This window comes from Schistocerca nitens, chromosome 2 (assembly GCF_023898315.1).
Source record: "Schistocerca nitens isolate TAMUIC-IGC-003100 chromosome 2, iqSchNite1.1, whole genome shotgun sequence".
Lineage (NCBI taxonomy): Eukaryota > Metazoa > Arthropoda > Insecta > Orthoptera > Acrididae > Schistocerca > Schistocerca nitens.
Window position 1 is genome coordinate 40,564,137 of NC_064615.1, and position 576,716 is coordinate 41,140,852.

The 576,716-nt window shown below is 41.4% G+C and overlaps 2 protein-coding genes and 1 non-coding gene across 3 annotated transcripts; 2 read left to right on the forward strand and 1 right to left on the reverse strand.

Moving 5' to 3' along the window:
• Positions 1–16,815: 16,815 nt before the first annotated feature.
• Trnat-ugu (transfer RNA threonine (anticodon UGU)) lies at positions 16,816–16,890 on the reverse strand. Its single transcript has one exon. It is a non-coding gene; the product is annotated as a tRNA-Thr (tRNA).
• Positions 16,891–51,126: 34,236 nt separating this feature from the next.
• On the forward strand, positions 51,127–182,280 carry LOC126234292 (uncharacterized). Its single transcript, XM_049942978.1, has 4 exons — positions 51,127–51,253; positions 77,139–77,701; positions 94,104–94,212; positions 182,084–182,280. Exons 1-4 carry the CDS (start codon positions 51,127–51,129, stop codon positions 182,278–182,280), a joined length of 996 nt encoding a protein of 331 aa, XP_049798935.1.
• A 648-nt stretch (positions 182,281–182,928) lies between these two features.
• Positions 182,929–302,252, forward strand: LOC126234294 (venom protease-like). Its single transcript, XM_049942979.1, has 7 exons — positions 182,929–182,972; positions 199,522–199,664; positions 226,664–226,776; positions 264,628–264,734; positions 266,721–266,980; positions 289,582–289,748; positions 302,076–302,252. The coding sequence occupies exons 1-7, from the start codon at positions 182,929–182,931 to the stop codon at positions 302,250–302,252; spliced, it is 1,011 nt and encodes a 336-aa protein (XP_049798936.1).
• The last annotated feature ends 274,464 nt before the right edge of the window (positions 302,253–576,716 follow it).

The window sequence follows — 576,716 nt, forward strand, 5'->3', positions numbered from 1 at the left end:
CGTCATATCGGTAATTTCTGTAATTAATTTCTTGTCGGTCACGTGGTGGAGCACTTCTCCCTGAGTCGTAACTGCGCGGAGGACCATTGTGTCTGAAGTTATTCTGTCTCCCTTGATAATAACTGTTTTGGTTCCCATATTGTCTGTTTCTATGGTTGTCTCTGTGACATTCATTACTATGGAAATGCGATCTTTCTCTGTAATTATTACTACTGTGCCAACGGTTGTCATACGTATGGTGTGTGTTTTGGTCACGATTTACGTTGTAAGAATAGCCTTGTCGTGTCCATTTATTATTTCTGTCATCGTGGAATTGTGACGGATGTGACCTGTAATTGTTGTGCTCCTGTTTTCGCATTCCGCGATTGTCAGTGTCAATTTCCAATTCTTGTAACAGTCCCTGAAAAGCTTCAATGTCATCTTTGCAATGTCCTGCCAAAATAATATGTCGTAAACGTTCAGGCAATTTGATTAAGCAAATGCGGATGAGTTCTGAGGGCTGAAAGGGTTTTACAGGTACTGATTCTTGTGCATCATGTCTTCAAAATATTTCACAAGACTGGAAAATTCAGATTGTTCGAAATGTTTCATCATTATGATGCTATGTTTTACTCGGTCTTGTGCAGCTTGAGACCAATATGCTGAGAGGAAGGCATGATAAAATTCTCCTTCACTGTGACAATCGTGAATGACTGATCGCATTCTTTCAGCTGGTTCATTCCCTAAGTAGCCACACATAAATTCTAATCTGTGCTCTAATGACCAGTTGGGAGGAAAACAATGCGAGAATTGATGAAGCCTCGCTTGTGGATGAATGTTGTTGCGGAATTCTTAAATGTTTTGAATTTATGTGTAGTAATAAACAGCTTATAGTCAAAATCATCACGTCGGCGTGTCGCATATCGGTCATTGTTACGTCGTGTCGGTGGTTCCATCTCAAAATTCGGTGCACCTTGCCAATTTCTTTCATAATTTCCGAAATGCCCTGTGTTATTATTTTGTGGCTTTTCCGTATTTCTAAGTCCCTCTTCCCGTGTTGGAGCGCGAGTGTCCTCTGAAATATGTAATTTTTGCATTACTTGTGCCAGCTGATCTTGTACTTCCCGGATTTCTCTTTTGTGTTGCGTATTAATTTGATTCTGATTTTGTTTGAATTTCTTAATTTGTTCATACTCTTCTGTGTTAGTGATGGCTACAGGTCTTGTGTCATTCAGATCATCATCTACCTTTGCAGATAAGTTAGTGAACTGATCCGAAAGTTCGGCTACTTTCTCCGATAGTGTACTTATTTCCTCAGTGTGTTTTTCTGAACCAAGTTTCAGAGTGTCCATTTGTGTTGAAATCGTATCTACTGTGTCCTTTAAGTTTTCCTGAGTTTTTGCAAGTTGTGTAACCGAATCGATAGATGCAACTGAGTCAGTTTTAGCTTGCAAGGTCTCATGATTTTCATGAACAATAGTTTGCAGTTCTTTTATGGCTGCTTCGTGATTCTGTAATGTATTTTCATGCCGCGAAAAAATAGGTTGGAAATGCTCATAAATTTGTGTTTTTACGTCATTACAGACTTTTTGACATTTCGATTCGATTTTATGTAACTCAGTAGTTAAATCTTCACGTGTTTGTTTAAGCGTATGTTCCACTGAGTCTAACTTTTGAAGTTTTTGTTCCATTCCGTCTAACTGTTGCTGTGTTTGTCTCTGGTGTTGTTCCATTGTGTCTAACTTTTGAAGATTTTGTTCCATTGTGTCTAACTTTTGAAGATTTTGTCCCATTTGTTTCTGATTTTGTTCAAGCGTTGTGTCTAACTTTTGTAGCCTTTGTCCCATTTGTTGCATTAACTGTAATAACAATGCACTGGTGTCTGAAACATGTTCCTCAGCGCTTTTCGGCAGTGAAATTGCACCGGCAACATTCACATTTTGACAAGCAGAAAATGTGTCTTGACTTATTTGAGAAAACGGTGAGGACCCAAAACCTGAATCTGCAGTATTTGCAAGATTGTGTCCTGTCAGTCCCGATTCCTCAGGCGGGCTGTTGCCGACCGATCGATCGATAATGCTTCCCTGTTCACTAATTGTTTCACTGTCTACACCATTGTTTGCCGCCCGCTCTATTTCCCTATGCACAATTACCAAATTACTATGTTGAACATTAGTTAATTCATTACACGGTGGCGCTAACACACTGCTTTTGTCTTCACTGTCATTTCTCAGTTTACTTTGCAGCCTAGTATTACGTTTTTCACACGCCATAATTGTCACAATATTTCACACGATAACACAGAAAAGCACAATTTGAAGAGCAAAATTAAGAAAACAGATTAACATAGCACTGAAAATAATATCTAGTTAATCGCAAGCGCAGCTGCAAAATACTTGGTGCAAATCTACATGCATGCCACAACTGTTTTACTGTACAACAATGAAAGACTGCAACTACAAAGGAGATTCTCTCTACAATTATGTGCTAGCAATAAACAAAAGCTACACTAATTACACAAACTACAAGAAAAAATCAGAAGATTCCAGTGAGGTATACTGGCAGGGTCGCCATACGAAACGTCCCCTTTGAACAATTATACATGTCTGTGCTTAAACTGACACACAATATTTTTATCGCAACGCAATCTGACTTTCAATAATCCCTACAAGAGAATGGCCCTGACTAACATCAACCTATACGTTTCACAAATCACTTACCTCACAAAAATCTTCATTGCTCGAACTACTGCAATACAGCGAGCGCCACTACTGCCAGCTAAACAAAAGATTCAAACTACTGAAGGCACTAACTACTGATAGGCACAGTTAGCAAATGAAAGATTTTGATAGAGAAAAAAACAATGTATTTACCTTAATATTGTTCAAAAGTCATATTATATATATCAGTTGATGACATCCAGTCTTACAAAGTTACTGTCTCTGTCCAGATCATCCGCTCTCAAAACTCCGCCATCTCACTCCCCACATCCACCACTGCTGGCGGCTCACCTCCAACTGCGCAACGCTACGCGCTGTTAACATCCAGCTGCCCAACACTACAATGGTAGACAACAATGCAAACTAGCCACAGACTGCACACAGCACAGCCAGTGATTTTCATACAGAACGCTACGTGGCGTTACCAATAAGAAAACCTAAACAGCCTACTTACACGGTTTGAGTTCCACCATGTAGTTCCACGTCCGCCTCCCAGTCATGCATTTCACTAGAAAACAGGGGTGAGTGGGCCCCCTCCGTGTCCATGCGAAGAGCGGCACTTGAAGGAGTCGCCGTGGTAGGTGCAGCGTCGGCGTGGTATTCTGATCCGGAATCCGGTGATTATCGGCGGGTGCGTCAGCGATGGGAGTCGTTACATGTACGTTTACCTGCTAACTGTACACTTGGCACTTCCGAAATAACTTCCACTGCCATATCGACTTCCGCGGCAGTGTTCTGTTTAGTGAGGATGACCTTAAACTGACGAACAGCCTCGTTCCGCATAGTCTACGCGGAACTCACCGAGGCCTCGGTCTGGCTACAAGGGCTTGACCACTGCCGACGGCGATCGGAAGTCGACACCTGTCGGGAATCTACATCCCCATGTTGTGTGGCCCATTGTGATTTCTTTTGCTTCGACGCAAACTTGTAGGTCGGGACCTACATCACTGCCGGAGACGGAGTGCCCTCTTTGCGAGTGAAAGATACTCCAAAATACTCGAACTACTGGTGCCGCGTTGTCACTCCTCTTAGCGGTTGTTCCCCGACGCGGTTTGGGGTCCTCGGAGGCGTCATTGCTTTCCTGACGGTGAAGAAGAACAGGGGCAGCAGTGGACGCACTCTTTGGCGCAACAGAGGGAGCAGCCTCTAGAATGGATTCTGATCCGGACTGTGCCGCGGCTACCGGTGCGGTTTCACATAATACCGCTGGCGCAACTCTTTCAACATCCTGCATGTCAGCCAATGTGTTTCCACAGTTTCAGGCAGAGAAATCACCGCAGTGCTGCTGAGGGATCAGTCACAGGAGCGGGGTACGTAGTGTCCACGGCAAAGGCTTCGGCCGCCATCTCACGGTCAGCCACGCGACTTTCTCGTGTGCGGGAGGCGACCAGCGCTTCCTCCCCCCCCCCCCCCCCACACCACACAAACTCTGAACTGGGGTCAATTTCGGACATATCTCGACAACAATAACTGCCCGACACCGGACGTTTCAACACCGGAAGCCATCGACATCGCGGTACAAACTTTGACGCAGGAGATAAAGGTAGCCAAACGGAGGGCAACTACTCACACGGTCTACCCTGTAGTAGCTTTCGACGAGTTCCCGCCTCTACTCCAAGAACTGAAGACAGAGAAACAGGAGCAGGCGACGTTGGCTCCGCTATAGAAACCCGATCGATCGACGAGAAACACACGTCTTTAACACGAGAACTGCACAGGAGAGTGGCGAGTGGCGACAGCAGGTCTGGGAAGATAAGATGGATGAATTCTTACTTCGAGCCAAGAACGAATGGCAGGTAGTCAAGAACATACAACAACAGTGGCCACCTAAATGAGCCATCAGAGGACCAGATGGCCTCCTCTATGACGAACTCGCCCAGGCGTAGCTGTATGCTACGACTTACCAAGAGCAGATGTCTGCACCAGCGACCCCCGTGAACGACGTCCGCCTGCGAGAACAGGAAGCCGTCGTTACAGCAGAATGGACTGCTTTTCGTACTGCGCCTGTGCAGAGCCGCCCACAACTCACCACACCAGCAGAGATCCGTAAAATTGTCCGGAAGACTCGTAATAACGCGCCAGGCAACGACTCCATAAGCGACACCGATTTGAAACAGTTGCCCAGGAAGCCAACTGTGCTCCTTACCCGAATTCTCAACAGCTGTCTTCTGCAGGGATATTTTCCTACGGCATGGAAGACGGCTCGAGTAGTTCCACTACCAAAGCCAGGTAAAGACCTAGCAGAACCCAACAGTTACCGGCCAATTAGCCTCTTGCCGACCCTTGGCAAGGTGCTCGAGAGAGTGCTGTTGAAGAGGCTCCATGACACGCATACAGCGCATGATGTTATACGACCCGAACAATTCGGTTTCAAGGACAAGTTATCTGCCGAACTTCAGCTTCTACGGATCACCGAACGCATACAAGAAGGATACAACAAGCAGCACTTGACGATTGGTGTATTCCTTGACATCGAAAAAGCTTACGATAAGGTGTGGCGGCCCAACCTTATCGTCAAATTGCATCGCACTACCCCTATTGCGGATTGTTACATTGGACTCATAGACAGCTTTCTGCAGGACATGAAACTGTATTCCGAGTCGATGATAAAACTCCGAAATGAAACTGATCTCCGCAGGAATTCCGCAGGGCTGCCATTTCGCCTCTGCTTTTCAACTTATATATAAATGACATCCCAACAGACCCCCTTGTTACGGCGAGTTTTTATGCGGACGATACGGCCTTTCTGACGACTGGACGAGACTTGGACCAGCTAATCGCTAGGATGCAACGGCCACTTGCTGTAATGGAACGCTGGGCACTGCAAAATAAGATAACGATCAACCCGACGAAGACGGCAGCCATTCTATTCACACGAAGGAAATCAGTTCTGAACGACAGGCTCCAAATAGCTGATCAGTTTATCCCATGGGCGCCGGGAGTGAAGTACCTCGGTGTCTACCTTGACAAAAAATTACTCTTTACGCAGCATATTGTTGACAAGAAGACGACAGCCCAGAAGATGGCCAGGTCATTGATTCCGTTCCTGAAGAGTAAGGATCTCAACCCTAAGACTAAACTCCAATTGTATAAGGCAACGGTGGAACCCACAATGTTATATGGCTCCACCTCATGGGGAACTACGTGCGTCTCCAACTACAACAAACTCCAAGCGCTGCAAATCATTTGTTATCGATGGATCACAGGAGCTCCATGGTGGACAAGAAACGTCGACATCCGCACCGCACTCCACGAGACCACTATACAAGAGAAGGTCCATGACAAAGCTGTACGAGTTTTTGACAAAATCGATGCCCTTAGGGACGGAGTTCGACAGTTAGAATCGGTAGGAACAGTAAACCCTCCAAGATGGCACAAGTATCGAGTACCGAAGTCAATAACGTTTCACCCCCCCCCCTCCCCCTCCATAGGCAATCTGTTATAACACGAGGAAGCAGTCACACATAACAGTCTAGACACATTTCGCCCTCCACAGCAGATAGACATCACCAAAGACAGCAGGCTAAAGGACCCATTGAGTGTCCAAGCCTACCTGAATGTGTAATAAATAAAGTGTTTTCCTTTTATCCTTACATCCCATCCTAGAAGAATAAGCCATCAAGGATGATCTCTTCAGCCCACACTACACAGTAAAAAAAGAGAAAAAAGAAAAAAACAGCGCTTCCGCCGCGCACGTCACCTCGCCCTGGCCGTCTTCTCACGGTAACTTGGTGCAAATGGCTCTGAGCACTATGGGACTTAACATCTATGGTCATCAGTCCCCTAGAACTTAGAACTACCTAAACCTATCCAACCTAAGGACATCACACAACACCCAGTCATCACGAGGCAGAGAAAATCCCTGATCCCGCCGGGAATCGAACCCGGGAACCCGGGCATGGGAAGCAAGAACGCTACCGTACGACCACGAGCTGCGGACTCTCACGGTAACTGCACGGGACGGCTACGCATGGGGCGGTTTTATCGAAAATGTCCGGCGCCATTGCAGAAAGAACATGTCGCCGGTTGGCCACTATAATTTATAAAGTCCCGATGTCCAGCCACAAATACAAAAGACGGTATATCTTGTCTGACAACCATTCGGTTACTTCGAATTCCGTTTTCAGTCTGATAATTATAGGCAGACGGCCATTTCTCTTTTGGTGACCGAAAGCTCAGTCCCGTATGGAATTAAACTGCCAGAAATGGTTTCGTTCCGCTCCTCAAAATGTAAGCTAAATACCCGAAGAATGTCCGCCCCTGGTAGCTGAGTGGTCAGTGCGATAGAATGTCAATCCTAAGGGCCCTGGTTCGATTCCCGGGTGGGTCGGAGATTTTCTACGCTCAGGCACTGGGTGTTGCGTTGTCCTAATTATCATCATTTCATCCATATCGACGCGCAAGTCGCCAAAGTGGCGTCAAATCGAAAGACTTGCACCCGGCGAACCGTCTACTCGACGGGAGGCCCTAGTCACACGACTACACACACACACACACACCCGAAGAAGGCCAGAAGCCGCGTCAAAAAGGTGCTTCAATTTTCGGACACCCTTACGTTAGCTCAGGAGTCACACATTTCGGAAGAGGACGATGTTAAGAATAACGAATTCAAGAACGTGTCTAGTTGTACACCAAGAAAGTAACTTTTCGTAAACTGGAAGTCATTTTTCAAGCATTCATGAATTTCGAAAGCAGTCAGCCAACGCACGCATCTTTCATAATCGCACTGAATATTGTTCGGACGTATTTCAGAATTGTTGCAATCGATACTACTCACAAATGTGTTGAAAAGCGCAGAAGAACCGGCACCGCGAACAACAAACCGGCGAACGTAAAGCACTTGTTAACACCAGCCTCCGCATTACGCCGGATAGCTCGATGTGAACAGGGTGGCGGCCAGCCCAGTCTAAACACGTCCAACGCTGCTTAAGTTCGGTGATCGAAAGAGAACCGGTGTACTCGGCGCGTTGTGGCGGTTGGGGAGAACGTAACAACACGTCCAGACGACTTAGTTCTTGTGCAGATCACTAGGAATTTATCTGGCAGTCTCTCGCTATTGGAAAAACTGCGTTTCAGAGGAGAGAAACTGGAATCGAACCGACAGCCTTCACGTTCATAGCACGACGCTCTAACCTACTGAGCTAGCGGGCTACGCAATGCGGCCGCGTCAGCAGACCAATGCCCGAGCCAGCATCTCACTACCTTTATTACGACCATGCCATTCATTTAAACACATATCTCTTTTTGTTGACTTTTTTTGCCTGATGCTTGGACCACAGAAGCTACAACACAACTAAGGTGACAGGAGCCAAAAATCATCACAGAAAAGCTATGTTCCGGAATCGGGAATCGACCTCGGGGCTCCTGGCTGACAGCAACATGTTGTAGCAACTTTCTTTTCTTTTTGACCTCCGAAATCGGACGTGCATGAAAAGCACCGTAACCACTGTCGCCCCTAGTAACACCTCCGCAGCCTGTTTTTCCGTGATATAATTGTTTTTTTATAATTAATTGAAACCCTCAGCTGCCGACTGGTGTTGTTGATATACTTCGATGGGGACAGCTGAAAATCTGTACCCCGACCGGGACTCGAACCCGGGATGTCCTGCTTACATGGCAGACACTCTATCCATCGGAGCCACAGAGGACACAGACGAATAGCGCGACTGCAGGTACGTATCCCTTGCACGCTTCCCGTGAGACCCACATTCCCAACCGTCCACAATATACATACGTAATGTTCCTAATAGATATTTGCCCATCCATTCATTACTCGCGCCAACTAAGGAATTGTCACCTTAGTCACCTTAGTGGGCGCGAGTAATGAGTGGATGGGCAAATATCTATTAGGAACATTACGTATGTAGATTGTGGACAGTTGGGAATGTGGGTCTCACGGGAAGCGTGCAAGGGATACGTACCTGCAGTCGTGCTATTCGTCTGTGTCCTCGATGGCTCCGATGGATAGTGCGTCTGCCATGTAAGCAGGAGATCCCGGGTTCGATTCCCGGTCGGGGCACAGATTTTCAGCTGTCCCCATCGAGGTATATCAACAACACCTGTAGGCAGCTGAGGGTTTCAGTTAATTATCATATATTCTAGAGAAGCTACACGGTTATCAATGGTATATGTTCTTTCGAGAACAGTTACTATCTTCATATAATTGTTTTTTGATACGAAGAAAGTATGTTACTTTTGGAAAATTTAAAATACATTGGCAGATGTGGGGTTGGAAACCTCCCTTCCTTTCCGGAACCAGAGCTTAAATACGGCACCTTAGACCACACTTTTCCGGCGCTTTCTGTCTTAACTGGAACGTGCAACATTATAGTTAATATCATATTGACGCAAAGAGAAAAACATGGTAACAAACAGCAGATAAGGCCGTTCCTTAGCAACGGCTCCGCTGGTTACTTCACCGTAATGGGAAGCTAATGACATTCCCCGGGTGAGGATAGCACTAATGAGCTGAACATTATGACACGTAAGCGTTTCCTTCAACGGTACCGACGCACACGTGACGATTGTCTGTGGAGTGTCAATAAGTACGTCATATTAGATATTCCTTTTATCACGCTGCCGTACATCAAAGGGCAGACTTTTCGGGTCTAGTGAAGCAGGGGCTACACCCCGTCGGCTTTGACCAATGACGTCATACATTACTCATAGATAGTAATGTCTTCACTTCGAGGCACAGATAATAAAACAGTTCTGTGTTCCGGATAAGCGCTATCATCGTACATTAAAATTATTCGCAATGATATTGAGGTAATTTGGAGTATTAGTTTATTACTGTAGAACAATTTATACTGCCTTATTTTCGTTTATAGGAATGGATTTGTCTGTTTGTGGGTATGTAATTTTCGTTACTGTCTGTCTAGGCGAGCTTCGGTTATTCCTCGATATTTCCGTGTGGTAAGTTCACTTTTCCATTTGCTTCTTTCACTGTCTTTCACTATTTTCACATATTTCCCTGTTTTATTCCATCAATATGTGTATTTTCGTGTTGTGAAGTACGTAATAGAAATTTCTCAGCTCTCGATCTTCTTTCGTTTCTCATCACTAGTATCAGTACGACATTTTCGAATGTGTACTTGCTATATGATAGGCGAAACCCCTGACAACTAAAATTTGTATCCCATCCTTCACTTCGCCTGTACACTGACGACACAACTAAAATTTGTATACCGTCCTTCACTTCGCCTTTACACTGACACTATATATGTCAATTAGCGAGCAAGATACAAATGTTGCGTATAGCTATATAGCTCAAGTAACGAATGGGATACTATTAGCGTCCAAGGCAACAAGAAAACTGTACCACATAGTGAAGTACGGGATACAAATTCTACGTGTGTCGTCTTCTTGTCTCCGTGTAGTTCAGTTGTGGTACAGGTTGCAAATGTAACTTACGTCTATTTCCATCTTTTCGTTACCAGTGTACATATATAGAGGTCAACGGAAGTCTGGTATACATATATTACATACGTAGGTCCTTCTGTCATCAGTAGTACTGATATGTACGTAAGAAAGGACTGTTAGTAATAGCGGAGACGAAATAAACAACACATCTACAATTTATATCCCGTGTTCCACTTACGGTTTACTGAAGCGCAAGATACGAGTACATCGTTCAAGTGAAGAACAGGACAGTAATGCTAGTGAAAACGAAGAAATCGACTTACGACAAACTCTTATTCCGTACTGTACTTAAGCAACACACTTCGAGTGAGCTTTTAATGTGTATCCGGTGTTTCATTTACGGTTTAGTGAAGCAAGGGATACAGAGTTCAGGTGAACAACAGGACAGCAATGCTAGTTGACACTCAGAAATCGACGTACGCTGAACTTGTATCCCGTACTGCACTTAAGCAATACAGTTCTAAAGAGTTTCGAGATACAACTGACACACATGTAACGTGATATATTCTTTGCTAGTAATATATTTCATTCATTTCTTTCCGTTGTATCTTGCGGAGAAATACTAAGATACAAATACGCGATATCGTTAACGTGACAATACTTCTGGCCCTCATATATGTGAAGTACAGTTTTTCTCTCTTGCATTCCTTTGTTTCTGAACATTCTTCTCAGCTCTTTCATCTTTGTAGTACATGCTCTCTGGCCAATTCTGACGTCATTGGTCAAAGCCGGCGGGTTGTATCCACTGCTAAACTAGACCCGACTTTTCAACGGAAGTCACTTCTGCGTCTAGTTACGGTACGTCGCCCTAGCAGTACCTGGACATTGCGTTCAGATGTGCTCGCCTCTGCCGTCGCGTTGAGCGCCTACAGCGCCATCGCCTTCGGCGTCTGACGACACCAGGGAAGCCGTGCTAGTGGGACGGATCAGGAGGTGGTAGTGGTTGCTTCCCAAGCAGTTGATCAGAGCTCGAATTTGACCACTGCAGAAAGATTGTTTCTTTTTATGTAGGAGTGCACGTTCCACGCCACGCGATCCTCGAATTTCCGAACTGTTGCAGTACTAATAGTTGTTCTTCCCCCCTCGTCTCACTCCATGTAGGCTAGTGTTCCTATATGTCGACTTGTCTGGATTTGGCTCGGCTGACGGTTGGGAATGGGCATATACAGGGTGAAAAGTATTTAAACCGATGAACTCTTGGATGTTGCAGGGGACATCAAAACAAATATTTTCCCCTAATGTCATTTTTTTCCTGTGAGGAGTATTTAAACCGGTTGAGGAAGATTTCTCTGGCAGCAAATTAATTAAACCAACAAACACTTTTACAATTTTTTATGACCAACAGACAACACATTAACACAACCCAATTTCACTTACAGTAGATTTTCAAAAATACCTCCATTGACACGTAAACAAAGGTTACACCGTCGGTTCATGTTCTGTCTGACACAAGCAAAAACCCCAGGAGTATCCTGAATTGTTCCTGCTGCTGCTACTATCCGGGTAACCAGATCCTTTTCTGATGCATGGGTTCCGTAAACAAGTTTGTGCATCTCTCCTCACACAAAAAGTCCAGAGGGGACATATCTGGGGATCGAGCAGGCCATGGTACAGGAGCACCTCTGCCAGGCCACGTTTCTGGGAACCGTCGGTCCAGGAATCGACGCACACGATGACTGAAATATGCCGGCGCCCCGTCATGTTGGAACCACATGCGTCGTCTTGTAGGGAGCGGGACGTCTTCCAGTAATTCTGGCAATGCTCTGGTGAGAAAATTGCAATAGTGCCTATCATTTAATGGCCTAGGTAGCAGCCGGCCGTTGTGGCCGAGCGGTTCTAGGCGCTTCAGTCTGGAACCGCGCGACCGTTACATTCGCAGGTTCGAATCCTGCCTCGGGCTTGGATGTGTGTGGTGTCCTTAGGTTAGCTAGATTTAAGTAGTTCTACGTTGTAGGGGACTGATGACCTCAGAAGTTAAGTCCCATAGTGCTCAGAGCCATTTGAAGCCATTTACATTCGTCTGATTCGTCCCCATGTAACGTGCAATTGCACGAATGTTGATTGAAGGATCTCGCTCCCGTCTCACGCAGACGTTGGTACACAGCAGCAAAGGTCGTATGATGCGGGATACGGCGATTAGGATATTGTTGTTGACAAACTCGCTGTACAATTCGTCCGTTGTGGTGTGCTACACAGTACGGATCAATCATATCAAGGTACTCACTACAGGTGTATCGCTCCATTAGTAAACAGAGACAATGCTCTACTACACTGGTGGACAGCAGTTGCCTACAACTGAAGAGCGTAATACGGCCTCCACCGGCTTAAATAATCCTCATAGGAAAAAATGACATTAGGGAAAAATATTTGTTTTGATGTCCCCTACAACCTCCCAGAGTTTGTCGGTTTAAATGCTTTTCACCCTGTATGTAGAGGACAGGCGCGAAGCATGACTGGAGGGGACCAAATCGATAAACTCACAACGGACCCTTTCATTTCGCCGTAACTGCAGATTCGAGCATTAGTGCACCGAGAGGCAAGAGTGGGGTCAGCGTACTGGACCACATCATTATTGCACACTAGCTCTGAAAACGAAGGGTAAAGGCAAAATGAAAAAAGCAAATTTTTTTTCTTTTTAATCACGGTAATTTAATGCTAATGACAGCATGTGACGGTAGCATGAAACGACGGCGAGAGGGGAAGAGGGGGAGAAAAAATTAAGGGAGCTAACAGCACCTTTTTTTTCCTTTTTTTTCTTATGCCTTCATCGGTGATGTTCTGTAGCTTTGATCGGTATTGTTGGCTCCATTCGGGACGACAATGTGGAAAGAAAACAGAAACATAGTCGATGAAAACAGAGGTGTGACTATGTTTCTTCCTTGACGTAGACATAGCTGAAATAAAGCAGAAGAGAATCGAAGGAGAAGAGAGGAATGACATCGGGACGATGCTGTTTTCTTGCAGGTTTAGGTAATACCAACATTGTAAAAAAAACTTCGAGCAAAATGTTTTAAAAGAAAAATTATCTTCTGTTGCGTTTAGTCCAGTTGTGATGAAAAACTTCTTGCCACGATTAAACGAAACATAAAAGTAAAAAATGTCGCAGAGATAAAAAAAAAGTTCTTGAAAGTGCCGTGGAATGGTAAACGAAGGCTGCATGACACAGTTACGTGAGGAGAAACATATAGTTGAAGAAAGCGTGCGTCGCATCACGTGTTGCGCCCTAACGGCGCGTTGACGACGCTGTACATTTAACACTTCTTCGTAAGAAAAAGGCAACAGCACAAACCTACTAGGCAAACCAAAGAAGAAAGGGCCTCTTCATTTGTGGCCTTAGACGTAAAACGTAAAAGTTGCGGCAAGAAACAAAGTGCGTTTAAAATAGAAATTCCTCTTCTGGAGTAACTAAACCATTTTGGGATAGCGAATTCTGCGAGGTGAAACAGTGAAAACAACAATTGCTAAGAGGTACCAGTAAACTTCTTCAAGTATATAGGAGGTGCTACACCTCACATGTGTAAGTTTTTGGAATGCGGCGTGAATTGCTACATTTAAAAAGTATTGAAACATTTCTCGATACTGCACATGGCTCTGTGTGTTCCCGTAATGCTGTCATACCTAGGTGAGGAACCGGACCGCATCTGTAAGTTCGAGACTAAAAACTGCGTGTCCTCCGTTAGCTACGGTCCAATTAGTAGGCGCTCGTTTGCTGTTCGGAAATGGGACGTAGCCGGTCTCATCAGTGTGGAGACGTCAAAGGTGTCGATCGAGGTGCGACTGATAATCCGCAACATTTCTTGAAGCAGGTTAGCGGAATATCTGTGAGCTTCCGATAACATCTAGAGCTGAGATGTAAGGAGATCGCCGTTTTCCCCTGGAGTTGGCGGTGGCTCTTGTCTGCCCTCGTAGTGTGGTAAACGGACGGGCGTTCCCTACAGATACTGCCTAAAGGTTAATGTCTAACAGGAGTGCTGCTTCCTTGAGCCCTTCGTAACATACGAAGTTCTGCTTTGATGTGTTTCAACAGAGGGAAGGACTGCACTGCCTCCAAGTGTCAATGAAACGAGAACAAAATAAGCGCCTTTAGTGCTTGACACTTGTTCAGGCGCGGGTGTTAATCTGCGTCGTCAATGGTACAATTGAAATGGCCCCCTAGTACTGTGACGCAGTCATGATTTCGGGGCATATATCAGTAGTAAAAAATAGATCGCATGTGCGTCTGTTGTCTGACCCTCACGGAGCGTACACGTTGATGAACAGCACATCCACTACTGTGCAGGCGGTGCCACGTCCATTCGGCAACCTCGAGACATTTTGAACATCTTACAGCTGATGTACTAAATCTGCGGTTCCTCACTGTGGGTCAAGATTTAAAATCGACCTAAGACCTGGTATGCAGTCACCTTGAGTAGTGTTCAATCGTTGTAAAAATGATATGTTTGTCTTATTGTTGTTGTTGTTGTGGTCGTCAGTCCTGAGACTGGTTTGATGCAGCTCCCCATGCTAACATATCTTGTGCAAGCTTCTTCATCTTCCAGTACCTACTGCAACCTACATCCTTCTGAATCTGCTAAGTGTATTCATCTCTTGGTCTCCCTCCAAGAATTTTACCGTCCACGCTGCCCTCCAATACTAAATTTGTGATCCCTTGATGCCTCAGCACAAGTCCTACCAACCGATCCCTTTTCTAGTCAAGTTGTGCCACAAACTCCTCCCCGATTCTATTCAATACCTCCTCATTAGTTATGTTATCGACCCAACTAATCTTCAGCATTCTTCTGCAGCACCACATTTCGCAAGCTTCTATTCTCTTCTTGTCCAAACTATTTATCGTCCATGTTTCACTTCCATACATAGAACCCCTTAAAAAATCACCCAAGGTTTCCAGTTCGAAAGAACACTCGATCTTGTTAATATTCACTGTCGTAACGACAAAGGCATTCCGTCGCTCAGCACGACATATGCGAAAGACAAGAAAACAGATGGACGCTAAGAGAGCTCGTCAGGGTCCAGTCCTTCCCCTTTCCCAAGTCCACCGCCCAGTCCATGACGGAAAGCTTGGCTACTGCGGGGCTGCTGACATCCAATGGCGTTGCTGTGTCCCGCCGTCGCCGCTGTTGCAGTGCCTGCGCATGCGCTGAGGAAGAGCTTCCAGTTTCACCCAACCGAACTTCCCACCCGCGAAGTTCGTCGCAAATTTTGTAGCTCCCTTGAGCTACGTTGACGAGATTCGTTTGACGCTACGGCGAACTTGTAACGCCGGAAATACATATCCTCCTATTTCCATCTATTGCACTATAAATTTTTTCCTTATTTTGTTACCTGAAGATATGACATTTCTGTATCTTTATATATAGTAATTGTTTCACAATTTGTATGTATATATTTATGCATTTATGTCGATGTATAATTGGTTTGTTTTGTAAATATTATTTGTATTTTTCCGCTGGGTCTGGCCTAGGGAAAACTATGCTATCGAACGATTACATAGATAGGTCGTGTGGAGAACCAATGTGTTTAGGATCTTGGATAGTGTGAACTCTGTCGCGACGAGCGCGGGCAGAGCAGAGTCTGGCTGGAGCAAGTGTGTTGTGTGACGCTCCCGCGAGTTGCTGCGCTTTCGGGGTTTTGCAGCATGTAATTGCGCTTGACTGGCTATGATAGTTTCTGGCACGGTGTCGCGGACGGGAAACATTAGTTGGCACACATCAAGAGGCCGTTTCGCCTGGTGACCGTGTCGAGAAGAAGGCGCGCCAACATCCAGCTTCTGCAACAGCTACGGCCGATAATGAGTGATTGTCGCCATCTCCTAGATCGACGACTTCAAACCTTCAATCAACCAACCAGGAAGACTGAAAACACGTAAAGCTTTAGAACTGTACGGCAGACCTCAGCTTTTCAAACTGTTCCATCTGCATCACTAAAGTACAGCAACTTAGCATGAACCTTTGTTGCTCATTGTCCCAATTGCATTATCAAGAAGGGTCCCTTCCTTTTCCGAGATGAACTCGAGTGTCGTTGAAATTCAAACGTCAGCATTAAAGTAATACTATTCGATTTCACTGCTTTAATTTCAAAGTTCAGTTAAGGTATTCATGGCTGGTACAATATTTAGATTACACAAGCACAAGTTAAGAGTGCAAGTTTTGTTACCATATTTTAGCTTACTTGTGACTGCAGCTCAGCTTGGTACGTACTAAATTTTACTATTGTTAATTGTTCAGAATCATTTAATTCAAGTTCAAAGTTAAATCTCTTATTTCTAAATTGCGTAGAGTCAAGTAGCTTTAGAACTGATTGTTGAGGTAGCCCAAGACTAATCTTATTTTATTGTATTTCGTAGTGCTTCAGAAACAAAGTTCACTATTAATTTCGGTCACTAAATTAACTTTCAATTTTCCGGTTTTATTAATTCTTTTGCTAAATTAAGTCAGAGTGTAGCGAAATTTATTACTTCTGACAAACATTCAGTTTTCACACAACACGTGTCAGCCTTCATTTGACACGCTTGTAGTGCTAATTGTACGTGCAATAACCTTTCTTTTTCACTATATATGACGGTAGTATCTGTTCCCGAAAGAACAGTTACCGTGGATGACCATGCAGCTTTGCTAGAAATGAAATGATAATTAAATGGACACGCTAGCTGCAAACAGGCGTTGATGTGCTTCATTGGGGACATGTTGAAAATGTGTGCCCCGACCGGGACTCGAACCCGGGATCTCCTGCTTACATGGCAGACGCTCTATCCATCTGAGCCACCGCGGGCACAGAGGATAGTGCGTCTGCAGGGACTTATCCCTTGCACGCTCCCCGTGAGATCCACATTCCCAACATGTCCACACCACTACATTCGTAGTGCGCCTAATAGATGTTTGCCCATCATACTCATTACTCGTGGCAGATTAAGTTAAAATATGGCTTCCCGGCCATTGACCTTCTTGTGCGAATGCACACGCTATGCCCGAACTCGTACGGGACTTGGTAGATTAATCTGCCACGAGTAATGAGTATGATGGGCAAACATCTATTAGGCGCACTACGAATGTAGTGGTGTGTACATGTTGGGAATGTGGATCTCACGGGGAGCGTGCAAGGGATAAGTCCCTGCAGACGCACGATCCTCTGTGCCCGCGGTGGCTCAGATGGATAGAGCGTCTGCCATGTAATCAGGAGATCTCGTGTTCGAGTCCCGGTCGGGGCACACATTTTCAACATGTCGCCAATGAAATACATCAACGCCTGTTTGCAGCTAGGGTGTCCATTTAATTATCATGCCTTTCTTTTTCAGTTATTATAGTAGTTGTCCATAGGACTGGCGACCGTAATTTTCCCCAAATCTCACATATCTAATTAACGCCAATTAATTGTTGCCGTAACGACCGTACATTTACTTTCTTTATTATTTTTACACTTTTTCAAAATTAATTTCCACCAGTTTCATTTGCATTTTTCCTTTCATTTAAATGGAACCCTTTCCTCCGTCTTTACCGAGAGATTAACTTCGGTGACGATTGCTTTTCCCAAATTTCCATCACGTACACGTGGTTTAATTTTTCACTGTCATTAAGGTCGATAAGTGAGGGAGAGGTTACAAACAGAAATGAAAAAGACAGCTGCAGATCGCCCTCAGTGCTACTTTCATCTCTCTCTGTGTGTGTGTGTGTGTTTGGGGTGGACTGGGGGGGGGGGTCCTTTGCAGTGACCTTCCTGTTACGCCGTTTCTTCGATTCTGAAACGTTCGGAGCTGCTGATGCATCACCTCAATCAGGTTATGGGGCAGCCTCGAGAGCCAAGCTTGACTCCTTGACCTCTTGTACGGTGTCAGAAACGGCAATTTCGACAGTTGCAGACTGGTTTTGTTTAATAGTTTGTTCCTCCGCTACAACTTGTGTAGGTAGCGGCTGTTCGGGAGGTGGTGCCGTGATACCTTTTACAATCCCACTCAACCAAGGTTGTACCCGAAGGGTAATTGAGCTTTGCCGTGGCAACGGAACAGGACGCCACTCTTTATTGGGACAATCATTTCGAATGTGGCCTTCCGAATCACAAATTCCGCTTGTCAGCGGTTGTCCACTGTAGGAAACAAACACCCGACAGCAGCCTATGAGCAAGTACGAAGGAATGTTCCTGCGTAAGTCGATACGATCCCAATAACATTGCTATACGGTGGAAAACATTGGCTGTTTCCTGGTATGGGTACTCAGGTGGTACGTTTAAAAACACCCATCAATACGGAGTTCGTGGCATGAATGTTGCAAAATAACAGTACTAATTCACAATGTCAGGTCATTATTCACAATGTTGAGAATGGCTGTGATGTGGGACCTGAGAGAGGTACGGTCAAGTGAGGGGCCACTCCTGTTCCTTATTTATATAAATGATATGTCCTCTATTATTATGGGTAACTCTAAAATATTTCTGTTTGCTGATGACACTAGCTTGGTAGTAAAGGACATTGTATGCAACACTGGCTCGGTTTCAAATAGTGCAGTTCATGACCTAAGTTCATGGCTTGTAGAAAATAAACTAACGCTAAATCACAGTAACGCTCATTTTTTTCAGTTTCTAACACACAATTCAACAAAACATGAAGTTTTAATTTCAGAGAATGGGCATATTATTAGTGAAACTGAACAGCTCAAATTTCTAGGTGTTCAGATAGATAGTCAGCTGTCGTGGGAAGCCTACGTTCAGGATCTTGTTCAAAGACTTGATGCTGCCATTTTTACTATTCGAACGGTATCTGAAGTGAGTGATCGTTCGACACAAAAATTAGTCTACTTTGCTTATTTTCATTCGCTTATGTCGTATGGCGTTATATTTTGGGGTAACTCTTCCAATTCTAAAATGATACTTTTGGCTCAGAAACAGGCGGTTCGAGCAATCAGTGGTGAAAGTTCACGAACCTCTTGTCGGCCCCTGTTCACGAGTCTGGGTATTTTGACATTGGCCTCTCAATATATATATATATTCCTTACTCTCATTTCTTGCTCACAATATTCGCTTACTCCCAAGAATAAGCATCTTTCACTGAGTTAATACTCGGCAGAAATCAAACCTGCATTTGGATCGGACTTCCTTAAGTCTTATGCAGAAAGGTGTGCAGTATACTGCTGCATCCATTTTCAATAAGCTACAACTCGAATTCAAGAATCTTAGCAGTGATCCGCGGGCTTTCGAGTCGAAAACGAAGAGTTTCCTCGTGGGTCACTTCTTCTATTCTGTCGAGGAGTTCCTTCAAAAATCAAACTGATTCTTGTATTGTTGACTGCGTTTACTTAAACTTATGGACTGACTTTTTTCGGGTTCATAAGCATTTATTTTTATCCGTTATTACTTTTATGTTCTAATTTCATGCGCCGTCACGTTCCATGACCTTGGAGATTTGCTTCTCAATTTGGTCCTACGGAGCTTGACTCGTAAATAAATAAAAATTAATGAACCGTCTACATTCTTGAACTTACGAATTCCATCATTTACCGAAACAAGGCGTTCATAGTGCTCGGGAGTAAGTAGCTTCAAAAAGAACGAACACGAATAAAAGCCTAACTACTTCGGCAGTAACTCTTCACAAGGTATGTGCAAAACTTAGCGTATCCAAGTATCTATTTCGAGAGCGGTTGGCCTCGAAGCGCTTCGATCGAAAGTACATTGCACCGTACACGTTGGTAATGCATTAGCAGCCATGCCACTCGCCGCGTTATCAAGATATCACAAATAATGCACGCACAAGGTGGATCAAAACAAAATTTCCAAACACTCTGTGACCAAAATGATACTGAAACAGAGGATGACAGGCTAAAAGCCGAAATACTAAATGTCTTTTTCCAAAGCTGTTTCACAGAGGAAGACTGCACTGTAGTTCCTTCTCTAGATTGTCGTACAGATGACAAAATGGTAGATATCGAAATAGACGACAGAGGGATAGAGAAACAATTAAAATCGCTCCGAAGAGGAAAGGCCGCTGGACCCGGTGGGATACCAGTTCTATTTTACACAGAGTACGCGAAGGAACTTGCCCCCCTTCTTGCAGCGGTGTGCCGTAGGTCTCTAGAAGAGCGTAGCATTCCAAAGGATTGGAAAAGGGCACGGGTCATCTCCGTTTTCAAGAAGGGACGTCGAACAGATGTGCAGAACTATAGACCTATATCTCTAACGTCGATCAGTTGTAGAATTTTGGAACACGTATTATGTTCGAGTATAATGACTTTTCTGGAGAGTAGAAATCTACTCTGTAGGAATCAGCATGGGTTTCGAAGACGGTCGTGTGAAACCCAGCTCGCGCTATTCGTCCACGAGACTCAGAGGGCCATAGACACGGGTTCCCAGGTAGATGCCGCGTTTCTTGACTTCCGCAAGGCGTTCTATACAGTTCCGCACAATCGTTTAATGAACAAAGTAAAAGCATATGGACTATCAGATCAATTGTGTGATTGGATTGAAGATTTCCTAGATAACAGAACGCAGCATGTCATTCTCAATGGAGAGAAGTCTTCCGAAGTAAGAGTGATTTCAGATGTGCCGCAGGGGAGTATCGTAGGGCCGTTGCTATTCACAAAATACAGAAATGACCTTGTGGATGACATCGGAAGTTCACTGAGGCTTTTTGCGGATGATGCTGTGGTATATCGAGACGTTGTAACTATGGAAAATTGTACTGAAATGCAGGAGGATCTGCAGCGAATTGACGCATGGTGCAGGGAATGGCAATTGAATCTCAATGTAGACAAGTGTAATGTGCTGCGAATACATAGAAAGATAGATCCCTTATCATTTAGCTACAATATAGCAGGTCAGCAACTGGAAGCAGTTACTTCCATAAATTATCTGGAAGTACGCATTAGGAGTGATTTAAAATGGAATGATCATATAAAGTTGATCGTCGGTAAAGCAGATGCCAGACTGAGATTCATTGGAAGAATCCTAAGTAAATGCAATCCGAAGACAAAGAAGTAGGTTACAGTATGCTTGTTCGCCCACTGCTTGAATACTCGCAGCAGTATGGGATCCGTACCAGATAGGGTTGATAGAACAGATAGAGAAGATCCAACGGAGAGCAGCGCGCTTCGTTACAGGATCGTTTAGTAATCGCGAAAGCGTTACGGAGATGATAGATAAACTCCAGTGGAAGACTCTGCAGGAGAGACGCTCAGTAGCTCGGTACGGGCTTTTGTTGAAGTTTCGAGAACATACCTTCACCGAAGATTCGAGCAGTATATTGCTCCCTCCTACGTATATCTCGCGAAGAGACCATGAGGATAAAATCAGAGAGATTAGAGCCCACACAGAAGCATACCGACAGTCCTTCTTTCCACGAACAATACGAGACTGGAATAGAAGGGAGAACCGGTAGAGGTACTCAAGGTACCCTCCGCCACACACCGTCAGGTGGCTTGCGGAGTATGGGTGTAGATGTGGATGTAGACACTGCTGAGCGCAGCGGAGTCTCCTCCTCGGTGCCACACAGCGGCAGGATCCGATGTAAACACGACGAGTGGCGGAGCGCGACCTGTAGGTCTCGCAGGCGGGCTGCCATCCAAGTACCGACCACGAGCAACGCAGCTTAACGTCTGTGACTGGACGATGGTTCAAATGGCTCTGAGCACTATGGGACTTAACATCTATGGTCATCAGTCCCCTAGAACTTAGAACTACTTAAACCTAACCAACCTAAGGACAGCACACAACACCCAGTCATCACGAGGCAGAGAAAATCCCTGACCTCGCCGGGAATCGAACCCGGGAACCCGGGCGTGGGAAGCGAGAACGCTACCGCACGACCACGAGCTGCGGACTGTGACTGGACGACGTGGTATGGAATTTATCTCATGGCAGTCTCTCGCTGGAGCAAGCACTGCATTTTAAGGGAGAAATGGCCCATCTTGAGATACATCAACAGCTTTCGCGTTCAAACACGACGCTCAAACCTAGTCTGCTAGTATGCTACGTAATACAGCTGCGTCAGCAGTCCAATACATGAGCCACCGTCTCATCTACCTTTATCATCGCCCTAACATTCATGTAAACACCATTCTTTTATTGTTGAATTTTTCTTGGCTGATGCTTGGACCTCAAAGGCCATATTACAATGAAAATGGAAAAGGCCTTCAGTGAATCCAAAACTCAAGACAGAAGAAATATGTTCCGGTACCGGGAATCGAACCCGGGCCTCGTGGCTGAAAGCCAGATATTTCCTGGCAAGATGGCCGCCGTGTCAGTAAGTGGATTATTATCGGCTTCGATTGTACTACGCATTTACAGTGGAAAACAGGGACCACTAACGTTCGCTTTCGGTTAGCACCACCGTGAGTGCGGATAAAACACTGGCCACAAAATGCGTGTAAATACTGTTCGTGAATTTCGTCTGCGTGTAACAGTCGTTCCCCTCACCCCGGGTCTTGGCGTGGCGCGTCGCTTCGGATTGTGAAACATCAGCATTGCTTACATCAGCAGCAGCGGCGTTGCACCTCACACGCCGTCGGTCGCCGATGCGGCGTGTGGAATGGTTCAAATGGCTCTAAGCACTATGGGACTTAACATCTGAGGTAATTAGTCCCCTAGACTTAGAACTACTTAAACCTAACTAACATAAGGACATCACACACATCCATGCCCGAGGCAGGATTCGAACCTGCGACCGTAGCAGCGCGGCGTGTGACGTCGGCGACGCGTCAGCAACAGCTGCCTCTGCACGTGCAAGTGACTAGGCCGCGAAATGTCAACCGGCGTGTGATTTATTTTTGTCGTGTGCGATCTGTTTACGCTACAGACACAGAAGCTTGAAATGGGGGCACCAATTTATATCTGTACGGTGAGCGTTTTAAGTATTAGAGCTGTTACCAAAGTGTAGTAACAAACCTTTAATAATGGAGACCTGGAGCGAACTCCTAAAATCTCATGTTGTGAAATATTTAGGACGTGTGCAATACTTTCCCAAATGACCAACAGCCCTTTGTTCATTTAAACAACGCGAACACTAGGAGCGATGAAAACCTTCTGCACCCGTGAACGTTGCCGATGCGAATAGGACCCCCACTGGAGCCGGCAGAAACAGTGTGCATGATACCCCGACGGACAGATTAACATAAGGTACACCACGTAGACATTCTTGGGGGGGGGGGGAGGGGGGGGGGGAACCACCTAACACCTGAACGAAGAATTATGGAGACGCGAATGACAGAGGTTGCAGACGAGATACCGACAGAGTTACAGACAACACTTAAAGACAAGAGAGTGTCATCGGTTGCGTCTGCGCCAATTAACAACAAAATATGGGTCTTGGCTCTAGGACAGGCGAAACTTAATGGACAGAATGAAGAAATGCGAGCAGAAAATGACAGGTTACAGAGAGAACTAGCCACGGCAAAAGACCCTGACGCACTAGATTTCATACAGCGTGTGCAGGCTGAAATATCAGGACTGAAAGCTGCAAACAATAAACGGCGTACAGGGACCAAACTTACTACTATGTAGTTTGTGGCAGTCGTTGCAACAGCCAGTGTAGGAAAACCAAAAAGCAAACACATTCCACTGACTAAAGCAAGCCGGCCGGTGGCCGAGCGGTTCTAGGCGCTACAGTCTGGAACCGCGCGACCGCTACGGTCGCAGGTTCGAATCCTGCCTCGGGCATGGATGTGTGCGATGTCCTTTGATTAGTTAGGTTTACGTAGTTGTAAGTTATAGGGGACTGATGACCTTAGAAGTTAAGTCCCATAGTGCTCAGAGCCATTTGAACCATTTTTTTGACTAAAGCAAACCCATTTCTTTAGACCAGTATTTCTCCAAAAACCTATCCTGAAATTCCTTTACAGTTTTACAAGAAACTGCTATACCATTTGTCCATATTACATCATCTTCCTTTAAATATCCTATGGTGGGCAAAACCTTGTCAAAACTTTGAATAAATACTTTTGGATGCACTTTACCGCTTGGAACAAACTAATAAAACTTCCTGCACTTAATTAAAGCCGCATCTGCAGATCCAGAGGTCTGATAATGCACAGCTTTACGTGATAATTTACGGATTTGCTCTGTAACATTAAATATTTGTTTCTCAACTACTTTGTTATGAGCAGTTTGGGTGGACTGGAAACGATTGCCTATTATCACGTTCCACACTAATTACGTGATTCATCTCAGAGACAGAACCTTTAACTATCTCTACATTTTTCTTTTGCTCCCTTCAGCACGCAAAGTTACTAATTTTTCTTCCACAGTTTGCTCATATTCTACCTGTTCAGCTGAAAGTCGTCGCATTCTTTTATATGCTTTTTAAACTTAGTCGCAATTGCAGATGTGGATTCTGTAATTAATTGTTTGCAATCGTTCTGAACAAACACTAATTTTTCCGTTACTTTAGTGTCCATTTCCGAAAATTCTGTTTCCCTTTCCTTTCTCATTTGCTTTAAGTGTTCAATAAAACGAATATACAATTCCTTTTTCAATTTAGTCATTTCCCCACTCTGTTTAATTTCTACCTTTTTCATCTCGCTTTTTACCTCAGACTTGGGAGATTCCAAGTTGTATTTTACAGATTCCACATTTGCATTTACTATACTTATCTGAGCGCTTAAGGCACTTGGTATTGACAGAAGTTGGTTATTTCCCTCTCCAGTAAGTATCGGTTCTGAATACTTCTGAGGATCTGAATTATCCAGAATTCAAGTACTCTCAGCCGTAAAGTTATCTTAATCATCCATAGTCCATTTCTTTACTTCCTCCTTAATTTTAATGCTAGACGCCACTTCCTCTACACCTGGCTTCCTATTAGTTGCCAAGTCATCGAACCTACCATATAGCGGCTCTTGTTTAATTTTTACACCTTTAAAATTGTTGGAGGGTTCACTTAGCTTACCAACAGGTGAGAACCTATCCTTTCTAAGGTGTCAGGCAAATCCAACACCTTCCATGAAAACCCTGACATGATAGCAAATCCGGCAGTATGTCACATAGCTCCAAATAAATCCTGACATTAAATTAACCGAAGTAATACGTTCAACGAGTGAGCAAATGGAAAACCACAGACTAACACAAGTACGCCTAAAATGCATGTCATACCTTCCCACCGTGAAACAGACGCAGTTCCGAGGGAAGAAACGAGAACAGAAGCCGAGAGCAGGATCGTGTAGGCTAGGAGGCCCTACGATAAGGGACGGACACCCACGTCGCCAGCTGACCGCCAAAACCACCCCCCAGCCCATGTTATAAGATAGAGCCCTCCAGAAGAACAGTATAGATCTTACGATAACACTAAAAAGGCCACACCAACTGCAAGTTTTAGCGTGAGACCTTTTCGCGTCTCTGTTACGTTGCAAACGTTAAAAACATTGCCCCACCACGAAAAGTATAACGTTTCTCATTGGATAGACAGAATTTTGTAGGCGGAGCTTAAGGTTAACATTGAGACCCTGATTGGTCAGTTGAAAACACAACCAGATAGCTTTTTTTAAACCAACTTCGGTAAATTGTAGTAAGGAGAAGTTAGGAGAGAGTTGCTTCCGAGACGGCGAGGTGCGTGGAGCTGTGCCGCCCGCCGCCCCCTGACCCTGCCTAAACACCGACAAGGTAATGAACGCACGCGATGCAGCATTTTTGAGCGCATAAGGCTTCACTCAGAACTGCAGAAGTCTCATCTGTTACATCCCCTTTTCACGTAATACTAGTGTCGATCGTCATTTAAATCTCATGGTGTACTACTTGAAGTAAAAATCTGAAACGCGATGATTTTTCTGTTATATAATTATTGAGAAGCCACATCAGCCACTGTAATTTACGACAAGATAGATAAGTAATTAAAGATAATTGAGGGTCACTGTAGAACATTTTGATAGTTTTCTCTTTTATGAAACTTAACTTAAATCTAGATTGTAGATATGATATGGCACAGGTCATCCTTCAATCCATTGTAGAACTTGGAAACCCATTCAGGTAATATTCGTTCACATTTTTGTTTAACGCAGTTGGTTTTTATCATCCTGTATTAAAATATTTCCTTTTATCAATAGTGCAATTTATAAACAATGTTTTGTGAGTAGAATAAAATTTCCAATGGTAAACTTAACTGCTTTTTCGACGTTATTTTACCAGCTAACTAAAAATAGGAAAGTCTTGAACCCCTTCCACTAAATTTAGTTAGTATTAAGATTCTTTTACAGGGAGTGCAGTGGAGCTGACGCTGAAATCATTAAGTATTTGATTATATCATCGCTAGTCTCACTGAACTCTTCTGAACTCTACGTGTCATGTGTGGTCTGGCGTCTCCTTACCAGCAACAGGTCCCAGGTTCAAACTAGTCAATTCCCTAAAAAACACGCTCAGAGCGTCGTTGCGCGAAAGTGGTAGGGAGACACGACTTAGAACAAACAGACACCACGCAGAATGTTAGACCTTGACTGCTTGCTCCGCCATTTTCTGACTCATGACGAAAACTGTTTTGAGTAAACAGAACAGTTTTCTATCGGTTAACTTTGTCTTGCGGCGGTCCGCTGTTCTTGAGTTCGTGGCGTGGTTGATGCGCGTTACCCACCGTGCTGCGTGAGACGTCTGCTCTGGAGCCCTAGCCTCCTCTTGCTGGTGACGATGAGTAGTAGACTAGCGGGAACCCCGATATCGCCTCGCCTTTCGTGACGTCGTATTCCGTCACCTGCTGTTGCCTACGTCAGCTCTCCCGATATGGCTTCCGATCAAGTCCTGTTATACGGAGAGAGCTGACTTCTACTCAGCTCCACTTGCTGCTCCGCAATTAACTTCCAATAGGAAATGATTTTATGCAATGGCTCGCATTGCAGAACTCCGATATTGTCTTCAAATTCTTAATCAATTTTAGAACTGCTTGATTCGTTTCACTAAACGATTTTCTTTAATTTCTTTCGTTGCTGGGTGCGTTCATCGTTATATCTAACATGTCACCACTGAAAATTTTTCTTGCGCTTCGGCGCCATACGGGAAATTTTTCAATTCACGGCCGATCGCACCACGTTGGAAGTAGGCCTATCAGTGTCAGTAGTTAGTCACGTGAGAGCCTTGATGCCACAGATTGTTGTTGTAGTCTTCAGTCCCGAGACTGATTTGATGCAGCTCTCCATGCTACTCTATCCTGTGCAAGCTTCTTCATCTCCCAGTACCTACTGCAACCTACATCCTTCTGAATCTGCTTAGTGTATTCATCTCTTGGTCTCCCTCTATGATTTTTACCCTCCACACTGCCCTCCAATGCTACATTTCTGATCCATTGATGCCTCAGAACATGTGCTACCAACCGGTCCCTTCTTCTTGTCAAGTTGTGCCACAAACTCCCCAATTCTATTCAATACCTCCTCATTAGTTATGTGATCTACCCATCTAATCTTCAGCATTCTTCTGTAGCGCCACATTTCGAAAGCTTATATTCTCTTCTTGTCCAAACTACTTATCGTCCATGTTTCACTTCCATACATGGCTACACTCTATACAAATATTTTCAGAAACGACTTCCTGACACTTAAATCTATACTCGATGTTAACAAATTTCTCTTCTTCAGAAACGCTTTCCTTGCCATTGCCAGTCTATATTTTATATCCTCTCTACTTCGACCATCATCAGTTATTTTGCTCCCCAAATAGCAAAATTCCTTTACTACTTTAAGTGTCTCATTTCCTAATCCAATTTCCTCAGCATCACCCGACTTAATTCGACTACATTCCATTATCCTTGTTTTGCTTTTGTTGATGTTCATCTTATATCCTCCTTTCAAGACACTATCCATCCCGTTCAACAGCTCTTCCAAGTCCTTTGCTGTCTCTGACAAAATTACAATGTCATAGGCAAACCTCAAAGTTTTTATTTCTTCTCCATGTATTTTAATATCTACTCAGAATTTTTATTTTGTTTCCTTTACTGCTTGCTCAATATACAGATTGAATAACATCGGGGAGAGGCTACAAACCTGTCTCACTCCCTTCCCAACCACTGCTTCCCTTTCATACCGCTCGACTCTTATAACTGCCATCTGGTTTCTGTACAAATTGTAAATAGCCTTTCGCTCCCTGTATTTTACCCCTGTCACCTTCAGAATTTGAAAGAGAGTATTCCACTCAACATAGTCAAAAGCTTTCTTTAAGCCTACAAATGCTAGAAACGTAGGTTTGCCTTTCCATAATTTTTCTTCTAAGATAAGTCGTAAGGTCAGTATTGCCTCAAGTGTTCCAATATTTGTACGGAATCCAAACTGATCTTCCCCGAGGTCGGCTTCTACTAGTTTTTCCATTCGTCTGTACATTGTATTAAATTGGGCGCACAGCGGGCCAATGCCCACCTAACATTTGTTAAGTGTCGTAAGCACCACAGCCCACGACCTTTATATTTATCGAAGATGCTTGGCTCTCAGTTAGTCCTGCCCTCCGGCTCTCGATGCTACTCACTGTAAATAATAAATCAACCAAGGAATATCGTAATGGAAAAGGGTGTGTCAGCAAATAACAACTTGTACCTAACGTGATAAATAAAATACAATTCAGAGGTTCAGTGTCCTCAAATAAAGCACATGTTACAACAGCGAGGGATTGCTATTACAGTATTTTTTGGCACCTGTAGTTGATCCGAGACCGCACAAATGACAGACTATCAGGCTAACGTCTTTCCTTACACGCCTTATGATGACACATCTCTCCTTTATGTTCATAATTTATCTTCACAATGAGTCAGGTTCTATCCTTCAGAACAAGGCAATAAGCGTTAGTCGCTTCTAGAACAATCTGTCTTCTCTTTACGCACATAGAATTTAGATACCGGTTCCACATATAGTTAAACAATTAATTTTGCATCTTAGGTCGTCATAATTAATTTTGCACTGCCACGCGGGACTTCTAGTGATGCACCTACCACTAACACTCGCTCGCCTGAACATTACCACATTACACAATGAATTTAAATACGTTTAACTGCAATCGACTCTACGGCCGTCTTGCTTACAGTAAAACCTTGAAGACTTATCGGAAATTCACACCAGCGCCGAGCCATGCAAGAAATCACTTACCCATGATGATGAGACTGCATCATGATTGCGATACGTGGTTCTACCGTTGTCCTAAAGTTCATCACAGTTCCAATGAGACTTCGTATCACACAGTCAAAATCAGTGCCTCGTGTATGCTTTTACTGGCGCATTAGATTCCGGTATAACCCGTTGCTACTTACCTGCTGTTCCAGACACTCGGAGCAATGCCAGGAAAGCCATTTGTACTATAAAAATACTTACTGACCGGAGTCTTGAAGGACCCAGCGCGACTTTCTAGAACGAAAACACCAACCCCAAAACTAGTGCGCCCCTCCACTTTTTAAGTACCTCCGCGCTGATCAGTAATCACATTGTTACAAGTTATAAACTAATGAACGAAAATAGCATGTAAGAGAGGAGATCGTTTTCTTAAGCCCTCCCCTCAAGTACGTGCTTTAGGTTACATTTCAAATATATTTTTCTTGATCTGAAGGGTTAAAAAGAAATGGGAGTATTTTCACTCGATGCCGATATCACGCAACGGAACGGTACTGCTATGCTGAAATTGTTCTAGAAGGTTCTAGAAACTATCATTTCTCCGCGCAACTGACACTCCCATCTGCATCCAGCCACATCAACCAGTGCGCCTTCTCGATTGAGATGAGTCAGAGCCTTCTATACCTATTGTTTGATTTATGCCTGCCCACTGCCTTCTGCATACTCTCTTTTACATTTACTTTGATTAATATCGAAAATATATTAATTCACGTCGCCTTACCAGTGACATGCATTACTTTTGTTTAAATTTGGGTGAAGCTCTTACATTATTATTATTATTAAAATTACTTTGAAGCATTTAAATAAAAATGCAAAATAGAGCTGGTATATTTATACAGTACTACATAATATAGTTCCTACGTTATAGACACTAGCTATTTACATATATATAAGTTCTCAAGAAATAACTGTCGAGAGAAAGAAAACATGTGCCTCTCCGTCTTCTCCTTGGGTATTTGGCGAAATTGCCTCATATGGTGCCCATCACTGCTGGGATCTTCTTCTCTCTCTCATTTCTTGGCCCTTGTAATTTCTCGCCTTTAAGGGGAGCCTGTCACTCTCCATTCTTTCTAGGTGTTCATTCCATTTTCTCCTACAATCTACAAATGTTTAGTCCTACTGTAAGATCTTCATTCCTTAGTCTATCTTCTATTGTGTCACCTTTAACTCGTATCAGAAATTTTATTTCTACTGCCCAAATATCGCTTTCTTTCTTTTTGATAATCACCTAGATCTCACTTTCATAGAGCAGTGTAGAATTTAATTTGAGTATCTTTCCTAGTTTTGTTTTCAAGGTTTCTCTTAACTGTTCCACGTACCCAGCTGAATTTACTAAGCTTAATTTCTATATCTTTGCTGTAGCCATATGTCACCTCACATCCTAAGTGACTGAAGTGATTTACTTGCTCAAACATCTTCTGATCTACCACTATTTTGGTTCTAATGTGTTTCTGTCCAATGAAGGCTATTGTCTTAGTTTTTCTTGTTGAGATCTCCATGTCAGATTTCGCTCTTAATTCTTTCTGTAAGGAAATTCCTTCCAGAGTGTCTTCTTCTTTGTCTCCTACGATCATTGCATTGTCAACATATAGTTAATTATTTAAAAGAGCCCTCCTGTCTAGATATATATACCTTTTAAAATCCTATTTGTTTTATTCATGTAAAAGTGAGACAGAGTCGGGGAGACGCAACAGCATTTTCGTACTCCTTTGGTGGTGGGTAACTCATTAGTCATTTACCCATTGAGCTCTAGAATGATAATCGTGTTGTGATAGAAACTTTTTATCATAGTTTAAAATTATTCGCTCTGACTTGATCTTATAAACTTTAAAACGTTTGACTGCTTTTTCCTCAAAACTGAATGTACTGTCCTCCGTTATAAAGAGGTTGAGCTGAAATTACTATTGCGAACAGCGTGTCTCAGTGCACACATTTACATAAAGACAAAACTACCTGGCGTTCATTGTGCAGGAAGTTAAATTGAAACTGTTACTCAAAAACCACTGCCAGAATCAAGCTGTAACCTGCCCAAAAAAAAAATTGAAACATTGAAACACGTAACAACCCTATGAAACACGCACTGTTCACTGAACCCTTGAAAATATGAATTATAAGGATAATGCATAGAAGCCATGCAATGGAAACGTGACATGAGCAACAAAAGAACAAAAAAATACGAAAATAATCTCACCTGAAAAATTACAGCATTAACACTTTAAAGGCAAATCAATACTTTTTTGGACAATGATTTATTATTAATGTGCTCTTGGAAAAGATGAGCTCTGAGTCCTATTTTGGAAGACTCTATAGAAAAGCAGAAATCTTTTGAGAGATCAGGGTGAGCTAAAATACACGCAGTGAGCAATGACTCTTTCAGACTAATAAATTCTTATTGTGCTTCATCATTCCAAAGCCAAATGGTGTTTTTGCCTGTCAAAGAACATAATGTAGATACAATCAAAATTTTCAATTTCAAAAATCTATGGTAAAAATTTAGTACTAAAAATCTTCAGAACTGTCATTTAGTAATAGATGGTGGGATTGCTGTGGATGCCTCCAGTTTTCCAGGATCAGGTGCAATAACTTCTGGCGAAATGATATGGCCTAAAAATATCACTCATCTTACCAAAATATGATTTTTCTAATTTCACTGTCAGACCTGAATCTTCAAAAATGATTAACAAATTTTCTAAGATTTTGTTATATGTTGACCAAGTTGGTTCTGCTATTAAAATATCATCAACGTAAGTGTCTCTTTAGATAGCCTGGAAGAACAGTGTTTAGTCCACGAATAAATGCTGTTGATGAAATGTTAAACCAAAAGGCAGTTTACAGAACTGGTAACATGTCCCAAAGTATAAAAAGTCTGTGTACTTCCTGCAGTCAGGATGTAACTCTACTTTCCAAAAACTGGAGGTAAATCTACAGATGACAATACTTGTATGCCATAGAAATCTTGTAACAAATTGTGAAGTGTCTGAGATCTGTCTGTTTCTGGAAGAATAATAGTACTGATCTGATGTGGGACCAAGACCCACGTAATTGAACTATCTCTTTTCTCACCTGTGTGCAGTGGACTGCTGTAGGAGCTGACAGGTGGCTCAGTAACACCGTTTCCTAACATCAGCTGTATCTCAGCATTCTCCTTTGCTCGGTAATGAAGCAGTGTTACATGTGGTCTTACACAGAATTTGTTGTGCTCTCTAACCTGGAAATGGTATTGAAATCCTTTGATGGTGCCGGTTCTATATGTAAACACTACCACATATTCTTGCAAAATATCGCTAAGTTCTTTCCTGTCGTGTTCACCACAGTTCTCTGTTCGGCCGGCCGCGGTGGTCTCGCGGTTCTAGGCGCGCAGTCCGGAACCGTGCGACTGCTACGGTCGCAGGTTCGAATCCTGCCTCGGGCATGGCTGTGTGTGATGTCCTTAGGTTAGTTAGGTTTAAGTAGTTCTAAGTTCTAGGGGACTGATGACCACAGCAGTTGAGTCCCATAAAAAAAAATTTAAAAAAAGTTCTCTGTTCCCTCTACCTTTGCTGTATTAGTGTACTTAGATGATTACCTTATCGTAACTGGCGTTATTTGTAGAATTATAAGCTGTGTTACTGTCAACAGAATCGATTTAACACTGAAAAAAATCGTTGCATGGGAAACACGAGCGGCTGATCTCTTCTTGTGAACTTAATTAATCTTCAAATTTTAAAATGACATGTTGATCTGATATTGTTGTATTAATTTCTGCATAATTAAAGTTCATTACTGCTTTGTATTGATTAAAGAAATTCAGACCTAAAATTATTTGAGTAGAGAAATGAGGAAGTTCATAGCAAAACTATGTCCCTGACAACTAAAATCCATAAAGGTGTCATGTTTAATATCAACAGTCTTTTTCCACAATGGCACCATGTATTTTAATTTTTGTAAGAGTTCGCGTTGAGCAAAGTATTTTTTTTTTTTGTACATTTATTATATGCTGACTCGTTGGTTACTGATATTGCGCTACCTGAGTTCAAAACTACCGAAAATTATTAGTAGCAATGCAAATGTTGATTACATGGTGTACAACTTGTTTTGGTCCAACTTCGTTTTACTGGAGCAAAATGCCACTAATATCTTCGAATTGCATAAAGTTAATAGTTATGGTATCAAAGTCTTCTGTTCACTGCCTTTTCCCTTCAGCTGCCAGGACCTGAAGTAATTGTTTATTTTTTTTCCTTGTCGCTGACTGTCATTAGGTGCCGATAATCTAACTACGATTGTCCCTATGTGCCATTGTGGTGATGATCTACCATAGTTCTGCCATATAGACTTGTTTTACCGTCAGTTATTACCTAAATTTCCATGGTTGTACCAGGTGACTTGACCTGACTGATTAAATTGCTGATTACATGAAGCTCCTTGATTATTATTTGCTTGTTATTATATTTATGACTGTTTTCGAAACGATATTTATTTCCAGAATAAGAATTCGAATTGTGGCTTCTGAAATTGCGGCTCTTTTGTAGTCGTTTCGGTGCCAGACTTGCGTGTCGTAAGAATCGTGTCTATGGTTCAAATGGCTCTGAGCACTATGGGACTTAACATCTGAGGTTATCAGTCCCCTAGAACTTAGAAATACTTAAACCTAACTAACCTAAGGACATCACACACATCCATGCTCGAGGCAGGATTCGAACCTGCGACCGTAGCGGTCACGCGGTTCCAGACTGAAGCGCCTAGAACCGCACGGCCACACCGGCTGGCGATCGTGTCTATGATTGCGTCTGTTTTTACCATAAAATTCATTATATAATCTACCGTTATTCCTATTGTCATGTCGTGAGCATGAGTAATCGTAATTATCAAACATATGGTCAGCTGATTTTTCTGTTACAGCATGATTACTGTATAGTTCCAACTCTTCCAAAAATCTCAAAAATTCTTCTAAATCGTCCTTACACCTGCTTGCCGAGATCATTTGACGTAAATGTTTTGACAGTTTTGTGGGGCAAATTCTAATTAACTCACTTGAGCTGAGCGGATGATACAGATATTGCTTCTACCACATCATGTCCCCAAAATACTGTATTGGACTTGAGAATTCCGATTGTTCAAAGTTGTTCGACATGATTATATCCTCCTTTGATGAACACCAGTAAGCAGAAAAAAAGTCTGTTAAAAGTCCTTTTCTGATTGACGATCTCTTATAACCGATCGCATTCTAACTGCTGGCTCATTTTCTAGGTATCCACACATGAATTCTAGCTTTTGTTCAAGGGGACCAGTTTGGTGGTAATGCATAGATAAACTGATGAAGCCACGCCCTAGGACGAATGTTGTTAGTGGCATTTCGAAAAAATTTTAACTTTCGTACAGTGAGGAAGTGTTTATATTCAAATGTGCCTTTGTGCCCTGGAGCAGCGCTTTCGGGGTTGTGCCAAGCGCTCTGTTTGTTGTCAAATCTCCACGTGTTGAATGGTTCACTTGGTAATCTCCTAAATGCCATAAGTTACTAAGGTCGTCTAGGAATTCACAGTGTGGACTTGTATTACTAGGTATAAACTCTTGTCTATGGTTATTAATGTTCAATTTTTCTCCAATAGACGAAAGTTGTACCTGTATGGTTGCAATGTCATTCTGTTGTTGTTTATTGATTTTTATCTGATTTTTTTAAATGTTTCAAACAATGGTATTCGGCTGTATCCATGAAGTGCACAGGCACTGTGTCATCGGAATCTCGATCATTGTTGGCAGACAAATTTGTCATTTTTGTGGATAGTTCGTCCATTTGTTTTGAGATGTTACTTATTTATTCCTTCTGTACTTCTGATCGTAACTGTAAGATTACGAATTTTTCGGTAATCTCTTTGACATTCCCTTGTAACAATACGGTCTGCTCTTTTACCTCAGTGACTGTTTCATTGGGGACGGCCTCGCTAATTTTCACCCCTGTTTCTGCGCGGTCGCTTTCTAAAACTTCTAATCGGTTAGTTAAGGTTTGTATCTTTTCTTGAGCTTGTTTGCCTTCTTCCCTCAGCCGTTGGAACTGAGCATTATTTTGTTCTTGCGTCTGTTTCATCTGTATGCTTGTTGGTTCCTTCGCAGTTGCGACTGTTTAAGCTTCTGAAGTAGCATCTGAAACATCAATGTTACGTTTTGATCTGAATTCGTATTGTTCGACATAGTGACAGAGTTCGATCTACTAGAAACAAACGATGCGAAACCTGAATCTGTATTAATCAACTGCATATCGTTAACTGTGGTATTCACTGTTTGAGGTCCGATTTGCATATTATACATTGGTGACTTATCGCCTAACGATTATTGTTTAGTTTGACAACTATCGCTCGTTTCGCAATTTCGTTCTATTTCAGGTGTAGGTGTGTTTTCCTGTAATTGCGTAATTAGATTACATTTAGCGCTGTATTGACGCAAAGTGGTAACTGTTCATTATTAAACGAGTTAAATGACACGCTTTCGCTGTGTTGCGTCAGGTTCTGCTGCTGTTCGTCACTGCGCTGAACGCATTTGGTATTCACTGTTGTAACAAAGTGAGATTCACAACAATTACCAAAATAGCTAAAACTGTGATATGATTTATCGCTCAGAAGAAATTTTTAAAAAAATGCAGTAACTGAAAATATGACGTAACCGTTGGCTAACAGCAAAATCCAATAGTCATATTTTTACACGTAATGAAACTTCGTCACAAGTACTGAATATTTGTTACACAGAATGAATATTTGTCACACGTCAAGTACCTGAAAAGTTTAAAAATTTCACTCGTAACAATTACATAAAAGAAAGAAAGAAAGGTGAAATTATTAGTACATAGAACATACGCTGTGCTGTGTGCTGTAGGAAAATAAAACAAAGAAATTGTGCCAGCGGACAAAATTCAAAGCAGTGGTAGACAAGTGAAAGCTATTTGCTCTGACGGGATCGTTCTTTCGTTCATGAGCATTAAATTATTTGCCCGCTTTTTACATAAAACTGAAAGTACTGTCCCCTGTTATAAAGAGGTTGAACTGAAATTACTATAGCGAACAGCGTATCTCAGTGCACACATTTACATAAAGACAAAAGAAATTGGCCTTCGCTATGGAAGAAACTAAATCGAAACCATTACTCAAAAACCAGTACCAAAATCAAACTGTTCACTGGCCTAAACAATTGAAACACTGAAATTGTGTAGCACTCCTGTGAGACACACTATTCACTGGCCAATTAAAAATCTGATTTACAAAGAAACTGTCTAGAATCTGCGCAATGGAAACATGAGATGAGAAACGAAAGAACCAAAAGAATATGAAAAGAATCTAACCTGAAAAATTACAGCATAATCAGCACAGCATGAAGCAATCGCGCCAACTAAAATATGTTAAAGTAAAATTAAACTACTGGGAGAAAGATTTGGCTGATTTTCTCATACAAAAAATACTTCTTACTTGAAATGAAAATACTAATCCGTTCATTAAAATGACAATGCTGTTTTTCAAACTCTTATTTCACATGAACATAAAACTCACACAAAACCTAAAACTTAATTTATTTACTAAAGTCTGAGAATGCAGTGTTTTTACGATTAGGCAAATCGAAATGAATTAAACTAAACCGAAGTCGGGAGGTGGACTGTTCTGTTGCAACAGTCAGTAACATTATCAGTACGTGCCAGCAAAAATTGTTACCTTAAAAACATACTCATAATGCAAATCGAGTCTCTCTGTTCCATAAATTGTGCGTCTGTGAGTCCTTCCATCAGATTAATAATTCCTAACAATTCTCTTCAGCAAAGTCGTCCTCCAATATCCGCTACACTAAAACGTAAAAATTCTACCAGCTTACTCCATGTCCAACACTCAACAATTCTTCGCTATACTACTGAGCCAAGGACACAAAACTTCAGAGATACTACTGTCACTGCCGTACGTTACTGCTTATATTTCCACTCATTCTGATACTACCACCAAATAAATGTCCAGTACACCTACATATGTCCACTTTTCGCAGTTATCAGACGTTTCGGGTGCCCACGATTCTCCATTATCTGCCAAGGTTCTGTGTATCGACAGAGTCAAAAACTTTTCTAAAATCGATAAAAGAAATGTGTGTTTCTTTGTTATAGCCCCTGCATTTTTGTATTATCTGTTGTAATATAAAAACAGCATCTATTGTTGAGGATTCTTTCCTACTTTCCTAAAGCCCATTTGTTCCTCATGCAGTACTACTTCCACTGTGTTTTTGAGTCTTGTGTTTTAAGTCTTACCATCCAGTAAACTTATTCCTCTATGGTTAATGCATAGGCTTTTGTTTCTTTTTTTTTTAATTGTTATCATCTAGCAATCTTACAGTCTTTGGAGATATTGTTGCTCGTCCAAAATTTGTGTTAGAGATGTAGCAGTCGTAGAGGTACCCTTATATATTTTAGCAATTCAGCATTATTACCATCTCATCCTGCGGCGTTTATGTTCTTAAGTGATGTTAAGGCAGATGTTATTTCGTCAGACTGTATTTCATCTAATCCCTTGTCACCTACTTCCTTATAGGATTGCATCTTTTCTGCTATGGAGTTGGTAAGTATTTTATCCAAATTTATAGTCCTGTTCTTTTTTTTTCTACAGCTTCTCCCGCTGCTCTGTATATCACATTCTTTAGATGTTGCTGTTTTTAATCTATATTATCTTTAGCTTACAACTTTGCTGGTTCTTTATTTAATTTGCTTTGATAAAGTTTGATGCCGTTCTCTTCAAGCAAGTATACTTTATAAACGCTTTGATCTTGTTAGTAACTTATTTGCTTTGTCATTTTCTTCCATTTCGGGGAAAGATATATTCTGGAGATTAGCTGTAAATTATCTGTTCTGTACCTTGTCCTTTTTAAAACTCTTCCATCGCTTGCTTGACCTGCTACCTTATCATGTACTAAAATGTAGTCAATAACTGATCTAAGACATCTACTGGTAAAGTATACTTACGTATATCTCTTTTCTTAAAAAGTGAGTTTGTTATTTTTTACAGTACTGTAGGTGGCAAAATCTCTTATCATTTTTCCATTTTCATTACATACCAGTTATTTGGGGATTCATGTAGTTATCACCGACGTACTCCCAAGAAGGGAGCCACTTAGGGTGACTACACTTTGTCTGGGATGTCACCAAATGACCAGTCTATCTTGGACGACACTAGCAACACCACTACTCCCACCAATATAACTTAGTGGATCGCTGAGACACAGATACCTCCCCACCGACATTACGGTCGTAGTCATTGCGGAGGTGAAAACATGTTCTATGAGGTTTGATGCAGGTAAATTAAGTATCTTAGCCTATGATTACTCTCACTTTTAAGCACTCAAAAAAATCCCAGTTAGTACATATTTACAGATAGTGAGAGAAGTTAGACTAGTTGATGCTTTTTTACTGATGATTTGCACGGGACATCGTGATAGGTTATCAGTGATTTGATTTTAATCTCAGATTGATTGGTTATGAATGAGGGAGTTGTCTACCAATGGTACAAATTTATTTTCACACGTAAGTTTTTCAGCAGTGTTTTTCTTTTTTCGGTATGAGATAGATTCAAGGTACTCTTTTGGTAGGTTGAGGACGAATTAAAAATTTTGAATCTTCATGTTGTGGATAATCGGCGTGGGGAGGTTGTGCGCTGTTCCCCGCATGTAGTCGGCCTCGGCCAAACTCCACAACGAGATTAGTCTAGCTGCTGCAAGCGGCATGGACAGTTGGTGATCACGTGGACGCCTGGTCAGAGCTGCCGTAGAGTTGCCAACTCTTCCCATCACCACGTGGCATTTATCGTGGAATAGGTAAAAGGCAGCATCCGCGGTACATAGACCCTCGAGAAACGCGAAGCTGCCAATGACATGAGCCATGAATAAATTTCCTATCTTTTTAATATAACTTTGAATTTGTTTATGCTCTGTGTTTACAAACTACTGATATTTAAAAGTAGCAGAGTTTATCGTTCATGGGTCCCTTATTTGTATTTTCGCCACAGACACTACAGCGGTGACTATTTATGGCACATAGCCATATCGCATGCACAGCAAAAAATTTTAAATATTGAACACACACAACACTAAGTGTCGAAAATTGGGTACATAGCATCGGCTAAATTGTCCGCTGCTATATAGACAGGCTACTCTTCGTGGCAACCGCTACATCTGTATCTGCATCTACATCTACACCGATGCTCCGCAGTCTACCTTTGTGTGCGTGGTGGACGGTGGTACGAACCACTACTAGTCATTTTCTTTCCTGTTCCACTCGCAAGTAGAAAGAAAGGAAAAAAAACGACTGTCTATATGCCTAAAAGTGAGCCCTAATTGTTCGTATCTAATCTTCGTGGTACTTACGAGCATCATACACTACTGGTCATTAAAGTTGCTGCACCAAGAAGAAATGTAGATGATAAACGGGTATTCATTGGACAAATATATTATACTAGAACTGACAAGTGATTACATTTTCAAGCAGTTTTGGTGCATAGATCCTGAGAAATCAGTACCCAGAACAACCACCTCTGGCCGTAATAACGGACTTGATACGCCTGGGCATTGAGTCAAACAGAGCTTGGATGGCGTGTACGGGTACAACTGCCCATGCAGCTCCAACACGATACCACAGTTCATCACGAGTAGTGACTGGCGTATTGCGACGAGCCAGTAGCTCGGCCACCATTCACCAGACGTTTTCAGTTGGTGAGAGATCTGGAGAATGTGCTGGCCAGGGCAGCAGTCGACCATTTCCTGTATCCGGAAAGGCCCGTACAGGACCTGCAACATGCGGTCGTGCATTATCCTGCTGAAATGTAGGGTTTCGCAGGGATCGAACGAAGGGTAGAACCACGGGTCGTAACACATCTGAAATGTAACGTCCACTGTTCAAAGTGCCGTCAATGCGAACAAGAGGTGAACGAGACGTGTAACCAATGGCACCCCATACCATCACGCCGGGTGATACGCCAGTATGGGGATGACGAATACACGCTTCCAATGTGCGTTCACCGCGATGTCGCCAAGCACGTATGCGACCTTCATGATGCTGTAAACAGAACCTGGATTCATCCGAAAAAATAACGTTTTGCCACTCGTGTATCCAGGTTCGCCGTTGAGTACACCATCGGAGGCGCTCCTGTCTGTGATGCAGCGTCAAGGGTAACCGCAGCCATGGTCTCCGAGCTGATAGTCCATGCTGCTACAAACGTCGTCGAACTGTTCTTGCAGATGGTTGTTGTGTTGAAAACGTCCCCATCTGTTGACTCAGGGATCGAGACATGGCTGCACGATCCGTTACAGCCATGCGGATAAGATGCCTGTCATCTCGACTGCTAGTGATACGAGGGCGTTGGGATGCAGCACGGCGTTCCGTGTTACCCTCCTGAACCCACAGATTCAATATTCTGCTAACGGTCATTGGATATCGACCAACGCGAGCAGCCATGTCGCGATACGATAAACCGCAATCGCGATAGGCTACAATCCGACCTTTCTCAAAGTCGGAAACGTGATGGTACGCATTTCTCCTCCTTACACGAGGCATCACAACAACGTTTACAACAACGTTTCACCAGGCAACGTCGGGCAACTGCTGTTTGTGTATGAGAAATCGGTTGGAAACTTTCCTTATGTCAGCACGTTGTAGGTGTCACCACCGGCGCCAACCTTGTGTGAATGCTCTGAAAAGCTAATCATTTGCGTATCACAGCATCCTCTTCCTGTCGGTTAAATTTCGCGTCTGTAGCACGTCATGTTCGTGGTGTAGCAATTTTAATGGCCAGTACTGTATGTTGGGGGCAACAGAATCGTTCTGAAGTAAGCGTCAAATGCCGTTTCTCTAAATTTTCTCAATAATGTTCCCCGAAAAGAATGTCGCCTTCCTCCAGGGATTCCCAATTGAGTTCTTGAAGCATTTCCGTAGCACTTGTGTGTTTCTTGAACCTACCAGTAACAAATGTAGGAGCCTACCCTCGATTTTTTTTCAGTATCTCCCTTTAATCCGACGTGGTACGGATACCCAACGCTGGAGCCGTTCTCAAGAGTAGGTCTGGCGTCCTATGTGCGTTCTCCTTTACAGATGAAGTACACATTCTCAAAATTCTACCAGTAACCGAAGTCGACCATTCATCTTTGGCACCACAATTCTCACATGCTCGTTCCATTTCATATCGTTTTGCAACGTTACGCCCAGATATTTAACTGACTTGATTGTGTCAAGCAGGCCACTACTAATGCTGTAACTGAACATTAAAGGTTTGTTTTTCTTATTCAACCACATTATCTTACGTTTTTCTGCATTTAGAGCTAACTGCCGTTCATCACACCAACTAGAAGTTTTCGATATTTCTGTGCCTGTGTTATTGTGATTACGATGCAAAGTTCCATGCATGCACGTCCAAAGGAACAGGCACTACCACGGCGACTACAGCCGTTTGTAATACATTAAATATAATAGCAATTGCGGATAACGAGGCCGGCCGCGGTGGCCGTGCGGTTCTAGGCGCTCAGTCGGGAACCGCGCGACTGTTACGGTCGCAGGTTCGAATCCAGCCTCGGGCATGGATGTGTGTGCTGTCCTTAGGTTGGTTAGGTTTAAGTAGTTCTAAGTTCTAGGGGACTGATGACCACAGATGTTAAGTCCCATAGTGCTCAGAGCCATTTTTGCGGATAACCTGTAGAACGGAATGACGACAATGAAAATTTGTGCTGGACCGGGACTGGAACCCGGATTTCGTGCTTAACCCGAGTACTCACCTTGCCATTTGGCTATCCGTGCACGACTGACGACCAAACGCAAACTCCCATATGTCGTGAACCACGCAACTGCGACCTGTACTTGTACATCCATTACGTATATTCCCACAACGGTCAGACATTGTACATGAAAGTCGCTTGCTCGGTATCGATATTGCAGTGCCTATGTTATTCTGATTACGATAGAAAGGTCCTTTGGACATGCTGAAGCAGCGGTCATCTATCCACTTAAAGATAGAATGGCCGAAGCCAGACGATCAGTCTCCACAATGGGCCTTCGCCTCGGACGACGCGAACGAGCTACCTCCCGCCACTCACTGTTTTGTGAGGGCGGATCCACCGGGTCTGGTACACTAGGAGGTGCCTCGGTAGCAGAGCCGTGACGAAACAAGCGACACCTGAGGTGTTCCGTGTGACGCGCCAGATTCTCCGCCACCGCTACACGCCGACGCAGCAGCCTGAAGGTGGCTGACTTTAGCCCAAAGCGCATTCAGCTCTTCGCGAACTGCGGCCGGCTCCTCCTGCGTCCACACACAGCATTCACACATCCTACCCTTCCTACCGAGACCAACTGAGGAAGTAAACTACAATCCTGGAAATTGAAATAAGAACACCGTGAATTCATTGTCCCAGGAAGGGGAAACTTTATTGACACATTCCTGGGGTCAGATACATCACATGATCACACTGACAGAACCACAGGCACATAGACACAGGCAACAGACCATGCACAATGTCGGCACTAGTACAGTGTATATCCACCTTTCGCAGCAATGCAGGCTGCTATTCTCCCATGGAGACGATCGTAGAGATGCTGGATGTAGTCCTGTGGAACGGCTTGGCCGGCCGCGGTGGTCTCGCGGTTCTAGCCGCGCAGTCCGCAACCGTGCGACTGCTACGGTCGCAGGTTCGAATCCTGCCTCGGGCATGGATGTTTGTGATGTCCTTAGGTTAGTTAGGTTTAAGTAGTTCTAAGTTCTAGGGGACTAATGACCACAGCAGTTGAGTCCCATAGTGCTCAGAGCGATTTGAACCATTTGGAACGGCTTGCCATGCCATTTCCACCTGGCGCCTCAGTTGGACCAGCGTTCGTGCTGGACGTGCAGACCGAGTGAGACGACGCTTCATCCAGTCCCAAACATGCTCAATGGGGGACAGATCCGGAGATCTTGCTGGCCAGGGTAGTTGACTTACACCTTCTAGAGCACGTTGGGTGGCACGGGATACATGCGGACGTGCATTGTCCTGTTGGAACAGCAAGTTCCCTTGCCGTCTAGGAATGGTAGAACGATGGGTTCGATGACGGTTTGGATGTACCGTGCACTATTCAGTGTCCCCTCGACGATCACCAGTGGTGTACGGCCAGTGTAGGAGATCGCTCCCCACACCATGATGCCGGGTGTTGGCCCTGTGTGCCTCGGTCGTATGCAGTCCTGATTGTGGCGCTCACCTGCACGGCGCCAAACACGCATACGACCATCATTGGCACCAAGGCAGAAGCGACTCTCATCGCTGAAGACGACACGTCTCCATTCGTCCCTCCATTCACGCCTGTCGCGACACCACTGGAGGCGGGCTGCACGATGTTGGGGCGTGAGCGGAAGACGGCCTAACGGTGTGCGGGACCGTAGCCCAGCTTCATGGAGACGGTTGCGAATGGTCCTCGCCGATACCCCAGGAGCAACAGTGTCCCTAATTTGCTGGGAAGTGGCGGTGCGGTCCCCTACGGCACTGCGTAGGATCCTACGGTCTTGGCGTGCATCCGTGCGTCGCTGCAGTCCGGTCCCAGGTCGACGGGCACGTGCACCTTCCGCCGACCACTGGCGACAACATCGATGTACTGTGGAGACCTCACGCCCCACGTGTTGAGCAATTCGGCGGTACGTCCACCCGGCCTCCCGCATGCCCACTATACGCCCTCGCTCAAAGTCCGTCAACTGCACATACGGTTCACGTCCACGCTGTCGCGGCATGCTACCAGTGTTAAAGTCTGCGATGGAGCTCCGTATGCCACGGCAAACTGGCTGACACTGACGGCGGCGGTGCACAAATGCTGCGCAGCTAGCGCCATTCGACGGCCAACACCGCGGTTCCTGGTGTGTCCGCTGTGCCGTGCGTGTGATCATTGCTTGTACAGCCCTCTCGCAGTGTCCGGAGCAAGTATGGTGGGTCTGACACACCGGTGTCAATGTGTTCTTTTTTCCATTTCCAGGAGTGTATATAAGCAGACAATTGCTAGATATGCAACACGCTATCCTCCTGAGGCGTCACCAATAAGCGCTGATGCCTCAGTGAACTTTGTAACTGGCTGTTCAGAAGAAGAGAAAACTGCACCATAGACTGCTAGAATTTTCACTTACAAATTGTGAGCTTACAGCTCTTAAGCAGAGAAACGCGCACGACATTTAATAAATATACTACGAGAAAACACAGGAAAATATAAACACTTAACTTGCCACTCTGTAGATGTCTATCAGCAGAGAGCTGAAGCCTCGATACACAGTTCTTTCTTGTGTGTGTCTTCAAAAGTGTTCGTGTTTACGTTCTAGGCTACAAACGTTGCTCAGTGTGGCGACCATATACAACAGCCCGGGACCGCACTAGAGCTACAGTTTCACAATTGTTCGCAGCACTGTTCGAACAGTGGACCACGGAATGTTTAGCTGTCGCGACACAGCTCGTTCCCTGCTTGAAGATCACACATTGCGTCCAGCATTCTCATCCATGGCAACAGGAACATCTTCAGTAATCTGTGGCGGAATAGGCCGTCGGCCTCTCCTAGGAGCAATTCCCAAATCGCCAGTTAATTCGAACTTCCGAATCATCAGCCGCTGTACAGAAAGAGAACCTCTCCATATGCCTACAATGCGTCGATACTCTCAAATAGCATCAGCTCCATTGCTGTTGTATTCATAAAACAACTTTCAGATTAAGGCCCCGCTAACGTTATCTAGACTCATACTGATGTCCGCACCTGTAATGCACACCGATGCATGTGTTTCAACCCTACGTCGCCGTACCAGTACCGACGCCTAACGGCTAGTGGTGACACTAACAGCGCACATCCTGCAGTGCCAGTCTGAACATCATTCTTGTAAAGTTGGGTATCCATTTGGCAAATAGTTTTCCGTCTTCACTGTCGCAAGTAGAGAAAGTGGAAATATAACCACACTCTCTATAGATATTTTCTCTCTTCACTTTACCGAACTTTCTCTGTTAGTTCTTGAATGGGTGCTCATTCAAATGTCTTTCGGGGTAAGACGAAAGTTTTGCATGGGATTTTTTTCTGGAATGAGCTATTTCTTTTCTAAGCATATTTTTGAGTAGTTCTGAACGTTCAGTGTCACGGACTTCTCTTGTTAGTTGTTCTACATGTCGCTTATCCTTAATGTTTGCACTGTTATCTGACCCATAAAAACGTTTCGGTCTTTCAGTTTTGCATCTGTTACTGCCTCAACGTAAATGTGGTATTCAGACTCTGCCTGCAATCCTGAATGTTTTCTTTAAACAATTTTCCTCATCCAACCATACCTTCAGATACATGAATTTCTCTTCTCACGGCTTTGTCGACACGGTGTGGATTGCCTTCCTAGAGAATATGCTGCTGCTAAAAAACATTTACATAATTCCGTTTCCTTTCATAATTTCTGTTTACAAGGTAGAATAAGTGCACATCAATGTAAGATATATTAACTGTGGCCTTGAATATCGAACAACCTGCTCCAGTATCCAGTCTATGTAAATGTATGTGACTTCATAGGCTTTCCCAGTGTAATAATTCTTGACAGTCTCCTCGAGTTTGTGCTGGATCCTGAAAGCAACATTATTCGATATTTCGACGATCTATTTGTCCTCCATCTTGAGGAGCACACTTCTGCTGCTGAGTCTCAGTGAAAACGGATGCCAAGGCTCTTTTTTATTGTTATTTCATTGCCCACGCCCCTTGCGGGGGAGGGGGGGGGGGCGGGTGGCAGCCAGTGGCGCAATACTCCGCTCTTCAGCCAGGAGCATTCATAAGATATAGAAAGAAGAGGGAAATTAATATGAAGACTGTTTATGTTTTTTAAACTAAAAAAATTAATGACGAACAGCTAAAATGATGAAAAATGTATACAATTTAAAGAACATAATTGCAATGAGTTGATACTCTTCTATGAGAAAAGCACTCTAGCTTTGCACTTTCGCTTAACATCTGAAGGACCTGCAATAGGTGAGAGGAATTGTGGGAGGAGAGAAAATGTTACATAGGGGTTAAAGGGTTTGGGTGCAGAGATATGGGTCTGTTAGTAGTGGTGTATGACGAGCGCAGTGGTACAAGAAGAAGGAATAGGGGTGGGTGGAGAGAGAAAAGGAGCCCTTATGTGGAGTGGGAAAGATGGGAAGGTTTTGGGGTGGCTTACCAACACAAGTACAAGGATAGCGTACCAATAGGGACAAGAAAGAAGGCATGAAGGGCGCCAAAAACAGAAATAATAATTGTAGTGTCGGCAGACTTGCCAACACTACGCACACTAATTGAAAGAGGCGGCCAAAATGCACGCGCTAACTCACGAAGGATGGAGTGAGGTCTGAAACAGGATACGTAATGAATGCTATAAAGAAAAGTACGTAGCTTCTGGAATACTTAACTTTAATCCATCCTTTGTATACATCGTTCTTGATGAGACATCTGGAGATTGTGGCGATACAAGTGAGACTCTTTAGATACAAGCTATCTAAGGCTAATGGCGCCTTGCTAGGTCGTAGCCATGGACTTAGCTGAAGGCTATTCTAACTATCTGCTCTGCAAATGAGCGAGGCTTCGTCAGTGTGCATCGCTAGCTACGTCGTCCGTACAACTGGGGCGAGTGCTAGTCCGGCTCTCGAGACCTGCCGTGTGGTGGCGCTCGGTCTGCGATCACTGACAGTGGCGACACGCGGGTCCGACATGTACTAATGGACCGCGGCCGGTTTAAAGCTACCACCTAGCAAGTGTGGTGTCTGGCGGTGACACCACAATAATCATCCATTTATTGCACCATTGCACGCGCACATCATGATATATGAGACATTATAATTTCCATACTCGAATCTATTATGACAAACAATATGTATCACGAAGGGCACACACAATGGAGTTTAAGAAATTACAATGGCACATCAACTCCACTATGACAAACAGTGTGCATAATGAAGGCCGCACAATTTTACCAATGATTGTTGTTGTTGTGGTCTTCAGTCCTGAGACTGGTTTGATGCAGCTCTCCATGCTACTCTATCCTGTGCAAGTTTCTTCATCTCCCAGTACCTACTGCAGCCTACATCCTTCTGAATCTGCTTAGTGTATTGATCTCTTGGTCTCCCTCTACGATTTTTACCCTCCACGGTGCCCTCCAATGCTAAATTTGTGATCCCTTGATGCCTCAAAACATGTCCTACCAACCGATCCCTTCTTCTAGTCAAGTTGTGCCACAAACTTCTCCCCAATCCCATTCAATACCTCCTCATTAGTTACGTGATCTACCCACCTTATCTTCAGCATTCTTCTGTAGCACCACATTTCAAAAGCATCTATTCTCTTCTTGTCCAAACTGGTTATCGTCCATGTGTCACTTCCATACATGGCTACACTCCATACAAATACTTTCAGAAAAGACTTCCTGACACTTAAATCTATACTCGATGTTAACAAATTTCTCTTCTTCAGAAACGCTTTCCTTGCCATTGCCAGTCTACATTTTATATCCTCTCTACTTTGACCATCATCAGTTATTTTGCTCCATAAGTAGCAAAACTCCTTTACTGCTTTAAGTGTCTCATTTCCTAATCAAATCCCCTGAGCATCACCCGATTTAATTTGACTACATTCCATTATCCTCGTTTTGCTTTTGTTGATGTTCATCTTATATCCTCCTTTCAAGACACTGTCCATTCCGTTCAACTGCTCTTCCAAGTCCTTTGCTGTCTCTGACAGAATTACAATGTCATCGGCGAACCTCAAAGTTTTTACTTCTTCTCCATGAATTTTAATACCTACTCCGAATTTTTCTTTTGTTTCCTTTACTGCTTGCTCAATATACAGATTGAATAACATCGGGGAGAGGCTACAACCCTGTCTCACTCCTTTCCCAACCACTGCTTCCCTTTCATGCCCCTCGACTCTTATAACTGCCATCTGGTTTCTGTACAAATTGTAAATAGCCTTTCGCTCCCTGTATTTTACCCCTGCCACCTTCAGAATTTGAAAGAGAGTATTCCAGTTAACGTTGTCAAAAGCTTTCTCTAAGTCTACAAATGCTAGAAACGTAGGTTTGCCTTTTCTTAATCTTTCTTCTAAGATAAGTCGTAAGGTTAGTATTGCCTCACGTGTTCCAACATTTCTACGGAATCCAAACTGATCTTCCCCGAGGTCCGCTTCTACCAGTTTTTCCATTCGTCTGTAAAGAATTCGCGTTAGTATTTTGCAGCTGTGACTTATTAAACTGATAGTTCGGTAATTTTCACATCTGTCAACGCCTGCTTTCTTTGGGATTGGAATTATTATATTCTTCTTGAAGTCTGTGGGTATTTCGCCTGTCTCATACATCTTGCTCACCAGATGGTAGAGTTTTGTCATGACTGGCTCTCCCAAGGCCATCAGTAGTTCTAATGGAATGTTGTCTACTCCCGGGGCCTTGTTTCGTCTTAGGTCTTTCAGTGCTCTGTCAAACTCTTCACGCAGTATCTTATCTCCCATTTCATCTTCATCTACATCCTCTTCCATTTCCATAATATTGTCCTCAAGTACATCGCCCTTGTATAAACCCTCTATATACTCCTTCCACCTTTCTGCCTTCCCTTCTTTGCTTAGAACTGGGTTGCCATCTGAGCTCTTGATATTCATACAAGTGGTTCTCTTCTCTCCAAAGGTCTTTAATTTTCCTGTAGGCGGTATCTATCTTACCCCTAGTGAGACAAGCCTCTACATCCTTACATTTGTCCTCTAGCCATCCCTGCTTAGCCATTTTGCACTTCCTGTCGATCTCATTTTTGAGACGTTTGTATTCCTTTTTGCCTGCTTCATTTACCACATTTTTATATTTTCTCCTTTCATCAATTAAATTCAATATTTCTTCTGTTACCCAAGGATTTCTATTAGCCCTCGTCTTTTTACCTACTTGATCCTCTGCTACCTTCACTACTTCATCCCTCAGAGCTACCCATTCTTCTTCTTACAAATGTAAGAAATTAAAATAATACTAGCTTAAAATTAACTAAAATGCCTTGAAGGAAATGTTTATGGGAAGAACAGGGCGAGGCTGCAAGGGAGGAGGCCACACAATACTTAACTCAGGTGCACCAAAACAAACAACGGACACCAGGCCGCGCCAACAACGAACACGTAAGGCACGCAACTACTCTCTCCGTTGCGGTTCCGCGCGTTCCACCCAAGTAATAGCTACCTGAAACATTTTAATACTTGGAACAGTACACCAGTGATCAGCAAATTAAAGAAAAACAATAACATGACATAAAAATACAAAAATTTAAGAAAATCACATCATATGACTACGAACTTAAGGTTGTAAGTAGGCTGTTTAGGTTTTTTTATTGGTAACGCCACCTCAGTATGAAAATCACTGGCTGTGCCGTGTGCAGTCTGTGGCTGCTTTGCATTGTTGTAATACTCGCCATTGTAGTGTTAGGCAGCTGGCTGCGAACAGTGCGTAGCGTTGCGCGTTTGGAGGTGAGCCGCCAGCAGTGGTGGATGTGGGGAGAGAGATGGCGGAGTTTTGTAATTTGTCATGAACTGCTATATATATGATGATATCAAGATCCAGTAAATAATAGTTTTGTGATATATTTCCAAAAAATGAGGGAGCATAAAAAGACATTTCCCTTCACAGGAATTGCATAAACAATTTCTTTACGATTTGGTAACTTATCTGCTAGTGTAAGTTCTCGTGATGCATCACTCTAGTGTTAAGATGTGACGACTACAGTGGGTCTACATCTTTGATGATCCATCAGTACCATTATTTCTACAAGGACTGCAGTGGGTCTGCGCCTCTGGTGGCCCACCAATACCGTAATCTCTACCAGGACTACAGTGGGTCTGCTCTGTGATGACCTACCCACCAATACTCTTCAAAACTTCGACTGACTCTGTGGTGGGTTTGCTCTGTTGTGGCCCATTACCTGTCAGCATGTCAAGAGTCAGCACTGTCTTTCCGTTGGAAGGACAACGCTACTTCTTCAAGACTGCATGGAAATCCACTACTTCCATGTGCATTTTCTTTTACTGCTCAGACTTTGAGAAAAACACTGCTCTTTTACCGTCATGAACGATCAGGACTGTCTTTATGGACTGTGAGAAAATTTGAGCTTTTGACCAACATTGTATCAATAAGTGTGTGCATTTGATTTCTTTGTTATTGTAATTGTGAAAAAAAATTTTAACAAATATGTATTGGCCAGTGCCCAAAAAAATTTTGTAAAATTTTTTGTGGGTAGCATGGGGGCTATGTAAGTAGGCTGTTTAGGTTTTTTTATTGGTAACGCCACCTCAGTATGAAAATCACTGGCTGTGCCGTGTGCAGTCTGTGGCTGCTTTGCATTGTTGTAATACTCGCCATTGTAGTGTTAGGCAGCTGGCTGCGAACAGCGCGTAGCGTTGCGCAGTTGGAGGTGAGCCGCCAGCAGTGGTGGATGTGGGGAGAGAGATGGCAGAGTTTTGTAATTTGTCATGAACTGCTACATATATGATGATATCAAGGTAAATACATTCTTTGTTCTCTATTAATATCTTTCATTTGCTAACTATCCCTATCAGTAGTTAGTGCCTTCCATAGTTTGAATCTTTTATTTAGCTGGCAGTAGTGGCGCTCGCTGTATTGCAGTAGCTTGAGCAGCGAAGATTTTTGTGAGGTAAGTGATTTGTGGAAGGTATAGTTTAATGTTAGTCAGGGCCATTCTTTTGTAGGGAATTTTGAAAGTCAGATTGCGTTGCGCTAACAAAATATTGTGTGTCAGTATAAGCACAGTCCTGTAAAATTATTAAAAGGGGATGTTTCAAGGTCTTTCGGTAATTAACGATTACGAAACAGGTAAAGGGGCATGTGCCACTATTAAATATTCTGTAATTGCACTACTAAATTTCTCAGTACCCAAGTTGCAATTAACGCAACAAGAATTAAATCATTTAAGTGATAATGTTACTTTAAAATAATAATAAAATCAATTCATACAGCAGAGGACCAAGAATGGCCCGATCAGTACTCCCCAGTGAAGCAGTTCACACAAATGGTACTCCGCGGCTCCGAGCACACAGCCCCATACAAAATGCAACACAACCACAGCGACCCGGCGTACTACCAGAACAACCAGGCAGTAAACCAAAATCGTACTAAACCAAAACAGGGGCCGACCTTTAAAATAACGAGACCTAGCCCGGGCCGGACAACAGACCAAATGCCGGGAAATCCATAAGAAACCTCAGCCAACTTAATACCAAAACAACAAATTATGAACAATATGCAAAACACAAGACCTCTCAGTCCAAAGGCTTCCGTTCAGTCGCGAAGGTGGCTCCGATCCGCCTGCTGAGGTGCCAAGCGTCGTACGGAGTGCCGAATCAAGCTTAACCTTCGTTATCGGAAAGCGGAAGCACCACAAGACAAAATAAACTCCAATCTAACTGCGCAAGGTAAACTCTAAGGAGTGCCACTCGAAGACTATGCACTTGAAGATCGAACATAAAGCACCCAGACTAGCGTGCCGCTGAACGACGCACTTTCATCACCAGCGTCTAGTAGAGTACGGAGAGCAGCGTACCCCATCGATATACACCCGTGGTACGGTAAACGAGGATAGCAATCCCAGCGACGGAGAGACAGGAGGACGAAATGACATCCCGCCACACATAGAAGGTATTTCAAACTCATGCTCGACAAACTACAACAGGCGAGATTTTGCTCCCCCTGCGAATCAAGTTAAACGGCACACCACGCCGCTGTCCACACTATTAACCGTAAAATCACGGTCCGGTCTTCCCATCGGGCCCCACTCGGCGTCCAGACGCAAACAACCCCAGCCGAGCCGAACTGTCTCCACGCCAAGGCAGCCACCTCTCTCCTCCTCACACGCCTCCAGCTAAGCTGCGGCCAGCGATCACACACGGAAACAACCGCCTAACGCCAAAGCGCCGTCTGAGTGAAAACTCAGCACTAAGATCGATACGGACTTGGAAATAAGCGAGCACCGTAACAGGTTTAAAGTCAGTAAGAGGGATAAATAGGGCACATCTCATTGCCTAGAGGAGGGAGTTGGTTGAAGCTGCGTTGAGATAGAATATGGAGTGCGTGTAGGTGTATGGATGGAGGTTTGTGTTTGAGAATGCGTGGCAGCATACCAGGGTTGGTGATAAGAGACTACACATTGGGGTTATTGGAATCTAAATTGCGGATAATATAGGAGATGAGGTGGTGTTCAGTGTGGGTGAGGAGGGATGAGGACTTGATGAGATAGTAAGGGATCCATTAGGGGAAGGTAAACAGATGCAGAAAGCAAGACAGAGTGCATGGCATTCAAGGATCTGGAGGGACTTATAGAAATATGGTAGGGCAGACTTTCATGCATCATTTGCATAGTAGAAGATGAGTCAGAGTAGTATTTTGTAGGTGCAGAGAGCCGGCCGAAGTGGCCGTGCGGTTAAAGGCGCTGCAGTCTGGAACCGCAAGACCGCTACGGTCGCAGGTTCGAATCCTGCCTCGGGCATGGATGTTTGTGATGTCCTTAGGTTAGTTAGGTTTAATTAGTTCTAAGTTCTAGGGGACTAATGACCTCAGAAGTTGAGTCCCATAGTGCTCAGAGCCATTTGAACCATTTTTGTAGGTGCAGAGAATAGCGGAGGGATGTAATCCCCACGTTTGGCCAGTTAATAGATTTAGTCTAGTGTGCGATTTCTGTTGGGCTGTTAGTAGGTGAGGCTTCCATGTTAGTTCCCAGTCAAGGGATAGTCCAAGATATTTTAATGTGCTAGTTGACTGGATAGATGGTCATAAATGGTGAGGTAGAAGTCATGGAGGCGAAGGTGTAGGTGGTTCATCCTATAGTTAGTGCTTGGGTTTTGGAGGGGTTGATCTTGAGAACCCATTGGTTACAACAGCATATAAACTCATAGAGGTGGATTTGGAGGGATTGTTGGGACTGCTGGAGTGTAGTGCAGAAGGTGAGGAAAGTGGTATCATCAGCACACTCAAGGAGATGGACTGTTGGGGAAAAGGGGGGGGGGGGTGTACATCAACAGTGTAGATGAGTTAAAGGTGAGGAGAGAGGTCGGAGTCTTGGGGCACTCCTGCAGTGGGACAGAAGGTACCAGAACTGGTATTGTTTATAGTGGCAAAGGGTGGGCGAATAGATAGGAAATACGCAATAAGGTGAACATAGTTAATTGCAACTGTGTATGTCTGGAGTTTTAAAAAGTGACCAGAATGCCATACACAGTTTTAGGTTTTCTCTTTGTCCGAGGCCACAAAAATAGTAGATTTACGGATACATCAGTTGGGGTTTTGTGGGGTTTGAAGAAAATTAGGATTTTTTAGGTTTTCTAGAGCTCAGGGTAGTAACGTGTGGAGGTGACAGTTATGAAGGTCGCAAGGGTGACAGAGTAGGAGAGGGATCATTCTTTAAGGTATCGATAGGTGATAGGTGATGCAGTCCTGACCAAGGGATGTGTTGCGTTTTCTGTGAAGTATATGCGCTGTGCTGTGTATTAACTTCTGTTTGTGGTATGCTGCCCAAGTACTGGAAGCTGGAAGTCAGGAGTAGGGCAGCAGTGTTAGTACATTCGTGGATGGCTTGCAACAGGAAGTAATGAAAATGACAGTAATCAGTAATGGAGAAGACGTCGGAGATATAGGATGCAAAAGGTCAACTTTCCTCAGGCTGTCAGGTAAGGGATGGTTGTTGTGGAGGAGCAGATAGTGAGGTATGGGTTTATTGCTTGTGAGTCGATAGAATGCTTTCCAATACTTGGAAGAGTTTATGAGGAGTATAACGTGCAGTCTGGTGCATGTCTGGCACCAGTCCCGACTTTTTTGCATTTAATAAATTCCTAATGTGTCTCTGTATTTGCCGTTGCCGTGTGAGCGTATCCCAGTCACGAATTCGCAGGAAGGAGAGGTACACGTGATGGGATTCTCCAAGGAGGATTAGGGCATATGGGAGAAGGTTGGGACGGATATTATGCAGGCTGTTGGTAGGAATGTGGATGGATATTGCCTCTGACACGGTCTGCCTCAGGGAGGATGTGGCGTGAGGAATATCGTCAAGTTGTTGGAAGGCCTTGGGGTGACTTCTAGTCTGGGTTCTATGAAGTCCCGGTAGCCATTTCTGTTGGTAACTGGAGTAGTCTTGGATAACTCTTGGATGGAGAGTTGGATGGGGTGCACAGGAATGAGGTTGTGTGTAGGAGATGGTGAGGAGTACTGGTAAGTTGTCGCTTCCAATCGGATCGAGGACTTCTGCAGTGAGGCGTCAAACGAGATTGGAGATGATAGGATGACATCTAGGTGGTGTTGCTTTTATGATGCCAAGGCTGTAAATCGTCCTATATAGCCCTTCGCACCTTACATGTGTAATATTTCTGGCTTAGTCAGCCATCATATTAGGCTCCAAGAAGCTGTTCCCAGAGCAGTGGAGATGCAAGAAGTATACAGATGACGAAATGTGGTGTGAGGTACCTGTGACAGATGTTAGATTCGGTACCATTCCCGTGAGAAAGACCGCCTGCATAATGCTACTGCTCTGTGATTGGCTGCTGTGTTCGGAGCAAGGGCGCGAAAACGTTAAAGCATAGTTCTTATTATTAGTTAAACTACTCATTGGAATGACTTCACTTTTTAATATAAATATCTCTCAACAGTTGACTATCAATCAGTCATTTTAGAATTATTAAGAACAATTTCCCCCCATGAACCATGGACCTTGCCGTTGGTGGGGAGGCTTGCGTGCCTCAGCGATACAGATGGCCGTACCGTAGGTGCAACCACAACGGAGGGGTATCTGTTGAGAGGCCAGACAAACATGTGGTTCCTGAAGAGGGGCAGCAGCCTTTTCAGTAGTTGCAGGGGCAACAGTCTGGATGATTGACTGATCTGGCCTTGTAACATTAACCAAAACGGCCTTGCTGTGCTGGTACTGCGAACGGCTGAAAGCAAGGGGAAACTACAGCCGTAATTTTTCCCGAGGACATGCAGCTCTACTTTATGATTAAATGATGATGGCGTCCTCTTGGGTAAAATATTCCGGAGGTAAAATAGTCCCCCATTCGGATCTCCGGGCGGGGACTACTCAAGAGGACGTCGTTGTCAGGAGAAAGAAAACTGGCATTCTACGGATCGGAGCGTGGAATGTCAGATCCCTTAACCGGGCAGGTAGGTTAGAAAATTTAAAAAGGGAAATGCATAGGTTAAAGTTAGATATAGTGGGAATTAGTGAAGTTCGGTGGCAGGAGGAACAAGACTTTTGGTCAGGTGATTACAGGGTTATAAATACAAAATCAAATAGGGGTAATGCAGGAGTAGGTTTAATAATGAATAAAAAAATAGGAGTGCGGGTTAGCTACTACAAACAGCATAGTGAACGCATTATTGTGGCCAAGATAGACACAAAGCCCATGCCTACTACAGTAGTACAAGTTTATATGCCAACTAGCTCTGCAGATGATGAAGAAATAGATGAAATGTATGACGAGATAAAAGAAATTATTCAGGTAGTGAAGGGTGACGAAAATTTAATAGTCATGGGTGACTGGAATTCGTCAGTAGGAAAAGGGAGAGAAGGAAACATAGTAGGTGAATATGGATTGGGGGGAAGGAATGAAAGAGGAAGCCGCCTTGTAGAATTTTGCACAGAGCATAACTTAATCATAGCTAACACTTGGTTCAAGAATCATGAAAGGAGGCTGTATACATGGAAGAAGCCAGGAGATACTGACAGGTTTCAGATAGATTATATAATGGTAAGACAGAGATTTAGGAACCAGGTTTTAAATTGTAAGACATTTCCTGGGGCAGATGTGGATTCTGACCACAATCTATTGGTTATGAACTGCAGATTGAAACTGAAGAAACTGCAAAAAGGTGGGAATTTAAGGAGATGGGACCTGGATAAACTGAAAGAACCAGAGGTTGTAGAGAGTTTCAGGGAGAGCATAAGGGAACAATTGACAGGAATGGGGGAAAGAAATACAGTAGAAGAAGAATGGGTAGCTCTGAGGGATGAAGTGGTGAAGGCAGCAGACGATCAAGTAGGTAAAAAGACGAGGGCTAATAGAAATCCTTGGGTAACAGAAGAAATATTGAATTTAATTGATGAAAGGAGAAAATATAAAAATGCAGTAAATGAAGCAGGCAAAAAGGAATACAAACGTCTCAAAAATGAGATCGACAGGAAGTGCAAAATGGCTAAGCAGGGATGGCTAGAGGACAAATGTAAGGATGTAGAGGCTTGTCTCACTAGGGGTAAGATAGATACTGCCTACAGGAAAATTAAAGAGACCTTTGGAGAGAAGAGAACCACTTGTATGAATATCAAGAGCTCAGATGGAAACCCGGTTCTAAGCAAAGAAGGGAAGGTAGAAAGGTGGAAGGAGTATATAGAGGGTTTATACAAGGGAGATGTACTTGAGGACAATATTATGGAAATGGAAGAGGATGTAGATGAAGACGAAATGGGAGATAAGATACTGCGTGAAGAGTTTGGCAGAGCACTGAAAGACCTGAGTCGAAACAAGGCCCCGGGAGTAGACAACATTCCACTAGAACTACTGATGGCCTCGGGAGAGCCAGTCATGACAAAACTCTACCATCTGGTGAGCACGATGTATGAGACAGGCGAAATACCCTCAGACTTCAAGAAGAATATAATAATTCCAATCCCAAAGAAAGCAGGTGTTGACAGGTGTGAAAATTACCGAACTATCAGTTTAATAAGTCACAGCTGCAAAATACTAACGCGAATTCTTTACAGACGAATGGAAAAACTGGTAGAAGCTGACCTCGGGGAAGATCAGTTTGGATTCCGTAGGAATGTTGGAACACGTGAGGCAATACTGACCTTACGACTTATCTTGGATGAAAGATTAAGAAAAGGCAAACCTACGTTTCTAGCATTTGTAGACTTAGAGAAAGCTTTTGACAATGTTGACTGGAATACTCTCTTTCAAATTCTGAAGGTGGCAGGGGTAAAATACAGGGAGCGAAAGGCTATTTACAATTTGTACAGAAACCAGATGGCAGTTATAAGAGTCGAGGGGCATGAAAGGGAAGCAGTGGTTGGGAAAGGAGTGAGACAGGGTTGTAGCCTCTCCCCGATGTTATTCAATCTGTATATTGAGCAAGCAGTAAAGGAAACAAAAGAAAAATTCGGAGTAGGTATTAAAATTCATGGAGAAGAAGTAAAAACTTTGAGGTTCGCCGATGACATTGTAATTCTGTCAGAGACAGCAAAGGACTTGGAAGAGCAGTTGAACGGAATGGACAGTGTCTTGAAAGGAGGATATAAGATGAACATCAACAAAAGCAAAACGAGGATAATGGAATGTAGTCAAATTAAGTCGGGTGATGCTGAGGGAATTAGATTAGGAAATGAAACAATTAAAGTAGTAAAGGAGTTTTGCTATTTAGGGAGTAAAATAACCGATGATGGTCGAAGTAGAGAGGATATAAAATGTAGACTGGCAATGGCAAGGAAAGCGTTTCTGGAGAAGAGAAATTTGTTAACATCGAGTATAGATTTAGGTGTCCGGAAGTCGTTTCTTAAAATATTTGTATGGAGTGTAGCCATGTATGGAAGTGACACATGGACGATAACTAGTTTGGACAAGAAGAGAATAGAAGCTTTCGAAATGTGGTGCTACAGAAGAATGCTGAAGATAACGTGGGTAGATCACGTAACTAATGAGGAGGTATTGAATAGGATTGGGGAGAAGAGAAGTTTGTGGCACAACTTGACTAGAAGAAGGGATCGGTTGGTAGGACATGTTTTGAGGCATCAACGGATCACAAATTTAGCATTGGAGGGCAGCGTGGAGGGTAAAAATCGTAGAGGGAGACCAAGAGATCAATACACTAAGCAGATTCAGAAGGATGTAGGTTGCAGTAGGTACTGGGAGATGAAGAAGCTTGCACAGGATAGAGTAGCATGGAGAGCTGCATCAAACCAGTCTCAGGACTGAAGACCACAACAACAACAACAAGAACAATTTAAATCAAAAACAAAAGACTGACGAAATTTCAGACGAAGCCATTCGGAAGCGTTCCGGTCACGCCTTTTCTGGTATGGCGTGCGAAGTGTTTCGGGCTGTTCGTCACTCTGGATTAGGCAGTCGAGAAGGACAGACATATTGTCTGTCGTAGGATGTGTTTCCAATTTTTATTTAAGTTCCTGTTCGTCACTCTGGATTAGGCAGTCGAGATGTACAGTCACGTTGTCTGTGGCAGGATGTGTTTGCCAGTATTCAGTATTAAAAGATTCACTCCGGTGGTCATGAGGTACAGACACGTGCCACAAATAGTGTAAAGATACATTTTCGTAAACATTGTGTTTGATCATGTACTTTGCTGTATCAGAAGGTGTTGTATTAAGATCATGTAGTCATCTCGCGTGGCTATATTAAAATACGCGAGTGGCATCCCAAAGAAGCGATACATTATTTCAGAACAGAACCTCGCTAAAAGCCAGTTTAAGGCCTCAAGATTCAGAACCTACGACCTGCGTGCTGTTTTCTGTGCTGGGGACATCAACTTGAAGACAGCAGGTTAGTGAACTATAACAGAACCTCGTATTCCACACAGTGCAGTGGAAGCAACTAGGCGCCTCAGGTGTACTGCATACGCAGAACAAATGTGCTCAGTGACACGTCATCTGCAGTAATGCAGAGGAGGTAAACGAGGATGATCGTTATTAACACCAAGAATCAATTCATTCTTCCTTTCTTGCAGTACATGGCACATGCGACGCTCACCACAGTTGCCGCACTCCAATATTGGACCGGTCGCGCCGCCATTAGAAGAACACCGCCGGCAACGCTATATCGTACTCAAAGATTATTTTCGGAGACTGGCTGGCCGCAGCGAAAAACGTTGTTTCTTGATGCGGGACAGTACAGCGTTTCACGTCCTACTAAGAGGAAAACCACTGTCTCTATTAATTAGATAAATATATACTTCCTCTCTTCAGTACTGATGTTTTTAATTCTCTGTATATTAAAGTTGATAACTTTCTTTTCTTTCCAGGAGCAACTGACACGGAAACTGCGCCCTCACTGCAGGAGGAATTTGCATGCTGACAAATGCTTTTGCAGTCTGTGAGTCATGCAAATGTGCGAAAGCAGTGAAGGGCGAAGCGAATACCTCTTGTCGTAGAAGAAGAGCTGTAGGCCTGATTTCGCCAATATTTTAGAATACAGTACAAAAGGAAGGCACTTGTTCACGGGGTCCTTCCTTCTCGATTTCGTTTAACTGTTCTCATTTTTGAATGGTAGCTGATGATAGTTAATGTCGTCTTTCTTTGGAAAGATAATTAGAGATGAATAACAACGTCATGGCAGATACAAAATGCTTTATAAACAGTAAAAGAAATTGGAAATTCGTGGGAAGTTCCTATGGGACTAAACTACTGAGGTCATCGGTCCCTACGCTTACACACGACTTAGTCCAACTTAAACTAACGATAAGGACAACACACACATCCGTGCCCGAAGGAGGATTCGAACCTCCAAAGGGAGGAACCTCGCGAAGCTAGGCAAGGCACCTAAACAGTGGAACAGTACGCGTTGCTTCCATTATAGTTCGTAGAGTTTTTGACAACGTGGAAGCTGCACTAACAAAAAAGAAAAAAAAATGACAAACTCGTATTGAACTATCAACTGTAATGTAAAAGTCAGACGGTGACATAAATTCATGTGCTGTTAACTAACATAAAGGGAGCCTTTATGAATAGCTGATCTTGCCTCCTGCAATCCGCATGATGCACGGCGACTTAACTCCTGAGGGCTGCTTCGAAATGCACCTTGCACCCTGTCAACACGTGCTTGAGATAGATGGGGGAGACCCGTTTCTAGACGGGTCTTTGACACTGCCTGTCTCTTTGCAGTTTTTGACTCATCTCACTGTATTTGTTTACTGCCTGTGATGGCCTTCCACACTGACGTCTAGAATCTGCGTACCAGATGAGACATTGCACTTTCTCCTGGTCTGTAGCCGTACTGATGCACAACAAACCAAACCCGCAGCAAAAAATAAAAGAAACTTCCAGGTCTTCTACCCAGTTAACAACAAACTACTGTCTCTATCACTAATAGTTCCCAAGTTAGGACTTTCTGAAGTGATAAAGAGACTTTTTGGAAACCCTGTACTGCGATCCCTACAAAATGCTACGGAATTTCAGGATTTATTTTTTTAATGCGAAACAAAAATAGTTTTACACGAAGAGATTTTTCTTCTGCAATGAACAAATGTAGCTGTTTTCAGCGATCGCGACATCACCCAGAATTATTGTCTTATCTATTTTATTACGCCTAACAAAGTAAATAATGGTTGCTGCCATTTTTATGTCTTTGGATGCTACCATTGTCAAAAAACCTTGGTTAAGTTTTGAATTCAGTTCTGAGTGTGTCGAAGTAGCTGAATTGTGTGTTGAGATAAGCGGGTTTTGTGTCAGAATCGTTTCTTGCTTTTTCATCCTAATATAGGTACGGTAAATTTATGTTTTTACGCGCTCTGTAAGATAAATTGGAATGAAAACAGCGGTAATTAAAGATAAGGCAGTTGATGAAAAACAGTTTAAAATGGAAATGTATAAAGAGTTGCACTTGTCTAACTTTATACTGTTAATGGTAATTTAAAATGGAGATCAAGTTGTGGCAGTATTCCAGCACCGTATGTACAACCCAAAGAGAAAACATATGAAAACGTCTACACACGAAGACGTGTAGAGGGAATGGAATAGTATTAAATAATGCTTGTGGTGAAGCTATTAACAAGCTTCGCCAGTGTGACCAACCAGTGACGGGTTGTAGTCTACGTTGCATTTAATGCTTGGCGACAGGGAAGTGAGGTGGTGGATCACAACACGGCACTGATACTAAGCATTAGGATCTGAAAAACTACCTCTGTTTGTCATGAGGAAAAATGTAACTATGCTGATTTAAAATTTAGGAACACTGGCAATCGAATATACAGCGAGAATACGAGGTGTGACAATTAAGTAATGAGACTGATTTTCTTTGCAAGATGTGGCAACCCTGCAGGCTTGCGTAGGCACAATATCTTTGACCTTGGTCTATAAGCTGCTTCTAGTCCAAGCGACACATCGATGCAACTGCTCAGTCGTGAGTTGTACTGTAATAAGTTAACACGTGCTTGTGTCTCTCGTCACGGAAATGGAACCGCATAATATTGCGCAACGGTATGCCAATTCTTTTTGCGTTAAATTGGCTGAAAACGCGACGACAACTTACGGTAAGCTTCAGAAGGCTTTTGGAGAGGAGGTTATGTCAAGAGCTCGTGAAGGCAGAACGAATGTTGAAAATGAAGACTGCAGCTCAAGAACGGATGTAAACTTGGCCCGGGTGCGTGAACTCGTACGATCTGATCGAAGATTATCCGTGAAAATGACTGCAGAAGAACTGAACATCAATCGAGAAACGGTTCATCTAATAATAACTGAAGATCTTGGTATGAGAAAGATTTGTACAAAAATGGTCCCCAAAAATTTCACACCACAACAGTGAGAAACATGGAAAAATGTGGCAGCCGATATGTTAGAGCAAACGGAAATCAATCCAGAATTGTTGAGCCGTGTTATCACTGGTGATGGAAGTTGGTTTTTTCAGTACGATCCAGAGACAAATCGCCAGAGTTCGCAATGGTGCTCAGAGGGATCACCCAGACCAAAGAAAGCTCGCATGTCAAAGTCAAAAGTGAAATGTATGCTTGTGTGCTTCTTTGATTCCAAGGGAATTGTTCATAAAGAGTGGGTGCCTTCTGGGCAAACAGTTAACCAATATTACTACAAAGAAATTTTAGAAAGACTTCATAAAAGAGTTCTTCGTGTCCGTACCAACACTGTTGATAATGGATTCTGCATCACGATAATGCGCCATCCCATACGCTCTGTCAGTACAGCAATTTTTAACCTCAAAACAAATTTCAGTATTACCACAGCCACCTTATTCACCAGATATCGCTCCGTCCGACTTTTTTTCTGTTTCCAAGAGTCAAAACGGCGGTCAAGGGACGCCATTTTCAAACAACACAAGATGTCCAAAAAGCTGTGACGAGGGTCTTGGGGGATATTACAGAAGATGAGTTCCAGAAATGCTACGATCAATGGCAGAAGCGCTGGAGAAAGTGTGTGCAATCAGAAGGGAACTACTCTGAAGCAGATAACACTAAACTTGACTAAAACGGTAAGTAACATTTTTTTCATATCAGTCTCATTACTTTATCGACGCATGAAGATTTTTGTGTGCGTAGTGGTGATGGTCCAAGTATTGCAGTTTAACGATAATCCTCTGCGGTACACATCTGGGTGTTCCATATTGGTCACCATGCAAGGTAGTCCTCTGCGATATGCATTTGCATGCTCCATGTTGGTCATCATGGATGCTGATGATGACTAAGTGCCTGTTTTCAGTTGAAGCAGGTTTTACACTTCTGAACATGTGAATCGGCAAAACAAAAGGGTCGCAGGCTCCGAAGACCTACATGATACCCTTAATCATATCCGTTGCGGTCTAATGCACGTTAGGGTGATGTATCCATATTTCTTCGCTGAAAAAGAAACCATAACGGGAAGTGTTTAGCTGGTCTACATCTACATTTCTACATCTACATTTCTACATCTACATTTATACTCCGCAAGCCACCCAATGGTGTGTGGCGGAGGGCACTTTACGTGCCACTGTCATTACACTTTCCTGTTCCAGTCGCGTATGGTTAATGGGAAGAGCGACTGCCGGAAAGCCTCCGTGCGCGTTCGCATCTCTCTAATTTCACATTCGTTATCTCCCCGGGAGGTAAAGGAGGGGGAAGCAATATATTCGATTCCTTATGCAGAAACGCACCGTCTCGAAACCTGGACAGCAAGCTACACCGCGATGCAGAGCGCCTCTCTTACAGAGTCTGCCACTTGAGTTTGCTACACATCTCCGTAACGCTATCACGCTTACCAAATAACCCTGTGACGAAACGCGCCGCTCTTCTTTGGATCTTCTCTATCTCCTCTGTCAACCCGGCCTGGTACGGATCCCACACTGATGAGCAATACTCAAGTATAGGTCGAACGAGTGTTTTGTAAGCCACCTCCTTTGTTGATGGACTACAGTTTCTAAGGACTCTCCCAATGAATCTCAGCCTGGCACCCGCCTTACCAACAATCAATTTTATATGATCATTCCACTTCAAATCGTTCCGCACGCATACTCCCAGATATTTTACAGAAGTAACTGCTACCAGTGTTTGTTCCGCTATCATATAATCATACAATAAAGGATCCTTCTTTCTATGTATTCGCAATACATTACATTTGTCTATGTTACGAGTCAGTTGCCACTCCCTGCACCAAGTGCCTATCCGCTACAGATCTTCCTGCATTTTGCTGCAATTTTCTAATGCTGCAATTTCTCTGTATACTACAGCATCATTCGCGAAAGCCGCATGGAACTTCCGACACTATCTACTAGGTCATTTATATATATATTGTGAAAAGCAATGGTCCCATAACACTCCCCTGTGGCACGCCAGAGGTTACTTTAACGTCTGTAGACGTCTCTCCATGGAAAACAACATGCTGTGTTCTGTTTGGTAAAAACTCTTCAATTCAGCCACACAGCTGGTCTGATATTCCGTAGGCTCTTACTTTGTTTATCAGGCGACCGACCTATTTCTGCTACTGCAGACCGAAGAGCTGCAGCCATTCATCGTCTTCCAGAGTGATGGTGCACCCCGACGTTGAAGTTTGAATGCGTGGAACGTGCTGTATGACACACTTCCTGAGAGACGGTTGGATCGTGATCTCGTCGTATGGACCCGCTCTCTCCCGACGTCAGTTTTTGTGAGGTTACGTCAAAGAGTGAGTGTACAATCAGAACCTTTGATTCACCACTGCGAAGAACTTGCCCCCCTTCTTGCAGCGGTGTACCGTAGGTCTCTAGAAGAGCGTAGCGTTCCAAAGGATTGGAAAAGGCCACAGGTCATCCCCGTTTTCAAGAAGGGACGTCGAACAGATGTGCAGAACTATAGACCTATATCTCTAACGCCGATCAGTTGTAGAATTTTGGAACACGTATTATGATCGAGTATAATGACTTTTCTGAAAACTATAAATCTACTCTGTAGGAATCAGCATGGGTTTCGAAAAAGACGATCGTGTGAAACCCAGCTCGCGCTATTCGTCCACGAGACTCAGAGGGCCATAGACACGGGTTCCCAGGTAGATGCCGCGTTTCTTGACTTCCGCAAGGCGTTCGATACAGTTCCCCACAGTCGTTTAATGAACAAAGTAAGAGCATATGGACTATCAGACCAATTGTGTGATTGGATTGAAGAGTTCCTAGATAACAGAACGCAGCACGTCATTCTCAATGGAGAGAAGTCTTCCGAAGTAAGAGTGATTTCAGGTGTGCCGCAGGGGAGAGTCGTAGGACCGTTGCTATTCACAATATTCATAAATGACCTTGTGGATGACATCGGAAGTTCACTGAGGCTTTTTGCGGTTGATGCTGTGGTATATCGAGAGGTTGTAACAATGGAAAATTGTACTGAAATGCAGGAGGATCTGCAGCGAATTGACGCATGGTGCAGGGAATGGCAATTCAATCTCAATGTAGACAAGTGTAATGTGCTGCGAATACATAGAAAGAAAGATCCCTTATCATTTAGCTACAATATAGCAGGTCAGCAACTGGAAGCAGTTAATTCCATGAATTATCTGGGAGTACGCATTAGGAGTGATTTAAAATGGAATGATCATATAAAGTTGATCGTCGGTAAAGCAGATGCCAGACTGAGATTCATTGGAAGAATCCTAAGGAAATGCAATCCGAAAACAAAGAAAGTAGGTTACAGTACACTTGTTCGCCCACTGCTTGAATACTGCTAAGCAGTGTGGGACCCGTACCAGATAGGGTTGGTAGAAGAGAGAGAGAAGATCCAACGGAGAGCAGCGCGCTTTGTTACAGGATCATTTAGTAATCGCGAAAGCGTTACGGAGATGATAGATAAACTCCAGTGGAAGACTCTGGAGGAGAGACGCTCAGTAGCTCGGTACGGGCTTTTGTTGAAGTTTCGAGAACATACCTTCACCGAGGAGTCAAGCAGTATATTGCTCCCTCCTACGTATATCTCGCGAAGAGACCATGAGGATAAAATCAGAGAGATTAGAGCGCACACAGAGGCATACCAACAATCCTTCATTCCACGAACAATACGAGACTGGAATAGAAGGGAGAACCGATAGAGGTACTCAAGGTACCCTCCGCCACACACCGTCAGGAGGCTTGCGGAGTATGGATGTAGATGTTGATGTAGATTTGTGTTTGGCGATTTCCTTTAGAACATTAACCGTGTAGACTTCATGTTGCGGTACGGGGTGTCTTCCGTGGTCAGTTTGTGATCCCCTCATTGTGCTAAGGGCAAAGCTAAATGTGGGAGGGGATGAACCATTTTACAGTGCTGTGCACTACATCTAGCAAAGAAATGGTTCAGTGCTTGTGCCACTATGACAGTGCACCCTGTCATTACCAGGGGCTTCAAAGTAGTGGGCGGACAGTAAATTTCCTGAAATAAAGTGGCTACTTAAGAGCAATGTGTTAGAACGTCGACTTCGCTTCAGACCCCAACATCCGATCCACTATCTTCTCTGGTTTCGGCTCTTGAGGAAGAATGGGCTGCCATTTCTCCACAGACAATCACTCATTGAACATTCCCCAGGAGAGTTCAAGCCACCATAAAGGCGAAAGGTGGACAAACTTCATATTATTATCCACTACAAGTTGTCCGAATGCTTTTCATGAGGTAGTGTATTGTAAATCCATGCTTTTCTTCGTGGTATTATAATTTCTTTGGGAAATGCTAGTCCGACTTCGCTGGACGAAGAGCCACGCTGAATAGCGTTCTCTGAACGTCAAAGGAGCCTCTGCCGGCAGCGATAGAGCGCACTGAAGGCACTAACGATTCTTGCCCCTTGGGTTCAGAGACCAGCCTCGGTTCCCACAAGCGGATGGCTGATTTGGTGAAGACAGCTAGATTCACCCGGGGGTGGAAGCAGAGCGATGGTTTTGCAACACTGCTCCCTGAGCGACCGTGGTCCTCTGGTTTGGAGCAAAGTCGAACGTAAAAATCAGAAGCTTGCATGATTCTGCGACGGTTTTGAATGCAAATTTCTTGACATACGCTATCGGGTGGAGAAGTTTAGGGTTCCTTATAACAGGTCAGACGTGCACTACACGTGGGAAGCTGTTACTGCGGTAGTGGAGTATGAGTGGCGTGCACATGTGAGTCTTTCAGGACAGAGAATTCTCTCCACAAGATCGATAAGACTTGTTCTGATTCGTCAAAGCAGTTCAGAGAAACAAAATGTTTACACAAATGCACCTATTCAAAGGTCCCAAAACTATTCTCGCTTATAAATGTTAATAATGGACCCATAGTACAAGGGATAAAAAGTTGCTCAGTCGAGAAGGCAATAAAATGGATAAGATCTATTGTAACACAACTTATACGCATAATAGTCTCGTTTATTTACTAAATTTGAATCAGATGAAGTAACTGCTGATTACCAGTAGGTGGTTCTATTGCTGTAGATTGTGACACAGTCTAATTTGATGATCTTGTACGGTGCCACTGGTAGAGCGAACGAGAGGGTGATTGTCTGGGGCCACAGTGCTGGACCCTCGGAGAGTGCGGGATGAGAGAGAGGTGTCGCACACGTCCGCATGCTGGAACAGTGTTCTTGTTTCAGTGCCAATACGAGTCCTCACTTCGCTAAAACTGCGATTCGATTTCGCTTTATTTGGTTGAATCATATACCTACACTATTGGCAATTAAAATAGCTACGCCAAGAATATATGCAGATGATAAACGGGTATTCATTGGACAAATATATTATACTAGAACTGACATTTGATTACATTTTCACGCAATTTGGGTGCATAAATCCTGAGAAATCAGTACCAAGAAAAACCACCTCTGGCCGTAATAATGGCCTTGATACGCCTGGGCATTGAGTCAAACAGAGCTTGGATGGCGTGTACAGGTACAGCTGCCCATGCAGCTTCAACACGATACTACAGTTCACCAAGACTAGTGACTGGCGTCTTGTGATGGGCCAGTTGCTCGGCCACCGTTAACCAAACGTTTTCAATTGGTGAGAGATCTGGAGAATGTGCTGGCCAGGGCAGCAGTCGAACATTTTCTGTATCCAGAAAGGACCGTACAGGACATGCAACATGCGGTCGTGCATTATCCTGCTGAAATGTACGGTTTCGCGGGGATCAAATGAAGGGAAGAGCCACGGGTCGTAACACATCTGAAATGTAACGTCCACTGTTCAAAGTGTCGTCAATGCGAACAAGAGGTGACCGAGACGTGTAACCAATGGCATCCCCTACCATAACGCCGTGTGAGACGCCAGTATTGGGATGACAAATATATGCTTCCAATGTGCTTTCACCACGATGTCGCCAACCACTGATGCGACCATCATGATGCCGTAAACAGAACCTAGATTCATCCGAAAAAATGACGTTTTGCCATTCGTGCACCGAGGTTCGTCGCTGAGTACACCATCGCAGGCGCTCCTGTCTGTGATGCAGCGTTAAGGGTAACCGCAGCCATGATCTCCGAGCTGATAGTCCATGCTACGGCAAACGTCGTCGAACTGTTCGTGCAGATGGTTGTTGTCTTGCAAACGTCCCCATCTGTTCACTCAGGGATCGAGACGTGGATGCACGATCCGTTACAGCCATGCGGATAAGATGCCTGTCATCTCGACTGCTAGTGATACGAGGCCGTTGGGATCCAGCACGGCGTTCCGTATTACCCTCCTGAACCCACCGGTTCCATATTCTGTTAACAGTCATTGGATCTCGACCAACGCGAGCAGCAATGTCGCGATACGATAAACCACAATCGCGATAGGCTACAATCCGACATTTATCAAAGTCGGAAACGTGATGGTACGCATTTCTCCTCCTTACACGAGGCGTCACAACAACGTTTCACTATGCAACGCCGGTCAACTACTGTTTGTGTATGAGAAATCGGTTGAAAACTTTCGCCGGCCGGTGTGACCGAGCGGTTCTGGTCGCTACAGTCTGGATCCGCGCGTCCGCTACGGTCGCAGGTTCGAATCCTGCCTCGGGCATGGATGTAAGTGAAGTCCTTAGGTTAGTTAGGTTTAAGTAGTTCTAAGTTCAAGGGGACTGATGACCTCAGCAGTTAAGTCCCATTGTGCTCAGAGCCATTTGAACCATTTTTTTGAAAACTTCCCTCATGTCAGCACGTTGAAGGTGTCGCCACCGGCGCCAACCTTGTGTGAATGCTCTGAAGAGCTAATCATTTGCATACCACAGCATCTTCTTCCGGTCCGTTAAATTTCGCGTCTGTAGCACGTCATCTTCGTGGTGTATCATATTTATTGGCCAGTAGTGTACAACTCTTGAGTACATTCCAAATGTAACTGCAGAGAGGTCTACGATTTTAGGAGAGCGTCAGGGTGTAGACGTCCACGTGGCTGCAACTGATGCTAGACGTTTTCCCAAGTAACGTCACTATTCGCCATCTGACTGACATAGCCTGGAGGTAGTTAAGTCGTGTACGTCATAGTAATGGATGTCGGGAAAACAAGAATCGCGTCGTAGCCGTTCTTGTTGTGGTACAGCTATATCCTCATATTAGTTCACGACAAATTCAAGCGGATCTAGTATTATCGAAGTCTAAGGTTCTCAGAATCCTAAAGGCGCAGAGATTTCGTGCTGTCCATATCATAATGACGCAAGAACTAACGCATCGGAAGCTCGAAGAATGCCTCGCATTTTGCCGCTGGGCTGTACATCATCAAGAGGTGTTCACGTCCTTTCCAGATGAAACCTCATTTACAAATTCCGGTGAATTAAACACACACAGCTGTCATTATTGGTCGGATATCCAGCTACAGTTGTACAAAACTATTAACAATCAGCATCGTTGGAGCATTAATTTTTGGTGTGGAATTGTCAGTGGCAATCTGAGAGGTCCCTTTTTTTTTAAATTTCTTAGAAATGTTGACAGACCATTTACCGCGCTTACTTGAAGATGTTGACTTTGAGGTCAGAGAAAGAATTTGGGGCAGTTCGATGGTGCAGTGCCACATTACTCACCGGATCTAAAGGACATTTTTAAATGAACGATATCCGCACCGATGGATTGGACGTGGTGGTACCACTGTGTGGCTCGTTTATTCACCTTTCCTAACTTCCCTGATTTTTACCTGTGCGGATATTCAAAAGATTGTTACGAGCAGCAGCCAGTGACAAGAAAAATCGTGACTAAAGTATCCTGAGACCTTGTGCAGCCATTCCACGAGATATTATGCTTTCAGCTGTCAGATATTTCTTACGGTTGATTTATTTATAATTTGAAGCAAATGCCGATCACTCTGAGCATATGATCAATGGTTAATTTCCAGGTGCAAAGTGAAAGGGATGGGAACTCTTTAAATTGAGCATCACGAGGAATGAGAGGCGACAGGACTCACTCGACGTCTTTTAAACAATTATCTACGTTTTATTTGTTTCTTCTGTCTCAAAAATGTCAGAATAACATTTAGGCATTGTGATGTGTTGATTTTTGCCAGTAAATTAGTTAATTAAAACCTAATGTTCAAATCTCTATTCACTCATTCTAAATCGGATGTCACAAATAGGGGTCTCCATGAAACAAAACTCAACCTTCGAATAACCTTCAGTAGTCACCTTTAACATCATAGTTATTGGTAATGAATATGTGACTCCTTATGCCTCTTTCAATTTGTATTTAACATTGTATTTTGCTGTATCCCTCTTGTATTTCGAGTTAATCCTTACTAGAACTGAAACCATATTTGCTCATTTGACCTTCATTGAAACTTGCTATGACTTTGAAAAATGTACGATTTTATACGTAAAATTTGACACTCTTTCAAATCTTAATCAGTACGAGGGTTCCCGTTTTAAAAATCACTTTAACCTCCGAATCACCTTGGCACGGCACTTATTATCCGTGCGTGCCCCTCTTTGCCACCTGCAACAAACACTTCGCTGTATCTCATCTCCGCCACGAGTTACTCATCACTATGTATTAAAATGGCCCGCCCCGTATGTAAATTAAGTAGTAACAACATCTGGAGTTCTATGAGGCTTTTCATAGGTTATACTGCTGCTTACAGAGAAGTCGCTACTCCAGAAAATTGTAGCGAAATCCAGGAAGACATGCAGAGGGGAGGGTCAACGTTTGGTGAAACGCGTGGCAGTTGCCCTCAGCATAAACAAATGTAACGTACAGGTACTGCGACTACTTAGGCAGAATGACCTTTTATCGTATGATTAAACGATTGCAAAACAATCACTGGAAGCAGTTGCGTCCACGAAATAATAAAGAGTACGCACATGGCGCAATTTAAAACGGAGCGACCACATAAAACTAATAGCAGGAAACGCTGATGCCAAGCTGAGGTTCATTGGAAGAATCCTCAAAAAATATTGTGCATCAACAAAGGAGGTATCTTACAACACTCGTTCGACCAGTACTTGAGTACTGCTCGTCATTCTAGGATCCGTAACAACAGTACTGATAGAGGAAATAGAGCAGGTCCAAAGAAAAGTAGCGCGTTTCGTTACAGCTTCATTTACTAACCACTAAAGTGTCTCGCAGTAGATCAACCAATTCCAGTGACAGGCCCTGTAAGAGAGGCGTTTTGCATCGCGGTATGGCTTACCGTCAAAGTTCCGAGATCATACGTTCCCAGAGGAGTCAGAAAATGTAATGCTTTCCCCTACGTATATCTCGCGTAAGGACCATGAAGATGAAATTTGAGAGATTCGAACCCACACTGAGGCTTACCGGCCATTGTTCTTCCCGGGAAGTACTCGCGACTGCAACGGGATAAAGAGAAAAGTGACGGTGAGACACAAAGTACACTCGGTCACACACCGCAAGGTGACTTGCTTAGCATAGATGTAGATGTAGATTTACGTATTGATGAAGAGGCAACCTGTGGAAATAACAACTAACCCTGTACCGGAATCGCAAAGATCGTGGTGATACGAAGGTAGTGTCGCCGGCAGTGAGACAGAACGGTTTCTGAGGAGCTGCACCCCAACAACAAGGCTGGTACATCCGGGTGGTAACGGGACAGCTTTCTACACGCGTGAGCGGGCTTCAAAACTGTGACGTCAGTCGAGAGCGCAGCCACCAACCTGGTAAGGTCTGTGGGGCGCTTCAGTCGGCTGATGACATCCGCGGAGTACGACGTGCCATGTACGCGTTCGGTTGTTAGCGATATGATAACGCGACGTTTTCTCTCCCGTGCGGGGCCCTCGATGTGGCCGTCTGCTACAATCGTGCTTTTGCTCCTCGTAGCGGCAACCAACGCCGGAACCAGTGGTGAGTCTACATCTGACCGGGTTCGATTCCCGGCGGGGTCAGGGATTTTCTCTGCCTCGTGATGGCTGGGTGTTGTGTGCTGTCCTTAGGTTAGTTAGGTTTAAGTAGTTCTAAGTTCTAGGGGACTGATGACCATAGATGTTAAGTCCCATAGTGCTCAGAGCGATTTGAACCATCTACATCTGAATTCACGAATAATTAATGTTCTTGTGTGTGCATATGGCTAAACAGGGAGAAAATGTGACGCCTGTCACTAACGCGATATGTGAATATTATCACTGCGCTATGGTAATGTATGTCAGTAGTCGCTCATATGACTTAATAGGATTGTTAATTAACGCACTGCAAACAACCATGGTACCGTACTCTTCTTCTCTTCTTCTGTAGTGGTCAGTCCAAGGATTGGTTTGCAACAGCTACAATGGCAGCTTGTCTCCATTCCGTGCGTCTTTCAGCTTTTCTCTTCATTTCTTTATAGGTGGTACATCCCACATCTTTCACGATTTGATCCATGTACCTCAGCCGTGGTCTTCCTCTTGGTCTTTTTCCCTCGCCATATCCCTCTGTGATTGTGTTCAGGAGTCCTTTATGTCTTAATAGATGGCCTGTAAATTGCAGTCTTCTTTTAGCAATGAAACTTCAGAAGCTTCTCTTCTCACCTGCTCTTTCCAGAACCACTTCGTTTGTGACCTTGTCGATACATTTTATTTTGAGCATGCGTCTCTAGCACCACATTTCAAAAGAATTTAGCTTCTGGTCTTCCTCCGTCCCGAGAGTCCATGTTTCACACCCACAGCATGCCACACTCCACACATATGATTTCAAAAATCTTTTCCTGATTTCAAGGCTGATGCTCTTAGATGTTAAGATGTTTTTCTTCTTGTTAAAAGCAGCCCTTGCTTGATCATTTCTACTTCTCACTTCTGCCTTGCTCCTTCCATCCCTGGTAATATTAATGCCCAGATAAGTAAATTTATCAGCTTATTCAAGCAGTTCATTGCCTACATGAACTTGGACTTTCACTTGATCTTTTTTGTCGCATGCCATTACTTTTGTTTTTGCTTTATTAATTCTCATGTTATATTCTTCCCCCATAACTTTATCCATTGTATTCAGTAGGACTACAAGATCTTCTTCACTTTCAGCCAGGACAGCTATATCATCGGCATATCTTATCATATCTGTTCGTTGGCCATGAGTTACTACACCTGTCTGTGAATTTTCCCATACTTTTTTCAGCACCTCTTCAATGTATGGGTTAAAGATAACGGGGGATAGTGCTGAACCTTGTCGGACACCTTTCCGTATCTGCACCTCTTCTTGTTTCGTCCGTCCACGGATAACTGCTGTCTCGTTTTTGTACAGGTTCCATATCATTTTTCTGTCTTTATAGTCTATTCCTACTTTTTGGAGTACCTCAAACATCTTATCCCATCCAACATTATCAAAGGCTTTTTCTACATCTACGAAAGCTATGTATGTTGTCAGGTTCTTATCTAGTCGTTTCTCTATTATTAGTTTTAGAGCAAATATTGCTTCCCTCGTTCCTCTATCTTTCCGGAATCCAAACTGGTCTTCGGAGAGCGTAGCTTCGACTTTTTGTTCTATGCGTTTTAGGATAATTGAGGTTACTATTTTAGAGGCGTGAGTACCTAGACTGAGCGTTCTATAATTTTCACATCTTGTAGCAGTTGCCTTCTTTGGAATGGGGATCATAATGTTTTTCTCAAAGTCTGTAGGAATTTTACCCTGCTCGTACATGTTGAAAAAAAGATTATACAGCTCCTGATTCAGTTTTGCTCCTCCAGATTTCAGAAGTTCAGCTGGGATATTTTCTATACCAGGCGATTTGTTGTTTTTCAATTTTTTCAGAGCTAGTTCAAACTTTTCCTTTAATATAGGTTCACCTATGTTGTGTGCATCTACTTATGTTTCTTCTTCCATGATGTTTTCAGACAGGCCTGGTCCGCTGTACAGTTTTCCTATATATTGTTTCCATCTTCTTGCAACTTCATCATCGTCATCCCACATATTGCCATTTTCATCCATCACAGCCCTACACTTGTTTCATCTGTCTGCAAAGAAATGTCTCACAAATTCATAGGCCTTGTCAATATTTCCCTTTCTCATGTTGTCCTCAACTGAAATACAGAGATCATCAAGGTATTTTTCTCTTGCTTGTTTTGCCTCTCTGTTGATTCTGTTTTTCAGACTCTTGTATTTCTCTTGGTCTTCCCTCTTCACAGAATTTTTTAATTTCCTTCTTTCTTCCATCATATTTAGTAGGTCATTAGTGATCCATTCCTTCCTTTTCTCTGTCCTTTCTTTTCCTATTACTTCTTCTGCTGCTTCGAAAATGCCAGTTTTTATTTTTTCCCAGCTGCTTTGGATGTCATTGCAGCCCTCTGTATTTGTTTTCTTGTCTGTTTCCAGTTGATAGTGCTTCAGTGTACCGTACTCTAATGCAGTAGAATCGACCTCGCCTTTTTGTGTGTGTGGGTGAGGGTCGGGGTGGGCTGCGGAATTGGGGGGGGGGGGAGGGGGGGGGAGAGTGTCAATGGGTGAATGATCGAAGTGTCGGGGGTACGTTCGGCAGATTTTCACGCTTTAAATTTCGCAGTATGTAGCCCTGGAGACAGCCCAAACAAATTAATTTCATCACGCCCTTCACGCGTCGCCCATTGTCGACGGAAAGTGCCGGTTTGTTTCCCATTACAAACAAAGTGATTTTTAAATAGGTACTTTAGGTGCCCATTCAGATTAGTCTAGTCCGGCATTTGTTTCATCTATGTATTAACAGGGCATTAAAACATGAACTGACGCGCGACTACTTCGACCGCCATGGAAGAGCGCTGTTGAGTCACTGCTGGATTACTGGTCATTTTTACGGTTTTGCTGCCCTGTTAACACATACTGATAAAAACAAATACAGCAGTAGACTACTGAATGGGCGGTAAAGCTTCGCTTTAAAAAACATCTGTAAAAACCAATTTGTTTGTAATCGAAAAAATACCCATGTTTTCTATCGTCATGGGCGTCGCATTAAAGACGTAGCGACGCCAGCATCATGTTACAAAAACGAAATTGCAAATTTTAAATGATTTATACAGCTAAATGGTTACAAATAACTGTCGAAACATCAGAGTAAGTGCGCATGACGATTCTTACGAGGGACGCCCTGTATATTTTTTTCGCATTAGAAGTGGATTAAAACTTTCTTAGACTGTCGTAAATATTTTAACTTCTACCGCGTTTTATCTATGCGCTTTTAGCATTTACCGATATTCACAGGGCCAAAATGGATTTCATTGTTTATGTTTTAAAAGTTTAAAATTGAAGGTACACAAACTCTTCCTGCTAGTCACTCAACGCTTCATGTTAAGCTTTATATGTTTCCTACATCTACATCTACATCTACATCTATACTTCGCAAGCCACCTGACGCTGTGTGGCGGAGGGTACCTTGAGTACCTCTATCGGTTCTCCCTTCTATTCCAGTCTCGTATTGTTCGTGGAAAGAAGGATTGTCGGTATGCCTCTGTGTGGGCTCTAAGCTCTCTGGTTTTATCCTCATGGTCTCTTCGCGAGATATACATAGGAGGGAGCAATATACTGCTTGACTCCTCGGTGAAGGTATGTTCTCGAACCTTCAACAAAAGCCCGCACCGAGCTACTGAGGCGCTACAGTCTGGAGCCGAGCGACCGCTACGGTCGCAGGTTCGAATCCTGCCTCCGGCATGGATGTGTGTGATGTCCTTAGGTTAGTTAGGTTTAATTAGTTCTAAGTTCTAGGCGACTGATGACCTCAGAAGATAAGTCGCATAGTGTTCAGAACCATTTGAACCCATTCTTGTATTACCCATCTTTCCACACAGCTTACCTCTATTTTTCTCAGAAATTCGAAAATCTTGCAGCATTTTTCATTGTAAAAAGCTTTTTCCAGGTCGACAAATCGTGTGAACGGGTCTCGGTTTTTCTTTGGTCTTGCTTCCATTAACAGTCGCAACACTAGAACTGCCTCTCTGGTGCCGTTATCCTTCCCAAAGCCAAATTTCAATACTGTATTTCAGCTTTCCACATCACGCAACGTTTGAAAATTGTGAAAATTTTTGCCTGACAAAGAGCTCTGACTCATGCATCCCCTACTTTGTACTATAGTCTATTCAAAATTACTTGAGTATTGACAGCTACGACGGAAGTGGTAGGGAGAAGGCCGGGTCGGAGGCACGGCTCGGAGTCAGCCAATCCCGTGATGGCTGAAGCCGTAGCCCAGCAGGCATTTGCACTCTGAGGTGGCAAATCTCAGTCCACAACACGTCCACTTGTGCCGCGATTTAGCTGCAGTGAGTGAGTCTGTGCGATAGCTGCACGCTGTGTTTGTGTTGTTGCAGGTTAGGAGTACCATATTGTTTCTGTGACAGTTATTCGCTGTCTTCTTTAACATGTCAGAAAAAAGTACATCGAAAGTTAGAAGTGGAAAAGTTCGATGTCGTTCTCGTGGACAGGGGACTGCTTTACGAGGATAGTGTAGAGAAATGGTTTGTTCGTTAAGAGCTTACTTTGAGAGTGATAAACTTAATGGTGGTTCACTACTCTCCGTTAGCAAGGTGGTAGATGGAACGGCAGCAGCCCTGAATATCAACAAAAACATTGTCGTAAAAATTAGGAAGGAAGTGTTTGAGACAAAAAGAAAGCTGGTGAACCATCCAAACTTGGTACTCCCGGCAAGAAACGTTCTATGGATAAGCGTGTTACAAGCGTGTTACGAATTTTAGATTCATTTGCAGAGGATGCAGTTCATCGACATGTTTACAATTATTATCGCAGAAAGGAACATCCCACACTCTCAAAGTTATTGGTGACACTTAAAGAATGAGGACTTTTCGCTATTGATGGAAAGGGAGGGTATTGCTGCATTGCGATGCTGATTTTCAAGACAAATATTTAGCGTAAATGTTAATGAAGTGGTTTGGTTCGATGAAACGCGAGTTAATTCTGGTCACGTAGTTAATTGGGGGTGGACAGACAATAGATTAAGGAACAATGCAAATGCTGTCTGGTAAGGGGGGCAGACTGATTCTACTGCATGCAGACACCTCGCAAGGTTTCGTAACAAACTGTCTCCTTATCTTTAAATCGAAGAAGACAGGAGATTATCATGAAGATATGAACCACATTTTATTCACAAAGTGGTTTGTAGAATCTCTAATTCCCAGTCTAGATAAAGTGTCAACAATTGTTTTAAACAATGCTCCATATCATTTAGCTGTTGTTGATAAAGCACCTACCATGGCAAAGCGAAAAGTGGAAACGATAAATTGGCTTGAGCGTCGTAACGTAAATGTATATGATGACCTTAAGAAGGACGAGCAACTTGTTACATTAAAGCTAATGTAAATTATTAAGAGACTGCAACACTTAAGAACGACATCATCAGGGGTACCAGTACCATCACAACAGAAAGTATCTCCAGGAATGACTAAGGCAGAATCAGATACAGTAACAGAAAATGCAGCAGGAGTACCTAAAGAAGCAATACTAACAGCAGTAGAATCAACAGCAGCGTCATAAGAATCACCAGCAGTAACAGCAGAAGTAACTCCTCCAGCACTAGAACCAGCTCCTACAGCAGCAACACCATCTCCCACATCAGCAGTAGCAGAACAAACTCCTTCACCAGCAGTAGCAGAAGAAACACCATCAGCAACAGCAGAAGCAACTCCTCCAGCAGAAGCAACTCCTCCAGCAGAAGCAACTCCTCCAGAAGAAGCAACTCCTCCAGCAGAAGAAACTCCTGCAGCAGAAGCAACTCCTCCACCAGAAGCAACTCCTCCAGCAGAGGCAACTCCTCCAGAAGAAGCAACTCCTCCAGCAGAAGAAACTCCTGCAGCAGAAGCAACTCCTCCACCAGAAGCAACTCCTCCAGCAGAGGCAACTCCTCCAGAAGAAGCAACTCCTCCACCAGAAGCTACTCCTCCACCAGAGGCAACTCCTCCAGCAGAAGCAACTCCTCCAGCAGAAGCAAGTCCTCCAGCAGAAGCAACTCCTCCACAAGCAACAACTAAACCAACTTCTCCACCAGCAGAAACAGAACCAGCTCCTCCTCCATCATCTTCAGGGGTATCAGAAAAGAATAGACCAGTCACAGTAAGTATGGTAAAGTATCATCTTTGCCTCAAGTTGAAGCATTACCAAATGATTTGGGAAAACAAGTTATTATAAAACTTGTTGACACTGAAGTGAAACAAACTTCCAACTGTGTTTCATGCAGGCCCAAAAAATCACCAAAGAGCAATGAAGATTTTTTATGGTTTATTCAAAGGAAGTCCAACTGTCACCTAACACAGATTCCAGGGCTGGAAAAACAATTTAATGTTCTCCGTTGCCCCCATAATAGTGTACTCCTTCCCTGCTGTGACAGAAACTCTATTTTATTTCTGCACTTATATGTCTCTGAAAAATAAAGCTGATGAGCTTGGTGTTGTTGTTGTGGTCTTCAGTCCTGAGACTGGTTTGATGCAGCTTTCCATGCTACTCTATCCTGTGCAAGCTTCTTCATCTCCCAGTACATACTGCAACTAACATCCTTCTGAATCTGCTTGGTGTACTAATCTCTTGGTCTCCCTCTACGATTTTACCATCCACGCTGCCCTCCAATACTAATTTGATGATCACTTAATGCCTCAGAACATGTCCTACCAACCGATCCCTTCTTCTAGTCAAGTTGCGCTACAAACTTCTCTTCTCCCCAATCCTATTCAGTACCTCCTCATTAGTTATATGATATACCCATCTAATCTTCAGCATTCTTCTGTAGCACCACATTTCTAAAGCTTCTATTCTATTCTTGTCCAAACCATTTATCGTCCATGTTTCACTTCCATACATGGCTACACTCCACACAAATACTTTCAGAAACGACTTCCTGACGCTTAAATCTATTCTCGATGTTAACAAATTTCTCTTCTCCAGAAACGCTTTCCTTGCCATTGCCACTCTACATTTTATATCCTCTCTACTTCGACCATCATCAGTTATTTTGCTCCCCAAATAGCAAAACTCCTTTACTACTTTAAGTGTCTCATTTCCTAATCTAATTCCCTCAGCATCACCCGACTTAATTCGACTACATTCCATTATCCTCGTTTTGCTTTTGTTGATGTTCATCTTATACCCTCCTTTCAAGACACTGTCCATTCCGTTCAAGTGCTCTTCCAAGTCCTTTGCTGTCTCTGACAGGATTACAATGTCATCGGCGAACCTCAAAGTTTTTATTTCTTCTCCATGGATTTTAATACCTACTCCGAATTTTTCTTTTGTTTCCTTTACTGCTTGCTCAATATACAGATTAAATAACATCGGGGAGAGGCTACAACCCTGTCTCACTCCCTTCCCAACCGCTGCTTCCCTTTCATGCCCCTCGACTCTTATAACTGCAATCTGGTTTCTGTACAAATTGTAAATAGCCTTTCGCTCCCTGTATTTTACCCCTGCCACCTTTAGAATTTGAAAGAGAGTGTTCCAGTCAACATTGTCAAAAGCCTTCTCTAAGTCTACAAATGCTAGAAACGTAGGTTTGCCTTTCCTTAATCTAGCTTCTAAGATAAGTCGTAAGGTCGGTATTGCCTCACGTGTTCCAATATTTCTACGGAACCCAAACTGATCTTCCCCGAGGTCGGCTCCTACTAGTTTATCTATTCGTCTGTAAAGAATTCGCGTTAGTATTTTGCAGCCATGACTTATTAAACTGATAGTTCGGTAATTTTCACATCTGTCAACACCTGCTTTCTTTGGGATTGGGATTATTATATTCTTCTTGAAGTCTGAGGGTATTTCGCCTGTCTCATACATCTTGCTCACCAGATGGTAGAGTTTTGTCAGGACTGGCTCTCTCAAGGCCATCTGTAGTTCTAATGGAATGTTGTCTACTCGCAGGGCCTTGTTTCGACTCAGGTCTTTCAGTGCTCTGTCAAACTCTTCACGCAGTATCATATCTCCCATTTCATCTTCATCTACATCCTCTTCCATTTCCATAATATTGTCCTCAAGTACATCATCCTTGTATAGACCCTCTATATACTCCTTCTACCTTTCTGCTTCCCCTTCTTTGCTTAGAACTGGGTTTCCATCTGAGCTCTTGATATTCATACAAGTGGCTCTCTTTTCTCCAAAGGTCTCTTTAATTTTCCTGTAGTTAGTATCTATCTTACCCCTAGTCCTCTAGCCATCCCTGCTTAGCCATTTTGCACTTCCAGTCGATCTCATTTTTGAGACGTTTGTATTCCTTTTTGTCTGCTTTATTTACTGTGTTTTTATATTTTGCCCTTTCATCAATTAAATTCAATATTTCTTCTGTTATCCAAGGATTTCTACTAGCCCTCGTCTTTTTACCTACTTTATCCTAAGCTGCCTTCACTACTTCATCCCTCAAAGCTACCCATTCTTCTTCTACTGTATTTCTTTGCCCCATTCCTGTCAATTGTTCCCTTATGCTCTCCCTGAAACTCTGTACAACCTCTGGTTTAGTCAGTTTATCCAGGTCCCATCTCCTTAAATTCCCACCTTTTTGTAGTTTCTTCAGTTTTAATCTACAGTTCATAACCAATAGATTGTGGTCAGAGTCAATATCTGCCCCTGGAAATGTCTTAAAATTTAAAACCTGGTTCCCAAATCTCTGTCTTACCATTATATAATCTCTCTGATACCTTCTAGTATCTCCAGGATTCTTCCATGTATACAACCTTATTTTGTGATTCTTGAACCAAGTGTTAGCTATGATTAAGTTGTGCTCTGTGCAAAATTCTACCAGGTGGCTTCCTCTTTCATTTCTTACCCCCAATCCATATTCACCTACTACGTTTCCTTCTCTCCCTTTTCCTACTCTCGAATTCCAGTCACCCATGACTATTAAATTTTCGTATCCGTTCACTATCTGAATAATTTCTTTTATTTCACCATACATTTCTTCAATTTCTTCGTCATCTGCAGAGCTAGTTGGCATATAAACTTGTACTACTATAGTAGGCGTGGGTTTTGTGTCTATCTTGGCCACAATAATGCGTTCACTATGCTGCTTGTAGTAGCTTACCTGTACTCCTATTTCTTTATTCATTATTAAACCTACTCCTGCATTTCCCCTGTTTGATTTTGTATTTATAACCCTGTATTCACCTGACCAAAAGTCTTGTTCCTCCTGCCACCGAACTTCACTAATTCCCACTATATCTAACTTTAACCTATCCATTTCCCTTTTTAAATTTTCTAACCTACCTGCCCGATTAAGGGATCTGACATTCCACGCTTCATCCGTAGAACGCCAGTTTTCTTTCTCCTGATAGTGACATCCTCTTGAGTATTCCCTGCCCGGAGATCCAAAGGTGGGACTATTTTACCTCCGGAATATTTTACCCAAGAGGATTCCATCACCATTTAACCATACGGTAAAGCTGCATGTCCCCAGGAAAAGTTACAGTTGTAGTTTCCCCTTGCTTTCAGCCATTCGCAGTACCAGCACAGCAAGGCCGTTTTGGTTAGTGTTCCAAGGCCAGATCAGTCAATCATCCAGACTGTTGCCCCTGCAACTACTGAAAAGGCTGTTGCCCCTCTTCAGGAACCACCTGTTTGTCTGACCTCTCAACAGATACCCCTCCGTTGTGGTCGCACCTACGGTACGGCTATCTGTATCGCTGAGGCACGCAGGCCTCCCCACCAACAGCAAGGTCCATGGTTCATGGGGAGGCGGGGAGGGGGGAGAATGAGCTTGATATACTATAAAGAAGTAACAAAAGAATGATTTTATGTGTAAACGAACATTGGTTAAAGGAAGAAGATATAAACTGTATGTACCATCAGGTTTCAAATTAGCTACCTACTACTGCAGACCCAGTGAATCTTATGGTGGTTCATCCATATATGTTAGCAATAATCTAGACTTAAGGTTTTCTGTTCTTAAAGTTAGTGACTTATGCACTAAAGGTGTTTTTGAAGCAGCTGCTTTGATTATACCTAGCATACAGCTCATAACGTTTTCTTTATATCACACTCCTGAAAGTAATGTAGAACAATTTATAGAATGTTTAGAAAAACTTGCGATCAGTATAGAAAAGAATGCTAAATACAAAATATTAATTTTTGGGGATCTAAACATAGACATTAGGAAAATAAAAGCCAGTAATGTTAATTTAGTAAATATATTAAGATCCTATAATCTCTTCCGTGCTAATGAAGTCCTACAAGGCATTTCTTCTGTCTTGACAATCTAATAACAAATGTATACAAATGTGATTTCGAGCTAGGCTTATTTAATGTCGATTACCTGTCGTACCATAGAGGTATATGGGTGAAACTAACTACTGTAAAACCAAAAGAAGACCAGAAACAAACTCAGTGTGTGAGACTATTTACAGATAGAAATATTAGCAAGTACAGAGAAGAACTTAAGTCTATAGCCTGGAATACTGTTATACATTCCTCCAGAAATGTGGATGAAGCCTTCAGCACATTCCTCAAAATCATTTCTGAAATCTTCCATACATGCTGTCCACTGTATAAAAAACAGTCAGGAAACCTAGCCACTCAACTTTACAGAAGTGGTTTTCACCTCAATTACAAAAACTAGGACTATTGGTAACTACTTATCATGATAAGGTCAAAAAGGGAGCAGTAGATACAGAAACTTACAAAAATTAGAAAAGAAAATACAGATCTGAAATTCAAATAGCCAAATGTAAAGCAAATGGTGATTTCATTAAAAAATCACACAATAAATGTGAGGCCCCATGGAAATTAATAATAGCAGAGCTATGAGGTGTGGCTAGAAAAAAAACGGACTAGTACTGGTGAAACAATAAAACGAATGCAATAAGGCTGAAAGTCGCGTGGCCTGTCACGTGACTCTCGCTCCGCCTACTGCTCGAGTTTCATCTGCCTCCTGCACTCAGTCTGCCCGTGGCGTCTGTTTTAAGTAGTTGACGTTTTGTCTGTGCGTCGGAAAATGTTGAGTGTACAGAAATAACAGCGTGTTAACATCAAATTTTGTTTCAAACTAGGAAAAGCTGCAAGTGAAACGTGTGTATTGTTACAACAAGTGTATGGCGATGATTGTTTATCGCGAACACAAGTGTTTGAGTGGTTTAAACGATTTAAAGATGGCCGCGAAGACACCAGTGATGACACTCGCACTGGCAGACCATTGTCAGCAAAAACTGATGTAAACATTGCAAAAATCGGTAAACTTGTTTGACAAGATCGCCGTTTAACAATCAGAGCAGTGTCTGAGTTAACAGGAGTTGACAAGGAAAGTGTCGAACAAGTTTACCGATTTTTTCAATGTTTGCATCAGTTTTTGCTGACAATGGTCTGCCAGTGCGAGTGTCATCACTGGTGTCTTCGCGGCCATCTTTAAATCGTTTAAACCACTCAAACACTTGTGTTCGCGATAAACAATCATCGCCGTACACTTGTTGTAACATTACAAATGTTTCACTTGCTGATTTTCCTAGTTTGAAACAAAATTTGATGTTAACACGCTGTTATTTCTGTACACTCAACATTTTCCGACGCACAGACAAAACGTCAACTACTTAAAACAGACGCCACGGGCAGACTGAGTGCAGGAGGCAGATGAAACTCGAACAGTAGGCGGAGCGAGAGTCACGTGACAGGCCACGCGACTTTCAGCCTTATTGCATTCGTTTTATTGTTTCACCAGTACTAGTCCGGTTTTTTTCTAGCCACACCTCGTAGGTATTGATATAAACTATAAAGACAACACAGATGCTGCTAACGTCACTGTTGATGATTTCAATCACTTTTTTGTCAACTCTGCCAAACTTAGTCTCTCAACTCAGGAGAACCAGAATTCCAATTCTACACATGCACCTATCTTTCAACCAACATCTGACAGAAGTTTTCAACAAAACGTTACAAACATACTTTCAGCTTGTAAATGGAGAGAAGTACAAGTAATTGATATAATTAAAGCAACCTCTAAATTAGCCATATCTGAAGATGTTTATGGCCTGTCAAACTTTGTAATTAAAAACTTGTAGTTCTTATATCATATCCTCTTTGCATACTGATAAACTGGATGCTCTCTAGTGGAAACTTTCCAGAATGTCTCAAAGTCAGTTGTCATACCATTTTACAAAAAGGATGACAAGTCCTGTATCAATAATTATTGCTCAATTTCGCTTGTGCATACTCTCTCAAAAATAATAGAATATTGCATACTGCAGCAAATATGCATACACCTATCTCACAGTAATATATTAAATGATTCTCAGTATGGATTTAGGTCTAACTCACCAATAGTCAAAGCAGTTGAAAATCTTATCTCTTTTGTACTAAGCTCATTCAAGTCAGAATTATCTGCTGAAGCCATTCTTATTGACTCAGTTAACCACAAATTATTATTAGATACTGTGTTGCTATGGAATCAGACACTTGGAACTCTCACTAATTGAATCATACATCAGCAACAGAAAACAAAATGTAAAACATAATGGCCAAAAGTCACAGACTCTAAGTATAAAATGAGGTGTTCCTCAGGGCTGAGTGCTTGGCCCTCTACTATTTATATTATTTTTAAATGACTTTATGAGTAACTTACCCTGTAAATCTGTCCTCTATGCTGATGACACAACATTAGCTAAGTGCAGAAAAGATATAAACAAATTGAAGGAAGAAAGTGAAGATGTCTCAAAATATCTGATATCCTATTCAAAGCTACTGAGTTAACTATGAACCATGAAAAGACTGTCAAGATAAACTTCAGTCTATCAAATAGTAACACTGCATTATCATCTGTTAAACTACTAGGGATATACGTTGACTTGCAGTCAACTTGGGACACACATACAGATTATGTATGTCGAAAGTTATCACAAGTTATCTACTTACTACCCAAACTACACACAAGATTTATTACTTCATTCATACTACACCTTCTTTCACTGTCATCTACATTGTGGCATTCTTTTATGGGGTAAGGCGTAACTCCCTAGGAGCCAAAAAAATTTTCACTTGACAGTAAAAAGCAATTAGACGTCTTTATGGAATCAATGACAACAAGACCTCATGTACACCTTACTTTAAAGACTTAAAAAATTCTCACAGTCCCATTTCTTTACATTTATTGTTGCCTATTAAACAGAACACTTAAACCACTACACTATAAGGGAATCTGTTCGTCAACACAATACTCGACAAACAAATATGATTGATATACCCACAACCAGGCTTAAGAAAACCTAATCTAGCTACAACTACACGGGCAAAAATTAATCAAACTTTACCTGCACAGACTCAATTGGTTTCACTGGATATTTTCAAAACTAAAACCAAAGTTTAGGTGAAGGAAAATACTTTCTATAGTACAGAAGAATTTCAGAATAGTTGTAAAGATGACCTAATTTATTGATAAACTAAGACTTACTGTTGTGTATAGATATGGGTGTAGAGGCAGCTGTAAGCTAATAGGGTACAACACTGCTATATTTTTTATCATGTAATATTTTGTTATATGAAACATAATGTACAAATAGCTATAATTCCTCTAACGACATCGATTGCATGTTAATGCTGACAAATTAAGACTTACTGTTATGTACAGATATGGATGCAGAGGCAGTTATAAGCTAATAGGATAAAACACTGCTATATTTTTACCATGTAATATTTTGTTATGTAAAACAATTACAAATAGCTGTCATTCTTCTGACAACATTGATTGCATGTTAATGCTGAAAGATGGATAAAATAAATAACAGAGTTGTTCACATGATATTCTTTGGACTATTGTCTGTAAACATGTGCCACATCAGTGCTCTTGGAAGAGAGCTGTGGTGGTGACATCACTTTGTCCTAGTTCCCGTGTAGTGATTTGCAAAGATGGAGAATAATTAAGGACTTCGTAAAGAAAGGTATGAAAGCAAAGGACATTCATGCTCATTTCCAGAATACACTTGGGGAGTCTGCTCCTTCATAGTCAACTGTTGCCAAGTGGACAAATGAATTTAAATTTTGTTGGGATAGCTTAGATGGTGATTCGCCAAGTGGTCAGCCATGACGTGTCACTGCTCCAGAAATAATTGCAAAAGTGCACGAAACAGTCATGTGTTATAGCCAATTGAAAGTGCATGAAATTGCTCACATTTGCCAGATGTCATCTGAAAGGCTACATCACATTTTAACTGAAGAATTAGAAATGAAAAGATCATCTGCAAGATGGGTGCCATGACTCTTGATGCTGGATCAAAAACGCATAAGAATGGACATACTGGAACAATGTTTGGCCCGTTTTAGCAGAAACGAACAAGATTTTTTGCGCCAGTTTGTGACCACAGATGAAACTTGGGTGCACTGCTATACCCCAGAGATAAAACACAGTCGAAGGCAGTGGAAACATGCTGATTCTCTGCCACCAAAGAAATCAAAGACAATTACTTCAGCGGGAAAGGTCATGGCATCAGTGTTCTGGGATGCAAGGGAATTCTGTTTGTACATTATCTCCCCGCTGGGCAAACAATTGCTGGAGAATACTATGCTAACCTCCTGGATAAACTGCAACAAAAGATACGCCAAATAAGGCCAGGTTTGTCAAGGAAGAAAGTCATCTTGATTAAGACAATGCGCGCCCACACACGTGCCATCGCCACGGCAAAATTACACGAACTAAGGTGTGAATTGTTGCCTCACCCTTATTATTCACCTGATTTGTCTCCGTCAGTTTCCATCTCTTCCCAAAACTAAAAATTTTTCTTGGTGCACGAAGATTGACTTAAGAAGAATTGATAACTGGAGCTGACAATTATTTTGCAGGCCTGGAGGTAACTCATTTTCGAGATAGGATCAAAGTACTGGAACATCGTTGGACCAAGCGCATTAATCAACAAGGAGACTACATTGAAAACTAAAAAATGTTTCAGTGATGTAAGTACTTTTTTCTATTCCATTCCGAAAACTTTTCAGACTACCCTCGTATATCGACAGTCTCATACATTCCAAACACCAACATAAATAGTCGGTTTATTGCCAGTTTCCTAGTGATTTTTGAAATGTCGATGCAATGTTAACTGTCTCTTCCGCCCTGTGTGGTCTTAAGTGTTCAAACCTCTGTTAAATTCTGATTCTAATAGTGGATCCCTTATCTCTTTCTTATCAACTCTCATTGCTTTTTCTTCTATGATGTCATCATATAAATCTTCCACCTCCTAGAGGCCTTCAGCGTACTCCTTCCACCTATTCACTCTCTCCTTTGCTTTTAACGGAGGAAACCCCAATGCACTTGTAATGTTATAGCCCTTGCTTTTAGTTTCACCAAAAGTTACGAGTTTTATTGTACGCTGAGTCTGTCCTGAAAATTATTTCTTTTCGATATCTTCACATTTTTTTCATGCAGTCATTTCGCCTTAGCTGCCCAGCACTTCCTATTTATTTCATTCCTTAGTGACTTCCCTTAAGTTACCTCAACGTTTTTGTACTTCCTTCTTTCGTTGATCTAGCAAGGGTGCCGACTTTCCAAAATTTCTGTGGGTGCATACCAAGAGCAGAATGTAGTATATGTTTTCTTGAGAGCCTCATTATTTTTTAAAATGATTACCTTGCATTTATAATCTTTTATAAACACTGCCTGTGTTATGAAGAATTGTGATTTGATAAAGTAAAATATACCAGTACTACAAGCATACACTGCCGGCCGCGGTGGTCTCGCGGTTCTAGGCGCGCAGTCCGGAACCGCTCAACTGCTACGGTCGCAGGTTCGAATCCTGCCTCGGGCATGGATGTGTGTGATGTCCTTAGGTTAGTTAGGTTTAAGTAGTTCTAAGTTCTAGGGGACTGATGACCACAGCTGTGAAGTCCCATAGGGCTCAGAGCCATTTGAACCATTTGAACAAGCATACACTGAGCTGCTCTTGCTCAGTCAGTAGCACAGCTGACTTGCAAGCAACAAAAATGAGATCAAACTCTGGTTCAAATGTATTTGGACGAATTAGACACAGGCCCACCTGCAAAAATAAACTTCCATACACCGCAATTTCCAAAATATGAAATCGACCAACTGGCAAAAAAAATATGGGCATACAATCGTCAGGCTGCCACCATACTTCTGTCACTTCAACCCTATAGAGTTGATATAGGCCCAAATTAGAGGTTGCGTTGCCAGGAACAACCAAAAATTTACGCTCTCCGCAGTAGAAGCACGTACTAAAGAAGCTATTACTCACGTTACCTCTGAAGACTGGAAGAAAGCCGTCAAACACACACGCAACATTATGGATAGAGCATGGCAGTATGAAGGTGCTTTGGAGACTTCAGTGGAAGAGATGATTATCTCTCTAAATGACAATAGTTACAGCGAAACTTCAAGTGTCTGTAATAGCGACGAGAATGATGTCAATGGGGTTTTACCATTATTCACATAGAGATGCAACACAAACGGATTCAGCTACACGTTTCGAGTGCGCAGTTTGCACTTGTAAGTACTGGCATAACAAAATTAATTCACATTAAGTTTTGAAATTTGAATATGACGGCGTTATCGAATATTAATTCCAAAGAAAGTACATTTCTAGAATTCAATCTGTGCATACATATTACAGTATACAAAATAATGTCTGCAATAAATTGATCGTTTTTGTATTGTTTTTCTTTCTCAGAACAGATGTTGTCCAATTTAAGATACCAAACAAACATTATTTTATTTTTTGTTGTGCTGGAAATAAGGATGCATATAAGAAGTATATCAGGTGTTTACAGATATAGAGATCTGTTGCCTATCGCTACTGTACGCGAGCAGACGATTGCTCTTCATATTATTTACAATCGTGTATCTCGCATTAGAGATCTTTGACACAGTTAAGGTTTGAAACAGCTGAAAATTTGATGTTTTCTTGACATTTCATTCGCATGTCGAAAATTTGATAAAGTCATCGAAAAGTTGTTTCTTGAAAACTATCGTTTTATTGTCTACATAAACATTTTAAAAAACTAAAAATGAAACCATCGCATAGTGAATCTATTTCGCAACGAGCTACCATCGGCTCCACATTTAAAGATCTAATACTTAGAGTGTGTGAGCGAGTTGAATGAAACATGAGATTACGCACAAGTTCCGTGCGGGTCTTAGTAACTCTGTCCCGGGCTCACCTGTGCTGCTTCCGAACTGTCAATCCTAAAGTAATTCTGAATGCACTATAGCTATTAATGTGTTAATAGCCCTTCAGTCTACAATATAAGCTACTGTGTCCTCCAAAGTCATTGTCTCAACAAACAAAACAACAACAGTCCAGATTATTTGAAAACGATTTCACTGAGATCAAAAATGTCGCTATTGTTACGTTACAAAAAATTACTATTTAGTTAGTCTGTAACAATCGGCTTCCATATATCTCAGAGCATTCTTTATTATTGCCCATTTATGACAAGCTGATATTTTAAAACAATTGTTGATGAATAGAGTCAGCTTTTGTAACATGCCACTTGCAAGGAAATATGAAAGCAAGCTGAAAAGATGGAACTTCAATCATGGTACAGTGCAACTGTTATTCTTGGGAGTGCGTCCATCTTGGCCGAGAAAGGCTTGGTTGCATTTGCGCAATGACATCTCAGACACAGACATGTTTTAGAGGGCAGGAATTTTCACTTCCATATCAGCATTTTAATAGTTCATTACGTTTTGAGAGAGGCAAATGAGAAATATTTATGTTATTTTGTTTTTATCAAACTAAAAGTTTTGTGGATGTGGCGCACCCACAAGATTATGTATGCAGATGCCCAAGCCCAGGTGCACCCATGTGGTCAGCATGCATGCAATCAACTAAAGTGTTTATTCTGTTACTCATGGTTTCTTTGCAGTTGCCTTTCTTGTACCTATGCTCTTCTTTCCAACTTCTGTGACCACATGTTTTGTAGATGTCCATTCCTCTTCAACTGAACTGTCTATTGGGCTCTCCATTATCTTGATGTCTATAACCACAGAGGTATAAAAGCATGTGTCTTCATTCCTTAATACTTTCATATCTCACTTCTTTGCACGTTGATTCTCTCTAACTAGTCTCTTGAACTTCAGCCTCTTATCATTATTAATAAATAGTGATCAGGATTTGTATCTGTCCTGGGTATGCCTCACAATCCAGTAGTATTTTGGTATCTTTGCCTGACCAAGACACATTCTATGTGAATCTTTTTGCCTCTCCTGGCCTTTTCCCGAGTATTCACTGTCACAAGCTAAAAATGTATATCAGAATTCAATTAGCTTTTATCCTCTCTTGTTTCTACTGCCAAGCCTATATTCTCCTATAATACTTCCTTCTACTCCTTCCCCTACTACTGCTTTCCAATCTCCCATGACTAATAGATTCTTATCTCCATTTACATGCTGAATTACCCATTCTTTACCTTCATACTCATTTTATATCCCTTCATCGTCTGCTTGCAACATCAGTATATATACATGAACTATTGTTGTTGGTGTAAGTTTATGTCGATTCTGATAACAACCACCCTGTCACTGAACAGTGAACGATAACCCACCTCCTGGCCAACCTTCCTATTCATAATGAATTCCATTCCCGTTATACAATTTTCTGATGCTGTTAATATTGTCCTGTACTCATCTGATGTAAGATCCTTGTCTTCTTCGATTTCACTTCACAAACCCCACTATATCTAGATTGAGCCAGACTTTTTTTTTTACCAAGCAAGATGGCGCAGTGTTTAGCACACTGGACTCACATTCGGGAGGAACACGGTTCAATCCTGTGTCCAGCCATCCTGATTTCCCTAAATCACTCCAGGTAAATGCCAGGATGTTTCCTTCGAAAGGGCACAGCCTACTTCCTTCCCCATCCTTCCGTAATCCGATTAGATCGATGACCTTGCTGTTTGGTCTCCTCCCCCAAACAACCTAACCCAGACTTCTTAGCTTCCTTACCATTTAAAACTTCTGACATGCTGACGTTCCAAGCTTGAGCTCTTAGATTGTTATCAAATTGTTGCTTATTCCCTGTTTTTCTCAAGGTCAACTCCTTCATGGCATTCCCACTCCCCCTCCCCCCCCCCCCCAAAGATCCAAATGGAGGACTCATCCAGAATCTTTTTCCAATGGAGAGAGAATAAATACATTTAATTATTTATTTGCTGGCCTCTTGTCCTATGGGTACACATTGTGTATCTTCAATGCAGCAGTTTCCATTGCCTTCTGCATCCTCATGCATTTGATCAAAGCTGTTTCTTCTGCCTTTTGGGTGCAGTTTCCTATCCCAAGGTTTAAAGAGTCACTGAACCTGTCTCCATATCCATCCTCTTTGACAAGGCTTTTCACAGATTGGGGGTGACTTCTTATTCTGGAAGCCTTTGGCTACCATTTCTGATGATTTTGTTCAAAATATAAGCAATTGTGGGGTTTGAAACTGGGACTAACGATGTTTTGATAGCTATTCAAAGACATTACCCCTAGACCACAGGTCTCTCTTCAAACCAACAGCTTATTTCCTGGAATCAGTAAAGCCATTTACTTTTGTCCAAAAAGGTGTCCAGTTTCAGTAACTTGCAGGTAGCCATAAGAGGCTTAACTACTAATAAATTGCAGTTTAAGAGGTGTCTAAAGGATTTGTTGGCGGCCAACTGCTTCTGATTCATTGATGAATTTCTTAGTAGATAAAACTGATGTGTATATGTTACTAATAATATCAAATAAAGCTTATATTACATCAGCTGGAGGCAACTTGCAGTTCAGACAACAGTCGCAATAGAACAAGCAAGAGTCCACTTCATTGTACAACATACACATTTAGTTTACTTTTATACAAGTACTAAACTATCTCCGTACGCCAGCAGATGTGATAGTCATATGGTTTGTGAGTGTTGTAACTGATGCAGTGAGTGTTAAAATATACACAGCATAAATTGACAGTGCACTGGGTACTCTAACCTGTTGCTGATTTCCAGAATATGACAGAGAACTGTGTGGTTGCTATCAAAGTTTCATATTAATGTAGTTGAAAATATGTCAAAGCGCTTCCAAAACTGTTAAGAAATTATGGCATGTTGTAGTTACCAGTGATAGCTTATATCAATTACATAAGTGGTTTCTACCCTATGTATCATGTAGTTATTGCAAGGGAACATTGTTTGATGATCTCCATTGAAATTGGGCCCACAGCTGTGTTGAATTATTTATGATTTACTATTGCATGAAGCTGTCACATTCTTCATTATTTTTGATGCAACTGCACAACTTTTATCTTAGCACTTAATCAAATGTATTACCAAAACATTTGTTGTTGGCACATAGTCATAATCAAATTCATATCCCTAGGTGAATTTTACAATGAACAGAGAAAAAGGACAACTGCTGGTTGCTTTAGATCATTTAAAGGAGCATTGTTACTTCAGATACACCTATTTTTATTGTTACAGAAGATGAAATGTGCCAGCCAAAGAATGGAGGCTCTGGGAAGTGCCTGCATATCAGTTTATGTCCATCAGCTATCCACAAGGTGTACCAAGGAATTGTGCCAGACATATGTGGCTTCCAAGGCAGGGTAGCCATAGTGTGTTGTGAAGATTCTGCTGCCTCTAAACAACTAATCACAGGAGATCAACCATCCAGGTAGAAAACCTTAACTTCTAACTGTTTTTACATGTTGTACCTCACTGTTGTTAAAACATTGGATTCTAGTAAATAGTAGTATAACTGAGTGACAGGTGACACATTTAAGTAAATCATGTGCGACACTCTTGGTGGATGTGCATATCTTGCATTAAAATTATATCATGGCTGCAGGAAGATACAATTGTACTATCTGTTCCTCAACAGTGGTGACAAGTTGTAATGAGTACTGTGAGCATGATTGACAAACAAGTGCCATACATCAAAAAGGCAGCTCTGACCAAATATTGCTGTTTACTTGATACAACATGATGGTTAGGTATCTCTTGTACCATAATGCTCACATTGCAGCATACTTACTGTCTATTGTGAATATAAATGCTTTCTCAGAGTACAAAATCACCAAGTCTACATTATTTCTCATTAAATCTTCATTGATTGAGAAGACCCTTAGTTAGGAGTAGGAGCTAGAAATGTGCAGCATATTTAAGCTGATATTAGAAAGTTTAGGAATGTTCAGAGTGTTGGGAAGAAGAAAGTGCTCCTGTTAGACAGTAGGCGTGACTGAGGTTCAGGTCGTCAGATGCAGGAAAGCTTAAGAGCAGTATACAAGGGCACCAGCATTTTCAAATGATATTCGGGAGTAAGTCAAGTGATAGAGGACTTAGGGTTTTTACATAAGGATTTTTTGAAGGAAGACCATATATTGATAGTGAGTGGGCTGGAAAATCAAATAATACACATACTGTGTCGTAAAGGAAAAGCAATCATTCGGAAAGTAACATGGAGCATTTTGCCGACTAAACAATCTATCATCAAAACAAACATTCAATAAAAAATAACATACAACAATTGGAAATTGAGCTCCAGTCTTTGAACTGCACAGTAGTTAGTGAGTTTGTGTCACTGAGCACTGGCATAAAGACACAGAAATACAACATATAGTGTTATCATTCTAAGAAAAGACAGACTTACTGTAGGACTATTTAAAAGGATGGAAGACCATGCATTTATGCCAGAAAAAGAAACCCAAATCAAGGCGTACTGTAAGTGGAGATTTAAAATATCAGCTGGGGAATTAAAACGACTTAATATCACCTAGAAATTAATGGCGGCAAATAGTAATGGTAAAGTTCTTAGCTTACGTAAAAACCCGTGTTTTGACGGAGAAAAGTGTAAAAAATGTGGAAAAGTACTGAAAACCGGAATCACGTGCAAGGATTGTAATAACTCGTATCAATTTCGATGTGCAAAAGTGGAATCATCTGTGAAAGAAAATAATGAATTTATAACATGCTGGAACTGTAGTCAGTGCTGCGTTAAGGACTCAGATAACAATCATAAAGCAAAAATTTGTGACTGCAGGTGTGAGTTATCTGGACTAGTCGGCGATATGGTAAGTGAAATCCAGAGCCTAAATGCTGAAGATACTCTCTTAAATAAGAAAGTGTGTGAATTTGAACAACAGCGCCTGATGAACGAATGTAGGCCTAAACTAAAAACCAAGGAAAGCTTTCCCGCCGTCATTACTCAAAACAGGTTTCAAATTCTCGATGAAATAGTGGAACAAGAACGAGTTCAGTCCGTGCAAACCAGGTGTAATCCTTCAAACTAAAAAAGAAAAAAAAAACTGTCACTGTTAAGTTCAGAAAACACAAAATCCCAAACTCGTGTGCAAAACGTGAAACTGAACGTAAATAAACCGTCCAAGGAAATGGAATCTGTGAAAGTATATGCAAGAAATCGTCCCTACTAGAGAAAAACAGAAGAACCGACGACAATCATAAACACAAGCAGGACCGGATTCTATTACATGGAGGCAGCCATGGACGTGAAATAGCACAAAACATCGAAAATATGCAAAACAGCTTTGCAGCTGTAGGCCACATCCAGCCTAAAGCCCCTCTTTCTGCTGTGGTGAAGCCGTGCATGCAGGATTGTGACTCCTTCTCATCCAATGACTGTGTCGTTATTATGGGAGGTTCATATGATGTAGCAAGAAATCAAGCAAATGATGCAAATAGACATATGAAAATGGTACTGGGTAAGTTAAATGGCACTAAAACAATTGTTGTCAACATTCCACAGAGGCATGATCTTATGAAACACTCAATTGTGAACTGGGAAGTTCATAAAACAAATGATAATATTAAAACTCTATGTAATAAATTTCAGAATGTGTCTCTAGTAAATGTCAGCTATCTAGAAAGGGAAGTGCATACATCTCACGGTCTGCACATGAACAAAAGAGGCAAAAAGATTGTTAGTAGCAAAATCATTGAGGAAGTCAGGCGACATTGTTCACAAAGTGATGAAAAGAAGTCCATTGCCATGGGGTGGTACAACCTACCTCAACAAAATCTGCCATAACACCAGCCACCGCCGGCAAGGCAGGGAAACTTGTAAAGCCTGCTGGCCTCATTGCTAGTCCAAAATTATCCTCTAAGGTCCAGCAGGTAAAACTCAGCCTTAAAATCATACACCAGAATCTTGGTAGCCTTAGAAATAAGCATAACGATCTAGATGTAATTTCACTGATTGACGAACCCGATATATTAGTTGTAACTGAACATTGGTACAATGAAGCTCTGATTAGCATTAGTCAACCACTGTGTATGAAATTCTGCACAGCCTTCAGTAGAAAAGACAAGACTCGGGGAGGTGTAGCAATATTCACTGTAAATGAAAGTAGTTTTAATGTTATTGATGTGAGTGCCTTCTGCTTGGAAGGAGTTTCAGAATTTGCTGCAATAAACCTAAAACGGGGTAGAGATAACATAACAGCTATCGGTGTTTACAGGCCACCTGCAGCAAATGCAGATACCTTTTTTGTAAATCTTTGTGACTTGTTGTATATATAGACACAACATTTTCTGGGCCAAATGATCATGTAAATATTATAGTTACAGGGGATATAAATATAGATTTATTAACAAATGATGTCAGCACTAAAAAGTTACTTTGCCTGTGAGATGAATTTAACCTGACCCCACTCATTCGGGAACCCACTAGAGAAATTGGCAATAGTAAAATATGTCTTGACAACATAATAACAAACATGACCCACCTATCCCACAGTGCATCTGTCTTAAACCTAGCCATCTCAGATCACCATGCAGTACAGCTTAAATTGGAGCTCCATGAGGCCCCCACTGTCACCACAAAGCAACAGTTTGTCACTAAAAGAATGATGTATAATGACAGCATAGATAGACTAAACTGCATGCTAGCACAAATAAAATGGTTTGAAAATAATAGCTTTTCATATGATAGCTTTGCTGCTGACTTCTATTACTGCTTTGATACCACATGCCCAGTTGTAATCACAAAAAAGAAACAAACAAAAAATATAAACAAAAATATTTGGGTAAATAGTAATGTCACTGAAGCGAGGGAACAATTAAAACTACTCCACAGTGCAATGCTGAATAATAGAGAGATTCCTGAGTAAAGGAAGCATTCAAAATATATCAAGCACACTATAAGGACTTACTCACACAGACCAGAAGCAACCATGTGTCAAATAAGCTTCAAAACTCACACAACGTAACTGCTGGCATCTGGGCAGTCATAAACAGTTTTAGAACCTACAATGACAAATCCTGTATGGACTTTACTATTAACCACAATGGCATACTCATAAAAGACCTACTGGAAATCGTAAATATTTTTAATGAAAATTTTTCTTCTGTAGGGGAAGCCATAAATGACAAACATAAAAACATGCACTACAGTTTTAAAGGTAATACATGTGACCATATTATATATCTAGCCCCCACAAACTGTGCAGAAATAATGGGCATCATTAGCTCTCTAAAACCCTCTAATTCAGCTGGGCATGATGGCCTAAATACTAATGTTTTAAAAGCCTGTAGCCAAAATTTCTCTCTACCTCTGTCTGTAGCAGTCAACAATATAATAGAATCATGCACCTTTCCAGACAGACTAAAAATAGCACAGGTAACACCCATTTTTAGAAATGCGACAACAACAAAACTGAAAATACAGACCACTCTCAATCCTTCCTGTCTTTTCCAAAATAGTTGAGAAAGTTATATACAACAGGATTATAAACTTTCTTAACAAACACAACCTCATGTTTGAAAATCAAAATGGATTCCTAAAAAGTAAATCAACTAGCACTGCAGCTGCTCAACTAATTGAAGAGGTGTTAGGGGGCATCAAAAGCAAGGAACATGTGGCAGGTGTATACCTAGACCTGGAAAAAGCCTTTGATTGTGTGAATATTGACATCCTATTAGACAAGCTATGGAACATTGGAATTAGAAACGCTGCTTATGACCTAATAAAGTGTTATATGAGCAATAGAAAACAGTTTGTTCTAGTTAAAACGGAAACTGGTGTCTACAGATCGAAGATCACTTCCATAAAATATGGCGTGCCCCAGGGCTCAGTGTTGGGCCCCCTTCTGTTCTAGATCTATGTATTAGATATTAAATACTGTATTATAAATTCCAAAATTGTTCTGTATACTGATAAGACGGCCATTGTGTTTAAAAAGGAATCATGTAATGAACTAGAGGCCAAGTGTAATAATGTGACAAAAGAAATTGTTCAGTTTTTTAATGAAAGCCACTTAAATGTAAGCACTAGTAAAACAAGCTTGATGGAGTTTAACAAAAGTAGTTCGAATATTGAAATTAAATTATACAATGGCAACGAATTGGTAAAGAAAGAGTCTAGAGTAAAATTCCTTGGCGTAACAATCCAAAGCAACCTGAAATGGGACACACGTATTGACTCCCTAGCAACTAAATTGTCAAAAAATATATTTGCAATCAGTACTATTAGCAAGTTCTGTAGAGACACTGCAGTCCTAAAGACTGCATACCAAGCTCTTTTCTCCTCTCACTTGAACTATGCTATTGAAATTTGGGGGGCAACAACGAAAGCTAATCTAGATAAGCTACTCATTCTTCAAAAAAGGGGTGGAGCAAAATATAGGGAATCCTGTCGCAACTTGTTTCCAAAAACAGAGGTGTTAACTGTTATAAACACATACATTCTAAAAGGCATATTGCTTGTGGAAAGACTGCACCCAAACACTTATTCAGATTTCCACCAGTACAATACTAGAATTAAGAAAGATGTTACACTGGCGGCCACAGAACAGCACTTTACGAAAAGGGGCCTCAGTACGCAGGTATAAAATTAGCTAATGCACTGCCTAGTACAGTCATGGCTCTTCCTACAATTAAACTGATACATCAGCTTAAGAAATTTTTAGTAAAATACCCTTTCTACACATTAGAAGAGTACCATATTTATATGAAGAAAAACAAATGTTTTGTGAAATTATGTGAATAGAAATCAGTAAACATCTTATTGTAATTCTGTTGTAAATTAATGACATATTCAGAAGAATGTGTATTGTGTATTGTACAAATAACTTTAATCATTACTGTTTCGTTGTACATGTGCAGTGTACCATTCGATGTTGAATAAAGCTATTATTATTATAATTATTATTATAATAATAATTATTGTTATAAGTGTTCACAACTTTGAGTGATGGTATGTAGCAAAATAAATACATAAGTAAACTGTTTATCAATTTGGTGACAACATACAACAAAATTATTTATTTATTAACACAGAAGGTTTGAATTAGCGCAACTTTTAATAATTTTGATGCACATGTGTATGTATCCATGATTTTAATGTGCGCGAATGTCTCCCGTATACCACAAGTGCCCTGTCTCGGTGAAACTGTTTGCCCTAGGGCTTTCACACCCTCTTCACGCTAGTTCATAGGCGAAGTACTGATGCTAAGCAGTGTTCGCATCGACCCTATGTCCATAATTGTGTTGTATAAATGGAGATCATATTTTAACTACTGATGATGCCTTTGGCACAATTGTTTTATGAATCTCCATTGCAGGATGTGATTTTAGTAAGTGACTAAAAGTTTTTGCGCCTGTAATACTCTGGTAATTCTACAGTTACTTAAGCTATAATGTTTTTTCTTTCTCAGTTCCGATGCTAAGTTTTTGCTAATGAAGGTGTCTTCCTGTTCAGGTGTATTTTACTCCTGATGAAGGTATATTTAGATATACTGAAACCGTGGTTCATTTACCATGAAGAATTTCAATAGTTGCTGTTTCAGCCATGTTTAAGATTTTGAAATGTACATCATTGTATTAAGTATAGGCAAAAAATATTACAAGTAGCAGCACGCACAGATAAACTCTCATAAGTCTGAGAATACATTGACAACGAGTGATTAAGAGAAATTATACCGCATGTAACAGTATATCATTGTATTAAGTCTAGATAGACCAGATTAAACGGATGATTATTTACAATAAACAGTAATTGTTAGCCTTTCAGACGTCTATTTTCATGGAAAAATTATTTCAGTTTTCAACTGTTGAAATGCACATAGACATAACGACTGTACCACTTGTAGGACCAAACGTCCTCATTTCTTTAAAAGTCAAACTGAGACTCCAGAACAACTGAACTGACATGAACATTTCAGATCGGGAAACCACAAGGACAGATAAAGGGATTTGCCCACAATAACTGTCAAAGGCACCTTGTTCTTGTAGCTTTAAAGTCATCATCCCAAATTTTTCAGCATCTTCTCGTAGATACTGAGAGCCACCATGGCCACATGCCACTGTAGAATCAGATTTACATTGGCAAATTAAGTACCAGCAGGTTACTTCCAGAATACATACTATTCAACAACTAGTTGACAGATTTCTTGTTGGTCATCACCACATTAGACTTGATGTAGCAACATGAGATCAGACAGTGAATAAAATTGGGCACTGATAAGGAAAAATCCAACATAGGTTAAGGCGTAGAGTAAAGTACTAGTGGTTAAATATGAATGGGTTAATACTAGGAGTAAAATGGTTGGTTCACCCACTCTAAAGGTAGGATAAATATATATTCCCTCATCAGATACATATTAATGAATCCACTAGTCTTCAACTGAAAGTAGATGTCGGCAAGAACCATAACTATACCATGAATACAAATCCTCAATGTTTAGGTCTTTTTTATGCTCCACGGACTGTCAGGATCAGTAAATAATGCCCTGAAATATCTGAAACTAGCCTTTACAAATAGCTTCAGGTACATGAATATGTAACTTACTTCACCAAAAGAAATAACTTCCACAATAAAATCTTTAAAAACAAAGCATTCTAGTGGTTACGATGAAATATCAACAAAGTTAATTAAGGCATGTTCTTGTGAGTTTAGTACAATTCTATGTTACTTGTGTAACCAGTCAATTATAACTGGGACATTCCTGACTGGCTAAAATATGCAGATGTTAAGCCTCTGTTCAAGAAAGGGGATAAAGAGATATCATCAAACTACAGACTGATTTCACTTTTGCCAGAATTCTCAAAAATTTTAGGAAAAGTAATGTACAAGCAGCTTCTCAACCATCTGACCACAAATAACGTATTATCAAGAACACGGTTTGGATTTCTGAAGGGTTCTGATATCGAAAAGGCTATTTACACCTACAGTGAAAATGTACTTAATTCATTAAATAACAAGTTACAAGCAGCAGGTATTTTCTGTGATTTGTCAAAGGCATTTGATTGTGTGAACCACAACATCCTTTTAAATAAATTAGAATTCTATGGTGTCACGGGCAGTGCTGCAAAATGGTTCAAGTCATACCCCACTAACAGGAAACAAAGGGTGTCAGTGCAAGGGACTAGTGAATTAAGTCATCAGTCATCATCAGAATGGGAAGAAATTACATGTGGTGTCCCACAAGGATCCATCTTAGGGCCATTGCTTTTTCTTGTGTGCATTCATGATCTCTCATCAGTTACGCTGCCAGAAGCAGAGTTCGTTTTGTTTGCAGATGACACAAGTATTGCAATAAATAGTATGTCGAGTGTAGTTCTAGAAAGGTCTGCTAATGATATTTTCACGAATATTAATAAATGGTTTAAAGCCAACTCACTGACATTAAACTTCGAAAAGACTCACTATATGCAATTCAGAACCTGTAAGAGGTTTCCACCCAGCATATGCATAAAGTATGAAGAGCAGATAGAAGAGGTTGACAGTCTTAAATTCCTGGGATTACAACTTGATAATAAATTCAGTTGGGAAAAGCACACCACAGAACTGCAGAAACGCCTTAACAAATCTGTATTTGCAATTTGAGTGTTAGCAGACATTGGCGACATAAAAATGATAAAGGTTGCATACTTTGCCTATTTTCATTCCATAATGTCATATGGTACAATATTTTGGGGTAACTCTTCAAGTCAAACAAAAGTTTTCAGAGTCCAATAGCGTGTAATACATTTATTTTATTTTTTATTTATTTATTTATTCATCCGTGGAACAATAAATATTGTATGGATGTCGTCAGATTACAACACATGAGCACACATTTACATTTACAATATTTTATGTAGTTTTTATAACTAGTCATACACATATTTATAATTACATAATATTTTGGTGATAATGTCATATGTTGCTAATAATCTACATCTATGTTAAATATTCTTTTACAGTATAACAACTTTTACTTCCTAAAAAGGTTTTAAGCTTTTGTCTGAAAGTGAGGGGCTCATTTATTTCTATAATTTCTTGTGGTAATTTGTTGTAAAGTTTTATCCCATTGTAAAATATACTTTTTTGCGTCTTTGCCTTGTTCTTTCTATCTAGGTGGAGGTGGTGACAAGCTCTTGTTTCATGGTCATGTATTAGGCTGTTTGTGTTGTACATGTTGAGATTTTTCTTAATGAACATTATGTTCTGAAAGATATACTCACAAGAAACAGTTAGAATTCCTAGCTTTCTAAATACTTCTAGACAGTGGGCCCTGTTGTTGCTATTTGTTATTATCCTTATGGCTCTTTTTTGTACTTTGAACACAGTTTGTATGTTACTGGCACTTGTTCCCCAAAACATGATCCCATAGCTGAGGACTGAGTGTAGATATCCGTAATATGTTATTTTAAGACAGGTATTATTGCATACCGGTGCAAGGATTCTAAGAGCATAGCATGCTGTGGATAATTTCTTTGCCAAAATGTTGACATGGTTTGTCCATTTCAGGTGGCTGTCTACATTCATCCCTAAGAATTTGGTACTTGTTACACATTCTAATTCATTATTATTAACTTTTATTCTAGTGGCATTGTGTTTTTTGTTCAAGTGGAAGTTAATATAGTTAGTTTTCTTTACATTTAGGGTTACTTTATTTTTTAATGACCAGTTGTGGACATCATTGAGAGCCTCGTTTGTTCTTTCTGACAGTTGTGTTGGATTTTCACCTGTTATTACTATGTTGCTGTCATCAGAAAAAAGTATTTTTTCGCCATGTCTGATCCTTTGTGGGAAGTCGTTAATGTATATAAGAAACAATATTGGGCCTAATACACTTCCCTGCGGGACGCCTATATTCTCATTTTCTGGGTCAGACAGGTGTTTTATAAGGGAATTGTTTGAAACTTGTGATATCTCAACTCGTTGAACTCTGTTTTCCAAGTATGATTTGAACCACTTCTTTGTCACACCTCTTATTCCTATTTGCCCTAATTTATGAAGTAAGATTTTGTGGTCAACTGTATCAAAGGCCTTGGACAAGTCTAAAAAGATACCACTTACATTTTCACCTTTGTCCAGTGCTTCTAAAACTACTTTAGTGAACTGTGCTATAGCATATTGTGTGCCTTTTCCAGCCCTAAAACCAAATTGGTCATTGGAAAGAAGATTATATTTATTCAGGTAATTTAGCAGTCTCTTTTTGACTAGTATTTCTATTATTTTAGAAATGATAGACAGTATAGACATCGGCCTGTAGTTCTCTACATTTTCCACATCTCCATTTGTAAGGATAGGTATAGCTTTTGCTTGTTTTAGGTACTCCGGAAAGTATTCAGATTCGAAATATTCATTAATTATGTCTGTTAATGGGCCCTTTATGGAGTCTATACAATCTTTAATTATGCAGAATGGGATTTCATCAAGTCCTACTGAAGTTTTATTTTTTAGTTGGTGTACTACTAGTGCCACTTCCCTTTCTGTAGTTGGCAAGAGCACCATCGAGTTTGTTGGCTGGTTCTGAGTAGGTAAATCATACGTATCTGGAAATTTCTGCTGTAATTTTTTTGCAATACTACTGAAACATGAGTTTACAAAATCAGCAAATTTTTTGGGGTTACCTACTGGTACATCTTTGTTTTTAATATGTGAATTGAGGTCCTTTTTAGCAGAGTTAGATGTTTCCTGTTTGACGATGTTCCAGGCTGTTTTGCTCTTGTTTTCAGCTTCAAGTAATATTTTGTTGTTTGAAAGTTTTTTTGCGGCTAGCAACACCTTTCTGTAAATTTTCCTGTACTTTTTGTAGGATTGCAGAACTTCTGGGTTAGATTGATTATTTTTTATGGAGTTGAGATATCTAAGAGTTTCTGAGGATTTTTTGATACCTGTAGTCACCCACTGATTTCTCTTTGTAGTTTTAATTTGATAAAGAGTTTTGGGAAACATCTCTTCAAATCTGAGTTTAAAAATTGACATGAACTTGATAAATTTCTGATTTGCGTTGGTTTCTGCATAGACTTCCCTCCAATCTTCATATTCTAGCTGGGATTTAAACTGATGCAGGACTGATTTGGAAAACATTCTTTTGTATGTACAAAGTTTAGGAGGAGTTTCTACATGAATGTTAGTTTTTAAGATCTGGCAGAGGTGGTCTGCTAGGCCCAGGTTTTGGACAACAATATGACATATTTTACTATCAATATCTGTAGCTACATGATCTATAGAGGAGGAGGATTCTTTCGTTATTCTAGTTGGACAATTAACAAGGGAGGATATTCCATAACAGCTTAGAATATTCACATATATGTTGCTAGCCTTATCAGGCTTCATCATATTAATGTTTAAGTCACCACAGATAATTACGTTTGCTTTTGGTCCAGAAACCTTGTCTAAGCTTTGATTCAGTTTTGAGAAGAATATATCAATGTCTCCACTGGGAGAGCGGTACACACAAAATATGACTAATTTTTTTGCTATGCCAGGTCCTATTATTTCAACAGCGGAAAGTTCGAAATGTTTGTCCTCACCTAGATCTAAAAGATCATATCTTACTTTAAATGACATACCTTTTTTTACATAGATACACGAACCTCCACCATTCATTGAGATTCTGCTGTAGTAACATGCAAGGTCAAATGAGGCTAATGCAATGTGTTAAATTTGCTTCCCTTTGCACCAGTGTTCAGTGATACACAAAATTTGGCTATCAAATTTTTCCAATTCTACTTCTAGCTGTTGTGCTTTGTTCTTTATGGCTTGAATGTTTTGGTGAAACACTGTTTGGCATTTGTTTTCACTTATCTTGGTGGCGCCTTTCCCTTTAGACCTGATGCTAAAAAATCCTTTAGATGAGCTGGTGGCATGGTTATTCTTCTGTTGAAGACAGTGGAGGTGAGTCTGTTGTCGGTTTGACTTGGAAGTTGGTGTATCTGAAGGTATCTGCCTTATGTTAGTCTTGTAACTGAGGCCGGGTACCAAAAATCCTGCAGAGTTGAAAGTTTCCTGGTTCTTGTGCTTCTTCTGTTTGCTTCTGTTACTGCTGATGATGGTGAAGCTGGTGAAAAGTCTTTCACTGTTGAAGACTGAGGAGCAGCCAATACTGATGAAAGGTCATTGTCTGTTGGCACATCAGGCGTTTTTTTTTCTTGTTAATGATGCAGTTGCGTAGTATGTAGCTGCTTCTGCTGAAGCTGCTTTGGAAACTTCTGTCCTAGTTGAATCATTTATCTCAGCTGTTTTTGAAGAAAGTGGAGATTCTAGTGCTGGACCTGTTGTTAGTGATTCAGTTTCATTTTCTTGTTGGAAATTTTCAGTTGCTGTGTTTGGTGGTGGAAGTGGTATGGTCGTGCTATTCTTGTCCTTAACTGCCTTCACTGCATTAAGGATTTCTCGACTAATGAATGATTTTCTGAGTTTATTTCTGTGAAGCCAATTCCTTGTAAAATGACTTCTCTCTGTGGATGGTACGTCCACATATGTGGCATTTGGGAGGCTTCGGCAGATTTTCTCAAATTTCCTATTAGTAACTGTGATTTCTTTGTTGACACAGGAGTCTTCTATAAGATCATGTCTTTGTGGTATACTGGCAATGAAGAAGTTGACATCTGTAATTTTCTGTAATGTACTTCTTAGAGCTCTTGTGGCGAGTTTGCCCTCGTTCCTATAAACATCATTAGCACCTCCTATTATTAGACAGTTGCTTCCCAGCTTCAAAGAATGTTCACAGTCTTTTAAAACTTCGCGCAAAGGGACACCCGGTTTCGTTATTCAACTAACCTTGAATATAGTTTGCATGTTACACAAAATGTCGGCTAAACCCTTTCCATGACTGTCTGAAAGTATGAAAATATCTTCTTTTTTCTTCTTACCTGTATTGGTAGATATCTTGTTTGCACGATAAGTATGTTCCATGTATTTTCTGGTATTTCCTTTCTTGTTATTACAGGACTTCGTAGGCCTACTGAAATGATTTGTGGTCGCTGCATTTGATGAAAGTACTTCCTTTCTTTGGTTCATTCCACATATTTCATATTCATCACACGTTAAAAATTCAAACTTATTTGCTTGTGGGAGACGAAAGTTGTTTTCGTTACGATTAACACGACAAAACTTTTTAGGCCTAATAAAGTTACCGTTTTGTTCGTTTACAACCGTTTCACTACCCTTTGAATGGTCATCACTTCTTCCAGCTTCTGTACACTATCTATCACTGATTCAAGCTTCTCTACATATAGTTTAGCTAACATAAGATCATATTTTAATGAAGAAGTCGTGCATTCTTCTTCGCATTCCGTTTGTAAACACACGATATGACGATAGTTACAGTGCACATTTCCACAGTCACAGGTCATGTTTTTTTCCTCTAAGACATTTAAACATTGACGATGGATCCATTTCTGTGACCACGAACATAATTTAACACCATATTTCACCTTCTTACTGCATTTTACACACACAGGATTTAAAAACTCGTAATTTTCCGCGGATCGGTTTATTAGTACGTCTACACGTGCCGCCATCTTACTAATCAAACACTCTTAGGAGTCCTTTAATGTAAAAGACATATTATTTGTGGAGTAACTTCACGGATGTCCTGGTAGAAACCTCTCCAAAGAACTGGGTATACTAACTACTGCCTCTCAGTATGTTTACTCCTTAATGAAATTTGTCCTAAATAGTATATCTCTTTATCCAACAAACAGCTCAGTTCATACATACAATACCAGGAACAAAAATGATCTGCACAAGGACTTAAAAGCACTTACTTTAGTTCAAAAAGGAGTCCACTACTCAGGAACACTCATCTTCAATAATTTGCCAGCAAACATAAAAAAATTAGTTACAAATAAAGATCAGTTTAAAAGGAGCCTGAAAGACTTACTAGTGGCCATCTCCTTCTACTCCATTGACGAATTTTTTTAATAGAAACAAATTATGTGTTGTATATATTCATCCTATTAGTATTGTTATTTCAGCATTTTTTTTTTTTTTTTTTTTTTTTAATTGACATGTTCCACATTCATGAGGATCTCCTGAACAAGGATCTATGAAACGAAAAACTAATCTAATCTAAACTGATTACTGAAGTAATACAAATATAATAAATTTCTTTCTGGTAAATATTCCTTTTCCAATTACATAGTAGATCTAATACATTTTTTTTTTTTTTAATTGACATGTTCCACATTCATGAGGATCTCCTGAACAAGGATCTATGAAACGAAAAACTAATCTAATCTAAACTGATTAGTGAAGTAATACAAACATAATAAATTTCTTTCTGGTAAATATTCCTTTTCCAATTACATAGTAGATCTAATACATGCCAAGGAGAAGGTCATGACAAAGTGTTTTCATACTTGATAGTAAATCAACGTTTATCCAGTGACTTTACGCAATAGGTATAGTAACAGAACCAACCAAATGAGAACATAAATATAAGGCTACAAACAGTCTGACCTAATTTTAATCACATCTCAGTTGTAAAGTAATAGTATATTGCTTTAACAACACAGATATCATAAGTAAACTTCACACCAACTCTAAACATTTTCTCAACTTTTCACAAAATCACCAGCACAATGAGAGTACAACATTATCAACACAATGAAAGTATCATATCCAAGATGTAAATTAGCACAACTACATTATAACTGTACAAACATGATAAGTAAGCATAATTGTTCAAACATGGTGCATTAAGTGCTTGTGTTTTCACATATTTTCGATAGAAGTTTACTAATCCAGAATAATATTTTAAATCCTTTTTTATTTCTAGGTTTTTGGGAATTTTGCAATGGCCTCAATCTTTTCTCCACCAGGCAAAATCCCCTTTTCATTTATGCAGTGCCCAAGAAATTTTAATTCTTTCATTGCAAACTTACATTTTTCTAATTTCATAATCATACCCCCTGTCTCATTTTCTCTCCAATTTCCTTTAAAATTTGAATATGTTCCTCCCAGGTCTTACTTGGTACCAAAATGTCATCCACATAAATAATTAGCTTTTCTAAGAATTCTTTACCCAAAACAAAGTCCAATCCCCTAATAAATTCTGCTACAGATACATTTAAACCAAATGGCACAACACAATATTGAAAACATTAGAATCTCTTTCTAATTCAATCTGATGAAATCCAGAAGTCAAATCAAGGCTAGTCATATATTTTACATTTTCAAACTTATTTAGGCCTAGTAGTTCATCTATACTTTCGGGGTGGTCAGTTTCTCTCTCCAAATATTTATTCAGGTGTCTAGAGTCAAGCACTAAACGAATACCCCCATCTTGTTTCAAAACTACCACTAATGGGTTATTGTAAGAACTATAACTTCTTTCTATTATTTTCCACCTTTCCATTTTCTGAAGTTCTCTTTCTACTTCCTTTTTCTTACAGACAGGGATAGCATACAGTTTTATCAAAAATGGGTCATGAGCTTTCAATTTTACTCTACATTGATACCCTTTTACTCTCCCTGGTTTTATATCAAATATGCCATTATAATCCCACAAAAAAATTTCAAGTTCTCTCCTGTTCTCTGCATTAAGGCTTTCAGTTTCAGATACCTTTTTAGCTACTAGTTTACTGTAATAATTAGCACTACCCTCATCAATACCAAATTCTTCCCCTTCCTCACAATAACCATCACCATCAGTCTCTTGCAGCTATCTAATCTGACTACTTAGACCATACTCGTTTCCCCATGAAATCCACTTTTTGGTTCAACAAATGTTAGTTTCAGCAAAAGTTCCAGTATCAATTGGAACATCACTTCCAGTATCAATTGGAACATCACTTACAAAACCAGACTCAGCATCAAAACTGGCGGCATCTCCAACATCCACTGAATCATCAGCTTCAGAAACACCTCCAGCATCCACTGAAACAGCAGCTACAACTACAGATACAAGAAGTATGGTGGCACGTCCAGGAGTAAGAAATACAAGGAGCAGGAAACGTGTAATTCTTAAGGATTTTTGGTACCCAGCCTCGGCAAGGAACAGCCGGTAACATTGGGAAACATGAGTACAAACTCCTCTCAATCTAATTTCAATAATATAAAAATAATGAGCCTTAACATACAATGCATTAAAAATAAAATATTAGAACTTGAGATTGCAGCCAGTGAAGCTAGTATAGATTGTATTTGCATTCAAGAACATTGGTGCATGTGTTATGAACTAGAAAATATTTGCATTTCCCCATACAAATTAGTAAGCCATTTTTGCAGGAAGGAAACAAGACATGGTGGTGTTTGCATTTATGTAAAACCTGGAGTAAAGGTTAAAAATATGACTGTAACTGAATCCTTGAATGAAGAAAAACATTTTGAGGCTGCAGCAATACAGTTGAATATGCAAAAGAGTAAATTAATAATAATGTCAGTGTACAGATCACCATGTGGTGATCCTGAAATTTTTAGAAATAAGTTAGAGGCATTGCTCAAAATATTACATCATAAAAAATCAACAATAATTATAAGCGGAGATTTTAATGTCAACTTATTGACTGAAGGTGCATCCAAAGATCAGTTCCTGAATGTTTTACATAGCTTCAATTTGTATCCACATACAACTAACCCTACAAGAATAACAAACTCTTCAAAAAGTCTCATAGATAATATCTTCACAAATATAGATGCCATAGATATAGATGTAATAAATGTTGACCTAGGAATATCTGATCACAGTGCACTTATCCTTAAATTTCCCATAGCCCCTGTGACCAAAAATAGTTCATACCAAATGTACAAAAGAACCTTCTCCACAAATAGTTGCAGTCACTTCATAAATACACTGACTAACCAATCATGGGCAGAAGTACTGTTACAAACTAGCACAAACACTGCATATAATGTTTTTTCTTCCCTGTTTATGTTGAATTTTGAAATGTGTTTTCCTAAGAAACTTGTCAAAACAAACACATATGGGCATACACATGCTAACTCCTGGATCACAACAGGTATTAGAAATTCCTCGAGGACCATGAAAATGCTTAACTATAGACTGAAAAGTTGGACTGACCCCAAGTTTAAAGAATATGTAACAAATTACAAAAAATATATAGAAAAGTAATTACAAAAGCAAAATTACTAAGTAATGATAAATTAATAAGAAAATCAGGCAATAAATCAAAAACTATTTGGGAAATTGTGAAAAGGGAAACAGGTAAGGGCCTCAAGGATCAGGAAATAGTACTCAAAAATAGTGAAAATATTGAATTAAAAGATGAAACTCTGGCAAATTACATTAATAATTACTTTTTAAGTGTACCAGTGTCATTAAGTAAAAACTTTACTAAACATGAGAAATTAACAGCCCCAAAAGTAGACAGTAGTATGTTGTTAATTCCCACAAATGATAATGAAATATTAAAGGTGATAAAGAGTCTAAAATCAAAAATGTCTGCAGGTGTGGATGAAGTGCCTGTGTCAATAATAAAAAAAGTTGCCCAACAAATTATAAAGCCCCTGGTACATATTGCCAATTTGTCTTTCAGCGAAGGTGTGTTTCCTGAGAGGTTGAAAATCTCTAAGGTTAGACCTCTGTTTAAAAAAGGAGATCCATACAAGGTAGAAAATTATAGACCAATATCCCTTCTCCAATCATTTTCAAAAATTCTAGAGAAATTAATGAAAAGCAGACTCATAAATTACTTAGATGCTCACAAACTTCTAAACTGCAATCAACATGGTTTTCGCTCAGGCCACAGCACAGAATCAGCTATCCATGCCTATACCAAAGAGATTGTCAGGAGCCTCAACACTAAAAAATGTGTAGTGAGAATTAACTTAGATTTATCTAAAGCTTTTGATACAGTAAATCACAAAATTCTGTTAAACAAGATGGAGGCAATAGGTGTAAGGGGAGTTGTGAAGCAGTGGTTTCAATCTTACCTTCAAGATAGAACTCAGGTGGTAGAAATCATCGCAGAGCAAAAAAATCAGAAAATCAAGTGGGTCTCAGATGCAAAGAAATTGGAAATAGGTGTCCCACAGGGCAGTGTTCTCGGTCCTTTATTATTCTTGCTTTATACACTCCTGCAAATTGAAATAAGAACACCGTGAATTCATTGTCCCAGGAAGGGGAAACTTTATTGACACATTCCTGGGGTCAGATACATCACATGATCACACTGACAGAACCACAGGCACATAGACACAGGCAACAGAGCATGCACAATGTCGGCACTAGTACAGTGTATATCCACCTTTCGCAGCAATGCAGGCTGCTATTCTCCCATGGAGACGATCGTAGAGATGCTGGATGTAGTCCTGTGGAACGGCTTGCCATGCCATTTCCACCTGGCGCCTCAGTTGGACCAGCGTTCGTGCTGGACGTGCAGACCGCGTGAGACGACGCTTCATCCAGTCCCAAACATACTCAATGGGGGACAGATCCGGAGATCTTGCTGGCCAGGGTAGATGACTTACACCTTCTAGAGCACGTTGGGTGGCACGGGATACATGCGGACGTGCATTGTCCTGTTGGAACAGCAAGTTCCCTTGCCGGTCTAGGAATGGTAGAACGATGGGTTCGATGACGGTTTGGATGTACCGTGCACTATTCAGTGTCCCCTCGACGATCACCAGTGGTGTACGGCCAGTGTAGGAGATCGCTCCCCACGCCATGATGCCGGGTGTTGGCCCTGTGTGCCTCGGTCGTATGCAGTCCTGATTGTGGCGCTCACCTGCACGGCGCCAAACACGCATACGACCATCATTGGCACCAAGGCAGAAGCGACTCTCATCGCTGAAGACGACACGTCTCCATTCGTCCCTCCATTCACGCCTGTCGCGACACCACTGGAGGTGGGCTGCACGATGTTGGGGCGTGAGCGGAAGACGGCCTAACGGTGTGCGGGACCGTAGCCCAGCTTCATGGGGACGGTTGCGAATGGTCCTCGCCGATACCCCAGGAGCAACAGTGTCCCTAATTTGCTGGGAAGTGGCGGTGCGGTCCCCTACGGCACTGCGTAGGATCATACGGTCTTGGCGTGCATCCGTGCGTCGCTGCGGTCCGGTCCCAGGTCGACGGGCACGTGCACCTTCCGCCGACCACTCGCGACAACATCGATGTACTGTGGAGACCTCACGCCCCACGTGTTGAGCAATTCGGCGGTACGTCCACCCGGCCTCCCGCATGCCCACTATACGCCCTCGCTCAAAGTCCGTCAACTGCACATACGGTTCACGTCCACGCTGTCGCGGCATGCTACCAGTGTTAAATACTGCAATGGAGCTCCGTATGCCACGGCAAACTGGCTGACACTGACGGCGGCGGTGCACAAATGCTGCACAGCTAGCACCATTCGACGGCCAACACCGCGGTTCCTGGTGTGTCCGCTGTGCCGTGCGTGTGATCATTGCTTGTACAGCCCTCTCGCAGTGTCCGGAGCAAGTATGGTGGGTCTGACACACCGATGTCAATGTGTTCTTTTTTCCATTTCCAGGAGTGTATAAATGACATAAAAAATCCTAATATTTCTACCAAAATAATGTTGTTCGCAGATGACACTAGCATAATTATAAGTGATGTTAAAAAGTCATTAACCACCACAACTGATATAGTCCTGAAATATATTCAACATTGGTTTAATGCTAATGAGTTAACACTTAATCTAAGTAAAACAAATTATATACAGTATGGCAAAGTAACTCAAGATATGGACCTCCAGTTAAAACTAAGGGATAAGAAGATAGAGAGTGTACAATCCACAAAGTTTTTGGGCATGCACATTGATCAAAACTTAAGCTGGAAAGACCATCTCAAGTACTTATCCCACAGGCTCAATTCGGCATGTTTTGCATTGAGGATATTATCTAGAGTATGCAGCACAGACTGTACTAGACTAGTGTATTTTGCTTACTTTCAGTCCATCGTGTCTTATGGCATAGTGTTCTGGGGTAAAACTAAATCAAGCTTAACAGATATCTTCAAATTTCAGAAAAGAGCTGTACGAATCGTAACACATAACTCTCCAAGATCTCATTGTAGGCCCCTTTTCAAAGAACTGCAAATACTCACAATACCATCACTGTATATTTTTAAAAGCATTCTGTGTACAAGAGCACATATGAAAAATCTACATACAAATGAGGACTGCCATAATTATAATACTAGAACTCGTAAGAATTTGTATGTAGAAAGGGTAAGGACAACACAAACCCAAAAGCATGTAAGTTATTTTGGAATAAAACTCTACAATGCTCTGCCAGTGTACATGAAGGCAATAATAGATGAAGTAAAATTTAAGACTGAACTTAAAAATTACCTTTTAAGCAAAACTTTCTATGACGTAGATAAGTACTTTGATTGTGTGTAAATTTATTGCCAAAAATTTTAATTTGTATGTCTAAACTTGTACTTTTAAAAAATGTCTTGAAAGTGATATTCCATTATTATGTCTGTAGTACTTGTACTAGTATGATAACTTTGTTTTGACAATTCCTACATCATGTAAATGATATACAGGAAGATGATAAAATGAAATGAAAATGAAATGAAATGAAATGAAATTTTCATATCACCCCAGATAAAATTTACATTGGCCTTAACAATCCAGTTCATATCTAGTATTAAGTTTTCATTCAAATCATCAAATACTAAGCATCCTTGTATAAATTGTACATCGTTAATCTTTAATTCAAGTAAGACTTGTCTGGTAATCAACTTACTGCTTTTTCCCGTTGCCTCTTTTATCCTTACCCCTGTTATTATAAATTCTGTGAAATTTTTATTATTTTTGATCCTGTCTCTTAGCTTTCTCAATATTCCTGTAATTGGGCTGCCTGTATCGAGAAGACAGTTTCCTTTTCAATCATTAATCTCTACTACAATATATGGACTTTCAAATTCTTTACCCATTTCATTGTCATCATTTTCAAATAACAAATCCTCTTCTATATCCCAAAAATTCACCCCTTTATCACAATCACTACCTTTTATTACAGATTCTACACATTCACTAATCATATTACCACCAGGAGACTGTTCCATATTTTTCATGGCAATTTTATCATCTGAGAACACACTTTGACAAATTTCACTTTAAACCTTACACTTTTGAACACCATACTGACATTTGCTACTATAGTCATTGACTTCACTTAGTACTCTATCACTAATTAGATCTTCTTTTCCATTTTCATAAACATCAACTGGTAACATTAATCTATCAGGCACTGCTCTACTTGTTTCTAACTCATTACTCGAACACATACCAGAAATTCCATAATCATTCAGCAGCAAATCATCAACTTTAACTTCTACATATACCATCCCATCTAGTTCTGTAAGTAACGTATCATCAACATCCTTATCATCATCATCTGATACATTCTCATTAGAAACATTACCATCACACTTAATATTATTTTCAATACCAAACTCATTTCTCTCTTCACACACTTCTTTAACAACCTCAACACTGTGACTACTCTGTTCTGCCACATCCTCATTTCCCTGTCTATTATCTACTGCAATTTCATCTGGAATTACTCTGTCATTCTCACTTTCATTGCCTAGCACATGAACATCAGCTTCCACACATACAGCAGCAGTATCAGCATTTTCACTCATTTCACAGTCACTCAACATTCTCACTAAACCATACTCATCAGATCTGCCAGGAAGTTTCATATCAGTGTACAATCCGCTGCAGAGTGAAAATCTCATTCTGGAAACATCCCCCAGGCTGTGGCTAACCCATGTCTCCACAGTAGGCTATCCTTTCTTTCAGGAGTGCTAGTTCTGCAAGGTTCGCAGGAGAGCTTCTGTTAAGTTTGGAAAGTAGGCGAAGTAAAGCTGTGAGGATGGGGCGTGAGTCATGCTTGGGTAGCTCAGTTGGTAGAGCACTTGCCTGCGAAAGGCAAAGGTCCCGATTTCGAGTCTCGGTCTGGCACATAGTTTTAATTTGGCAGGAAGTTTCATTTACAGTAATTCCATCTTAATACTTTCTTGACACTGTGTCACTTTCAGAGAATGTTTTCATTAACAGTTTTTCTAACCAGAGTTTGTAGTTAAAAGATGACTGCATCATAGTTTGTTGCCAGCCCACAACCCAAAAACAAAAAATAAGTCACTTGTATTGTTATACAAGATTACTGAAAATACTTTTCTCATGAAAGGTGAAATGAAGCGTCTTTTGGTGGTACTGTGGCAGAAACAATGACAGACTGAAACAATTGATCACTAAACTCAGTGGTGACTTCTTCACAGTGACAGCAAACTTTTCATCTACTTATAATCAGTCAAGTAAAGATGTATTAGATTTTGACAAATGGGCACAGATTAAGAACCGAGAACTATTTTTTCAAAAGAAATAGCCCCCCCCAAAAAAAATCCAAAAACTTACACTGATGAGTCGTAAGTCTCCTAGTTCTACTCATGTTACCTAGAAGAGAATGATAATCTTATGCTAACTATACAGCACTGTTCTTCAGACATATTTATTATAATTTGATTAAACAAGGCCTTTTTCCAGTACCGGTAGACATAATCATGAAGAATTTGATGTCAAATATGAAAATGGATATAACCAAATCACCTCTAATAACAGATCAATTTCATTATTATCAATCTTACAAAAATAACTTACTTGAACTAGGATACTTGTAAAACAGATTCCTTTATAAATCTATTGCCTGTGCCAGATAAAAGGTTTGCTTGCATACTTTTCTGCTTCACTGTTACAAATGGCTGAATGGTCACAATTAATATTTATTTAAGATGATGTGGCATGGTCCGCAGTAGTTTTTGTACATCACTCTGGCATTGTTTTCTAAAACAACCATACAATACATAGAGGTGATTAATGAGTCAGACACAACCCTCCTCCTCAATACAAGTTGTTATGTTAGAAAAGGGTGTTCTGTTACAAACTCTCACTTACAGGTTCTGAGTGAGCCACCTTACCCAGTGTATACCTCCCTCCTGCTCAATGAAGAATCTGTTAGCTCTCAAAGCTACGTAGTCTGTCCCTTTTGCTTTCACATATGTCTACTGGTGGAACTATATTTTTGATCTTTTAAACATTTTGGAAGATGGCTATTAAAACCTGTCAAGTAATGTATAAATGCCAGATATCAACCAGTTTCAGTCACAAATCATCTTCACAGATCAGGGTTAAAAGAGTTCATGCCACATCATCGCATCTGTCATGGCCACATCTCATATGTAAAGCATATCATGAATTCCAATATAACACACAGGACTTCTAAAGGCAGATTAGTGTGTTTGCCTTTAAAAGGCCACCCATTGCCTACAGCATTACATCATCATAGGAATATTCCATTAATACTAAATAGATTTTGAAGACAGTATTGTCCAATTTTATGACTAGGATCTTTGACAGTAATGTTCAATCCATGCAAGCTATCATGTAAGTGGTTTATTCTGACCACTGGAGGCCATATTGTGGCAGTCAGTCTCCATTACTATCATCAAGCAAAACTGCAGTGCAAAGATCAATTTCCAAGCCACCCCATCCATTACCATGGTATCTGCGGTGAGTCTTGCCACAGTGCAACTATCAATATTGGCAAGCCATTGCTATAGCAGCCAAATATAGCTGTCTCTGCTCTAGCGAGTTCATATAAATGCCCACAGGGGGCAGCCTGCGTGCAATAAAACTTACAGTATGCCTGTCATTCTGTTTCTTTTAATTAAATTAATTATGACACAATTAGAATTGTGAAATTAAATTATGTAATTTTTGTATTTATTTTTCCTACAAATTCAACTACACCAATCAATATAGCATACCTCATGCATGATGGGTTGTCAATAATGTAATACTACAGGCAATGGGCAGAGCTTACAGTATATAATTTCGACAAAAACAGTCTTATTCGGCAGTGACCTCCTTACTAGCATTGATCTTGTTCCATCTGCCACCAACAGTAGCCATAATGGGTGTAACATATTACTTCTTAATCATTGTAGCTTACATGTTAAACATTGTTTAGCTCTATTTTCAACGCTGTATACTGTATATGTATTATTACTGAATGGCAGTGGGGAAAAGTGTGAAGATTGTCTGAGGAAAGGGCTGAATATGGTTGTTAACAAATAAAAAATCTGAAGACGCCATCAAGATTGTTTTTATTTGGTTTTTAGCATTTTATACCAATCGCTGCTTTGCTTACAATCATGTGCGATGTAATGAATACTACTCCTTGCTGGATGGCTGCAGTGTTTCCACTGCAGAGTTGGTAGCCATCTCTCATGCTTTTGAGCCTATTAATTCCTGCACTGGTGAATCCTTCCCTGTCTGTAGCGACTCCTTGAGCAGTTTACAAGCTGTTTATCAGTGTTTTCCTTATCATCTCTTGGTCCTGATGATCCAGGATTCCCTTTTCACCATCAGACAGTGCAGACGCATGGTGGGCTTTGTCTGGACCCTCAAGTCATGTTGAGATCCCAGAGAATGAATTCATTGACAGGCCGCCTCTTGAGATTCGTATTCTGGCACCAAACCTTCAATCAGCATCATGCCACCAAATTCTAAGGATTTGGAATTCTTTGGACTATCCTAACTTATTCAGCCTGCAGTGGACTCTTAATCCTCCACAGTCACTACAGTGGTGTTGGCAGATGATGACTCAGTGGCTGACCTGATTTTACAGTTTCTTCGTGATAAAGGTTTTTATCATGTTCTCTAAGGGATGGTGTCAGCCTTGTCAGCCCATTGAAAGTTTGACAGGACACCCTGTTGCCTCCTCTGCCCTGACTGGGCAATGGCTGTCTGTGCTTTGTGGACTCCTCCAGACTTTGCCCTATCTGTTCTTCACTTTTCTCCTCTTTCTCTTTCTCACATGTTCTTGCAGTTTCTGCCTTTCAGGGCCTTTCGCTGCTCTCTGGATTGGGCATCACACCAGCCTTCCCTTCTTTCCCTCTTTTCTTCTTCTTTGTTCTTTCTCTAGCCTTTGTTAACCTCTGATAAACCTGGTGATTTTCTTTCCTTTTGTTTCATGCACTAGTCCTTTCTATGATTTGTAGTGTTGTCTTTTCTGTTCTTGGTAAGAGGGACTGATGACTTCATAGTTTTGCCCCTTTAAACATTGACCAACCAATTGAGTTGACTGTTAGATTTCAAGGACAGTTATTTTTGAACTTTACTTGATAACTGTGTTAATAATTTACTTGCTACATGTTAATAATTGTGTTTAATCACTTAAGTGCTAGGTTATTGCACTCAGTCACATTATAGGACATCAACTGAGTGTAGTACATGGCTAGCTGTTTATCGGTGCATAAATTATAATAGACTACACTTGATCTGGCCATAAACAGTAGTTCATTCAGCAACTGAAGTGCAAGCAAAGTGTTTTCAACTGCAAATCCTTTGTGGGTCACATTACTTGTAGTATACTGGCTCCTCCACCAAATTCTCGGCCAAATTTGGTGGAGGTGCTGCTACCAATGGCATATTTGCATAGGTAAATGTGGTTATGCTTCAGATTCATTGGAGAAACCAAAGGAGAGTGTTGACAAAATGCGTTACAGGAATAAAACCAATCTCACAATTGACTAACATAAAATGTGGTGACCCAGCACCACAAGATCTGATGACAAAGATACAGTTCTCCAAAACATGTAGTGTATAATAATAATAAGTGTACAAATAGAACTGTTGTTCTAAAATGAAGAAGAATGTGGTCTTCCTTGCAACAAGCTAGAAATGAATCATCAACTTTATATAGTGTAAGTAAGGAAGCTGCAACCCTTTTCAGAGTAAAACTTTCTTGTTAGTTTCACTGTGTTACATTTAGTTCACATAAACATAAATAGTTGATAGCAGTTAGTAATTCATTTCATAATGGCTGCTTCACTACATTTGTTTATACCTTGGTTAGTACCAAGAACCCTGTAGTTTCTTTGATTATGTGATTGTCAGAGCATAATGAAGGAATGAATGAGTGTCTGAACAGTACAGTTGCCATAACAATAATACATATAATGCATTGAAATATTTGAAATCAAGGAAATCAATATGATATTTGAAAAATCAGTGATGGAATACAAACAATGGAATGAGGAAAGACAATTACTTACCTGAATTAGGTTTTCTGTCTCTTTCCTAAATCATTTCAGGAAAGATAAATAATCTACTGTGGAGTGAGTGGATGTCTTCTCTCATACTGTCATTAAAAATGGAGAATACACTACATTACTGATGAGCAATCTAGTTATAGTTCAACACAGGGAACATTTGAACAGAATCTTTTAAAATAGGGCACACACAATACTGGCATGGTATGCACTCTGCAATACTTCAGGGAAGATAATTGGTGTGACAAACAATAGCCCTGTAGCGCAGAAGTTGATTTTCAAATGAAATACTTTGCTCTAAACAGGTCTCAAATAGTTTTATTTGTTATTCAAGTTTCCCTGGGCAACAATTCATACAAAATTATTTGTTTGTTTTCAAATGTGGTGTTAAAGGGAAACATTGTACTAATTTTTCTAAATTACTGTTGATATTAGGCTAGCATTTAACTATAAGGCACACTCAATTTATATTAAGTGTATTCTGTTGCAATTGTCAATGTTGAAAAGTCAAAAAATTACAAAATCTATGTATTTATCAATATTATCATAAGAAATATGCTTTTCAACAAATTTACATCTGTCCCATTTTCATATCTTAAGTTGGATTTTTTATTCCTACAGAAAGCCTGAAATACAACCAAATGGAATACCTGAATCAACAACCAAACTACCAAACAGCAGCCTTGGCTCACAGTTCCAGTCTCCCTCTACACAACTTGGTAACACTTCATGTCAGGAAATTAGGGGGCGTATTAGTGAAAAGAGTAAGTTCAATTTTTCTTACAGTTTTTTAATTATCAGTTGTTGAGTTAACTTATGGACAGACTGACTGATGGTTCTGTCTATCTATTTGTCTAAGAAAAAATTTACGTTGTAGGCATTTGAAATCAATATGGCTTAAAATTTACTTCTGATGCAGTAAATGGCAGTCAATTTTTTAAAATGTAATCATATTTACAGAACAGCTCGTGGTGGTGGGTACCTTGTATCACTACAAGTCATTTCCTTTCCTGCTCCACTCACAAATAGAGCAAGAGAAAAAACAACTATCTATACACTTTCATATGGGCACTAATTCCTCATATCCCACTTTCATGGTACATACATGCAATGTACATTGGTGGCAGTAAAATCATTCGGCAGTCAGTGTCAAATGCCAGTGCTCTAAATTTTCTCAAATTGTTTCTCAAAAAGAATGTTGACTTCCCCCCTGGTATTCCAATTTAAGTTCCCAAAGCATCTCCTTAACATTCTTTTTGATCAGACCTACCAGTAACAAATCTAGCAGCCTGCCTCTGAACTGCTTCAATGTCTTCCTTCAATCTGACTTGGTACAGATCCCAAACACTTGAGCAGTACTCAGCAGTAGGTAGCACCAACATCCTATATGCAGTCTCCTTGACAGGCGAACCACTATTTCCTAAAATTCCCCTAATAAACTGGTCAGCCATTCACCTTTCCCACCACAGTCCTTACATGCTTGTTCCCTTTCATATTTCTCTGCAAAGTTACACCAGATATTTCAATGATTTGACTGTGTCAAGCAGGACACTAGTAATACCGTATCCGAAATATTACAGGTTTATTCCTCCTATGCATCTGCATTAACTTACATTTTTCCACATTGAGCAAGCTGCCATTCATTGCACCAACTAGAAATATTGTCTAAATCATCTTGTATCTTCCTACAGCAACTCAATTTTGACACCTTACTGTAAACTACAACATCATCAACAAAGAACCAAGATAGCTGCCCATCCTGTCCAGCATCTCATTAATAATTTATGTGTATGGGGAAGAAAAATGCTCCTGTCACACTTTCCTGAGGCACTACTAACAATATTCTTGTGCCTGATAAACACTCGTCATCGAGGGCCATATACTGGGTTCTATCTTTGACCCACTTGCATATCTGTGAACTTAACCTATATGATGATACCTTCATTAGCCACCTGCAATGGGACACCATGTCAAATGCTTTCCATAAATCTAGAAACATGGAATCTGCCTGTTGCCCCTCATCCCTTGTTCAGTATGTATCATGTGAGAAAAGGGCAAGCTGAGATTTGTACGAGTGATGCTTTCTGAAACCATGTTGGTTCGTGGACATAAGGTTATGAGTCCCAAGAAAGTTTATTAATCTGAACTGAGAATATCTTGAAGGATTCTGCAGCAGACCAATGTTGGGGATATTGGTCTGTAATTTTGTGGGTCCGTTCTTTTACCTTTCTTACATACTGGAGTCATCTGTGCTTTTCTCCAGTCACTTTGGACTTTGTGCTGCATGAGAGATTCATGATAAACGCAGGCTTGATAGGGGCCAGTGCTATAGAGTACTATTTGTAAAATGGAACATGGATTCCATCCAGACCTAATGACCTATTTGCTTTCAAATATTTCAGTTGTTTCTCTGTGCCAGGGATGCTCATTACTGTGATATCCATATGGGAGTCTGTCTGATGGTTAGTGACAGTATGTTTGTATGATTCTGCTGTGTGAACAGTTTCTTGAATCTGAAATTTAAAACTTTGGCTTTTGTTTTGCTATCTGCGACTGCCATGGAAGACTTATCAACAAGGATCTGAATGGAAGCATTAGACCCGCTTAGCAATCTTATATAGGACCAGAATTTTCTCAGGTTCTCTGCCACATCTTCTGCTAAGGTGTGATGCTAGTAGTCATATGCTTTGCACATAGTTCTTTTGACAGACACATGAATCTGTACTAACCATTGCTTGTCAGTTGTGCATTCTCTTCTGCTTCCTCATCATCTTCCAAATTCCATTATTAAACCATGATCAGTCTTTCACATCATTTATCCACTTACTAGTCACATAACTTTCCAGACTATGAATTCCAGTCTACTTAAACTTTGCTCATAATTCCTTTACATCCATCTTACTGGAACTAAGTGATGTCAGTTCACTGTCTATATGAGATGCTAACAACTGTTTGTCTGCTCTATCTGGCAGAAAAACTCTCCTTATAATGACATTATGATTGCTAATCCTAATTTCTATAAGACACTGTTGATTACATCCAGCATGATTGTATCTACAAGGTCTAAGATAGTTTCTTTGTGTGTGACTCCTGAGCTAACTGCTCAATAGTAGTTTTCATAAAACTGCTTCAAAAGTATTTTGAATGACTGTCTGCTATACCCCCTGCAATGAATCCATAGACATCCCAGTATATACTCGGTAAGCTAAAACTGCCTCCAACTGGCATTCCATGATTTGGGTATTTATGCACTACTGACCATAGACTTCCTTTGAATGACTTTAGAACTGTCACAGGAGAATCAGGTGGCTGGTAAAAACATTCAACAATTAAGTTGCTTTCACCTATACAAATGATACCAGACAATACTTTTTTCATCTGCAATATCACAAAGATAGATTAGAGGCCATAGGAGGCTATGGCCTCTGGTCTGTCTTTGCTATATACTTTCCATGACTCTCTGAATATCTCAGCTCTTCACTTCAGGTTTTGAACCAGCTCTTGGTCCCAAGAATAATATGAGCCTCAGATCTTTCATGGAGACCAGTAAATTTAGGAACTTTATTACAAATACTACAACAGTTTATGGTATAATTTTGTCAGTCAAAGGGCTTTTATTGTGAATGCTGTCAGGCTTACCTTGCTGTTTAGTGATTGGGGAGTGTTCATCAGAACATTTCAAACTACCGTCTAGCCTAAAAAAAAAACCTCACGTGCACTCCACATGTACTTTGCTACCCGAGTAGCTGCTTCTTTTGTGTAGCACACTCCTGACCTATCAAGGGAAGTCGTACAAATAACCACATGATACTGCAGGTCCAGCAATCTGCAGCCAAGGTATCACAGAGTTAATGAAGCCTTTGGTTGAGACCCTTCTTGTGGTCCAAATCAAACATCCCCGATCAACTCTAGAAACAATGTGCAAATTGTAAGCTCTGCCTGCACCCCACACATTGGGCCAAAAGTCTACACCACCTCCACCAGCTGCCTGTATGAACTGAGGATGATCTCAGAACCCACACAACAGGCATCATTGGTTTTGATGTGAGGCACAACGTGCAGACGATTGTACTCTGCATGCTCAATAGCCGCAGTGAACCCCCCTCCACATCTCAGATGAGGCCCCCAGCAGACATGCGGAGTGTACTATCTGCCTAAAGTTCTCCATAATGCACCTAACATTGGAGTTCAATAACTAGTAAACCCTTCCCCCTCGAGTGCCTACTTGCACCCTTCTGCAGGACTAGTAAGTGCCTTGCAAGCAAAGCTTGTGGTCAAAATAAGTGACAACTAAGGTGTCCTATGTAATGAGCCAGATTCTTCATGCTACACCTTGAGGCAGCAGCCTGAAATTGACTGAACATGGCCAAAAGCACATTCAGCTGTCCACCAACTGCAGGTAGCTGCTCCTTCACCCACATACGTCATACACACATCCTAACCATCTGACAAGACTAAGAAGTAAACTATGAAAGCAGACTGAATTGTAGATATGCAACTTGCTAGCCTCCTGATGTGCCATCATTGATGCTGATGCATTAATGAGCTATGTAGCTTGCTGTTTGATGAGCAAATACACATTATAAACAGTACTTCTTATAAGAAGTAACCTGTTTTATGTTTTAATTCAGGCACTCCATTACCCAGTAAAAACTTTTATTTTGTGAATAATCTTTGTTTTGTTTTGAAGGAGTAGCCAGTATCTATGTCTTTTATATGTTGTGGTAGTTTATTATATAATATAATGGCATTGTACAGTTACCTCTGCAGAGTTTTAATTTTTGTTTTATATGTCCAGAAACAAATTGTAGCAGTTTCTGGTTTTATAATCATGTACAAAGCAATTTTTAACATAGTGGTCAATACGTATTGACATACATAACACTGTCAAAAATATGTTCATAAAGTACCCTCAATATTTCAAGCATTTAAAAAGTTTGAGGCAGTGAGCCATGTTTCTACTCTTTGTCATTAGAGCTCTTTTTTGCAGGCTGAATACAGCTTAAATATTTTTCTTATTTGCTCCCCAAAAATTATGCCACAGCTAATAACAGAATGAATAAAAGCAAAATACACTGATCTGATACATGAAATACTATATACTGATGTAAGAATTCAGATGGCATAGCATGCTGTAGACATTCTATTACTCAGTATTTTCCCATGTTCTGCCCACCTTAACTGACAGTCAACATACATTCTCAGAAGTTTTGTGCTTTCCACACATTGTGTAACTTCATTATTTAATTTTAGGTGATTGTAGTCTGGCTATTTGTTACAAGTTTGTAGTGCTTTTCTCCTGTATATTAAGGGTGACTTTATTGTTTATTACACATTCATATATGTTGCTAAGTGTGTCTTCAGTTTTCTCTCTTAGTGCTCCTAGTAATCTACTAGTGATCAGTACATTAGTCATCTACAAACAAAATTGTTTGACCATGCTTGATATTTTGTGGGAAATCATTTATGTAATAAGAAACAGAACTGGACCTAGCACGATACCGTGCAGTACCTGTGTTTTTATGTATTTAGGGTCATAATAAGTAGGTTTTTTCAATATATTTGGAGCTACTTGATACATATCTAAATTCACTTAACTGCACTCTGTTTTATAGGAATGACTGGAATCACTTTTTTCACCCCCCCCCCTCCCCCCACTTATTCACAGTTCATCTAGATTATTTAACAATTTTTTGTGCCCAACTGTTTCAATGCTTATGTTAGTTAGAAGTATATACCTTTTGTATATTTTCTGCTACATAAGTTGGTGTTGATTCAGTACCTTTTCCTGATTGGAAACCAAACTGCAGTGGAAAGGAGGTCATATTTATTTAAATACTGCAAAAAGGTGGGAATTTAAGGAGATGGGACCTGGATAAACTGAAAGAACCAGAGGTTGTACAGAGTTTCAAGGAGAGCATAAGGGAACAATTGACAGGAATGGTGGAAAGAAATACAGTAGAAGAAGAATGGGTAGCTTTGAGGGATGTAGTAGTGAAGGCAGCAGAGGATAAAGTAGGTAAAAAGACGAGGGCTAGTAGAAATCCTTCGGTAACAGAAGAAATATTGAACTTAATTCATCAAAGGAGAAAATATAAAAATGCAGTAAATGAAGCAGGCAAAAAGGAATACAAAAGTCTCAAAAATGAGATCGACAGGAAGTGCAAAATGGCTAAGCAGGGATGGCTAGAGGACAAATGTAAGGATGTAGAGGCTTATCTCACTAGGGGTAAGATAGGTACTACCTACAGGAAAGTTAAAGAGACCTTTGGAGAAAAGAGAACCACTTGTATGAATATCAAGAGCTCAGATGGAAACCCAGTTCTAAGCAAAGAAGGGAAAGCAGAAAGGTGGAAGGAGTACATAGAAGGTCTATACAAGGGCAATGTACTTGAGGACAATATTATGGAAATGGAAGAGGATGTAGATGAAGATGAAATGGGAGATATGATACTGCGTGAAGAGTTTGACAGAGCACTGAGAGACCTGAGTCGAAACAAGGCCCCAGGAGTAGACAACATTCCATTAGAACTACTGACAGCCCTGGGAGAGCCAGTCCTGACAAAACTCTACCATCTGGTGAGCAAAATATATGAGACAGGCGAAATACCCTCAGAATTCAAGAAGAATATAATAATTCCAATCCCAAAGAAAGCAGGTGTTGTGAAAATTACCGACCTATCAGTTTAATAAGTCACAGCTACAAAATACTGACACGAATTCTTTACAGACAAATGGAAAAACTAGTAGAAGCCGACCTCGGGGAAGATCAGTTTGGATTCGGTAGAAATATAGGAACATGTGAGGCAATATTGACCCTATGACTTATCTTAGAAAATAGATTAAGGAAAGGCAAACCTACGTTTCTAGCATTTGTAGACTTAGAGAAAGCTTTTGACAATGTTGACTGGAATACTCTCTTTCAAATTCTGAAGGTGGCAGGGGTAAAATACAGGGAGCGAAAGGCTATTTACAACTTGTACAGAAACCAGATTGCAGTTGTAAGAGTCGAGGGACATGAAAGGGAAGCAGTGATTGGGAAGGGAGTGAGACAGGGTTGTAGCCTCTCCCCGATGTTATTCAGTCTGTATATTGAGCAAGCAGTGAAGGAAACAAAAGAAAAATTCGGAGTTGGTATTAAAATCCATGTAGAAGAAATAAAAACTTTGAGGTTTGCCGATGACATTGTAATTCTGTCAGAGACAGCAAAGGTCTTGGAAGAGCAGTTGAACAGAATGGATAGTGTCTTGAAAGGAGGATATAAGATGAACATCAACAAAAGTAAAACGAGGATAATGGAATGTAGTCAAATTAAGTCGGGTGAGGCTGAGGGAATTACATTAGGAAATGAGACACTTAAAGTAGTAAAGGAGTTTTGCTATTTGGGGAGCAAAATAACTGATGATGGTCGAAGTAGAGAGGATATAAAATGTAGACTGGCAATGGGAAGGAAAGCATTTCTGAAGAAGATAAATTTGTTAACATCGAGTGTAGATTTAAGTGTCAGGAAGTCGTTTCTGAAAGTATTTGTATGGAGTGTAGCCATGTATGGAAGTGAAACATGGACAATAAATAGTTTGGACAAGAAGAGAATAGAAGCTTTTGAAATGTGGTGCTACAGAAGAATGCTGAAGATTAGATGGGTAGATCACATAACTAATGGGGAGGTATTGAATAGGATTGGGAAGAAGAGAAATTTGTGGCACAACTTGACTAGTAGAAGGGATCGGATGGTAGGACATGTTCTGAGGCATCAAGGGATCACCAATTTGGTATTGGAGGGCAGCATGGAGGGTAAAAATCGTAGAGGGAGACCAAGAGATGAATACACTAAGCAGATTCAGAAGGAATTAGGTTGCAGTTGTTACTGGGAGATGAAGCAGCTTGCACAGGATAGAGTAGCATGGAGAGCTGCATCAAACCAGTCTCAGGACTGAAGACCACAACAACAACAACAAAAGTTCATAAGTCTATCTTTTTATCTTAGTTTCTATTGTTTTTTCAAAGCCAGAAAGTAATGAGTGGCATATAATTTTCTGTATTTTCAGTGTCATCCTTTTTGAGGAGAAGTAGTAATTTAGCATATTATAAGTAGTAAGAAAAGCAACACTGTTTTTAAATGATCGATTTATAATGTCAAGTAATAGTGATGTTAGGTTCTCGATACAGTTCTTAATTAGACAAGTTGGTACTTCATCCTAACCCACAGAAATTTTGTTTCTCCATTTGTGAATTGCTTTGTAGACTTCCTCCTTCATTGTGGGCAGTAATACCATTGAATGCAGAACATATTTGTTTAGCTTTGTGGCGTAAGTGGCTGTTTGAATTTCTTCCTGCAATTTTCTTCCTATACTTCTGAAGTGGTTGTTTACCACAGTTGCATTGTATCGTCAAAAATACATTATTTTTGTTGTCATATAGTGTTTATTTACATAGTTTGCCAAATCATTTGAATCTTTTAATAGAGTGCATTTGTCCTTGATTTTTACATTTGATTTTTTCAAATTTCTGGTACCTGCTTCCTGCTTCACAGACTTCCATACTGCTTTGTTTTTGTTTTCAGCACAAGTATCCATTTGGAATTATGAGCTATCTTTGCTGCAAGCAGCATTTGCCTGTATATTTGCCTGTACCATTAATAAAAGTACAGAAGACTGGATTAGATGGGCTGTTTTTAATAGACTGAGGTACTTGAGTGTTTGAGACGATTTCTGTGATGCTTATTCTCATCCATTTGTTTCGTTCCACTGTAGACAATGGACATAATATTTTAAGAAAAATCTCTTCAAATTTTAGTTCGAACAGAGTCACGAATCTTTTAAATTTTGACTTGCATCGACTTCTGCGCATACTGCTTCCTGTGTTTGCTGTTCTATTTGTTTGATAAACTCATGACTTTTTGGTGTATAGAATTTCCATCTCCATATATGCATTTTCTTTGTTTTTACTGCAGCCACTTTAGTACTTACAATGTGACTGGAATGGTCAGATAATCCTAGATCTACTACATCCACACTACAGTTTACTTTACCTGAATTTGTTAACACATCATCAATAGCTGTTGCTGACTGGTCTAGTAATCTTGTTGCAATAAATTGAAACTTTGAGTGATGCTTAAGAAAATATTACAGGTTGCATCAGTTTTCAGTGTATTTATATTTAAGTCTCCACATATCAGGAAGTTGCCCTTTACAGTGGATATTATATCAAGAACCTGATTTAATTTATACAAAAATATATTATGGGATTCTGGATGTGGATCATAATATATGTAATAAACAGTTCCCAAGGTTTCTATATACAGATATATTTTACCATAAAGACTGATACAAATGAATACTGCATGCAGTTCAAAGGTGGACTGAATTAAACATGGCGGCTCGTCAGAGCAGTTAATATTCCAAAGATTGTAATTTGTGTGGTCGATGTGACCTATCGATGCCACACAGCCCCCCCCCCCCCCCCCCTATCGCAGTACTATGAGACCTGAGGGGTGGTCGTGTAGGTGTCAGCGTCGGCGTGAATGGTGTGAGGCGGCAGGCGCATGACCGGAAGCTCCATCTCCATCGAGTTGGCGTGCAGTGGGCGGCTGCTGGTCCAACTCATAATCCAAAAACCAGCGGAGGGGTGGGGCGGGGGGCATGATGTGTCGGCCAACTCGGGAGTAGCAGTATGGGAGAGGAGGCAGCTCGTGAGCGTGCCTTCTCCGAATGCAGACTGGGCCGTCGAAAGAAATGAAAGCTCGAACACATGACGGGTTGCACTCTTGTGTGAGGGACAAATTGTGCACTATCTTGACATTGAGTTCCTCAGTGAGGGTCGGGTCTGTGCTGTCGATGAGCAGTACAAGCACACAATTATGTAACGCCATAATCGACATGTCATTGACACGGTCAGTTGGTATGTTGCAGTGCAAAACGAAGGATGGGGCATTCGCATCTCTATTACCAGAAATGTCTTCAAAACCTGTGAATGGGGGTGATGATGACATGTCAGAGGAACCTGCGAACTGTAGTGGTGAATCATTCTATGGACGGAGCAAACCCAACTGTAGGTTGGATGGACTTGTTAGCAAGTTCGTCAAAAGAACATGTGCTCAGCAGTCTGACTGGGACGGCAGAGGGGTGTTGGAATCTACAAAGGCAGTCTTAAGCCAGTGTAAACAGTTTGCAGGCGATCTTCTGTCATAATGTCGAACGTCGTCTCACCCTTCCAGAGTACTTCAAAGGGGCTGAGGTAAGGGGATTGTAAGGGTTGTCTGACAGTCATCCCTGAACATGACATGTGAGCAAGAGCTGAGTGCGGTCGGCATGTAAGTGTCAGGTGGGGAATGACTGACAGGTGGGTGTAGCTGTCTGTTTCTAAAGTGTGCATGCAACATTCTGATAAAGTCTGGGAAGGAGGGGGAATCCCCGGGATCTTGGGGGAGAATTAGTTCCCCAGGTAAAACTGGGTTTTCGCCAAAAACGAATTCGGAAATTGTCCCATGTAAATCTGGTTTAAATGTAGAACATAGGCCCAGCAACACCCACGGAAGCGCTTCGGACCAGAGATGGTCGTGGCACCTGAGTCCAGTTTTAAGGGTGCGGTGCCATCATTCCACCAACCCACTGCTTTGCAGGTGGTAGGCTGTCATATGGATCTTTTTAATACCACAAAGATTACAGAGAATTGTAAAAAGTACATATTCAAACTGTTGACACTGGTCGGTTGTGATGGCGGATAGACAGCTGAACCTAGCGATCCAAGAAGAAACTAATCCTTTGTCCACAGTTTCTGCTGTGATGATGGGTCAGGGGACGGCTTCCACCCAATGAGACATTCAATCTATTGTGGAAGGATATATCTGTGGCCCTCTGACAAAGGCAGGGGACCTATAAGGTCGATACATACATGACAGAAGCGTCACTTAAGGATGTGAAACTTGCCAAGTGGTGGAGAGGTGTGACGTCCTATTTTGTTTCGTTGACAGGAAATGCAGCTGCGTGTCCATGTTTGACAGTCCCGTTTCACATCTTCCCACAGAAAATGCTTGGTGACGAGGTGAGTGGTGGCTCAGATGCTGGGGTGGGCGAGATTATGCAAGGCATCGAAAACCTCTCGGCGCAGCGTGACCGGGAGCAAAGGCCGCAGAATGCCCATAGAAGAGTTGCACCACACTTCATGTGAAATGCCAGGGAACTTAGCCTTGGTAAACAGGAGTGAAGACTGCGGGTCCGTGAGCAAAACCTGAGTGTCCTCGTCTGAAGCCTGTAAAGTGGCGAGGTTAGATAAATCGACGATACTTGAAATGTCATTGCCCCGCGAGAGGAAATCAGTGGGGATGTTCTCCATTACTTTGATGTAGCTTGTAGCGTACGTCCATAGTAAATTGAGAGACCAGGTCGAAGTGGCGGAAATGTCGGGGGGGGGGGGGGGGGGGGGGGGGGGAGGATCCTCTGGCAGGTTGCAGAAGGCATCCTCCAGTGGTTTGTGATTAGTAAGAATGAAGAAAGGAAGGCCCTCGATATCAGTGCGGAAATGTTTGACAGCCTTGTGCTCCGCCAGAAGCTCTCTATCAAAGGCAATATATTTCTTCTGTGCTGTAGACAGTTTTTTGGAGAAGAAATGAAGTGGTGAAACTGTGTCACCTTTGCTCTGTTGTAATACTGCCCCGACCACGATGCCGCTGGCGTCCGCAGTGATGAACAAATCGGCAGATGGATCAGGGTGGGCGAGTATGACTGCGTGAGCTAAAGCTGTTTTAAGAGCACTGAAAGCCTCTAGCATGGTTTTAACGCACAAAGTTTGCTTGTGAGAGAGCTAGCCCGTCAACGAGGCCTGCACATCAGCGGCAGAAGGTAGGTGACGTTGGTAGTAATTTACAGTACCTAGGAAACGTCTGAGTTTTTTGTACATGGCTGGGGGTGGCAATGACGTGATAGCTTGCACACAGGATTTGTGAGGCTGTATTCCATCTGCGGAGACAGTGTAACCCAGAACTGTAACAGAAGACTGACACAATTGGAATTTTCCTTTGTTGACCTTGACATTGTTGGATGCCAAAGTCTGGCGGACCTGGGATAAATGATCTTCGTGGTCTTCAGTCGATTAGCTGAAAATGAGTATGTCATCCAGGTATGTGAAGCAGAACTGGAATAGTTGTAAGATTGAGTCAATGAAATGTTGCCACATTTATGCCACATTCTTTGAACCGAATGGCATGAAGTTGACTGGAACAAACCGAGCGGTGTGATGATCGCAGTCTTTGGAATGCCTTCCAGTGCTATGGTAATCTGGTAATAGGCATGTTTGCAGTCAATCACACTGAATATTATAGCGCCCGATAACATATGAGTGAAATCGTTTATGTTTGGCACGGGGTAATTGTCCATGACAGTGCGAGCATTTAAACGTCTGTAATCACCACACATTCGAAAAGAACCGTAGTGTTTGGTGATGAGGTGAATTGGTGAAGACCAATTACTACCCAATGGCTGTAGAATGCCTGCCTCCAGAAGTTCATTAACTTGCTGCCAGGCCATGTGCAACTTAATGGGGTTGAGGCGTCTAACCTTGTGTCTAATAGGAGGACTGGCGTTGGTAATTATCTTGTGTGTCATTCCATCAGTGATGGGAGGGACTGAGAACTCCACATGAGGTTGAGTAACATTCTGACATGGAGTTTTGGTATGAATGGGGCGCGATGAGGCATAGCCGTTAGCATGAGTGGGAAAAGGCAGCATGAAAGTCACATGCCTATTATGCGAGCACGGCGTGCGCTTGTTTCTAGAGGTCAGCTGCACGCGCAGCATGGAGCAGAGTGGGGCGAGCAATGACTGTCTGTTGTTAACTTTCCCTTGGGTAACCAGTGCGGGTGAGAGAGGCACTGGCGTCATGCGAGGGACAGTGATGGCCATCAAGTTGCTCAGCTGGTGCGTGGGAGAGGGGAATGTTTATCAACAAGTGAGGCGGCTGCCTGCGTAGTGGGCATGATTGTGCTGTGCTAACAACTGTTATTAGAGACACTGTTTGAAACTCGAGGCACTGCACGCAGTGGGTGCTTGGGCAGCGGGGAAGTCACTGAACGCGAATCTTCACGTGCTTTGAATGTTTTTGAACTAACCTGATGAGTGTTCGAACTGATGCTTGGTGATGAAGTTCAATCTGGTGAAGGAACTGCAGATTGCAGTTTCAACAGCAAGGTGTGGGCTGCGGCGAACTCGTTTGAAGTGTGAGCAATGTGTTGTTTCCGCTCATCATTCTCCCGGTGGAGGTGCACCGCTGAGTCGTATTCTGAAAGTAGGTTAGTGATGCAGGTCACAATCTTGCCCGCGAGGGCAGAACACTTGTGAACTAAATCACATGTTGCGGCAGAAATGGAAAAAGGAGTATGGGTGCTGGAGCATGGTATCTGAGTGTTAGACAGGTGGTGTAACACTGAACACTGGACTACATTCGGGGAGAGCTTGTAATGGGACAAAAAATCCATACCTAGAATAGGTTCATAAATGTCGGTGATGTACGAGGTCCACAGGAAATGCAGAGAAGGAGATAGATGCACCATCACTTTCACAGAACCGACAGTTTGTAACGTTGATGTGTTGACAGCTTGTCAGTGACAAGTCGGTAGGGGCCAACGATCGAGGTATGATAGACACATTAGCACCAGTTTCAATTAGGTCAATTAGATAGACAAACTGCGATGAAAGGTCTGTCACGTGTAAACTACTGCTCGGCTGAGGGGATGAGTGGACAGAGTGCAATGTTAGGGGATGCCTGTGAAGTTCCCCGCAAGACTCGGTATCACTTAGTTCCTGCGGTTGTCATTTGGGTGTTGGCAAGGTAACCTGCACTTCTTGGCCTTAGCCCCAAAAATCTTGTGGTACCAACAGTATGGATGAGTCGGATGTGGTGGTGGTGGTGACTGTGATACCAGGGGAGGCTTGTCCTCAATGCTCTGTTCTGGGATGTAGACCAGGACGTATGGAGTGTGGGCAAGTCTTGCGTGCTTGGAATGAGGAGAGAGCAAATGAGTACTGCCTGATGGCGAAGAAGGTGTGGAAGCAGAACAGGCCCTGCCCCTGCCTGCAGACGGCCGGTAAACAGGAGGTGTAGTGTCACACAGAGATGGGGGATGAGCTGGGTGTTTCTGGCGCAGGAGCACATACAGCTGATCTGCGATGCATAGGCGAGAACCAATAGACTCAAAAGAGTACAGCAGTAGGTGTATCTGTAGTTTGGTAGGTAACTTGGCAGACCATACCGCCCACTGAGTGATGTCTGGCATCGTGTGTTCACTCACGAGTAACCTGAGGCAGTGCCAAAGTTGCTATGGAGTGCGGTCCCCTAGGTGCTCCTTGTACAGAATCTTGATTATCAATTCTTGTGGTGAGCGGGCAAGTCGGTCCAATATCATTTTCTTGGTGAATTCGTACTTCAGTGGCAGTGGAGGCACAAGTAGATCACAAATTAAATCCGAGTGGCCGTGAGGGTTGTGTGACCGAACATAGGAACTTGGAGTTGTCATCAGTCACTTGATGCAGCTCAAAGAGGTGCTCCACCAGTGCGAGCCATGAAACTGGATTGTTCTTGTATAGGGGAGGTAGCTTGGGTATGCGGCCTGGAGGTGGAGACAAAGGTGGCTTCGGCGTATCTTGGAAGTCTCTGAAGATGCCCAAAAACAAGACGCGGCAGGCACTGTCAGTACCGTGGGAGTGAATGGGTGAGTGGTGTGTAATGAGGCCCCGTAAACTGGACTGGAAATTGCACAAATAGCACTGACATTGTCCAACTCGGAAATGATGTGGAAGGTCAGTGTGGCAGATGCAGACGGTACTGTGGAAGAAGTGAGTGGTAGTATGATCGGAATGGAGCCCCCCCCCCCCCCCCCCCTGGGTGGAGGGAGATTGCCTGGAGCTTAAAATGGCAACAACGAGAGTTTTCCGCACACACTGGCCACGCACGCTTCATGGTAGGACAATAATACACTGGTGAAACCTGTTGGCAGTCACACAGTTGTAGTACAACGTTGCTGGGTGAAGAGGCTATGTTGGCTGCTATAGTACCCACATGGTTGCGAAACTGGGCCACCGATCTGGTGGTTTGTTGTGGCGAACTGGATACATAAAAATGTCTATTACTGATTTGTGAGGAAGGTGATGCTGGCATAACTTGGTAATAGTTGACTGCATGTGCATTTTGCACAAATGGTGGTGTTGCACACGTCACTACTGGTGTGTAGAGGATCAAAGCATGTGTGCAAATTTCAGTCCCTTTGAACTTCATACGAGTGATCAATCGTCACACTATTTAGCAGATCATCCACTTCACTTTTCACTTGTTGTTGTGCATAATCCAGCAAAATAAAACCTGAGTCCATTGTTTGAGGTAAATGCGTAACACTCGGTCATTATGGAGTTGCTAAAGTAGAGGTTATCTTCGTTGGAGATCATAGACCATTGTCCTTTAGCTGAGAAATAACGACGGCAGAAGGTTGTGTTGGCCTGGTTGCAAGAGCTGGGCCTCCAAATCTTCATAAAGAATGTTCGGTGGTGTACCCTTGGTGTCAGACGAGAAACCTGTTGAATCTATATGACCGGAGTGGAAGTCGCGGAAGACATAGAACTTTTTTGTCCGGGGCACCAATATGGGATTCTGAATACGAATCATAGTATACATAATAAACAGTTCTCAAGTTTTCTGTATACACACATATTTTACCATAAAGACTGATACACATGAAGTACAAAGGCAGACTGAATTAAACATGGCAGCTCATCAGAGCAGTTAATATTTCAAAGATTGTAATTTGTATGGTCGATGTGACCTATCAACGCCATTATATTAGTGTCTCCACTAGATTATCAGCATAAACATAAGTAATTACTTTATTTATGTTTGTATTGGTCCCTTAATTCCATTGCAGTTAACTCAAAATGCTTTTCTTCACTAACTGCACATAGATCTCTTCTAACATTACACGGATAGTTTTTTTCACATAGATACAGTCTCCACACTTTATACATGATCTAATACATGCACTATTTGTAAGACATTAAGATTACATGATTAATTTCTGATTCTTTGCACTAATGTTCAGTGATACAAGCAACATAGCCTTCTATGGCCTCCAGTTCGACCTCTAATTGTTTGTTTTTTAGACACTGAATACTTTATTGTAAGATTGTTAGTTTATTTTTACTACATTCAGCACTTTCTCTTCTTCTTGTTCAATTGTCCTTTTGAATGAGTTTGATGTCTCTATCATTTCAAACATATTCATGTATTTCATTTTCAGAGGACATTTTATATACGAGGGCGGTTCAGAAAGTAACCTCCGATTGGTCACAGTGCGGGTTGTGGGGGGAGTAGCGATGCCATCTGTGCGTTCACGCACTCAACAGGTCAGTCGGCATCAAGCCGTGGTCGAGTGAATGTCGTACCTGCGCTAGTTTAGTTTTTGTGGCAGTTTGAGATGTGTGCTGCAATAGAAAACCCCGCCAAATGTGAAGTGCGTGCTGTCATAAGGTTTTTTACAGCCAAAGGATATTCTGCAGCAGCTATTCATCGTGAGCTTTGTGCCGTGTACGGACCAAGAGTTATGAGTGAAGGAGTTGTCCGTGAATGGGTACGTTTATTTAAAAGTGGACGAGAAAACGTTCATGATGAAGAGAGGAGTGGTAGACCATCATTGGTGACTGACGAACTCGTTCAGACAGTTGATGCAAAAGTTCGTGAAAATCGACGTTTCTCAATGTCGGAGTTGTCTACTGGTTTTCCACAGATTTCTAAGACTCTCTTGTACGAGATAGTGACAGCAAGATTGGGTTACCGTAAGTTCTGTGCACGATGGGTGCCCAAAATTCTTACCGACCACCACAAAACTCAAAGAATGGCCTCTGCATTAGACTTTCTGTCACGTTATGAGGACGAAGGAGAACCATTGTTAAACAGACTCGTGACCGGTGACAAAACCTGGATTAAGTACGTGAACCCTGAGACAAAAGAACAATCAAAGATGTGGGCACATTCAAATTATCCTACCAAACCAAGAAAAGCCTCGCAAGATTTTTCTGCCAGAAAACTGATGGCAACGGTGTTTTGGGATGCCAAAGGGGTGTTGTTGGTTGAATTCATGGAACGTGGTACGACCATTAATCAAGACGTGTACTGTGAAACAATAAAAAAGTTACGATGGGCTATACAGAACAAACGCCGTGGTATGCTGACTTCCGGTATCGTTTTTTTGCACGATAACGCCCGTCCTCACTCTGCTCGCAGAACAACGGCCCTTCTTGAGTCCTTCAAGTGGGACGTTATCAACCATCCACCTTACAGCCCAGACCTGGCGCCAAGTGATTATCACCTCTTCATGCATTTGAAGAAATGGCTCGGGTCACAGCGGTTTGATGACGACGAAGAGCTCAAAGATGCGGTCACAGGCTGGCTCCAGGCACAAGCGGGTGATTTTTATGCAGAAGGAATTTCAAAGCTTGTGAAGAGATACGATAAGTGCCTCAATCGCTATGGAGACTATGTAGAAAAATAGTGCAAAGATGTAGTTGTAAGATGTATATATTAAAATATTTTTATTTAACTTGGTGTATTTTTTTAAATCAACCGGAGGTTACTTTCTGAACGGCCCTCGTATATCAGTCCCTTCAGACCCTATCAGTTTCCCTTATTTCAAAGTTTTCTTTTACAAATATCCACAAGCATTTTACTAAAAGCCATTGTACCTAGTCTATTTAGGTGCATGCCATCCCTCCCCAGACATTTTTTGCTCAGAAGTTTGTTTTATTAAAGTAACATTGCCCCAAGCTTGTCACTCTGTTGCTCCATGTTACTGTTTATTTAGTTTGTGTAAGCATTACTCTCGTATTTTCTGTATAAAAGTGTACTAATTACCAGTCTTGAGCCTGTGTACATACTTTAGCTGAGAAAATTTAATTTTGTGCTTTGTTTACAATTTCTTCCTGGCTGCTGCTATGAATAGAATTTGTCCCAAAATGAATTTTAAATCATGGTTTAAATAGAGTATGAAAGACTTTTTTGACAGGCAACTCCTACTCTATAGCTGAATAGTTTAACAGAGACTGTTAAGCCACTTAAGTAAAATCTGCTAGATTTCTGTTTTGACAGCACTTGGTCACAAAAGTCAAGATCAGGTATTTTGTGTATGATAAATTCATTAATAGTGCATACCAATGGTTCATTCTGATTCTGTAAATATTAGCTGTTCCAGTTTACCACATTGTAATCACCTGTTTCGACAATTTCCCGACAAATGATCAGGATAGTAAGTATTATATTCAAATGTTTTATGTTTAACTTTCAAACGTGGTCAACACCCACAAGAATCATCTCATTTTCTGGGTCTATGGAATGAAAAGTGAATCGAATCTAATCTTCGAACTTTATCTCAGGATCATTTATATTTTTGTAGTTGGCATGTTTTGTGTTGACAATATTTTGAAAATGTCTGCACATTTGCTGTAATCACATGCCAGGGTGAACAAAAATATCACAATTTGGAACCACCACATTTTCAATATTGAGTTACCAATATCAAGAAATTTATTTCTGTTATCTTGTCAGACAAATCAATTCCATGTTTTTCCTTTTGCTTTTTTGTCACTCTTCTCCAGCTACATTTATTTATGGATTTTCCAAGTGATAAGTTCTCTGCATCTTTTCTGCTGCAATTTGTGCATGCTAATATTCACAATTTTCTGTAGCACTTGGCAATGAATTTCCACGTACACAGTATGCTGAGTCACTTGCTAGCTGATAATTTGATTTTTTCAAGGATTTAATCTCCTTTCTGAGAGATCCAGTTTTATTGTTTCATCTCTAGACTTTACTGTAAACAATAGTTCAGGTGTTTCACACTGTAACCACTCAGAGCAAACCAAGGAAAATCACCACTTATGAATTTTAAACACATTTTTGTCAAAATGAAACAGTGGAAACACCAGGTAGAATTATCAACAATAATGGAAAAGACAGATGACTACTTGCCATAAAGATGACATGTTAGGTTTGCAGACACGCACAATTGAAAGGACACTTACATGAAGCTTCCGGGAACAGCCATCATCAATAAAAGAGAGGCACACACGATTCATACACACAGGCAAGCACACCTCAGGCACACATGTCCACAAGCTCCAGCTTTCCGGGTGAGAATGCAAGTATCATGTGGAATGCGAGCAGCAATCTGGAGGGAGAATGGACAGTACTCTATGGTTGGGGAGAGAGACAAATGCTGTCTGGTAGAGTGGCAGGGATTAGAATGCCCACAGATACAGCCTCAAGTGTTTGTGGGGCAGTGAGGCAGGGAAGAAAAGGAGAAAACAAGAAGAGGAGCAGGAAAAGACAGGCAGATATATTGGCAGTGGGTGGCAAATAAACAGGATGGGAGATGATAATGGAGAGGAAATGGTAGGACAGAGGGTACAAATTGTTGGGTTGAGGGTGTGGGGACAATCTGTTACTGTAGGTTGAAGCCGGGATAATCATGGGAGTGGAGAATGTGTAGTAAACATAACTCATATCTGCACATTCAGAATAGCTGGTGGTGGGGGGAAGGATACAGATGGTTTAGGTAGTGAAGCAGCCATTAAAATCAAGTATGTCAGGTACAGCTTCATGTCGTGCCACAAGATGGCCTACTTTGCTCTTGGCCACAGTTTGGATGTGGCCATTGATCCTGGTGGACAGCTGGTTGGTAGTCATACCAATATAACAATGTGTGCAATGATTGCAGCAGAAATGGTAAAAGACAAGGCTGCTTTCACAGGTGGCCCAACCCCTGATGGTGTAGGATAAATCTCTGACAGGACTGTAATATGAAATGCTGGGTGGGTGGTTTGGGCAGGTGTGGCACATGGGTCTTCCACAGTGAAGTAATCTTTGTGGTAAGGCATTGGGATTGGTAGTGGTGTAGGGATGGACTAGAGTGTTGTGGGGGTTGGGTGGCTGACAGAACGCTACTTAATTAGGGATTGAAACTATCTCAGGTAGGATGCCCCTCGTTTCATGGCATGATGATAGGTAACTAAGCCCTGGCAAAGGATGTGGTTAAGTTGTTCCAGTCCAGGGTAGTACTGGGTGATGAAGGGACATTCCTTTGTAGCTGGTGCTTGGGGTGGTGGGATGATTGCGGGATGTGAGGGGAAATGGCATGGGAGATCTGTTAGCAGACTAGGCTGGGTGATAGTTTCTGTCTGTGTAGGCTTTGGTGGTGTAACAATCTCTTCAGATCATTAGCACTTAACTTAAATTTGTATTTGCCTGGTTCATTGATGATTGATAAGAGCATTACTAAAGTTTCAAGCTTGACAAAATTACTTATTGACGTTAGTTTACAATCAAACTGCACAGACTCCTGAGGTAAACATTGACTGACTGAACTTCTCGCAACCTAACTACATTGCTTTATATACAAATTTAACAATTGTTACGATCATTAATTTATTAAAAAATGTAACTTACAATTAAAAACAGACTGATGACCTTAGCAGTTAAGTCCCATAAGATTTCACACACACAATTAAAAACAATTTCATCTAAACTAACTGTTGTTACATTTGTACACGTTATAACTTATAATGTAAAATAACATATTATATTTATCATCTTTGGTTTTACATGTGAAAATTAATTCACAATCTGATTTCAACAATTATTTTGATTTTACCTTAATTTCATAATTAGTGACTGTATAGATTTTTTTGCTAACATTTGTTTGAAGTATACACATTGTGCTTCACCAGATTACATAAATTAAATACACACATTTGGATTTTATTGCTAACATTTGTTCGAAATATACACACTGTACTTCACCAGATTACATAAATTAAATACACACGTTTTCTTAGATACCAGAATTTTGTAAACTAGGGTAGTGTAACAAGAGCATAATTTAAAAGCACCATTAATTACAATGAATTACATAAAAATAAATAATGTATCAAATTACATCACTGGATTATTTTCATCATGGCAGCAACACCAGCAACCGTTATGAAATTGTCTCAAATTGACTGTGGGCTATTTTTCATTCGGGACATAACTGGATGATAATTGTTATTTTCTTTTGAATTTGACTGAGGTTTTTTGTGTTAGCTAATTTACCAGTTGCAATTATGGTAATTAGAGGCATCAGTTATTTATGCCAACATTTCTACAGCCTCTTAATATTTGTTGCCAAATATTTGTTACTTCAGTTTCATGATTTGATATTCAATTTGGAATACGTATATATTTCTTGTTAATGACAACCATCTATTAACAATCACAAGAATTTACGTCATTTCAGAATATTCTATATGCATTTACAAAGAAAAATAGGTTTTTTGGGCAAACTGAACTGAACAATACTAATAAAAATACACACAAAAAGCCCTAGGAAGCACTGAATCGAATGATAAATACATGGATGCATGTAAAAAAAAGGTGGTATCAGACAGTTCCTAATGATTTTGGAGGAGGCCGTAACATTATAGTAGGACTCTCAGCATACTGAGCAAGGGAGTATTTGTCACCACTGATAGGATACCCTTGGTGTTCCAGGCAATACAGGAGAGATCTTTTAATGTGAAAGGAATGACAGCTGTCAAAATACAGGTACTGTTGGTTATGGGTTTAATGTTGGCAGAGGTGTGAATGGAGCCATCAGAGAGGAGGTGGTCAACATTTAGGGAAGTGATGTGGTGGGTTGATGAGGACCACTTGGAGCGGTTGGGAGAGAGGGTGTTGTGATTGTCAAGGAATGGAGATAGGGTGTCTTGGCCCTGAGTCTAGATCATGAAGATATCATGAATGAATCTGAACCACATGAGGGGTTTGGTGCTTTGGCAGGCTAGAAGGGTCTCCTGTAGATGGCCCTTAAAAAGGTTTCATAGAGGGTGGTATGCAGGTGCCCATGGTCGTGCTGCAGATATGTTTATATACCCTCCCTTCAAATGAGAAGTAGTTGTGGATTAGAGTAAAGTTAGTAAGGTGTATGAGAAAAGAGGTAGTGGGTTTGGAGTCTGAAGGACGTTGAGAATAGATTTTGGTGTACAGGGAGTTGGCATCAGCAGTGACAAGTAGGGATACAGGAGGTAAATGGGTGGGGAAGTTGGAGAGTCAGTGACAGAAGTGGTTGGTATGTTTGATGTGGGAGGCTAGAGTACAGGCAATAGGTAGGAGGTGTCCATCAATTAGGGCCAAAATTCGTTCAGTGGGGACACAATAACCAGCCACAATGGGGCATCCAGGATTGTTGATTTGTGGATTTTGGGGAGCATGTAGAAGGATGTCATAGTGGTCAAGAGGGAAATGGATTCAGGGAAGATGGGCTGGGAAGGGCCTAAGTCTTTAAGCAAGCATTGAAAGATGTATTGGACTTATGGGATGGGATCACTGTTGTGGAGTGTATATGTGGAGGAGTCAGATAATTGATGGAGCCTTACTGCCAAATTGTCACTGTGATTCACTAAAACCGTGGTTGAACCTTTTTTCAGCAGGTAGGACAATTAGGTCAGGATTTGTTTTGAGGTTGTGTGTCTTCAGTCTTTCTACTGCTGAAAGGTTTGTGTTGTGAAGAAGGGACCTGGGGAAGGAAGGTGTGGCTAATTTGGTGTTAAGGAATTCCTGGAGAGTGAGCAGCAGGTGATTAGGTAAGAGAGGGGGAGGATCACAGTAGTAGTAGTAGTAGTAGTAGTAGTAGTAGCTTTATTCATCCATAGATATCTTTTTACAATGATATAGGACAAGTCAGAGTATTTACAAATTTATCTGGAACAAAGATGATGTGACTTACCGAACGAAAGTGCTGGCAGGTCGATAGACACACAAACAAACGCAAACATACACACGAAATTCAAGCTTTCGCAACAAACTGTTGCTTCATCAGGAAAGAGGGAAGGAGAGGGAAAGACGAAAGGATGTGGGTTTTAAGGGAGAGGGTAAGGAGTCATTCCAATCCCGGGAGTGGAAAGACTTACCTTGGGGGAAAGGACAGGTATACACTCGCACACACACACACACATATCCATCCGCACATACACAGACACAAGCAGACATATGAAATGTCTGCTTGTGTCTGTGTATGTGCGGATGGATGTGTGTGTGTGTGCGAGTGTATACCTGTCCTTCTTTCCCCCAAGGTAAGTCTTTCCGCTCCCGGGATTGGAATGACTCCTTACCCTCTCCCTTAAAACCCACATCCTTTCGTCTTTCCCTCTCCTTCCCTCTTTCCTGACGAAGCAACAGTTTGTTGTGAAAGCTTGAATTTCGTTTGTATGTTTGTGTGTCTATTGACCTGCCAGCACTTTCGTTCGGTAAGTCACATCATCTTTGTTTCAGATATATTTTTCCCACGTGGAATGTTTCCCTCTATTATATTTACAAATTTAGATCAATTTAAAATAAGCTAATTCGTATACACATATATTTACAGACTTCTAGTTAGAGACAATCATTAGATTTATTCCTGGTATACAATACTTTTTTTTTTTTTTTACAAATGACTTATTAAATAATGTAACGCCATATTGTTCACTCATATCTCACTATCAGTCTCTGCGCACACTATCAACACATTGTTTTATAATACTTCACTCTCTACACACACACACACACACACACACACACACACACACACACACATACACATTGGTGTACTCTGGGCCATTTTCTGTACCGCAACTTACCATTTGCTATCCTGAAAAACTGAGTCATCATCCCTTCATAATGAGTGAAATGTTGAGCTCAGGAAAAGGAACAGGTGTTAGTATTGTGCTATTCATAGCTTGGGGGTAACTATTTCTAGAAAGGGAAAAAAGAAGGAAAAAGACATAAAGTGAAGGTGTTATGTGGAATGTTGGATATTTTATAATAATAATAATAATTATTATTATTATTATTTATTTGTATAACATTCTTTATCAAACCCCTACTCTGTTTTAACTAAGTAATCCTTCAATGTATAAAATGTATTGCATAACAGGTACTTTCTAGCTGTCTTTTTAAATAAGTGCATTTTGGCAATTTCTTTAATCTCTTTGCGTAATTTATTGTACAGTTTTATTTCTTGCTAGAAAATGCTGTTTTGAGTTTTATGTTTATTTTCTCTTGGTAAATGTAAGTTGAGTCTATCTCTTGTTGCATGGTCATGGACAGAGCTGTTTGTGCAGTAATTACCAATGTTATTTTTGATGTGTACAACTGACTGGTAAACGTATTCACATGGAACAGTTAAAATCCCCAGTGTTCTGAACAGATCTTTACAATGAGCTCTACTACTATTTTTGGTTATTATTCTTATAGCTCTTTTCTGGAGTTTGAAAATTGTGTCCATATTTTGTGCATTTGTTCCCCAAAAACGAATTCCATAGCTAAGAATTGAGTGCACATATGAATAATATGTAACTAAAAGACACTGCATGTTACACACTGATGATAGGATTCTAAGGTCATAACATGCTGATGACATTCTGTTTGCAAGTACCTTTGTGTTTTCACACCACTTTAACTGAGAATCAATATTCATTCATATAAATTTTGCATTTGTTATATAGTCTATAGAGGTGCCATCTACATTTAATTTAACATTGTCATTTTTCCTCTTCAAAGCGAAATTCATAGCATTAGTTTTCTTTATGTTCAATGTCACTTTATTACTTATTGACCAATCATAAACTTCCTTGAGAGTTTGATTTGCTTTCTCAGCAACAAGTTCTCTTGTTTTCTCAGTGACTATAATCAGCGAAGAGGATTTTTTCACCATGAGTAACACTACTTGATGTATATCAGGAACAGTATTGGTCCTAATATGCTGCCTTGCAGAACCCCTATATTAATGTATTTTGGTTCTGATAAGTGTTTTCCTAAATGTTTAGCTCTATTTGAAGTATGTATTATCTCTACTCTTTGTACCCTGTCTGTTAGGTATGATGGAAACCAGTCTTTAGCTACCCCTCTTATTCCTGATGCTTCTAATTTATTTAATAGAATCTTGTGGTTGACTGTATCAAATGCCTTTGAAAGATACAAAAATATGCCTTTGACACACTGATCTTTATCAAGAGCATCAAGTACAACTTTTGTGAATTCTTCTATGGCTGACTCCGTATTTTTGCCACTTCGGAAACCAAACTGTGATTTGCTTAAAATATTGTATTTATTCAGATAATTCATTAATCTGTCTTTCATAATTTCTTCTATAATTTTGAGAATGCTGGCAGCAGGGAAATGGGCGGGTTATTTTCTATGTCTTCTGCATTACCTTTCTTAAGCAAAGGTACAACTCTTGCCTGTTTTAACTGCTCTGGAAATGTCCCCGATGTGAAGGATTCATTTATTATATTTGTTAAGGGACCTTGTATAATCCCTATGCATTGTTTCAGTACACACATTGGTACTTCATCTAAGCCTACTGACTTTTTATTTTTTAGTTTTTGAATTGTTTAGCTGACTTCATTCTCTGTTGTTGGAAGTAACATCATTGTATTTAGTGCAACATTATTTACAGGTATTATATTTGTTTGTGGGGAATTTTTGCAGTAGCTTCTCTGCAATACTTGAAAAATGCTCGTTTACATAGTTTGCTAAGTGCTGTGGATCATTTATTACTTTATCCCCTCACTTAGCAGTATGTTATTCTCCATTTGTTTGCCTCTCCCTGTTTCCTTTTTTATAACATCCCAGACTGCTTTGCTTTTATTCTCTGCATTATATATTATTTTGTCATTAAATGACCTTTTCGCAGCAATCAGCACCTTCCTACAGATCTTTTTGTATCTATGATAGAAATTTAAGAATTCTGGATCATTGCAAATCTTTTTCATGGAACTGAGGTGTTGAAATGTTTGGGAGGACTTCTTAATACCTGCTGTTATCCATCTGTTTTTGTGAGATGTTGATGCAGACATGCATACTTTTGGAAATGACTTTTCAAAATATAATTTAAACAATGTGGAGAATTTAGAGAATTTCATATTTACATTGGTTTCCTTATACATTTCATCCCAGCTTTGTTTTTCTAGTTCTTTTGAAAAATCTTTTATTTTGATTTCTTATAGATGTCACTTGTAGGCTCGTAGTTTAGGGAATGATTACTGCCTGACTTTACTGTTGCTATTTGATAGAGATGGTCTGATAGTCAGAGATCTTTTACAGCTACATCACATTTTTCCCTGTCCATATTTGTGGCCACATGGTCAATTACTGATGAAGTTGTTGTGATAACTATTGTTGCACTATTGACCAATAGGGACATGCCAAAACTTTGAAGGATGTTTATGAAGGTGCTGCTGGATTCATTTATGATGTTAGTGTTGATGTTAATGTCCCCACACAGAATTATGTTGACCTTTGTACTTGAGACTTTATCTAGAACTTCTGTTAACTTATTGAAAAAAGTGTCCGCACTACCACTGGGAGATCTATACAAACACAAAATGATTAATTTCTAGGTGATATCAAGCCCTGTTAATTCAATAGCTGATATTTCAAAGTGTTTCTCTTCACTTGCGGTGCTAAGGTCATGTCTTGATTTGAACTGTGTTCCTTTTCTGGTATAAATACATGATCCTCCACCCCTTGAAGTAGTTCTGCAGTAAGAGTTTCCATTTTCATACAATGATAATACTACATGGTGGATTTCTGTGTCTCTACACCGGTGCTCAGTAATACAAACTACTGTGCAGTTCAAAGAGTGGAGCTCAACTTCTAATAGTTGTATTTTATTTTTTATTGACTGCATGTTTTGATGGAGGATTGTTAAGTCTGTGAAATGCCCCATGTTACTCTTTCCAATAGTTTGTTTTTCTTTGTGACATCTGGTATATGTGATGTTTGAGGTGTTAAAATCTGTCTTGTGAGTGATTGTTTCAGTATATTTTAAAGTGCTGGAGATACTCTTTAGGCAGGGAAACCTGTTGTCTGGATTTATCCAAAAAAAAGACCTACTTTTCCTACCCATGACAACAGGTATTTGACCATGTGTGGTGCGAGATCCATCCCCTATACTTTCATGAATCAGCCATACCAATCTTCCCTTCCCAGTCCTGTTTAGGTGTAGGCCATGCCTAGTGAAACCCCATCTGGTGATAGTTGGTTGGCAGTATGAGTTGTAAGAGGCAGGAGTCAATGTCAGAATTATGGCAGTTTTGGTTGGAGGGATTGGTGGCAAAGAAGGGCCTTCATTGCCGTAAATGGAAGGAGGAGAGCAGATCTTTGACAAATCCAGCATACTTAAATTTGGGCATAGGACTAAAGGTGAGGCCTTTAGATAGAACTGAAAGTTCTGTGGAGCTGAGGTATTTTGGTGGAAAGGTTAACAACAGTGTTACAGGTGTGTTTATGCCGTGGAGTTGGTAGGAAGTTTCGAAGGTGTGGCAAGTTGGAAAGATCAGCTATGCATGGTTTAGCAGCTATGAGTGCTGGACGAAGAGGAACACTGTGGGTACAATAGGGGTTGTCAAGTAATATCTGAAGGCAGCTGCAGTATGTTACCAGGTTGTATAAATAATGTAGGTGGTGTCTGGAATGCTCCTCCAGGTGACAGAGAGCAAATGATTCAATTTCAAAACTGTGATGTATGGAGTAGTGATTGCAGAGTATTAGTATCTTCTAGAGGCAACAGAAGTGGTTTTGGGATGCCTATACCATGGAGATGTGTTTTTGCAGTACCAGATTTCTGAGGGTCTGGAATTGGTAGAATTTGAAAAGGTTTAGGTCATTGTGAAAGGAGGTGCGGGATTGAGAGAAAGGAACCTATATGATTATGCCATTTGGAGGAACTCCATGGCTTAGGCAGCATTTGAGAAACAGGTTGTGGACTAGGTTTTAGCCAGGGAAATGGTTACTTTTCTCAGCTGTTGCAGAGAGATGGAGCAAGGTTCCATTGTGGCAGAAATAATGTAAAGGAAATGGAAATGATGTGTAAATTTGCAAAATAGTTGTTGGTGATTGTAAGAGGCGTTGGCTAAGTGAATAGGTGGTTGTTGTTGTTGTTGTTGTTGTTGTTGTTATCTTCAGTCCTGAGACTGGTTTGATGCAGCTCTGAATAGATGCATAAAATACGTAAAGACGAGCAGAAACATGCACAGATACGCAAAAATACACACAGATACACAACAGTATGCATAAATACACAGACATATGGACATATACTTATAAATATACACAGATACTTAAAAATATGCACAAATACATTAAAAACATCTAAGACACCAAACACTTCATTCCCCGGCTCTCCACAATTCCTGCCCTTTCACCTCATGGATCCCTACCTGTCACTGTTGAGGCCACCTCCCTGTACACCAACGCCCCTCATGCCCATGGCTACTGAGCACTACCTTTCCCAAAGTCTTTCAGACTCCAAATCCACTACCTCATTCCTCACACACCTTAATATTCTTATCCTAATCTACAACTACTGCTCCTTTGAAGGGAAGATTTATAGACATTTATAGACAAGATTTATAGATGAAGGGAAGATTTATAGACAATTTATATACATGGCACCCTCCTCGGCCATCCTTTTTATGGGCCCTCTAGAGGAGACCTTACAAGCCTCCCAAAACACCAAACCCCTAGTCTGATTGTGGTTCATTGATGATATCTTCATGATCTGATCTCATGGCCAAGACAACCTACAGCAATGTATAAATTACTGTGGCTGTGGTTAGATGTGTATCTGTTGCCTTAGCTGGACTTGAGAGTACTAATGAGAGGGATGTGCAGTGTATAAATCGTTTTGTTTGTCTGAAGTTGCTAATAAGGGCTTCAGTAAATCATTTTATACTAGTGATATGTCTTTAACATTGTCTACATGCAATAGGGGAACAGCGGGGCCAGCAGGAGGAGTGTTTATTTGGATGAATGGACGTGGTACAATAGAAGAGTTTAGATTAATTTCAGATGTAACATGTATTATCATTATTAATAAACTAATCCACCTACCTACTCCCATGATTCAATTGAAAAAAAAAACCCTTAATCAGTATACTCAGTTGCTGCACACAGGGTGGATTGTGTAGCAACACAAAGCTGCACAGGAGTGGCACGCCTTCCACTAAGTCCCCGTGGCATGCAGTTCAGTCTCCAAGAGACTGGATTGTATCTCAAATTACTATTATACATCTTTAAACACACAGAGACAATACTTCTCAAATTAGAAACATCTGCTACAAATTACTATGCAAATAATTACTTTTTTTCCAACGTTATTCGAACATCAATATTCTAACATTGGCAAATAGGTGTATTTCATATGTATGAAAAAACATCAATATTCTAACATTGGCAAATAGGTGTATTTCATATGTATGAAGCTGGAACTATTTATCAGGAAATATTTGTACCACAATACATATAAATTAATAAAGGAGGGATTGGAATGCTGTTATGCAACATAGCACTGAGAGTGATAAAAAATGTATCCAGTTTTAGCTGGTACCAGCTGAACAGTAACCTTCACCTCTGGTAACAATATATAGGAAGACCTATAGTTTAGCATGAACTCTAAAGCATGGTACAATTTCAAAAGTTTCATAATAACAAATCATTGTCAGAGGTGAAAGATTCAAATAGCAAAGAGCAGATAGGAAACAGCATGGCAGATACAGGAATTAGTTACCACAATATTGCTGGAGTGAGACTGGCAACTGCAACATTCAACTCCACCAAAATTAAAAGCAAAATATATCTATTTACACAAACAGATAAAAATTAGCTTGATGCCTTACTATGAAATAGTCTCCACTATTTCCCAACTACTGGATGTGCCTGGAACTGGAAGAAATAGTATCGGTGGCAAGTGAGGCATTTATGCAAAACAAATTAAAGGTGGTACTCAGCACCCACGGTACCCAAACAGTTCAGAACTGTTATGTAAAAAAAAAAAAAAAAAAAAAAAAACATGACAATCTGAAAAGAGCACTCTCTCCAAAACTGAAAATATTTTAACAAAGTTCAAATCTTAGTGTGGACTTGATGTGAGAAGCTTTTAATAGCTTCTGAAATGAAAAACTGTTACTAAATCTGCCAGACTATCCAAAGAGGTTCTGGTCTTATGTAAAGTACACCAATCAGTACCCTCACTGCATACCCTCACCCAATTGTAATATTAATGATGATAGTGTCACTAAAGCAGTTATTAGTTTTCCAAAATTCCTTCACCAAAGTTCTCTGGACAGCATTGGCAGTTGTTATTCTTCATGTGGTTCATAAAGCATTCCATTCAAGTGTGGTGCATACATCCATATCTGTTTCCTCTAATGCTGTCCCTGATATAAATCTTAAGGGTAATATGCATGCTGTGAGTATGTGGCTGATTCCCTTAGTCCCTGCTGTAATGTAATTGGATAGCACCTACCTACTTTTAGTAGTCACATTTTTTTTGCACAATTGTGTGGTATATTTCTCACAAAATGTACTATTATATCCCAGAAAAAAATTTTCCCTCACAGAATCATTGGCATTGTTTATCATCTGTATGCGAATATTGTATCTATGAAATCTAAAAATACAAAGCATGCCAGTGAAATAGTCAAGGCTTCTGTCTAACAATAATGTTAGCTTCTCTATAATCAGTGCAGTTATTAAAAAACTGCTTCAAGTTCAGGAAAATAATGCCTTCAGGTGAAACTGCCGTCTCACCAAAATTCAGCAAAAAAGGGGAAAAAAATCAGGAAAAACAAAATGTAGACCCTATCCTGTTGCTGTTACTGTTATTGTTGTTTTTCTTGGCTTTACTGTGAACTGGACAATATATCATTCGCAGTCACATGCTTAATGAGATGCTTGAACACAATCTTTTCAAATATTTTTGGGAAAGCCGGCAAAAGTAAAAATGGTTGATAGTTTGATGGTATCTCTTTTTTCCCCTTCTTGTAAAGAGGCTTAACCTCAGCATATTTTAGCCAGTCTGGAAATGTTCCGCTGATAAGAGATTGGTTACACAAATAACATTGGCGGAGCTGACATTTATACGCAGGTGATTCATGTGAAAAGGTTTCTGATGTGATTATGACCACATGACGGGACACAGAACGTGGAATAGTAGTTGGAGGTGGACGCGTGGGACATTCTGTTTCGGAAATGGTTAGAGAATGAAATATTTCTGGCCCTGTGACATCCTGCTCTCGTTAATGCAATGGCACTTCGCATTTGGAGACAACTTCTGATTGTCTAGCACAACAACTACTTACAGCTTTGTTCCTCCACAGCTATCCCATTTGTTTCAAGGCCCATCGAACCCTGAATTCTTCCCATGGTGCTATTTACACTAGGCTGCTCGATGGCCTGACCCAGGCAAAAATCCAAACATATCTCTCTGGTTAGGGTGTCATTGGAGTCCATCAGGTGACAAAAAAGATAGATACATCCTTAGTAACCACACACACTCTTTTCTTCACTTTTGATAGAGTGGTGCTTCTGTCAAAGATCAAAGCAGGCTACAAAGTTATCATAAAATGACCATACATTCTGAACCTGATGTGCTACTATCAGTGTCTCCATTACAACCGCACTTGAATGTCATGTCGACACCTGGCCAAATGTGTAACCTGTGGTAGCGATGCTCGTGAGGGTGATTGTCCGCCTCCTTCTCCCTGTTGTACCAATTGTAATGGCGACCATTCCGCCTCCTCTTGAGATTGTCCCATGTATATGGATGAGCGGGCCATCCAGGAAATGGGGATGGAGGAAAAAAGTGCCTTACCCAGTTGCTTGAAAGTTGCTAGTCTGAAAATCTGTGTTCTACCATTCTGCACTTACAGTACTGTTCTTAGTGAATGAAGCGGCAAAGAAAACTTTCAACCACAGGTTGCAGCAAATGGATTGGTCTTCAGTATGTAGCCTTGATAATATTGATGCCAATTTTAACTGTTTTATTAATGAATTCTGTACTCTTTTTCAAGAAATATTTCTAAAGAAATGGGTCAGAAACAGTGCTTCCAATTCTGTAAGTAAGCCTTGGATGACAAAAGGTATAAAACAGTAATGTAAAACAAAATTGGAAACTTATGCTGCAATAAGATTACTTAAAGATGTAGAACAATATGAACACTGCAGGTTATACTGTAAAATTTTAAAGAAACGAATACACAAATCAAAAGCCCTTTATTATTAGAAGAAAATAGATAATTCTAATAATTAAATAAAGAAAATTTGGAGCATTGTAATAAAAAGAAAGAAACAGGAAGAGATACAACAAATAAACAAGATCTACATAAAATCAGATATAAGGTACCCTAGTAGATATCCCCAAAAGTATGGCTGAAATTTTTAATAAACATTTCCTAACAGAAAATCAACAGATTGGTTGCAAGCCCAATGTCTCTAAAGCCGTAACTCTTTGTCAAGCTGTATATTCAAATACAATTCCAGAAATATGCCTTAATCCTGTCACTCTAGATGAGATTCGAAAAATCATCACATCTCTAAAAAGCAGGAACTCTGCAGGAGTTGATAATATTTCTAGTAATTTATTGAAATATTCTTTTGTGTGGATAAGGGACATTCTCTGTCATATTTCCAATGCTTGTCTTCAGAAAGGTGTTATTCCCAGTAGACTTAAGTATGCCATAGTGAAGCTCCTGTACAAAAATGGCGATAAAACTGAATCAACTATCAACCTATCTCTTTGTTGACAGCTTTCTCTGAAATTCTAGAAAGTCTAATACACATAAGAATTACTGATCATCTCATGAAGAATGCAGTTCTCAGCAAGAACCAATTTGGCTTTCAAAAGGACCATTGCAAATGAAGTTTTAGAAACTGTTAATGAGATTCTGTTATTTGTCTAAAGTGTTTGACTGTGTTGATCACCAGATTCTCTTGCAAAAAGCAGAATTAGTAGGAATAAGTGGTGTTGCAGGCAATTGGCTATAGTCATATCTCCAAGACAGAAAACAAAAAGTTGTCTTGAATAGCTCAGGTGGTGTATGTGATGTTTCCTCACATTATGAATGGAGTTCCATTACATTTGGAGTGCCTCAGTGCTCAATTCTTGGGTCACTATTATTCCTGGTTTTTATAAATGATCTACCATCATGTACTAGCCTGGCATGTAAATTCACATTATTCGCTGATGATATCACAATTTTAAGACGAAGGAATTTCCAAGCTCACCCATCGCTACGATAAGTGCCTTAATTTAAATGGCAACTATGTAGAAAAGTAGTATTTAAGTGTGGCTTTCATCTGTATATAATAAAAAAAATTCCAATACTTTATTTATTTTTAATTCCAAAACGTTAAGTACTTTGTGGATAGCCCTCGTATGTCGTTTTGTTGCTGGTTTCCCAATAATTTTAGAAATTCCAGTGGAATGTTAACTATCTCTTCTGCCCTATTTGGTCGTAAGTGTTCAAAGCTCTTCTAAATTCTGATTCTAATACTTGATCCCCTACCAGCTCTCACTGCTTTTTCTTCTATCATATCATCATATGAATCCTCCACCTCATAGAGACCTTCAGTGTACTCCTTCAAAATATTCACTATCTCCTTTGCATTTAACAGAGGAATCCCCAATGCACTTTTAATTTTATCACTGTTGCTTTTAGTTTCACCAAAGGTTATGAGTTACCCATATGCTGAGTCTGTACTGAAAATCATTTCTTTTCAATATCTTCATATTTTTCATTCAGTTGTGTCACCTTAGGTTCCCAGCACTTACTATTTATTTCATTCCTAACTGACTTCCTGAAGTTGCCTGAACATTTTTATACTTCCTTCTTTTGTCAGTCAAGCAAGGGCACCAACTTTCCAAAATTTCTGTGGGTACATACCATTGGTGGCATGTAGTATATGTTTTCTGGGGAATCTCGACATTTTTAAAAATAATTATCCTTCATTTATGATCTTTTATGAACACTACCTGTGTCATAAGGATCTGTGCTGTGATGAAGTAAAATATACTGGTACTACAAGCATATGTTGAGACTGCCCTAACTCAGTCAGTACTACATCTGACTTAAAAGCTATAGAAATGAGAGCAAACTTTGGTTAAAATGTATTTGGTTCTCATTTGTGGAGACTTAAATATAAATACACAAAACCCAGATAGATTCTGTAACTCATTCTTGAATATATTGCGCTGTTATAAGTTATCACCATTAGTTAACAGAGTCACGAGGATAGCCAAAAACTCATCATCAACAATTGATCACATCATCACAGACATAGATAAAGAAAGTTGTGAAATTATTGTAGATAACCTTGGCCTTTCTGATCACTCCTGTCAACTCCTAAAATTATACATAAATATAGACAATACAACTAAAACATACACATACAGAAGGGTTTTCTCCAAACCAAACAGATCAGAATTTGCCAAGCAAATAAACATTATAACTTGGGAAGAAGTGTATGCTGAAACTAGTGTAAATAAGAAATTTTCTAAATTCATGTCACTATTTAAACTCAGATTTGATGAAGCATTCCCAAAGGTGCAAACTGCAGTACACTCACACAAAAGAAATACCTGGGTGACCAAAGGAATAAGGAAATCCTCTGCAACACTCAAACAACTGAACAGGTTAAAAAACTACCATAGTGATCCTGGTTTCCTAAACTACTACCACACATACAAAAGAATATACAGAAGAGTATTATGAGATGCAAAAAAAAAAAAAAAGCCCACAATGACAGTATTATAGAAAAGGCAGAAAATAAATTAAAGCAGCCTGGACTCTTACCAAACAGGAAACAAACAGTAATAAATTAAAAACAGTAAACATTCAAATTAAACATAATGGTGCTATTATACATAACCCAAATACACTAGTAAATACTGTAAATGAGTACTTCAGCAGTGTTGCTACCAAGCTACAGCAAAAGTTTGGCAAAAAACAGCCTGAACAAAAATTGAACTACATGGATAACTCAATGTTACTGTTACTGACTTCTACAGAAGAAGTAAGGATGGTTGTGAAGAATCTAAAGAATAAAACATCAGCAGGTTTAGATGAAGTGCCAGTGTGCTTACTGAAGGACTGCATTGACAGCATACAACATCCTTTGGCACACATCATAAATGAATCATTCACTGCAGTCTGCTTCCCAAAATACTTAAAATGTGCAAAAGTCCTGCCTCTATTTAAGAAAGGCGATCCAGAAAATATAGAAAACTATAGGCCCATCTCATTACTCTCATCCTTTTCCAAAGTAATAGAAAATATAATGAAAAATAGACTAATGCATTTCCTAAACAAGTACAACCTACTGTGTAAAGAACAGTTTGGTTTCAGGCCAGGAAGAAGCACAGGTTCAGCAGTAGCTCACTTCACAAATTTTGTCTTAGAAGCACTTGATGAAGGTGAACATGTAACAGGCATATTCCTTGACCTTAGCAAAGCATTTGACACGGTAGACCACAAAATACTACTAAACTAAATGGAGGCACTAGGAATAAGGGGAACAGTAAATAATTGGTTTCAATCGTACTTGGAAAATAGGGTACAGTGTGTAGAGATATCACAAATGAAGTTCAGCAGATTGACAAAACACATTTCCAAACCAGAACATATTAACATAGGAGTCCCTCAGGGAAGTGTGTTAGGGCCAATACTCTTCCTAATATATATCAATGATTTTCCCCAGAGTGTCAAATACGGGGAAGCAATACTATTTGCAGATGATAGCAGCATCCTTATCAGTGATGAGTCAGCAGACAAATTGAGAGACAAAGCTGAAGAAACTCGATCATGTATGCAAGTGGGTAGTAAGCAACAAATTAACCCTCAATATTAAAAAAAAAATTTAAAAAAAAACAGTATTAATTTCCACATAAATAAAAAACATAGTAGCATAGGCCTAAAAGTTAAAGATGAACTTATAGATTGTGTCACAAACACAAAATTCCTAGGATTGCATGTTGACTCACAGCTTAACTGGACTGACCATATTGCAGCACTAGAAAAGAAAATTGCTACTGCTTGCTATGCACTCCAGATAATTATGTCAGTACCGTATTTACTCGAATCTAAGCCGCACTTTTTTTTCTGGTTTTTGCAATCCAAAAAGCCGCCTGCGGCATAGAATCGAGTACAAAGCAAGCGGAAGTTCTGAAAAATGTTGGTAGGTGCCGACAGGCGTCTAAAGCTAGTGAAATGAGGGATGCTCAACTACCGGACTTACTGATAGATGGCTCTAGCGCGTGCCGGCAAGAGATTATATCATTGAGTGTCCGCCATATCTGAATTTGGCAAAAAACGAAGTGTCAAAACACGGATGAAAATGTTTTTCGTTCTGCGCCCTCATAAGTATTTTATATTGGATGTTCTAGATATCTACACATCAACATAATGAAGTGTTTCTAATCTAGCGAGAAAAAACAGTGACAGTTCTGCTATAAAATTCCTAAATTCGAGTGTGTTTTGAAAGTTTGACAAGCTGACCTATAAATTGTTTACTATTTTATGAGTGGTTTACTTATTTGTCTGTTTTAAAACACTATTTAAGATTCAATGGAGGTCAACAAATTACCTTACTTGCCGAAGCTTTTAACTACTGGTATAATTCGGAAAATAAAGTGTGGACAACAGTGAAGACGTCTCTTGAAAAAAAGTTGACATCGTTTGCTTAGGGGTATCTTTACTGACAACAGAAATTACAACTGAACTATTAAAGTATTACTTACGTATAAACGGAAAAAATCGTTATTTTTTCTTTATCTGAAGTGATGCATTACCGATCTGCATATATGCTGACACTGTAATTGCAACATGCACTTACGAATTTGGCTCTCTCTTTGATCAGTAATTGAAATGCCATGATTTTATTAACGCCTGTACATGACACGGTGTATTTAAACTGAGTGATATGGTAGAAGCACAAGTTTTTAACAGTGCTTCAGTCTTTGATACGAGACAAGAAATACATTTAAATGAGACAAACACAAAGCCCAACGTTAAGGCTCCTCTTAAATGCATGACTTGTATCATTTGGAAGTTCTAATAATGATATTATATTGGACTGATCCATGATGATGTAGGAAGTGAAGGAACTTGTTGAAAATAACCTCGAACACAGCTGTTAATTTTAAGGTTGGGGTGTCTTAAAACTGTAATTTTCCAGTCTGACACCCAAACAATTTTAAAATTGAATTCAAAACATGTCAGTGAGGAAAATTAATTACACTTTGAATTACAACCATAGAATTCTATTTCTGTGAATCTTGGTTCCAGTCTTTGACATGGTGTCAATCACTGGAATGACTGGTTGTCAGTATACGGCCCAAGCCAAAACCAAACCTGAAAGCAAAAGCTGCAGAAGCTGGCCAGACAGGCACCCCAATGGCTGCTACAATCTGTGTGAGACAAGGGTGACATTATATTGCAAATTTAGTGTAAAAAGTTCCATATTGTCTGAATTTGCCCTATACTGACAGGACAATCTAGTCCAGTCGATTTTCTTATCTGCAAAAGTACACTAGCCAATACCAGTGGCACAAAGGTAGTGCCACATTACAAACTATCTGGTAATAACAGAAGTATTGGTGGACAATGTACAGTAAATAATATGTAATAACCTGAGAAATTCAAAATTGGTTTGAAGAAATGGGACAGTATTTGGAAAGAGAGTAACATTTTGAAAATAACAAATGACGCAAGTAGAGTTTTCAGTTATGAAAGCTCGCTTAAATTTTTTTTCCCCCTCTCTCTTTTCGATTGTCAAGGGAAAAATGTGATAACATAAAAGTGCAAGAAAGTTGTGTACAATGTTGGAAATGATGAAAATGAAAATCTCACTGTGCTTCCTCCTCCATGTGAAGAGTATTCCTGTAATAATAGCTAATAGCATACCAAGAACGTGAGGGTGTCACTGTGGAGATTTGTTTTCTGGTACAGATATCTGATACAACTATTCCACAGCAAAACGTACTTTCAATAGGTGTGGTACCAGTGCTCTCCCATAGGATAACAGAATATTATGTCCTCCAGGAATCACATTGGGTACACCACATACAGCATAAACTGTACAGCAACTACAATGCTTTGTGAGCAAGTAATAACAGTCAGTATCTTTAATTTTAACCTAACTCTTGACTCCTGTAATTATCTGCTTGTACGTGTGCTTGTACTACAGGTTATTGGTAAAGCAAATACTAATTGAAGAGGTCTTCACACTTTTAATACTTAGCAGAAATTCTGAAAAAAGTAAATTGTTTTATTACTGTATCACCTCTATGGCGAATTAAGAGGTACTGACTGGTTTCTTTGAACATTTAATAGAAGCCTTCTTTTTTACCTGCTATTGATAAAGAGCCATCCCAAGTTCTGTACAGAACAATCTCTCACATTTTTCATGAGGTTTGTTATTCTGTACACTAATATTTCTTCTTCTAAATGGTAAATAATGCATTCAGACAGTGCTGGTATTAAAGGTAATTCATGAAATAAATTATATTTAAACCGGAAAATTAAAGGTTCCACATGGCACATGAAAAGTACCTTGCTACACACATGTATGTACAGATTCCAAAATGTCTGTGAATTTGAGTTACAAACTTTTTTAAGTAGAAATCTGAAGATCACAATACTTTGGGTCTGCAATAACTCAAACGTAAACGCAACTGCTTTCACTCTTAATGGAAAACTAAATGGTTCATGTTAAAGTTAACTAGCAAAAAGTGTAACCATTGTTACATAATTTCTGTGAAGTAAGATTCCTTAATGTTATTTCCTTCCTTTGTCATCATAACTCGATAATTTCAGTTCCATATGGGACATATGAACTAACAAAATGAAATGCTTTTATTACTATGACCAAACAAAATCTTTTTAACATGTAGTACACAGTTCAAGAAGTCAGCAAAAAGTGTAACCGTATAATTAAGGTAAATGTTGTTGAAAATTAGGCATGTAACATGAATACTGAAATTTCCTAGATTTCCACGTGTACCTGTAATCACTGTATTCTGTACATTGTAGTGCTAGAAAGATAATTCTATATGATTATTTGCATTCTCCCCCCCCCCCCCCCCCAAAACACAGGAAAATATAATAGAAAGACATCCTAGCAAAATAAAGACAAAATTCAGAAAATTAGGTTTTGCCTGACTCAGGTCCCCTTATTCTAGAACGGTTATAAAGTAATAAGAATGCTTATGATCAACTGGAACATTGTGTTCATTATAGGAAGTATTAAAACAAGAATTAACAGAGTAACATTTTTATTGCTCTTATGTTGCAGAGTATCCACAAACATTACTGTTTGAAACATAGGGCCACTGCATACTTCATTAGATCACACCCATCCTGTGATTAAACTGTTTTCTTAAAGTGAAAAATTCAAGTTAACATAGTTGTTGAGGGAAATATTTTCTCACACTGAAAGCCATCTGTCAAATAAGTCTCAGAACATTTTTTTTTTTCATTAATTTCACACAAATCACCCGTTTTTAATGCAAGTGCATATTTTGTAACACCAAACATCGTAAAATAAGCTTATATAATAAACAATTATAATTTTGTTAACAATATCTACACAGGATGTAAAGACTTAATTTTCCTTCAATGTGATTCATCTTTTGAAGTTCATCATTACACAACAACAAATCTATGGACAAAATAGTTTTAAAAAATCTGTCAAAATGTCACACCCATCTGCATGGAATGTCCCATTACATAATTTTTCCAATTTGAGCACTATACATGATTAAACAATATGAGTTTATTTAACTTCTGCCTTACACTTGATTTGTTGTTTAAAATTTTCTCAGCAGGCTTTTTTTCCACATGTTTTTAAGCGTATGCAGGAGTATAGGGATGCAATCTTACAAACAAGTTGAGTCTGATGTAAGTCCTCAATCCTAATTTCATAATGGTAATCATGACCAAGAGCAGAAAATGGGTAATCTACAAATTTATTTTTAACACAATGCAAAATCTTGGCCTGTATATATTTCTGTCACATATCCCCAGCAATCACAAACATCTGAAACAATTTCTGAGTATTCTACAACAGAGTACACGCAGTCACTTGTTTTAACCAATTTTCCCCGGTTAACAAAATTTACAAATGCATTTTTACTGGCCATATTGGGAAAAGCATAGAGAGAATCACATTCTAATGCAGATTTAACAACTGGTGGCTTCAGTATGTGAAGACAGTCTTTGCATGTGATCTGCCTTGAAAGACGCAATGACACATACCCTGCAATATAATAGAGTATGTTTTGCTTGTGAAATGAGAACTTAATCTGATCATCAAGAAGTGCACACCACTCCTCTGCTTCATTTTCTGCAGCACTTTCATCACTTTCTACTACATGCTTTCTTGCTTGAAAATCATAAACAGGTGGCAAACAACACACTTTAAAATTTGAGCAATTCCTATTCATTGCAGTGACACTGTTACCCAAGAGAAACTTTCTCATGGCACATTTGAACTGTTATGCATTTGGATTGTTGTTCCAACCACATCTGGACCGAATGCAGGGGAAAAAAAGCTCTATGTGGTCTTGTGACAGTTTATATGTTAGCAAATACTTCAAAGGAGATTCAACACGAAGCATACTTGTCAGAGCTATGTGCCTTACTGATTGCATATTGAAAATTATCCCTAAAGCAAAAGTATTTCTTGCATGGAGCAGCAATGGAACACCAATGATTTTTAAGCTTTTGATATAATTTTCAGTGTGTCTGAAAATACCAACGTGTTGACTGGGTGTTGTGTGATGTCCTTAGGTTAGTTAGGTTTAAGTAGTTCTAAGTTCTAGGGGACTGATGACCATAGATGTTAAGTCCCATAGTGCTCAGAGCCATTTGAACAATTTTTTTTCTTTTTTTTTAAATACCAAGCCAATAAGATTTGTTGTCAAGTCTCAGGGGGCTCTTATACCCTTTACCTAATGGATTTCTGGAGTTCAGAATATCAAAAATCCTATCAATATTATACAAAAATTCTACTGTTGCTTCACTTCCTTTAATATTTGGATCACCAACCCTCCTCAAAAACTCTATACTATCTGCCACACTAGAACTCAAAGACTGTGGAGCGAATGAAACATTCATTTTTCTATTTACATAACTTATATGTTGTCCTGATAGTTTGTTGGCAAATGTCATACCTTCTTCTTGTTGTACCTTGTTCAATTGCTCAATGAAATGCCATCTAATAATGCCAGTTGGAGACTCAATAGCAGATACTTCTGCTAGAGCATTTCTGGCAAACTTAATCATATGACATGTCCAAGATACAATAAACATTGTAGCTCTTAAAATCACCCTTGGAAAAATTTAAAGTACAGCCAAGTGAACGTAAAGTGCTCATATTTACCTTGCAGCCATCACATGTAACACATCAAACCCTAATGCCAGAACTATGCAGCCTCTCTAAAGCGGATTTTATCAGTGTGGCCAGATTATTTGCCTGTACACCGTTGATAAAGAAATATCCAATCGGGCATATAAATTTGCCTTTAATAGAGACAAGCATGAAAACCAGAGCCTCGGATGCCTCTATTACTTCTTTTGACTGAGGCACTTCCCCACCAAACTCTAAAAAACCTGTGTATTGAAACTTCCTGGCAGATTAATACTGTGTGCCCGACCGGGACTCGAACTCAGGACCTTTGCCTTTCGCGGGCAAGTGCTCTACCATCTGAGCTACCGAAGCACGACTCACGCCCGGTACTCACAGCTTTACTTCTGCCAGTACCTCGTCTCCTACCTACCAAACTTTACAGAAGCTATCCTGTGAACCGGGCGTGAGTCGTGCTTCGGTAGCTCAGATGGTAGAGTACTTGCCCGTGAAAGGCAAAGGTCCCGAGTTCGAGTCTCGGTCGGGCACACAGTTTTAATCTGCCAGGAAGTTTCGTATCAGCGCACACTCCGCTGCAGAGTGAAAATCTCATTCTGGAAACCTGTGTATTGCTTAGTTCCTTGGTCCCAAACTACTTGCTTCCTAAGTGCCACACTGTCTACAATTAGACATGAATCGCTGAACTGGTCCCTTACAATTGGGTTCGAATCAATGTACTTAAAAACATCTTTTAAGAAGCCAGTTTCACAGTCAACACTTGCCACCCATTTGGAAATCAATGATTTATGGGTCAGAGGCATTAATTTTTGCAGGTATTCATATGCTGCTGGTGAATAAAAGTACACAGTCATCGCAAACATTTTCACATTTGTTGTGTATCTATTACCCTTTGACGAGAGAGAGTTGTCCACTAAATTGCACACTAATTCCACTTGTGTTCCTTTCTGACGATTGAGGAAGTTATGTAACTTCATAGGAAGATGCCCCTTCTCCTTCAATGAACTTATGATGTCATCCATGGAAAACACTTTCTTCTCTCTTCTTCGAAGTTTTTCACGGACACACTTCACTTTACGTTTTAATTCATGCACAATGTCTGAGAAAAAATTGCAAGTTCCGACGCCTCTACTTTCGACTGTATACCACAATCAATTACTTGAGAACCAACTGCACTCTGAAATAAAGAAATAATTTCGTTATATATGCTTGAAATAACTCAAGGCTTGATGAAAAAATATTACAAGAAAACTTTGGGGGTGTGAAAACATCCTTATACTAACGCTTTCGACACAATTCGTAGTTTCTGCATTGGATAAATGGGACATGCTTTCCACGGAAGAATTCTCATTGACAACATTCTCCGCGCAATCAGTAGCTTCTGCAGAGGGCAAATCAAGCACGGATTCCAGGACAGAACGCTAAAAACAAAAATATGGAACTGTATTACAACATTGCTTAGATCTATACAGCCCATTTGTGTCCGTACGAAATAAATTCACAAAAGTCAAAACCACACACATAGCAAGGGAATTAAGTAGCTACCTCAAATGGAGAAGCATCGTTGTCACTCAAAATCCTAACATGTCGTCGTGGCTGTTTATTTGGTGGCATCAAATGTGTCGGAAAGTCAAAAACTGATGGCACCGTTTCGGGTCTGAGACATTTCTTCTACGTTCCAGGGCTCACTACGTAATCATCTTGTCGGAAAAGGTTTCCGCAAAGAAAACTGCAAGATGTAGGTTTTTAAATCTTTCCGCTTCAGAGAAGTAATCCACTTCTTTAGCAGCTCTGGGTGCTTTAGAGGAAACCTGTTCAAAAACACCGAATTAGCAAATGCACTAAGTCTGTATTGTTGTCGTATTGTATCGGTAGTTCTATTACCTGTGAAATGGTAAGTCACTTTCCTTACTCCATCGCTTCGTACAATTGAAAGCGGAACAAGAAATCACCATTTCGATAATCCTTAATTCCTTATACAGACCGAGAGAAACTTCTTGGCAAATTCAAATATGGCGGGCAATACAGACGATAGTAATCAGCTGGTAGAGCCATCTATCGGTAGGTCCAGTAGGTGAGCATCCCTCATTTCGCTAGCTTTAGACGCCTGTGTAGGTGCCGCAACAACGAACTTCTGCCGTCGAATATATGTAGCGACGCAGGCATGCTTTGTAGGCACAAAGATAAATACTGGCGCCAAAACCTCTGCGTCAGTAAATAAATTTAAAAAAAAGGTGGAAGACGAGCTTTTTTTCTCCGCCCCGAGTTTCGACCACTGCATTTTTATACATTATCCAATGAAGTAAATACAAATTCCGTATTGTTCATCTTTGAATGTAGCAGAATTTCAATGTACTACTTCTCACAGGTAGGGAAAAATTCAGAAAGTAGAGTTGGCCATATTGACAAACATCCCAAACAGTCTTGCCAGTCAGATACTGGCAAGACTGTTTGGGATGTTTGTCAATATGGCCAACTCTACTTTCTGAATTTTTCCCTACCTGTGAGAAGAGATGGTTGCTAATAGGAACCTGATGAAATGTGAATCACATGCAGTATTCTCTTCACCATAAGAATAATATGAATATCAACATTTTGCCATGTATTCTTTCGTGTTTGCTGCTATCTCATTTAAATCGTGTTTGCCTAATAAACTACAAAACTAGAGTGAGACAACAGCAAACGCGGAAGAATATATGTATCGTGTCATGTTTATATTCGTATTATACTTATGCCTAATAGTGATACACTCAGAAATGAAGCACGGCAACTGACTAGATTTTTAATTCTAAGATGACTCTAATTTCTGTGCATAATTTGATGTACTAAAGAAGCGGCCGCAAAGATGTTCAAACAGAGAAACATTTTCGCCTAACTCTCATTCAGAACATGTTCTATCATACGCAGTCTATTATTTGGTTCTTGTTGATCATTATCAAAGAAAGCAGCAGTGTAAGTAACAACAAATAGCAGTCTCTTGCCATTGTTTCGCTAATGAGACGATTCCTCTCTCTCTCTTTTTTAATTGTAAGCGGCAGTAGTGCGCACAAAAGCAAACCATGCCGTGAGCGGCGACAGGCCGTAAACACGCACTATCAGAATGCGACAAACAATGCATGACACTGTACAGTAATGCATTTTCTGCTTAGTGACGTAAACACCTATAACAAAGAAAACGGCACTTATCAAAGCAAAATAAGCAATCGATTCAAACCAGACGAAGCACGTGAAAAAGGATGGGTACCCGTATAAATACGGACGGAGCGCCTGACGCATAGCAATGGCTACCTGGTAAAGCTTAACTGCTAAGCTTACGACTCGAACCAAACTATTGTAGCTGTATCGTCATTCATTCGACCTAAATTGTCTCATATTACAATGGACCAACTTTGTTTCGATTTGGAGGTGCAGCCTAAAACTTTTCTCCCCCCTTGAATTTTTCGAGTCTCAAATTTCAGGTGCGGCTTAGATTCGGGAAATTTTTTTTCCTTATTTCGAGTCTCATTTTTCAGGTGCGGCTTAGATTCGAGTGCGGCTTAGATTTGAGTAAATACGGTATGTAATAGTTCTTGTTCTAAGACTACATACTTTGCATATGTGCATTCAATAATTAGTTATGGCATAACTTTCTGGGGTACAAATGTGCAGAACATACAAGCAATTTTCAAGCTGCAAAAGAGGGCAGTACGAATAATAACAAAAAGCAGCAAGAGAGCTCACTGTACTGATTTATTCAAAACCATGCGAATCTTGACAGTACCATGTGAATACATCTTTCAGACTGTGATATATATAAAGAAACACATTGACCAGTACACACAAAACAGATCTATACACCAACACTGGACTAGATCCTGCCACCATTTGCATCTCATACGACAAAACAAAACAAAAACCCAAAATAGTTTATTATTTAATGGATTAAAAATGTATAATAGACTTCCAGAGGAGATCAAAGCTGAAACTGGAATACATGCCTTTAGGAAAGCTGCAAAAAATTATTTAGCAGATAAATGTTACTATACTGTCAAAGAATACTGTAAATGACATGTGTTCACCTCATGCAAGAGTACCTTTGTAAATTTATATTTATCTGTAATTAAGATTGGTGTGTATTTGTTTTGTGTAATTCATGCAAGAATACATTTGTAAATTTATATTTATTTGTAACTAAGATTGGTGTGTATTCGTTTTGTGTACAAATGATTAAGTTGCACCATAGAAATATGTACTACCAGAAGTACTATTATGTATATACTCATTCCATGTATACAGTTGACGACATCCATACAACACAAGTTGTCTACGGATGAATAAATAAATAAATAAATAAAAAATCAACAGATCCAGAGGCATATCATATTTGATGTGTGCCCGTCTTCAAAAATAAAAATCCTTACCTCCTAATATAAAATGTGTAATGTACCATAAACTAACGTAAATTTCATTACAGTAGATAGAAATAGAAATTTAAATGAGTGTGTTGTAATTCCCATGCAATATAAACAAAGAGATATGTACAGAAGCAATTCGCAATATTGTGTTTCAGCTTTCCACACACATCCAGTAATCACATAACGTTTGAAAACTGAGGTAATTTTTGACTGACGAAGAGCTTTTGACCACCGCATTCCATCAGTAGACCTCTACTTTGTACTAGCTATCAATGCACTAATACCCCTTAAGTCTACAATATAAGCTACCATGTGCTTGAAGCCATTGTCTCAACATAGCAGTCTGGTCCCTTTAATCCCACAAACCAACCAACCATTGTCTCAACAAACAAAATGATAACAATCCAGATTACATGAAAACAATTTCACTGAAACCGTAAATGACACTGCTGTCATGTTAAAAAGAAAATTACTATTTAGATAGTCTGTAACAATCAGCTTCCTTGTATCTCAAATCATTCTTTATTATTGCCCAGTAGTGACAAGCAGTTATTTTAAAACAATTGTTGATGAATAGAGTCAGCATATTGTAGCATGCCACTTGTAACAAAACTTGAAAGCAAGCCAAAAAGATAGGATCCCATTCATTGTACAGTGCAGTTGTTATTCTTGGGAGTGCCTTCAACTTGGACAGAGAAAGCCAAGGAAGGGGGGAGCGTGGAGTGTGTTGGTTGCATATGCACAGTGACATCTCAGACAAACAGATATGTTTTGGAGGGCAGAAGTTTTAACTTTCATCTCAGCATTTTAATAGCTCATTATGTTTTGATAAAGGCAAGTGAGAAGTATTTATTTTATTTTGTTTTATCAGACTAAATATTTCGTGGATGCGGTGCACCCACAAGATTATGTATGCTGGTCCACAAGCCCAGACATGCCAAGTAGTTGGCACGCATGCAATCAGCTGAAGTATTTATTCTGTTACTCATGCTTTCTTTGCAATTACCTTCCTTGTACCTATGTTCTTCTTTCTGACTTCTATGATCACCATTTTCATAGATGTTCATTCCTCTTCAAATGAACTGCATACTGAGCTATTCATTGTCACAGTATCTATAGCCACAGAGTTATTAAAGCATGTGTCATCATTCCTTAACACTTCCATATCCCACTTCTTTGCACATTGATTCTTACTGACTTCAGCCTACTCATTTTTATTACTAAATATTGATCAGTGTTTATATCTGTCCTGGGTACACCTCACAGTCCAGTATTATATTTTGGTATCTCTGCCTGACCATGACACATTCTATCTGGAATCTTCCTGTCTCTCCCAGCTGTTTCCCGAGTATTCAATGTGACAAGCTGAAATTTATGGCAGAACTCAATTAGTCTTTATCCTCTCTCATCTCTACCACCAAACTCATGTTCTCCTATAATCATTTCATCTACTTCTTCCCCTACAACTGCATTCAAATCTCCCATGACTGTTAGATTCTCATCGACCTCCATCTGGTAGCCTAGATAGTTTCTTTGATGTTCTTAATGACCTGCTTGTTGACATTGTCAGTAAACACTGCAATAAATATGGCCGGGTTAACATAATACAAACTGGAGATATAAACACTGACTTGCTGTTCAATGACTCTGTATCTAAAAAAATAATGCTAATACTAGCTCAATTTAACTTAACATTTCTGATAAACGAGCCCACTAGAGAGGTCAATAGTGTAAAATCATGCATTGACAACATTATAACTAACATGTCCTACTTTACATACAGAAATAACAAATAAAATTATATACTACAAAAGATATGTTGACGACACACCGCTATTATATAACGGCTCTAAGGAAGAAATTGATGGTTTCGCTAACAACTTAAATAATTTACATCCAAAACTTGTATTTACAGTAGAACACGAAAGTAACAATAGTATTAATTTCCTGGACCTCACAATTACAAATCAGAATTGAAAACATAATATTTCTATTTATAGAAAACCCACATCAACCGATGTAATAATAAATGCTACATCATGCCATCCATCAAGATACAAAATGGCATTTTTTAAACTATGATACATAGGATACTGAAATTAGCTCTCCAACATGATGCAATCCAAGAGGAAATTGATACATTAAAACAGATAGCAGTTGCTAACAATTATAATTCCCATCAGGTTGATCTGTTATATCAAAAATTACAAGAAACAAATGATGCCGTTATAAATTCCAAGAAGAGATTTACACAAATGACATAAATGGGACCTATCTCAGATAAAATAAATAAAGTATTTAAGAACACAAGCGTGACAATAGCATTTAAAACTAATAACCCCCTACAGATGAAACTGAAACACACAATTGGAGACTCAAATAGATACCAAAAGTCAGGCGTTTATAAAATAATATGTAATGACTGTGAGAAACAGTATATTGGCCAAACTGGCCGTAACTTTTTAACACGTTTCAAAGAACATACTACTGGTACTGCACGTACCAAATCAATATTTGGTCAACATCTTGATGGATACAATCATTCTGAGGGTTGCATTTCTAGCAATTTGAAAATATTACATACTGTGCCAAAAGGACCACTGCTAAATACCTTAGAAGAAATTGAAATTTTTTCACTTCACAAAAGTAATCCATTATCTGTTTTAAACGAACAACTTCAGTTCAAAGACAAACATTTCTTTGAGCTTTTTGATGATCTGCTTTAGAATGTTTACACTTCTGTCCTTTGTTTTAAAAAGGTTTTTTAAAAAATTTTTAAAATTTTTTAAAATTATTAAGACTTTTAGCAAATATTTTATCTTTACATTGTAATTGTATTTTACCAAACATTATTTTATGATTGACTATCTGTTTTAAAATTTTTGCTTATATGCTTTTAGACTGCATATTGCTAATTCACATCATTTTATTTCTGACACTGGCTCATAATTTTATAATTTTAAATTCTTTCATTTTTATTTGCTTATATGACTGGCATATAACTTGAGGAATAGCAATGCCTTTATAAAAAAAAAAGGCACATGTAATCTATATATCAACTTCATAGATAATATTTCATATATATGGACAACTACTTCGTATCGTAATTGTGCAGCATGTAGTATACATGTCAGCTACAGATTATTGTAGCTTACTCTTTAAAAATCGTTTCAATTAAAGAGATGTTGCTGCTCAATAATACATCATCTGACGTGACAGTCTTTGCCATTCCACTTCGCAACAACTTCGTTGGAAAGAAGCCTGCTGCCACATCTTTGCACTGGCGTTTGTCCTCACCATGGCAACCACTAGTTTGACTATCGATTTTACAACAACTTCAGTGAAAAAAGCCTGCTGCTTCATCTTTGCAACGGCGTCCAACTTCACCATAGCAACCAGTGGTTCTAAATGGTTCACTGACAGGCCTTGAGAGGGCAACCCATGTACTACCAAACCAAAGTTCATTTTCCTACATATTTAAATATTTTTAACGCTTCTTAATTGACAATAGCTGTTTAGTAAGCTAAGTTTAGTGTGTATTTATTTCTAATTCTTGACAATGTTGTTTTAACTAAGAAATTTTAAATTATAATTCCACTTATAACTCATTGGTTAGTAATGACATCATGCAGTCATGTGTGGGTGGAGCCTCCATTATATATAGTAAGACATGCACTGGTTTCTCCAGTAGTGATTCTCCAACAGAAAGAGGTTCCTACTCAATGGTAATTCAACGTTTTATAGCTTTATTACTTTATGTATTTTCTTTAATGTATGTAGCCCTCTAATTAGAGCTTTGTATACAACTTGTAGGTCTGAAGATGACCACAGTAGTGGTCGAAACCGGTCACCTTGTTAAATAAATCGTGATCAAGACTGTTTTTAATAGTAATTATTTATAAGACATTGATCACTGCTGTTCCCGTAATGCATTCAAAAGTAATAGATATAGGGGCATTCCAATCAAACAAAGTATATTCTTGGCCCCAACCAACAACAAGGAAGTCAAAAACATAGTATTGTCATTAAAAAATACAAATCAGCAGGCTATGATGGATTGTCAATCAGTACACTGAAAAGATGCATAGACAACATATCTGATGCCATGGCCACAGCAGTAAATGATGTAATTGCATCAGGTTGTTTCCCAGATAGTCTAAACATAGCACAAGTAACCCCAATTTACAAGAAAGGTGATAAATCTACACTCCTGGAAATTGAAATAAGAACACCGTGAATTCATTGTCCCAGGAAGGGGAAACTTTATTGACACATTCCTGGGGTCAGATACATCACATGATCACACTGACAGAACCACAGGCACATAGACACAGGCAACAGAGCATGCACAATGTCGGCACTAGTACAGTGTATATCCACCTTTCGCAGCAATGCAGGCTGCTATTCTCCCATGGAGATGATCGTAGAGATGCTGGATGTAGTCCTGTGGAACGGCTTGCCATGCCATTTCCACCTGGCGCCTCAGTTGGACCAGCATTCGTGCTGGACGTGCAGACCGCGTGAGACGACGCTTCATCCAGTCCCAAACATGCTCAATGAGGGACAGATCCAGAGATCTTGCTGGCCAGGGTAGTTGACTTACACCTTCTAGAGCACGTTGGGTGGCACGGGATACATGCGGACGTGCATTGTCCTGTTGGAACAGCAAGTTCCCTTGCCGGTCTAGGAATGGTAGAACGATGGGTTCGATGACGGTTTGGATGTACCGTGCACTATTCAGTGTCCCCTCGACGATCACCAGTGGTGTACGGCCAGTGTAGGAGATCGCTCCCCACACCATGATGCCGGGTGTTGGCCCTGTGTGCCTCGGTCGTATGCAGTCCTGATTGTGGCGCTCACCTGCACGGCGCCAAACACACATACGACCATCATTGGCACCAAGGCAGAAGCGGCTCTCATTGCGGAAGACGACACGTCTCCATTCGTCCCTCAATTCACACCTGTCGCGACACCACTGGAGGCGGGCTGCACGATGTTGGGGCGTGAGCGGAAGACGGCCTAACGGTGTGCGGGACCGTAGCCCAGCTTCATGGAGACGGTTGCGAATGGTCCTCGCCGATACCCCAGGAGCAACAGTGTCCCTAATTTGCTGGGAAGTGGCGGTGCGGTCCCCTACGGCACTGCGTAGGATCCTACGGTCTTGGCGTGCATCCGTGCGTCGCTGTGGTCCGGTCCCAGGTCGACGGGCACGTGCACCTTCCGCCGACCACTGGCGACAACATCGATGTACTGTGGAGACCTCACGCCCCACGTGTTGAGCAATTCGGCGGTACGTCCACCCGGCCTCCCGCATGCCCACTATACGCCCTCGCTCAAAGTCCGTCAACTGCACATACGGTTCACGTCCACGCTGTCGCGGCATGCTACCAGTGTTAAAGACTGCGATGGAGCTCCGTATGCCACGGCAAACTGGCTGACACTGACGGCGGCGGTGCACAAATGCTGCGCAGCTAGCGCCATTCGACGGCCAACACCGCGGTTCCTGGTGTGTCCGCTGTGCCGTGCATGTGATCATTGCTTGTACAGCCCTCTCGCAGTGTCCGGAGCAAGTATGGTGGGTCTGACACACCGGTGTCAATGTGTTCTTTTTTCCATTTCCAGGAGTGTAAAATTGAAAACTACCGACCCATCTCAATCTTACCTGCATTTTCTAAGGTAGTTGAGAAAGTTATTTATACTAGACTAATGACATTCCTGAGTCAACACAAATTGATATTTGAAAATCGGAATGGCTTTATGAAAAACAAGTCAATTTCAGTAGCAGCAGCACAATTAATAGACAAAATAATAATGGCCATAGAGAACAAGGAGTATGTAACTGGAGTGTTCCTTGATCTAGAAAAAGCTTTTGATTGTGTCAACATCACCGTATTACTTGACAAGCTGTGGAACCTGGGTATCAGAGGAACTGGCTATGAGATAATAAAATTGTATATGAGCAATAGAAAACAATTTGTCTTGCTTAAAACAAACAGTGGGTCTTACAAATCTAAAATTACTGATATCAAATATGGAGTGCCTCAAGGTTCTGTCTTGGGCCCTTTTCTTTTCTTGATTTATGTTAATGATATACAGTATTGTTCTCCCAACTGTAAAAAAATATTGTATGCAGATGACACATCAAGTGTGTAAACACAAAGACTATGAGAGTCTGGAGGTACTGTGCAACAGTGTAACTAATGAAATAATCAAGTATTTTAATGAAAGCCATGTAAATGTAAGTGCTTCAAAGACTGCAATAATGGAATTTAAGACAAGGAAACAAATAGAATTTGACATGAAATTATCCATAGGAAATGCCATTGTAAAAAAGGAAAAATGGACAAAGTTCTTGGGAATTACAATCCAGGACAGCCTCAAATGGTACATGCATATTGATTCCTTAGCATGTAAGCTGTCAAAGAATGTGTTTGCTATAAATATGATTAGCAAATATTGTAAGGACATGTGTGTACTAAAAACTGCTTATCATGCCCTATTCTCATCAAACTTAAACTATGCTGTAGAAATATGGGGTGCAACAACTCAAGCCAACCTAAATACATTATTAGTACTACAGAAAAAAGTTATCGGAATTATTTGTGGAGCCAAACCTCGAGAATCATGTCAGAATCTGTTCCCAAAATTAGGTGTGCTTACCATTATAGGTGTATACATATTGAAAGTTATATTGCTTGTGAAAACAATAAATCCAAATTTCAACTGTGACCTGCACCAGTACGATACAAGGCAAAAGTTCAGATACCATGTAAATAGCCACAGAACAGCTTTATATGAAAAAAGTGCACTTCATGCTGGGCTGAAGCTAGCCAATGCCCTACCAAAAAGTCTCACAACCCTTCCTACTAACAAATTAAAAGATCAGCTAAAAAGAATTCTAATTGAAAACCCTTCTTATTCCCTAGACGAGTACTATATCTGTATGAAAAATGCTTCATAAATATGTCAAGCTCATAGTTTTAAGTAACCTACAACTAATATAATGTTGATAAAAACAATATTTGTAATATTGTGATTGTATACTACCAAATGTAAACTCCATCAAAGTGTAAAATTTATTAATACAAACAAATCTTTAGTTTGTAATTCATAAACTGACGTATTCAGAAGAATAATCTGTATGATGTCCTGAAACTGAATTATTTCTAGGGATTGTATTTGATTATTCGATGTTGAATAAATATTATTATTATTATTATTATTGTTGTTGTTGTTGTTGTGGTCTTCAGTCCTGAGACTGGTTTGATGCAGCTCTCCATGCTACTCTATCCTGTGCAAGCTTCTTCATCTCCCAGTACCTACTGCAACCTACATCCTTCTGAATCTGCTTAGTGTATTGATCTCTTGGTCTCCCTCTACTATTTTTACCCTCCACGCTGCCCTCCAATGCTAAATTTGTGATCCCTTGATGCCTCAAAACATGTCCTACCAACCGATCCCTTCTTTTAGTCAAGTTGTGCCACAAACTTCTCTTCTCCCCAATCCTATTCAATACCTCCTCATTAGTTACGTGATCTACCCACCTTATCTTCAGCATTCTTCTGTAGCACCACATTTCGAAAGCTTCTATTCTCTTCTTGTCCAAACTGGTTATCGTCCATGTTTCACTTCCATACATGGCTACACTCCATACAAATACTTTCAGAAACGACTTCCTGACACTTAAATCTATACTCGATGTTAACAAATTTCTCTTCTTCAGAAACGATTTCCTTGCCATTGCCAGTCTACATTTTATATCCTCTCTACTTCGACCATCATCAGTTATTTTACTCCCTAAATAGCAAAACTCCTTTACTACTTTAAGTGTCTCATTTCCTAATTTAATCCCCTCAGCATCACCCGATTTAATTTGACTACATTCCATTATCCTCGTTTTGCTTTTGTTGATGTTCATCTTATATCCTCCTTTCAAGACACTGTCCATTCCGTTCAACTGCTCTTCCAAGTCCTTTGCTGTCTCTGACAGAATTACAATGTCATCGGTGAACCTCAAAGTTTTTACTTCTTCTCCATGAATTTTAATACCTACTCCGAATTTTTCTTTTGTTTCCTATACTGCTTGCTCAATATACAGATTGAATAACATTGGGGAGAGGCTACAACCCTGTCTCACTCCTTTCCCAACCACTGCTTCCCTTTCATGCCCCTCGACTCTTATAACTGCCATCTGGTTTCTGTACAAATTGTAAATAGCCTTTCGCTCCCTGTATTTTACCCCTGCCACCTTCAGAATTTGAAAGAGAGTATTCCAGTTAACGTTGTCAAAAGCTTTCTCTAAGTCTACAAATGCTAGAAACGTAGGTTTGCCTTTTCTTAATCTTTCTTCTAAGATAAGTCGTAAGGTTAGTATTGCCTCACGTGTTCCAACATTTCTACGGAATCCAAACTGATCTTCCCCGAGGTCCGCTTCTACCAGTTTTTCCATTCGTCTGTAAAGAATTCGCGTTAGTATTTTGCAGCTGTGACTTATTAAACTGATAGTTCAGTAATTTTCACATCTGTCAACACCTGCTTTCTTTGGGATTGGAATTATTATATTCTTCTTGAAGTCCGACGGTATTTTGCCTGTCTCATACATCTTGCTCACCAGATGGTAGAGTTTTGTCATGACTGGCTCTCCCAAGGCCATCAGTAGTTCTAATGGAATGTTGTCTACTCCCGGGGCCTTGTTTTGACTCAGGTCTTTCAGTGCTCTGTCAAACTCTTCACGCAGTATCTTATCTCCCATTTCATCTTCATCTACATCCTCTTCCATTTCCATAATATTGTCCTCAAGTACATCGCCCTTGTATAAAACCTCTATATACTCCTTCCACCTTTCTGCCTTCCCTTCTTTGCTTAGAACTGGGTTGCCATCTGAGCTCTTGATATTCATACAAGTGGTTCTCTTCTCTCCAAAGGTCTCTTTAATTTTCCTGTAGGCAGTATCTATCTTACCCCTAGTGAGACAAGCCTCTACATCCTTACATTTGTCCTCTAGCCATCCCTGCTTAGCCATTTTGCACTTTCTGTTGATCTCATTTTTGAGACGTTTGTATTCCCTTTTGCCTGCTTCAGGTACTGCATTTTTATATCTTCTCCTTTCATCAATTAAATTCAATATTTCCTCTGTTACCCAAGGATTTCTATTAGCCCTTGTCTTTTTACCTACTTGATCCTCTGCTGCCTTCACTACTTCATCCCTCAGAGCTACCCATTCTTCTTCTACTGTATTTCTTTCCCCCATTCCTGTCAATTATTCCCTTATGCTCTCCCTGAAACTCTCTACAACCTCTGGTTCTTTCAGTTTATCCAGGTCCCATCTCCTTAAGTTCCCACCTTTTTGCAGTTTCTTCAGTTTCAATCTGCAGTTCATAACCAATAGATTGTGGTCAGAATCCACATCTGCCCCTGGAAATGTCTTACAATTTAAAACCTGGTTCCTAAATCTCTGTCTTACCATTATATAATCTATCTGATACCTATTAGTATCTCCAGGATTCTTCCAGGTATACAACCTTCTTTTATGATTCTTGAACCAAGTGTTAGCTATGATTAAGTTATGCTCTGTGCAAAATTCTACAAGGCGGCTTCCTCTTTCATTTCTTCCCCCCAATCCATATTCACCTACTACGTTTCCTTCTCTCCCTTTTCCTACTGACGAATTCCAGTCACCCATGACTATTAAATTTTCGTCTCCCTTCACTACCTGAATAATTTCTTTTATCTCGTCATACATTTCATCAATTTCTTCATCATCTGCAGAGCTAGTTGGCATATAAACTTGTACTACTGTAGTAGGCATGGGCTTTGTGTCTATCTTGGCCACAATAATGCGTTCACTATGCTGTTTGTAGTAGCTAACCCGCACTCCTATTTTTTTATTCATTATTAAACCTACTCCTGCATTACCCCTATTTGATTTTGTATTTATAACCCTGTAATCACCTGACCAAAGGTCTTGTTCCTCCTGCCACCGAACTTCACTAATTCCCACTATATCTAACTTTAACCTATCCATTTCCCTTTTTAAATTTTCTAACCTACCTGCCCGATTAAGGGATCTGACATTCCACGCTCCGATCCGTAGAACGCCAGTTTTCTTTCTCCTGATAACGACGTCCTCTTGAGTAGTCCCCGCCCGGAGATACAAATGGGGGACTATTTTACCTCCGGAATATTTTACCCAAGAGGACGCCATCATCATTTAATCATACAGTAAAGCTGCATGTCCTCGGGAAAAATTACGGCTGTAGTTTCCCCTTGCTTTCAGCCGTTCGCAGTACCAGCACAGCAAGGCCGTTTTGGTTAATGTTACAAGGCCAGATCAGTCAATCATCCAGACTGTTGCCCCTGCAACTACTGAAAAGGCTGCTGCCCCTCTTCAGGAACCACATGTTTGTCTGGCCTCTCAACAGATACCCCTCCGTTGTGGTTGCACCTACGGTACGGCCATCTGTATCGCTGAGGCAGCACGCAAGCCTCCCCACCAACGGCAAGGTCCATGGTTCATTATTATTATTATTATTCATTATTATTCATTCATTATTATTATTATTCATTATTATTCATTATTATTCATTATTATTATTATTTTCTGCTGCTGTTAATATTGCCCTATACTCATCTGATGTAAAATCTTTGTCTTCTTTCTGTTTCATTTCACCGACCTCACTATATCTAGACTGAGCCATAGCATTTCCCCTTCCAGAGTTTTTAGCTTCCCTACCATGTGAAATTTTTTCCCGAGGGCATGCAGCTTTACTGTATGATTAAATGATGATGGCGTCCTCTTGGGTAAAATATTCCAGAGGTAAAATAGTCCCCCATTCAGATCTCCGGGCGGGGACTACTCAAGAGGATGTCGTTATCAGGAGAAAGAAAACTGGCATTCTACGGATCGGAGCGTGGAATGTCAGGTCCCTTAATCGGGCAGGTAGGTTAGAAAATTTGAAAAGGGAAATGGATAGCTTAAAGTTAGATATAGTGGGAATTAGTGAAGTTCGGTGGCAGGAGGAACAAGACTTCTGGTCAGGTGACTACAGGGTTATAAACACAAAGTCAAATAGGGGTAATGCAGGAGTACGTTTAATAATGAATAGGAATGAGGGTAAGCTACTACAAACAGCACAGTGAACGCATTATTGTGGCCAAGATAGATACGAAGACCACACCTACTACAGTAGTACAAGTTTATATGCCAACTAGCTCTGCAGATGACAAAGAAATTGAAGAAATGTATGATGAAATAAAAGAAATTATTCAGATAGTGAAGGGAGACGAAAATTTAATAGTCATGGGTGACTGGAATTCGAGTGTAGGAAAAGGGAGAGAAGGAAACGTAGTAGGTGAATATGGATTGGGGCTAAGAAATGAAAGAGGAAGCCGCCTGGTAGAATTTTGCACAGAGCACAACTTAATCATAGCTAACACTTGGTTTAAGAATCATGAAAGAAGGTTGTATACATGGAAGAACCCTGGAGATACTAAAAGGTATCAGATAGATTATATAATGGTAAGACAGAGATTTAGGAACCAGGTTTTAAATTGTAAGACATTTCCAGGGGCAGATGTGGACTCTGACCACAATCTATTGGTTATGACCTGTAGATTAAAACTGAAGAAACTGCAAAAAGGTGGGAATTTAAGGAGATGGGACCTGGATAAACTGACTAAACCAGACGTTGTACAGAGTTTCAGGGAGAGCATAAGGGAACAATTGACAGGAATGGGGGAAAGAAATACAGTAGAAGAAGAATGGGATCAAATAGGTAAAAAGACGAGGGCTACTAGAAATCCTTGGGTAACAGAAGAAATATTGAATTTAATTGATGAAAGGAGAAAATATAAAAATGCAGTAAATGAAGCAGGCAAAAAGGAATACAAACGTCTCAAAAATGAGATCGACAGGAAGTGCAAAATGGCTAAGCAGGGATGGCTAGAGGACAAATGTAAGGATGTAGAGGCTTATCTTACTAGGGGTAAGATAGATACTGCCTACAGGAAAATTAAAGAGACCTTTGGAGATAAGAGAACCACTTGTATGAACATCAAGAGCTCAGATGGAAACCCAGTTCTAAGCAAAGAAGGGAAAGCAGAAAGGTGGAAGGAGTATATAGAGGATCTATACAAGGGCGGTGTACTTGAGGACAATATTATGGAAATGGAAGAGGATGCAGATGAAGATGAAATGGGAGATACGATACTGCGTGAAGAGTTTGACAGAGCACTGAAAGACCTGAATCGAAACATGGCCCCCGGAGTAGACAACATTCCATTAGAACTACTGGCGGCCTTGGGAGAGCCAGTCCTGACAAAACTCTACCATCTGGTGAGCAAGATGTATGAGACAGGCGAAATACCCACAGACTTCAAGAAGAATATAATAATTCCAATCCCAAAGAAAGCAGGTGTTGACAGATGTGAAAATTACCGAACCATCAGTTTAATAAGCCACAGCTACAAAATACTGACATGAATTTTTTACAGACGAATGGAAAAACTAGTAGAAGCCGACCTCGGGGAAGATCAGTTTGGATTCCGTAGAAATACTGGAACACGTGAGGCAATACTGACCTTACGACTTATCTTAGAAGAAAGATTAAGGAAAGGCAAACCTACATTTCTAGAATTTGTAGACTTACAGAAAGCTTTTGACAATGTTAACTGGAATACTCTCTTTCAAATTCTAAAGGTGGCAGGGGTAAAATACAGGGAGCGAAGGGGTATTTACAATTTGTACAGAAACCAGATGGCAGTTATAAGAGTCGAGGGACATGAAAGGGAAGCAGTGATTGGGAAGGGAGTGAGACAGGGTTGTAGCCTCTCCCCGATGTTATTCAATCTGTATATTGAGCAAGCAGTAAAGGAAACAAAAGAAAAATTCGGAGTAGGTATTAAAATCCATGGAGAAGAAATGAAAACTTTGAGGTTTGCCGATGACATTGTAATTCTGTCAGAGACAGCAAAGGACTTGGAAGAGCAGTTGAACGGAATGGATGGTGTCTTGAAGGGAGGATATAAGATGAACATAAAAAAAAGCAAAACGAGGATAATGGAATGTAGTCGAATTAAGTCGGGTGATGTTGAGGGTATTAGATTAGGAATGAGACACTTAAAGTAGTAAAGGAGTTTTGCTATTTGGGGAGCAAAATAACTGATGATGGTCGAAGTACAGAGGATATAAAATGTAGACTGGCAATGGCAAGGAAAGTGTTTCTGAAGAAGAGAAATTTGTTAACATCGAGTATAGATTTAAGTGCCAGGAAGTCGTTTCTGAAAGTATTTGTATGGGGTGTAGCCATGTATGGAAGTGAAACATGGACGGTAAATAGTTTGGACAAGAAGAGAATAGAAGCTTTTGAAATGTGGTGCTACAGAAGAATGCTGAAGATTAGATGGGTAGATCACATAACTAATGAGGAGGTACTGAATAGGATTGGGGAGAAGAGGAGTTTGTGGCATAACTTGACCAGAAGAAGGGATCGGTTGGTAGGACATGTTCTGAGGCATCAAGGGATCACCAATTTAGTATTGGAGGGCAGCGTGGAGGGTAAAAATTGTAGGGGGTGACCAAGAGATGCATAAACTAAGCAGATTCAGAAGGATGTAGGTTGCAGTAGGTACTGGGAGATGAAGAAGCTTGCACAGGATAGAGTAGCATGGAGAGCTGCATCAAACCAGTCTCAGGACTGAAGACCACAACAACAACAATCATGTGAAAACTTCTGACGTTCCAAGCTCCAACTCTCAGATTGTTATCCTATTGTTGATTATTCCCTCTTTTTCACATGGTCAACTCCTTCATGGCATTTCCCTCTCAGAGATCCAAATGGAGAACTAATCCAGAATCTTTCTCCACTTGAGAGAGCATAACAACGATTTTTTTTCCAGGCCTCATGTCTTATGGGCACACATTGTGTATCTTTAATGCAGTGGTTTCCATTGCTTTCTGCATCCTCATGCATTTGATCATTGCCGTTTCTTCTGCTTTTTGGGAGCAGTTTTCTACCCCAAGGTTTAAAGAGTCCCTGAACCTGTCTGCTTATCCGTCCTCTTCGACAAGGCCTTTGGCAGAATGGGTGTGACTTCTCATTCTGGAAGACTTTGGTTGCCACTGCTGATGATTTTTAGTCAAAATTAAAGCAATTACGGGGTCTTAAACTGGGACCAAGGAAGTTTTAATTGCTAGTCAAAGACATTACCCCTTGACCATAGGTCTGTTTTTAAATCAACAGCTCAGTTCAAAGAATCAGTAGAGTCATTTACTTTAGTCCAAAAAGGTGTCCAGTTTCAGTAACTTGCAGGTAGCCATAAGAAGTTTAACTACTAATAAAGAACAGTTTAAGTGATGTGTAAAGGATTTGTTGGTGGTTCAAAACTGGTTCAATTGGCTCTGAGCACTATGGGACTCAACTGCTGTGGTCATAAGTCCCCTAGAACTTAGAACTACTTAAACCTAACTAACCTAAGGACAGCACACAACACCCAGCCATCACGAGGCAGAGAAAATCCCTGACCCCGCCGGGAATCGAACCCGGGAACCCGGGCGTGGGAAGCGAGAACGCTACCGCACGACCACGAGATGCGGGCATTTGTTGGTGGCTAACTGCTTCTGCTTCACTGATGAATTTCTTAGTAGATAAAACTGATGTGTGTATTTTACTAATAATATCAAATGAGGTTTGTATTACATCAGTTGGGAGGAATCTTGCAGTTCAGACAACAATTGGAATAGAAGAAGCAAGAGTCCACGTATATTGTACAACATACAAATTTAGCTTGCTTTAATACAAGTACCAAACTAACACTGTATGTCAGCAGATGTGATAGCCATATGGTTTGTGAGTATTGTAACTGATACATTGAATATTGAAGTATACACAACATAAATTGACAGTGCACTGGGTACTCTGACTTGTTTCTGACAGAGAGTTGTCTGATTCTATCAAAGTTTCACATTGTTGTTGTTGTTGTCTTCAGTCCTGAGACTGGTTTGATGCAGCTCTCCATGCTACTCTATCCTGAGCAAGCTTCATCATCTCCCAGTGCTTACTGCAGCCTGCATCCTTCTGAATCTGTTTAGTGTCTTCATCTCTTGGTCTCCCTCTACGATTTTTACCCTCCACACTGCCCTCCAATGCTAAATTTGTGATCCCTTGATGCCTTGGAATATGTCCTACCAACCTGTCAAGTTGTGCCACAAACTCCTCTTCTCCCCAATTCTATTCAATACCTCCTCATTAGTTATGTGATCTACCCATCTAATCTTCAGCATTCTTCTGTAGCACCACATTTCGAAAGCTTCTATTCTCTTCTTGTCCAAACTATTTATCGTCCATGTTTCACTTCCACACATGGCTACACTTCATACAAATACTTTCAGAAACGACTTCCTGACACTTAAATCTATACTCGACGTTAACAAATTTCTCTTCTTCAGAAACGCTTTCCTTGCCATTGCCAGTCTACATTTTATATCCTCTCTACTTCGACCATCATCAGTTATTTTGCTCCCCAAATAGCAAAACTCCTTTACTACTGTAAGTGTCTCATTTCCTAATCTAATTCCCTCAGCATCACCCGACTTAATTCGACTACATTCCATTATCCTCGTTTTGGTTTTGTTGATGTTCATCTTATATCCTCCTTTCAAGACACTATCCATTCCATTCAACTGCTCTTCCAAGTCCTTTGCTGTCTCTGACAGAATTACAATGTCATCAGCGAACCTCAAAGTTTTTATTTCTTCTCCATGGACTTTAATATCTATTCCGAATTTTTTCTTTTGTTTCCTTCACTGCCCGCTCAATATACAGATTGAATAACATCGGGGACAGGCTACAACCCTGTCTCACTCCCTTCCCAACCGCTGCGTCTCTTTCATGTCCCTTGACTCTTATAACTGCCATCTGGTTTCTGTTCATATTGTAAATAGCCTTTCGCTCGCTGTATTTTACCCTGGCCATCTTTAGAAATTGAAAGAGAGTATCCCAGTCAACATTGTCAAAAGCTTTCTCTAAGACTACAAATGCTAGAAACGTAGGTTTGCCTTTCCTTAATCTATTTTCTAAAATAAGTCGTAGGGTCAGTATTGCCTCACGCTTTCCAACATTTCTGCGGAATCCAAACTGATCTTCCCCGAGGTCGGCTTCTACCAGTTTTTCCATTCGTCTGTAACAAATTCGTGTTAGTATTTTGCAGCTGTGACTTATTGAACTGATAGTTCGGTAATTTTCACATCTGTCAACACCTGCTTTATTTGGGATTGGAATTATTATATTCTTCTTGAAGTCTGAGGGTATTTCGCCTGTCTCATACATCTTGCTCACCAGATGGTAGAGTTTTGTCAGGACTGGCTCTCCCAAGGCCGTCAGTAGTTCCTATGGAATGTTGTCTACTCCCGGGGCCATGTTTCGATTCAGGTCTTTCAGTGCTCTGTCAAACTCTTCACGCAGTATCGTATCTCCCATTTCATCTTCATCTGCATCCTCTTCCATTTCCATAATATTGTCCTCAAGTACATCGCCCTTGTATAGACCCTCTATATACTCCTTCCACCTTTCTGCTTTCCCTTCTTTGCTTAGAACTGGATTTCCATTTGAGCTCTTGATATTCATACAAGTGGCTCTCGTTTCTCCAAAGGTCTCTCTAATTTTCCTGTAGGCAGTATCTGTCTTACCCTTAGTGAGATAAGCCTCTACATCCTTATATTTGTCCTCTAGCCATCCCTGCTTAGCCATTTTGCACTTCCTGTCGATCTCATTTTTGAGAAATGTCTATTCCCTTTTGCCTGCTTAATTTACTGCGTTTTTATATTTCATCAATTAAATTCAATTTTTCTTCTGTTACCCAAGGATTTCTACTAGCCCTCGTCTTTTTACCTACTTGATCCTCTGCTGCCTTCACTACTTCATCCCTCAGAGCTACCCATTCTTCTTCTACTGTATTTCTTTCCCCCATTCCTGTCAATTGTTCCCTTATGCTCTCCCTGAAACTCTGTACAACCTCTGGTTTAGTCAGTTTATCCAGGTCCCATCTCCTAAAATTCCCACCTTTTTGCAGTTTCTTCAGTTTTAATCTACAGTTCATAACCAATAGATTGTGGTCAGAGTCCACATCTGCCCCTGGAAATGTCTTACAGTTTAAAACCTGGTTCCTAAATCTCTGTCTTACCATTATATAATCTATCTGATACCTTCTAGTATCTCCACGATTCTTCCATGTATACAACCTTCTTTTATGATTCTTGAACCAAGTGTTAGCTATGATTATGTTATGCTCTGTGCAAAATTCTACCAGACGGCTTCCTCTTTCATTTCTCTCCCCCAATCCATATTCACCCACTATGTTTCCTTCTCTACCTTTTCCTACTCTCGAATTCCAATCACCCATGACTATTAAATTTTCGTCTCCCTTCACTACCTGAATAATTTCTTTTATCTCATCATACATTTCATCAATTTCTTCATCATCTGCAGAGCTAGTTGGCATATAAACTTATACTACTGTAGTAGGCATGGGCTTAGTGTCTATCTTGGCCAATATAATGCGTTCACGATGCTGTTGATAGTAGCTTACCTGCACTCCTATTTTTTTATTCATTATTAAACCTACTCCTGCATTACCCCTATTTGATTTTGTATTTATAACCCTGTATTCACCTGACCAAAAGTCTTGTTCCTCCTGCCACCGAACTTCACTAATTCCCACTATATCTAACTTCAACCTATCCATTTCCCTTTTTAAATTTTCTAACCTACCTGCCCGATTAAGGGATCTGACATTCCACGCTCCGATCCGTAGAACACCAGTTTTCTTTCTCCTGATAACGACGTCCTCTTGAGTAGTCCCCGCCCGGAGATCCGAATGGGTGACTATTTTACCTCCGGAATATTTTACCCAAGAGGACACCATCATCAATTAACCATACAGTAAAGCTGTATACCCTCAGGAAAAATTACGGCTGTTGTTTCCCCTTGCTTTCAGCCATTCGCAGTACCAGCACAGCAAGGCCAGATCAATCAATCATCCAGACTGTTGCCCCTGCAACTACTGAAAAGGCTGCTGCCCCTCTTCAGGAACCAAACGTTTGTCTGGCCTCTCAACAGATACCCCCCTCCGTTGTGGTTGCACCTACGGTACGGCCATCTGTATCGCTGAGGCACGCAAGCCTCCCCACCAACGGCAAGGTCCATGGTTCATGGGGGTAGGCAGTTGAAAGTATGTTTAAGGGCTTCAGAAATTATTATGAAACTTGTGGCATGCTGTAGTTACCAGTGATAGCTTATAGCCATTAGATTAGTGGTTTCTACCCTATGTTCATGTAGCTACTACAAGGGAATATTGTTTGATGATCTCCATTGATACTGGGTTCACAGCTGTATTGAATCTTTTAAATGATTTAATGTTGCACGAAGCTGTCACAATCTCCTATATTTGCGATGCAATTACACAATTTTGATCTTAGCCCTTAATCAAATGTCTTCACCAAAAATTTGTTGATGGCACATAGTCACAATCAAATTCATATCCCTAGCATCATTAGTAAAGGTGAATTATACAACAAATAGAGAAAAAGGACAACTGCAGGTGGCTTTAGATCATTTAAAGGAGCATTGTTACTTCAGTTACACCTATTTTTATTGTTACAGAAGGTGAACTGTGCCAGCTAAAGAATGGAGGCTCTGGGAAGTGCCTGCATATCAGTTTATGTCCATCAGCTATCCACAAGGTGTACAAAGGTATCGAGCTGGACATATGTGGCTTCCAAGGCAGTGTAGCTATCGTGTGTTGTGAAGATCCTGCTGCCTCCAATCAACTAATCGCAGGAGATCAACCACCTAGGTAAAAAATCTCACCTTACAACTCTTTTTACATGTTGCACTCCACTGTTGTCAAAACTGTAGATATTAGTAAATACTAGTATAACTGAGTGACAGCTGACAGCTTTAAGTACATCATGTGCTACGTTCTTGCTGGGTGCGATGACAAATAATATCTTGCATTAAAATTATGTCATGGCTGCGTGTAGGTACAATTGTACTGAATGTGCCTCAGCTGTGTTGACTAAGGGATAGTTGTAAGGAGTATTGTAAGCGTGATTGACACACAAGTGTCATACATCAAAAAGGCATCTCGTAGAATCAGGTGTACTGCTGGTGGTTGCGACTTCCTAACACGATATTTCAATGTCGTAACTCGGCGTCTTCATCAGGTGTTCCCTGAGACTGGTTGACGAGCTGACCTTGTCCCATATTTATGCCTGGGTGGTGTGTGGTGCTCCCTATGCCGTCAGCGCCCACTGTCTCCATTTCTGGCAGTGGTATCAGTCACTAGACGCTCCGTCTTTGGTCCGTGCCCATTGTGTCATTCTTCTGAGGTAGTGGACAACACAAGGCATTCCCTATTGGGTCCGCACCCGATAGGCGCGATCCTAGCACTATCATGGCTCTGTTAAAGTTCCTTATGTTGTCCGCGACCACGGCGAGGTTCTATCATGGATGAGCCATTCTTCTGGCCTTCTGGACCCAGTATGCGCCTGTGAGGTGCACTTCCTGTGGCATTCAGCTGCTGTTGGGGCTGCATATTATAATGGCCATCCTCCAAGGAGCTTGCTGCCGCCTGGTATCGTGTATACCATTCTGTCCCATTACTTAAGCCCTTGGACATCTGTAGTTCATTCCTGGAGGAGGGAACGTGATAGAGAGAATTGCTTCAGGAGCACATTGTATGTTATATTTGATTCATTTTAGTGAATCATTCCGATCACCTGAAAGCAGTTATAAATAATATATAGTTTTATTCAAGTATTTATCATTCATTACTCTGCATCATATGTAAGAAATTTGCTGTACCCAGTGGTCATTCTTCAATACTGAAATACACAGTGCCATAGTCTTCATTCACAGTAATTCCATTTTAATACTTACCTTACACCGTGTCACTTTCAGAGAATGTTTTCATTAACAGTTTTTCTAAACACTTTGTAGTTTAAGGATGACTGCACCATACCTGGTTGCCAGACATAACCCACAAGAAAAAAGTACGTCACTTGTATTGTTGCAGGATTATTAAAAAAGACTTTTCTCATGAACGGTGAAACAAAGAGTCCTTTGTTGATACTGTGGCAGAAATGTTGATACTGTGGCAGAAACAATGACACACTGAAACAATTGATCACTAGACTCTGTGGTGACTTCTTTACAGTGACAGCAAACTTTTCATCTGTTTATAATCAGCAAAATACAGATGTATTAGATTTAGTCAAACAGGCACTGATTACACAACCGAGAACTATTTTTTTCAAAATAGATAGCCCAAGAAACTCCAAAACCTTACACTAATTAGTCATAAGTCTCCAAGATCTAGTCATGTTCTCTAGTAGAGTAAAAATCTTGTGCTAACTATACAGCACTGTCCTTCAGACATCTTTATTATAATTTCATGATTCAAGACCTTTTTCCAGTAGACAGAATCATGAAGACTTAACATCAAAATATAAAAATGGAAATAATCAAATCACCATTAATAACAGATCAGTTTCATTATTTTCAGTCTCACAAAAATAAGTTACTTAACTAGAATAATTGTAAAACAGACTCCATTGTATATCTATTGCCAGTGATAGATAAAAGATTTGCTTGCATTCACCTCTGTTGTACTGTTACAAATGGCTGAATGGTCACAATTAATATTTATTTAAGATGATGTGCCATGGTCTGGAGTAGTTTTGTGTCTAGTGAAGCAGGAAATACAACTCATCAGCTTTGACCAATGATGTCATACATTAGTCATAGATAATAATGTCGTCACTTTCAGCCATAGATAATAAAACAGTTCTTTGTTCCAGATAAGCTCTATCATTGTACATTAAAATAACTGAATGTGATTTTAAAGGAGATAACTACATATTGCTCAAAATATTCTTCATGTGCATTTATTTAAATAATTGTTTGCTATTCATTTGGTACTTAATTTCATTCTTAGTGATATTGTGGTAATTTGGACTATTATTTTCTTATTTTAGGACAATTTTTAGTATCTTATTTTCGTTTGTAGATATGGATTTATCTGTTCCAATGAACCTGGATGATTTGAGAGAGGCTATGGGTGTAGACATGTTGGCCATGATTTGTTTTTTTACAGATGTGTGGTCTCATTGCCGAATATGTTTGATGTCATGAGTTCGGCGAACTTATGCGCCTCACAAGTTTATCTCATTGCTGTACTCACGACTTATTTGTATGGCACTGCAGCAAAGATTGGTTGTGGTCGTCCGTTAGATGAGGGACATGGTTCAAAAAATCTGTTGTGGTCGAAATTGACGAGTCGCATTTTGGCAAAAGGAAGTACAACAGGGGGGAACCTCCAGTGGGATTATGGGTTTGGGTGGCTGCGGCTTTAGGTCAAGAGTGTGACGAGGTAGTGTTTGAAGTAGTACCCAATCAAAGGAAGGAAGTTTTGGTCAGCTTAATTGAAGATCACGTTGCAGAGGGTTCCATTGTAAGTTCAGATGGTTTTTCTTCATATAAGGGTTTAGGGGAAAGGGGTTATAAGCATCTTATAGTTAATCACAGTATTGAGTTCAGATCATTATCCACAGGGACTTGCACAAACAGCATAGAGGGTTATTGGTCAGCTGTGGAATCTCTTGTAGGGAAGGGGAAATGCCGGATTTCCACACTTCAAAGTCACTTAGACGAATATTCATGGAGGCGTAGTATTCCCTAAACATATTGCCCACTTAAATGTTTTGTTAAATGTGTTGGGCAAATGTACCGTCCAAAAAATGTTAGATAATTTGAGCTTCAGTTCTTTTAAGAAGTTCCCATGCGGTAAGTTCAGTTTTCCATTTTTTTTTCTTTTACTGCATTTGACTATTTTGATGTATTTCATTGTTTTATTACACCATTACATATGTTTTCATGTTCTCCAGTATGTAATAGAAATTTCACAGCTGTCGTTCTTCTTTCATTTCCCAGCACTAGTATCAGTACAGATTTTTTCGAATCTGTACTACCAATATTGAAGGTGAAATGCCTGACACAACTCAAATTTGTATCCCGTCCTTCAGTTGATCTCTACCCTAACACTACCTATTTCAAAGGAATGACACACACACACACACACACACACACACACACACACACACACATATATATATATATATATATATATATATATAAAAACAAAGATGATGTGACTTACCAAACGAGAGCGCTGGCACGTCGATAGACACACAAACATACACACAAAATTCAAGCCTTCGCAACAAACCACCGCCCCACCAGAAAAGAGGGAAGGTGAGGGAAAGACGAAAGGATGTGGGTTTTAAGGGAGAGGGTAAGGAGTCATTCCAATCCCGGGAGCGGAAAGACTTACCCTAGGGGGAAAAAAGGACAGGCACACACTCGCACACACACACACACCCATCCACATACACAGACACAAGCAGACATTGGCTTTTACAAATGTCCGCCCGTGTCCGCGCATGTGCGGACGGACACGCGTGTGCGCGCGAGCGCACACCCGTCCCTTCCTTCCCCCCAAAGGCAAGTCCATCCGCTCCCGGGACTGGAACGACTCCCCACCCTCTCCCCCAAAACCCACATCCCCCCGCCCCCCCCCTCCCCCCCCGACGAGGCAACAGTCCGCCGCGAAAGCCCGAACTTCGCGCGTATGTCTGTGTGTCCATCGACCCGTTTGTGTTTGTTTTTGTGTCTATCGACGTGCCAGCGCTTTCGTTTGGTAAGTCACATCACTTTGTTTTTAGATATATTTTTCCCACGTGGAATGTTTCCCTATATATATATATATATATATATATATATATATATATATATATATATATATATATATATATATATATATCTAAAAAGAAAGATGATGAGACTTACCAAACAAAAGCGCTGGCAGGTCGATAGACACACAACCAAACACAAATATACACACAAAATTCAAGCTTTCGCAACAAACTGTTGCCTCATCAGGAAAGAGGGAAGGAGAGGGAAAGACGAAAGGATGTGGGTTTTAAGGGAGAGGGTAAGGAGTCATTCCAATCCCGGGAGCGGAAAGACTTACCTTAGGGGGAAAAAAGGACAGGTATACACTCGCACACACACACATATCCATCCACACATACAGACACAAGCAGACATATTTAAAGACAAAGAGTTTGGGCAGAGATGTCAGTCGAGGTGGAAGAGTAGAGGCAAAGAAGTTGTTGAGAGACAGGTGAGGTATGAGTGGCGGCAACTTGAAATTAGCGGAGATTGAGGCCTGGCGGATAACGAGAAGAGAGGATATACTGAAGGGCAAGTTCCCATCTCCGGAGTTCGGATAGGTTGGTGTTGGTGGGAAGTATCCAGATAACCCGGACGGTGTAACACTGTGCCAAGATGTGCTGGCTGTGCACCAAGGCATGTTTAGCCACAGGGTGATCCTCATTACCAACAAACACTGTCTGCCTGTGTCCATTCATGCGAATGGACAGTTTGTTGCTGGTCATTCCCACATAGAATGCATCACAGTGTAGGCAGCTCAGTTGGTAAATCACGTGGGTGCTTTCACACGTGGCTCTGCCTTTGATCGTGTACACCTTCCGGGTTACAGGACTGGAGTAGGTGGTGGTGGGAGGGTGCATGGGACAGGTTTTGCACCGGGGGCGGTTACAAGGATAGGAGCCAGAGGGTAGGGAAGGTGGTTTGGGGATTTCATAGGGATGAACTAACAGGTTACGAAGGTTAGGTGGACGGCGGAAAGACACTCTTGGCGGAGTGGGGAGGATTTATGAAGGATGGATCTCATTTCAGGGCAGGATTTCAGGAAGTCGTATCCCTGCTGGAGAGCCACATTCAGAGTCCGGTCCAGTCCCGGAAAGTATCCTGTCACAAGTGGGGCACTTTTGTGGTTCTTCTGTGGGGGATTCTGGGTTTGAGGGGATGAGGAAGTGGCTCTGGTTATTTGCTTCTGTACCAGGCCGGGAGGGTAGTTGCGGGATGCGAAAGCTGTTGTCAGGTTGTTGGTGTAATGTTTCAGGGATTCCGGACTGGAGCAGATTCGTTTGCCACGAAGACCTAGGCTGTAGGGAAGGGACCGTTTGATGTGGAATGGGTGGCAGCTGTCATAATGGAGGTACTGTTGCTTGTTGGTGGGTTTGATGTGGACGGACGTATGAAGTTGGCCATTGGACAGGTGGAGGTCAACGTCAAGGAAAGTGGCATGGGATTTGGAGTAGGACCAGGTGAATCTGATGGAACCAAAGGAGTTGAGGTTGGAGAGGAAATTCTGGAGTTCTTCTTCACTGTGAGTCCAGATCATGAAGATGTCATCAATAAATCTGTACCAAACTTTGGGTTGGCAGACCTGGGTAACCAAGAAGGCTTCCTCTAAGCGACCCATGAATAGGTTGGCGTACGAGGGGGCCATCCTGGTACCCATGGCTGTTCCCTTTAATTGTTGGTATGTCTGGCCTTCAAAAGTGAAGAAGTTGTGGGTCAGGATGAAGCTGGCTAAGGTAATGAGGAAAGAGGTTTTAGGTAGGGTGGCAGGTGATCGGCGTGAAAGGAAATGCTCCATCGCAGCGAGGCCCTGAACGTGCGGAATATTTGTGTATAAGGAAATATTCCGCACGTTCAGGGCCTCGCTGCGATGGAGCATTTCCTTTCACGCCGATCACCTGCCACCCTACCTAAAACCTCTTTCCTCATTACCTTAGCCAGCTTCATCCTGACCCACAACTTCTTCACTTTTGAAGGCCAGACATACCAACAATTAAAGGGAACAGCCATGGGTACCAGGATGGCCCCCTCGTACGCCAACCTATTCATGGGTCGCTTAGAGGAAGCCTTCTTGGTTACCCAGGTCTGCCAACCCAAAGTTTGGTACAGATTTATTGATGACATCTTCATGATCTGGACTCACAGTGAAGAAGAACTCCAGAATTTCCTCTCCAACCTCAACTCCTTTGGTTCCATCAGATTCACCTGGTCCTACTCCAAATCCCATGCCACTTTCCTTGACGTTGACCTCCACCTGTCCAATGGCCAACTTCATACGTCCGTCCACATCAAACCCACCAACAAGCAACAGTACCTCCATTATGACAGCTGCCACCCATTCCACATCAAACGGTCCCTTCCCTACAGCCTAGGTCTTCGTGGCAAACGAATCTGCTCCAGTCCGGAATCCCTGAAACATTACACCAACAACCTGACAATAGCTTTCGCATCCCGCAACTACCCTCCCGGCCTGGTACAGAAGCAAATAACCAGAGCCACTTCCTCATCCCCTCAAACCCAGAATCCCCCACAGAAGAACCACAAAAGTGCCCCACTTGTGACAGGATACTTTCCGGGACTGGACCAGACTCTGAATGTGGCTCTCCAGCAGGGATACAACTTCCTGAAATCCTGCCCTGAAATGAGATCCATCCTTCATGAAATCCTCCCCACTCCGCCAAGAGTGTCTTTCCGCCGTCCACCTAACCTTCGTAACCTGTTAGTTCATCCCTATGAAATCCCCAAACCACCTTCCCTACCCTCTGGCTCCTATCCTTGTAACCGCCCCCGGTGCAAAACCTGTCCCATGCACCCTCCCACCACCACCTACTCCAGTCCTGTAACCCGGAAGGTGTACACGATCAAAGGCAGAGCCACGTGTGAAAGCACCCACGTGATTTACCAACTGAGCTGCCTACACTGTGATGCATTCTATGTGGGAATGACCAGCAACAAACTGTCCATTCGCATGAATGGACACAGGCAGACAGTGTTTGTTGGTAATGAGGATCACCCTGTGGCTAAACATGCCTTGGTGCACAGCCAGCACATCTTGGCACAGTGTTACACCGTCCGGGTTATCTGGATACTTCCCACCAACACCAACCTATCCGAACTCCGGAGATGGGAACTTGCCCTTCAGTATATCCTCTCTTCTCGTTATCCGCCAGGCCTCAATCTCCGCTAATTTCAAGTTGCCGCCACTCATACCTCACCTGTCTCTCAACAACTTCTTTGCCTCTACTCTTCCACCTCGACTGACATCTCTGCCCAAACTCTTTGTCTTTAAATATGTCTGCTTGTGTCTGTATGTGTGGATGGATATGTGTGTGTGTGCGAGTGTATACCTGTCCTTTTTTCCCCCTAAGGTAAGTCTTTCCGCTCCCGGGATTGGAATGACTCCTTACCCTCTCCCTTAAAACCCACATCCTTTCGTCTTTCCCTCTCCTTCCCTCTTTCCTGATGAGGCAACAGTTTGTTGCGAAAGCTTGAATTTTGTGTGTATATTTGTGTTTGTTTGTGTGTCTATCGACCTGCCAGCGCTTTTGTTTGGTAAGTCTCATCATCTTTCTTTTTATATATATATATATATATATATATATATATATATATATATATATATATAGTGACTTACCAAATGAAAGTGCTGGCAGGTTGACAGACACACAAACATACACACAAAATTCAAGCTTTCGCAACAAACTGTTGCCTCATCAGGAAAGAGGGAAGGAGAGGGAAAGACGAAAGGATGTGGGTTTTAAGGGAGAGGGTAAGGAGTCATTCCAACCCCGGGAGCGGAAAGACTTACCTTAGGGGGGAAAAAGGATGGGTATACACTCCCACACACACACACACACATATCCATCCACACATATACAGAGACAAGCAGACACATTTAAATATGTCTGAGGATTCCTTGAAGCTCCGCCTGGACATCGGGAATGGGGTTACCTTGGCAAACTTTGTATGTGGTGTTGTCTGAAAGCTGACACAGTCCACAGTCCCTCAGCCACATACTCCCGACAATCAAGTACCACGGTCGTGGAACCCTTGTCCACCGGAAGAATCACGATGGATTGGTCAGCCTTCAGATCACGGATAGCCTGGGCTTCAGCAGTGGTGATGTTGGGAGTAGGATTAAGGTTTTTTAAGAAGGATTGGGATGCAAGGCTGGAAGTCAGAAATTCCTGCAAGGTTTGGAGAGGGTGATTTTGAGGAAGAGGAGGTGGGTCCCGCTGCGACGGAGGACGGAACTGTTCCAGGCAAGGTTCAATTTGGATGGTGTCTTGGGGAGTTGGATCATTAGGAGTAGGATTAGGAACATTTTTCTTCATGGCAAAGTGATATTTCCAGCAGAGAGTACGAGTGTAGGACAGTAAATCTTTGACGAGGGCTGTTTGGTTGAATCTGGGAGTGGGGCTGAAGGTGAGGCCTTTGGATAGGACAGAGGTTTCGGATTGGGAGAGAGGTTTGGAGGAAAGGTTAACTACTGAATTAGGGCGTTGTGGTTCCAGGTTGTGTTGATTGGAATTTTGAGGTTTTGGAGGGAGTGGAGCTGGAAGTGGGAGATTGAGTAGATGGGAGAGACTGGGTTGGTGTACAATGAGAGGAGGTTGAGGTTTGCTGGAAAGGTTGTGAAGGGTGAGTGAGTTGCCTTTCCGGAGGTGGGAAACCAGGAGATTGGATAGTTTTTTGAGGTGGAGCGTGGCATGCTGTTCTAATTTACGGTTGGCCTGTAGGAGGATGCTCTGAACAGCCGGTGTGGATGTGGGAGAGAAAAGATTAAGGACTTTTATTAAGGATAGGAGTTGACCGGTGTGTTCTTTGTCTGAGTTGATGTGTAGGTGAAGGATTAGGTGGGTGGGGCAATCGATTGTTCAGTTTGGAACTGGTATAGGGACTGATGGAAAGAAGGGTTGCAGCAAACGAATCTGCTCCAGTCCGGAATCCCTGAACCATTACACCAACAACCTGACAACAGCTTTCGCATCTCGCAACTACCCTCCTGACCTGGTACAGAAGCAAATAACCAGAGCCACTTCCTCATCCCCTCAAACCCAGAATCCCCCACAGAAGAACCACAAAAGTGCCCCACTTGTGACAGGATACTTTCTGGGACTGGACCAGACTCTGAATGTGGCTCTCCAGCAGGGATACAACTTCCTCAAATCCTGCCCTGAAATGAGATCCATCCTTCATGAAATCCTCCCCACTCCACCAAGAGTGTCTTTCCGCCGTCCACCTAACCTTCGTAACCTGTTAGTTCATCCCTATGAAATCCCCAAACCACCTTCCCTACCCTCTGGCTCCTATCCTTGTAACCGCCCACGGTGTAAAACCTGTCCCATGCACCCTCCCATTACCACCTACTCCAGTCCTGTAACCCGGAAGGTGTACACAATCAAAGGCAGAGCCACATGTGAAAGCACCCACGTGATTTACCAACTGAGCTGCCTACACTGTGATGCATTCTATGTGGGAACGACCAGCAACAAACTGTCCATTCGCATGAATGGACACAGGCAGACAGTGTTTGTTGGTAATGAGGATCACCCTGTGGCTAAACATGCCTTGGTGCACGGCCAGCACATCTTGGCACAGTGTTACACCGTCCGGGTTATCTGGATACTTCCCACCAACACCAACCTATCCGAACTCCGGAGATGGGAACTTGCTCTTCAATATATCCTCTCTTCCTGTTACCCACCAGGCCTCAATCTCCGCTAATTTCAAGTTGCCGCCACTCATACCTCACCTGTCATTCAACATCATCTTTGCCTCTTCACTTCCACCTCGACTGACATCTCTGACCAAACTCTTTGTCTTTAAATATGTCTGCTTGTGCCTGTATATGTGTGGATGGATATGTGTGTGTGTGTGCGAGTGTATACCTGTCCTTTTTTCCCCCTAAGGTAAGTCTTTCCGCTCCCGGGATTGGAATGACTCCTTACCCTCTCCCTTAAAACCCACATCCTTTCGTCTTTCCCTCTCCTTCCCTCTTTCCTGATGAGGCAACAGTTTGTTGCGAAAGCTTGAATTTTGTGTGTATGTTTGTGTTTGTTTGTGTGTCTGTCGACCTGCCAGCACTTTCATTTGGTAAGTCACATCATGAGGGAAACATTCCACATAGGAAAAATATATCTAAAAACAAAGATGATGTGACTTACCAAATGAAAGTGCTGGCAGGTCGACAGACACACAAACATACACACAAAATTCAAGCTTTCGCAACAAACTGTTGCCTCATCAGGAAAGAGGGAAGGAGAGGGAAAGACGAAAGGATGTGGGTTTTAAGGGAGAGGGTAAGGAGTCATTCCAATCCTGGGAGCGGAAAGACTTACCTTAGGGGGAAAAAAGGACAGGTATACACTCGCACACACACACATATCCATCCGCACATACACAGACACAAGCAGAAATTTGTAAAGGCAAAGAGTTTGGGCAGAGATCAACACATGTAAACACATGTAAAACTTGTATCCTGAGCTTCAGTTGATCTATATAGTTCAACTGAACAACAGGATATTACTACTAACGAAAATGAAGAAATCGACATACGGTAAACTTGTATCCCCTAGTGCAGTTAACCAATACGTATCCCCTAGTGCAGTTAACCAATACAGTTCTAATGAGGTTCGAGATACAACCCATATATATGTAACATGAGGTATTCTGTGCTACCAATATTTCCATCCATTTTTCCCCTGCATTTTCCACAGAAATAATTCAATACAAACATGCAATATCCTTAATGTGAAAATACTACTTGCCTTGATATATGTCAACCATATTTTTCATCTCTTGTATTCCTTTGTTTGTGAACAGTCTTGTCAGCTCTTTCATCTGTGTAATAAATGCTCTCTGGCCAATTCTGACATCATTGGTCAAAGCCGATGGGTTGTATCCTCTGCTTCACTAGACCCGTAGTTTTGTATATCATTCTGGTGTTCTTTCCTAAAACAATCATACAACATTTAACAGGTAAGTAATGAGTCAAACAACTCTGTTTCTTACTACAAGTGGATCTTGTAATCTTACCCTTCCACACATCTCTATTAAAATTCTCTCTCTCTGCATAAGTTTAGAAAGCTTTGGAGGCATAAGATACATAAAAGAAAAACTTTTTTACCTATCTTCGTTTTCTCTTGTTGTTGTTGTTAGCTGCAGTTCTCACATCTAGGGGTACATTACTGTGGCGGGAATTTTGACTTAGTGGGTTCCAGATGACTAAATAACTGATGAAGATATGCTTGTATTATATTGAATTTTATTCTTTGTCACATTTTTTAATATCACACCGTCTTTACAATTAACACTGCTATCACACCGCAGATCACATTGTTAGTATTTATCATAAAAACATGTCTGTTTCCATCAGAGGCATGCCCACTTATCCTACCTATATTCTGCAGTACTCACAATATTCGAAAGAGATTACAAAACGAAAGAGTTTACAAACATTCTTGACAAAAGAAGAATCATCACCAAGATATAACATTATTTTATAAATGAATCCAGAAATAAATTTAATAATTAGTGTTAGATTATGCAATTAATAATATGAACTTGAAGTATGCCTGATTTTTCTTAATTTCAAATATTTCTAAAAGAAGAGTAATTTTAACTGTACATACGGAGTACTAACAAATTAATTTCTTTTTACATATTTTAGCCTGAAACATAACACATCGTATACAAATTCATATGAAGTTCTATTGAAATAGCTGAGATAATTTTAATTCACATAACATTCAGAAATATTTCTGTGGCATCACCTATTTCTGTAAAGAGAAGATTATGTTAGAAAACCAGGTCCATTACATTCTCTCATTCACAGGTTCTGAGTGAGGCGCCTCACCCAATGTATACCCCCCTCCTGCCAATGAAGAAACTGTTAGTTCTCAATGCTAAATAGTTTGTCCCTTTTGCTTTCACATGTGTCTCTTGGTGGAACTATACTTTTGGTCATTTTTGGAAGTTGACTATTAACAGCCATCAAGTAATGTATAAAATGCATGTTTGGCTATCAGCTGCCTTTTTATTTAAAACCCAAATATCAACCAGTTTCAGTCACAGATCATCTTCACAGATTAGGATTGAAACAGTGTAAGCCACATCATCACATCTGTCATGACCATGTCTCATATGTAGACCATATCATGAATTCCAGTATAACACACAGTACTTTCAAAGGCAGATTAGTATGATTTGTTAAAAGAGTCCACCCACTGCTACAACATTACAATACAGCATTACATGATTATAGGAATATTTCATTAATACTAAGTAATATGTAGAGATTTTGAAAACAACATTGTCCAAGTTTATAACCAGGACCTTAAACAGTAACTTACAGTCCATGCAAGTGATCACACAAGTTGTTTATTCTGACCACTGGAGGCCATATTGTGGCAGTCAGTCTTTGCTACTACTGTCCAGCAAAAGTGAAGCACAAAGATCAACTTCCAAGCTACCAGATTTCTGCTACCCATCAGCATTCCACCCTCTGCCACGGTATCTGTGTTGGGCCTTGCCACAGTTCAACTATCGATACTGGCAAGCCATTGCTATAGCAGCCAAATATAGCTGTCTCTGCTGCAGCAAGTACATACAAATGCCCACAGGGGCAGCCTGCACACAATAAAAGTTACAGCATGCTTGTCATTTTATTTCTTTTACTTAAATTAATTATGATACAATTAGAAATGTAAAATTTTGTGTTTGTAATTTTTGTATTCATTCCTGTATCTATTTTTCTTACAAATTCAACTAACCAATTCAATATATCATACCTCACGCATGATTGGTTGTCAGCGATGTAATACTGTAGGCAATGGGTGGAGCTTACAGGATATAATCTCGACTACAGCTGCCTTATTCAGCAGTGACCTCCTTACTAATATTAATCTTGTTCTATCTGGTGACAACAGCAACCATAACACATGTAACATCATTGTAGCTTATATGTTAGATATTGCTTAGCTGTATTTTCATCCCTCTATAATAATATATATTGTTACTGAATTTCACCAGGGAAAACATGAAGATTGTCTGAGGAAAGGGCTGAAACTGGTTGATAATGAATAAAAATCTGAAGATGCCACTGAGCCTGTTTTTATTTGATTTTTAACATTTTATACAATTGCTGTTTTGCTCCAATTGCAAAATGCTTCCTAAAATTTTAAAATCTATTTCTCTTGGCCCCACTGGGGATGGGGTCTCTCTAGGAGCCCCCTACCCACTGTCTCCAGCCTGTTAGTTTGCGTCAGATGTGTAACCCATACTCTGTGGACCTCAAGGCTGCTCATTGTCTTTCAGTTCCTGATAATGCTACAACTTACTCTCTTCCCAGCCACACCTCCTCTCACCCTCCAAAGGAGAAGTTTTGGGATGAGACTTCTCATCATCCCAGGGTGTACTGGCCCATCCCTCTAATTTATTTGGACTCTATGACTACTGTTCAAATGGCTCTAAGCACTGTGGGACTCAACATCTGAGGTCATCAGTCCCCTACACTTACAACTACTTAAACCTAACTAACCTAAGGACATCACACACATGCATGCCCGAGGCTGGAGTCGAACCTGCAACCTTAGCAGCAGTGTGGTTCCAGGCTGAAGCACCTAGAACCGCTCAGCCCCAGCGGCCGGCACAACTACTGTCCTCCTATGGACTGTAATGGTTACTACCATGACCTTCCATAATTGCAGTCTCTTCTTTCTCCCTACTCTGGAGCTTTTTTTGTATTGCAGGAGTCTCATTTCACGCATACTCATTCACTGACTCTTCATGGTTTCCAAGCCTTCTGCCGGAAGTAGGCCAGCCCTTTGCAAGCCTCCAGTGGTGTCTGTACGTTGGTCTACAGACATGGTTAGTTCCATGGTTCCTCTTCATACTGCACTAAAAATGGTAACCATTCAGATCCATTTACACTGTGCAGTAATGATATGCAATCTTTATAACCCCCCCCCCCCCCCCCCCCCCAACTGGCCTTGTACACTTCCTGCTCTTCTTCCCTTCCTTCAACAGCTCCCATCTACCATCCTTCTCATTGTTGGTTTTGATGCCCATAATCGTCTGTGGAGTGGTACTGTGACCACTGATGGGGGCAGGGCTGTTAAGGCCTGCTAGCAGGGCTTGATCTCTGCCTCCTCAACACTAGAGTGCCCACTCTTCAGTGTGGCACATGGCTCTACCTCAGCAATTGATCTTTCAATCTGTAGCCCTGGATTCCTCCATTCCATTCAATGTGAAGTTCATGATTTGTATGACAGTGATCATTTTCTGGCCATCTTGTCTTTCTTTCAGCAGCACTTGCCTGGACAGCGTCCCAGGTGAGCCTGTACTAATGTGGACTGGGTTGCCTTTTCCTTGTGTAGCATGACTGACTGGCAACTATTGCCTTTCAGACTAGCCCCATGATCAGCCTTCTAGTGGAGGCAGGGATTCCCCTTTTGTGAGTTCTCTGCCAGCAACAGTTGATTGCTTATGTGTTCTGCATCTTTTGCTCCTTGGAGCACCCAAACTGCCATCCCCTCTTCCCAGATACAGAGATATGCCTCTCACAATGAGGGTCCAAGTCTGAGGTTATGACCACCATCTACATCCCATCCCTTTTTTCCAGAACTGCAGCTTTCCATTTATCATTTCTTCTCTGAGCCTGCTCACATACATCTCCATGATGCATCCCTCATCCACAGCTCTGTCTTGACCTATCATAAGGTCTGAAAGACTTGGCTCTGCCTGAGGTCCTCAGCTGCAATTCTTCATCATTCTAGGCATGTTTTATGGTTCAGAAGTAGTCTGTACTGGTGGCGTGATGGTTGCCAAACATACTGGCTTTACTTACAATCATGTGGGATGTAATGAATTCTGCTCCTTACCAAATGGCTGCAGTGTTTCCACTGCATAGTTGGTAGCCATCTCTCGTGCTCTAGAGCTTATTCATTCCTGCACTGGTGAATCCTTCCCCATCTGTAGTGACTCCTTGATCAGTTTATAAGGTGTTTACCAGTGTTTTCCTTTTCATTTCTTGGTCCTGATGATCCAGGATTCCCTATTCGCCAACAGACAATGTGGATGCTTGGTAAGCTTTGTCTGGACCCTTAAGTCACATCAAGATCCCAGGGAATGAACTCATTGACAGGCCGCCTCTTGAGATTCGTATTCTGGCACCAAACCTTCAACCAGTATTATGCCACCAAATTCTAAGGATTTGTAATCCTTTTGGACTGTCCTAACCTAGTCACCCTGCAGTGGACTCAATCCTCCTCACTCACTACCCCTGGTGTTAGCAGATGATGCCTCAGTGGCTGAACTGGTTTTATAGTTTATTGATAATAGAGGCTTTTATCACGTTCTCTAAGGGATGATGTCAGCCCATTGAAAGTTGACAGGACACCCTCCTGCCACCTCTGTCCTGACTGGGCAATGGCTGTCTGTGCCTGATGCTCTGTTTCAGACCTTGCCCTATCTATTCCTCACTCTTCTTCCCTTTCTCACATGTTCTCACAGTTTCTGCCTTTAAGGGCCTTTAGCTGCTCCCTGGACTGAGCACCTCACCAGACTTCCTTCCTTTCCCTCTTTTCTTCTTCCTTGTTTTCTCTGTAGGCTTTGTTGACCTCTGATAAATCTTGGGGTTTTCTTTTCTTGGGTTTCATGTATCCCTTTCAATTATGTGTAGTGTTGTTGAATTATCTGTTTCAGGTAGGAGGGACTGATGGCCTCATTGTTTTGTCCCTTTAAACCTTAAACCAAACAGTCAAGTTGACTGTTAGATGTCAAGGACAGTGATTTGTGATCTCTACTTGGTAACTGTGTTATTAATTTACTTGCTACATGTTAATAATTGTGTTTAATCACTTAAGTACTAGGTTATTGCACTCAGTCACATTATAGGATATCAACTGAGTGTAGTACGTGGCAAGCTGTTCATCGGTGCATAAATTATAGTAGGCGACACATGATCTGGCCATAAACAGTAGTTCATTCAGCAACTGAAGTGCAAGCAAAGTGTTTGAACTGCAAATCCTTTGTGGGCCACATTATTTGTAGTATATTGGCTCCACATACCAAATTTTCAGCCACATTTGATGGAGGTGCTGGTACCAAGAGAACATTTGCATACGTAAATATGGCTACGCTTCAGCTTCATTGCAGGAAACAAAGGAAAATATTGACAAAATACACTACAGGAATAAAACAAAAATCACAATTAACATAAAATATGGTGGCGTAGTGCCACAAGATCTGATGACCAAGATATAGTTCTCCAAAACATGTAGTGAGAATAATAATAACTGTACAAATAGAACTGTTGTTCTGTGAAGAACAGCAATGTGGTCTTCTTTGTAACAAGGTAGAAATAGATCAGCAGCATTTATGTAGTGCAAGTAAGGAAGCTGCAACCCTTTTCAGAGTAAATGTTTCTTGTTAGTTTTACTGTGTTAAATTTAGCTCAGGTAAACATAAATGGTTGATAGCAGTCAGTAATTCAGTTCCTAATGGCTGCTTCACTACATTTGTTTATACCTTTGTTTGTGCCAAATCCTGGTACAGTCTCTTTGATTATTTGATTGTCAGCTCATAATGAAGGAGTGAATGAATAGTGCAGTTCCCATAACAATAATGCATAGAAATATTTGAAATCAAGGAAAGTAACACAGTACATGGAAATCAGTGATAGAATACAAACAATGGAATGAGGAAAGACAATTACTCATATGATTTACATTTTCTGTGTTTACCTAAATCACTTCAGACAAGATAAATAATATGCTGTGCGGTGAGTGGATGTCTTCTCTCATACTGCCATTAAAATTGGAAAATACAATACATAACTGATAAGCAATCTGGTTACAGTACAACAGAGTGAACATTTGAATGGAATCTTTAAAATAGGACACACACAATACTGGCATGGTATGCACTCTGCTATACTTCAGGGAAGATAATTGATGTGACAAAAAAAACCTGTAGCCCAGACACTGAGTTCCAGATTATATACTTTGCTCTAAATAGGTCTCAGTTAGTTTTATTTGTTATTGAAGCATCCCTCAGCAATAATCCATACAAAATTATTTGTCTGTTTTCAAATGTGGTGTTAAATGGAAACATCATACTAATTTTTATAAAGGACTGTCCATCTTAGGCTAGCATCTAAATATAAGGCACATACAATTGATGTGCTGAGAAGTCACAAAATTATGAAATTTACTTATTTCTCAATATTATAATATATAGACTTTTTCAACAGATGTTACTCCTTTGTCCTATTTTCATAGCTTAATTTGGATTATTTATTCCTACAGGAAGCCTGACACACAACCAGATGTAATACCTGACTCAACAACCACTTCACCAAACAGCAGCCTTGTTTCAAAGTTCCAGTCTCCCACTACACAATCTGGTAACACTTCAAGTCAGCAAATTAGGAAGCGTGTTAGTGAAGAGAGTAAGTTCCAGTTTTTCTTAAGGTTTTTGAATTATCAGATGTTGCGATTGACTGATGGACATACTGGCTGACTGATCTATCTATCTCTCTATCTATCTGTCTATCTATCTATCAGTCTGTGAAAGAATTTGCATTGTATGCATTTGAAATCATTGTTTTAACACATGGTCTATTGGTGTAACACTTATTTCACGGTTAAGTTGAAGCATAGTTGTTGATCTAACCAACACAGGTTTCTTGTCTGAAACTCGGCCACGGACTGACTGTCTCGGGACCAAAAATTTTGCCCTTATATATCCTCACAATAGGAGGCACTGAAACTACACATTGTTTGATGTTTAATTTAAGAAATTACAATTAAAACTTAACTCATGAAATTAAATGAATACTTCAAAAACTTGCATCGTTGTAACAGTTTCTTCTACTACAAGAGTTTGCCAAAATTATTTGCTTAAGTGATGAAATTAACAGATACAGTTACACAAACAATACTTCTGAGAAAACTGGTAATTACTTTGGAATTAATTAAGAGCTGGCTTTGCTAACATGTTTTTGAATAGAGCCAAATAGATCCTTTAAGAATACCATTAGTTACTCCTCCAAAAGTTTATAATTATTATATAATTTATATTTGTTTACAAGTCAACAATAGAATTTAAGTTACAAAACATTTACTGATTTTATCCTACAGCAAAAGATGCTAACTAGGCATAGTCAGAATAAATTAGAAAATCAATTACATACATAAAACTAAGCACTAAATTAGATCTGGTATTATATTCTTTAAAACTCAGGGCCAACCTTCCTCTTTTATGAAAATGCACATTATACTCACATATGTTATCGGTAATTAGTCAGACATAAGTAAATGAATTTTGATGAGGCAGATGGCAAAACAAGAGGGTAAGTAAAAATATCCCAATTTTCTTCATCACAAGCTGTTAGAATGCAGGTACTGTTCGAAGTTGTTGGGTTTAATGTGGGCAGAGGTGTGGACAGAGCCATCAGAGAGGACGAGGTCAACATCTAGTAAAGTGGCATGTTGGGTTGAGGAGGACCATGTGAAGGAGATTGGAGAGAGGGTGTTATGGTTGTGAAGGAACGAAGATAGGGTGTCTTGGTCCTGAATCCAGATCATGAAGATATCATCAATGAACCTGAACCACACGAAGGTCTTGGTGTTCTGGAAGGCTAGGGAGGTCTCCTCTGGATGACCTGTCAAAAGGATGGCATAGGAGGGTGCCATGCGGGTGCCCATGGCCATGCTGCAGATTTGTTTATATACATTACCTTCAAATGAGATGTCGTTTCGGGTTAGGATAAAGTTAGTTAGGTGCATGTTAAATGAGGTGGTGGGTTTGGAGTCTGAAGGACGTTGAGAATGATAGTGTTAAACAGCAGTAAGACTGTGGGCATGAGGGATTTTGGTGTAGAGGGAGGTGGCATCGTCAGTGACAAGTAGAGATCCAGGAGGTAAATGGTTGGGGTGGTGGAAAGACAGTGAAGGTAGTGGTTGGTATGAGTCAGATAATTGATGGAAGTCTTCTGCCAGGTTGTCACTGTGATTCATAACAACTGTGGTGGAAGCTTTGTATGCAAGTAGGATGATTAGGTCAGGATTTGTTTTAAGGTTGTGTGTGGTTGTTCTTTCTGCTGCAAAAAGGTTGGTGTTCTGAGGAAGGGACTTGGGAATGGATGGTGTGTCTAAGTTGGAGTTAAGTAATTCCTGGAGGGTGACCAGCAGGTGGTCAGAAAAGAGAGTGGGAGAATCACAGTTGGATGGTGGTATGAAATGAAAGAGGCAGAATTCATTGTTGGAATTATGGCAGTTTTGCTTGGAGGACCTGGTGGCAAAGAAGGGCCTCCACTGCAGGGATTGGGTGGAGAAGAGCAGATCTTTGACAAGCCCAGCATGGTTAAATTTCGATGTAGGACTAAAGGTGAGCCATTTAGATAGGACTGAAACTTCTCTGGAGCTGAGGGCCTGTGGTGGAAAGGTTCACAACAGTGTTACAGGTATGATTTCTCCCTGGATTTGGTGGAGAGTTTGAAGGAAGTTGGAGGGGTGGCAAGTTGGAAATGTCAGCTAGGAAAGGTTTAGCTGCTGTGAGGGATGGATGAATAGGAACACTGTGGGTACAATGGGGGTTGGATAGTGGTGCCCCAAGGCAGCAGTAGCATGTTATCAGGTTGCATAAATTATGTAGGTGGTGTCTGGAATGCTCCCCCAGGTAATAGAGAGCAAGTGACTCAATTTCAAAGCTGTGATGTATGTTGGTTGTTGGTTGTTTTTGGGGAAGGAGACCAGACAGCGAGGTCATCGGTCTCATCGGATTAGGGAAGGACGAGAAAGGAATTCGGCCGTGCCCTTTGAAAGGAACCATCTCGGCATTTGCCTGGAGCGATTTAGGGAAATCACGGAAAACCTAAATCAGGATGGCCAGATGTGGGATTGAACCGTCGTCCTTCCGAATGCGAGTCCAGCCTCTAACCACTGCTCGGTGTGTGATGTATGGAATAGGGATTGCAGAGCATTACTATATTCTGGAGGGAACAGAGGTGGTTATGGGATGCCAGTGCTACAGAGATGTGTTTTTACAGTACCAGGTTTGTGAGGATCTGGGATTGGCAGAATTTGAAAAGGTGTAGGTCATTGTGAAGGGAGGCATAGGATTGAGAGACAGGAATCTTTATGGTTAAGCCATTTGGGGGGATTTATGATTTAGGCAACATTTAAGAAACAGGATGTGAGACTAGGTGCCAGGGAAAGGGTTATTTTCCTCAGCTGCTGCAGAGAGATGGAGCAAGAAAAAATACACACAGATAAGCAAAAATACACACAGACATGAAACAGTATGCACAGATATGTAGAATTACACACGAATATGTAAAATATGCAAAAAATACGTTAAAAAGACTAATACACCAAACACTTCATTCTCCAACTCTCCACAATTCCCCCACCTCTTCATCCCATGGATCCTTACTCGTCACTGTTGATGCCACCTTGCTATACACTGACATCCCTCATGCCCATGGTCTTACAGCTACTGAACAATACCTTTCCCAAGGTCCTTCAGATACCAGACCCACTATCTCATTCCTCATTCACCTTACTAAGTTTACCCTAACCCAAAACTACTACTCCTTTGAGGGGAAGATATATAAACATATCCATGGCACAGCCATGGGCACATGCATGGCACCGTTCTATGCCAATCTTTTTATGGACCATCTAGAGGAGTCCTTACAAGCCTCCCAAAACACCAAACTGCTAGTCTGATTCAGGTTCATTGATGTTATCCTTATGCTCTGGACTCATGGCCAAGACATCCTATCTTCTTTCCGTCGAAACCTCAATACATTCCTTTCCAACCACTTCAAGTGGTCATCTTGAACCCAGCATGTTGCTTTCCTAGATGTTGACTGTGGTGTCACCGCCAGACACCACAGTTGCTAGGTGGTAGCTTTAAATCGGCCGCGGTCCATTAGTACATGTCGGACCTGCGTGTTGCCACTGTCAGTGATCGCAGACCGAGCGCCACCACACGGCAGGTCTCGAGAGACGGACGAGCACTCGCCCCAGTTGTACGGACGACGTAGCTAGCGATGCACACTGACGAAGCCTTACTCATTTGCAGAGCAGATAGTTAGAATAGCCTTCAGCTAAGTCAATGGCTACGACCTAGCAAGGCGCCATTAGCACTACATAGCTTGTATCTAAAGAGTCTCACTTGTATCGTCAAGAGCGATGTACCACAAGGATGGATTAAAGTTAAGTATTCCAGGAGCTACGTACTTTTCTTTATAGCATTCATTACGTATCCTGTTTCAGACCTATCTACTAGCCTGCGTGAGTTAACGCGTGCCTTTCGGCCACTTCCGAGTGGCGTGGCTGTCTTGTTACACCACAACATTGACTTCCTCCTCTGTAATGGATCCATTGCACCTCTGCCCACATTAAACCCAACTGCCAACAGTACCTGCATTTTGATAGCTGTCATCCCTTTTACAGCCAAAATTCCCCGTCATCCAGCTTGGCCAGCTGGGGACATGCGGTGACAAAAATTCCCTTGCTCAGTACACTGAGAGTTCCACCAAGGCCTCAACAGATAAACACTATCCCCAAGCCTCATCTGCTATTAGATTTCCCATGCCACTCCCCCCAAATGCCCCCCCCCCCCCCCCGCCCAATTACCAGCAATGAAGGAGTTTCCCCTTCATCACCCAGCACCACCACCCTGGACTGGAACAACTAAACGAAATCCTTTGCCAGGGCTTTGATTACCTATCATCATGCCATGAAATGAGGGACATCCTACCTGAGATACTTGTCATCCCTCATTAAGTGGCATTCTGTCACCCACCCAACCTCCACAACACCCTAGTCCATCTTACACCACTCCCAATCCCAACCCCTTTCCACAAGGATTACATCCCTGTGGAAGACCCATGTGCAAAACCTGCCCAATCCACCCACCCAGCATTTCTTATTCCAGCCTGCCTGAGTTATATCCTACCCCATCGGGTCACCTGTGAAAGCAGCCATGTCATTTACCCGCACTGCTGCAGTCACTGAACGTGTTTTATATTGGTGTGACTTCCAACCAGTTGTTCACAAGGACGCACGGCCACATCCAATCTATGGCCAAGAGCAAAGTATTCTGTCTTGTGCACAACATGCAGCTGTACATAACACACTTGATTTCAATGTCTGCTTCACCATCTGAGTCATCTGTATCCTTCCCTCTGCCACCAGCTATTCTAGAGTGCACTGATGGGAGTTATCATTACTATACATTCTTCACTCCTGTGATTATCCCAGCCTCAACCTACAGTAACAGACAGTCCTCAGACTCTCCACACAACAGTTTCCATCCCTTCTGTCCTATCATCTCCTCTCGATTCTTATATCCAATCCTGTTTATTTGCCACCCACTGCCAATGTATCTGCCTGTCGTTTCCCACTCCTTGCCTCAATTGCTCCCTTTTTCCCCCACCGCAACATCCTGACACTATCTGTTGGTGCTGGTGGTCATTTGTGCATGAATGGTGTTTGTGGTGTGTGTGTGTGTGTGTGTGTGTGTGTGTGTGTGTGTGTGTGTGTGTGTGTGTGTGATCATTCAAATTAATTTTTGTTCACTTTCATGAAGCGAATTGTTGCACTTTGCACAGTTTATGCCTTTTGTAATATGTTTACTGCACTATTTACACGATGAACTGTAATTTTTTTTCCATTTTGTAAGACGAAAAAGTGTCTTTACACTGTTTATCACTTAAAATATTGTTAGTTAGTTATATGTTCCATACATAATCTGAATGATCCCTTTATTTAAATGATGTGGAATAAGTCTATTTACAGGATATGTTTACATGCTTCCTGTTACCAATAATGAACAAATCGTAATTTTTAATCCTATTCATGCAACTACACTACTTCTTTCCTGGTTACCAGTTTTTAAGCAGATATTCAATAGGATAGAAGGTGTTGTCCAAGAGAAATGATTTTTGAAACTTGCTTCACTACCTATCAGACATTTTATGATATTGGGAAAATGAATAATGGGAAAATGATCAAAAATTTTTGTGGCTGCCTACTGGACTCCACTCTGAGCCACTGACAGTTTTAACAACGGGTAATAAAGGTAATTTTTCCCTCTAGTTATGTAGGAAAGGACACCACTTCTTTTTCTCAAATTGTAATGGATTATTTATTACAAATTTGATTAGCAAATACAGGGCTATTACAAATGATTGAAGCGATTTCATAAATTCACTGTAGCTCCATTCATTGACATATGGTCACGACACACTACAGATACGTAGAAAAACTCATAAAGTTTTGTTCGGCTGAAGCTGCACTTCAGGTTTCTGCCGTCAGAGCGCTCGAGAGCGCAGTGAGACAAAATGGCGACAGGAGCCGAGAAAGCGTATGTCGTGCTTGAAATGCACTCACATCAGTCAGTCATAACAGTGCAATGACACTTCAGGATGAAGTTCAACAAAGATCCACCAACTGCTAACTCCATTCGGCGATGGTATGCGCAGTTTAAAGCTTCTGGATGCCTCTGTAAGGGGAAATCAATGGGTCAGCCTGCAGTGAGCGAAGAAACGGTTGAACGCATGCGGGCAAGTTTCACGCGTAGCCCGCGGAACATTGGCTCATGCCAGAACTGGAGACCGACAGCGCCGACTTCATCTTTCAACAGGATGGTGCTCCACCGCACTTCCATCATGATGTTCGGCATTTCTTAAACAGGAGATTGGAAAACCGATGGATCGGTCGTGGTGGAGATCACGATCAGCAATTCATGTCATGGCCTCCACGCTCTCCCGACTTAACCCCATGTGATTTCTTTCTGTGGGGTTATGTGAAAGATTCAGTGTTTAAACCTCCTCTACCAAGAAACGTGCCAGAACTGTGAGCTCGCATCAACAATGCTTTCGAACTCATTGATGGGGACATGCTGCGCCGAGTGTGGGAGGAACTTGATTATCGGCTTGTCTGCCGAATCACTAAAGGGGCACATATCGAACATTTGTGAATGCCTAAAAAAACTTTTTGAGTTTTTGTATGTGTGTGCAAAGCATTGTGGAAATATCTCAAATAATAAAGTTATTGTAGAGCTGTGAAATCGCTTCAATCATTTGTAATAACCCTGTATATGTACCATAACACCATAGATAGAATATGTATGTGCTTGAAGAGGTACCTATGTGACAAGTATGGGTGAACACCACACATTGTTCTCACCACTCAGTTTTGTGCAGTCAATGCTTTCTTGCTTAGTGGTAACCAACCACAGAAAATTATTCCATAAGATGTTGTTGAGTGGATATAAGCAAGATATGTCAGGAGATTGATAAGTATTTTTCTAAGATTAGCAGTTGTATGAAGAGCAAAAGTAGCTGGTTAATTGTATGAGAAGCTCAGTAATATGCTTCTTCCCATCTATATTTTCAGCAATATGTACACTAAAACACACTGGGCCGTCAAAGGAACTGCACAAACAAAAAATTTTGGAGGCTCTGGCCTGTCAAAGGAACTCAACAAACCAATCTCCTTTCAGGTCTTTATGTTTCTATTTCGTGCAGGATGTCTTTCACTATTGATGGTACTGGATCACTTGGTCATGACAATGGATGGATTGCTGTGGCTATGGTTAGATACAAATCTGTTGCCTTAGCTGGACTAATGAGAGGGATGTGTAGTGTATAAAACATTTTGTACATCTGAAATTGCTGATAAGGACTTCAGTAAATCATTTTATACCAGTGATATGCCTTTAACATTGTCTACATACAATAGGAGAACAGCAGGGCCAGCAGGAGTGTTTACTTGGATGAGAGGACATGGTACAGTAGAAGAGTTTAGATTAATTGTAGATGTAACATTGTAGTATCTGTGGTGTCACCGCTAGACACCACACTTGCTAGGTGGTAACTTAAATCGGCCGCGGTCCTGTAGTACATGTCGGACCCGCGTGTCGCCACTGTGTATTCGCAAACGTAGCGCCACCACAGGGCAGGTCACAAGACACGGACATGACCTCGCCCCAGTTGTACGGACGACATAGCTTGCGACAAGACGTATCACGTCTTCCTCTCATTTGCCGAGAGACAGATGAAATAGCCTTCAGCTAGTCCATCGCTACTACCTAGCAAGGCGCCATGTGTATCATTGCTAATTGCTTACTACTATGCAAGAGATGTATTTCAACACGAACAAGACTACATTAAAGTTAAGTATATTAAAATCTCTCTTCTTTTCTTTATAGTTTTCATCCAGTCTCCTGTTTCAGAATTTACGCCCGTCTGCGTTAGTTTCGCGTGCACCTAGCCACTCATTGTGTCGAGACCTTAGGGAATCGACACAACAATATTTTGGCGCCGAGGAGTGGTGCCGCGCCCACGTTGCAGTCTTTGTGTTATATTTGCTCTAATTTGCTTGTGTCATGGCTTCGCCGCATTCTCCAGATGTACTGTCCGAATTTTTTCGCTTGCAGAATCAGCAGACGCAGGCGTTATTGGAAGCCCTTGGACAGCTCGTCCAGGGTCAACGTGCGCTGCAAACCGATGCGGCGGCAGCCGCTTCATCGCTACCGCAGCCACACAACGCTGTCGCACCGCCATTTAGGCCCTTTGAGGCCCATAACGAAAGCTGGACTGAGTGGGCCGATCAGTTCCGGTTCCACCTCACAGCTTATGGAATTCAAGGTAAAGAGCGGCAGCCGTTTTTGCTTTCTTGTGTAGGTGTGTCTACCTACCGTGTGATAGTGAAATTGTTTCCCCGACGCGACGTCGCAACTCTGACCTACGAGGAAATTTTGTCGGCTTTAGATGCCTATTTCAAAGAAACAGTTAATGTTGTTGCCAAACGGTATACGTTTTTTCGTACAAAACGTACGGCCGGTCAGACTAACAGGGAGTGGGTAGCAACTTTGCAAGGCCTTACTAGAGACTGTGCGTTTGCCTGTGAATGTGGCCTCCCATATTCAGATACTATGGTGCGTGATGCAATTGCACAGAACGTTTCTGATGTTCGCATAAGGGAACAGATTTTGAAGCTAGTTAATCCCTCCCTGCAACAAGTGATAGACATATTGGACAGGCAAGACACACTTGACTTTGCTCAGGCATCATTTGAAACTTCGCCAGCCGTGTGTCACATTAATCGGCCCGCCCGGCCCGCTGCACGGGACGCTAAGCGGCCCTCGCGCCCGACTTCGCTGCGGCCGCCTAGCTTGCAACCACGTGCGCCGCGTAAGCAAGCAAATGCAGTGAAATCTTGCCCGCGGTGTGCAACTAGACATTCGCGTGAAAATTGCCCGTCACGCCAAGCTATTTGCTTTTACTGTCAAAAGAAAGGACATGTACAAAGTGTTTGCCAGAAAAAGTTAAGATCAGACAATCACACAAATTCCAGGCCCTTTGCTTCGCGCCGGAATCGAACCCAGGACAATCAGGCTCGTGGACCTTCGCCCATGGACATTCATGTAGTTCATGCCCACCCGTCCAGTGACACTTTAGCTAACAGTGACTGTGTTCGTCCCACCCAAAGTGTGCGTCGACGTCGCCGGAAATCCCGTAAAGTTGCAAGTGCTTCTGGACCTGTATCAGTTCAACTTGCGCGAGACAGTCGCTCTTGTCGTCAACAAGACAATAAACTTTTTGTGGACTTCGACTTTGCAGGAAAAGTGATACCATTCCAGCTCGATACCGGAGCTGCAGTTTCATTGCTCAATCACGACACGTACAAACAACTGGGCGCCCCGCCGTTGCGTGCCGCAAATGTTACGTTAACTAGTTACTCAGGACAGCATATACCTGTGTTAGGACAGTGCAGCCTTATTGCAACATACAAGGGACAGACAAAACTTGTGTCATTTTATGTTCTTCGTTCCTCTAGTGCAGTGAACTTGTTTGGTTTAGATTTGTTTCAATTGTTTAATATGTCTATTGTACATCAGGTCCTATCCGTGAATCAGACTGTGCCTTCCGCCAGTGTTTCTAGTCTTTGTGACGAATTTGCAGACATTTTTGCACCGGGCCTTGGTTGCGCTAAGAACTATGAAGCGCATTTGGAACTGAAAGATAACGCGCAACCGAAATTTTACAGAGCGCGCAATGTTCCCCACGCATTGCGTGATGAGGTCGCAAAAACATTAGCCGAATTAGAATCTCAAGGTGTAATTGAACGTGTGCAGGCTTCTCTCTGGGCCTCACCCTTAGTCATTTTGCCAAAACCTTCCGGAAAACTGAGACTTTGCGTGGACTTCAAGGCCACTGTGAATCCACAACTTGTGACTGCTACTTTTCCTTTGCCCCGCCCGGAAGATATTTTTGACAAACTGTGCCCGGGAAAATATTTTTCAAAATTGGACCTAGCCGATGCGTACTTGCAAATACCTGTGGACGAAGAATCCCAGCGCGTCTTAGTGGTTAACACGCATCTTGGCTTGTATCGCTTCAAAAGACTGCCATTCGGGTGTGCATCCGCCCCTGCTTTATTTCAGCAATATTTACAAACTATTTGTGCGTCGGTCCCTACTGCTGCGAACTATCTGGATGATATTGTGATCTCAGGAAAGACAGAAGCCGAACATTTGCAGAATCTCCGGACCTTATTTCAGGTCTTGCGTCAGAATGGTCTTCGCTTGAGGAAGGACAAATGTGTGTTTTTTGCTCGTGACTTACCGTACCTGGGCCATGTCCTTAACGCCCAAGGTATACATCCGAGTCCAGAGCACCTTCGTGCCATTCAGGACTTGCCGTCACCGCAGAACTTACAACTGCTACAGAGTGTGCTGGGTAAGGTAAATTATTATAATCGATTTGTGCGCAATGCTTCTTCCATTTCAGCTCCGCTTCATCGCTTACGCCGTAAAGGTGTTCCGTTCGTCTGGACGACGGAATGCGAACGCGCCTTTCGCCAGTTGACATCGGCGTTACTTTCAAATACTTGCCTTACGCCATTCGATCCCCGAAAACCCCTTTTGTTGATGGTAGATGCATCGGATTTCGGGATCGGTGCTGTGCTTGCGCACAAGGATGGCTCGCATGATCGCCCTATTGCCTTTGCGTCCAAATTGCTCTCATCTGCGCAAAGAAATTATTCACAAATAGAGAAGGAAGCTTTGGCTCTTGTGTTTGGTGTAACAAAGTTTCACGATTTCTTGTATGGTCGTCACTTTACCATCATCACGGACCACAAGCCTTTGACATCGCTTTTTCATCCGAACAAGCCTGTACCTCCACGTACAGCGCAGAAATTCATTCGCTGGTCACTTTTTCTCTCGCAGTACCGCTACGATATCTTGTATCGGTCCACTGCTAAGCACGGAAACGCTGATGCGTTGTCCCGTTTGCCTGTTGCTGAGGATAAAGCATTCGATTCTTCCGAACTTGCTTGCCTGTTCATTGATTCGGAAGCCGATGACGTGGTCGCATCGTTTCCGATTGATTTTCGTCGTGTCGCTACAGCCACAGCTGCTGACCCTGTCCTTGCTCCCGTTTTGCGTTTTGTTGCTACGCAATGGCCCTTGTCAAAGTCACGGATCGAGGATCCTTTGGTTCGCCGTTTTTTTGCTCACAAGGAGAGACTTTTTGTACGACGTGGTGTTTTGTTGTTGCGTTCCGATAATGATCAATCCCGAGTCGTAGTCCCACGTTCGTTACAGTCCTCTGTCTTACGGCTTCTTCACCAAGGACATTGGGGTATAGTGCGAACGAAACAACTTGCTCGGCAGCACTGTACTTGGTTCGGAATCGATGCTGCGATTGCGAATATGTGCTCCTCTTGCGTGGCGTGTGCCGAACAACAATCCGCACCGCCGCGGAAATTCTTTGCATGGCCGAAAGCCACTTCCCCTTGGCAACGCTTGCACATCGATTTTGCTGGTCCGTTCTGGAATGCTCGATGGTTGGTTGTGGTCGATGCTTTCAGTAATTTTCCTTTTGTTGTCCGGATGTCTTCCACGACGTCTTCTGCCACCATCCAAGCCTTGTCTGCTATCTTTTGCCTTGAAGGTCTTCCGCAGACTATTGTTTCCGACAATGGCCCACAATTCATGTCCGCAGAATTTCAGTCGTTCTGCAAGGCCAATGGTATTCAACATCTGACATCCGCGCCGTTTTCGCCTCAGTCAAACGGTGCCGCTGAACGATTGGTCCGGACTTTCAAGTCGCAGATGTTGAAGTTGAAAGAGTCGCATTCTCGGGAGGACGCTTTGTTGCTCTTTTTGTCCTCATATCGCTCTCAGCCTCGCGATGGTCGCTCGCCGGCTGAATTGCTCCATGGTCGATCTCATCGAACTTTGATGTCTTTGCTGCATCCGCCGCATCAGGTTCCTGTGCAGCGGCAGTCTCCTGCTTTTGCTCCTGGCGACGTTGTCTATTATCGCAACTATCGCGGTTCACAGCGTTGGCTCGCAGGGCGCATTCTTCGCTGCCTCGGCCGCGCGATGTATTTGGTTTTGGGGGCCTCTGGTGAGGTGCGTCGGCATCTCAATCAGCTGCGCCTCTGTCGTCGCCTGGGTTCTGCCGCTCCCCGTCTGCTTTCAGCGACGGAGCCGTCAGGTCAGCGCCCTGGGGACCCATCTACTGGCTCGCCTCATCCCCAGGTGTTACCGACGCTGCCTTCCATTTTGCCTCATGGCGTCGCGCCGCCGCAGCCGCCGCCGGCGCCGCCAGCAGCGGACGCTTCGCTGCAGCCGCCTCGCGCCTCCCTGGGTCATGCGCCGCCGCTTGCTTCCCGTGACCAGCCGTCCTCCGCCATGGACCTCTTGCCCGCTCCGGACCAGATGTCGTCTTCGCCCGTCGGGTGCTCCGACCACATGGAGGTCGACCCCGCGGCTCCTCTTATATCATTACGTGCGCAAACACCTCATGTTGACGTGCGCCCTGGACTAGGTTTGCAGGCGTTTCCTAGCTCCCCTCGGACCGAATGGCCGGGTGCGGGTGGCACAGCCTCGCCTGTTGTTAGGCTCCCCACCTCATCGCATACGTCAACATGGGGTCCTCCCCACGGCGGGCGGAAGCCTTATCTCACGACCGTTCGCCGATTTGCGGGGGAGGAATGTGGTGTCACCGCTAGACACCACACTTGCTAGGTGGTAACTTAAATCGGCCGCGGTCCTGTAGTACATGTCGGACCCGCGTGTCGCCACTGTGTATTCGCAAACGTAGCGCCACCACAGGGCAGGTCACAAGACACGGACATGACCTCGCCCCAGTTGTACGGACGACATAGCTTGCGACAAGACGTATCACGTCTTCCTCTCATTTGCCGAGAGACAGATGAAATAGCCTTCAGCTAGTCCATCGCTACTACCTAGCAAGGCGCCATGTGTATCATTGCTAATTGCTTACTACTATGCAAGAGATGTATTTCAACACGAACAAGACTACATTAAAGTTAAGTATATTAAAATCTCTCTTCTTTTCTTTATAGTTTTCATCCAGTCTCCTGTTTCAGAATTTACGCCCGTCTGCGTTAGTTTCGCGTGCACCTAGCCACTCATTGTGTCGAGACCTTAGGGAATCGACACAACAGTATCATTATTAATAAATTGATCCACATACCTATTCCCTTGATTCAATTAAAAAAACCTTGGTTGCTGCACACAGGGTTTATTGTGCAGCAACAGAAAGCTGCACAAGACTGGCACACCTCCTGCTAAGTTCCTGTGGCATGCAGTTCAAGCTGCCTAGAGGCTCCAAATTGGGGACTCGGGCATATTTCAGATAACTAGTGTACATGTTTAAGCAAATGGTTCTCGAATCAGAAACATCTACTAAAAAATACTATGCAGATAATTACGTATTTCCATTGGTTGCTGACATCAATATTATAATATTGTCAAATAGATAAGCATTGCTACACTGGTAAAAAAATGGGATTTGTAATTCCAACGCTGACTACTGTAAATAAACCCACCCGGTTAGCCGTGGAGTTTAATGCACTGCTTTCTGGGCAGGAAGGCATACCGGTCCCTGGCACGAATCCACCTGGCGGATTAGTGTTGAGATCCAGTGTGCCAGACAGTCTGTGGATGGTTTTTAAGGTGGTTTTCCATCTGCCTCGGCGAATGCAGGCTGGTTCCCCTTATTCCGCCTCAGTTACACTATGTCGGCGATTGCTGCAAAAAATGTCTCCATTTAAATGTACACCGTAATTACTCTACCATGCAAACATTTGGGGTTACACTCGTCTGGTGTGAGATGTTCCCGGAAGGGAGGATGGGGGGGGGGGGGGGGGGGGGGGACTGCTGTAGCCTGTTGTGGGATTGTGAACCACTGAGGGCTATGGTATGGTGGGGACGAAGCCTCTCCATCGTTTCTAGGTCCCCAGTTCAATAAAATAAAAAATAAAAAGAAATACTGTAAATATTGTAGTCAATATGAGCACAGTTGCATTTCACAGTACTTTAATTTCACTGTTCACAACCCCCACCTCCACCCATGCCCCCAATAAAACACAGTTATATGTGCTCAGTGCACTATTGTTTTAACTTTCCATAAGCCTCTTTAATAATTTACAGGCAAATCTTCACGTACTGCTACAATAGTTTACTATTGAACATCTATGAGAAGTAGAAACCTAACTACAAAGTTTACAGTTCTTGAAGAATAGAAAGGTACACATGGAGCAGACACTTATTGTTTTAACACACGGCCTAATTGTGTAACAGTTATTTCACAGTTAAGTTGAAGCATTGTTGTTGTTCTAGTCAACACAGGTTTCCTGTCTGATTGGCCATGGATTTGGGCCCTTATATAACCTCACAATAATAGGTACTGAAACTAAACATTGTTCAAAGTTTAATTTATAGAAATTACAGTTAAAACTTTACTCATTAAACTAACTGAATACATTGAAAAATTTGTTCTTGTTTCTTCTACTACGTGAGTTAGGCTGAATTATTTGTTTAATTGATGAAATTAACAGATATTGTTACACAAACAATACTTCTGACACAATTGTTAATTACTTTGGGATTAATTAAGGGATGGATTTACTAACATGTTTTCGAATTGGGCCAAATAGATCCTTTAAGAATGCTAGTGTTTTGTCTTCCAAATGTTTATAATTATTACAGACTTTATATTGTTTATAACTGAACAATAGAATTTAAGTTAAAAAAAACTATTACTAATTTCACTCTGCAACAATAGATACTAATGAGGAATAGTCAAAATAAATTAGAAAAACAATTACATACCTAAAGCTAAGCACAAAATCAGATCTGGTATTATATTCTTTAAAACTGAGGGCCAACCTTTCTCTTTTATGAAAATGCAGATTATACTCATGTACATTAATAGTATGGTAATTAGTTAAAATTGTAAAAACTAATTTAAACAGGCAGATGGCAAAACAAGAGGGGAAGTAAAAATATACCAGCTTGGTTTGTCACAGAGTGAGCCTGTTAGTGTATGGTTCAATTCAATTTATTAGCGTCCTTGTAGTACATCATAAAAATGACATAGAACTCCACATGTAACAATTTCATAATTTGAAAAGACACTTGTAATATTATTTTTCACTTTTTGCTTGATTGCTACACACTGCTTTCTATTTTCCAAAAACGATTTAATGATGTCTGCTGCTTTTCCCCTTATACCATGAAGATAAAGCTTTTCTAATAGGATGTCATGACGTACACAATCAAATACTTTAGATAGGTCCAGGAACATATCACAGACTTACTTCTGTTTGTCAAGTGCTTTAGTTACCAGTGTTAGGAATTCAGCTATTGCTGTTTTGGTAGATTTGCCCTATCTGAATCCATGTTGTTCATCATTTAGAATATTGCATGTTTGTATAAAATTTAATATTCTGCATTTTATTATGGTTTCTATTATTTTAGAGAGAACAGATGTAATGGTTATAGGTCTGTAGTTTCCTGGGTCTTTTTGCAGCCTCCTTTATGTATAGGGATCACTTTACTCTTTTTCAGGCACATTGGAAATATTCCTTTTTCTATAGATACGTTTATCAGACAGGTCAATGGCTTTACTACCCATTGTGAGCAGCAATCAATTAGTTTAGTGGATATACCATCAAGTCCCTCAGTGTTTTTTTGTTTTTAGGCTATGTATTACTTTTACAATTTCTGATTCATTAGTTGGGGTCAGGAATAAGCATTTTGTCTCGCATGGAATTTTTATTGTGTTTATTTTGGAAATATTATTTTGAGTTATTAATTTGTCCACAACTTTGATATAGTGTTTGTTTAAAGTATTGCTGACATTTTGTGCATCCCTCAGTTCCCCCCTCCCCATTTACCTTAAGTGTTATGTTATCTGTGTTTTCCACACCTGCACCTATCCTCTTTTCATTTATGAGAGACCATATGGTCTTTGTGATATGTGTTGAAGTTGCTATCTTGTTTTCATAATATGTTGATGTAGTGTCTTTTATAAGTTTGATGTGTGTTTTCTTCCTTTCCCTATATGCATCCCTGTTTTCTTGGGTTGGCCTTAACTGACACTTTTCATACATGCTTTTCACCGCTTCCCTCTCCCTTTTTACCTCTACTGTGACCCAATTTTTATTTATCTTCTTACTTATTTCTCTACATACAATGGACATGCCACATCTATGTAATGGCCTAATGTTTTGCAGAATGATTCCCATCCTTTATCTACATTTTCTGTTAAGTATACTTCACTAAAGTCTTCGCTTTCCAATAGCCTTTGTAGCCTATCTATGTTTGTTTGCTTTGTTTGTCTAAACTCTTTAAATATTTTTTCTGGCTTTCCTATGTTGCCTACTAATTCAACTACTACCCCATAGTGGTCTACAATAGTTGTGTTTATGACCTGTACTGTCTGCCTGCTCTGTTGCACATTAGTGATCACATGATCTATTAATGTTTCTGTATTTTTACAGTGTCTCGTGGGACTGTCTACTGCTAAATAAAGCCCATAAGTTTCAATCAGATCTTGAAAACTCCTTGTATAACAGTTGTCTTTTAGCGTGTTAATATTTAGGTCACCAGCTACAATTATATGGTAGTACTAGTAGTAGTAGTTTATTCATCCAGAGACAATTTACATTGCATGGATTTTGTCAAAAAAATACATTATATATATATATATATATATATATATATATATATATATATATATATATATATATATATATATATATATATAGGGTGAACAATACTATACAAAATACAGATGTGTATAGTAGACTACATAACATCAGACCACATTGAAATAGCATGTACAACTTTGATTATTTACATTGATGTATGAGAAAGACTTTTTACATGGAATACACAGTTGATATTTAGATATAACACATACAATTCTAGCACTTTTGTACATATTATTTATTAAAATCATAGCAACAGTCAGATAAAAATTACTATTGGCACAGAGTACATAAATATAATTGTTTAGTATGGAGCTATTCCAGGTATTCTTTTACACTATAATAGCAGTTGGTCATTAAAAATTTGAATACTGCTTCTTTAAATGAAGGCAATTTTTTTATTTCTTTTATCTTTACCGGTAGTTTGTTATACACTCTACTTCCTTGTATGTTTGTTTGTTTCTGCGCCAAAGCCTTGTTAACTCTTTTTATATGAATGTCATTGCACTTTCTTGTGTTGTAAGTATGTAGATCCGAGTTGGATTGAGAAATTGTTAATATTTCGTTTTATATTAATTACGCTTTTCTATATATAGAGGCACGGTAGGGGTAGAATATTCAGCTGTTTAAATAATGCTTTGAAGGAGTTAGCCTTGAACTGTTGGTAATTATTCTAACAGCTCGTTTTTGTAGAGTGAAGATGGTTTTGAGATTTTTCTTACTATGACCCCAGAAGATGAGGCCATAGGTAATAGCAGAATGTATATAAGCAAAGTAAACAGCTCTGCTACATTCCCTACTACATACAAAGCTAATAAAGCGTAAAGCAAAGCAAGCAGAGCTTAACTTATGAGAGAGATACATGATATGGGATTTCCAGTCTAAATTTTCATCTATATGTACACCTAAGAATTTTGTGGTAGCAACTCTCACAATTTCTTTATTTTGTATTCTGAGATCTAGATCAGAGTGTGACTTTGCTTTCCTGTAATGGATATAATTAGTTTTAGAGATATTTATGGTTAATTTGTTCACTTCAAACCAATTTTGCAAATATTCTATAACTCTGGTTGCAGATGTTGGCAATACCTGGTTTATGTCAGTTACTACAATGTTTGTGTCATCCGCAAACAGGGTTATATGAGTACCATTTACTGGAATCTTGATATCATTTATGTAAAGAATTAATAGGAGAGGTCCTAGAACACTCCCCTGCGGTACCCCTATTGGCACAGTCTGAATATCCGATCTGTAAACAATACTTTGGTTTTTACTGTTTGTCGTTGCAATTTCTACTACCAGTTTCCTATTATGGAGATATGACTGAAACCACTTTTTAGCTACTCCTCGTATACCGACATATTCTAATTTGTCTAGCAGGATATCATGTTGGACAGTATTGAATGCCTTTGAGAGGTCCAAATTTATTCCTATTGTACTGTTGTTCTTATCTAGCCCCGTTACAATATTTTCAATGAATTGGGTGATGGCTGACTCTGAACTCATTCCTTTGCGGAAGCCGTGTTGGTTTACAGACAATAGACTGAATTTCTCGAGGTAATTTGTAATTCTGTTTTTCATGACTGTCTCTATTACTTTTGAAAATACCAATAATAAAGCTATTGGTCTATAGTTTCCCACTTCATGTATATTGCCCTTTTTATACAATGGTTTTACTCTTGCAATTTTTAATCGTTGTGGAAAGACACCTTCTGAAAATGATATGTTTATGATGTGTGAGAGTGGGTCTGATATGTCACTAGTACATCTCATCATGACTGAGCAAGGTATCTTGTCAATCCCTGAGGACATACCAATAATAAAGCTATTGGTCTATAGTTTCCCACTTCATGTATATTGCCCTTTTTATACAATGGTTTTACTTTTGCAATTTTTAATCGTTGTGGAAAGACACCTTCTGAAAATGATATGTTTATGATGTGTGAGAGTGGGTCTGATATGTCACTAGCACATCTCATCATGACTGAGCAAGGTATCTTGTCAATCCCTGAGGACATTTTATTCTTCATTGTTTTTATTATTTGATTAACTTCCAATTTGTTTGTGGGAGGTAGCAATAATGAATTCACACTTTGTTCTTCTGGGATTGATGTTCTACTAATCTTAGGACAATTTTTATGCAGATTGATTGGACTATTTATGAAGTAGTCATTTACGTAATTTGCTAAAGTACGATTTCTGACTAGCACACCTTGATCATCTTTTAAAACAAAGTCATCTGGATTTCTAACATTTTTGCTTGGGCCTATTTCTTTTTTTACTACATTCCATATAGCTTTTGATTTGTTTGCTGACCCAGCAATTACACTGTCATTGTGCATTGTCTTGGCTTTTTTGATCAACTTCCTGTAAATTTTCTTGTATGTCTTAACATAATCTGTGAAGTGTTCATCTTTGTTATCTTTTTTGAGTTGACTGATATGTTTTAGTGTTTGACTAGATACTCTAATAGCAGGTGTTATCCACTGGCTTGTGTTCCTAGGCATGACATTGATCTTTAAGGATTTTTTGGGAAACACATCCCAAATAGGGACATTAATGTACTAGAAAAAGCATTGAAAGATTCCTCAGTTGTAGTTTGTGCAAAGACATCTTCCCAGGTTTCATTAGCTAACAACTGGATGAAAGTATTTACTTTTTCTGTATAGAAGTGCCTTTTGTATCCCCACTTATATTTTACTGCCTTAGGGATAGAGTAATTTATGTATGTTAATAGTGTATTGTGATCCGAAAGACCTAAGTTTACGTTTAGTGGCTCAGTGATACCATTCTCCATATTTGAGAAAATATTGTCTAAAAGAGAAGATGACAGTTCTGTTATTCTGGTGGCATCTGTAAAGAGTGGTTTCATGTGGAAGCTGCTGAGTATACTCAAAAGCTGTCTTTTTTTCATCACTTTCAACTAACAGGTTAATATTAAAATCTCCACATAAAAATAATTTCACTTCATTACTATAAAAAGTGTTTAATGCTGCTTCTATTTTTTTGAAGGGCTAATAGAAATCCTTGGGTAACAGAAGAAATATTGAATTTAATTGATGAAAGGAGAAAATATAAAAATGCAGCAAACGAAGCAGGCAAAAAGGAATACAAACGTCTCAAAAATGAGATCGACAGGAAGCGCAAAATGGCTAAGCAGGGATGGCTAGAGGACAAATGTAAGGATGTAGAGACTTGTCTCACTAGGGGTAAGATAGATACTGCCTACAGGAAAATTAAAGAGACCTTTGGAGAGAAGAGAACCACTTGTATGAATATCAAGAGCTCAGATGGCAATCCAGTTCTAAGCAAAGAAGGGAAGGCAGAAAGGTGGAAGGAGTATATAGAGGGTTTATACAAGGGCGATGTACTTGAGGACAATATTATGGAAATGGAAGAGGATGTAGATGAAGACGAAATGGGAGATAAGATACTGCGTGAAGAGTTTGACAGAGCACTCAAAGACCTGAGTCGAAACAAGGCCCCGGGAGTAGACAACATTCCATTAGAACTACTGATGGCCTCGGGAGAGCCAGTCATGACAAAACTCTACCATCTGGTGAGCACGATGTATGAGACAGGCGAAATACCCACAGACTTCAAGAAGAATATAATAATTCCAATCCCAAAGAAAGCAGGTGTTGACAGATGTGAAAATTACCGAACTATCAGTTTAATAAGTCACAGCTGCAAAATACTAACACGAATTCTTTACAGACGAATGGAAAAACTGGTAGAAGCCGACCTCGGGGAAGATCAGTTTGGATTCCGTAGAAATGTTGGAACACGTGAGGCAATACTGACCTTACGACTTATCTTAGAAGAAAGCTTAAGAAAAGGCAAACCTACGTTTCTAGCATTTGTAGACTTAGAGAAAGCTTTTGACAATGTTAACTGGAATACTCTCTTTCAAATTCTGAAGGTGGCAGGGGTAAAATACAGGAAGCGAAAGGCTATTTACAATTTGTACAGAAACCAGATGGCAGTTATAAGAGTCGAGGGGTATGAAAGGGAAGTAGTGGTCGGGAAGGGAGTGAGACAGGGTTGTAGCCTCTCCCCGATATTGTTCAATCTGTATATTGAGCAAGCAGTAAAGGAAACAAAAGAAAAATTCGGAGTAGGTATTAAAATTCATGGAGAAGAAGTAAAAACTTTGAGGTTCGCCGATGACATTGTAATTCTGTCAGAGACAGCAAAGGACTTGGAAGAGCAGTTGAACGGAATGGACAGTGTCTTGAAAGGAGGATATAAGATGAACATCAACAAAAGCAAAACGAGGATAATGGAATGTAGTCAAATTAAGTCAGGTGATGCTGAGGGAATTAGATTAGGAAATGAGACACTTAAAGTAGTAAAGGAGTTTTGCTATTTAGGGAGTAAAATAACTGATGATGGTCGAAGTAGAGAGGATATAAAATGAAGACTGGCAATGGCAAGGAAAGCGTTTCTGAAGAAGAGAAATTTGTTAACATCGAGTATAGATTTAAGTGTCAGGAAGTCGTTTCTGAAAGTATTTGTATGGAGTGTAGCCATGTATGGAAGTGAAACATGTACGATAACTAGTTTGGACAAGAAGAGAATAGAAGCTTTCGAAATGTGGTGCTACAGAAGAATGATGAAGATAAGGTGGGTAGATCACGTAACTAATGAGGAGGTATTGAATAGGATTGGGGAGAAGAGAAGTTTGTGGCACAACTTGACTAGAAAAAGGGATCGGTTGGTAGGACATGTTTCGAGGCATCAAGGGATCACAAATTTAGAATTGGAGGGCACTGTGGAGGGTAAAAATCATAGAGGGAGACCAAGAGATGAATACATTAAGCAGATTCAGAAGGTTGTAGGTTGCAGTAGGTACTGGGAGATGAAGAATCTTGCACAGGATAGAGTAGCATGGAGAGCTGCATCAAACCAGTCTCAGGACTGAAGACCACAACAACAACAACATGTTTTTGTCACCCAGTGGAGATCTATATACTGTAATGACAACTAGTTTTTCACTCTTCTCCTCAGTTTTTAACTCTATGGCACATGATTCAAAATGTTTTTCTACATTTAAATGGTCCTATTCTGTTTTCACTTTGAATTGCAGTCCTACTCTAGAGTAAATGCATACCCCACCATTTTTAAAAACACTTCGGCAATAATGTGTTGCTAAATTAAACTTGCTTATATTTATGAGACTTAATTCACTAGCCTTGCACCAGTGTTCAGATAAACAAATACAAGAGACATCAGCAAGATTATTTAAAGCTAATTCTAGATCTAGTACTTTGTTTCTGAGGCATTGAATATTCTGACACATTATCCTGACTGTTTTACAAGTATTTGTTCTTTTGTCATTACCTGGTAATGTGCTGCTTTTTCCATAGTAGTTCTGACTTATCTGCAAATTTTCTTGCTGATTTGTCACAATCTTTTCCATTTCTTTGTCTGAAGCCATAAAAAATCCTTATTTAATGATGTAGATGTACCTTGTCTTTGACTCCTCCTTAGGCAGTGTTGTGTTGCTGCAACTGTTGTTGATGGTTTTGTTGCTGCTGCTACTGTTGTTGTTGGTTCAGTTGCTGCTGCTGTTGTTGCTGCTGGTGCTTCTGTGGCCGGAGGTGGTGGTGGTGGTGGTAATGGTAGTGGATGTGGTGGTGGTGCTGACAGGATTCTTCATGCTGTTGGTTCAGTAGTAGGTTCCTCTGTTGCTACTGTTTTTTGGATGGTCCATTTGCGTGCTGCTCCTGTTTTTGCTGGTGTTTCTGCTATTGGAGATTATACCATCCCAGTTCAGTGGCTGTCACTTTGTAATTGCATTTAATTGCTTCCCTTATTAAGTTTCCTAACCTGGCCTTTCCATTTCTGTTAAGGTGAAGCCCATGTTTTGTAAAACATTCTCTGTCAAGTGTGCTTGAGTCAATTAATTTCACATTGCTGAATAGCCTACAACTACTTTTAAGTTTCGCATTAATTCTGTGAATTTCCTTATTCACACATGACCATTCAGGTAAATCATGCCTGTGGGTAAAGTTCACAAGTAAAATGTTTATATTTGACAGTGCTAGCAAAAGACTCAAGAGCTGTTTCTACATTTTCATAGCATTGTTTTCGTAAATGTCTTTAGCTCCTGTGCAGATTACAACACTGTCCTGCTTGTCATAGTTATATTTTATGATGTTTTCTGTCACTTCTTTGAAACCAGCACCTGGTTTAACCATGCCTGTGACTGTAGTTGATTTACTATTTTCTTGCAGTTCTTGAGAAATTCCTTTGGCGTGACTGTCTCCAAAGACATCGACTTTTGATTCTTTCTTCTTTGTCACACACGTCGGTTTTTGTTTATTTGTATTTTCACTTTGTTGCAAAACGTCGTATTTGTTTTTATCGCAAAATGTGACAGATTTTACGGAGTTTGTTATTCTTTTAGTGGACAAGGGATTACCTTTTAGCGACACTTTTATCCACTCGGACGTTGTTTCACTGTCTTGCATCACTTCACTAGCGTTTTGCATATCCTTATCGCAGGCATCACTACTATTCGACAGAACACTGTACCTGTTTTTATCTGTAATTATAATTTCATTTGCTGCCTTTGATGCCTGTCTATCGCTTCCTTTCCGCTTCTCATAACTCACCAGGTTCCCGTTTTGTGGCTTTATTGTTTTATCATTTAGAATATGGCGAAACTTCTTCAGCTCACAGTTTTCATTAGTTATATATGAAATCTCACATCTTAAAACATCTACAACTTTTTGTAAACTTGAAATGCGTTCGTTTAGTTTTTCGATTTCATTTTTACAGTTTACACAGGATTCCTTTTTTACGACAGAACAGTAACTTTTATTCACTCGTTCACTATGCATCACTACACTCATCGCCATCTTGCTTTTGATATAGGAGAATTCCCTGCTAGCCTTATCCAACAGTACTTTTAACTCTTTTTAGAAATCCATTTATCTGGCTGTTTGGTGATCTGTAGATACCTATTATCACACATTTCTCCCCATAATATGTTGTCTGTATTGCTGCAGCTTCAAACAGCATTTCTGTACAGTTGTCTACTGACCATGGAATAGTACCCTTATTTTACTGTGTACGTAGACTGCAACCCCTCCACCCTTGTGTTCAGATCTACAGAAATTTGCAACTCTTTTATATTCCTGTATGTTGTAAACATTAATTTCATTTCCTTTCAGCCCATGTTCTGACATAATAAATATATGTGGTAGCTCCACAGCTACTAGTACTTCTGTCTGTTCTAATTTACTGGCTGCATACTGTACATTCTGCTGCAAGATTCTTATATTATTAATATTTGTGTTGATCTTTTGATTTTCTATGGCACCTTTCTCTTTACCTGCTGGTGCAAAAAAATCCTGGTCCTTGAGATGCTTTTGCTTCCTTGTTCTCTCTCCTCTCCTGTATCTTGCCTGCGGGATGTCTGTCATAGCTTCTTCTTGTGTAGGTGACAACACAGCTTCTTCTGCTAGTGTTGACACTGCTCCTTCTGCTGGTGAGGTCACTGCTTTTTTTCTGCTGGTGTTGACACTGCTTCTTTTTCTGCTGGTGTCGACACTGCTTCTTTTTCTGCTGGTGGTGACACTGCTTTTCCCTCCTTTTCAGGGCAGAGTGTAGTTTCCTCTTCTGTTCTTCCATCTTGTGGTTCTTTTGAGTCTGGTACTGGATACTGTATTGTATCTTCTATTACTTCACTCATTGACAGTAGTATGGTTCTACGTACTTGTTCTTGTGTCCTGCTAATTTTTTCTAATATTTCTTTGCACAGGATTTGTTTACCATAGTTGTTTCTGTGCAGGCCATGCTTTCTGAAATGTTCTCTCACTGATCTTGTTGCTTCAGTAAATGTAACATTAGAGAAAAAGCTACATACCTTCCTGAATTTTCTGTTTGTGTTGACAATTTCTCTGTTTACACATGAAGCTTCTATCAGATCATGTCCGTGTGGAATGCTTACGATGTATACATCGGAATGTATAAGTTTTTCTAATGATTTTCTTGGAGCCCTAGTTACATTTACACTTTTGTTCTTATAAACATCATTTCCTCCTCCAATAATAACACATTTGGAACCATATGTCACTGTTGTTTCACAGTCTTTTAGAACTTCATTTAGAGGGGCACCCGGACGGGTAAAACCAGTTACTTTTAGTTTATTTTGCGTAGTGGCCATAATGCCTGCTAAGCCTTTTCCATCGCTAGTTAAAAATATGTAAACATCACCTTTCTTATTTTTCTCACGTGGCGCAAGATTTCGCAAATGTTAATATTTTCTTGCTTCTTCCAGGTACTTCCTGGAGATGTGAAATCTTTTTTCTTATTTCCCTGGTTGACTGTATCTTCATTTTTATCTAGCAGATCATATTTGTTCATTGTTTTTAATTCGAAGCATTTTTCATTTTGTTTCACACGCCAGCTTTTTGTAGGCCTAATAAAGGGCTCATTTTCCACTTTTTGTTCTTGTTTGAGTTCATTTATTACTGTTTCCAGATTACTTATAAATTGTTTTGCACACAATAAGTCCTGTTCTAATGTAGAAACTATGTTTCCTTCGTGTACACTACCATGTTTTTGTAAATACGCCATTCGCAAACAGCATTTAATTACACCACAGGCGCATTTCATGTTTTCTTCATCGAAACGTGAGATACAGTTCAAATGAATCCATTTTTGGCACACTGAACATAGTCTAATACCATTTAAAAGTCTTTCACTACATACAATGCACTTTATATTTGCAATATAGGCGTTTTGCACAGAACCACTTACTATAACTTCTGTATGAGCTGCCATCTTTCGGAAGCATCTTTCTTTTCATAGCAGGACTACTTTGTCACCTACAGCACAGTGGTACTGCAATAACATTCCATGACCTGTTTTGTCGACCTTCATGGCAAGCCATCTTAGGCTAACATTCCAGTAAGGTCATGCCTGCCTACACATGGTGAGAGCTTCTACTGCTTTCCTTAATGCTTGCCAAACCCCACCTTGGTCAACAAGGTTGCCAGATCTCCCTCTCCAGCTGAGAATGTTGGGAGCATTATGGATAGGGCCCTCCAACCATCTCAAGATTTTGATGATCTAATGCACCATTTGGACAGAATTAGGCACGATATCGTTCAGGAGGACATCCAACAACTATGTCAACCAATGACAAGCTGAATTACTGCTTGCATAAGGGCCAGAGGAGGACCAATGCACTACTGAGTTGCTCAAATTGTGAAGCTCTTTCACTTTAATAAATCATCCAATACTTATGAATTGTAATCATTTGTTTGTACATTTACACACAGCTGCCAATTCCCATCCCATTTGAATAATTTTATTTGTGTGTGTGTGTGTGTGTGTGTGTGTGTGTGTGTGTGTGTTTGTTTATTTGTTTCTAATATGTACTACCGTACTTAACAAGGATGGTTTCTGATTTCTGTATATGTGAGGATTCCCAGAGGCAACAAAAATGCCAAGAAATTCCAATTTTCCATATTGCGTAATAAAAAACTAACAAGTTTAGAAATAGAAATTTTTAGAGTCAGAAAAATCAGGCCTAAGAAACTGTGGTACTGAGTTTTGGAAATAATCATTATTTAATATTGGAACTGCAGAAGTTTTGAAAATTTTTTCTCCACATCATTTACATGTATAGTAAACCATCCAAAGAAAATATGTTCACAATAAGTGAATGTGTCACTATCATCAGTAGTCTGAAAACTCTCCAGTGAATAATAAATTTCAATTAAATAAAGCTTGAACAAGAAATTAGCTATTTCATGTGACTATTGTCCATTTGCTCTTAACAAAAGAAGACAAAATAAAAAAAAAATGTTGATGCAAGGAGTGCTGTAACAACAGGTAGGAGAGTCCCACACTGCTCCGTTAAACAACAAGATTAGCCACCTGATACTCTGCCACTCTCTTTGCTCTGTTATCTTGCATGCTTAAGATGTCACCATTTTATTTTGGCGCACTTCATTATAATCGAAGATAAACCAAAATCGAACTTTAATTTTATGTGCTGTCTTACTTGCATTTTAGTCAACCTGTGTATCATCCAAATTTATTATCAATATTATGAAAGGGGTATTTGCTTCTCACCACACAGTTGAGATGCCCAACAAGGCCTTGGTCAAAAATAGGACACACACAAATGCAAACACAACTCATTCTCACATGAGTTGCATTTGTATGAGTATGCATGTGTGTGGCTAAAAGTTCACTTTCTGACTCGTTTTGTTGTGCCTGTCTCTGACAGTATCTCTGCTATATAGTCATTAGCAACTATTCTTTTCATAATATTTTTACATTCCATCCTGAATTTTTCATTGTTTAAATTTTTATCACATTTTCATTGAGATTGTGTATGCATAACACATTTCTACATACTCCTTTTCAGAATGTGATGATTATAAAAGGCCTTTGGAAGAGGAAGCTAAAAATAGTTACCCATTAACTTTTCATTTCGTTGTTGGAGGTACGAACGCTGATATTGGAGAGTTTCCTCACATGGTAAATATGCCAGTAGTTAATTGTTGCATGTTGTTGTTGTTGTTGTTGCTGTTGTTGTCTTCAGTCCTGAGACTGGTTTGATGCAGCTCTCCATGCTACTCTATCCTGTGCAAGCTTCTTCATCTCCCAGCACTTACTGCAACCTACATCCTTCTGCATCTGCTTAGTGTATTCATCTCTTGGTCTCCCTCTACGATTTTTACCCTCCACGCTGACCTCCAATGCTAAATTTGTGATCCCTTGATGCCTCAGAACATGTCCCACCAACCGGTCCCTTCTTCTTGCCACAAACTCCTCTTCTCCCCAATTATATTCAATACCTCCCCATGTTATGTGATCTACCCATCTGATTTTCAGCATTCTTCTGTAGCACCACATTTCGAAAGCTTCTATTCTCTTCTTGTCCAAACTATTTATCGTCCATATTTCACTTCCATACATGGCTACACTACATACAAATACTTTCAGAAACGACTTCCTGACACTTAAATCTATACCCAATGCTAACAAATTTCTCTTCTTCAGAAACGCTTTCCTTGCCATTGCCAGTCTACATTTTGTATCCTCTCTACTTCGACCATCATTGCTCACCAAATAGCAAAACTCCTTTACTACTTTAAGTGTCTCATTTACTAATCTAATTCCCTCATCATCATCCGACTTAATTCGACTACATTCCATTATCCTCGTTTTGCTTTTGTTGATGTTCATCTTATATCCTCCTTTCAAGACACTGTCCATTCCATTCAGCGGGTCTTCCAAGTGCTTTGCTGTCTCTGACAGAATTACAATGTCATCGGTGAACCTCAATGTTTTTATTTCTTCTCCATGAACTGTAATACCTACTCCGAATTTTTCTTTTGTTTCCTTCACTGCTTGCTCAATATACAGATTGAATAACATTGGGGACGGGCTACAACCCTGTCTCACTCCCTTCCCAACCGCTGCTTCCCTTTCATGCCCCTCGACTCTTATAACTGCAATCTGGTTTCTGTTCAAATTGTAAATAGCCTTTTGCTCCTTGTATTTTACCCCTCCACCTTTAGAATTTGAAAGAGAGTATTCCAGTCAACATTGTCAAAAGCTTTCTCTAAGTCTACAAATGTCAGAAATGTAGGTTTGCCTTTCCTTAATCTATTTTCTAAGATAAGTCGTAGGGTCAGCATTGCCTCACGTGTTCCAGTATTTCTACGGAATCCAAACTGATTCCCCCCCACCCCCACCCGAGATCGGCTTCTACCAGTTTTTCCATTCGTCTGTAAAGAATTTGCGTTAGTATTTTGCAGCTGTGACTTATTAAACTGATTGTTCGGTAATTTTCACATCTGCTTTCTTTGGGATTGGAATTATTATATTCTTCTTGAAGTCTGAGGGTATTGTGGCTGTCTCATACATCTTGCTCACCAGATGGTAGAGTTTTGTCAGGTCTGGCACTCCCAAGGCCGTCAGTAGTTCTAATGGAATGTTGTCTAATCCTGGGGCCTTGTTTCGACTCAGGTCTTTCAGTGCTCTGTCAAACTCTTCACACAGTATCGTATCTCCCATTTCATCTTCATCTACATCCTCTTCCATTTCCATAATATTGTCCTCAAGTACATCACCCTTGTATACACCCTCTATATACTCCTTCCACCTTTCTGCTTTCCCTTCTTTGCTTAGAACTGGGTTTCCATCTGAGCTCTTGATATTCATACAAGTGGCTCTCTTTTCTCCATACGTCTCTTTAATTTTCCTGTAGGCAGTATCTATCTTAACCCTAGTGAGATAAGCCTATGCATCCATACATTTGTCCTCTAGCCATCCCTGCTTAGCCATTTTGCACTTCCTGTCAATCTCATTTTTGAGACGTTTGTATTCCTTTTTGCCTACTTCATTTACTGCATTTTTATATTTTCTCCTTTCATTAATTAAATTCAATATTTCTTCTGTTACCCAAGGATTTCTACTAGCCCTCGTCTTTTTACCTACTTTATCCTCTGCTGCCTTCACTATTTCATTCCTCAAAGCTACCCATTCTTCTTCTACTGTATTTCTTTCCCCCAATCCTATCAATTGATCCCTTATGCTCTCCCTGAAACTCTGTACAACAACTGGTTTAGTCAGTTTACCCAGGTCCCATCCCCTTAAATTCCCACCTTTTTGCCATTTCTTCAGTTTTGATCTACAGTTCATAACCAATATATTGTGGTCAGAGTCCACATATGCCCCTGGAAATGTCTTACAATTTAAAACCTTGTTCCTAAATCTCTGATGGAAGGAGTATATAGAGGGTCTATACAAGGGCAATGTACTTGAGGACAATATTATGGAAATGGAAGAGGATTTAGTTGAAGATGAAATGGGAGATACGATACTGCGTGAAGAGTTTGACAAAGCACTGAAAGACCTGAGTCGAAACAAGGCCCCGGGAGCAGACAACATTCCATTAGAACTACTGACGGCCTTGGGAGAGCCAGTCCTGACAATACTCTACCATCTGGTGAGCAAGATGTATGAGACAGGCAAAATACCCTCAGACTTCAAGACGAATATAATAATTCCAATCCAAAAGAAAGCAGGTGCTGACAGATGTGAAAATTACCGAATAATCAGTTTAATAAGTCACAGCTGCAAAATACTAATGCAAATTCTTTACAGACGAATGGAAAAACTGGTAGATGCTGATCTCGGGTGGGGGTGGGGGGGAATCAGTTTGGATTCCGTAGAAATACTGGAACACGTGAGGCAATACTGACCCTACAACTTATCTTAGAAAATAGATTAAGGAAAGGCAAACCTACATTTCTGACATTTGTAGACTTAGAGAAAGCTTTTGACAATGTTGACTGGAATAATCTCTTTCAAATTCTAAAGGTGGCAGGGATAAAATACAGGGAGCGAAAGGCTATTTAAAATTTGTACAGAAATCAGATGGCAGTTATAAGAGTCGACGGGCATGAAAGGGAAGCAGTGGTTGGGAAGGTAGTGAGACAGGTTTGTAGCCTATCCCCGATGTTATTCAATCTGTATATTGAGCAAACAGTGAAGGAAACAAAAGAAAAATTCGGAGTAGGTATTACAGTTCATGGAGAAGAAATAAAAACGTTGAGGTTCACATATGACATTGTAATTCTGTCAGAGACAGCAAAGCACTTGGAAGAGCAGATGAACAGAATGGACAGTGTCATGAAAGGAGGGTATAAGATGAACATCAACAAAGGCAAAACAAGGATAATGGAATGTAGTCGAATTAAGTCGGGTGATGCTGAGGGAATTAGATTAGTAAATGAGACACTTAAAGTAGTAAAGGAGTTTTGCTATTTGGTGAGCAATGATGGTTGAAGTAGAGAGGATATAAAATGTAGACTGGCAATGGCAAGGAAAGTGTTTCTGAAGAAGAGAAATTTGTTAACGTCGAGTATAGATTTAAGTGTGAGGAAGTCGTTTCTGAAAGTATTTGTATGGAGTGTAGCCATGTATGGAAGTGAAACATGGACGGTAACTATTTTGGACAAGAAGAGAATAGAAGCTTTTGAAATGTGGTGCTACAGAAGAATGCTGAAGATTAGATGGGCAGATCATATAAATAATGAGGAGGTATTGAATAGGATGGGGGAGAAGAGAAGTTCGTGGCACAACTTGACTACAAGAAGGGATCGGTTGGTAGTACATGTTCTGAGGCATCAAGGGATCACCAATTTAGTATTGGAGGTCAGCGTGGAGGGTAAAAATCGTAGAGGGAGACCAAGAGATGAATACACTAAACAGATTCAGAAGGATGTGGGTTGCAGTAGGTACTGGGAGATGAAGAAGCTTGCACAGGATAGATTAGCATGGAGAGCTGCATCAAACCAGTCTCAGGACTGAAGACCACAACAATAACAACAACAAATCTAGGGGACTGATGATCTCAGATGTTAAGTCCCATAGTGCTTAGATCCATTTGAACCATTTGAAATTTACTTTATTGTTATGTTTATGCAGAAAATAGGAAAAATTCACTATGAATAACTATGACACAGAATATGTTCCATATCTGCAGGCAACTCTAATATTCAACACTGTAATAAGTGAAAATCATAAATTATTACTACACAGAGACATCACCAGAATTTTGAAGTGAATGATTTTAGTAAAATATCAACATAATAAGCACCTTTTACCTCAAATACAGTCATTCTTCTCCCAACTACAAAGTGAAAATGAAATGAAAATGATTTTGAAACTCTCAGTAACACATTCAGTTTGGAAAGAATAAGCTAAACACTCTATTAGTAATAGAGCATGCTACTAATATTTTTCATTTGTTCATACATGATCTAAGGCATCTGACATGACCACTGAATTGCTTGGTGTAAAAGTTGTAGGGGTGAACATCACATTTAATTGTAGGACAGCACCACTTCTGAAACCAGTACAAAAATGTAGCACTGCTACTGCAGTACAAGCAACTTGTGGATATGGAGAGGGTGAAGCCTGTAGTAATGGATAGGATGTCATAATGTAGTTGGGCTGTCCCAGCACTGAGTAGAGTTGCTGATAAGAGGACAATTGAATCTATTTACTGTAAGTTGTCATAGGAAAGCTTAGATGCCAAAGCAGTGGGCACAGTTCAGGAGGAATAGAAAACGAAATCAGTATTTGCAGTGACTTGCACAATCACAATCAAATGTGTACCTTGAGTCAATGCAAAGCAATATATAAATGTAGCAGCAGCAGCAGCTGAATAAGGTAAACAAGGGCTTAAGCACACCGACATATATATCTGACACTAGAGTTTCAGCCACAGTGTTAAAGTTGGCTATAGAAGTAACACATAATAGTCATGTGACTTTTTACAGTTGAGCAGTTGCATGCAGCCATACCACTGTGGCTGCACTTCCCAGTTAGGTAGATGATGGCTATCCCAGATGGTGTACTACCACTAGGTTAGGACAATAGTGTGAGGTTGGCCTTGCGTGGAAGAACGTTGTTCTCTTGTAGGACAGAGTCAACACCTACACTCCTGGAAATGGAAAAAAGAGCACATTGACACCGGTGTGTCAGACCCACCATACTTGCTCCGGACACTGCGAGAGGGCTGTACAAGCAATGATCACACGCACGGCACAGCGGACACACCAGGAACCGCGGTGTTGGCCGTCGAATGGCGCTAGCTGCGCAGCATTTGTGCACCGCCGCCGTCAGTGTCAGCCAGTTTGCCGTGGCATACGGAGCTCCATCGCAGTCTTTAACACTGGTAGCATGCCGCGACAGCATGGACGTGAACCGAATGTGCAGTTGACGGACTTTGAGCGAGGGCGTATAGTGGGCATGCGGGAGGCCGGGTGGACGTACCGCCGAATTGCTCAACACGTGGGGCGTGAGGTCTCCACAGTACATCGATGTTGTCACCAGTGGTCGGCGGAAGGTGCACGTGGCCGTCGACCTGGGACCGGACCGCAGCGACGCACGGATGCACGCCAAGACCGTAGGATCCTACGCAGTGCCGTAGGGGACCGCACCACCACTTCCCAGCAAATTAGGGACACTGTTGCTCCTGGGGTATCGGTGAGGACCATTCGCAACTGTCTCCATGAAGCTGGGCTACGGTCCCGCACACCGTTAGGCCGTCTTCCGCTCACGCCCCAACATCGTGCAGCCTGCCTCCAGTGGTGTCGCGACAGGCGTGAATGGAGGGACGAATGGAGACGTGTCATCTTCAGCGATGAGAGTCGCTTCTGCCTTGGTGCCAATGATGGTCGTATGCGTGTTTGGCGCCGTGCAGGTGAGCGCCACAATCAGGACTGCATACGACCGAGGCATACAGGGCCAACACCCGGCATCATGGTGTGTGGAGCGATCTCCTACACTGGCCGTACACCACTGGTGATCATCGAGGGGACACTGAATAGTGCACGGTACATCCAAACCATCATCGAACCCATCGTTCTACCATTCCTAGACCGGCAAGGGAACTTGCTGTTCCAACAGGACAATGCACGTCCGCATGTATCCTGTGCCACCCAACGTGCTCTAGAAGGTGTAAGTCAACTACCCTGGCCAGCAAGATCTCCGGATCTGTCCCCCATTGAGCATGTTTGGGACTGGATGAAGCGTCGTCTCACGCGGTCTGCACGTCCAGCACGAACGCTGGTCCAACTGAGGCGCCAGGTGGAAATGGCATGGCAAGCCGTTCCACAGGACTACATCCAGCATCTCTACGATCGTCTCCATGGGAGAATAGCAGCCTGCATTGCTGCGAAAGGTGGATATACACTGTACTAGTGCCGACATTGTGCATGCTCTGTTGCCTGTGTCTATGTGCCTGTGGTTCTGTCAGTGTGATCATGTGATGTATCTGACCCCAGGAATGTGTCAATAAAGTTTCCCCTTCCTGGGACAATGAATTCACGGTGTTCTTATTTCAATTTCCAGGAGTGTATAACACTAGCAGGTGGACATAATTACACAGCACAAATGTCATTGCTATAGGCTCAAGCAGTTGCAGGAGATTTTGACTTACCCAAAGATGTCATTTGACTCATAGGCATTGTAGTGTTTAGAGGCATTCCTTTGTATATGCTTGATAGATGATAATTGCTTTTGGTTTTTTGCTAAATAAAAACATATCTGACATAGCTTCCCATGTTCACTGACAACACATGTGCATAATGAACTGGCTTCATTGATGTGTGTTCATTTTAGCATACTCAATGGAAATGCTTCCTCTTGTAATGAAGTGTCACTGGTACACAAATGGCTAACTGCCTCATGTACATACTATCTTCGCAAAGTCTTCTGACTATGTCATTAGTGATTAGATTACCAGTAGATTAGCACTATATTAGTACAACCACTGCCAAACTTACTCAAATTGTTCTCATGCTGAGATTAAATCTTCACAGTTCTGCATAAGTTTTCACATGAAATCATTTTGTATATAACTGACTATTTATGAAATAATGAAATTATTGCTTAGTATGTCAGACTTAAGTAGAGCAGAGTAAATTTCTCATTACATTATGTTATTTCATAAACTAAAATTAAAATTTTGATGTTCTCTGACTTAATGTAGGCTAAATCAGTGTTACTTTTACATTTTTTGCGCACTACGAGCAATTGCAACTTATGATTTGCTCTATGTGTTAGCTGTGAACTGTCACATTATCAAATGTGTATTTCCATGGTGTTCCCTTGTATACCGGATGATGTGAATATTTTTCTCAAGACATTAATTGTACACAAAATTTCATTAATAGGAATTTTATATTGTGACATTCTTGTGTCATTAAGGTGTAATATGGAATAAAACTATGTGCACTACATCAAGAAACAAGAACAGATTTTGTCAATACACATTTATTCAGAATAATGTGGAACAGACAGCATACACATGGAGATGCACATTTATACAGTCACAGTGGGCACTGTGTTATTGCCAGTGTTTGAGTCTCATACAGAAGTATCATCCCAGTTCAAAACTAAGTAATGACTGCAAAAGAAACTAATCATCTGGTATCTAACTCTGAGATGAAAGAATGAACTCCTGAATTATTATAAGACATGAGATGGCCACATTTGTCATGTAAAATGCCTTAGCACTTAAAGACATTTGAGTGAAGTCCCAAACTGCTGCCTCACTGCTTAGTATGATCTTGGATGATAAACACCTTACATGGTGCATCATGTCCATTGTGCATTGATATATTTAGCCCACTTTATCATCTTTGCATTGCAGTCCCGCCCATTCTCCATCTCTTGGGTGAGGACACCTTCCTGGGTGCATGCATATGCAGTGTCACTTTCTGCATTGATGATGACCATGGACTTTTTTGCACCTGATATCCAGTACGGTAGCCAGTCTGTTGTGGTGGGGAAGCCATGTACCCTGTTGGTTGTAGCCCCCTGACCACATAGGGATCACTCTGCTGATGCCGGTACCGTTAACTCTCCATGTATGCCAAGGGGCATCCCCCTGGGGCATCGGTACACCCGGCAATGGCCATCCTGTCAGGTGGCTTTTGCTGCGGCTGGGTGGCGCCCGTGGGGAGGGCTCCTGGTCAGAGTGGGTGGCATCAGGGTGGATGACACATGATGAAGAGTAGTCCATCATCTCTTGCTGGTGGTGAAACAACAGCAGTCTCTAAGCGATCACGAGTTCAATCCAGCACACAGAAGTACAACCCCAAATTGTTCTCCTCCCTGGCAACACCATTGGAGGAACGTCAGGCTAAGGATGGCAGCAGATCTTATTCACCCCGGTACCTTGTATGTTCGAGAGCTGATGGGCAATCTTTCATGATGATGATGCCTCAGTGTATTGTTGAACAATTAGAGGACAAGTTTTGGGAGGTGGAGGGCTTGTCCAAAATGAGATCTGGGTCAGTCTTGATCAAAACAGCATCCTCAGCCCAGTCACAGGAGTTACTCACTTCTGACAAGCTGGGGGACGTTTCTGTAACCATCACACCCCATAAGAGGTTAAATATGGTCCAGGGTATCCTAATTCACAAGGACATTCTTTTGCAGTTGACGATGAGCTGCACGCCACTTTAGAGTGGTGAGGTGTACATTTCGTCCAGCATGTCAGAGGTTATAATAAGGTTGCCACCAGTGCCTTCTTCTCGCTCTTTGAGGATGAAACATTGCCGGAGAAGGTCAAAGTGATGGTGTACCGCTGTGCTGTAAAGCCCTATATCCCTCCTCCAATGCAGTGCTTTAAGTGCTGGAAGTTCTGCCATATGTCTTCCCGCTGTACTTCCAGTGTTACATGCCGAGGTTGCGGATGCGTATCAGATCCCAATATTTCATGTGCCCTGCCTCCCATCTGTGTCAACTGTGGAGAGCACCATTGGCCTTGCTCACCAGACTACAGGATCCTCCATAACCCTGGACCAACTGACCTACACTGAGCCTAAGAGAAAATCTGAAAGCCTGCATCCTGTGCATATGACATCATCATACACCGCCGCTACAACAGTTCTGGCACCTTCAGTTCCACCAACCCAAGTCACCTGTCAGGGCTGGAAGACAACACCTGCCCCCTTGATGGTGGGGGGGGGGGGGGGGGGGCATTTCCCTCCTTGTTGCTCCTGCACTACCTACTTTAGGAGCAACACACCCCCAACCATTGGGGACATCTGTCCCCACTTCTAAGCTGAAGAAGCATAAGTCTTCTTCAACTTCTCTCACTAGGAATGGGTCCCCTGGGTCACTCCCTTCCCAGGTTTCTGGTATTGGGAAATATGACACTTGCCTGTGGCTGAAGAACCCAAAAGCAGCTGGTTGTAGGGCTTCACGCTCATCCTCAGTCCCGGAGATTGAATCAGTGAAGTCCTCCCAGCCAGGGAAACCCAAGGAGCAGCAAGAGAAATCCAGAAAGAAAACCCCTAAGACCAAGGAAATTGCGGTGGCACCCACACCACTGCTACCTACAATTTCTGCATCTGAGGATGGATTGGAGATTTTGGTGTCTGCTGGGGACCTAGATCTCGCCAGACCCTCAGACAAAATGCATATAGACTGCTCAGGCAAAATGTCAGTGGCAGCAGGTGACCCTGAGGTGTAAACTGCCTCATTGAATGTTCCATGCCTTCCCAGTCTCATGATGTCATCCTCCTATGGATCTGCAGCAGTTTTTTTCCACTGCCTGGCTGAGCTACAGCAACTGTTAAGCTTTACACCTGCTATCTGCATTGCCCTCCAGAAAACCTGGTTCCCGGCAATGCGGACCCCTGCCCTTCACCGCTATAAGGGATATTACAGGAACCATAGCGACTATAATCGAGTGTCAGATGGAGTTTGCATTTATGTCCTAAACTCAGTCTGTAGTGAACATATGTCCCTTCAAACCTCTCTTGAAGCTGAGGCTGTCAGAATAATGCAGGAAATAACTGTCTGCAATGTATATCTTCCTCCAGGTGGTGCAGTACCCCTGAATATGTTAGCTGCACTGATTGATCAGCTCACTAAACATTTCCTACTTTTGGGAGATTTTAATGCCCATAACCCCTTGTGGGGTGGTACCAGGTTTGTGGCCGAGGCAGAGATACTGAAACTTCACTGTCTCAGCTCGACCTGTGCCTCTTAAACACTGGGGCTGCCACACATTTCAGTGTGGCTCATGGTAGTTACTCAGCCATTGATTTATCAATTTGCAGCCCAGGACTTCTCCCATATATCCACTGGAGAGCACATGACGACCTGTGTGGTAGTGACCACATCCCCATCTTCCTGTCACTGCCCCAGCGACAGGCCCATGGATGCCTGCCCAGATGGGCTTTAAACAAGGCAGACCAGGAAACTTTCACCCCTGCTGTCAATGTTGAATCTCCCCCACATGATAACATTGATGTGTTGGTTGAGCAGGTGTCTACAACAATTGTTCCTAAGGCGAGTACACCGTTTGCTTCCTACATTTTTTTACGAGCTTCAAACAGGACGAGTGCAGTAATGGATAGGAACTGTGAATGTTGTGTACAGATGTGAGCTGAGCTGGTGACTCTTCACTCACAGCTTCAGGCTATGTTGTATTCTGTCACACAGCTTGAGGCTGCTGCCAAGGGGTGTCACTGTGGGGGATCGGACACAGGGATGCGAGGGACGTCGAACACGTCCCACGTGTCCTGCAATCGGTCCACTGCTGTGACCTCCCTGGGTACTGCCTGCATTGAGGTTGACCCCTCACCCATGGTCAAGTGGGAGATCATTCCAAAGTCTGGCAGGCAGCGAAAAACTTTCCATGGGGCCGATCGTTGGGCCTCCCCAGTTCGTTTGACGAACAGGTTTTGGGTGTTATATCTGTGGCCAACGATGTCTCTGAGCCAGATGCAGTCATCCACCCCATTCCAGAGGAAGCTTCTCGGTCCGCAAGGTCTGGGCATTCACAGAGGGTGGGTTTGCTGTTAGTTGGGAGCTCCAACGTTAGGCACGTAATGGGGCCCCTTAGGAACATGGCTGCCAAAGAGGGGAAGGAAGCCAATGTGCACTCCGTGTGCATTCCCAGGGGAGTCATTCTGGATGTGGAAAGGGTGCTTCCAGATGCCATGAAGAGTACAGGGTGCAGCCAACTGCAGGTGGTGGCTCATGTCGGTACCAATGACATGTGTCGCTTTGGATCGGAGCACATTCTGTCTGGTTTTGGGCGGTTAGCTGAAATGGTAAAGACTGCCAGTCTTGCTTCCGAGATTAAGGCGGAGCTCACCATCTGCAGCAGACTGTGGTCCTTTAGTGCAGAGCTGAGTGGAGGGTCTGAATCAGAGGCTCAGGTGATTCTGTGACCGTGTAGGCTGCAGATTCCTTGACTTGCGCCGTTGGGTAGTAGGTTTCTGGGTTCTGCTTAATAGGTCAGGAGTCCACTACACACGGGAGGCAGCTACATGGGTATTGGGGGCTGTGTGGAAGGGACTGGGCTGTTTTTTAGGCTAGAGGGTCTCAGGGAACCACAGAAGGAGCGTCCGTCAGAAAGTGGGCAGGTAATACACAGTAAGGTAGTTGTAGAAACAATTGGTATTTTAGTTATAAATTGTCGTAGCTGTGTTGGCAAAGAACCAGAGCTCCAATCCCTAATAGAAAGCACTAAAGCTCAAATAGTTGTAGGTACAGAGAGCTGGCTAAAGCCGGAAATAAGTTCAGTCGAAATTTTTTCAAACGATGTAACAGTGTTCAGAAAGGGTACATTAAATGCAGTTGGTGGTGGAGTATTTATTGCTGTCAGAGGTAGTTTACCTTGTAGCAAAATTGAAGTAGATAGTTCATGTGAAATAGTATGGGTAGAGGTTTAACCTGACAATCAGACTTAACTATTAATTGGATCATTTTACCGACCCCCCCGACTCAGAAAAAATTGCTGAACAGTTCAAAGAAAACTTGAGTCTCATTTCAAATAAGTAACCCGGTCATACAATTATAGTCAGTGGTACTTCAATCTACTCTTGATATGCTAGAAAAATTATACGTTTAAAGCTGGTGGCAGGCATAAAACATCATCCGAAATTGTACTGAATGCTTTCTCAGAAAATTATTTTGAACAATTAGTTCATAAGCCCACTCGAAGCGTAAATGGTTGCGAAAGCATACTTGACCTTTTAGCAACAAATAATCCTGGACAAATAGTGAGTGTTGTGACAAATACAGGGATTAGTGACCACAAGGCAGTTGCTGCTAGGCTGAATACCATAACACCTACAACCATAAAAAAGAAACGCAAAGTATATCTATTTAAAAAAGCTGATAAAAATGCTCTTAACGCCTTTTTAAGAGACAGTCTTCACTCCTTTCGATCTGATCATGTAAGTGTAGAAAAGTTGTGGAATGTTTTCAAAGAGATAGTATCAACAGCAATTGAGAGATATATACCACGTAAATTAATAAGTGATAGTACTGATCCACCATAGTGCACAAAACGAGTCAGATCGTTGTTGCAGAAGCAACGAAAAAAGTATGCCAAATTTAAAAGAACGCAAAATCCCCAAGATTGGCAAAGTTTTACAGAAGTTCGAAATATGGCGCGTACTTCAATGTGAGATGCTTTTAATAATTTCCACAACGAAATTCTGTCTCGAAATCTGGCAGAAAACCCAAAGAGATTCTGGTCATACATAAAGCACAACGGTGGCAAGACACAAACAATAATTTCACTGTGCAATAACAACGGTGAAGTTGAGGCGTAGCGCTGTATAACGATCCTGCCTTGGAGGCGGTTAAGTGGGAGATGTGTCTCAGAGCTGGATAGTGACAGATGGTGATGCGAGACTGGACGCGCACATAGTTTATTTATCAGCCGATAGAGGACAGTATTGGATAGGGGGACTGTGATTTTAGTTTCAATTGTACCCACTAGAGTGCACTAAAGTAATAGAATGTTTTTCATAAACTGTTCTAGTATTTTCATAAAGTGTTATTATGTCTTTGTATGTATGTAAAATGTTGTAAATGTGTTTTAGCAGTATGAATGATGCATGTGTGTGGTTTAAGGTTAATATGAAGAAAATTGTTTAACGAGTTATGTAGTAGAATTTAGTCTGGGAATATTTCAAAGAAGTATGGATATGGACAAAGGGGATTTTTGTAGAATAGATTTGTAAAGTAAGTTTATGGTAAAGAGAAAGTTAATTCAGGTATAAATAACATTAGTAAATAACTTTATGCATAAGCAAAACTTCGGCATATTAGATTGTTACGTCGGTAAAAAGTGCAGTCGTGAGGTTTACTATTTTGCGATTGGTTATGGATGAAAAGCGCCGACTGATGCGGGAGAGTTTTGTTTTGCTATTGGCTGTTGAGTAAACTGACCAATGGTAAAGCAATATTCTTCGTGCACTTTTCTCTGCTGGTAGAGAAGACTTAGAATGTTCTAGAGAAAGAGTCAAAGCCTAGCCATGAAAGAGATCGGACGTGTGCAGTAGTAGTTCCGATGAAAATGATAAATTGCTGGATCCAGCAGTGTTTCATACATCAAAAGTGTTGGGAAGTGACGGCATAATTATTCCGATGTGTGTGTAGAAATTTCGTAATTTTTAAGTGAATTTTGTGACGAGAAAAGACATATATTCCGCGTGGCGTATTGAGCAGGTCGGTGGCTAAAAAATGTGACTGCATTTAGTATCGACAGACTTAATATTTGGCAAGCATTCTCAATCAAAAATGTTCACAGATAGGTGCAGGTTCGTCGAAAAGGGAAGGAAAGAACCGCTCCGCCGCAAAGTCACTGATGACAAGGCCACTAAAGCAGAATTATTAAACACGGTTTTCCAAAACTCCTTCACCAAAGACGACAAAGTAAATATTCTTGAATTCCAATCAAGAACAACTACCAAGATGAGAAACATAGAAGTAGATATCCTCGGTGTAACAAAGCAGCTTAAATCACTTAATAAAGGCAAGGCCTCCGATCCAGATTGTATACCAGTCAGGTTCCTCTCAGAGTATGCTGATAAAATAGCTCCATATTTAGCAATTATATACAACCACTCTCTCACAGAAAGATCCATACCTAATGACTGGAAAATTGCTCAAGTCACACCAATACCCAAAAAGGGAAGTAGGAGTAATTCACTGAATTACAGGCCTGTATCACTAACATCAATTTGCAGTAGGATTTAGAACATATACTGTATTCGAACATTATGAAGTACCTCGAAGAAAATGATTTATTGGCATATAGTCAGCACGGTTTCAGAAAATATCTTTCTTGTGAAACACAACTAGCTCTTTATACTCATGAAGTAATAAGTGCTACCAACAGGGGATGTCAAATTGATTCCATATTTTTAGATTTCCAGAATGCTTTCGACACCATTCCTCACAAGCGTCTTCTAATCAAACTGTGTGCCTACGGAGTATTGCCTCAGTTGTGCGACTGGATTCATGATTTCCTGTCAGAAAGGTCACAGTTCATAGTAATAGATGGAAAGTCCTCGAGTAAAACAGAAGTAATATCCAGCGTTCCCCAAGGAAGTGTTATAGGCCCTCTATTGTTCCTGATCTATATTAACAACATAGGAGACAATCTGAGTAACTGTCTTAGATTGTTTACAGATGATGCTTTTGTAAAGTCATCAGATGATCAAAATTACTTGCAAAATGATTTAGATGAGATATCTGTATGGTGCGAAAGTGGCAATTGACCCTAAATAAAGAAAAGTGCGAAGTTATTCACTTGAGTACTAAAAGAAATCAGCTAAACTTTAATTACGCAATAAGTCACACAAATCTGAGGGCTGTAAATTCAACTAAATACTTAGGGATTACAATTACAAATAACCTAAATTGGAACGATCACATAGATAATATTGTGAGTAGAGCAAACGAAAGACTACAATTCATTGGCAGAACACTTAGAAGGTGCAACAGGTCCACCAAAGAGACTGCTTACACTACGCTTGTCTGCCCTGTTCTGGAGTACTGCTGTGCAGTGTGGGATTCGCATCAGGTGGGACTGATGGATGACATCGAAAAAGTACAAAGAAGGGCAGCTCATTTTGTATTAACATGAAATAGGGGAGATAGTGTCACAGACATGATACGTGAATTGGAGTGGCAATCATTAAAACGAAGGCGTTTCTCATTGCAATGGAATCTTCTCATGAAATTTCAATCACCAGTTTTCTCCTATTGTGAAAACATTCTGTTGGCACCAACCTACATAGGAAGAAATGATCATCACAATAAAATAAGAGTAATTAGGGCTCGCACGGAAAAATTTAAGTGCCCGCTTTTCCCGCGTGCCGTTCGAGAGTGGAATGGTAGTGAGACAGCATGAAGGTGGTTCATTGAACCCTCTGCCAGGCACTTTATTGTGGATAGCATAGTAATCACGTAGATGTAGATGTAGAAGTAGAAAATGTGACCCCTCACTCTTTAGGGTGAACAAGGCATAAGGCAGTCCCTCGGTGGTCGTTGGAAGTCACTGGAGCATTTAAAGAGTGTCGGCGAGCTCTACAGCAGCATAAGCGGCACCCTTCCCTGGAGCACCTCAAAGCCTTTAAACAGCTCCATGCCTGTGTTCACTGCCTTATCAAACGGCAGAAGCAGGGGTGTTGGTAGAGATAACGTCTTGACCATTGGGTGCCACACATCACCTTCCCAAGTCTGGGCAAAGATGAAACGTCTTCAGGTACCAGGCCCCAAAAGGTGTCCCTAGGGTTACCATAAATGGCGTGTTATCTACCGATGCAAATGTGACTGCAGAGCACTTTGCTGAGCACTTTGATCGAGCTTCTGCGTGGGAGAATTACCCCCCAGCATTTCACACACTCAAACGGCCACTGCAAGGGAATATCCTCTCATTCACTATGTGCTGCAGTGAATCCTAAACGCCCCATTTACAGAGTGGGAGCTCTTCAGTGCCCTTGCAGATAGCCCCAACACAGCTCCTGACCCTGGTCAGATCCACAGCCAGATGTTTAAATATCTCTCATCTGACTACAAGTGACATATCCTTATCATCTTCAACCGGATCGGGTGTGATGGCATCTTTTCATCGCATTGGTAGGAGAGCACCATCATTCCACTGCTCAAACCCAGTAAAAACCCGCTTGATGTGGATAGCTATCAGCCCATCAGCCTCACCAATGCTCTTTGTAAGCTACTGAAAAGTATGGTATGTCGGCGGTTGGGTTGGGTCCTGGAGTCACGTGGTCTGCTCGCTCCATGTCAGGGTGGCTTCCACCAGGGTCGCTCTATCACTGATTATCTTGTGTCCATCGAGTCTGCCATATGAACAGCCTTTTCCAGATCAAAAAGTTTTTTTATTTACAAGGTAATAAACATGTAATAGAACTACTACTTATTTACACTTATTTATAAGGTAATAAACATTTAATAGAACTACTACTTATTTACACTGAAATGGTGCAGAAGTTAGATTGTACACACACACACACACACACACACACACACACACACACACAAATCAGTTGGTTCTACTGAGAAATTCATCAATGAAGTAAAAGTAGTTCACCAGCAATAAATCCTTCAGGCTTCTCTTAACCTGAATTTCATTTGTTGTTAAGCTTTTTATGGCTGCTGGCAAGTTATTGAAAATGTATGTTCCTGAATAATGCACACCCTTTTGTACAAGAGTAAGTGACTTTAAATCCCTGTGAATATTATTCTTATTTCTAGTATTGATTCAATGTGAGGTGGATGCTCAGGTCAGTTACACCAAACAACACCTTATTATCAGGAGTTCATTTATTCACCTCTTTACACAAGCAAGGCTTAAAAAGAACTTGATGGCAGAACTGCACAAAGATAATGTTTAGCTTAGTTCAAAGACGATACTTAGATCGATAATGGTGTTGACCTCATCGGCACCACACAGTGCCCCCCCCCCTCCTCCCCCTCCTTCGCAGGAGCCGGACAACGGTCTGCGTGACTATCGTCGGGTAGCTGTGTGGGTAGATGTCGTGAAGGTAGGTCCAGCCACCAAACCTGGAAGTCGTTGAAGCACACTGGGCGTCATACTGGGCATCCTGGTCGTGCGGCGACAGGTAGGCCGGCAGTTTGTGGGAAGAACGGAGCGACGACAACGATGTCTCCGGTGGGCGTGGCGAACACGCGAAGCATGTCCAGGTCGACGTCGGGCGAGAGGGGAACACATTTCACCAGGTGGTAGGGAATGGTGGAGGTTGTGTCATGAGCACCGGATGAAGGGAAACAAGCGACGAACAGTGTATCGGGTAGTATTATAGAGATGTGGATTATGTGTGGGGGAACAGGCACAAACACCTCGAGCGAGGGCATGTTCAAGATGGGGGGGGGGGGGCATGAGAAATCTCGACAGGGTGAGGCAGGTGAATGGGGAGAGGTCAAAGGGACTGGCGAAGGGCCCGTCGGCGAGGGCGTGATCGTAGGTAAGCTCGACGTGGGGATAATGGGGTCACTCGACGGACTGCGTGAGACCGGAGTAGGGAGCAAGGTCGGAGGAGAGCTCGATGAAAGGAGCTGGAGGTCACTCGATTGAATGTGTAAGTCCGACCTGGAGGAAGTGGTCGGAGCATCGTGAGCCATGACAGTGAGTGGCATGGTCTTGGCCTGAAGGGGGGTAGAAGAAGACTCGACATGAGCAGGCTTAAGTCTTTTGATAGAGACTGTGACAGCTGAATCTTTTACCTGGATGTCATAGGTGTTGGCTGAGCGCCAGAGAACTCGGTACATGCCGGTATATGGAGGTTGGAGGGGAGCACGGACAGTGTCATCTCGGAGCATGACGTATTCGCAATTGTCCAGAGATTTCAGGACGTGAACCTTAGGGTGGGAGTGGTAAGCAGGCAGAGGGATATAGAGGTTGATGAAGTGGCATCAGACGAGATCCATGAAGGAAGGTAAGTCAGACTGAGGGAGAGGACCCAAAGGGCTCACAAGTTCGCCAGGGAGAACAATGTTTTGGCCGTATACAAACTCGGCTATTGTGCCCTTGAGGTCTTCCTTATAGATCGCACGAATGCCAAGTAGCACAAGGGGAAGGGCCTCCGTCCATAGAGAGTCGTGGCATTGGAGAGCCGACTTGAAAGTGTGGTGCCAGTGCTCAACTAGCCCGTTACTTTGCGGGTAATATGTTGTGGTACCGATGCGCCGGATGCCACAGATGTTACAAATCCCATTGAACAGGGCTGACTCAAATTGTCTGCCCTGGTCAGTCGTGATGATAGCTGGACATCCGAAACGCGATACCCATGACTCGACGAAAGCTCGAGCAACAGTTTCTGCCATAATATTGGGGAGGGGGACAGCCTCGACCCAGCGAGTTGTTCGGTCGATAGACGAGAGGACATAACGAAAGCTGTTAGAGGGGGGGAGAGGGCCGAAAATGTCAATATGAATATGCTGTAAATGCCCAGGATGGATCGAAAAGGCTCCGAGGGGGGAGGGGGGGTAAAGTGTGCTTGTGTACTTTGCAGCATTGGCACGTGACGTAGAAGTGTGCCCATTGCTGGCAGTCCTTGTTGACATTTCTCCACACAAAGTGCTCCGCAATGAGGGGGGTGGACTCACGAACCACGGGGTGGGCTAAATTACACAGCGGATTGAAGACATCTCGATGGAGCGTGTTTGGGATGAGCGGGCGTAACGTGCCCGTGCTGTCGTCACACCAGATCTCACCAGAAATGCCAGGGAAGGTGGTGCGGACGAAGTGTGGTGAAGAGGTAGAGTCTGAAATCAGGTCTTGTGTGTCCTCATCGGCGGGTTGGAGGTTAGGCAGTTCAGAGAGGTCTAGCAGCGAATGAACTGCATCGACTTGTGAAAGGAAATCAGCAACTATATTGTCAGCACCCTTTATGTGTCTGACATTGGTGGTGAACTGAGATATGAAGTCCATGTATCTGAAGCGGCGAGGAGGCGCATCCACTGGCAGGTTTGTAATGGCTGCAGCCAGGGGTTTGTGGTCCGTTAATACATAGAATGTGCATCCCTCAACGTTAGTCTTAAAATGCTTGATCACTTCGTAGACCACGAGCAACTCCCTGTCAAACGCTGAATATTTCTGTTGTGTGCTGGTGAGCTTGCGCGAGAAGAACTGCAGAGGCGAAGTCTGGCCGTTGATTGTCTGGTTAAGGACAGCGCCGATGGCAGTATCACTCGTGTCTGTGGCGATGAAAAGCTGCGCACTGGGGTGAGCATGCACAATGGTGCAGGCATCGGCAAGAATACTTTTGAGGGTGGTGAAAGAATCAGTCATAGCAGGATTCCATGGAACGGTCAGAGATCCAGAAGTGTGAGTGCCTGCCGGCAAGGCATCAGTCAGTGGAGCCTGAATCTCTGCAGCCCGAGGTAGATGTCAGCGATAATAATTAACCGTCCCCAGAAAGCACCGGAGCTCTTTGAATGATGCAGGTCTGCGTAGGTTTAGTATTGTTTGTACCTTCTCAGGGAGCGGTGAAATGCTGTCGGCAGAGACCCAAAAACCAAGAAAAGTGACAGCGGGTTGATGTAGCTGCAATTTGTCCTGGTTGGTCTCGATGTCTGCTGCCGCGAGAGTGTTCATAACAGTTTGCACATGTCGAATGTTGTCCTCGACAGAGGGGCTGAACACAAGAATGTCGTCAAGGTATGCAAAGCAGAATTGTAGGTCGAATAGCACTTCATTGATGAAGCGTTGCTAGGTCTGGGTTGCGTTTTTCAGACCGTAGGGCATGAATCGAAACTGAAATAACCCAATTGTGGTGGTGATTGTTGTCTTCTCGATGTCTTCAGGTGCCATCGGGATCTGATGGTAGGCACGTTTGCAATCATTGACCGAGAACGTGGTCACACCTGCAAGGGAACTGGAAAAGTCGGCAATGTTGGGTATGGGGTAGGTTTCCATAATTGTTTGTGCGTTTAGTCGACAGTAGTCTCTGCACATGCACCAGGACCCGTCTTTCATGGGTGTCATATGAATGGCTGTAGACCAGCTACTGGCAGAGGGTTCAATGACGCCGGAGCTTAGAAGTTCAAAAATCTGGTTTTTAAGGTCGGAGAGGCGCTCGGGACAAAGTCAATGTGGTTTACTGGAGATCGGGGGGCCTGGCGTGAGACGAAGCTTGTGACCGTGCCATTGGTGTTGGCGGAAATGTTGCCGGCGGCACGGGAGGCGGTTTGTTTACAATGTGTGGTGGGCAGGGCAGGCGAGGTGTGGCCGTGATGTTCGCAGCCACTCGGCAGATCCGACGGGAGCCGAGGTGGCGAAGTGTCCCAAGAGTCAATGTGACAAGATGAGCGCCAGCCCGAAGCATTGGCACCATGGTCGGGTGAGCTCGGTAGAGCTCGTCAAGTGTTAGTGAATCAATTGTCCGAGGGCACGGCCTATGGCAGCACGGTCGCAGACAAAGTGCTACGCGTGAGTGCACTGTTTGTGTTGTCAGTGGCGGTCGCACGGTGTCACACAGGATCCGAAGTTGCATAGTTTGAGGTGCTGCCCACGAGGGGAGGGGTAGGAGCTGTCAGTTCGGGAACACGTGACGCTCGTCGCGCATGCGCACTCGTGTCCGGCCGAGTGTCAAATGCTGCCATGTTAGGGGGGTGTGGTCTGTGGAACTTTCAGTACACGTTATGGTAGACTTGATAGCACAGTTGCGAGGGGTAGCGGGAGATAAGCACGTGGACACTCGGTTGCTGGGACTACAAGCAGATTTGGCGCACTTACTGACTTTGCTTTGTCCTTGCTGCAGTGTCTGTAATTCCTTTGCTGCGTTGGAGAGCAGGAGCTGAGTTTCGTGGAGCCGGAGGGAGAGCTCAAAGTTTTCCTTGCATAGGCGAGCGACATTTTCAATCTTGACAAGGCACTTGTGCGTTGTTTCTTGTAATGTCATCGACAGAGACGAGCATGTACGGATGAGATGAGCCTGGACCGCTGTGTCACAGGGGGGTTTGCTTGACGGAGCACAGTGGAAATGAGTTTTGGATGGGTGATGAAACATGGTGTTTCGTACTAGGTCCAGTGATAGTTTGTGGTGTCACAAGAAGTCAATGCCTAGTATAGGTTCCTCAATATTGCACACTAAAAAAGTCCACTCGAGATTGCAGTTGGCGGCGAGTGAGACGCGTGGGAGGTTGAACCCAAGCATTGTAGTTTAGTTGAATTCACGGCTTGCAGTGAAGTATGATGAGGGCGGATGTTCAACGACACTAAGGACGTAGGCAGCAGCGAAACATTGGCGCCTGTGTCCACTAGGAAAATGTATCCCGATGAAAGGTCTTTAATATAAAGTCGTCCGTAATTATCCGATTGTTCCCAGACAGAATGGAGCACTGGGAGGTGCCTACCTGCAACTGGCGTTTGGGAAGCAGCAGGGTAGTCTGCAGTTTTGTCCGCCTCACCAAATCGTGTGTGGAATTAACAGTATGGGTAGTGCGGTTGCATTTCCTGCAGAAAGTTCGTTGCCAGAGCCAGTGACTGAGGTTCAGTGGCCACAGCAGGTTCGGATGCCGGAGGGGACATGACCATGGGTGGAGCCGGTGACATCCCAGCTGCTTGTTTACTGCTTCCCGGAGCGAGCGGAACAGTCGGTACAGTACGGCCCTGGCCGCATCCGGCTGCGGGACAAAGAGCCTGGACCTAAGACTTGCCAGGTAGGCAGTTGCTGGCGAAGTAGAGCAGTGATGCATGATGTAGTTTGTCAGCAATTTTCATTCGTTGCTCGACAGGTTCAGGAGACCTCTGAGCCAGAGCAAAGCAGATGTGAGGAGGTAGTTTATCTGACCAGATGGCAAGGAGAGCTGTGTCCGAGAGTAGATTGTCGCTGACCAGGGCCCATAGCCGTCTCCAGAGTTGGGAAGGTTTGTCATTGCCTAGTTGCTCAGCGTGGAGCACTTGCCGTGTTGCTGCCTCAGTTGAGCACACAAGCCGACGTGGAACTGTCTTTTTAGCCAGAGTGCACCGGGTAGCTGAGACCGGGGTGTCGACCAGGTCGGCAATCAAGTCCTCCTGGTCGTGGAGATGGGTAATAAGGCACAGAAATCTGGTTGATTCGTTGAGTTTGAAATGGTCGAACACTCTGTCCACAATTTTGAACCAGGTTGTTGCCCAGTCGGGATTGAACGGTCGCAGCGTCGGTAAGCATTGTAGAATGTTCAGAAGAACAGGTTGAGTTGAATTCATCGGGGCATTGCCTGAAACGAGCTGCTGTTGCTGCAGTATTGCAGGAGAGTGTGTCTCCAGGGTATGTGGCGACGACGGCTGGTTGGGTGGCAGCATGAAGATGACGCATTGTGGTTGAGCGCGATCCATCGTGACGTAGAAGGCTGACACGGGTGAGACACCATAATGTGTCGATTGCAGTTGCGGAAGTTCAACACGTTGCGGGTGTGTTCGGATTGATGTGTCGCGGAAGACCAACGTGAATGCGGCACCGAGATGTGCCGAGAATGGCAGCGGAAGCTCGACTGGAGCCGGTGCAGGGCAACAGGTGAGAAAAAGTTCAAAGTTTGAAAATGCGTGCTAGTCTGTGGAAAGCTCGATGTACGGACAGAGCCAGAGTCACCTGTGTTGCAGGGAGGCTGTGGAGGTGCGGGCTGTCCAGAAGCACAGTGTGGAAAATGATGTCGAACGTCGGACGGAATGTGTGAATGTTCACTGTTCATAGTCACTCCACTCTAAACGGTGTGCGGATAAGGTGAATGACGTGGCACAAAACACTGAGGTGTAGCAGTAGGATGGAGTTGGAGGTCAGGCACAGATAACAAGCTATTGTTTCTGTTGCAGGCCGAGGTATGAAGCAGGAATGCATGTGCTGATACTGAACCGAGGCAGGTGCGGGCATGGTTGGATGCTGAGGAGGTTGACCTGTGAACAAAGCAGTTCCAGCCACGTGGCAGGAATCCGCATGGTACTCCCCAGATTGTGGTGTGGCAAATCGTTGTCCTAGTGGTAGTAGGTTGTCCAATGAAGCATTTGCAGAAATCGGCATTGGTCCCGCACTGCACGGAGATCTGTAAGAGGTAACTGCACCGTTGATGAGGGAGGGCACATGTGGTGGGAACAAAGGCGTCTGATAGCCGGAGTCATGCACACTCGTAACCTCACTTATTGTTGCAGGCTCGAAAATGTCCGGCGAAATTGGCGTAATCGGCAAGTGAGAGGCATCGTGTTGCAGTCCTGGTGGGTGTACATTGCCTGCAACACGATGCATGCCGATCACAAAGTCCGGCGTTAGGTGTTGGGTCGAAGCCATTGTTCAAATGTTGTGTTGATGTAATACACGCGAAAATAACCGATGCGGACAATGCGCACACAGTAAAACAGCGAAAAGGGAAGACGTTACAACTCGGGGTCACCAGTGAGGTGGATCCTCAAGTCAGTTACACCAAACACCACCTTATTATCAGGAGTTCATTTATTCACCTCTTTACACAAGCAAGGCTTACAAAGAACTTGATGGTGGAACTGCACAAAGATAATGTTTAGCTTAGTTCAAAGATGATACTCAGATCGATACTGGTGTCGACCTCATTGGCGCCACACATGAATTGAGCTGTTGATTTGAAAAAGTGATATATTTTTAATGACAAATTTCATTAAGGAATAAATACATTGGGAAGCAGTAGTTAGTATACCTAGTTCCAGGCTTCAGCAGGATGTTCTTGAGTTCACACCACATATAACTCTTACTGGACATTTTTGTTGTTGGAAAACTTTAGCGTGGCTTGATGAATACCCCCCCCTCCCCCCACCCCCAAAAAAAATCCCATATCACATTATGGAATGAAAGTAAGCATAGTATGCCAGCTTTTTCATTTTTTTATATCCTCTATGTCTGACACAATTCGCATTGCAAATAGAGATTTGTTAATACACTTCAGCAGTTCTGTGGTGTGCTCCTCCCAGTTAAATTTATTATCAAGCTGTAATCCCAAGAACTTAACACCGTCCACGTCTTCTATCTGCTTGTCATCATATGTTAGGCATATTTTTGTGGGACACCCCTTTCAAGTTCTGAACTGCATGTAGTGTTTTTTTTTTTCCAACGTTTACTGACAAAGAATTGGCTAGGAACCAGTGGTTAATGTCCACAAATCTTTTATTAGCCGATCTTTATAAGACTACACTTGATTTGCTATTTATTGCAATGTTTGTATCATCGGCAAACAAAACAAACTTGGCATCTGGTAATGTTACTGATGAAAGGTCATTGATATACACAAGAAAAAGCAAGGGCACTAAAATTGAACCTTATGGGGCCCCACATGTAATTAGTTCCCAGTTGGATGATGCCTGATAACTTAATACATGTCTATTTCCTAATGGCACCCTTTGTTTTGTGGCAGAGATATAAGATTTGAACCATTTTGCAGCATTTCCTGTTACACCATAATATTCTAATTTACTTAAAAGGACATTGTGATTTACACAGTCAAATGCCTTTTACAGATCAAAAATATACCAGTTGCCTGCAATTTTTTGTCTTATGAATTAAGCACATTTTCACTGTAAGTGTAGATAGCCTATTCAATATTAGAACCCTTTAGAAATCTGGACTGTGACTTTGATAGTATGCTATTTGAGATAAGATGGTTATAAAGCTGATTGTACATTACTTTTCCAAAGATTTTTGAGAATGCTGGCAAAAGTGAAATTGGATGGAAATTTGATGCTATCTCTCCCTTCTTAAACAGGTTTAACTTCAGCATGTTTCAACCATTCAGGAAATATTCCACTGATAAACAACTGGTTACACAGATAGCTTAATATGTTACTTAACTCTGAATCACATTCTTTAATTAACTTTGTTGAAATTTCATCATACCCACTAGATGTTTTTGATTTTAAAGATTTTATGATGGACATTATTTCTGCTGGGGTAGTGTGGGTCAAATTCATATTATGGAAGTTACTTGAAATGTCTGGTCTGAGGTATTCCGTAGCAGCATCTACAAAACCTGACAACCCCATCTTTTCAGTAACAGTTATAAAATGTTTGTTAAAAAGTTCTGCAACACTATACACATCTGTCACCAATGTACCATTTACTCTTAATGCTATTTGTCTCTCTTCATGTGTGGTTCTACCGGTCTCCTCCTTTACTATATCCCATACTGTCTTTATTTTGTTATCTGATATGACTATCTTTTCCTTGTAATATATTTGTTTTGATGTCCATATTACAGTCTTTGATATTTTGCAGTATTTCTTGTAATGTGCTATAGTGTCAACATCAGAACTCTTTCGGATTGATAGATACAGTTTTCTTTTTGTTTTACAAGATACCCCTATTCCTTGAGTAATCCATGGCTTCTTTGTAGACTTTGCTCTAACCTTGGTTAGTTTTGGGGGAAAACAGTGTTCAAATAAGGTAAGCACTTTATTAGCAAAAGTGTTATATTTTTCATTCATGCCATGAGCACTGTAAACATCAGTCCAGTGAATGTCTCTGAGGAGTATCCTAAAATAATCAATTTTTGCCTTATTGATTACCCTGTTCAGCTCAGATTTAACAGATTTTATATCCTGTTCATTATTAACATTTAACAGAACGAACTGCAGGTCAAGGTCTGAGAGGCCATTGACTATTGGTTTTGTAATATGATTTTGTTCATTTGTCTTTTCTATAAAGATATTATAAATGGCTGTTTGTGAGCAATTGGCTACCCTATTGGGGAACTTTACAGTGGGAATTAAGTTGAATGATAGTGTTACTAACTCAAATAATTTCTTATTGGGAGAGTCTTTAAGGAAATCTACATTGAAATCACCAGCAACCACTATTTCTTTGTTTTTTGTTGTTAAATTGGCCAATACAGCTTCAAGGTGGTTTATGAACAGATTAAAGTTACCTGCAGGTGCTCGATATACACTTAATATTATGAAGAATTTTTTGTGAAATTCTACTTCTGTTGCACATGCTTCCATATGCTGTTCTAGGCAAAATTTATGAATATCTATGTTCTTAAATTTATGACACTTCCTGATGAATGTGGCAACTCCTCCTTTCTCCATTTCTTCTGTACAAAAGTGAGATGCTAACCTAAACACTGTAACACTTAAAAGTTCTATACCAGTGGTCACATGATGTTCAGAGGGGCAGATTACATCAGCTTGGTTTGAAGACTCTAATTCATCTATGCAGATAATTAATTCATTAATTTTATTTCTCAGTCCTCTAATATTTTGATGCAATAAAGATAGCTGACATTTCACATTGACTGAGTTAAAATTGGGTAGTTGAAATATCTGCTGACTGTTGAACATTCTTAACCAATAGCTGTTTATGCTGATCGTAGCTGTTTATGCTGATGATCATTTCTCCCTATGTAAGCTGGCATCAACAAAATATTTTGCATTCAGAGGAGAAAGTTGGGCATTGCAATTTAGTGAGAAGATTCCACCAGAATGGGAAAATCCTTTTGTTTTGACGATGTCCACCCCCCAAATCCTATATCGTGTTTATGACACTCTCTCCCTTATTATTCAATAATACAAAACGTGCTGCCCTTCTCTGGACCTTCTCAAGGTATTCCTTTCTTGAGGTACTCCATTAACCCTGCCTGGTAAGGATCCTAACTGAATGACAGTACTCCAGAAGAGAATAGAGAACCATAGTGTAGGCAGTCTTTTTAATAGATCTGTTGCATTTAAAAGTCCCATTCACCCATGCTGTCAGACTTTCCTGTGATGTCCTAAACCTCTTGAGTCCAATGACAGGTTGGCTCCTTGAAAAATGCCATGTTTCATTCCTTTCCACATTCTATCCTAATCTGAGCTTGTGCTTTGTTTCTAAAGTCAACACAGTATTAAACTCTGACATTCGAGTCTTCAGTTTTTCTATCATTACCATATGTATAAAAGATGGACTCTCCTATATTGCATCCAAGGAACCACTGAGGTAGTGACTGTGTCACTATAGTATTAAGGACATTTATACGATGTTCAGAAAAGTATTTAAATTGATTTGTAACAATCATGGTGTTCAGATACTGCAAGAAGAGTATTTTCAATGACCTACGTGGAAGGCTCCGCTTGAGCATTTGTTGTCATATGTAATAGAGCTATTAATTTGTGAAATTACACTCAGTTTGAGTTTAAAAATGTCTTTTATTGTACAGCTAAAGCTACAACTACTTTTACAGGGAGTTCATATGATCTGAAGATACTGTTAAGAAGTCACTATCCTACAATAACCTGCCCTTACATCCGAAGTTTTCTGCAGCCATTAGCAGTAATAAATAATGTATTTCCTGCAACAGAGCTGCAACCACTCCTGTAGTCATTTGTCATATTCCCAGCAACGTTCTGAAAATTTTGGAGGAGGTTGTATCATGCACTGAATACAAGATTTGGTTCTTATTCTCTAGCGTTGGCATCAGGACAAAGGAAGATGAGTTTTTTTGCACTCCATTAAATAATTTCAGGGCAATAAACAAAGAGATGGGCAACGTCCCTTACCTTAACAAACTCATAACAAGATGATGCAGGCAATATGCATCTTGTAGTGAAGTTGGAATGACAAACAATGCTATTTATGTGTATTTAAATTTGTGTTAAGCTTTATTCTACTTCTCTCTAAATGTGTGTTTTTTGTGTCTCCTAAGACACTTTTTTTCTTTTTTTTATTGCCACATGTGAACAAATGTCTGATTTTCTATTGAAATTCTTGGGCTTAAAGTGAGAAAGAAAATCATCATTTGTCAATGTGATTAATGCATAGCACAGGTAATGATTTCTTTGGGTATGGTTTGTGGTAGATACTTATGATTGATTATTAGTATACAACTTAACTAGATGAATAAAATATCTACTTGCTAAGCAGTAGGAGGGTAATAAGCATATAAAGGCATTTAAATTTAGAAACTTTCAGAGGCAGTAGCTCCTTCTGGCAGAATGGTTGTAGGGGAAGGTAGAGGGCTTAAGGGAAAGGACTGGTGAGATTTAGGAAATGGAGAGAGTTCAGAAAAGTCACCCAGATCTTCAGGTTAGGGAAACTCAACAGACAGTATGAGAAGGATGGTCTTTCCTACTTTGTTTACATCATAATTTTGTGATTTCTCTTCTTTAACTACAATATTTTTAACAAACCTAACTATACTGTTAGTTTCAGTATACTAATGACTAAATACTGAATAATAACCTTCAAACCAAAACTTTTTTTATATAATTTTGAATATTATTTATTTCATATTTAATAGATTGTGTGATAGAGAACTACAGTATTAAACATGTAGGTAGGTTTTCCTATGTATTTCTAAGTACCTCTTCTGTTTCAAAATAACTGATGAAATGAAATACTTTTTTCTTATATTTTACAAATTTGTGTTGCACTTGACAGTAACTTGAAGGTAAGAGTTACAATACATTCTGAATGAAATTATTACTTGTACATGACCATCTACACTATGTCATACATTAGTAAGTGTGACGTCATGTACACTGGACTGCTGTTGAAGTTGCTCATCAATATTTTATAAAGTTTTTGTCTTCAGTTCCTTATTTTAAAGTTAATAGTGTTAACATTTGCTGAAAAAGTAACTTGTTAGTGGATTTTCATTTATCTCAGTCTTCCTTCCTGTGTTATTGACTTGAGTGGTCTGTTATTTGTGAGTGTGCTTAAGTCGTTCATCCGAGCCTCATGTCTCAGTACTGTGTTTACATCTTTTGGCATGCAGTTGTAGCTGTAGCGGGTATAAATCTAAGTACTAACATAGTTATTTGCACACTGCTATGCGGTTATTAAATTTAATAGTTTTCAGTGGTGTTTTGTGCTGTTTAATAATAATAATAATATTTATTCAACATCGAATAATCAAATACAATCCCTAGGAATAATACAGTTTCAGGACATCATACAGATTATTCTTCTGAATACGTCAGTTTATAAATTACAAACTAAAGATTTGTTTGTATTAATAAATTTTACATATGTTCACTTGCTGTGTTTTCGGTGTATTAATGTTGTTTAGTAAATTTCTTGCTTTAGAAGTAGGCAACATGCAGCAGTTAGGAGGCCTTGGTTAGTTGCAAAGTCAAACAGAAAGAAGAAAGTTCTGCTGCTAGGTAGTTCGCGCAGTAGAGGTGTGGGCCAGCAGTTGCAGGAGGTGTTGGGGAGTGAGTACCAGGTCACCAGCATTTTGAAGCCTAGTGCAGGGTTGGCTCAGGTGACTGACAGCACTGGGGAGTTATGTAGGAATATTACAAAGGAGGATCAGGTAGTGATAGTGGGTGGAGCAGGGAACAGTCCTGATAGGAACGGAGAATATAATGTTGGTGGCCACCTGTAAAGATAGCTACTCAAACTGGTGGCACTAATGTGCATTTTATGCAACTGTTTCAGCATCATGATTGGCATCATCTTAATGCAGCTGTTAGGCGCGTTAACATGGGGCTGGAGGGGTCACTGATGGCAGAGGGCATGGGTCACATTACAGTAGTGCCACTTGAGTCTATCAGTAGATCAGGTTTCACTAGGCATGGCCTGCACCTCAATAGGTATGGGAAGGGGAGGGTGGCAAAGCTTTTAGGTGACAGTGTAGTGGGTAGTGGTGGGATCACTCATGGAAAAATTCCTATAGTGTACCAGCATTAGAGGTACACCATTTTTAAATTGAAGCCAGCTGATAGGTATACCTGCTTAAAGGAAGTCCCTCTAACTAAGGGATCACCTTCAGAGGATGTCATGTTCCCAAGTAGAGAAGGATTTAGCATAGTTCATCAAAATATAAGAGGTATTAGAGATAAAATTAGTGAAATGCTTATAGATGTTGACTCTGAAATTATTGGTATGTCAGAACACCACTTAAATAATTTGACAATTCAGAAGCTCCCTTGACATGGGTACTGATTAGCTGACTGTTTTTCAAGGAGTTCCTTGTGGGGTGGGGGAGTGGTTATGTACCTAAAAAGCAGTATTTCATTGGAGTCCATAGATCAGTCACATCACTGCACTGAACAGATATTTAAATGTTGTGCAGGGGCAACTGAATTTAGTGAATGTAAACTTCTAATTGTTGTTGTTTAAATGTCCCCTGACTCCAACTTCAGAGCATTTCTGCTCAAGCTAGAGAGTGCTCCTGATTCCCTTTGTAGGAAGTACCAGATATTAGTTATATGTGGTGAATTAAATAAAAATTTTGTGTATGATGGTGCAAGAAAAAGGATGTTGGTAGATCTCCTAAATTCATTTGATCTGATGCAGATTGTGTGTGTGGTTTTTTTTTTTTTTTTTTTTCCCCCAACTCAGGTGCAGGGGAACAGTAGCACAGCCATAGACAATATTTTTGCTCATTCTTCATTACTAGATCGGCATTCTGTTAGTAAAACGGCGAATGGCCTTTCAGACCATGATGCACAAAATTTAACACTAAAAGGCTTTTGTACTCAAACAAATGTTATATATAATTAGAAACTATGTTGGAAAGCTAATCCAACAGCAATAGAGAGTTTTATTAAACCTTGTCAAGGAAAAAGAGTGGCAGGATGTTTATAGTGCCAATAACATAGATGACAAATATAATGCTTTCCTTAACACATTCCTCATGCTCTTTGAGTGTTGCTTTCCATTAGAACATTCTAAATGGAGTACTAACAGTAATAGGCAGCCCAGGTGGCTGACTAGTGGGATAAGGATATCATGTAGAACAAAGCGGGAATTATATCAAAATGTGAGAAGTAGTCACAATGAAGCTAAAGTAGCCCATTACAAACAGTATTGTAAGGTGCTTAAAAATGTTATTAGGAAGGCAAAGAGTATGTGGTATGCAAATAGAATAGCTAATTTACAGGATAAAATTAAAACCATATGGTCAGTTGTGAACGAAGTGTCTAGTTGTTAGTGTCTCTATCGAACCTGCATTTGGATCAGACTTCCTTAGCCCTTGTGCAGAAAGGTGTGCAGTATACTGCTGCATCCATTTTCTATAAGCTACCACACGAAATTCACATGTTTTCAAATTGAAACTGAAGAGTTTCCTCATGGGTCACTCCTTCTATTCTGTCAAGGAGTTCCTTGAAAAAGTAAGCTGATTCTTGTTGTGTTGTTGATTGTGTGTACTTAAACTTATGGATTGCCTTTTTTTGTGTTCGTGAACATTTTATTTTATCTGTTATTACTTTTATGTTGGGCAACGGCCTTGCCACAGTGGATACACCGGTTCCCGTGAGATCACCGAAGTTAAGCGCTGTCGGGCGTGGCCGGCGCTTGGATGGGTCACCATCCCGCCGCCACGTGCTGTTGCCATTTTTCGGGGTGCACTCAGCCTCGTGATGCCAATTGAGGAGCTACTCGACCGAATAGTAGCGGCTCCGGTCAAAGAAAACCGTCATAACGACCGGGAGAGCGGTGTGCTGACCCCATGCCCCTCCTATCCGCATCCTCACCTGAGGATGATACGGCGGTCGGATGGTCCCGATGGGTCGCTTGCGGCCTGTAGACGGAGTTAGTTAGTATTACTTTTATGTTGTAATTTCATGTACTGACATGTTCCATGATCTTGGAGATTTGCTCCTCAATTTGGTCCTATGGAACTTGGTGTGTAAATAAAAATAAAATAAGTTTCTATCATGAAATGTACCAGAGATTTCAATCAACTACTTCAGTAAAGGAGTTTACATACCCCCACACACATTTCAAATGCCAGGAAAGTGTAGTCACATGCTGTTGTGCACATTTCCACATGCTTGTTTTTTGTGTTTGTGTGTGTGTGTGTGGGAGGGGGGGAGGAAGGTTTGCATGTGTACTAGCTCCCAGGAATGAAAAATTTGAAAACTTAGTCATAATTCCAGTTATGTTTATCTGCCTGTCAACTTTTCAATTATATCCTAAATGGTTACCATGACTCTTCACATTATTTCATTATATATATTCCAAACAGCATTTTCCAGTATTATATTAATATTAACAGCAGCAAAATTTGATCTTATAAACTAAAATAAAAATAGAAATTTTCCTGACTAATTAAAATTGTGTGCCAGACTGGGACCTTGTCTCTTCCTTGCTGTGCTCTTACCTGCTGAGTATTTATGTGCATCTTGTGACAGCCTGAGGCTGTGAGTGTCTAGTTTTGATTGTCAATGTACAGTTTATGAAGTTTGGTAAGTATGAGAGTTGTAGTGGAAGAAGTAATTCTGTGCGAGCTGATAATGTCATGACTGTATCACTTAGTTGGTAAGAGCATAGCATACGAAAGGCAAGGTTCCAGGTTTGAGTTCTGGTCTAACAAACAGTTTTCCTCAGTCATGAAAGTTTTTAAATAGCTTACGCTTCACTGCTGACTGAAAGGTTCATTCTGGGAAGAATCAAAATTGCACTCTTCATTTGCAATGCATTCCTAAATATATTGCATATCACCAGTTTCAACATATATTGTTCTCTTATTTTCTATTGTACGTTGACCGAAATGCAACCAGTGCCAAGACACAGTCAGTACCTTCTCTGTGTGACGGCAGTGGTAATATTACCAGTGACAGTGCTAATGAAGTAGAGTTACTAAACATGGCTTTCCAAAATTCCTTCAGCAAAGAAGACAAAGTAAATATTTCAGAATTATAATCAAGAACAGCTGCCAACATGAGTAACTTAGAAGTTGATGTCCTCAGTGTAGCTAAGCAACTTAAATCTCCAAATACAGGCAAGTCTTCAAGTCCATGTTGTATATCAACTAGGTTTCTTTCAGAGTATGTCAACACAATATTTCCATAGCTCACTCCCTGAAAGATCTGTACTTAGCAACTGAAAAGTTGCACACCAATACTTAAGGAAGGAAAGGAAAATAATCTGCTGAATCACAGGCCCCCATTACTAAAATTGATTTCAACACATAGTTTGTTCAAAGAGTATGAATTACTTGCAGAAAATGAGCATTTGGTACATAGCACAGACACAGAAAATATTATTCTCATGAAACACAACTCTCTTTGTTCACGTGAAATAATGAATGATACCAACAGTGGATCTTAAGCTAAGTCCATATGCCTAGATTTCCAGAAGACCTTAAACACAGTTCCTTATGGGTGGATTCGAATCATATTGTTTGCTTAGAGAGTGTTGATACAGTTGTGCAACTGGATTCATGATTTCCAGCCAGATAGGTCACAGTTTGTAGTAACTGATGGAAAGTCAGTGTGTAAAACAGACATGATGTCTGGTGTTCCACAAGAAACTGTAACAGGCCCCCTACTGTCCCTAATTTATATAAACATTTAGGAGACACTCTGAGCTACTCCCTTAGATTATTTGTTGATGATGCTGAAATTTATGGACAAATAAAGTCATCTGAAGATCAAAACCAATTGCAAAATGATGCATAGAAGATACGAGTGAGGTGCAACAAGTGGCAATAAAAACTGTGAGGTCATCCACATGAGTAATAAAGCAAATTCATTAAATATTGGTTACATGGTAAATCACACAAATTTGAAACCTGTCAATTTGCATAAATACCTGGAGTTACAATCACAAACAGCCTAATCTGGTGGAATGCTCACATAGAAAATGTAGTTCAGAACCAAAGAGTGTATTATGTTGGCAGAATACTTAGCTGTTGCAACATATCTACTAAAGAGACTGTCTGCATTATGCTCACCCATCCTCTCCTGGCGTTTTGCTGCACAGCGTGGAATCCTTACAGAGATAACATTAAAGGTGGACACTGAGGAAATTTAAAGAAATGCATTATTGCAAAAAAGGAAGAGAGTAGTACACGAGTTGGGCTGACAATAATTAAAACAGTGTTTCTCATGAAATTTCAAATCACCAACTTTCTCCTTCAAATGTGAAAATATTTTGTTGGCTTCCACATACTTAAGAAGAAATGACTGTTATAATAAAATACGAGAGATCTGAGCTCACACAGAGAGATTTAAGTGTTCATTTTTCCCACTTATTATTTTGTTTATATTATAAGTGATGTTTTTAGTTGATATAAAGTTTTCTGACTTTATGTGAAGTACATTTTTTGTTGTTGCTACAGTAATGTGAATTCCAGAATGAAAACCACAGGCAGGACATAGGAAAGGAAACCACTCACCTACAGTTGAATGATGTGGGTGCAGATCAGAAAATCTCAATGATGTGCTAAGTGTAACTTTGCACTTGCATCACTACCATTGCAGACATGGGCACCATACTAACATTTGCTTATTCTTTTAGAATAGCAATTGCAACGTGCTTTCTCAACTGTTTACTGAATGTATTCTGGTCTCTGACTTCTTCTACAGTTTTTATCAGACATGACAAACTATAGGCCAATTGCTATACTATCTGCCTTCTCAAAAATATTTGAATGCTGTATGATAAGTAGATTAGAAATATGTTTAAATTCCAACAACATAATCACATCTTCCCAATACAGATTTCAAAAAAATAGGTCCATCACACATGCTCTGTATGCATTTCGAGAAAAGTGCTCAAGTTTTGTTGACCATAAACAACCTGCTGTCGGTATATTTCTTGATCAGTCCAAGGCCTTTGATATGGTCGACCACAAACTGCTGCTTATGAAACTCCATAAGTATGGGATTAGAGGTGTAGCCCACAATTGGTTCCACAGCTACATTAGTCAAAGAAAGCAATATGTAGAAATAAGAAAATCAGAGACATTCAGGAACTGCAGGTCAGATATACTACATACAACAAATGGTGTCCCTCAGGGACCTGTCCTCGGTCCTGTTCTTTTCATATTGTTCATAAATAATCTCCCAGAACACATACCAAATGCCAGCTCCTTTCTGTATGTGGACGACACAAATATCCTGATAACCAGTAGAGGTGACACATTGCAAGATGCAGTAAATGAAACTACTTGTCCTTTACAATCATGGTTTGAAGCAAACAGACTACTCATAAATACTAAAAAAAACTGTAAGTATGAACTTCCATACTACACAAAATCTAACCCCCTTCAATACAGTTACAGTTATTGGCAAAGATGACATTACGAACAGGCAGCACACCAAATTTCTTGGAATTACCATCAGTAACACACTAAATTGGAAACCACATATTGAGGCATTGTCACAAAAGCTTAGTAAAACCTGCTATCTATTACAATCATTAAAAGACACAGCCAGTGTAGATACCTTGAAGCTGGTGTACCATGCCCTGTTTGAGTCTGTCTTGAGCTATGCCTAATCTTCTGGGGAAAGAGCTCTGATTTTCTCACAATTTTCAAGTTACAAAAACAAGTAGTAAGAATAATGAAATGTAAAAAAAGAACTGAACACTGTAAACCACTATTTCAACAGCTAAAAATCGTATCACTGCTATGCCTCTATATATTGGAACTAGCTTGTTTTACACTACGGCACTTGGACGCCCTCGACAGAAATGCAGACCGCCACACACATGACACCAGAAACAATACACAGTTACAAATTATAGCCCACAACACAAAATTATATGCGAATGGGGTTAAATGTATGGGCATTAAAATATACAACCACCTCCCAACAGACATAAAAACAAGCAAAAACCCGAAAATAATGAGAATTAAATTAAAGGAATTGCTACTAAATCACTGTTTCTATTCCATACATGAATTTCTTGAAACAAAATTTTAATTACTTGCAATAAGCTGTTTATTCAGTTGTAGATGTTTCTACTTAGTAAGATAATTTAATTATTATATCTTATCTATATTCTGTCTGTATCTCATATATTTATTCTGCTATGTGCACTTTATACCACAATATTTTAATTACTTGTAATAAGCTGTATATTCACTTGTAGATATTTCTACTTAGTAAGATAATTTAATTATTGTTTGTTACTCATATTCTGTCTGTATCTCTTATATGTATTCTGCTATGTGAGTTATGTGCCACTACTGTCATCTCTCATCATATACCATCTTAACATAATTTTTCAAATTGACTTGTCCTATATCATGATGTGCTTTGCTGTACAAATTGTATGATCTACAGGACCAATAATAAATCAAATCATCAACAGTTCCCTCTAGTAACATGGAAGCTTTCCCTGATATATTCCAAAGATTCATTTACTCAGTTCTGTGGAAAACCACCTCATTTCTTACATCATTAGTCTACTTATTTGCTGACATTCTTCTGTTGCACCACATCTCAAATTCTTCAGTTCTCTTCTGTTCCAGTTTTCCCTGTGTCCATGATTCACTACCTAATATCTCTATGCAATGTACAAATGCACATTCTCAGAAATTCCTTCCTCTAATCTATGCTTTGTACTTTTTGTTCTGCTAGTCTGCTTTTTATGTCTCCCTTGTTTCATATGTCATGAATTATTTTGCTTACAATGCACCAGAATTGCTTAACTTCATCTGCTTCACGATCATCAGTTTTTATTCTCATTTTTGCTACTTATCATTATGTTTGTCTTTCCCAAATTTGTTTCAGCCCATATTCTTTACTAATTAGACTGCTCGTTCCATTCAACAGTTTCTGTAAATATATATTCAATTCCACAGAGGTTGCAATGTCATTACTAAATCTTAATATTGATATCCTTTCACTTCAAGTTTTACCTTTATAAATTCAATCTAATAATCATGTAACAGATTTTCAGTTTTATTCTTGTCAGCAACTCAGATACATGAGCTGCCAAGCTGATTGTGGGATAATTCTCACGCTTGTCATCTCTTGCATTCTTCAAAATTGTGTGGATGATGTTTCTCCAAAAATATACCACCAACCTCACATATTCTACTTTCTAACCTGCATAGTGGTTTTGTTGTCACTTCCTCCAGTGATTTTGGGAATTCCAGTGGAATTTGAACTATCCCTTCTGCTTTATTTGATCTGAATTCTTCCAAATCTCTTTTCAGTTCTGATTCTAATACTGGATCCCCTAGCTCTTCCCTGTCTATGCCTGTTTCTTCTTCCAACACATCAGCAGACAAGTCTTCCCCTTGTAGAGGCCTTCAATATACACTTTCCACCCATCTTGAATTTTCATTGCATTCTTAATGTCACCTCGCTAGCTTTTAATTTCGCCAGTGGTTGTTTTGGCTTCCTGTATATGGAGTTAGTCCTTCCAACAATTATTTCTTGTTCAATTTCTTCACATTTTTTGTGCAACTGTTTGGCCTTATGACCACATACGTCCTATTTATTTCATTCCAAAGTAACTTTTATTTCTGTATTCATGAATTTCCCTGAAAATTTTTCTACTTTGTTCTTTTGTTGATCGACTGCAGTATTTCTTCCGTTACCCTTGGTTTCTTCGCAGTTACTTTCCTCGTACCAAGGTTTTTATTTTTACTTTCAGTGACTGCAGTTTTTATAGGTATCCATTCCTCTTCAACTGAAGCACCTAATGAGCTATTCACCATGACCGTATCTACAGCCACAGAGAATCTGAAGTGTACCTCTTCATCATTACTGCATTGTGATCTGAGTTTATATTTGCTCTTGGGTTTCAATGTCTCATTTTGAAATCTCTGCCTGACTATGATGTAACCTTTCTGACATCTTCCCATACCTTTTGGCCTTTTCAAAATGTACCTTCTCCTCTTGTAATTTTTAAAACAGTATTTGCTGTTAAAAGCTGAAATATATGGCAGCATTGAGTCTTCGTTCTTTCATTTCTACTGCCAAGCCCATATTCTCCCATGATCCTTTCTTCTTCTCCTTCCTCTACAACTGCATGCCAATGCCCCAAGACCAGTAGATTTTCATCTCCCTTTACATACTGAATTACCTGTTCAGTATCCATATACACATTTTCTCTTTCTTCGTTTCCTGCTTGCAGCATCAGTATGTACACCAGAACTATTGTATTGGTGTTCATTTGTGTCAATTCTGATAACAACCTTATAACTGAACTGTTGACAGTAACTCACTCCCTGCCTACCTTCCTATTCATGAATCCTATTACACTACGTTTTGCTGTTGCTGATATTATCCTATACTCAACTGACAAGATTTTCTATCTTCCCTATCATTTTAAAACTTCTCTTCTACTACTACTTAGCTACGTATGTGTGATAAACAATATATGTTAACAGGCTGCTATTGGTTATCAAGTTGATGGTAATCTGGAATGGAACTGTGGGGGATCATTAATCAGTGAATATTATGTCCTTACTGCTGCACACTGCACACATATTGGAAAGTGAGTATAGACCTCAGCACAACTAGGATTGTATTCTGCTAACCATTATTGCTGTTTTACATATTAGTCAAAGACACAATGGAACGAAATAAAAGTGTTCTCATGAATATTGTCTATTAGTGTTAGTTGTAAATTTAATAAAATTAAACAAAATGTCACCAAATATAGTTACTGATCACATTTACACAAAACTACATATTAGAAAGATAATGACTTACCTGTGTATAAATGATGAGTAGCACACAGATTGCACTAAATTGTGAATTAAGTTCAAAATTAGTCACCATCAGCTGTATTACTGTGCATTTGTTGCTGAATGTATCTGCATTAACACTTCAGTGGAATTCAGCTTAGGATCACCATCACCCTCCACATCCCCTTGTGCCTCTTCCATACATGCACTACACACATGAAGTTCATTGAGATTGCATTTTGAAAAGACATGCACAATACAATTACAGTAGATCTCAAGATACTTCAGAGAACTTAACATTTATTTCATTAATGTAGTGTGGAAAGTCCTGGCAGAATGTAAATTTTTTGAGACAGAAGGTAACAGCTCACCAAACGGTAGACTCCAACAATCCATGAAGCCCCAATGTAGCTGGTTACTGTGCTCCCACTAAAAGATATTGTGCTCATGTCAATGAACACCACTAACCAGTTGCTCATGTTAAAGATGTGAACCATTTCATTCACTGACACTCAACAATTCCCACTCCATTACCACCTGGGTCCATACTTATCACTGTTGATTCCATCTCCAGACACTAACATCCCTCATGTCCACAGCCTTGTGCTATCAAACATTACCTCTCCAACATCCTTCCAATTGCACACCCCTATCCTCAGTCTTCCACAGCCCTGACACCTTCTCTCCTACTCACTTCACCTGGTCGTCCTCAGCTCAATGCGCCACCTTCCTGGACACTGACTTCCACAATCCTGATGGCTCCATGCATACTTCTGTCCATATTAAGCCCACTAACCAACAAAGTACCTGCATTTAGAAAGCTGTTATCCATTCCACACCAAAAGATCACTTCCCTATATTCCGGCCACCTGTGGACGTCATATCTTCAGTGGCCAGAATTTCCTTGCCCAGTGTGCTGAAGATGCTACTAAGGTCTTCTCACTGGTACTGTCCCCCAAACCTAGTTCACAAACAATTTTACCATGCCACACCCTCACACACACCTTATCCTTCCACAACTCTAAAGAGACAGCTGTAAAGGAGTGGACCCCTCATAACCCAGTACCACTGCAGGCTGGAACGATTGAACTTTGCCCTTCATCAAGGTTTTAACTATGCCAAGAAACCAGGAACATCCTACTCACAGTCATTCCCATGCTCCTAAAGTGGTTGTTTGCATCCCGCCCAATGTACACAATAACCTAGTCTATCCCTATCACTATGCCACATCCACCCCGAACCTCTTGCTTCATGGGCCATATCCTTATAAAGGACCCAAGTGCAACACCTGCAAGATTCACTCACCCAGCACATCCTACTCCTCTCCTATTACAGGCCTGTTTCCCCATCAGAGGTGGGGCTGCCAGTGAAAGCAGACAGGTTATATACCAGCTCTGCTGCAGTTTCTGCACAACATTTTACATGAATATGATCACCAGCCAACAGGCCAATTAAATAAATGGTTTACTGGAAATTCTATTACTAACAACATTCAAGAATTTGCAAGACATCTTCAAAACCTAAAGACAGTGGATGTAACAGCAACATCTTCATGGGTAGGAAAGTTACCTTTCACCAGTAGGATATGATTTTATTTAAGACATTCATTTTTGTCAATGGTCATTACATCTGAAATGCTGAAACCAAACATTTTATTTGCAGTCTTTCATATACAAATTATGAACCATACTGATATTAGTCATATCAAATATTACTAATTTGTCTTTAAACATATATTATAGGAACTTCTTGTTACTTATTTCATAACACAAAGATGCTTCAACAACTTACAGGTATCGTGCAGTGATAGCTCGTCTTGGTGAGCTGAATCTGCAACGTGATGATGATGGAGCTCATCCTGTGGATTATCACATTGCAGACATAGTGCGCCATCCTGAATACAAAGGACCAAGCAAATACAATGATATTGCTCTGTTACATCTTAGTGAGCGTGTGAATTTCACGTGGTCTATACGACCTGCTTGTCTCTACACACATGATAAATTCTCAGTCAGCACGGCAGTTGCTACTGGTTGGGGTAAAACTGAGTATGGTGAGTATAAAAAGTGAAAGGCAATAAATTAAAATAAGAAATACACCCTATTGCAAATATGTAAGAGCAAAAAATTATTTACCTGATAATTTGTATGCAACATGAAGTCATAATGAACTGCTTTGCATAATACTTCAAAAGTAATCAATTATTACCTAATTTGAAAGTACAAAATGTTCCAAAACCACATACAAGATATATTGTAGAAGATACCTGTAAGAATGAAGTGAGGATATAATAGTGTCCAGAAAGCTCATCTAATGTTGCTACAGAGCATCACAAATATAGGCACGAATGTGTATCTGCAAATTTATAAACCCATTGAACTGCCTCCTCTGTAGGTATTCAGTGAGTGTCATTTATGACAGCTTAATGTAGTCAGATAATAATTTAGGTGGTGACATACATACATTTTTATTTGTAGAGATCTGTCTTGATCACATAAGTTGTACAATTTGCAGTTTCAGCTGTTGCAATCTTCAGATCTGTTATGAACACAACAACAGTGGGATGATAAACTCGTCCAATTAAATGAAGATAATCTATAAAATGCCTAGAAATACATGAGTGACAAATAAAAAAAAAAAATAACATGACTAACAACAATGCAAATCAGTAATACATACTGACGCGAAACAACTGCTGTGACAGTATCTGAGGTACAGAGGCAAGAGAGAGTGCTGAGTTCACTACTACCAGAGTCACATCAGCGTAATGTGTCTGTGCTTAACATACAAAAGATTATACCATAATCTAAGAGTAAAATTAAAATTAAAAATACTTTAACAAACTTAGTCAGTGTATGCTTCAGTATTTTAATGTTAACACTCAAGGTCTCAGAATGATCAAATGAATATGTTATGCAAAATATCGAATGCAAGAAAAAAAAAGTGGCACTAAATAATAAAACTAGGCAGCTAAAATTGGTTAGAATATGGAAAAGTAAATCACAATTAAAATTTACAAATATCAGCATATTTTGATCAAAGTCATTGTTTTTAACAAAAATTGGTGGTGCTAAATATTAGACTCAGGAAGATGAAAATTCATACTTTAGCCTCAGATTCATGTAAAAACAGTAACTAAGTCACACCAATAAGCTACCTCCATTAGTTTTCAAGTTATTTACTAAAAACCAAATTTGGAATGCATGTGTCCTTATTCATTATAAATCAATTTTTTGTAAAAGAAAGTTCCAATTATAGCTCTCAATTACAGTAATACAATAATGCGTCTGCACCACATTTAAAAAATGTATCATAAATAACTATAAATACAAGGAATCTCAATGAGGCAGATCAGAGATCATCTTCTACTGTTGGTTACATTCTAAAATTGGTCTGGCAAAGTTTAAATGCAGTCAAGCTAAAACTTTTTCGGTAACGAAAACATAACTCTCTTTATGTAAATATTAAGAAGACAGTTATTTGTTAAATGACAGACCTATTAATTAATACAGGTCTTAGAAAGGGTCCTATCAGGTGCTGCTACCTCTGTCTAGGGCATTGATAGCAAATGTTTCATTTGGTGGTCCACTGTGCCCATATATAAATACAGCTAGACAGATACTGGGAGAAGACACTTCACTCTGAGATGGCAATTTGTTCATGTTAGTCAAATGTCTGCATGCATTGGGCCTTGGATGACATCAGAGCTGGGCAGAGTTGAATGCATTTTGAGTAACAGTAAAAAGTGAACTCATGAGGACTGTACACCATCCTGGATGACTCAGATGTCACAAAAGTCTGCCGCCCATAACGTTGACAAAACTGCATAGTAAGTGGTGAGATTATTTTCCACTTTTAAGGCAAGGAATTAACTTTTGGAGATTAGAAGTCAGGGCACCAGACCATTTTACTTGGAACTTCCCATACAGGTTGCCCCTGAACTGTTAATAGTATTTTTCCCTTAGGGGTATTATTATTGATATTAGGAATATTATAATATTTTGTGCATGTGGTTTATTATGCAATATATCAAATAATTAAAATGAAAAAAAAAAAAATTAGTCGTAGTTCCTGATCTCAATGAGTAAATAGAAAGTAGGAACACTTTCTTTCAGTGAGCACAAAGAGTAATGTGGACTTGCAGGTTAGAAATTACAGTCAGTATGTTCTCCACCACTCACTGGCTGACAGCAAAAAACAGTTTTCAGGCTCTTGTAAATGGCAAAGGTAGGTGTAAAGCATGCACAGACAATTTAAGTGTCTATTATAATGACATAACAAAGTAATGATCAATTAGGATAATTACCCACCACCCCACAATGCAAAATATATAGATATAAATATCAACAATATCTGTAGACATAGGTACAAAGTAAATGCTGGTGATGTCCTGGGGGCATTATATAGAACAGTACAGACCACTGAGCTAGTGTACATAAGTGAACAGTAGGGTACATTCAGAGGTAAAAAAATGCAATACACTAAAGTGTTAATTAAAATTTTTTCCTATGGCAAAAAGAGCATCTGACAATAAAACATAAATTGAAATCCAATATGTGGAAATAAAATCCATGCTTAGAAACCACTTACAATGGGTAAAGAGTAACACTAGAAAGCCATTATTCTGCCAGAGTAAATATCATATCACTGTGTAAAAGTCATAATAAAAGATGGAACAGTAACCTCAAATGTGTTAATAGAAACATTCTAGCATGACAAATCAATTAAACATAACCATAGGGGAATATAATCAACAAAACCATGACTATTTAATTAAAATGTCAATAATCAATAATGCATTTGAAATGGAATCTAACTAGCATGCACAATGGCCTCTCTGTTAGAAGTTCTTGTTTCCCTATGGCAGAGCTTGTAGAAGGAGGCCCAGTCTCTTTGCTGCTGGTGGACTTTGTACATGCTGCATGCCAGGTTGCTGCTCTCAGTAGATCATAAATAAGAATTCAGATTAAACTCACTCTGTTTGTTCAGCACTTATCCTGGTTTTCAATTTCTATACATGTAACTACTGAACTACTGATAGCCTTGGGAGAGTCAACCCTGACAAAACTCTATCATCTGGTGAGGAAGATGTATGAGACAGACAAAATACCATCAGACTTCAAGAAGAATATAGTAATTCCAATCCCAAAGAAAGCAGGTGTTGACAGATATGAAAATTACTGAACTATCAGTTTAATAAGTGACGGCTGCAAAATACTAACATGAATTCTTTACAGACGAATGGAAAAACTGGTAGAAGCTGAGCTCGGGGAAGATTAGTTTGAATTCCGTAGAAATGTTGAAATACGTGAGGCAATACTGACCCTACAATTATCTTAGAAGATAGATTAAGGAAAGGCAAACCTATGTTTCTAGCATATGTAGACTTAGAGAAAGCTTTAGACTGAAATACTCTCTTTCAAAACCAGATGGCAGTTATGAGTGTCAAGGGGCATGAAAGGGAAGCAGTGGTTGGGAAAGGAGTGAGTTAGGGTTGTAGCCTATCCCCGATGGTATTCAATCTGTATATTGAGTAAGCAGTAAAGGAAGCAAAAGAAAGATTTGGAGTAGGAATTAAAATCCATGGAGAAGAAAAAAAAAAACTATGAGGTTTGCCGATGACTTTGCAATTCTGTCAGACACAGCAAACGACCTGGAAGAGCAGTTGAACAGAATGGACAGTGTCTTGAAAGGAGGATATAAGATGAACATTGGCAAAAGCAAAACAAGGATAATGGAATGTAGTTGAATTAAATTGGGTGATGCTGAGGAAATTAGATTAGGAAATGAGACACTTAAAGTAGTAGATGAGTTTTGCTATTTTGGGGGCAAAATAACTGACGATGGTTGAAGTAGAGAGGATATAAAATGTAGACTGGCAATGGCAAGGAAAGTGTTTCTAAAGAAGAGAAATTTGTTGACATGAAGTATAGATGTAAGTGTCAGGAAGTTGTTTCTGAAAGTATTTGTATGGAGTGTAGCCATGTATAGAAGAGAAACATGGACGATAAATTGTTTAGACAAGAAGAGAATAGAAGCTTTCAAAATGTGGTTCTACAGAAGAATGCTGAAGGTTAGATGAGTAGATCACATAACTAATGAGGAGGTACTGGATAGAATTGGAGATAAGAGGAATTTGTGGCACAACTTGACTAAAAGAAGGGATCGGTTGGTAGGACATGTTCTGAAGCATCAAGGGATCGCCAATTTAGTATTGGAGGGCAGCATGGAGGGTAAAAATTGTAGAGACAAGAGATAAGTACACTAAGCAGATTCAGAAGGATGTAGGTTGCAGAAGGTACTGGGAGATGAAGAAACTTGCACAGGCTACAGTAGCATGGAGAGCTGCATCAAACCAGTCTCTGGATTGAAAACCACAACAACATACACATAAATTTCCATTTCCTACAGTAGACTCAACATTTGTCATTTTGTGACCTTATCAGTACATTGTTGTTTGCCTGCATATTTCGTGTCACATGCTTTTCTTTATCCAAATGTTTACCGAATGCTCTCTTATTTCAGTTATACGTATTCCCTAAAATGATTTGTGAATTTTTTCCCCATCTGATTGATATAAAACTTTCAACAGTCCTTGGGGCTGATCTTGCACATGCAGGATTCCAAATATTTGTTGCTGTTGTTGCCAACCTTGTGGCATAACCTTCAACCAACTGTACCTTTTGTTTGAAACCCAGTTTTATTCTTTTTCTGATTGCCTGTGCAACTCCTTTTGAAAGTTAAATGTTGTATGACGTAGTAACAGACTTCTTGTTATGTGAACCTGTTGTCTCCTTGTCACATATTTTGGCCATAACTTGCTATAAATGTTGAGTACATTATTTTCCTTATATCCATTTGACTTGGCTTCCTGTTTGCCTTCAATACGTGTTTAAAAAATTGTTTTCAGACAAAGTAGTCAATCTTGTGAATGTAAAAATGACACAATGAAGTGGATCTTCAAAATAAGGATGTACTTTTTAATATTACTCTTTAGTTGAGACCAGGCATAATAAAAACACTATTGCAGAAAAAAACATTGTTTGTGTGTAGGCAAACTCAATAACTTCAAACAAATGGACCGAGCAGTAAAAGCTAGCCAATATCTATCCAGATCAGGTCACCATAAATGTAATGATACAAAACATATAGACTCACTTAAACACCTAAATTATAAATGTACCAGGAGCTAACAAGGGGAAGGCTGCTGTCACAATTTATTATTGTGACTACATCCAAAAAACTGAAAAATTTATATATAACTCTGATATTGTGGCCAAGATAGACACGAAGCCCACACCTACTACAGTAGTACAAGTTTATATGCCAACTAGCTCTGCAGATGACGAAGAAATTGAAGAAATGTATGATGAAATAAAATAAATTATTCAGATAGTGAAGGGAGACGAAGATTTAATAGTAATAGGTGACTGGAATTGGGTAGTAGGAAAAGGGAGAGAAGGAAACGTAGTAGGTGAATATGGATTGGGGCTAAGAAATGAAATAGGAAGCCGCCTGGTAGAATTTTGCACAGAGCACAACTTAATCATAGCTAACACTTGGTTCAAGAATCATAAAAGAAGGTTGTATACATGGAAGAAACCTGGAGATACTGACAAGTTTCAGATAGATTATATAACGGTAAGACAGAGATTTATGAACCAGGTTTTAAATTGTAAGACATTTCCAAGGGCAGATGTGGACTTTGACCGCAATCTATTGGTTATGAACTGTAGTTTGGATTCCGTAGAAATATTGGAACATGTGAGGCAATACTGACCCTACGGCTTATCTTAGAAGCTAGATTAAGAAAAGGCAAACCTAGATTTCTAGCATTTGTAGACTTAGAGAAAGCTTTTGACAATGTTGATTGGAATACTCTCTTTCAAATTCTGAAGGGGGCAGGGGTAAAATACAGGGAGCGAAAGGCTATTTACAATTTGTATAGAAACCAAATGGCAGTTATAAGAGTTGAGGGGCATGAAAGGGAAGCAGTGGTTGGGAAGGGAATGAGTTAGGGTTGTAGCCTCTCCCCGATGTTATTCAATCTGTATATTGAGCGAGCAGTGAAGGAAACAAAAGAAAAATTTGGAGTAGGTATTAAAATCCATGGAGAAGAAATAAAAACTTTGAGGTTTGCCGATGACATTGTAATTCTGTCAGAGACAGCAAAGGACTTGGAAGAGCAGTTGAACGGAATGGATAGTGTGTTGAAAGGAAGGTATAAGATGAACATCAACAAAAGCAAAACAAGGATAATGGAATGTAGTCGAATTAAGTCAGGTGATGCTGAGGGAATTAGATTAGGAAATGAGACACTTAAAGTAGAAAAGGAGTTTTGCTATTTAGGGAGCAAAATAACTGATGATGGTTGAAGCAGAGAGGATATAAAATGTAGACTGGCAATGGCAAGGAAAGTGTTTTTTAAGAAGAGAAATATTTTAACATCGAGTATTGATTTAAATGTCACGAAGTCGTTTCTGAAAGTATTTGTATGGAGTGTAGCCATGTATGGAAGTGAAACATGGATGATAAATAGTTTAGACAAGAAGAGAATAGAAGCTTTCGAAATGTGGTGCTACAGAAGAATGCTGAAGATTAGATGGGTAGATCACGTAACTAATGAGGAAGTATTGAATAGGATTGGGGAGAAGAGGAGTTTGTGGCACAACTTGACCAGAAGAAGGGATTGGTTGGTAGGACATGTTCTGAGGCATCAAGGGATCACCAATTTAGTATTGGAGGGCAGCGTGGAGGGTAAAAATCATAGAGGGAGACCAAGAGATGAATACACCAAGCAGATTCAGAAGGATGTAGGTTGCAGTAGGTACTGGGAGATGAAGTAGCTTGCGCAGGATAGAGTAGCATGGAGAGCTGCATCAAACCAGTCTCAGGACTGAAGACCACAACAACAACAACTCTGATTCAGTGGGACAATATGAAAGTTCAAGACATACAAAATAGTATAGAAAATCTGTCATAGTAAACACAAGTAAATTATATATAGAATAATAAAGTTCAATTATTTTGTGAGAAATGATTTGCTGCCTTCCACACACATTCCCAAATCTAGAACACAAGAAATGCAAAGTTTCATTGGATGACAAATTATTCTAGATCATTTTCAGCTTCCATATTCATTTTTTACACAGATACCATGCCTAAAATTAACATAGAAATGACTTCATAAGGTGTTAATACTTTATTGTCAGCAGCATGGTATGAAAGGTATTTCCTACCAGTACTAACTCTTTCTCATGCCAGTGCTATCGATCATACCATTGTTAAATATAATTCAGAAATTTTCAACAATTGAGACCCTGCTCAAGCTCTCGTAAACATCAATCATATAATCAAAGGCTAATGCTCAACATCATTTTTCCTATCTTCCTTATATTCATATCTCATAATTTCCTACAGCATATCATCATCATCATCAGAAAAACAATGCATTACAAAACAGAGAACCATTAAGTCTATAATATTTCATTCCCCTAACATCATTATAAACCCCATAACCTTCACATACTCTTTATAGTTCATAAGACAATAAACCCTCACATATCACACCACTTCTTCTCAACATAAACCTCATCAACATCACACAATAGCTCACAAAACCTCATAATACTAACAATACGCCTCAAAGAGAAAAATTGCTCTGCATTGTAATTCTTGTATTCTATTCATAATAGTAAAACATGTGATATAAGCCAAGAAAAAATACATTAATCATTAACTTCACAATGGTATGAAAAACAATGCTCTTCATTATGCCTTTCCCTTGCAAGAAACTACAGTAATTACTGAACTGCCACAGCTTATAAATTTTTTACTTTTTCATTTTTCATAATTTTTTTTTTATTCACTAAAATACTAGATGTTTTGGCATTGTTAACAATGACTAACTATAGTCATATTTTCTCACTCTGACTCATCTATGTCAAAAATTTAATTTTTTTACGCATATAAGCTCATTTATGTTAGATTACTAGACTGACACACACACACACACACACACACACACACACATTGAAGATTCAAAAAAAAACTGGTACACCTGACTAATGTCTGAAGCAATGTTGAAGGTAGTGGACACCATGAATCCTGCAGGGCTGTCCATAAATCCATAGGAGTATGATGGGGTGGAAATCTCTTCTGAACATGTTGCTAGGCATCCCAGATATGCTCAATAGTGTTCATGTCTGGGGAATTTGGTGGGCAGCAGAAGTGTTTAATCTCAGAAGACTGTTCCTGGAATGACTGTGTAGCAGTTCTGGACGTGTGGCATGTCACATTGTCCTGCTGGAATTGCCCAAGTCTGTCAGAATGCACGATGGACATGAATGGATGGATGCAGGTGATTAGACAGGATGCTTACATATGTGTCACCTGTCAGTGTCATATCTGGACATATCAAGGTCCCATATCACTCCAACTTCACTTGCCCTACACCATTCCAGAACCATCCTGAACAATCCCCTGCTGACAGGCAGGGCCCGTGGATTCATGAGGTTGTTTCCATACCCATACTCATCCATCCACTTGATACAATTTGAAATGAGACTCATCTGACAAGGCAATATGTTTCCTGTCATCAACAGTCCAGTGTCAGTGTTGACGGGCCCAGGCAAAGCATAAAGCTTTGTGTCATGCAGTCATCAAGGGTACGTGAGTTGGCCTTCAGCTCCAAAAGCACATATCAATGAAGTTTAGGTTGAGTAGGTCACACACTGACACTTGTTGATGGCCCAGCATTGAAATCTGCAGCAACCTGCAGAAGGGTCGAACTTCTGTCACTTTGAGTGATTCTCTTCAATCATCATTGGTCACGTACTTGCAGGATATTTTTCCAGCTGCAGCGATGTCTGTGATTTGATGTTTTACCAGGTTCCTGATATTCATGGTACACTCATGAAATGGCCACATGGGAAAATCCACACTTCATCACTACCTCGAAGATGGCGTGTCCTATCACCCGTGCCCCAACTATAACACCATTTTCGGACTGACTCAAATCTTGATCACCTGCCATTGTAGTAGCAGTAACCAATCTAACACACACACACACACACACACACGGAGACAGTAGAAGACAAACACAAGCAAAAACAATAAATCAGATAGTCAATTTGGCCATAGTAGAAAATTTTCCACAGCTCAAGTAGCAGTGATTTCACCTCTATTTATCATTTTACTGTACACTACAATCTGCCTACAATGTTTGATTTCTACTTTCCTCCAATGTCATTCTTTACTTAATATAGTTGGAAACTATTTTTTTTTTTATATAGTAGCTCAGTTAAATTATTATTCCATATGGTTCTATAGTTTCATGTTTTCAAAACTCAGCTAAAATTTTACTTTCACTCTTACCTTAGATTCCTCCATTAACTACTTTCTCCACCTACAGATACTTAGCAATAATGTTTTACATGATTTACTGGTTGTAAATTACTACCATATATAATAGAAACTCTCTAATCCATTGCTTCCTCAACATAGTTCTCCACAGTACACCAGCATAATCATCATTATTATAATTATTCTCATCATAAACCATAAGACATTTTCATTAATTCTCACTTCTCACAAAATATTCTCATTTTACGGTTCACCACTAACCATTAACACTTTCTGTAATGTATACTATGAGATGTGGTCTCTGAGACCCCTGTCTTTAAACCAATATTTAAACTGTAAATCATTTGAAAATTGAATTTATGTTATATAACATTTATGTTTAGAACTATATAAGTGTTGAAACTTCCTGGCAGATTAGAACTGTGTGCCCGACCGAGACTCGAACTCAGGACCTTTGCCTTTCGCGGGCAAGTGCTCTACCATCTGAACTACCGAAGCACGACTCACGCCCGGTCCTCACAGCTTTACTTCTGCCAGTATCTCGTCTCCTACCTTCCAAACTTTACAGAAGCTCTCCTGCGAACCTTGCAGAACTAGCACTCCTGAAAGAAAGGATACTGTGGAGACTTGGCTTAGCCACAGCCTGGGGGATGTTTCCAGAATGAGATTTTCACTCTGCAGCGGAGTGTGCGCTGATATGAAACTTCCTGGCAGATTAAAACTGTGTGCCCAACCGACCGGGCGTGAGTTGTGCTTCGGTAACTCAGATGGTAGAGCAGTTGCCCGCGAAAGGCAAAGGTCCCGAGTTCGAGTCTCGGTCGGGCACACAGTTTTAATCTGCCAGGAAGTTTCATATCAGCACACACTCCACTGCAGAGTGAAAATCTCATTCTGGAAACATCCCCCAGGCTGTGGCTAAGCCATGTCTCTGCAGTATCCTTTCTTTCAGGAGTGCTAGTTCTGCAAGGTTCGCAGGAGAGCTTCTGTAAAGTTTGGAAGGTAGGAGACGAGATACTGGCAGAAGTAAAGCTGTGAGGACCGGGTGTGAGTCGTGCTTCAGTAGCTCAGATGGTAGAGCACTTGCCTGCGAAAGGCAAAGGTCCCTAGTTCGAGTCTCGGTCGGGCACACAGTTTTAATCTGCCAGGAAGTTTCATAACAGCGCACACTCCGCTGCAGAGTGAAAATATCATTCTGGAAACATCCCCCAGGCTGTGGCTAAGCCATGTCTCTGCAGTATCCTTTCTTTCAGGAGTGCTAGTTCTGCAAGGTTCGCAGGAGAGCCTATATAAGTGTTGTTTAAATACTCCTTAATGATTTTATTGCACTAAATAAGGCCAACAACATTTTATTTTTGTATCAAGCAAAAACCACATACTTTTGCGATGCTTTCTCAATAGTACACTAAACAAACTGTTAAAATTCAGTTCTCTATGTTGTGAAAAATTATGGTATCTCTGTAGAAGCAAATTTTCACATACAACTAATTTCTGGGGTTTAAACTTGCATGTAAAAACTGAACTCAATAGCCAGAAAATGAAAAGCTGCCAAATTAATGGTAAGTACAGAGATATACATCTTTTTTACACCATTCAGAACACATTTAATTTTAAGTAACACTAAGTATTTTTTTGGAGAAACAGAAAGGTCCTCATCACCATTGTCCTTAAGTTCTCCCTATGAATGGTCCTCTTGTTCATTAGCAGAATTGTGATCACTGGCTATTGAAAAATCTTTGTCTTCTTTGTGTACTTCTTGTTCTATATGATTGACATCATTCTCCATTCATTGACTAAAAATTTCATCGATCTTAGAGCGTGTAAAATTGGCACAAACTTGCTAATACATTTTGTACTGAACTGACGAAAGTGTGTGCATAGTTCACAAGGCGTGGTCTAGGAGACCCCATCACATGTCAACAACACATGTCAACAACAATCAAATAAAGCAATAATGCAACTGACAATAGTAATTTGTAAGCTTGGTGATTAAAAGAGTGTAGGTGGTGTATAAAAACGTTTTGGCATAACTGACCTACGAGAGTGACGTGGAAAATTCTGGCACAGTCTGAGAGACCACACCTCGTGAGTTAAGGGCTAAACATAATCAATAACAATAAACTCACTTTACAGAAACATCATGGCAGCAGCATAACATTCATTTCTTCATTACCACATTACAGATTCCAAATCCAGCATTATGACAGTCAACATATTATATATCACAAAGAAAATTTCCTTAAGAACTAAATTAAATGCTCAGGAATTAATTTAAACTTGTAGTTCTTGAAAGAACATAATAAAATATAAATCACGACCTCTTTACAACCAGTAGAAAAGTAACACTGCACTGTTATAACTTCAAGTTGAACAAATATATTTCAAGGAAAACGCAATACATGAAAGTCATAGATCAAGTAAACAGAGTAAGACGTGTGTACACTTTAACAGTCAAATCATAACTGAGTCCGAGTCTAGCGGCCGCTGGCTGGCTGGCCGCTTAGGTGGCACTGCTGCTGCATGGCTGGCAGGCAGCACCACATGTAGAGGACGCACGTAACTGCGCGGTGGCACTTTGAAAGAACGGCGAGTCACAACACTTTTCCCCCCTTTGAAGTTTTTGCACAGGTCTTGATGGAGGTGGCCTGTAGATTGCTAACATCCATAGGTGTTGTTTGACTGGCCGTGAAGTCTTGAGGAGGAGGCTTCCCGTACGGACAGAAGTGTCCCCGATGATAACGGGTCGAGAGGACAGGAGACGTGGGGGTCGAATCTGCTGGGTGCCGTGCACCAATCTGCCAGTTGCAAGAAGTCCAGTTTTTATAACAGGAGACATGCGCGATGTGTCTGCGTCTGTAGGAGAAGGGGGCGAGTAGAGTTGCTCTGACAGATGATGGTCATCTGGTTCCTGCATGGGCACATCTCCTGGTGGCGTCAGTTCTTGTGCTGGCACCGATATGATGGTGAGAGGACTGCATTGTGAGTAATGAGAGAGTCCAGTATCCCAAGCGTCAGGTAGAGCTGAAGGTGGTGTAGCGGCATCCGGAACAGGTGTTGCCGGCACACGAGGTCAAAGCTGGTCTGAATGACGCACTGCAACACCCGTGTCCATCTGGATTTCATACAGGTGTTGGCCACGGTGTCGTAAGATGCGGCCAGGACTCTATTTTGGCCGCCTGCCATATCCCCGTACTCATACAAGGTTGTTGGCGGTGAACCGGCCAAGCGAAAAGGCACCCACGGCCGTGAGGTGGAAGGCCGCACAAGATGAAGTAGCGTGCGGGGCTGTCGGCCATGTAAGAGCTCAGCTGGGCTGTGGTCGTCCATGAAGGTGAAATGGTAAGAAGCCAGAAATTGGAGAAGCACATCATCAGCAGCAGAAGAAGTCAGGAGTTACCTCATCTGAGCCTTAAATGTGCGGACCAGTCGTTCAGCCTCACCATTTGACTGTGGATGGAACGGAGGGTCCGTGACATGCATGACGCCGTGACGGGCACAAAAATCCGAAAAGTTGGAAGAGGCAAATTGCATACCATTATCAGTAACAAGAGTAGAGGGAAGGCCTTCCAAAGAGAAAATGCAAGCAAGAGCATTGGTGGTTGCCGCGGTGGTAGGCGATGTGCAATGGACAATGAAAGGAAAGTTAGAGTAGGCGTCAATAACGAGAAGCCACAAAGTACCTAAAAAAAGGTCCCGCGAAGTCAGCATGAATATGCTCCCAGGGCTTCTCAGGCAAAGACCACGGTGACAAAGATGACTTCAGGGCGGCGGCCTGTGACGCACAAGGGCCACAGGCAGCGACCATGTGTGCGATTTCAGAGTCCATACCGGGCCAGTACACATGATGGCACACCAGAGATTTTGTGCGAGAGACATCCCAGTGCCCTTGGTGAATGAGGCGCAAGACCGAAGCACGCATAGACACAGGTACCACAACATGTGGTGAAGCATTTTCAGTGGATGGGAGGATAACACCATCCCTAGCCGTGAGGCGGTAACGCAAAGCGTAGTAGTTCTGCAACGGATCAGAAGTCTTAGCGGATGGACGATCTGGCCAACCCTTCTGAATACAGCGTAAAACCTGGGAGAGGGTAGGGTCAGAACCCGTAGCAGCCGCCAGCCGGTCCCCGGTGATGGGGAACCCATCCACAACCTGCTGCTCGGCAACATCCAGGTGGAAACACAAAAGTTCGTCCCTATCGAATGCCAAATGAGGACCCATGGGAAGGTGAGACAGTGCATCAGCATTCGCATGTTGAGCTGTCAGCTGGAAATGAATCTCATAATTGAAACAAGACAAGTAAAGAGCCCAATGCTGGAGGCGGTGTGCAGCCTTGTCGGGAAGTGACGTTGATGGATGGAACAAGGAAACAAGTGGTTTGTGATCCATAACAAGATGAAATTTGGATCCATAGAGAAAAACACCAAACTTATGAAGAGCATAAATAATGGCCAAAGCTTCTTTTTCAATTTGAGAATACTTTTGTTGGGCATTCGTGAGCATTTTTGAGGCGAGAACAAGATGTTGGCCAGGTTGATAAGTAGCCAGCCACGGGTCCTGTTTCAGCATAGTCTTCAATTTCTGGAAAGCCACACTGCATGACGTGGACCAATGAAAAGGCACATTTTTATGCAACAGGCAATGCAACAGCTGAGCCAACGAAGCAGCAGACGGTAAAAACTTGTAATAGTATGCGATTTTCCCCAAGAAGGGCTGCAGTTCCTTAACAGATGTAGGGCGAGGAAGGGCATCAATTGCAGTGACAGTTTGCTGAAGGGGATGAATACCATCCCGAGAGAGTTGAAACCCCAAGTATGTGATAGATGCCTGAAAAAATTTTGATTTCTGAAGATTACACTTAAGACTGGCAGTCTGTAAGACATGAAAAAGTGTGCGGAGATTTTGAAGATGTTTGTCAGTGGTGGAGCCAGTGACAACAATGTCATCCCGGTAATCTATACACCCAGGGACAGTGAGCAATAATTGTTCCCAGAATCGCTGAAAGAGAGCAGGGGCGCTGGCAACCCTGAATGGCAATCATTGGTATTGATAGAGGCCAAAAGCATGTTAAGGACCAGAAACTGCCAGAAAGCAGCGTCAAGAGGAAGTTGATGATAAGCTTCTGACAGATCAAGTTTAGAAAAATACTGGCCTCCAGCAAGTTTAGTGAACAATTCTTCAGGTCGAGGCATAGGGTAAGTGTCAATAAGGCATTGAGCATTTACAGTGGCTTTGAAATCGCCACAGAGACAAATATCACCATTTGGCTTAGCAATGACAACGACAGGAGAGGACGACTAACTGGAAGTGACAGGAAGCAAGACCCCTGAAGCAGTGAGACGATCCAGCTCCTGTTTGACCTGATCACAAAGGGCCACAGGAATGGTCCGTCGACCACAAATATGGGAACAGTGCGAACGACAGATTTGTAAGATACCTCAGCATCATATTGTCCCAAGAGAGAAATGTTCTGTTTATTGTAAGTCCGTAATTGCCTAGTGACAGGTGACAGGATTGGAGAACCCAACTGAAGATAGTCTGAGAATTGATGATAGTGGCAGCAGAACCAGTATCCACCTGCATGCGAACATCTCGACCAAGTATTTGGACAGTGAGGAATAACTCCCCTGAAAGGGAAGAAGTACAATTGACAGACAACACAGAATCAGAATCAGTGTCATGTTCATGAGCAACATGTATGCAGTCGGATTTGCAAACGGATGACACATGACCCTTTTTTTGCATTTGTGACACACAGCCCAATGTTGTGGACAATCTTCTCGTGAATGTTTCGTAAAACACCGCGGACATGAAGGAAGTTGCCGTGGGTTTTGCTGCAGTTTCTTAGAGGTTTGTTTACAGCCGATGCTGCACTTGGGAGTGTACTGCGGCCACCTCGGCTGGCGAGGACACGCCACACGCTTCATCAACATCGCACAGAGGTTGTATTTCCCCGACGTCGCCCCATGCCTCTATTTGCACTCCAGCGGTGCAAGAAATTTCAAAAGACTGAGCGATGGATAAGACTTATTCTAGAGTCTGATTTGCCAACTGAAGGGCACGTTGCCTAACTTCTTTGTCGGGCACTGATCGGATAGTAGCATCCCGTACCATGGAATCGGTGTAGGATTCTTTGCGAACTTCAGTAACAAATTGACACTTTCTACTGAGGCCGTGACGTTCAGCAGCCCAAGCACGATAGGATTGATTCAGTTGTTTTTGACAATGATAAAAGGCAACATGAGAGGCTACCACATGTGTTTGCTTTTGAAAATAGACGGACAGAAGTGAGCACATTTCAGCAAAGGACAAAGACGCAGGATCTTTCAAAGGAGCCAATTGCGACAACAACCAATACATTTGAGGTGAAATCCATGAAAGGAACAGAGACTTACATGTTTGTTCATCCATGACATGAAATGCCAAGAAGTGTTGTCAAAGACGTTTTTCATAATCAGACCAGTCTTCCGCTGTCTCATCGTAAGGAGGAAAAGGAGGTAGAGACGACGACGAGAGACGCCCCGCATTTGATGCAGCGACGAAATCACGAATCGCATTTGTGAGAAGCGTTTGTTGTTCTATGAGACCTTGCAATAGTTGTTCTAAAGTAGCCATGGAAACATGTGGGTGAACGATGGAAAAGAAAAATCACAACCTCGTCGCCAATTGTTATAACTTCAAGTTGAACAAGTATATTTCAAGGAAGACGCAATACATGAAAGTCACAGATCAAGTAAACTGTGTAAGACGTGTGTACACTTTAACAGTCAAATCATAACTGAGTCCGAGTCTAGCGGCCACTGGCTGGCTGGCTGGCAGCTTAGGTGGCGCTGCTGCTGCATGGCTGGCAGACAGCGCCACATGTAGAGGACGCGCGTAACTGCGCAGTGGCACTTTAAAAGATCGGCGAGTCACAACATGCACATTCCAAACTAATAAGTTATCACATTCAGTTGCTTTGTGGAACAGATACATATAACTTTTTTCTTTTCTTTCTCATTTTGCTACAACTGTGTTTGCTTTTCAGAAATAAAATTGTTACCATTTTCTCTATTCTGATCCTTCTGATGATAATTGTTACCACTATGATTATGATGTACTCTCCTGTTGTGATTATTACTGTGACAATTTTGATTAGTAACACTTTCAAAATGTGTGTGTCTATTGTAGTTGTATTTCCTTGTTTTCTCCAACTTTGACCAAAATATACTTAAAAATCCTTTCTCAGAGTCTGCATAAGTTTTGTCTGTTGTGTCATTCAAACAAGACACAGCCAGGGCAAAAGCACCACAGGTGCAAAGATTCTAGCTGGTGTCAGTGCCACAGAGATTTGCCACTTACACCACGGGCAGCACTGAGGATGAGGATATAAACTTCACCTCAGCGAATTGCCAGCCGAGTACAATCCGCTAATGACCAGACAGCAATGGACAGAAGCCTACTTGGAAGATAGAAGAGCTGCTCTCACTCACTTGGTTATAGACCATTGACCAGGGCTCATTTAGACAGGGAACATCATTTAATGAACTCTTAGAAGTGGATAGACAGTTGTTGTGAAAAGCATTTGCTATGTACTGAGAAGTTGACCTATGATTATTTGCACTTAGCCATTGAGGGCCTTTTTGTGTTACATTAATGCAGTGTTGCAGACTTTATTATTCAACAAGCTGCCAAGATAAGTAACCCTTTTTAACTCATTTGCCTGACTTTGTTACTAAATTTTTCGAGTGTTGTAGAACTTTCATTCTCCTGTCCTGTTACTTGACCTCGGGCATAGCTGTGTAATAGTGGCAGGGAGTAATTGTCTTAGTAGTTCATGAACCCACAAACTCAGCCTACTGTAACAACAGTGGCAACTTGGCCTCCACAGCAGTAGCAATGAGACCTTCACAAGACTGGCAATGAGGGTTTACAAAACTGGTGACAAGGGTTTGCAAAACTGGTGACAAGGGGTTACCACACCATCATCATTAGTACACTTATTTGTCCAACTTAATGCTTCACCTTCCAGAAACTTTTCAAAAAATTTGATTTTCATAGTATCTGTCATATTAGACACAAAATTATCTCTGCAATTGTGCAGAAAATTTGCAGAGTGTAAATTACCTTCACTTGAAAAGTTTTTCACTAGAATGTTGCAAAACATGGTACCAACACTGTTAACACAATTTTGATTAACTACATTACTAGACAATTCTTCAAATTTTTTGCACAAAACAGAAACACTACTTTATAGGGTGCTAGTTTCGCTTTTACTTAATTTTGCATTTTCTGTGAGTTTGCTGTCTACTGTTTTCACCTGTTAACAAAACTGCATTCAACAAGTACCAGTTTGCTATCAACATTTGTTTTCAAAGTCCAAATTTGACTATTTACAGTTTTGTCAACAGTTCTCACTTCCTCATGCACATTTTAAAAGCAATTTTGTTTTCCTCCCTATCTTCAGTGATCTCATCTTTGACATTTTTAACTTCATCATTAAAGTTACATTCAATTTCTTTCATTTATAACTCAACAGATTCTATTCATACATCTAATCTACCAATTTTTTGATTAATATTGTTTATTTCAGCTGTATTTTTACCAATACAATCAAACACTGCTCAGGAGTGTTGTTTGATTGTATCAGTATTCAATAAGACTTTTAAATGACCAATTTCTGTTAACTGCTTCTCATTATCATTTAATTGCACTGTATTTTTTCCAACATAATCACAAAACATTCCTATTGACTGCCTGAATTTTGTGAACTGTTCATTACTCATTGTTATTAACTGATGCCTACTGTCACTGATCATTGTTATTAACTGATCCTTATTATCACTGCTAATTTTGATTAATGGTGACAGCATTCTACTTATGTCATTATCACCATCTTGTTTTAATTCATCCCTTAATTTTTTCTGTTACAGAAGTTCATCACTAATATTTTCCTGTTCTTGTTTCACTACACTATTTAAGTCTCTCATATCTGTATTATTTCCTATTGGTCCAGATTCTTCATTACTGTCATTGTTAATACTTACACAATGAAACACTTCACCAATAAATAAATAAATAAATAAAATATTTCCAGTACTTAACTTTGTTGTTGGATGTCAACATTGTTAGTTGTTCACCTCACTTTTTTATTTTTTCCATCTTTTTTGCTTCTTGTTTGCAAAATCCTTTTTTGCTGTTATGTTGCTGTTTGATAGCTGTGGTTCATATCTGGCTGATTGTTCACATAAAATTTTCACAATATCTTTCAGTCTGCAAGAAGAAAAATAGTCCAACACAGTATTCACATTTCACTTCCAGAAAATCATGGGCAACGCCACCATATTCTGACCGTCCCCAGCCTCTTCTTGTCCAGTGTTGAACTTAGATATGTTTGGAGTAAGTTAGTAATTTTGGCAGTTGGTCACATTTTCACAGCACTTGCCACCATGAGATAGTGACACACTGCAGTGAGTGACAGGGACAGTTGAATTTTAATTACCAGTTCTGTTAATAAAACAATACTCATATTTTTAGTTGCTCTTCTTTGTTGTACATTGATGGCTCCTTGTACTCTCCCTTTCTGTGATTCATCTTCCTATAATTGTGTTGAGGGTGATTGAATTACTACTTCAATTATAATGTGAAATCTGATGGACTTTCTGCAGAATCACACATCTATATTCAGTCATTTCACTTCGCAATACAAATCGATAAAACACACACAACTCATTCTCCATCCTCACACTTCCAACTCATGCAAGTTGCAACCAATTAAGATTTTCCTCTAACAACATGTAGCAAAGAAGTTACTATCATATATTGATCTATTTATGCAAAATAATATTAGGGGCATACATTTCATAAATAAAATACAATTAATTGTTTATCTTTTTGAGAAGTCCATAATCATCATTGTAATTATATTAAGTATTTGTAAACATTGACATTTAAACATTTTTGCAAAGCTTTGTTGTAGTGGATTTTTGTTTTTTACCTTTTCATCATGGTATTGTTCAGTTCATTTCATCCAATATTGGGTAGTACATTTATCTCACTATAACCAGTTTTGTTAGAAGGGACCCACACAACACACAGTGCTACTCTCGATGAGAATCCCACAGAAACCCACATGATCCCAGCTACAGTAATGCTTGCTGCACAATAAATCCTCTGATGATGGAAAAATTTCGAGAGAACAATCTAATTATCCAAGAAGTTAGCAGATGCAGCAAAACCATTACAAAAGAATTTGGTGAAAGCAAGCAAGACAGCTCCCAGATCTTGATAAAGAATTCAAACTACTGTAAAAATTTTCAGTTAGCTTTGAATGTTCAGAACTGTAAAATAATACACGTCAAAAAATAAAAACATGAAGTATCCTATGACGAACAAGTCAGTGAGTCACAATTAAAACCAGTAAAGTCATGCAAATAATTTGTTCTAATAGCTGGTAAGGATATGAAATGGATCGGCTGCATAGTCTGTCATAGGTAAACCACGTTGCAGACTTTGCTTCATTGGTAGAATACTAAGGAAATACAATGAACCTACAAAGATGATTGCTAACACATACACACATTTGCCTTATTTTACAGTAATTTCACACCAAATAGAACTAACATGAGATATTGAATATTTGGAAATAAGGGCAGCATGAATGGTCCCTGTTGTTTTCTTCATTCCCATTTTTCTTTATAGCTATGGAAAATTGGCATGTAGATGCTGAAAGAACTGAGCTAGCAAATTCTTGAAGATGGACACAAACTATCCCACGAAAGGCACTTAGTAAGTTTCAGGAAATTGTTTTAAGTGATCATCCTAGAAATATGCAACTGCCTACATGTAATATAGGGAATGAACTGGTTTGAGGCGCACAGAAACATCTAATAGAAAACAGTTGCACTTGCTTTAACACACACATACAGTTGTGGCGACACTGATAATTGAATATCAGTTACTGAAAGCAGTTGTGTGGGTAGATGGAGGTGGGGATGGTCAGGATAGGACACATGAGGCAAGGAGGTTGTAGCAGGGTTGTCAGAGGCAGGTCTTTCACGAAATGACTCAGTGGCTGCACAATAAGATGAACAGAGATCAGAGGTTAGAGCATGTAAGGGGTAGAGAGGAAAAAAGGGAGAGAGAGAGAAGGGGCAGGAAGGCAAGTAATGGAAAGTGAGATGGTGATGAAAAAGGAAGGAGAGGAGTAGACAGATGAGAGAAGGAAAGAGCTAAGGTGAGATAGTGGAAAACAGATTAGTGGAGGTTTAGGAGAGGGGGACTGCAAGACACACAATTTCCACCTATATAGTTAACAGAAATTTCTGCTGGAAGGGATGTCCAAATGGCACACAAAAAGTAGTTGTTAGTCATATTTGCAGATTTACAGGCTCACCACCATTTGGCAAGGGCCATTCATGCAAGTAGACAGTTGGTTGTCTATTTTGTTATTATACCCACAGAGAATGTTGCACAGTAATAGCAACATAGCTGGTACATCACATGGCAGCTTTCACATGTCACCCTGTCCTTTACAGTGATGGAAATGCCTCTGTCTTAACTGCAGTGGCAGAAGATAGCGGGACACTTTCCATCTTGAGCAGCCACTGAGTCATCAATCCTGGCTGATACTGATTCACACTACACCAATAACTCATCCTTGCATCATGCATTATTCCCTACCCCTTCTCCAGGTCCTCAACCCAGGCAACTGTGCTCTCAACAATTAATAATCAGTGCCACCATAGCTGTGATTGTGTACCTTTGGATCTCAGTGTAGTTCTGTATGTTGATGAGTGTCCTTGCTACTAGAACTAGTGTCAGAGAGATTGAAAGCTACTGAACACATTGTTATGTTATGTGTGCCTATGCACCACACATCAGACTGCAGTATGTGAGTCATTACCTTTCCTTTATTTTACATATTGAAACAAAAATTAAAATACCTAATTTCATACAACAGTTATCAAAACTGTTGAAGAATAATGTGATGAAAACATTTCAGGATTACATGTCGTTTTCATGTTTCAAAAATGTACAATATCACCTTTCGTTTATAGATTGCATTGACATGTTACTTTTATTGACAAGTTGTTAAAAGTAGGCTTTTGACTTCATTTGCTCTTCTCATGGTTCATACTGAAACAAATCATATTTTACACTGCGATACAACTTGACAACTCTTGATAAAACTTACAAATGTTCAGGATGTAGCCATAATAAAAAATTAATTTGCAGTGGAATGTAAAATGACTCATTCCATGTTATTATGATGTATAATACAAAATGATCCATGTAACATGAAACTAACCAACCAACCAACTTTCAGATTGGTGACTGCTTTGCCATTATATAATTCTAAATTTCTTTAACAAGCACTACAGTAAAAATTAGCATTGATTTGGTACCAAAAAGTAAGGTATTTACTTGGCAGAATATCCATGACAGCTCAGATATGCATACTGGATCAAAACCCAAAGTTGAACCTTCGCCTTGATACTATTCAGCATTTCTAGGATATCTGATTTCAGACATCAGTTTAGCAGCAATACATAACAGTCATAAGCATCCAACAGTAAGCGCAGTTCTGCATTTCAGTTATTGTATCAAGCCCTTGGAAGTTAAATACTATTTATCTAATTTTTAACTGGATAGAACAGAAAATCTACTCACTAAATGGTGGCAGGAGACACACACACAAGTTAATTAAATGTGCATACTTTCAGAAGCAGTGGCTCCTTCTTCTAGTAGAAGGGCTGAAGGGGGAAGGGAGAGGGATGAAGGAAAAGCACTGGAAACTTTTAGAAACTAGGGAGAGTTACAAAAAAGTCACCCAGAACCCCAGGTCAGAGGATCTTACCAGACTTGCTTCTCATCCCTTGATCTGCGGTTCTGGATGACCAGTCCTTTCCCTTTATCCTTCCTTCTTCCCCTTCATCTCTTCAGCCAGTAGGAGGAGGCATTGTCTCCAAAAGCTTGTATATTTTGTCGACGACTGCATGTGTTCTCCTGCCACCACTTGGTGAGTAGATTTTTTTGTCTATCCTTTTATATTATATTTTCAAAAATTGATTATTTTTGTTGATTTTTTTAGTCTATGTTACATTGTTAATGCACATACATACCTAGCTATAACTATCTTCTCTGGGTACTGACACTACCACTGCCTTCACACTTAAATGATATTTAATGATGAAACAAACCTCTTGATCTCTCCCATTGACCATTGTGAGTAATATGTTAAAATCCACACCTAAAATAGAAGTCTTACTGTCAGATATTGTTGTCATTTTTGATGGTGTTCTGTCTTGCAGCTGGAAAATTAAGTGACATTTTGCAGAAAGTTAATCTTGACATAGTAGGTAACGAAATGTGCAATAACCTATGGAAAAGTCTTGGCAAGATCACATCTCTGCCTCATGGAATTGCACCATCAATGTTATGTGCCGGGGTCACTTCAGGAGACAAAGACACTTGTCAGGTATGCTACTGTAATATGCTTTACTACTGCATGTATGAATCTTCAAACCCAGGTAATCTATTATTTCTGCAGTGTATAATAGATCTGTTAATGTAGTTAGGACTTCAATGAATAAAAATTGTTTAGTATTTGGTTCAATGGCTGAACAACTGTCACAGATTATACATGAAAACATCTTGAAGAGACTAAAGGAAATGGTAACTATCTATCTAAACAGACATTGTACAAGGTTGCACTTCAGCTGTTGTTTACCCGTATTTATTTAATTATGCATGATTACATGGTTGTGGTACACCACATCAAGAAAATTATTAATTAGAGGAAAATAAGAACCCTTTTTACCAGGCATCAGAAAACAGAAGTACAAACAAAATTTAAGACAAATACCAACTTCTGGTGCCAGATGTTCCTCTACCCAATGAGATAGAGATTAATTGGGGGGGGGGGGGAGGGGGGGGGGAATAAAAATGCTTAGATATGAGGAGAGAAGTGTCCTCGAATACATAAAATTCATTATTGACCATTAAAATTTTATCACCATGAAAACAACATGAAAAACGTATAAAGTGTACTACATACTTGGATATAAAGATTATTAGCATTTCAGTGCACCATAAAAATTTTGCGTATTAGGAAAAATCACACAGAAGGTTTCTCATTTTGAAATTGCTCATATACAATTTTATTAGCTCATAGCCAGTTCCTCTGATACCCAGATTCCACAGCTTGTCAAGTAATATTGTGACGTTTACACAATCAAAAGCTTTTTCTAGATCAAGGAACACTCCAGTTACATACTCCTTGTTCTCTATGGCCGTTATTATTTTGTCTATTAATTGTGCTGCTGCTACTGAAGTTGACTTGTTTTTCATAAAGCCATTCTGATTTTCAAATATTAATTTGTGTTGACTCAGGAATGTCATTAGTCTAGTATAAATAACTTTCTCAACTACCTTAGAAAATGCGGGTAAGATTGAGATGGCGCAGTAGTTTTCAATTTTAGATTTATCACCTTTCTTGTAAATCGGGTTTACCTGTGCTATCTTTAGACTATCTGGGAAACAACCTGATGCAATTACATCATTTACTGCTGTGGCCATGGCATCAGATATGTTATCTATGCATCTTTTCAGTGTACTGATTGACAATCCATCATAGCCTGCTGATTTTCTATTTTTTAATGACATTACTATGTTTTTGACTTCCTTGCTATTGTTTGGGGCCAAGTATACGCTTTGTTTGACTGGAATGCCCTTATATCTATGCTGAAGATTCTTAAAATGGTCATTGACAGATTTTCCAACAGAAGAAAAGCACTCATTAAAAACGTATGCAATCTGACATTGACATTTCATGATACACCATTTATGGTTTATAGTAAAATCACCAGGGGATGTCTAGTGGATTTCATATTTTTAGATTTCCAGAAGACTTTTGACACAAGTGATTTCTAATCAAACTGCTTGTCTATGGAGTATCATCTCAGTTGTGAGACTGTATTCAGAATTTCCTATCAGAAAGGCCACAATATACAGTGCTCAATAGAAAAAAAGAAAAACAGAAGCAATATGTGTTGTTCCCCATGGAAGTGTTATAGGCCCTCTGCTGCTCCTGATCTAGGATTTAGGAGACAATCTGAGCTGCTTCCTTAGACTGTTTGCATATGACGCTGTCATTACCATCTATAATGGTCATCAGGTGATCAAAACCAACTGCAGAATGATATATATGAAATGTGCAAAAAGTGGCAATTGACTCTAAATAATGAAAAGTCGTTCACATGAGTACTAAAATGATTCAATTACATTTCAGTCACAGATATCTAAATATTCAATGATTATTATTCTGAATAACTTAAATTGAAATGATCACACAAATAACGTTGTGCTGAAAGCAAACCAAAAACTGTGATTCATTGGCAGACCACTTAGATAATGCAGCAGGTCTACTCCAGACTTTAATTACACTACACTTATCCACCACCTTCTGGAGTACTGCTGTGAATTGTGGATCCACATCAGTTTGGACTCATGAAGGATATTGAAAAAGTCCAAAGGAGAGCAGCTCATTTTGTATTATCACAAAAAATGGAGAGAGTGTCATGGAAATGATATGCAAATTGGGGTGAAGATCATTATAACAAAGCCATCTGCTGTTGCAGCAGCATCTCCTCATGAAATTTCAGTCACCAACTTTCTCCCCAGAGTGTGAAATTCCTTTGTTGGCACCCACCTGTGGAGCAAGAAATGGTCATCATTATTAAATAAGACAAATCAGAGCTCACGTGGAAAGATGTAAATGTTAATTTTTCCCATATGCTGTTTGAGAGTGGAATGATAGTGAAATAGCTTGAAAGTGGTTTGACAAACCCTCTGCTAGGCCTGTAACTGTGAATTGCAGAATTATCAAGTAGATATAGATATACAAGTTGATGTACCCACTGAAAAGTTTGGTTACAAGTTACAAAGAGATGGGCATGCCACTATTTGTCAGCCACTAAGATTGATAATGTGTGACATAAAGTTGAAACAGCGTGGAATGACATACCTGTATCTGTCATCTAAGTTGAATTTGACTCATTTTCTACTCAGGTTACAGCCACTGTTTCTACCAGATGTGGCAGCTCTGTATACTAAATTTTATACACTCTGTACCCTCAAATCACCTACAAATTCAGTCATATATTCATACTACTATACTGTACATGCACAGTAAGTAAAATATCAATATTTCCTGCCCTTCCTGGTGTTGTAATTTTAATGGCCAACAGTGAACATATTTGTTTTCTTAAAGTTCTGTAATTGTAATACAGTGCAGTATTTTTTTAACAATGATAAACCATGCTTCATATGAGTTGCCTTTTCAGTTCAGAATGTTGCTAAATGATGATTGATTACTATTGCCAATTCTTGAGATGTCTCCAACAGAGTTGATGCTTTACTCTTGTCTACTACTTAGTATTCTGCCATATATATGTGTCTTGCTACTTATTAAGTGGTTTTATTTTATTTTTACTTTTTTTATTTGGTACGCATATTCCATGGATCTGTACATGCGAGTCATTCGCCTGGATGTGGCACATGTCAATACAATTGTACAAATACAATTAATGCTACAGAATAGTAATATAATACAATGATATAGATATTAATAAGTATCACTTTTTCTCATTTACAAGCTGTCATTTAGCTAGTATAGCAATTCACACTATAACACTATAACTATAACATTAACACTATAATATTAACATAATATCGTATCATCCATCTAATAACAAAGAGACTAAATACATCTATTATTAAGGGAGTGCATTATTTCTGGACAAGAATTCGTCTAAGGAGTAGAGTGGATGGCCAAGCAGGTATTTTTTTAACATACCTTTGAACAGCATTTCATTTTCTCTTGTACATGTAATATTATTAAGCAATGCATTAAAAGTCTTTATAGAAGCATACTTTACTCCCTTCTGTACAAGTGATAAATTTTTTCATTCAACATGTAGATCTTCTTTACCTCTAGTATTGTAGTTATGGTATGAACAATTTGTTTCATACTGAGCATAGTCTTTATTAACAACATTCATCAGAGAGTATATGTACTGACATGTCGTAGTCAGTATTTCTAACTGTGTGAAAAGTTTTTTACATGAGGTTCATGGAGGAACCCCACACATGATTCAGACTGTTCTCTTTTGAGCAGTTAAGATTTATTTTTATCCCAGAAGATTATTCTATAACTCATTAATGAGTGAAAGTATCCAAACTAAACTGATTTTAAAATGTTGATGTTCCCAAAATGAGCAATGATCCTTAAAGCAAAAGTTGCTGATGAAAGCCTTTTTAGAGTAAGGGACACTTGCTGTTCCCAGTTGAGCCTACTGTCAATGTGAACCCCTAGGAATTTAGTGGAGTGCACCTGTTCTAGTTCCTGGTTGTCATGAGCAATTACTATATTTCCTGGAGTTTTATTGCTTGAGTGGAACTGTATAAAATTAGTTTTTTAAATATTTACTGAAAGAGAATTAATTGAAAATCAAGCTGTAACTTCTCTGAGTATATCATTAACATCAGTCTCCAGATCAGCAGTAGACTTGCCATCTACTACAATGCTTTGTATCATCATTAAACATTGGGAATTCACAATTTTTGCCAATGGACAGGGGTAAATCATTGTTGTTGTTGTGGTCTTCAGTCCTGAGACTGGTTTGATGCAGCTCTCCATGCTACTCTATCCTGTGCAAGCTTCTTCATCTCCCAGTACCCACTGCAACCTATATCCTTCTGAATCGGTTTAATGTATTCATCTCATGGTCTCCCACTACGATTTTTACCATCCACGCTCCCCTCCAATACTAAATTGGTGATCCCTTGTTGCCTCAGAACATGTCCTACCAACCAATCCCTCCTTCTAATTCCCTCAGCATCATCCGACTTAATTCAACTACATTTCATTATCCTCGTTTTGCTTTTGTTGATGTTCATCTTATAACCTCCTTTCAAGACACTATCCATTCCGTTCAACTGCTCTTCTAAGTCCTTTCCTGTCTCTGACAGAATTACAATGTCATTGGCGAACCTCAAAGTTTTTATTTCTTCTCCATGGATTTTAATACCTACTCCAAATTTTTCTTTTGTTTCCTTCACTGCTTGCTCAATATACAGATCGAATAACATCAGGGATAGGCTACAACCCTGTCTCACCCCCTTTCCAACCACTGCTTCCCTTTCATGCCCCTCGACTCTTATAACTGCCATCTGGTTTCTGTACAAATTGTAAATAGCCTTTCACTCCCTGTATTTTACCCCTGCCACCTTCAGAATTTGAAAGAGAGTATTCCAGTCAACATTGTCAAAAGCTTTCTCTAAGTCTACAAATGCTAGAAATGTAGGTTTGCCTTTCCTTAATCTAGCTTCTAAGATAAGCCGTAAGGTCAGTATTGCCTCACGTGTTCCAGCATTTCTACGGAATCCAAACTGATCTTCCCCAAGGTCGGCTTGTACTAGTTTTTCCATTCGTCTGTAAAGAATTTGTGTTAGTATTTTGCAGCTGTCACTTATTAAACTGATAGTTCGATAATTTTCACATCTGTCAACACCTGCTTTCTTGCTCACTATATGACAGAGTTTTGTGAGGCTTGCCTCTCCCATGGCTGTCTGTAGTTCTAATGGAATGTTGTCTATTCCCGGGGCCTTGTTTCGACTTAGGTCTTTCAGTTCTCTGTCAAACTCTTCACGCAGTATCATACCTCCCATTTCATCTTCATCTACATCCTCTTCCATTTCCATAATATTGTCCTCAAGTACATCGCCCCTGTACAGACCCTCTATATACTCCTTCCACCTTTCTGCTCTCCCTTCTTTGCTTAGAACTGGGTTTCCATCTGAGCTCTTGATATTCATACAAGTGGTTCTCTTTTCTCCAAAGGTCTCTTTAATTTTCCTGTAGGCAGTATCTGTCTTAGCCCTAGTGAGATAAGCCTCTACTTCCTTACATTTCTCCTGTTGCCATTCCTGCTTAGCCACTTTGCACTTCCTGTCAATCTCATTTTTGAGACGTTTGTATTCCTTTTTGCCTACTTCATTTACTGCATTTTTATATTTTCTCCTTTCATCAATTAAATTCAATATTTCCTCTGTTACCCAAGGATTTCTTCTAGCCCTCGTCTTTTTACCTACTTTATCCTCTGCTGCCTTCACTATTTCATTCCTCAAAGCTACCCATTCTTCCTCTGCTGTATTTCTTTCCCCCAATCCTGTCAATTGATCCCTTATGCTCTCCCTGAAACTCTGTACAACCACTGGTTTAGTCATTTTATCCAGGTCCCATCTCCTTAAATTCCCACCGTTTTGCAGTTTCTTCAGTTTTAATCTACAGTTCGTAACCAATAGATTGTGGTCAGAGTCCACATCTGCCCCTGGAAATGTCTTACAATTTAAAACCTGGTTCCTAAATCTCTGTCTTACCATTATATAATCTATCTGAAACCTGTCAGTATCTCCAGGTTTCTTCCATGTATACAACCTTCTTTTATGATTCTTGAACCAAGTGTTAGCTATGATTAAGTTGTGCTCTGTGCAAAATTCTACCAGGCAGCTTCCTCTTTCATTTCTTAGCCCCAATCCATATTCACCTACATCTACATCTACATCTACATCCATAATCCACAAGCCACCTGATGGTGTGTGGCGGAGGGTACCTCGAGTACCTCTATTGGTTCTCCCTCCTATTCCAGTCTCGTATTGTTCATGGAAAGAAGGATTGTTGGTATGCTTCTGTGTGGGCTCTAATCTCTCTGATTTTATCCTCATGGTCTCTTCGCGAGATATACGTAGGAGGGAGCAATATACTGCTTGACTCTTCAGTGAAGGTATGTTCTCGAAACTTTAACAAAAGCCCGTACCGAGCTACTGAGCGTCTCTCCTGCAGAGTCGTTCACTGGAGCTTATCTATCATCTCTGTAACGCTTTCACGATTACTAAATGATTCTGTAACAAAGCGTGCTGCTCTCCGTTGGATCTTCTCTATCTCTTCTATCAACCCTATCTGGTACGGATCCCACACTGCCGAGCAGTATTCAAGCAGTGGTCGAACAAGCGTACTGTAACCTACTTCCTACTTCGTAAGTTTCCTTCTCTCCCTTTTCCTACTACTGAATTCCAGTCACCCATGACCATTAAATTTTCGTCTCCCTTCACTATCTGAATAATTTCTTTTATTTCATCAAACATTTCTTCAATTTCTTCATCATCTGCAGAGCTAGTTGGCATATAAACTTGTACTACTGTAGTAGGTGTAGGCTGCGTGTCTATCTTGGCCACAATAATGAGTTCACTATGCTGTTTGTAGTAGCTTACCCGCACTCCTATTTTTTTATTTATTATTAAACCGACTCCTGCATTACCCCTATTTGAATTTGTATTTATAACCCTGTATTCGCCTGACCAAAAGTCTTATTCCTCCTGCCAGCGAACTTCACTAATTCCTACTATATCTAACTTTAACCTGTCCATTTCCCTTTTTAAATTTTCTAAACTGCCTGCTCGATTAAGGGATCTGACATTCCACGCTCCGATCCGTAGAACGCCAGTTTTCTTTCTCCCGATAATGACGTCCTCCTGAGTAGTCCCCGCTCGGAGATCCGAATGGGGGACTATTTCACCTCCGGAATATTTTACCCAAGAGGACGCCATCATCATTTAACCATACAGTAAAGCTGCATGCCCTTGGGAAAAATTACGGCTGTAGTTTCCCCTTGCTTTCAGCCATTCACAGTACCAGCACAGCAAGGCCGTTTTGGTTAGTGTTACAAGGCCAGATCAGTCAATCAACCAGACTGTTACCCCCAACTACTGAAAAGGCTGCTGCCCCTCTTCAGGAACCACACGTTTGTCTGGCCTCTCAACAGATATCCCTCCGTTGTGGTTGCACCTATGGTACGGCTATCTGTATCACTGAGGCACACAAGCCTCACCACCAACGGTAAGGTCCACGGTTCTTGGGTGGGGAGGGGGGGGGGGGTGGGGGGGGGGGGGATAATTAACATATATTAAAAACAGCAGGGGTCCAAGGACAGATCCCTGGGGAGCTCCGTGCTCTATTTTGCCCCATTCAGAATCCACTAGATCAGAAGATCCTCTGTTGCAGCCGTTTAGAACCACCTTTTGTTTCCTGTCTTCTAGATATGATTTTAGCCAGTTACCTTTAGGCCCTTTGATTCCATAATGATAGGCCTTCCTCAAGGGTATCTTGTGGTTTACACAATGAAAGGCCTTGGAAAGATCACAGAAGACACTAACTGGTGACTTCTTACTATTAATAGACTCCAAGACATCATTTGTGCATGAGTATATGGCATGCTCTGTGGAAGACCCTTTTTAAAAACCAAACTGTCTATGGTTAATAATATTAAGTTTATCAAGATGTACCACAATCCTGATATACACTGCCTTTTCAATAACCTTTGAAAACGTTGTTAAGAGAGATACAGAACAATAACTTTTGACATCTATAGCATTGCCAGACTTGAAACGAGTTCTCACAATGGCATATTTCATTCTCTCTGGAACAACTCCCTCATAAAGAAATATGTTGCAAATGTGAGCAACTACTACGCTTTACTGCAGGCTTTCGACAGTTTACTAGACATGTTATCTATACCTGAAGATCCTTTACTTTTCAGTGAATGAATTATTTTTGTTATTTCGTTAACAGTTATGTGTGGTATGTTTATATCATTAAAACTTTGTGGGAGGTTAAGTTTCAGAATATCTGTAGCTTCCCTTAGGTCACCACTGCAACCTATTTGAGAAGTGACAGTTAGAAAGTGGTTGTTAAATATGTCTGCTATCTGTTTACTATCAGTTATTTCCAAATTGTTAATTTTTAGGACAGTAGTTTTTACATTATCAGATGGTGCAATACCCGTTTCCCTTTTTTGTTACATTCCAGATCATTCTGATTTTAATATTTGAACAATTAATTTAAGATTCTATGCACATACTTTTAGATTTTTTTAATGACTTTAGTTGAAATTTTATAGTATGTCCTATAATAGTTCATATGGAGGGGATTATTGGATTGTCTGGATATTATATACAGTTTTCTTTTTCTCTGGCATGATATTTATGCCCTTGGTGAACCATGGTTTTTTGTTTGATTGCCTGTTCTGTAGTCTGCAGACCTTTTTTGGAAAGACACTTTCAAATATACTTGATAATTCACAAGTAAATACATTATATTTTGTATTAGCATCATTTGCAAGATAAACATACCTTCAGTCAGTCTCCCGAATGCATAATTTGAAGTTTTGGATATTTTCCTCATTTGTGTTTCTAATGGTTTTCCACTATGCACCAGCTTTGCTCTGATTTATATTAAAGTTGTCAATTGTGAGTATTTGCCTATCATGATCAAAGAGACCATTTATGACTTTTTCAACTTTGATGTAATGTGTTCTACTCATATCTACAAAGATATTGTCTATTAGAGTGCTGGAAGTGGCAGTAGTTCTTGTGGGAAAACTGACAGCGGAGACAAAATTATAGGTATGCATTAAATTTGCAAACTCTGTCTTAGAAGATGAGCTTCCGAGGAAGTCTATATTAAAATCTCCAGTCACTATAATGTTCCTATATTGCTTTGTGAGATACAATAGCACAGAATCTAATTGTGTCATGAATACTTTAAAATTACCAGATGGAGCCCTGTATACTGCTATGATTGCCAGTTTCTTGTTAGCTGCTACTATTCCTGTGACACATGCCTCAAAGTGTTTCTCTACACAATATTTCTCTACATCTATTGTATTAAAGGACAGGCTGTTTTTCACATAAATAGCTGCCCCTCCTTTGCTCATATGCTTTCTACAAAATGAGGTAGCTAATACATAGTTTGGAATATTCAGTATTTCGATGCCAACAGTGGCATAGTGTTCTGTCAGACAGAGAATATGAGCACAATTTGCGCCTGTTGGTTCATCAATATTTACAATAAATTGATCTAACTGTGTTTCTTTTGACATTCCAGTATTACAGGAACAGTTTTCTGCAGGGAATGGGGAGCTGTTGTGCTGGTAACCCCCACATTTGTTGTAATTAACTGCATTACTTACATTCCGATTGGAACCTTCCCCCTTCTGCCCCAGTACCATAAAAAAATCCCCATTTGCAGCTGAGGACTTGCTTGATCTCATGTGGAGCAGCTGCAGTCACTACTGTGCTTCTTTTTGCCATAGAGGGTGGATCTTCTGTTGGTGAGGTTTCTACACTGTCAGCTGGTACACTTGATCCTGTGGGGGTTGCTGTTGCTGTTTCTGCTATTGATGACCATTCTTCCTCCTTAAATGCTGCTGCTGCATCACAAGTTGGTAGTGGACTAACTTTTCCCACTTCAGTTGTGACTACTGGTGCTGTCTTGCTTTTATATAGAAGACCTGTTTGTGTTGATTCACATACAGGTGCTGCTGCATATGAAGGCTTCCCTTCAGCTGTTTCATTACTTTTGAATGAGTATTTTGACAACACTGTCTGTATTTCTTCCAGTGGTACAGTTTCAATGGGCACAGGTGCTTTTAGTGTGATTGGAGGAGTGGTGTTTTCAAATAGTTTGAATGTTTCTGCTAATAGTGCTTTAGCAAGTACACGTTTTCCTAGCCGGTTCCTGTGCATTCCATGTCGAGTAAACTGGTTTCTCTCTTCGGAATTACTGTCCATAAACTCCACATCCTTGAATGCTTTGCACACCTTTTGAAACATTCTGTTTGTGAATTTGATTTCATTATTTAAACATGAACTGTTTATTAAGTCATGTCTGTGTGGGAAGCTAACAACGATTGTTTTTCTTGGCGAGATTCTTTCCAGTGCATTTTGCAATGCTGTGATTGCATTTTACAACTCATTTTTAAAAACATCATTAGCTCCAGTAATAATTACACAAACATTGTTTGGTTGAGGGTTTAAATCTTTAATTATTTGCTGGAAAGTGGCCCTGGGTTTTGCTGTGTCAGTAACGGAATATTTAGATTGCATATTCATAAGAATAGTGGCTAAATCTCATCCTTGGCTGTCTGCAAATATACAAACTTTTGGTTTTGTTTCGTCTTCTCTCAATAATTTCATTTGTCAGAGTTTCTCTTGTGCAATGGCTTCAAATGAGTTTCTCACAACTATAGCAGATATTGGAGCACTTTGAGTTTCATTAACAGTTTCTTTAAGAGTGTTGTAGGTTTCACTTTGTACATTTTTCACACATTCAAAGAATTAATTAACGATATGATGTCATTGAATGAACTTACAATGAACTTTCCAGCACATTTTGACAATTATACCTCATTAGCAATGAATAATAATCAACTGGCAGGAATGTTCTGCTGCTTGCAACCTGTAATATCGCCCATAATTCCTTATTCTTCAAGTGTTTTTTCTCCAGTCTTTGATGGCTTTAATGAGGAAACTATTCTAAGGCAATGGAGGTAGACCACACTATCATTTCAGTCTTATTTTCATTTCAAGTGATCCCAAAATCTCACTCATGAATAAAACTCTTACGATGATGCTTGTGACAATGTATTTTATTAGTAGCAGTACCTTAGTACTCTTTTATGTATCTATATGGATTTCATAAAGAACACACCTATTACAAATACCATAAGCTTTCATAATGTAAAAAATACAGCTATGTATTTCTTATTTCTGTCCTTCAGTAATGCTTTCAGATTCCTGATTTGTTCCACATATCCTCATCCATCTTTAAAAACAGTCTGACAGTCATTAATTTTGGGTTCTGCTTGTCCATTTAATAACATTACTGCCAAGGGAAGGAGCTAATGTTATCTGGTGGAAGTGATGTACCTTAATGATTAATGAAAACAGTACAGGTACCCCATTATTTTTTTTATTTATTATTATTTTCTTTTAATGCATCAGTAAGCGTTTCTGTTAGTCTGACAATGTCATGTGACTAGGGCCTCCCATCGGGTTCGCAGGGTGCAAGTCTTTCGATTTGACACCACTTTGGCAACTTGCGCATCAAGTAGGATTAAATGATGATGATTAGGACAACACAACACCCAGTACCTGAGTGGAGAAAATCTCCGTCCCAGCCTGGAATCGAAACCAGGCCCTTAGGACTGATATTCCATCGCATTGACCACACTGCTACTGAGGGAGGACCAGTCTGAGAATGGAAAGTCCTGAGTGAAATAACAATAACATGGAAAGCATAGATTGCTACTCAGCACACATAGGAGGTGTTTAGTTGCAAACAGGCACACTGAAACAGACCGTTAAAACAAAAAGCTTTCAGAAAAGTCCTCCTTCTGCAATGCAAAACACACACATTCATGCAAACACAACTTGCACATACATGGCCACTGTCTCGTGGTTCTAGCTTCAATATTTTAGCAGTCCCTTTCATTGTGTCTTTCCATCAGTATGTTGATTTCGACTTTCTGTGATATTCATATCAAAGTCCTGTTGTATGCATTATGCTGCAAGTTTGTTTTATGGTTCAAAGTTGTTCAGTAGCTGTTCAAAGTATTCAACTAAAAGTTAGCTGTCTTTATTGTTTAGAGTGAAAATTGCTATATACAGAATTCATTGTCCTCTTTGTTCATAAAGTTCAACTGTATTTTCCCTGAAATGGAAAAGATGGTTTCACTATATTAGATCCTTTGTTTTGCATTTTAACATTTCCAAGTAAGTTACCAAGCCTTTTTTCAATAACACCAAAACCAATTCAATTTCTTAACACTAAATGCATTCCAAAGTTTTTCTCTTGAATCATTATTCCATTACTATAATAAATTTTTTAACAATTTTAATTTTACAGGGTGATTCTGGTGGACCACTTCAGATATCCTCCGAAATAGGAAATGAACATGTGTATCATGTTATTGGAGTGACATCATTTGGGAATTACTGTGCTGGAAAAGATTCACCAGGAGTCTATACACGTGTCTCTTCCTTTATTCCATGGATTGAGAGCATTGTGTGGCCAGATGGTTAGCTTAATGAACATATTACCAACTTGTAAAATGTTTTTTAAGTCTCCCATGCTATATATTTTAACTGTCTAGCTGAAGTCAGGAATGTTTCATGTGGTTAGCTGTGGATTTATCAGTGTATGTTGTGACTGCAGATCTAACACTCAGATATTCAGCCAAAAAGTTGTTAAAATCAATTCATTACATACGCTATCAAAATTTTTTCTGATAAATATCAAATGACCTTACTTTACACAAAGCCAACATTTTAATTTTGATGTAAATATACATTATTAATTAAGAACTTAAATTACAAATCTCATGACTTGAAGATTAATAACATTGTAGTTTTCCTCTCTTCATAAGAACACATGAGGCAATACTGACCGTACGACTTATCTTAGAAAATAGATGAAGGACAGGCAAACCTATGTTTCTAGCATTTGTAGACATTGAGAAAGCTTTTGACATTGTTGACTCAAATATTCTCTTTCAAATTCTGAAGGTGGTAGGGGTAAAATATAGGGAGCGAGAGGCTATTTACATTTTGTACAGAAACCAGATAGCAGTTATAGGAGTCGAAGGGCATGAAAGGGAAGCAGTGGTTGGGAAGGGAGCGAGACAGGGTTGTAGCCTATCCCTGATGTTATTCAATCTGTATATTGAGCAAGCAGTAAAGGAAACAAAAGAAAAATTCAGAGTTTGAAATAAAATCCATGTAGAAGAAATAAAAATTGTGAGGTTTGCCGATGATGTTGTAATTCTGTCAGAGACAGCAAAGGACTTGGAAGAGCAGCTGAATGGAATGGACAGTGTCTTGAAAGGATGACATGAGATGAACATGAACAAAAGCAAAATGAGGATAATGCAATGTAGTCGAATTAAATCGGGTGATGCTGAGGGGATTAGATTAGGAAATGAGACACTTATAGTAGTAAAGGAGTTATGCTATTTGGGGAGCAAAATAACTGATGATGGTCGAAGTAGAGAGGATATAAAATGTAGACTGGCAATGGCAAAGAAAAAGTTTCTGAAGAAGGTAAATTTGTTAACATCGAGTATAGATTTAAGTGTCAGGAAGTCATTTTTAAAAGTATTTGTATGGAGTGTATTCATGTATGGAAGTGAAACGTGGATGATAAATAGTTTGGACAAGAAGAGAATAGAAGCTTTCGAAATGTGGTGCTACAGAAGAATGATGAAGATAAGGTGGGTAGATCACGTAACTAATGAGGAGGTATTGAATAGGATTGGGGAGAAGAGAAGTTTGTGGCACAACTTGACTAGAAGAAGGGATCGGTTGGTAGGACATGTTTTGAGGCATCAAGGGATCACAAATTTAGCATTGGAGGGCACTGTGGAGGGTAAAAATCGTAGAGGGAGACCAAGAGATGAATACACTAAGCAGATTCAGAAGGTTGTAGGTTGCAGTAGATATTGGGAGATGAAGAAGCTTGCACAGGATAGAGTAGCATGGAGAGCTGCATCAAACCAGTCTCTGGACTGAAGACCACAACAACAACAACAACAGCAACAACACCATAACTTCAATGTGTATGATACCCAACAGTGCCCATCCCCCCTTTTTTGCTAATACTAAAATGTTACAGACACCTAGTTAAAATACTAAAATTTGTAATGAAACAATGGAAACTCTAGATAGGAATAGCAACAATGTAGGAAAAGACAGATTGCTATTTACCATAAAGAAGACATGTCAAGTTACAGACAGGCACAATTAAGACATTTACCTTTCCGCCACAGGAGGTCAAGACACTGGAATTGGCACTCGTGTATGTGTGTGTGTGTGTGTGTGTGTGTGTGTTTGTGTGTGTGTGTCTTTTACTGATGGAGGCTGTGGCCAAAGGCTATACATAAGTGTCTTTTAATTGTGCCAGTTTATAACTTTGTATGTCTTCTTTATCGTAAGTAGTAATCTGTCTATTCCTACATTGTTAAAATTTGTAATGAGCTTCTTTGTGAAAAAAAGTTAGACTTAACTTGTGTCAAATCTGTATAAATATGAGAGCAATAGGCATAAATTTCCACCCAAGTATCCACAGTTGAAAGTTCTATCTATAAGTTTTATGATGAAAACCTGCAAACAAGAAATGTATTTATGTGATACATATGCTTATAATATACATCCTTATACTTACATAATATATAGGATAACATATTGTATAATATCAAGAAAGTGTCAGGCAAAGCAACTCATCTTTTTTTTTTTTCCCTCCAAACGATCAACCTTACATTCTAGTTACCAATACTTAATGTGAGATCATATATACACAGATAATATGAGATGATGATGATGATGATTTCATCAACATTAATTACCTCACTTCAGTAATTATGAAGTATTAGTAACTTTTCAAGTGATAAAACTTTACAGCACCAATAGGATGAAAGGAACTTTCCCAGCACAGCTGATTAAGCATGAACACCATGTAGAAAAATTCAACTGACAACCATAATCATACAACAGAAAAGGAAATAAAATAACACTACAGGATAGTCCAGTCTAGTACAACAATCACAAAGAAATGTTTATCTATTGCATCTGGTTTACCTATTAGTCAAATACTGAGAACAGATTGGTTATAACAGTAAAAATTAAGGGACTGTTCAAAAAATAAAAACTCTCATCCATTATGGATGTGCAACACTGTGGTTGTGATGAATAATAGTTTTCAAGAAAACTGCGGGCAATCACCTTTGTTTTACTTTCATCTCTTTTGAATAACTCATTAATGACTTACACTTCCTCGTGTTATATGATTTTATGATAACATTCTATTTGGCTTTATGAAAAGTGCCTTTAAGGCTGTGAACAGGGCTCCTACCACACACACATACACACACACACACACACACACACAAAAACCACTGTGTCTGGCCACCGAGGCCTGAGTCCGGCCTCAGTGATCACCAGAACAGTGGTCTTTGTGTGTGTGTGTGTGTGTGTGTGTGTGTGTGTGTGTGTGTGTGTGATACTGTTGTTGTTCCACCCTGAAGCTGTAAAATATGACAATAGGTCACACAAGAGAAAAGAGCTTCTACTCTGAAAAGCTGCATCTGACAGGGGTTACTTTCATTTACTAAAGATTATAAGAAACTGATACTTTTTTACTTATTGTCAGAACACAAAAGAGCAAATTAAGTTTCTCCTCCTGTGTAGTTTTGAAGTATCTTTCTTAATATTGGGGTGTGAGTGACATGTTCCCATGTATTACATTATTCATATTTTAACCTTCCTCTCCCCTTATATCCTGATGCCACATAGTGTGTGTCACAGGGTACATGTTGCACCAGAATCATTTTCCCACTTCCATTTATTGATGGTGTGCAGGTTGAAAGCCTTTCAGTATTCCTCAATATGAGCCTGGATGGAACGTAACAATACGAGAGAAGGAAAGTTGCTACTCACCATATAGCGGAGATGCTGAGTCGTGGTAGTCCTGTTCAGATTCTGCCAATCCTTAGCCCTCACCAACATAGTCCTGCAAAACCAAATCAAACAAGCCCAATCCTCCTTGCAGTACCTTCTCTCCATCCGCAAAATTCTCCTGCTATGTAATCCCAAATTCCTGGAACCCATAACACACACTGAAACACTTGCCCTGCAGGAACTTGAGCAACATGCACAATGCCACATCAAAAAGCTCTCTATCCTGCTCACTTCCCACTCCTGCCTCTGAGTACTGCTGTCCATCACTTCTACAACAACATCCAAACCTCCCCCACGCCCCCTCATAGCTGACAAACCCTGTCTTGCAGACATATTACACTTACCCCACCCTCCAAAACTCCTTCCCACCACCACACAGAACTCAAAACCTAAACAGACCCGCAACACAGTCATGAACCTTTCCTCCAGAAGCCTTAGTCTCACAGAAATATCAGTCCTTTCCAAAGGCCTCACCTTTTGCCCCACTCCCAAATTCAACCATGCAGGACTAGAAGACCTTCTCTCCTTCTCCCGGTCGCTACAGTGGAAACACTTGTTCACCATCAACCCGACCAATCAGACTCAACCAAAGACCAATATTGAACCTTGCCTAACTCAGTTCTCTCCTCCATCCAACTGTGATCCACCCCCACTGCCTCCAAACCATCCTCTGTTAACTTTCCAGAATTTCTTATCCTCAGACCTTACCTCATCACCATTCCCCAGATCCCTCAACATGCATACTAACCTTACATCCACAGAAAGAACTGCAGTCCTCCATCTACAAACTGATCCCGATCTTATAATCCTACCTGCAGACAAAGGCTCCACCACCGTAGTTTTGCACCGCAAGGATTACATGGCAGAAGGACTCCGTCAGCTGTCAGATACTTCCACCTACAAACCATGCCACAGTGATCCCATTCCAGCAATCCAGCAGGATCTCCAGTCACTACTCAAATCCTTAGGCCCATCTCAGAACCTCTCCCCAGAGTCCATCTCTCTACTTACCCCTACCACTACCCGCACTCCCACCTTCCCACATGCTTCCTTAAGTCCATAAAACCCAACCACCCAGGACGCCCCATTGTGCCGGTTACTGTGCCCCCACTGAGAGAATCTCTGCTCTCATAGACCAACACCTTCAACCTATTACCCAGAACCTATCCTCCTATATAAAAGATACCAACCATTTTCTCGACCGACTCTCCACAGTTCCTTTCCCTTTACCACACGGTGCCCTGCTCGTCTCTGTTGATGCCACCTCCCTGTACACTAACATTCCTAATGCCCATGGCCTTACTGCTATCGAACACTACCTTCCCAGATGCCCTATGGACTCCAAACCAACAACCTCCTTCCTAGTCTCCATGACCAACTATATCCTCACCCACAATTACTTCTCCTTTGAAGGCATTACCTACAAACAAATCTGCAGTACAGCTATGGGCACCCACATGGCACCATCCTGTGCTAACCTATTCATGGGCCATATAGAGGAATCCTTCTTAAAAACCAAGAATCCTAAACCCCTCACCTGGTTCAGATTCATTGATGACATCTTTGCTACCTGGATTGAAGGTGAGGACACCTTATTCACATTCCTCCAGAACCTCAACAACTTCTCCCCCATTTGCAACACCTGGTCCTACTCTACCCAACAAACCACCTTCCTAAATGTTGACTGACCTCCACCTCAGAGATGGCTACATCAGTACCTCCATCCATATCAAACCTACTAACCACCAGCAATACCTCCACTTCGACAGCTGCCACATGTTTCATATCAAGAAGTCCCTTCTGTACAGTCTAGTCACCCATGATCGTCACATCTGCAGTGATGAACAGTCCCTCTCTAAATACACCGACAGTCTCACTGAAGCCTTCAGTGACTGTAATTATCCTCTCATCCTTGTACTAAAACAAATCTCCCGTGCCTTATATTTTCAGTCTCCCACCAGTCTGGCCACAGAGGAGCATTCCCCTCGTAACTCAGCACCATCCGGGACTGGAGCAATTGAATTACATTCTCTGCCAGGGTTTCGATTACCTATTGTCATGCCCTTAAATGAGAAATGTCCTACCCACTATCCTTCCCCCCCCCCCCCCCCTCCAACCGTGGTATAGATCTAGATGCAAGACCTGTCCCATACATTCTCCTACCACCACGTACTCCAGTCTGGTCACTAACATCACCTATCCCATCAAAGGCAGGGCTACCTGTGAAACCAGTCATGTGATTTACAAGCTAAGCTGCAACCACTGTGCTACATTCTATGTAGGCATGACTACCAACAAGCTTTCTGTCCACATTAACAGCCACCGACAAACTGTGGCCAAGAAACAAGTGGACCACCCTGTAGCTGAACACGCTGCCAAACATGATACCTCTCATCTCAATGACTGCTTCACAGCCTGTGCCATATGGATCCTTCCCACCAACACCAGCTTTTCTGAATTGTGCAGGTGGGAACTTTCACTGCAATATATCCTACATTCCTGTAATCCTCCTGGCCTCAACATTTGTTAGTCACTGTCCTCACCCATCCAGCCCCCTCCCTGTTCCCATTCCAGCACTGCACAGCCATCATTTCACCGCCACACGCAATCTTTTAATTTCTTTTTACTTTTATTTCTCTCCTTACTGCTACTTACCCCTCCCCCATCAACACCTTCTCTCCTGCCCTCCGTCTAAACAGCAACACTTCACTGTCCGCCACTCCCAAAATACTATCCCTCCCTCTCCCTGTCCCAGCCTCCTCCTTACCTCCACCCAGTCGCCACTCCCATCATGCACTGGTGCTGCTGCTCGCAGTGTAGTTTCAGCTCTCTGAGACCGCAGATGTGTGTGCAAGTTGCCCTTGCATAAGTGTGTGTGTGCATGTCTGTATGTGTGTCTACTGCTGACAAAGGCCTTAATGGCCAAAAGCTATGATTGTGTGAATCTTTTTACTGTGCCTATCGCAACTCAGCATCTGTGCTATATGGTGAGTAGGAACCTTCTTTCTCTCATATTGTCAATATGAGCCTGAATTCCTTAAAGTTTAGCATCATATCATTTACATAGGATGTATGTTTGGGCATGTAATATTTTTCTTGAATTTTTTTGAAATGTGTGATCTTGGATTTCTCCAAATTGCTTCAGGCAAGTGCCAGGATGGTTCCTTTGAAAGCACATGCCAATTTCCTTCTCAGTCCTTGCCTAATCTCAGCTTCTGCTCTGTCTCCAATGACCCTGATGTCTACAGGATGTTGTACACTAATCTCCTCCTCCTCCTCCTCAGGATTCATTTAATAAATATGTGTGGCATTTCCCTTCCCCATTGATAGATTTATATGGCAATTCCACCTTAAATTATTTATGATAGATACTTCTAGGTATTAGAAAGTTGTGATAGGTTCCAAAATCACTGATCACTGAACACTTGTTGAGTAATAAATGCATTGCGATGAAGAGCTATTAGGATTCTAGCCAGGTGGCAGTAGTGAGAAAGTCTGACATTTTGATGAGTGTCACACACTCAACTTCAAAATCCCAAAGCTTTTCATCAGTAGTATGTGCTGGGAAAGTCTACATCCACACATTATGCAGTGGGTTATAAAACTCTGCAAACCACATTAATCTGAAATTCAGTTCGTTTGAATGTGTTGATGATATTCTTCAACAGCAATAAGGCTAATGTCAGTGGGAAGAATCTAAATGGCAAAGGCTGAGCACTATGGTCTGCAACTGGATGATCCCACTGTCTACTGCCCACAATTTGGCAGTGGCTATTTATCCATTCATCTAAGGCCTGATGGAATCCTCATCAGATTCTAAATTGAATTTGCAGCTGAGTTAGCCCCTCTTTTAACTATAATCTACTACAGATTCCTTGAACAAAAACCTGTACTCCATAGTTTGAAAAAAGCACTGATAGCGCCCTTTTATAAGAGGGTGAAAGAACAACTCAGAAAACTACCATCCAATATCGTTGACATTGACTCATTGTAGACTCTTAGAACATATTCTGAGCTAAAATATAATAAGGTACCTCAAACAGAATGACCACCTTCATACCAAACAGCATGGATTCCAGAAACATCGATTATGTGAAAAGCAACTTGCACTTTTCTCACATGATCTACTGAAAGCTTTGGGTCAAGGCAGTCACATAGCTGCAGTATTGCTTGATTTCCAAAAGAAATTTGACTCAGTACCAAACCTATGCTTTTTATCAGAAGTATGACTGTATATGGTATCAAAGATTTTTTGTTGAGTACACAGCAAGTTATCTAGGATGAAGAGTCATCAACAGGTGTGTGCACCAAAAAGAAGTGAGTTGGGACCCTTGTTGTTCATGTTATATATTAATGATGTTGTGGACAATATTAATAGTAAAATAGTTTTGCAGGTAATACAGTCATCTGTAATGAAGTACTGTCTTAAAGGAGCATCATAAATATTCAGTCAAATCTTGAGAAGATTTCAAAGTGGTGCAGACATTTCCAACTTGCTTTAAATGTTTATGGATGTGAAACTGTGCACTTGCAAAATATATTTGACACAGCCATAGATGAGTTCAGCATGGTTGGAAACAATCAACTCATGAAAATACCCCTGATGTAACACTTTGTAAGGAAATGAAATGGAATGATCATATAGACTCAGCCATGGGTAATTCAGTGGTAGACTTCTGCTCATTGGTGGAATACTGGGAAGAGCAATCAGTCTACAAAAGAGATTGTTTACAAATCACTTGTGTGACCCATCCTAGAATATCATTCAGGTGTCTAAGAACCATACCAAATAGGATAATGAACACACACAGAGAAGAGCAGTGTGGAGCCTCACAAGTTTGTGTAATCCATGGGAGAATGCCATTGGGATGCTAGGGAAACTGAACTGGCAGACTCTTGAATATTAACGTAAGACATTCTGACAAAGCCTACTTACAGAATTTCAAGAACCAGCTTTGAATGATGATTGTCAGAATACACGAACACCACCCACAGCTTATTGCTCCCGTAGGGATGAAAGGACAAGTTTAGATTAACTGCAGCATGCTTGGAGGCATTTAGACAATCATTCTTCCAGAACTCCATACATGAATGGAATGGAAAAATCCTAATATTGGTACAGTGGGACTACCCTGTAACATGCACTTCACAGTGGTTTGCAGAATATAGATGTAACTGTAGATGCATGTGAACAGGTAGCTTGTTGGTGCCCATGCCCACATACAGTGTGGCACAGTGGTTGCTGCTAAGTTGGTAGCTACCTTAGTGGGATGTAGGAAATGTCTGTGGCAGTACTGGAGTAGGTGACAGTGGGAAGATGTATCATGTTGCTCTTGCATCTAGATCTATTGCACAGATATGAGGCAAGAGTTTTGGAGCAAGGGTGGAACAGAAAAAGACAAGGATATTGTGTAGGTTGGGTGGGCAGTAAGATACCACTGTGGGAGTATAGGTAGGATATGTCTCATGTCAGGGTATGATGGAAGGTAGTCAAAACCCTGATGGAGAAAGTGATTCAGTTCCTTCAGTCCTGGGTGATCTTGAGTCATGACGGAGGTCCTCCTTTCTAACTGAACAAAGGATATAATTTGGAAAGAGAGAGTACAAGAAATTTCCACATTTTACATGGACAAGACTACTAACAAGTTGGCTGTCTGCATCAATGGCCACTGCTGAACAATCATCAAGAGACAGCTGTACCATCCAGTTGATGCACATGCTGCCCAACACTATGTGCTTGACTTCAGTGACTGCTTTGCAGCAGTACCACAAGATTTCTTACCACAAAACATCAGTTATTGGCAAAACACCAGTTATTCTGAATTATTCTAGTGAGAACACTCCCTGCAACATATCCTTTGTTCCCATAACCTACCAGTCCTCAAGCATCACTAGTTTCTGTCCTCCACCTGCCTGTTGCCTTGCCTGCAGCCACTCCAGCCCTACACATGCTTTCCATCCCATCAGCACACATGAATAGTCCTTTCTCTTCCTCTACTTCTTTTGTCTCCCCTTTTGCCCCCTCCCCTTGTCACAATCTTCCAACAATGCACTTAGCAGCATACCATACCATCCATCACTGCACACCCCCACAGACAGCACTAACATCCCCCCCCCACTCCCTCTCTCACACACATACATCCTATCCCTGCCTCACACCTCTTCTGTGCCACCACAGCTTACTCCAAAAAAATTGCTGCTCACCTCAAATACAGTTCCAGTTGAACCTGGGCAGTCAGAGATAACAGTGTCCATGTGTGTGTAAACTATGCATGTGTGAATGTGTGTGTGTTTTGATTTTTTATATGTCGATCAAGGGGTTGGTCAGATAGCTAATAATTTCTAGCTGGCATTTTTCATTATACGGTTCAAATGGCCCTGAGCACTATGGGACTTAACATCTGAGGTCATCAGTCCCCTAGAACTTAGAACTACTTAAACCTAACTAACCTAAGGACATCACACACATCCATGCCCGAGGCAGGATTCGAACCTGCGACCATAGCGGTCACGCAGTTCCAGACTGAACCACCTAGAACCACTCGGCCACACCGGCCGGTCTTTTTCATTATACCTGCCTGCCACTCAATGCCTGCTCTATTGGTAAGTATGCTGTTGCATTGTGGAATGTGATAGAAATGACCATTTGAAGCAAACAAATGCTGGCAATTATATACTTTTCAAATCCATTTTTGAAACAGAAAACAAGTTTATACACTAATTTTGTCACTGATGAAGTAGTTTCTGTCTTGCTTACCTGCTGTATTGACACACAATATTAATGCCCTAAATATCTTTGCTCCCTTTAAATCAAATTACTGTATTACAGTATATTGTTCTTTCTAATATCTTCATGAATGCAAGTGCATCCAAATAAAGTATCAGGTAAGTATTTCAACTTGGTCACTAAAATGGCACATCTATCTGATCAGAAGTAGAATGTGGGGTGTGTCCACCCTAAGCTTTTATCATGACATCAACTCTACTGGAGACACTTTCAATGTTGTTTATGACTATCTGTATAGGAATGTGAGCCCTTAGTTCCTTAAGAGCTGGAAGCAGAGAGTGTAGGAATGTAGGATGCTGGGATCTGTAGTGAAGTCAACATTCTAATTCATCCCAAATATGTTCCATTGGATTCAAGTGAGGACTCTGGGCTGGCCAGTCCAACTCAGGAATGTCCTTGTCCAGAAACCATTTTAGACAGATTGCACTGATACACTCCGTTATCTCCAAACAGTTCCTCTACTGTAAACAGTACACAATGCTGTAAAATGTGTTCATATGCTTCATTATTTACCATTTTCCTAAGTGCAGTAGGGGGAAAAAACGCTAGCCACAGAAAACACTTCTGTATCCTAACATCACCACCTCTGCACTTCACTTCTGGCATTACATGACTGTACCTAATGTTCTCCAGCAATTCTCCAAACCCAAACACTCCCGTCAGATTGCTACAGGGTTTGGCATGATTCTTCGCTCAGTCATTACATTCAGTTATCCATTGTCTGGGGGCATCACACTTGAAACCACCTCAAGTGCTGCTCAGCTTCGACTACAGAAATGTGTCACTTATGAGGAGTTGCTTGACCACTGTACCCCTATTCTTTACATCTCCCTACATACAGTTGTCATGCAAACTGGACTGCAGGTAGCACTTCAGAACTGGGGTGATTTCTTCCGCTGATTTTATGTGATTGTTTACAACCATCCTCTGCAATGCTCAATGGTCCCTGTGCATCAGCACAAGAGATCTGTCTAAGAGTGGTTTAGCTATATTGTTCCTTCATGTTTTCACTCCATAACCACATCACTAACAGTCAACTTGTGCAGCTGTAGAAAGGTTGAAGTGTTCCTAATGGATTTGCTACTCCAGTGACTTCCAATGGCCAGTTCAAGATCAAAATTATTGAGCTGCCCTCACCAACTTATTCTGCTATTACTGCTTTTCTATTGGCAGCACAATATTCCCCACCTCCTATTATACTGGCGGGTCTGCCTCTTGTGACATCTAGTGGTCAGTTCTGAATTCCAGAGGGATGTTAAAATACTTTTCATTAGACAGTGTATTTTCTTTAATGTGTGGTGTCTTCAGGGTGGTTTTCTCCAGAGAATACACCAACATGTTGAGAGCTATATTTTATTGCACATCATGGCAGAACAACATACGGAACTGAACTTTAATAGTAAGTTCGACGGAGTCCTCTGGTAGTGGTGTTGGAAGTCGTCGAGCTGCGAGGGTTGGCCAGTTGACATGGAAATCGTGGAAGTGAGCCGGTTGTCGTACAGGCCGTGTGAGTTGGGAGGAGGCGGGCCTGTACAGAGCAATCACGACGATGTCGGCCAAAGATGTTACGAATGCCTGGAGCGTTTCGAGGTCAACGTCAGGTGGCAGAGGGACACACTTAATCAAGTGGTATGGTATCACAGAATTATCACTGGAGATGAGAAACACATGATAAATAGCAAATCGTCCCTGAGTATTATAGAAATTTCGTGGATGATGTCAGAGGGCACAGGGACTGTCACCTCGAGTGAGGGTGTGTTGACCGGGGGGGAGTGGGGGGAGAAAAACCTCGACACAGTGAGGCAGGCGAGAGCGAGGATGTGCTCGACACAGGTAGCGGTGAGCAGTTTGTGGTTGTGGGTTGTGAGCTCGATTGAGAGAGTGTGGTTGGCGGGGAGCTCGGCAACAAGCTTGACGAGGAGTTCTGAGATGCACACGATGGTGAGTGATCGCTCGAGGGAGGGAGCAAAGGTGGAGCGTCGTGTGGTAGTAGGTGGAGTGAAGTGCTCGTGTAAGGTGATGGCATAGATTTGGGCTCGACATGAGCTGGTTTGAGTCTGTTCAATGACACAGTGATGGGAGAATTTTTAATCAGGATGTCAAACGTGTTCGTGGATCGTCGAAGCACACGATAAGGGCCAGAGTATGGGGGCTGGAGAGGTGCTCGGATGGAGTCGTCCCGGAGCATGACAAAATTACAGTCGGAAAGGGAAGTGGGCACATAGACCATTGGAGATGTGTGTGTGGGGGGGGGGGGGGGGGGGGAGGGGGGGCAGCAGATTGGAGAAGTGGGATTTCACACGTTCAGTGAACGAGGGTAGGGGTGAAAGCGAGTGACAGGCAGGAGGACAGATGAGTTCTCCTGGGTGGACCAGGGTTTGTCCAAATGCGTATTCTGCAACTGTCCCTTTGATGTCTTCCTTGTAGGTTGCACGAGCACTGAGAAGTACAAGCAACAGGGCCTCCGTCCATAAGGAGTTGTGGCAGCAGAGAGCCGCCTTGAGGGTGCGGTGCCAGTGCTCAACGAGGCCATTGCTTTGTGGATGGTAAGCAGTTGTGTGTATGCGTCGGATTCCGCAGGTATGGCAAACGTCATTGAACAGGGCCGACTCGAACTGACGGCCCTGGTCAGTGGTAATGACCGAGGGACGACCGAAAGGCGATACCCACGACTCAGTGAAAGAACGAGCGACAGTTTCTGCAGTAATGTTGGGAAGAGGGGCGGCTTCGACCCAACGAGTAGTACAATCAATGGTGGAAAGTATGTAGCGGAAACCATTGGAGGCGGGAAGAGGGCCCACAATGTCGATGTGCATGTTCTGAAATCGCCCAGGGGGAATAGCTTCCAAGGTGCCGAGAGGGGGAGAGGTGTGTTCATGTACCTTGTTGCATTGACACGCAGGGCATTCGCGTGCTCACTGTTGCGAGTCTTCATTGATGTTTCGCCAAACGAAGCGCTCCAAGACTAGGCAGGCTGAAGCTCGAATGCCAGGGTGAGCAAAATTGTGAAGAGCATTGAAAACAGCTCTACAGAGCGTGGTGGGGATAATGGGGTGGAGTGTGCCCCTGCTGTCATCGCAACAGACTTCGCCGGAAATACTGGGAACGGTGGTAAGGACAGGGTGTAGAGAAGAAGCTGGGTTGGAGATTAATTTCTGTGTATCTTCGTCAGAGGATTGGAGTTCAGGGAGAGCAGAAAGATCCAAAAGGGAAGATACAGCATCAACACGGGAAAGAAAATCAGTAACAATATTGTCAGCACACTTTATGTGCCTGACATCGGTGGTGAATTGTGAAATGAAGTCGAAATAACGGAAGCGATGTGGTTGAGGGTCGGCCGGGGGGTTCATTATAGCAGCTGCCAAGGGTTTGTGGTCAAGGAGAACATAGAGTGAGCGCTCCTCGACATCTGTTCGAAAATGTTTGATCACCTCGTACACAGCCAGCAGTTCGCGATCGAACGCAGAATATTTGCATTGGGCATTGTTGAGCTTTCGGGAGAAAAACTGCAGGGGCGAGGTCTGGCCATCGACTGTCTGGCTGATAATGGCGCCGATGGCAGAGTCACTGGTGTCTGTTGTTATGAAAAGTTGTGCATTGGGGTGGGGATGCGCGATTGTGCAGGCTTTGGCCAGGAGTTTCTTGAGTTCCGAGAAAGAGTCTGTCATTTCTGGTGTCCACTGCACAGGCCAGGTTCTGGAGGTGTTTTTCCTGCCAAAGTGTCGGTTAACGGGGCTTGGATTTCTGCGGCTCGGGGTAGGTGTTTTCGATAGTAGTTCACGGTGCCAAGAAAACGGCGAAGTTCTTTGAATGAAGAAGGTCTTGGTAGATCTAAGATGGACTGTACTTTCTCCAGTGAAGGTGAGATACCGTCAGCCAATACCTGGAACCCAAGGAAGATGACAGCAGGCTGTTGCAGTTGTAGTTTGTTGGGGTTGGTTTCGATGCCTGCGGCTTTCAAGGTGTCTAGAAAGGTCTGCACGTGATGTAGATTGTCCTCAACAGAGGAGCTGAAGACAAGTATGTCGTCGAGGTAAGCAAAACAGAATATGAGGCCGAACAAAACCTCGTTAATAAGGAGTTGCCACGTCTGTGTGACGTTTTTGAATCCAAAAGGCATGAATCTGAATTGAAAGAGGCATATGGACGTGGTGATTGCTGTTTCTTCAATATCCTCACGGGCCATTGGAATTTGGGAGTAAGCCCGTTTACAGTCGACGACGGAAAAAACAGATGCGCCCGATAGTGCACTGGTGAAGTTGGCAGTGTTTGGTACAGGGTAGTTGTCCATAATAGTTCTCGCATTCAGGCGACGGTAATCCCCGCACATGCGCCAGGTCCCGTCTTTTTTGGGTATCATGAATGGGATTGGACCAGGAGCTGGTGGAGGGTTCAATGACATCGGCGTTGAAGTGCTCTGTGATTTGCTTTTTGAGATCACAAAGGCACTCGGGGCAAAGTCTCCGGGGTTTACTAGAGATGGGAGGACCCGGTGTGAGGCACAATCTGTGCATTGTTCCGTTAATAACCACAGCGATGTTGCCTGATGCAAGGGAGGCTGTTTGCTTACTGCTCGCATTGTGCGAGTCAGGCAGAGCAGGATTACTGCGTTCGGTGTAGGTCGGCTTTTCTGAAGGAAGCCAAGGTGGCGACATGTCCCTGGAGTCAGCGCGACAAGATGGCCACCGGCCCGAAGCGCAAACTCGGGAATCGTGAAAGTTTGGTTGGGTTCGTGAATTGTTAGTAGGCACAGCGGCCGTAGGTGCAGCCTGTGGCAGCACGGTCTCGGTCGATAAATGTGAATTGCATTCAGGTGCGAGTGCACTGTCTGTGTAGTTCATTGAGTTCACACGGTGGCATGCAGGAACAGTGGTTTCATAGTTTGCAAGATCATCCACTGGGGGCAGGCCAGGCTGAAGTGAGGTGTGGCGTGCACGCCCAATGGTACACAAGTCAGAGTCAACAACTGTGGTGCGAGGAGGGTGTGGCACTATGTGGCTGTCAGTACATGTGGCGACAGCAGTACAGGGGCCTAGTTTACACATGCCTGTGTACGACATTGCGGTGACAGCACAGTTGATAGAGGTGACGGATGAGGAGCACACGATAGTAGGATTGTCTGTACAGTCGATGCACTTATTAACCTTGATTTGTTCTTGTTGAAGTGTTTTTAATTTCTTGAGAGCGATGGACAGCTCAAACTGCTTTTTGTGGATCCGGCGGGCGAGCTCGAAATTTTTTGTTGCGTAGGCAAGCGAACTGTTCTTGCTCGATGAAGCAATTGTGTGTAATTTCTAGCAGCGCAGTCGAAAGAGACGAGCATGTGTGTACTAGTTGAGCACGAACAGATGCATCCAAGGAGTGAGGGCTCGACAAAGCACAGGGAAAGTGAGTGTTTGTCAGGTGATGAAACACGGTGTTGCGCACTATGTCCAGGGAAAGTTTGTGGTGGCGCAATAAATCAGTGCCTATGATAGGTTCGTCAATATCACAGACTAGAAAAGTCCACTCGAGCTTGCAGTTCGGAGAGAGCGTAACAGAGTGGGATGTCGAACCAATGCACTGCAGTTTAGTGGAGTTGATGGCAAGTAGTGACGTGTGGTGGGAACGAATGCTCTCGGATGCTAGAGACGTGGGCAGTAGGGACACATCAGCACCCATGTCAACGAGGAACAGTTGTCCCGAAGACATGTCTTCGACATATAAGCGTCCACAAATGTTAGGTCGTTTATGAACTGAGTGAAGCACTGGGAGGTGCCTGTCTTGTGCGCAGGAGGCGGCACGCGAACCTACCTGCAACCAGCGTTCCTCATCACCGAAACGTGTGTAGAAGTAGCAGTAGGGGTAATGTGGATGTGCATCCTGCAGAGAGCCCTTAGCCAAGGGGGAAGGACGAGGGTCGGTGCCGGCTGAAGAGTTGACTGCAGGAGGGGGTGAGGCCGTCGGCAGTGCTGGTGAGTGGTTACTGGTGTCCAAATTAACGCGGCATTGCGGTGTGCAGGGGGAGGGTGAAGCTGTTGGTGGGAGGCGGGTTCAGTTTGCCGGGTGTGAAGCTCGCGTTGTAGTGCAGAATGAGCTCGGTCAGCGGCGTGGATAAGTACGTCAGTCGCTTGATCTTCAAGGCAAGAGATGGCAGTCTGGACAGAAAGAGGAAGTTTCTTGATCCAGATTGACAAGAGCGTGTTATCGGGCATGGCCTGGTTCTTAACAAGGAGTCGGAGATGGCGCCATAGCTGTGATGGAGTCGAGTCGCCGAGTTGTTCCTCATAGATGAGCTGCTGGACCTTCTCAGTCGACGTCCATGTAACACGTTCCAGTATCGTCCTCTTGACAGAAGCGTATACGTCTACCTGAGGAGGAGTGGTGACTAAATCATGAATCAAATCAGCATGGTCGTGGAGATTGTTCATGAGACAAATATACCATGAGTGACCATCAAGCGAATAGTATTGAAAGATCTGTTTGACTTCGGGGTTCTCGATGGAGAACGCAGTCAGTTTTAGTAGTATCGCGAGTGATGGCGGCCTCGAAGCAGCCTGGGGGTGAAGTGCGGAAGGAGATGTGAAGTCCAAAGCGTGGGCAGCAGTTGCGTTCTCGAGCCTTCACGGTGTGGTCAGGGAGGTCGATGGAGCTGTGAACTGGCCCTGCGGTAGAGTGAAGGTGGCACATTGTGGTGGAGGACGATGTTGTCACGTCGCAGAAGGCCACCCCGGATGAGGCACCGGTTTGTGCCGAAAACGAATGCGGAAGCTCAACAGGAGCCGGCACAGATGGAACAGGTGAGAAATAATTCATGAACTGTGGGCGCATGTTAACACGCTGATAGCTCGCGAGAGAGCTGAGCCGTAATCACCTGTGAGGCAGGAAGGTAGCGGAGGTATGGGCTGAACCGAAGCACCATGTGTATAGTGATGCTGAACATGGGGTGAGTGGTAAAAAGGTTCATTGTTCATAGTCACTCCACTCGAAATCACATTCAGATAAGGTGAGAGCTGAGGCACTGGGGCATAGTAGTAGAACGTAGGGTGTCGTTAGGCCCACTAAACCACTTGTTGTTCATGTTGCAGGCTGTTGTGCCTAAGTCAGAAGGCACATATTGATGTGGGACAGAAGTAGCAGCAAGTGTGGTCGGAAACTGAGGTGTAATGCCTGTGAGCCTGGCAGGGCCGACCATGTGGCTGTAGTTAACGTGGGGTATCATGGAGTAGGGCATCGAGAATTGTTGCTCCGGCAGTGGAAAGTTGTCCAATGAAACATTAATGGAGTTTGACATTTGTACCGCACTGCATCGAGAGTCGTAAGTAGTGGTGGCACGGTTGATGGAGGTAGGTACATGAGGTGGCGAGAACAAAGGCCTTTGGTAACCAGAGTCATGCGTGTTCCTAACCTCACTTGTTATTACAGGCTCGAAAATATCGAGCGACACCAGGGGAGCCATCGAAGAAGAAACATCATGCTGCAATCCTGGCGGGTGTACATCACCAGCAACATGGTGCATCATATTTGTCACAACATCGGGTGTTAGGCGTGCAGCCGAAGTCATTGTTTGAACACTGTTGTAAAACACACGAAAATAACTGTTGCAGGCACCGTCAGAAAGCGAAAACGAATAACAAAGAAACTCGGGGTCACCACTGTGGTGGATTCAGGGTGGTTTTCTCCAGAGAATACACCAACATGTTGAGAACTATATTTTATTGCACATCGCGGAACTGAACTTTAACATGGAGGGAAGCAAAGAAGTCAAAGATGAAATACAATGCAAAAATGGTTTGTGTATGTATCGACATTTCTGGTGATGAGTTTATCGGCGCCACAAATGCAAAAATGCACATATGGTGTAAGATGGTGTCAGTCCTATTGCTGTTGAAGAATGTGGTTGACACATCCAAACAAACTGAATTTCAGAGTATTGTGTTTAGCAGAGTTTTATAACACACTGCATAAAAGTGTGGATGTAGAATTTTCATCAAATACTACTGATGAAAAGTTCTGGGGTTTGAAGATGATTGGATTATACTCCTCAAAATGTCAGATTATCTCACTACTGCCACCTGGCTAGAAACCTGATAGTTTTTCTTCAAAATAAATGTAAGTGGAAAGGTGTGCAGTGTATGTTTTATTTGAATGAGGAATTCAACAAAACAGGAGGAACAACAATATGTTCTAACAACTACGATATTTACCATTATTTTTTACACTGCTACCTTCATGAACCCTGTAAATAAAAATCTCATGGTGTTAGATTTGGAGACCTTTATGGTCAGAGACTTGTAATACCATTCCAACTAGCACACCTTGATGTTTCTTGTCTGTATATTTCAAACTAGGACTGGTTTAAGGCCCAATTGGCATAAGCCTTTGCTTGGGGCACCACAACTGTAAGATTTCTACATAGGATGTCTCATGAAATAGTAGTGCCCACTTGGGGTGCTAAGTGAGAGGTGCCGTAGTGCAAAATTTGTACAATGTGTATATCACAGTTAATTGTGAAAACTGACTCAGGTCAAAGAGCATGACAGAAAAAAAAGGCAGCAGAGAGGTAGGTACCAAATGTTAAGACAGTTACATGGAAAAATGTTCTCATACTGACCCCGATTCAAATATTGTTTTGAAAAATCTTGTACAGATTTCACATGCAGCATGCACAACGTCTTCACACATGCAACAATACCCTGAATGATTCATTTGGTTACCATTTAAATGCCAGTTCTGATGTGCTTCTGTTGATACTATTTATTGACGAAACCACTTGCACTGTACAGAACCAAGCTATGAGGGCAGTCCACACTGTACAGTGAAATCAAATTTCCATTTTTACTTTTCTACCACCACATGATGTGAATGATTCACCAGGCAATGTCAATAAGTTATGTTATTTTGGCAGAATAAATTACAAGACAAAAACCATGCTCTTGGAAAATACATTACTTGACCTTGGGGATGTTGTGCTGGGTACATGGACTGTAATACATTTGCAGCATGATAGGGCTCCACTTTCTACACTGTATGCAAGGCAACATCTCAGTCACTCTAATAAGTGGTTTGGTCATGGTATTGCCAATCTCTGATCATGAAGGTCTTCAAATACAACACTATTAGATTTTGATTTAGGTGTTGCTGAAAGCAGAAGTGCAAAAAATTAAGGTAAATAGTTTAGATGAACTGTTATGTTGCATCATACATATTGTTAGTGTCATAAAGAAATGAGATAAATGAGGACATAAAATGTAACCAGCTTTGGTAGCTTTATTTCAATTGCTTGACTTGGCTAGGAGACGAGGTACTGGCAGAAGTAAAGCTGTGAGGATGGGGCGTGAGTCATGCTTGGGTAGATCAGTCGGTAGAGCACTTGCCCGCGAAAGGCAAAGGTCCCGAGTTCGAGTCTCGGTCCGGCACACAGTTTTAATCTGCCAGGAAGTTTCACATTCAAACCTTGTTTACTGTGTCACAACAAAGGAAAACTGAGGAAACTGTCACTGGTTTTGTTCCTCAAAGACATGTCTAGCAACAGCAAATCTTGGTGTCAATAGTCTGCACTTGGCTGGCTTCAGTTTTGTAGCAAAAGCATACAGAAGACACTTGCATACTGTTCTTGTGTTTTGGATATGGTGCACTTGTGTATATTAATACAACTTTCATTTGGAAAAATTGAAAAACATAGGGCAGTGATAGAGGTTTAATATCGCCAAATTGTCCAAGATACAGGCATGACAACCAAAATATTATTAGAAATTAACAATACTTCCAAATTTTTTCATTGCTGTAGGAGAGTGAAAAATCATTTGAGAAGCTGACACACACAGGTTTCTCTTTAACATGCTTGGCCTTACTGCAGACTACATTTCAAGACCATTCACCTGACTTGTAATCCTGAAAGTCTCAGACTTCTCTATCCCAGGAAAGTGCGCAAAGAATTATGTTGCCACAAAGTTATTTCTCCTGCATGCTAAATACTAAGCTATTCATGTGTATAATTTATACAAGATTTCATCAAAACTGATAAAAAATATTTGTTTGAATAATCTGATATAGAATGTTTCATTTCCCTTATATGCAATTTAAGGATACAGTGTACTTTCCCAGCTCAATATTATGCAAAAATCAACAACTATTTCTTTTAGGCACTGTTTACAATGTATATGTTTTACAGATTTTCTGTTGGTATCAGGTAATGCAGCACCTTTTCTAAAGAAATTAGAAGTATTTGGAATATTTTTGAACCTGCTTATGGTTATTAAAACAATTATAAAGAAATTGATGCCTTTTTTCCAAAATGTTTCCTCAAACTGAGGTACCATTTAATCCAATATTATACATTTGAAGGAGACCAAATTTTTACAAGATATGCATGACATGATGCCTGAGGTACAAGACCTATTTAATTCCACCAATTACGTATATTACAGGGATAAAAATATCACCTCTTACATATTAATTTTTATAATTTTTCCTAGTAAAAATGTTATTTTTCTATAATGTAGTTGATTCTGCAATAACGCTTAGGCCTACTACATAAGTATGGACTATTGCAAGTTACAGAAAAAAATTAGAGCAATGCTTTATAATCTTTAGGAAACATTTGTGTCTGAATTCTGAAAAATACAACTTGTGGGAAATTGCGAATGAAGATATGAGTCCAATTAAACGGTGCCTCAGAACATCCCTGCAGCATAGTCTTCATCATCCAGCATTTCTTCACCTTCAAGTTTTGTCTTGGCATTCCTTTTAGCACTTCTTGCTTCTTTGGTAACTTGAAGAGCAAATCTTTCAGCTTTATGCACCCACTGTCTTGTCACACGCAAGCAATTGATCTTCCATATGAAGCCACATTTCATGCCTAAATTTCTCAGGACTTGCAACCTTCCTATCACTCCATCATTGGAACATATCACTGCATCTAGTACACCAAATTTTAATGTATTTAGTCCTACAGAAACATTCTAGGCTAATCTTTCCTGTGTGCAAAGATTGCAACTTTCATTTGTATTCTGAGTGCCCCCCCTGAAGACACTGACTAAGCAAAAAAGGGTCACTCAGATCTCTTAAAAACTGGCTTTATTTCATTCATAATAGGCTCAGGAAGAGAATGCTTATGATGGTATATTTGACCACTTTTGTCTGCTTTTTGGTAACCACACCAAGAATCTGCTCCTTTAGGGCAAAGTCTGCAAACAGAGTGGTCATCTGTGGACAACTTATGAAAGTAGGTGGTCCATACAGCTTTTCTCATTGCTGTAACATCATTCAGAGCTGCATTCATCTAATGGCCAGTCCATAATAACTCCAAAGAAGGTCTACTTCAGTTTCTGTCAATCTGCCTCGGCCAGAAAGAGATTTTCCATCAGATAGCAACTTTTCTTTCATTTCTCTTCACAGCTTCCACATTTTGTCACTCCATTTATCAAGGAAGATAAGATGCCGACATCAACAGGGGCAAATCCACTACAAACAGCATCCTCTTTCACACACGTCCACAACACTCCAGTTTTGTTACCAATGTATAACTATAACCATTGAACTCATTAAGTTTATTGAAAGCTGTAGAGCCCCATCGCCTAGGTACTTAGTGTATCTAAGGGTACCATTAGAGCTCCATCACTCACCATACTTCCACTGTAACAATAATAATTCTTAGAACACTGATGTTCAACATATCTTTCAGTGTTACCATGGCAGGTGTGGCAGTACTTAGATAAGCACTCAACATGAACAACTTTACCATTCTCCAGAGATGTAGCACTCACAGCACCATTCAAGGAATGAATCCTCGATGTTACCATGTCCCATCGAGTGCAACAGAAATGTCCCTGAGTCCACTAATATTTACAGTTTCTTCTACTGCATGTTTCATAGGTACTTTAGACACAACCATCAAGGCACCTAAAAGTATTTTTATGTACTTGCTGAACCTACTGGGAGGAGGAGGAGGAGGAGGAAGGTCCATCAAACCACAAAACGTTTGAGCAGCCTTCTTTCCTTATCCTATTGCATGCACTGCATACACTAACTTCAAATTCACATCATATGAATTGTGCACAATTTTCAAGGTAGATTTATTGCAGGATCTACACAGAACAACTCATTTTGATGCTAAACCCTTCTTGCTACTTTGTAGTTCATTTATTTCCAGACAGCCTACACCATCACATTGTTAACATTTTGTCACTCCATTTATCAAGGAAGATAAGATGCCGACATCAACAGGAGCAAATCCACTACAAACAGCATCACTGTTAACACAAAAATTTGCATCACCAGGGGGTGTGCCATGTGTGAGTTTTTCCCTGAAGAACTGATACATAGACATGATCCCCTACACTTTATAAATTTCCTACAGACTTCTCTACAAAATAAAAACTGGCCTACTACCGTGCCACACGAAGCCCTTGCTTCATGCATGACAGATTAGAAAAATAGTAGGTTATCATGACTATTACTTCTACAGTCAGCCTCAATCTTTCGAATCACGTCCCCCTACATATGGATCTCCATCATTGGTCAAAGCTGACGGGTAGAATCGGACACTAGAATTGACCTTGTTAATTTCAACAGTGTGGCTTGCTTTGTTTGTGAACTGGTTACCACAGAATTTCCTTTTATTGAAAGTATATGTACTTCCACAAATACATGTAGCACTTAGGCAACATTCAGTAACACGTGAATAAACTGCTTCAGCGAAACAAAAGTAATTACTAGCAAAGATAATCACTTACAGACACTAGAAATGTGCAGTGTTACCAACATATACAGTTTATCATTTCTTTAATCGCTGGAAACTGAAAGTTCACAGTTATTTTCGGAATAATACTGGTTTCTGTAACAGAAATAAAGGGGGCGTGGCGGCATACGTGATCGTAACTTTAAAATTTGGTATATGTAGGGCATTTTTCATTTGAAACCCTATAAAATGTGTATCAATGTGATCAGGATACACTATAGAATTTAATAAAGTCATAAAAAGTTTCGATTTTTCCACCATTTATAAGTACCCCGTATCCCTAAATACCTCGTTTCCGAGACCTGTGTAAAATTATGAATCCCATGTACAGTCACCTATTTTATCATGATTCTCAGCACAAAAAATGTGTTTGACAATTTGTTTATTTTTTCATTCACTGTCATTAGAAGTGACAGTTTTCATTTACTTTTTACGTATTGGCAAAACACTAATGCCAATCAGACAGCACAGGCAGTTTTTATTCATGATTCATGCCATTTTGCTGTAGTAGTATTATCAATAATCATGAATTCCTGCATCACAGTGCTATTCCATGTTGCGAAAAATCTTAAACAAATAATTTTCTGCATCACTACTGCTTTGACTATAGAAACAGTTCGCCCACTTTTCAAAATATTTCAAACACTTGCAAAAAGGATGTAAACATGGTTGCGTAGATCTTACTCTAATAATAGACTCATTAAGCTAATTAGATTACAACACAAAACCAGACAGCTGTTACTGGGTCTCCATTCCAGTCAAGTATGTCAATAGATACGTCTCCATCTCCAGGAATATAGTTACAATGGTCTTTGTGCCATTGGCAAATTCACTCTGCTGAAAAGGATATTACATAAAACCATTAGCTACTAAACTGCTGTAGTTGGATATCAACTTCTCAAGAGAAATACATAAATCTCTGCTACTTAAAGATCAAATTCAGCTCCAGCTTAAGGAAAGAAAGTAGTGGCCATGAAGTTTGTGCAGACATCTGTGAGAAACACAGGGTTCAGACCAATCTATCTGCGCAATCCTCAACACTCATAAACGTATAGAATTAGTCATTTAAGGTAATAAAAAATGGAATTTGTAGTTTGTTGGGTATATCTTCAAGAGCTTTTCTGTAAAGCACATTATAGGTCCTAAAAACTGTGTAGGCACTTTAGACACTTCAAAACATTATGACAACTTACAAGAGATTAAAAACTTCCATAACTAACAATATTGAATTTTACATGGAATGAGACAAAAAGTTCGATGTCCTAAGGCCGATTTCACTTAATTTATTTTTGTGATTAAGTAACGAAATATTGTTATATTTTTGCGTTCCATGCATTTCTAAATTGCCAAGGGATACAAGAATCTAAAAACAGCCGAATTTCAGTGACGTAAACTATGACTTGTTCGTGAAGAGAAACCTTTGAATTTGTAAACTGTAGCTTACTTTCTTAACAACAAGATAATGTAAATATATATTTCATGCCCAAAAGCATATATTTCTCTTGCTGTCTGACACTTACCTTGACACACAATTTTTTATAGAGCCTAATGGTTTGCTCATTCTTAGACTTCTTTCGACTTCTTCATACAAAAATATTTTTGTAAATGTACTTACTTTTGCTTCAAGCGCGAATAAGTTGAAGATTCTTGCCGTTTATGGCTCAGGTGTAGCAACAATTTAAAAAATTGTAGATCTCATATCATATCCTCTTTGCCTAGTGATAAACTGGATGCTCTCAAGTGAACAAATTCCAGACTGTCTCAAAAAGACAGTTGTCATACCATTTTACAAAAAGGGCGACAAGTCCTGTATCAATAATCATAGACCAATTTCACTTGTGCCTATTCTCTAAAAAATAATAGAATATTGCACACTGCAGCACATATGCATACACCTATCAGGCAATAGTATATTAAATGATTCTCAGTACGGATTTAGGTTAAACTTATCAATAGTCAAAGTAGTTGAAAATCTTATGTCGTTTGTACAAAGCTCATTCGAGTTAGAATTATCTGTTGAAGCCATCAAAATTGACTTGAGTAAGACTTTTGACTCAATTAACTACACATTATTAGGTAAACTGTGTTGCTATGGAATCAAACACTTGGAACTCTCACTAATTGGATCATACCTCAGCAATAGAAAATAGGTAAATTGTAAAGTACAGTGGCCAAAAGTTACAGACTCTAAGTTTAAAACAAGGTGTTCCTCAGGGCTCAGTGCTTGGCCCTCTACTACTTATATTATTTGTAAATGACTTTCTGAGTAACTTACCCTGTAAATCTATCGTCTATGATGATGACACAACATTAGCTAATTTCAGAAAGGATATAAACAAATTCAAGGAGGAAAGTGAAGAATGTCTCAAAATAACTAATATCTGGTTTAAAGCTAATGAACCATGAAAAGACTGTCAAGATAATATTCAGCATATCAAACAGAAACACTGAGTTATCATGTGTTAAACTACTAGGAATACACATTTACTTGAAATTATCGTAGGACACACATACAGATTATGTATGTCTAAAGTTATCACGAGTTATCTACCTACTAAGCAAACTACACACTTGTGTTGGACAAGATTTATTACTTCATTCATACTATGCCTTCTTTCACTGCTATCTACAATATGGCATTCTTTTATGGGGGAACTCCCTGGGAGCCAAAAAAGATTTCACTTGGCTGAAAAAAGCAATTAGACGTCTTTATGGAATCACAGACAACAAGACCTCATGTAGGCCTTATTTTAAAGACTTAAAAGTTCTCACAGTCCTATCTCTTTACATAAATTGTTGCCTATTAAACAGAAAAGAAAAACCACTACACTATAAGGAAATCTGTTAATCAGCACAATACTCAACAAACAAATATGATTGATATACCCACAACGAGGCTTAAGAAAACCCAATCTTGCTATGAATACATAGGCATACAATTATTCAACACTTTACCTGTACTGGCTCAGTTGGTTTCACTGGATATTTTCAAAACTAAAACCAAAGTGTGGATGAAGGAAAATACTTTCTATAGTATAGAATGATTTAAGAATAGTTGTGAAGATGACCTAATTTATTGATGAATTAAGGCTTACTGTTGTGTACAGGTATGAGTGTAGAGGCAGCTATAAGCTAATAGGGTACAACACTGCTATATTTTTTACCATGTAATATTTTGTTGTATGAAACATAATGTACAAATAGCTATAATTCTTCTGATGACATCGATTGCATGTTAATGCTGAAAGATGGATAAAATAAATAAATAAAATAAAACAACTGTGGAATTGCTTTCTTTACTGCTGCAAAATAGTTTTATAGCTTTTTGACGTTTTATTACGACGTATGAGCGTTTTTCCTTTAAGCTACGTTTACAGTGGCTTATTTGGTACCTCACATAATGTAAATATTGTCTTTCATACCCTTTTACAACGGTCCACATTCAGTTTTACCACCCTGCTGGCCTAAGAACATCATTCAAAAAATCTACTAGTGACAAAGTTTGGATACCAATGAAAAATGTTTTAAGGAAACTTTCAGTGCTTGAACTTACCACAGCAACTGGGAGGTCTTATTCTATATCACAGAAGCTGTCTGAAGAAATAAGTGTTCTTAACATTCACCACCAGGTTTAGGAACAGTCACATCTCGAAGAATGTTTGTTGAAAATATTTATTTTAGTATGTCAGAATAATATAAATGTTAATTTCAGTGATTTTCCACTTTTTGTAAATAATTCAGTACCTTACTTCAATAATAATTGAGTATATCCCGCCAATATCACACATGAATAGGCAACAACCATAAGATCAGTTTTAGAGTAATGTGAATATCTCCTCATTTTCAAAAATTCATCTCTTTGTTCACAGTCAGATATCAATGTTGAAATTTTTGCAGTACATTGCTATCATATAGAGGTCATTTTGTCTGGTTATTTTAGAATTAAGGGTATTTTGTGTAATACACAATGTTTTAGAGGACACTTTTCTAAAAACAATCATGTTAATTGCCATTTTGTAACTTAACCCAGTGCAGAGATATTCATTTTTTTGCTAACGTCTCTAAACTGAAAAATAGTCATGCACTTAAAAACGAAAATGGCCGCCATGCAGTAAAGGTGAAAGCTAAAATTTTCTTTAAAACTCTTTTGAACTTCTCAATTATATGGTAATCATATATAAAAGAAATTAAATATTTCAAAACGGTCAAGCAACCAACATAATTTTTATTGGACCACTTCATTTCGACCTACCCAATTAGCAGGCAAATGCAGTTTAGAAATATTTAAAGTTTCCTATTTAAAACTGTATAAAATAAAGAGATGACGTGCACAGAAGCATTTAATTTTTTTTAAAAATTGCGGCACACAATGTTCTGCACAGTGTATCAGACACCAAACATGTGTGACATAGCCTGCCTTACCAGAAATACACTCCTGGAAATTGAAATAAGAACACCGTGAATTCATTGTCCGAGGAAGGGGAAACTTTATTGACACATTCCTGGGGTCAGATACATCACATGATCACACTGACAGAACCACAGGCACATAGACACAGGCAACAGAGCATGCGCAATGTCGGCACTAGTACAGTGTATATCCACCTTTCGCAGCAATGCAGGCTGCTATTCTCCCGTGAAGACGATCGTAGAGATGCTGGATGTAGTCCTGTGGAACGGCTTGCCATGCCATTTCCACCTGGCGCCTCAGTTGGACCAGCGTTCGTGCTGGACGTGCAGACCGCGTGAGACGACGCTTCATCCAGTCCCAAACATGCTCAATGGGGGACAGATCCGGAGATCTTGCTGGCCAGGGTAGTTGACTTACACCTTCTAGAGCACGTTGGGTGGCACGGGATACATGCGGACGTGCATTGTCCTGTTGGAACAGCAAGTTCCCTTGCCGGTCTAGGAATGGTAGAACGATGGGTTCGATGACGGTTTGGATGTACCGTGCACTATTCAGTGTCCCCTCGACGATCACCAATGGTGTATGGCAAGTGTAGGAGATCGCTCCCCACACCATGATGCCGGGTGTTGGCCCTGTGTGCCTCGGTCGTATGCAGTCCTGATTGTGGCGCTCACCTGCACGGCGCCAAACACGCATACGACCATCATTGGCACCAAGGCAGAAGCGACTCTCATCGCTGAAGACGACACGTCTCCAACCGTCGCTCCATTCACGCCTGTCGCGACACCACTGGAGGCGGGCTGCACGATGTTGGGGCGTGAGCGGAAGACGGCCTAACGGTGTGCGGGACCGTAGCCCAGCTTCATGGAGACGGTTGCGAATGGTCCTCGCCGATACCCCAGGAGCAACAGTGTCCCTAATTTGCTGGGAAGTGGCGGTGCGGTCCCCTACGGCACTGCGTAGGATCCTACGGTCTTGGCGTGCATCCGTGCGTCGCTGCGGTCCGGTCCCAGGTCGACGGGCACGTGCACCTTCCGCCGACCACTGGCGACAACATCGATGTACTGTGGAGACCTCACGCCCCACGTGTTGAGCAATTCGGCGGTACGTCCACCCGGCCTCCCGCATGCCCACTATACGCCCTCGCTCAAAGTCCGTCAACTGCACATACGGTTCACGTCCACGCTGTCGCGGCATGCTACCAGTGTTAAAGACTGCGATGGAGCTCCGTATGCCACGGCAAACTGGCTGACACTGACGGCGGCGGTGCACAAATGCTGCGCAGCTAGCGCCATTCGACGGCCAACACCGCGGTTCCTGGTGTGTCCGCTGTGCCGTGCGTGTGATCATTGCTTGTACAGCCCTCTCGCAGTGTCCGGAGCAAGTATGGTGGGTCTGACACACCGGTGTCAATGTGTTCTTTTTTCCATTTCCAGGAGTGTATAATTGAGCATAAGGGAGTTTTCCGTTCTGTTGGGCACGCTGCAAACCGGTTGACAATCGATTCTGTGGCATTTGTATTGTTTCCTTTGTGAGAAAATCCATGTGCTTGTTGTGAAAGTCGTATTTGGCAAAGTCACACAGTTCTCCTCCCTTAAATGCGCCAAGACATTGAAGACACAGTCTGAAAATGTTAAAAAAAGCATGTACACTGGTGCAAGAAAGTAACTGATAGGCTACTCATAATGCGTCTGTTTCATCGTCTACACCAATATTTGATGCCTAGTAGTGTCTAACCTCGACATTGATAATGATACTTTGATTGATGATGGTGCCACTGAAAGTTCTTCAAGAAGAAAACTGATTGGAACTAGATAACAATACAAGTAATTAAATGCTGAGACTACAAAATATGAGATAATTAATGTGACTTTTTTATCATATGTTTCGGAGAACAATTTGTGCTGCAAACAAAGTTGTGGTATGTCATTGAAAAGAAAGATGCATGTAGGACTTGCTTGTGTGTTATATTTTATATGCAATTATTGCAAACACAGTGCTATTTTCTCAAATCCTCATACTTTACTGCGAAAAAGGTTAATTGCGTCAGAACTGAGAAATCCATGAAAAACCTGAGAATTTTTTGATTAAGGAGAAACCCAAGAAAAGCCCCAGAATTGTTTAAAATTCTGGGAATTTTTTAAATTTTCGTTGTTTTAGTTTTTGGTTAAATTTTTGTAATTTTAACTGATAAGAACTGATACTCTACCAAAGCAATTTACTGCAGTCTGCTACTGCAGAATAATACTGCAGCAATAAAACATAAGCAAGAAAATACACACATCAAAAAAAGTTTTGCATCAACCCAGTTTCCAGAACTCCTGAAGATCGACGTTGACTGTAGATATTGTATCACAGACACAGTCCCTTTGACTGTTCAGATATGTCAATAAACCTGCCCAAAGATGCAAATAACCATGCATGAGCAGCGCCTATTATACGGAGGGGGTCCGACAGCCGATCAGTTCTAGTCATTCCACAAGGAAGGAGGTACACGGCTCACGTTGTCTGTAGTTCAACCATGCCTAGACAGTCAATAACACGGTTCGATTGTTACTTTGCGCCAGAAAGGGCTCTCAACAAGGGAAGTGTCCAGACGTCTCCGAGTGAACCAAAGCGATGTTGTTCGGACATGGAGGAGATACAGAGAGAGAGGAACTGTCGATGACATGCCTCACTCAGGCCGCCCAAGGGCTACTACTGCAGAGGATGACTGCTATTTACAGATTATGGCTCGGAGTAACCCTGACAGCAACGCCAGCGTGTTGAATAATGCTTTTCGTGCAGCCACAGGACATCGCGTTATGACTCAAACAGTGCGCAGTAGGCAGCATGATGCGCAACTTCACTCCCAACGTCCATTGCGAGGTCCATCTTTGCAACCACGACACCATACAGTGTGGTACAGATGGGCCAAACAACATGGCGAATGGACTGCTCAGGATTGGCATCACGTTCTCATCACCAATTAGTGTGCCATATGCCTTCAACCAGACAATCGTTGGAGACATGTTTGAAGGCAACCCAGTCAGGCTGAACGTCTTAGACACACTGTGCAGAGAGTGCAGCAAGATGGAGGTTCCCTGCTCTTTTGCGGTGGCGTTATGTGGGGACGACGTACGCTGCTGGTAAGCATGGAAGGCGCCATAATGGCTGTACAATATATGAATGCCATTCTCCAACTGACAGTGCAACCATATTGGCAGCATATTGGCGAGGCATTCGTGTTCATGGACGAAAATTCGCGCCATCATTCGTGCACATCTTGTGAATGACTTCCTTCAGGATATCGACATCGATCGACTAGAGTGGCGAGCATGTTCTCCAGACATGAACCCTATCGAACATGCCTTAGATAGAATGAAAAGGGCTGTTTATGGACGATGTGACCCACCAACCACTCTGAGGGATCTACGCCGAATCGCCATTGAGGAGTGGGACAATCTGGAGCAACAGCACCAAAATAAAACTGCAGTTGCAAAGAAAATGCGCCATATACAACAACAAAAGACAATGAACACAAGTGTCTACCGACAGCAAAATGTTCCATGTTGCATACAATCGTTTGTAAAGACAAAGTACTTTCGATGCATTTTTGACATGGACCTCACTTCAAAGTGTATGATGCCACAACTGCTTACATTTCTAACAGGTCGTAGGAAAACGTTGCGAATGGTCTTTTGCAAACCATTACTTTCAAAATACAATTCCTTTTATGTAAGATGAATTATGTTACACGTGAGACTGTGCGACGAATTTCGTAAGTCATGAAGTGTTAGAGTCTTATGAAAAACCTAACATTGTGGACCAACAACTCAGAAAAATTTCGGGCCCAAAATACCAACCATTCATGCTATTACCGGTACTTAAAATGTTACTGATACATTTGTATTTGAAATTTCTTTAAGGGTAAAGACCAAGTTTCAATGTTATGTTTTAATGTTTATTATAGTTTTTCATAGATTACAAATTATATAATAACGATGGCAAGAGTATATTTATGTTTAAATAAAAAAGCATGAAGTGAGCTCTTGGGTAATTTCACACTTAACTGGCCTTTGTATGGAAAAGTAAGTGCTTGACGAAACTTGTGTTCAGTCAAGTAACCCCAAAATGTTTCGTGCACAGCAGTGAAATTTATAATTGTTCTTGTAAGAAATATTCAGCTACTCCAATTTAAGCTGTGCACTTAAGATCCTTCCAAACCACAACCTGAAAAAAAAGAACAGCAATAACTTTTTGATGACCAATATTATATGTGACAGCTTAGCTTTTCACGCAGCTACAGTGTGTATCTATATTAATTTAAACTATTTAACGTTTCTTATTTTTGTGTTCATACTACTTAACGACGATGTTCCTGTTTTCTGACTATATCACATGCCCTATGCTCTGAATATCTGCTGTCATTGGCTGGGGAAATCACATAACATCAGCTATGATGGCTGACAAAAGATGATTGCAACCTGGATTTCAGTGCTTCAGAAGCTACGGTGCTGTATTCGTTGGAATTTTTGTTAATACTTTCGTAATACGAAATTATGCAGCGTAAATGTTGCTAAACATTAAATGTTGTTGTTGTTGTTGTGGTCTTCAGTTCTGAGACTCGTTTGATACAGCTCTCCATGCTACTCTATCCTGTGCAAGATTCTTCATCTCCCAGTACCTACGGCAACCTACATCCTTCTGAATCTGCTTAGTGTATTCATCTCTTGGTCTCCCTCTACGATTTTTACCCTCCACGCTGCCCTCCAATACTAAATTGGTGATGATCCCTTGATGCCTCAGGACATGTCCTACCAACCGATCCCTTCTTCTAGTCTTGTTGTGCCACAAATTTCTCTTCTCCCCAGTGTTCAATACCTCCTCATTAATTATGTGATCTACCCATCTAACCTTCAGCATTCTTCTGTAGCACCACATTTCGAAAGCTTCTATTCTCTCCTTGTCCAGACTATTTATCATCCACGTTTCACTTCCATACATGGCTACACTCCATACAAATACTTTCAGAAACGACTTCCTGACACTTAAATCTATACTCGATGTTAACAAGTTCCTCTTCTTCAGAAACGCTTTCCTTGCCATTGCCAGTCTCCATTTTATATCCTCTCTACTTCGACCATCATCAGTTATTTTTCTCCCCAAATAGCAAAACTCCTTTGCTACTTTGAGTGTCTCATTTCCTAATCTAATTCCCTCAGCATCACCATTAAATATCTTTCCCAAATGCATCGTTTTTTGCTAGGTTTCGTTTCCTAAAGTTCCAGTAAGTTCTGCATTGGTCTTTATGATTCGAAGGATTAATGTGTTTTACAGCACCGAGGAAAAGTATATTGTCACATAAAAGAGATTAAATCCATTTTCACCCAGGAAAAAGTGTATTTTCACTTGGGAGAAAGTGTTTTCACATGGGAAGACCGTAGCGGCCGCGTCGTTCCAGACTGACGCACCTAGAACCGCTCGGCCACAGCGGCCGGCCCGTATCGTTACCACCGGCCTGCAGCTGACGGCCAGCATTATTGCCTGTTTAACGTTCGATTTCTTAATTCTGTAAGAAAAGAGGGAAAAAGTGGATAGAACACCTGATAAAAAAGTTGCTAGAATATCTGGCTGTAAAAAAGGAAAAAGTAATTAAAAACGCGATCTAAGGAGCTAGTTTCGGTCACCAGTCTTTTCGCAGGTGTTGGATCGAACCCACTGCTGCCAAAGGTCTCATGTTTCCTGTCTGGAAGACAAGAGCACTCATCATCTGCAAAGGATACAGCGCAGTTAAGCGCGAGTGTCTGTTTTGTGAATCGTAATACCACAGTTGGTGCACCAACAGGTTTCTTCGATGCTATTTGAACTCACGACTGCTGGCGTTCGTCATCACGAAATATGTCCGGATTATGCCGTGCTACAAAGTGAAAAAGTGAATTTCTTAAAACTGACGTCAACTAGCGGGCAGGTGATTACCACGTTCCCTGGAGGAAAACCTGTGTCTTTTAGAGAAAGAGAGAGAAAAGAAAGTGGTCTAAGGGTTAAGCTCGCTGTTAGTAGCGGTGGGACAAGGACGTAGTGCCTGTGTCCCGCCTGTCAGCGTACCGCGCGCGCGATTGTTTTCCTGTTTACCTCCCGCTGCGGCGAGTGTCACGCGTCCGTGTCTCGGTAGTGCCATGGCGCACTCGTACCGCAAGTCCAAATTAAGATCACATTTCAAGCGGACTACGCAATACCTCGAGCACTTGAAATTGAACGTTTCATCCGAGAAGAACTTTATATTGCACCTAAAGACATCATTGGGATCCACTTTTCTATAACAAACAGTGTCGTATACATAAAACTAATCAATGAAGAGGCTTGCACTGATGCTGTGTGCCGACACACTCGTGGACTTAAATTTAAACGTCCTGATGGCCACATAGGATCTGTAACGATCGACCACGCTGGATTAGGCCTTCGCGCTCTGAGGGTCTTCGAGCTGCCATTCCAAGTCCCTCCAGATGTTGTGGTGACAGCTTTCAAACCGTATGTCAACGTGCTAAGCCACCTGGCTGAAAAATGGCAAACGTTTGAGACATACCCTGTCTTAAACGGATTGCGACAAATTAAGATTGCACTGACAAAGCACGTACCATCCTATCTAGTAATTGGAGGCTCCAGGGCCATTGTCATGTACGAAGGACAACCGCGTACTTCCGCTGGCTGTGGCCAGGAAGGACATGCCCGATCGGCCTGTACTCAACGCCGACTGACTCAGACACCAGTTGGTGAAGTTCCGTCCCCAGCAACACCTACTTCATTTCCCATCACGTATGCAACGGCCGCAACCGCAACAGCTTTTCCTGGCCAGTATCGAAACACCATACTGCAGTCAATGGTCGATGACAGTTTTGCGGACACCATATTTCCCTCCACGACGTCATCGGCAGACTTGCCTGAAGACAGTGATCAATTGTGCCACCAAGACGAGCCCAAAGAGAAGATGGAAGTAGAAACAGAAATTGTCCCGACTTCTGCCTTCCTACCGATGGAGATCGCATCGGACGATTGCCGCCCGCACTCTGACACAGCCGGCCGCGGTGGCTGTGCGGTTCTGGCGCTGCAGTCCGGAACCGTGGGACTGCTACGGTCGCAGGTTCGAATCCTGCCTCGGGCATGGGTGTGTGTGATGTCCTTAGGTTAGTTAGGTTTAAGTAGTTCTAAGTTCTAGGGGACTTATGACCTAAGATGTTGAGTCCCATAGTGCTCAGAGCCATTTGAACCATTTGAACTCTGACACAGAACATGTCCGAAAACAAAGCACAAGAAACGGCGCCGTACGCCATCCGATGATCGCCTGCTTCGGATGTATGACCCTGACGAAGAACCGGCGTCAGATGACACACAGGACTCTACCACCACAACACGCTCGTCCCGTCACGATATTACGGCGAAAACAAATCCTGAGCCTCAGACTGACAACACCACTTCTGCTACTGAACATGCGCGTGAGCGCTCTAATGACGGCACTAACCAACAGTTACCAATTTCTCCATCTGATTCTTGGGCGGGTGATGTCGAGGATGAGCCACAGTGCCCGGAGGATGCCGAGGGCAGAGATGCTCCCTCGTCTGTACCCAGCACCGACCAACCACAGTGACTACGGCTGTACCGTCAGCCTCTGTACGGCCGCCCCTGCCGCCCACACCTGCCCCCCTAAACAACCCAGTTGCCAACCTGGCTGACCAAACATACCGTCTAGCAACGATTAACATCAATAACATACGTGCCCGACATAACCTAGCCATGCTACAGGATCTGCTCAATGCAGCAGACATCGACATTGCGCTCCTTCAAGAGGTGTAGGGGAGGTCGGCATTTGGCGGCAGTGATGAGCGGACTTCCAGCGTGTGGGGTTGGGTTGGGTTGTTTGGGGAAGGAGACCAGACAGCGAGGTCATCGGTCTCATCGGATTAGGGAAGGATGGGGAGGGAGTCGGCCGTGCCCTTTCAGAGGAACCATCCCGGCATTGCCTGGAGTGATTTAGGGAAATCACGGAAAACCTAAATCAAGGTGGCCGGAGGCGGGATTGAACCGTCGTCCTCCCGAATGCGAGTCCAGTGTCTAACCACTGCGCCACCTCGCTCGGTCTTCCAGCGTGTGCTATGCACAGCGACCTGCTGCGCTTCGCTCGGCGAGTCAAAGCTCCTGTTGCAGTAGTTAGCTGATTTATTTGAGACTCTTGATGGATTCATATTAGCAGGAGAGATGAATCAGCCTAATAGAAGAGAGGCATGGGAATTTATGTTTAACTAGAACGTTCAGAGACCGAATTCGTTGGAAACTGAGACAGGGCTAGAAGAAGTTGCGAAAATTTCTTTTGAGAAGCAGCACAGTGTATGTACAGCTTAGAAACAAGGAAATGTGTGACAAAATTGTAGAACCTAGTGGCGGAACATTTAAGTACAAACATCACGAAGGCAATATTAGTGAAGTTTGTGTTAGGCATGCTGGATTTGGAATTAGCACTGCTCGTATCTTTGAGCTACTTCTTGACATGACTGCTGATCAGACCAGTTCAGTGATAAGCTCCTTACGGAAGAATAATCTGCAATTTTGTGGAAAAGCGGTCTTCCGCTCACAAGTTTCCCGTCATCTACATCTACATCTACATGATTACTCTGCAATTCACATTTAAGTGCTTGGCAGAGAGTTCATTGAACCACAATCATACTATCTCTCTACCATTCCACTACCCAACAGCGCACGGGAAAAACGAACACCTCAACCTTTCTGTTCGAGCTCTGGTTTCTCTTATTTTATTTTGATGTTCATTCCTACCTATGGAGGTTGGGCTCAACAAAATATTTTCGCTTTCAGATGAGAAAGTTGGTGACTGAAATTTCGTGAATAGATCTCGCCGCGTCGAAAAACGTCTTTGCTTTAATGACTTCCATCCCAACTCGCGTATCATATCTGCCACACACTCTCCCCTATTGCGTGATAATACAAAACGAGCTGGCCTTTTTTGCACCCTTTCGATGTCCTCCGTCAATCCCACCTGGTAAGGATCCCACACCGCGCAGCAATATTCTAACAGAGGACGAACGAGTGTTGTGTAAGCTGTCTCTTTAGTGGACTTGTTGCATCTTCTAAGTGTCCTGCCAATGAAACGCAACCTTTGGCTCGACTTCCCCACAATATTATCTATGTGGTCTTTCCAACTGAAGTTGTTCGTAATTTTAACACCCAGGCACTTAGTTGAATTGACAACCTTGAGAATTGTGCTATTTATCGAGTAATCGAATTCCAGCGGATTTCTTTTGGAACTCATGTGGATCACCTCACACTTTTCGTTATTTAGCGTCAACTGCCACCTGCCACACCATACAGCAATCTTTTCTAAATCTCTTTGCAACTGATACTGGTCTTTGGATGACCTTACTAGACGGCAAATTACAGCATCATCTGCGAACAACCTAAGAGAACTACTCAGATTGTCACCCAGGTCATTTATACAGATCAGGAACAGCAGAGGTCCCAGGACGCTTCCCTGGGGAACACCTGATATCACTTCAGTTTTACTCGATGATTTGCCGTCTATTACTACGAACTGCGACATAAATCACGAATCCAGTTGCACAACTCCAAGAAATGGAAAAGTAGTATGAGATATCAGGGAGTAGAGTTAAAATACATAGCAGCTTACCATGTCACAAGTAATCAAGCCAAGAATTGTATAAGAGAAATGGGCAGGCTGTGCCAGACATTCTGTCCTGATAAACACAGTACTTGGGGAAAATATGTGTCAGACAGAAGTGTTAAACAATTTACTCATGACAGGTACACACCCACTGAAATTATGAAGGAAATAACAGAGCCAAATATTATTGAGGAGAATATTCTATTTCGAACTCGGAAGGACATGGATATGGATGAAAAGAAGAATTTGGCTAGAGAGCATTTAAGCAAAGTGTTAAAGGTAAGAAAAGGCATGATGGACAGGATAGACTGACCAAAATACTAATTTGTGAAGTGGTTATTGTGAAATCACATGAAAAATCTAAAGAAATTGCTGCTGAGATTTCCAATTTTTTCCACATATATAAAGGAGCCTTTGAGGTGGCGAATATACTGCATTCCAATGCATAATATTTGATATTTCCCAAATCAAGAAGGAAGTATGGAGTGAGGAATACTGTGGACCTTAAACCGTATAAGTAAAGAGAAAAAGACTAAGTCAAGTATGAGTGAAAGATAGGACTTCCATAAAACAAAATATTTCAAATATTATGGACATTCTAGTAATTATGAACTGTGAGATAGATGTAAGGTATCACAATGACTAACACTATCTAAATATCAGTTAAAATAGATTTTAAATTGATTCATTGAACAATATATTTGGTGCACATTTAAGTACAGAAAGGTCTAGGTAGACAATAAGGTTAGTTTGATGCTTTGTGTATTGAGTATAGTGATAATGATGTTAGCAGAAAATATTTTGAGTTACTCAACGGTATTGAAAAATACTTGAAATCAAGTCACTGCTAAATTTTCTTGGTCTCAGGTTCTTAAAATACGATCTAAAAAATGTATGGTTTAGGTTATTGTAATGTTATGAAATTTTACTAAGTACCAAGGGAATTATCAGCAGGATGCGTGTACAAAGACACTCAATGAGTGTCATGTTTGATAAAAAATACGAGTAAAATACAGCAAAAATATAAACTCTTAACTTGCCGCCGTGTAGATGTGTATCGGCCGAGAACTGAAGCTTCACTACAAGTTCACTCTCGCTGTGCCTTTAAAAGTGTTAGTGTTTACGTTCCAGATTACAAACGTTGCTCAATGTGGCGACCATTTATAAATTGAAAATATGTGGTAAGGACTATGGGACCAAACGACTGAGGTCATCGATCCCTAGGCTTACGCACTACTTAATCTAACTTAAACTAAGTTACGCTAAGGACAACACACACACACCTTGCCTGAGGGAGGACTCGAACCTCCGACGGGGGGAGCCGCGCGAAGCGTGACAAGACGCCTCAGACCGCGCGGAGACCCCTCGCAACAACCATTTGTATCGACAGCAGCCTGGGACCTCACTAGAGATACAGTTTTACAATTGTTCGCAACATTGTTCGCAACGGTGGACCATGCAATGTTCAGCTGTCGCGACACAGCTCGTTCCCTGCTTGAAGATCGCACATTGCGTCCAGCATTCTCATCCATGGCAACAGTAACATCTTCAACAATCTGAGGCGCAATAGGCCGTCGGCCTCTCCTAGGAGCAATGCCCAGGTCGCCAGTTGATTCGAACTTCTGAATCATGTTCTTCAACCCCTATATAGACAAAGAACCTCTCCTTACGCCCATAATGTGTCGATACTCTCAAAGAGCATCAGCTCTATTGCTGTTGTATTGATAAAGCAACTTTCCGAGTAAGGCCCCTGTAACCTTGTTTAGGCTCACGTTAACTGTCTGCACTTTCAATGCACACCGATGCTTGTGTTTCAACCCTACGTCGCCGTACCAGTACCGACACCTAACGGGAAGTCGTGACACAAACACTACTAACAACGCAAGGCCTGCAGGCCACAGTCTGAACATCATTCCTGTGGAGTTTGGTATCCATCCCGTAAATAGTTTTCCGTCTCCACTGTCGCAAGCAGCGAAAGAGGAAATATAAGCATCCTGCACATAACATTTTCTTTCTTCGCTTTACTGAAATTTCTCTCTTAGATCTTGAATAGGTGACCATTCAAATGCCTCTCGTGGTAAGACGCAAGTTTTACATTGGAATTACTCGTACCATTGTTTCTGGAATGAGCTATTTATTATCCTAGCATGTTTCGAGTGGTTCTGAACGCTCGTGGTCACGCACTTCCCTTGTTAATTGTTCTACATGTCTCCTGTTATTAATGTCTGCGCTGTTACCTGACACATTAAAATATTTTGGCCTTTCAGTTTACTTTTTTCAAAGTAAATGTGAAATTTAAACTGTAATTATATGCTGAGTCCTCTGTGTGCAATCCTGAATGTTTTCTTTAAAAGATTTTCCTCAGTCAACCATACCTTCAGATACATAGACTTATCTTCTTCTTCACTAGAGAATATGCTGCTCCTAAGGAACATTTACATAATTCCGTTCCCTTTCATAATTTCTGTTTACAAGGTAGAAGACCTGGACATCAATGTAAGCTTTATTAACAGAGGTCTTGAACATCAAACAACCTGCGCCAGCATCCAATCTATGTAACTATATGTAACTTCATAGGCTTTCCCGGCGTGATAATTCTTGATAGCCTCCTCGAGTTTGCTGCCGGATCAAAAATGCAACATGATTCGATATTTCGACGATCTGTTTGTTGGCCATATTCGGTGGAATGTTGCTGCTGTTGAGTCTCGCTGAAAACTGATGCCCAGGCGTTTTCTTTCTTTATTTATTGTTATTTCATCGCCCACGCCCCAAATGGGCGTGGGGGAGGGGGAGGTGGGGGAGGGTGGACGCCAGCAGTACAATACTCGGCTCCTCAACCAAAAGCATTCATAAGATATAACAAAGAAGACAGAAAAATGTATGTAGATGGTTTACATTATACATTAAAAAGATTAATGACAGACAGCTAAAATGACGAAAAAATACACAGTTTAAAGAACAAAATTGTGATGAGTCGATACTCTTCTATGAAGAAAGCTCTGGAGCACTGCACTTTCATTTAACATAGGAGGGACTGCCCTAGATGAGAATTGTGGGAGGAGAGAATATGTTTTATAGAGGTTAAGGGGTGTGGGTAAAGAGATGTGGGTCTGTTAGGTGGGGAAACTATGGAGATGATAGGTAGGAGATAAAGTGGATAGTCGAAATACAGACTGTGGGAAAGACAGAGGGTGAGGAGGAGTAATGCTGTGTGAGGAAGGCAGTGGTACAAGAAGGGTTGCGTTGATTTGTGGAAAGAGACCATACAGCGAGGTTATCAGTCTCATCGTATTAGGGAAGGACGGGGAAGGAAGTCGGCCGTGCCCTGTCAAAGGAACCATCCAAGCATTTGTCTGAAGCAATTTAGGGTAAGCACAGAAAACCTAAATCAAGATGGCCAGACGCGGGATTGAACTGTCGTCGTCTCGAATATGAGTCCAGTGTGCTAACCACTGCGCCATCTCACTCGGCGTAGAAGAAGAAAGAATAGGGCTGGGTGCAGAGGGAAAAGGAGAAAAGAACTCTTATGTGAACTGGGACAGGCGGAGAAGGGCTAAAGTTAGCAAGAGGGATAAATATTAGGGCGGATCTCATTGCCTGGAGGAGGGAGTTGGTTGAAGTTGCGTTGAGATAGGCATTTAGGTGTAAGGATGGATGGTTGTGTCTGAGAAGGTATGGCAGCATACCAGGGTTATGATGAGAGGTGACGCAATGGGGTTACTGGAATCTAGTTTGCGGATAATATCGGAGATGAGGAGGTGTTCAATGTGTGTGAGGAGAGATGAGAATTTGAAGAGATCGCAGAGGATCCATGTGGGAGAAGGTAAACGGAAGCAGAAAGCAAGACAGAGTGCATGGCAATTGAGTATCTGGAGGGACTTATAGAAATTTGGTGTGGTGGATATCCGTGCATCAATTTCACATCAGAGGATGGGTCAGAGCAGGATTTTGTAAGTGTGGAGAGTAGTGGAGGGGAGTAACCACAAGTTTGGCCAGTTAGTAATTTTAGCCTATTGTGGGGTTACTGTTGGGTCGTTAGTAGGTGAGGTTTCCACATTAGTTCCAGGTCAGTGGTTCGTGCACGATATTTAAGTGTGTTAATTAACTGGGTATATGGTCACAAATGGTGAGGTAGAAGTCATGGAGGTGAAAGATGTGGGTGGTTCATCCTAAAATTAATGCTTTGGTTTTGGAGGGGTTGATCCCATTGATTACAACAGGAGGTAAACAGATTGAGGTGGATTTGGAGGGATTTTTGGGTTTGTGGCAGTGTAGGGTACAGAATGAGGAAAGCAGTGTCATCAGCATACTGAAGGAGATGGACTGTTTGGGAGGGGGGGGGGGGGGAGCTGCGTATATCAACAGTGTAGAGAGGTTAACGGAGATGGAAGGTACCAGAACTGGTATTGTTAATAATGACAAAGGATGGGCGATTAGATAGGAAGAATGCAATAAGGTGGACATAGTTAATTGAAAGTACATCTGTCTGAGTTTGAAAAGGTGATTAGAATTCCATAAATGATTACAGGCTTTCTCTAGGTCGAAGGACACAAAAATAGCAAATTTACGGGAGTTGAGTTGGAGGGATAGGAGATGGGTGAGGTGCAGGAGTAGGTCATCAGAAGAGAAACTGGGTCGGAAGCCATACTGGTTAGTTGGAAGGAGCTGGTGCTGGTTCAAGTGTTGATGGATGAGTTAGGAGAGGGTTCTCACGGTTGATACACTGCCAGAGCGTCTTTCAACACGCGAAAATGTTTCGGTACACACATACTAAATGTCTCCGTCGAGCGATGTTTGTTAGAATCGACTCCGAACGGATCACTAACTACCGTTTTTACTCACAGTGTACTGTTCGTTGAGCACTGCACTATGACAGTCAGTCACTCAACACTTAACTTATATCGACGTATATATCGGTGCAGATACAACAGTCATTTTCTGTCCCTACTACACACAATATTCCGTCCTTTCCTAGATTGTTTATGCACACAGTTTATTTTTAATGCATAACAACTGTTCTTAGCATAATCACTCTCATCTACATTGAGTCCATTGTGTTACCTTCTCATTACACACTTTTAATACTATTACTAGGCATATATTGCTTTTTTGTAATTATTTAAAGGTGTGTGATTTTTTGTACATAGCTTTCTTTTCCTCTTTTAGTGTAGCTTGCCAGGTTATCACCCATCTAGCAAACAGATTTTACCATGTGCATGACAGTTTGACTTGGGCATATTGTTCAATAAATACTTCATTTGGTACTAGTATTATTTTTGACGTTCTGTCCTACAGGACTACAGTGTAGTTTCCGCGTAACTTGATTCGCGTACCGCGTAATTAATATTCAAGAACGTGTACCAAGTACACCGGCTTCAATTGAAGCATTAATCCATACAAAGCGTATGTTACACGGAACGGTTTTGTTTTTTATTGGATTCTGCTCCAGTATCGTTCTCAGATCACTATTGGCAGTAAACATTACATCACGTAATTATTTCGTACTACAAAGTCAATTTTTGGCTAGTATAGACTCTCTCTCAGGGTTCCTTAATTCTAACACAATTACATCTACTACATATTTATATGAGATTTCATCATTGATTGTACTTACTTACTACAAAATGATTCAAGAAATTCATCATTATGTTATCAACAAAAGATTATTCACTGCTTGAAGAGCATATAGTACTTTAATGACACTAACTGTCTGTAAACAAAGTCTTCCATTTGCATATTATTGCTCAGTTTACTGATTCTACTTCCTCAAAATTGTAACTATACACAAATTATTTCTTAAAACTAACATACTTATACTCTAAAACACAATTAAAATCTTCTTACTACTACTATTTACATCAGACATGTCACTGAATAAATAACTTTACATCTTTACGTGGATACAGTCCTTTTATTTTCTCCGTCTGGGGATGTGCTAACAAATAGCTACATTCGTGTGGCACCTTTATTACTTCAAAGGGCCCTGAATATACCATTTGCCACTTACTATTTCGCTTTAGGGTGGCTGAGGATTTGGGGTGGTTACGAATAAGCACCATGTCCCCTACATTGTATTTCTGTTTGTTAGTTACACCTCGGTCGTACTTCTTTTTTCTCTTTGCAGCACAGCTGGTTAGGTTGCCCCATATCTTTTTTATCTTTTCCTCTCTTGTTTCTACCCTGGCTGGTAGTCTCGGTAAAGGCGTGAGCCATTCATTCTGTGTCTCATTAACCCCTTTCAATATCTCTACTGGTGGGTATCCTGTACTTGAGTGGGGTGTTAAATTGTGGATTTCTACAAATTTAGGTACCAACTCAGGCCATCTGGTGTGTCGGTTCCCTATGTAAATTCTAAGGAACTTATTCAATTCTCTGAACGTTCTTTCGACTAAACTTGCTTCTGGATGGAACCGGGATACTAGAATATGCTGTATACCTTGTTCCATTAGGTAATTTTTCCAAGTGTGACCCGTGAAATAAGTGGCATTATCAGTCGTTATGGCTTCAGGTTTCCCCACTTGAGGCAAGTATTCTTGATTGATTCGTCTGACTATGGTTTTGGCAGTAGCTGATTTTATACAATAAATTGCCAAGTATTTGGAAAAAATATCGTACATGGCCAGTATATATTTCATACCTCCTCTGGCGATGGGGTAGGGACCTGCTATATCCACAGATACTAATTGAAGCGGCCGGAGTGGAACTATGGGATGAAGTTCAAATTTGGTGGACCTATTATAGTGTTTTGCTTTCTGGCATATAGTGCAAGTCCTAACTGTTACCTGAATTTGTTGTTTCATTCGGGGAAAGTGGCAGTATCTCGCCATGATTTCTGCACACTTCCCGATTCCTGCATGGCCCCATGCCAAGTGCGTGTGCCATATTATGACTTTGACAGACTGGTTAGGTATGCATACTGCCCAGCTGTCTTCATTCGTGCTAAGTTTATAATACAAAATCTTGTCCACAATTTTAAAACTTTGCTCGTCTCTATTGTTGACACCATTTTCAATATTGTTAATGATTTTTTCCCACACCGGATCTGACCTCTGTAGTTCAGACATGTTTTGACATATATATAGAAAATCCTTCCTGTAAGCATTGTCTCGTACTAAAAGCACTTTTTATTCGGCGGATTGTTCTAGCATCTCGGCTAACTCCGGTAATCCTACCGGCAGTCGCGACAAAGCATCCGCTACTATGTTATCTTGTCCTTTTATATACATAATCTTTATCCGGTATTCTTGTAATGTAAGCATCCATCTCCTTAGTCGGGTATGGAATAGCTTGCATGACATCAAAAAACTTAACGCCTGGTGGTCACTATACACTTTAATCTCCTTCCCATATAGGTAGTAATTAAACTTTTTTACAGCCCGGACTACGGCGAGCGCTTCCAGTTCCGTTGCCGAGTAGGCTCTCTCGCAGCTAGTTAAAGTCCTACTGGCAAAGCCGATAATCTTTATTGTTGCCGGGTCGTTGCCTTCCTCCCACTGGAACAGGCACGCTCCCAAGCCATAGGAACACGAATCCGTCGCAAGACAAAAATCATTTGACAGATCTGGGTGCTGCAAAATATTTGCATTCAGTAGGGCGGTTTTAATCGCTTCGAAAGCTTGTTGACATTTGTCATTCCAAACCCACTGCACATTTTTTCGTAGTAGATTTAGTAATGACGCGTCATTTAACAACTGATTAGGTACGAACCTTCTGAAAAAAGACGTAAGTCCAATGAACGCTTTCAATTGTCTCTTAGTGCGGGGGCTTGGAAATTCTCGGATCGCCTCTAGTTTTTTGTTGTCTGAGCTGATGCCAAGTGGTGTGATAAGATGGCCTAAAAATTTAATTTTATTTCGTCCGAATTTTGACTTTTCTAAATTTGCTGTCACACCTGCTTGCTTAAATCTCTCTAGTACTCTATGCAGCAATTCCATATGTTCGTCCCAAGTAGCAGTAGCGATTACAAGGTCATCAACATATACTGTGACTTTTTCTAACAAGTCTGGACCCAGTACCGTGTCTAGAGCAGTAATAAATACTCCAGCACTTACATTCAATCCGAAGGGAAGTACCTTGAATTGGTAACTTCGCCCTCCGAATATAAAGGCTGTGTACTTCCTTGATTCTGGTGTAAGTGGGATTTGCCAGTACGAACTTTTAAGATCAACTGAAGTTAAGTACTGCACTCCGTGGAATTTTTGTATCTGCTCATCTAAATTTTCTGGGCGAGTTCTGACGGGTATAATGATTTCATTGATATCCCGTGCATCTAACACTAGCCGGATTTTTCCGTTGGCTTTCGCCACCGCTACAAGAGGACTACTACACTCCTGGAAATTGAAATAAGAACACCGTGAATTCATTGTCCCAGGAAGGGGAAACTTTATTGATACATTCCTTGGGTCAGATACATCACATGATCACACTGACAGAACCACAGGCACATAGACACAGGCAACAGAGCATGCACAATGTCGGCACTAGTACAGTGTATATCCACCTTTCGCAGCAATGCAGGCTGCTATTCTCCCATGGAGACGATCGTAGAGATGCTGGATGTAGCCCTGTGGAACGGCTTGCCATGCCATTTCCACCTGGCGCCTTAGTTGGACCAGCGTTCGTGCTGGACGTGCAGACCGCGTGAGACGACGCTTCATCCAGTCCCAAACATGCTCAATGGGGGACACATCCGGAGATCTTGCTGGCCAGGGTAGTTGACTTACACCTTCTAGAGCACGTTGGGTGGCACGGGATACATGCGGACGTGCATTGTCCTGTTGGAACAGCAAGTTCCCTTGCCGGTCTAGGAATGGTAGAACGATGGGTTCGATGACGGTTTGGATGTACCGTGCACTATTTAGTGTCCCCTCGACGATCACCAGTGGTGTACGGCCAGTGTAGGAGATCGCTCCCCACACCATGATGCCGGGTGTTGGCCCTGTGTGCCTCGGTCGTATGCAATCCTGATTGTGGCGCTCACCTGCACGGCACCAAACACGCATACGATCATCATTGGCACCAAGGCAGAAGCGACTCTCATCGCTGAAGACGACACGTCTCCATTCGTCCCTCCATTCACGCCTGTCGCGACACCACTGGAGGCGGGCTGCACGATGTTGGGGCGTGAGCGGAAGACGGCCTAACGGTGTGCGGGACCGTAGCCCAGCTTCATGGAGACGGTTGCGAATGGTCCCCGCCGATACCCCAGGAGCAACAGTGTCCCTAATTTGCTGGGAAGTGGCGGTGCGGTCCCCTACGGCACTGCGTAGGACCCTACGGTCTTGGCGTGCATCCGTGCGTCGCTGCGGTCCGGTCCCAGGTCGACGGGCACGTGCACCTTCCGCCGACCACTGGCGACAACATCGATGTACTGTGGAGACCTCACGCCCCACGTGTTGAGCAATTCGGCGGTACGTCCACCCGGCCTCCCGCATGCCCACTATACGCCCTCGCTCAAAGTCCGTCAACTGCACATACGGTTCACGTCCACGCTGTCGCGGCATGCTACCAGTCTTAAAGACTGCGATGGAGCTCCGTATGCCACGGCAAACTGGCTGACACTGACGGCGGCAGTGCACAAATGCTGCGCAGCTAGCGCCATTCGACGACCAACACCGCGGTTCCTGGTGTGTCCGCTGTGCCGTGCGTGTGATCATTGCTTGTACAGCCCTCTCGCAGTGTCCGGAGCAAGTATGGTGGGTCTGACACACCGGTGTCAATGTGTTCTTTTTTCCATTTCCAGGAGTGTATATGGAGAGAGAGAGGGCTCAATGATATCCCATTCTAACATCTTCCTAATCTCTTTATCCACTACTTCCCTCCTCGACCAAGGGATGGAGTAAGATGCGCGACAGTATGTTTTGTGAGGCATCACCTCTATGTGATAGTGGTACCCTTTGACTATTCCTGGTCGGTCGGTAAATACCATGGTATATTCCGATAACAGCTGCGTCAACTGTTGCTTTTGTATGTTGCTTAAACTTTCAGATTCTTGTACTTTGGTTTGAAATTCATCAACATTTGGTTCAAAATTTCTATCTCCTACATTTGGATAATAGAGATCCGTCACAGGTGAATAATCATTAAAGTGTAGTACCCATGGGTTCCTACCTTTGATATTAATTCGATTGCAACATGGCACAAGTACCTCCTTCGATTTCATCATAGATAACTCAATCCTCCTACCTTTATTAACTATACTTAGTTTTCCCGAGGAGAGGTCGATCACTGCGTCCCTCTCACGGAGAAAATCTACTCCCAGAATGCAGGCCACCTTTAATCCTTTAACAATGAGGAACGAGCTCACTATGGCTTCGCCCTCCTTACAAATCTCCACTTGCACCTGGTACTTAACTAACTGGCTCTGTGCACTTATAGCTCCAGACACCTTGCAATTATTAACCGGGAAAGTCGGTATACTACGTCCCTTCCCTAGCGCTTTAAACAACTCTATACTCATTACACTCACAGAGGCACCTGTGTCAATGATTATATTCACTGCGACATCATTGATTTTTGCTTCTATTATGGCTTGCACATTTTCGTTGCTATCTTTCTTACATTCATGCGGTTCGGTCAGTAAATCTTTATCCATACTGATACCGTCGTTGTATCGCAGCATATGTACTCTAGGAATATTCTTGTCATTCGTGTTGCTCTCACTCCACCCCTCGGCCAGCGATGGAGAGCATATCGAGGCCGATTCTAGTTTGTTGGATGGCTTGCTTGCGAGGTACTTGGACGGCTATTGTCCACGACCTCTACTATGTTTACGCTTTGGTTTGTGGGCCGCCACGACTGCGCAATAGGCGCGTTCTGCTGTGGTGGTCTGTTGTTATCGTACCGGTCATTACCCTGCCGCTCTGGGCTTGGTCGCTGATTCTGATTCCAATTACGATTACCGTCATTGTAATTGCTATGCCACTGACCTCGCGCATTTTTCCAGCGGTTGGTCCCTGGCAGTCCGGAATCGTACCGGTCGTCAAATCGACGCCTTTTATTATGGGACGGCTGCCCATACCCGTTCTGACTTCTACCATTATTACAATTTTGCGAATGCTCTTGCCGCTTGTTACCACCCCCACCATTTCCATGGTTGTGGTTTTGTGCACTATTATTTCTGTCATGTTTACATCCCGATCCATTATTCCGCGAGTGATCACACGCTGCTTTTGCGTCTTCCTGTATTAAGTCTATTGAATCTAGAACAGACAGGAAATGTTCCATGTCGCTTTCTGGTACGTGTATTAATTTCTCTTTGATATGAATGGGTAAATGTGATTTTAGGAGTCTTATTATGTCTCTTGGTGAGATCGGCTCGTCCCAGTAACGCGTTTTGTTTATGTACTTCTCGAAATACCGTCTCAGATTCCCAAGACGGGGTGAGTACGGTTCGGGATTGTATACTTCTTTTCTTAGCCGCTCTTATATACAAGGCGACCAGTATTTCGACAAAAACGCCCTCTCGAACTGTTCGTATGTCATGCAGCTGTCTGCTACTTCCGTAGCCCACAACGCTGCATCACCCTGAATGTATGACATTACGTATTGAATTTTCTGTGCTTCGTTCCACACACTAGGCAAGATATTTTTGAAGCTTTTTATGAATACTACTGGGTGTACTGACTTCCGTGCAGTAGTAAACGTTTGAAACTGCCTATTTTTTATCAAACTTTCTTCAACTAATATTTTTGGGCTATACTGGTTTGCTCCTGGGACATAGGCTGTGTGCTCCGAACAGAAGCTACAGCTCTTCGCATTATCGCCTAAAGATTCACCATTGTTGCGTCGCATGTAACTTTGTGCGTTGCCAAAAACATTGGCTGTTGGCGACATAGTTACATGTTCAAGATGTTTGCTACTTTGTGCTAAACCCTTTTCCAGGTCGGATATCCGTTTGTTAATATTCACTTGCCACTGCGGAATATCCTCACTGAGTATTTGTTTGATGGTTTGCACGTCGTTCTGTACCTGACTATTTACTGCGGTACTGAACGATTCGGAATCTCTATCTGCTATGGCTGCTTGTACCTTAGAATTAATATTTTTGTCAATCTCACTCTCCTTCGCTTCTAGCCATGAGTTGAATTCGGTTTCAATTTTAGTCGCTTGTTCGTTCCACTTCTGCTCTATAAGCTGTGTGGAATCTACCTCTAGCTTTTCTAACCGGTTGGCTAAGACACCTATTTCGTCTACCCTGTTAGTGTTTGCTACTTGCAGGTTGCTGACCTGTTCAGTCAACTCCTGCACGGCCTTAGGTATCGACTCATAATTCTGTTTCATACAAGCAATCTCTTTTTTTCATATTTTCTAACGATTGCACAAGTTGCTGGTCCCGCTCAGCTTGCTGGCGATCTCGCTCAGCTTGCTGGCGATCCCTCTCAGCCTGCTGGGCAAGTAAATTTTCTGTTAACTGCCGATCTCGCTCAGCTTGCTGGCGATCTCTCTCAGCTTGCTGAGCAAGTAAATTTTCTGTTAACTGGCGATCTCGCTCAGCTTGCTGGCGATCTCTCCCAGCCTGCTGGGCAAGTAAATTTTCTGCTAACTGGCGATCTCGCTCAGATTGCTGGCGATCTCGCTCAGTTTGCTGGCGATCTCGCTCGGCTTGCTGTGCGAGAAAGATTTCAATTTTTTCGTCCTTTTCAGCTTGTTGTTGCGCAAATTTTGCCTGGTAATCCAGCACGCGCTCTAATATCGCCTGAAGTGAATACCCACCAGGCAGATTACCACTCTCTGGTTCCTGCTTTTCTGGAGGTGGTGTAATTTCTTTATCTACCTCTCCTTGAGCACTGGTGGGCGGTGGCACCACTTCCTGTACCCCTGCCCCCACATTTTCGCATGGTATATCCTCAAAGAGAGTACTTGTACTGCTTAATGCACCCATTTCTACATTTCCTGCACTAACTAATGGCTGTTCCTCAGTATCCATGTTGCTCGGACGTTGACTACGCAATTTAACCATATTCATAAATTACCTACTCGAACACAAGACCTGACAGTTTTTTCACTTGCACACAAAATATGTTAGTTTATCTACAATACACTGCACACTAAAAATTGCTATCTACAATCAACTTTGTCCTGTCATAAACACTAACATCAAACTACACACCACTAGCGATATGAGATCACTTCACTGGAGTTAAGCTTCTACAAACAGGACAACTACACTGTAGTCTTACCTTTTATTTATCTGATCTCGGGGTTCGGCTGCCCCCGGATTATGTAGTCGTTACAGTTTCTCAGTACTATCAGGATCGTTTCCTCTAACTTGCTTGCAGTGGTGCGGTTTTTCATGAAAAATTTTTGTACATTCATTAAAACATTGCATTAATCATGATACACATACATACATTTATCACTAAATACATACATATATATAACAATAGACACTGAAAGAAATTACATAAACATTTATTTTCGTGGCCACTGCAAATTCGGGCCCCGCGTTTTTGGGCGACAATTTCGCGTATGGTCGTAAATTGTAAATACTCTTTTCTCTATTTATTATTAGTATTATTTGCGTAACAACGCATATACGAAAAGAGCCGCGAAATACCTTTTAGTAGTGCTGTGCCAAGAATTTCTTTATAATCATTAATTTTCAACAAAACAGAATATATTGGGTTCTTATTGTTCTGTATCTGGCTTTCTATTAAAGGAACACTTTTGGCTACTGTAACTCACTATAAAAATCAACATATCTTCCCTACTTTATAGTTATTGAAAATGAAAATTGCTTTGTTATGAAATACTGATGTTACAGTTCGCAAAGATTGTTCAACACTTTGCAGTGGATTTTTGTTAAGCGTAAAACACCAATAATTACCACGACTAGCACAAGAACATGAGACTATTGTTGGAGAAAAATACGTTTTCACTATAAGGTTTGCCAGACAAGAACTAAGCACAGCAAAATTTCTATTATGTTACGAAGGTAAATTATCTCTTTTGTACTGTTAGCAATATATTATCAGCAGCCCGCGTCAACCTGCAAAACACATCATAAAATCTGCTGCTCTGCTCTGCAAGTCCGGAAGCTGAAAGAGATAATTTTATTTCACTGTTACCTTCCCGCTTCTTTGCGGTATGATCAATTCCTTTTAATGCAGTTTGAATGCGCCGCGGCAGCGGCTTGTTCGTTCGTAGCGCAGCTCTGCACCACGGATAATATTTAAATAACTGAAAAATGTCTCAACAGGATGGGATAATAGGCAAGCAAGCTATAACAATTAATAATGCAAGTTTTCATTTAAATAACTCTATTTAAACCTTCAAATATGTTAACTTATCTACAATACACACCTTTTTTTAAATATGAGTACGTAATGGCGTACATCGACTAACCATGACAAAAGAAGACTACGTTAGCATGTACAACTGCGACACAGGCTATCTTACTCCCGTAACTCCAAGAAGCAGACAGAGAAATTAATGCTCATGCTGTATTATTTATACTATTGACATTTTTCATCTTTGTATGATATTTATCGTCTGTGCAGTTTCCGTACTCGCCGACACAGATATTATCTAAAATAAATAATAATAAAAAAAATACATAATTCCATACAATAACAGAATACGATGCACAATATTTTCTCTTTACTGCAAAATATGTCTTTTGCTAAGGGACGTTACAAGGGATAGGAGATGGGTGAGGTGCAGGAGTAGGTCATCAGAAGAGAAACTGGGTCGGAAGCCATACTGGTTAGTTGGAAGGAGCTGGTGCTGGTTCAAGTGTTGATGGATGAGTTAGGAGAGGGTGGATTCGAAGACTTTGCTGAACAATGACGTGCAGTAGATGGGGCGGTAGGAGGAGGCATCGGTTGGGGTTTTGTGTGGTTTGAAGAAAAGTAGGATTTTTGAGGTTTTCCAGAGCTCAGGATTGTAGCCTGTGGAAAGGATAGTGGTATAAAGGGTCAGAAGGGTGACGAGAAAGGAGAGGCGGGCATTCTTAAAGGTGTTGATAGGTGATTTAGTCCTGACCAGGGGAAGTGTTGCGTTTTCTGTGAAGTATGTGTTTTACGTCATGTTCTGTGTATTTACTTCTGTGTGTGATATGTTACACAAGTACTCAAAGCTGGGAGCCAGAGGCGGGGCAGGAGTGTTAGTACATTCGTGGGTGGTATGGAACGAAGTAATCAAAATGACGGTCGTCAGGGATGGAGAAAATGTCGGAGATATAGGGTACAAAAAGGTCATGTTCCCTCAGGTTATCAAGTAAGCGACGGTTGTTGTGGAGCAACAGGTAGTGAGGTATGGGGTTATTGCTTGTGAGTCTTTGGAATGCCTTCCAATACTTGAAAGAGTTTATGGAGAGTGTAGCGTACAGTGTGGTGCATGTCTAGCACCAGTATCGGCTTTTTCTGCATTTCATAAATTCCTAATGTGTCTCTGTATTTGCCATTGGCATGTGAGCGTATCCCAGTCACGAATTCGCAGCAAGAAGCGGTACACCTGATGGGATTCTCGAAGGAGGAGTAGGGCTGATGAGAGAAGGGTGGAATGTAGAATATATATGACCTTGGTAGGAATGTGGATGGATATATTGTCTGACAAGGTCTGCTACAGGAAGGATGCGGCGTGAGAGATATCGAAAAGTTACTGGAAGGTCTGCGAGTGGCTTCTAATCTGGGTTCCAGTCGGTCCTGAAGTAGTCTGGGATGTCTCCTGGATGGAGACTTGAATGGGGAGTATGAGGATGAGGTTGTGTCTAGGAGATCGTGAGGAGTGCTGGTAAGTGGTCACTTCCCATCGGATCCAGGACTTCTACAGTGTGTTGTCCGAGGAGGTTGGGAGATGCTAGGATGGCATTGGGGTGGTCTTGCTTTCATGATGCCAAGACTGTAAATCGTCCTAGACAGACCGTACACGACACATGCGATGCTCACCACAGCTGCCGCCCTCCAATATTGGATTGGCGGCGCCGCCATTAGTAGAACACCGCCGGTAACGATATATTGCAAGCACACACTATTTTCAGACACTCGGGCGCCTGCATCGCAAAACGTTGTGTTTTGCTGCGGGACAGTACAGGGCTTCACGTCCTACTAAGAGGAAAACCACTGTCTCTATTAAGTAGATAACCACACACATCGAAAAAAGTTTTGTATCACCTCCGTTCCGAGACTTCCGGAACCTGTACAGAAAATTGGACTAGAGATCAAAATAAACATCATTTTCGCTCTTTTTATTCCTCGTGAAAACCACACATTGCATGTTGTACCACCATACAGCGAGACATTCAGAGGTGCTGGTCCAAATTGCTGTACACATCCGTACCTCTAACACCCAGTACCAGGTTCTCTTGCATTGATGCATGCCTGTATTCATTGTGGCATACTATCCACAAGTTCATCAAGGCACTGTTGGTCCAGATTGTCCCACTCCTCAACGGCGATTCGGCGTAGATCCCTCAGACAGGTTGCTGGGTCACGTCCTTCATAAGATGCCCTTTACAATCTATCCCAGGCATTCTCGAAAGGGTTCATGTCTGGAGAACACGCTGGCCACTCTAGTCGAGCGATGTTGTTATCCTGAAGGGAGTCGTTCACAAGATGTGTACGATGAGGGCGCGAATGTCGTCCATGAAGACGCCTGCCTCGCCAATATGCTGCCGATATGGTTGCACTATCGGTCGGAGGATGGCATTCACGGATCGTACAGCCGTTACGGCGCCTTCTATGACCACCAGAGACGTACGTCGGCTCCTCATAATTCCACCTCAAAACAGCAGGGAACCTCCACCTTGCTCCACTCGCTGGATAATGTGTCTAAGGCGTTCAGCATGACTTGTTGCCTCCAAACACATCTCCAATGATTGCCTGGTTGAAGGCATATGCGACTCATCAGTGAAAAAGAACATGATGCCAATCCTGAGCGGTCCATTCGGCATGTTGTTGGGAATATCTGCACCGTGCTGAAAGGTGTCATGGTTGCAAAGATGGACCTCGCCATGGACGTCGGAAGTGAAGTTACGCATCATGCAGCCTATTGCGTGCAGTTTGAGTCGTAACACGACGTCCTGTGGGTGCACGAAAAGCATTATTCGACATGGTCGCGTTGCTTTCAGGGTTCCTCCGATCCATAATCCGTAGGTAGCGGTCATCCTCTGCAGTAGTAGCCATTGTGCGGCCTGAGCGAGGCATGTCATCGACAGTTCCTGTCTCTCTGTATCTCCTCCATGTCCGAACAACATCGCTTTGGTTCATTCCGAGACGCCTGGACACTTCCCTTGTTGAGAGCCCTTCCTGCTACAAAGTAACATTGCGGACGCGATCGAACCGCGATATTGACCGTCTAGGCATGGTTGAACTACAGACAACATAAGCCGTGTACCTCCTTCCTGGTGGAATGACTGGAAGTGATGGGCTGTCGGAGCCCTCCGTCTAATAGGTGCTGCTCATGCATAGTTGTTTATATCTTTGGGCGGGTTTAGTGACGTCTCTGAACAATCAAAGGGGGTGTGTCTCTGATACAATATCCACAGTAAACGTCTATCCTCAGGAGTTCGGGGAACCGGGGTGATGCAAACCTTTTTTTGATGTGTGTGTATACTTCCTCTCTTAAGCATTGTTGTTTTTAATTCTCTGTGTATTACAGCTCAGTAATTTTTTTTTCTTTTCAGTAGCAGTTGACACGGAAACTCCGGCCTCTCTGCAGGAGGAATTTGCATGTTAACAGATACTTTTGCAGTCTGTGAGTCGTGCAGATGTGCGAACGCGGTAAAGAGCGAAGCGAATATCTTATTTCGTAGAGCAGAACCTGTAGGCCTAATTTCACTAATATTCTATAATACAGCTCAAAGGAAGGCAACCGAGCGAGGTGGCGCAGTGGTTAGACACTGGACTCGCATTCGGGAGGACGACGGTTCAATCCCGCGTCCGGCCATCCTGATTTAGGTTTTCCGTGATTTCCCTAAATCGCTCCAGGCAAATGCCGGGATGGTTCTTTTCAAAGGGCACGGCCGACTTCCTTCCCCGTCCTTCACTAATCCGATGAGACCGATGACCTCGCTGTCTGGTCTCCTTCCCCAAAACAACCAACCAACCAAAGGAAGGCACTCGTTAACGGGTGTTCTTACTGCTCGATTTCGTTTAATTATTCTCATTTTTGAATGGTAACTGATGATAGTTAATGTCGTCTTTCTTGGGAGAGATAATTAGAGATAAATAACAATGTCATGACAGAGACAAATGCCTCGTAAACAGTGAAACAGTGCGCGTTGCTGGCTGCTGCAATTATAGTTGTTAGAGTTTTTGACACTGTGGAAGTTGCAATCACTAACAACAAAAATGAGATGTTCTCTGAACGAAGAAAACAAGTTCTTGTAGATCATGCTCACTTCGAGAAGGTAATAAACTGGATAAGACGCTAGCGCTGTATTGTAACACATCTTACGCGCATAATAGTCTCGTTTATTTATTGAATTTCAATCAGATGAAGTAACTACTAACTACCAGTAGGTGGTTCTATTGCGGTAGATCGTCACACAGCGTAAACTGGTGGTCTTGTACAGTGCGGACGAGAGGGCGATAGTGTGGGGCCACAGTGTTCGACCCTCTGAGAGCGCGGGATGAGAGAGAGGTGTCGCACACGTCCGCATGCTGGAACAGTGTTCTTGTTTCTGTGCCAATTAGAGTCTCTTAAAACTGTGATTCTCTTTTACTTTATTTGTTTGAGTCACATAGCGACAACGGTTGACTAAACTCCAAATGAAATTGCAGACGTGACTACGACTTTAGGAGAGTGCCAGAGTGTAGGCGTCAACGTGGCTGGCCGTTTTCCCGACAGACGACACTCACGTCACGCAACTATTCGCGATGTGACTGATAGAGCCTGCACACAGTTACATCGTGTACGTCATAGCAGTGAACGTCGGGAAAATTATAATCGCGTCGTAGCTGTTCTTGCTGAGGTACAGCTATATCATCATATTACACTACTGGCCATTAAAACTGCTACATCACGAAAATGACGTGCTACAGACGCAAAATTTAAGCGGCAGGAAGAACATGCTGTGATATGCAAATGATTAGCTTTTCAGAGCACCCATACAAAGTTGGCGCCAGTGGCGACACCTACAACGTGCTGACATGAGGAAAGTTTCCAACCGATTTCTCATACACAAACAGCAGTTGCCCGGCGTTGCCTGGTGAAACGTTGTTGTGACGCCTCGTGTAAGGAGGAGAAATGCGTACCATCACTGTGGTGTCACCGCTAGACACCACACTTGCTAGGTGGTAACTTAAATCGGCCGCGGTCCTGTAGTACATGTCGGACCCGCGTGTCGCCACTGTGGGATCGCAAACCTAGCGCCACCACAAGGCAGGTCTCGAGAGACTGAGGAGACCTCGTCCCCAGTTGTACGGACAACATAGCTAGCGATTGGACGTGCTAAGCCTTGCTCTCATTTGCCGAGAGATAGACAGTAGAATAGCCCTCTGCTAAGTTAAATGGCGACCACCTAGCAAGGCGCCATTTGTATCAGTGCCTATAGCTTACTAATATTCAAGAGAGATGTATTCCAAGGACTAATTAAAAGTTAAGTAACAAGCATCTACGTACTTTTCTTCTTATTCATTTATAAGTCTCATGTTCCAGACTTCACGCCCGTCTGCGTTAGCATTGCGTGCCCTATCGGCTACAGCATTGTGTCTAGGCTGTATGGTCTAGACACAACATTATTGGCGACGAGAAAAAGAGTTTGTATTAATTCGTTTGTGTCATGGCTTCGCCACAATCTCCGGATGTACTGTCCGAATTTTTTCGCTTGCAGAATCAGCAGTCGCTGGCGTTATTGGATGCCCTGGGACAGCTCGTCCAGGGTTAACGTGTGCTGCAACACGATGCGGCAGCCGTTTTTGCTTTCTTGTGTCGGTGTGTCTACCTACCGTGTGATAGTGAAATTGTTTCCCCGACGCGACGTAGCAACTCTGACCTACGAAGAAATTTTGTCTGCTTTAGATGCCTATTTCCAGGAAACAGTTAATGTAGTTGCAAAAAGGTATACGTTCTTTCGTACAAAACGTACGGCCGGTCAGACTTATAGGGAGTGGGTTGCGACATTGCAAGGACTTACTAGGGAGTGTGCGTTTGAATGTGAATGTGGCCTCCCTTATTCAGATACTATGGTGCGTGATGCAATTGCACAGAACGTTTCTGATGTTCGCATACGGGAACAGATTTTGAAACTAGTAAATCCCTCCCTTCAACAAGTGATAGACATATTGGATAGGCAAGACACACTTGACTCTGCTCAGGACTCATTTGAAACTTCGCCAGCAGTGTGTCACATTAACCGGCCCGCCGGGCCCGCTGCACGGGACGCTAAGCAGCCCTCGCGCCGTTACCGCAGCGGCAGCCTACCTTGCAAACACGTGCGCCGCGTAAGCAAGCAACTGCAGTGAAATCATGCCCGCGGTGTGCCACTAGACATTCGCGTGAAAATTGCCCGTCACGCCAAGCTATTTGCTTTTACTGTCAAAAGAAAGGACATGTTCAAAGTGTTTGCCAGAAAAGGCTTAGATCAGACAATCACAATAATTCCAGGCCCTTTGCTTCGCGCCGGAATCGAACCCAGGACAATCAGGCTCGTGGACCTTCGCCCATGGACATTCATGTAGTTCATTCCAACCCGTCCAGTGACACTTTAGCTAACAGTGACTATGTTCGTCCCACCAAAAGTGTGCGTCGACGTCGCCGGAAATCCCGTACAGTCGCCAGTGCTTCTGTACCTGTATCAGTTCAAATTGCACGTGACAGTCGCTCTTGTCGTCAGCAGGACAATAAACTTTTTGTGGACTTAGACTTTGACGGCACGGTGATACCATTCCAGCTCGATACCGGAGCTGCAGTTTCATTGCTCAATCACGACACGTACAAACAACTGGGCAAACCGCCATTGCGTGCCGCAAATGTTAAGTTACATAGTTACTCTGGACAGCGTATACCTGTGTTAGGACAGTGCAGCCTTCTTGCCACATACATGGGACAGACAAAACTTGTATCATTTTACGTTCTTCGTTCTACTTCTGCAGTGAACTTGTTTGGTTTAGATTTATTTCAATTGTTTAATATGTCTATAGTAAATCAGGTCCTATCAGTGAATCAGACTGTGCCTTCCGCCAGTGTTTCTAGTCTTTGTGAAGAATTTGCAGACATTTTTGCACCGGGCCTTGGTTGCGCTAAGAACTATGATGGAACTGCAAGCAAACGCGCAACCGAAATTTTTCAGAGCGCGCCATGTTCCCCACGCATTGCGTGATGAGGTCGCCAGAACATTAGCCGATTTAGAATCTCAAGGTGTAATTGAACGTGTGCAGGCTTCTCTCTGGGCCTCACCCTTAGTAATTTTGCCAAAACCTTCCGGTAAACTGAGACTTTGTGTGGACTTCAAGGCAACAGTGAATCCACAACTGGTGACTGCCACTTTTCCTTTGCCCCGCCCGGAAGATCTTTTTGACAAACTGTGCCCGGGAAAATATTTTTCCAAATTGGACCTAGCAGATGCGTACTTGCAAATACCTGTGGACGAAGAATCCCAGCGCGTCTTAGTGGTTAACACGCATCTTGGCTTGTATCGCTTCAAAAGACTACCGTTCGGGTGTGCATCCGCCCCTGCTTTGTTTCAGCAATATTTACAAACTGTTTGTGCGTCGGTCCCTACTGCTGCGAACTATCTGGACGATATTGTGATCTCAGGAAAGACAGAGGCCGACCATTTGCAAAATCTCCGAACATTATTTCAGGTCTTGCGTCAGAATGGTCTTCGCTTGAGGAAGGACAAATGTGTGTTTTTTGCTCGGGACTTACCCTACCTGGGGCATGTCATAAATGCCCAAGGTATACATCCGAGTCCAGAGCACCTCCGTGCCATACAGGAGTTGCCTTCGCCACGGGATGTTAAACAACTACAGAGTGTGCTGGGTAAAATTAATTATTATGCAAAGTTTGTGCGCAATGCTTCTTCCATTTCAGCTCCGCTTCATCGCTTACGCCGTAAAGGTGTTCCGTTCGTCTGGACGACGGAATGCGAACGCGCCTTTCGCCAGTTGAAATCGGCATTACTTTCAAATACGTGCCTTACGCCATTCGATCCCCAGAAACCCCTTTTGTTGATGGTGGATGCATCGGATTTCGGGATCGGTGCTGTGCTTGCGCACAACGATGGTTCGCATGATCGCCCTATTGCCTTTGCGTCCAAATTGCTCTCATCTGCGCAAAGAAATTATTCACAGATCGAGAAAGAAGCTTTAGCTCTCGTGTTTGGTGTTACAAAGTTTCACGATTTCTTGTATGGTCGTCACTTTACCATCATCACGGACCACAAACCTTTGACATCGCTTTTTCATCCGACCAAGCCTGTACCTCCACGTACAGCGCAGAAATTCATTCGCTGGTCACTTTTTCTCTCGCAGTACCGCTACGATATCTTGTATCGGTCCACTGCTAAGCACGGAAACGCTGATGCGTTGTCCCGTTTGCCTGTTGCTGAGGATAAAGCATTCGATTCTTCCGAACTTGCTTGCATGTTCATTGATTCGGAAACCGATGACGTGGTCGACTCGTTTCCGATTGATTTTCGTCGTGTAGCTACAGCCACAGCTGCTGACCCTGTCCTTGCTACTGTTTTGCGTTTTGTTGCTACGCAATGGCCCTTGTCGAAGTCACGGATCGAGGATCCTTTGGTTCGACGTTTTTTTGCTCACAAGGAGAGACTTTTTGTCCGACGTGGTGTTTTGTTGTTGCGTTCCGATAATGATCAGTCCAGAGTCGTGGTCCCACGTTCGTTACAGTCCTCTGTCTTAAAGCTTCTTCACCAAGGACATTGGGGTATAGTGCGTACGAAACAACTTGCTCGTCAGCACTGTACTTGGTTCGGAATCGATGCTGCGATTACGAATATGTGCTCTTCTTGTGTGGCGTGTGCCGAACAACAATCCGCACCGCCGCGGAAATTCTTTGCCTGGCCGAAAGCCACTTCCCCTTGGCAACGCTTGCACATCGATTTTGCTGGTCCATTCTGGAATGCTCGATGGTTGGTTGTGGTCGATGCTTTCAGTAATTTTCCTTTTGTTGTCCGGATGTCTTCCACGACGTCTTCTGTCACAATCCAAGCCTTGTCTGCTATCTTTTGCATTGAAGGTCTTCCGCAGAGTATTGTTTCCGACAATGGCCCGCAATTCATGTCCGCAGAATTTCAGTCCTTCTGCGAGGCCAATGGTATTCAACATCTGACATCCGCGCCGTTTTCGCCTCAGTCAAACGGTGCCGCTGAATGATTGGTCCGGACTTTCAAGTCACAGATGTTGAAACTGAAAGAGTCGCATTCTCGGGAGGACGCTTTGTTGCTCTTTTTGTCTTCGTATCGCTCTCAGCCCCGCGATGGTCGCTCGCCGGCTGAATTGCTCCATGGTCGTTCTCATCGCACCTTGATGTCTTTGCTGCATCCGCCACATCAGGTTCCTGTGCAGCGGCAGACTCCTGCTTTTGCTCCTGGCGACGTTGTCTATTATCGCACCTATCGCGGTTCACGGCGTTGGCTCGCAGGGCGCATTCTTCGCTGCCTCGGCCGCGCGATGTATTTGGTTTTGGGGGCCTCTGGTGAGGTGCGTCGGCATCTCAATCAGCTGCGCCTCTGTCGTCGCCTGGGTTCTGCCGCTCCCCGTCTGCTTTCAGCGACAGAGCCGTCCGGTCAGCGCCTTGGGGACCCATCTACTGGCTCGTCTCATCCCCAGGTGTTACCGACGCTGCCTTCCCTTTTGCCTCATGGCGTCGCGCCGCCGCTGCAGCCGCCGCCGGCGCCGCCCGCAGTGGACGCTTCGCTGCAACCGCCCGGCGCCTCCCAGGGTCACGCGCCGCCGCTCGCTTCCCGTGACCAGCCGTCCTCCGCCATGGACCTCTTGCCCGCTCCGGACCAGATGTCGTCATCGCGCGTCGGGTTCCCCGACGCAATGGAGGTCGACCCTTCGGCCCCTCCTGTCTCATTACGTGCGCATACACCGCATGTTGACGTGCACCCTGGACTAGGTTTTCAGGCGTTTCCTAGCTCCCCTCGGACCGAATGGCCGGGTGCGGGTGGCACAGCCTCGCCTGTTGTTAGGCTCCCCACCTCATCGCATACGTCAACATGCGGTCCTCCCCACGGCGGGCGGAAGCCTTATCTCACGACCGTTCGCCGATTTGCGGGGGAGGAATGTGGTGTCACCGCTAGACACCACACTTGCTAGGTGGTAACTTAAATCGGCCGCGGTCCTGTAGTACATGTCGGACCCGCGTGTCGCCACTGTGGGATCGCAAACCTAGCGCCACCACAAGGCAGGTCTTGAGAGACTGAGGAGACCTCGTCCCCAGTTGTACGGACAACATAGCTAGCGATTGGACGTGCTAAGCCTTGCTCTCATTTGCCGAGAGATAGACAGTAGAATAGCCCTCTGCTAAGTTAAATGGCGACCACCTAGCAAGGCGCCATTTGTATCAGTGCCTATAGCTTACTAATATTCAAGAGAGATGTATTCCAAGGACTAATTAAAAGTTAAGTAACAAGCATCTACGTACTTTTCTTCTTATTCATTTATAAGTCTCATGTTCCAGACTTCACGCCCGTCTGCGTTAGCATTGCGTGCCCTATCGGCTACAGCATTGTGTCTAGGCTGTATGGTCTAGACACAACAATCACGTTTCCGACTTTGATAAAGGTCGGATTGTAGCCTATCGCGATTGCGGTTTATCGTATCGCGACACTGCTGCTCGCGTTGGTCGAGATCCAAAGGCTGTTAGCAGAATATGGAATCGGTGGGTTCAGGTGAGTAATACGGAACGCCGTGCTGGATCCCAACGGCCTCGTATCACTAGCAGTCGAGATGACAGGCATCTTATCCGCATGGCTGTAACGGATCGTGCAGCCACGTCTCGATCCTTGAGTCAACAGATGGGGACGTTTGCAAGACAACAACCATCTGCACGAACAGTTCGACTACGTTTGCAGCAGCATAGACTCACAGCTCGGAGACCATGGCTGCGGTTACCCTTGACGCTGCATCACAGACAGGAGCGCCTGCGATGGTGTACCCAACGACGAACCTGGGTGCGCGAATGGCAATACGTCATTTTTTCGGATGAATCCAGGTTCTGTTTACAGTATCATCATGGTCGCATCCGTGTTTGTCGACATCGTGGTGAACGCACATTGGAAGCGTGTATTCGATATCGGCATACTGGGGTATCACCCGGCGTGATGGTATGGGGTGCCATTGGTTACACGTCTCGGTCACCTCTTGTTCGTATTGACGGCACTCTGAACAGTGGACGTTACATTTCAGATGCGTTACGACCCGTGGCTCCACCCTTCATTCGATCCATGTGAAACCGTACATTTCAGCAGGATAATGCGCGACCGCATGTTGCAAGTCCTGTGCGGGCCTTTCTGGATACAGAAAATGTTCGACTGCTGACTGGCCAGCACATTCTCCAGACTTCCCACCAATGGTAGCCGAGCAACTGGCTCGTCACAATACGCCACTCACTACTCTTGATGAACTGTGGTATCATGTTGAAGCTGCATGGGCAGCTGTACCTGTACACGCCATCCAAGCTCTGTTTCACTCAGTGTCCAGGCGTATCAAGGCCATTATTACGGCCAGAGGTGATTCTTCTGGGTACTGATTTCTCAGGATCTATGCACCCAAATTGCGTGAAATTGTAATCACACGTCAGTTCTAGTATAATATATGTGTCCAATGAATACCCGTTTATCATCTGCATTTCTTCTTGGTGTAGCAAATTTAATGGCCAGTAGTGTAGTTGACGACAAATTCAAGCTGATCCAGTATTATGGAAGTCTAAGGTTCTCAGAATCCTAAAGGCGCAGAGATTTCATCCTTTCCATATCATAATGACGCAAGAACTAACGCTTCGGAAGCTCGAAGAATGCCTTGCATTTTGCCGCAGGGCTGTACATCATCAAGAGGTGTTCACGTCCCTTCCAGATGAAACCTCATTTACAAATACTGGTGAATTAAACAGGCACAACTGTCATTACTGGTCGGATGTCCATCTACAGATGTACAGAACTGTTGACAATCAGCATCGTTGGAGCCTTAATGTTTGGTGTGGAATTGTCAGTGGCTATCTGACAGGTCCCTTTTTTTTAACTTCTTAGAAATGTTGACAGACCATTTACCGCGCTTACTTGAAGATATTGACTTTGAGGTCAGACAAAGAATTTGGGGCAGTTCGATGGTGCACTGAGACATTACTCACCGGATCTAAAGGACATTTTTAAACGAACGATATACACACCAATGGATTGGACATGGTGGTACCACTGTATGGCTCGCTTATTCACCTTAGCTAACTTCCCTGATTTTTGCCTGTGTGGATATTCAAAAAATATTTGTTACGAGCTGCAGCCAGTGACAAGAGAAATCGTGACCAAAGTATACTGAGACCTTGTGCAGCCATTCCACGAGATACCCTGATTTCCGCTTTCAGATATTTCTTACGGAGGATTATTTTATAATTTGAAGCAAACGCTGGTCACTCTGAGCATATGTTCAATGCTTAATTTCCAGGTGCAAAGTGAAAGGGATGGGAACTCTTTAAATTGAGCATCACGAGGAATGAGAGGCGACAGGACTCACTCGACGTCTTTTAAACAATTATCTACGTTTTATTTGTTTCTTCTGTCTCACAAATGTCAGAATAACATTTAGGCGTTGTGATGTCTTGATTTTTGCCAGTAAATTAGTTAATTAAAACTTAAAGTTCAAATCTCTCTTCACTCTTTCTAAACCCGATGTCACAAATAGGGGTCACTATGAAACAAAACACAACCTTCGAATAACCTCCAGTAGTCACCTTTAACATCATGGTTATTGGTAAGATATATGACTCCTTATGACTCTTTCACTTTGTATCTAACATTGTATTTTGCTGTATCCCTCTTGTATTTCGAGCTACTCCTTACTAGAACTAAAACCATATTTGCTCATTTGACCTTCATTGAAACTTGCTATGACTTCGAAAAATGTACGGTTTTATACGTAAAATTTGTCACTCTTTCAAATCTTAGTCAATACGAGGGTTCCCGTTTTAAAAATCACTTTAACCTCCGAATCACCTTGGCACGGCACTTGTTATCAGTGCGTGCCCTTCTTTGCCACCTACAACAAACACTTCGCTGTATCTCATCTCCGCCACGAGTTACTCATCACTATGTATTAAAATGGCCCGCCCCGTATGTAAATTAAGTAGTAACAACATCTGGAGTTCTATCAGGCTTTTCATGGATTATACTGCTGCTTACAGAGAAGTCGCTACTCCAGAAAATTGTAGCGAAATCCAGGAAGACATGCAGAGGGGAGGGTCAACGTTTGGTGGAACGCGTGGCAGTTGCCCTCAGCATAAACAAATGTAACGTGCAGGTATTGCGACTACTTAGGCAGAATGACCCTTCATTGTATGATTAAACGATTTGCAAAACAATCAATGAAACCAATTGCGTCCACGAAATAATAAAGAGTACGCGCATGGCGCAATTTAAAACGGAACGGCCACATAAAACAAATAGCAGGAAACGCTGATGCCAGGCTGAGATTCATTGGAAGAATCCTCAAAAAATATAGTGCATCAACAAAGGAAGTATCTTACAATACTCGTTCGACCAGTACTTGAGTACTGCTTGTCATTCTAGGATCCGTAACAACACCACTGATAGAGGAAATAGAGCAGGTCCAAAGAAAAGTAGCGCTTTTCGTTACAGCGTCATTTACTAACAAGGAAACCTCCCCATCGCACCCCCCTCAGATTTAGTTATAAGTTGGCACAGTGGATAGGCCTTGAAAAACTGAACACAGATCAATCGAGAAAACAGGAAGAAGTTGTGTGGAACTATGAAAAAAAGCAAAATATACAAACTGAGTAGTCCATGAGCAAGATAAGCAACATCAAGGATACTTTTAGCTCAGGAGCGCAGTGGTCATGTGGTTAGCGTGAGCACCTGCGGAACGAGAGGTCTTTGGTTCATGTCTTCCCTCAAGTGAAAATTTTAATTTAGTTATTTTAGCAAACTGATGATCTGTCCGTTCGTTCATTGACATCTCTGTTCACAGTAATAAGTTTAGTGTCTGTGTTTTGCGACCACACCGCAAAACCGTGAGATTAGTAGACGAAAGGACGTGCCTCTCCAATGGGAACCGAAAACATTTGATCGCAAGGTCATAGGTCAACCGATTCCTCCACAGGAAAACACGTCTGATATATTCTATACGACACTGGTGACGGCATGTGCTTCACATGACAGGAATATGTTGTCGACCCACCTAACTTGTACACTTAGCGAATGGGTAAAAAGATTCTTCTACCTTGCCCGATTTAGGTTTTCTTGTGGATGAGATAATCACTCCCAAAAAAGTGATGAAAACATAAGAGTTTGTCACATAAACTGCAACAAATGAATGCAACAGTTTCACAGTCGCACAGTCTTCCCTGTGCTCTGTCAAAACATATGTTTTTTAACGTTTTCAAATTTTTCCGTGTGTAGACCGTCAAATCCTGCATATGTTCAAGCAAATCTGATCATGTCCTGGAATTTTGGAGAGCGAAGTTGGTTATGTGTGAGTGCATGAACTTTGATAATCATCTGAAAACAAAAAATTAAACTTTTCACTCGAAGGTAGACTTGAACCCAGGACATCTCGCTCCACAGGTGCTCACGCTAACCACGGGACCACGGCGCTCCTAAGCTTGTGTTTTCCTAGATGTTGCCTATCCTGCGCATGGACTACTGAGTTTGTATATTTTGCTTATTTTTTTCATAGTTCCACACAACTTCTTCCTGTTTTCTCGATTGATCTGTGTTCAGTTTTTCAAGGTCAATCCACTGTGCCAACTTATAACTAAATCTGAGGGGGGTGCGATGGGGAGGTTCCCTTGTAAGCAATGAAGTGTCTCGCAGTAGATCAACCAATTCCAGTGACAGGCCCTGTAAGAGAGGCGTTTTGCATCGCGGTATGGCTTACTGTCAAAGTTCCGAGATCATACGTTCCCAGAGGAGTCAGAAAATGTAATGCTTTCCCCTACGTATATCTCGCGTAAGGACCATGAAGATGAAATTTGAGAGATTCGAACCCACACTGAGGCTTACCTGCCATTGTTCTTTCCGGGAAGTACTCGCGGCTGCAACGGGATAAAGAGAAAAGTGACGGTGATACACAAAGTACACTCGGTCACACACCGCAAGATGACTTGCTTAGTATAGATGTAGATGTAGATTTACGTATAGATGAAGAGGCAACCTGTGGAAATAACAACTAACCCTGTACCGGAATCGCAAAGATCGTGGTGATAGGAAGGTAGTGTCGCCGGCAGTGAGACAGAACGGTTTCTGAGGAGCTGCACCCCAACAATAAGGCTGGTAGATCCGGGTGGTAACGGGACAGCTTTCTACACGCGTGCGCGGGCTTCCAAACTGTGACGTCAGTAGAGTGCGCAGCCACCAACCGGGTACCGTTTGTGGGGCGCTTCAGTCGGCTGATGACATCCGCGGAGTACGACGTGTCATTTACACGTTCGGTTGTTAGCGATATGACAACGCGACGTTTTCTCCCCCGCGTGGGAGCCCCGATGTGGCCGTCTGCTACAGTCGTGCTTTTGCTCCTCGTAGCGGCAACCAACGCCGGAAGCAGTGGTGAGTCTATATCTGAATCCACGAATAATTAATGTTCTTGTGCGTGCATGTGGATAAACAGGGAGAAAATGTGACGCCTGTCACTACCGCGATATGTGAATATTATCGCTGCGCTATGGTAATGTATGTCAGTAGTCGCTCATATGACTTAATAGGATTGTTAATTAACGCACTGCAAACAACCATGGTACCGTACTCTTCTTCTCTTCTTCTGTAGTGGTCAATCCAAGGATTGGTTTGCAACTGCTACAATGGCAGCTTGTCTCCGTTCTGTGCGTCTTTCAGCTTTTTTCTTCATTTCTTTATAGGTGTTACATTCCACATCTTTCACGATTTGATCCATATACCTCAGCCGTGGTCTTCCTCTTGGTCTTTTTCCCTCGACACATCCCTCTATGATTGTGGTCAGTAGTCCTTTATGTCTTAATAGATGACCTGTAAATTGCAGTCTTCTTTTAACAATGAAACTCCAGATGCTTCTCTTCTCACCTGCTCTTTCCAGAACCACTTCGTTTGTGACCTTGTCGATACCAACTTCTGGTCTTCTTCTGTCCCGAGAGTCCATGTTTCACACCCATAGCACGCCACACTCCACACACATGATTTCAAAAATCTTTTCCTGATTTCAAGGCTGATGCTCTTAGAAGTTAAGATGTTTTTCTTCTTGTTAAAAGCAGCCCTTGCTTGATCATTTCTACTTCTCACTTCTGCCTTGCTCCTTCCATCCCCGGTAATATTAATACCCAGATAAGTAAATTTATCAGCTTATTCAAGCAGTTCATTGCCTACATGAACTTGGACTTTCACTTGATCTTTTTTGTTGCATGCAATTGCTTTTGTTTTTGCTTTGTTAATTCTCATATTACATTCTTCCCCAATAACTTTATCCATTGTATTCAGTAGGACTACAAGATCTTCTTCACTTTCAGCTAGGACAGCTATATCATCGGCATATCTTTATCATATCTATTCGTTGGCTATGAATTACTACACCTGTCTGTGAATTTTCCCTTACTTTTTTCAGCGCCTCTTCAATGGATAGGTTAAAGATAACAGGGGATAGTGCTCAACCTTGTCGGACACCTTTCCGTATCTGCACCTCTTCTTGTTTCGTCCGTCCACGGATAACTGCTGTCTCGTTTTTGTACAGGTTCCATATCATTTTTCTATCTTTATAGTCTATTCCTACTTTTTGAGTACCTCAAACATCTTATCCCATTTAACATTATCAAAGGCTTTCTCTACATCTACGAAAGCTATGTATGTTGTCAGGTTCTTATCTAGTCGTTTCTCTCGTATTAGTTTTAGAGCAAATATTGCTTCTCTGGTTCCTCTATCTTTCTGGAATCCAAACTGGTCTTGGGAGAGTGTAGCTTCGACTTTTTTTTCTATGCGTTTTAGGATAATTGAGGTCACTATTTTAGAGGCGTGAGTAACTAGGCTGAGCGTCCTATATTTTTCACATCTTGTAGCATTTGCCTTCTTTGGAATGGGGATCATAATGTTTTTCTCAAAGTCTGTAGAAATTTTACGCTGCTCGTAGATGTTGAAAACAAGATTGTACAACTCCTGATTCAGTTTTGCTCCTCCAGATTTCAGAAGTTCATCTGGGATATTGTCTATACCAAGAGATTTGCTGTTTTTCAATTTTTTCAGAGCTAGTCCAAACTCTTCCTTTAATATAGGTTCACCTTCGTGTGCATCTACTTCTGTTTCTTCTTCCATGATGTTTTCAGGCAGTTCTGGTCCGCTGTACAGTTTTCCTATATATTGTTTCCATCTTCTTGCAACTTCATCATCGTCATCCCACATATTGCCATTTTCATCCATCACAGCCCTACACTTGTTTCTTCTGTCTCCAAAGAAATGTCTCACACATTCATAGGCCTTGCCAATATTTCCATTTCTCATGTTGTCCTCAACTGAAATACAGAGATCATCAAGGTATTTTTCTCTTGCTTGTTTTTTCTCTCTGTTGATTCTGTTTTTCAGACTCTTGTATTTCTCTTGGCCTTCCCTCTTCACAGAATTTTTTAATTTCCTTCTTTCTTCCATCATATTTAGTAGGTCATTAGTGATCCATTCCTTCCTTTTCTCTGTCCATTGTTTTCCTATTATTTCTTCTGCTGCTTCGAAAATACCAGTTTTTATTTTTTCCCAGCTGCTTTGGATGTCATTGCAGCCCTCTGTATTTGTTTTCTTGTCTGTTTCTAGTTGATAGTGCTTCAGTGTACCGTACTCTAATGCAGTTTAAAAATAAGGGCTTACACGTAGTAGAATCGACCTCGCCTTTTTGTGTGTGGGGATGGGCTGCGGAGTTGGAGGGGGGGGGGGGTGAGAAGTGTCTGAGGTAAGTTTGGCAGATTTTCGCGCTTTATATTTCGCAGTATGTAGCCCTGGAGACAACTCAAACAAATTAATTTCATCACTCCCTTCACGCGATGCCCATCGTCGAGGGAAAGTGCCTGTTTGTTTCCCATTACAAAGAAGGTGATTTTTAAAGAGGTACTTTAAGCGCCCATTCAGATTAATCTATTGCGGTATTTGTTTTATCTATGTATTAACAGGGCAGTAAAACACGAACTGACGCGCGACTACTTCAACCGCCACGGAAGAGTGCTGTTCAGTTACTGCTGGATTACTGGTCATTTTTACGGTTTTGCTGCCCTGTTAACACATACTGATAAAAACAAATACAGCAGTAGACTACTGAATGGGCGGTAAAGTTTCGCTTTAAAAACCATCTGTAAAAACTAATTTGTTTGTAATCGAAAACATACACATGTTTTCTATCGTCATGGGCGTCGCATTAAAGGCGTAGCGACGCCAGCATCATGTTACAAAAACGAAATTGCAAATTTTGAATGATTTATACAGCTAAATGGTTACAAAAAACTGTCGAAACATCAGAGTAAATGCGCATGATGATTCTTAGAAGGAACATCCTGTATATTTTTCTTCGCGTTAGAAGTGGATTGAAACGTTCTTAGGCTGTCGTAAATATTTTAACTTCTTCCGCATGTTATCTATGCGCGTTTTGCATTTACCGATATTCTGAGGACCAAAATGGATTTCATTGTATGTTTTAAAAGTTTAATATTGAAGGTACACAAACTCTTCGTGCTTGTCACTCAACGCTTCATGTTAAGCTTCACATGTTTCCTACGTGATCAACGAACTGACATCTAGCATCGGGATGAATATTTTCTCATAAACGAAACGTGTGTATTTTCGGACTCTATCAGTTCACGCTTCAACCAAATTTACTGGTATGTTTATGCGTCGCTTTGCCGAGTTTTATGGATATTTCCATCAGTTTACATTTATTGATGTAAGCATCATCTAGAACGTCCGTAGTCGCCTCAATCCAGGGAAGATGGTTTACAGCACTTAGGCAGCTCACTTACCTGCTCGTAGCGTCAAAAACAATGGTCAGTGACAAACATATGCCTCGTAACTCTGCGTCATTCGTTATATTAGCAATCTTACTTAATAGCTCGAGGGGCTTAGTTCAAAACTGGCTCTGAGCACTATGTGACTTAACATCTGAGGTCATCAGTCCCCTAGAACTTAGAACTACTTAAACCGAACTAACCTAAGGACATCACACAGATCCATGCCCGAGGCAGGATTCGAACCTGCGACCGTAACAGCAGCACGGTTCCGGACTGAAGCGCCTAGAACCGCTCGGCCACTGCGGCCGGCGAGGGGCTTAGTAACATGCTTCTTCCAGTTCAAAGAGTCATCAGTATGTTCACCTAAAATTTGGAGCATTCTGTCCTATTTATTGACTCCAATAATGCGCTTTATCAATTGTTGGTCGCCCTCTCTTCGTTGTAGATAAGTGAATATAGTGCTTTTGTTCAAAATTTAGGGAGATTCCATTTTCTGAAAACAGTCAATAATTGTTTGGAAATCATGATTTACAATCTCTTCTGTTGCTCTTCAAAGCTTGTGTTCAATTATGTAAAGGCTACAGTTATCTGCGTTCGCTAAATGTTTTGTATTTGGTCTCTGCAGTTGGCCATCGCTGTATTCTGAAAAGGTCTGGATTCAGAGCACCGTCTGTAATGACATCTATACCCCAAAGACTTTAAATTCCAGCCTTCCTTTTCCAACTAAATTGTAAGATAGCATTAACACACAGCTCTCAACAAAAAGTCGGAAGTTCAACAGTTGCTTGTGTAAAAAATGGGAAAAGTAAGGTATAAAAACACATTTTGTGTGAAGTAGAATTAACTGCTTTGCGACATATTTTTAATGTAAAGTAGGTCTGAAACTCATAAATGACGACTCACCTCGGTCATGCTGTGACTGTTTACTAATATACGCACTACTGCAAACTCAACTGTCGAAATCCTTAAACTACTGCAAAGCGACTTCGAAACCCTTAAAACAGAGATTCCAGCATAAAGAAAAAAATTGGGTACCATAGTTTCTCCCGAAGTACACAATTTTCATTGCTGCCAAGTGATGTCGACAACCGCCGATATTTCGACTGGAGCACACACTGCCATTTACAAAGCAAAACTGAAGCATGTAAGCGCTGTGCAATCGCATTTAGTAACTCGGTTTCAAAGAAACTACGTAAACATCACACACTGCAAGTGAATTTAGTACCTTGGATTTCACAGAAACTTCGTAAACATCACTCACCCACGCACACACAAAGACACGCGCGCGCACACACACACTTGTGCTCCAACTTACCATAAAGTGAAACACCTTGTCACCTTATAGTAGGTTGTGTGAGCACCACATTAGGAACTCTGCGAATTTCTTACGTCGATCAGAGGGAACGCTTTTGAATTACTCTGATATTCTAGTAAGTTTTGATGTGGTATCTCTCTTCAGTCGTGTTCTTCTGTCTGACCCGTTACGGTTGATTGAGGTTAGGTATGGAGCTGAATTAACGGACCTATTTCGACATGGCTTTACTTCCACTTACTTTTTAATCAATGATCAGTACTACGCGCAGACAGATGCAGTTGCGATGGGAAGCCCGTTGTCACCTATACTGAGAATTTGTGTATGGAAGATTTCGAGAAACGTGCCTTGGAGTCGGCGTTTTGAAACCTTCATGGTTCTTTTTTTCAGATATGTAGACGATACTTTTATTGTTTGACTTCATTGCAGCGAGATTTTGAACGACTTTTTTGAACACCTGAATTCAATCCACTCTGATATTCCTTTCACGATGGAGGTGGAAAAGGATGACTATCTTCCCTTCCTTGATGTGATGGTCAAGAGGAAGGTAGAGAGAACGTTGGGACATGTGTCTGTAGGAAGCCTACTCACGCTGACTTGTATCCGCAGGCTGACAGTTGTCACCATCCGGCTCAACGTGTATGAGTACTTCGTACCTTGGTTCACAGGCCCCATGTCAACTCTAACACTGAAAGTTTGTCAGCTTTCTTCAGAATAGTTACAGTGAAAGACAGATTAGACGTGGGTTGCATTGTCGACCAACTGTGCACCGGATGTGTGATAATAATATCGAGGTGGCTCCAAAGTCTACAGTCTTTTTGTCTTACGCAGGGAGTATTTCGAACAAGATTGGTCGTACTTAGCGGAAATATGATGTGAAGTGTGTTTTTCGACCAACATCTAAGATCAGAGTCCTTTTAAGTTTCATAAAGGATGATCTTTGTTTGCGTTAGGCGGATGTCTGCCTATTCCTTAACAGTTGTGGCATGTTGTGTATTGGTCAGAGTATCAGGACTGTGGAGGACCGTTGTACGGTGCGTAAGCGGCACACACGCTTACAACAGCCAAGCAGATGCGCCTTTGTAGAACATTGTCTTCGCACCGGTCATCGTATGGAATATAACAATACGGACATTCTGGCATGCGCTTCCAGCTACTGGGATAGTGCTATTAAAAAACTGGAATTTCTCTGAAAACCGGGGTTTTACATTCGCTTCTACAGCGCTTACTTGCTGCAGATTTGCCTTGAAACTCGTGTGATGTGTTCCTGTAGAAATATCGGCGGTTGTCGACGACATCACCCAGCTGCATTCCTGTATGTTACTTGAATACAGAGAAAAATGATTAACTACAAAAAAAAGTTCATAGATGCCATTTAGTCCACCTGTGCTGAAACCCCATGTTTCACGTTCTTCCTATAACCCACCAAACGTTTACAAGTCGTTTATTTGTTCCTTCGACCTACTGCCCGGTCGTATTAAGCCAGTGACGGGAACTTTTATTTTTAGTGTACAGCAGTGAGGATAAACTTCAAATGGCTCTGAGCACTATGGGACTCAACTGCTGAGGTCATAAGTCCCCTAGAACTTAGAACTACTTAAACCTAACTAACCTAAGGACAACACACACATCCATGCCCGAGGCAGGATTCGAACCTGCGACCGTAGCGGTCGCGCGGTTCCAGACTGTAGCGCCAGAACCGCTCGGCCACCAGCGGCCGGCCACGAGGATAAACTTGTACCTGGCCGAAATTACTACGTAAGACTACAATTTCTCAATAACAGTATCTACAAAATACTGAAGATGGGTGTAAATTGCGCTAAACGCATCCTCTGAACATTATTTCAAGCAGTTAGTTCATGAGGTCTCTCCTCCCCCCCCCACCCTCCTGTCTGTGGTTTAGAATGGACGAATGGACCCTAGGTACTCCTGATTTTCGTAAGAGGCGACTAAAAGGAGTCTCGAACCTTTCGGCTTGCTAAGTCATGGTCCCCTTTCCGGGTTTGACCTTCATCATACCAAATTTTTCTGAAGTGTAGGCCATTTGGGGAGGGCACCTTACATGGTGCATCTTATGTCCCTCATGCATTAAGATCTCTACACACATTATTGTCATGGCACTGACTCTCCACCAACATTCCAGTTATCTGGGCGAGGACCCTTATGTGGTGCACAATTTCCATCCATTGGCTATTGGCCTTTTTTGGTGCCTGGAAATAGTGGATTTCTACACACTCAGTATCTAGCTCGGTAGCCAGCCCATCATGGTGGGGTCGTTATGTGCCCTCTTGGTGGCAGTACCATGCCTGCACAGGGATCACAATACTGATGCCTGAGCTGCTCCTTCCCACATACGCCAAGGAATAGATTTCCATTTTCTTGGGGCATCTGGACTTCCGGCCATGTCCATCGCACTAGGTGGGCCTTGCTGTGGCTGGGTGGCGTCTGTGGGGAGAACCCCTGATCGGAGTGGGTGATATCAGAGAGGATGACCAGCAATGAAGCAAACAAAGTCATCTTTCGCTGGGGATCGAATCGGCCCAGCAGTCTGGAAGAAAGGGAAGCGAGAATACAATGCTGCGCCAATGACTCCAAGTCGTTTCCCTCCCTCGCTACATCATGGGACAAAAGTGGGGCTACATAATGAAGAAACCATGTACGTCTCGTTATTTAGTGTGCAGCAGAATCGATGGGAACTCCTTTCTGGATACAAAGAATCAATTTTTTATTTTTTATTTTTTATTTTTTTGAGCAGCTGGAGGGTAAGTTTGGGTAAGTGACAGTCCTGTCCAAAATGCGCAATGAATCAGTCCTGATTCAGATGTCATCCCCAGCCCAGTCCAGGCGTTATTCACCTGTGACAAGCTGGGTGATATTCTTCTGTTTCTGACACTCCCCATAAAAGCTTCAACATGGTCCAGGGCATTACTTTTCATCATGACTTCCTGTTGCAGTCCGACGTCTAGCTACATGCCAATTTAGAACAACAGGGCGTTCACTTCGTCCAGCATATCTATAGCGAGCCTAGAGACAATAGGGTTGCCCAGTGCCTTCATTTGGCCTTGGAGGGTGATTCGTTACCCGGAAAGGTCAAGTTGATGGTATACCTATGTGATTTCAAACCATATGTCCCTCCCTCTACATGGTGTTTTATGTGCTGAAAATTTGAGCACATGTCCTCCCAGTACAATTCCAGCGCCACACGTAGAGACTGCAGACGTTCGCTGCATCCAAATACCCCTTTTGCACCTCCTCCCTCCTGAGTCAACTGTAGTGAGCACCACACCCTCTGCTCGCCAGATTCCACGGTATTCCAAAAGGACCTAAAATTATGGAGTACAAGACCCTAGACAGGCTGTCTTACCATGAAATATGAAAGGCTGTACCCTGTTTGAATGCTATCGTCTTATATTGCCATTATGATGGCGCTGCCAAGATTGATGCCATTAAGTCCCTTGTCTAAGCTTACTCCTGTGGGCTCTCAGGACCACCCATCCCCCATCCTGGTGGCTGGGGACACATCTTCTTCTGTTGCTCCCAGACCTTCTACTGTGAGACATCTCCCCCCCCCCCCCAAACGCCAGGGACATCAGTCCCCTTCCCCCAGCCACATAAGCAACAGCCTCCTCTGGCTCCTCCATGGAAGTGGTCCCTTGGAACTCTACCTTCTGCAGTCTCCTCCCATGGTCAAGTTGACACCAGCCATTGGCTGAAGCAACCACTAGCTGCTGGTTGAAGGGCTTCATGGCCTTCCTCTGTCCCTGAAGCTCCTTCCAAGAAGCTCTCTGAGCAAGGCCCTAAAGAGCAGCTAGATGTCAAACAAACAAAGAAGAAGTCTGTTAGGAAATGGGAGACTCCAGTGGCCACAGCACCACCACTTGCTAACAATTCTGTGTCCAAGGACTAGGTGGAGATTCTTGCATCCCCTGAGGACCTAGATCCTGGTGACGCCTCAGACGCAATGGTACTGGTTGCGAAAACTCAACCAATGATGATGGGTGCCCCTGAGGCGTAATCTGCCTCCATGGTCCCTTCATGCCTTCCCAGATGGCAGAAAGCGTCGTTCTCCAGTGGAATTGCGGTCGTTTCTTCTCCCACCAGGCTGAGTTATGATAACTTTCAAGTAACACCTGCTCATTTCTCTGCCCTTCAGGAATCCTGGTTTCCCATGATGCAACCCCCCTCCCTTTGTGGCTGTTGGGGGTACTACAAAAACTGTAGTGACTGTGACAGACTGTCAGGTGGAGTTTGTGTCTATGACCTTACCTCTGTCTGTAGCGAACCTCAGTCCTTTTAAACACTTTTAGAAGCTGTGGCTGTCTGAGTGAAGACAACACAAGAAATTACGATATGTAACATCTACCTCCTTCCAGATGGTGTATCGCTGCACCATGTATTCCCTACACTAATTTCCCATCTCCTCCCAAGTTTTCTACTTCTATATGATTTTAATGCTCATACTCCTTTGTGGGGTGGAACCAAGATTATTGACTATGGTAAAGATGTGAGGACCTACGAACTCAACTCAATGTTCGCCTCGTCCCCCTATGGGGCTCACCACTCTTTGGAGGGGTCGTGCTTGGCTAGCACAAGCCCCAGACTTTGCAGCATCTTTTCCCTCCCATGATGCGTGTCTGTCCACTTGCTATTCTTTTTCCACTCCCTTGAGGAACATGTCTGTGGTGTTAATGGAATGTTCGATATTGCCTGTCGCTGATATAAGAACAGCCTCACCACTGTCTTTCATTCCATTTTCCTTTCTTTGTCCCCCTTCTCCTCTCGTTCCTCCGCTTTGGCGTTTGAAGTTCCTCTTTGTCTTCTTCCTCCCTGTACACTCCTGACGGCCAGCCCACGTGTGTGATGCATAACAGGAGACTGGGTAATACGGAATTCCCAGCCCCGGGTCGGCAGGTAGGGTTCGCACCCCCTGGTTCAGGCCAGGCCCAGGGAGGGGTGATTGCCTGAACTGCTATCTTCCCAAATTACCACTTGGTTCCTCTGTCAGGTGTTCAGAAGATGTGACCTGAGGTGTGAACAATCACCTAAGGCAGTAGCGTCCCCTTGTGAAGGGGCCCCCAGTTGGAAGGAGCTTGCCATTTGAGATGCTGGCAATCATGGTGGATTTTCTCACAATGAATCAATCATCTTGACAATCAGTGTCTACGAAACGTAAACGGAATGAGGCTAACGATTCAAAGATCCATCTAGTTGCACCATGATTCCATGTCATTTCACGTACTGAAGACTGTCAGCCCTTTGCAACGGTAAATACATTAATTATTCAGAAAGGTGTAAATGCCATTGCCGGCTCTGTGAAATCCTGCTCTCGTTTATGGAATGGTACTTAGCTTTTGGGGACTACTTCTGAATCTCAAGCGCGACAACTGCTTGCTGCCTCGCTTCTCGATGGCTATTCTGTTCATGTTGAGGCCAACAGAACTCTGAATTCTACGCTAGGTATTATTTCCACTAAGCTGCATGATGGTCTGACCGAGGCCGAAATCCCGTCTTACCTCTCTGATCAGGGTGGTATTGCCTTTCAGTGGGTGATGAAAAATGTACACTCCTGGAAATTGAAACAAGAACACCGTGAATTCATTGTCCCAGGAAGGGGAAACTTTATTGACACATTCCTGGGGTCAGATACATCACATGATCACACTGACAGAACCACAGGCACATAGACACAGGCAACAGAGCATGCACAATGTCGGCACTAGTACAGTGTATATCCACCTTTCGCAGCAATGCAGGCTGCTATTCTCCCATGGAGACGATCGTAGAGATGCTGGATGTAGTCCTGTGGAACGGCTTGCCATGCCATTTCCACCTGGCGCCTCAGTTGGACCAGCGTTCGTGCTGAACGTGCAGACCGCGTGAGACGATGCTTCATCCAGTCCCAAACATGCTCAATGGGGGACAGATCCGGAGATCTTGCTGGCCAGGGTAGTTGACTTACACCTTCTAGAGCACGTTGGGTGGCACGGGATACATGCGGACGTGCATTGTCCTGTTGGAACAGCAAGTTCCCTTGCCGGTCTAGGAATGGTAGAACGATGGGTTCGAGGACGGTTTGGATGTACCGTGCACTATTCAGTGTCTCCTCGACGATCACCAGTGGTGTACGGCCAGTGTAGGAGATCGCTCCCCACACCATGATGCCGGGTGTTGGCCCTGTGTGCCTCGGTCGTATGCAGTCCTGATTGTGGCGCTCACCTGCACGGCGCCAAACACGCATACGACCATCATTGGCACCAAGGCAGAAGCGACTCTCATCGCTGAAGACGACACGTCTCCATTCGTCCCTCCATTCACGCCTGTCGCGACACCACTGGAGGCGGGCTGCACGATGTTGGGGCGTGAGCGGAAGACGGCCTAAGGGTGTGCGGGACCGTAGCCCAGCTTCATGGAGACGGTTGCGAATGGTCCTCGCCGATACCCCAGGAGCAACAGTGTCCCTAATTTGCTGGGAAGTGGCGGTGCGGTCCCCTACGGCACTGCGTAGGATCCTACGGTCTTGGCGTGCATCCGTGCGTCGCTGCGGTCCGGTCCCAGGTCGACGGGCACGTGCACCTTCCGCCGACCACTGGCGACAACATCGATGTACTGACGCCCCACGTGTTGAGCAATTCGGCGGTACGTCCACCCGGCCTCCCGCATGCCCACTATACGCCCTCGCTCAAAGTCCGTCAACTGCACATACGGTTCACGTCCACGCTGTCGCGGCATGCTACCAGTGTTAAAGACTGCTATGGAGCTCCGTATGCCACGCCAAACTGGCTGACACTGACGGCGGCGGTGCACAAATGCTGCGCAGCTAGCGCCATTCGACGGCCTACACCGCGGTTCCTGGTGTGTCCGCTGTGCCGTGCGTGTGACCATTGCTTGTACAGCCCTCTCGCAGTGTCCGGAGCAAGTATGGTGGGTCTGACACACCGGTGTCAATGTGTTCTTTTTTCCATTTCCAGGAGTGTATATTCCTCCTTAGTTCTCACCCACACTCTTTTTCGCGCCTTTGATAGAGTGGTGCTTCCATCCAAGATCAAAGAAGGCTATGAAATTATCGCAGTCCAACCGTATATTCCAAACCTGATGCGCTGCTACCAGTCCCATCGTTTCAACCACACTAGAACATCTTGTCGAAACTGAGCAAAATGTGTCACCTGTGGTAGGGATGTGTGTGAGGGAGACTGTCCACCTCCTTCTCCCTGCTGTGTCAACTGCAATGGTGGCCATGCCGCCTCTTCTCGGGTTTATCTCGTGTATCTCGATGAGCAAGCTGTCCTGGAGATCCAGATAAAGGGAAGAGTGCCTTACCCTGTCCCCCGCAAGTTATTTTCTAGTTGCTAAACCTGCGTCCCTCCGTCTGGCATTTCCAGTTCTGTTCTTGCTACCTCTTGCTCCATGAAGGGCATAAGCACGCATACATGCGACCTCAAATTCAGCTCTGAGATTGACAAAACCCCAAGGGTCAAGGTAGCATCGCCATTCCCCCATCCAGCTGTACAACAAGCCATCAAACTCTCGCCTCAAGAGGTGAAGCCACCAGCTACACAATTGGTAGGCCAAAAAGGACAGAAGGATTACGCCTGTGAAGTCTTCCTATGTCCCTCCTGTCAGACAACACCTGAGTCTTCCTCTGCTAACCGGAAAGACTCGAAGAAGTCCAACAAAGGAAAATGGTCTTCTCCTTCACTGACTTGAATATCCTCTTCAACGGTGTTGTCACATGAAACCTTAGCCTGGCTGGCCTCCGTTTTTCTACGTTGGACTCCACAGACCGACAACATAGGCAATCCAATCCTTCTGCGGACTTCTTTGAGCAGGATCCTCCTGCTTCAGTTCCCTGTAGCAGCGAGTCTTCCCAGACTGTCACTCGGCAGCCGCCGAGACGACACCTCTTCACTTCTTCCTCCTCATGACTCTTCTCCAATGAAACCTTCGCGGGCTTTGGTCCCACAAAGAGGATTTACAGCTGCTTTTAGCATTGCAGCGTCCCCTTGTACTCTTCCTCCAGGAAACAAAACTGTGTCCTCATGACCACTTTGAGCTTTCACGTTTCTTCCCAATTCGTTTTTGACCTTCCACCTTAGGTTGGTATGAAGCCGTTATGCTTCTCATGTGGGATAACATTCATAGCCAACCTATCTCCCTGACTACCCATCTCCAACATCTTGCAGTTCGCCTTTTCCACCGTAACTTGACGGTATCCCTTTGTACCATTTATATCCCTCAATCATTCGATGTCACCAGGGCAGACTTCCTTCAGCTTATTGGGCAGCTACCTCACCCATTTCTGCTACTTAGTGACTTTAATGACCATCCTCACCTTTGGGGTTGTAACCTCCCCCTCACTTATCGACCTTAATGACAGTGAAAAATTAAACCGCGTGTACCTAATGGAAATGTGGGAAAAGCAATCGTCACCGAAGTTAATCTGTCGGTAAAGAGGGAGGAAAGGGTTACATCTAAATGAAAGGAAAATTGCAAATGACACTAGTGGAAATTAATTTTGAAAAGGGGTAAAGTTAATAAAGAAAGTAAATGTGCGGCCGTTACGTTAACAATTAACTAGCGGTAATTAGATATTTTAGATTTGGGGGAAATTACGGTCGCCAGTCCTATGGACAATTACTATAGTAACTGAAAAAGAATGGTTATTACACATATAATTAGCACTAGAAGCGTGGCAACTGAAGGTTGACACATGTGAAAACTGAAAGTTTGTCAGAAGTAATAAATTTCGCTACACTCTGACTTAATTTAGCAAAAGAATTAATAAAACCGGAAAATCGAAAGTTAATTTAGTGACTGAAGTTAATAGTGAGGCTTCTTTCTGAAGCACATCGAAATTCAGTAGAATAAGGTTAGTCTTGGGCTACCTCAACAATCATTTCAAAAGCTACTAGAATCTACGAAATTTACAAATAAGAGACTTAACTTTGAACTTGAATTAAATGATTCTGAACAATTAACAATAGTGAAATTTAGTACGTACCAAGCTGAGCTGGAGTCACAGGTAAGCTAAAATATGCAAACAAAACTCGCACTCTTAATTTGTGCTTGTGTAATCTAAATATTGTAGCCAGCTATGAATATCTTAACTGAACTTTGAAATTAAAGCAGTGAAATCGAATGCTTTTACTTTAATGCTGGCGTTTGAATTTCAACGACACTCGAGTTCATTCCGGAAAAGGAAGGGACCCTGCTTGGTAATGCAATTGGGACAATGAGCAACAAATGTTCATGCTAAGTTGCTGTAATTATAGTTACGAAAATGGAACAGTTTGAAAAGCTGAGGTCTGCCATACAGTTCTAAAACTTTACATGCTTCCAGTCTTCCTTGTTGGTTGATTGAAGGTTTGAAGCCGTCGATCGAGGAGGTGGCGACAGTCACTCATTGTCGGCCGTCGCTGTTGCAGAAGCTGGATGTTGGCGCGTCTTCTTCACCAGGCGAAGCGGGCTCTTGATGTGCGCCAGCTAATGCTTCCCGTCCGCGACACCGTGTCAGAAACTATCATAGCAAGTCGAGCGCAATTACATGCTGCCCAACCCCGAAAGCGCGGCAACTCGCGGGAGCGTCACACAACACACCTGCTCCACTGCACCACCCCAGCCAGACCCTCTCTGCTCAGCCCCGCTCCACGCGGCAGAGTTAACACTACCAAAGATCCTAAACACTTTCGTTCTCCACATGACCTATCGATGTATTCGTTAGATAGTATAGTTTTCCCTAGGCCAGACCCAGCGTATAAATACAAATAATATTCACAAAACAAACCAATTATACATCGACATAAATGCATATATATACAAATAGTAAAACAATTACAATTTACAAAGACACAGAAATGTTATATCTTCAGGTAAGAAAACAAGGAAAAAATTTGCAGTGAAATAGATGGAAATAGGAGGATATGCATTTCCGGCGTTACACGGTTCTCTGAGAACCTGTCGGAGAGGTGCCTTCTCGGCTGATCTTTTTAATCAACTCACCTCTTCTGCCTTAACATTGGAGCACCTATTCTCATTGGGACCTATCCTTCTGCACTGCCCAGCTTGCCCACCATCTTGAGTGGTCTGTTCTTTCTGACATCTACTCGAGCGACCATTTTCCGTGTGCTATCCATTTGCTGACTCCTACCCCATCTGTGTGCACACTCAAATGGCAGATTACTAAGGCTGACTGGCGGCTTTACTCCTCCTTGACAACCTTCAAAGAACAAGATTTCCCCACTTGTGATGACCAAGTGGAATATCTCACAAACGTTATCCTTACAGCTGCAGTGCCTTCCATTCCTCCCACTTCCTCTTTACCACACAGTGTTGCAGTCCCATGGTGGACTGACACATGCCGTGATGCAATTTTTAACCATCATCCTATGAAGGCAAACTCAGACGTGTGCAAAGCGTCGTCACGTTCTATGGATAGCAAAAAAGCTAGCTGGATTTCATTCATTAGTTCTTTATAAATTCCACCCCTTCCTCTGTTGTGTGGGCCAACCTCCGATGGCGCTCTGGGACCAATATCCATTCGCCAATTTCCTGCTGTAGCGGACTATGTCACCGTGAACCTATTGCTGTCTCCAACACCTTGAGTCGCCATTTTGCGGAAATTTCTCAGTATTACCCTGCCTTCCTCCATCGCAAACGAGTGGAGGAGGCTCAGTCGATATCCTTCTCGTCTCAGAATCATGAGTGCTACAATGCCGCCTTTACTATGAGGGAGCTAGATAATGCTCTCAGTTCATCGCGATTCTACGCCCAAGAGCTAGACGCTTTCCACATTCAGATGTTGCAGTACCTTTCCTTTGCAGGCAAGCACCATCTGATTAATATGTAGAACTCCATCTGGGCAGAGTGAGCATTTCCTGGACGTTAGCGTGAGGCCACTGTCATACCCACAGCTAAGCCCAGTAAGGACACAAACCTTCCTTCTAGCCCATCTCTCTCAGCATCTGTGTCTGCAAGATGAAGGAACATATGACTCATGCCTGGCTGGTATGGTGGCTCGAGCCTTGCAATTTACTGACGACTGCACAATGTGGATGTCGAATGCGACGTTCTTCACTTGACCATCTCGTCACTTTATCTACCCATGTCATGAATCGCTTTCTGCGGAAATCCCAGAATGTGGCCGTGTTTTTCGATTTGGAGAAGGCCTACGACACCTGTTGGAGAACTGGTATCCTCCACACTCTTCAGATGTGGGGCTTCCGTGGCCGCCTGCCCTGTTTCCTTCAGGAATTTTTAAAAGTCCGAGTTTTCAAGGTGTGTGTGGGTTCTACCCTGTCAGACACCTTTATCCAGGAAACCGGTGTACCTCAGGGTTCCACCCTGAGTGTCATCCTCTTTGCTGTCGCAATTAACCCTATAATGGCCTGTCTCCAACCGGACATCCCCAACACCCTTTTTGATGACGCTTTTGCCATCTATAGCAGTCCTCCACAGACCTGTCTCGCTGAATGGCGTCTTCAGCGGTGTCTTGATCGTCTTTACTCCTGGATCATCGACAACGACCTTCGTTTTTTCCCCTGAAGAAACCGTCTGTATGGATTTCGGGCAGTGCAATTGGTTTCTCCCGCCTTCTTTACATCTTGGGCCCGTTGCTCTTCCGTTTGTAGATCTATAAGATCTGGGTTCGAGTCTTGGTCGCAGCACAAATTTTAATTCATTTCTTCTGTTTCGATCATTCTTAAGAAATCGCAGAAACTGGGTGACTATGATATCATTATATTATATTATATGTATTATATTATATTATAAATTTTCAAAGTTACTTTAGAGGAAGACAGAGATTGGAACACATTCAGCAAATAACTGAGGACATAAACTGCAGGCGCTACACTGGGATAAAAACGTTGGCACAGAATGGGCTGGCAGCGCCAGACCAGTCAGTAGACAGATGACTAAAGAAAAACAAAAAAATTACAAGCTGTACACTCGCTTGTATAACGCTTCTGCATCGAGCACGTATGTAAGCATGGTAGACAAAAAACTGGTTCAAATGGCTCTGAGCACTATGCGACTTAACTTCTGAGGTCATCAGTCGCCTTGAACTTAGAACTAGTTAAACCTAACTAACCTAAGGACATCACACACATCCATGCCCGAGGCAGGATTCGAACCTGCGACCGTAGCGGTCGCGCGGCTCCAGACTGTAGCGCCTAGAACCGCTCGGCCATGTGAATGAAAATTCCCTTAATATACACATGTTTTTTACTATCCTGATCAGTGAAGCTAAATCAGGCCGGTGTGAGAGAGGTTTTTAAATTTTAGATCCCACAAAAAATATTAAATTTTGCGACCGTGACAGGCGACCTCTCTCACACTGGCCTGATTTAGGTTCACTGATCAGGATAGCAAAAAAACATGCGTATATTAAGGGAATTTTCATTCACAAAGCAGGCTTACCACGTTCACACAGTTCAATACTGTTCTATCCTGATTAAATTGAGCTTAAATTAAATTCCATAAGGCAGTGAAGCAATTTCGAAGTCTCGGTGCGACGAAAATTGTCAGTCGAGCTCCTGAAAACATTTGTAATAATTATTAACTTTCGGTGATCACATGGGGAAGACCGGAGATCTGCTGGTAAGACCTTGTTAGCCCATTTATTGAAAGTAATAAACTGGCTATCTTGAGCGTACAAAACGGCGGGTTTGTCCAGTGTAAATCAGACGTTCCCCACTGATCCCGTGCAACACAGCGTAGTAAGCAGACACTGTCAATAATAATCAGTTAAATAATACGCGAACACACCTACTTTAGTTCACGTATTAAATTCCTTCTCATACAGAATCTCATCAAGATGGCGACTAGCTCAACAATACATACATATACATCTTCGTTCTTTCACGGCTAATCGGCAAGATCCGAATCCTTCTTTTCATAAGAGAAAACATACATAGCAGAGAAGCTATTCCATGGAGTAAATGGCCGCTCCAAGGAATAATAGGGCTTGAAACTACTTTGCATTGATAATCATCGTATATTAAAGTTTAGGAATTGGTAAGATAAGAAGAGATATTTCGAGATATGTACTGAGTTATAAAATTTATAAAATTTCTGAACATATCGCGGAGACACAGCTGCAAGAGACATTACACTCTCTCCCTCCCTCCCTCTTTCCCATCAATCCTACCTTGTAAGGATCCCATATTGATGATCAATGCTCAAGAATAGGTCGAACAAGTGCCTTATAAACCACATCCTTCTCGGAATTCCTTATGATTCTTCCTTTGAATCCGTCTGGTATCTTTTTCTCCTAGCATATATTTTGTGTGGTCATTCTTCACAAGTTCGCTCTGGATAGCTACTCCTAGATATTTTACGGCATATATTGTTTCTAGTACTTTCTCGTCAATAGTGTAATAGTACATTAGTGGCTTCCTTTTCCTAGGTGTTGCAGTATATTACATTCATTTGCGTTCATAGTCAGCTATTTGACACTGTCTTCTGGCGTTGCTACTTTGTCGTAAACAACACCGTCCACGAACAGTCTTAGAGGATTCGACGCTTTCTGCTAGATCGTTTACACAAGTTTTCAATGCTAACGGTGTTATTACTCTTCCTAGGGGTGCTCCAGAAATTACCCTTGTATCTGTCGGTTTTGTTTCTTTGAGAGCGACATTTTGAGTTTTATCTGCAGGGAAGTCTTGAATTCGGTCTCAGATTTGGTCCGATACTCCGTAAGACCGTATTTTATTCACTAAACGCCACTGCAGGACGGTGTGAAATGCGTTCCTAAAGTCAAAACGAAATCAACCTGAGCGCTATTGTCTACATCGCTTAGGGACTCACGGAGCAAAAGTGCAAGCTGAGTTTCTCAAGATCTCTCTTTGCGGAATCAATGCTGATTTTTATAGTGGAGATTTACGTTCTCAAGAAACGTGATGATTTTTGGACGTAAAACGTGTTTCATAACCCTACAACAGATTGGCGTCGATACAGGTCTTTAATAGTGTATGCACCTATCCTTCTTGAAAACGGGAATGACCTGTGCTTTCTTCCAGTCTCTAGGTACCCTTCGTTGCTCCAGCGGCCTACGATGAACTGCTGGTAGAAGAGGAGAAAGTCCTTTCGCATAATTTTCGTACAACCTTATAGGTTTTTCGTCTGGTCCTACTACTAAGTGATTGTAGCTGCTTTTTTGTTCTGCGATCGGTTATCTCAGTATCCGCCATTTCGTTGCACGAACGATGATTGACAGAAGGGACTGTGTTACTATCTCCAACGGTGAAACAATTTCGGGAGACAACACTCAGTATTTTACGGCCTTCTCTCTGTTATGTTCTGTTCTGGTGGCAGTATAGTAACTGAGTGAATGAACAGATGATTTCGACCCGCTTACTGATTTCAGTTTCGACGTGTAGTCATTGTTTCCCTCTGGACGACAGCAGCTGCTTATAGAGAAAGAATACTTTGATGGTCTCATCGAAAAATTTTAGTACCGCCAATCCAACGACCAGTCCACCTGCCTCACGAAGATGCGTGAAGATTACTTTACCGAAGAGGTAATTGTAGCAGCGCTTAGGAACATGTTATTACTTTCGAATATATTAGTTCAAGATCAGCCGTCTAACTGCGGAAAAAAGCAATGCGCCCTGCAGCGTTGAAAACGAGCGCCAACGGATATCAAGACTTCATAGTTCACCAGCTTGATCTAGTACTCATACCGAGAACTCTCACTGTGGGCTTGGACGAAAAAATCTTGATAAATTTTGAACTCCACAGTTGACTATTATTAATGATTTATGAGAACCACCACTTCTGTATTGATATTCATTCCGTCACGAACGATTGGCGGTTTGTGCCAATATAATTTAAGAGGTGTAGTTGTTTTATGCAACGTTAGTGGCAAAATCGGAATATGACGATTATATAAACATTCTCCTTAACGCCTCGCAGAAGGTTCGCGACCAGTGCTACACTAGAGTAAGAAGCCTATAATGTAGTAGTCTGATGTTGCGGGTTGCATACATTAGAAATCAAGGCTGAGCTATGACGTTAGCGCTATAACGGCTTCCTTCCCTCCCACCCCCGTAGTTCCGCTAGTATGACAAGTCCGGTAACTGGCGCTGAGGTTGCTTGCTACTCGGCGATTAGTTCTCTCTTACTGGAGTCTGCAGTAGTGAACGGTTAATCTTTACTTACTAAGACCGACTGTCGGGATCAGATGGCCTCTAACGAAGCTGATATAAGATTAAATCTACTTTAATAATAAGTTGGTAAAACCGCCGGGTCCGTCTATCTTTGAACACGCTAATATCCGAAACTACATCCTAGACGGATTTGTAAGAAGTTTCCACTGTTAAGCGTAGGAAGGTGCACCGTATATTTGACCAAAATCGGATCGCTGAGAAAAGATATTCATAAATGTCACAAAAATGTGTGTATATATGCTCCACATCTCTTCCGAAACCACTTGACCGGATTCAAGCAAAGTTGGCAAACATATCGTTTACTGTCCAAAGAATCCCTGTGGGGGGTTAGACCACCAACATATCAAAAGGATAAGGGTCGGGATGAGAGTTTGTAGGCCACGAGGCGCGAATACCCAGATTTTATTCAACCAGTATTTGGGAACGAAAGCATTTAGTGACTTGAAACAAAGTTTACACATAATTTCAAACCTTTACGAGACTATTTCTGGTAACAACTTCCACATAATGAAGAAAGAAAAAAGTTTATCTCTTACTACGTTTTCGTTGTTCATGTAGAGAAACTGACCCATGAGGCAAGATGTTTTAATTTATTATTTCTTTACTACTAATTGTATAAGCGACATATTTTGCAGACCGTGTTCAGGATATGACGTCACAAATGCTGAGCTGAGTGAAAACGAAACTGCAGTGCCAAATTCGCTACAGATTATAATGGTCGCCTAGTCGTAGATATTGCTATAATCGCACTATTTCACTCCCATTTACGGAGCTTGTTAGCACTTGATGTTAGGTTGTTGTTGTTGTTGTGGTCTTCAGTCCTGAGACTGGTTTGATGCAGCTCTCCATGCTACTCTATCCTGTGCAAGCTTCTTCATCTCCCAGTACCTACTGCCACCTACATCCTTCTGAATCTGCTTAGTGTATTGATCTCTTGGTCTCCCTCTACGATTTTTACCCTCCACGCTGCCCTCCAATGCTAAATTTGTGATCCCTTGATGCCTCAAAACATGTCCTACCAACCGATCCCTTCTTCTAGTCAAGTTGTGCCACAAACTTCTCTTCTCCCCAATCCTATTCAATACCTCCTCATTAGTTAAGTGATCTACCCACCTTATCTTCAGCATTCTTCTGTAGCATCACATTTCGAAAGCTTCTATTCTCTTCTTATCCAAACTGATTATCGTCCATGTTTCACTTCCATACATGGCTACACTCCATACAAATACTTTCAGAAACGACTTCCTGACACTTAAATCTATACTCGATGTTAAGAAATTTCTCTTCTTCAGAAACGATTTCCTTGCCATTACCAGTCTACATTTTATATCCTCTCTACTTCGACCATCATCAGTTATTTTACTCCCTAAATAGCAAAACTCCTTTACTACTTTAAGTGTCTCATTTCCTAATCTAATCCCCTCAGCATCACCCGATTTAATTCGACTACATTCCATTATCCTCGTTTTGCTTTTGTTGATGTTCATCTTATATCCTCCTTTCAAGACACTGTCCATTCCGTTCAACTGCTCTTCCAAGTCCTTTGCTGTCTCTGACAGAATTACAATGTCATCGGCGAACCTCAAAGTTTTTACTTCTTCTCCATGAATTTTAACTCCGAATTTTTCTTTTGTTTCCTTTACTGCTTGCTCAATATACAGATTGAATAACATCGGGGAGAGGCTACAACCCTGTCTCACTCCTTTCCCAACCACTGCTTCCCTTTCATGCCCCTCGACTCTTATAACTGCCATCTGGTTTCTGTACAAATTGTAAATAGCCTTTCGCCCCCTGTATTTTACCCCTGCCACCTTCAGAATTTGAAAGAGAGTACTCCAGTTAACGTTGTCAAAAGCTTTCTCTAAGTCTACAAATGCTAGAAACGTAGGTTTGCATGTTAGGTTGGCGCCATTAAAATGCACTGTGGTAATCGCTGCTGCTTGCTGGATCGCTGCTGTGTCTCGATGCTAATGCTGGCTCTAAATCTGGTTGTCTAGGGGTAAAAAGATGAGGTCCCGTGTTTTGATGTGCTTTTGATGATGAATAATGAGCGAAACCATCAAATATTTATTACTCTGGTGGCCATCTTAATTCCACTGTCCACCGAAGACAATGATACAACACAAAATAGCACTTCTTTTACATGTTCTTTGTAATGTTTATCCACCTCGAACAATAACACACGTACACTTTACCAAAGTAACATTCAGACTCCGCTGCCGACCCTTCTTGCTGCTTGTATTTATAACCTTGTCAAAGAACTACTAAAAAGAGATATAGTTTATAAGTCACATGTACATCTGTTATCGCAATTTGTGCAGAAAAGTTATTAATTTATATCGAGTGACATAATTTAACCGGTTATTAAAATGACAGACAGATTTGTTGACTTGACAGAATAATTCTTTGTTACAAAAAGGCCGCTTTTTAGAAGTTTGTCAATTGACTTCTCTAATTTGCATAAATAAGTAAATAACATGAATTATTAAGAATTACATTGGTTTTCGTCTAAAATAGGAGTGTTTACGTGAATACTGAGTGAAAACGATCCTAGTGAACAAATAGGTTTCACTGGGTGATTTTCATTTAAGGAGATCCAAAATACGTAAGTTGGCCACTATTTTTCGTACTTCATATTAATTATTTAAGATGTACTTAGTGTTTTTACATGATGACATTTGCTGTATCAGTGATCAAGTGATATTAACTTTTGTATGGTTCAGTTATTCAGTATAATTTAATGGGATGACTGTTTATGAAGACATGTTATGCAATCATTGTTAACATACACAATAACTTTTCTATAATCATAAACACTCGTTAAACTGGTTGAATTTGGAGAGTATCACATACTTCGGTAAAGTAAAGCCTTTAATAGGTTCCGTTACAAGATACACTGAAGTATTTGAACAAATATGTTATTTATGAAATACATGTGACAAGATGGTGCACGGGAAAAGCCACGGGTGAAAAGCTCCTTCTAAACCCCTGTGTCGATTTCAACCTAACTTGGTACATATTCTACTCACTATCTGGAAAGAAATACTGTGTGGGTAAGAACCAGGTGGGGATAATAATGTGGGCAGACAGAGAGGGAAGGAGGAAATGGACAGAGAGAGTTTGGAGACGAGGAAATGGACAGAGAGAGAGGGGAGTAGCAGCAGTGGTGGTGGTGGTGGTGTGGTGGTAGTAGTAGTAGGAGGAGGAGGAGGAGGAGGAGGAGATGGACAGAGAGGAAGAGAGGGGACGAGGATGAGATGGACTAACAGAGGGTTGGAAAAAATAAGTACCAAGGGAACGCCAGGTACCTAGCTAGTTGATAACAAATAATCGTTACACCCAACGGTTGCGTATGTAGTGGCAAAGCAGCGATCCGCGGTTGTAACTGCGAATTTGTGTATTCGTCCCCTCTATAAACTGGCAGAACCCACTTACACTCGATATCAGAGTGACGAGTTTTCGTTTAAACATGCAACGGCGGGACTTGAGAGTCAAGTCTTCGAGCATACAGAAATGGCAAGTTGGAGACGATAGCGAGTTTGAAGTAAGTATATGGAGCTCATCCCTGATCTCTATGCGACACGGCAAAGACGCCATAGGTAGACCATATACAACACAGAACTGACGATACTGCGCGCCATTACACGAGTCATATTTGGACAAGGTGTAACAAAAGGTATGGCTGTACTTTGAGGAAACTTTCCTCACACGTCGAGGAAAGACAAATAGGTACTATTTGGACATAGGTCCGGTAACGCTTTATTACCCTTTTAGAGCTCAGTTACTACAACTTTTCAACACGTTATCTACTTTGAACCGAAGCCTCATCCGTAAACAGCACATCTGCTCTAAAGTGAACGTTGACACATTATTGAATGAACCATTCGCAGGAGGGTGCCCGGGCGGAAAAATTATGCGCTGGTAGTGTCTGCACGAGCTGTACCCGGTGCGGCTACAGCAGGGTCTCATGTAGCACTCTCCAGACAGACATGTGGTCAGTATCATTTGTTGCAGGTAATACTCTTACGCTGATATCAGTATTGTCCACAATTTCACGAAGAATTTCCTCTTCCATCTGAGGTGTCCTTGTCATACCAGACCTCGCCCAGTTGTGAGTAGCTGGCTTAAACATCCCTTGATCCCTAAGACGATCATCAACTGCATCAAAGGTCCTCCTGTAGGGACGCTGTCCTTCTGGACACAAGTGTTGAGCGCCATGGCCATTGCGGTATACTAAGCCTTACAGCGAAAGAGCATGTGCCAACTGCGAATTTGAGTACACTTCAATTGCAGTGTACCGGAAACCAAGACCATGATGAACACTGACGGTGAACCATAGAATTACAATTTTCTACACATTCTAACCAACCATAACCCCCAGAGGATACTATGAAAAATTTGATGTGACGAAACGTTTCATGTAATGGTGATACATTCTGTTTCTGTGTATTTCCCATGGTTAATGTGACTTTCAGGGAGAGCATAAGGGAACAAGTGACAGGAATGGGGGAAAGAAATACAGTAGAAGAAGAATGGGTAGCTTTGAGGAATGAAATAGTGAAGGCAGCAGAGAATCAAGTAGCTAAAAGGACGAGGGCTAGTAGAAATCCTTGGGTAACAGAAGTGATACTGAATTTAATTGATAAAAGGAGAAAATACAAAAATGCAGTAAGTGAAGCAGGCAAAAAGGAATACAAACGTCTCAAAAATGAGATCGACCGGAAGTGCAAAATGGCTAAGCAGGGATGGCTAGAGGACAAATGTAAGGATGTAGAGGCTTATCTCACGAGGGGTGAGATAGATACTGCCTACAGGAAAATTAAAGAAACCTTTGGAGAAAAGAGAACCACTTGCATGAATATCAAGAGCTCAGATGGAAACAGAGTTCTAAGCAAAGAAGGGAAAGCAGAAAGGTGGAAGGAGAATATAGAGGGTCTATACAGGGGCGATGTTCTTGAGGACGATATTATGGAAATGGAAGAGGAGATAGACGAAGATGAAATGGGAGATGTGATACTGCGTGAAGAGTTTGACAGAGCACTGAAAGACCTAAGTCGAAACAAGTTCCATTAGAACTACTGACAGCCTTGGGAGAGCCAGGCCTAACAAAACTCTACCATCTGGTGAGCAAGATGTATGAGACAGGCGAAATTCCCTCAGACTTCAAGAAGAATATAGTAATTCCAATCCCAAAGAAATCAGGTGCTGACAGATGTGAAAATTACCGAACTATCAGTTTAATAAGTCACAGCTGCAAAATACTAACGCGAGTTCTTTACAGACGAATGGAAAAACTGGTAGAAGCTGTCCTCGGGGAAGATCAGTTTGGATTCCATAGAAATATTGGAACATGTGAGGTAATACTGACCCTACGTCGTATCTTAGGAGAACGATTAAGGAAAGGCAAACCTACGTTTCTAGCATTTGTAGACTTAGAGAAAGCTTTTGACAATGTTGATTGGAATACTCTCTTTCAAATTCTAAAGGTGGCAGGGGTAAAATTCAGGGAGCGAAAGGCTATTTACAATTTGTACAGAAACCAGATGGCAGTTATAAGAGTCGAGGGACATGAAAGGGAAGCAGTGGTTGGGAAGGGAGTGAGACAGGGTTGTTGCCTCTCCCCGATGCTATTCAATCTGTATATTGAGCAAGCAGTAAAGGAAACAAAAGAAAAGTTCGGAATAGGTATTAAAATCCATGGAGAAGAAATAAAAACTTTGAGGTTTACCGATGACATTGTAATTCTGTCAGAGACAGCAAAGGACTTGGAAGAGTTGTTGAACGGAATGGACCGTGTCTTGAAAGGAGGTTATAAGATGAACATCAACAAAAGCAAAACAAGGATAATGGAATGTAGTCGAATTAAATCGGGTGATGCTGCGGGAATTACATTAGGAAATGAGACACTTAAAGTAGTAAAGGAGTTTTGCTATTTGGGGAGCAAAATAACTGATGATGGTCAAAGTAGAGAGGATATAAAATGTAGACTGGCAATGGCAAAGAGACCGTTTCTGAAGAAGATAAATTTGTTAAAATCGAGTATAGATTTAAGTGTCAGGAAGTCGTTTCTGAAAGTATTTGTAGAAGTGTAGCCACGTATGGAAGTGAAACATGGACGATAAATAGTTCAGACAAGAAGAGAATAGAACCTTTCGAAATGTGGTGCTACAGAAGAATGCTGAAGATTAGATGGGTTGATCACAAAACTAATGAAGAGGTATTGAATAGAATTGGGGAGAAGAGGAGTTTGTGGCACAACTTGACTAGAAGAAGGGATCAGTTGGTTGGACATGTTCTGAGGCATCAAGGGATCACCAGTTTGGTACTGGAGGGCAGCGTGGAGGGTAAAAATCGTAGAGGGATACGAAGAGATGAATACACTAAGCAGATTCAGAAGGATATAGGCTGCAGTAGGTACTGGGAGATGAAGAAGCTTGCAGAGGATAGAGTAGCATGGAGAGCTGCATCATACCAGTCTCAGGACTGAAGACCACAACAACAACAACAATGTTATTATGAAGAGAAGTAGAAAATTAGCTCTAACATGGAAATTAAGAATTTCTGGATCATTTTTCTGTATAACACAATTTATTCCTCTAGGGGTGAGGAATGTCTTCTGAAAGTTTGCCCATACCTTTGTTACTCCGTTTTTGACTGAGAAGTAAGATCAGTGACCACTAGTTAATACCGTGAAAGCCTGCTGACTCTACAGAGAACAGTTTCGTGGCAAATATTATTGTGCGCCAAACTGGGAGTCAAACACGGTGCATCGCAATTCACGGGCATTGCTCTTACCAAGGGAACTATCTAGGAACGACTCACAGTCAGCTCTCACAGCTTTATTTCTGAAAATATCTTCCTAGACTTCGCAGATGTACTCCTTGAAGAATGGATGTTGCAGAGAACCTGCTTAGCAGTAGAATAGATAATTCATTCCAAGACGAATCTTTTACTTTGCAGTGGAGTGTCCGCTATTTGGAAAATTCCTGGCAGACTGAAACTTAGCGCCAGACCGTCCATCGGCCCTGGAACATTACCGTTCGTAGGAAATGCTGTTGCCATCTGAGCTACCGACGTTAGCCACTCAGATCTTCACTACTGCCGTATCTATGTCCTCCTCTCCAAGATCTCCACTGTACTATGCTGAATTAGCACATCTGCAGGACGGAATGTCATGGACAAAACACAGAACCGTTGCCTAGAGGTTGTGTGTGACGCCTGTATACCTCGATCAGTAAGAATACTGACTGCGAGGGCAAGGCTTCGAGTTCCAGTTCAGCCTGCATTCAGGTGTAACTTGCCGGTAGGGTTTAGAAAAGCACAGTGAGAAAGATTCATCCTGGAAAACACTTCTTAGCGGTGGCTGAGATACTTCTTCTCAACATCTTTTCTTACACGGGGTGCTAATTTTAATCTGCAGGGAGTTTCCGGTCATACACTGTAATGTGTTAGTACCTAACTTGCAAACTTCAGTGAGCAATACTTTATCCCCTACAGAAGTGGTGAAATAAAATTGTTTTTGACAAGAAACGTTCTGAGCCACAGTCTGCAGTACTAGGACTCTAACCCAGGCCCTTTACTTCTGCGTCAAATGTTTTTCGTAAAGCTCTTCATGCATGAATCGTAAGCCATTCTCACAATTGGAAACATCACTCTTTCCGCTGCCCAATGAAAGCATCGGGCCTCAGTTTTTGTGTCTATGAAAAATTAATCTTTAAATTACTTATTACAGCAATGGAATATTTGTGTCCTATATAAATGAGAATGTCTGAGGCAACGATATGGGATATTGTTGCTAGAAACTGTAGTGTTATCAACCTGCTGTAGGTGCTTACAAATATTACAATATTATGTTTGACATCTGACGTGTTTTACGCTTTGGCTGAGGTTGATTACATTCGACAAACAGATATGAGAGGTACCGTTAAGATTTTCTCAGACTCTGGAAGTTGGATAAAAATCTGTCTGGGTGGAAACTGAAATCACTTTCCTTCCACGGAACCCGCCTTACTGCATTCTGGACAGTACAGGAGCAATGTGAAACGCTCTTCGCAGGTACCTTCAGCGTTAAAGACTCGTGAAGCAATTTCAGCAGGGAATTGTGAAATGAATTTATCTGATCATCACCACTCACATTACGATCTACACCACTGTTCGCGAAAATTTCAACACCAAGAAGGATACAAGTGATTCCAATGAAATTTATTCCATAGACTGTGGTTCATATACGCGTCAGACCATCCAGATTTAGATTTTCCGTGATTGTCTTAAACGGTTCCTTTGAAATGGCACGGCCAGATTCGTTCCCCATCCTTACGACAATCCCAGTCTGGTTCCGCTTCTGACGATCTCGTTGTCGACAGGAGTTTAACCGCTAATCTTTCTTCCTTTCCTTCCTCAGATTAGGGTCAAGGCAACTGAAACTTTTGAGTCTTTCTAATTTGTGCGTGTGCAATGTGCTAGTGACGCGCTAGGTCTACAAAATGGAGTGTGCCAGCTGTCTACCATGCTTACGTACGTACTCGATACCGAAGCATTATACAAGCGAGTGTACAGCTTGTAATTTTTTTTTTGTTTTTCTTTAGTCATCTGTCTTCTGACTGGTCTGACGCTGCCAGCCACGATCCCCATTCTGCGCCAAATTTTTTATCTCAGTGTAGCGCCTGCAGTTTATGTCCTCAGTTATTTGCTGAATGTGTTCCAATCTCTGTCTTCCTCTAAAGTAACTCTGAAAATGAGTTTAAAAATATCAGTATGTCGCATAAATATTACAGATCCAGATGGCATCGAATCCTTTATTGTGTTCATGACACGTTTCGGGCAAAGCTCATCATCAGATGACCTGTTGACAAAAACGAAAAAAGAGAAATGCACATAATGATATCATACAACACAGCTTTACCAAAGAAATAAGCTCATATAAATCTCAAATGAAATTGATTCTGTACAATTTTGAAGAACATATATACATACCATCTGAGAACATTACATGCATAGGCGAGGACGTTGAATAATGTACGTGCAAAGGCCAAGCAAAACATATGCTGCCGTGTACTAGAAGTAGGCCTAACCAGCAGTTGAATACAGTTACAATGTCAGTGAACTGCTAACGGAGCCGTAACGGAAACTGGTACCGCTAGAGCGCAGCACTCCTGATGATGTGTACAGTAGAAATAATTATATAAAATAATGAAAGCTCAATCAACACAAATGTACGAAAAGTTCATTTGTAAATATAGTATGATAGTACAGGACATTCCGTTTACAATAACGTGATACAGAGCCACATACGGTCTGATTTGCTCGTAATTGCAGTAGAGGGCGTCGCATCCGATACAAAGTTAATTTTATTTCTCAATAAAACAAGTTAATTAAATAATTACTACCAACACTGTTCTGCAAGAAAGTCAACCCCTCTGTGGGTTCGGGGTTAGAATAGGACCGAGATATTCTTGCCTGTCGTAAGAGGGGGCTAAAAGAAGTTTCACACGTTTTGACCTTTCTGTGATGTTTCCCTGTCGGGTTTGACCTCCATTCTTCAAAATTTTTCCGAAGATCGAGCCAATTGGATGCTGATTCTTAAAGCCGCCGTAGGTTCATTTTGATGTTACTGCATCGCCACTCGGGAATCATGCAACAATTTAAAAAAATTCCGGTATTTATTGTTCACAAACAGTTTTATTGCACACGCTAGATGTTCGGCGGTGAACTACATGCGTAAAATTGACTTAATACTGTCTGATGACTAACGTAAGATTGTCTTCAAACTGAACTGAACTATGGCGGTGTACAAATAGCCTCTATTTATATGATTTTAAATAATTACTGGCGTTGTTATATATTAAATTTGCATATTTAAAAATTAAAACTTTTACACACATTCTCAAATTACACAGAAATTTACATGAAATAAAAGTGAATAATTTCTTACAAAGACAGGAATGACTCTGTTTCTATAAAGAATATAAATTACAAGTTTTTTCATTACAACAATATATTTCGTTAATTTTCATATATCATTTTACTTACGCAAAGGATAATCGCCCTATTATTTTCAGGTTAACAGAGGGACTAGTTTCATTGAATGAAAGGCCTAGGTTCAATTAATTAAATTTTGTACAATTAAAATTTTACATTTCTATACAGTCGTAATTACAATTCCATTAACTAACACCAATTAAAGCATCAGTATGCTTAATTATGTCTGGAAAATTATCAAGTCATATTTCTATTAGTGATACAATTTGTTTTTAGCTTGAATACATAAAAATAGCTGTCTTTCGATGACTAAAAACATTGGAACTGTACTCGTTAATTACTTCATAATTACAATAGCAAAATTACTCCTACCATGTGCCTGAAGTTTGTATAATGTACAAATTGTGATGGTACATCAACTTTTAATTCAACATGTTTCCTTCATTCTGCACACTGGTGAGGCCCACCGTAAACAATGTGAAAACAATAGCTGAAATTAGTGCAAATTACAATTTGATGCAAAAGAAAACCTTTAATGTATTCGAATCCAGATAACCAGAAAAGACAAAATCAAAGAAGCAGCTAAAAGTTTGTAAATTACGGATATTACACATATGTCCTCTTTGGGAGAGTGGGGATGATACTTGAAAAGGATGCAGGATCCCAAAAGGGTTGTGGTATTACACCATCTCCCTGGGGCATCGGGACTCCCGGCAATGGTCATCCTGCCAGGTGGCCTATGCTGAGATTGGGTGGCGCCTGTAGGGAGGGCCCCTGGTCATAGTGGGTGGCATCAGGGTGGATGACATGAGATGAAGCGGACGACATCATCTCTTGCTGGAGGTCAAACACCAGCAGTCTCTAAGCGTTTGAGGTCTGACTTTAATGCTCTGAAGTATGACTCCAAATCATTCGCCTCCCTTGCCACGCCATGGGAGGAACGTCAGGCTATGGATGGCAGCGAAGCTTATTGGCCCCAGTATCTAGTATGTACGAGAGGTAATGGGGAATCCTTTTGTCTATGTAGCCTCCATTTTTTTGTGGAGCATTTAGAGGATAAGTATGGGGAGGTGGAGGGACTGTCCAAAATGCGATCTGGGTAAGTCCTGATAAAAATAGTATCCTCTGCCCAGTCACGGGCACTACTCGCCTTTACAAGCTCGGGGATATTTCTGTTTCCATCATGGCTCATAAGAGCTTAAATACAGTCCAGGATATTATATTCCACAGGGATCTTCTTTTCCAGTCTGATGATGAGCTCTGCGCCAACTGAGAGTGACGAAGTGTTCATTTCATTCAGCACGTCTGTAGGGGTCCAGAGGATAATCAGGATGTCACTAGTGCCGTCATATTGGCCTTTGAGGGTGACACAGTACCCGAGAAGGTCAAGGTTATGATATAACGCTATGATGTAAAGTCATATATCCGTCCCCTGATGTGGTGCTTTAAGTGCTGGAAGTTCAGGTATATGTCTTCCTGCTGTATCTCCAGCGTCACATGTAGTGATTGTGAACGTCCTTCACATCACAGTACACCATGTGCCCCGCCTCCCATCTCTGTCAACTGCATAGAACACCTTTCCTCTTGCTTGGTGGACTGTAGGATTCTCCAGAAAGAAACGAAAATCATGGAACACAGGACCCTGGACCGACTGCCCTACACTAAGGCCAAGAGGAAAATTTGAACAGCTCCATCTTGTGTGTACGACATCATCTTCTGCCATTGCTACAACAATGTTTACAGCCCCATCAGTTTCACCATTTATAGTTGGCTCTCAAATCTGTACGACTACATCTGTCCCCTCGATGGTGGGGGACACTTCTATCACCGTTGCTCCCACCCCACCTACTTCAGAAGCAATGCCCCCCCCACAACCATCAGGGGTATCAGTCCTCACTTCTCAACCAGAGAAGTGAAAGCCTTCTTTGACTCTTCTTGTTAGGAAGGGGTCCCTTGGGTCTCTTCCTTCCCAGGGTCCTACCAGTGGGAAAAAGGACACCCACCAGTGGCTGAGGCACCCACAGGCAACTGGTCATAGGGCTTTACGATCCTCCTTAGTCTCTGAGACTGAAACAGTCCCTCCCAACCAGAGAAACCTAAGGAAGAGCGAGAGAAACCTATAAAGAAAGAGACTCCCAAGAGCCAAGACATTGTGGTTGGACCCACACCACTGCTCCCCAAAAGCTCTGCACCTGAGGATGGGGTGGAAATTCTGGTGTCCCCTGATGATCTAGATCTCGCTGGACCCTCAGACACAATGGATATTGATCACACAGGTACTCAGTCAGTTGCAGCAGGTAACCCTCAGGGTTAAACTGCCCCCTTGAGCGCTTTGTGCCTTCCCAGCCTCACGATAATATCATCCTCCGTTGGAATTGCTGCGTTTTTTTCCACCACCTGGCTGAGCTATGACAACTGTTAAGCTTTACACCTGCTTTCTTCATTGCCCTCTGGGAAACCTGGTTGCCGGCAATACGGACCCCTGCTCTTTGCTGCTACAGAGGATATTAAAAAAGTCGAGGCGAATATAATAGAGTGCTGGGTGGAGTATGCATCTATGTTCTGAACTCAGTATGTAGCGTACCAGTGCCCCTTCAAACTAATCTCGAAACTATGGCTCTAAGGATAAGGACAACGCAGGAAACCACCATGAGCAATGCATATCTTCCTCTGGATGGTTCAGAACCCCTGAAGATATTTGACACATTGATTAATTAACTCCCTAAACCTTTTCTAATTCTGGGAAATTTTAACCTCCATAGCCCCTTGTTGGGTGACACCATGCTTACTGGCCGAGATAGAGATGTCGAAAATTTGTTGTCTTAACTCGACCTCTGCCTCTTAAATACTGAGGCCCACACACATTTCAGTGTGGCTCATGGTACTTACTTGACCACAGATTTATCGCTTTGCAGCCGCGGATTTCTCCCACCTGTCCACTGGAGAGCCCACAATGTTCCTATCAGTGCCCCAGCGTCACCCCCCCCCCCCCCCCCAGACACCTACCCAAATTGGCTTTAAACAAGGCAGAATGGGAAGCTTTCACCTCTGCCATCACCACTGAGTCCCCTCAAGTGGTAACATAGGTGTGGTGGTTGAGCAAGTAACCAGAACAATCATTTATGCGGCGGAAAACGAGTTCCCTTCTTCCTTTCGGGCCCTCAGGGGCGCAGCATTTGTTTGCTGAGTACGGGCTTGGCGACCTCAGAGATCCTGAGCTGGGGACTGATAAGCGCCGCCAGTCCTCGGCCACGATGAGCTCTGAGCATGCTACAGCGACAACGATGCGGCGCGGCAGTGGAACGTTGTGTTTCAATGGGGATGGGGATGTTGGCTTGACTGCCCGGGTCATGAGAATGGAATAAACCTCTACAAAAAAAACCTCAATTTCAAGATGTGCTTCACACTGATGAGATGTAGGGATGTTGAGGTGGAGCAGTTGTTAGTGGGCCACCTCTGGGAAACCTGCCGCACTTCAGTTGTGTAAGGCTTACCCAGGCATGCGGGGCTCTGTCTGAGTGGACCCTAATATACATAGCTGCTTGTGGGACCCCTGTCTTTGCCACTTTTTATGCTTCTTCGATGCAGAAACCTGTTACTATGGTCTACACTTCGACTCAGACGACGCCCAGTGTACCATTACCCACCTCTAGCACCTGTTCTTGCACCTGTATGTGCCAAAGCAAAGTGAAAGACATAGCTTTCCAGGCACCTACGACGGAAGAGACCAGTAATGCTTCTACAGTTTGCAGCCCAAAGGCACCCCAAAAGCAGAGTCCCCCTCAACGTTAACTTTCTTCAAAGACAAGTGACTCTCAATGTCCCCTTTCCCCCCCCCCCCACCCTTGCTAGGAAAGGGAGCAGGGAAAAGACCCCAACATTCGGTTCGAAAGCTGACCCGGGCACCATCAGATGTCATTTTGGTACATCTGACAGATGATGAGGACATCATGGATTTTGATGCTTCATCACCAGATCCAGTCAGCCCCACCACCCCACCTCACTTTACAAGCGCCTCATCACCCTGGCGCAAATACAAGGGTAAATCAAGACCACATTGACGAAATGGCTCCCATACATGTGAATGGACACAGAACTCATCTGAAGGAATTGAGACTCCTTGTACAGTACAGATACTTTTGCCTCTGCCTTCAAGAAACTCATTTTAAAGAGACAGACATGCCTGTACTTGGAGTCTATCACCCTTATAGAAAAGACGACCTTACTGGTGACTGGGCTAAAGGTGAAGTTGCAGTTCTATTCCCTTAATAACAACGCTACAAGCGGTTGCCTGATGGAGCAGATCCCAAATGAAAGCCACCGAGATGGTTGTTCAAAAAGGATAACTGGCTGCTTTACAGGCGGTTGGCTGTTTTCGAGGAGTGTGACAGTGTACAGGACTGGGTGGATGACATTACAGCTGTGATTCACCATGCTGCTGATGTATCCATCCCAAACTCTATGGAAACGCCAGTCGCTTGGTGGAACGATGAGTGTCGTTTTGCAATCTGGCACAGGAGGACAGCTATGCACAGAGTCAATCGATGCCCTACAGATGGGAATCTTGCAAACTTCCGAATAAAGGCGAGGAGAATAATTCGGGAGAGTAAGCAGAGGTCTTCGCAAGAGTTCTTAAACTCCATTATTAAGTCCACACCCGCTAGTAAAGTATGGGAAGCCATCAGGAGGATCTCAAGGCACAACTCTCGACCACCAATAGCAACTGTACGAATACAGGGGTCTCTTCTAACATCGACAAAGGATATAGCTCAGACAATGGCTGAATCATGTAAATCCATTATGGCCAATTCTATCCAGGATCCCACCTTCCGTCCCTATCAGAAGGCACAGGAGAAGGCTGATGTTGATTTCCGTTCCACCAACATGGAAGAATACAACCAGCCTTTCTCTCTGTGGGAGCTGGATTCTGCACCGTCAGTTGCTTGTGATACGACCCCTGGAAACGACCTGATAACCTACAGCATGTTGCAACAGTTGGACCAACGGTCGAAGGAGGTCCTCCTTCAGGTCTTCAATAAACTTTGGATAATGGGTGACTTTCACAACTCATGGAAAGAATCTATTTTAATCCCAATTTTAAAACCAGGCATCAAACAGACCCAAGTAGTTATCATAGTATTAACCTGACACGCTGCGTAGGAAAGACACTGGAATGTATGGTCAATCGGCGCCTAGTGTGGGTTCTTGAAACCAGGTCCCTACTCCATCACTCCCAGAGTGGGTTCAGGAGGTATCACTCCAAGCTCAATAACCTGACCTTGCTCGAAGCTGCGATTCAACATGCTTTCCTTCGTAAGCAACACCTTATCGATGTTTTTTTTTATTTGGAAAAAGCGTACGATACTACCTGGAGGCATACTATTTTGTTGCAGCTCCGTCAGTGGGTATTCCGTCGACGTCTACGGACCTTCACATGGTCCTTTCTCTCGGACTGATATTTTAGATATAAGGTTGGGAATGTCCTGTCTGACCGTTTTAAGCAGGAGAATGGTGTCGCTCAAGGGAGTATTTCAAATGCCACGGTTTCGCCATTGCAATCAACAGTTTACGTCCAGTACTATGTTCCTTGTTTGTGGACGACTTCTCCATCTTCTGTTCATCCTCCAGCCTCGCCACGGTTACTCGGCAATTGCAGCTGACGATCAGGCGGTTGGAGGAATGGTCTTGCACCACAAGTTTTAAATTCTCATTAGAGAAAACAGTTTGTGTTGATTTTAATCATTCTCAGTTTTAAGGAAAAAGTGAAGTATCTGAGTCGCAATGTGCTTCCACGGCTCTAGCGACTACTGCTTCCCAATATATTTGTACCTTAATGAAATCTCTCATTAAATTTTTTTGAGTCATCATTCTTCTGAGTCGTTTGATGTGGCTCGCCACGAATTCGTGATCTGTGGCAATCTTCTCATCTCAAAGTAGCACATGGAACCTACATCCTCAGTTGTTTTCTGGATTATCCCAATCTCTGTCTTCCTCTACAGTCGTTACCCTTATAACTCCCTCTAGTACCATCAAAGTTATTCCCTAATGTCTTAATAGATGTCCGTTAATACCACCCCTCCTTCTTGTTAGTGTTTTCCATGTAGCCCTTTCTTGCTAATTTGTAGGGAATCTACTCATTCCTAACCTTATCAGTCCAACTAATTTTCAACATCCTTCCATAGTACATCTCAAACGCTTCGACTGTCTTCTGTTCCGCTTTTCTGACAGTCCACGAGCTGGACAGTAGTAGGTATTTGGATGCGGACACATCTCGTGTCACGTTACACAACTAGTTTCAGGTTACACACTGGGGCTCCTTGAGATCCCCAGTCGCTCTCCCCAACAGAACCACTGGGGTCTGATTAAGGTCACTCAGGAGAATTTTTGCGACTTATATTCAAGTTTATGACGTAACTCTGTAATCATCATATGGCATAAAATGTTGAGAAACCTCTCTCAGCCAGTGAGAGCACAATGAAATTGAGGGATCTCCCTACTCTGCCCCTGGACGTCCCATCTCTCTCCATCATCTTCTTTTATAGCAGGAACACTTTACTTTTTGTAGTTAACCCAGGAGCGGAGCACCATAGGGTGAACATCAGGCTGTGTATATCTGTTAATAACAATTTAATATTTCCTCATCTAAGACACCAGCAGACACTACAATCAGACAGTTATGTAAGTATGTTCATTCATTCTCATTTTCCACAATTTTATGCATTTTGCCCTGTTCAGAGTTGTGTGTGAATGTCACGTAGAGTCACAAGGTTGTATCAATGTCAGCACCATGATGTTGTCAGCTAGTCACAATGCAGTATAGGTACCGATTTATTCATCATTAGTAAACCACCACTCCACTACTTGTGTGTGTGTGTGTGTGTGTGTGTGTGTGTGTGTGTGTGGTGTGTGTGTGTGTTTTAGCAGTTTCCCTAATCACTAATAATTTCTAACAGTAATTATTGTATGTATAAAAGAAATACCACACTACACTAGATAATACACCGCTATATTACTACACTCTGTGACGATGGATTAAAATTCTTTATGTATAGCACTGCACTGGAAAATATGCCTCTGGAGTAGCTAGTAGTACTGCAACTACCACAACGAATAACATGTCGCCTACAGAATGGCCCACCCCTCAAGACTTCAACATGTAGGATGCAGCCATGAACTCTGCTACCCGCCACCTGCCCCTCCCCCCCCCTCCCCCACTCCCAGTCAAAAAAGAAACATCAGTGGCTGAGAACATTGTTATGTTTTCCTCTACGGCCTGGTGCCTGACAGTGCTGCTGTATCTGGCCGAAGGATCTCCCACCTGCTGCAACAACGCCAGACGGACCCCAAGATGTCGGTGGAAATATCAAAGACTGCTACAAATACATGGGTAGATTTCTACGAACTCTCCCCAGCATTCGCAGATTGAATGAGCCACGTCAGATGATTGCAAGGTATGGAAATTGTAGAGCAGCCATGGACTGCCACCGAATCCATGACTACGAATGAGAGACCTCCACATGCTGACCCAATACTGGCCAGATCTTCTCCTCAAGCATGGTAGAGAAATTTGTGTTATTGAAACAATACGTATGTGTAATCATCTCTGCGGCACAGAAGACAATAATTCAAGGAGGGAATATCTCACCACTAGCCTAACCTTTTGCACATAAATTACGTCAACATTCTCCTCTCCAACTCCTTCCTCTTTACACCAACCAGAAACAACCTCGTCCTCCTAAAAAATGGTTCAAATGGCTCTAAGCGTTATGGAACTTAACTGCTGAGGTCATCAGTCCCCTAGAACTTAGAACTACTTAAAGCTAACTAACCTAAGGGCAATACACACATCCATGCCCGAGGCAGGATTCGAAACTGCGACCATAGCGGTCGCACGGTTCCAGACTGTAGCGCCTAGAACCGCTCGGCCACTACGGCCTCCTCACCCCAACTATCAGTCTTTTAAAACTTGGCTGTGTAGCTCCATTTCGCAGCCAGCCAGCACTACCAGGTGGAATAAAGACACACAAATATAATCACGATGTCTAAGCCAAATAAACCCTGCAGTGATATTAGTATATGCTACATTACTATGAGACGTTAATTAACTACAAGAAAGTCCGAGTATGGTCATTGGTATTAGCGTATTTTCGACTCATCCGCGGAATTCCAAAGACACAGGCTGGACAGATAACACACCATAGTATTTGGCGAAGCTACAAAACCTGTAAATACAATCGTGCAAGAACGCTGACTGGACTAGATCTGTCAGAAAGAATATAAAGACGTTTAACTCTTGCAGTGTTCATGTACGAAGTCACTACGAAACTCGTAACTAGATGCAGAAATAATCTGAAGTACATGTTTCCTCGCCACATACAAACGATATTCAGCAATGGCTACAGTACAGCAAAAATAAACTCTTCCTGCGTATGAAGTGAGACTCAAGGGGATCACGATACCTATCTCGGTATATGATAAACAGTGACCTTAGATATCGAGCACCGGTTACACAGGCTACGTACTTGATAACAGTGGTATCATCCCTATGATGTCGAGCATTTCTATTGATGCTAACAACCCAGGGCTGGAGGCGGAAGCTAGACCCATATTACGAGGGCCATTCCGAAAGTTTTTAGCAGCCCATAAACCGTAAGGCGGAGGAGAATGGGGTTGTTTTCATTCGAAAGAGCGATGTTTTTCGAGCTTGGGACGTGCGCGCGCAGCCCCCGGCTAGCGGTGATCCCCCCACAGCGCGGTAAGAAAACACAGGCAGTGCTGAGTCAGAGACGGTGCAGGATGGAGCTGTCGCGCCACGACTTTCGCGCTATGATTTTTTACGATTATAAAAAGGTTTTAAGTGCCGAAGAATGCCATTCTTCTTTGCTGCTTGTTTTTGGTGAAGCTTCTAGGGCCACCGTTGCAAATTGGTTTCGCGAGTTTTTGAGGGGTCGGCAGTCAATTGAAGATGGACCTCGTCCCAGTCGGCCAGCAACAGCTGTGACTCCTGAAAACATCGATGCTGTGAGGAAAATGATCAAAGAAGATTCACATCTTACATTTTGCGACATTGAAGGCGCCCTAAATATTGGATCAACGGACCATCGTTCATAGTCCCTTAGGCCTTACTAAGAGATGTGCCCGTTGGGTGCCACATTCCCTGACAGAAAGCCAAAAGGAGGCGAGAGTGGACTGGTGTCGTTTCATGCTCGAAAAATTCAGTGGAGGGAAGTCCCAAGACACCTACAATATCGTCACAGGTGATGAAACGTGGATCTACCATTATGACCCTGAAACGAAGAGACAGTCTTCTGTGTGGTGATTTCCAGGGGAGGAACCACCCACAAAAGTTCGACGAAGTCGGAGCTCTGGAAAAAAGATGGTGGCAACTTTTTTCACAAAGATCCGGCATCTCACCTCTGGTGACCTTGGACACACGTCGTACAGTCAATGCTGAATGGTACGTGAACGATTGTCTTCCAAAAGTCATCGCCACATGGAAGTCACAGCATCCAAAGTCCAAGAGTGGGCACCTTCTGCTGTATCACGACAATGCATCTGCACACAGGGCTGCCAGAACGATGGACTTTCTGGAAAAGGAAAAAGTGCGAGTGTTACCCCATCCCCCCTATTCACCTGACCTGGCCCGCTGTGACTTCTTTCTGTTCCCTAAGACTAAGGAAACAATTCGAGGGCAGCGGTTTTCATAAGATTAAGAGGCCATTGCAGCATACGAGAGTGCACTAAGTGACACCCCAAAAGAAGCTTGGACTGACACATTTTCTAAGTGGTTTCAGAGAATGGAAAAATGTATACATGCTAATGGAGAGTATTTTGAAAAGTTGTAAACTTTTTTGCAAATAATTTTTTTCACGCATTCTGCTAAAAACTTTCGGCATAGCCCTCGTATAAGCCGACAGGGACATGCATCAGCCCTTCCGCCAGTCCCAGAAAAGAGCAATCTCATCGGGTGCAAGTTAGGCAGGAAAAATGGCCTACACAAACTGATAAATGGGGAATCCCCGACCTATGAGAGTCCATCGAGTTAACGGACAGAAAATTCCACCCCCTCCGCCCACGATCGGAGTGTTCAGACGACTGTGATCGCAGTGCAGTCGTTAAGAAGTGATTTGATTTGTGAGCAGCCCCCACACGGTAGCCACAGCGACGGCGCCTGTAATCGCCAGGCTACCAGCGTGGCGTCTATCGAAACGCGAAGCAATGAGAGGTGTCGCCATGAATAAAAGCATTCCAATATTTTTTTATTGCGCTCTTGTCAGCTGCTGGATTTATCCATACAGTCTTATTTACAAAAATGCTTTATGTAGTAGCGAAAACACGCACTACTTGTACTGGTTACAGTAATGTCTCATCAGGTGTATGGTGTTGGACATCAAGATTTTTCGATGAATCCTCCTCCCTCCAGATTCCCTAGTATCTTTAGAGCTCCGACAAAAGCCCGTATATGACATAGTTCTCTATGACGAATCGCATATCAGGCAATATTGGAGTAACGTTCAGTGCTGGATGCATCTGAGAGAGGAAAAAGGGTGTAGAAAGGATGTTGCTAAATGTTTTTATCGTTCCCTTTTAAGATGGTTCATCTACCACACCTATTAAGCCAACGTGATATCGGTATTAGCGTAACAAGGAAACCCTATAATGTGGTTTTATAAAATTTCTGATCTCATTTCATAGCAAGCTATCCTTTGTCACTGTAGTACACAACTTATTAGAAGTCGAAGACTTTTCCAAAAAAACCGATGACGTAATGCCAAACTTGGTACCAGTAGCTTTGGTCAACGTACTGGTGTTGTGTACAGTCAAACCGGACTACGTACTTTTTATGAATAAACATTATCGAAGAAGTGACATTTGTAGACATTGCACATTTGGCATAAGGTAAAACAAATTAGGGATCGGCAGAAATGTTCCTCTGTAGCATTGTTTTTTTTACAATAGCTTGCATTCAAATTGTTTAGTACGCAGACAGATACAGATGTCTGGACGACCCTGACGATTCAGCTGCGAGATACCCTTGACCTACTGTACAGCCCCGTAAAGAGGAGCAAACACGAAATGGCAGTCAGGCAGACAGCTCCTGAGGAGTCGCCCATCTCTCCTCCAAAGCACTCAGTTGTGCATGTGTTTAAAACAATAATTTTCTCGCCACAGATATCAGCTGAGGGAACAATAAAGAAAAAGTTTAAATCTAGAATAAAAATTTAAAAATTAGACAAACACCAAGCGATATTATTAGGAGCTAATGAAAGTTACGTAGATAAAAGTTATGCTATCCATGTTTTCCACGGAGCCTCTACTTATCGTCTATATGAGAAATTCTCATTATTTCCTCTGTGTAATGTCAATAAGCAATCAGTCTGTTTCGATCCTTACACATCTGAAGTCGTACCTGTTCTGGCGTAACATCAACCGCCGGCACGTCGCCATGGAATGATACGCAGAGAGGGCTGTTTGACGACGTCAGCCAATAGCACGCTGACTAGAACGACACCACGACAGGAGCGGGCCCGATACGACGAGAATATAAGCGCCGCTCCGTCTAGCCCCCCCCCCCCCCTTCCTTCGTTTTTCCTCTCCTTCCCCCCTTTTTCTTTCCCATCATCTGTCCAGGTTCCCCCCGTCTGTCGTCGGCTGTGGTATGTCGTATTTGTGCCAACTTTTTAGTGCAGTGTTCAAGTGAGTGTTCAGTGTTGTGCGTCTTTCCGAAGTGTTGCAAACAGAAACCAGACTGTCACCGTGTTTTTTAATTATCCGTCTATTATTTTATCTGACTGCTTTTGTTAGCACCATCAACCCTTTGTTTTATGTTTTAAGTTTCACAATTTTCCGCCATTTTACCATTTAAGTCACCGATTTTATCGCCTGCTTTTGCTATTTATTATCTTCATCTTTTTAACACAAATTTCTGTGGGCTGAAGAGCAGCGTACTAAGCTGCTGCCAGCCTGCCCCCTTCGGGGGGAATCGAAACGCAACAAAGTGAAAAAAAAAAAAAAGGGCCGCGGCCGCATCGGAAGGCGAGCCGCAATCCTAACATGTTAGCAGTGGCTTGTGAACTGTATTATTTGCTTGCATGGAAATTGCATTTATTGGTGGACATTAATTATTTGCATGTCGCCATTTGCTTGGGCCCTCTTTGTAAATAAGGAAAGTTAAGTACAGGGTGTACATAAAGTCCGGGAACACTTTCAATTATTTAATGCCCGAGAACCAAACATTGTACAGATATACAGGGTGTCCCAGCTATCTTGTCCACCCAAAATATCTCTGGAACAATAACAGCTATTGGAAAACGACTTTCACCGGTATCAATGTAGGGCTGGGGCCCATGAATGTACATATTTGGAAACATTCTAAAACGAAAGCATATGTGTTTTTTAACACAAACTTATGTTTTTTTAAATGGACCTCCTATATTTTTTCTTCAGCAATCCATAGCATGGCAAAGCACGTACACAATGGCGTTGATTGCATCGCATTATTCCCATTACATCCCGGGATATTAAGACGCGAAGTTGATGCTAGCAACACCCGACATGCGCTGCTAGCTCACGTCCTGATGCTCAGGCGTGAACCCCATGCTGCCCGTAATCGCGATGTGATTGACATGTGTAATCACACTTCCATACTTATCAAGAGGTCCGAAACGAATAATACGGTCTGCTGTCATCCTGTATTAACGTGGTACATTCCAGCAGGTATTTATCCCATAGGCTAGGGGTGATGCGGTTCTGTAACATATCTGTGTACTGCAACGTTAGTCACAAAGTTAACTTCGCTTATCGTTAATCCGGTACTAAAAAGGTAATGCCGTTCAACGTTAAAACATTACTTTACTGTAGATCTAGCGCAAGTGACAGTTAATCATTCACTCGTAATAGTAAAATTCATGTTGATGGTTTTAATGAAACGAGCACCTGGACTAAAAGTTTTACCGTTGTTTAGGTAAAAATGTTTTGATTTGGAAAGTTCAGGTAGGACATAGAAGATGAATGTAAACATGTTTAACAAATTAGTTTTATTATCACATAATTATCAATGTTATGTTTGTCTAATGCGTTAAATGACAAATTGTTGCAAACAAATGTTTCTTAACATCACTGGGTAAAATGGCCCTTTGTAGAAACTTCCACTGTGATACCAGCACTACATACTAAACATAGCGTTCACATCTCACGCTCAAAGTGATGCCCATTGGCTTGCATACATAGGGTCACTCTGTGGATGAAGGATGCCCTACTTCGTGATACTGTTTCCTCTTTGATGGCTGTACAAGCATCAATAATGCGTTGCTTCATGTCCTCTGGTATTGTTGGTTCATGTTGGTAAACAGCATCCTTCACTGCTCCCCAAAGAAAATAATCCAGCGGTGTAAGGTCCGGAGATCGGGCAGGCCACCTAACTGGGCCACCTCGTCCAATCCACCTACCAGGGAACTTACGGTTCAGAAATTGTGCTCGTAAGGCGTTATGTGCAGGGTATCCGTCATGCTGATACCACATGACCATTCTCCGGTTCAGAGGTACAGTATCCAAGAGAACAGGAAGATTGTGTCGTATAAGTCTGGAGTATTGTCTGCCATTTTGGATGCCATTTATAAAGAAAGGTCCGATAATGGTATCTCCAATAATCCCACACCAAACATTAACTTTCCACGGACGTTGATGCTCTACCTGACGGAGCCATTTTGGATTGTCTGCGGACCAATAATGCATATTCCTCATATTGACAATTCCTTTGTTGGAGAATGATGCCTCGTCGGTAAAGAGAACATCTGCAAAAAAATTTGGATTAGTCAGAAGTTTTTGCTGAGCCCACCGACAAAATGTTACCCTATTGCGGAAGTCATTTCCATGAAGATCCTGGTGTAAATGAACATGGTAAGCATGAAATTTATGACGTTTAAGAATACGCTGTGCACTTGATTTCGACACACCAACTTCACGTTCAATTTGACGTGTGCTGATTTGAGAATTCACAGCTATGGTAGCGAGCACAGCAACTTCAGCACGTTCATCTGTGCGTGTTCTAGGACGATGTCGAGTCCTTGGATTTAAGCTTCCCATTTCACGTAGACGAGATGTGAGACGACCAAACATCCGGCGTGAAGGCGATGGCTTGTCAGGGAATCGTCTTCTGTACAGTCGTTCTGCCTGAACAGCATTTCGTCCACCTACAACAGGGTACAGTACAAGTATGTAGAGTAGGGTAGGAAACAGGCATATTAACTTAATAATCATAAAGTTCGCTAACAGTACTATCAACAAACAAGCAATCTCATAACGTATTTCCCGTCAACGTACATTCTACACAGATCAGCAGCATTTCTACCATATCTTCATGTGTGTACATTATACTGTACAGTATAGGTTCCACAACACAACGTTTATTCACAATGTGTACTACCTCCGTGCCGTCACTAGATTACTCTGATGCACGACTACACTGGCAAGCGGTGTACTGCACGCCAAAGCAACAACAAATGGGATGCTCGGAGGGTGGTGGAGTACAGGAGTTTGCATGGGTCGCAAATCATAGACAAGGCGAAGTGGTAACTGTGGCAATAGTGGGAACTACGTTGGACACTTGACTAGGTAGAGCCAGGCCCGGCGCGACAGGCACAATGGGTCATATAACGCATTAGATAAATCTTATTTTGGATGTGCAGGATAAATAAGACAACCTGACGGGTGTACACCCCGATCGGTACTGGTTCATATTGTGTACGTAGATACGTAAAACGTGCAAGAGGGAAACCATTATGTGCTTATGAGAGTTGATAGCAGCAGACCGTATTATTCGCTTCGGACCTCTTGATAAGTATGGAGGTGTGATTACACATGTCAATCACATCGCGATTACGGGCAACATGGGGTTCACGCCTGAGCCTCAGGACGTGCGCTAGCAGCGCATGTCGGGTGTTTTAAGCGTCAACTTCGCGTCTCAATATCTCGGGATGTAATGGGAATAATGCGATGCAGTCAACGCCATTGTGTATGTGCTTTGTCATGCTATGGATTGCTGAAGAAAAAATATAGGAGGTCTATTTAAAAAAAACATAAGTTTGTGTTAAAAAACACATATGCTTTCGATTTAGAATGTTTCCAAATATGCACATTCATGGGCCCCAGCCCTACATTGATACCGGTGAAAGTCGTTTTCCAATAGCTGTTATTGTTCCAGAGATATTTTGGGTGGACAAGATAGCTGGGACACCCTGTATATATGTCATTTTGAAGAGAAACCCTGAAAGATCTTTTTCCATGTGTACCGCAAGAGCGTAGTTTGGTAATCCGCCGATTGTCAGCGCTAGTCGCAAACATGGCGACTTCAGGTGCGGAGCGAACTTCCTGTGTGTTGGATTTCGACAAAAGCAAGTTCGCTACAGCTGTTCAACGGATGTTTAGAACCAAGTACGGTAAGAAGCCACCAACAAGGAAGGCCATTTACCACTGGCACAACAAATTCGGTACGACGGGTTGCTTGTGCCCGGCAAAGAGAAGCAGAGTGTGAGTGAAGTGAATGTGGAGCATCTACGAGAGGCATTCATTCATAAGGAGTCCAAATAAGTCGGTGCGTCGTGCATCCCGTGAATTCGAAATGGCTTCAATGACAGTGTGGAAAGTTCTTGTTACAAAAGCTGTCTATTAAACCATTCAAATTGGAGCTAGTGCAGAAGCTCAATGACGAAGACAAAGGCAAGCGTTTTGAGTTTTGTTCGCAGTTGTAACAACTGAATGAGAATGGGGATGGCATTGTTGATCGCTTAATTTTTAGCGATGAAGTCACTTTTCACACTAATGGAAAGTGAACGGACATAATTGTCCTGTCTGGGGTACAAAGCATCCACTCGTATGCATGAATTTGAGTGTGATTCTGCAAAGGTAAATGTTTTCTGTCCCTTGTCACGTCGAAAGCTGTACGGGCCATTCTTCTTCGCCGAGAGCACTGTCGCTGTATATTCCTACTTGGACATGTTGCAGCAATCGGATTCTCCGTTCATCTTTCAGTAGGATGGGGCCTCACCCTATTTTCATCGTGAAGTTCATAGGTACCTGAACACGGAACTGCCGCATCAATGGATCGGCCGTGCTACGGAAGGGGGACAGCTGTTTCATGAAATGGCCTCCCCAATCACCAGATCTCACTCTGTGTGACTTTTTTCTGTGGGGACACATTAAAGTTCTGGTGTTCGTACCGCCTCTACTACGTGATGTAGCAGAGCTCCAGGAGAGAATATGGGAAGTGACTGACACAGTCGACGATGCCATTCTGGGACGCATATGGCAAGAATTCGATAACCGTATTGCCTCATGGATCGCATACCGAATGTTTGTAAGAAAAACTTTCGGAGTTTCTCTTCTAAATGCAATATGTATGACATCTGTACAATGTTCAGTTCTGTGCAATAAATAACTGGAAGTGTTCCCAGATGTATGTACACCCTGCATTGTCAGTTTAATTTACTGTAATAAACTCCATTAATAAGATTTGCTTGAATGTTGTGTAGCTATCTGAGAAAACAGTTACCTAGGCACACTGTATTAGACGAGAGGGCAGGACACGACAATATCAGATTATGAAATGTATTTACAGTTGTGAATACAAGCACCTATCAGTTGTATAATGAAAGTTTGTGACGGACAGAGACTTGAACATGGATTTTCCGCTTTACACGAGTGGTCTCCTCAACTGCCTTGGCTATCCATGCACGGCTTGTAGCCAAACCAAACTTCCATATGTCGTTTCTGCATCACAACCTGTACTCGTACACATGTTACGTAATTCCCAACACAGATACAAGGGACAGCATTTTTTTGACCGAAAGTTGCTGCCCGGTATCGGCGGATAAATAGAATATTTCAGTACCTGTGTTGTTAAGAACAACGATACAACGTTCCTTTGGACATGCGTGCATGTCCGAAGGAACAGACACTGTGGCAACTGCAGCAATTACGAAATATATGAAATTATTTGCAGTTGCACGTACAAACAACGATCAGCTGTGTAGGGGAATGCATACGTGACCAAAGAAACATTCCATTGTTCTTCTGAACAACACAGGCACTGCAATATACATACCACTTTATACTGCAACCAAATATTTTTTATGATTCCAGATAAATCTGACTTGGTTGGAGAATGCCACAGTATTCTGAATATAATAACACTACCGTTCCCTCACACACAAACGGAAGTAGTGGATGTGTGACAATCCCATTTTGTCTCTCAAAAATGCACTATTGTTCCACTACTAAGACGTATGTTCTGTCACTCCCCTCCTGTATCTATTCATTACAGTCCCCAACTGATTACCACATCGGTATAATGATTCCGTTTTTACTAAGTATATCTCTGATGTGATCTATCCCTCCCTCTATATAAATTATAAAATCTACATCTTTCTTCCAAGGGCCTCTTGACAAGCCCACCCCCCCTCTCTCTCTCCTCTCTCTCACTCCCTCTCTCTCTCTCTCTTTCAATCTAGATTTACATTTCATATTTATATATGGAAAAAATGACACGTATCAAAAAATGAAAAGATGACAAATTGGATATAATTTTTTGATACAGTATGGTCACCCAGGATACCTGCAATTATGCTTAAAATGCACTCGAATTGTGACATAAGCACTAGATCAGAGTCTGGAGAGATCTCTTCGATGCTTTCCTAGAAAACAACATGTATGTGTGGCTTATTACAATCGCAGCACCATCTGCTTCTGGAGGGAGAAAGAGAGAGAGAGAGAGAGAGAGAGAGAGGCAGGATGGAGGGAGAGCTAGTCATAGGCCTCTGGGAAAAAAATGTCGATTTTGTAATTTATACAGAGGGAGCGATAGACATGGCATCACTACATGCTTAGAAGGAAGAAAATCATCTCGCAGATGTGATAACTGGTCGAGAGGGTGTGTAACGAGTAGATATGAGAGAGGGAGCGATATCACTAAGTCCTTAATAGTGTAACAATGGTGCGTTCTTGAGTGACGAGACGAAATTTCAATAATCTTACTAGCTTTGTGCTCCTGTGAGAGAACAGTAGTGTTGTTTTATTCCGAATATTGTGACATTCTCCATCCAATACGCGTTCGTCACAAGTGAAATGTATTTGGAATCATAAAGAAAAAGTATTTTTATGCAGTATAAAGTGGTATGATTCCAGAGGCGAAAGAATCGACACACATTACTGCATACTGACGTTACCACAGACGAAATAATGAAAAGTTTGCTGACAGATGATAAAACGGGACACTCTGGACAACGTGGATCGCATAATTTTTAACTACGTAATTTATATTAGCTTCTAATAATGTTGCTTGGCTTTTGTATAATTTTTAAACCCATTTATCATACAGTGGTATCAGTTGTGGAAAATTTACAACTTTCAATACAAATACAAGGAGAGAGTATACCTGAGATGTTGTCAGCCTGATTGCCATTTCATGTCTCCTCCTCTTTACGGTGCTGAACAGTAGATCATGGCTGTCTAGAAGCTGAAGTGTCAGCATTATCCATATAGCTATATTTTCTTGCCTACCTGCGAGCTTCTGTAATTAGGGCTGCGGCAATGATCTTAGAAAATCGCTCTTAAAAAACGATACAGCGTTGATTTTTACAATGTTTCTGTGGTGTTGTAAGCACAGAACGCAGCACCACCGACACCACAGGCCAGGCTTCGATAGGTCGACAACCCACTCCAGAGATGGTGCTTAGCTCAGCGATTTCTGCACCAATAAGTCGTGGCGGAAGCGCAGCCAGAGAAGTGACATGCACCAGCGCCACAGCAGAGCAGACAGTTCCAAGCCGGCTCAACTATCGAAAGGCCGCCTTCCACTTGTTAGTCCACACCAGCTCGTCTTCAGTGGACATTGTAGTGTGACAAGACATGATTACTATCCAGCTTTAACCTGTGGAATATTAGTTGAACTTCAGGATCTGTCGCCTGAGCTGATTTGCACACAGTTAAGTTTTCGTCAATAAATGTGTGTGTTCTTGTCACTAATCATTATTAATATCTCAGTGCCCACCTTTCACAGGTTTTTCCCTGGTGCACTATAAATTTTGAGGGTAGCGACGAGTCAAATCTCCTTCTGCAGTACTATCAAAAGCACAATGCAATGGTTTTTATTTATTTTAATATTATTAGGAAATGCATGTCCAAACGATTTTATTTATAAGTAGCTAAATAAAAAAATGTGAATAATGTGGTCACAGACATTTTAAAACACAAAGGAACTGGAATAGTTCTATATTTCTTCAGATTTAATACAAGATAGCCGCGATTGTAGAAATGTGGGATTCTAACTTGAACAAAAGTTACAGTTATGCAGTTATAAATGGAGTATGTAAGAACTGTAACACTGAAATAGCAACGCTAAACGAACGAATTTCAAGATTACAATTCATAGTCAGTGCTTTAAGAAGAGACATTGGCACACTCAAGAAACAAAATCGGGATCTGCGACCGAAGCCAACAACAAGTGAAATTTCACAAGTCAAAGGTAATATATATCGTCAGAGTAGATAAAAGTGTTGCATGAAGATAGAACAGACCCCGCAAAAGCTGTTACTTTTTCCTATAAAAACAAATATCATGTTTTGCAAAAAAATTACTGTGATATCAACTATTCAAACGCTTGTGATGCTGTAACAGTCAGTAGCTGAAAATGAATGGTGTTCTTGCAACTACTATGAATAACAAATACGAATCATCAACGCAAAAGGATAGTGTACTTTTACCAACAGACAGTCATGGTAGAAATCTATCCAGCATTTTTCGAGAGAAAAATCCTGACATAGGAGTGACTAGTGTAGTGAAACCCGGAGTGGGATGTGAAAATGTTGTACGCACTAACACACAGACGAAACTAATGCAGGAAAATGACTTTAACGTCTGTATAATGGAATCGAATGATGCGGAAAAAAATTAAGCTGAGGTTTGTGTGAAAGCACTGCAGAATTTTGTAGAAGCTAAATTAAGGAACACAACAGTTGGCACACTGTCTCACAGCCATGATCTAATTTATAGTTCATTTGTAAAGAAAGAATTTCGGAAAGCAAACTTTAAAATAAGGAACTGTGTACACAGTACGACAAGTGCAGCATACTGGATGCAAGCAAACTGCATCAGAATCTGCTCACAAAGTAAGGTATGCATTTAACCTATGAATGACTGAAGTAAAAGCTGGTACCCATATAACAGAAACTTGTCAAACAGCTTTAGATCAATTTCTAGTCAAGAAAAGTTTACACAGTACATCACTAAAAGTTTTCAGAGCCTGACTTAGTGACTGTCTTGCTCAAATATTAAGCTTGAAAATGAAAGGCAGTGTTATTAACAACATGTCTCTAAGCGCCACAAGTAAAATGTATAATCAGGATAATGTAAATGATTTCAATGAAAATTTCAAGGTTTTCATTGATACAGTAACCCATTTGTTTCAAATTGCCTTCCCGCTGAAAACTGTAGGCATAAGGAGGAATTCTAGAACAAACAGCTGGATCACATAGGGAATAAGGGTTTCATGCTAGAAAAAACACTACTCCATGAAAAGTGTAAATTAAAAAATTCCTGGTGCACGGGGTGGGAGTGTGGTCTGAGGCATGAGGTGCCTTGCCATAGTTGATGCAGCTCCCCCCATTGGAGGTTCGAGTCCTCCCTCAGGCATGGGTATGTGTGTGTGTGTGTACTGTCTTCAGTGTAACTTAGTTTAAGTTAGATTAAGTAGTGGGTAAGCCTATGGACCTATGACCTCAGCAGTTTAGTTCCATAGGAACTTACCACAAATTCCCAAATTTCAAAAAGTTCCTCACTTGACATACAAATATACCATAAATATGCTCCAACATACTAAGAAAAGCAATAAGAGCAACAAAAATTATGCATAATGACAAATACAATTGTATTTTAGACAATAAAGTGAAGCCTATGTGGAATGCTTTTTTTTAAAAAAAAAAACCTGTTGAACACAGACCATCCTGCAAAAATACAACACTCACAAAAATAAAAAAAACTGACAAATGCCTTAAAAGTAGCTAACGCTTTTAACAATTTTTTCACATGTGTTGCTGATAATATGGGACAATCAGACTTAAATAAGAACACCCAAGCCAATGAACACAAAATAAGTGCTTGTAGAGTGTCAGATACACCTGTTCTGTGTGACAAGATGAAGTAGATAATAGAGTAAAAAATCCAACTCTGCTAGCTTTGATGGTGTCCATGCAACAATCCTGAAGGACAGTGCATCAAACCTAACTGAAATACTTACACACTTACGTAACTGGTCACTTCAGGCAGGCACTTCCTCTGACATATTGAAATCATCTAAAGTCATTCCAGTATATAAAAATGTTATAAAGACCATGTAAATAACTATGAACCACCACAATTTCCTCCTGCATTTCAAAAGTATTAAAAAAAAGTTATATTTAGCAAACCAACGAAATTTGTAAATAAAAGCAATATGCTATGCAGTGAACAACACTGATTCAGAAATAAGAGGTCAGTGACAACCTCTATTTATGAGTGGATCGATTCCCTATTAAGTGTGATAGACAAGTAACAGGAAACAGTATGAGTATTTATTGACCTGTCAAAAGTTTTTAAATGGTGGATCATAAGATTCTACTTTCAAAGATTTAAAAATATGGTATTTGAAGCCTATCTAACAACTGGATCCGTTCTTCCTGAGTACTCATAAGCAGACAGTGTCCATCACACACACAGATATCCACCTAAAACTGTATCTGAACAATTATCAGACTTCAAACAAATTAAGTATGGTGTACCCCAAAGATCAGTAATGAGACCCCTTCTGTTCCTTGTGTATATAAATATCTCAACTTCAATATGGATGTATACAAAACAATTATATCTGCAGGCAACACCACAATTCTTCAAAAAGGAGACAGTAAAGAATATTATTAAAGCAATCAGTAAACACTGTCACAAAACAACTTAACAATATATATATATATATATATATATATATATATATATATATATTGCCCAAAAATTCCACATTGCTCCAAACAAGGACATATTCATATTCATCCCATTGATCTCTATCAATGATGAACTAGTTACTAACAGTACTGAAACCAAATTCGTTGGACTTTGGCTGCAGACCAATGTTAAGTGGAAAAACATATTGAACACCATACTGCAGAACTGCACAAGATACATTACCTTCTTCGCTCACTAAAATAATTCTGTAATAAGAAAACAATATGAATGCATACCTTGCCTACTTCCATTCTCTCCTTAAATATGTTGTCACGTTCTGGGGAAAGTCTAAAATAGCTAATAGCACTTTAAACCTAGAAAAAAAGGGCTATTAGAATCACATTTGAATGCAAACTTAGAGTTTCTTGCAAACTTCTGTGTAAGGTATCTGATATTATTACATTGCCATTTGTATATTATGAGGAAACCCTTGTGTTCATTAAAGTAAATGTAATAGGTAAGGAAAACAGACTTCAAAAAATTGTGATACACACAATCATTTTACCAGAAAAAACAAAAATTTACATATAACCCAAATCAACACATCTTTGCGCCACAAAGATATTTTCCAAGTGGAAGTTATGCACTACGTCAAACTTCTGAAAACTGAGGTCAAAACCTTTGGAAAATCTCTAAAACCATATTTATGGCATCACTGCTTTTACCACATTGAAGAGTATTTAAATTTATGAAGAGTGCTATATAAATAAGTAATGCACAAACTGTTTTATTGTTATCTTAAACACATATGTCTGTAAATCACTTTCAGTAGTGTGCTTATAACTTGACTTGTCCAATGTGTTACGCAAAAGATGCTTTTGTAGACAACAGGAGCAATAAAAACAATACAATATGTCTGCCTACCTTTCCTAACATTAAGGTTCATGACACATTGTGATACTAACCAATATGATTACAGATCTAAATTAGATTACGGAACTAAATAAAATGGATCTTGTAAAGAAAATTAAATATCATGAAAACGATTTATTTCCTTGGTTTTAATGATTTTAATAGACAATTTAGGAGAAGAAACTTAGATAATCTAGTCCCTATAAGTCTGTTTCTTTGCTGGGTGATAGTTGCCCCAGCCTCTGGCAACAAGTGTTCACTCGCCAAAAATGTGGCAATGTTGGGAAGGTATACCTTTGAAATTTTTTCAACTTGCGGGAAAAGTGACTTCATTGTCTTCTCTTTTGGTGTACCAAAGAGACGAGAGGCGGACCTGAACCTCATTTTCACCAATGTTTCCAGCAGATTATGATAACTTAATCGTCGTAATTTTGTGTCCCAAGTACTTGCGGTGTTCCCAGATGTCCGACTCTGAATCTTCTTTTTCCGACACATCTGATCAGTAATTCTTGATCGTAAGTACGTTGAATTCTTGTACATATTTATTTAAATGACTAATTATCTTCGATTTAGATATGGCATCTTTGAATGCATTCGTATATGAATTTTACTGCTTTCATTAACCCCAAAGTTAAAGCCTGTTTAGTTTTTCCGTTAGTTGCAATATATTCAAAATTACAGTCCGATACCTTTATCCATTAGTCACACGCGCGGTCAAATTTCCCGAATCCTCTCAGAGGGTAATATAAGTTTGTGCCACAGCAGGCTAGTGTTATAGCTGGTCGTAGCAATATTGCCGTGCTATAACGTAATCCAAGGGCTTGTTCTACACTTTCATGATTACTATGACTGATAGATCTGAGATCTAAACTGACATCTTCCAGAGAATTAAAGTAAATACTGCTGACTTCTGTGGCTGTGCATAGATTCCACATAATCAGAGTCGGTATTTAGTTATAATGTTATGCTCCATAGTTGTAATTATGTAACCTGGAAATCGATCACAAGAGTCACCAACCTGTAATGCTGACAATTCTACTGTAGACTATAAAGGTATGTAGGTTGGATGTCTGTCTATTCCTCATACCTGTAAGCAAACCTTCCTAGTGGTTTTTTGAAAGTGTTAAGAATATGAAAAATTCTTGCGAGATAAATCTGAGAACACAGGGGGCAACTATATTGCTCTGGAAGGTCTGACTGTATGGCTGGCAGTAATACAGAACAAATTATGCTTTCCTAATGCATAAAGGAGTCAGCGTGGTTGAGCCAACCTGTTAAAATTATCTAATATGTAACCCTAAAATCGTTCTGCACTTTGTCTGCTGGTGAAGTAGTACTAGCTCAGATGGTGTTGACCACGATATCTTTTTTGTTTATGGCTCCTAAAACTCGAACACCTTACTGTTATATTTTTAACTGGTCATGTAAACCTGTGTAAGATTGTAGTTTTAATTGTTTATTCGGTAATGTAATACCACGATACGCCATTTACAAAAAGACAGCCAAGACATATAACGGTTTATAAAATTATGAACTGGATGCCAACAAATAGTCTGTGAACCAATTATCATTAACCACATACATAATATGTTTAAGACTTCCGAGGTGTGTTACGACATAATACAAGATTTATTCGACAGTCTGACACACTTACCAGGTTCATGTAAATGCTGTGGGCTTTTATTATTGCAATCACTACTTCCATTGAAACCTATTATTTTGACAGTCTGGTGTTTACATACGCATACACTAACGTGAAAAAAAGTAATGGGATAGCCATATGCACATATACAAATGGCGGTAGTACTGCGTACATAAGGTAGATAAGAGTACTGCATTGGCAGGACTGTCATTTGTACCCAAGTGATTCACATGTAAAGATTTCGGACGTGATTATGACCGCACGACAGAAGATTGAACGTGGAGTAGTATTGGAGCTGGACGCATGGGACATTCTGTTTCGGAAAGTGTTAGGGAATAAAATATTTCTATTTCCATGGTGTCAAGAGAGTGCCGAGAATATCGAGTTTCAGGCATTACCATTCGCCACGGACAACACAACGGTTGCTGGCCTTCCCTTAAAGACCGAGAGCACTGTTGACAGTGTGAACAGACAAGCAACACAGGGTGAAATAACAGCACAAATCAATGCAGTGCATACGACAAACGTATCCGTTAGGACAGGGCGACGGAATTTAGTGTTAATGAGCTACGGCAACAGACGACTCAAGCGAGTGCCTTTGCTAACAGCACGAAATCAGCTGCCGTGCCTCTCTTGAGCTCGTGACCATATCGATTGGATCCCAGACGATTGGAAAACTGTGGCCTTGTCAGATGAGTCCCGATTTCAGTTGTTAAGAATTAATAGCAGTTTTCAGTGTCGCGCAGATCTCATGAAGCCATGGAAACAAACAAGGCACTATGCAAGCCTTTTGTAGCTGCGTGCTGTTGTGTTTACATGAAATGGACTCCGTTCTCTGGTCCAACCAAACTGATCGTTGTCTGGAAATGGCTATTTTCGGCTACTTGATGGTCATTTGCAGCCGTTCATGGACTTCGTGTTCCCAAGCAGCGAAGGAATTTTTATGGATGGCAGTGCACCATGTCAGTGGGCCCCATTTGTTCGCAGCCAGTTTGGAGAACTTCATGGACAGTTCGAGCGAATGATATGGCCATCCAGATCACCCAACATGAATCCCATCGAACATTTGTTAACGAGCTATGGCAGCAGACGACTCACGTGAGTATCTTTGCCAACAGCACGAAATCAGCTGCAGTGCCTCTCCTGTGCTCGTGACCATATCGGTTGGACCCCAGACGATTGGAAAACTGTGGCCTTGTCAGATGAGTCCCAGGTCAGCTTAATGACAATATCCTGCTCTTGCAACAATTTCGCAATCAATGGTAGCTGTAGGGACACTATTAGTCAGTACTTTCGCAGATGACTTCCAACGACTCGTTGAGTTCATGTCAGGTCGAGTTGCTGCAATATACTGGGCAAAAGGTCCGACACAATATTAGGAGTTATCCCATTACTTTCTTTACCTTAGTGTGTGTGGTTTCCTTCAGACATCAACCAGACTTGCATAAATTTTCCCAATAAACCAAAGTTGTCCATTCACACCCTCATTCCATTTCGTATCGCTTTGCAACCCTATTTCCAGATATTTAAATGACTTGACTGTCAAACACAACAGTACTAATGCTCTATCCGAATATTACAAGTTTTTCTTCCTACTCATCCGCATGAACTTACATTTTTCTACATTTAGATCCAGCTGCCATTCATTACCCAACTAACAACTTTGTCTAAGACATCTTGTGTCACCCTAATCTTCCAGACTCATCCTGGAAAGAAATTTCAGTAAAACCCTCCATGATACAGAATGCCTCTTGTAACGTCTGGTAAAGGACTTTGTTGAGAACTTACTAACACTTTCACGCTAACTAAACGATCCGATGTTGACACGGACGACACTTTGCTCTCTCTCTCTCTCTCTCTCTCTCTCTCTCTCTCTCTCTCTCTCCCTCTCTCTCTCTCTCCCTCTCCCTCCCGCTATCTCCCCCTCCTAACTGCCCTTCCCTCTCCCCCTCTATCCCCCAATCCCCCTCTCCCCCCACCCTCTGCTCTCTCCCCCCTCTCTCCCCCCAATCTCACCCTCAATCTCTCCCCCTATCTCTCCCCCCATGTCACGTTCCCTATCTATCTCACGCCCCCTATCTCTCTCACACCTCCCATCTCTGTCACCCACTTCCCTCTCACCCACTTCCCTCTCACCCACTTCTCTCTCACCCACACTCTTTTTCACCCCTCCCCCATCTCTCTCACCCCCTGCCCTCTCACCTCACCCCCAATCTCTCTCATCCCCCATCTCTCTCACCCCCCATCTCTCTCACCCCCCATCTCTCTCACCCCCCATCTCTCTCACCCCCCATCTCTCTCACACCCCATCTCTCTCGCCCATCTCTCTCTTCCCTCCAGGGACCCCCTCCTTGGCCTTCGTGACGCCCCTTCTGGTGCCCTTCTGTCACCCCTCCTCTCACACCTCCTCTCTGTAATTCATCAATCCTCTGCAAGTCGTTCACTGTCTTCTGGCATTTCTATTTGTTTATATCTAATCGCATCTGATCAGTCTTATCGAGTATCTGATGCTTTCTAATAGATCATTAACATAAATTGTAAACAACGACGGTCGTATTATACTTTCTTGGGGTGCTCCAGAAGTTTCCTTTACACCTGTCGAGTTTGTTCCGTTAAGAGCAACGGTTGAATTATGTCTCCAATGCAGCCTTGAATCCAGTTGCAAATGTGGTTCGATATTCAAGAACCTCGTATCCCTTTTTTGTATTAAACAGCAGTGCAGGATGGTCTCAAATGCCTTACTGAAGTACAGGAACATGACATCACCCGGAGCTCTGTTCTCCATAACGCTATATTTGTTCTCAAAAACCTCATTATTCTCGGCCATAAATATAATCCATAAGCCTACAACATTTGTAGTTGCTTTAATATTCAGCGATGGGTTATCTCAACATATGCCATTTCTACATTCCTCCTCCCCCCAATGAACCATGGACCTTGCCGTTGGTGGGGAGGCTTGCGTGCCTCAGCAATACAGATAGCCGTACCGTAGGTGCAACCACAACGGAGGGGTATCTGTTGAGAGGCCAGACAAACGTGTGGTTCCTGAAGAGGGGCAGCAGCCTTTTCAGTAGTTGCAGGGCCAACAGTCTGGATGATTGACTGATCTGGCCTTGTAACACTAACCAAAACAGCCTTGCTGTGCTGGTACTGCGAACAGTTGAAAGCAAGGGGAACCTACAACCGTAATTTTTCCCGATTGCATGCAGCTTTACTGTATGATTAATGATGATGGCGTCCTCTTGGGTAAAATATTCCGGAGGTAAAATAGTCCCCCATTCGGATCTCCGGGCGGGGACTCCTCAAGAGGACGTCGTTATCAGGAGAAAAAAAACTGGCGTTCTACAGATCGGAGCGTGGAATGTCAGATCCCTTAATCGGGCAGGTAGGTTAGAAAATTTGAAAAGGGAAATGGATATGTTAAAGTTAGACATAGTGGGAATTAGTGAAGTTCGGTGGCAGGAGGAACAAGACTTTTGGTCAGGCGAATACAGGGTGATAAATACAAAGTCAAATAGGGGTAATGCAGGAGTAGGTTTAATAATGAATGAAAAAAATTGGAATGCGGGTAAGCTACTACAAACAGCATAGTGAACGCATTATTGTGGCCAAGATCGACACGAAGCCCACGCCTGCTACAGTAGTACAAGTTTATATGCCAACTAGCTCTGCAGATGACGAAGAAGTTGAAGAAATGTATTACGAAATAAAAGAAATTATTCAGATCGTGAATGGAGACGAAACGTTAATAGTCATGGGTGACTGGAATTCGGTAGTAGGAAAAGGGAGAGAAGGAAACGTAATAGGTGAATATGGGTTGGGGGTAAGAAATGAAAGAGGAAGCCGCCTGGTAGAATTTTGCACAGAGCACAACTTAATCATAGCTAACACTTGGTTCAAGAATCATGAAAGAAGGTTGTATGCATGGAAGAAGCCTGGAGATACTGACAGATTTCAGATAGGTTATATAATGGTAAGACAGAGACTTAGGAATCAGAGATTTAGGAACCAGATTTTAAATGTAAAACTTTCCAGGGGCAGATGTGGACTCTGACCACAATCTATTGGTTATGAACTGTAGATTAAAACTGAAGAAACTGAAAAAAGATGGGAATTTAAGAAGATGGGATCTGGATAAACTGACTAAACCAGAGGTTGTACAGAGTTTCAGGGAGAGAGTAAGGGAACAAATAGCAGGAATGGGGAAAGAAATAAAGTAGAGGAAGAATGGGTAGCTTTGAGGGATGAAGTAGTGAAGGCAGCAGAGGATCAAGTAGGTAAAAAGACGAGGGCTAGTAGAAATCCTTGGGTAACAGAAGAAATATTGAATTTAATTGATGACAGGAGGAAATATAAAAATGCAGTATATGAAGCAGGTAAAAGGGAATACAAACGTCTCAAAAATGAGATCGACAGGAAGCGCAAAATGGCTAAGCAGGGATGGCTAGAGCCCAAATGTAAGGATGTAGAAGCTTATCTCACTAGGGGTAAGATAGATACTGCCAACAGGAAAATTAAAGAGACCTTTGGAGAAAAGAGAACCACTTGTATGAATATTAAGAGCTCAGATGGAAACCCAGTTCTAAGCAAAGAAAGGAAAGCAGAAAGCTGGAATTAGTATATAGAGGGTCTATACAAGGGCGATGTACTTTGAGTACAATATTATGGAAATGGAAGAGGATGTAGATGAAGATGAAATGGGAGATATGATACTGTGTGAAGAGTTTGACAGAGCACCGAAAAACCTGAGTCGAAAGAAGGCCCCGGCAGTATACAACATTCCATTAGAACTACTGATGGCCTTGGGAGAGCAGTCCTGACAAAACTCTACCATCTGGTGAGCAACATGCACGAGATAGGCGAAATACCCACAGACTTCAAGAAGAATAAAATAATTCCAAACCCAAAGAAAGCAGGTGTTGACAGATGTGAAAATTACCGAATTATCAGTTTAATACGTCACGGCTGCAAAATACTAACGCGAATTCTTTACAAACGAATGGAAAAACTAGTAGAAGCCGACCTAGGGGAAGATCAGTTTGGATTCCGTAGAAATATTGGAACACGTGAGGCAATACTGACCTTACAGCTTATCTTAGAAGCTAGATTAAGGAAAGGCAAACCTACGTTTTTAGTATTTGTAGACTTAGAGAAAGCTTTTGACAATGTTGACTGGAATACTCTCTTTCAAATTCTGAACGTGGCAGGGGTAAAATACAGGGAGCGAAAGGCTGTTTACAGTTTGTATAGAAACCAAATGGCAGTTATAAGAGTTGAGGGCATGGAAGGGAAGCAGTGGTTGGGAAGGGAGTGAGACAGGCTTGTAGCCTCTCCCCGATGTTATTCAATTTGTATATTGATCAAGCAGTGAAGGAAACAAAAGAAAAATTCGGAGTAGGTATTAAAATCCATGGACAAGAAATAAAAACTTTGAGGTTCGCCGATGACATTGTAATTCTGTCAGAGACAGCAAAGGACTTGGAAGAGCAGTTGAATGGAATGGATAGTGTCTTGAAAGGAGGATATAAGATGAACATCAACAAAAGCAAAATGTGGATAATGGAATGTAGTCGAATTAAGTCGGGTGGTGCTGAGGGTATTAGATTAGGAAATGAGACACTTAAAGTAGTAAAGGAGTTTTGCTATTTGGGGAGCAAAATAACTGATGATGGTCGAAGTAGAGAGGATATGAAATGTAGACTGGCAATGGCAAGGAAAGCGTTTCTGAAGAAGAGAAATTTATTAACATCGAGTATAGATTTAAGTATCAGGAAGTCGTTTCTGAAAGTATTTGTATGTAGTGTAGCCATGTATGGAAGTGAAACATGGACGATAAATAGTTTGGACAAGAAGAGAATAGAAGCTTTCGAAATGTGGTGCTACAGAAGAATGCTGAAGATTAGATGGCTAGATCACATAACTAATGAGGAGGTGTTTAAGAGGATTGGGGAGAAGAGAAGTTTGTGGCACAACTTGACTAGAAGAAGGGATCGGATGGTAGGACATGTTCTGAGGCATCAAGCGATCACAAATTTAGCATTGTAGGGCAGCGTGGAGGGTAAAAATCGTAGAGGTAGACCAAGAGATGAATACACTAAGCAGATTCAGAAGGATGTAGGCTGCAGTAGGTACTGGGAGATGAAGAAGCTTGCACAGGATAGAGCAGCATGGAGAACTGCATCAAACCAGTCTCAGGACTGAAGATCACAACAACATCAACTACTACATTCCTACGACGATTGATAGGAGGGACTGAGTTATAATCTAATGTGGTGAAACAATTCAAGAATTTCCATTATTTTCGGTTTCAGTGCCAGTATGGTCTATGAATGAATGAAAAATTCATTTCAAGCCACTTAATGATGTTGTATAAGAGCGAAACCTCTTAGGGCTTTCACTCATATTGGTTACCAAAATTTTACTTTCACAGCCACTGGACGTATCTCACGTGCCTCTCCTTGCGCTCATTTTCACTTCTTTCAGCTTTTGGCAGTCGGGTAGATTTTGACTTCCCTTGAATTTAAGATTAAGTTCTCTTTGTTTATGGCTATTAAACCATGATGGGTCTTTCGCATCCCCTGAGATCTTAAACCTCAAATGGCTCGTCACTATTCGGTGGGTTCATGCTTGGCTACCAAGGGTGCCCCGGCCATTGCAGCGTCTTTTCCCTTCCGTGATGCATGTCCGTCCTCTTGCTATTCTATTTTCCCTTGCATGGGGAACATGTTCGAGATGTTTTTTCGGAAATACGTTCTGCATTTTCAGTTGGTGATGTCAGAACAGTTTCTCCATTGTTTTTTGTTCATTTTATTTCCTTTGTTCACCTTCCCCTATCCTTCCTCCACTTTGGTGTTTGAGGTTGCACTTTTTCTTCTTCTCCCTGTGTGCTCCTCAAGGCCAGCCAACATGTCTGATGTGTAACAGGTCACTGGGTAACACGTAATTTCCAGCTCTGGGTCAATAGGTAAGATTCACACATATCTCCTAAAGGCCAGGCCCAGGAAGGGGTTATTGCCTGAGCTTTTACCTTACTAAATTGCCGATTGGTCCCTCTGTTAAATGTTTTGAGGTGTAACCTGATGTGTGAACAATCACTTAAGAAGGGAGCACACCATTGGAGATGCTAGCAATCATGGGGGATTTCCTCACAATGAGCCAATCACCTTTTTCACAGTCAACGTCTACTAAATGTAAAAGGAATGAGGCTAACGATTCAAAGACCCTCCCAGCTGCACCACAGCTCCTCAGGATTTCACATACTGAAGATGGGCAGTCTTTGCTATGGTAAGTCCTTTTATTATTCAGAAAGATATTGATGCAACTGCTCGCCCTGTGGAATTCTGCTCTCAATTATGGAATGGCACTTTGCTTTTGGAGACTACTTCTGATTCTCAAGCTGAACAACTGCTTGCAGGTTCGCTCCTCCACAGCTGTCTCATTTGTGTCGAGGACCATCGAACACTGAATTCTTCCATATGATGTTATTCACACCAGGCTGCTCGATGGTCTGACTGAGGCAGAAATCCAAACATACGTCTCAGATTGGGGGGAAATTGCAGTCCATCAAGTGACAAAAAAGATGCATTCTTAGTAACCACACGCACTCTCGTTTACGCTTTCGACAGAGTGGTGCTTCTCTCAAAGGTGAAAGTGAGCTATGACGTTATCACAAACCGACTGTACATTCCGAACCCAACGCGCAACTATCAGTATCAATGTTACAAGCATACTTGAATGTCCTGTCGACACCTGGCCAAATGAGTTACTTGTGGTGGGGATGCTCACGAGGGCAATTGTCTGCCTCCCTCTCCCACTGTACCAATTGCAACGGCGACCATTCCGCCTCCTCTTAAGATTGTCTCAATGAACAGACCGTTCAGGAAATGTGGGTGAAGGAAAAAGTGCCTTACCCAATCGCCTGCAAGTTGTTGGCTAGTCAGAAACCCTGCGTTCTACCATTCGGCATTTACAGTACTGTTCTTTCTACATCTCCCTCAATGAAGGACACGGTCATCCAGACTTATGACCTAAAATTCAGCAACACAGTTGTAAACTCGCCCAATATGTTGGTAGCGTCCCCATGTCCTCCTGCAGCTGTCCCACCAAAGTTCGCCTCAGCGACGAAGTCATCTGCTACACAACTGACAGGTCAGAAGGTCAGAAAGGACAGAAGGAATACCCTCCCCCCCCCCCAAAGACTTCTTACATACGTCCAGCCAACAAACATCTGAGTCTTCTTCTGCCAACAGAAAGGCTCCAAGAAATCAAACAAAGACAAACGATTTCTCCTTCACCAACTCAGTGATCCTCTTCGATGGTGTCACCACGAGATACCCTCTCCTGCCGACCACTATGTCACTGGTTTGCACCTCCACTGATGCCTGTGTAGATCTCACAGAACAGGATCCTCCAGCCTCTGCATCCAGTTGCAGTAAGTCTTCGAAGGCTGGCACTCAGCAGGTGCTGAGGTAACACCCCTTCATTTTTTCTCTACTCCCCTTTCCTCATCATGTCTCTCCTCCAATGGAACATTCACGGCCTTTGATCCAATAAAGCAGACTTGTGGCAGCACTTGGAATTGCAGTGTCCACTTGTTTTGTGCCTCCAGGAAACAAAATTGCCTCCTCACGATTGCTTTGAGCTCTTCTATTTCTTCCTGGTCCACTTTTATCTTTCCCCTGAGGATGGCCCATCTCAAGGGGGGTCACGCCACTCATCCGAGATAACGTTCATAGTTAACCAATCACCTTGACTACCTGGCTTCAAGTTGTTGTAGTCCGCATTTTGTTTCTTCACTTGACCTTTTCCATCTGTACCATTTGTATCCCTCCCACATTCGGTGTCACAAGGGCAAATTTCCTCCAGCATTTTGGGTAACTCCGCCATCCCTTTCTACTGCTATCTCCAACACCTTGAGTCGCTATTTTGCAGAGATTTCGAGCTTTGCCTTTCTCTTGTGGGCAAGCACTTTTTCTTTCAGTTGCACAATCGCATCTGGGCAGACAACGCATTTCCCAGATGCTGACGAGAAGCCACTGTCATGCCCATACCAAAGCCCAGTAATGACAAACACCTCACTTCTAGTCATCGCCCCATTTATCTCACCAGCCATGTTTGCAAGGTGATACAACATATAATTCACACCCAGCTGGTATAGTGGCTGGGGACTTGCAATTTGCTAACCACTGCCCAGTGTGGATTTCGAGCGCACTATTCTGCAGACCACCATCTAGTTGCTTTGTCCAACCATGCCATGAGCGGATTTCTGCGGAAACACCAGACTGTGGCCGTGCTTTTCGATTTGGAGAAAGGCTGTGACACCTGCTGGAGGCCTAGTGCCTTCCGTACTCCCTACGCATGGGGCTTTTACGGCCACATGCCCCTTTTCCTACAGATTTTTTTTTAAAGAAACGAGTTTTCAAGGCATGTGTGGGTGCTGCTTCGTCAGATACCGTTATCCAAGAAAACAGTGTGCCTCAGGGTTCCGTCCCGAGCGTCGTGCTCTTTGATACTGCCATTAACCCTATAATGGCTTGTCTCCTGACAGGCATCTCCAGCTCCCTTTTTGCTGACGATATTGCGATCTATTGCAGTTCTCCAAGGACTTGTCTCTTTGAGCGGCGTCTTCAGCGATGCCTCGATCGTCTTTACTCATGGAGCACTGGCAGTGGCTTTCGCTTTTCTACTGACAAAACCGATTTTGTGGATTTCTGGAGGCGCAATTTGTTTCTTCCGGCTCTTTTCATCTTGGGCCTGTTGTTCTTCTATTCGTTAAAACTACGAAATTCCTGGGGCTCATGCTCGATAGGAAACTTTATTGCCCCCCCCCCCCCATTAATCTTACACGAGCACCCACTGAACACGGTCTGTCATTGTGCTACATGTCCTCAGCGGTACTTCCCGGGGGTGGATCAGACCACCATCCTCCGTTTCTACCGGTTCCTTCCTTGTTCGAAACTAGACTATGTGCATGTTGTTTATGTATCTGCATGTCCATCCCTCTTACGCCACTTCAACTCTGTCTACCACCTTGGCATCCGTTTGGCCAGTGGCGTCTTCTACAGTACCCTGTTTGGGAGTCTGTATGCAGAAGCTGCCGAACTACTGCTGTCATACCACCATGACTTTCTCCTCAGAAGATACACATGCCGTTTGTCTACCAAGCCTCGCCACCCATTCTTTGCCTCCTTCTTCAATGACTCCTTTCATCACCAGTATGGGGCGCATCCCTCTTCTGTTACCTCCTCGAGTTCACTTTTGCGTCTTGCTCTGGCAGCTTATCTTCACGCTACCTGCCACTTTTCGAATGGGCGTGAACCCTTCACCACCTTGGCTTTGTGTGGCGGCCCAGCTTCACCTTGGCCTTCATTCGCTCCCTAAGGACACTACTCCAGCCTTGTTCTATCTCCTTAACTTTCACGACCTTTACACAGAACTTCATACATTGATGGTTTTGATGGACCATGGTGTCAGGTATGCCTTTATCATTGGCGCCAACGTTTTCCGCTATCAGCTTCCAGAAAACTGCTCAGTATTTACAGCAGAGCTCTTTGTTCTGTATCAGGCCTAACAGTACATCTGGAGACACAGGCTTTTCAATTGCATCATCTGCTGTCACTTGCTCATTCTTGATGGAGCCACAGTGATGTTTACGTGGATTCCTGATCACAAGGCCTGATGGGAAAGAGACCACTGACGCTGTTGCTAAGACTACAGGCCCCGTACCTCAGGCCTCCAGGGGCTTGGCATTCATTTGCTGGGTACAGACTTGGCGACCCCAGGGTTCCCGAGCTGGGGACTGGTAAGCACCACCAGTCCCCTGTCACCGTAAGCTCCAGGCATGCTTCAGAGACCACCGTGTGGCGCAGCAGTGGGACGTTGTGTGTCTCAGAGAATGAGGATCTTGGCTTGACTGCCCAGATCGCGAGGATGGAATAAACCTCTATAAAAAGAACCCTCAATCTCAAGGTGTGCTATGCGCTGACTGTTAGGGTGGAACAGTCGCTAGTAGGCAACCTCTGGTGAATCTACCGCACCTCAGCTGTATAAGGCTTACCTAGGCACGTGGGCCTCTGTCTACATGGCTCCAGCTGCCCCAGCAGCTCCACAGCTGCTCGTGGGACCGGATCCCTCCTTCTAAATCTTCTCTTCCTCCTCCCAGCAGAAAGGGTTGGCCACTGGTAGGTACCAACACCCGACAAACAAGAGAGCTCGTGTAGCCAGTCTTCCAGACTTGGAATTTACACAGACTCTCTCAGGTATGAGTAACAGAACGCATGCTGGTGGCCAGAATGTGTTTCTCATCATTAAACTGGAACTTTGAGAAAGTTTCACCTTTTCACATTCGAGACGGGTTAAAAGGAACCGCTGGAACTTTGAAAACTGTGAAGCGCTTGTGGAATGGGACTCTTGATCGAAACGTCCAATTTCCAGCAGGTGAAGAACAGCCAGAAAGCTCAGTGCGTCATGGAGTAAGCAATCGAAAGAGAACTGCACAGGACCTTAAACTGTAGCAAAGGTGTTGTGACTTGCAGGGATCTGGTTGACATTCCCCGAGAAGAACTGAGAGCTGATTGGTCCCAGGAAGGAATCGTTGATGTCCAGAGCATTATGAAACTGGTGGATGGTGACCTTGTGAAGTCGGACTCATTTATACTGACTTTCAGCAGCACATAACTTCCTCAGCACGTTAAGGCTGGTTTCCTCCACCTCAGTGAGCAGCCTTATTTCCCTAACCTGATGTGCTGCTTTATCTGCCAATACTTTGGCCACTCAACCTTCGGGTTGTAAGCGGGCTGACACGTGTGGCAAATGTGGTAAGGTCACCCATGATGGTGTTGGTTGTGCATCTCCTCCAACATGTGTCAACTGCTCTCTTAATAACCCTGTCTGGAGTAGGGACTGCCATGTCTTTCTTGAAGAAAGGAAGATACAGGAAATCAAAACAACTAGATGTATTTCGTATAGAGACCAAAAAGATCTATAAGTCCATGCAGCCCCCAGCATTTGCTATCTCCTTTGTGTCTGCTCTCAAACAACCAGTTCCGAAGACCAATGCTGCTACCCAAATGGAAGTTGCTAGTGACAGCACTAGCACCTGTGTATGCCAGTGCACTTGTGCTGCTGCAATTCCTTCAAAGTCCACTCCCAAAACATCGGACAAGTCTGTTGTTGCTGACATTCCGCTGCACTCTGCTCTCTCAAAGGTTCAGTCTGGTCCATCGTCCAGCACTGCCACTACCCCCGCCGCGATTTTGGCCCCAAGGCCTACCCAGGGCAAAAAATCGACGGCCAAGCGTCCACCACCTCCGGAGTCTGGACATAAAAAGTCTGACAATAGGATGCCCTTCTCTCTGACTCCTCAATAGACCTAATGGAGCTTGATGTTGGACAAGGGCAATCATCTCACCCAAAGACTGACCCCCACCTATTACATGCTCCCCACCCAGGCGCAAAGACAGGGTGAAAGTACAACTACCATGATAGATGGCTTCAATGTTACAGTGGAACATTAATGGCTTCAGGACACGTGTGGAGGAACTGAAAATCCTAGGAGAGGAAAGCCCTTTGTGTCTGTGTTTACAAGAAACACATTTTAAAATCACTGTCTCGACTGTGCTACGTGGCTATACCCTTTGCTGGAAGCATGACTTGACCGGAGACAAGGCCAAGGGGGATGTTCTTGTGTTTGTCAATAACGTGCATCACTCCTCAGCTCTCCCCCTGCCTACCGACCTGCAAGCAAGTTGCTGTCGAAATTTCTGGGTGTTGGAGGATCACTGTTTGCTCACTGTGTCACCCTGCACAAGATGTGACCGACTCTGAGGCTCTCATAGCTCTAGTAGAACAACTTCCTCAACTTTTTCTTCTCCTGGGAGATTTCAATGTTCGTCATGTTTTGTGGGGCTCGACTTCTACATACCTTCAGGGTTGAGTTTTGGAGAGTCTCATAATGTGCATCCTAAACGCAGGCACTCACACTCACCTTTGTACTGCTACTGGATCCTTCTCCACCATCGACCTCTCTTTCTGTTCTCCAACCCTCGCAGACTCAGTTCAGTGGGCAGTTATTGACGACCTCCATTCCAGTGACCACTTCCCACTCTGCATTCACCTATTTGACAGAGCCATATGTGAAGAGAAGCAACCGAAATGGATGGTCAGCAGGGCCAACTGGGCGCTGTTCAGCCAGTTGGCTGTGTTTGAACCTTGCAACAGCGTCCAGAAATGGGTAGGCCATATCACCAGAATGATCAGTCATGCCGCTGACTTATCCATCCCGAAGTTGTCAGGCCGTCTTCAGAGGCGACCTGCACCTTGACGGACGGATGAGTGCTGTTCTGCCATTCGGAACAGGCATGCAGCCCTTTGACGGTTTTAAAGCCACCCTACTGCAGACAACCTTATAGCTTTTCGAGTCGCAAGAGAAAATGCCCGACGTGGATTAAGGAGAGCATGAAAAGATCATGGCAAGCGCTCCTGGACTCCATCAACCTTTCCACTCGTTCTACGAAAGTGTGGGAATCCATCAGGAGGATTTATGGCAAGCGCAGTCGTTCACCACTAGCTACAGTGCTGACACAAGGACTGCAGCACCTGCAGACATCGCTCAGACGCTGGCGAAGACCTTTGCACAAACAACAGCAAATTCCAGTCAGAATCTGGCGTATCGTCGCTACCGTACGACTCTAGGGAGGAGTAAATTGGACTTTGGTTCCAATGATTCCGAAAGTTACAACTCTTCTTTCCCCATGTGGGAGCTGGAATCAGCTCTGTCTGAGACTCGTGACACAGCAACTGGTCACGACCAGATCGGGTACTGCATGCTAAGACATTTGTCAGCAGCGTCTAAAAAAAAACCTCCTTGAATGTTTTAATCTTATATGGCAGACGGATAACTCCCGCAACTGGTGGAGAGAGGCAATTTTGATACTTCTCCTCAAATCAGGAAAGGACCGTTATCAGAATATCGCCTTAACGAGCTGTGTAGGAAAACCTGGGAGTGAATGGTTATCTGGCATCTGGTCTGGCTGTTGGAGACCAGGCAACTCCTTAGCCGCTCTCAGTGTGGATTCCGAAGATTTCGGTCTACTGTTGACAACCTGACTCTGCTCCAGGCGGCTATTCAGCAGTCTTTCCTACGTCGACATCACTGCATTGGAATATTCTTCGATATCAGTAAGGCGTATGATACTACTTAGCGACACTGTATTCTCGCTCAACTGCGTCACTGGAGCTTTGATGGCCGTCTTCCCATCTTCATTCGGTCCTTCCTGTCTCAGCAATTTTTTGGGACCTGAGTTTGTGATACGGTCTGACCGGTTTGAGCAGGAGAATGGTGTCTCTCAGGGCAGTGTTTTAAGTGTCGTCATAGCCATCAATACTATCACGTCTACAGTACAGGGTCCAGTACAGTGCTCCTTATTTGTGGACGATTTTTCTGTTTTATGTTCCTGCTCCAGTGTTGCATCAGCAAGCCGTCAATTGCAACTTACTGTATTGCTGTTAGAGGATTGTGCTACAAAGACAGGTTTCCAGATTTGTGAAGATAAGAGTGTCTGTGTTCATTTTAATCGTTCTCGTAGTATTTTTCATTTATCTGCCTTGCAGGTGAGCAATACCTTCCTAAATTTTAGAGATTCAGTGTGGTTTCTGGGCCTTATTTTAGACTCCAGATTGTCGTAGTTGCCACACCTGTGAGACCAGAAAGTCAGAACCCTGCTGAATGTGATCAGGTGCCTTAGTCACAGGTCTTGGGGAGCAGACAGGGAGAGTCTCCTCCAGTTTTATAGGCCTTTCATGCGTTCACAGCTGGACTTTGGGTGCACAGTGTACGGATCAGCGAGGTCTTCCTGTTTGAAGATGATTGCCACTGTCCACCATGAGGGGCTTTGGCTGGCCAAGGGCTCTTATCGGACAAGTCCCATGCACAGTCTCTGTGCAGAGGCAGGGGAACCGCCACTTACCAAACGGCGGCAGCTCCTAGTGGTGCGCCAAGCGTGTACGTTTCTCGCAGCTCCAACTTCACCTCCTCACCATATTGTTGCTCGTCCGCTTCTGGACCGTCTTTTTTCCCACCATCCCCAGGTTACGATGCCGTTTGGGATCTGCGTGCAATATGTGCTGGAGTCCCTCAGTGTTGAATCCATACGGCCCCAAATCCAGGGTTTTAACCACCTGCCATCCTGGTTACTGGAGAGGGCCAGAGTGATTTTAGATCTGGTGCGGTACAAGAGAGATTGTACTCCTGCTTCCGTTTTTAATGCAACATTTTCTGGCATTTTATCTGAGCACCGCGACTATGTAGCAGTTTTTATGGATGGGTCGAAACAGAGGGATTCTGTTGGTTGCTCTGTTGTTTTTCCAGATCGTGTCATCAAGGCCCGACTGCCTCAAGCAGTTACTGTCTTTGATGCAGAATTATCTGCCATCTTGCAGGCACTGGAGCAGATGAAATACTCTTCCCGTCTTAAATTTCTTGCCTGTTCCGATTACCTCGGTGCCCTTACCTCGTTGCAACATTTGTACCCAGCAGTTAAAATGGTCCAGACCATCCACAAAAATGGCTCTGAGCACTATGGGACTCAACATCTTAGGTCATAAGTCCCCTAGAACTTAGAACTACTTAAACCTAACTAACCTAAAGACGTCACACACACCCATGCCTGAGGCAGGATTCGAACCTGCGACCATAGCAGTCCCGCGGATCCAGACTGCAGCGCCAGAACCGCACGGCCACCGCGGCCGGCAGACCATCCACGATGCCCTCCTCCAACTACAACGACAGGGGAAGAAGGTTGCTTTCTGCTGGGTTCCAGGGACATTGGCAATGCTGGAAACGAAAGGGCAGATCTCGCAGCCAAGGAGACGTGTCTCGATCCGCAAGTATTTCAGTGTGCCATCCCCATGCACGCTCTCACCTCGCTGTTGAGCTCAAGAGTCTTGCGCCAGTGGAAGGGTGAGTGGCTGGAAGTGACAGACAATAAGCTACGTTTAGTCAAGCCCACAACGCGTGTGTGGTGTACTTCCTTCCAGCCACATAGACGGGGCGAGGTTCTCCTCACTCGTCTTCGGATAGGCCACAGTCCTCTGACGCACGGCTTCTTGTTCCGGCGGGAGGACCCTCCAATGTGTGGTGCATGTGGAGTCCAGGCCACTGGGAGCCACGGTTTTTTCTTTAATTGTGTTTTAGTTTCTGACTAGCGTGCTGCGGCTGGCTTGCTGGCGGATCTGTTATCTCTTTCAGGAAATATTCAGACGAATGTGGTTTAAGTTTTCAAGTTCCACGACTTGTCCAATGTTTTTACCGAGATTTTAGGGAGAGGGTTTTAATTTGTTCGCAGGGTGACTGGCACGCCCCTATTTTATGTAAGTGGCCAGCCAGTAACAATTTCCTGTGGCGTCCTTGACGCTCCTTTCTCGTTTCACTTACGTGTTATTCTCTTGTACAGCATTTTTTGTCTTTTCCCGCTTTCTTTGCGTGTATGCTCCCGTTTTACAAATTTTGTCCACATTCCTTTCTTTTAACGTGTGTCAGGGTGCTGATAACTTCGTCGTCGAGCACCTCTAAGCCCTAACACACACACACACACACACACACACACACACACACACACGTACCTCAGCTCGCTACTTCTTCCATTCCCTCCAATGATTTCTGTGTTGCCGTCTGTCAGCAGGTGGTGTCAGTTTGGCATCACCACTGGTCGGCCCTTCATGGGAGCAAGCTCCAGAGAAATAAGCCTCTCCCATTGTCTTGGACTACCTCCTCTCGGCCCTCCCATCATGAGGTTGCGTATTGGGCACTGTCTTTTTAGTCATCGCCGTCTGTTAAGTGGTGCTCCCTCACCACTTTGTGCATTTGACAGATCGCGGTTTCCTAACGAAATGCCCTTTTTTTAACCATCTATATTCTCATTTACAGCCGGCCGGAGTGGCCGAACGGTTCTAGGCGCTACAGTCTGAGACTGCGAGACCGCTACGGTCGCAGGTTCGAATCCTGCTTCGGGCATGGATGCGTGTGATGTCCTTAGGTTAGCTAGGTTTAAGTAGTTCTAAGTTCTAGGGGACTTATGACCTCAGCAGTTGAGTCCCATAGTGCTCATAGCCATTTTTTCTCATTTACGTCTGTTGTCTACGTTATTGGCCATTTTGGCGAACAACGCATGGGTTGTCAATCGTGTTTTAGTTTTATCTGTCGTAGCAATATAGCGAAGGAAATTTAATTTTTAGTTCAGGACCTCCATTTCTCTAAGGGGTTTTTTATAGTTCTTTCTTCAAGTCCGTGATTTTATCTGTCCTTCCTTCCATCGACTGGGCTTAACATGTGGTCGTTTTTAACTTCTTTTTTGTCTTCGTGTTCTGCAGTTCTGACATGGGTGCATATGACCCCAGTTGTTTCTGCGCCCTAAAGCAAACTTAAATCCTTGCTCGGAACATAACTGTCTAAGGCATATTAAACAATCCTTTTGATTTTTTTTTCAATTTGGCTTCACGTTTTCGTCCTCATCACTGAATATATGATGCTGACTATTCAGATTCCCTGCATCCTGTCAAGCTTTCTAAGCAGAAATGAGTTGGTTCTCGGCCGACCGTTGTGGCCGTGCGGTTCTAGGCGCTTCAGTCTGGAACCGCGTGACCGCTACGGTCGCAGGTTCGAATCCTGCCTCGGGCATGGATGTGTGTGATGTCCTTAGGTTATTTAGGTTTAAGTAGTTCTAAGTTCTAGGGGGTCTGATGACCACAGATGTTAAGTCCCATAGTGCTCAGAGCCATTTGAACCATTTGAATTGGTTCTCGAATATCTGCTCCAAGTAATTTTCGGCCAACATGTTCAAAATAATGTCACACGAATCGCTCTCGCTGGTACCAGTTTTGGTAGCATGACCCTCACAGTCTATATACGCGGTAAGTTGACGTCACCACCAATTACAACAGCATGATCAGGAAAATTACTAATGATATTCCGTAAGTTACCTTTGAAGCGCTGTATCGGTACAGCTCCTCACCCAGGCTGTCTATAAAAGCGTCCCATTACCAGTTTTGGCCGATCTTTAGTGGTAAACTTTACCCAGATTTATTCACATTCGGAATCCATGATAACCTTGCTCAATATTATCGAGTACCTTATTGAAATAAATACGCCACCACCTCTAGTGATTATAATATTAGATTATTGAAATGGAATGATCGTATGGCATTGTTGGCAGCGAGGCCCCATGCGGGGGAGCTCGGCCGCCGTATTGCAAGTCCTTTTTAGTTGATGCCACTTCGGCGACTTGCGGGTCAACGATGATGCAAATGATGGTGATGGACGCACAACACCCAGTCCCCTACCGGGAATCAAACCCGGGCCCCTTGCATGGTAGGTTAGATTACTAACTTCATGCAACAGTTCCTGTAATTCTTTTTCACTTCCATTGAGGATAGCCATGCCATAAGTGAATCTTGTCACTGATGTCCTTTCATCTTCAATTTAAATCGCACTCATCAGCTTTTCTTTGATTTCCGTCATTGTTTCCTCAGTGTCTAGATTGAACAGCAGGGGATGAAGACTACATCTCCGTCTTACACTTTTTTTGCAATCCACGGACTTCGTTCCTGGCCTTTCAGTTTTATTGTTCCTTTTTGGTTCCCGTTCTTGTAATACCGTCTTGCCACATAGATTACCTCTATTTTTCTCAGAAATTTGAACATCTTGCACCATTTTTCATTGTCAAAAGCTTTTTCTAGGTCGACAAATCGTGTGAACGGGTCTCGGTTTTTCTTTGATCTTGCTTCCATTAGCAGTCACAGCACTACAACTGCCTCTCCGGTGCCGTTGTCCTTCCCAAAGCCAAACTGATCCTCATCTATCAGATGCTCAGTTTTCTTTTCCATTCTGCTGTATATTATTCTTGTCGCTAACTTGGATGCATGAGATTTGAAGCAGATTGTGTGAATTCTCCCACTTGTTAGCTCTTGTAGTCTTAGGAAATATATGGATAATGCATCTCTGCAAGTCTGATGGTACTAGGGTGGTTTGAAAAATTCTCGGAATGACCAGTCAAAAACTCCCGACCATGTTCCAAAACTTTACATTTTAGGCGATAGCCACAGCCACGGTATTGTCTCAGGCATAAATAAAACTTCAGATGTGAAATCGATGAGCTTTGTAAAGCCTAGGGCGCCCATCTCAGAAATAAGAAAACTAGTTCTTTCTGAACAAATTAAAAAGCTGTCTTCGAAAGATTTTGTAGTTCTTGTAACTGCTGTAACGTAATATTTGCGGCAGTTCCCAAAAGATGTTGCTTGACGATATTTAGTCTAATTTTAAATCACCAAGAACACACGCCACTTTGCCTGCTTAAGACTTCTTTATTGACTTCTGCTTAGCAGCCATCTCAGAATCATCACATCTTTGCTACCAAAGAATAAACAAAAAATAAAATAAAATTTTAAAGATATTACATCATGTTATCAGTAATGAACTATAGCTATTAATGGTCTTGGCAACTTCATAAAATATAAAAATTCCATTTAGATTCATCACTGTTGCCTGTACACTACTCCCCCACCAGAAACATGGTTACGAATTAATACATGGTGATGAAGGACTTTTCTTAAAAAAAATCAGCACAACATTAACATAAAACAATTAAAAAAGATATGATACAAAATAATTACAAAAACTTTTTACCATGTCTAGTATGATATTTGATTAATTCTCCACAGAGACAACTGCTCTAAGAATCAAGGTGGGAACCTTATAATCCGTCCTGACTTGGACATTCTGATATTTGGAGATGGTTCCTCTGTGGGATGTTGTGGTTCAGTGTCCTTGGAAAAGTTTATAAGTTCCTTCTCTGATTCCCATTTTTCTTGAAGGAGATAAGCTGGTTTAAGTCTGTCCACTGACACATTTATGTGTTTGCACCTCCTTTTAATAGTGAAATATTTTTCATGTCTTGAAGTGACAGGAAAGGGACCATCATATGTAGGTTCTAATGGTTTTCTAACTCTGTCACATCTCAGGAAGACATGGGAACAGGTTTGCACATCTTTTGGAACAAATACTTATCTTGATTTGCTTTGTGTACGCCTACTAGGTTTCAGATGTAGCATTTGCTTTTGCAAATTAGATGCAAATGAATCAAGGTCAATCTTTGTAGCGGGCTCTTCAAAAAGTTCACTAGGAAGTCTTATATTTTTTTCATATACGATCTGTGCAATGGAATGGTTCGATGTTTCTCGCACTGCAGTGAGCAACCCGAATAAAACAGTAGGCAGAATTTCTGTCCAATTAAAACTGTTATGGTCCTTGATTGCAGACTTCAAAGTTCTATGTAGTTGCTCAATTTTACCATTGCATTGAGGATGATATGGCGTTGTGTGCTGAATTTTCATTCCACATACTATGCCCAAATTATTAAGCAACTGCGATTTAAAATGTGTTCCTTGGTCAATGATCACCTGTGATGGTGCACCAAATCTTGCAATCCAGTGCTGGTAGAAGGCTGTTGCCACTTTTTCAGCTGAAATGTCTTCAAGTGGTATGACTTCCATCCAAGATGTGAAACGGTCAATACAAGTTAAACAATAAGTCATGCCATTAGAAGGAGGAAAAGGTCCGATGAGGTCACTGTGTACAACACTGAAACGTTCATCAGGTTCTTCAAACTTCTCTAGCGGTGATTTTGTGTGGCGAGTGACCTTGGTTTTCTGACAACTGATACGGGATTTAGTCCACTGTCGCACATCACTTTTGATGTTTGACCAAATGGCTCTGCTACTCAACAGTTTCACTGTTGTCTTTATGCCAGGATGAGCTAAACCATGAAAATGATGAAATATTTGATAACGAAAAGGTTGACGAATGTAAGGTCTGATATTTGCAGTGGATGTGTCACACTACAATGTTTTCCCTGATGGAAGTTGATATGACTTGAAGTTTAAGGAGTTGTTCCCTGTTCGGAGTTGCTGTAGTTCTTGATCTTGTTCCTGGTTTTTGGCAATTTCATCATAGTCCAGTATTACTACTTCATCAACTCTGGATAGGGCATCTGCAACAATATTGTCATGGCCACTGACATAACTAATATCGGTCGAAAATTGTGAAATGTACTGCAACTGTCTCATCTGCGAGCAGATGCCTTATCATTGTTTTGCTTGAAAGCAAATGTGAGTCACTTATGATCAGTGAAGATTATGAAGTCTCTTCCTTCCAATAAATGCTTAAACTTTTTTTACAGAAAGGTAAATTCCCAATAATTCTCGGTCATAGGTACTGTAACCCTTCTGTGATTTACTCAGTTTCTGTGAAAAGAATGCAACAGGTCTCCAATTTCCATTTTCCAGTTGCTGGAGCACAGAACCAACAGCAATATCAGATGCATCTGTACATAATGCTAGCGGTAACTCTGAGTTAAGAAAAACCAATAATGCAGCATTTGCTATATCTTGTTTGGATTTCTCAAACATTTTCTTTGCTTCTTCAGTACACTGAATTTGTCTATTATCCTTCTTTCTTGCTCCCTTAAGATAGTCATGCAAAACAGCTTGAGTCTGTGCCGCATCTTTAAGGTAACGACGGTAGTAGTTGACAATGCCAAGAAATCTGCGGAGCTCATGCAGTTAGTCAGCTAATTTATACTCTAAAATTGCTTGCACTTTCTCAGGTAGTGGACGGGATCCCTCTGACGTTATCCAGTACTCCAAGATTTTACTTCCATTTACTCCAAAGGTTGATTTTGAAATGTTGACTCGAAGTCCATGATTAGACAATCGATCCAGGACAAGTTTCAGGTGTGTTCGGTGTTCTTCAATACTGGATGAGGCGATTAAAATGTCATCGAGGTAAGGAAACACAAAACTTCATTAATGAATCGCTGGAATGTTGAAGGTGCGTTCTGCAGGCCAAAGCTCATGACATTAAATTCATACAGTCCAAATGGTGTGATTACAGCTGTTTTGTGCTTATCTTCTTCAGCAACAGGTATTTGATAATAGACCATACAGAGACCGATTTTAGAAAATATGTTTTTGCTTTGAAGAATACAATGGAAATCTTCTATTCTAGGTACAGGATAACGGTCTGGCATTGTTCTTTCATTTAACCGTCTATAATCTCCACACGGACGTATTGAGCCATCCTTCTTAGGTACAATATGGAGAGGACTTGCCCATGCAGATTTAGATGGTCAAATGATGCCATTGTCTAACATGAATTAAATTCTGGTTTTCCCATCGCCATGCGCTTTAGGTCTAATTGTCTTGCCCTAGAAAACACAGGCGGGCCTTCAGTGCTACTATAGTGTTTACAATTTATATGGTGAATCACCATTAACATTTGCGTGAGCGTGAATTACAGAAACATCCGCCCCACTGTCGACAAAAAATTGCAATCCAGTTTTTTTGTCGGTTACAAATAAGCGGGTTTTGCGGCAATGGACTTGGGCAGCAGAACTTGCCGCTAATTCAGCTGCTGGGTCTCGTTTCCCTTTTCAGTCCAGTTGCATGGAGGCGTGCATTTTACAGGCTTGCTGTTCTGCCCAAAGCGGAAGTGGTAATAACAGTAGTTGCCCTTCGGGTTGTATTTATTTCGAGACTTGCTACGACTTCTTTTACATTGACGCTCACAGCTTCTGTTACGAGACCTGCCTCGATAACCAGTTGACAACGCGGCCATTTGTTGCTCTAGCCCCGAAATTCTTGTCATCAAGTCACTCATGGTTGTCGAAAGATCCTGTTGGCTACAAGCACCACTTTTTGTGATGAACAGTTCGTTATGGGGACTTATTTCTGTTATTGTATCAGCCATTATAGCCACCTTTTCGGGTCCCTCGTCACTGACAATTAGAATGTTCCTTATAGAATCCGGAAGTTTTTCTAGCCAAAATGTCTTTAGGACTTTTTCTGACACATCTACTCCTGGCAAAGCTTGCATTTTGCGTAATAACTGACTAGGTTTTTGGTCTTCCAAATCAATTCCAGTAACTAATCTCTTAATACGCTTATCTTCACTTTCTTTGAAAATATTCAGTAGACGTTCCTTAGCCAACGAATATTTTTTCGCATCTGTGCTGCAAATAATGTCCCAAATATTCTCGATGTATTTTGGTTCTAATTGTGACACAAGGTGGTTAAATTTAGTTTCTTCTGTGACAATTTTGCAAATGCTGAACTGTGCTTCTACTTGATAGAACCAAATTTCGGGTTTTTCACTCCAAAAAGGCGGAATTTTGATGCTAACATTGTTTGCTTCCAGGCGATCTTCGGAAATCCCGTTTGTCGTCATATCTTCTTGTTATCACGTCGGTGTCACCAAATATAAATGCTGTAACGTAATATTTGCGGCAGTTCCCCAAAAGATGTTGCTTGACGATATTTAGTCTAATTTTAAATCACCAAGAACACACGCCACTTCGCCTGCTTAAGACTTCTTTATTGACTTTTGTTCGGAATCATCACATCTTTGCTACCAAAGAATAAACAAAAAATTTTTTAAAGATATTACATCATGTGAAATATAACTATTAATGGTCTTGGCAACTTCATAAAATATAAAAATTCCATTTACATTCATCACTCTTGCCTTTACATTCTCTTTGGTGGGGTCTAATGACATTTACCAAAATGATACATCTAAAGCCTGCTGCGAATTAAAGAAGTGTTTATCGGAACTAAGTCATACAAATGTCATCCTCGTAAATATACCACAAAGGTACGAACTGATGCCCTTGTCGTATGTAAACAAGGAAATTAGTGATGCCAATTAACTTTTTTCCAGTACATGCAAGCAATATAGAAATGTTTTTATTGTTAATATTAATACCATTGGATGCAGATTCCACACTACTCATGGCCTTGGAAAGCAACTTGTTACATTAAAGCTAATGGAAATTATTAAGAGACTGCAACACTTAACAACAACATCATCAGGGGTACCAGTACCATCACAACAGAAAGTATCTCCAGGAATAACTAAGACAGAATCAGATACAGTAACCGAAAAAGCAGCAAAAGTACCTAAAGCAGCAGTACTAACAGCAGTAGAATCAACAGCAGCGTCATAAGAACCACCAGCAGTAACAGCAGAAGTAACTCCTCCAGCTAGAACCAGCTCCTACAGCAGCAACACCATCTCCCACACCAGCAGTAGCAGAACAAACTCCTTCACCAGCAGTAGCAGAAGAAACACCATCAGCAACAGCAGAAGCAACTCCTCCAGCAGAAGCAACTCTTCCAGCAGAAGCAACTCTTCCACAAGCAACAACTAAACCAACTTCTCCACCAGCAGAAAGGGAACCAGCTCCTCTTCCATCATCTTCAGGGGTAGCAGAATAGAATAGAACAGTCACAGTAAGTATGGTAAAGTATCATCTTTGCCTCAAGATGAAGCGGTACCAAATGATTTGGGAAAACAAGTTCTTATAAAACTTGTTGACATTGAAGTGAAACACACTTCCAACTGTGTTTCATGCAGGCCCAAAAAATTACCAAAGAGCAATGAAGATTTTTTATGGTTTATTCCAAGGAAGTCCAACTGCCACCTAACATAGATTCCAGGGCTGGAAAAACAATTAAATGTTCGCCATTGCCCCATAATACTGTACTCCCCCCCTCCTGTGACAGAAACTCCATCTTATTTCTGCACTTATATGTCACGTCTCCGACAAATAAAGCTGATGAGCTTGGTGTTGTTGTTGTGGTCATCAGTCCTGAGACTGGTTTCATGTAGCTTTCCATGCTACTCTATCCGGTGCAAGCTTCTTCATCTCCCAGTACTTACTGCAACCTACATCCTTCTGAATCTGCTTGGTGTACGCATCTCTTGGTCCCCCTCTACGATTTTACCCTCCATGCGTCCCTCCAATTCTAATTTGGGGATCCCTTGATGCCTCAGAACATGTCCTACCAACCGATCCCTTCTTCTAGTCAAGTTGTGCCACAAACGTCTCCTCTCTCCTATCCTATTCAATACCTCCTCATTAGTTATGTGATTTACCCATCTAATCTTCAGCATTCTTCTGTAGCACCACATTCCGAAAGCTTCTATTCTCTTCTTGTCCAAACTATTTATCGTCCATGTTTCACTTAAATACATGGCTACACTCCACACAAATACTTTCAGAAACGACTTCCTGACACTTAAATCTATTCTCGATGCTAACAAATTTCTCTTCTCCAGAAACGCTTTCCTTGCCATTGCCAGTCTACATTTTATATCCTCTCTACTTCGACCATTATCAGTTATTTTGCTCCCCAAATAGCAAAACTCCTTTACTACTTTCTCATTTCTTAATCTAATTCCATCAGCATCACCCAACTTAATTCCATTATCCTCGTTTTGCTTTTGTTGATGTTCATCTTATATCCTTCTCTCAAGACACTATCCATTCCTTTCAGCTGCTCTTCCAAGTTCTTTCCTGTCTCTGTCCGAATTACAATGTCATCGGCGAACCTCAACGATTTTATTTCTTCTGCATGGACCTCAATACCTACTCCGAAATTTTTCTTTTGTTTCCTTTACTGCTTGCTTAATATACAGATTGAATAACATTGGGGAGAGGCTACAAACCTGTCTCACTCCCTTCCCAACCACTGCTTCCCTTTCATGTCCCTCAACTCTTATAACTGCCATCTGGTTTCTGGAGAAAATGTAAATAACCTTTCGCTCCCTGTATTTTACCCCTGCCACCTTCAGAATTTGAAAGAGAATATTCCAGTCAACATTGTCAAAAGCTTTCTCTAAATCTACAAATGCTAGAAACGTAGGTTTGCCTTTCCTTAATCTAGCTTCTAAGATAAGCCGTAGGGTCAGTATTACCTCACATGTTACAATATTTCTATGGAATCCAAACTGATCTTCCCCGAGGTCGGCTTCTACTAGTTTTTCTATTCGTCTGTAAAGAATTCGCGTTAGTATTTTGCAACTGTGACTTATTAAACTGATATTTCGGTAATTTTCACATCTGTCAACACCTTCTTTCTTTGGGAATGGGATTATTATATTCTTCTTGAAGTCTGAGGGTATTTCGCATGTCTCGTACATCTTGCTCACTAGATGGTAGAGTTTTGTCAGAACTGGCTCTCCCAAGGCCATCAGGAGTTCTAATGGAATGTTGTCTACTCGTAGGGCCTTGTTTCGACGCAGGACTTTCAGTGCTCTGCCAAACTCTTCACCCAGTATCATATCTCCCAATTCATCTTCATCTACATCCTATTCCATTTCGATAATATTGTCCTCAAGTACATCGCCCTTGTACAGACCCTCTATATACTCTTTCCAGCTTTCTGCTTTCCTTTCTTTCCTTAGCACTGCGTTTCCATCTGAGCTCTTGATATTCATTCAAGTGGATCTCTTTTCTCCAAAGGTCTCTTTGATTTTCCTGTAGTTAGTATCTATCTTACCCCTAGTGATATATGCCTCTACATCCTTACATTTGGGCTCTAGCCATCCCTGCTTAGCCATTTTGCACTTCCCGTCGATCTCATTTTTGAGAAATTTCTATTCCGTTTTGCCTGCTTCATTTACTGCGTTTTTATATTTTCTCCTTTCATCAATTAAATTCAATATTTCTTCTGTTAGCCAAGGATTTCTACTAGCTCTCGTCTTTTTACGTACTTGATCCTCTGCTGCTTTCACTACTTCATCCCTCAAAGTTACCCATTCTTCTTCTACTGTATTTCTTTCCCCCATTCCTGTCAATTGTTCCCTTACTCTCTCCCTGAAACTCTGTACAACCTCTGGTTTAGTCAGTTTATCCAAGTCCCATCCCCCTAAATTCCCACCTTTTTGCAGTTTCTTCACTTTTAATCTACAGTTCATAACCAATAGATTGTGGTCAGAGTCCACATCTGGCCCTGGAAATGTCTTACAATTTAAAACCTGATTCCTAAGTCTCTGTCTTACCGTTATATAATCTATCTGATACCTTCTAGTGTCTCAGGCTTCTTCCATGTATACAACCTTCTTTTGTGACTCTTGAACCAAGTGTTAGCTATGATTAAGTTGTGCTCTGTGCAAAATTCTACCAGGTGGCTTCCTCTTTCATTTCTTACCCCCAATCCATATTCACCTACTACGTTTCCTTCTCTCCCTTTTCCTACTACCGAATTCCAGTCACCCATGACTATTAAATTTTCGTCTCCCTTCACTATCTGAATAATTTCTTTTATTTCATCATACATTTCTTCAATTTCTTCGTCATCTGCAGAGCTAGTTGGGATATAAACTTGTACTACTGTAGTAGGTGTAGGCTGCGTGTCTATCTTGGCCACAATAATGCGTTCACTATGCTGCTTGTAGTATCTTACCTGCACTCCTATTTTTTTTATTCATTATTAAACCTACTCCAGCACTACCCCTATTTGATTTTCTATTTATAACCCTGTATTCACGTGACCAAAAGTCTTGTTCCTCCTGCCACCAAACTTCACTAATTCCCACTAGATCTAACTTTAACCTATCCATTTCCCTTTTTAAATTTTCTAACCTACCTGCCCGGTTAAGGGATCGGACATTCCATGCTCCGATCCGTAGAACGCCAGTTTTCTTTCTCCTGATAGCGACATCCTCTTGAGTAGTCCCCGCCCGGAGATCCAAATGGAGGACTATTTTACCTCTGGTATATTTTACCCAAGAGGATGCCATCATCATTTAACCTTACAGTAAATCTGCATGCCTCCAGGAAAAATTACAGTTGTAGTTTCCCCTAGCTTTCAGCCGTTTGCAGTAACAGCACAGCAAGGCCATTTTGGTTAGTGTTACAAGGCCAGATCAGTCAATCATCCAGACTGTTGCCCCTGCAACTACTGAAAAGGCTGCTGCCCCTCTTCAGGAACCACACATTTGTCTGGCCTGTCAACAGATACCCCTCCATTGTGGTACCTACGGTACGGTTATCTGTATCGCTGAGCCACGCAGGACCCCCACCAACGGCAAGGTCCATGGGTTCATGGGGGGGGGGGGGGAGAATGAGCTTGGTATACTATTAAAAAGTAACAAAAGAATGATTTTATGTGTAAACGAACATTGGTTAAAGGAAGAAGATATAAACTGTATGTACCAACAGGTTTCAAATTAGCTTAGATTCAGATCCAGTGAATGTTATGCTGGTTCAACCTAATATGTTAGCAATGATCTAGACTTAAAGTTTTCTGTTCTTGAAGCTAGTGACTTATGAATTAAAGGTGTTTTTGAAGCAGCTGCTTTGATTATACCTAGCATACAGCTCATAACTTTTTCTTTATATCACACTCCTGAAAGGAATGTAGAACAATTTGTAGAATGTTTAGAAAAACTTGCGATCAGTATAGAGAAGAATTCTAAATACAAAATATTAATTTTTGGAGATCTAAACGTAGACATTAGGAAAATAAAAGCCAGTAATGTTAATTTAGTAAATATGTTAAGGTCCTATAATCTCTTCTGTGCTAATGAAGTCCTACAAGGCATTTCTCCTGTCTTGACAATCTAATAACAAATATATACAAATGTCATTTCGAGCTAGGCTTATTTAATGTTGATTACCTGTCGTACCATAGAGGTATATGGGTGAAACTAACTACTGTAAAACCAAAAGAAGACCAGAAACAAACTCAGTGTGTGAGACTATTTACTGATAGAAATATTGGCAAGTACAGAGAAGAACTTAAGTCTATAGATTGGAATACTGTTATACATTCCTCCAGAAATGTGGATGAAGCCTTCAGTACATTCCACAAAATGATTTCTGAAATCTTCCATACATACTGTCCACTGTTAAAAAAACAAAAAACAGGAAACCTAGCTACTCAACTTTACAGAAGTGGTTTTCACCTCAATTACAAAAACTAGGACTATTGGTAACTACTTATCACGATAAGGTCAAAAAGGGAGCAGTAGATAAAGAAACTTACAAAAATCTGAAAATAAAATACAGATCTGAAATTAAAATAGCCAAGTTTAAAGCAAATGGTGATTTCATTAAAAAATCGCACAATAAATGTGAGGCTCCATGGAAAGTAATAAAAGCAGTGCTAGGTATTGGTATAAACTATAAAGACAACACAGATGCTGCTAACATCACTGTTGATGATTTCAATCACTTTTTTGTCAACTCTGCCAAACTTAGCCTCTCAACTCAGGACAACCAGAATTCCAATTCTACACATACACCTATCTTTCAACCAACATCTGACAGAAGTTTTCAACAAAACGTTACAAACATACTTTCAGCTTGTAAATGGAGAGAAGTACAAGTAATTGATATAATTAAAGCAACCTCTAAATTAGGGTACTCGATATATGAAGATGTTTATGGCCTGTCAAACTTTGTAATTAAAAAACTTGTAGATCTTATATCATATCCTCTTTGCATACTGATAAACTGGATGCTCTCTAGAGGAAACTTTCCAGAATGTCTCAAAGACAGTTGTCATACCATTTTACAAAAAGGATGACAAGTCCTGTATCAATAATTATGGCTCAATTTTGCTTGTGCATATTCTCTCAAAAATAATAGAATATTGCATACTGCAGCAAATATGCATACACCTATCTGACAATAATATAGTAAATGATTCTCAGTATGGATTTAGTTCTACCTCTCCAATAGTCAAAGCAGTTGAAAATCTTATCTCTTTTGTACTAAGCTCATTCAAGTCAGAATTATCTGCTGAAGCCATTCTTATTGACTCAGTTAACCACAAATTATTATTAGATACTGTGTTGCTATGGAATCAGAGACTTGGAACTCTCACTAATTGAATCATGCATCAGCAACAGAAAACAAATTGTAAAACATAATGGCCAAAAGTCACAGACTCTAAGTATAAAATGAGGCGTTCCTCAGGGCTGAGTGCTTGGCCCTCTACTATTTATATTATTTGTAAATGACTTTCCGAGTAACTTACCCTGTAAATCTATCCTCTATGCTGATGACACAACATTAGCTAATTACAGAAAGGATATAAACAAATTGAAGGAAGAAAGTGAAGATGTCTCAAAATATCTAATATCTGGTTCAAAGCAAATGAGTTAACTATGAACCATGAAAAGACTGTCAAGATAATCTTCGGTCTATCAAATAGTAACATTGAGTTATCATCTGTTAAACTACTAGGGAGATACGTTGACTTGCAGTCAACTTGGGACACACATACAGATTATGTGTGTCGAAAGTTATCACAAGTTATCTACCTACTACCGAAACTACATACATGTGTTACACAGGATTTATTACTTCATTCATACTACACCTTCTTTCACTGTCATCTACATTGTGGCATTCTTTTATGAGGTAAGGGGTAACTCCCTAGGAGCCAAAAAAAATTTCACTTGACAGTAAAAAGCAATTAGACGTCTTTATGGAATCAATGACAACAAGACCTCATGTACACCTTACTTTAAAGAGTTAAAAAATTCTCATAGACCCATCTCTTTACATATATTGTTGCCTATCAAACAGAAAACTTAAACCACTACACTATAAGGGAATCTGTTCGTCAACACAATACTCGACAAACAAATATGATTGATATACCCACAACCAGGCTTAAGAAAACCCAATCTAGCTATGTCTACACAGGCAAAAATTAATCAAACTTTACCCGCACAGGCTCAATTGGTTTCACTGGATATTTTCAAAACTAAAACCAAAGTTTGGGTGAAGGAAAATGCTTTCTATAGTACAGAAGAATTTCAGAATAGTTCTAAAGATGACCTAATTTATTGATAAATTAAGACTTACTGTTGTGTATAGATATGGGTGTAGAGGCAGCTGTAAGCTAATAGGGTACAACACTGCTATATTTTTTATCATGTAATATTTTGTTACATGAAACATAATGTACAAATGGCTATAATTCCTCTGACGACATTGATTGCATGTTAATGCTGACAGATTAAGGCTAACTGTAATGTACAGATATGGATGTAAAGGCAGTTATAAGCTAATAGGATAAAACATTGCTATATTTTTACCATGTAATATTTTGTTATGTAAAACAATGTACAAATAGCTGTCATTCTTCTGACAACATCGATTGCATGTTAATGCTGAAAGATGGATAAAATAAATAACAGAGTTGTTCACATGATATTCATTGGACTCTTGCCTGTAAACACGTGCCTCATCAGTGCTCTTGGTAGAGCATCACTTTGTTCTAGTTCTCATGTAGTGATTTGCAAAGATGAAAAATAATTAAGGACTTCGTAAAGAAAGGTATTAAAGCAAAGGACATTCATGCCCATTTCCAGAATACACTTGGGGAGTCTGATGGTGATTCGCCAAGTGGTCGGCCAAGACGTGTCACTACTCCAGAAATGATTGCAAAAGTGCACGAAACAGTCATGTGTTATAGCCAATTGAAAGTGCATGAATTTGCTCACATTTGCCAGATGTCATCTGAAAGGCTACGTCACATTTTAACTGAAGAATTAGAAATGAAAAAATCATATGCAAGATGGGTGCCATGACTCTTGACGCTGGATCAAAAACGCATAAGAATGGATATATTGGAACAATGTTTGGCCCGTTTTAGCAGAAATGAACAAGATTTTTTGCGCCAGTTTGTGACCACGGATGAAGCTTGGGTGCACTGCTATACCCCAGAGACAAAACACAGTCGAAGGCAGTGGAAACATGCTGATTCTCCGCCAACAAAGAAATCAAAGACAATTACTTCAGCGGGAAAGGTCATGGCATCAGTGTTCTGGGATGCGAAGGGGATTCTGTTAGTAGATTATCTCCCCGCTGTGAAAACAATTGCTGGAGAATACTATGCTAACCTCCTGGATAAACTGCAACAAAAGATATGCCAAATAAGGCCAGGTTTGTCAAGGAAGAAAGTCATCTTCATTAAGACAATGCGCGCCCACACACGTGCCATCGCCACGGCAAAATTACACGAACTAAGGTGTGAATTGTTGTCTCACCCATATTATTCACCTGATTTGTGTCTGTCAGTATTCCATCTCTTCCCAAAACTGAAAATTTTTCTTGGTGCACGAAGATTGACTTCAAGCAAGACTTGATAGCTGGAGTTGACAATTATTTTGCAGACCTGGAGGTAACTCATTTTCGAGATAGGATCAAGGCACTGGAACATCGTTGGACCAAGCGCATTAATCAACAAGGAGACTACATTGAAAACTAAAAAATGTTTCAGTGATGTAAGTACTTTTTTCTATTCCATTCCGAAAACTTTTCAAACTACCCTCGTATATCGACAGTCTCATACATTCTACAAACCAACATAAATAGTCGGTTTATTACCAGTTTCCCAGTGATTTTAGAAATTTCGATGCAATGTTAACTGTCTCTTCTGCCCTGTGTGATCTTAAGTGTTCAAACCTCAGTTAAATTCTGACTCTAATACTGGATCCCTTATCTCTTTCTTATCAACTCTCATTGCTTTTTCTTCTACAATGTCATCATATAAATCTTCCACCTCATAGAGGCCTTCAGCGTACTCCTTCCACCTATTCACTCTCTCCTTTGCTTTTAACGGAGGAAACCCCAGTGCACTTGTAATGTTATAGCCCTTGCTTTTAGTTTCACCAAAAGTTATGAATTTTATTGTATGCTGAGTCTGTCCTGGAAATTATTTCTTTTCGATATCTTCACATTTTTTTCATGCAGTCATTTCGTCTTAGCTGCCCAGCACTTCCTATTTATTTCATTCCTTAGTGACTTCCCTTAAGTTACCTGAACGTTTTTGTACTTCCTTCTTTCGTTGATCTAGCAAGGGCGCCGACTTTACAAAATTTCTGTGGGTGCATACCAAGGGCAGAATGTAGTAGATGTTTTCTTGAGAGCCTCATTATTTTTTTAAATGATTACCTTGCATTTATAATCTTTTATAAACACTGCCTGTCTCATGAAGAATTGTGCTTTGATAAAGTAAAATATACCAGTACTACAAGCATACACTGAGCTGCTCTTGCTCAGTCAGTAGCACAGCTGACTTTCAAGCAACAAAAATGAGATCAAACTCTGGTTCAAATGTATTTTGACGAATTCGACACGGGCCCGCCTGCAAAAATAAATTTCCATACCCCGCAATTTCCAAAATATGAAATCGACCAACTGGCAAAAAAATATGGGCATACAATCGTCAGGCTGCCACCATACTTCTGTCACTTCAACTCTATAGAGTTGATATAGGCCCAAATTAGAGGTTGCGTTGCCAGGAACAACCAAAAATTTACGCTCTCCGCAGTAGAAGCACATACTAAAGAAGCTATTACTCATGTTACAAAGAAGCTATTACTCATGTTACCTCTGAAGACTGGAAGAAAGCCGTCAAACACACACACAACATTATGGAAAGAGCAAGGCGGGATGAAGGTGCTTTGGAGACTTCAGTGAAAGAGATGATTATCTCTTTAAATGACAATAGTTACAGCGAAACTTCAAGTGTCTGTAATAGCGACGAGAATGATGTCAATGGAGTTTTACCATTAGCCACATAGAGATGCAGTACAAACGGATTCAGCTACACGTTTGGAGTGCGCAGTTTGCACTTGTAAGTACTGGCATAACAAAATTAATTCACACTAAGTTTTGAAATTTGAATATGACGGCATTATCAAATATTAATTCCAAAGAAAGTACATTTCTAGAATTCAATCTGTGCATACATATTACAGTATACAAAATAATGTCTACAATACATTGGATGTTTTTGTATTGTTTTTGTTTCTTAGAATAGATGTTGTCCAATTTAAGATACCAAACAAACATTATTTTATTTTTTGTTTTGTTGGAAATAAGGATGCATATCAGAAATATATCAGGTGTTTACAGATATAGAGATCTGCCGGCCAGAGTGACTGAGTGGTTGCGGTTCTAGGCGCTACAGTCTGGAACCGCGCGACCGCTACGGTCGCAGGTTCGAATCCTACCTCGGGCGTGGATGTGTGTGATGTCCTTAGGTTAGTTAGGTTTAAGCAGTTCTAAGTTTTAGGGGACTGATGACCTGAGAAGTTAAGTCCCATAGTGCTCAGAGTCATTTGAACCATTTTTATAGAGATCTGTTGCCTGTCTTTACTGTACGCGAGCAGACGATTGCTCTTCATATTATTTAGAGTCTTGTATCTTGCGTTAGAGATCTTCGACACAGTTAAGGTTTGAAATAGTTGAAAATTTGATGCTTTCTTGACATTTCATTCGCATGTCGCAAATTTGATAACGTCGTCCAAAAATTGTTTCTTGAAAATTGTCGTCGTTCTATTGTCTACATAAACATTTAAAAAAACTAAAAATGAAACCCTCACATAGTGAAACTATTTCACAACGTGCTACAGTCGACTCCACATTTAAAGATCTAATAGTTAGCGTGTGTGAGCGAGTTGAATGAAACATGAGATTACGCACGAGTTGCGTGCGGGACTTAACAACTCTGACCCGGGCTCACCTGTGCTACTTCCGAACTGTCAATCCTAAAGTACCTGTAATTCTGAATGCACTGTAGCTATTACTGTGTTAACACTCCTGTTAAGCTACTGTGTCCTTCAAAGTCATTGTCTCAACAAACAAAACAACAACCGTCCAGATTATTTGAAAACGATTTCACTGAGATCAAAAATGTCGCTATTGTTAAGTTACAAAAAATTACTATTTAGTTAGTCTGTAACAATCGGCTTCCATATATCTCAGATCATTCTTTATTATTTCCCATTTATGGCAAGCAGATATTTTTAAACAATTGTTGATGAATAGAGTCAGCATTTGTAACATGCCACTTGCAAGGAAACATGAAATCAAGCTGAAAAGATGGAACTCCAATCATGGTACAGTGCAACTGTTATCCTTGGGAGTGCCTCCATCTTGGCCAGAGAAAGGCTTGGTTGCATTTGCGCAATGACATCTCAGACACAGACATGTTTTAGAGGGCAGTAATTTTCACATCCATATCAGCATTTTAATAGTTCATTACGTTTTGAGAGAGGCATATGATAAATATTTATGTTATTTTGTTTTTATCAAACTAAAAATTTTTTGGATGTGGCGCACCCACAAGATTATGTATGCAGATGCCCAAGCCCAGGTGCACCCATGTGGTCAGCACGCATGCAATCAACTGAAGTGTTTATTCAGTTACTCATGGTTTCTTTGCAGTTGCCTTTCTTGTACCTATGCTCTTCTTTCCAACTTCTGTGACCACATGTTTTGTAGATGTCCATTCCTCTTCAGCTGAACTGTCTATTGGGCTCTCCATTATCTTGGTGTCTATAGCCACAGAGGTATGAAAGCATGTGTCTACATTCCTTAATACTTTCATATCTCACTTCTTTGCACAAAGATTCTCCCTAACTAGTCTCTTGAACTTCAGCCTCTTATCATTATTAATAAATAGTGATCAGGATTTGTATCTGTCCTGGGTATGCCTCACAATCCAGTAGCTTATTTTGATATATTTGCCTGACCAAGACACGTTCTACGTGGAATCTTTCTGTCTCTCCTGGCCTTTTCCCCAAGTATTCACTGTCACAAGCTAAAAATGTATGGCAGAATTCAATTAGCTTTTATCCTCTCTTGTTTCTACTGCCAAGCCTATATTCTCCTATAATCCTTCTACTCCTTCCCCTACAGCTGCTTTCCACTCTCCCATGACTATTAGATTCTTATCTCCTTTTAAATGCTGAATTACCCATTCTTTACCTTCATACTCATTTTATATCCCTTCATCGTCCACTTGCAAAATCAGTATATATACATGAACTATTGTTGTTGGTGTAAGTTTACGTCAATTCTGATAACAACCACCCTGTCACTGAACAGTAAACGATAACCCACCCCCTGGCCTACCTTCCTATTCATAATGAATTCCGCTTCCATTATACAATTTTCTGATGCTGTTAATATTGTCCTGTACTCATCTGATGTAAAATCCTTGTCTTCTTCGATTTCACTTCACAAACCCCACCATATCTAGATTGAGCCAGACTTTTTCTTTTTTTTTTTTTTAAGCAAGCAAGGTGGCGCAGTGTTTAGCACACTGGACTCACATTCGGGAGGAACACTGTTCAATCCTGTGTCCAGCCATCCTGATTTAGGCTTTTCGTGATTTCCCTAAATCACTCCAGGTAAATGCCAGGATGTTTCCTTCGAAAGGGCACAGCCTACGTCCTTCCCCATCCTTCCGTAATCCGATTAGATCGATGACCTTGTTGTTTGGTCTCCTCCCCAAACAACCCAATCCAGATTTCTTTGCTTCCTTAGCTTCCCTACCATTTAAAACTTCTGACATGCTGACGTTCCAAGCTCGAGCTCTTAGATTGTTATCAAATTGTTGCTTATTCCCTGTTTTTCTCAAGGTCAACTCCCTCAAGGCATTCCCACTCCCCACCCCCCCAAAGATCCAAATAGAGGACTCATCCAGAATCTTTTTCCAATGGAGAGAGAATAAATACATTTAATTATTTATTTGCTGGCCTCTTGTCCTGTGGGTACACATTGTGTATCTTTAATGCAGCAGTTTCCATTGCCTTCTGCATCCTCATGCATTTGATCAAAGCTGTTTCTTCTGCCTTTTAGGTGCAGTTTCCTATCCCAAGGTTTAAAGAGTCACTGAACCTGTCTCCATATCCATCCTCTTTGACAAGGCTTTTCACAGATAAGGGGTGACTTCTTATTCTGGAAGCCTTTGGCTACCATTTCTGATGATTTTGTTCAAAATTTAAGCAATTGTGGGGTTTGAAACTGGGACTAAGGATGTCTTGATAGCTAGTCAAAGACATTACCCCTAGACCACAGGTCTCTCTTCAAACCAACAGCTTATTTCATGGAATCAATAAAGTCATTTACTTTTGTCCAAAAAGGTATCCAGTTTCAGTAACTTGCAGGTAGCCATAAGAGGCTTAACTACTAATAAATTGCAGTTTAACAGGTGTCTAAAGGATTTGTTGGCGGCCAACTGCTTCTGATTCATTGGTGAATTTCTTAGTAGATAAAACTGATGTGTATATGTTACTAATAATATCAAATAAGGCTTGTATTACATCAGCTGCAGGCATCTTGCAGTTCAGACAACAGTCGCAATAGAACAAGCAAGAGTCCACTTCATTGTACAAGATACATATTTAGTTTACCTTTATACAAGTACTAAACTACCTCCATACGCCAGCAGATGTGATAGTCGTATGGTTTGTGAGTGTTGTAACTGATGCAGTGAGTGTTAAAATATACACAGCATAAATTGTCAGTGCACTGGATACCCTAACCTGTTGCTGATTTCCAGAATATGACAGAGAATTGTGTGGTTGCTATCAAAGTTTCATATTAATGTAGTTGAAAATATGTCAAAGCGCTTCCAAAACAGTTAAGAAATTATGGCATGTTGTAGTTACCAGTGATAGCTTATACCAATTACATAAGTGGTTTCTACCCTATGTATCATGTAGCTATTGCAAGGGAACATTGTTTGATGATCTCCATTGAAATTGGTTCCACAGCCGTGTTGAATTATTTATGATTTACTATTGCATGAAGCTGTCACATTCTTCATTATTTTTCATGCAACTGCACAACTTTTATCTTAGCGCTTAATCAAATGTATTACCAAAACATTTGTTGATGGCACATAGTCATAATCAAATTCATATCCCTAGCATCATTAGTAAAGGTGAATTGTACAATGAACAGGGAAAAAGGACATTTATTTATTTATTGCCAAATTATAGACCTGTTACCTGATGTTTAAAACAGGTCGTACATCTTACAATTTTCGTTTTTCATCTTTTTACAGTTTCCTTTCCTTTTTTTATCTACAACATTTACAAAGAATGGTTCAAAATAACAATAATTTGAGGTTGAAATATAAATAAAATTTTGTTGTTTTTAAGAAGAATATAAAAAGAAGATAGGATAGATGAGAGATATGTTAGTACCATCACCGAGTGTGACTGACGGTGAATACCTTGGAATGGTTTCATCGAGCCATTGACCGCCAGTCACACACACACACACACACACACACACACACACACACACACACACACACACACACAAATGGTTATTAGTAGAGAAATAATGTTTCTTATCCTATTTGTTACTAATCCTATGTATTAACTACATTAGGTGTGCATCCATGTACAGCATTTGGTGTTTTCTTGGCTAGATTGCCATTAATTTACTTATTTACTATCACATCTCAGCTTTCTCCTCTTGTTCCTCCTCATTGTCACTATTTTCGCTGTCACTGTAGGTATCGCTGTCCACCCTCTGGAGATTGTTGTTACGCTGCACATAGGCATGTCTGTGATGTCGTGTCCGCATATACTCTTCATGTGTTGTTTTTGAAATACTGTTTGTCAGTGCGTTTAATTGTGCCCATTGTTCTTCGTCTCTTATTGGGGTGTATATATCTATGTCTGTATCTGTGTAATCTAAGTCTAGTGTATGTCTATTGTTCGCGTATTGCCCGCAGAAAAAGACAGTGTGTTCTGGGGAACCTTCTTCCCCGCATGTGCATGTAGGTGTCTGCCTCAGACTCACGCGGTTTAAGTGCGTGGGATAAGGTCCGTGCCCGGTTAAGAAATGTACCATACCGCGGCTGGGATCGATATGTCTCATTCTCAACCGCTCCCTTATGTCAGGGAGGAAGTCGTGCAGTCTACGTCCCTTATCACTTACATCCCACTCACCTTGCCATGTATCCAAACGCCAACTTTTAAGGTGACCTATCGTCTCTATGGGCACACCGGTTATTGTGTGTACCTTATCTAGTCTCCCCACCTTTAACCAGTACCTTGCAGCTCTGTATTTGATCATGATATCTATGGGGCATATTCCGAGCACCACACACAGTGCATCCGCTGAGGTGGTACCGAAGGCTCCAGATAGCCTAAGTAGGACACTTCTCTGCCCTCGTCTGACGGATGCTTTGTTGGTGACCACGTTCAGTCTATGTGCCCACGTGCTAGCTGCAAAGCTGAGTACTGATTCGAAGAGCACACAGTGGTATGTACGTATGACTGGTACAGGTAGTCTGTACTGTTTTGAATTTAGCCTCACCAGTTTGTGGAGTATTTTTTCTGCTTTGTCTGTTGTTAGCCTTATGTGTTCGTGGAAATTCAATTTTTCATCTATGTGTACCCCAAGATAGCGCGTAATGCGTGCTCATTTGATGTTTGTGTCCCCAATTTTAACCGAAGGATTCCTTTGGAGTGATCCTTTCAGTAAAGTGTATGTTGTTTTGTTTTCGGCTATCCTGAGTTTGTTGTTGTGACACCATTGAGTAATTGTTTGTAGTAATCCACTGGCTTTCTCTTCTAACTGGGCTCTGTTGTTTGCAGTGACTACAACTAATAGGTCATCTGTGTAGGCGACAATTCCGTCTGACCTGTCATCCCCATCCAGAAGTTGTAGGAGGGGTTCGATTGTTATGTCCCAGAAGATGGGGCCGCAGATCGACCCTTGAGGACAGCCTTTGGTAATTCTTTTAATTACTTTCCGGCTGTCCATCTGCCATTCGACTACTCGGTCTTTACAGTAGTCCAGAAAACTGTTGTACAGTGATTGCGGTACCTCCAGATGTCTTAGCCTCTGAAACAGTGCTGGCCACCAAAGATTGTCAAATGCTCCGGCAATGTCAATCATTATTGCCATGGCGTATTTCTGTTTTGTGGTGTTAACTATGTGCAGGGCCTGGTTGATGGTATCATCTATTGATCTGCCAGATCTGAAGCCGAACTGGTGTTGGCTCATACCCCTGAGAGCTCTGTGTGTTTGCAGGCGCTTACACAGTAGTTTCTCCTGAATCTTTGCTAGGGTGTTTATTAGGCATATTGGCCTGTAAGTCTTTGGATCTGAAGGATCCCTGTCCGCTGATTTCTTAATAATGACTGCTTTGGAGGTTTTCCATACTGTAGGTACCCTGCCCAGCCGTAAGGCGTCGTTCAGTAACGTTGTTAGGAACGGGGTGATCTGCGGTGCTAGTTTTTTCAGTGTTTCAGAGTGGATACCATCTGGTCCAGGTGCTTTTTTGTTTTTGAGCTCCGAGATTGCTAGCGCAACCTCTTCTTGCGCAAAAGGACAGGTGACAGTTGCAGTGTTGTATGGTGTGTGTAGGTTTTCTCTTAGTGTTGCATGATATTGTGTGTCTGTATCGATAACGTCGTCAGGGAGCAGTTTATACAGCAGAAACTCCGCTGTATTCCTCCATCCCCTCGTCATCGTGCCGTCATCCTGCCTTAGCGTTCCCAGAACTAGTGGGGTTTTTATCTTCTCTGTCAGTATTTTGTATGGTTCCCCCCATATATTTTGCTCTGTTTGTGTTGTTACAAATAGCTCCCATTGTTGTCTACGCGTGTTGTATAGGGTCTGTCTGTATAAGTCTTGTGCATGCCTATATGCTTCAAGTCTTATTCGTCGGTCCCTATCTGCTATCGCCCTTTGATATAATTTTCGTTTGCGTCTTGCGTCTTGTTTGAGTCTCGTAAGTTCGTTGGTCCATGGTACTGGTGAGCAATTTGTGTTCTTTGCTGTCGGTATTGATGTGTTTTGTGCATGTTGTATCACCTGTGTAACTTGTGTGCTCTATAATCGATACTTCCATCGATGTTTTGTAGATCGTGTCGTTGGATAATTTCCGTTAATTTGTTCCAGTCTGCTTTGTGCAACAGCAAGTGTCTGGTGTGTGATTTGGTCATTGTGTTCTGAGTGTGAGTTAGTGTGTATGTTATGACATTATGATCACTGCTGGTTATGTTGTCGTGTACAGTCCAGTTTGTTACGTATGCCATTGCTGCATTATTTGCTAGTGTGAAGTCGATATTACTGCTCGTACCATCGAACCCTGCATATGTTGGTATGGGCCCTTCCGTATTCATTACATGTAATTGTGTTTCTTGTATTAGATCGGTGATTATGCGTCCTCTGTCATCTGTTCTGTCTGAGTTCCAGAGGGTCGATCTGGAATTAATGTCAGCACTTAGCACTAATTTTTTGCCTCTGGCATACATTACTAGGTCTCTGATGTAGTCTGCATACGGCTGTATTTGATGGCTGTATTGGGCGTACATGGATGCAATAACCCATGTGACGTTTCCGTTAGTTATCTCTATGGTAACCAAGTGTTGATTGCATAGCTGTGTTACCTTAACTATGTTATAAGTTCTATTTAGAATTACTATTGCAGCCTTACAGTCATTGCTGCCTGTTATTGTGGTAGCATGTTTTGGTAGACATATCAGTTGCCCGTTTCTGTTATAGGGTTCTTGTAAGCACATGATGTGTGCCTGCAGGTCTAGTGCTATTTTAGGGATTTCCGCGCTGACTGTCGTACTGTTTTTTGTATTATGTTGTAAGATATTCATTTTTTGCCTATGTGTTCTGGGTGTTTTACGTGTACAAAACATTTACTGCCAGTCTGTGAGTAATCAAAATATGTTCGTCCGTGTGCTCTTACATGATCTATATATATTTTGCCCAAGTCGAAAGATTCTGACCTGCGCAGGCAGACCTGGAGCATGAGATCGAGCAGCGGCTCTGCTGATGTAGGAATATTTTCTGTCTTTAGGATGATTCTGTCTGTTTGCTCAGTTACTGGAAAACAGAGAGAATCTCCCTTTGGATGGCACAATCTAAGTAGCATTCGCTGCGCTGTCTGCAGTATCTCTTTTTTCTCTAGTCTACTTAAAAGTAAGTTAAGTTCTAAATTATCATAATTAGGTGCAGCTGGCTTGCTGTTGGTGCTGGTTTCTGTTGCGGTCTCTGAGGTGGTACTGGACGGATTGTGACTTGGTGTTGGCCGCTGATTGGGGGACATTTTAAGACCTCTTTGGGATGTCACACGGTTACTTTTCGTTTTGTCACACGCCTCTTCAATGCTGTTTGCCATCATACGTTTTTCACTGATGTTGGTGGTGCTTGCTGGCGTGGTGTCGGCGATGGTTGTGATTTGTATGGGACTGACTGTAGGTGTTATGTTGTCTCTGTTTGTGTTTGGAGTGGAGGTTGTTGCTAGACGCACGTTGACATCGTTGCAAATGTCACATGTCTCTCCCTCAGATTTGTCCTCATCTAATTGGTCTACTTTTATAAGTCTGGGTCCAGTAGTTTTGAGTTTTGTATTGGTCTGTAGCCTGAGTGTTTCGATGTGTTTTGATTCAGGGACTGCATGCCTGTCTGTTCCTGTCTGGGAAAAAGGACAACTGCTAGTTGCTTTAGATCATTTAAAGGAGCATTGTAACTTCAGTTACACCTATTTTTATTGTTACAGAAGATGAACTGTGCCAGCCAAAGAATGGAGGCTCTGGGAAATGCCTGCATATCAGTTTATGCATATCAGCTATCCGCAAGGTGTACCAAGGTATTATGCCAGACATATGTGGCTTCCAAGGCAGGGTAGCCATAGTGTGTTGTGAAGATTCTGCTGCCTCTAAACAACTAATCACAGGAGATCAACCATCCAGGTAGAAAACCTTAACTTCTAACTGTTTTTACATGTTGTACCTCACTGTTGTTAAAACATTGGATTCTAGTAAATAGTAGTGTAACTGAGTGACAGCTGACACATTTAATTACATCATGTGCAACACTCTTGGTGGATGTGATTATCTTGCATTAAAATTATATCATGGCTGCAGGAAGATACAATTGTACTAACTGTTCCTCAACAGTGGTGACAAGTTGTAATGAGTACTGTAAGCATGATTGACACACAAGTGCCATATATGAAAACGGCAGCTCTGACTAAATATTGATACAACATGATGGTTAGGTATCTCTTGTACCTTAATTTTCACATTGCAGCATACTTACTGTCTATTGTGAATATAAATGCTTTCTCAGAGTACAAAATCACCAAGTCTACATTATTTATCATTAAATCTCCATTGATTGAGAAGAGTAGGAGCTAGAAATGTGCAGCATATTTAAGCTGATATTAGAAATTCTAGGAATTTTCAGAGTGTTGGGAAGAAGAAAGTGCTCCTGTTAGACAGTAGGCGTGACTGAGGTTCAGGTCGTCAGATGCAGGAAAGCTTAAGAGCAGTATACAAGGGCACCAGCATTTTCAAATGATATTCGGGAGTAAGTCAAGTGATAGAGGACTTAGGGTTTTTACATAAGGATTTTTTGAAGGAAGACCATATGCTGATAGTGAGTGGGATGGAAAATCAAACAATACACATACTATGTCGTAAAGGAAAAGCAACCATTCGGAAAGTATCATGGAACGTTTTGCAGACTAAACAATCTATCATCAAAACAAACGTTCAATAAAAAATAACATACAACAATTGGAAATTGAGCTCCAATCTTTGAACTGCACAGTAGTTAGTGAGTTTGTGTCACTGAGCACTGGCATAAAGAGACAGAAATATAACATATAGTGTAATCATTCGAAGAAAAGACAGACTTACTGTAGGTCTATTTAAAAGGATGGAAGACCATGCATTTATGTCAGAAAAAGAAAACCAAATCAAGGCGTACTGTAAGTGGAGATTTAAAATATCAGCTGGGGAATTAAAACGGCTTAATTTAACCAAGAAATTAATGGTGGCAAATAGTAATGTTAAAGTTCTTAGCTTACGTAAAAACTCGTGTTTTGACGGAGAAAAGTGTAAAAAAGGTGGAAAAAGTACTGAAAACCGGAATCAAGTGCAAGAAATGTAATAACTCGTATCATTTTCGATGTGCAAAAGTGGAATCATCTGTGAAAGAAAATAATGAATTTATAACATGCTGGAACTGTAGTCAGTGCTGCGTTAAGTACTCAGATAACAATCATAAAGCAAAAATTTGTGACTGCAGGTGTGAGTTATCTGGACTAGTCGGCGATATGGTAAGTGAAATCCAGAGCCTAAATGCTGAAGATACTCTCTTAAATAACAAAGTGTGTGAATTTGAACAACAGCGCCTGATGAACGAATGTAGGCCTAAACTAAAAACCAAGGAAAGCTTTCCCGCCGTCATTACTCAAAACAGGTTTCAAATTCTCGATGAAATAGTGCAACAAGAACGAGTTCAGTCCGTGCAAACCAGAAGTAATCCTTCAAACTAAAAAAGAAAAAAAAGTCACTGTTAAGTTCAGAAAACACAAAATCCCAAACTCGTGTGTAAAACGTGAAACTGAACGTAAATAAACCGTCCAAGGAAATGGAATCTGTGAAAGTATATGCAAGAAATCGTCCCTACTAGAGAAAAACAGAAGAAACGACGACAATCAGAAACACAAGCAGGACCGGATTCTATTACATGGAGGCAGCCATGGATGTGAAATAGCACAAAACATCGCAAATATGCAAGACAACTTTGCAGCTGTAGGTCACATCCAGCCTAAAGCCCCTCTTTCTGCTGTGGTGAAGCCGTGCATGGAGGACTGTGACTACTTCTCATCCAATGACTATGTCGTTATTATGGGAGGTTCATATGATGTAGCAAGAAATCAAGCAAATGATGCAAATAGACATATGAAAATGGTACTGGGTAAGTTAAATAGCACTAAAACAATTGTTGTCAACATTCCACAGAGGCATGATCTTATGAAACACTCAATTGTGAACTGGGAACTTCATAAAACAAATGATAATATTAAAGCTCTATGTAGTAAATTTCAGAATGTGTGTCTAGTAAATGTCAGCTATCTAGAAAGGGAGCTGCACACATCTCATGGTTTGCACATGAACAAAAGAGGCAAAAAGATTGTTAGTAGCAAAGTTATTGAGGAAGTCAGGCGACATTGTTCACAAAGTGATGAAAAGAAATCCATTGCCCTGGGGTGGTACAACCCACCTCAATAAAATCTGCCATAACACCAGCCACCGCCGGCAAGGCAGGGAAACTTGTAAAGCCTGCTGGGCTCATTGCTAGTCCAAATTATCCTCTAAGGTCCAGCTGGTAAAACTCAGCCTTAAAATCATACACCAGAATATTGGTAGCCTTAGAAATAAGCATAACGATCTAGATGTAATTTCACTGATTGACAAACCCGATATATTAGTTGTAACTGAACATTGGTACAATGAAGCTCTGATTAGCATTAGTCAACCACTGTATATGAAATTCTGCACAGCCTTCAGTAGAAAAGACAACACTGGGGGAGGTGTAGCAATTTTCACTGTAAATGAAAGTAGTTTTAATGTTATTGATGTGAATGCCTTCTGCTTGGAAGGAGTTTCAGAATTTGCTGCAAGAAACCTAAAATGGGGTAGAGATAATATAACAGTTATTGGTGTTTACAGACCACCTGCAGCAAATACAGATACCTTTTTTGTAAATCTTTGTGACCTGTTTGTATGTATAGACACAACATTTCCTGGGCCAAATGATCATGTAAATATTATAGTTACAGGGGATATAAATATAGATTTATTAACAAATGATGTCAGCACTAAAAAGTTACTTCGCCTGTGTGATAAATTTAACCTGACCCCACTCTTTCGGGAACCCACTAGAGAAATTGGCAATAGTAAAACATGTCTTGATAACATAATAACAAACATGACCCACCTATCCCACAGTGCATCTGTCTTAAACATAGCCATCTCAGATCACCATGCAGTACAGCTTAAATTGGAGCTCCATGAGGCCCCCACTGTCACCACAAAGCAACAGTTTGTCACTAAAAGAATGATGTATAATGACAACATAGATAGACTAAACTGCATGCTAGCACAAATAAAATGGTTTGAAAATAATAGCTTTCATATGACAGCTTTGCTGCTGACTTCTATTACTGCTTTGATACCACATGCCCAGTTGTAATCACAAAAAAGAAACAAACAAAAAATGTAAACAAAAATATTTGGGTAAATAGTAATGTCACTGAAGCGAGGGAACAATTAAAACTACTTCACAGTGCAATGCTGAATAATAGAGAGATTCCTGACTAAAGGAAGCCTTCAAAATATATCAAGCACACTATAAGGACTTACTCACACAGACCAGAAGCAACCATGTTTCAAATAAGCTTCAAAACTCACACAACGTAACTGCTGGCATCTGGGCAGTCATAAACAGTTTTAGAACCTGCAACGACAAATCCTGTATGGACTTTACTATTAACCACAATGGCATACTCATAAAAGACCTACTGGAAATCGTAGATATTTTTAATGAATATTTTCCATCTGTAGGGCAAGCCATAAATGACAAACATAAAAACATGCACTACAGTTTTAAAGGTAATACATGTGACCATATTATATATCTAGCCCCCACAAACTGTGCAGAAATAATGGGCATTATTAGCTCTCTAAAACCCTCTAATTCAGCTGGGCATGATGGCCTAAATACTAATGTTTTAAAAGCCTGTAGCCAAAATTTCTCTGTACCTCTGTCTGTAGCAATCAACAATATAATAGAATCAGACACCTTTCCAGACAAACTAAGAATAGCACAGGTAACACCCATTTTTAGAAATGTGACAACAACAAAACTGAAAATACAGACCAGTCTCAATCCTTCCTGTCTTTTCCAAAATAGGTGAGAAAGTTATATACAACAGGATTATAAACTTTCTTAACAAACACAACCTGATGTTTGAAAATCAAAATGGATTCCTAAAAGGTAAATCAACTAGCATTGCAGCTGCTCAACTAATTGAAGAGGTGTTAGGGGGTATCAAAAGCAAGGAACATGTGGCAGGTGTATACCTAGACCTGGAAAAGGCCTATGATTGTGTGAATATTGACATCCTATTAGACAAGCTATGGAACATGGGAATTAGAAGCGCTGCTTATGACCTAATAAAGTGTTATATGAGCAATAGAAAACAGTTTGTTCTACTTCAAACGGAAAGTGGTGTCTACAAATCGAAGATCACTTCCATAAAATATGGCGTGCCCCAGGGCTCAGTGTTGGGCCCCCTTCTGTTCTTGATCTATGTATATGATATTAAATACTGTACTATAAATTCCAAAATTGTTCTGTATGCTGATAACACGGCCATTGTGTTTAAAAAGGAATCATGTAATGAACTAGAGGCCAAGTGTAATAATGTGACAAAAGAAATTGTTCAGTTTTTTAATGAAAGCCACTTAAATGTAAGCACTGGTAAAACATGTTTGATGGAGTTTAACAAAAGTAGTTCGAATATTGAAATTAAATTATACATTGGCAACGAATTGGTAAAGAAAGAGTCTCGTGTAAAATTCCTTGGCATAACAATCCAAAGCAACCTGAAATGGGACACACATTTTGACTCCCTAGCAACTAAATTGTCAAAAAATATATTTGCAATCAGTACTATTAGCAAGTTCTGTAGAGAAACTGTAGTCCTAAAGACTGCATTCCATGCTCTTTTCTCCTCTCACTTGAACTACGGTATTGAAATTTGGGGGGCAACAACGAAAGCTAATCTAGATAAGCTACTCATTCTTCAAAAAAGGGGTGTGAGAATAATCTGTGGAGCAAAATATAGGGAATCCTGTCGCAACTTGTTTCCAAAAACAGAGGTGTTAACTGTTATAAACACATACATTCTAAAAGGCATATTGCTTGTGAAAAGACTGCACCCAAACGCTTATTCAGATTTCCACCACTACAATACTAGAAATAAAGAAAGATGTTACATTGGCGGCCACAGAACAGCACTTAGGAAAAGGGACCTCAGTACTCAGGTATAAAATTAGCTAATGCACTGCCTAGTGCAGTCATGGCTCTTCCTACAATTAAACTGATACATCAGCTTAAGAAATCTTTAGTAAAACATCCTTTCTACACATTAGAAGAGTACCATATTTATATGAAGAAAAGCAAATGCTTTGTGAAATTATGTGAATAGAAATCAGTAAACATCTTATTGTAATTTTGTTGTAAATTAATGATGTATTCAGAAGAATGTGTATTGTGCATCGTACAAATAACTTTAATCATTACTGTTTCTTTGTACATGTGCAGTGTACCATTCGATGTTGAATAAAGCTATTATTATTATTATTATTATTATTATTATTATTATAATTATTATTATTATAAGTGTTCACTACTTTGAGTGCTGGTATGTAGCAAAATAAATACTTATATATATAAATAATATAGTCTGACTGGGAATATTTACATCTAATAATGCAGAAATGCTAGCTCGATTCCTGGTTCCTCCTATAGAATAAGTTTTATTCGCTTAATAAAGCTGACACGGTAAATTAGAAGGGTCTCAGCAATAAAGACATGTGCATGTGGATAGAGACAGGGATAACTTGGTACTCAAATGAGAAGTAATAAATGAAATAGAAGATTTGGTTGCTAGTACAGGGTGTTTCAAAAATGACCGGTATATTTGAAACGGCAATAAAAACTAAACGAGCAGCGATAGAAATACACCGTTTGTTGCAATATGCTTGGGACAACAGTACATTTTCAGGCAGACAAACTTTCGAAATTACAGTAGTTACAATTTTCAACAACAGATGGCGCTGCGGTCTGGGAAACTCTATAGTACGATATTTTCCACATATCCACCATGCGTAGCAATAAAATGGCGTAGTCTCTGAATGAAATTACCCGAAACCTTTGACAACGAGTCTGGCGGAATGGCTTCACATGCAGATGAGATGTACTGCTTCAGCTGTTCAATTGTTTCTGGATTCTGGCGGTACACCTGGTCTTTCAAGTGTCCCCACAGAAAGAAGTCACAGGGGTTCATGTCTGGCGAATAGGGAGGCCAATCCACGCCGCCTCCTGTATGTTTCGGATAGCCCAAAGCAATCACACGATCATCGAAATATTCATTCAGGAAATTAAAGACGTCGGCCGTGCGATGTGGCCGGGCACCATCTTGCATAAACCACGAGGTGTTCGCAGTGCCATCTAAGGCAGTTTGTACCGCCACAAATTCATGAAGAATGTCCAGATAGCGTGATGCAGTAATCGTTTCGGATCTGAAAAATGGGCCAATGATTCCTTTGGACGATGGGACTGCAACATGGGGCTTTTCGGTTCCCCATATGCGCCAGTTCTGTTTATTGACGAAGCCGTCCAGGTATAAATAAGCTTCGTCAATAAACCAAATGCTGCCCACATGCATATCGCCGTCATCAATCCTGTGCACTATATCGTTAGCAAATGTCTCTCGTGCAACAATGGTAGCGGCGCTGAGGGGTTGCCGCGTTTGAATTTTGTATGGATAGAGGTGTAAACTCTGGCGCATGAGACGATACGTGGACGTTGGCGTCATTTGGACTGCAGCTGCAACACGGCGAACGGAAACCCGAGGCCGCTGTTGGATCACCTGCTGCACTAGCTGCGCATTGCCCTCTGTGGTTGCCGTACGCGGTCGCCCTACCTTTCCAGCACGTTCATCCGTCACGTTCCCAGTCCGTTGAAAGTTTTCAAACAGATCCTTTATTGTATCGCTTTTCGGTCCTTTGGTTACATTAAACCTCCGTTGGAAACTTCGTCTTGTTGCAACAACACTGTGTTCTAGGCGGTGGAATTCCAACACCAGAAAAATCCTCTGTTCTAAGGAATAAACCATGTTGTCTACAGCACACTTGCACGTTGTAAACAGCACACGCTTACAGCAGAAAGACGACGTACAGAATGGCGCACCCACAGACTGCGTTGTTTTCTATATCGTTCACATCACTTGCAGCGCCATCTGTTGTTGAAAATTGTAACTACTGTAATTTCGAAAGTTTGCCCTCCTGAAAATGTACTGTTGTCCCAAGCATATTGCAACAAACGGTGTATTTCTATCGCTGCTCGTTTAGTTTTTATTGCCGTTTCAAATATACCGGTCATTTTTGAAACACCCTGTATATAGCAAAGTAAATATATAAGTAAATGTTTATCATTTGGGTGACAACATACAACAAAATCAGATATAAATAAATAATATAGTATGACAGAGTTTGGTTACATCTAATAATGCAGAAATGCTATCTCGTTCCCCGGATCCTCCTATAGAATAGGTTTTAGTTGCTTAATAAAGCTGACATGGTAAGTTAGAAGGGTCTCAGCAATAGAGACATATGCATGTGGACAGAGGGAAGGATAGCTTGGTACTCTAATGAAAAGTAAATAATGAAATAGAAGATTCGGAGTGTTAGAGTCGAAGAAGAAAAGACGACAGATCCCAAAGAGAGAAAACCAGGACCCCCACTGTTCCAGTACTTCACTGTGGCATTGAGGGGAGGATAGTGTTCGGCATTCCCTGTAGAACTGACTTAGCACAGCTTCGCCTTCTATGAAGACATCGTTATTTGCGATAGATATATATTTATCTTGTATTTTTCCTTTTTTCCGTCTGTTCATATATCTTTGATGTTGTAGCGCATTTTTCGTTTGTCCTGTAATATAGAGATAAAACTTGTTTTCTAGATGTAATATGTAACTGGAAATTATTTCTTTTTTTGTAAGCAGATAAATATGTTTAGAGTTTATTGATTGTGGAAAGCTTTAATTTTTTTGTTTATCGTTTACTGTAATAAGTTTGGTAGAAAATAGTTGTGTAAAGATATATGTAATTTACTTTGATGTTGTATAAACTGCGGGCGAGAGTATTGAGAGAGAGCAATATCGATAGTCCATCCAACAAAGCGGGTGTGTGTTGTTGGGTAGCTCTAGCTAGAGAGGCGGACACATGTCTGTGGGAGCTGTGACTTTTATGAGCTGGTGAAGATTGAGTTTAGTGGCAAGCGATGTACGTTTTTAATGACTGTTTTATACCAGGACGTGATATGATAATAGTGAGCCTAGAAACTGGGCGAAGTAAATACTGAGACTGTGCCGTGAGACGATGTAACTATGACAATGCAACCGAGAATGGACGGTATTGTAGCTCTGTGTCTGTGAATTGAACTGCGCTTGTATTTTGACTGTGTTTTCGTACACTCAAGTACTGTGAACTTACGTATTTGTTTGCGTTTCGATGAACTATCGGACGCCTATAATCAGTAACAGTCGTTCTGAATTTATGCGAACCGTCTATTGTGTGTGAGTACATTCCCGACCAAGACGGTTTTTCGGGATCGTGGCACTCATAATACGAATTGACTTTCTACAGAATTCGCGGTCGGCAAGTTTTATAAACTGTGTGTGGCATAAGTAAACTTAAATTGTGTGCGCCAGAAACATTAAAACTGTGCACATAAGGACATCTGTAACAACAATTACATCGACCAGCCTGTGGCATGCAAAACGCCACTGTAATCAGATTTGCAGCTTAATGACTACCACCGCCCGCCCGATTACGAGGAAAAATCATCAGCTGCAATCACACGACCGTGGGAGCAGAGCTCAGCGTTTCACCAGGACCAGCCAGCTGCCGTCGATATCACAACACACAAGATAAGATTTAAAAGCAGCGCTCTCCTCTCAAAGACTCAAAATTATTGCAAAAAAATTTAATTTGTAATTTCTTTTCCTTTTGGCTGATATTCACATAACGTTTGTCTTCTTTAGAATAAAAGTGTTCTCCACGAAGTGGTGTGTTCTATGTAGACATTGTTGTCTTTAATTAGCAGTAGCCATTTCCCTTTTAATTATTTCCATTTTTTTTTAATCCGCTGCCGCTACATGTAAATTTTTTATAACGTTTGGAGGATATGTGTCTAAATTCGTGTGCGGTAATAGTTACCAGGAGTATTGTAATGTTTTGCTACTTGGACAAGGGCGCCCGCCATTAATTTCTTAAACGTCGACCAATGACAGTGAAGTTCCCTTGCTATTGGCACAGTCTAACACGTGCGTCTCGCGGGCCCCGAGGAATCGCTTCATGACGTCATCAACAAGGCTGAAAGCGTGACAGCGCTGCCTGGTGACTAGACCTGTAAGCAACTCTGTTGACGTAAGTGACGTCACACGTTGGCTACAGTGTTTATACAGAACTTGCCTTCAGCTGTAAACATATCCATCTTCCCAGAGGAAGGAAGTAATGACCCTGAAAGCTAGAAATGGTTTTTTTATTCAAGTGCTGTTTCTCTCATACTTTGTACAAAGCATTTCAGAATTTTACAATGAGTACTGACAGCCCTACATATAATGGTAGCATTAAAACCCTGTTAATTTGAACCTTAGTGTTAACTATCATATGCATCCTTGAGTAAGAACATTACGTTTAATTATAATTATAGAAGGAGAGGCTAATAAAATAATTTTTTTACTTTGTATTTTATTAATATCTTAAGATTTTCAGTTTGCTGCCTGATGTCTTGCAGCAACCTCTTAAAGACTTTCAATCAGAATGTGAAATTCCATTTCCTACCAGTATTTTGCAAGTTCATTTCACTGAACAGAGTAAAATTACCCCTATTATGGACAACAAATACTATTATGGAGTAAATATGTTGACATGTAAGTGAAAGACTCTGAAGGCCCTGAAGAGACTTCTGTAAGAAGCTGCACTATCGATTTTACACAATAATTTTACTCACATGGATCAAAAGTTCTGTTAACTTGCCATATCAGATTTGAATAATATCGCAAGCTTTTCATAACAGCCTCCATCACCGTCACCAGTAATGGTACTGGTATGTAATGGTATGGTGTACTGTAGCAGCACATTAAAAGTGTTTCAATTGAACTGATTCTGCATTATCTCTCTTCCTCATGTCCTTGACATTAATGCTACCAAGTTATGTTCTTGTACGGTAATTAGTTTCCATGTTATTTTATTTATTTATCGTGTCAGAAGCAAACTAAAAAAAAACAATATTAGATACATTACTACATACATACATACATTATGGTTTATAAATTAAACTAGTCAAGAATGAAATAAATGATTAGACACAGATTGTGTTGTCAAACATAAGGTAATTTTAATCTATACAGTGGATGCCCAAAAATTTGCAACGTCCAGTGCACTTTGTGTAGCGTTTACGAGGTCCTCCATTGTGCACACAGTTGGAGGTAATGTGCATTGTAGTAGATGTGTTGATGTCTGCACGGCAGCTCTGCAGTCACGTTGGAGAGAGTCCACCTGGAAGCCCCACCCCTCCAGATTACTCTTGGATCTTGTGACAGAAGAACGCAGGCGGTTGAGTGATTTCCAAGTGGACCATTTCTCTGTGTGGCCTGGGGGAAATACTTCTTGTGGGATCAGCCTCTTCTCCAGATGCTGGCATCTGACCTGCCATCTCTTCTCCCGGTGTTGATGTGGAGTGTCAGCGAGTGGTCCTGTACTGTGAAGGAAGCTCTTTCTAGACACAAGTCTTTGCTGTGCCGGTTGGTGGCCATGTAATGGGTGGGCTTCGGATGTTAATGCCTTCTTCATTTCACTCCGTGCTGCTATATCTCTTCAGATGTCCGGGGGGGCTATGCCGGATAAGCAGTACAGTTTTTCCACAGGTGTGGCTCTTAGACAACCTGTAGTGATACGACATGTCTCATTCAGAGCAACATCAACTTTCTTTGTATGTGTAGATCTGCACCATACTGGGCAAGCGTACTCAGCTGCAGAGCAGCCGAGGGCTAATGCGGATGTGCGCACTGTGTCTGGCCGTGCTCCCCATGTTGTTCCAGTCAGCTTCCTAACCACATTGTTACTGGCAGACACTTTTTGCTTTGTTTTTAAGCAGTGTTCCTTACATGTAAGAGCACGGTCCAGAGTGACTCCGAGGTATTTTGGAGTCTTGCAGTGTTCTGAAGAGGTTCCTTCCCAATCTATCTGCAAGGTTCTACTAGCCTGTCTGTTTCGGAGGTGGAAAGCACAGGTCTGGGTCTTAGAAGGATTTGGTTTCAATTGATTGTCCCTGTAATAGGCAGTTAATTCTTTCAGAGCATCAGTTAGCTTCCGCTCCACCCTCTCAAAGCTGTGATCTTGTGCTGTGATTGCTCGGTCATCTGCATTTATGAAGCTTTGTGTTTCTTCTGGTAACGGCTGGTCATTAGTGTATATATTGAAGAGGGTGGGTACCAGTACACTGCCCTGTGGCAACCCATTTTTCTGCTGCCTCCATCTGCTTCTTTGTCCTTGATATTCCACAAAATATCTTCGGTTCTGCAGAAGATTTCTAATTAGACACGTTAGTTTATAGTCCTTGGTGAGGTTGTATAGCTTCAACAACAAGAGTCTGTGGTTGACAATGTCGTAGGCGGCTGAAAGATCTATAAACACCGCTCCTGTTATCTGCCACCTTTGGAAGCCGTCCTCTATACGCTGTGTCAAATTCAACACCTGTGCTCTACAGCTCTTCCCTTGTCTGTATCCTGCCTGTTGAGGGATCAGTAATGGTTCTATCATATCTGTAATTCTTTATAGGATCAACCTTTCCAATACCTTATACAGGTGGCATAGGAGGGAGATTTGACTATAGCTTTTGGGGTCATCCCGGTCTTTCCCTGGTTTATGTATAGCTATAATTTTTGCTTTCCGCCAAGATTTTGGTATCTTGCCGCTCTTGATACAATTATTCATTAGCTCGAGTAGCCAGCACTTTGCACCTGGACCGAAGTTCTTGATCTGTTCACTTCTTATGTCATCTACCCCTGCTGCATTTCCGACTTTGCACTTATTTAGAGCTGAGTCGAGCTCATTCAAACTGAATGGTCGAGACAGAGTGTTTCCCTCTTGTTCGGGCTCCCTTTCCAGGGTTCGTCTCCCGATTTTACTGGTATGATCAGGTTTACCATTTTTCAAAAGCTGGTATGCGATCTGGTCTGCCTTCACATTTGTATGCGTATTGGGTTGGGAGGGATCATTGTTAAGGTGTCGTAACAATCTCCAGGCCTTTTGACTACTTCTATTCATCTCACATTCTGTCATCAGTTTAATCCACTGTTCTCTCTTCGCCTCAGAGATTGAGGAGAGAGTATTTTGCGCAGCCAGATAAGTCTCCTCGCTATAAGGGTTTTCTTCATATAGTCGATAGTATCCGTACAGCAGAGCAGCTGTTTCAGGTGTCACACCCTGGAGATACATTGTCCTACACCCTCTTGGAATTGATGCCCGGGAGCAATGTTTGACAGTTTGAACAAAGCTGTCATACTCATCAGGAATAGGTCGCACAGACTTAATCTCCTTGTCCAGCATCTTAGCAAATTTTTTCCAATCAGCTTTCTTGAAATTGTATCTCCGTTTGAAATTCACCTCCTGTGGCCTTATTGCTGGAAGAACTTGACACAGTAGTGGCCTGTGTTGCGTCTTTGGTATGGGCGAGCACACTGATTTGGAGCAAAGCTGTGTGATGTCTTCACTCACAAAGAGGAGGTCAGGGTTAAATCCACGTTGCCACCTGCCACTGTTGAAGGAAGGGGGGTAGCTTGCTGTCATGTATAAGAGACAACTGGCAGGATTCAGCCCAGGAGAGGACTGCCTCCCCATTTTCGTCATCTTCAGAGTATCCCCACAAATGACTATGGCTGTTAAAGTCACCGATTACTACAGACATCTTGCTGTTATGGAAGTTCCTGGGTGGTGTGAAGGAAAATGCAGCCGAAGGGGGCTTATACACAGAGGTAGCCACGCAGTTACTCAGCTCCACTGAAATGACTTCGATGTTATTTTCTACGGTGCAGTGAGCACTGATTATCTGAAGCCCTGGTCTTACAAATATAGCACTTCCATACTGAGAGTGCGGTGTTTCTGCAGCTAGTTTCATGCCCGGTATTTTTGGTCGTCTCTGTCGCTCATCTCTATGCGTCTCTTGTATACACAGGACGTTGCATTTTTTGTCACGGCATAGGTTGGATAACAGATGTTCTTTGGCTGATGATATGCCTTCAATATTTATAGATATGATAGTTAAACTTGGCTCTGATAAGGACTGTTTATTTCCATGTTATAACATGTTAAATATAGAAAGTTTAACTATAACCAAGCAGTAGTTTTCTTTGGTGACAATATCAGTTCCAGTGCACAACCGAATTTAAAAATCTGTCTTGTGGGGTGAAAATCAGTTACTGCTGCTATCTTGTGCTGACAATGAGATGACTTTCATAGAAATACTGAGTTATTTCATTTGTAATACAGTTTCATAGTTTTTGCAGTTGCTCACGATCTTTACACTTGCATGCAATGGGTGTAGCATCAGCATACAGAACTATCCTTGAATTTGAGGAGCAGTATTTTGTCATTTACACAAATCAACAAAAGAAAGTATCCCAGTACAAAGTCCTGGGTACCCTGTATTACCTATCAGTAATGTTAGATCTGTGTGTGCCACTCGCCATCCTTATGAGTGAAAACTGATTTGTGTTAGATAAGGTTTTATTAAACTGTGAACAATTATCAGCATAATTACCAGCCGTTTTCCCTTAGTATTTACTATCTCTCTCTACAAGCAACTGATAGAGATTAGCTGAAACAAATCTGTAATTTCAGATGGAGGTTTGTCTATATCTAAAATTGTTTCCTTTCCCATCTACAGCTTATCGCAGAAAGTTGAGTAACACCTTCAACACGTAGGAATTACATCTTTGAGCACCAATTATTGCCACTTTTTGCAACATTACCATAAGGTTTGATATCCCTACTGAAAGATGAGCAGAAATTCTTTGTTAATGGGTGCATAATAAGATTCTTTTTTGGTATACCAATGCTCAGTAATAACTGAAACATCTGGTTTATTAAAACATGCTACTATGTCCAAATCATTGTGCTTATTTCCTAGGCTCGTAAAGTTTTGGAGGATGATCTTGGTTTGCAGGTTGCATAGTATCCACATATTTATTTATTTATTTTTTGTAACCATAAATATCCCCATTAAGCAAATCAGATGTGCTTGTCAAACTGGGAAGAGGAAACAAAAAGGCCACACATGTACAAAATAATAATAAAAGGAAAGATTCCAAAAGATTTCCTGACAGCAAAATGTAAAACTTAATTGTTTTTTGGATATATTACTTCTTATAGCCTTCATTCAAAAACTTAAGAAGGCTGTTAGTTTATTGTCTTCAAGGCATAATGCTGTTTCATTGAGCATCGCAACAATCAACTCTGAGATAGTAGTGTACTATGATACTACCTATGAAGAAATTGATGCACTGGATGTGAAGTACACAGTTTAGTCTACCCAGCAGGAGATGGCCCTGCACTGTTCTATACCATCATGAATATACCTATACATTAGTGATATATTCATCACTGACAGAAAATTGAATAATCACATTTTTTCTTCAAGTTTCTGAAATGGCAGTTGATGAGATCATATCTGAAGAGACAGCTATCAACCCACACTTTCAGCATGAGGTAGGACTAGCAATTACCAGAATTCTGAAATGTGGATCTTTTAAACCTAGAGTTGCTCTAGGAAAACAAGTAAGATGTGACACGTGTTCCAGATCAATGATGAGAAAATAAAAGTTTGCTGTATTAGTTATAGCACACAAATATGCAGTGAATAAGAAGTGTGAAATGACTGTGTTCGCCGGCCTCGGTGGCCGAGCGGTTCTAGGCGCTACAGTCTGGAACCGCGCGACCAGTACGGTTGCAGGTTCGAATCCCGCCTTGGGCATGGATGTGTGTGATGTCCTTAGGTTGGTTAGGTTTATGTAGTTCTAAGTTCTAGGGGACTGATGACCTCAGAAGTTAAATCCCATAATGCTCAGAGCCATTTGAACCAACCATTTTTTGGCTGTGTTCAAAGCTATGTAGACTTGTTTAATTCCTGGTTTAAGTAATTCACATTATTTCACTGCTGTTTCCTGCTGTCATCCATTAATATCTCAATGTCAACAACTACTTTGTTACTTTAAAACCTTCAACATGTTCACTGCGGCTGACACAAAGGTCAATAAGAGCTACCAACACCATGCTTTTAAGTGTCATCCACAGTGAATGTGCGAAACAAGAATATTTTTGCAATTTAATTGAAAGTCTACATCTACATTTATACTCCGCAAGCCACCCAACGGTGTGTGGCGGAGGGCACTTTACGTGCCACTGTCATTACCTCCCTTTCCTGTTCCAGTCGCGTATGGTTCGCGGGAAGAACGACTGTCTGAAAGCCACCGTGGGCGCTCGAATCTCTCTAATTTTACATTCGTGATCTCCTCGGGAGGTATAAGTAGGGGGAAGCAATGTATTCGATACCTCATCCAGAAACGCCCCCTCTCGAAACCTGGCGAGCAAGCTGCACCGCAATGCAGAGCGCCTCTCTTGCAGAGTCTGCCACTTGAGTTTATTAAACATCTCCGTAACGCTATCACGGTTACCAAATAACCCTGTGACGAAACGCGCCGCTCTTCTTTGGATCTTCTCTATCTCCTCCGTCAACCCGATCTGGTACGGATCCCACACTGATGAGCAATACTCATGTATAAGTCGAACGAGTGTTTTGTAAGCCACCTCCTTTGTTGATGGACTACATTTTCTAAGCACTCTCCCAATCAATCTCAACCTGGTACCCACCTTACCAACAATTAATTTTATATGATCATTCCACTTCAAATCGTTCCGCACGCATACTCCCAGATATTTTACAGAAGTAACTGCTACCAGTGTTTGTTCTGCTATCATATAATCATACAATAAAGGATCCTTCTTTCTATGTATTCGCAATACATTACATTTGTCTATGTTAAGGGACAGTTGCCACTCCCTGCACCAAGTGACTATCTGCTGCAGATCTTCCTGCATTTCGCTACAATTTTCTAATGCTGCAACTTCTCTGTATACTACAGCATCATCCGCGAAAAGCCGCATGGAACTTCCGACACTATCTACTAGGTCATTTATATATATTGTGAAAAGCAATGGTCCCATAACGCTCCCCTGTGGCACGCCAGAGGTTACTTTAACGTCTGTAGACATCTCTCCATTGATAACAACATGCTGTGTTCTGTTTGCTAAAAACTCTTCAATCCAGCCACACAGCTGGTCTGATATTCCGTAGGCTCTTTATCAGGCGACAGTGCGGAACTGTATCGAACGCCTTCCGGAAGTCAAGAAAAATAGCATCTACCTGGGAGCCTGTATCTAATATTTTCTGGGTCTCATGAACAAATAACGCGAGTTGGGTCTCACACGATCGCTGTTTCCGGAATCCATGTTGATTCCTACATAGTAGATTCTGGGTTTCCAAAAACGACATGATACTCGAGCAAAAAACATGTTCTAAAATTCTACAACAGATCGACATCAGAGATATAGGTCTATAGTTTTGCGCATCTGCTCGACGACCCTTCTTGAAGACTGGGACTACCTGTGCTCTTTTCTAATCATTTGGAACCCTCCGTTCCTCTAGAGACTTGCGGTACATGGCTGTTAGAAAGGGGGCAAGTTCTTTCGCGTACTCTGTGTAGAATCGAATTAGTATCCCGTCAGGTCCAGTGGACTTTCCCCTGTTGAGTGATTCCAGTTGCTTTTCTATTCCTTGGACACTTATTTAGATGTCAGCCATTATTTCGTTCGTGAGAGGATTTAGAGAAGGAACTGCAGTGTGGTCTTCCTCTGTGAAACAGCTTTGGAAAAAGGTGTTTAGTATTTCAGTTTTACGCGCGTCATCCTCTGTTTCAATGCCATCATCATCCTAGAGTGTCTGGATATGCTGTTTCGAGCCACTTACTGATTTAACGTAAGACCCGAACTTCCTAGGATTTTCTGTCAAGTCGGTACATAGAATTTTACTTTCGAATTCACTGAACGCTTCACGCATAGCCCTCCTTACGCTAACTTTGACATCGTTTAGCTTCTGTTTGTCTGAGAGGTTTTGGCTGCGTTTAAACTTGCAGTGAAGCTCTCTTTGCTTTCGCAGTAGTTTCCTAACTTTGTTGTTGTACCACGGTGGGTTTTTCCCGTCCCTCATAGTTTTACTCGGCACGTACCTGTCTAAAACGCATTTTACGATTGCCTTGAACTTTTTCCATAAACACTCAACATTGTCAGTGTCGGAACAGAAATTTTCGTTTTGTCCTGTTAGGTAGTCTGAAATCTGCCTTCTATTACTCTTGCTAAACAGATAAACCTTCCTCCCTTTTTTTATATTCCTATTAACTTCCATATTCAGGGATGCTGCAATGGCCTTATGATCACTGATTCCCTGTTCTGCACATACAGATTCGAAATGTTCGGGTCTGTTTGTTATCAGTAGGTCCAAGATGTTATCTCCACGAGTCGGTTCTCTGTTTAATTGCTCGAGGTAATTTTCGGATAGTGCACTCAGTATAATGTCACTCGATGCTCTGTCCCTACCACCCGTCCTAAACATCTGAGTGTCCCAGTCTATATCTGGTAAATTGAAATCTCCACCTAAGACTATAACATGCTGAGAAAATTTATGTGAAATGTATTCCAAATTTTCTCTCAGTTGTTCTGCCACTAATGCTGCTGAGTCGGGAGGTCGGTAAAAGGAGCCAATTATTACCCTAGCTCGGTTGTTGAGTGTAACCTCCACCCATAATAATTCACAGGAACTATCCACTTCTACTTCACTACAGGATAAACTACTACTAACAGCGACGAACACTCCACCACCGGTTGCATGCAATCTATCCTTTCTAAACACCGTCTGTACCTTTGTAAAAATTTCGGCAGAATTTATCTCTGGCTTCAGCCAGCTTTCTGTACCTGTAACGATTTCAGCTTCGGTGCTTTCTATCAGCGCTTGAAGTTCCGGTACTTTACCAACGCAGCTTCGACAGTTGACAATTACAATACCGGTTGCTGCTTGGTCCCCGCATGTCCTGACTTTGCCCCGCACCCGTTGAGGCTGTTGCCCTTTCTGTACTTGCCCAAGGCCATCTAACCTAAAAAAACGCCCAGCCCACGCCACACAACCCCTGCTACCCGTGTAGCCGCTTGTTGCGTGTAGTGGACTCCTGACCTATCCAGCAGAACCCGAAACCCCACCACCCTATGGCGCAAGTCGAGGAATCTGCAGCCCACATGGTCGCAGAACCGTCTCAGCCTCTGATTCAGACTCTCCACTCAGCTCTGTACCAAAGGTCTGCAGTCAGTCCTGTCGACGATGCTGCAGATGGTGAGCTCTGCTTTCATCCCGCTAGCGAGACTGGCAGTCTTCACCAAATCAGATAGCCGCCGGAAGCCAGAGAGAATTTCCTCCGATCCATAGCGACACACATCATTGGTGCCGACATGAGCGACCACCTGCAGATGGGTGCACCCTGTACCCTTCATGGCATCCGGAAGGACCCTTTCCACATCTGGAATGACTCCCCCCAGTATGCACACGGAGTGCACATTGGTTTTCTTCTCCTCTCTTGCTGCCATTTCCCTAAGGGGCCCCATTACGCGCCTGACGTTGGAGCTCCCAACTACCATTAAGCCCACCCTCTGCGACCACCTGGATCTTGCAGACTGAGGGGCAACCTCTGGAACAGGACAAGCAGCCATGTCAGGCCGAAGATCAGTATCAGCCTGAGACAGAGCCTGAAACCGGTTCGTCAGACAAATTGGAGAGGCCTTCTGTTCAGCCCTCCGGAATGTCTTTCGCCCCCTGCCACACCTTGAGACGACCTCCCACTCTACCACAGGTGAGGGATCAGCCTCAATGCGGGCAGTATCCCGGGCAACCACAGTTTTAGTCCGATCGGGGGATGCGTGGGACGAGCTGGCCGTCCCCGACAAACCCCCATCCGGACCCCCACAGTGATGCCCATTGGCAACAGCCTCAAGCTGTGTGACCGAAGCCAACACTGCCTGAAGCTGGGAGCGAAGGGATGCCAACTCAGCCTGCATCCGAACACAGCAGTTGCAGTCCCTATACATGCTAAAAACTGTTGTGCAAAGAACGTCTGAACTAATCTACAGAGAGCGCAAACAAATCGACAAAATATAAACGGTTATTAAAATACAAAATTGCCTAGTAAATGCAGTAATGCTGCTACTTGCGCACTGCTGACACACTGCTCGGCGGCGGAAGGAGACTACGCGATTTTACACTATTCAGGTACTAAAATGCGATGCTACATCTCTCAAATACTATAATACGCCCGAAATTTATGAATTAAATAATGCAAGTACCAAAAACACGCAAAGAAATTAAGAATTAAACTATGTAACAAATGAATGAGCTAGGAGTATACAACTTGCTGCTGCAGCTGCTTATCCAACGGCGGCAGGGAGCACACTCCTAATTCAGCTTCCTTTTTCAGGCATGTTTATTTTTAAATATTAAAACTGATGAGAGTTTCATTACTAGACCACTAATTTTGAAATCTGGATGACATCATCCCAGCACTGTAACAAAATGCGCACCATACACAACAGGTTAAATTCAATCTCTCCTCTCCAGATATTTGCACCTCAGATGTGTTGTATGTCATATAATACTACAGTTAATTTTCCATATATCTGAGCAAAACCAGTTCTGGCGTGTCCAAGTTTATCTCATCTAGGCATTGCACCTTTCCCTTAACTTTAGTGTGCTTTACAATAAAATTTGTATGAAAAGTTTTCTGTGTAAATTACCTATTCTACACCTACAGCTAATGCTTGTATAACCCAGTGTGCCATTCAGGTGGTTTACTCGTGTGTCAATATAATTGTCAGGTTTGGTATGAAAGGGTTTCTTGAAATATATTAGCACATAAATTTTTTAGTATCTATTCTCAGTTGCAAAATATATTACGCACTGTCAGTGCCATTTCAATGCAAAAATTTTAAATCATGCTGGGGAATATACCAATAACACAGTTCGAGCACACCTCAGAAATTTGATTTTAGTTGCATCAACCAATGAGAATTTCGGACCATTCTTGCACTGCCCTGTTTTGTGTATTACCCCCTTGGCTGGCATGAATGTGCCGGTGGTCACAGCAGACTGCTCTGCTGGGGCCAGCAGTGATATGGTAACAACCAGGTATCAGCAATTTTACACTTTTATCTTACTGAGGAAAAATATTTACTTATATTTGATATTCCTTGCCATTTAAAGACTATTTTTGGGTGTGCAGTATTTTTATTTAAATGTCTTACAAAACCAAACGATTAATGACTACAAAGTTATTCATGAATTCATTTTTAGATACATATTTAACTGTGTAAAGGATAATTCCTGAAACAGTAATTAGCATTCTAGCTGTTCTTTTTAGCCACAACTATACAGATGCATATACTTCACATTCAAAGTTCCTAAATGCCTGCTTAACACATTGACTACCATGCTGCTCACAGCAGAGCAGGACACTTAATGCTGTAGGCCTAACCTGGTGGTGAAACATCCATTAGTAGTCATGTCAGGGTCAAGAAATGCAGAAGATAATCTCTCAGGGAGTACTATAATCTAAAAACGTATAATTATACTAAAAAGGTCATTTCCAATTATGTCTACCAAGCAAATTATGCTTTCAGTCAGTGATTTCTTTTGCCATAAATGACTAGTGAACGCACATGCCAGAGGATGGTAAATATTCATACTTTGCCTCTGAGAAGCTGCAAAGCCATTAGAAACAGCTATGCACATAGTCCAATTTATGTTGAAATTATCACCTGGGTATTTTAATTAAATTTGGTCTACTATAAACAACATGATAAAGGAATCAAAAGAAACACACACACACTGAATTAATTTCTTTATTAACAACGCTCGGATTTCCACATCACCATAGAGGTACCAAGCTTGATGCGTTACTCGTTTTTTTACATGGCGAGTTTCCCCAGTAGGCCTATAAACCATAAACAGACAAAAAGCTACTTCTCGCTGTCTTCTCTTCTTTGGATTTTCACTTCAGAAACTGAAACATCCATTACAAAAACAGATTACATCACTCACAAATCTGGATTCAGTCATTGCAATTCATACCTATTTTACTGTAAAAAAATACTGACTATGATGTATGATGTAATTTTCAACATTCAAAAGTTTTCAAATGTGCAGGTTACTGTCGTTAGAATACAGTTACTACACACTTTTTGATCAGGAAAAAGTTACGATGATTGCAACTTAGATACCGAAGCCATTTGTTATGAGAATACGCCATTACCACAAATAATCCACATAGATGCATTGAAAGAAACTTTACTGGGTAATCAGAATACTACAGGCAAAAAGAATGAAATTTCTGTAGATTTACCATATACTTTACTTTTCTTGAGCATTATAAGATTACTAACGGAAGTTACTTACCGTCCATTATATGGAATATAAACTATCCTTTCTCCTCTGCAAACATCTGCTTTTGCAGCAAGTATTATCAATTTTTTTCCGTGATTGAAAAGCTTTAACGCACACAAATCACAAAACCCGCCATTATACACACACACCCAGTTTTGTTCAAACTGTCAAACATTGCTCCCGGGCATCAATTCCAAGAGGGTGTAGGACAATGTATCTCCAGGGTGTGACACCTGAAACAGCTGCTCTGCTGTACGGATACTATCGACTATATGAAGAAAACCCTTATAGCGAGGAGACTTATCTGGCTGCGCAAAATACTCTCTCCTCAATCTCTGAGGCGAAGAGAGAACAGTGGATTAAACTGATGACAGAATGTGAGATGAGTAGAAGTAGTCAAAAGGCCTGGAGATTGTTACGACACCTTAACAATGATCCCTCCCAACCCAATACGCATACAAATGTGAAGGCAGACCAGATCGCATACCAGCTTTTGAAAAATGGTAAACCTGATCATACCAGTAAAATCGGGAGACGAACCCTGGAAAGGGAGCCCGAACAAGGGGGAAACACTCTGTCTCGACCATTCTGTTTGAATGAGCTCGATTCAGCTCTAAATAAGTGCAAAGTCGGAAAAGCAGCAGGGGTAGATGACATAAGAAGTGAACAGATCAAGAACTTTGGACCAGGCGCAAAGTGCTGGCTACTCGAGCTAATGAATAATTGTATCAAGAGCGGCAAGATACCAAAATCTTGGCGGAAAGCAAAAATTATAGCTATACATAAACCAGGGAAAGACCGGGATGACCCCAAAAGCTATAGGCCAATCTCCCTCCTATGCCACCTGTATAAGGTATTGGAAAGGTTGATCCTATAAAGAATTACAGATATGATAGAACCATTACTGATCCCTCAACAGGCAGGATACAGACAAGGGAAGAGCTGTACAGCACAGGTGTTGAATTTGACACAGCATATAGAGGACGGCTTCCAAAGGTGGCAGATAACAGGAGCGGTGTTTATAGATCTTTCAGCCGCCTACGACACTGTCAACCACAGACTCTTGTTGTTGAAGCTATACAACCTCACCAAGGACTATAAACTAACCTGTCTAATTAGAAATCTTCTGCAGAACCGAAGATATTTTGTGGAATATCAAGGACAAAGAAGCAGATGGAGGCAGCAGAAAAATGGGTTGCCACAGGGCAGTGTACTGGTACCCACCCTCTTCAATATATACACTAATGACCAGCCGTTACCAGAAGAAACACAAAGCTTCATAAATGCAGATGACCGAGCAATCACAGCACAAGATCACAGCTTTGAGAGGGTGGAGCGGAAGCTAACTGATGCTCTGAAAGAATTAACTGCCTATTACAGGGACAATCAATTGAAACCAAATCCTTCTAAGACCCAGACCTGTGCTTTCCACCTCCGAAACAGACAGGCTAGTAGAACCTTGCAGATAGATTGGGAAGGAACCTCTTCAGAACACTGCAAGACTCCAAAATACCTCGGAGTCACTCTGGACCGTGCTCTTACATATAAGGAACACTGCTTAAAAACAAAGCAAAAAGTGTCTGCCAGTAACAATGTGGTTAGGAAGCTGACTGGAACAACATGGGGAGCACGGCCAGACACAGTGCGCACATCCGCATTAGCCCTCGGCTGCTCTGCAGCTGAGTACGCTTGCCCAGTATGGTGCAGATCTACACATACAAAGAAAGTTGATGTTGCTCTGAATGAGACATGTCGTATCACTACAGGTTGTCTAAGAGCCACACCTGTGGAAAAACTGTACTGCTTATCCGGCATAGCCCCCCCGGACATCTGAAGAGATATAGCAGCACGGAGTGAAATGAAGAAGGCATTAACATCCGAAGCCCACCCATTACATGGCCACCAACTGGCACAGCAAAAACTTGTGTCTAGAAAGAGCTTCCTTCACAGTACAGAACCACTCGCTGACACTCCACATCAACACCGGGAGAAGAGATGGCAGGTCAGATGCCAGCATCTGGAGGAGTGGCTGATCCCGCAAGAAGTAGTTCCCCCAGTCCACACAGAGAAATGGTCCACTTGGAAATCACTAAAACGCCTGCGTTCTTCTGTCACAAGATCCAAGAGTAATCTGGAGGGGTGGGGCTTCCAGGTGGACTCTCTCCAGCGTGACTGCGGAGCTGCCGTGCAGACATCAACACATCTACTACAATGCACATTACCACCAACTGTGTGCACCATGGAGGACCTCGTAAACGCTACAAAAAGTGCACTGGACGTTGCAAATTTTTGGGCATCCACTGTATAGATTAAAATTACCTTATGTTTGACAACACAATCTGTGTCTAATCATTTATTTCATTCTTGACTAGTTTAATTTATAAACCATAATGTATGTATGTATGAAGTAATGTATCTAATATTGTTTTTTTTAGTTTGCTTCTGACACGATAAGTAAATAAAATAACATGGAAACTAATTACCGTACAAGAACATAACTTGGTAGCCTTAATGTCAAGGACATGTGGAAGAGAGATAATGCAGAATCAATTCAATTGAAACACTTTTAATGTGCTGCTACAGTACACCATACCATTACATACCAGTACCATTACTGGTGACGGTGATGGGGGCTGTTATGAAAAGCTTGCGATATTATTCAAATCTGATATGGCAAGTTAACAGAACTTTTGATCCATGTGAGTAAAATTATTGTGTAAAATCGATAGTGCAGCTTCTTACAGAAGTCTCTTCAGGGCCTTCAGAGTCTTTCACTTACATGTCAACATATTTACTCCCTAATACTGGAAGGAAATGGAATTTCACATTCTGATTGAAAGTCTTTAAGAGGTTGCTGCAAGACATCAGGCAGCAAAGTGAAAATCTTAAGATATTAATAAAATACAAAGTAAAAAAATTATTTTATTAGCCTCTCCTTCTATAATTATAATTAAACGTAATGTTCTTACTCAAGAATGCATATGATAGTTAACACTAAGGTTCAAATTAACAGGGTTTTAATGTTACCATTATACGTAGGGCTGCCAGTGCTCATTGTAAAATTCTGAAATGCTTTGTACAAAGTATGAGAGAAACAGCACTTGAATAAAAAAAACCATTTCTAGCTTTCAGGGTCATTACTTCCTTCCTCTGGGAAGATGAATATGTTTTGTGACTGGAAATGAGGGGAAGATCACTTAGACCACCCGTATCGAACACTTATGTGACACATTCATGAGTACTGTTCCAAAGTTTGAGATCCATGTCAGATTTAAGCAACACATTGAAGCAACTCAGAGGCTGGATGCTAGATAGGTTACCAGTAGTTTCAAACTATGTGCGAGTATTATTTTGTATAACACTATTGAGAAAATTTAGAAGGCATGAGAAATCAGGTGTCGGATGATAGACAGCCTTTCTTCCCTCTCTCTATTTGCGAGTGGAACGGTACCATTTGGTTGCTTGTGTAGTATGTATATACATAAAAATACGGAAGAAAATTGTGACTGCCTACTACATTAAGAAGTAATAGTTGAACTAACCTAAAGCTTCGTGATTTACTTCAAATGTTTTGTCCCACTGACACACTCTGACAATCAGTGACTTCCATCTATAGCAGTCTTACAATTTGGAGATGTCAGTATTGCATCGATCTATTAATATTCCCTCATTGAGCTCTTTCTATTTTAAGATCACATAAACTGGATTTTTGAGAAACTACATACAAGAAGATGTGATTGGCATATAGCTGTTTGTTTACAGAAAAACAACGATCAAAATTTAAGCATATCGGTAACGCACACAGGGCAAGAGCACATATCTGGGCAAGAGCACTATACTGGATTTCGCCCCCTTTTCCCTAGAAACCTTGACTGGAGTAATAACTTTATTTGTAGCATAGTCTGAGGTCTACATTAGGTTGAAAAGCGATAATTTCGTTGACAGTTGTGGAACACAGCGAATGAGAAATAAAGGTTGTGGTAACCGACAGACGTGTGTCTTTGCCTAATATTTGTTTGTGGCATATTTAAATGCACTTTCCAACATTTAACGCATTTCTCATAATAAAAAAAATGAAACTACTAGGTCATCCCCAAAAAACATATATTAGAAAATGAACAAGCATCCGACGTGTTTTGATGTATATTACGTACAGATATCGTACACAAACTGGAAAAATGCAATGGGCGTTCCACTACGCATCCTTTACCATATTTGATTCGTTTTTCCGCATTTGCTACTGCTGGTATGGGTTCAAAGACAAATTCGTGCTGCAAACGTCTCAGTGGTAGTTAGCCTACATTAGTAAGCAGCAGTTAATGCGTTAAAAACATTTAGACACATTGTCCGCAATGCGTAATATGTGTTATGCTATAAATCACTCTGCCTTTCGACCAATAACTTGTAATGAGTTGGTTTCAGTCAATCACGTACGGCTCTAATATGTAACCTTGACTACGCTGCGGATTTATCATGTCACCATAATACCGATTATTCGCATTTAAACCTTCTTTCTACATTTTATTCTGTTAACGGAAGCTTCATTCAAACAATCTGCATTGATTTGACATTCCAAAACAACAGCTGAAGCCTGAAGGCAAGTCTGTATAAACACTGTAGCCAACGTGTGACGTCACTTACGTCAACAGAGTTGCTTACAGGTCTAGTCACCAGGCAGCGCTGTCACGCTTTCAGCCTTGTTGATGACGTCATGAAGCGATTCCTCGGGGCCCGCGAGACGCACGTGCCCGCGAGACGCTTCTCAGTCTAACATAACAGTCGCGACACTCTCTGCTGTAAAAGTTATTATCGTTTGACAGATGGAGCGACACTAGCGCTCCAAGCGGCAGGTAAGGTGTACGTCAGACGCGTCGTAAGCATAATGTTTGTTTGCATCCATTTCCTACGTAATTTCCGAATTATTCGAGTTATTTTCTTGCCTCCAAGAGTTTGTGTAGTATCAGAAGGCATCTACGTTTCTAAAAATGATTCTAAAATATGTGCAAGTATGGACAAAAACCATGAATAGATTGGCAAGAAACACAACACATTCGTGAAGAAACACTTGTGAAATTGGGGAGAATTGCAGCTTACCACGTTGATATCAAAAAGAATATAAACACGCAGATTCACATTTAGGAAGCACAGACATGTACCTCTACATGCAAAAGCGATCGACAGCTCGTTTATCGTTATGTGGGCCTACTGTGTTTGTCATTGTCGCCTGTTGCCACAAGTGTGACCTTCATCTTTATATTATTCAAAGTGGGACAGGCAACTGCCAAATAGTGGGAGACATATGCTGAAAACATTATAATGAGCTGATTACATTACTTTTCACGAAAAACCAAATATTTGAATAATTTTCAAACAATCTGCCTGTAGGCACTTTCCTTGTCCCGTAATAGTTTTGCTTCTGCACATTCTGACACTTCACACGCTTTTGTACGACACGAACAGCTGCACTTAATTTAACCACTTCATCGTCAAAGCAGGTCTGTGTTGATGATTCACACGAATCTGGCACTGATACATGGAGAGTTGAACTGGCTGCTTCAGTGTCATAGGACTGTTTGACAGCTTTAGATTAACTGTCGAATCTTTGTGGCTGTGGCTGTTTCTTTTTCATCGTCAGTTGAGGGGGCTTATTTGGAATGTCAAACAGTGTGGGTACTGCATTCCAAACGAGTTTGTTATTGTCTGCGTTCGTGAACTGGTTTTGTTCGAAATGTAGCGAACAAAACCTAATTTTATTTTACAGGTAAACTGGGTCTTTTTTCATAAGGTCTTCTTGTCTGCTATTAACTAGCCATTTTCTGCTCCTAAAATTTATTTTTTCCTTTATTGAGTTTCGATTCCCCCTAAAGGGGGCTGCTCCTAAAACGACACATTCATCATTTATACACATATAGTTTGCAAGTGAATCCTGACAATACAGTTTAGTAACATGATGGTATATATCTCCCAGGATCCTTAGGAAACCTAAAAAAAGACACATGTGGTGTCTTCTTCCTGTTGTTGCTGCAATTTATTGCACTACAAACGCTCCCGATGGTAAAAACCATTGTATAAATCAAAATAAACAATGACTATTCGCTTTCACGATCGCGCCAAACTCACAGTTCAACCTACCGGCCGCTTGGGGCGCTGCTGGCGCTGTAGGCAACAAAATAGAGGCGAAGTGTCGCGACTGTTATGTTAAGCCCGGTCCACACGCAACGATCTGTCTGCACGGACATCGGCGCAGATGTCTGTACATGCAAAAGATCGCTGCAAATGTGGTGTGTTCACACAACACCAACCCCAGTCTACTACTCGCCCGCCATCTGTCGGTGCAGAAAAGAAGTATCAGTGGCAAGCGACTACGCTCCCCATAAACGTCAAAATTTAATTAAGTTATTTTGAAATATAGAAATGGAGGAAGTTCTGTTGTGGTCTGTGTTCGCAACTTGCGTTGCAAAAAACATTCAGACCAACCGTAGGAAACAGAGAAAGCGGTCACAATGGTGTAGACAGTGGCTGCTAAAGCGAAAGCAGTTTTCTCACGTAAATTTACTGCGAGAGCTGCAGGGCGAAACTAACGACTGGCGAAATTATTTGCGGATGGATGTCGAAACTTATAATTATCTCTTAAAGCTTCTAACCCCTCATATTATGAGAAAAAATACTTGTATGAGAAGGGCAATTTCTCCTCATGAACAGTCCGCCCCGGTAGCTGAGTGGTCAGCGTGACAGACTGTCAATCCTAAGGGCCCGGGTTCGATTCCCGGCTGGGTCGGAGATTTTCTCCGCTCAGGGACTGGGTGTTGTGTTGTCCTAATCATCATCATTTCGTCCCCATCGACGCGCAGGTCGCCGAAGTGGCGTCAAGTGGAAAGACCTGCACCAGGCGAACGGTCTACCCGACGGGAGGCCCTAGCCACACGACATTTCCTCATGAACGGCTGATGGTAACATTAAGATTCCTAGCAACAGGAAGGAGCTACAAGGATTTGGAATTTTCAACTGCAATATCGAAACAAGCGTAGAGTGAAATAATACCCAACACATGTGAAGCTGTTTACGCTGTCCTGAAGGATGAGTTCATGAATGCAAGTCAAGTAAATTAAGTCTGTCAAGTTACAGATAATATTTTTGGGGTTGTAGACGTGTTTGAAACACAATAGGCCTATATTATTAGAGATTATATACCTACACAGCCAATGAGCTACGGTTTACTTTGTTCCTGAGTAGGCATTTTCAGTTCGCTACTGTGTAGACCCCCCCATGAACCATGGACCTTGCCGTTGGTGGGGAGGCTTGCGTGCCTCAGCGATGCAGATAGCCGTACCGTAGGTACAACCACAACGGAGGGGTATCTGTTGAGAGGCCAGACAAACGGGTGGTTCCTGAAGAGGGGCAGCAGCCTTTTCAGTAGTTGCAGGGGCAACAGTCTGGATGATTGACTGATCTGGCCCTGTAACAATAACCAAAACGGCCTTGCTGTGCTGGTACTGCGAACAGCTGAAAGCAAGGGGAAACTACGACCGTAATTTTTCCCGAGGGCATGCAGCTTTACTGTATGATTAAATGATGATGGCGTCCTCTTGGGTAAAATATTCCGAAGGTAAAATAGTCCCCCATTCGGATCTCCGGGCGGGGACTACTCAAGAGGATGTCGTTATCAGGAGAAAGAAAACTGGCATTCTACGGATCGGAGCGTGGAATGTCAGATCCCTTAATCGGGCAGGTAGGTTAGAAAATTTAAAAAGGGAAATGGATAGGTTAAAGTTAGATCTAGTGGGAATTAGTGAAGTTCGGTGGCAGGAGGAACAAGACTTCTGGTCAGTTGAATACAGGGTTAAAATACAAAATCAGATAGGGGTAATGCAGGAGTAGGTTTAATAATGAATAAAAAAATAGGAGTCCGGGTTAGCTACTACAACCAGCATAGTGAACGCATTATTGTGGCCAAGATAGATACGAAGCCCACACCTACTACAGTAGTACAAGTTTATATGCCAACTAGCTCTGCAGATGATGAAGAAATTGATGAAATGTATGATGAGATAAAAGAAATTATTCAGGTAGTGAAGGGAGACGAAAATTTAATAGTCATGGGTGACTGGAATTCGGTAGTAGGAAAAGGGAGAGAAGGAAACGTAGTAGGTGAATATGGATTGCCGCCTGGTTAAATATTGCACAGAGCACAACTTAATCATAGCTAACACTTGGTTTAAGAATCATGATAGAAGGTTGTATACATGGAAGAACCCTGGAGATACTAAAAGGTATCAGATAGATTATATAATGGTAAGACAGAGATTTAGGAACCAGGTTTTAAATTGTAAGACATTTCCAGGGGCAGATGTGGACTCTGACCACAATCTATGGGTTATGACCTGTAGATTAAAACTGAAGAAACTGTAAAAAGGTGGGAATTTAAGGAGATGGGACCTGGATAAACTGAAAGAACCAGAGGTTGTTCAGAGTTTCAGGGAGAGCATAAGGGAACAATTGACAGGAATGGGGGAAAGAAATACAGTAGAAGAAGAATGGGTAGCTTTGAGGGATGAAGTAGTGAAGGCAGCAGAGGATCAAGTAGGTAAAAAGACGAGGGTAACAGAAGAAATATTGAATTTCATTGATGAACGGAGAAAATATAAAAATGCAGTAAATGAAGCAGGCAAAAAGGAATACAAAAGTCTCAAAAATGAGATCGACAGGAAGTGCAAAATGGCTAAGCAGGGATGGCTAGAGGACAAATGTAAGGATGTAGAGGCTTATCTCACTAGGGGTAAGATAGATACTGCCTACAGGAAAATTAAAGAGACCTTTGGAGATAAGAGAACCACTTGTATGAACATCAAGAGCTCAGATGGAAACCCAGTTCTAAGCAAAGAAGGGAAAGCAGAAAGGTGGAAGGAGTATATAGAGGGTCTATACAAGGGTGATGCACTTGAGGACAATATTATGGAAATGGAAGAGGATGTAGATGAAGATGAAATGGGAGATACGATACTGTGTGAAGAGTTTGACAGAGCACTGAAAGACCTGAGTCGAAACAAGGCCCCCGGATTAGACAACATTCCATTGGAACTACTGATGGCCTTGGGAGAGCCAGTCCTGACAAAACTCTACCATCTGGTGAGCAAGATGTATGAAACAGGCGAAATACCCTCAGACTTCAAGAAGAATATAATAATTCCAATCCCAAAGAAAGCAGGTGTTGACAGATGTGAAAATTACCGAACAATCAGTTTAATAAGTCACAGCTGCAAAATACTAACACGAATTCTTTACAGATGAATGGAAAAACTAGTAGAAGCCGACCTCGGGGAAGATCAGTTTGGATTCCGTAGAAAAACTGGAACACGTGAGGCAATACTGACCATACGACTTATCTTAGAAGAAAGATTAAGGAAAAGCAAACCTACGTTTCTAGCATTTGTAGACTTAGAGAAAGCTTTTGACAATGTTGACTGGAATACTCTATTTCAAATTCTAAAGGTGGCAGGGGTAAAATTCAGGGAGCGAAAGGCTATTTACAATTGGTACAGAAACCAGATGGCAGTTATAAGAGTTGAGGGACATGAAAGGGAAGCAGTGGTTCGGAAGGGAGTAAGACAGGGTTGTAGTCTCTCCCCGATGTTATTCAATCTGTATATTGAGCAAGCAGTAAAGGAAACAAAAATTTGGGGTAGGTATTAAAATCCATGGAGAAGAAACAAAAACTTTGAGGTTTGCCGATGACATTGGAATTCTGTCAGAGACAGCAAAGGACTTGGAAGAGCAGTTGAACGGAATGGACAGTGTCTTGAAAGGGGGATATAAGATGAACATCAACAAAAGCGAAACGAGGATAATGGAATGTAGTCGAATTAAGTCGGGTGATGCTGAGGGAATTATATTAGGAAATGAGACACTTAAAGTAGTAAAGGAGTTTTGCTATTTGGGGAGCAAAATAACTGATAATGGTCGAAGTAGAGAGGATATAAAATGTAGACTGGCAATGGCAAGGAAAGCGTTTCTGAAGAAGAGAAATTTGTTAACATCGAGTATAGATTTAAGTGTCAGGAAGTCATTTCTGAAAGTATTTGTATGGAGTGTAGCCATGTATGGAAGTGAAACATGGACGGTAAATAGTTTGGACAAGAAGAGAATAGAAGCTTTCGAAATGTGGTGCTACAGAAGAATGCTGAAGATTAGATGGGTAGATCACATAACTAATGAGGAAGTATTGAATAGGATTGGGGAGAAGAGAAGTTTGTGGCACAACTTGACCAGAAGAAGGGATCGGTTGGTAGGACATGTTCTGAGGCATCAAGGGATCACCAATTTAGTATTGGAGGGCATCGTGGAGGGTAAAACTTGTAGGGGGAGACCAAGAGATGAATACACTAAGCAGATTCAGAAGGAAGTAGGTTGCAGTAGGTACTGGGAGATGAAGAAGCTTGCACAGGATAGAGTAGCACGGAGAGCTGCATCAAACCAGTCTCAGGACTGAAGACCACAACAACAACAACTGTGTAGAAGCAACCTGTTACAAATTTTTGTTCCAGGATACAAAACTCCATTCTGAACTCTACACAGAGATTCGTTATCTGCCTGAAAAGTTTTACTTGTAGTACTGTGGTTGTGAATGCTATAGTTAATATAGTTATACTATTGCTTTACATTACCTCGTCTTCCATTTCCTCGCACATTGACACTCCAATTTCATCTTCAATTGTACTGCTGCTTGGTCTTGGCGTTTCTTGATCAGTAAGAAAGCCAAGCAGATCAAAATACCATAACGTTGGCTGGTATACTTGACCCACTCCTACACCAGCTCTTCTTGATTTCTGAACTTTGGATAACTCTTTTAGGTAAACAGTTCGCAATGAATTTATTTTTTTTATTACTGTTTCTCTGTTTGCCGAGGCGTCAACTGCCCGCAATTTTTCAATTGGAGCATTGTATGCTGCTGTCTTTTTGTCTCGGTCCCTATATTCTTTACTTTTAATTTCCCACAAACATGGGTAGTTTCTATATATTTCAATGTATTCACTTACAAACTCTCTAGAACACTGACGAGTATCAGCCACTTTAATGCCCTGTGCGCACAAATACAAACACTAGACAGCGCCAACAGCTGTTTCGCGCCAGATTTGCGGCGATCTCCTGTCCACACGCTCCAACTTGTCTGCGCAGGTGTGGTTTGAACCCACAGATTTGAGAGATTTCGCTCAAACCTCCAACTCCAACTTCCAGGTTTGCACACACCTCAGGTTGGTGCAAATCTTCTGTCCACACGCAACAATCTGTCTGCGCAGATGCGCAGACAGATCGTTGCGTGTGGACGGGCGTTTAGACTGTGGTATTGGTGCTAACATTCTATAGTGGGTAATTCAAAGGTGGGTAGCTGTCAAACCACACGGGTTGTGACTACTTTGAATGAGAGTCGTATAAAATTGTAGGTTCATCACTCAACTTTGGTATTCTTTTGTTTATTGATTTAGAAGCAATTTTTTTTTTTTTTTTGTCAATGTCATTAAATCTTATTTGATATGGTTATTCTATGCTAAACTGGGATAAATGCACGGTCAGATATTGTGTTGGGAAGTAAAGTTTGGAGAAACGTCTATTTAGATACGACTTGATTTTGACTGCATTAGTTAACACGGTACTTTTCGGTTATTTTGGCGATACTTACTGACAGGGTAGAATCGCAGTCGTCACACTTCTCAATCCCCGAAAATTAACCCCAACACTCCGTATTGATTGATCAATGAAGGGTGAACAAATAGGATTCTGCTGGACAGAGTAAATGCAAATACAATGCTGTATTGGTTAACCAAGTAATAAATGCTAGATCCTACCAGCTGACTTATAAGCAGTCCCTCTAGTATCTGGGTTTAATCAAACATAATCAATTACATAAACATAAAATCTTGAAACCTGTGACATATACATGAAAATTACTGAAGCAAAGTACAGAATTACTGTGTTCCTCTGATATCTGCTGCTGCTCAAATATAAATATAACAATATAGAATTAATGCAGCCAAATGCATCGAATACAGCATATCTTGCATAAAAAAAGTCAACTGCCTCATAGGGCAGATCATCCAAGTGTTACAATGTTCACATTATGTGAAGTACTTTCATATGCATCAATATATTAGCGAAACAGCACAGAGTCAAGCGTGATAATTACAAAAGAAATTTTTGTTACATTTTCAAAATCAAACAAGAGGCAGATCTGAGATATAAATATAAGTTTTACATTAAATTCAAGGCTATATTTCATGTGTTTTGCTGTTAATAATGACTGGGGTAGGCTGTATGCCACAAGAAAGTGGTTTACCACAAATACATTGAATAATTACTGAGAATTACGTTACATGTGACAGCACATCATAGTATATGTCAATACATTTGTAGTTCTAATTTTGTGCCTGTAACTTGTAAATTAATTATGGTAAGTGCATTTCTTTTGAAAGGAATAGAGCATTGATAATAAGTGATTACTGAGAACCTGATGATACATCAGTTCTGATTGAAAACGAGGTATCTGAAAGTATTCCAGAAAAAAGCCATAAATACTTTACAAAAACTCGAATCTTGGTTCTCTCAAAATGGACTAAAACTAAATGTAACTAAAACTAAAATGATGCAATTTGAAGCTAAATCAGTATAAAGGACTGAAATAAAGATAACTTGCAACGATCAGGATATCAGAGAAGCAAACCATGGGAAGTTCTAAGGCCTAAAACTTGACAAAAATTAAAATTGGAAGGTACACATAGAGTACTTGGCAAATAAACTGAACAGCTTAGCATTTGCAATCTTTATTTTGTCAGATACCACAAATGTGGATACCAGAAAGATAGTTTATCACTGCTACTTTGAGTCAGTTATTTGTTATGGCATAATCTTCTGGGGAAATTCAGCAAATGTCACTAGGCTCCTAGTATTACAAAAGAAAGTAATTAGAAACGTGTGTTGCAAAAAACGGGTAACCTGTTAACCACTGTTTAAAAATTTAAAACTACTATCTATCCCCTCACTTTACATATATGAGGTGGTGGTGTTCCTATATAAAAATAAACATATACTAGACACTTTCTGTTTCAACCACAACTACAGCACTCACCACAGAGATAACTTCAAACTTCCATCACATCTTTATGCACAAACGTCAGAGTATATGGGGTTAAAAATTTTCAATAAAATAAAAGGCAGTAATATTTTTAAGATGGAACTTGGTTCACTGAAGAGCACACTGTAGCACAAGCTTCATCCGCTTGGCACAAGGACACATGTAAATTGGTTTCATATTTTCTATTTTACATAGCTGTTTTAAATGGTTCGGAAATGCTTTATTTATTCAGTCAGAAGGTTTGAATTAGCGCAACTTTTAATAATTTTGATGCGCATGTGTATGTATCCATGGATTTTAATGTGCGCGAGTGTCTCGGTGAAACTGTTTGCCCTAGGGCTTTCACACCCTCTTCACGCTAGTTCATAGGCGAAGTACTGATGCTCAGCTGTGTTCGCATCGACCCTCTGTCCATAATTATGTTGTGTAAATGGAGATGCTGTTTTAACTACTGACGATGCGTTTGGCACAATTGTTTTATGAATCTCCATTGCAGGATGTGATTTTAGTAAGTGACTAAAAGTTTTTGCGCCTGTAATACCCTGGTAAATTCTACAGTTACTTAAGCTATAATGTTTTTTCTTTCTCAGTTCCTATGCTAACTTTTTACTAATGAAGGTGTCTTCCTGTTCAGGTGTATTTTACTCCTGATGAAGGTATATTTAGATATACTGAAACCGTAGTCAAGAATTTGAATAAATCTGTATCCTGCAACTCTTTTGGCTGTCATCATTTACCATGAAGAATTTCAATAGTTGCTGTTTCAGCCATGTTTAAGATTTTGAAATGTACATCATTGTATTAAGTATAAACAGAAAATATTACAAGCAGCAGCACGCACAGATAAACTCTCGTAAGTCTGAGAATACATTGACAATGAGTGATTAAGAGAAATTATACAGCATGTAACAGTATATCGTTGTATTAAGTCTAAATAGACCAGATTAAATGGATGATTATCTCATGTATAGGTAGTTGTCAAGCAATTTACAATAAACAGTAATTGTTAGCCTTTCAAACATCTATTTTCATGGAAAAATTGTTTCAGTTTTCAACTGTTGAAATACACATAGACATAACCACTGTACCACTTGTAGGACCAAACATCCTCATTTCTTTAAAAGTCAAACTGAGACTCCAGAACAACTGAACTGATATGAACGTTTCAGATCAGGAAACCACAAGGACAGGTAAAGGGATTTGCCCACAATAACTGTCAAAGGCACCTTGTTCTTGTAGCTTTAAAGTCATCATCCCAAATTTTTCAGCATCTTCTCGTAGATACTGAGAGCCACCATGGCCACATGCCACTGTAGAATCAGATTTACATTGGCAAATTAAGTACCAGCAGGTTACTTCCAGAATACATACTGCTCAACAACTAGTTGACAGATTTCTTGTTGGTCATCACCACATTAGACTTGATGTAGCAACATCAGATCAGACAGTGAATAAAATTGGGCACTGATAAGGTAAATTCCAACATAGGTTAAGGCATAGAGTAAAGTACTAGTGGTTAAATATGAATGGGTTAATACTAGGAGTAAAATGGTTAGTTCAGCCACTCTAAAGGTAGGATAAATATATATTCCCTCATCAGGTACGTATTAATGAATCCACTAGACTTCAATTGAAAGTAGATGTCGGCAAGAACCATAACTGTACCATGAATACAAATCCTCAATGTTCAGGTTTTTTTTATGCTCCACAGACTGTCAGGATCAGTAAATAATGCCCTGAAATATCTGAAACTAGCCTTTACAAATAGCTTCAGGTACATGAATATGTCACTTACTTCACCAAAAGAAATAACTTCCACAATAAAATCTTTAAAAACAATGTACTCTAGTGGTTACGACGAAATATCAACAAAGTTAATTAAAGCATGTTCTTTTGAGTTCAGTACAATTCTAAGTTACTTGTGTAACCAGCCAATTATAATTGGGACATTTCCTGACTGGCTAAAATATGCAGATGTTAAGCCTCTGTTCAAGAAAGGGGATAAAGAGATATTATCAAACTACAGACTGATTTCACTTTTGCCAGCATTCTCAAACATTTTAGGAAAAGTAATGTACAGGCAGCTTCTCAACCATCTGACCACAAATAATGTATTATCAAGAACACGGTTTGGATTTCTGAAGGGTTCTGATATCGAAAAGGCTATTTACACCTACAGTGAAAATGTATTTAATTCATTAAATAACAAGTTACAAGCAGCAGGTATTTTCTGTGATTTGTCAAAGGCATTTGATTGTGTGATCCACAACATCCTTTTAAATAAATTAGAATTCTGTGGTGTCATGGGCAGTGCTGCAAAATGGTTCAAGTCATAGCTCGCTAACAGGAAACAAAGGGTGTCAGTGCAAGGGACTAGTGAATTAAGTCATCATCAGAATGGGAAGAAATTACATGTGGTATCCCACAAGGATCCATCTTAGAGCCATTGCTTTTTCTTGTGTGCATTCACGATCTCTCATCAGTTACACTGCCAGAAGCAGAGTTCGTTTCGTTTGCAGATGACACAAGTATTGCAATAAATAGTATGTCGAGTGTAGTTCTAGAAAGGTGTGTTAATGGATATTAATAAATGGTTTAAAGCAACTCACTGACATTAAACTTCGAAAAGACTCACTATATGCAATTCAGAACCTGTAAGAGGTTTCCACCCAGCATATGCATAAAGTATGAAGAAGAGCAGATAGAACAGGTTGACAGTCTTAAATTCCTGGGATTACAACTTGATAATAAATTCAGTTGGGAAAAGTACACCACAGAACTGCAGAAACGCCTTAACAAATCTGTATTTGCAATTCGAGTGTTAGCAGACATAGGCGACATAGAAATGAAAAAGGTTGCATACTTTGCCTATTTTCATTCCATAATGTCATATGGTATAATATTTTGGGGTAACTTTTCAAGCCAAACAAAAGTTTTCAGAGTCCAAAAGCGTGTAATACATATTATTTGTGGAGTAAATTCACGGATGTCCTGTAGAAACCTCTTCAAAGAACTGGGTATACTAACTACTGCCTCTCAGTATGTTTACTCCTTAATGGAATTTGTCCTAAATAATATCTCTCTTTATCCAACAAACAGCTCAGTTCATACATACAATACCAGGAACAAAAATGATCTGCACAAGGATTTAAAAGCACTTACTTTAGTTCAAAAAGGGGTCCACTACTCAGGAACACTCATCTTCAATAATTTGCCAGCAAACATAAAAAATTTAGTTACAAATAAAGATCAGTTTAAAAGCAGCCTGAAAGACTTACTAGTGGCCAACTCCTTCTACTCCATTGACGAATTTTTTAATAGAAACAAATGATGTATTGTATATATTCATACTATTAGTATTGTTGTTTCAGTTTTTTTTTTTTTAATTGACAATGTTCCACATTCATGAGGATCTCCTGAACACGGATCTATGAAACGAAAAACTAATCTAATCTGAACTGATTACTGAAGTAATACAAACATAATAAATTTCTTTCTGGTAAATATTCCTTTTCCAATTACATAGTAGATCTAATACATGTCAAGGACAAGGTCATGACAAAGTATTTTCATACTTGATAGTAAATCAACGTCTATCCAGTGACTCTCACGTAATAGGTATAGTAACAGGACCAACCAAATGAGAATATAAATATAAGGCTACAAACAGTCTGACCTAATTTTAATCACATCTCAGTTGTAAAGTAATAGTATATTGCTTTAACAACACAGATATCGTAAGTAAACTTCACACCAACTCTAAACATTTTCTCAACTTTTCACAAAATCACCAGCACAATGAGAGTACAACATTATCAACACAATGAAAGTATCATATCCAAGGTGTAAATTAACACAACTACATTATAACTGTACAAACATGATAAGTAAGCATAATTGTTCAAACATGGTGCATTAAGTGCCTGTGTTTTCACATATTTTCGATAGAAGTTTACTAATCCAAAATAAGATTTTAAATCTTTTTTTTATTTCTAGGTTTTGGAATTTTGCAATGGCCTCAATCTTTTCTCCACCAGGCAAAATCCCTTTTTCATTTATGCAGTGCTCAAGAAATTTTAATTCTTTCATTGCAAACTTACATTTTTATAATTTCATAATCATACCCCCCTGTCTCATCTTCTCTCCAATTTCCTTTAAAATTTGAATATGTTCCTCCCAGGTCTTACTTGATACCAAAATGTCATCCACATAAATAATTAGCTTTTCTAAGAATTCTTTACCCAAAATAAAGTCCAATCCCCTAATAAATTCTGCTACAGATAATTTAAACCAAATGGTACAACACAATATTGAAAACATTTCCCATTAAACAAAAATGCATTGTATTTTCTAGAATATCTTTCCAATTCAATCTGATGAAATCCAGAAGTCAAGTCAAGGCTAGTCATATATTTTACATTTTCAAACTTATTTAGGCCTAGTAGTTCATCTATACTTTCAGGGTGGTCAGTTTCTCTCTCCAAATATTTATTCAGGTGTCAGAGTCGAGCACTAAACGAAAACCCCCATCTTGTTTCAAAACTACCACTAATGGGTTATTGTAAGAACTATAACTTCTTTCTATTGTTTTCCACCTTTCCATTTTCTGAAGTTCTCTTTCTACTTCCTTTCTCTTACAGATAGGGATAGCATACAGTTTTATGAAAAATGGGTCATGAGCTTTCAATTTTATTCTACATTGATACCCTTTTACTCTTCCTGGTTTTATATCAAATATGCCATTATAATCCCACAAAAAATTTTCAAGTTCTCTCCTGTTCTCTGCATTAAGGCTTTCAGTTTCAGATACCTTTTTAGCTACTAGTTAACTGTAATAATTAGCACTACCCTCATCAATACCAAATTCTTCCCCTTCCTCACAATAACCATCACCATCAGTCTCTTGCAACTATCTAATCTGACTACTTAGACCATGATCTTCCATTACAATACTCGTTTCCCCATGAATTCCACTTTTTGGTTCAAGAAATGTTATTTTCATATCACCCCAGATAAAATTTACATTGGCCTTAACAATCCAGTTCATATCTAGTATCAAGTTTTCATTCGAATCATCAAATACTAAGCATCCTTTTATAAATTGTACATCATTAATCTTAAATTCAAGTAAGACTTGTCTGGTAATCAACTTACTGCTTTTTCCTGTTGCCCCTTTTATCCTTACCCCTGTTATTATAAATTCTGTGAAATTTTTATTATTTTTGATCCTGTCTCTTAGCTTTCTCGATATTCCTGTAATTGGGCTGCCTGTATCGAGAAGACAGTTTCCTTTTCAATCATTAATCTGTACTACAATATATGGACTTCCAAATTCTTTACCCATTTCATTGACATCATTTTCAAATAACAAATCCTCTTCTATATTCCAAAAATTCACCCCTTTATCACAATCACTATCTTTTATTACATATTCTACACATTTACTAATCATATTACCACCAGGAGACTGTTCCATATTTTTCATGGCAATTTTATCATCTGAGTACACACTTTGACATATTTCACTTTAAACCTTACACTTTTGATCACCATACTGACATTTTCTACTATAGTCATTGACTTCACTTGGTATTCTCACTAATTAGATCTTCTTTTCCATTTTCACAAACATCAACTGGTGACATTAATCTATCAGGCACTGCTCTACTTGTTTCTAACTCATTACTCGAACACACACCAGAAATTCCATAATCATTCAGCAGAAAATCGTCAACTTTAACTTCTACATATACCATCCCATCTAGTTCTGTAAGTAACGTATCATCAACATCATTATCATCATCATCTGATACACTCTCATTAGAAACATCACCATCACACTTAATATTATTTTCAATACCAAACTCATTTCTCTCTTCGCACACTTCTTTAACAACCTCAACACTGTGACTAATCTGTTCTGCCACATCCTCATTTCCCTGTCTATTATCTACTGCAATTTCATCTGGAATTACTCTGTCACTCTCACTTTCATTGCCTAGCACATGAACTTCAGCTTCCACACATACAGCACCAGTATCAGCATTTTCACTCATTTCACAGTCACTCAACATTCTCACTAGACCATACTCATCAGATCTGCCAGGAAGTTTCATATCAGTGTACACTCCACTGCAGAGTGAAAATCTCATTCTGGAAACATCCCCCAGGCTGTGGCTAACCCATGTCTCCACAGTAGGCTATCCTTTCTTTCAGGAGTGCTAGTTCTGCAAGGTTTGCAGGAGAGCTTCTGTTAAGTTTGGAAAGTAGGAGAAATGAAGCTGTGAGGACGGGGCGTGAGTCATGCTTGGGTAGCTCAGTTGGTAGAGCACTTGCCTGCGAAAGGCAAAGGTCCCGATTTCGAGTCTCGGTCCGGCACATGGTTTTAATCTGGCAGGAGGTTTCATGCACAGTAATTCCATCTTAATGCTTTCTCGACACTGTGTCACTTTCAGAGAGTGTTTTCATTAACAGTTTTTCTAACCAGAGTTTGTAGTTAAAAGATGACTGCATCATAGTTTGTTGCCAGCCCAAAACCCACAAACAATAAGTAAGTCACTTGTATTGTTATACAAGATTACTGAAAATACTTTTCTCATGAAAGGTGAAATGAAGTGTCTTTTGGTGTTACTGTGGCAGAAACAATGACAGACTGAAACAATTGATCACTAAACTCAGTGGTGACTTCTTCACAGTGACAGCAAACTTTTCATCTACTTATAATCAGTCAAGTACAGATGTATTAGATTTTAACAAATGGGCACAGATTACACAACTGAGAACTATTGTTTCAAAAGAAATAGCGCCCCCCCCCCCCCTGAAAAAAAATCGAAAAACTTACACTGATGAGTCATAAGTCTCCTAGTTCTACTCATGTTACCTAGAAGAGAATGATAATCTTATGCTAACTATACAGCACTGTTCTTGTTCTTCAGACATATTTATTATAATTTCATGAGAGAAGGCCTTTTTCCAGTACCGGTAAACATAATCATGAAGAATTTGATGTCAAATATGAAAATGGATATAACCAAATCACCTCTAATAACATCAATTTCATTATTATCAATCTTACAAAAATAACTTACTTGAACTAGGATACTTGTAAAACAGATTCCTTTATAAATCTATTGCCAGTGCCAGATAAAAGGTTTGCTTGCATACTTTTCTGCTTCACTGTTACAAATGGCTGAATGGTCACAATTAATATTTATTTAAGATGATGTGGCATGGTCCGCAGTAGTTTTTGTACACCACTCTGGCATTGTTTTCCAAAACAACCACACAACACATAGAGGTGATTAATGAGTCAGACACAACCCTCTTCCTCAATACAAGTTGTTATGTTAGAAAAGGGTGTTCTGTTACAAACTCTCACTTACAGGTTCTGAGTGAGCCACCTTACCCAGTGTATGCCTCCCTCCTGCTCAATGAAGAATCTGTTAGCTCTCAAAGCTACGTAGTCTGTCCCTTTTGCTTTCACATATGTCTCCTGGTGGAACTATACTTTTGATCTTTTAAACATTTTGGAAGATGGCTATTAAAACCTGTCAAGTAATGTATAAAGGCCAGATATCAACCAGTTTGTCACAAATCATCTTCACAGATCAGGGTTAAAAGAGTTCATGCCACATCACCACATCTGTCATGGCCACATCTCATATGTAAAGCATATCATGAATTCCAATACAACACACAGGACTTCTAAAGGCAGATTAGTGTGTTTGCCTTTAAAAGGCCACCCATTGCCTACAGCATTACATCATCATAGGAATATTTCATTAATACTAAATAGATTCTGAAGACAGTATTGTCCAATTTTATGACTAGGATATTTGACAGTAATGTTCAATCCATGCAAGCTATCATGTAAGTGGTTTATTCTGACCACTGGAGGTCATATTGTGGCAGTCAGTCTCCATTACTATCATCAAGCAAAACTGCAGTGCAAAGATCAACTTCCAAGCCACCCATTCCATTATCATGGTATCTGTGGTGAGCCTTGCCACAGTGCAACTATCAATATTGGCAAGCCATTGCTATAGTGGCCAAATATAGCTGTCTCTGCTCTAGCGAGTACATATAAATGCCCACAGGGGGCAGCCTGCGTGCAATAAAACTTACAGCATGCCTATCATTCTGTTTCTTTTAATTAAATTAATTATGACACAATTATAATTGTGAAATTAAATTATGTAATTTTTATATTTATTTTTCTTACAAATTCAACTATACCAATCAATATAGCATACCTCATGCATGATGGGTTGTCAATAATGTAATACTACAGGCAATGGGCAGAGCTTAGAGTATATAATTTCGACAAAAACAGTCTTATTCGGCAGTGACCTCCTCACTAATATTGATCTAGTTCCATCTGCCACCAACAGTAGCCATAATGGGTGGAACATGTTACTTCTTAATCATTGTAGCTTACATGTTAAACATTGTTTAGCTCTATTTTCAACCGTGTATACTGTATATGTATTATTACTGAATGGCAGTGGGGAAAAGTGTGAAGATTGTCTGAGGAAAGGGCTGAATATGGTTGTTAACAAATAAAAAATCTGAAGACGCCATCAAGATTGTTTTTATTTGGTTTTTAGCATTTTATACCAATCGCTGCTTTGCTTACAATCATGTGCGATGTAATGAATACTACTCCTTGCTGGATGGCTGCAGTGTTTCCACTGCAGAGTTGGTAGCCATCTCTCATGCTTTTGAGCCTATTAATTCCTGCACTGGTGAATCCTTCCCCGTCTGTAGCGACTCCTTGTGCAGTTTACAAGCTGTTTATCAGTGTTTTCCTTATCATCTCTTGGTCCTGATGATCCAGGATTCCCTTTTCACCATTGGACAGTGCAGACGCATGGTGGGCTTTGTCTGGACCCTCAAGTCATGTTGAGATCCCAGAGAATGAATTCATTGACAGGCCACCTCTTGAGATTCGTATTCTGGCACCAAACCTTCAATCAGTATCATGCCACCAAATTCTAAGGATTTGGAATTCTTTGGACTCTCCTAACTTATTCAGCCTGCAGTGGACTCTTAATTCTCCACAGTCACTACAGTGGTGTTGGCAGATGATGACTCAGTGGCTGACCTGATTTTACAGTTTCTTCGTGATAAAGGGTTTTATCATGTTCTCTAAGGGATGGTGTCAGCCTTGTCAGCCCATTGAAAGGTTGAAAGGCACCCTGTTACCTCCACTGCTCTGACTGGGCAATGGCTGTCTGTGCTTGGTGGACTCCTCCAGACTTTGCCCTATCTGTTCTTCACTTTTCTTCTCTTTCTCACATGTTCTTGCAGTTTCTGCCTTTCAGGGCCTCTGGCTGCTCTCTGGATTGGGCATCTCACCAGCCTTCCCTCCTTTCCCTCTTTTCTTCTTCTTTGTTTTTTCCTTAGCCTTTGTTAACCTCTGATAAACCTGGTGATTTTCTTTCCTTTTGTTTCATGCACTAGTCCTTTCAATGATTTGTAGTGTTGTCTTTTCTGTTCTCGGTAAGTGGGACTGATGACTTCATAGTTTTGCCCCTTTAAACATTAACCAACAAATTGAGTTGACTGTTAGATTTCAAGAACAGTGATTTGTGAACTTTACTTGATAACTGTGTCAATAATTTACTCGCTACATGTTAATAATTGTGTTTAATCACTTAAATGCTAGGTTATTGCACTCAGTCACATTATAGGACATCAACTGAGTGTAGTACGTGACTAGCTGTTTATCGGTGCATAAATTATAATAGACTACACTTGATCTGGCCATAAACAGTAGTTCATTCAGCAACTGAAGTGCAAGCAAAGTGTTTCAACTGTAAATCCTTTGTGGGTCACATTACTTGTAATATACTGGCTCCACCACCAAATTCTCAGCCAAATTTGGTGGAGGTGCTGCTACCAATGGCATATTTGCATAGGTAAATATGGTTATGATTCAGATTCACTGCAGGAACCAAAGGAGAATGTTGACAAAATGCTTTACAGGAATAAAACCAATCTCACAATGGACAAACATAAAATATGGTGACCCAGCACCACAAGATCTGATGACAAAGATACAGTTCTCCAAAACATGTAGTGAGAATAATAATAATAATAAGTGTACAAATATAACTGTTGTTCTACAAGGAAGAACAATGTGGTCTTCTTTGCAACAAGCTAGAAATAGATCATCAATTTTATATAGTGTAAGTAAGGAAACTGCAACCCTTTTCAGAGTAAAACTTTCTTCTTAGTTTCACTGTGTTAAATTTAGCTCACATAAATAGTTGATAGCAGTTAGTAATTCATTTCATAATGGCTGCTTCACTACATTTGTTTATACCTTGGTTAGTGCCAAGAACCCTGTAGTCTCTTTGATTATGTGATTGTGAGAGCATAATGAAGGAATGAATGAATGTCTGAATAGTACAGTTGCCATAACAATAATAGATATAATGCATAGAAATATTTGAAATCAAGGAAAGCAATATGATATTTGAAAATCAGTGATGGAATACAATTTACATCTGTGTCCCATTTTCATATATTAAGTTGGATTTTTTATTCCTACAGAAAGCCTGAAATAAAACAAAATGGAATACCTGAATCAACAACCAAACCACCAAACAGCAGCCTTGGCTCACAGTTCCAGTCTCCCTCTACACAATTTGGTAACACTTCAAGTCAGCAAATTAGGAGGCGTATTAGTGAAAAGAGTAAGTTCAATTTTTCTTAAGGTTTTTGAATTCTCAGTTGTTGCAGTTGACTTACTGACTGACTGATTGACTGACTGGAGGTTCTATCTATCTATCTAAGAAACAATATATCTAAAAACAAAGATGATGTGACTTGCCAAATGAAAGTGCTGGCAGGTCGACAGACACACAAACAAACACAAACATACACACAAAATTCAAGCTTTAGCAACAAACTGTTGCCTCATCAGGAAAGAGGGAAGGAGAGGGAAAGACGAAAGGATGTGGGTTTTAAGGGAGAGGGTAAGGAGTCATTCCAATCCCGGGAGCGGAAAGACTTACCTTAGGGGGAAAAAAGGACAGGTATACACTCGCACACACACACATATCCATTCATACATATACAGACACAAGCAGAAATATTTAAAGACAAAGAGTTTGGGCAGAGATGTCAGTCGAGGCAGAAGTGCAGAGGCAAAGATGTTGTTGAATGACAGGTGAGGTGTGAGTGGCGGCAACTTGAAATTAGCGGAGATTGAGGCCTGGTGGATAATGGGAAGAGAGGATATATTGAAGAGCAAGTTCCCATCTCCGGAGTTCGGATAGGTTGGTGTTAGTGGGAAGTATCCAGATAACCCGGACAGTGTAACACTGTGCCAAGATGTGCTGGCCGTGCACCAAGGCATGTTTAGCCCCAGGGTGATCCTCATTACCAACAAACCCTGTCTGCCTGTGTCCATTCATGCGAATGGACAGTTTGTTGCTGGTCATTCCCACATAGAATGCGTCACAGTGTAGGCAGGTCAGTTGGTAGATCACGTGGGTGTTTTCACACATGGCTCTGCCTTTGATCGTGTACACCTTCCGGGTTACAGGACTGGAGTAGGTGGTGGTGGGACGGTGCATGGGACAGGTTTTACACCGGGGGCGGTTACAAGGGTAGGAGCCAGAGGGTAGGGAAGGTGGTTTGGGGATTTCATAGGGATGAACTAAGAGGTTACGAAGGTTAGGTGGACGGCGGAAAGACACTCTTGGTGGAGTGGGGAGGATTTCATGAAGGATGGATCTCATTTCAGGGCAGGATTTGAGGTAGTCGTATCCCTGCTGGAGAGCCACATTCAGAATCTGATCCAGTCCCGGAAAGTATCCTGTCACAAGTGGGGCACTTTTGTGGTTCTTCTATGGGAGGTTCTGGGTTTGAGAGGATGAGGAAGTGGCTCTGGTTATTTGTTTCTCTACCAGGTCGGGAGGGTAGTTGCGGGATGTGAAAGCTGTTGTCAGGTTGTTGGTGTAATGCTTCAGGGATTCCGGACTGGAGCAGATTCGTTTGCCACGAAGACCTAGGCTGTAGGGAAGGGACCGTTTGATGTGGAATGGGTGGCAGCTGTCGTAATGGAGGTACTGTTGCTTGTTGGTGGGTTTGATGTGGACGGACGTGTGAAGCTGGCCATTGGACAGGTGGAGGTCAACATCAAGGAAAGTGGCATGGGATTTGGAGTTGGACCAGGTGAATCTGATGGAACCAAAGGAGTTGAGGTTGGAGAGGAAATTCTGGAGTTCTTCTTCACTGTGAGTCCAGATCATGAAGATGTCATCAATAAATCTGTACCAAACTTTGGGTTGGCAGGCCTGGGTAACCAAGAAGGCTTCCTCTAAGCGACCCATGAATAGGTTGGCGTACGAAGGGGCCATCCTGGTACCCATGGCTGTTCCCTTTAACTGTTGGTATGTCTGGCCTTCAAAAGTGAAGAAGTTGTGGGTCAGGATGAAGCTGGCTAAGGTAATGAGGAAAGAGGTTTTAGGTAGGGTGGCAGGTGATCGGCGTGAAAGGAAGTGCTCCATCGCAGCGAGGCCCTGGACGTGCGGAATATTTGTGTATAAAGAAGTGGCATCAATGGTTACAAGGATGGTTTCTGGGGGTAACGGATTGGGTAAGGATTCCAGGCGTTCGAGAAAGTGGTTGGTGTCTTTGATGAAGGATGGGAGACTGCACGTAATGGGTTGAAGGTGTTGATCTACGTAGGCAGAGATACGTTCTGTGGGGGCTTGGTAACCAGCTACAATGGGGCGGCCGGGATGATTGGGTTTGTGAATTTTAGGAAGAAGGTAGAAGGTAGGGGTGCGGGGTGTCGGTGGGGTCAGGAGGTTGATGGAGTCAGGTGAAAGGTTTTGTAGGGGGCCTAAGGTTCTGAGTAATCCTTGAAGCTCCACCTGGACATCAGGAATGGGATTACCTTGGCAAACTTTGTATGTGGTGTTGTCTGAAAGCTGACACAGTCCCTCAGCCACATACTCCCGACGATCAAGTACCACCGTCGTGGAACCCTTGTCCGCCGGAAGAATGACGATGGACCGGTCAGCCTTCAGATCACGGATAGCCTGGGCTTCAGCAGTGGTGATGTTGGGCGTAGGATTAAGGTTTTTTAAGAAGGATGATCCAACTCCCCAAGACACTATTCAAATTGAACCCTGCCTGGAACAGTTCCGTCCTCCGTCACAGCGGGACCCACCTCCTCTTCCTCAAAATCACCCTCTCCAAACCTTCCAGGAATTTCTGACTTCCAGCCTTGCCTCTCAATCATGACTGGAAGCTCCGACTCCATCGAGTCGGCGTGCAGTCTGACTGGGATGGCAGAGGGGTGTTGGAGTCTACAAAGGCAGCCTTAAGCCTGTGTAGAGAAACGGTTTGCAGGCAATCTTCTGTCATAATGTCGAACGTCATCTCACCCTTCCAGAGTACTTCAAAGGGGCTGAGGTAAGGGGGTTGTAAGGATTGTCTGACAAGAGTCATCCCTGAGCATGATGTGTGAGCAAGAGCTGAGTGCGGTTGGCATGTAAGTGTTAGGTGGGGAATGACTGACAGGTGGGTGTAGCTGTCTGTTTATAAAGTGTGCATGCATCATTCTCATAAAGTCTGGGAAGGAGGGGGAATCCCCGGGATCTTGGGGGAGAATTAGTTCCCCAGGTAAAACCGGGTTTTCGCCGAAAACGTATTCAGAAATCGTCCCATGTAAATCTGGTTTAAATGTAGAATGTAGGCCCAGCAACACCCAAGGAAGTGCCTCGGACCAGAGATGGTCGTGGCACCTGAGTGTAGTTTTAAGGGGAATCCTCTGGCAGGTTGCAGAAGGCATCCGCCAGTGGTTTGTGAAGAGTAAGAATGAAGAAAGGAAGGCCCTCATGTCAATGCGGAAATGTTTGACGGCCTCGTGCACCGCCAGAAGCTCTCTATCAAAAGCAGTATATTTCTTCTGTGCTGTAGACAGTTTTTGAAGAAGAAATGAAGTGGTGAAACTGTGTCACCACCTTTGCTCTGTTGTAATACTGCCCCGACCACAATGCCACTGACGTCCGTAGTGATGAACAAAGCGGCAGATGGATCAGGGTGAACGAGTGTGACTGCATGAGCTAAAGCTGTTTTAAGAGCACCGAAAGCCTCTACATCTACATCAACATCTACATTCATACTCCGCAAGCCACCCAACGGTGTGTGATGGAGGGCACTTTATGTGCCACTGTCATTACCTCCCTTTCCTGTTCCAGTCGCGTATGGTTCGCGGGAAGAACGACTGTCTGAAAGCCTCCGTGCGCGCTCTAATCTCTCTAATTTTACATTCGTGATCTCCTCGGGAGGTATAAGTAGGGGGAAGCAACATACTCGATACCTCATCCAGAAACGCACCCTCTCGAAACCTGGCGAGCAAGCTACACCGCGATGCAGAGCGCCTCTCTTGCAGAGTCTGCCACTTGAGTTTATTAAACATCTCCGTAACGCTATCACGGTTACCAAATAACCCTGTGATGAAACGCGCCGCTCTTCTTTGGATCTTCTCTATCTCCTCCGTCAACCCGATCTGGTACGGATCCCACAGTGATGAGCAATACTCAAGTACAGGTCGAACGAGTGTTTTGTAAGCCACCTCCTTTGTTGATGGTCTACATTTTCTAAGCACTCTCCCAATGAATCTCAACCTGGTACCCGCCTTACCAACAATTAATTTTATATGATCATTCCACTAGCATGGGTTCAGTCCAATGGACTGGTTTAACACACAAAGTTTGCTTGCGAGAGAGCGAGTCTGTCAGCGAGGCCTGCACGTCGGCAGCAGAAGGCAGATGATGGTGGTAGTAATTTACAGTATCTTTGAAAGTCTGAGTTCTTTGTACGTGGCTGGGGGTGGCAATGACGTGATAGCTTGCACACAGGATTTGTGAGGCTATATTCCATCTGCGGAGACATTGTAACCCAGAACTGTCACAGAAGACTGACACAGTTGGAAATTTCCTTTGTTGACCTTGACACTGTTGGATGCCAAAGTTTGGAGGATCTGAGATAAATGATCTTCGTGGCCTTCAGTCGATTAGCTGAAAATGAGTATGTCATCCAGGTATGTGAAGCAGAACTCGATTTGTTGTAAGATTGAGTCAATGAAACATTGCCACATTTGTGACACATTCTTTAAACCAAATGGCATGAAGTTGTACTGAAACAAACTGAGTGGTGTGATGATTGCAGTCTTTGGAATGCCTTCCAGTGCTATGGGAATCTGGTAATAGGCATGTTTGCAGTCAATCACACTGAATATTATGGCGCCCAATAACATATGAGTGAAATCATTTATGTTTGGCACGGGGTACTTGTCCATGACAGTGCGAGCATTTAAACGTCTGTAATCACCACACATTCGAAAAGAACCGTTGTGTTTGGTGACAAGGTGAAAAGACCAATTACTATCTGATGGCTGTAGAATGCCTGCCTCCAGAAGTTTGTTAATTTGCTGCCAGGCCACATGCAACTTAATGGGGTTGAGGCGTCTAACCTTGTGTCTAATAGGAGGACTGGCATTGGTAATTATCTTGTGTATCATTCCGTCTGTGATGGGAGAGACTGAGAACTGCACATGATGTTGAGTAACATTCTGACGTGGGGTTTTGGGATGAGTGGGGTGCGATGAGGCATAGCCGTTAGCACGAGTGGGAAAAGGCAGCATGAAAGTCACATGCCTATTATGCGAGCACGGCGTGCGCATGTTTGTAGAGGTCAGCTGCACGTGCAGCATGGAGTGGAATGGGGCGAGCAACGACTGTCTGTTGTTAACTTTCCCTTGGGTAACTGGCGAGGGTGAGAGAGGCGCTGGCGTCATGCGAGGGACAGTGATGGCCATCAAGTTGCTCGGCTGGTGCGTGGGAGAGGGGGAATGTTTATCAACAAGTGGGGCAGCTGCCTGCGTAGTGGGCATGGTTGGGCTGCGTAAGCGACTGTTATTAGAGACACTGTTTGAAACTCGAGGCACTGCGCCTAGTGGGTGCTTGGGCAGCACGGAAGTCACTGAACGCGAATTGTCACATGCTTTGAATGTTTTTGAACTAACCTGATGGGTGTTCGAACTGATGCTTGGTGATGAAGTTCGATCCGGTGAAGGAACTGCAGATTGCAGTTTCAACAGCGAGGTGCGGGCTGCAGCGAGCTCGTTTGAAGTGTGAGCAATGTGTTGTTTCAGCTCGTCATTCTCCCAGTGGAGGTGCACTGCTGAGTCGTATTCTGAAAGTAGGTTAGTGATGCAGGTCACAATGTTGCCCGTAAGGGCAGAACACTCGTGAACTAAATCCAATGTTGTGGCAGAAATGGTAAAAGGAGTATGCATTCTGAAGCATGGTATCTGAGCATTAGAGAGGTGTTGTAACACTGAACACTGGACTACATTCGGGGAGAGCTTGTAATGGAACAAAATATCCATACCTAGAATAGGTTGGTAAATGTCGGCAGTGTACGAGGTCCACGGGAGATGCAGAGAAGGGGATAAATGCACCATCACTTTCACAGAACCGACAGTTTGTAACGTTGATGTGTTGACAACTCGTCGGTGACAAGTCGGTAGGAGCCAACGATCGAGGTACGATAGACACATTAGCGTCAGTTTCAATTAGGTCAATTAGATAGACAAACTGCGATGAAACGTCTGTCATGTATAAACTACTGCTCAGCTGAGGGGATGAGTGGACAGGGTGCAATGTTAGGGGATGCCTGTGAAGTTCCCCGCAAGACTCGCTATCACTTAGTTCTTGCGGTTGTCATTTGGGTGTTGGCAAGGTAACCTGCACTTCTTGGCCTCAGCCCCAAAAATCTTGTGGTACCAACAGTATGGATGAGTCGGATGTGGCAGTCGTGGTGACTGTGATAGCAGGAGAGACTTGTCCTCATTGCTCTGTTCTGGGATGTAGACCAGGACGTATGGAGCGTGGTCAAGTCTTGGTGCTCAGAAAGGAGAGAGCAAATGAGTACTGCCTGATGGCGAAGAAGGTGTTGAAGCAGAACAGGCCCTACCCCTGCCTGCAGACAGCCGGTAAATAGGAGGTGTAGTGTCACACAGAGCTGGGGGATGAGCTGGGTGTTTCTGGCGCAGGAGCGCATACAGCTGATCTGCGATGCATAGGTGAGAACCGTTAGACTCGAAAGAGTACGGCAGTAGGTACATCTGTAGGTCGGTAGGTAACTTGACAGACCAGCGCCCACTGAGTGATGTTCAGCATTGTGTCTTCACTCACGAGTAACCTGAGGCAGCGTCAAAGTTGTTACGGAGTGCGGTCCCCCAGGTGCTCCTTGACAGAATCTTGATTATCAATACCTGTGGTGAGCAGGCAAGTCGGTCAAATATAATTTTCTTGGTGAACTTGTACTTCAGTGGCTGTGGAGGCACAAGTAGATCACAAATTAAATCCAAGTGGTCATGAGGGTGTGTGACCAATTGTAGGAACTTGGAGTTGTCATCAGTCACTTGATGCAGCTCAAAGAGGTGCTCCACTAGTGCAAGCCATGAAACTGGATTGTTCTCGTATAGGGGAGGTAGCTCGGGTATGCGGCCTGGAGGTGGAGATAAAGGTGGCTTCGGTGTGTCTTGGAAGTCTCTGAAGATGCTTGAAAACAAGATACAGCAGGCACTGTCAGTACCGTGGGAGTGAACGTGTGAGCGGTGAGTAATGAGGACCCATAAACTGGACTGGAAATTGCAGAAATAGCACTGACATTGTCCAACTCGGAAATTATGTGGAAGGTCAGCGTGGCAGATGCAGATGGTACTGCGGAAGGAATGGAACCCCCCCCCCCCCTGGGTGGGGGTTGGGGAGCTAGGGGGGGAGATGGCCTGGAGCTTAAAATGGCAACAGCGAGATTTTTCCGCACACACTGGCCATGCACGCTTCATTGTAGGACAATAAAACACTGGTGAAACCTGTTGGCAGTCACACTGTTGTAGTACAACGTTGCTGGGTGAAGAGGCTGTTTGCTACTATTGTACCCACATGGTTGCGAAACTGGGCCACCGATCCGGTGGTTTGTTGTGGCGAACTGGATACATAAAAATGTCTGTTACTGATTTGTGAGGAAGGTGATGCTGGCATAACTTGGTAATAGTTGACTGCATGTGCATTTTGCACAAATGGTGGTGTTGCACAGGGCACTACTGTAACTGACATTGTGGCATGTAGAGGATCAAAGCATGTGTGCAAATTTCAGTCTCTTTGAACTTCATACGAGTGATCGATCGTCACACTATTTAGCAGATCATCCACTACACTTTTCACTTGTTGTTGTGCATAATCCAGCAAAATAAAGCCTGAGTCCATTGTTTGAGGTAACTGCGTAACACTCGGTCATTACGGAGTTGCTAAAGTAGAGGTTGTCTTCGTTGTAGATCATAGGTCATTGTCCTTTAGCTGAGAAATAACCGACGGCAGAAGGCTGTGTTGGCCTGGTCGTAAGAGCTGGGCCTCCAAATCTTCATAAAGAATGTTCAGTGGTGTACCCTTGGTGTCAGACGTGAAACCTGTTGAATCTTTATGACCGGCGTGGAAGTCGCGGAAGATGTAGAACATTTTTGTCCGGGGCACCAATATGTGATTCTGAATACGAATCATAATATACATAATAAACAGTTCTCAAGTTTTCTGTATACACATATATTTTACCATAAAGACTGATACACATGAAGTACAAAGGCAGACTGAACTATACATGGCGGCTCATCAGAGCAGTTAATATACTAAAGATTGTAATTTGTATGGTCGATGTGACCTATAAACGCCGTTATATTAGTGTCTCCACTAGAGTATCAGCATAAACATAAGTAATTACTTTATTTACATTTGTATTGGTCCCTTAATTCCATTGCAGTTAACTCAAAATGCTTTTCTTCACTAACTGCACATAGATCTCTTCTAACATTACACGGATGGTTTTTTTCACATAGATACAGTCTCCACACTTTATACATGATCTAATACATGCACTATTTGTAAGACATTAAGATTACATGATTAATTTCTGATTCTTTGCACTAATGTTCAGTGATACAAGCAACATAGCCTTCTATGACCTCCAGTTCAACCTCTAATTGTTTGTTTTTTAGACACTGAATACTTTATTGTAAGATTGTTAGTTTATTTTTACTACATTCAGCACTTTCTCTCCTCCTTGTTCAGTTGTCCTTTTGAATGAGTTTGATGTCTCTATCATTTCAAACATATTCATGTATTTCATTTTCAGAGGACATTTTATGTATATCAGTCCCTTCAGACCCTATCAGTTTCCCTTATTTCAAAGTTTTCTTTTACAAATATCCACAAGCAGTTTACTAAAAGCCATTGTACCTAGTCTATTTAGGTGCATGCCATCCCTCCCCAGACATTTTTTGCTCAGAAGTTTGTTTTATTAAAGTAACATTGCCCCTAGCTTGTCACTCTGTTGCCCAATGTTACTGTTTATTTGGTTTGTGTAAGCATTACTCTCTTATTTTCTGTATAAAAGTGTACTAATTACCAGTCTTGAGCCTGTGTACATACTTTAGCTGAGAAAATTAAATTTTGTGCTTTGTTTACAATTTCTTCCTGGCTGCTGCTATGAATAGAATTTGTCCCAAAATGAATTTTAAATCATGGTTTAAATAGAGTATGAAAGACTTTTTTGATAGGCAACTCCTACTCTATAGCTGAATAGTTTAACAGAGACTGTTAAGCCACTTAAGTAAAATCTGCCAGATTTCTGTTTTGACAGCACTTGGTCACAAAAGTCAAGATCAGGTATTTTGTGTATGATAATTTTATTAATAGTGCATACCAATGGTTCACTCTGATTCTGTAAATATTAGCTGTTCCAGTTTACCACATTGTAATCACCTGTTTCGACAATTTCCCGACAAATGATCAGGATAATAAGTATTATATTCAAACGTTTTATGTTTAACTTTCAAACATGGTCAACACCCGCAAGAATCATCTCATTTTCTGGGTCTATGGAATGAAAAGTGAATCTAATCTAATCTTTGAACTTTATCTCAGGATCATTTATATTTTTGTAGTTGGCATGTTTTGTGTTAATAATATTTTGAAAATGTCTGCACATTTGCTGTGATCACATGCCAGGGTGAACAAAAATATCACAATTTGGAACCACCACATTTTCAATATTGAGTTACCAATATCAAGAAATTTATTTCTGTTATCTTGTCAGACAAATCAATTCCATGTTTTTCCTTTTGCTTTTTTGTCACTCTTCCCCAGCTACATTTATTTATGGATTTTCCAAGTGATACGTTCTCTGCATCTTTTCTGCTGAAATTTGTGCATGCTAATATTCACAATTTTCTGTAGCACTTGGCAATGAATTTCCACATACACAGTATGCTGAGTCACTTGCTAGCTGATAATTTGATTTTTTCAGGGATTTAATCTCCTTTCTGAGAGATCCAGTTTTATTGTTTCATCTCTAGACTTTACTGTACACAATAGTTCAGTTGTTTCACACTGTAAACACTCAGAGCAAACCAAGGAAAATCATCACTTATGAATTTTAAACACAGTTTTTGTCAAAATGAAACAATGGAAACACCAGGTAGAATTATCAACAATAAAGGAAAAGACAGATGACTACTTGCCATCAAGATGACATGTTAGGTTTGCAGACACGCAGAATTGAAAGGACACTTACATGAAGCTTCCGGGAACAGCCATCATCAGTAAAAGAGAGGCACACACGATTCATACACACAGGCAAGCACACCTCAGGCACACATGTCCACAAGCTCCAGCTTTCCAAGCAAGAATGCAAGTATCATGTGGAATGTAAGCAGCAGTCTGGAGGGGTAAGAGAATGGGAAGGGACAGTACTCTGTAGTTGGGGAGAGAGACAAATGCTGTCTGGTAGAATGGCAGGGATTAGAATGCCCACAGATACAGCCTCAGGTGTTTGTGGGGCAGTGAGGCAGGGAAGAAAAGGAGAAAACAAGAAGAGGAGCAGGAAAATACAGGCAGATATATTGGCAGTGGGTGGCAAATAAACAGGATGGGAGATGATAATGGAGAGGAAATGGTAGGACAGAGGGTACAAATTGTTGGGTTGAAGGTGTGGGGACAATCTGTTACTGTAGGTTGAAGCCGGGATAATCATGGGAGTGGAGAATGTGTAGTAAACATAACTCATATCCGCACATTCAGAATAGCTGGTGGTGGAGGGAAGGATACAGATGGTTTAGGTAGTGAAGGAGCCATTGAAATCGAGTATGTTAGGTACAGCTTCATGTCTTGCCACAAGATGGCCTACTTTGCTCTTGGCCACAGTTTGGATGTGGCCATTGATCCTGGTGGACAGCTGGTTGGTAGTCATACCAATCTAACAATGTGTGCAATGACTGCAGCAGAAATGGTAAATGACAAGGCTGCTTTCACAGGTGGCCCAACCCATGATGGCGCAGGATAAATCTCTGACAGGACTGTAATATGAAATGCTGGGTGGGTGGTTTGGGCAGGTATTGCACATGGGTCTTCCACAGTGAAGTAATCCTTGTGGTAAGGCATTTGGATTGGGAGTGGTGTAGGGATGGACTAGAGTGTAGTGGGGGTTGGGTGGCTGACAGAACGCTACTTAATTAGGGATTGAAACTATCTCAGGTAGGATGCCACTCATTTCATGGCATGATGATAGGTAACTAAGCCCTGGCAAAGGATGTGGTTAAGTTGTTCCAGTCCAGAGTAGTACTGGGTGATGAAGGGACATCCCTTTGTAGCTGGTGCTTGGGGTGGTGGGATGATTGCGGGATGTGAGGGGAAATGGCATGGGAGATCTGTTAGCAGACTAGGCTGGGTGATAGTTTCTGTCTGTGTAGGCTTTGGTGGTGTAACAATCTCTTCGGATCATTAGCACTTAACTTAAATTTGTATTTGCCTGGTTAGTTGATGATTGATAAGAGCATTACTAAAGTTTCAAGCTTGACAAAATTACTTATTGACGTAAGTTTACAATCAAACTGCTCAGACTCCTGAGGTAAACATTGACTGACTGACCTTCTCGCAACCTAACTACATTGCTTTATATACAAATTTAACAATTGTTACGATCATTAATTTATTACAAAATGTAACTTACAATTAAAAACAGACTGATGACCTTAGCAGTTAAGTCCGATAAGATTTCACACACACAATTAAAAACAATTTCATCTAAACTAACTGTTGTTACATTTGTACACGTTATAACTTATATTGTAAAATAACATATTATATTTATCATCTTTGGTTTTACGTGTGAAAATTAATTCACAATCTGATTTCAACAATTATTTTGATTTTACCTTAATTTCATAATTAGTGACTGTATAGATTTTTTTGCTAACATTTGTTTGAAGTATACACATTGTGCTTCACCAGATTGCATAAATTAAATACAAACATTTGGATTTTGTTGCTAACATTTGTTCGAAATATACACACTGTGCTTCACCAGATTACATAAATTAAATACACACGTTTTCTTAGATACCAGAATTTTGTAAACTAGGGTAGTGTAACAAGAGCATAATTTAAAAGCACCATTAATTACAATGAATTACATAAAAATAAATAATGTATCAAATTACATCACTGGATTATTTTCATCATGGCAGCAACACCAGCAACCATTATGAAATTGTCTCAAATTGACTGTGGGCTATTTTTCATTCGGGACATAACTGGATGATAATTGTTATTTTCTTTTGAATTGCACTGAGGTTTTTTGTGTTAGCTAATTTACCAGTTGCAGTTATGGTAATTAGAGGCATCAGTTATTTATGCCAACATTTCTACAGCCTCTTAATATTTGTTGCCAAATATTTGTTACTTCAGTTTCATGATTTAATATTCAATTTGGAATATGTATATATTTTTTGTTAATGACAACCATCTATTAACAATCACAAGAATTTGCGTCATTCCAGAATATTCTATATGTATTTTCAAAGAAAAATTGGTTTTTTGGGCAAACTGAACTGAACAATACTAATAAAAATACACACAAAAGGCCCTAGGAAGCACTGAATCGAATTATAAATATATGGATGCATGTAAAACAACTTGGTATCAGACAGTTCATAATGATTTTGGAGGAGGCCATAACATTATAGTAGGACTCTCAGCATACTGAGCAGGGGAGTATTTGTCACCACTGGTAGGGTACCCTTAGGGTTCCAGGCTGTACAGGAGAGATCTTTTAATGCGAAAGGAATGACAGCTGTCAAAATACAGGTACTGTTGGTTATGGGTTTAATGTTGGCAGAGGTGTGAATGGAGCCTTCAGGGAGAAGGTGGTCAGCATTTAGGGAAATGATTTGGTGGGTTGATGAGGACCACTTGGAGCGGTTGGGAGAGAGGGTGTTGTGATTGTCAAGGAATGGAGATAGGGTGTCTTGGCCCTGAGTCTAGATCATGAAGATACCATGAATGAATCTGAACCACATGAGGGGTTTGGTGCTTTGGCAGGCTAGAAGGGTCTCCTGTAGGTGGCCCTTAAGAAGGTTTCATAGAGGGTGGCGTGCAGGTGCCCATGGCCGTGCTGCGGATTTGTTTATATACCTTCCCTTCAAATTAGAAGTAATTGTGGATTAGGGTAAAGTTAGTAAGGTGTATGAGAAAAGAGGTAGTGGGTTTGGAGTCTGAAGGACGTTGAGAATGGTAGTGTTAAATAGCAGTAAGACCATGAGCATGAGAGATTTTGGTGTACAGGGAGTTGGCATCAGCAGTGACAAGTAGGGATACAGGAGGTAAATGGGTGGGGATGTTGGAGAGTCAGTGAAAGAAGTGGTTGGTATCTTTGATGTGGGAGGCTAGATTACAGGCAATAGGTAGGAGGTGTTCATCAATTAGGGCCAAAATTCGTTCAGTGGGGACACAATAACCAGCCACAATGGGGCATCCAGGATTGTTGGATTTGTGGATTTTGGGGAGCATGTAGAAGGTGGGTGTGCAGGTTGTCATAGTGATCAAGAGGGAAATGGATTCAGGGAAGATGGTCTGGGAAGGGCCTAATTCTTTAAGCAGGCATTGCAAGATGTATTGGACTTATGGGATGGGATCACTGTTATGGAGTGTATATGTGGAGGAGTCAGATAATTGATGGAGCCTTACTGCCGAATTGTCACTGTGATTCATTATAACTGTGGTTGAACCTTTTTTCAGCAGGTAGGACAATTAGGTCAGGATTTGTTTTGAGGTTCTGTGTCTTCAGTCTTTCTACTGCTGAAAGGTTTGTGTCGTGAAGAAGGGACCTGGGGAAGGAAGGTGTGGCTAATTTGGAATTCCTGGAGAGTGAGCAGCAGGTGATTAGGTAGGAGAGGGGGAGGATCACAGTAGTAGTAGTAGTAGTAGTAGTAGTAGCTTTATTCATCCATAGATATCTTTTTACAATGATATAGGACAAGTCAAAGTATTTACAAATTTAGATCAATTTAAAATAAGCTAATTCATATACACATATATTTACAGACTTCTAGTTAGAGACAATCATTAGATTTATTCCTGGTATACAATACTTTTTTTTACAAATAACTTATTAAATAATGTAATGCCATGTTGTTCATTCATATGTATTCATATGTATTATCTCTACTCTTTGTACCCTATCTGTTAGGTATGATCGAAACCAGTCTTTAGCTACCCCTCTTATTCCTGATGCTTCTAATTTATTTAATAGAATCTTGTGGTTGACTGTATCAAATACCTTTGAAAAATCCAAAAATATGCCTGTGACACACTGATATTTATCAAGAGCATCAAGTACAACTTTTGTGAATTCTACTATGGCTGACTCCGTATTTTTGTCACTTTGGAAACCAAACTGTGATTTGCTTAAAATATTGTATTTATTCAGATAATTCATTAATCTGTCTTTCATAATTTCTTCTATAATTTTGAGAATGCTGGCAGCAGGGAAATGGGCAGCTAATTTTCTATGTCTTCTGAATTACCTTTCTTAAGCAAAGGTACAACTCTTGCCTCTTTTAACTGCTCTGGAAATGTCCCCGATGTGAAGGATTCATTTATTATATTTGTTAAGGGACCTTGTATAATCCCTATGCATTGTTTCGGTACACACATTGGTACTTGATGTAAGCCTACTGACTTTTTATTTTTTAGTTTTTGAATTGTTTTGCTGACTTCATTCTCTGTGGTTGGAAGTAACATCATTGTATTTAGTCCAACATTATTTACAGGTGTTATATTTGTTTGTGGGGAATTTTTGCTGTAGCTTCTCTGCAATACTTGAAAAATGCTCATTTACATAGTTTGCTAATTGCTGTGGATCATTTATTACTTTATCCCCCTCCCTTATCAGTATGTTATTCTCCATTTGTTTGCCTCTCCCTGTTTCGTTTTTTATAACATCCCAGACTACTTTGCTTTTATTCTCTACATTATATATTATTTTGTCATTAAAAGACCTTTTTACAGCAATCAGCACCTTCCTACAGATCTTTTTGTATCTATGATAGAAATTTAAGAATTCTGGATCATTGAAAATCTTTTTCATGGAACTGAGGTGTTTAAATGTTTGGGAGGACTTCTTAATACCTGCTGTTATCCATCTGTTTTTGTGAGATGTTGATGCAGACATGCATACTTTTGGAAATGACTTTTCAAAGTATAATTTAAACAATGTGGAGAATTTAGAGAATTTCATATTTACATTGGTTTCCTTATACATTTCATCCCAGCTTTGTTTTTCAAGTTCTTTTGAAAAATCTTTTATTTTGATTTCTTATAGATGTCATTTGTAGGCTCGTAGTTTAGGGAATGATTACTGCCTGACTTTACTGTTGCTATTTGGTAGAGATGGTCTGATAGTCAGAGATATTTTACAGATAAATCACATTTTTCCCTGTCCATATTTGTGGCTACATGGTCTATTACTGATGAAGTTGTTGTGATAACTATTGTTGCACTATTGACCAATAGGGACATACCGAAACTTTGAAGGATGTTTATGAAGGTGCTGCTGGATTCATTTATGATGTTAGTGTTGATGTTAATGTCCCCACACAGAATTATGTTGACCTTTGTACTTGAGACTTTATCTAGAACTTCTTTTAACTTATTGAAAAAAGTGTCCGCACTACCACTGGGAGATCTATACACACACAAAATGATTAATTTCTTGGTGATATCAAGCCTTGTTAATTCAATAGCTGATATTGCAAAGTGTTTCTCTTCACTTACAGTACTAAGGTCATGTCTTGATTTGAACTGTGTTCCTTTTCTGATATAAATACATGATCCTCCACCCCTTGAAGTAGTTCTGCAGTAAGAGTTTCCCTTTTCATACAATGATAATACTACATGGTGGCTTTCTGTGTCTCTACACCAGTGCTCAGTAATACAAACTACTGTGCAGTTCAAAGATTGGAGCTCAACTTCTAATAGTTGTATTTTATTTTTTGTTGATTGCATGTTTTGATGGAGGATTGTTAAGTTTGTGAAATGCCCCATGTTACTCTTTCCAATGGTTTGTTTTTCTTTGTGACATCTGGTATATGAGATTTTTGAGGTGTTAAAATCTGTCTTGTGAGTGATTGTTTCAGTATATTTTAAAGTGCTGGAGATACTCTTTAGGCAGGGAAACCTGTTGTCTGGATTTATTCTAAAAAAGGCCTACTTTTTCTACCCATGACAACAGGTATTTGACCATGTGTGGCCCGAGATCCATCCCCTATCCTTTCATGAATCAGCTGTACCAATCTTCCCTTCCCAGTCCTGCTTAGGTGTAGGCCATGCCTAGTAAAACCCCATCTGTTGATAGTTGGTTGACAGTATGAGTTGTAAGAGGCAGGAGTCAATGTCAGAATTATGGTGGTTTTGGTTGGAGGGATTGGTGGCAAAGAAGGGCCTACATTACCGTAACTGGAAGGAGGAAAGCAGATCTTTGACAAATCCAGCATACTTAAATTTGGGCATAGGACTAAAGATGAGGCCTTTAGATAGGACTGAAAGTTCTGTGGAGCTGAGGGATTTTGGTGGAAAGGTTAACAACAATGTTACAGGTATGTTTATGCCCTGGAGTTGGTAGGAAGTTTCGAAGGTGTGGCAAGTTGGAAAGGTCAGCTATGCAGGGTTTAGCAGCTATGAGTGCTGGACGAAGAGGAACACTGTGGGTACAATAGGGGTTGGAAAGTAGTGCCTGAAGGCAGCAGCAGTATGTTACCAGGTTGTATAAATAATGTAGGTGGTGTCTGGAATGCTCCTCCAGGTGACGGAGAGCAAATGATTCAATTTCAAAACTGTGATGTATGGAGTGGTGATTGCAGAGGCAACAGAAGTGGTTCTGGGATGCCTATACCATGGAGATGTGTTTTTGCGGTACCAGATTTCTGAGGGTCTGGAATTGGTAGAATTTGAAAAGGTTTAGGTCATTGTGAAAGGAGGTGTGGGATTGAGAGAAAGGAACCTATATGATTATGCCATTTGGAGGAACTCCATGGCTTAGGCAGCATTTGTGAAACAGGATGTGGACTAGGTTTTAGCCAGGGAAATGGTTACTTTTCTCAGCTGTTGCAGAGAGTTGGTGCAAGGTTCCATCCTGACGGAAATAATGTAAAGAAAATGGAAATGATGTGTAAATTTTCAAAATAGTTGTTGGTGATTGTAAGAGGTGTTGGATAAGTGAATAGATGCATGTTGTTGTTGTTGTGGTCTTCAGTCCTGAGACTGGTTTGATGCAGCTCTAAATAGATGCATAAAAATGTAAAGACAAGCAGAAACATGCACAGATATGCAAAAATACACACAGATACACAACAGTATGCATAGATACACAGACATATGGACATATACATTAAATATACACAGATGCTTAAAAATATGCACAAATACATTAAAAACGTCTAAGACACCAAACACTTCATTCCCCAGCTCTCCACAATTCCTGCCCTTTCACCTCATGGATCCCTACCTGTCACTGTTGAGAACACCTCCCTATGCACCAATGCCTCTCATGCCCATGGCTACTGAGCACTACCTTTCCCCAAATCTTTCAGACTCCAAATCCACTACCTCATTCCTCATACACCTCACTATTCCTATCCTAATCTACAGCTACTGCTCCTTTGAAGGGAAGAGTTATTGACATTTATAGACAAGATTTATAGACGAAGGGAAGATTTATAGACATGGCACCCTCCTAAACATTCTTTTTATGGGCCATCTAGAGGAGACCTTACAAGCCTCCCAAAACACCAAACCCCTAGTCTGATGCTGGTTCATTGATGATATCTTCATGATCTGATCTCATGGCCAAGACACCCTACAGCAAGGTATAAATTACTGTGGCTGTGGTTAGATGTGTATCTGTTGCCTTAGCTGGACTTGAGAGTACTAATGAGAGGGATGTGCAGTGTATAAATCATTTTGTTTGTCTGGAATTGCTAATAAGGGCTTCAGTAAATCATTTTATGCTAGTGATATGTCTTTAACATTGTCTACATGCAATAGGGGAACAGTGGGGCCAGCAGAAGGAGTGTTTATTTGGATGAAAGGATGTGGTACAATAGAAGAGTTTAGATTAATTTCAGATGTAACATGTATTATCATTATTAATAAACTAATCCACCTACCTTCTCCCATGATTCAATTGAAAAACAACCTTAATCAGTATACTCAGTTGCTGCACACAGGGTGGATTGTGTAGCAATACAAAGCTGCACAGGAGTGGCACGCCTTCCACTAAGTCCACGTGCCATGCAGTTCAGATTACCTAGAGGCTCCAAATTGGAGACTGGAGCATATATCAAATTACTATTATACCGTATTTACTCGAATTTAAGCCGCACTCGAATCTAAGCCGCACCTGAAAAATGAGACTCGAAATCGAGGAAAAAAATTTTTCCCGAATCTAAGCCGCACCTGAAATCTGAGACTCGAAATTCAAGGGGAGAGAAAAGTTTTAGGCCGCACCTCCAAATCGAAACAAACTTGGTCCATTGTAATATGAGACACAAGTTAGGTTGAATGAATGATGATACAGCTGTAGTAGTTTGGTTCGAGTCGTAAGCTTAGCAGTTAAGCTTTACCAGGTAGCCATTGTTATGCGTCAGGCGCTCCGTCCGTATTTATACAGGTACCCTTCCTTTTTCACGTGCTTCGTCTGGTTTGAATTGATTGCTTATTTTTCCTTGATCTGACAAGTGCAGTTCTCTTTGTTATAGGTGTTTCCGTCACTCAAAGCTGAAAATGTATTACTGTACTGTGTCATGCATTGTTTGTCGCATTCTGAAAATGAGGGTTTACGGCCTGTCGCCGCTCGCAGCATGGCTTGCTTTTGTGCACGCTACCGCCGCTTACAATTAAAAAAAAACAAAGAGAGGAATCATCTCATTAGCGAAACAATGGCATGAGACTGCTATTCGTTGCTACTTACACTGCTGCTTTCTTTGATTATGATCAACAAGAATCAAATAATAGACTGCGTATGATAGAAGATGTTCTGAACGAGAATTTAGCGAAAATTTTTTCCGTTTGAAAATCTTTGAAGACGCCTCTTTAGTACATTACATTGTGCATAGAAATTAGAGTCATCTTAGATTTAAAAATCTAGTCAATTGCCGTGCTTCATTTTTGACTGTATCACTATTAGGCATAAGAATAAAACGAATATAAACATGACATGGTATGTATATTCTTCATCGTCTGCTGTTGTCTCACTCTAGTTTTGTAGTTTATTAGGCAGGCAGGATTTAAATGAGATAGCAGCAAACACGAAAGAATACATGGCAAAATGTTTATATTCGTATTATTCTTATGGTGAAGAGCATACTGCATGTGATTCACAATTCATAATAGTTCCTATTAGCAACCATTTCTTCTCACAGTTAGGAAAAAATTCAGAAAGCAGAGTTGGCCATATTGACAAATATCCCAGTCTTGCCAGTCGGATTTTCGTAGTACATTGAAATGCTGCTACGTTCGAAGAGGAACCATACGGAATTTGTATTTACTTCGTTGGATAATGTATGAAAATGCAATGGTCGAAACTCGGGGCAGAGAAAAAAAAGCTCGTCTTCCACCTTCTTTTCATTTATTTAATGACGCAGCGATTTTGGTGCCGGTATTTGTCTTTGTGCCTGCGAAGCATGCCTGCATAGCGCTACATATATTCGACGACAGAAGTTAGTTGTGGTGGCACCTACCAACATTTTTCAGAACTTCCACTTACTTTGCACTCGATTCTAAGCCGCAGGCGGTTTTTTAGACTACAAAAACCGGAAAAAAAGTGCGACTTAGATTCGAGTAAATACGGTACATCTTTAAACACACAGAGACAATACTTCTCAAATTAGAAACATCTGCTACAAATTACTATGCAAATAATTACTTTTTTCCAACATTATTTGAATATCAATATTCTAACATTGGCAAATAAGCGTATTTCATATGTATGAAGCTGGAACTATTGATCAGGAAATATTTGTCCCACCATACATATAAATTAATAAAGGAGGGGTTGGAATGCTGTTATGCAACACAGCACTGAGAGTGATAAAAAATGTATCCAGTTTTAGCTGGTACCAGCTGAACAGTAACCTTCACCTCTGGTAACAATATATAGGAAGACCTATAGTTTAGCATGAACTCTAAAGCATGGTACAATTTCAAAAGTTTCATAATAACAAATCATTGTCAGAGGTGAAAGATTCAAATAGCAAAGAGCAGATAGGAAACAGCATGGCAGATACAGGAATTAGTTACCACAATATTGCTGGAGTGAGACTGGCAACTGCAACATTAAACTCCACCAAAATTAAAAGCAAAATATATCTATTTACACAAATAGATCAAAATTAGCTTGATGCCTTAGTATGAAATAGTCTCCAGTATTTCCCAGCTACTGGATGTGCCTGGAATTAGATGAAATAGTGTTGGTGGCAAGTGAGGCATTTATACAAAACAAATTAAAAGTGGTACTCATCACCTACAGTACCCAAACAGTTCAGAACTGTTATGGAACAAAAAAAAAGAAAAAAAGAAACCATGACAATCTGAAAAGAGCACTCTCTCCAAAACTGACAATGTTTTAACAATGTTCAAATCTTAGTGTGGACTTGATGTGAGAAACTTTTAATAGCTTCTGAAATGAAAAACTGTTACTAAATCTGCCAGACTATCCAAAGAGGTTCTGGTCTTATGTAAAGTACACCAATCAATATCCTCACTGCATACCCTCACTGAGTGGTAATATTAATGATGATAGTGTCAATAAAGCAGTTATTAATTTTCCAAAATTCCTTCACCAAAGTTCTCTGGACAGCATTGGCAGTTGTTATTCTTCATGTGGTTCATAAAGCATTCCATTCAAGTGTGGTGCATACATCCATATCTGTTTCCCCCGATATAAATCTTAAGGGTACTATGCATGCTGTGAATATGTGGCTGATTCCCTTAGTCCCTGCTGTAATGTAATTGGATAGCACCCACCTACTTTTAGTAGTCACATTTTTTGCACAGTTGTGTGGTATATTTCCCACAAAATGTACTATTATATCCCAGAAAAAATTTTCCCTCGCAGAATCATTAGCATTGTTTATCATCTGTATGCCAATATTGTATCTATGAAATCTAAAAATACAAAGCATGCCAGTGAAATAGTCAAGGCTTCTGTCTAACAAAATGTTAGCTTCTCTATAATCAGTGTAGTTATTCAAAAACTGCTTCAAGTTCAGGAAAATAATGCCTTCAGGTGAAACTGCAGTCACACCAAAATTCAGCAAAAAAGGGAAAAAAATCAGGAAAAACAAAATGTAGACCCTATACTGTTGCTGTTACTGTTATTGTTGTTTTTCTTGGCTTTACTGTGAACTGGACAATATATCATTTGCAGTTACATGCTTAATGAGATGTTTGAACACAATCTTTTCAAATATTTTTGGGAAATCTGGCAAAAGTGAAATTGGTTGATAATTTGATGGTATCTCTTTTTCCCCCTTCTTGTAAAGAGGCTGAACTTCAGCATATTTTAGCCAGTCTGGAAATGTTTCGCTGATAAGAGATTGGTTACACAAATAACTTAAGATAGAACTTGACTCACATGAGCACTCTTCGATTAACTTTGTTGATATGTTATCATACCCACTGAAATACTTAGATTTTAAGGATTTTATGATGGATGCCACTTCTTTGTGAGATGTGAGTGTCATTTCCATTTTACTGAAGTTATTTTTAAAGACTGGTCTCAGATACTCCACTGCACTGTTCACCAAACCTGATAACTCCAAACTGTCAGTAACAGAAATGAAGTAGCTGTTTAAGAGGTTTGCAACACTAACTGTACTTGTTACCAAAGTTTCATTTATTTTTAGAGCTATCTGTTCCTCTTCCTTTTTGGTCCCGCCTGTCTCTGTCTTCACAATATCCCATACAGTTTTTATTTTGTTTCCTGAAGTAATTAACTTTCTCTCATAATAAAGCTGCTTAGATTTCTGGATTACTTGCTTCAGTATTTTGCATTATTCTTTGTAATGCATTATGATTCTAACCTCAGAGCTGTTCCTAGATAGTAGCTAGAGTCTTCTTTTTGTTCCACATCATATCTTTATTCCTTGTGTAATTGACGGTTTATTTTTTGACAGTTACCTTTAGGGGAAAACAATTCTCAAAAGTGGAGGCAACTTTATTAATGAATGCTTTGTATTTTCCATTTGTGTCAAATGTATTGTAAACAACTATCCAGTTCGTGTCTTTTAGCAGCTTCCTGAATTTCTCAATTTTGACTTATTTACTACCCTCCTGTACTCAGATTTAATAGATTTTTTACCCTGACAGGTTTCAACATTTAACACAAGATGCTGCATGTCATGATCAGATAGGCCATTTACTATTGGTTTTATGATATGACTTTTTCCCCTAGATTTGTCTACAAAGATATTATCAATAACAGTCCCAGAGCATTTACATATCCTAGTAGCAAAGTTCGCAGTAGGAACTAAATTGAATAATAGTGTTACTGACTGCAATAATTGTTCACTGACAGAGCTTTTCAATAAATCCACATTAAAATCTTCAGAAACCAGTATTTCCTTGTTTTTTGCTGTGAGGTGGGACAGTAGAGCTTCCAGATTTTTTGTGAAGAGGTTAAAATTTCCTGAAGGAGGTCTATATATACTTACAATTATGAAGGACTTATTATGAAATACTACTTCTGTTGCACAAGCTTCTAAGTGCTGCTCTAAGCAAAATTTATTTATATCAGTATTCTTAAAATCAAAACAGTTTCTGACAAATATGGCAACTCCTCCTTTCTCCATATTTCTTCTACAGAAATAAGAAGCTAACTTGAATCATGTAACATTTAACACCTCTGTACCAGTGGTCACATGATGTACAGAGAGGTAGATTTTTCAACACAAATAAGCAACTCATTAAGCTTACCTCTTAGTCCTCGGATATTCTGATGCAATAGTGGTAGCTGATTTTGTGCACTGGCTGAATTACAACTGGATGAACCTAATTTTCCTGCCAATTTTTGAGTATCTTTACTATCACTTGGAGGCTGTCTGCGTGAATTGTGTGCATTAAAATTTGCTTTCTGTTTTATCGATGTGAATGTCATTTTCAGCCTGTCTCTGAACAACTTTTGTTTCTGCCCTTCCTACCCTAAAAAGATTGATCTGTCACTTGTAACTGTTATAACCTTTAATCACCAATAATTGCATGGATATTCAAACACACTCACTTAGAAACAATAGCTGGTTACATGATAACCACTCAGTATCTCTTATTCGACTGCCGTGCCGTGACGTGCGGCCAGCGCCGTTCGTAGCTAGGTGGCGCTCCTGCGCTCAGCCGAGTTTCGGAGCACCTCTATCGCCGTTTGTGCGTACTGCCGTAGCGGCACTGTTAAATGTCGTGGCACTGTCACAACAGTAACCACTGGTACTTTACGACTTGTGACAGTGCACCCCCTTAAGTTATTTGCTATTAGCCCAGACAGTTTTCCCTTCCCTTCCCTTCCTTTTCTCATTGAGGTGAAGGCCATGCCTAGTATAGTCCCACCTGCTGACAGTCAACAGGAACCACACCAATATGAGACCCCATGCCCAATTCAAGCAGCCATTCCACCTCTAAATTAACTCTAACAGAAGAGTTTAATTTGATTACAGATCTAAATTAAATTGTGAAACTAAATAAAATGGATCTTGTACAGAAAATTATTTTTTTATGTTTCAAACAATTTATTTCCTTGATTTTAACGATTTAGGAAAAGAAGCTTAGATAATTTAGCCCCTAGAAGTCTGTTTCCTTGCTAGGTTATGGTTGCCCCAGCCTGCAACAACAATCGCTCGCTCGCCTCAGATGTGGCAACAATGGGAAGATATACCTTTGCAATTTTTGCGACTTTTGGGAAAAGTGACTTCATACCTTCCCAGATTTCAATACTGTTTTTTTTTAATGTACTGAAGAGGTCCACGCTCATGCTCTCGCTCTAGCGTTCCCGCATCCTGAGCACAGGGTTCCGGGTTTGATTCCCGGCAGGGTCAGGGCTTTTTCACCTGCCTCGAGTTGACTGGGTGTTGTTGTGTCGTTTTCGTCATCATCATCATTATCATCATCATCATCATCATCATCATCATCATTCATCCCCATTATGGTCGGAGGAAATCAATGGCAAACCACCTCTGCTAGGACCTTGCCTAGTACGGCGGTACGGGTTTCCCGCATCGTCCCCTACACTCTGTCAAGGAGTATGGGACATCATCTTCATCATCATCCCACCGAAGAGATGAGATGAGGATCTGAACCTCATTTTCACTAGGGTTTCCAGCAGATGTTGATTATTTATTCTTCGTAGCTTTGTGTCCCAACTACTTGTAGTATTTCCACATGTCCGACTCTAAATCTTCTTTATCTGACACATCTTATGTTGTTGATTGTAAGTAAATTGAATTCCTGTACATATTTATTTAAGTAATTAATTACCTTTGATTTAGAGAGGGCATCTTTGGATGCATGAACTTGAATCTTGGATCAAGAGTCGTTGAAACTGGCATAATGGTAGAATGCTCTAAGTTGTCGAATTTTCTCATCAGTTGTTTATTTCGGTTTTAAATTTCTTTCATGGGTATCATATTTCCAAATGCATGCTCAACACAAATGGCTAAATGGATCACTTTGCTTATTGTAATGTATGTATGTAAGACTCCCCTGAACCTTTTGTTAATTTTTCAAATGATGGTACCAATTTTGCCATTTCTTTGACACAGTCTAACTCGCTGCTAGGAACCATTGGAGGAGCCTCAAGTCTACTTAAAAGTAATGCTCCCACAACGAACAGTAACTGCTGGATGCGTTGTAACATAAACAAGCAGGAATGCCATTAAGTGTGAACGTTGAGTAAAATTTTTTGGAACTTGGCCTTCTTTCAGTACTGTCTTTCCTGTAACTCTTCACTTGCATTTGAGCTCCTTTTAATAGATTTGGCAATCTCTCGGGTCTTACTTGTCTGTGTAGTGTTTTGCATAATTAATGAATTTAGTAACGATTAAGTTAATCATATGGACGAAAGAAGGGACAGCAGTTTTTCCGCCAAACATGTCCCAACTGAACTTTTTCAATTGAAATATTCCAGTTGGAGAACATATGTCATTCTTTCACAGTATACAGATATTTGCAGTGCTCTTTCAACTCAAAAATGCCTAATGTTCCGCTGAGGAGTTGTCTACAGAGTGAATAGTAATGCCCACAAATGATTCATTTTGTATTGTTTCCATACAAACATCATAAGTAATGCAATAGTTCTCAGCATTTAGGTTTTAAAAGCATCACTCATTGCCTCATACATATAATCAATCTTGGTTTTTATGATTTCTCCACTTGGCACTTTGTTAAATGGACACTGGAACAATGAGAATCACTCATATTATACCCTGTGATTGCAATGCATAATTCAATGGAGACTGTTTAAAGTAATGATAATCTTATAAACATCATATCCTTTGCTGCTGCATCAAAAGTATGAAAACAACACGGACAGCAGTAAATGTAGCACTGCATGAATTAAGAGTGTTGACCTGTCGAAGGCTGAGAATCCATGTACGGAATGAACGATCCGTTGTTGAACGGTGCCGATGTACTGGTGATTTATCGCCATTCAAAACATCGATGTTAACCTCGATATTAATAGCCGAAACCTTGATGTTTTCAAAATATTGATGTATTGCTTCCCCTTGTATCCCTAGTCACACATACAGAGAATAACAAGAAATCCAACCTATCCCGGGCATTTTGGTGTTCATGTAAAAGTGTAATTGCAACTACTCTTAGAGCATATGACCAAAAGTATTGTCATCCACAATCTTCACCCATATTTTTCTGTTATCAATTTAAATAACTGACTATCTGCATTTGAACTGTGGAGAATGTTATCCATACGTCTATAATTTTAATTGTTTGACGTGCAACTTGATTATGTAAACTAGTGCTGTTTGTGTGAGCCCACCTAAATAAATAATGTGTCCTGTACTGTTTAATATACTACAGCACATGCGTAAGCATTGGACTGAAGACGTAACCCTAGATTATGGGTATTGTTTTATCAAAATATATGTCGTAGTCTTACTTAAAATGATAACAAAGTTATTCATTTAATATGACAATCCTCCATGGTAGGGTTGCACTATCACAATCATCCATATAGCTGTCAGGTTTTGGAGTTCCATCTATCATTTTTTCATAGACATGGGGCAGACACTTAAATAAATTAGAGTATACACCGCTAAGTGTGCATTTTTGGTTTGCAGGGTAGCACTACGCATGGTAATTGTCATTACTGGACCCCACGTCCCCCTCCCAGTATGTGGTCCTTCGGTATCCATGTCATAGCACTAAAATATGGTGCAAATTCAGTCATATTTAAAAAAATGTTTTGAGTGGAAGTGTTGCCATTATGGTCCTTATCAATGGCTTTTTGCTGCTACAGTGAACATTCATCATTAGTAAAATTTTAAAAAAAACATGAAATGCAGTTGCAGATTGATTACAAAGGCTGAATGATGTGAGGTCTAAACTGACATCTTCCAGAGAATTAAAGTAAGTACTGCTGACTTCTGCAGCTGGCATACATTCCACATAATCAGAGCCGGTATTTAGTTACATTGGTATGCCCCATAGTTTTAAACATGTAACCTGGCAATCGATCACATGAGTCACCACCCAGCAATGCTGACCATTCTACCATGGATTATAGATCTATGTGGGTTGGCTGACTATCTATTCCTCATACCTGTGGTTTTCTGATAGTGTTAAGAATAGGGAAAATTCTAATGAGATAAATATGGGGACACACCAAACAACTGTACTGCTCTAGAAGGTCTTACTGTGTGGCTGGCAGTAATACAGAACAAATTATACCTTCCTGATACATAAAGGAAGTGGTGTGGTTGAGTCAGGGTATTAAAATTATCATGTATGGAACCCCAAAATTGTTCTGCACTTCGTCTACTGGGCAAACAGTACTAGCTCAGATGGTTTTTGTTGATCACAATGTCTTTTCTGTTTATGGCTCCTAAAATTCGAACACCTAACTGTTATATTTTTAACTGGTCATGTAAACCTCATCCCCCATGAACCATGGACCTTGCCGTTGGTGGGGAGGCTTGCTTGCCTCAGTGATACAGATAGCCGTACCGTAGGTACAACCACAATGGAGGGGTATCTGTCGAGAGGCCAGACAAACGTGTGGTTCCTGAAAAGGGGCAGCAGCCTTTTCAGTAGTTGCAAGGGCAACAGTCTGGATGATTGACTGATCTGGCCTTGTAACAATAACCAAAACGGCCTTGCTGTGCTGGTACTGCGAACGGCTGAAAGCAAGGGGAAACTACGGCCGTAATTTTTCCCGAGGGCATGCAGCTTTACTGTATGATTAAATGATGATGGCGTCCTCTTGGGTAAAATATTCCGGAGGTGAAATAGTCCCCCATTTGGATCTCCGGGCGGGGACTACTTAAGAGGATGTCGTTATCAGGAGAAAGAAAACTGGCGTTCTACGGATCGGAGCGTGGAATGTCAGGTCCCTTAATCGGGCAGGTAGATTAGAAAATTTGAAAAGGGAAATGGATAGGTTGAAGTTAGATATAGTGGGAATTAGTGAAGTTCGGTGGCAGGAGGAACAAGACTTTTGGTCTGGTGATTACAGGGTTATAAATACAAAATCAAATAGGGGTAATGCAGGAGTAGGTTTAATAATGAATAGGAAAATAGGAACATGGGTAAGCTACTACAAACAGCTTAGTGAACGCATTATTGTGGCCAAAATAGATACGAAGCCCACACCTACTATAGTAGTACAAGTTTATATGCCAACTAGCTCTGCAGATGACGAAGAAATTGAAGAAATGTATGATGAGATAAAAGAAATTATTCAGATAGTGAAGGGAGACGAAAATTTAATAGTCATGGGTGACTGGAATTCGGTAGTAGGAAAAGGGAGAGATGGAAACCAAGTAGGTGAATATGGATTGGGGCTAAGAAATGAAAGAGGAAGCTGCCTGGTAGAATTTTGCACAGAGCACAACTTAATCATAGCTAACACTTGGTTTAAGAATCATGATAGAAGGTTGTATACATGGAAGAACCCTGGAGATACTAAAAGGTATCATATAGATTACATAATGGTAAGACAGAGATTTAGGAACCAGGTTTTAAATTGTAAGACATTTCCAGGGGCAGATGTGGACTCTGACCACAATCTAAACTGAAGAAACTGCAAAAATGTGGGAATTTAAGGAGATGGGACCTGGATAAACTGAAAGAATCAGAGGTTGTTCAGAGTTTCAGGGAGAGCATAAGGGAACAATTGACAGGAATGGGGGAAAGAAATACAGTAGAAAAGAGAGTGAGTAGCTTTGAGGGATGAAGTAGTGAAGGCAGCAGAGGATCAAGTAGGTAAAAAGACGAGGGCTAGTAGAAATCCTTGGGTAACAGAAGAAATATTGAATTTAATTGATGAAAGGAGAAAGTATAAAAATGCAGTAAATGAAGCAGGCAAAAAGAAATACAAACATCTCAAAAATGAGATCGACAGGAAGTGCAAAATAGCTAAGCAGGGATGGCTAGAGGACAAATGTAAGGATTTAGAGGCTTATTTCACTAGGGGTAAGATAGATACTGCCTACAGGAAAATTAAAGAGACCTTTGGCGATAAGAGAACCACTTGTATGAACATCAAGAGCTCAGATGGAAACAGAGTTCTAAGCAAAGAAGGGAAAGCAGAAAGGTGGAAGGAGTATGTAGAGGGTCTCTACAAGGGTGATGTACTTGAGGACAATATTATGGAAATGGAAGAGGATGTAGATGAAGATGAAATGGGAGATACGATACTGCGTGAAGAGTTTGACAGAGCAATGAAAGAGCTGAGTCTAAACAAGGCCCCGGGAGTAGACAACATTCCATTGGAACTACTGACGGCCTTGGGAAAGCCAATCCTGACAAAACTCTACCATCTGGTGAGCAAGATGTATGAAACAGGCGAAATACCCTCAGACTTCAAGAAGAATATAATGATTCCAATCCCAAAGAAAGCAAGTGTTGACAGATGTGAGAATTACCGAACAATCAGTTTAATAAGCCACAGCTGCAAAATACTAACACGAATTCTTTACAGACGAATGGAAAAACTAGTAGAAGCCGACCTCGGGGAAGATCAGTTTGGATTCCGTAGAAGTACTGGAACACGTGAGGCAATACTGACCTTACGACTTATCTTAGAAGAAAGATTAAGGAAAGGCAAACCTACATTTCTAGCATTTGTAGACTTAGAGAAAGCTTTTGACAATGTTGACTGGAATACTCTCTTTCAAATTCTAAAGGTGGCAGGGGTAAAATACAGGGAGCGAAAGGCTATTTACAATTTGTACAGAAACCAGATGGCGGTTATAAGAGTCGAGAGACATGAAAGGGAAGCAGTGGTTGGGAAGGGAGTAAGACAGGGTTGTAGCCTCTCCCCGATGTTATTCAATCTGTATATTGAGCAAGCAGTAAAGGAAACAAAAGACAAATTTGGAGTAGGTATTAAAATCCATGGAGAAGAAATAAAGACTTTGAGGTTCGCCGATGACATTGTAATTCTGTCAGAGACAGCAAAGGACTTGGAAGAGCAGTTGAACAGAATGGATGGTGTCTTGAAGGGAGGATATAAGATGAACATCAACAAAAGCAAAACGAGGATAATGGAATGTAGTCGAATTAAGTCGGGTGATGTTGAGGGTATTAGATTAGGAAATGAGATACTTAAAGTAGTAAAGGAGTTTTGCTATTTGGGGAGCAAAATAACTGATAATGGTTGAAGTAGAGAGGATATAAAATGTAGACTGGCAGTGGCAAGGAAAGCGTTTCTGAAGAAGAGAAATTTGTTAACATCGAGTATAGATTTAAGTGTCAGGAAGTCATTTCTGAAAGTATTTGTGTGGAGTGTAGCCATGTATGGAAGTGAAACATGGACGGTAAATAGTTTGGACAAGAAGAGAATAGAAGCTTTCGAAATGTGGTGCTACAGAAGAATGCTGAAGATTAGATGGGTAGATCACATAACTAATGAGGAGGTACTGAATAGGATTGGGGAGAAGAGGAGTTTGTGGCACAACTTGACCAGAAGAAGGGATCGATTGGTAGGACATGTTCTGAGGCATCAAGGGATCACCAATTTAGTATTGGAGGGCAGTGTGGAGGGTAAAAATCGTAGGGGGAGACCAAGAGATGAATACACTAAGCAGATTCAGAAGGATGTGGGTTGCAGTAGGTACTGGGAGATGAAGAAGCTTGCACAGGATAGAGTAGCATGGAGAGCTGCATCAAACCAGTCTCAGGACTGAAGACCACAACAACAACAACATGTAAACCTGTGTAAGATTGTTGTTTTAATGGTTTATTTGGTAATGGCAAGATATAGTACCTCAATACTCCAGTTATAAAAAGACAATTAGGACACAAAACGGTTTATAAAAGTATGAACTGGATTCCTGCAAATAGTCTGTGATCCAATTATCATTAACCACATACATAATATGTTTAAGACTTATGGGGTGTGTTACGACATAATACAAGATTTATTTGACAGTCTGACATACTTACCAGGTTGATGTAACGGCTGTGGGCTTTTATTATTGCAAGCACTACTTCCATTGAAACCTATTTTTCTGACAGTCTGGCATTTACATACGTATACACTAAGGTGACAAAAGTAATGGGATTGCCATATGCACGTATACAAATGAAGATAATACCGCGTACAAAGGTAGAAAAGAGCACTACATTGGCGGAGCTGACATTTATACGCAGGTGATTCATGTGAAAAGGTTTCTGATGTGATTATGACCGCACGACGGGAAAGTGAACGTGGAATAGTAGTTGGAGCTGGACACATGAAACATTCTGTTTCAGAAATGGTTAGAGAATGAAATATTTCTAGATCCACAGTGTCAAGAGCATGCTGACAATATCAATTTTCAGGCAGTAGCTCTCACCTAGGACAACACTGGCTGACGCCTGTCAATTAATGACCGAGAGGAGTGGTGGTTGCATAGAGTTGATATTGCAAACAGACAAGTTACACGGTGTGAAATAATCACAGAGATCAATGCTGGACATACGACGAACGTATCCGTTAGGACAGGGCGACAGAATTTAGCGTTAATGAGCTACGGCAGCAGACGACTCATGCGAGTGCCTTCACTAACAGCACGAAATCAGCTGCAGTGCCACTCCTGAGCTCATGACCATATCGGTTGGACTCCAGCCAATTGGAAAACACTAACCTCGTCAGATGCATCCCAATTTCAGTTGTTAAGAGCTGTTAGTAGGTTTCCAGCATGGCCTAAACTTCATGCAGCCATGGACTCAACAAGGCACTGTGCGAACTTGTGGTAGCTGGGTGCTGTGGTTGTGTTTACTTGACTCTGTCTTCTGGTCAAATGAATCTGATCATTGCCTGGAAATGATTGTTTTCGGCTACTTGATGGTCATTTGCAGCCATTCATGCACTTCATGTTCCGACAGCGAATAAATTTTTATGGATGACAGTGCACCGTGTCACTGTGCCGCATTTGTTCGCAATCAGTTTGGAGAACTTTATGGACAATTCGACTGAATTATATGGCCATCCAGATCACCCAACATGAATCCCATCAAACATTTATGGGACATACTCAAGACGTCAGTTCGCTGACAATATCCTGTACTTGTAACAATTTGGCGATTAAAGACGGCTGTGAGGCACCATTGTACTTAGTACTTTCGCATGTGACTTCCAACGACTAGTTGAGTTCATGTCACATCGAGTTGCTTTACTACACTGGACAAAAGGAAGTCCGACACGAGATTGGGAGGTACCCTAAGACTTTCTTTACCTCATTGTTTGTGATCTCCTTTACACATCAGCCACACTTCTATAAATTCTCTCTGTAAATCAAAGTTGACCAGTCACCTTTCCTACCACAATCCTCATACGCTCGTTCCATTTCATATCACTTTGCAACCTTATGACCAGATATTTAAATGATGTGACTGTCAAGCAGGACACTACTAATGCTGTATCCACACATTACAAGTTTTTTCTTCCTACTCATCTGCATTAGCTTGTATTTTTCTACATTTAGAGCCAGCTGCCATTCGTCACACCAATTAAAAACTTTGCCTAAGTCATCTTGTGCCATTCTAATCTTCCAGGCTCTTCCAGGAAAGTACTCTCTAGAAATTCCAGTAAAACTTCTCACTGATGCAGAATGCCTCTTGTAACAACTGGTAATGGAGTTTGCTGAGGATCTCAGTAACTTTTTCACGCCGACTAAATGTTCCCATGATGACACGTGCCGCTCATTGTTGTCTATCTCTATCTGTCTATCTATCTGCCCCCCTCCCCTATCAGTCCCACAACCCCACCTGGTAAGGATCTCATATCCCCAAGAATCGGTTGAACAAGTGCCTTTAGGCCACTTCCTTAGTGTATGAGCTACATTTCCTTAAGATTATTCCTGTGAATGTGTCACTATCTGCCTTTCGTACTATTTGTTTCAAGTGGTGATTCCGCTTAAGGTCGCTCTGGATAGAAAATCCTAGATTTTTTTACGGGCGATATTGGTTCTAGCTGTCTCTTGTCAATAGTGTAGTTGCATAGAAGCTGCTTGCTTTTCCTATGTATGCGCACTTCATTACTTTTGCAAACGTTCAGGGTCAGCTGCCAGTGTTTGTTGAGAATCTTAGTAACACTTTCGCGCCGACTGAACAATTCCGTGACAACATGTGCCTTACTGAAGTAGAGGAACAAGGTATCAACCCGAGCACCGTCGTCTATAGTGCTATTTTTGTTCTCAAAAACCTCATTACTCTTGGGCATAAACATAATCCATAAGTCTACAACAGTTGTAGCTGCTTTGATATTCAGAGATGGGTTATCTCAATATCTGCCATTTCTACATTCCTACCATTATTGTTGGGGGGGGGGGGGGGTGGCTGTGCTATGGGTAATGTGCTGAAACCATTTCAGGATTTCTGTTTCCTTCAGTGCCAGTGCCAGTAGGGCCTATGAATGAATGAAAAATTCATTTCGAACCACTTACTGATGTTACATTAGACCATAACCTCTTAGAGTTTTTTCACAGTCACTGGATGCATCTTTCATGGCTCTCCTTACACTCATTTTCACTTCGATCAGCTTTTGGTGGTCAGAAAGATTTTGATTTCTGTTGAATCTGAGATGAAGCTCTCTTTGTTTCTGGAACAGTTTCTAACATGCCTATTAAACTGTGTTGTATCTTTCACATCCCTTAAGACCTTGCACCCCACGGGGCTTGCCACTCTTTGGTGGGTTCGTGCTTGGCTACCACAGGGCCCCAGCCTTTGCAGCATCTTTTCCCTTCTGTGCGGCATGTCTGTCCTCTTGCTATTCTTTTTCCCATCCCAAGGTGATCATGTCTGCGATGTTTTTCGGAAATGTGTTCTTCATTTTCAGTATCTGATATCAGAAAAGGCTCTCCATTGTTTTTTGTTCCTTTTATTTCCTTCATTTACCTACTTCTATCCTTCCTCTGCTTCAGCATTTGAGATTTAACATTTTCTTCATCCTCCCTGTGTGCTCCTAATGGTCAGCCCACGTGTCTGACATGTAACAGTTGACTGGGATACACATAATTCCCAGCCTCAGATCAATAGGTAGGGTTTGCACATACCCCTGCTACAGGCTAAGCCCAGGGTGGGGTAAATATCTGAGCTGCTACCTTTCTAAATTGCCGATTGGCCCTCTGTTAGGTGTTTGGGAGGTGTGACATTAGGTGTGAACAATCACCCAAGGTGGGAGCACCCCCTGTGGGGGAGGGGGGGGGGGGGGTTGGAAGGAGCACACCATTGGAGACGCTGGCAGTCATGGGGGATATCCTTGCAATGATGCAATGAGGCACTCATCTTCTTTATAGCCAACGTCTACTAAACGTAAAAGAAATGAAACTAACGATTCAGAGACCCTCCCAGGTGCACCACAGCTCCTCATGGTTTCACATACTGAAGGAGGTCAGTTCTTTGTTATAGTAAATCCATTTATAATTCAGAAGGATATAGATGTAGTTCCTGGCCCTGTGACATCCTGCTCTCGTTCATGCAATGGTACTTTGCATTTGGAGACAACTTCTGATTGTCAAGCACAACAACTGTTTACAGCTTTGTTCCTCCACAGCTATCCCATTTGTTTCAAGGCCCATTGAACACTGAATTCTTCCCATGGTGCTATTTACACTAGGCTGCTCGATAGCCTGACCGAGGCAGAAATGCAAACATACCTCTCTGGTTAGGTTGTCATTGGAGTCCATCAGGTGACAAAAAAGATAGATGCATTCTTAGTAACCAAACACACTCTTTTCTTCACTTTTGATAGAGTGGTGCTTCTGTCAAAGATCAAAGCAGGCTACAAAATTATTATAAAATGACCATACATTAGGAACCTGATGTGCTACTATTAGTATCGCCATTACAACCACACTCGAATGTCATGTCGACATCTGGCCAAATGTGTAACCTGTGGTAGCGATGCTCATGAGGGCGATTGTCCGCCTCTTTCTCCCTAATATACCAATTATAATGGCGACAATTCCACCTCGTGTCAAGATTGTCCCATGCATATGGATGAGTAAGCCATCCATGAAATGTGGATGGAGGAACAAGGTGCCTTACCCAGTTGCTTGCAAGTTGCTAGTCAGAAACTCTGTGTTCTACCATTCTGCACTTACAGTACTGTTCTTGTTATATCTTGCTCCATAAAGGACTGGCCATCCAGGCATACAACCTAAAATTCAGGAACACAGTTGTAAAATTGCCCAGTGTCATGGTGGGATCCCCATCTTCACCTCCAGCTGTGCCACCAAAGTTCGCCTCAGGTGACACCTGCTACGCAACTGACAGGCCAGAAAGGACAGAAGGAAATCCTCCCCAAAGACTCCTTCCAGCCAACAAACATCTCAGTCCTCCTCTGCCAACCAGAAAGGCCCCAAGAAATCAAACAAAGGCAATGGGCAAGCACATTCTCCTTCAGCTGCACAATTGCATCTGGGCAGAGGGCATATTTCCCAGATGCTGGCGAGAAGCCATTGTCATACCCATATCAAAGCCCAGTAAAGACCAAAATCTCCCTTCTAGCCATTGCCCTATTTCTCTCACCAGGCACTTCAGTCCGGAACCACGCTGCTGCTACGGTCACAGGTTTGAAACCTGCCTCGGGCATGGATGTGTGTGATGTCCTTAGGTTAGTAAGATTTAAGTTGTTCTAAGTCTAGGGGACTGATGTCCTCAGATGTTAAGTCCCATAGTGCTTAGAGCCATTTGAACCATTTCTCTCACCAGCTGAATTTGCAAGGTGATGGAACATACGATTCACTCCCGGCTAGTATAGTGGCTGGAGTCTTGCAATTTACTAACCACTGCCCAGTGTGGATTTGAAGCATGCCTTTCTGCAGCTCACCATCTCGTTGCTTTGTCCACTCATTTCATGAATGGTTTTCTGTGGAAACACCAGACTATCGCTGTTTTTCGATTTGGAGAAAGCGTGCGACACCTGCTGGAGGCCTGGTGTCTTCTGTACTCAGTACATGTGGGGCTTTCAATGCCGCATGCCCCGTTTCCTTCAGGAATTTTTTAAAAGGCCGTGTTTTCGAAGTATATGTGAGTGCTGCCTTGTCAGACACCCTTATCCAGGAAAACAGTGAGCCTCAGGGTTCCGTCCTCTTAACTATCGCCATTAACCGTATAATGGCCTGCCTCCTGAAGGGTATCCTTACGCTGTCTTACTACTATCCACCGTCTTGGCATTCGTTTGACCAGTAGCATCTTTTACACTATTCTGCTTGAGAGGCTGCTGAACCACTGCTGTCATAGCATCGTGACTTTCTCCTTAGCAGATACACAAGCCGTTTGTCTGCCGTGCCTGGCCACCCATCCTCAGCCTCCTTCTTCTATGACTCCTTTGATCGCCAGTATGGGGTCCATCCCCCTTCTCCGTTACCTCCTGGAGTTTACTTTTGGCTCTTGCTCTGACAGCTTATCTTCATCGTACCCACCACTTTCCCAATGGGTGTGAACCCTTCACCACCTTGGCTTTGTGTGGTGGCCCATCTTCAACTTGGCATTCATTCGTTTCCTAAGAACAATAGTGCAGTCTCATTCTATTGCCGCAAGTTTCATGACCTTTGCACGGCACTTCATGATAGTGCCTTTGTCTACATTTCTGGCTCTGACAGATCATGGTGTCTGGTGTGCCTTCATCATTGGCACTGACGTTTTTTATTAAATGCTTCCAGAACACTGCTCAGTATTTACAGCGGAGCTGTTCGCCCTATATCAGGCCAAACAATACATTCGGGGACACAGGCTTTTAAATTGCGTCTCTGCTGTCTCTCCACACTCTTGATGGAGGCATAGTGATGTTTTTGTGGGTTCCTGGTCACGTCGGTCTGACGGGAAATGAGGCCGCTGATCCTGCTGCCAGGGCTGCCCCCTGTTCTTCCATTCCATCCAATGATTTTCGTGTTGCCATCTTTCAGCAGGTGGCGTCAATTTGGTATCACCAATGGGCCTCCCTTCATGAGAACAAGGTCCAGGGAAATAAGCCTCTTCCAGTGGCTTGGACGACCTCCTCTCACCCCTCTCGCCACGAGGAGATCATTTTAGTAGCTAGGTTGCGTACTGGGCAGTGGCTTCTCTCATCATTTAACAGTTCACAATTTCCTGATGGAATATCTTTTTTTTAACTGCTTATTTGCTCATTCATGTTTGTTGTCTGAGTTATTGGTCGTTTTAGTGAACGATGCGTGGGCTGTTGACCGTGTTTTACTTTTTATCCGTCATAGCAATATGGTGAAGGATATTTAATCTTTAGTTCAGGATCTCCATTTCTCTATGGCATATTTTTTGCTCCTTTCTCTAAGCCCCTGTTTTCATCTGTCTTTCCTTTCATTGACTGGTCTTAACATTTGTCGTTTTTAACTCCTTTTTTGTCTTCGTACTCTGCAGTTCTGACATGGGTCCATATGACCCTAGTTGTTCTTGTGCCCTAAAAAAAATCTTAAATCCTTGCTCAGAGCATAATTGTCTAGGGCAAATTGAACAATTCTTTTGAATTTTTTTCCATTTGTGCTCCACATCTTTATCCTCATCACTGGATATTTGATGCTGAATATTCAGATACCCTGCATGCTGTCACACTTTCTAAGCAGAAATGAGTTGGTTCTCGAACTATCTGCTCAAAATAATTTTTGGACAAAATGTTCCAAATAATGTCATACGAATCCCTGTCACTGATACCAGTTTTGATAGCGTGACTCTCTCAGTCTATAACCAGTAAGCTGATGTCACCACCAGTTACAACAGCATGATCAGGAAAATTACTAACGATATTCCGTAAATTCTCTCTGAAGCACTGTATTGGTACAGCTCCTGACCCAGGCTATCTATAAAAGCATCCCATTACCAGTTTTGACTGACCTTGCTTAACTTTAACCAGATAAATTCACATTCGGAATCCACGATAATGCAGTCGGGCAACAACAGCACTAATAGAATAAAAAAGCAAGAGGAAGGCATCTCTTTCTTCCGTCAAAATATAAGAGGCCTCTTAAGCAAAACAGACCAACTTCTTATCAACATTAATGAAAAGGATTGTATATATAACACTCAGATTTTGTGCTTAACTGAGCGCCATATTACTGATAAATGTGCTTTGCCATCCATAGTAAGTTATAGATTAGTAACATACTACTGTAAGGAAAGTAAAGACAAAGGTGCAGTAGCAATTTGTGTTAAGAATAGTGTAGCATACAAAGCTATAGATATTAAGAAATATTGTGCAGGACAACAATTTGAAGCATGTTCAACTGAAAAAAATAACTAATTTGTACACAGTAGTAGTGCTGGCTGTCTACGACCACCTTCAGGTAACATAAAAACTTATCTGCATATAATGAAACTCCTGCTGTCGGGCTACATCCAAAAGTGAAGGATATTGTAGTTTTAGGTGATTTCAATATAAACTTTATGACAGAAAATAAGAATAAAATTGACTCTGAGATTCTGATGACCATATATAATCTGATATTGGTAATAAACTTTCCAACAAGAATTACATCTGAGTACCAAACTATGATAGATGACATTTTTTTAGATGTAAGTGGACATCAGAATTACACTGTCACGCAGGTTATAAGTGGGCTTTCAGATCATAATGGACAAATTCTCTCTCATTAAGATGTTAATCTGTTCAAAAAACAACTTCCTCAATGGAAGTTCATAAGGTTAATGAATGAAGAGGCAAAGGAAACTTTCAACCACAGGTTGCAGCAAATGGATTGGTCTTCAGTATGTAGCCTTGATAATATTGATGCCAATTTTAATTGTTTTATTAATGAATTCTGTGCTCTTTTTGAAGAAATATTTCTAAAGAAATGGGTCAGAAACAGTGCTTCCAATTCTGTAAGTAAGCCTTGGATGACAAAAGGTATAAAACAGTAATGTAAAACCAAATTGGAAACTTATGCTGCAATAAGATTACCTAAAGATGTAGAACAAAATTAACACTGTAGATTATGCTGTAAAATTTTAAAGAAACTAATACAGAAATCAAAAGCCCTTTATTATGAGAAGAAAATAGATAATTCTAATAATTAAATAAAGAAAATTGGGAGCATTGTAAAAAAAAAAGAAACAGGAAGAGATACAACAAGTAAACAAGATGTACATAAAATCAGTTATAAGGTACCCTAGTAGATATCCCCAAAAGTATGGCTGAAATTTTTAATAAACATTTCCTATCAGTAAATCAACAGATTGGTTGCAAGCCCAGTATTTCTGAAGCCGTAACTCTTTGTCAAGCTGTATATTCAAACACAATTCCAGAAATATGCCTTAATCCTGTCACTCTAAATGAGATTCGAAAAATCATCACATCTCTAAAAAGCAGGAACTCTGCAGGAGTTCATAATATTTCTAGTAATTTATTGAAATATTCTTTTGTGTGGATAAGGGACATTCTCTGTCATATTTTCGATGCTTGTCTTCAGAAAGGTGTTATTCCTAGTAGAGTTAAGTATGCCATTGTGAAGCTCCTGTACAAAAAGGGTGATAAAACCGAATCAACTAACTGTCAACCTATCTCTTTGACACCTTTCTCTAAAATTCTAGAAAATCTAATACACATAAGAATTACTGATCATGTCACGAAGAATGCAGTTCTCAGCAAGAGCCAATTTGGCTTTCAAAAGGGCCATTCAAAAGAAGACACAATCTATGCACTTGCAAATGATGTTTTAGAAACCGTTAATGAGAAAATGCTAGCACTTTGTATCTTCTGTGATTTGTCTGAAGTGTTTGATTGTGTTGATCACCAGATTCTCATGCAAAAAGCAGAATTGGTAGGAATAAGTGGTGATGCAGGCAATTGGCTACAGTCATATCTACAAGACAGAAAACAAAAAGTTGTCTTGAATAGCTCAGGTGGTGTATGTGATGTTTCCTCACATTATGAATGGAGTTCCATTACATTTGGAGTGCCTCAATGCTCAATTCTTGGGTCACTATTATTCGTGGTTTTTATAAATGGTCTACCATTATGTACAAGCCTGGCATGTAAATTCACATTATTTGCTGATGATATCACAATTTTTATGGGCAGTAGACCAGATAGTAATCTTGAGGAATCCATTAATCACATACTCTTAGATGTGGTTAATTGGTTCAAGGTGAATGGTCTCCATTAAATTCCAATAAGACCAGCTTTATTCAGTTCTGTACAAAAACAGGAAAAGAGAGAGAAATAAGTGTGACATGTGGTAATCAGCCAATAGAAATAACAGAAACAACAAAATTCCTTGGAGCGCACATTGACAGGAAAATGAACTGGTCTTTGCATATGAAAGATCTCTGTAAGAGGCTTAGCTCTGCTATGTATGCTTTAGGGGCTGTCACTACATGTGTTGAACCTAACACTGCAAAAGTAGCATACTATGGCTATTTTCACTCACTCATTGAATATAGCATTGTTTTTTGGGTCAACCAGCCACTAGCAAGGAAAGTGTTCATTGCTAATAAGCAAGCTTTAAGAGTTACATGTGGATTGCACCCAAGAGACTCGCGTAGAAACAGGCTTCGAAAACTTAGAATATACACAACTAAACGCAAATATATATTTTTTCTTATGTGTTTTGTCTGTAAAAATATAGAGATATTTCAACCAAACAGTAATTATTATGAGCATAACACATGGAGGAAGAACAACATACAGCGAGCATAGAAATTTGAGCTTGGTGCAAAAGGATGTCCACTACACTGGAACAAAACTCTTCAATGCTCTTCCTCCTGAAATAAAGACAGAGATTCATAACAATAGTAAGTTTAAGAAAGCACTAAAATATTTCTGCTAGAAAAAGGTTTTTATGGTCTACATGAATTTTTAAGTAAATAAATTGTAAAATTTTAATCATGCCAGTAAGAATTGTATTTTACTTGAACTCTTTATCCGTTTGTGCACTGTACCTGTTTCTTTTCTGTAGTGCTTTAATGATACTAAGAAAATATGTATAGTCTTTTTTCTGTATTGCTGCTCGAAGAATTTACCGTATAAATTTTTATATAATTATATACTCAAATGTCTGTATATGCTATAAGATCATCAAATTGTATTTGTAAAAAACTAACAATTTCCACATCCTTGTGAACCCAACACTGTTGGACCTATGTAACACAAAATAAAATCAATCAATCAAATCAATCCTAATGTTGCTGGATATTATTGAATACCTTACTGAAATAAATATGCCACCACCTTTAGTGATTAAAGTGTTAGATTATTAATTTCATACAACAGTTCCTGTAATTCTTCACTTCCATTAAGGACAGCCTTGCCATCAGCAAACCTTGTCATTGATGTCCTTTCATCTTGAATTTTAGTTGCACTCTTCAACTTTCCTTTAATTTCTGTCATTCTTTCTTCAATGTGTAGATTGAAACAGGGGCTAAAGACTACATCTCTGTCTTACACTTTTTTATCCGGGTACTTTGTTCTTGTCTCACTGTTCCTTTTTCACTCCTGTTCATACTGTGTGTTAGCTGTCTTTCTCCATGGCTTACCTCTATTTTTCTCAGAATTTTGAACATCTTGAACCATTTTTCATTGTTGAACACCTTTTCCAGGTTGGCAAATCCTATGGATGTATGTTGCTTTCATTAGCAATTGCATCATCGGAACTGCGTCTCTGGTGCCACTCCCGTATCCAAATCCAAACTGATCCCCATCCGTCAGCCACTCAGTTTTCTTTTCGATTTTGCTGTATGTTATTCTTACCACTTACTTGGATGCATGGGACATAAGTAGATTGTGTGTCGTTTTGTTGCTGGTTTACCATTGATTTTAGAAATTCCAGTGGAATGTTAACTATCTCTTGTGCCTTATTTGGTCTTAAGTGTTCAAAGCTCTTCTAAATTCTAATTCTAATACTGGATCCCCTACCAACTCTCACTGCTTTTTCTTCTATCATATGATCATATGAATCCTCCACCTCATAGAGACCTTCAGTGTAATCCTTCCAAATATTCACTATTTCCTTTGCATTTAACAGAGAAATACCCAATGCATTTTTAATGTTATCACTGTTGCTTTCAGTTTCACCAAAGGTTATGAGTTTCCCCATATGCTGAGTCAGTACTGAAAATCATTTCTTTTCGATATCTTCACATTTTTTCATTCAGTTGTGTCACATTAGGTTCCCAGCACTTACTATTTACACTCCTGGAAATGGAAAAAAGAACACATTGACACCGGTGTGTCAGACCCACCATACTTGCTCCGGACACTGCGAGAGGGCTGTACAAGCAATGATCACACGCACGGCACAGCGGACACACCAGGAACCGCGGTGTTGGCCGTCGAATGGCGCTAGCTGCGCAGCATTTGTGCACCGCCGCCGTCAGTGTCAGCCAGTTTGCCGTGGCATACGGAGCTCCATCGCAGTCTTTAACACTGGTAGCATGCCGCGACAGCGTGGACGTGAACCGTATGTGCAGTTGACGGACTTTGAGCGAGGGCGTATAGTGGGCATGCAGGAGGCCGGGTGGACGTACCGCCGAATTGCTCAACACGTGGGGCGTGAGGTCTCCACAGTACATCGATGTTGTCGCCAGTGGTTGGCGGAAGGTGCACGTGCCCGTCGACCTGGGACCGGACCGCAGCGACGCACGGATGCACGCCAAGACCGTAGGATCCTACGCAGTGCCATAGGGGACCGCACCGCCACTTCCCAGCAAATTAGGGACACTGTTGCTCCTGGGGTATCGGCGAGGACCATTCGCAACCGTCTCCATGAAGCTGGGCTATGGTCCCGCACACCGTTAGGCCGTTTTCCGCTCGCCCCCACATCGTGCAGCCCTCCTACAGTGGTGTCGCGACAGGCGTGAATGGAGGGACGAATGGAGATGTGTCATCTTCAGCGATGAGAGTCGCTTCTGCCTTGGTGCCAATGATGGTCGTATGCGTGTTTGGCACCGTGCAGGTGAGCGCCACAATCAGGACTGCATACGACCGAGGCACACAGGGCCAACACCCGGCATCATGGTTTGGGGAGCGATCTCCTACACTGGCCGTACACCACTGGTGATCGTCGAGGGGACACTGAATAGTGCACGGTACATCCAAACCGTCATCGAACCCATCGTTCTACCATTCCTAGACCGGCAAGGGAACTTGCTGTTCCAACAGGACAATGCACGTCCGCATGTATCCCGTGCCACCCAACGTGCTCTAGAAGGTGTAAGTCAACTACCCTGGCCAGCAAGATCTCCGGATCTGTCCCCCATTGAGCATGTTTGGGACTGGATGAAGCGTCTTCTCATGCGGTCTGCATGTCCAGCATGAACGCTGGTCCAACTGAGGCGCCAGGTGGAAATGGCATGGCAAGCCGTTCCACAGGACTACATCCAGCATCTCTACGATCGTCTCCATGGGAGAATAGCAGCCTGCATTGCTGCGAAAGGTGGATATACACTGTACTAGTGCCGACATTGTGCATGCTCTGTTGCCTGTGTCTATGTGCCTGTGGTTCTGTCAGTGTGATCATGTGATGTATCTGACCCCAGGAATGTGTCAATAAAGTTTCCCCTTCCTGGGACAATGAATTCACGGTGTTCTTATTTCAATTTCCAGGAGTGTATTTCATTCCTAACTGACTTCCTGAAGTTGCCTGAACATTTTTGTACTTCCTTCTTCTGTCAGTCAAGCAAGGGCACCAACTTTCCAAACTTACTGTGGGTACATACCATTGGTGGAATGTAGTATATGTTTTCTGGGGAATCCCGACATTTTTAAAAATAATTATCCTTCATTTGTGATCTTTTATGAACACTACCTGTGTCATAAAGGTCTGTGCTGTGATGAAGTAAAATATACTGGTACTATGGCGGCTAGTGTTGATATACATAGTGTTCATGCTAAAAAAAAAATGAAAATTACACCAATAAAAACAGCGTGTGCACAAATTGTAGTGATGAAATCAGAAAGTTAAATGATCGTGTAAGTGGTCTGCAACTAACCATTAATACTCTGATGAGCGAACTAAAAAAACTTACGTCCGGAATGTGTGAACCTACATCAAACTTGCCTCACAGTAACCACGAAATTCCAGGTAAAGTGAAAAACAAAGTGCCTCATTCTCGACGAAGCTTTTTCTATGAGCCTAGTATCGCTTTTACAAGCAGGTTCAGTGTGCAATCAACTGTGAAAGATAATAAACATTGTGCATGTGATAAAACTAACTTCCGAGCCAAATATGAAACTACAAATACGCAGAGTAATACATCCAAAAGAATGTCTAACAACTCAACTACTGTTAGGAAAGGAAATGAAACTGAAAGACCTGAACACTTGCATGACCTAAAAATCAAGTATTTTTCCAGCACTGATACTAAATTGTTTGGCCATAATGCCGGTGGGCCTTCTAAACATGCAGAGAAACCTAAACGAAGAAAAGTAGTTGTTATGGCAGACAGTCATGGTCGTGGATTTGCTCGCCTTCTGAACGGTCAGTCCAGTGTACAAACAATCGCTTACATAAAGCCTGGTCGGAAGTTTGCAATCATGTACGATCCACAGACGTTGCTGATTTATCCTCTGAAGACTTTGTTGTGCTAATTGGTTGGTCAACTTATGTATATAAAAACGAAACACACGAAGCAAAACAAGAACTAAAAAGGTGCTTGGGACAGTTGACACACAAATGTTTTAGTGCTGAACATCCCACATCGGCATGACTTACCGTCTTGGTCATGTGTAAATAAAGAAATAATCAGTGCCAACCAACAAATTTCATTACTTTGCAAACATTTCAGAAATGTAGAACTCGTAAATGTTAACAATATTGGGCGCAGATTCCACACATTACATGGATTGCACATTAACAACATGGGGAAAAAATTGCTCGTCGGAAAAATTGAAGAAATTATCATCAAGAGGCATCAAACACTCAAAAGTAAAATCCATTCTGGATTGGCCCCCCAAATATTTGAAGGAAACAACGACAGAAAGACCTTACTCACCAACATCTACAACAAAAGAAGGAACAAGGTGCCTCCAATATTCAGGCACACCAACAACAATGAATGCAGTAACAGCTCTACCAATTGCAGACCCAGCCCTAACACCAGCAGCAATATTATCAACAGCAGGATCAGCAGCTGAACAACTACCAGGGGAGCCAGACACAGAAGAAAATTTTGCTGCAGATGATAATAGAAGATTAGGTGCAGTCGGGAAAAAAAAAGCAGTACTTCCAGCACACCTGAGTGATTTTTTATTGACAAGGTAAAGGTAAGTGATCAATTAAATATGCCAAAGTCTAATAATATGCCAAAGCCTAACAAATCCTTTAATTTCATACTGATTCATCAAAATGTCCAATCATTGCTAAACAAATTAAGTGAAGTTGAAATTTTATGTACTGATGAGCTAAAAAACGCTTCTGTAATGTGTATAACTGAACACTGGCTGCCTAAAGATGCAATGTCAGTCACAAAACTTGCAGACTTCAATCTTTCATCATCATTTTCTAGAATTACATCCAGTCATGGAGGGTCATGTATATTTGTTAAAAGTGGCATTGATTATTGTAACATAAAACCCATTGAGCTGTTAGCTGAAGAGAAAGTTTTTGAAGTATCCGCAGTTGAACTCTCTGCATTGATATTAATAATCATTTGTGTATATAGGAGCCCTGACGGGAACTTAAATGATTTCTGTCATCAACTAGAAGCAGCTTTAAATACTATAAAAAACTTCAACAAAACAGTGATCATATGTGGAGATTTTAATATTGATTTTCAAGAAATCTCAAAAGACCAGCAAAGCTTGATGACCCTACTGGAAACATATAACATAAAAGCCACCATAGACTCTCCTACAAGAGTTAAGCCAACGACTAGCTCAACAATTGATCGGATATTCATAAACACAAATGTAAATCACAATTTCTGTGCCGGAAATCTTAATACTGGCTTCAGTGATCACTATACACAGTTTATTGCTGTGCACATCCCAAGTGAAACGACTGAGAAAGAGAAAGTTGTAAAAGAAGCAAGGAAATTCACTAACATACAAATAAACCTTTTTGTACAGAGACTAAGTGAAGAAACTTGGTTTGAAGTGTATACTTGTTAAAATACTAACAAAAAGTTTGAAAAATTCATGGAAATATTCATGTCATACTTTGAAGCTGCATTTCCATTAAAAAACAAAAATGTCAACCTAACTTCAAAAATAACAAATGGATTACAACAGGTATTAGAATCTCTTGTGCAGAGAAAAGAAGATTACATGATATAGCAAAGACACAGAAAATGCCTCCTGAATTTCATTTGTACCTGAAAAATTACAAGAGGATCCTCAAAAATGTTGTAAGGAAAGCTAAAACAAGGCAAATGACAAATACATCGACAATTCAAAAAACAAATCTAAAGCTATATGGGAAGTTATAAAAAATCAAACAACAAGTGAAACTAAACCATATAAAATATGAACTTATGTTATGAAGGACAAATGATTTCTTGCCCAACAGAAATTGCAGGGACCTTCAACAAATATTTTGCAAACATAAGTGAACAGTTGGTGAGTGGACTGGAAGAACACAACAAAATATCACTTCCATCATTCCATAGTGTGAGAAATGTGTCTACATCTTTGTTCCTTTCACCCACAAAAACTGAAGAAATTTTATCAGTTATAAAAACCTTGAAAACAGGTTACTCATGTGGAATTGATGGAGTACCAGATGGAATTATTAAAAAATGCTGTCTTGCCTTAGCTGAACCCTTGACACACTTGTGCAACAGCTCACTGGCATCAGGAACCTTCCCTTCATGCTTAAAAACAGCAAAACTTAAACCACTGCTCAAAAAAGGAAATCCAGAATGTGTTTCAAATTATAGACCAATAGCCCTACTGCCTGTATTTTCAAAAATTTTAGAAAAAGTTTTTTATAAGAGATTTTCTGATTGCCTAACTAAAAATAAAATTCTCTCTCCTTCACAGCATGGCTTCAGGAAAGGCTATTCAACTGAAAGTGCAATATTTGAATTTCTTAATGAAATCTATACTAAACTGGATGCAAGTGAGTTTGTGACAGGCATATGTCTTGATTTATCTAAAGCTTTTGATGTCATTGACCATAATCCCCTACTGCAGAAGCTTGACCAATTAGGAATTAGAGGTATATCCAATGAGTGGCTCAAGACATACCTATGTGGTTGCAAACAGGTGGTTGAAGTGCAATATACTGACCATAACAAAATCAACTACTACTATTCAGGACATGAAAATGTGAAATATGGCGTCCCTCAAGGATCAGTATTAGGACCCATTCTGTTTCTCCTCTATGTCAATGATCTTATATACAACAGGTATTGCCAAACTACCTTCCAATTTGCAGATGATACAAGCTTCCTTAGTAGTGGTAAAACAGAAGAAAAACTTAAAGACTCCGCTATCCAAACAATGAACAGTGTAGAACAGTGGTTGAGCCACAAGCTAATTATAAACAAAGAAAAGACAGTAGCACTGAACTTCTATAATGTGAAAGGAAGACACCACCCAAACGTAGAATTAGAACTTAGGGACAGAGTTCTTGAAAGTGTTGACAGCACTAAATTTCTGGGACTCTGGCTCCAGAACAACACAAAATGGGAGTTACACATTGAATATTTGCAAAGAAAACTAAGCAAAACCTGTTACATGATACGGATCTTAAAAACTTGTTGCAGCAAAGCCAGCCTGTTAAATGTATACTACTCCTATGTGCACTCTGTAATTAAATATGGTATAATCTGGGGAAATACAACAACAAATATTAAACTTTTCAGGATGCAAAAGAGAATACTAAGAATTATTGAAGGGGTACACAATACGAAATCATGCAGACCCATATTCAAAAAACTGTCAGTTCTTCCTCTTCATTACATTTTTATCTACAAAACATCAGTTTTCATCAAACAATATATCGATAGACACCCAGATATCTTATTAAAAAATGAAGATAGACATGCACACAATACAAGGCAAAAATCTGACCTTCATATGAAACAGGTGAGAACATCATTGTGCCAAAAAGGCACACTACATACTGGGATAAAGATTTTCAATAATCTACCTAACCATATTAAATCAATAGGTAAGCTCTGTAGTTTTAAGGCTGAAGTAAAGGCATATTTAATTGATCATTGCTTTTACAGTCTGACAGAATATATAAAAGCCAAACAACAAAAATAAAGATGCATTATCAATATTCTACTTTGTATGTTGCCTGTAATGTTTGTTGTATCATTGAATCTTTGCTAAATTACTTCAATATCTAGTCCTTAGGATTGCAATAAAAACTGTATTTTATCTTGTAAATACCTAACCATGTCCAATATCCTTGTATATATTCTATACATGTAGGATTTGAAGGACTAAATAAAATTAAAAAAATAAAATACTACAAGCATATGCTGAGACTGCCCTAACTCAGTCAGTACTACACTTGACTTAAAAGCAATAGAAATGAGAGCAAACTCTGGTTAAAATGTATTTGGGCAAATCAACAGATCCAGAGGCATATCGTATTTGATGTGGGCCCGTCTTCAAAAATAAAAATCCTTACCTCCTAATATAAAATGTGTAATGTACCATAAACTAACGTAACTTTCTTTACAGCAGATAGAAATAGAAATTTAGAGTGTGTTGTAATTCCCATGCAATATAAACAAAGAGATATGTACCGAAGCAATTCTCATTGTTGTGTTTCAGCTTTCCACACACATCCAGTAATCACACAACGTTTGAAAACTGAGGTAATTTTTGACTGACAAAGAGCTTTTGACTGCCACATTCCATCAGTAGACCTCTACTTTGTACTAGCTATCAATGCACTAATACCCCTTAAGCCTACAATATAAGCTACCATGTGCTTCAAGCCATTGTCTCAACAAACAAAATGATAACAATCCAGATTACATGAAAACAATTTCGCTGAAACCATAAATGACACCGCTGTCATGTTAAAAAGAAAATTACTATTTAGATAGTCTGTAACAATCAGCTTCCTTGTATCTCAGATCATTCTTTATTATTGCCCGGTAGTGACAAGCAGTTATTTTAAAACAATTGTTGATAAATAGAGTCAGCATATTGTAGCATGCCACTTGTAACGAAACTTGAAAGCAAGCCAAAAAGATAGGATCCCATTCATTGTACAGTGCAGTTGTTATTCTTGGGAGTGCCTTCAACTTGGACAGAGAAAGGCAAGGAAGGGGGGAGTGTGGAGTGTGTTGCTTTGTTGCATTTGTACAATGACATCTCAGACAAACAGATATGTTTTAGAGGGCAGAAGATTTAACTTTCATCTCAGCATTTTAATAGCTCATTATGTTTTGATAAAGGCAAGTGAGAAGTATTTATTTTATTTTGTTTTATCAAACTAAATATTAGGTGGATGCAGTGCACCCACAAGATTATGTATGCTGCTGCACAAGCCCAGACTGTTACTAATGCTTTCTTTGCAATTACCTTCCTTGTACCTATGTTCTTCTTTCTGACTTCTATGATCGCCATTTTCATAGATGTTCATTCCTCTTCAAATGAACTGCCTACTGAGCTATTCATTATCACAGTATCTATAGCCACAGAGTTATTAAAGCATGTGTCTTCTTTCCTTAACACTTCCATATCCCACTTCTTTGCACATTGATTCATACTGACTTCAGCTTACTCATTTTTATTACTAAATATTGATCAGTGTTTAAATCTGTCCTGGGTACACCTCACAGTCCAGTATTTTATTTTGGCACTTCTGCCTGACCATGACACATTCTATCTGGAATCTTCCTGTCTCTCCCAGCTGTTTCCCAAGTATTCACTGTCACAAGCTGAAATTTATAGCAGAACTCAATTAGTCTTTATCCTCTCTCATCTCTACCACCAAACTCATGTTCTCCTATAATCCTTTCATCTACTTCTTCCCCTACAACTTCATTCAAATCTCCCATGACTATTAGATTCTCATCTCCCTTTGCATACTGAATTACCCATTCAATATCTTCATATACATTTTCTGTCCCTTCATCTTCTGCTTGCAACATCAGTAAATGTACATGAACTATTGTTGCTGGTATTGGTTTGTGTCGATCCTGATAACAGCACCTGTCACCGAACTGTTAACAATAAATCAGCCCCTGCCCTACCTTCTTATTCACAATGAGTTCTACTTCCATTATATTATTTTCTGCTGCTGTTAATATTGCCCTATACTCATCTGATGTAAAATCCTTGTGTTCTTTCTGTTTCATTTCACCAACCTCACTATATCTAGACTGGGCCATAGCATTTCCCCTTCCAGAGTTTTTAGCTTGCCTACCACGTGCAAAACTTCTGACATCCTGACATTCCAAGCTCCAACTCTCAGATTGTTATCCTATTGTTGATTATTCCCTCTTTTTCACATGGTCAACTCCCTCATGGCATTTCCCTCCCAGAGATGCAAATGGAGATCTTGAGAGAGCATAACAACTTTATTTTTTTTTTCAGGCTTTATGTCTCATGGACACACATTGTGTATCTTTAATGCAGTGGTTTCCATTGCTTTCTTCATCCTTATGCATTTGATCAATGCCGTTTCTTCTACCTTTTAGTAGCAGTTTCCTACCCCAAGGTTTAAAGAGTCCCTGAATCTGTCTGCTTATCCGTCCTCTTTGACAAGGCCTTTGGCAGAATGGATGTGACTTCTTATTCTGGAAGACTATGGTTGCCACTGCTGACGATTTTTATTCAAAATTTAAGCAATTACGGGGTCTTAAACTGGGACCAAGGAAGTTTTAATTGCTAGTCGAAGACATTACCCCTTGAACATAGGTCTCTTTTCAAATCAACAGCTCAGTTCAAAGAATCAGTAGAGTCATTTACTTTAGTCCAAAAGGGTGTCCAGTTTCAGTAACTGGCAGATAGCCATAAGAAGTTGAACTACTAATAAAGTACAGTTTAAGTGATGCATAAAGGATTTGTTGGTGGCTAATTGCTTCTGCTTTATTGATGAATTTCTTACTAGATAAAACAGATGTGTGTATTTTACTAAAAGAATCAAATGAGGTTTGTATTAAATCAGTTGGGAGGCATCTTGCAGTTCAGACAACAGTTGCAATAGAAGAAGCAAGAGTCCAGCTGTATCGTACAACATACAAATTTAGTTTGCTTTAATACAAGTACAAAACTAACACTGTATGCCAGCAGATGTGTTAGTCATATTGTTTGTGGGTATTGTTACTGATACATTGAATATTGAAGTACACACAACATAAATTGACAGTGCACTGGGTACTCTAACTTGTTGCTGACAGAGAGTTGTCTGAATCTCTCAAAGATTCACATTAATGTAGTTGAAAATATGTTTAAGGGCTTCAGAAATTATTACAAAACTTGTGGCTTGCTGTAGTTACCAGTGATAGCTTAAAGCCATTACATTAGTGGTTTCTACCCTATGTTCATGTAGGTACTGCAAGGGAATATCGTTTGATGATCTCCATTGATACTGGGTCCACAGCTGTACTGAATTATTTAAAAGATTTAATGTTGCATGAAGCTGTCACAAGCTGCTTTATTTGTGATGTAATTACACAATTTTGATCTTAGCCCTGTATCAAATGTCTTCACCAAAAATTTGTTGATGGCACATAGTCATAATCAAATCCATATCATTAGCATCATTAGTAAAGGTGAATTGTATAACAAATAGAGAAAACGGACAACTGCAGGTGGCTTTAGATCATTTAAAGGAGCATTGTTACTTCAGTTACACCTATTTCTATTGTTACAGAATATGAACCGTGCCAGCTAAAGAATGGAGGCTCTGGAAAGTGCATTCATATCAGTTTATGTCCATCAGCTATCCACAAGGTGTACAAAGGTATCGAGCTGGACATATGTGGTTTCCAAGGCAGTGTAGCCATCGTGTGTTGTGAAGATCCTACTGCCTCCAATCAACTAATCGCAGAAGATCAACCACCTAGGTAAAAAATCTTACCTCACACTCTTTTTACATGTTGCACTCCACTGTTGTCAAAACTGTAGATACTAGTAAATACTAGTGTAACTGAGTGACAGCTGACAGCTTTAAGTACATCATGTGGTACATTCTTGCTGGATGTGATGTGAAATAATATCTTGTGTGGTGTCACCGCTAGACACCACACTTACTAGGTGGTAACTTAAATCGGCCGCGGTCCTGTAGTACATGTCGGACCCGCGTGTCGCCACTGTGGGATCGCAAACCTAGCGCCACAACAAGGCAGGTCTCGAGAGACTGAGGAGACCTCGTCCCCAGTTGTACGGACAACATAGCTAGCGATTGGACGTGCTAAGCCTTGCTCTCATTTGCCGAGAGATAGACAGTAGAATAGCCCTCTGCTAAGTTAACTGGCGACCACCTAGCAAGGCGCCATTTGTATCAGTGCCTATAGCTTACTAATATTCAAGAGAGATGTATTCCAAGGACTAATTAAAAGTTAAGTAACAAGCATCTACGTACTTTTCTTCTTATTCATTTATAAGTTCTCATGTTCCAGACTTCACGCCCGTCTGCGTTAGCCTTGCGTGCCCTATCGGCTACAGCATTGTGTCTAGGCTGTATGGTCTAGACACAACATTATTGGCGACGAGAAAAAGAGTTTGTATTAATTCGTTTGTGTCATGGCTTTGCCACAATCTCCGGATGTACTGTCCGAATTTTTTCGCTTGCAGAATCAGCAGTCGCAGGCGTTATTGGATGCCCTGGGACAGCTCGTCCAGGGTCAACGTGTGCTGCAACACGATGCGGCAGCCGCCGCTTCATCGCTACCGCTGCCACAAAACGCTGTTGCACCGCAATTTAGACCATTCGTGGCGGCCGAAGAAACATGGCAAGAATGGTCCCGCCAGTTCCAGTTTCATCTAACAGCCTACAGAATTCAAGGTAACGAGCGGCAGCCGTTTTTGCTTTCTTGTGTCGGTGTGTCTACCTACCGTGTGATAGTGAAATTGTTTCCCCGACACGACGTAGCAACTCTGACCTACGAAGAAATTTTGTCTGCTTTAGATGCCTATTTCAAAGAAACAGTGAATGTCGTTGCAAAACGGTATACGTTCTTTCGTACAAAACGTACGGCCGGTCAGACTTATAGGGAGTGGGTTGCAACTTTGCAAGGACTTACTAGGGAGTGTGCGTTTGAATGTGAATGTGGCCTCCCTTATTCAGATACTATGGTGCGTGATGCAATTGCACAGAACATTTCTGATGTTCGCATACGGGAACAGATTTTGAAACTAGTAAATCCCTCCCTTCAACAAGTGATAGACATATTGGATAGGCAAGACACACTTGACTCTGCTCAGGACTCATTTGAAACTTCGCCAGCAGTGTGTCACATTAACCGGCCCGCCGGGCCCGCTGCACGGGACGCTAAGCAGCCCTCGCGCCCGTTACCGCAGCGGCAGCCTACCTTGCAAACACGTGCGCCGCGTAAGCAAGCAACTGCAGTGAAATCATGCCCGCGGTGTGCCACTAGACATTCGCGTGAAAATTGCCCGTCACGCCAAGCTATTTGCTTTTACTGTCAAAAGAAAGGACATGTTCAAAGTGTTTGCCAGAAAAGGCTTAGATCAGACAATCACAATAATTCCAGGCCCTTTGCTTTGCGCCGGAATCGAACCCAGGACAATCAGGCTCGTGGACCTTCGCCCATGGACATTCATGTAGTTCATTCCAACCCGTCCAGTGACACTTTAGCTAACAGTGACTATGTTCGTCCCACCAAAAGTGTGCGTCGACGTCGCCGGAAATCCCGTACAGTCGCCAGTGCTTCTGTACCTGTATCAGTTCAAATTGCACGTGACAGTCGCTCTTGTCGTCAGCAGGACAATAAACTGTTTGTGGACTTAGACTTTGACGGCACAGTGATACCATTCCAGCTCGATACCGGAGCTGCAGTTTCATTGCTCAATCACGACACGTACAAACAACTGGGCAAACCGCCATTGCGTGCCGCAAATGTTAAGTTACATAGTTACTCTGGACAGCATATACCTGTGTTAGGACAGTGCAGCCTTCTTGCCACATACATGGGACAGACAAAACTTGTATCATTTTACGTTCTTCGTTCTACTTCTGCAGTGAACTTGTTTGGTTTAGATTTATTTCAATTGTTTAATATGTCTATAGTAATTCAGGTCCTATTAGTGAATCAGACTGTGCCTTCCGCCAGTGTTTCTAGTCTTTGTGAAGAATTTGCAGACATTTTTGCACCGGGCCTTGGTTGCGCTAAGAACTATGAAGCGCATTTGGAACTGCAAGAAAACGCGCAACCGAAATTTTTCAGAGCGCGCAATGTTCCCCACGCATTGCGTGCTGAGGTCGCCAGAACATTAGCCGATTTAGAATCTCAAGGTGTAATTGAACGTGTGCAGGCTTCTCTCTGGGCCTCACCCTTAGTAATTTTGCCAAAACCTTCCGGTAAACTGAGACTTTGTGTGGACTTCAAGGCAACAGTGAATCCACAACTTGTGACTGCCACTTTTCCTTTGCCCCGCCTGGAAGATCTTTTTGACAAACTGTGCCCGGGAAAATATTTTTCAAAATTGGACCTAGCAGATGCGTACTTGCAAATACCTGTGGACGCAGAATCCCAGCGCGTCTTGGTGGTAAACACGCATCTTGGCTTGTATCGCTTCAGAAGACTGCCGTTCGGGTGTGCATCCGCCCCTGCTTTGTTTCAGCAATATTTACAAACTGTTTGTGCGTCGGTCCCTACTGCTGCGAACTATCTGGACGATATTGTGATCTCAGGAAAGACAGAAGCCGAACATTTGCAAAATCTCCGAACATTATTTCAGGTCTTGCGTCAGAATGGTCTTAGCTTGAGGAAGGACAAATGTGTGTTTTTTGCTCGGGACTTACCCTACCTGGGGCATGTCATAAATGCCCAAGGTATACATCCGAGTCCAGAGCACCTCCGTGCCATACAGGAGTTGCCTTCGCCACGGGATGTTAAACAACTACAGAGTGTGCTGGGAAAATTAATTATTATGCAAAGTTTGTGCGCAATGCTTCTTCCATTTCAGCTCCGCTTCATCGCTTACGCCGTAAAGGTGTTCCGTTCGTCTGGACGACGGAATGCGAACGCGCCTTTCGCCAGTTGAAATCGGCGTTACTTTCAAATACTTGCCTTACGCCATTCGATCCCCGAAAACCCCTTTTGTTGATGGTAGATGCATCGGATTTCGGGATCGGTGCGGTGCTTGCGCACAAGGATGGCTCGCATGATCGCCCTATTGCCTTTGCGTCCAAATTGCTCTCATCTGCGCAACGAAATTATTCACAGATAGAGAAAGAAGCTTTAGCTCTCGTGTTTGGTGTTACAAAGTTTCACGATTTCTTGTATGGTCGTCACTTTACCATCATCACGGACCACAAACCTTTGACATCGCTTTTTCATCCAACCAAGCCTGTACCTCCACGTACAGCGCAGAAATTCATTCGCTGGTCACTTTTTCTCTCGCAGTACCGCTACGATATCTTGTATCGGTCCACTGCTAAGCACGGAAACGCTGATGCGTTGTCCCGTTTGCCTGTTGCTGAGGATAAAGCATTCGATTCTTCCGAACTTGCTTGCATGTTCATTGATTCGGAAACCGATGACGTGGTCGAATCGTTTCCGATTGATTTTCGTCGTGTAGCTACAGCCACAGCTGCTGACCCTGTCCTTGCTACTGTTTTGCGTTTTGTTGCTACGCAATGGCCCTTGTCAAAGTCACGGATCGAGGATCCTTTGGTTCGCCGTTTCTTTGCTCACAAGGAGAGACTTTTTGTACGACGTGGTGTTTTGTTGTTGCGTTCCGATAATGATCAATCCAGAGTCGTGGTCCCACGTTCGTTACAGTCCTCTGTCTTAAAGCTTCTTCACCAAGGACATTGGGGTATAGTGTGTACGAAACAACTTGCTCGTCAGCACTGTACTTGGTTCGGAATCGATGCTGCAATTACGAATATGTGCTCCTCTTGCGTGGCGTGTGCCGAACAGCAATCCGCACCGCCGCGGCAATTCTTTGCATGGCCGAAAGCCACTTCCCCTTGGCTACGCTTGCACATCGATTTTGCTGGTCCATTCTGGAATGCTCGATGGTTGGTTGTGGTCGATGCTTTCAGTAATTTTCCTTTTGTTGTCCGGATGTCTTCCACGACGTCTTCTGCCACAATCCAAGCCTTGTCTGCTATCTTTTGCATTGAAGGTCTTCCGCAGACTATTGTTTCCGCCAATGGCCCACAATTCATGTCCGCAGACTTTCAGTCCTTCTGCGAGGCCAATGGTATTCAACATCTGACATCCGCGCCGTTTTTGCCTCAGTCAAACGGTGCCGCTGAACGATTGGTCCGGACTTTCAAGTCACAGATGTTGAAATTGAAAGAGTCGCATTCTCGGGAGGACGCTTTGTTGCTCTTATTGTCTTCGTATCGCTCTCAGCCCCGCGATGGTCGCTTGCCGGCTGAATTGCTCCATGGTCGTTCTCATCGCACCTTGATGTCTTTGCTGCATCCGCCACATCAGGTTCCTGTGCAGCGGCAGACTCCTGCTTTTGCTCCTGGCGACGTTGTCTATTATCGCACCTATCGCGGTTCACGGCGTTGGCTCGCAGGGCGCATTCTTCGCTGCCTTGGCCGCGCGATGTATTTGGTTTTGGGGGCCTCTGGTGAGGTGCGTCGGCATCTCAATCAGCTGCGCCTCTGTCGTCGCCTGGGTTCTGCCGCTCCCCGTCTGCTTTCAGCGACGGAGCCGTCCGGTCAGCGCCTTGGGGACCCATCTACTGGCTCGTCTCATCCCCAGGTGTTACCGACGCTGCCTTCCCTTTTGCCTCATGGCGTCGCGCCGCCGCCGCAGCCGCCGCCGGCGCCGCCCGCAGTGGACGCTTCGCTGCAACCGCCCGGCGCCTCCCAGGGTCACGCGCCGCCGCTCGCTTCCCGTGACCAGCCGTCCTCCGCCATGGACCTCTTGCCAGCTCCGGACCAGATGTCGTCATCGCGCGTCGGATTCCCCGACGCAATGGAGGTTGACCCTTCGGCCCCTCCTGTCTCATTCCGGGCGCATCCACCGCATGTTGACGTGCACCCTGGACTAGGTTTTCAGGCATTTCCTAGCTCCCCTCGGACCGAATGGCCGGGTGCGGGTGGCACAGCCTCGCCTGTTGTTAGGCTCCCCACCTCATCGCATACGTCAACATGCGGTCCTCCCCACGGCGGGCGGCAGCCTTATCTCACGACCGTTCGCCGATTTGCGGGGGAGGAATGTGGTGTCACCGCTAGACACCACACTTACTAGGTGGTAACTTAAATCGGCCGCGGTCCTGTAGTACATGTCGGACCCGCGTGTCACCACTGTGGGATCGCAAACCTAGCGCCACCACAAGGCAGGTCTCGAGAGACTGAGGAGACCTCGTCCCCAGTTGTACGGACAACATAGCTAGTGATTGGACGTGCTAAGCCTTGCTCTCATTTGCCGAGAGATAGACAGTAGAATAGCCCTCTGCTAAGTTAACTGGCGACCACCTAGCAAGGCGCCATTTGTATCAGTGCCTATAGCTTACTAATATTCAAGAGAGATGTATTCCAAGGACTAATTAAAAGTTAAGTAACAAGCATCTACGTACTTTTCTTCTTATTCATTTATAAGTTCTCATGTTCCAGACTTCACGCCCGTCTGCGTTAGCCTTGCGTGCCCTATCGGCTACAGCATTGTGTCTAGGCTGTATGGTCTAGACACAACATCTTGCATCAAAATTATGTCATGGCTGTGTGTAGGTACAATTGTACTGAATGTGCCTCAGCTGTGTTGACTAAGGGATAGTTGTAAGGAGTATTGTAAGTGTGATTGACACAAAAGTGCGATACATCAAAAAAGCATCTCGTAGAATCGGGTGTACTGCTGCTGATCCGTGTCTTCCTAACACGATATTTCGACTTCATAACTCGGTGTCTTCATCAGGTGTTCCCTGAGACTGATTGACGAGCTGACCTTGTCCCATATTTATGCCTGGGTGGTGTGTGGCGCTCTGTATGCCGTCAGCGCCCACTGTGGCCATTTCTGGTGGTGGTATCAGTCACTAGACGCGCCATCTTTGGTCCGTACCCATTGCGGCACCCTTCTGAGGTAGTGGACAACGCAAGGCGTTCCCTATTGGGTCCGCGCCCGATAGGCACGATCCTAGCACTATCATAGCTCTGTTGAAGTTCCTTATGTTGTTCGCGACCACGGCGAGTTTCTCTCATGACCGAGGGATTCTTCTGGCCCTCTGAACCCAGTATGCGCCTGTGAGGTGCACTTCCTGTGGCATTCAGCTGCTGTTGAAGCTGCATATTATAATGGCCATCCTCCAAGGAGCTTGCTGCCCCCTGGTATCATGTACGACGTTCTGTTCCGTTATCTAAGCCCTTGGACATCTGTAGTTCATTCCTGGAGGAGGGAACTTTCTTCCGTTGTTTCTGTAGTAGTTCCAACGCAGGATTCCACGCAGTACAAAGCTTCCCAGTTGATCAAGTTCTCTGCCATCTCGATTTCAATCGATTCATTAATGAGACTAGCCCAGTATCAGGGGTTTTGTCATAATCCATCATGCCCTCTAGGTTCGGGCAATGTTCTGCTATTGCAGATTTAGTTACCTGTCGTAGCCTGGTATGTCTCTGGCGTTCTTTACATCTTATTTCAACTGTTCTGGTAGTCTGACCGATGTAAGACATCCCACATTCACATGGTGTATGGTAGACACCAGGTTTCCTTAATTCTAAATCATCCTTGACAGTTCCGAGGAGTGTCCTTATCTTGTTAGGTGGGCAGAACACACTCTTGATATCGTGTTTCTTCAGTATTCTGCTGATTTTGTTATATTTAGGCCCAGCATATGGTAGAAAGGCTACTTTCCTGGTCTCTTCTTCCTGCTCTCCTGTTCCCTCAGGTCGTCTGGTGGGATGGAGCACTTTGCGGATGTCCCTGGTGGAGTATCCATTGTCTGTGAACAGTCTTTGTAGATGTTCTAATTCCGCTGTCAGGCTGTCTGGGTCAGAGAGTGTTTTGGCTCAGTGTATGTGTGTTTTCAGCATTGCTTGCTTCTGTGCTGGGTGATGGCAGCTGTCAGCCTGTAGATATAAGTCAGTGTGTGTTGGTTTCCTGTACGCACTATGGCATAATGTGCCACCTGCCTTCCTCTTTACCAGGACATTGAGGAATGGGAGCTGACCATTACCCTTTAGTTCCACAGTGAACTTGATGTTGGGGTGTCTTGTGTTCAGATGGTCCAGGAACTTATCCAGTCTTCTGTTGCCATGTGGCCAGAAGACGAACATGTCATCAACATATCTGAAGAAACACGTCAGCTTGTAGGCAACAGTTGTAAGTGCCTCATCCTCGAATTTCTCCATAAACAGATTCGCCACTACTGGAGATAAGGGGCTATCCATGGCCACTCCTTCAGTCTCCTCATAGAATTGGCCTCCACAAAGGAAGTATGTCGATGTCAAAATGTGCTTGAAAAGATCCAGCAAGGGTCTGTCAAATTTCTCACTAATTATATCAAGTGTGTCCTGAAGTGGTACCCTGGTGAATAGAGACACCACATCAAAACTGACCATGATGTCTGTGTCCAAGATCCATAGGCTGTTGAGATGTTCCACAAAGTCCAAGGAGTTGCGGATGTGGTGCACACACTTCCTACATATGGTGCCAAATGAAACATAATTTTGGAATATCGATGTTGGTTAACAGTGCAACAAAGATTACTACAATGACTGCATCACTGGGCACAAAACAGTCAATAGCAAGTGCAATGTAGCTGTGAAAGATCTTGACATAATATACCATTTCTGCCTAATAATAACAGTAAAATAAGTTATGCAAAAATTCCCTAAACTGCAGGCCTACAAGAGACGCAGAAATAATGTATTTGCGCAAAATCATCTTTGAAACACACATTTAAAAAGTGAAGTACACATAATTGTTTATTGTTGCTTATCTTTTTAGAAGTCTACAATCATCATTGTAATTACATTAAGTGTTCATATATGTTGATTTTTAAACATTTTCATGTAGCTATGTGGTAGGTTATTTCTCGGTTTTGAGTCTTCAACTTGGGAGTCAGTCATTTCATATCACCCAGGATCAGTTAGCACATTTATCTCACCATAAATAGTTTCATTACAACTACCTATTGAAAGTTGAAAAACCATACAATGCAAGAAAAATTTTGATACAAAATAATAAAAGTGGTTATACCAACAAGATGTGGACTACGTCATTTCAATATTCATAGCTTCTTCATTACATGATATACAACATTTTTGTCTACCTTAGCATCATTACTTCATTCAAATGATGACAAGAGCAAAATTTCGCTTTGCAAAGTTCCTTTCTCACAAACCTTCAAAACAATTACAGAAACTGACCTGTTTTCCTGTTCTGTACCTCCCAAATTTTCATCAAATGTCATATAAGATAAATGGGATAATTGAAAAGATGATATATAACAAATATTCCTACTAATAACTCTGTTCTTTGACATAAAACTACATCCACTGGTCTTATCATAGCGGCATGACAATAGAACCTGTATTACATTTAAATATCTGTAACCATTTTGAGATTGTCACCAGGTATGTCACTTTAGAAAAAAGTGTACATCAGATTTGAAGCCCATTTCTGATTTCTTATGTCCAATTGGTAGGATCCAATTTCCTCTCCATCTCACTTTCACATGGTTTAGCAAAATAAATGTGCCTGTTCAGCACTTACATTTCATGCTACATGCAACAGAACTTACGTCATTAAGCTACATTTCATCACTAACAGCTTCAGCTGTCATAGGAACATCAGCACCTTTTCTTCCACATAAGCCTCTCTTGTTTCTTTAAAGTAAGCATGTGTTTGTGCATTGCCATTTTGACCACAACATATGACACAGGAACTGTTACCTCTTCATTGTAAATTTCCACCTCTTTATTGGAGAAAACACTCATTTTTGTGCATTACTATCTTTAAAAACACCAACTTCAGGCTCTCCTGTCTTTACTCAATAATCACTGACTTCCACCGAAGCAAACTGCACTTTATTTCCTTCAGTATTGTTACTGTTGCCCATCATTAATTGAACTCCTATCCTCACAGTACACATTCATTTTGCCAAACTCCAAAGCTGACTCTAATTTGTCATTCAGACTGGATACCACAACCTTCTTACTTCCGAATTTAACATTCATACAAGACACAGAACCCTCAACATATAAAAAAGTACTACAATAAAAATTATTTCTTGCCCTACTTTGCAAGAATTTTTTAATGCACAAAATGGCAGATGCCTCAAACGTAGAACTGTCAGATCACTTGATCCACTGAATTTGTGGTGACATATAATAGGATAGACCTCATACAGAACAGACTGACAAAAGTATTGAAGAGCAAAATGGGAACAGAAGCCAGATAGGAAAGAGTTAGAATAGAGCCAGAATAATAGAATGAATACACCCAGCTAGGAATGCACCCCTTTCCAAGTGGTGTGCCAAGCAATATCAGCAGGCCCCCTACCTTAATTCCATGTGTAAGACCATCAGTTTCAGCACTCATTTTGTCCTTTAGTCTGTGATTGCTACAAACATTCTGCATTCATTAGTTTTCATGTCACATAATATATAATACAATAACATAAAAAAGAATTGCTTTTCAAGTCTAGGGAGCAGGGAGGAAGGAAGATGGCGCCGGTAGGATTGTGTGGTGATAGGATGCTCCAAAATCAGTTGAAATTAAATGGTTCTTCAGCAGAAAGTGTAAAAAACGCGTAGTCAAAGGAATTTGGTGAACTAAATGCAGCTTATGGTTACATCAGAAGTTTGCAAACGTGTGTCTGAAATTTATAAATGACGATATTCAGTGGACATGCCTCGACTGTACTAGTGACAAAAATGTACGACTAACATCCGCACTAAGTTCTAAGGTCGAAATTATTCATCTTCTTCAAAGTGACATTGATGCTCTGAAAGCATAACTGACGTTACTAAATCACGAAAATATTGCATTGAAACGTGAAAAGTGTTGTGCATGTGAAAAAACTTCAGTATTAGATGGACCTACATCGGCAAATATGCGGAGTAATACAACTGACAAACAATGAAAAAAGTCAACCGTCATTATGAAAGAAAAAGAAATTGAAGATACTGAAGAACCAAACAAATATTAGTGGACCAGCATTACGTACAAAAAAGACAGAAAGAAGCATTATAATAAGGCAGAAAGTGAATTCTTTATTACAGATGACTCATTGTTGATGAACATAGTCATACCAAACTTCGAAATTGATGTTCGACTTGGAATCAGGATGCATCAAATGCATACACACCTAAACAACGTCTTAAACTCAAGAGGGAACGCAGCAGATAAGCATAGCAGAAATCCAAAAGGTGTTTTATCCATGTGGGAACAAATTCGCTTCGAAACAACAGTGAGGAAGAGATTGTAAACCACACAAGCAACCTCATCCGAACGCCCAGAAGATTCTACCCAAATTCGAGAATAATAGTAAGTGGCATTGTGTATAGAAGATCGGTGAGTGACAGCTGTGTGCAGAGAATAAACGGCAATATTAAAGAACAGTGCAATAAACTAGGAGTCGTTTTCATTGATCCCAAAAAATTTCTAAGTGCAAAGTGTCTTGCCAAAGATGGTGTACATCTGAATAGGTTGGGCTCAAAAATATTCAGTAAGATGTTCATAGATACTTGCCAGATCATAAAAAATAAGGGAAAGTTATAAGTAGTAATTGGGGTGAAAAAGAAGTGAAAAAACTTGTGTACCGTAGCATTAAGAAAGACCGAATCAAGCCATTATCTGGCAAGAAATGTGTTAAAGCCTGTAAGTGATACTCAAAGTAGGTATGTTATCCACTGGAATATAAAACAGTGATGCTTCTTACAATAAAAGCTGCAGAATAGATGGAGTGGAAATCATTCTATCAGAATGTGCAAATATTAAAGTTGTTTGTTTACATGAGGACTGGTTTACTGAGGGCACAATTAAAATTCTACACAAAATAGGGAACTTCAGATTAGCAAGTAGCTTTTGCAGAATAAACAAGTCACGTGGAGTCTTCTACATGGTGATATAAATTAGGAGACAAAAAAGTGTTTTAGTTATTTAAATGAAGAATGTGTGTTCAAGAGCTGTTGCGTAGAAATAGTGGACTCACTAGCAAATGTTATAATAATCTCAATATACAGAATTCCAGGGACATCAACAACATAACTATTCTTATCTAAGCTTCAAATCATGCTAGAAGACGTTTGTAGAGAAAAAAAGAAAAAAGTTGTAATAGCTGCTGATTTTAATATTGATATCACATGTGATAGTAGCCACGCTTCAAGATTCACTAATTTGGTAAAGAAATATGGTTTCAAATTGAATTTCTTTGAATCTACCAGAGACCATGGAAATCGGCAACATGCTTTGACAATGTTCTAACTAATTATGTATATCTACATCTACGTGATTACTCTGCTATTCACAATAAAGAGCCTGACAGAGGGTTCAATGAACCACCTTCAAACTGTCTCTCTACCGTTCCACTCCCTAATGGCACGTGGGAAAAACGAGCACTTCATTTTTCTGTGCGAGCCCTGATTTCTCTTATTTTATTTTGATGATCATTCCTCCCTATCTAGGCAGGTGCCAACAAAATGTTTGTGCAATCGGAGGAGAAAACGGGTGATTGAAATTTCATGAGAAGATCCCATCACAATGAAAAATGCCTTCGTTTTAATGATTGCCACTCCAATTCACGTGTCATGAACTGTGATACTATTTCCCCTATTTCGCTATAATACAAAACGAGCTGCCCTTCCTTGTACTTTTTCGATGTCATCTGTCAGTCCCTCCTTATGCGGATCCAACACTGCACAGCAATAATCCAGAATAGGGCGGACAAGTGTGGTGAAAGCAGTCTCTTCAGTAGACTTGTTGCACCTTCTAAGTGTTCTGCCAATGAATCACAGTCTTTGGTTTGTTCTACCCATAATATTATCTATGTGATCGTTCCAATTTAGGTTATTTGCAAGTAATCCCCAAGTATTTAGCTGAATTTACAGCCTTCAGATTTGTGTGACTTATTGCATAATCAAAATTTAGCTAATTTCTTTTAGTACTCATGTGAATAACTTCAAACTTTTCTTTATTCAGGGTCAATTGCCACTTTTTGCACCACACAGGTATCTTATCAAAATCATTTTGCAAGTCGTTTTGATCATCTGATAACTTTACAAGAAGGTAAATGACAGCATCATCTGCAAACAGTCTAAGACGGCTACTCATATTGTCTCCTACATCATTAATGTATATCAGGAACAATAGAGAGCCTATAACACTTCCCTGGGGAACGTCGGATATTACTTTGTTTTACTGGATGACTTCCCGTCTATTACTACGAACTGTGACCTTTCTGACAGGAAATCACGAATCCAGTCTCACAACTGAGGCAATACTCCATAGGCATGCAGTTTGGTTAGAAGAAGCTTGTGAGGAATGGTATCGGAAGCCTTCTGGATACCTAATAATATGTCATCAATTTGACATCCCCTGTCGATAGCACTTATTACTTCATGAGTATAAAGAGCTGGTTATGTTTCACAAGAACGATATTTTCTGAATCCATGCTGACTGTGTGTCAATAAATAGTTTTCTTCAAGGTACTTCATAATGTTTGAATACAGTGTATGTTCCAAAACCCTACTGCAATTCGGCGTTAGTGATATAGGCCTGTAATTCAGCAGATTACTTCTGCTTCCATTTTTGGGTATTGGTGTGACTTGAGCAATTTTTCAGTCATTAGGTACGGATCTTTCTGTGAGAGAGTGGTTGTATATAATTGCTAAATATGGAGCTATTTTATCAGCATGCTCTGAGAGGAACCTGACTGGTATACAGTCTGAAACGGAGGCCTTGCCTTTATTAAGTGATTCAAGCTGCTTTGTTACACTGAGGATGTCTACTTCTATGTTTATCATCATGGAAGTTGATCTTGATTGGAATTCAGGAATATTTACTTTATCTTATTTGGTGAAGGAGTTTCGGAAAACCGTGTTTAATAACTCTGCTTTAGTGGCACTGTCACCAGTGACTTCACCGTTGTTATCGCGCAGTGAAGGTATTGATTGAGTCTTGCCACTGGTGTGCTTTATGTATGGCCAGAATCTCTTTGAGTTTTCTGCCAGATTTTGAGACAGAATTTCATTGTAGAAATTATTAGAAGCATCTCGCATTGAAGTACATGCTATATTTCGAACTTCTGTAAAACTTTGCCAATCTTGGGGGTTTTGCGTTCTTTTAAATTTGGCATGCTTTTTTCTTTGCTTCTGCAACAACGATCTGACCCATTTTGTGTACCGTGGGGGGTCAGTATCATCATCATCATCATCATCATCATCATCATCAGTGTTCTGCTAAAAGGCAGGTTTTCACATGGTAGCTCTCCAGGCTGTCCGGTCTTCTGCCATCCTCTTCAGGTCTGCATAATTTCCTCTTCCCTTTATGTCATCTATCATCTTGTATCACCTTCTTCCTCTCAGTCTTCTCCCACAAACCAATCCTTCCAGAGCATCTGCTAGCAAGCACTCCCTTCTCAATAAATGTCCCAACCAGTTCTTTTTCCTTCCTCTTACAACCTTCAGTACCATCACTTATTAATTTCTGTGGTATATATCTCAAACTGATGTTGATACTATCTCTTTGAAAACATTCCACAACTTTTCCACACTTACATGATCAGATCGGAAGGAGTGAAGACTGTCTCTTAAAAAGACATTAGGAGCATATTTTATCAGCTTTTTTAAATAGATATACTTTTCTTTTCTTTTTCATGGTTGTAGGTGTTACAGTATTCAGTCTATCAGCAACCGCCTTGTGGTTGCTAATCCCTGTATTCGTCACGATACTCACTGTTTGTCCAGGATTATTTGTTGCTAAAAGGTCAAGTATGCTTTCGCAACCATTTACGCCTTGAGTGGGCTCATGAACTAATTGTTCAAAATAATTTTCTGAGAAAGCATTCAGTACAATTTCAGATGACATTTTATGCCTGCTGACCGCTTTAAACGTATTATTTTTTCAGCATATCGAGGGTAGATTGAAGTCACCACTGACTATAATTCTATGAGCGGGGTACTTGTTTAAAATGAGTCTCAAGTTTTCTTTGAACTGTTCAAGAACAATATCTTCTGAGTTGGGGGGTCGGTAAAATGATCCAATTAGTAGTTTAGTCCAATTGTCAGGTATAACCTCTACCCATAGTACA

What these genes read in the sequence shown, in the direction of transcription:
- LOC126234292 (XM_049942978.1), top strand. Translation starts at nt 51,127, where the DNA reads ATGGCCCGATCAGTACTCCCCAGTGAAGCAGTTCACACAAATGGTACT. An exon ending in ACTACCAGAACAACCAGGCA is followed by an intron (nt 51,254 to 77,138) that starts GTAAACCAAAAT and finishes AATCACCAGCAG; the next exon opens with TAACAGCAGAAGTAACTCCT. An exon ending in AAAAGAATAGACCAGTCACA is followed by an intron (nt 77,702 to 94,103) that starts GTAAGTATGGTA and finishes CCGTGCATGCAG; the next exon opens with GATTGTGACTCCTTCTCATC.
- LOC126234294 (XM_049942979.1), top strand. Translation starts at nt 182,929, where the DNA reads ATGGATGAGCCATTCTTCTGGCCTTCTGGACCCAGTATGCGCCT. An exon ending in TTGGGGTAAAACTGAGTATG is followed by an intron (nt 266,981 to 289,581) that starts GTGAGTATAAAA and finishes TCTGTCTTGCAG; the next exon opens with CTGGAAAATTAAGTGACATT. An exon ending in GAGACAAAGACACTTGTCAG is followed by an intron (nt 289,749 to 302,075) that starts GTATGCTACTGT and finishes TTAATTTTACAG; the next exon opens with GGTGATTCTGGTGGACCACT.